A 576,716-nucleotide genomic window follows, 5' to 3' on the forward strand; every position below is an offset into this window, starting at 1 on the left:
TCGAATGCATGTTCAAACTCTAATTTAGCATTCTTTTTTGTATACTGATGAATTTGTTCTGCATATGTCTGGGCTTCATTTAAGCAGTAGTCTCCAGCATGTCTTACACCACTACTATACATATAGCAATTTTCAGATTTTGATTTTGAGAACTGAATTTAACTCAGACCATGCTCAGCCCTTAACTTCTTGCTTTCTCTCACTTGGGATCCAAAAATAGCAGCATACATGCAATTTTACAATAATTCTAATGACTTTTGGAGAGAAGGATATGCTTACTACACACACTACAATGTGCACAATAGATGTGCAATCAAATATATTTTTCCCTGGGGTGTGTGTGGGGGTGACTATCCTTTAAATAAGTTTATTTAAAACATAATAAAAGCAAAGAGATTAATAGAACAAAGTGAAATGGGCCACAGTACTTTTTTCTACAAGCAGACACAAGAGAGTAATTTTGATTTTAGATACTTTTCTTTTAATACCAAGGACATCTTTTTAGCAGATGGAATGGATGTATAGGTGTTTAGGCACCTGTTACTGATCAGGGGAATTAGTTGTTGTACTTCATCAGTTTTAGGTGGTTATGGGAGAGAAATCCCCCAAAGTCTGACCGTAGAAGACATACTAAAGTGTTTTAGAATTTTATTGCTTACACTAACTTTGTTGGCGGGCTTATAACTTTTTCATAGATATTTTTAATATAGGCTTGAGGGTTTTTTCATACAATAAACCAAAAATATTTCTTATTTAGATTACAAACCAAAATGCACACAACGTATTAGACATTCTCAGTTGCATCCAAAGTGTTTCAGGTATTTATGGCTTCTCTGTGTAAAATGCACTGTCTCAAACTGAACTGCACTAAATTCCCACGATGTCATTTTTTTGAAGTTATTATTCTGGGAAATAGTATAATGTACAATGATAGTGGATCTAGGTTTGCTGGATGATGATTCACGTATAAAGAGGGTCATGTGCTTAACTTTACAATTTACATAATGTTAGGTACACAACAAATGTCAAGATCCATAGGAGTCTCTCTTCAAACAAAAGATTCTTGAATATGTTAAAAACTGGAACACAACACCCAATGACATTGTCCTATAAAATTTATTTTTAGGAAAAGGATTATATTAAGAAAAAAGAATGGAATTATTTAAACCAGAGATTTTATGATTTTTCTCTGTGCTATTACTTATGTCTTCAACACACTAGTAATTTCAAAATGGCCAAACAGATTATCGAGTTTTCTAGAGTGTTTTGTTTCCCGAACTGGGATGTGGCTACGCCAAGTTTCAGTTTCAAAAAATTATTTTTATGTTTTTACCACTAACCAAGTTGTAAATTTCCCAGAAAGGGAAAAAAAAAAAAGTTTATAATGGAAATGTTGACACAACACTCAGAATAGTGTTGCAAATGTGACACTCTGCTACAAATTGTGCTGTAATGATTTATATTGTTTCCAATAATTTAAAAGTGATTTTAAATCATAACCAGGTCCTGCATAATACATAAACCTTGACGGATTCTCCAATGGGCATTAGGTCACTACACATTTCAATTTCCCACTCTATGTTTAAAAGGCTGCATCTGGAAGTTAAAAGACTAAAACCTCAGTCAATGGTTATGGTATGATAGATACATGCTGGAATATTATTTTCACCCAGTAGCTTTCTGTAAGTAGGTCATACAATTTTACAGTGCTCTGAAACATTACCAAAGATCTCCAGCAATTGACTCTGAAAAAGTTGCACTAAACCTTAATGCTTATTATTTTATAACGGAAACTTTGTTTACTTGCCAATTCTCATGCAGTACATCATCTAGGAAAGACCTTTGAAATGTATTGTACAAGGTAATTTTCCACCCGCTGTAAAAGATTTAAAAAAAAAAAATTATTTTTATATTTTTTTCTTTGGGACCAGATATTTTTAGAAAACTTTGCAGACAGGCACCTAACGCAACACATCACCCACAAGATGGGGAAAAGAGGATGTTGAGGAAAGACTTCTGAGATGGTCAAGTTTGGGAAGATGGTGGGATGTCTGCTTGGTTCTTGCTTGAGTAGATGCTCAGGTAGGAGATTACCTTTTTCTCCTTTGCGTGGTACTGTGTGGGATGTACCCCACGGTATTTTGTCATGCCATGCTTGGGTGAAAACTGGTGTTTGGGTAAAAGTGGTGTTTGCTGGACGTAACTGAGAAAACCATCACATGTAGTACTAAAACTTTGACATGGTGAGTGGCCTTTGGCAACGCAGCTCAAGACAGGGTGGAGAAAACGTTTAAATGAGCTTTAAGTCCATACGTGTTATCACCTTGTTCTTTAAAACACATTCCTCGTAACATCTTGTTACATGTATAAACTCCATGGGAGGACAACATCTGTGACTTGTTCACTCCGCTTCCATCCCTCGGACTAATTATGGTCGCCTCAAGCACAGCCCTCTTTGCCCCGGACCGAGAGTGCTCGAGCCCTTTGGGAAGCACTGGCTCTCCCAAGCCTGCCTGTGGTGGTGCTCCCACCGGGACGTTTTAAATCGCCCCATGTTGGACGGGGAGCCCGGCGCGACCCCCCCGACGGCGGCCAAGGGCCCCCCGGGAGGCGCCGGTGGCCGCTCCCCTACAGCCGCCTTCCCGCCCTGGGGACGCACCGCCCCCCAAACTTTATCGCCTGGAATCCCCCTTTCTCTCACCACCCCCCCCCCCCCCCCGCTTTTTCTTTTCTTTTCTTTTTTTTTTTTTTTTTGAGGGAAAAAGCTAGGGGGGAGCTCAATTTCCCACTTGCCAACAGCAGATAAAAAAGTGGGGAGGGACCTCTTCTGTCACAGCCTATGTAGATTAACCTTTCAATTAGCTGTTATCAGGTCCTGTGTCTTAGCACCAGTCCCCGCAATCTGCGTCCGCCCGCACCGGGGAGGCTGGAGGTCTGGGGTGGGTTTCTGTTTTAATTTCTAAATTAATGATAATTGCTCGCGTGGCTCCCTTCCCCCGCCGAGAGCTGAACGCGTGTGTCTGATCTGCCCGTCCACCTTTTAGTATTTTGGAGTGAGAAGAGGAGCCCCGCGGAGGAGGAGGAGGGGAGACAAGGTATTCTCTCTGTATTCATCTTCTTTTTTCCCCTCTCGCGGAAGGGCTTAGGGAAGGTAACTGGTGCAATCAATCCGCTGGCTGGGGATTCCCTCCACCCCCTCCCCGGCTCGTCTGGCTCTCCTGGCTGGGTTTCTTCAGTGTGTATGTGTTTGGGGAAGGGGGTGGGGGGAGGCTGTGTTGTTGTTGTGTTCCTGGCTCTGGTTGCAGCCAGGAGAGAGAGCGAGCGGGCGAGCGAGAGACAGAGCGGAGAGAGCGAGCGAGCGAGAGAGAGAGAGGAGCCGCGATCGCGTTTCAGGGGCAGCACATTCCGCAGGAACCGCTGCTGCAGAAACACACACGGGCAGAGAAAGGAGGTCATTGCAAGCAAAGGGGGGAACCTGCATCGGAGGTTAGATTCCCAGGAGTTTATGTGGGGGATAACAGGGAGCATGCGATGGGTTTTGTTTTGCACTGGGTGACAGGCTGCAATTTGCCATAATAACCCCCTTTCCCTCCCCTCTCCCAGCGCAGGGGGCTTGTCACTAGGCTGGGTACTTTTTTTCCTTTTGCACTGGAGGCTGATGCACGTGTTTGCAGACACTTGTGCTGGGTAAATGCATTGCAATGCTCTGCGTTTTGCAGGGGAGGGGGAGCAGCAGCAGCAGGAGGTGATGGCTGGGTTGGATGGGTTGGGGAGAGGGGGAATGGAGTGGCGAAGGGAAGCAGGGGATGGCTGAGGTTTTTGTGTTGCATGTTCCCACCCTGTCTTTCTGAGGCGGTAATTGTTCCTTCGCAGACGGGGTGACAGAGAAGTCCCTGTGCTTCGCATGGCGAAACTTGCGGGGACCTGCATGTGGCTGTAGAGCTGGGAGTCATTGTCGTCGTCCCCGTTCCCACCCCCTCCTCCCCTCCCTTGGCGGTGTGGGGTGTGTGTGTGCGCGATAAGCGGCTGCCAGTGCCAGGCACCTTGGGAGGGTTATGCTGGGAGCACGCTGCTCCATCTCGCCCGCCCGGGCGAGGGGCAGGCTCTGAGGCACGCGCGTGACGCTCAATATTTAAGGCCGCTCATTAGTGTGTGTCGCGCGCCCGCCCGCCCTGCCGCGCTGGTTCAGGCCGCCGCCGGTGTCTCGGCAGCGCTCGCCCTCCCGAACAAACTTCGGCAGGGAGCGGGTGGGGCGGCGGCGGGGGGAGGGCGGCGGGGCCGGGGAGCCCGGACGGACGGCAGAGGTGGCCAACGGGAGGGTGGGATTGCGAAAGGTCCCGCCCCCTCTGGCGGCTGGTGACCAATGGCGAGCGCCCGAGGCCCGGGGCGGGCGGGAGGGCGGGACGCGCGGGTGTGTGGCGGCGGCGGCGGCCAGTGGGAGCCACGGAGAGCCGCCGGCCCCGCCCCTGCCCGCGGGAGGGCGGGGCTGGGCCTAGAGGGAAGGGGCGCGCCGCCTGATTGACACCCGCCGCTCGCCAATGGGAGAGGCCGGCTGGTTGCTGGGCGGGACGGGCCCGGTGTGGGCGGGTGATGGACAGCGCCCCGCTGCCAATGAGCGCGCGGCGGCGTGCGCGGCGCGGGCCAATGGCGGCGGGCGGCGGGCGGGGCGCGGGGTAGGTAAGGTTTTAATGAGCCTCCATTGGGCTGTAATCAGTGTCATGTCGGATTCACGTTAAGTACAACAGGGCGAGACAAAATGGCGGCGTAGGTGCGCCGAGCCGCGCGCGGTGGCGGCGGGGCGGGCGCGGCGGCGGCGGGCAGCGCAGAGCGGGGCGGGCGGCCCGGCGGCGGCAGCGGCGGAGGAGCCGGCAGCAGGGGGAGCCGCTGCGGCGCCCGGAGGAGGCTCCTCCCCCCGCGGAGGTGAGTGGTACCGGGGGGGGTCTCACCTGCCTCCCGCCGGGGACACGCGGCCGCCGCCCCCGCGGTGTGGGTGCGGGTGTCCGCTTGTCCTCGTCTTCTGGCGGCCGCCCTGCCTGGCCGGCGGGGTCGCCGTGCCCCGGGGAGCAGAGCCGGCGGGATGGGGGTCCCTGCCTTTGGGATGACAAATCCCGGATCAGGGCTGGGAGGGCTCGGGAGCCAGCCCCGGCTCGGCCCCTGTCACAGGCAACAATGCCTTGGCCCCGGGCTCCAGGCGTTGCACGTCTCCCTGACTGCGGTGTACTGCAAAAACCTTCAGTAAGTTGGGGAGGGAGGTAGTCCAGCTGTGATGCCACGTTTTGGGAGTGATGTTCTCACTGTGTGTTCTTTGCCTGGACCTCACCTTTAGCACTCTGGCACTTGGAAATAACCCGCTCTGCAAAGAGCAGATGAATACCCACCCCGTTGCTTAAAATCACTGTCCCAAGAAGAAGTGTTTCCAGTGAAACCCTCTTTCCAGGTGAACTGCTGGCACTGAATATGACCTTCCTACATTCCTCGATATTCTCTAGTACCGTGTTTTAAAGTGCTCAGAACTTCAGTGGGAGAGGGTGGGAAGGTTGAATTTGGTGTCATGATGTGCTGATGCCGTTCCCTCCGGTGGCGCTTGCTGCTGTCATGTTGTGAGATGACAAACCAGATTGTGGGGTATCTCAGAGCACAAACACTTCCATCAGTTCAGTTCACATGTGCCATTCTTCTCTCCACACCCTCAAGTCTTAGGTGTAGTTTTGAAGTTACTGTGATGTGTCCACATCTGTCTCTTTAAAGCCTGTGCAAGTGTCATTGCCCTTCCTTATTATTATTGGAAACTGTTGTGTAAAGAATAAAACAATAGTTGGCTTTATGATCTGAGTAATTTTAAGGGTGACATGTGTGATGGGAGTCCTTGCCAGGATCTGCTTTCTTCCTGTCTTTTTGTAGGTGCATGTATTTTGCAATAGTGAAACAACTATCTTGCCTGTTTTGCATCATTAATTGAGATGGGGGTGGAATACAGAGTTGATTAGCTGCAGAATTCTAAGCAACGGCTTGGAGGAAAGGAAGATGGCAAAAATGGAATGCAATGGCAGTCTTCTCTTCTTCTTTCTCCTCTGCTGCAATCCTTACCTGACCCTGATGCTGCAGCAGAGAGCTGGCCCTGCTGCTGCTTCTCCTGACTGTGTGCAGAGCAGGTAGGAGGGAGCAGAATGAAACTGTGCTTAACAGGTCACCCTCAGGTTGCACAAGTTGCCGTCATCTCCCCCTGCTGCGTCCTCTTCCCCGGCCTTTTATTTTTTATTTTTTTTTTTTTAAATACCTGTGTTAACCTCAGTTTTTAAAAGTGTAACTCTGGTTATGTTTAAGACAGTCAAAGAAAAATTTTGCATTCATTTTTCCACAAAATTACTTTAGATTGTATGTTATGATATCTGTGTAGTAACTTTGTTTTGTTTCTGAGAGAGAGAAGAGTAGCTTTTTTTGTTGCTGTTTTTCTGACTTCACGGCTTGTTTTCGCAATCTGGATCACTTGGAAGTAATTCCAGGTACTAGTTCAGGCCAAAAAACCACCTTATTAGAGGATTATGGGATTACTGATGACACCTGAGATTGAAGTGTTCAGTCAGTGCATTCTTTAATTATAATCATCTGTGCAATAGGTGTGTGCTTTAAAAAGGACATATTTGCATTCATTCAAAATCCCAAGCTGCAATTTTGCAATGTCTTTGTATTTATCTGATAATTTATGACCTAGGTAAAGGGACAAGCCTTGACTAGAGATTCCTTTTCATATTTTAAAGGTAATGTGTTGTATTTCACCCTCTGAATGCTTATGTTCTTCAGCTCTTCGGTAGCAGACTTATTGTCAGACTTGGTCAGTAATATAGCGCAGTCAGACTTTCTCAAATGCTTTTATTTTCAAAGGAATATACCATAGAGTAAAAGCTGAAATATGACAAAGTATGTAGGAAGAACTTAATGGCTGTTGCCATGAAATTTGGAAGTTGTCCTGTGCATTTAACAGAATGGAAAATCTAATCTGTGATTGGATGGTGCTGTTGAGGCTTTGAGTAAAAGTTAGTCAGCTCCAAGGGGAGGAAGATTAATAAATAGACATGAGTGCCTGATAGTAATTTATAACTAATTCTTTAAAATTAGTATTTCCTCAAAATCTGTTTGGGTAATCATCACACTTTTTGTATTGAATGACATATGACCACCTTTTTGTGCTTTTGGTAAAATTACATTCTAAACTTAGTAACCTGAATGTAATTTTGAACTTCTGTCCTCTTATGTTGAATCTTGAACATTTGTTTCTAAAATGATTTGTTTTCTTTTTTATCCTGTCACTTGGCATGTAAGTGTGTGTATTGCCAACCTTGGATTAATCTGTCTAAACTTGATTTTTGAAAGACCTTTTTAATGTATAGCTCCAGAATCACTCACCTGAATTATTTTGCTGGGAAAGATGTTAGTAAGAGGTTATTCTGAATTTTACATTTGGTGGACCTTGTCATACCCGTCGTGGAGGTCAGGGTGCTGCACTTTAGGTACATATGCACTCCAAGTGGCAAAGTAACAGAGGCTCTAGATTGTGGCAAAACAATTAAAAACTTGGATTGGATGTGCTCTGCATGGTTTCCTGAGGCAGAATGAACTTAGATTCTGTTGCAAGGTGTGAATGTAAGATGTCTTGATTTTTTTTCTCCTGAAATATCCTGTTCTGTGTGTTGGAAACTCTGTGTTCCTGCTGATATAATCTACTAGTGTTGATTTAGTAGGCTCTGCCATGCAGGAGGTTGTATTACACATAGGGAGTTTTAAGTAAATAAGTAAAAATTTAGTTCTGAATGTATATGGCTGTGAAATTCCTGTACCAAGCAACAGACTTTATATGAAGATACAGATTTATGCTAACCTTTTGCCACAGTCACTGGCCAGTAAAAATTCCTGTAACCCACACGTTACAGCATTTATACTGAAATGTTCCTCGGTTTCCAGGTGCTTGGAACAGACCCTGTACTGTATGTTCTGGAATTTAATGGAAGTGATGTGGTTGCTTGTATGAAATTTAATACAACAGTACTGCAGTAGATGTAAAAATGAGGCAAGTACGTCTGACTCAGCAAATGCACTGTTCAGAATTTAATTAAGTCGTGACTATCTTAATGAAGACTCATGGTAGAACAGCCTAAGTAAATAACTGTAAAGGTAGCTTTCTAGGAATCTGAGGCTTTATATGTAGCTACAGAGAACTTCCAAATCTATAGGCAGAGTGTATCAAATAGTCTAAATGTGAGTGAGCTTCGCTATATAGAGAGTTCTGCTGTGTTGTGTTACTGTATTTTCAGTGTCAGATATGAGAGAATTTGTAACATTCATAATACCATGGAAACTCTTTTCTTCCCTGTATTTGTCTGCATTTTGTAGCTACAGTGTTATTTTGGAATTATCTGACAACAGTGAACATAAACAATTCTGTTAGGAAAAGAATGGCTCTTGGTAGCTGGAGTAAATTAAAATGTCTGTTTACAGAACAAGTTATTGTTTGATTACAAATACTTGAAATACGCAGAACTGTTATCAAATACAACTTACATGAGTACAGTCTGGAAGCAAGAAACAGGATCCAATCTATGTAGATCAATAGGGTTCAGTATATGAGCCAGTTAAACATTCAGGCCCTGCATTTGCATCAGGAATGTATCTTTTCAGTCTGGCAGTAAGTTGAATTTTCGAATTTATAAATCTGAAAATGTTTAAGCTTCAATCAGATTCATAAAATGAATTGATTAATATTTTGACTATTTGGACAAAGAAGAATTTTATATTCACCAGTAACCAGCTGCTCTTTTGTTCCTAATCCTGTTTTGTAGGTATAATAATGTGTGAAACACGATCTGGAGTTTGTATTTAAAGACATTTTTGAGGCAGTAGAGGAAGGAGAAGATATGGGACCAAAAGTGGTGGTTTTTTTACACATTGTCTTCGCAGTTGCAGAGAAATCTTTTTAACAGTTTGAAAATAATTTAGGTTGCTGCATCGATTCATGTTTTTTCCTATTTATAATTTACTTAAGTTTTTGAACATGATTGAAATGTGAGATGACTTGAATACATGAATAAAGATGAGGTCCAAGACTTGTGTACTTATAGGTGATATTGTTATTTATAGGCTGCTTGCCATAGCTTTATAAGTGTAGTTGCAGATTAACTCATTGTAGGTTTTGCTGTGAATCTTCTACTTTACAAGATAACCCATTTCTTGGGAATGAAAATTTTCCTCTTCTGTTTTTTGTTTTCCTTTGATTCAAAGTAATTATACAATTTGGTTAATGTCTCCAAGTTCTCTCACATTTCATGACAGAAAAAAGTAATACCTCACATATATTTGTTTACTCATTAGGCGACTGCTGTCTTAGTTTAATTTGTGTGACTTTTTAAATTTTTTAGAGTTTTTTTCTTATATTTTCCTACAGAATGAATAAACTGCTGATCAGATTTTCTTTCAGGTTTCTTTAAGTTTTTGTAGCCACTGAATTTTCTACTGGAGTGATGTATTCCTTAATAAGTAAATAAAATTGTTTGTTAAACTGTGAGTCACCAAAACATATTTCTTCAATATGACCTGTTTATATATCTTCATGCTGACAGCTTATTTGTGTGAAAATGCCTCCTGTTACTTTGCTTTCATTTCTGTTCCTAAGAGTTTGTATCAAAAATGCCTCTGTACTGCATGTCTTAAAATGAGAAGTGCCTTTGTGATTCTTTTTGGGTTTGTAGGGTGCCTAAGTATCAATGAAGGATGTAATATTTGTAACCTGTTTCTCGTATTTTGGTTTTGATTTTTGAGTTGTATAATTGACATGGCACGACACTTAGAGACAGCATAGTGTCAGAAAAGGCAGTGGTTAATAATTCATCTTTCATTGGTTGAGGGTTTGTGTTTTTTGTTTGTTTAGGTTTTCTGGTGTATGTATAATCCATGGAAAAATGATTTGTGGGCAGTTTGATTTAGAGAATATTTTCAGATCCCTGGCTGAATGGAAATTGTCCAACAACTCAGCAGTAGGTTAAGTGTTGGGGTAATGGAGTTTTGGAAAGCTCAGTCCACTGAATGTTATGAGAAGTAGAAGGCTTTCATGGTGACTTGTTCATTGTGGAGTGGGATTTGGAGACTTTTATGTAATCTCACAAAGATTTTTGCATACTGCAGCATCTACAGTATGAATGCATGGTCTGAGTGCATTCTGTTTCTTTTTAATACTTAACATTAACTATATTCTCTCCCTGCCTCTTGTTTTTTCTTTCTTAAAGGTTGCAACAAACTTTCTTGTAAGGACGTACCTGTATCATCACGGATGAATACTTTCTACCTTTCCATGACAGTAAAGTAATTGGAAGGTTCAGTCAGCAGGTATTTCCCTGCCTTTTCCAACTCCTCAGGGTGGATATTTTTGCGATGCATCCAAGCAGAGTCTGCAATCCTTTGATTTGTGTTTGAGGTGTGAACAACCTCTGAAAGGTCTGCTAAAAGGATAAGGAGGAACCTCTATGGGTAACTCTTGGCTGGAAACAATTACTGGTCAACCATGGTAAAACTTGCCAACCCTCTTTATACGGAGTGGATTCTAGAAGCTATACAAAAAGTTAAAAAGCAAAAGCAAAGGCCTTCTGAAGAGAGAATATGTCATGCTGTTTGTGCTTCCCATGGATTAGATAAGAAGACTGTTTCGGAACAGCTGGAACTTAGTGTTCAAGATGGTTCTATTCTTAAAGTTACTAACAAAGGTCTTGCATCCTACAAGGACCCAGATAATCCTGGACGGTTTTCATGTGTTAAACCTGGCACTATTCCTAAATCTGTTAAGGGATCTAGAGGAGCTTGTAATGAGCTTCGTAATGTGGATTGGAATAAACTCTTGAGAAGAGCGATTGAAGGGCTTCAAGAGCCTAATGGCTCCTCCCTAAAAAACATAGAGAAGTATTTGAGAAGTCAAAATGACCTAGCAAATATTTTCAACAATCCTGCCTTTCAGCAGAGGTTGCGCCTGGGGGCCAAACGTGCTGTGAACAATGGGAGGTTACTGAAGGATGGTCCTCAGTATAGAGTGAATTATGGCAGTTTGGAAAGCAAAGGAGCTCCAAAATACTCCAGCACCTTCCCAGCTTCTCTTCCACCTGTCAGCCTTCTACCCCATGAAAAAGACCAGGTAAGTCTGAAAAAAGAGCTAATGTAGTAATGCAAAAATTGCTCTTGTTATTCCTTGTTTCTTTACCTAATGTAAAAATAATGTTTCTCCTTTTGCTTTATTTATCCATTTAAATGTATATAAGTGAGGATGCATGTCCAAGATCCATGCAAAATCAGTTCTGGTAAATGAAGTTGACTTAGCTCCCTATGTCTTGTGGTTCTGCATTGGATAGTTTGCTCTGTGGATTTTCGGTAGACGAACAGAGCAGCAGGGAAGAGTACAGCTGTACGCTCCGTTGTAGGTGAGAGATTGTTCTGTCTTGCCTGGCAGACTGGCGTAGCTGAAATCTGCAGTGTAATTTGTTTGTGGCCTTTTACCTTCATTTTCTGCCTGGATATACTGATTTTCTTGTGAACATGAATCTGAAATGGGACTGGTAGGACTTGTGATGTTTAAGGCTGTTGGAATTATTATTTGTAAAGGTATTTGTATCGTTAGCTTTAAAATTGTTAGCTTTAGAATTACAATTAATATGAACTGTAGTTAATTAAAAAATTCTAGTAAGAGGAGCGAAGGTTTTTAGAGTGACGATTTAAGCTCAGCTGCAGGATTCTCCTCCTGTTTCAGTTTTGTTGGACTACCTACATGGGTTTATTTTTGCTATTACTTGTGTCTTGTTTTAAAGTTAATTGTTTACAGAGTTTAAGCCCTGAGGGAGAAAGGGCTATCAATTAGTATTTTGTTTATGAAAGGATAATGTCAAAGACATGTCTGCAGGCATTCTTTGATCGTTTCCTATTTAGTGTGGTGAAGTGTGTTTGGAATTTTCAATGTACTTCAGGGGGAAAAAAAGTTACCTGTTGTAGTCCAGTTGGCTTTTTTAAAATACCTGGAAGTTTGTGGTTTATTTTTCTCCACCTCCCCTTTTCCCCCCTTCTGAGTGGTCAAGTTTAATGGCAGTTGTTTTAGACATGAAATAATCCAGGCAGCTTGTAGAGTTGCTATCAGTGTCTCCTAGAAACTGCCTGATGGCTTTCACTCGTCTTTTTCCTTTGGCTGATTGTTAGATGCTGGAGGGTGCTGAGTATAAAGTGCTTGTGTTAGAATTATTGAGTGAGGTCTGTGAGAACAGTTGTTTATGGAACTGTCAGAGGTGACACTACCAAGGTCAGTTGTTGTAGCTTGATTTTTTGTGAGCTTCTCTAAATAGGTGTTAGGTATGATTGCTTTTATATATGGATATCCATTTCTCCATTGGACTTCTTGGGTATTTGAGGGATTCATGGGGCTTCACGCTCCATAATCAGAATGGAAATTCAGAAGTGCTGCATACTGTGCAATTACTGCTGTAGCCATAAATATTTAATTACTTGTAGTGGTAAAGCTGTATAAGTACTTTCAGAGTTTCTACTGTAATTCTGACACTGTAATGCCATGAGAAATTTGAAGGCTGGAGTACTGAGCAACGAAAGTAGCATGAATTCTGTGGAAACAAAAATCTCCCTTGTTAGGCTACCTACTGGGACTGGCACCCATTGCAAGGAATGTTAGTTGGGTCACGGTGCTGAAAAAGCCATTACTGCCACATTAAAATACTGGTATAAGGATAAATCTGTCTTCTAGAAGTTAGCCAAACAAATCTGTTCTCTAGCAAGTGCTTTGGCAAGAAATAAGCTTTCATTTGGGTGCCTCAAAATTAGCAGTGTGACTTGCGTGTTTAAAAACTGTTCAACATACGCGTTTTTGCCTGACAAAAATAGTTTTGATGTGAGGTTGGTGAATCAGTAGTTGCATATTAGTGTAGTGCACTGTTTAGTTGTACTAGTTGTGGCCCAGGTTACTGGGTAAATATATACAGACTTGTTTAAAATACATGATTTTTGCTGTTTGTCAATCTGTGTAGCTTTAGATACTCTTAAGGGACAGTTTTGAAAGTAACTGTATGTAGATTGTCCCTGTTACTGGGATGTGATTCCATCTTCATTTGAAATTGATGTTAATTCTGGAATAAGAAAAATGACACTGTTAGGCTGTTTTTACTGGAAATATTTAAGTGACAATATGGGGCACGTCAAGATTATTTATTGAAATTTATACAATAAATGTATCCAACTGGCATCTCTTGGGAATGACTAGTTCTTGAAGAGGTTGGGTATTTTGAAGTTTTTGTCTCTTTCTCTAGTGCAAGTAACATATGATTTTTTTGTATGGCTAATTTTGTATGTTTGGGGTTTTTTTTGTTTTCAAGTATTAGAGGTGAAGTTCTAGTATCTCTTCTGTTGACTTTGCTTGAGGAGAAGGACAAATGGAAGGATGTGCAGAAGAAATCTGTTTTGATGACTGTGGAAGTTTGAGTAATTTTGATTGTTTTTCTTTCTTAATGCATAATTAACATGTCATCGAGATGATACAGTTAAAGGATTTGGTACACCAGAAGTGCATCAGAGATCTCTCTTTGTCAATCTCATCACTCACACTCATAGTACCAAAGGCAGACTCTGAACCTTTCTTCCTGAGGGAAAGGTGATCGGAAGAGATATAGTGTGACCTGTGTGGGGGAGGGTGGTTGTGTTACTTTGGGGCTTTTTGGTTTTGGGATTTTTATTTTTGTTTATTTTCACCACCCACCCAAAGCGTCAGAGTATGTGGTGCACTGAGAAGATAAATACTGTTGCTGTGCAGTGCCACTGAAGTTAGTTTTGCAGACCTGGAGCCTTGACTCCGTGACAGGAGTGTTGAGCGTTTTGCATTCTGTGGAGTACTTGGAACAGGGAGCTGGAAATACTAAATCTTTCTCTTAGTGGTGATGATAGGGAGCTGCTTTTCTTGTCTCTGTATTAACTGGGTGATCCATTTCAGCTAGAATAGTCCTCTTGTTTCATTGTATATAGAAGTAGCTGCAGTTAGTTACAGCAATATAGCTTGCATTGCCATGTTTCCTCCTGTTATCCACAGGCCTGGAAGAAAGCATTTGTGTAAAAATGGCATGTTTCCTTCAAGTGTTATTCTGACTCTTCTGGATTTGGGCAAAGGTATGTCAGCTCTGAGTTACAGCAAGAGGAAGCAAGCAGTGCAGCTGTTTAAATCTTTTTGCTCTGTCCCTCTCCATTCCCTAGTGTGTGTGGAGGTTGCTTTTCCACCTCTATATGAAGAGATACAAGTACAAGGCTCGTGGTAGGACAGGTTCTGTTGGAAGGTCAGTAGCTATCAGCAGGTATAGTGTCTAGACTGTACATCATAAATGTAATGAGTAGTATAAATTGTATTTCAAAAGGACTTTCCAGTTATCCGAAGTATTATGGTGGTTACATGGAGGTATTTTTTATTTACTAAATGCCCCCCCTGCCCCCCAAACCCCCCTCAAACAAAGAAACAAAAAACCCCAGAAAAGCACAGAGACACGAATGCAGAATAAGAATTAATTTTGTTGTGTCAATTTGATCTCGTGCACTTCACTATATTGCGGTGCATAGCTAAACATTGTAACTGCTCTCATGTGCTCTTCCTTATGTTCAGAGTATCTTGCATAGATGTCTTCTCTCTCACTTCACACCTTTTCTCACCCAGCATTTTCTGAAAAGGGCTGTATCAGTATGTTAACCAGAAAATGCAGTGTAAAAACTCGTTAGGTAGTAGAGAAGGGTGTGAACAGGGAGGAAAATTGAGTGATACTTAGCTTTTCAATAAGCGTTTGAAGATTAAAATACACTTCTGAAAATGCAGCAAAGTGGTATTTAAAAGTCATGGTTAATTTTAAAAAGGGTGTTTAATTTATCTGTAATGGTATCAGTTGTAGAAAGGCAGTTTTGCTTGTGTTTTCTGAGTGTGGGCTGTATTGCTTCCTGTTTTCCTTGTCTCTTGGATAGCCACTAGGAAGGTTCTACAGTTTGGGAACCCCATGTAACCTACTAGATCTTAGGAATTAGCCATCTTCTGAGCACAAATGCCATGTGACTGTAAACTCAAAGACACAGATGTTTGTAGGCTATAGGCAGCACTTTATTTGCTTATGTTTAAACATAATCTAGAAGGATAAATCCAGCTTTAAAGGGTGAAGAGGCAGTGGCCATTGTAACATTTTCAGAGGGCTGTAGGAATGTGTAGTGTATCTCAGTAGTTATGTCTCTATGTTCAGAATAATTAGTACTTAGAAAATAGCAGTTCAAATGGAGATGGCTTGATCTTGGTTCTCTTGAACACTCTCTTGAACAGCTCAGCAACTGTGGTTTCCAGCTGATTCTTGGCATGAAAATTTTTATTAATCCCTCTTTCACTTTCAGTTTGTCTTTCTAAGCTGACTTTCATGCAACTCGAACTTGTTTTATTAATTTTTCATACCCTGAACTCCTATCTAATTTTGTTTTCACTGGCCTACGTACATTTAGGTTTTCAAAGTGTAACTTGGCATGGGTTGAATTTCAGTTTTCTGGTATGTAGCTTGTGCCAGTGCAGACACTGGGTGTTCCTCCTTCTGTCTTTCAGGCAAAGGGCCAATCTATAGCGAATTGCTTTTTTGGCATCCAGGCTCCTCCTTGCTCAGTTTTTCAGCTTCCTGCCTTCCTGTGGGTAGGCACCAAGACACCGTTGGTTGAGACTTCTAGTTGCCTCTGTCCTCTAGACTTTCCTAGAAAAGGGAGGCAGAAAGGAATTGCTGCTCAATGTATCTTGCAGACTTCTGCATAAGGGGATATTTTTAATGCTGAACTTTGGGAGCTGGCTTTACATGGTGTCTGAGCACCAGAATACAGTGATGGGGAAGTTTCTGTAAGAGAGTGTCTGCAGTGCTACAGTTGAAGAGACTGTAGACTAGGAAATGAAAAAGACATCTGGGTTTGAACTTTGTTAGTCCATAAAATACTGTTGTCCTCAGACACAACCTGTGTTTCTCTCCTCAAAACATCTTCATGATGACAAAAAACTGACTAATGTTAGCGTTACTTGACAAACAGTAACTCTAATATTTGTGCTTCTTATTATCTCAGTAAAAGATACTTTTATTTCTTGGAATGCTGGCTTGCACCTTTCTGTATATAGCTCTTGTCCTAGAAGTTCTGGGATGATTACTAGGCTCTTCTGCTCTCATGGATTTTTTTGCTGTCCCTGTAGCTTCTGAAATGCTAAAGGTACCAACTCCATGCACAAGCCAGATGAACACTTGGAAATGAATCCTGTTAACAGCTGAGATACTGGAGCTTTCCAGAAACTGAAGAATGATTTACCCCATCTTTTGGGCACTTAAAACTGAAAGGGAAAAGTCTTGTCATCCCATATTGTGAAGAAACAGATCATGCCACTCTATAGGCGGATATATCTGGCTTTGGAGGGTTTTTTGTGTTTTACAATTCAGCCCATTTGGATCAAGCCAAGAAGCATGCTTGTGAAAGTTTTCTTGAATTGTATGGTGTGAAGTAAGTTAAATACTGCTGTTTCCTGAGTTAGATTGGTCTACTCTTTCATAAGGCAGGGCAGAGGTTAGTTTTCAATGTCTGATGTGAGTTAGTTTCTGCAAACAGGTCATCTATTTGCAGTATCCTGTAGAACCATGAGAGAAGACCCTACTCATTCTTTTTTCCCCAAAGCTGGATATTCTGAACATAGTTTTGCATGGTGTGCACATGGTTCTTGTTTACTGCAAGGAGTGATTCCAAACCTTATACTGCAAGCTGTTTAATTGTAAGGCTTGCTAAAATTTGATTCTTTTGGTAGTTTCCATTAAAAATTAATTGGTGTGATGTTCTGTGGTAAATCCTGTATTGAAACTGTCCGCAGTGACTTAAAGAAATCCTGTGTAGTTCCAGCAGTTTTATTCATCTATGCTATTGTCTGTGAAATCTTCTGTCTTAACTGGGAGTGACATTTGATTCCTAAACTGCAGTTAGAGGTTTTACTCTTTGCATTTTTCCTCCCAGTCTAATTTCAAGTCATAGGACTTTATGGAAGGAGTTGCTGTTGTGTAGTGGAACATCAGTATTAGGGCTCAGATGGTGGCTGTAGAATTTTGAGCGTGATGCACATCAAATCAGGCATCACTTAGTTGAGAGATCCACTGCTGTCCTTTGTGGTTACCTGATAAGAGACAAATCAGCTTTTAAACTAACATGACTTCCTTCAGTTGCAAAATCACTTGTGTGTGTTTGTTGTTGTTTTTCCCGATCTACTCATTGAGGAAAATTATTACTGGTGTCCCACAGATTTTTCTGTGGCTTTTTTTGCTTCTCTGTTCTTTGTGAAGAGGTTAAAGTTTTGAATTTGCAGGCACAGACAGCCTTCTTGTAAAGAATGGTGTGACCTTTAACAGGGATATCTGTGTAGGCAACTCCAGGGCTGCTGCACTTAGTTCTAGGTTTGTGTGGGTTACTGGGACTTCAGTTTGTGCTGTAGATAAGATGTTACATAAGGAAAAGTTTCTTGGGGTGAGGGAAACTGTAGATTTCTAAATTGTTTACTCCTGTGTTTTGTCTCTGCTGTACTATCTACATGTGTGCAGCAATTTCTTCATTCTCAAGTATTTTGGGTCTAGCAGAACAGTCCCATTTATCTCCCCTTGTGGTTGGGGTAGTAGTCCAGCAGTTACCAACTAATGCAGTACTAGGTAGTGTAAGCTTGAGACTTCTGGTTTTAATTGCAACAGGACTCTGGCACAGGAGAAAAGCTATGTATGATCTCAGCAGAGGTGTCTGGGAGGCATAGCTGATGTTCCTTCATCTAGGAAAAATCCTTAGCTTAAGCTGTGATAAGTTTGCCACACATTTTTCACATGCTCCCCAGGAGTTAATTTCATTACTGGTGGCATTTTGAAGTTGGCTTCAACTTCACATCTGTTTTTTTCCAAAATGGTGCAGATGACTGACTGTAGTTTTAAGAAATAATTTTTCTGTCGTGTCCGTGTATCCGTGGCAACACTAACTAGCAGTGTTTACGTTTGGCTCAATAAAAGACAAATGTCAGTGGCACCCGTGCTTCAGACATTGAGTACAAGCAGTTCTCAACTAACAAATACGTAAAATCATGGAATTATTTAGGGTGGAAAAGACCTCTAAGATCACGGAGTCCAGCTGTTAACCTAGTGCTGCCATGTTCACTATTAAACCGTGTTCCCTAGTGCCACATCCACACGTTTTGTGAACATTTCCAGAAATGGTGATTCTAACACTTCCCTGGGCAGCAGGGAAGGGAGTATAGTGGAAATTGTCATAGATGTGTGGGACTGTTGTGTTAAAGCACCTCTTCCAGCACTGTATGTTGGATGATTGTAGTGATGGAGTCTACTGTTTCTCAGGTGGCAAAAAAAAAAAAAATGCCACAGGTTGCATCAAGGCAAGTTGCAGATAGATGAAGGAAAGAATCCTTTAAAATGAGGATGGAGAGACATGGAACAGGAACTTGGTAGTGCCTATGGAATCTCCATTCTCAGAGGTGGTCGTAGCTTGACTAGGCAAGGCCCTGGAACACTTGAGTCTGGTCTCGTGTTGAATGGTATGTTGGGTACATGCTCCAGAGTTCTCTCCCAGCCCAGAGTATTCTATTTCAATTTGGGATTGAAAAGTTTTTTGCTGCTTCAAACTGTTGGCTAATAAAACAGAAAGTATAGTTTCTTAATGCGAGACTATGATGGTGATTTGCAGACAGCTGCATCAAACAGCCAAAGTGTAAACTAAAGATGTTTTAAGAAGGGTGGAAACTTCACCTGGGAAAAACAGTGCTGGAAAATTCAGTGTGTTTATTCTGGTGGTTTGTTTTGCTGCGAGTTTTTTATTTTGTTGTGTTTTTTGTTTTCGGGTTTTTGCTTTGTTTGGTGTTTTTATTTGTTTAGGTTGTGTGTGTGGGGGGGGGTTGTTGTTAAAGTTTGTTTCATAGATGCATTTGGTGTGTGTTGCTTTAAGAGAAGTGAGCATCCTGAACTGCTTTTTTGAGACTCCCTGAAATCAGAAAAAAAAAGAACTTTTAGCTTTATATATCAGACTCAGAAGGCTGGGTCTGAAGCCTGCTAGGGTTTATTTAAGTTCCACCATTATGATGTGTTGATACCTTATGTGATGCTGCTTGGAGAACTGTTGTCCTTTATATTGATCTGTAAAAATGTGAGTAATGCCTAACTTGCAAGTACTGTGGAATTCTCTAAAATGCTTAGGATTAGTGGATAATGAGCAGTGGTTAGCAAAGACATTATACAAAAGTACAGTTAAAGAGTGACTAAAAAGTCAGTGTTTGAGCCTGAAAAGATTCTTAAGACCAGAGTAATCTCTGTTTTAATTACTGAACTTAATAGTAGCTAGTTAACAAGTTCTGTGCTTGTGAAAGCTGCTATCCCTCCTTTCTGTTCCAAATTTAAAAGATACTCATCTTTGATTTCCTACTTAATTTTTCTGTTTTGACCTCTGAACACTACTATACCTGCTGTAGCAGTCAGTCTAAACAAGAATATATTACTGATAGAGGAAGAGAACAGTGCATTGACTCCTGCAAATACGTATTTGGTTATCAGTCAGTTTAAAATGTATAAACATGGAGGTTATTGTAATAAACAATGGGGTTATATAAAAACATGGTATTTTCTGATCTGAATATTTTTGTTTTGCCTTGAACTGTCCAGCTCTCTTCCCTTTTGTCTTTATCCAGGTGTGAAAACTGAATGTCACTCAAAAGTTGTTAATGCTATTTTACAAATATTAATCCTCTTTAATATTGGAAAATTGTATAGTAAAAACAATGTCTATTCATTATTACATATTAGGCATGGATTCTGCTGATCTAGCAAAGTAGGATTTCAGATTTATAGATATTTACTGAAGGTCTAAAAACTACAGATAAACCAGTCAAGAAATGACTAGAGAAAACCACTCACAGGGTAGGTTCTCACATTAGCAGCATGTTCCAAGTGCATATAAAATGGTCAGTTACTGTGCTTGAATGTGTGTACGTTTAACTACATGAAAAAGTACTGAAGCTCACCCTCTCTTAGAAACCAGTGACTTGTTCTGTGACTAATTCATAGAATTTCTCTTGTTGGATCACTTGACATGCTTGTCTGCCATTGCTGGAGGAAGGAAATTGTTGGTACTTGTGTCCAATAATTTCTGGGCTTTGCCACTTGGAGTTCATGTGATGATGGGCGGTTGTTTTCACTTTATGAATTTGTGCACTGTATTTAAAAACCAGAGAGAAGCTGCTCATCTTGCAGGCATGTTTTTGGCTTTTCAGTAGAGGGTTGCAGAAGTCTTTTCTGATCCGAACATGAGATGGATGCTAGGAGTCTTTTATTTGGAATAATAAACCACTGGAGGAATCTTCCTCTGTTTCCAAACTTCCTGTAGTGCTCTGAATTCAAAATGATACCTCAATTCTGCATGTGAATTTAAGGAAATAAATGCGGCTTCTATTCAGCCCAGGATTGACAGATTTTGTTTTATGTCTCCTGGAAGATACTAGCGATGGGAGAGGCATGTATTGGAATTTTTTTTTTTGGTACCTCTCTTTACCATTGACATCTCTGCCTTCTTAAGTAACATTTCCAACATGTTTATTGGGCACCTTCAGCCTGTTACGGAACAAGTAATGATGATTTTCAGGGTTAGACTAGAAGTAAAACTGACTTATCTGTTCTTATGTTAATAAACCTGCTGGAATTGACTTAATTTGAGAAAGCTATTCTGGCAGCTGGAACCTCTATTCTGCCAAAAAAAGCTGGATGTTCAGACCTTGTGGTATGAACGTGTCATATAATTTTCTGTATGTAGTTTTAAACAAAACTGCCCATAATCTGCTAACATTAACCACAATATGAGTGATTTCTATTGTTTCTTTCTCAATGTTGTCTTTGAACGTATTTTGAAGAGACCTCTGAACGACTTGGGTTCTAGAGAAGAACTTCTAATATAGTTGGGGACAAGCTTTTTCCATTTCTTGATCTCTGCCTTGTGGTAAAACTTTAATTTACGTGATGTTTTGCTAAAACAAGAGAATTTCTAATTTTATTATAGCTTTTGTATAGAATTTACTTGTAAAGATTAATGCCTTAAAATTTTGTATTTGCTCCTGTGTAGCAGGGGAGGGAATCATAATATGAATAGTTTTAGTAGCTAAGTAGTTTTAACTTTGAATCCCTTATTTTGCTTTTCCCATCAAAAATACTTATCTAAGTGTTAAGAAGGCTTGTGTCTTAGCTTTCAGTTTCTGACAGTAGCCTTAATAGGAAGCTCTTTCCTCTCCTCACTACACATGCATTTTTACTTCCCGGTTACTGATATCACTGTGAGGCCAGCAGCTTTAAATAAAGTTAGCTTTTGTCTTTTATGTGCATAGCCATAATGACTCCCATTGTTGTTGCTTTCTTAAGCGATGACAACTTGACTCTTTTTTTTTTCATTCAAAGTATATATTTAATAGATTTTACCAATTAGAGAAGACATCTGTTTGGAGATCAGTAGCAATCAAAATCACTTATGAAGAAATTGTTGGCTCGTGATGCATCTAAAATATTTCTCGAAGTTCAGCTTCTTTTAGCTGTTGCTAAGAGATAAATTTTCATTGACATGAGTGATGTAAGGACATGTCAGCATGCTACCAGTTGTTTTATAGGCAGTTTAGCCCTGCCGCCTTGCAGATGGTTGGGAAACTCTCGGTAGTGGGTAAATGTGTGCTGATTATCTCACTGAATTAAGGTAACCCTTTGTCACTCATTGAATTCTGCAGACCAGGCACTGAGCAGCTGCTCTGCTGTTGAATTCTGGATTTGGTGAATACAAGGACTGTGCTAAAGGGTGTTTAGTCCTGTTCCAGGTACTGAGCATTGGACCACTGTAAGAATTTTTTTATTTAATGCTACCTTTGCTGTGTTAATAATCAGAATAATCCGGTAAGACAATATCTTCAACATTTTAACAAAACTGTGTTTTTCAACTTCATTGTCATCACATGTTCATTGGTACTTTCAAACTTTGAAAGCTCTGCCTTTCTATAAGTGGTACCAAGGGGAGTAACTCTTGTTTCTGCCTGATGAGGCTTGCCTGAAATGCATTTTAATCAATCTGAATGATTATCAAGTTCATAAACACATTTATTTTGGATTACATTTATGAATGTGCACCTAATCTATGGGAGTATATTTAAAGGTCATAGTTCACTGTCATGTTAAAGCTTCGGTTTAAACTTGTTTCTCCATCCTTTAGAAAACAAATTATTATTTGAAGTATTTAGTTTCTAGAATGATTTTTGAAAGGAACTGGGGAAGGAATTGGAGAATTCCCCAGATGGTGCTTGAAATACTTGAATTGCAGAAAATGAAAATACTACTGGACTGTTAGTGTTTACAGACTTTCAAAAAACAGTTAAGGTCTTCAAACGAGCGTAGTTTTGTCCAAGAAAATTTTGTTTTGTAAGCACCTGAAAGGTGAGTTGTTCTGAGAACAATTCAGTTGCTTCCGAAGTACCATGGATAAAATATAAAGGGAATAGGGTGTTGTTATAGCAGCTGTATGTGAAGGTGTATGCTTGTATACCATGTGTATAGAAGGGAGTAATATACACGCTTCGGTAACATCATAATGGATTGTAGACTTAACATATCTTATAGAGAGTTGCTTTCTCAAGGCATTATGGTCCTTCAGTGAGATTTAAAAACAGATTAGAAGTAACTGTGTTTAGTATTACAGTACCTCTTTTTTCCAAGGTAAGAGTAAAAAAGAAAAGGAATAAAGGTCTATGTGTAAGAGTCACAGTCTAATGTATGCTATAGAAAAATGTTTGAGATCCAGTTTAGGTTCATCTTCCCTGCCCTACTTAAGTGAAACTTTGACTTCATTCTTGCAAGTGTGGGGGATTAATTTTTTTTTCCAAATATATAGTGTTTTAATGGATTCTTATGCTTCCTGTCAACCAACATCACATACTGATTAGACTTCTGCCAGTAAACAGTTGCCCATCTTCCATGCTGTTTCTGTTGAAACTATATTGTTCAAAAACTAGAAAGTCTATTTTGACTGTAGTGAAAAAGCTGACTAAAAATCAGTATTTGGAGTATAGAATTTAGAAATGAATCTATGTTGAATGAATTTTATTTGTTACAGAAAGCTACAGTTTTACACGATGGGATATGATATTCTCAAGAAATCTTTGCAGGAAGCCCAGGAGCTGAAGTGGTATTTCTACAGCAGAGAAAAAGGAAATTACTTAATTTGCTTAATTTGTTTCTTTATCCCCAGTATATTTTTTCCCTAATAATCAAATTGATTTCCATTTCTGAATACAGTGTTAAAACACTTAGCAGAATACATTCCATCATAAATGTTTGAAATAGCTGCTCAAACTGAAGAAATCACTCTTTCCTTGTATGTAATGGAATTGTTAATGCATTTTTTTTTCCCCTTGCCTTCTGGTTTACTGAAATGCTGAAATCTAACTCCAGTGTATTTCCAATAATTCCTCTCTATTTCTGTTGAGTATCTAACAGCTTTCTTTTGTGACCTGGTTCATGCTTTGAAAGTTAATTGTATAAAAATCTGAGATATCGCCGTAGATAAATACCTTTAAAAAATGGTCATCTTAGCACCTGTGAGATTTCCCCATGTCAAAACTAACTATTGCATAATAGTATATATGAAAATTAAGTCTTTCATCTTTTAGCAGCCTTTCCTAGGTTATACTGGGTGACTAAGGTAAAGTGACATTAATGCTTTCTTCAGGCAAATCAGACCAAAGTAATAACTCCTGCAGTGTTGTCTGTCAGTTGAGGGACTGTGGCCTCACTGGAGCTAAGGATGAAGGTAAGGCAGGCTGTGTGTACAGCTTCCAGTGTCAGAGTTGAAATGACAGCTTATGACACAACCTTGGTTCCAGCGCTGCTGTTTCCTGGTGCTGTTACAGTCTAGCCCAAAATGGCTCAGATAAGCACTGTGCCTACTTGTTACAACTTGGAGAGTTTTAGTTGTGTGATCTACCAATCCTGTTCACCTCTGGTGTTTTTAAGTCTTGTGATAGAGTGCTTGCTTTTGGGTAGCTTTTTAATAAAATATTGCAAAATGCCACAGCTGGAGAAAAAAACCCCTGACTTCATAATACTGAATGTAAATAGTTTTCTTGGAAGGGGTTTCACTAGGAGGAGGTACTACAGGGAATATTGTATATTACCTTATTATATCACTCCTCATTCAAAATGAGCTGTTAGACTATAAAGCCGGGAAGAGACTAATGAAATTTTTATTTGGGGCTGATTAGCAAAGGTACAGTGACAAGTGTTTTGATACAAGCAAAACAGCAGTAGGGAAGCACGACTTAGAACTGCATTTCAAACTAAGACAGCAGCTCTTGCTTGCAAAGAGCTCTGTGAAGGTGCATTTCTTCTGTAGTAGGTTGATATGTTGACTTTTATATAGAAGTGAAAATACCAGTTTTCCTAAGTTTTTAAAATAGTTCTACAAGACAGTAATATTTACATTTTATTTGCACTTTTAATTCATTTGTATTCACAAACCAGTAAAAAATTAGTCTACAAAAATATTGTTACTAGTAGATCTATTAAATTCCATCACAGGTCTATTTGGTACAGATTATACTTGCCATAAGCACTTACTCACTCTGTGGTTATTACCGAGGAACAGAGGATTGGTATTTATGCCCACTGCTTGTTTTTTTGTTTTTTAGATGTGGGTTTCCATGTACTTTTTTCAGACTTGTCTAAGAGTAGTGTAATCTAGAAAAAATAACCCACTTAGTGAAAATAAAAGCAAAACACAGAGGTTTGGGGTTTTTTTAAATATATTTTATGCTGACATGGCAGAAGTGAGTTGAAGGTATTTTTTGAGAATGGTGTTGGTTGTTTAGTCTCATTAGTGTATAGCTTGAGTGAAAAGCTATAGTAAATACTTTATTAGCAGCTTCCATGAAGAGTACTGACAAGTATTCTATCAAAGTGAGAGTCAGGAGCATATAATCTATATACAACCAGTTCATATGACATATAATTTAGCTACATTCTCTGGGGTTTTTTGCCCAAATTACTGGTTTGTATTGAGACTTTATACTTCTGAGGTGATATCAGTAAAACTAATATACTGTGATTTTTTTTTTTGTTACTTTTGCAGTTGCTTCGAATGCTTCTCCAGTGTTAATTAGGATGTCATTAATACAAATACCACAAGTGATAGAAGAGGCCCAACTATTGTGTCAAGACGGACAGATTTCTTTCTTCTGAATTTGTGACTGCTTAAGGAACTTGAAGCTGAACGGTGTTTATTTCTTTGTACAGCTGTTTCTGACTTTTCCCATGAGGGAACCTTTGCTGATAAGATCTTAATATAGCTTTTGTGGTTTGACTGCTCATGATTAGGGGAAGGAAAAAGCCAACTATGATTTGAGTTTACCATTGTGGTATAGAACACAGTACAGCTCATGCTGTTTCCTGTCATGTCATAATCTTTATTAGGTTCTTTTGCAGAGTTCAATATTTTAATATTTAGCCTACAATAATTCGGGAAATTGGGAAGCACACGTGGGAAGTGTTAGACTGCTCAGCTGCTGAAGGAGGAAAAAGTGCTTTCTTTTTCACCTCTTTCACTGGCATTACCTTTTCCCACCCACCTACATACCCTCCGTCATCAGTTCACACAGGTTAAAAAAATAGCTGGTTTGAGCTATATTTTTGAGCTACACATGTGTGTGTCTTGACTGAAGTGGAATTGACTAAAAAATTGCAGGGATAATGTGCTATTTAAGTTTCCAAAGTCTTGGGAAGGGACTGATGAGTCCTGTCTAGTGGTATTTTGTGCTGCAGGATCTGCAGTGGTAGTAGCACAGGTGAGGCTTTAGAATAGGTCTAGCTAGTGTGTCAGCTCAAGAGCTCAAGCTTTTGTAGCTGGATTAAAATGATCTTTCTTTGATCGTAGGTTGTAACATTGGATTAAATTCTACCTAAGTTAAATAGATAATCCATTAGAGTGGAATCAGAAGACCGAGTGGATTCAGTGAAGACAGTTTTTTAGAGCTTAATTTAATGCTTAATTATTCTGACTCAGGAGAAGATTCTGTCTTGAGAGATATCATGGGGATGCTCTATTTGAGGGTGGAAAGGTTCTTACCTAGATTACAGGAAAGAGCTGTTCTACAAACAAATAAAAAAAAATGGAGTTATGTTAATAGCACGTTACTTGGAATTGAGTAACCTGATTTATGCTGCATAAGCATTTCTTTAGTACTGTAGTTTTTTCTGTTTAATGTGCCTGATGTAAGAAGATCCTAACTCTCCTCCAGGATATAACAAGTTAAAAAGTAACCTTTCCTAATACAGGACCATGCTATCCTCAGCTTTAGTTACCAATATACGTTAGTTAAGATCATATACACTTAGCTTGGAATTCATTTTGTGGTCACTGATTACAGGACTCTGAAGACTAGCCTCACTAGCTGTCTGATCCGTGTCTAAAGAATACATTTTTCTTAAGGTTGTTTTGTTTGAATTTTTGTCTTGAACACAAATATGCAAATATTTTTAATGGAGTGCTATGAACTCCCCATTTTGTTACTAACATTGCACCACAAAGGTCAGTTTCTTCCTCCTAAGTCAGAGCACACTGAAATTGTAGTGCAGTGTAATTAAAGTACTTCTTTTGCTGTAAGGCTTTGCTGCAGGTTTGCTTTTGTATTTGTAGCAAATTAACACGAATGTGTCAAAACTGATACACTAGAATAATTTAAGTGATAAAATATTGGGCTGGAAGGAAAGGATGACGTGCTGTGGAGCTCAGTTACACTGCTGTGCTGTTGCATCTTGTGGCCATCCTCTAGAATTGGGTGACGTATCTGCCTTCATTTTTGAAGTCTTCCTGAATTTGGTCAGTACAGATTTTCATGTGCAAGATCCATAGTGACCGTAAGTATTTGCATTCTTCTCTGGGTTGAAACCCTAAATTATCTTTAATGGTGTAAAACAGGAATGCCAGATCAAGACTTAAATGCAGAGTACAAGTTTTGAGGTGGAATCTTCCCTCCTTCTCTCTTTTCCCTTAGCCCATGGATCATATAGCTTCATTTGAATGATGCTTCAGATGATGCAATCACACCAGCAGATGCTTGAGACAGCTTTTCAACTGTCATCAGTACTGGTGGGCATCTATGTGTGACAGCTTCTGGAGAGGTTTGGCTGGAAAATGTCCTCAGTGCTAGCAGGTTTTTCTATCTTGGCTGTTGGGATTGACAAGTGACACATGTTAAAAGGGCAATAACTAAAAGGCAGAATCTTTTGTCAACAACTAAAGGGCAGAATCTTTTGTCTCCTAACCAGAAACAGCTTTGTTGCTTTTTGTTGTGCTTTGGGGTTGGTTTTGTTGTTGTTCCTAGTAATATGAAGAAAAAGATTTGAAATTATCTGAAATTCCAAGCCTTCATGAATATACCTGATGTGAAAATGGTGTTAACACAACCTTAAGTCCACAGCAAAAAGCTGTATTATGCAGTGAATGGGTGATGTTCATTAGACTCCAAGCCAGGTGTGGGAAAAGAAACCCCAAAATGTAAAGGAGTGTTATTTACTTTTATGCTATAGAATAAAGAGTAGAAGTGAAGGGGTAAAAAATACTACTTTCCTATGAAAGTTGTCTTCAGTGTGTATGCACAGCAGAATACAAACTGTTGGATTTCCAAAAGCACGTTTTTCTCTTTGGTTTTTTACTTTGTAGGGATAAGTGCCACTGCACAGTCATTGAGACCATTCTTGACATGTGTTGAGGGCCAATAAGAAAGGACTTGTTGACTTTAAGACTTTCAGGCATTTTATGCTAAACAAGACACAGGTGTTTTCCCAGATCTTACTGTTCTTGGATATAGATTTTTCAGAAACAGATGAAAACATCTCAGCATTTCTCATGACTATTTGAAATTAAGTACTTACTGAATCATCTGTTGTCTTCCATGCCTACACTGCAGGGGACTGTCATTTCAAGCTGTTTGGGTAGAAGAAATTCTAAGAACATGCATTTCAGGTTTTCCCAGAAGTATTTAGGAGGATCTAGCATGTTGGTCACCGAGATTTGAGTCAGCTAGGACACTTCCTGCTCTTCATCAGTCCAGGATGGTGTCTGGCATGGCTGGACTTCCAGAGCTTCTATCTGCATGTCTCATTCACAGCTGTAATCAAAAGTAAATGTAGTCATTTCTAGTACTAGAGGTAAATGAATCTTCAACTGCCTTTCAGTCTCTAAGTAATGAGTCTAATCTATTGCAATAAAAGCTCTACCAGTCAATGAGTGTGGTACTTTAAGTAATTCTGTGGTCTAAATCTAATTACTGTACAGTGCTTTTTAAATCAAACTTTTACTGTCTGCAGGGCAAAGCATCTTAAGCCTTGTCAAACTTAAACTGTACATTGTGTGGAATTTTTTTAGGAGTGATAACTATGATCCTGTCATGTGCAATATGTTCTATATTTACAGGAGAAGAATTGCAGCTGTTGAAGTTGGTCAATTATATAGGAAATAATAGGATCAACTGTACTGGGATGCCAGAAAATAATTGAGTGTGTAAATGAGAGCCAGACTCAGTAGTCTGTGACATCATAGAGTGAATGCAAGGTTTTAATGATAAACTAGGTACTAATTATGAAGCTTTTTCTGTGCTACAAATTAGCTAATTTATAGACTGCCAGCACCTGAAGAAGGAAGTCTCTTAGGGCCAGAGGCTTGTGTATTATAACATATTTATTGGTTTGATAACAGCTGTATTGCATTATCTGTCCAATTTAACCAGGAAGTATTTTTCTTATCATTTAACTGTAAATCTCAAGAGAAGAAAACTGTAGAATGTGATTTTACATCCTAATGCCACTTAGCAGTAGCGATCAGGAATTGATGCAAATAAGTTTTAAACAGCTTCCAGGGAAGAGAATTTTCTTTCCTTCTCAGAAGTGATTTTTATATGCCTTGAGGTACTCTATTTTTAAACGTATTCATACACAAATATATATGTACAAAATGTTCTGTTTGCACCACCCTCATTTATACAGGGATTTACCAACCTTATTGTCTTGAGAAGACTGACGGACTTTGATTTTAAAAACAGAAAAATAGGGTGCAAGTTTGAGTGAGGATGGAAGGGACAAGCAGAAGGCTGCAGGGAATGAAAGAAAAGTGAATGAAGAAAATACTGTTGTCTTTAGACTTTGTAATGGTAATGTTTGTTACTGAGAGCAGCTTCCTTTCTGCAAGTACTGTCAGCCATTTAGCAGTGTTGAGGTTTTTCACTTATTTTTTCAAGTTCGTTGAGTAACTTGACAATAGCTGCAGCCAGTTGCAGATACTTGGGCCAGAAGATGCAGGGTTGCTGTAAAAGATGTTGTGGCACCATGTCCAGCTGCAGTTGTTACTGACATGCGGCCTCACCTCAAGTCCTGTGAGCAGTTTTGGACACCACAGTGTCAGAAAGATATTAAGCCATTAGAGAGTGTCCAAAGGAGGGCAATGAAGATGGTGAAGGGCCTTGAGGGGAAGCTGTATGAGGAGCAGCTGAGGTCACTTGGTCTGTTGAGCCTGGAGAAGAGGAGACTGAGGGGAGACATTGCAGTCTACATCTTCCTCTTGAGGGGAAGAGGAGGGGCAGGCACTGATCTCTTCACTCTCATGACCAGTGACAGGACCCGAGGACATGTCCTGAAGTTGTGTCGGGGGAGGTTTAGGTTGGATATGAGGAAAAGGTTCTTCATGCAGAGGGTGGTGGGCACTGGAACAGGCTCCCCAGGGAAGTGGTCACAGCACCAAGCCTGACAGAGTTCAAGAAGTATTTGGACAACACTCTCAGGCACATGAGGGTGATTCTTGGGGTGTCCTGTGTGGGCCAGGAGTGGGACTTTGATTCTTGTGGGTCCTTTCCAACTCAGCATATTCTATGATTCTATGTTTGGCATTGTGAAATCGCTGGCAAAATTGTTCTGGGACCTCTAGTGTTCATTTTCAGCTCTCCTGTGAGGTAATTTTATGACAAAGTCATGTGAGGGGTGTGAGAAACTCAGTAGTACAGCCAGTCAGGTGGTTGTGGGTTCTTCTTTTAGTTGTAAGAACTTAAAGAATGATCTTTGCTTGCTTAGTGCTCATTTATGGAATAAGTGGTAGCCACCTGAACATCACTTAAATAACCCTGTGATGTTTGGTTTTGAAGGTGGGCAGGATTTCTTGGTATTTGAGCCCAATTCAGAGCTTGGAAACACAAAAGTGTATCAGTCTAAGCCTTATGGAAGGTTAAAGGTGGTGAGGAGTGCAAACTATTTATGTCTTTCTCTCTTTATTTTAGTCTAGTATTCGTAATTACATGAATATTACTTGTTTACCTGGAACACGTTGATTATTCTGCTGGTTAGAGTGATAGAGAATTAGCTGATGCTCTGTGCACACTCACTAAGAACTCAGTTGTCACTCACTAAGAACTTGGTGCTTCGCAGAAATCCTGTGATAACAGGTGAAGATCATAAGTAACCTACTCTGATCATCAGCTTACCAACTGCTGCTTTTCCTTCACCTTCACATGTATTTTTTGCAATAAAACCTTGCATTTACCGAATTGTCCCTTTGGAATAATCAAGCCTTTAGACATTTTTATATTCCTTGCAGAACTGCTCCTTGTTTTTTTGGTCTATCTTAAGGACTTTAAATTCCAAAATTGATCTGCTACTATCCTGGCTTGTTGACAGCACATCTTCATCACATGTCTCCTGTGTGCCACGTTCATCAGAATTGGAGCATTCCCCATAGGCAGTGCTGTTGTTGCTGACGTGCAAACGGCGTGGAACAGCCATGGCCTTGCTGTTGTAGCTACTACTGCAAGACAGGGAGTAAGGCTGGAAGGTGATGTCTCTGCCTTCAGGCCGTAACAAAGCAGTTTGCTGTTGTGCAAACTGCTTTTCAGACTCTTGCTGATGAAAACAGTGCTACAAAGCTGCAAGGATCAGGATGTACTTTTCTCACTGGCGTGTTTTTTAGCATCTCACTGTTACTTATGGTGTCACGTGTCTTGTCCTGTATTGTCTCATGCAGAGTAATTTCATTGCCTCCATGTAGTAGTAACTGGGATTGATTAGAAAGTAACATGACTAAATAGCTTTGGATGGTAGTACTTTTATGTTTTGAAGAATGGGAAGACCTTTCCATAAGGCCTCAGGGTGAGTGGGGATTTTTGCTGTCTTTTTTAATTGCTGAGAGTACTGTTTTATTTCATGCTTGGTTATCTCCCTCTTTATTCTCACCCCAGTTTAACATCTGACTGCTGTTTACAACTCAGTTGTAATGTATGTATTGTACTGTATCTCATAGCAAGGCCTACCATTACACAGGTGCATGTTTCTGTTTCCAAAAAAGTGGACACGGGGCCTTGAGCTACGTGTAGTGAAAGCAGGGGGATTGGGATAGGATGCAGCATTGTCTTGGGAAGGTAGAAACTTAATTTGAAAAGTTCTCCACCTCTTGAAATCACAAAAGATATTTATCCTGTGTGAAATAGAAGATGTGTGTCCACTTCGAGAAAATAAAAATTTTCTCTGGAGATATCAACTTTCTCATACCATCGAGGATTTTGCTTTAAGTGCCTACCTGAGAGTAAGCAGTCCCTTTGTGTAGAATGTGCTGCCTATCTTGTCTCTTGAACAGAGTAGAAAGGTGAATATTATGTGAAGGTGATTAATATTATTCTCTTGAGTTACCGCATGTGTCTTTAAGCACATTTTTAGTGTAACTGTCTGTTTTGTCAGAAGTCTGCATAATGCACTATGAAAACATTAGGGCTCATGTACTAATATACAGTGACCTCCACATCCTGTCCTGGAAGAGATTGGGGACTTCAAGCTGGAGACAAGCTCAGGCTGCTGAAGTGTTCAACGTGTTCTGGCTACATGTGGAGCTGTGATTGCTACCACCTTTTGCAGAGTTTCTTCTGGATTTGAATTCATATACAGAGGAGTGTTGGAATAATTCTCTTTACTGGATCTGTCACTTCTGTGCAGGCAGGTAACTTGGCACAGGTTTCCCTTGCACATGGATGTGATGTCTCCCAAAGTGTCTTTGCATGAGCCACCTGTTGCTGCTGTTGATTTCCAAGCTAACTAAATCTGGGAGCCACAATGCTAAACCACATCGGTGTTGAAAGTATTAAACACAACTCTTAAAACAGGAAGCTGTGAGGTTGCCATAATAGCCTGAGCTTCTAGACGCTTTATTTTGGTGGTCTTCCTGCTGTTTGTCCATGTGAGTTTCTGTGGCTCAAGAAAATGTATCGAAAGCAAACAGATCATTAATGGTGGCTTTTGCTCAGATCAAATGTAAATGCCTTTATTGTATTATGTATTAATGGTCTTGGTTTGTTTGGGTTACTTTATAATGCACAACTGTTGAAAAGGAAATTAATCTTTTTGACTTCCTTCAAATACACCAAGCTTAATGAAAAGCAGTTTGAACTAGATCGGTTTAATGAGGCCTGCTTCTATCAAATTTACTGCTTTAAACCCAACTACAAATAAAGTGAATTAAAGACCAAATTATTTCAATATAGATGTGCATTGAGCCAGGGTGTTATAATGATTAATTTCCTCAAGTGTTTAATTCCCAGTAGGTTTTTGTGTCAACAACCAAAAAGGAATTTATTGACTTTACATTAAGCATAGTTTGGTCTAGCTGATTATATTGTTCAAGTGTAAATTAGTGGGTGGTAGAAGACTGTGTTGTATTGGAATTTTATTTTGTCTTAAGCAAATTGTCTCATGCCTTATTAACTACCAGTGCTTAAAGTATATACTTCTGACTCTTGAAATAGATGCTAGGGTTTTCAGAAGTGTTATTAGTGGGTTTCTCCTATTCATTATGTAAGAACTTACATATTCAAGCAGTGTTTTCCCCCTCCCTTGCCTGAAGAGCACAGTGTTAAGACTACATAGTAAATGTGAATGTTTTGTGCTAAATTTACTGCTTGGTTTATTTTATTTTACAAGCGATAAGATGTTTAGGTTCAGTTCAGTGTATACAAATACACAGACCATTTTCTCATCTGGGATAAGCATAGTTTAGATGCAAAACACTTCCTGTAGCTTCCCTTCCAAATCCCATCTTGTACATTTGTTGCTCTAAATAGATGACTTTCATTTGTCTCTGTGCATTTTATGGATTGCAGTCAGGAAACATGATTTGACTAATGTCTCCTGCCTCATGCAAAGATAATGCTAGAGGAGTATCTGGGTTTTTTTGGTTGTGTTTTAAAGGGCTGCAGATGCCATGTGGAGTAGTTAATACAGTGTATTTATCATTGTCAAAGAACTTGTATCCTCAAACAAATTCTCTTCTCCCTTACCCTAACATGGCATCAAAGTATCATTAGAAATGAGAGGTGTTGAAATAGATGATCCTGATAGACCTTTTTATGTTTCAATTAAAAATTGTGCTTTGCAATTTTTTTTAAAAAAGCAGAGTTCTAGTTGGGCATGACAGCCCTCCAGATTGAAAAATAATTACTGTTGGATCAAACTTTCTGTTCTGTGTCTGTTATCAAGTTATCTATCAAAGAAAATAAGATGAACGATTAAAAGGTTCAGATCAAAGGCAACTGATTTAGCTACACTGGAGGCTCCCATCTTTTAATTTAAAATGTATGTATGACTAACTGATTACCTCTCACATTTATAAAAAAATATTGACATCCTGCTAAAGTATGCAGTGACCTCACTTCTAGCTGAGTTGTGTAGGTTTCACTGCAGGCACTCTGAAAGCATTGATATTCCTGTAACCTTTTGAGGCAAGATATGTGTTTAGTGTATTAATGAGCTGGTTGAAGTGATGTACAGTAATTTCATCCTTGGGTAAAAACAGATGTGAAAGATTCCATTTTAATATTTAATCAAGCTCAAAGCCTCTGTTGGCTTGTTTAAGTTGACCTGACAGCATTATACCTGGAAACACTTTGAATTAAACCCTGAGTGCTTGACCTTGTTCAAACAGTTGTAATTTAATAAGGCTGCTGTCTTTGTGGAGATAGTGTGGCTAATGGGCAAATCCTTTCTTGGCCAGGATTGCTTTTTATTGCAGTGGAAAAACTTGGTATCTGCTCTTAAAAAGATTTTAATCAACTGAAATAATAAAAATGAAATAAATAGCAAAAGAAGTTTTGTATGATAGTTGCTAGTCCAAGATTACAGTTGAAGAAGGAATTCCAAAAGATATCTATTTTCTTCAAATGTCTTCAGCATTCTTTCGTGACGGGTCCTTGGCAATTGCTGTACTGTAGCTTATCTCTTGCCAGAACTTTTCTTAAGGTTAGGAAGCTCTGTTTCTAGAGTGATATGTATTGGCTTGGCCTCAGTACAGTCAGAACTTGCTTTTTTTTTGTCCCCCCCCCGCCCCCTGTTTTGCTACAAAAATGTTTCTTTGGTATGTTTCTCAAAAGAATGGGACTGGGGGAAACATGTGCTTCAATGGTTGTGAACAAGTGTCACTGTATTAGCTAAGCTTTTGTGAAAAGAGGTGGCAGTGGAGTAAAAGTAGGTTTGGTATCTGGGGTCTAAATGAAGTTGGCTATATAATATTGAGAGAGAGGTCCTGTGACAGAGTTGTTCTCGTTCATTAAATATCATCACAAAGCTGGGAATGAAATGAGAGATGGAAAAACATCAGGATCCATATCTGTCTAGTTCTATGTGTATATTCAAAGACTTAATAAAAATAGACTTCTTAAAGATTGACTGGGCAGAACTGTGCTGCTGTTAAAATTCGCCATCAGATTTGACAGTTTGACTGTCTTGTTTACCAAGGTTAAGCATGTATAATTCCAGAGGCTACATATTTTAAATAACACTACTAAAATCAGAATTAGTTTAAAATAATTTTTACTCTAAAATATACCAAAACTTAACAGCTACAGTGTTGTAAAATATCCTGTTTGTTGCTAAAGAGTATTAATGTAGTTTAAAAGTATGAGGACTGCACATACTCACAGGAAAGCTGCCACAAGCTGTAACAAATGTGCCTCCCAATGCCGAACAAAACAATTATTTATTAAAATCCCTTTTTCTCACTCCAGCAAAACATGACTTCTATTCTCAAGTTTAGTAAGATAATTATAATTTTAATGTAGTAGAGTTTATAGGATTTTATATTACAGGTTTCTTTGTATTCCTAGGATGCAGTTGATAAACATGACATGTATGGATGCACGCAACATTTTTATTCTAGAATCAAGCAATGGGTCAGAGTAAGCTTGACATGCATTATAAAGAATTACAGTAATACTGACTGGTGCCCCAGAGTGGATCCAGCACATGGTCATTTCTTCAGTCATTTTTTTGCAAAGGCATTGAAAGGATATGTAGCTGTTCAGAGTTCTCCTACACCTCAGTGAAGGTAGTTGTGGGTGGTCTTTGACTTGTGTGGGTGAAGAAAGAAGAACAAAGTCTACAACAAGTGTTCTTTCATCTAGTAGTTACTTACTTTATTGGCACATTATCTTGAAGGATTTTAACTGTTACTGTGGTTTGAGAGCTTGATCGAGATTTGTAAGTCTTGAGTTTGCTTCTCTGATCTGTCATCACTGTGTTGTGCCTTGACCTGCTGCTTCTGAACCTTGCATTTCTACTAAAACTCTAGAGTGCGTATAAAGGCACCAGTGACAGAAAGTGGCTGTCAGTGGTGTGTTAGTACTGGGAACCTCTGGCAAGACGTCAGCTTCAGTCTGTGTTTTTGTGGATCTTCTTCAGATTCTGCTTTGGCTGTTGAAATATTAGCTAACAGCATTTTGGCACTTAATTGTTGGTTTTACCTTAGAAGGCTGATGACATGATGCTTTTCACCTCTGAGTGACTATTAGAAATATGGTTCCGGCCCTTTACTATGGGAGGTTATCTTGGCTATTCACAAGTTTATGTAAATGATGGAGAGTCTCAGTCCAGTTCAAGAACAGGCATCCATTTTAGACTTAATCAGGGTAATTTCATGGTATTGCAAATCTCAATAGTCTGGCCTGTTGACTCCCTGTAGCACGGGAAATATGTTAGGTATTGCCCTTTAACACAGTCATTCCTGTTTTGATTTCTTAGAAAGTGTCTGAAGCCATCTGAAAAACACATTTGAGGAAGCTGTACTTGTTGTACGTGCTAAAAATATATTTCCCAGTCTTGTTGCAGTGTGATATAGCAAGCTGGCAGGTTTCTTCTGTTATCTCACTTTCTTGGTAGGACCTGGGGCCTTGAGGGTGACTGCCTGTTAATTGCTGCTTGAGTCATGGGGACAGACGTGGCTGCTTCTTAGACCAAAGATGCAGCAACTAATTTTGCTAATAGGACAGAGGCTTGAACTCAGGCTTGCTTGATTTGGATGTGATTGAACCACTACCTCATTTTTCCCATAGGCAGGGAAAAAAAAGGAAATTCCAGTGTTGTAGCAGATTGACAGGTTTTGTATAGGTGGGAAGTATCCAGTTTCTATGCTTCTTTCAACAGTGCTAGTTTCTTCTGAAATACATCCATCTTGGATATACACTGCTGGAATGGGTACAAGATGCTTAAGGTGATTCTGGCCCAATATGCAGAAGAAGTAGTGGTATTGGAGCTACAATTTCAGTGAGGGGGAAAATGGTACATTTTTTAAGGATGTGTGCTTGCTGGTTTACTTTCTGCTTTCCTACATTAAAAAAAAGAGAGCAACTGCATTTACATTGCAACTGCAGTCAATGTCAGTCAGATGTACTTTGCCCGTCTTCCTTTAGTGAAGTTGAACTTAATGGCCAGATCAAACAGTTAACTTGTACTCAACTAAAGCTGACAAGTAGGTTTTATGGAAATTGAGAGTGGCAAGTAGATGCCTTTGGAAGCATTACTGCTGAAACAGGAGGGAGGGACAGCTCTATCTGCATTTTTGGTTTTGATATTTCACATAATGGTAGAGGTGGTAGTCAGCTAAACAATTCATATATGATACTGGATTAGATACGGCACGTGGTCCTTCTTGGTGAGCTGGATAGCCATGGTAAATAGCGAGGAGGAGGAATACTGGGGTTGTAAGTGTGAGCATGAGGGATATATTTTGAGAATTTGGAGCTGAGGAGATAGTGAAGGAAATATGAGATAGGTAATCCAGTCAGAAGCCAGATTTCACTAGGTGTGTTGTTCTGGGAAATGAACTGCTCATAAATGTCGAAGATTCTAGGTTAAGCTAATGTTTCTTAGTATGAAACTAAATACTTCTGAAATCTCCTGGGTTTAAGGGATATTTCGTAGCTAAAATAAGAAGGGAAATCCGTGAGTGTGGTTTTTCTGCCTTTATAGCAATAGAAGCAGATTTTACCATCTTGTTTAAACATCTGCGTACTCCGTGCAATTAGCCTGCTAGGACAGCAAGACATGGTAAGGAACAATGCTTCCATTTCTTTGGTGTGATGTTCCTGGCCTTTCTGACCTCTTCTCTCCCATTATGTTCCTATTACACAGAACTGGTTTCAAAACCCACATTTTTTGCACTTCTCTACCTTAATGAAAGATGCAGTAAAGCTAGGATTTGCTTTATTAATAAGTTTAATAAATTAAATATAAATAAAATATTAATTTTATTTAAAAAGATGATCCAGGATTCAAATTTAAGCTTTTTTTTTTTTTTTGTGGGGTTTTTTGTTGTTGCTACAGAGAGACTGAATATAAAATTGAAGGCCCAGGATTTTGCTTTGGTTGCGCTGTTTGGCATGTATTTGTAAGAGATTAAGGTGGAATCTCTTGTATATACAACTGCCCCCTATCCTCTTAGAACTTGTGTAATGTAAGTACAAAACATTATTTGTGCCTGATTTTTAGGGCTCTCCAGAACTTGTAGACTTGTAATAAGAGTAGTATGCTTTCTGGTGGCTGGGATGAAAATTTTTAAATTTTAAAAAAACTGAAAATTTTTAAAACGTATGTATGTAGTACTGATTAGGGAAATGCATTTGAAGTATTTTGTTTTAAGCTTCTCTATTTGCTTTGCCTTCCTGAAAAATCAATATATGCATAGGTAATGAAACCAGAAATCAGACTAGGTTAGTTTCCTTGGTAGGAGGTCCAAATACTTTTACAACTTGTCTGACATGACTACAGCTTTATTTTGTGAAGGTGCAATTAATTGTGTTGATTCAGCTGTATGCTTGGTATCAATACCTCACTCCGTGCCTACAGAGTGATCAGTGTCACATTGAGTGCTCTGTGGCAGGATCTATCTAACATAGTTCTGTAACACCAAGCCCAGGGGGGACTAGCAGCATGAGCAGCAGCTTGCTTTTGACAGCAGAATGTCCTTGTTGCTATTGATTAGATTGTTCAGTGAAGTGAAAAAACATTGATCCAGCTTTAAACTGGTAGTTATATGATAATCCTGGAGATGAATGAGTATCAAGTGAAGTATTGCTGGGGGGAGTGGCATGGGAGGAATGCAATATTGGGTTTTTGTGTAGCTAATACTAGGCTAATAATACTTTAAAAATAGATGTTTTATTTTGTACATCTACACTACATTAAATTCAGCTAATAAATATGAACCAGATCTTTCTGTACAACAGGTGCAAATAGCCATAAAATGACATACGTCCTCTCTTTCAAATTCCCCAAATCACTGTTCTCTGTTGCTCTCTAGTCTAGGCACTGGAAGTAATGCTGGTATTTTCACTGGTGGGGTGGGGTCAGTCTTCCAGTGTTTTGGTGTCTGATGGATGGTTATGTTTGGCACTGAATGGCTCTGAAATAACATACGTATGTTTTGGAGCCACAGTCAATTAATTCATGTTGTAAGTCCCATCTCATCCCCCTGTTACCTCTAAATAGTATTTTTGTTGTTGACTTGGAAATAGTATTTTTGTTGTTGACTTGGAAATAGTATTTTTGTTGTTGACTTGGAAATAGTATTTTTGTTGTTGACTTGGAAATAGTATTTTTGTTGTTGACTTGGAAATAGTATTTTTGTTGTTGACTTGGAAATAGTATTTTTGTTGTTGACTTGGAAATAGTATTTTTGTTGTTGACTTGGAAATAGTATTTTTGTTGTTGACTTGGAAATAGTATTTTTGTTGTTGACTTGGAAATAGTATTTTGTTGTTGACTTGGAAATAGTATTTTTGTTGTTGACTTGGAAATAGTATTTTTGTTGTTGACTTGGAAATAGTATTTTTGTTGTTGACTTGGAAATAGTATTTTTGTTGTTGACTTGGAAATAGTATTTTTGTTGTTGACTTGGAAATAGTATTTTGTTGTTGACTTGGAAATAGTATTTTTGTTGTTGACTTGGAAATAGTATTTTTGTTGTTGACTTGGAAATAGTATTTTTGTTGTTGACTTGGAAATAGTATTTTTGTTGTTGACTTGGAAATAGTATTTTTGTTGTTGACTTGGAAATAGTATTTTTGTTGTTGACTTGGAAATAGTATTTTTGTTGTTGACTTGGAAATAGTATTTTTGTTGTTGACTTGGAAATAGTATTTTTGTTGTTGACTTGGAAATAGTATTTTTGTTGTTGACTTGGAAATAGTATTTTTGTTGTTGACTTGGAAATAGTATTTTTGTTGTTGACTTGGAAATAGTATTTTTGTTGTTGACTTGGAAATAGGGTTTCCTTCAAGACATAGCAAGTCCAGGATTGTTGCAGTCTTGGATTTTCAGCACTGTAACTTAGTTTGGGCAGGTCATGTTAATTAGAGTTAAATCTACATAATTGGTGAAGAAACCTTTGTCCCAACTTGTATGTGGTTTCTTCAAAAATGCAATTGGTCCTTAGAGCAGGAGATCTCATGGCTATTATGATACAATGGAAGAGAAGCTATCAAAATGCTCAATGCACAAGCTAAAAGTTAGAAAAGATATTTTGGATATAAGCAGTTGAAAGTGGTTTGATTGTGGGCTATGTTTTATATCAATGGCTTCTTTGGAAAGCAGATGACTTAATAGTATGTACTCCTGCATATATTATCAGAAAGCAGTAGCTCTTCTCTGATAAATCCAGCGAAACTGGGGAAAACTGGAGTCACTCCAGATACTGGTATAGTAAAACTGAGTGGAAACCACAATCCACAAGGTTCTTCTTGTGGATAGAAAGGGGATGAAGGCCGGAAGAGGGGACACCACAAATTTCATGCAAAGTTGTAGTCCAGTAGGCTTGTGAAAGAGATGCTGGTCATATCTGTTTGTACTGGCAGCTGGAGAAGGGGATTTGAACATCATCAGCTGGACCATGCCGGGGACTTAGTGCATAAACTTAATTGCTTACCAGAATTTAGCAGTTACAGACATGAATGCTCACCTGTTTCAGTTGCATAAGATGATTGTGACCTGTATATGCATATAATTGCTTCTTGTACCCTGCTGAACACAGCTACCGGTAGGAATGACCAGACTAAAGAAATTGCTCAACCATCTGATACATTTCCTAACAGGGTTATAATTACAATGCTTTAAACTTTTAAAATTTTTCATTTACAAAAAAGAGTAACTTGGTTTTGACAGTGAAGTAAAATTGGGGGGAGAAATAGATCTAGAAAAGAACTGATTGAAAGTGATGCTGTCTAATATACTGTGCATTTGTTGGTGTTCTTGATGCATCTTATTCATAAAAAAGGTCATAGGTTTTACTGCAGTGCTTGTATCTGAGATCAGGGTCACAGTAACTCAGTCTCATATTTTCTCATTCTATACCATCTGTTTCTTTGTGTTGTAAAAACATTTTTTTATCTGATTGCAAAAATATCCCCTTCAAATAATCATACAATTTTATACTAAATATGTACTTTTATTATTGGTTCTGCATGACTTTCTGGCTAATGTGCGTTTTAGGTATAAAAAGGAACAAAGAACAAAATATGTTTATTTCTTTCAGGAAGGCATTAACTATGGGCAGGACCTTTTCCAAATGGGAATTTTCTTTATAAGTCTAAGCATTGAACATAGCTCATAGTATCACTTCTGCATTTTCTTTTTTTTTTGTACTTATGAATGAGGGGATTACGTTTTTTTAAGAGTTTCTTCACTTTAAACTGTTACTTCAAGACTCATCCAGGACATTTTATTAACATTTTATTGCTTACTTGTTTTAAGAGAGTTTTATTTGTGTTAAAGCTCAATCTTCCTTACTTTTGCAATATACTTTAGTAGCTTCATACAGAAATAAATGGTACTAAGCTTGAAGGAGGCAAAAATTATTTCAGTATTATTTCTGTTCCGCAATACATTATTTCACTGTTTTCTCTTGGTGTACTTCTCTGCTGTCTTAACTGTGAGATCTAATAGTCTTCCAGGAAGGTTAATGTTGACAGGGAAACTTCCCCCCTCCATTACCCTTGAATTTCCTAGTAAAACATGAATGTTTTCTGATCTTATGTTTACCCTGCAGTCTTCCTTTATACACTTCTTGTCATCATGATTATATACTTAATTGAGAAACTTGAAGTGGCAAATCAGTTGAAGTGCTTGGCTGTAGTTGTTGTCCTCAGTAGTGTCAAAGGTGTGATGATATTGCAACAGAACCTGGTTGCATCAGTTGCCTCCTTTACCTTACATGTAGAATTCAAGGGTATGCACCTGTGTGAAATACACATTTCCCCTTTCCCCTGCCTCCCTGCTCATCTGGATATAAACCTGTTCTCTTGCCCATGTTGTGTATTTTGTTTCTCTAACAGAATTTGTTGTATGTAGTTGGGGAATTTAGAGGGCTGTTACATTAGATCAGATGGGTATAACTTAAGCCTCCAAGTTCACAGGGGTTATTCAGCTGTTTTATTTCTACCATCATCGATTATTGTAACTTTTGATTTGTGATTAGGTTACTGCTCCTTAGATGGCCGTTGTAAGAGTTTGCAGCTCTGGCGTGCTGTTCCTTTTGCAGAGCTACAATTGAGGAACTATTGGGAAAGATGTGGGCTTAAAAACTGTTCAGGAGGCAAAAAACTATATATAAGACATCAGTTCTTTAAATTACACGTATGTTGTAATGTAAATGTCCAGACAAACCCTTTTCTATAATCCAAGTTTTGCAGAAGGTCCTTTCATGCAATGAGGAAGTGTACATTAGAGCTACATACTGGTATAAAAAATAGTTTCAGTGACAAGTGTGTTTTCAAAAACATCATTTAATGGGCTTGAAACTATTGTACACATTTATTGCTATGCAAAAATACTCTTTCTAGTTTTAGTTACTTCATCCACTGAAGTAACGTGAACTAAACTTGAGTACTTTTGTCCGCATACACTATTTATGCAGAGATATGTTGCTGTAGGAGACAAATGCCAGATAGTTTTTGGGACACTGAAAAATCCCCTTTTTCTCTGTCATGGTCAAAATAGAAATTTGGTGTTTCTGGTGTCCCTCCACCCCCCAGTCACACAATCAAATAATTTCATCTTTTTTTTTTTTTTTTTTTTTGAACTACACAGTCCATACAGGTTTTTTTTGCTCACCTAATAGGTACCAGTTTTTACTTGTAAGTGAAAAGGTTTGTTTGCCAGATGATCACTTTTCATACTGAAATAAAATGAAGGCATCTCACTTAATTCTTCATGATATAGCTGAATAAGTGGAAGGGTCAGTTTAAAAAGTTATTACATTTTTTGAGGTAAAGCAAGGAAGGATAGTCTAAAACTATGAATAATGTATTGGTTTGCAGGTGTATTGTCTTAAGAATAGAATTGCTTCAGAATTACTTTAAAATACTATGTCTAGGGCAAATAGTGAAGTTTTTTCATAGAAATTATGCTTGCTTTGATCTCTGAACAGATCAAGTACAGATGAGTGCGTGTTGATTAACTCTGCTAAATTAGAGCATGGAATGAAGACTGACAATCACTTGTAAATTGCTTTACATTGCAGATGTCCCAGAAACTCTTAATTTTGACAGTTACTGCACAGTCTTCTCACTTTTATCTCCAGTGTCCTTGGGAGTTTGGAGTGGAAAGGAGGTTCCTTGTCTCTGTAAACTTAGTCTCTAAGCTGAAAAGTTCTTGGTGTAACTACTGCTGAGAATGAATTAATGTTAATTTGTTATGTTACTTTCTCAGAGCTGACACCTTGTGATGAAAACTCTGCTGTAGATTTCTCTCCTTTTTTTCCTCATATATCATTTAGGGATTACATATCTTTGAAAGCATTTAAGAAGAATAGACTGTGTAAGCCAATTTCATAAACCACTCACAACTTACTTGTCTTTCAAGGAAAATCCTCTTCAGAATGCATTACTTAGTTCCTTAGCTTCTACTTTGTGCTCTTGCTAAACAAACTCAGTCAAAATTAACTGATATCTGTACTAAGTGGCCGGTAACATTTGAAGTGTTCTGACTGTGAAGAATATAGTATTTGTTGTGATGCAAAGGTACTTGTCCTTTCTGCTTGTTTGCAACTCACTTGGTGAACAAATGTGGAACTCCTGCTGCAGTGCATCGAAACCTAGTGGGGGTTGTGTGCAGCCTTCGAGTCTCCCGGGCGGCACCGAAGAATGGTGCTGTTCACTCAGTGCAGTCGAAGGAACTGAAGATAAGAAGAGTAAAAATAGGAAACCTTTACAGAGATGTCCTAAATGACTGGAAACAGTCCCTCTTGCAGCGTTCTCCCTCTTCCCTTTTTAATGGAAGAAAGCAAACTGGTTGCTGTATTAATACATAGCTGTTTCATAGATTTACATGGCAGGTTTTTGTGGGTCATAGAGCAGAGTCCCATTTTGGCGTGTTTGTGTTGTGACTTACGTAGCTGATGTAAAACCTTTAGGGAGTTGAAATGAACACTTCTGGAATACCAGTTGATCCCCCCTCCCTCCCTTTTTTTTTTTTTTTTTTTTTTTTTTACTTCTGACTTCCTAGAGCAACACTTTTGCCTGCCTTCATAGTCTTATTGTATCAGTTAGAGTGCCTTGGCCACTCAGGGTTTGAATTCATTATCAGAGGGACCTACAAGGGGGATTAAAAGTACATTACCAAGAAAAATAGATTTTTTACTTTCTTTGTGTATTTTTAGCATATAGTTTGAATTAATCAAATATTAATTTAGTGGCAGGTTGAAAATTTAAATCTAAGACTGTTTTGAAATATAAAAATGGTCTGTGCTTGATCTGAGTGCTGCTAGATGTATTCCAAATGAGAAATAAACCCACGGCTGTTACAAGGAGATTCCTGATCTCAGATAAGTGCCAAAGAATAAGTTGTGTGATTTTGGTTTGTTTCTCAAGTTCTATCAAACATAATTTCCATAAATAGTTTGTAATTTAAAAAAAAAAAAAAAAGAGATATTAGAGTGAAAAGTTAGTTTCAGTTCCTTGATTCTTGTATTTTGGCTTTTAAGCTTTTCTATATTTTGAGTAATAAAGTTATAGAGGGAGTTTTGTGTGATATTAATACTTTCCCCTTCCTTTCCCCCCTCTCTTTCCTACTTTCGTCATGTTTTGTTGCTGTCATCTCTCTTCAAGTGTAGATTTATTTCTCATTCAAACTCTTGTTTTCTTTGGCAGGACCTACAAGCAAGTCTGTGAAATTATGTAATGTCTGAAAAGTTATGTTCATGATTAATTAGCCTATCATGAAACTATTTTGGTGTGTGTGGAATAACTAGATCGTATTTTTTATTTATTTGGCAGTGGTAGAAGGCACTCTGGCCAGACCAAGTAACTTTAGCATGCTTTGTTTTAACTATTCTATATATTACCTTATTACATTTGGAACATGTAATACATGTTTTTTTTATTGGTCACTTAATGTGAACCTCCCATTTCCTTTAAAGGAAACTAGCTTGGGCTGCAGGTATGCCTTATTTCCTAAATTGTAAATTTTACAGTTGTTTGCTTAAAGCTGAGCCACCCTTTAAAAGCCATAGTCAAAGAAAATTTTACCAGAATTTAAAAAAGGGAGGAATGTAAGTAATGAAGACTTCTAGGTTGCATTGTAAGCATCAAAGCAGAGAGAGAGAAAAAGCCTCTTCTCTGAGTTGGATTATACAGAGTTCTTTATAGCCTGTTATTGAAGTGATCATGTTTTAGACAAGTAGTTTTCAAAACCTTTTCTATACTTTTTAAAAATTCTGATTTGCATCACTTAAGTGCTATTTCACAAATCTTTGCTTTTTGCAAATTTGAAGGAAGTACTGTGCTCACCCTGTATGTAATTACTCATTTGAATAGCTTTGCTGTTAAAAACCACCGTACGTAATTTTTTGTTTTCACTAAATTGATGGCATTCTTTCCCATGGTCTATGTATAAATGCTTAGTTTTAAGCATTTTAAATACTAGAGAGTTAAACCACCAACAGACAAGAGCTGTGAATAATAGTTTTATTTAGACTGTTAAGAAACAGTGGTATAGCCAATCTTCTTGGTTGTGTCTCAGGATTGACTATCTACTTGGTACTTTGGACTAGTTAAGGGAGATGCTTTTCTGATGCTAGCCTATATGGGAACCTCAAATATGTAGTCTGTAGGGACCAGGATTTCAGGCTTCCTGGCAAGAAGATTTTTGTTATATTTATTTGTTGGTGCTAAAACAGCTGAATAGTGGGTATACAAAATGAAAAATCAACTTATTTTACATGTTTCTTGGTTTTACAGGTTAATCTAGTCCTAAAGACTGCTCAGTAAGTTATATGGGATAGCTCGTCATGCTGCTTCTCCATTGAGATATCACATTTTCTCCTAAAGGAAGAGACAAGGGTAAAATCTCTGCACAGAAAATTTTCTCGTTAAGTGGATTCCTGCAGTGTGTATTAAATGAGTTTATCAGTGTGTCTCATCCCAACCATGCTCTGCACTCATTTGGAATTCGATCAAACAAAGTGTTTTTGCGGTTGCACTGCCCAAGAAAACATGCAGTGGAAGTAGTTTAAGTATCACTAGTAAGACTTTAGTTTTAATGGCCAGGGCCCTTAACTATGGGTGATGATGTAGGTAGAGGTTCTTTCACCACTTAGTTCTGTTACTGAATGGAAGTGAACAGGAACTCCTTCCTGTTAAATAATCCTGTCAGAGTTGGAGGGAGGTTGATACTAGAAGACTTAATTTCAGACTTGGGTACAGTCCAATAGGGCTGTTACTGTCAGATGGATTTGCAAAGGGATGATGTCTTAGTACTTTCCTTTGGTTATGCCTTTTTGTTGAAGTTGCTTACCACCTTCTGTAGGCTATCAGCAGTACAGTTGCCTTTTTAAAGGCAGAACATAAACACCTTGAAGCACTATGTAAAAACACCTCACAAAATTACAGTCAACAATCTGCTGGCTGAATGAACTTTGTTATCACCCCTCTCCTGTCCTTTTTTTGGTCCCATTGTGCAAATGCTGATGCTAGAACTCGCACGCTTTCCTTGAGTAGTATGGCAATTTAATATTATTGGTAGGACAGTGAAACGGCTTCATGGGCTTCTCAGAGTTTGTTTAATACTACGGACTTTGCAGTAGTGTAAAAGATAGACTAAAAACAAGTGTTTGAGAGCCTCACTGGATTTGTTTTTAGAAGCCATTGCAGCGGTACAAGTTGCTGCAATAATTTCTTTTCATTCCCCCTTCCCCCCCTCCCCTGCCAGATTAAATGTAATAGTTAGGCAAATTTTAAGCCTATTTCCTTCAAGAGACTTTCATTTAATTTTGTATAATAGGCCTACTTGAAAGCATTTCTAAGAAAAACTGGCCTTCTCTGAACTGTTTACTGGTTTTGTTCAGAGCTGTTTGAGCTCTGTTTTACATCCCATAGCTAGTTAACAGTGCTTTATGATATTCTAGAGGAGATTATTTCACTCTATTTGTAAAATAAACTACAGTGGTTTAGTTTTTTAATTATGAAATGGCTTCTCAATTTAGGGGGTGTTAATTTTTCACAGTATGTCAGTATCAAAAGTGACGTATACATATAGCACAATATACATAAGCAGGGACTTAGAGAGCAATGTGTTTCGTTTGTTGGAAGTGCCAGCCTCTTAGGTAACTCCCTGGGGTATTGGGCTACCGTGCCTATTCACCTTTATTATTCTCTGCCCTGGATTTCAGCACTTGATCAAGCAAAAAACTGCTACCCTCCCAGGTCTTGTATAAAATGTGCTGGATGTGCTTTACGGATCTGGCAGACTTTCAATGGTTTTGTCCTTTGAGCGATGATCTGTAAAGGTAAATGCCTGCAAGTCGTTTCAGTGTCTTTGCTGTTGAATAAACTGCTTTTCTTCCCTCAAGAATAAAGTTCAGTTCCTGTCACAGGGGAAAAAAAATAAAGTTGTTATCATTTAATCAGCTATTTGTCCAGCTTTCTCCGCCTTCAGAAAGGAGACCAGCAATGACTTAATTTTTAAATAAATAAATGAATAAGTATATTTTCATTACTTGTATTGCTCTGTAGCTCACCTGGTAGAGTAGTATCTTTGTGCTGGTGTTTTTTACCAAATGGAAACCAGTGACTAAGCAACAAAAGGTCAATGGCCTGGCTGCTGCCACTTGTTCCCTGTAGGAGTATGTGCTTAGCTATGTTAGTTCTGTGGTACTCAGGCCTGAGTAAGAGACTCTCAAAATAACTGAGCAGAAAGGATGTCAAGTTATATGCATGAGTTAAAACTAAATACTTTTTAAACAAAAAATCCACACAATAAAACAACGAAACCAAACCATAGCGCTCTCTATTTAAAGCTTCCATTTCCTAATCACATCAGTGGAAGAAATCTAAGGAAAGAGTTCTCCTGTAATCCCATATCAGATTCTGAAATTTGCAGCCCTAATAATGCTGCTTTGGTCCTAATATTTTTCCCTTCAGGTTTTTGAGGCAACTAGGCAGGATATGTCTTTGTGCAGAAATTCAGCTACTTCATCTTGGAGTAGAAGAGGGCTCTGCTTGTTTTATTTAGAATTGCATTTCAAACACGCGCCCAGTTTCAAAAATACCTACTTCTGTATTTAGTATACCACTATTCAAATCTAGATCATGTTGACAGTAAACTTGCCCCAAAGAGTAAACTAGATAAAATATGCATATGATCAATTTAATATGCAATTAAACATTTTCCCTGAGCAATTAGCATCAAGACAACTAATAATTATCCTGTGCCACACTGCAAACATTATACGCATTTATGTAGGATGACTTTGGGTTATAAGTTATGAATAAAAATATGCATGTATACAAACATCTGAGTAAACATAATATCATGGCAATGAAGCGTGTGCTTTTCATACTGGAGTTTATTTAATCTGCTTAAAAACAATACCTTTCCCCAAAGAATGTAAAAATTGACATGCTCATGGGATCATGATCTGCGAATTGCACCACTGCTTGCTTGCTTGTGATTACGTGTGTCACCTGCTTCATTCTACTTGCACTGCAGTAAAAGATAAAATTTTGAGTTGGAAAGTGCAATCCCATTTGAACAACTGCATACACGTGTGACACACCCCAATGGATTCCATACCAAAAAGTTTGTAAGTCTCCTAAGCCTATGAAGAAACTGAGATATATGAAGTCTGTATGGAAGTTTGCAAGTGATGAGCAAGATTGTAGAAAGTTAGATACATAATGAACTTTACCTTTGAATCAATACCTAGAAGTGTACTTGAGGTTGAGATTTTTGGAAGGGTTACACATTAATGATGTGGATACTTAACTGCATGTTGTCAAACACAGTGGATGACTTGGCCAGTGATACAGAAGGTGAGGTCACGATGGGGATGATAATGATATGTAATTGTTTAATACTTAAGTACATAGGTTTTGTTATAGAGAGTGCATGGCTAGTAACAGAAATGTGTGATGCTCTTAAAGACATCTAAATGAATTTAAAGGATTAGGTTTCGAGGGAGTTGGGAAGAGTAAGAACTCATTATTTTGGAAAAAGAAAAATTTGAGATACATAAAATGGAAAAATGTCACTTGGAAGATGTGACATACTTCCACTGGTGATAGATATGTAAGGAGTAATGCAACTTACATATAACCTGCTTGACTGGATCTGCAGGAGTGATCTGACTTATGTTTTTTAGGACTCAACGGACTTGAAGGAAAGCAAGCCTGTTGTTGGTACACCTGAGGTTGTTTTGTGTGCCAGATGGAAGAGCGCAATTTAATAAACAAACAAACAAAAAAGTCTTTTAGCAAGAAACTAGAGACTAAAATGTTTGGACTTTGAACCATTTGCTGATCTCATAGTAGGCAACTAAGGGAAGAGAAAGGATGCAATTTGGTACTAAAAAGGAAAAAAGTTTTGGAGCCTCTCAAATTTTAACTTTTCTTAAAATATCATTTCAGATGAGTCTGAAGAAGACAAAAGTTTTATGTCTTAGGTGCAGAGAAAAATGGAACTGAGTTATCTTTGTATAAAATCTAACTTACAAATGTATTTTGAATTAATTTCCCAAGGGTACCTTGCAGAAGGTGAAAGAAGGGCGCAAACCCAATTGTGTAACGTTGTCTATGTGCAGTACTGATGGTGCATGGTCTGTTCAGGTTCATCTGTTTGATAGAGACAACTTATAAATGTGTACTCCTGAAGAAACTATATTGCCACAGGTATTAATAACGCATCTGAAAAGTACTAAAATAATTTTCCCCTTGTTCTTTTCACTTCAAAACCATTGAAGATAGAATTTCAAGAAGTCTGAAGACTGCTTGGCCCAAGTTTATGTTTACACAGTGTAGATGATGTAGATCAGATGTAGATCAGAATTACAGGAAGGTGTAAATAGAAAGCTGCAGTGTATATAGGATGTATTTACAGCTTGAGCTATTGATAATCTGACTGCTAAGCACAACTACCTTATAGTGGCAGATTCTGTAGTTATACTCCAATCTCAGAGTGGAGAATGCAGAAGAGGAGACTTGAGGATAGCCTTCTTCATAGCTCAATTATGTTAAGACCCTTAGTTACAGAAGATCTTTTATTATTTTAAAAACACTTCTTGCTACTACAGTGGAAAGGTGAATACATTTTTCTATTGTTTAGTCCCAGGTGCAGGACAAAAGCAAGAAACCTACACATTAAACAACATTCTCTTCTCCCATTCAGGAGGGAAAAGCCGTCTTTATCCTGTAGGGCTACCATAGCATGCTGATATTGCCTAGGGTAGAGTTCATTTTCTTTATAGTAGCTAGTATTGGGCTATATTTTGGGGTTGTGTTGGAAACTTTGTTGATAATAGAGAGATAGCTTTTATTATGGCTGAGCAGTGTTTACCCAGAGACAAGGCACCTTCTGCTTCTCACCCCTCCCCACCAGCAAGGAGGCTGGGGGTGCATGAGAATCTTGGAGGGTACACAGCTGGGACAGGTGATCCCAACTGACCAAAGGGATGTTCCATAGCATAACATATTTTGCTCATTATATAAAGTGGGAGTAAGAAGAGGGTGGGGGGGAACATTGAGTGATGGCATTTGTCTTCCCAAGTAACCATTACTCGTGATGGAACCCTGCTCTCCTGGAGATGGCTGAACACCTGGCTGCCCATGGGAAGTGGTGCGTGAATTCCTTAGTTTTTTGCTTTGGCTATTAAACTTGTGTTTATCTAAATCTATGAGTTTTCTGCTTTTACTCTTCTCATTCTCTCTCCCATCCTGATGTCGGGGCAGTGAGCAAGCAGCTGTGTAGAGCTTAGTTGCCAGCTGGGGTTTAACCGTGACACATGGGAATCAACAAAAGATCACAGAAGGGATACAATTTAAATAAGTAAAGTATCAGAGTTTGTTGACAGAAATGGTAGCAGGGCCTACATGTATCCAAGGGTTGTTTTTAGGCTGACTTCAGTAGCCCTGTGTGTCTATTGAAATTGGACTATAGTTTGAAAGCCTCCTTTCTGTAAGTGTAGAGGCTTTATATTAATTCTGTTGAAAATGAAAGCTGAGCCTCCAGAGGACTGTGAGACTTATCTGTATTTTTGAGCTGCTGCTTTGCACCCTTCTCTAGAAGATGTATCCTGTGCTTGCTTTGGGTGGTGGTTTTTCAGCAGAAAGTGGATTTTTAAAAAATTTTCAGTGGATAAACTGCAAACAAAACATGAATGCAGGATGGCTTATGTACAACTAATTAAGAGGACTGGGACAAATGACTAAAACTCTTTCTAGAAAAGGTATGTGTGTACTTTTGTGACGGTTTTTTGTGGGTTTTCTTTTTCCTTTTTTTTTTTTTTTTTTAATCAGGGTTTCTTCCCTGCATGTTGGTCAATATTCACTGTGCAGACCATTATTCTTAGTGGTTTTTTTCCAAACAATAATAAATTGAAGTCAGTTTTCGTTTTGTTTCTAATATGTTGTATTATTTGATGAAACAATAGAAGTCTTTTGAAACGGAACTCTACTTTTATTTTCTTTTCAAGATTTCAAGGAAAAGAGACTTTTGAAGCCTGAAGTTGCATTCTGTTTTCTAAGCAGTAATTGTTGCAAGTTCCTCTATTGTAGGTTGTATTACTTCCCAGATTGGAAGAGGTAGCAGGAATGTTCCTTTTAGTAACACAAAAAAAGAAACTGTATTTAGAAAAGTGTCTATAAGTGTATGTGATTTTGTGCATGTCTTCCTCAGTACAGTGCTTTTTTTTTGAAGATGCAGGTTAGTTTTTTGCTATTCAATTCCATCAGCAGTAATGTTGCTTGAGGACTGCTGAAGTTACTACTGAGGCACACAAAGACACATGGGGAACTGTGTTCAAGTTGGACACCTCGTGTCCGGGGAGGTAGATGATGTATTTTCCTGTAAAAGGGAGTTAAAACACTTTAGGAGAGAACTTTCTAAGCATGAAAGATCACACTGTAGGCTTGGCCATATTTTTGTGGGTGGGGGAAGCAAGAGGCAGATTTTTTTTTGGTTTGCACTTTTCGGCTTTTGTTAAAAAAAACCCAAAAAACAAAAAAAACCCTCAAACTCAAAACAAACAAACCCACCAAACAATCAAAACCACTGGTTTGTTCAGGTGAATAGAGTTCCTAAACCTGTTTAAGGAACTGTAAATTTCTTATGGGCTGGAGTGGGAGAGTGTTCCCCTTCCTGCTGTTAACTCTAGAAATATATTAATTTGGATTCACTTTCACAAGTTTCCCACCTCATAAGGTGTGCAGAATAGAAGTGAGATTTTGAGTTTTCAAGGTGATATTTCAAGAACATTATATGAGAGATGATCTTTCTATGTGTGTTCTTACAATCTTCTTTGGCAGTCATCAGCTGATTGCTTGGGGCGTGCACACAAAGTGGAGTTCATGGACTTGTAAGAATGTGCTTTGAACTCTGAAATCTAGTGTTACTGTTGCAGTTAGATGGCTTTGGGGTGTCTGAATCCAGGAGGACACGGAGCATTTTAAACCTTTCAGTTTTGGATAATTTGTGTACCTGTGACAGTTACATTGTATATCATAATACCCATACAGATATAACCTTTGAAAGTCTAGGAGAGGGCTGTGAGAAGAGAAAGCCACTGTGTAGTACAGAAATTGGTTTTATAGAGCAAAAGAAAACATGAATCTGTGTTCCAGCAGTGGTGATAATCTTTGTAGGAAGAGACGTTTCAGACTGTAGTTCTTCCTCAACACATACCATTTATGCAATTTCTTGACTTAAAGGTGAAATAAAGCAAGTTGGCACCCTGGTCAGTCCTCTTTTCTTGAAACTGTCCTTGGGCTGGCTTTTGCTTTGTGCTCTTTGAGTGCATGGGCTACATGAAGGTTTTTAGCAGGTTTAATGTTTTCACACTTCTGCAGTAATAGTTTTTACCATCGTTTGACTTAGTGGTTTTGTGGGCCTGTAGAACTAACATGGAAGCTACTGGATAGTTACTAAGAAGTTGTTTTAAAAAACTGGAGTTCAGTTTAACTTATAATAACTTAGAATAAGTAGTTCCAGAAACATGATAGATTTTTTTTTTTTTCAGATGTGGAAAGTAAACTATTTATTACACACAGAATGGGTGCAGTAAAGGGATTGCAGCTGCAAATAGTCATATTGCCTTGTCTTGCCTGTGACCAAGAGCAGCTGCTTCAGTAGCTGAGACTAGAAATCAGTACGTGTCACTGATTTAGCTTTTGCTTTTCGGTATTAATATTTAAAAACCCCAGTATTTAGAGATGCTACTGGTGGTATTTCTTGTTCAAAGACTTTTTTTTTTTTTTCAAACTATGATAAAAAAAAAAGAGCATTGATAGCCCATGAAGGTACTTTGTGAAAATGTTAGTATTCTGAGAAAGGAAGCTTGCTGCTTCTGTCCTTCCTAAGGCTGTAAATAGGCTGGGATCAGAACAGTGGACCTGTACTGAAGGTCATGGCAGTTTCAGTTTTCAGTAAAATTTGCCTCTCTGTCCTGTTAACCCTGTAATTACTTGCGTGCTGTTTCTTTTAATAGGGTAATGGAGATCTAATGTTTGTGTGTCATGAATAAGGACGTGTCTTCCACCAGGTTGTCAGATGGTGTTGAGGAGTTTCTGAAAAGGTATTGAGAGGCAGTTGCAAACTGAACAGTTGAGGTTTTTGGTTTACTAGTCAAACTTAAATTTCTTGTGAGTGTGTGCTAAACTTTTAATTTCTTTTAATGTGTGTGTAACACTTAATGAGACTAGCACTTAAAACTGTAATTGTCTGTACACAGCTAATGCCTAATAGTTTTTAGACAATCTGTTCAAAGCCTCAGAGTGTTATACTATGCAAATAGTAATCTTGCTTTCAGTGGGATTTATAGTTGTGGGTAATGGCATACTCAAAAGTAAGACTTTTCAGGACCTAATGTGACTTTTTGGGGGTGGGATGTTAGAGCATGCTAAATGCTTTAAGAATTTCATGGGAATTATAAATATAGTCAGATAAGCATATAAATTCCACAAGCACGGAAACTACAGTAGGTAAAAAAATTGTTACTTTGGGCCAGAGTTTTGAGCCAAGTTCTGATGTAAGGTAACAGAAATCCAGCTGAATTTTCACCAAGGATTGCTTTTATGCAGTGGCAAAGCCTGTTAGCTTCTCAGAATAGATAGCTGTGAGTCATTAAAATAAATAAAATAATTTACTGGTTGCATAAATGACTTCTAAGTCTTTGCGTAAATATGAGAATTGTACTAGTTTAACTAAATGCTGATGTTAACTGTGTTGTTCTTTCTAAATTAGTGATGATGTGAAAGGTGTCCATGGCAGGGGAGTTTGGAACTAGATCTTTAAGCTCCTTTCCAACCCAAACCATTCTATGATTCTTTTTTTTTTTTTTTTTTTTTTTTTTTTTTTTTTGGTGGACCAGTCAGAATGCAAAGTATATATAAAGACTGAGAGCAGTAAGGATAGTGAGTCCTTAATATTTCAGAATGTGTAAACTATGCTGAATAGTTGAAACTCTTTGGTGGAGTTTCTGGTGGTTTGGGGTTTTTTCAGTTTAATCAGTAATGAAACACTTATTGAAGGCACTAAACCAATGTTTAGTGTTACGTTTAGTCTTTAGCACAAATATATTAAACATGTTTTTTATTCTTATGTTCTGAAGTGACTGAAATGATGAAGCTATAAACAAAATTGAGTGTACACACATTCATAAAATTTTTAGTGAAAACTGTCTTAAGCATAAGGATAATCACAATCAATTATTGTTTAGAATGGTTTTGAAATTATAAATGTTATGAAATTACTTTTTTGTGATGTGCTTTGGTGGTGCTGTATCATGATACAGTACATGGTTTTAACACTATTTAGAGGGTTGATGGACTGCAGTGGTTGTATGTATGAGGTTTTAAGGAATTGACTGACTATGACAGTTGGATGTGTGGTGCTTAAATAAATATGGTTCAATTTCTACTTGGAAAGTTAAATTAAAAAAACAACCTGTTTACAGGTGCTGAGTTGATGGTCTGTTATTGCTCGAGTGTGTGTGTGTGTGTGTGTATTTTTTTTTTTTTTTAAATCCTGTTGCCTGACTGCTCTTTCTGAAACTTCAGTTTCTGAACACAAGTGTGAGTTGGCATAAGGTATCAATATTCTGTAAATTTGATCTCAGTGCAATTGGAAACACAGTTATTGGAACAAGGCAGCCTTTTAAATTTGGATGTACAATTTCCAGTGACCTAAAAAGCTAAGTGTTTTTGCAAGTTGTGACTTACCTTGTTCGTGGAATTAAAGGGATGAAAAATTCTGTGCAGCTTTAGTTCTGTTGAGGTAATAGTATGTTGCTGGGTAAGCATTATTCAGACCTATCTTGAGTGACAGAGCAGACACCATACTCCTAAAGGTTTTGTAACACAAATATTAATGTGGTTCTTAAATATTAGATAAAAAAGGTACTTTCCTTTTAAACTGAGAGTGAAAAGCAAGAAAAATATTACTGGTTCGTCTGGTACAAAATGTTTCAGTGTTGAATAACTGACTATACTACTTCCTGTAGGAGATGAAATGAAATTAACCTTCCTGAAGACTAATAATTGTTTTTTAAAAGATAATTATATATGATGGCTATATTTTAGAAGATAAACTAATGACTAGGAAAAGAGATTTTCTTTTAGAATTCTCGTAGATTAAGGTAGGAGGTGCATTGCTGTTTGGTCCTACATTCTGCTACAGTTAGAAAACCAGCCAAAAAACCCCACCACCTCCCCAAAATATTAACCCCAAACCCCCTTAGTTTATCCTAAAAGAGACAGTTGTGGGCCAGAACTAATACTGCCAGTATGAATTTAGTTTTATTTTGACTGTGCAAGCTAAAATAGTAGAAACTCCGTTTTGTTTACTGTGCTGACAGGCGTGTGTGTGTATTCTTAACTTTCAGTAGTTAAGAGATCAGCCCCTGTAATACAGTTATTAATGTAAGTGGCTTCAAAATATATGTTGGAGCCTGTGAGTTTCTTGAAAACTTGTGTGCAAAGTGATAGGATTTGCGAGCTCTTTGTGATGAGGTTTGGTATGGGAACATCAGTCTTTGTAGCCCTGAACTGCCAACAACCTTTGTCCTTTATTTTACCTTCAGTAAAAAAGGGCGGGGGGCGGTGGTGGTTTGAAATAGGGAAGTAAATGAATGTTGGCTAATGGCCATGTCTTTTCCTAGAGCAAGAAAAAAAAAATCTTGGAAAGATAGATGAGATCGTGGACCTGGATTTGAATGATATGTGATGTTTTGTGAATTATTTATCAGCGTGAGCATTTTTGAAATGGCTAAAGCTCTGTTATATCAAAGGGAAGGAGAATGGTATGGTTACCAAGAGGAGATTTTTACCAGATTGCACTAAAAGAATAATATTTCTTTTTAAATTATCTGTATTAAACTTTTAACTAGCAGTTAAGAAATGTCCACACAATGCTGCAAGTTGCATTTGGAGAGCTCTGGACCATTTTTCTGCTGCCGATTATTGGTGTGTTTGGGGTTTTTTTGTTAATATCATTTTGCTCCAATGACGTATCTGATAAAAGCAAAATGATGGGACAGATCTGCTGAATTATGATATCTTGCAAGAATAATAACTAATCTTATTTTATTTGTATATATATGTGTTTTTAACAAGTGAAAAATCCTGCAAATTGGTAAAACTCTTCCCACCTATAGAATTACTGATCTCATTCAATGCTATCCTGCTAAAACTGACAAAGAACATCAATAATTTTTTTTTTTGAAGAATGACTGTTTTAAAAAACTGCCAGTTTTATAACCTAAACAATTTTTTTAATCCGCATAACAATTTAATATTTCAGCTATCCATACAATCCATAATGGAGGTCTTAGTAATCTGACAGAGTGCAGATGATGTTTGTTCCTATTAGTTATAAAAGGTAATAGCAGTTCCCTTTTGTAGTTAATGAAAGAGAACACACATCTCCATACTTATGAAAAGTCTTCAGCTCTCGTTATGTTTTATGTCTATTCTTTGGGGTGTACAAGTATGTCAGTATTTCAGTGATTGGACTGTGAAGAGTTGAACAGCGAGCAGACCTTGTGAGGACTAAGTTGTCAGAAGAAGTAGGATGCCTTGGAGTATATTTGTATGGAAGTGGTTGTAGGCTAGGGTAAGGATATGTGTGCTCTTCTTGGATGGGTAGGACAAATTTGCCTTGCTGGTGTTAGTATTCTTCAGAATCTGCTGCTTCGCTTAAGGTGATCATGAAGCTTAGTAACTTAACAGTAGTTTCAGTATTTTTGTATTATGTTGAGATAAGGGCATATCTACATGCAGCTAATTCCTTCATGAGAATACCCCTAAAAAGAAGCATTCCCTGCTTCCCAGATTTGTAATGGAATGGAGATTTATAGGTCAAGTGAAGATAGTCTGTCAACTTTCAAAGTATTATATCATAAAGCGGAAATGTAAAATGAAGGTAAAACCAATAAATAATTACCCTGATATATAAAACTAACAGCATTTCTTACCTAAATCTGGAAACTATGAATGCAGAAGAAACTATTTTAATTTATGTGTTGTTGTGAGATGAGCTGCTAGAAGCCAGTCTGGGAAGGTACTCTGTTATTTGAGTATCCCACCTGGGAGAAATAGTTGCATATAATTTTGTTGCAAACCTGATTACAGATACTTCCACATATTCATTAATATGTTAATATTTTGGATGTTGCAGGTAAGTAGTTTCATTAAAACTCCAAAATGTAATGCAGAAACTCTTTAATAGGTATTTAATCTCTGATAGTTTGTCACATAGTGGATTAGGAGAATGGGAAGTAAATTTGTATCAGTTCTGAAGTTCTTCTCTGCGTGTTGCTTCTGGACATTGAAAGATTTGCATGGGGTTTTATTACAATTGTGTAGCATAACTGATGGGACTCATCAGACTGGAATGGATAAACCTTGATCTGTTGAATCCAGTGTTTTTACCCTAAAATGGTAGTTGCAGAGGGAGGTGTGAGTTGTATTGGATTTCCAAGTAATAAATTATGTCTTAAATATGAGAGTTTTTAATAAGTTTGTGTTCTTTCATAAAGGAACTATATTCATCTGTAATAAAGACCAGTTTACGTGTTGATCTTTGAGCACTATTACATTTGAATAACAAGTGAATGTGTAATGGAGTTGAAATTGTGTGTGCAAGAATAGTGTCATAAGTTGTAATTTTTCCTTGTTTTTGTTAACACTAGTCTTGTATTGGAGACATTTATGTGGATTAATGCACAGGGTTGCTTATTACAGGCCACCTTAAAGTTTATGAAATAAAATAACATTTTTTATAAAAATATGAAATAAAACTTTGTTATTCCGAAGTTAGTGAAGGGAATGTTTGTCTTAGTAATTAATATATGGTACAACAAAATACAAGGTAAAAACCACTGAGGCTGGTGGGTTTTGGTTGTTGTTTTTTTCTTTCTTTTTGCTAACTCTGTCTGTTTATTTTTAAATCTAGCCACGAGCTGATCCCATCCCGATATGTAGCTTTTGTTTGGGAACGAAAGAATCAAATCGTGAAAAAAAACCAGAAGAGCTCTTGTCTTGTGCAGACTGTGGCAGCAGCGGTAAGTTGGCTGAATTTACAAATACTAGAAATGTTCATATTTAAGTATGTTTTAAAAAAATATTTTAAACTTGTGAGCCTCATCCTGTCTTTGAGCATACATAGATTGAGAACTGAAATGGGTGGGCTGGGGTGTGTAGAAGAGATTGGGGTTTTTTGTTTTATTTTCTCTCAAGTTTTGTCATCTGGATAACTAGGATAATTATAAATGAGAGGTGTGAATTCGTCTTTATGTTTAAGTACAGATCTGAGTAAATTAATAGGGGAACCACACTTGTGTAATGCAGGAATTGTTTGAGATCTATGTTAGCTCTGAAAACTCGGTTTTGCATTGTGACATCAAAAATGACATCAGGAATTTTGCTTGCACAGATTTGCAACATTTCAGAAGGTGAGGAGTAATCATAGTAATAAAGACTGTGTAGGAGTCTTTGCTGCTGCAAATCTTCATTTTGTTATAAAATGATTCTGTTACTCTAATGGGAATTTGAACAATGTTTCAAGTAGCATACTAAAGTAGTTGGGCACCTGTTACTTGTCAGGCACGAGACAGTGACACTACTGATTGTGTGTACCTTGTTCCTATGTGCTGCAGCAGCTCTTGCGAGTCTGTGTGGCTGTTCTTAATGCAGGTGCTTCCCCTAAGGTGAGCAATGAGGTTAACTTGGAACACGAAATATTGTAGCACACTTACTTTGTGCAGAGCTCATTGCATGGATCATACCAAGCATGTTCTTGGCCTGGATTATTGCTGGTTCACAGAGGGATTTGGTAAGAAACTTGCATAAATTTCTACCACAACTCTATACCATAAAACTTTTTCTAAAGCAGCTCTGTAGTTCTGGATGTGAAAATTCTCTGATCAGTTTACCTATTCTTAAAAAATCCTGTGTGGAAAATAGCTATGTTAGAAGAGGAGTTAATTGGTACAGTTTCTCAGTTAAGTGCACTGCTTTTCTTTAGCTGTGCCAGTAAAAATACTTTTGCTCCCAAAAGCTTGCAGCTGCACTGGGAGATACTTTTGGTAAAGCTTTGCAGTGTAGGCTGTCCCATCCCAGCTCCGAGACAAAATAGCAGTGCTGCTTAAAGTCAGAGGCTGCAATACCCAAGTGCTTGGTGCTGCCCCTTTGTGCTGGCACCTTATATATAAACTTGCTTGAGGAACACATATAATTGAAACGCATTAAGGTTAATCAGTTCCTCATTCCAGTTCAGTGTAGAACTATTACCAGCTTATATGCCAGAATAAAGAAGAGGGTGGTGTTTGGGAGGAACATGAACAGAGAAGCAGTACTATGCTACTTTGAGAAGGCTGGAAGTGAAAGTAGAGTTTTGTTGTCTTTGAATTTGGAGTCCATGTGTATCATCATTTTGTAGGTGTGCTGAAGATAGCTGTCATAGTGCCCAAGACAGAGTAAAAACAAAACTGTATGGATAAAAATGTCTTTTCAGTTCATCAGGATATGGTTTTGTCTGTGTGCTTCTTTATCTGTCACCCCAGTAGTTACTTTGTATTTTAGCCAGTGTATTTTTTAATACATTTAAACCAATTATTACACTTTGAAGTAAGAAAATTACCTTTTCACCCCAGTATGCAACAGCAAACCCCATAGATTTTAAACTACCTTCCTTTAGTGCTTTATAGGTCTCCTATATTTTCAAATCTGTTTTCTGATACTTGGAAAATTAATAGGATTTGTGCTTGGTTAGACTCTGGTGCATAGAGCTTACATTAATCAGGTGAGCTTAGATACCGGCTATTCTTCTGTTGTATAATAATCCCCTGATGGGTCCGAGACACTTTAGAACTGGAAGTCTTGACTTTCATGGATCAGCTTCTATTTGAATTAACATCGATACATTCTCTCTGCCTCATTAAGACTAAATTATCTTTAATTAGTTCCTCAGATGTATTAGATATAAAGAATGAAATGTTGAGACTGCCAATCAGTTTGCTGGATGGTTAAACTTTAGCTACTGGTGCCTAACTAAAATAAAAACCAATCTCAATGCAATTTATAAATAACAAAACTTCACTCAAGTGGAGTTTTATTGTAATTGGATTTGTAATTTTGCACATTGGAGTGTATCTCAAAGCTGGTCTTGCTGTCTAACAAATAGAAAAGAAATTGCATGTTGTGCACAGCAAGCAAATTGTTCAGTTGATCAGAGATTAAATTGCAGTGCCCACTACTGGCATGTCTGTTTTCCTTTTTTGTTTCTGTGTCAAGTTGGTTTTGTCTTTTCAGGTAACGCTTCTGCATTCTGAAAGTAGAAACTAGCTGGATATCTGCGCGTTTTTGCGGTATTTGGGAGGATAAAGTGTTTGGGTGGTGGAAATGAAATGCAGTGCTATGTCACTGCACGGAGCATTTTCTGAAGAAGTAAAATGAGGGATGTCAGACATGAGAAAACAAATCCCATTATGAAAGTAGACATAGCTCCTCTTGGTTTTTGTTATTTTGTTTTACTGGGTTTTTTTCCCTCCTGCTTTTTCCCTATCTTTTGATTTTGAAAAATCAATATGCTTGGGAACTAGAATCAAACTCTACTTCTCTTTTTCCAGTCGAGATGTGCAGAAGCAATTAAAGAGCTGCTGCTGACAGATTTTTTTTATGAGGGTGTTAAGTTGAAGAAAGAGGAAGGAAAAAAATTGAGTGACTGAAGAACTATAATAAATATTTTTAAAAGGGGGAAAAATAGCTAATAGAACACTTTTTGGTACTGTCCTTTCACGTATTATCCTGAGGAGGCAAGAGGGTTACTGATCAAAGATGGGTAGGAGGGGCTAGAGAACAGAACAACAGAGACCTTGGACTCAGGTCAAAGGAAGAGGGACAGAAAGTGTCTGGAAAGAACTGTGCAGAGGTTGCTTTATAAATGAGATTTAGGATATGCTTTAGTAATGAGGGAATATAGGAATTGCCTTAATTATTACTGTCTGTGTAAGGATGCTGGCTAGTGGGATAAAATGAATTGCTAAGAAACCTGCAGGTGGAAAAACCTAGTACATCCCCAAGGTAGGTGCTCTGACCATCTCTGCTTGTAGCTAAATAGTAATAATGCTTTTACCTGAAAGGTTGTCAAACACAAGTTGAGGTGGGTTTTTTGGTGTGAATATATTATACATTAGTTCCCAGCATTTGTATCAAAGTTAAAAATAACTGGAGATATTAACATAACTAATTTAGCACAGTACTTAATCATAGTCACTGATCTAATGCTTGTTCTTTTTAAAGACTAGTTGTTTCATCAAATCTTTTAATGAATAAACAAGGCCCGACTTTGCGAGGTGGGCAGGTTAAAGGAGTCTTCTTCAGTCACAAAGGAATGACACGTTCAGTCTTGACTTCCTGATCACACCTATTTCTGCCACATCAGTCTATTGCAAATCTTAACCTTTTCTAACAGGGATGGATAAGAATGAATTTTAAAGTGTTTAATTTTAAAATAAGCCTCTATGTATTCCTGGTGGAAATTGCCAGCTTTCAAAGGTCTAAATTTCCAGTAATCTGCTAAGCTTGTGCGATATGTTAAAATATTGATGCTGCTGAGGTTTAAAAGAAAGTGAAGTGATGGAACCAAGAGAAATTACCAGCTGAAACACTTCAAACCTAGTGCTGATAAATCCTGGCAGATTTATCAGCTTCTGGATATGGAAAAGATAGTGCGTTTTTTATTTCAGTTTAGATTAGTTAGAGCTGAAATACTGCAAATTTTGAAGCCCAAAACATGCTTTCCTTCAACTCTTTCAAATTTAAAGAAACTAGCTGTAAAATCAATGAAGGGCACAGTAACTTTGTTTAATTGACTACAGAAATCTGTTAAACTACGAACAGTAGTTAAACAGAATTCCTTTTAAAGGTGAAACTTGTATTGTTTACCACTTCAGGGAGGCATTACCCTCTACTTACTATTGTTATATTTGCACTGTGTCACTTTGGTCTAAAATGAATAGTGTAAGTATTATCAACTGTTATGGATCAATACCATATAGTGTTTTGAAATCTAAAAATTTCTGTGCTGTCTCTGCTAGTGCATACCTAGGAAGGACATGGAAAGAACGTGGCAAATGTATAGTGATGGTTCCTATTTGCACCCTTCCAGCTTCTAGTTACTTGTGGCTCAAGGACTTGGAGTTGCAGGCAAAAATCTTCATATTTAATACCAATGGGATTTTTTTCTTGAATTTTTGTCCAATAATAAAATCTAGTACTTAAGGATGTATTAAGCTGTGTAATAGCTTGAATGAGAAATGCTGCATTGGTAGATAACTGAGAAATAAAGTAACACAGTTACACCTAATCTGTGCAACCAGTGGTTACCAACCAGTGAGAATGGATGTTTCTAATGCTTATACTTCTCAGTTATTTATTTAAAACAAAATTAAAATGAACAATTTTAACTGCAACTTCCTTGCTCCTTGAAATAAATCACTTCTGTGCAGGGTAGATAACTGGAATTAAATATACTTACATGGAGGTGATTGGGTTATGATTACACTTAATGTGTTCATATAGTTGAGTCATGGTTGATGAAATAAGTCTTTCTTTGATATTGATTACTAATATCAACCACTCTAGGGAGCTTTTTTCTTATTTCTTAGTTAAGTTTTATTGAAGGGAATAGTGTATCATTGAACTCAGCTATACAGTTACAGTATATCTGTCATGTTCAAGAAAAATAGTTACTTAAAGTGCATGCTCAGTTTTAATCACAAAAATTAGTTGATGTGTCTTAAACTGTATGCTAAGAATCAAATGACAATGCTTTTTCAACATCTTTGTTTTTGAAACTACTCTTTGAGTTTATTACTCATTGCTCTTCACTAATAGATTATATTCCTGCATTTTATTTTGAGAATAACAAAAAGTGGATTAAGCCTTGGGTACGTGGAATAAAAGCAAGTTAAATCTGAAATTTGCGCTTATTCAAGTGGCTTTTGCATTCCGTCAGTTGTCTTTGCCTTTCATGCCTCAGTCCATTAGAAGACAAAAATAGCAAATGCTCATGGATTAGACTGTGTTCTTATTTGTAGTGTTTTAGCTCAGTTCTGGACTGAGAAACAGTCGCTGGAGAAAGTCTGAATCACCGTGACTAGGCCATTACTAGAAGAAAGCATGCATCCCAACTCTGACAGGGAGAAGAAAGCGCCTTTCATGTGCACCACATCACTGCAGCCATCTATAAGTGCAGCATGGCATCAGGGATTCTTATCTCTGACAACTTGTGGGTTGATGTTCTTGATAATCTCTGAATATAATACTGTCAAAAAGTGTTTCCCTGGGAAGGCTTATCCCTTCCTATTTAGCAGTGCTTTTATCTTTTCTGGATTAAGGGTACGCTCTGAGGTTGTTGAAGACATGAAAAAATGACTGCCAGTATTGCCTAAGGTGTTATATGTGTTCAGTTGTCTGGTGTATTCTATTAATTGGAAAAGTCAGGTAGGCCTTCAAGGCTACTGTGAAAAGAGGATGGTCCTGCTAAGGAATAAAATAGAGTTTCATGGGAGGTGGTAGTTCAACTACTTACAAGCCCCTGACCTCCTCAATTTTAAATCTTCCATTGCAATAAGCTTTTCTTGTGCCAATTGCCAGATTAAATTTTTTCCCTTCTTATTGCTCTAAAATTTTTCTTTGTATATAATTAAGCAATAAATTGGAAAAACACATATAGTTTGACTACGAAGTTTCTCTGGTAGATACTTAGTATATTTAGAAAAACAACTAATATGGTTTTATCTAAATATTTTCTCTTTATTTTGAGCTGCTAAGAAGGGGAGTGGGGTCAAGTTTGTAAAAATATTTTTTTCAGAACCAATGGCAGTTTAATATGCTATGGAAATAACATAGTGAAAATAAAAATTCAGTTTTAGGTGCTTGTGTAGACCATTCACAGGTGTCAGTTACAGTAGAAATCAGTTTTGTACCTGTCTTTGTGAATGGGTTTCATGAAAGTTATTCTGTATCTCTGTATGGAGTAGTAGGTGAGTTAAGTAATGTGTAGCAAAATCCTGAAAGTAGCTGGTGCTTGCAGGGTTCTGGTGGTGCCGGCTACATCCTGTTGAACTTAAAAATCAATCTAACCAATCCTAAATCTCAAGCTTTAAACACTTTGGTTTTTTTAGGACATCCATCATGTTTGAAATTCTGTCCTGAGTTAACAACAAATGTGAAGGCCTTGAGATGGCAGTGCATTGAATGCAAGACATGCAGTGCGTGTAGGATCCAAGGCAAAAATGCAGTAAGTTAGATTTGAGTGTTACCTGACTTTTCTTTGTTTATAGTAGCTTTATAATTAGCACGTGTGCAAATACAAATAATTGATGTACAACTTCAAGCAATGCTGTATTAAGTCTTTTTTTCCTCTTCCTCTTCTCCATCCCCTCATCCCTGCCCACCCTTCAGGATAACATGCTTTTTTGCGACTCCTGTGATAGAGGGTTCCACATGGAGTGCTGTGACCCACCACTATCCCGAATGCCAAAAGGTGATCATGAAAATCCTTTCCGTGATACTACTTCCCATTTGCAGTCTTTTCTTATGTTAAGTGATCAAAACCTCTTGAGCATGCTAATTTGTTATGGGTTTTTTTAATGATAAACACTATGATTTCATTCATGTCAAAGCCCACTTTGTCATTATGTGAGAACTTTTTTTCTCAGGAAAATAATAAAGGTGTGCATTCAGTTGACCAGATAAATTCACTGTGTAAATGAGTTGTTGGCCAGTCTATTGAAGGTGAAATTTTAGACAGGCTGTTAAAATGCTTGAAGTATATATATTGACAAAGAAATCCTTAGAGCATATGGAAGAGACTATTGTTCGTGCCTTTTGTAAGAGTAATTGAAAAAAATAGACAAACAAAAAAAATGCATTTGTCTTCAGGTTTCCCAATCTCTACATGTCTGATATACAGCACCACACTTTTGCTCTCACATCTTTATGGCTTTGCCTATTTAATTTTAAAGTTACACTAAAGAGTTTTTTTCAGTTCCTTCCCTCCTACTCCCCAGTCTTACCTACAATAGTGTGTAAGCATGGCCAACTAATGTTAAAAGGGTGCTAAATTCAAGTTGTTGTAGATTGAAACAAACATACCTAGGTGTGATCTGATATGTTCTTCAGCATGCTCTAACCTAGATTGCTTTGTAACACACGTGTAATTTTTTTCCCCAGTCTTAATTGTGTTTGAAGATCTAGGTAGTTTACGGAGGGACAAGCTAGAACAGAAATTCTAAGAGCCCATTTGCTTATAATGTTTTCTGTGGTCCTTGTTGCCTCTTGTTTTGCCCTTTCCTTGAGCACTTTGCTTTTAAAATGGGTAGAAGTGGATCAGGTTTTTTTGTCCAGTTCCCCTTCTTTCTGTCCTGTTCAAGAGATAATTTGCTGACTGTGTATATACTTGGCATGTATCGTGGTAGACGCATGCAGTACAGATTAGATAAACTGTGTACAACTAAACTCTTTTTCCTTTGTGTAGGGATGTGGATTTGCCAGGTCTGTAGACCAAAGAAGAAAGGGAGAAAGCTGCTTCATGAGAAAGCTGCCCAAATAAGGCGACGATATGCAAAACCTATTGGACGACCGAAAAATAAACTAAAGCAACGAATGTTGTAGGTTTCTCTTGGGGTTTATTTCTTTATATGTTTTAGAGAATGTAGTCAGATAAGAGTTGGATACAGGTTTAAGTACAGTTTTTAACTGTATTTCAAGTTGGGGAAAAGAGATGACAAGTGATTTAATACATATACCTTTCAGCCCAATGGCCTTCTGAATTATGCTAAGTGCTTTTTGTGTCACGTCAGAAGGTGATAAGAAAATTCCTGTAACTTAGTTTTTCAGATCCCATACATTTTTGTCAAAAATTGTACCAAAAACAGATGCAAAGGAATTTCTGTATGATAACATATGCCACAGCTATATTTTAAGTGTAGCTTCAAATAATTGAAGTATGTACAGAATCTGTTCTTAGTGGATAATAACAAGGCAATTATATACAACTTCAGGAGACTGTTCTGCTCAAAGACCTGTTCAAAAACTGTATAAAAATTACTTTATTGGTTAATATTGGCTCACAAAACCCATTCCAAAAAGTAAACTGTGCAAGTACTACAGGAGTTCTGGTTTCAGTGGTACTCTGGAAAAGATGATTACTTGAATTTTGCTGTTAAGCTGCCACTGGTTACTAGGAAAAGGTTGCAATTCCTCTTACTTCTCAGGACTGTGTTTGTCTAAGACAAGAGCGTGCTGTAATTTCTTTGGTGTTTGTCTTTCCAGGAAACACTGTAGTTGGACATTGTAAGGCTTGTTTGGAGGATTGTTTAAGTAGCATTCAAATGCTGAGTTGACATTACACTGAGTGTTAAACAGGAACAGGTTCTGTGTGTCGACTATGCAGCATGTTGCCCTTTATCCCATGTTCTTATCCACGTATGCCTTTCTTTCCTTCTATTCAACTATTATTTAACTGTTTGGCTATGTCAACTCAGCAGCTTTCTGACTCTATGAACTACTCATTCTCTCATGTGATTGTTACCCAGCCGTTTTTCTCTATGGTCTAAAAACCTGTCTCATATTATCCAGAACTGCACGATAGCTGCTGTAAAACTTTGCACTTTGCAAAATAAGGATTTTTGAAGCCAATGGAGCCAACATGAGAAAATAGAAAGAAAAGAACTCACAGTACAGTGCACTAGTCAAGTTTGATGTACTTGGTGCTGTGCAGCTTGCTGTATTCTCTTTTCCCTTTCTCTCTGCCAGGATCTTTCATCTTACCTTTTTGGTCCTCATCCCAAAGTTCAGTGTATGTTGCTCTAGGAAAGTAGTGCAGGACGAGGATAAAGTGTGGTAGTACGTGAAAGTAAAAGCTCTAGTTGTACTGGCTCGTGAGAGCATGCTGTTAAAGGAAGAGTGGGTGAAACATTGCTTTACTTCTCCATTCTCCTCCTGAATAAATAACTTAGGAACTTGAAGGTCATTGAAATTTCTATATAACATCGTGTGTGTGCAATAAAAATATTCTCTATGTCTCTGGCTATGCCTTGGGCTTCAGTTGCACCTCTGGTTTTATGCCTTTAGAAACTCATAAGCCTTCAACTGGAGATAAGGGTTCTGTTGTGGTTTAGACATGGTGCTCCCTTTGAGACTCTTAAAACCATGTGCTGCTTGCTGGCTCCCCCTCATCCTCTCCCTTACCTGTGCCAGTGTCTGGAGAGGGGAGTTGGAGGCACAAAAGGTAAAGATCATGGGTTTAGATTAAAAAAAAATTACTGGTAACAGCAGTGAGATAAGGAAATGAACAGTAACAACTAAAATATCAATAACAAAGAATGCTCTCCCTGCCACACTTACTCAAAGAGAATCCCTTTCCCCTACCCCTGGCAATGGCATGAGGAGTTACAGAATAACCTCTGGGTCCTGGCCATGCTCCCTTAGGTCTATTGCAAAAATTAACCCTGTCCTGCCCAGAACCAGGAGAGGCCTTAATACAGTACTGCCATCTTACTTCTCCACAAAGTGATTTTGCTTCCCACAGTGGATTTAGCAGGAGTGTCCTCCTGACACACTAATTCAGCTTTTCCTCTTACCTCATAGATATAAAAAAGGGTTGGAAATGTTGTGAAGGTTTTACTGTTACATTTTACTGTTGATATTGAGCCACAGCTTTTAAAGTGAACATCATGCTGAAGGATGTGGAAGTTGTTTTAGTATTTGATTATGAATAATTTCATAAACATTTCCTTTGTGGCATGTGAGCATGTTAGAGGAGTACTTTGGGGAGCTCTTTGTAAAACAAATACTTGCAATACTGTTACTTCGATGTCTAATATATATATATATATGTAAACAAAGTCATCTTGTATTGGAAAAATAGTGGTTAGGAGATAAGACTTTTCCTCATGAAATTCTATTTAAAAGTGATTGCAGGGTACAGAACACAACAGTGCCATACATAAAATGTGTGTGGTCACTTGAAATACAGGAACATTAGCCAGTGCCACTTAGTTCTTGTGTAGCACAAAGAAAATCTGTCCAGTAGGACTGGAATAATTTTTTGCCTGTTGACCATGTGTAGGAAGCTCTTCACAGGCAAATTACTGTGTAAGATTAACTTAAACCAGGTGTGTGCTGGCCTCTGGCACCACTACATCTGGTAGTGAGAATAGGTCTTGTGATACACGTAAGCTTATGACACCAAAAGATTCAAAAGACTTAGAAGTTTTTTGGGTTTGTTGCCTCTTAGGAGCTAACCAAATTTAAGGATGTGTGGGTGGAAAAGGGACTACTTCTTAAAATGCTGGGCCTTTGGAGTTCAGTAAGCCAGATGGTAGCCCTAGGCTGTTAAATCTCTAATTAGATGTAACCTGTTGCAATTAATTACTTCAGTATCTCAATTAAGAAGGCAAAAATCTGTGGAAGAAAATTTTCCGCTGCGAAGTAAATAAGCCGACTTCAAAGAGCAGGATGGAAAGGGAATGAAAGAAAGCATGTGATGCAACTATATAGCTTTGTTTGCCTTTGTAATTTGATCATGCATCCTGATAGCTATTTCTTTTACTGCAGATATTTTTAAATGTTCTGTTTCTATGTGCTAAAATATATTATTCAGTATTTCTCTCAGTATAGTTCCTCTCTTCAGTCATTAGCAACTAGTTAAACCTGTAATTCTGCTGTCACAAATGTTGGCTTTCAGTGTGCCTTTTTTATTCCTAGCATTTAAGTAAGATTCTCCACTGGTTTTTTTTTTTTTTTAACACCTTCCATGTTAGGCCTGAGTAGTTCATGGTTTTTCTATAGACACACCTTCTTTACAGTTTAACTCTTTGCTTTTTTTTTTTTAACATTGTTAGCATTTTTAAAGAAAACAGAGTGTATTTCTTTGGTTTTGTTTTAATCCTCTTAATAAACTACCTTATTTTGCTTTTAGGTCTTTGGTGGTAATTTTTACTACTAGTGTTGACATACATAATCCAACAAGAGTGAGAAAAATAGCAGTGTCTTGAAAATTGACTGCATTGCTTTAAAGGCCTAATAGACTTTCTCTACAGTTTAAGCAAATGTAGTCTGAAGTTAAGTGTTTTGATGTAATATATTAACACTGAAAACATTCATCTCCTTTGTGTGTAAAATAAACTATGGTGATGAAGCAGTTATTGTACAGACGTGGTGCATTGATATTTTTCTCCAAATAAGCACACTTTGACTATGCCTAAAAGTAAGTGGGAAGGCTGTATACTTGGAAGATCTTGCTTGCCAGCTGCTTCCAGTTATATGTATTGTGGACTATTTTTTAAAGAAAAAAGGGGAGGAGGAACATAAAGGAAAAGGAAAAAAAAGTAACTTGATATTATGTCATAGTGTAAAATGTATTTCCGAAGTGGGTATGTCTTTAAATTTCTTTAAAGATTTTTAAGTACAGTGGCCTAAGTAACTTATATAAACTGTAGGACTTTTTGACAGTAAAGATTTCTAATACTGATTTTTATTTTTCAAATTTTTGCTTAGGTCTGTAACCAGTGATGAAGGATCCATGAATGCATTCACAGGAAGGGGGTCACCTGGTAGGGGTCAAAAGACTAAAGTCTGTACCACACCTTCATCTGGTCATGCTGCATCTGTGAAGGATTCAAGCAGCAGATTGCCTGTTACAGACCCCACTCGGCCTGGTGCCACCACCAAAATCACCACCACCTCCACCTACATATCTGCCTCTACACTTAAAGTTAACAAGAAAACCAAAGGGCTCATTGATGGCCTTACTAAGTTCTTTACACCATCACCTGATGGTCGCAGATCACGAGGTGAAATAATAGACTTTTCAAAGCACTATCGTCCAAGGAAAAAGGTCTCTCAGAAACAGTCATGCACTTCTCTTGTGTTGGCTACAGGTACCACACAAAAGCTAAAACCTCCACCTTCTTCACTTCTACCCCCAACCCCCATCTCTGGTCAGAGCCCCAGTTCTCAAAAATCCAGCACTACAACTTCTAACTCTCCCCAAAGTTCTTCCAATCAGTCAAGCATACCCTCCTTTACTAGCCTTCCTAATAGCAGTCTGCTAAAGGGACTCTTTGATGGACTCTCTCATATCTATGCCACTCAGGGACAGTCTCGAAAAAAGGGTCACCCAAGCTATGCACCACCCAAGCATTTGTGTAGTAAACCAGAATTATCTTCCACATCACCATCTAATAGCAATTTCTATGGAAAGAAAGAGGTTAGGAGTAGGTTTATTTCTCATGCCTGTGCCTCTGGATGGGGTGTGTCTAGAGGACATGCTTTTAAAGCAATTGCTCACCTCAGGAGAACAGCTTTCCTTAAAATGCACAGGACTCTAAGCAGATTAAAGTATAAAGTGACCCCTCAGATGGGGACCCCCTCACCAGGGAAGGGGAGCTTGACAGACGGAAGGATTAAACCTGATCAGGATGATGGTAAGCAAAGGTCAAAGCGCCAACCAAACCTGCGTCCCGTCCAAAACCCAAATTCTTATATTGTCACATAGGTCTTAGCTATTTCTCTTGTTCTTACTTCACTTTCATACAAAAGCAACACAACTTTGACCTTTTATCTAATACTGACTAAATCTCCAAAACATTTTTGGTTTTGTTTTCTTGTTTTGGTTTTTTTTTCTGACTAATACCACACCACCTTTTAATTATTTTTTTGCATCTGTAGTGACACTAGGAGCCCCAAATGCCTTCATAATGTTGCTTATGGCTGTGTAGTACCGCATGAGTAGCCACTTGTCATGCTACTTTCTTGTTCTTCTCCTGCCATTTCTCTGGCAGTAGTGCTGTCATCATGATTGTGTGCTGTCAGTGCTTATAATGGTGGGCATTTCAATTCATTTCCCTCTGCTCCATTGCTTTTTCATGACCAGTTCCATTGTACTAGTCTCCACAACACTTGATCCTTACTGCTGTGAACTACCTTTTTTATGATTACTTTTATTTAAGAAAACAATACATTTAATTTATTGTGTTTGAACGTAGCTTAGCATTGATCTCCAAATTGTAAGGGCAACTTTTTTGCTCTTATATTTATTTTACCTTCTAGAGTACACTGGAATTTATCAGGTGGCATAGTTCTAGTGATAGAATATACTTCATTTCATGAGGTTCAAAACTAATTTATTAGAACTGGACTATAAAGGCTTATACAGACAGACAAGCAAATAATGGCAAATACCAAAAAATAGCTCATACAGCAGCAAACTACAAAAGAAGGGGGTAAGATTTCACTTCTGTTACTTAGTAATCCCACATTCAGTTAAAATGGGGAGTCATAACAGCTATAGTTGCTCTAATCCTATTTAGGAGTATCACTTTGGTAAGGCACATGTAACCTTCATGTCTGTGAATAAACTTTTTGCTGGTTTTAAATAACAGATACTGAAATCAAACTAAGCATCAAACAAGAAAATACGGATGTGTTTCTGTTGGGAAGCAAGGACACTGTTACACAGGAGGATTTGGAAGTATTTAAACAGGCTCGAGAACTTTCCCTGGAGGTAAGAATCATGTCGCATAAAATGTGGTTATTTCTGTAAATAAAAACTCAGTTAATTTTCATAGTCTGTTCGTCTTCATTTATAATATATTCCTTTTTATCTAATATATCGTGCTTGCTGTTAATTTTATTTGGAAGATGCTATAAATACAGTTACCTTCTCCTGGATAGGAGACAAGGTATCATACTGGAATGTGTCGGATGGTACGTTACTCCTAGGATAGATTTCTGAAAGATATATTTGAGCATTTTGGACACAGGACTACAGGATTTAACATAGGGTTTAAAAGTAGCAGACATCCAGGTCAGGATCCTGGGTCGATATTGGTCAGTAAGAATGATGATTTTCCTCTGCAGATAAAGCAAAAGCTGTGAGAAGTTAAGTCTGTCCCAGAAAATACTGTTTGTTAGAAAACTGGGTTTAGTGAGTTCAAAAGTTTATTTTACACGATTACTTACCACACTTTCAGTTTAAATCCTTTCCAGTTTCAGTGAAATTATTTGAGCTGAATCAGACTAGTGAACCAGACTTTTACTTTTCTGTGTTCATGAAATGAATAACCAGTGTCTTTGAGAACCTGGGTCAGAAGTTTGGTGCATGTAATGTTTCAACTGCTGCTTTCTTAAAATGGTATCATAAATGACTGTGTTGTGCTTTTTCAGTAACAGAATTCACTTAATTTTTTTTTCAGGTTTAGTGTACAAGTACTGACATTACCTTCTGTATGGGTCCAACGCAGTGACGTTTTTACATTCTTCATTCAGAGCATGTTAACCAACAAACTCAAATTGAGTTTAAAGATTCTGTTTCATTATTAGCTTGTCCTTCTGTTTGCTCATGGATATAGTTCCCACCTCTTGCTTTCTTTATCTTTGATACGCAGTCCAAAAATGTTAGGTGGTAAGATTTCTATAATTTGTGAAATTAAAATTGCTTGGTTTTCCCCACCTTTCTTACTCTTTTGTTTTTGCCAGCCCTTTCGAGTCTAGCAGTCATTTTCTGATCAGCTCAACTGCAATATATCTGAGATTAGTGTGTGTTAGTATACTGTTGACTGTTATGAGATAAATTCCAAGGACTGTAGGAGTGTTGTGCTGATACCTTTGCTCTCATTATTTTGACAGAAGGTCAGCTTTGAGTTTGAATCAGAACAGTAGAGAAGTCCTCGAATTAGATGCTGTGGGAGAAGAGCACTTGAGGCTCTTGTTCCTCTTATTTGGCTGGGCCATGAACCATTTATTTGTATCCACTTGTAAACACTGATCACTTACCTTCATGTTAAGTTGTTTGGCAGCTAGAAAGAAACTTTTGTTGTTTGTATTTGCTGTTTGCAAACTGTCCAGCTTTGAATTGCTGAAGCGTCAGGTTTCTCATGCCTTCCATGGTGAAAATGATGATATAAAGCTAAAGTTTCTTTTACTTTTTCTATAACTAATATTTTCTTTTTATTGCACCTGACAGAAAATTGGGTGTAAAAACACCGGTGAAACAAGTGGGAGATACCCTTCAGTGATTGAGTTTGGAAAATACGAGATCCAGACTTGGTACTCTTCACCTTACCCACAGGAATATGCAAGGTAGCAAGTTGTCAAGATTGCATGGTTGGAATTTTTACTGACGTGATAATTATAATTTATTTTCTTACTCTTCTGTAACTATTTATAATTTACAACCTTTAAAAGTAGATATGCCATTTTAATTATAAATTACAAACCAAGAACTCTTAAGAATTATTATAATTATTCTGTAATTATAAATTACAGAACAGGAATTCCTTTTTAGCTAGTTCTAATCAAAGATGCAATAAAAAGACTGATTATTTTTTTTTTCCTAGTCCGGCATAAACATCAACTTGCACTGTGTATTGGTGTGGTTTTGTTTGGAGCTTATTTTTGTTTGTTCTTTTGTTTTGTTGCTTTTGTTTTCATTTATCTATTTGGTTTTGGCTAGTTTGTTTGTGGTGGGGGGGATTTTTTTTTTTCTTGTCTTAAACCATTGCAATTACTTATATCCAACGTATGGCCATTTAGACAAATTAATCTTGTAAGAAAAAAATCATTTCCTAGCCTTCCCCAGATGAAAAATAAGGAAAATTAGAGGGAAGGAGATCCCCTGTGTTCTGCTTTGTGCCTCCTTTATCTTCACTTGGAACCAGAAGGGTGAAATTTGAGGTATTACTCCAGTGTGCCTACTTTGATGGAGACCACAGCAAAAGCTTAGGTGGAATGTGGGAAGGGGGAAGTAATTGGGATCTACTAGAGGCTGGATCACAAAACAACTGACCACAGCTCAACTCTGTTGAATTAGGTTCACTGTGATTGGTTGAATCTGACCTTTCCTATCTTCCTTTTCTGATGAACAGTGTGTGAATGTTTAATCATTCACTCTAATGTTATATTTATTTAGTTATGCTTAAGCAGCGTTTACTTATGGTACCTTATATTTCAATAGGGAGGGCTTTTCATTTGTGGTAACTTTGTTTACAGAATGTAACAAACTTTGTGTATAAAATATCTTTTTAATTTTTATACAGATTACCAAAGCTTTACCTGTGTGAATTCTGTCTTAAATACATGAAAAGTAAAAACATTTTGTTAAGGCACTCAGAGAAATGTGGCTGGTTTCATCCTCCAGCTAATGAAATCTACAGAAGAAATGACCTTTCAGTATTTGAGGTAGGTTTATAAAAAATGTAAACTTTTTGAAAGTAACCAGTTTGTAGACATTGCAGACCAATTGCAGGACTAGTGAAAACTTTAACATGCTTAAATACTTCCTTGGAGATTGTTCTTATACTGCAAAAACAAGTCCATCTTCCCTATTCAGTTTTATCTTTTGGGGCCATGTTCTTTCATGATTCGTACTTTACTTGTGCTTCATGCATTAGCCAACCTCTTGCTTCCATTGCTGGTCTGCCTTTCCCTTCTCAGCAAAAGTACCTCTTCCACCCATTCATTTCTGGCTATTTGAGTGTCTTGGAGGGAGAAGGCTAATCATAGTGTCCGTGCTCCCAAAGTAAAAAAGGAAGCAAAGCAGCTTCTTGTGTGTTCTAAAATCACAAATGTAGCTGCTGGGTGCTTTTGCCTTCCTTTTGGATGGCTGAGAAACTTGGCCAGAAACATCCTGGCTGGGTGGTAGAGGCTTAGGCCAACTTTGGCCAGAACACACTGCCTTTAATTAATAAAAAAATACGTATCCACAAACTCAGCTCTGGACTTAGTAATCTAAATTATTCTCTTGGGAGATGACTTCTTGTAAGTTTGAGGTTTTGTGGATATCCCGGACAATAGAATTCTGTGTTTCAAATAGCATACCTGCACTTTTATAAAACTGTGCATTAACCTTCACATTCCTGTTTCTCAAGCATTGTTACAGATAGCATTAACAGAAAAGGCTGCTGGGGTTACTAGGACTTCTTTTGAGACTGTTTCTCAACAGTGTTATTTAGATGTGTGTATTGATAATGTCTTTTTAAATCCAAATGTCAGATTCTGCTTCAAACTTGTATTTTCATATTGTATAAGTGTCTGTTTTGCTTGATCATTGCCCTTATCTGTTCAAACAATGGTAGATGCAGTCTTGAAGTTCTTATTTAAATTAGAACAAGATCTTAGTATTTGGTTCACTTGTTCGTGTTTGTACTATTAAAAAAATAGCTATTTGCATCAAGGTTGCTTTTTTCCTGACTTGAGCAATTTTTATAAATATTGTAGATCTGCCAGCAAAGGACTTATGTTTTAAACAGACTTAACTCTTTTCCTATCAAGAAGTGAAATTGTCCCAACCAGTCTAAAATAACTGTGTTTTCTCTATTAAGAGGTGTTAAGAACTGTGCAGCATACAATAGGCAAATTGTGCTTTCCCATTTATTTTCATTGACTACTCCTGACATGTAAATAAAAAATTCTTTAAAAAATAAAGTAAAGTACAGGGGATGAGGAGATGGGGAATTGCTGCAAAAAGCACACGGCAGACAAGATGTGTGTGAAAGCAATGTCCCAACTCCACTGCTTTTATTCCCTTTCTCTATTTTAGGTGCTGCAGTTAAGCACTTTTGTTAAGCCTTCTGATATAAATGTGGTTGGTTTGAGTTTTTTTGTTTCCAAGGTTAGTGTTGGTTGTTACTCTGATTACTGTAGAAACTTAGTCATTAGTTGATGTCCTTCTTCATAGATCCTTTCAAGAATTCTGTGCAACCATTTTTTTTTTTCAGCAGAATGAAGGGTTTGTGATTTCCTTCATGCTTTATGTTTCTGAGAGGAATAGAAATAAGTTTGGCATTTTGTGATTTATGTACCTCTGCCCAGAGCATGACTTCAACAGATTTGAGAGAAGACTTTGACATAGCTTACTGCTATGCTGTAGCCAGGAAACTTTTGACAGATGCTTGCTTTTGAGCTTGCCCGCCCCTCTTTTTTCCCCACTTCTCACATTTAAAACTGATGAACAAGCTGTGTTTGCCTGAAACTTAAGTTTTTTTACATTTCTGTACAAATGTTCTTACTGAAAAAGACAGCTCACATAATTTGCATTTTCAGGCTTATGGCTTAGCCAGTGGCGATTTCTACTTTCTAAATGTTCACATTTAATTTGCACACTTGCTAGTAAGTGTGAAAAGTAACAAAAAGCACCTGGAAAATACAGTGTACTGTACGAGAGCTTAATGTATTTGATAGGTTAAGAGTTGTATGCAAATTTATTCTGCTGCATTTAGGAGCAGTGACGGTCCATTAAATGTTGGAGTTTTTTAATCCAGTTAATGCACCTGTACTACTGAAATAGCCTTAAAATCTCTAAGTATGTCCAAAAGGTTGGATTTTACTCAGAATTCTAACTAGGATTTCTACTCAAAACAAATTAGAATAGAATATGACTTCTTTTTCAGCACAGTGTGCATACCATTTGTCTGCCTCTGTGAATGAAATACAGCTACTGTCATTATCAAAGAACATCAGTACAAGCAAACCTTTCTATTAGGAAGATTATTTCAAAAATGCTGTTGCCTTTGACTGAGCCTTCCCTTTCAGGGAGTACCTAATTGATCTAGGAAATCTGCATCTGTGTCTGCCGTTTCTGTAGCTGAGTCACAGCTTGACTCTTTACACTCGTAATATACCTAGACTAATTGTAGTATTGAGCCTGAAAATTTACTTCACTCACTCAGTAGCGTTTTTAGTCTGGCATGGAAATTTTGTCTTGTCTAATTTATCCAAAACATTGATGTGATTGATATGTAATTTGCTACTCATTTATTGGCATTGCACCTTAAGGATTCAACATAATACACTTCTTTGTTTTGGGGTTTTTTTAAGTTGTTGTACACACTGCCTTCTAGCAAACCACAGTTTTAATGCATTTTAACTAGCGCATTTTGTTTTGTTGTCTGCTAGTCATTTTCATTCCAGGAATAAAGTGAAAGAGGTCAGTCTATCTTGAACAATTAAAAGGTGAAGTTACTTTGTTTAATAAATCTGGATAGTCAGTTACATAAAAATACAAAGTAATTAGTACTAATTGGAGATTTCCTTCTCAACAAGAAACTGGGGCATTTTTCTTCTGCACCTGAATGTGTTTTATTGGGTGTTTTTCCCTAACACTGTACTATTCACGTTTCTTTCTAGGATATAATTGATTGAACAAGTTGTTTTGTCCTAACTTGTTGGTGTCTTGCAAGTAACTTCATCTGTCTTGCTTTTCTAGGTTGATGGAAATGTGAGCAAAATTTATTGTCAGAATCTTTGTTTGTTAGCTAAGCTCTTTCTGGACCACAAAACCCTGTATTATGATGTTGAACCATTCCTCTTCTATGTCCTTACAAAAAATGATGAGAAAGGCTGCCATTTAGTTGGATATTTCTCTAAGGTAAAAAGAAAAAAAAAAGTGGGTTTATTTAATGTTTGTAATTTCCTGTTCTCCTTAATACTTGTGACAACAGCAAGGAAAAAAAAATCACAAGTTAAAAAAAAAAAAAAAATCAGAAGTTTGAAAGCCTCTCTGTAAGTCTCAGCTGTTATGTGTCTCAAATACACTGTACTTGGCTAGTGACGCAAATTGAGAATGCTTTCAGCCGCTTGGTTTTGGGTGGGTTTTTTCTAGATTTGGGTTTCTTGTTTATTCATTTGTTTTGTTTGTTCCCAGAATGTGTCGTGTTTTCAGTCGAATATTTAAATCTTTCTCCTGCCCCTAACGTTTTTGCATCAGTATGCCAAATCTAACTTGTAAAAGTTGCAGGTACTTGGAACGTTGATGTGTTTTCAGGGCTTGAGGCCAGCAGTTCAAGCTGGCTATTTAGATGTAAATTGCCAGGGATGTTCCTCTCTTGTGTACAGTGGAATCTGATGCAGTTACTTATTGCACTGATGTAAGATTGCATTGCTTAACTTCGTGGTGGATGTCTTGCTTAGAGTGGATGCCTCTGGTTGTGGCTGAATTTCAAGTAATAGGTGGCTGCTATAGACAAAAATAATACTTATGGGAACTATCTTGAGAAAGATGACCAAGAAATACAGTGTAGTTAGATGTAACTGCAACAGGAAAAGCTTCCATTGTTGTCCATAATTTGCCAATAAGGGATGGGATGAATAGGTGCAGTTACTCAGAAATTCAGTACTTCCTGCCCCTAGTATCACCACCTCCTATTGACTGTATAATTTTCTTTCTTGAAGAAGTGGTTTGTATGAAGATAACACTTTGGAAAAGTCCAGAAATCTTGTCAGATTACCTGGGTATTGTAAAGTAATCTCTTGCATGTCTGACCACATCCTTCTGAGAGGTGGGCCTTGCTGGAATTAAAGTAACAGTGAGGCATGTAGACACAATTTACACTGTTTTTTATGTCAGTCAGAACTTCTGGTGTTTTAAAAACATGTCAACTTTGATTTAGGCACATTTTCTCCATTTATTTAAGGTAAAGCAGGTTAAGGTGAGTCTCTCTCTCTCTCTCTTGATTCCCCCCCCCCCCCATCATAGAATCATTAATGTTGGAAAATAACTCTGGGATCATGGAGTACAACTGTTAACACAGCACTGCTATGGGCACTACTCAACCATGTGCCCAGGTGCCACATTTACAAGTTTTTTGAACATTTCCAGGGATGGTGATTCTACTACTTCCCTAGGCAACCTGTTCCAGTGCTTGATAATGAAGAAATTTTACTTTCAAGGAAGAAATTTTTCAAGGAAGAAATTTTTCCTAACATCTAATCTGAACATCCCCTGGTGCAACTTGAGGCCTTTTCCTCTCGACCTGTCACTTGTTATAAGGGATAAGAGACTGACTAGACTCTAGGTAGAACACATCCACAGCCTTTCCCTCATCCTCCTAGTGGGTCACCCTGTCATAGAAGGAGATCAGGTTTGTCGGGCAGGACCTGCCTTTCATAAACCAAGGCTGGCTGGGCCTGATCCCCTGCTGTTCTGCATGTGCAGTGTGATGGCACTCAAGATCACCTGCTCCATGACCTTCCCTGGCACTGAGGTCAGGCTGACAGACCTGTAGGTCCCTAAATCCTCCTTCCACCCCTTCTTATAGATGGGCTTTACATTTGCTAACAATCTGGGACCTCTCTGGTTAACCAGGACTGCTGGTAAATGGTGGAGAGTGGCTTGGTGAGCTCTTCCAACAGCTCCCCCGGTACCCTTGGGTGGATCCCATCAGGCCCCATGGATTTGTGTGGGTCTATGTAGTAGAGCAGGTCACTGTCCATTTCCTCCTGGATCACAGGGGCTTCATTCTGCTCCCCACCTCTGTCTTCCAGCTCAGGGGGCTGGGTACCCCAAGGATAGCTGGTCTTGCTATTAGAGAGGCAAAGAAGGCATTAAATACCTCAGCCTTTTCCCCATCCCGTGTCACTGTTTCTTGAGAGTTTGGGAAGTCTGTACAGAGAAAATACTTAATCATACTGCAGAAAATAGGAAACCTTTTGAAATATGGCTTGGGTATCTGCTCTCACAGCTGAAGAAATACTTGGGAATGAGCATACTGGCATGTGATCCTGTCAGTATCATCGCTGGTCTAGTGTCATCTTATGTGTGGAGGCTGAAGTGATAGTGGGTGTCTTAAACTATGCATGTGCTTACCACAACTTCTTGTTACTTAGGCTGACCTGGATATTTTTGGTTGGTTTATTTCATCTCCCTCAAAACTACCTATCACTGATTTTTAGGGTGTTTTTGTTGTTTGTAATCTTTTAAAGGTAACATGGCTTTTCCTTTTTATCAGTAGATTGGAAAGAATCTGTAAACTTATATAGTTAGAACAACTTCCTAGTTCAGCTTCTTCCTGCTGTTGTCTTAATCAGTGTGATGTTTGCCTCCATTACCTGTATATGACTTCATTCGGTCAGAAAGGGCTTTTGCTTCTGAGCCTTGATTTTTGGTTCAGTTGAGAAGCATTCAGCTTTGAAAAGTTAGTGTAGTGCAAGTGTAACTTTTTAGTTCTGCAGGTATGGGGTTCCTCCCCTGCACCCTGACCACATACTCATTCAGAGAGAGAAGACAAAATAAAGATGAAAACCAGCAGGCACAGTTGTATAAAATACAACCTCTCCATGTGTATGGATATTACATTCCATTTTTATATCCTTGACAGAATGGTCAGTGAAGCATGAAAATATTTCCCTCTTCCTACTGTCTTCCTCCTTTACTTAAACTTCATTATGCTGTTCAGACAATGTATTTAATTTTTAAGATGCTGAGTAGTTAACTAATTAAAAAATATTTTGAAGGATATTTCTAATATTTCCTTCTTACAATTAAATGTTAAGGTGGAATTATTTGACTTTGGTACTGACCCCATACATCTGTTCACCTTATTGGGATATGTTACAAGGACAGTGGCAGGTGCAGGCAATTGCCCACTTCAGCAGTGCTTTGACATACTTGATCTGTTTCTCCTTCCCACAGGAAAAGCTTTGCCAGCAGAAGTACAATGTCTCCTGCATAATGATCATGCCCCAATACCAAAGGCAAGGATTTGGAAGGTTTCTCATTGATTTCAGTAAGTGAAGTGTTTTATTTACACTTGTGATCCAAGGAGCTGACGGCTGTTATAAGAAAGCATAACATGTGAAACTTTATTTAACTTGCTTTGTTGTTTTTATCAATAGATAATGGGATTTCTGTTTATGTTTACGTAGGATAGAAAAGCTCCCTGAAGTGAAAAACTTAGTGCTACTCTGTTATTGTACTCAAGGAAATTGAGAATGGATCTCTCGGCAGTAATATTAGCTCACAAAGCTATTACCCTGAATGAATTGTCTAAATTACCTTCCATTTTGCCTTGCTCATTAGTATAAGAGGAGGCAATTATTTGTGATTGTAGCTAAGAAGGTATTAGTCTAAGGCATTGTCTACGTTCCAATATTTTTAACTTGTATCTTCTTTTAGCTAGAAAACTGTTCTAATTGAAGAATTGCCGCATAGAAGGAGTGTGTTTTGGGTTTTGTGTTCATCACTTCCTTAGAGAAAATGGTTATCAAAAAAAGTATAGGTGGTCATGGCTGTACTTGCTGTTTTGTTTTGCTGAGTTGTCTGACCTGTTAGAAAGCTTCAGGCACACTTGTTTAGATATAGGTTTGTTATTCTCCAAATCTTTAAGGTGCAGTAGAACTCCAGACAAAATTATCTAAGGAACCTTCTCAGTTAAGTGTCCTCAGTATTACTGAATCCAGCTTTCTACTGTAATTTAGAGGGAGGATGACAAGGAATTGGTGTATATTGTGTGTGGGTGGTTTTCACTATTATGTTTTTTAAAGCACTGTTGAATTACATGACAACAGAGATAGTTCAGATAATAGGATTCCTGCCCTGAAGGTGTATGCAAGAACATTAAAATGCAAATAATAATACATTGCAGTATAACAGCAGGACAAAGACAATAATTTGTAACTGTAGAGTTTTCAAGGTCTGTGTCTTGCAGTGTTCTACCCAGCATGACTGCACTAGAGTGTATAAAGATACTTAGTGTGTCTCATCATTGTGTGGCTTTAGAAACAGCCTTCACTATACCCCTGTGAATCAGGTAAGGATGTTTCTGGACCACTTAATCTGCCGTTGAAATGTAACCATTGCTGGAGTGGAACACAGCAGCTGTTCCGTTTTGCACCTTCTGCAACCTTTTAGGAAAGGCTGTGACAAGTACCACATATTTCTGGAACTGTGGAGTGAACTTAAGGCTTACTTAGGTAGAAATTGACCCTGTTTTAGGATTAAAATACTTTTTTGCAAAAGGAGATGGAGAACTCTTAGTGGGCACAATTGGTAAGTACTTCCAGGCTTTGGCTTTGTTTGTTACTATGTGGTGTCTCTCTCAAAAAAAAAAAAAGAGCGCTCTCAAGAAACATTATTCTGGTTGAATTTGCAATAGTTATGTTTACAAAACCAATGGCACAGCCATGAAACCCATGGATTCCACAGAAGGTCTGCATATGAGGATACTGTGTCTCTTTGGATATGTGCTCTGTTACTGTACCATGTGCTACTTAATCTGGGAACATCATTAAGGTGTTCTGTCCTTCTTATCCTACTGGAAAAATCTTTAAGCACATTGAGTTGTTTGAATCATTAGTTTTTATGTGTTAACTTACAACAGGACCTAATGGTGTTCTTATCTTGGTGTTTATCTGGTGCTGTTCCTACAGTCTTTCCTCTTTGCAGATGTGTTCATATCACAGATATGGGCTGCAGCTGTGAAAACTGGGCATAGTCTAGAGACCACTTTGAGCTTCTGCTGTAGCTAACACACTGCCCACTTCATGACCACACAATCAGTCCTTCAGTACCTTTCCACAGTATTTTCCCTTTGTTATCTGGACAGAGGTTCCCTTAACTAATTGGGAATCAAACTGTCTCGTGACTGAGAAAATCTGACTCTGTAATGTGAGTGAGGTACAAATTGCATGAAAGGTAGTGAGAGAACTGTTTGTGGCTGTTTCTCCCTAGATGTGTAAAGGAGAAGGGCAAGTAATCAGACTAGTTTTCCTAGACTGTGCCATGAAATGTGGCAGTCATAACTTCATCTGAATCATTGAGCCCAAAATCTGTCTTCATACAGAAGAACCCTTTTTTGGAATTTTACTTGTGTTTTTGCTTTTTATGTTATAATTGACTAACTGCCATCCTCTTTGTACTTTTTACCCTTTCTGTTCATTTGGGGTCTCCTGAGTATAAGTTGCTCTAGCTGGCCTGAGAAGATGTGATATAACAAAATTCCGGTTATTATTCTAAACTTGAACAGAGCAAGTTTATCATCGTTTAAAACATTCTTTGCCGGTGACATTATTGAGACTGTCATGTTCTCATAAAGTTGTTGGAAGATAAATTTTATGCTTTGAATGTTAAGTCTTCATTTGTTCTGTGGGTAATGCTTGTAAACTGCTCTGTTTTGAAATCTGTGAAGCAGTCACTGGTACTTGTCTTTTTTCATAACAGTAACCAGAATAGTTTTTAGACTACAATAATAAAAATGTAACTGAGCAAGTAATTTTCAGAAAATGATAGTTAAAAACCACAAAAGAGAAGGTTTTAAGAACCGTGTGCGAGCAGCTGGCTGCTCACATTACTTTGTGTACATTTAGACACTTGATAGAAAGGCTGGAAAGAAGGCAGCATTAAGCCACTACATGACTTCTGCTTTGTCAGCAGTCTGGTGTAAATGTAGTTCGTGGTAAAAATTTGCTTCCTTTTTGGTAAGTGAAATGCATTTGTTTGTTCAGATTGTGGTGCATTCTTTTGCCTTGGACTAATTTAATGTTCACAGATGGGTCTTATATGGTCATGCTGTAACTTGAATGGGAAAGTTTGCTAAAAGACAAATAGGTATTTGTTTTCTGACCATTGATTTTTGGTTGTTTTTTTTCAACTTATATTCTGTTAACTACATTTAAACGTATCTATATTTCAAATCGAAACTGATAATACTGTTATTTCCTACTCTGTAGACACCACTGTAAAGGTTTATCTGGCTGTTTCTTCAGGAATCTGTAATCTCACCTATGGGGGAAATGATTTTAAAAAAGAAAAAATTAACTTTTGTGAGAAGCAAACATGCTGTAAAATGCCTGAGTTTGCCAGTCTTGATTGTCTTCAGCAAAAATTTCGTTTGTAGTTTTCTGTATGTCATTCATAATTTAGATAGCAATGTTATTGTTAAAACCAGAGGATTTTTTTTTTATTGTAGGGAAGTTAGAGATTTTGACTGTTATAGAAGTTTGTTGGGCTGTTTGGAAATTGAAAAAAGTTGTTATAAATATTTCTTAATCGGCTAAACAGTCAATCTGTAAAAATGAAGAATTGATACTGCTTCATTTTGCTTAATTCTCTGTAAGATAAAATCAGTTTAACCTATTTTATGTTCTTGAAGCATGTCATGCTGAAGACAAAGTGGTTTACGTGAAGTCTTTACTTTGTTTACACTGAATATAACTTTAATAAATATTATAATGGTTGATGTTTCACATAGGGATAAGGAACCTAATTTTTATTTGGAGTGTATTTAAACGTACAAAGCATTTCCTGAAAATGAATAAAGGTCTTAGTTTGGTTGTTGTATTTATACCTTCCTGCCTTTTACAGGAGGGAAAGTTCTTGCCAAACTTCTTGGGTTTGGGCTGTTTGTTTTGTTTTCATTTCCTTATTGTTCTTGTATTCAGTGAGGTTGACTGGATCGTGATTGCAGGGTTGTACCTGAGGGAGAATAATTGAATTCTGCACCCATCTTTTGTATTTGCTGTAAATAAAATTTTTGGGCAAGTAGACTCCAGAAAGCAGGCTTTATTGTGTAGGAGCCCATTCTGGGTTTGTTTCACTTCAAGTCCATTTGTGGTGATAGGTCTCATTCCTGTCACAAGGACTGCATGTATTTTTGTTTGGGTGAGCCTTTATATGTCCTCTGTCAGTTCAGCCTGCATTGCTGCTGTGGTTTTGACAGTGCAAGCACCGAAGCTACGGTGTTGTGACTTCTCTCTGTGCAGACCCATTTCTTTTATAAACTTTAGCAACTTCTCTATACAAGACATTTTTCTTTGCTTTCTTGATTTGAGCTCTTGCAAATCTTCACGTGGTTTCTATTTCTATTCCTTAGGCTGCAGTGCCAGGACTTACTAGTGTTTCTTTATTTGGCATATTTAACACGGAGTTCAATATTACTAGAATGGAATACAGCAGTATTTCATATTTGTTTTCTGTAAGTTTGAAGTCATCTTTTGATTCACATTTCTTCACAGAGCTCATCTTGTTACAGTCCTGTGTTTCTGCTTACTGGATTGCAAATTCCATGCTAGAGGCCTAGCCAGCAGTTGGAGGAAAAGAAATGCATGTGACTATTAGGATAAACCTTTCCAACTATGCTGGCCAGTATGTTGACGATTCATTTACATTACAGTTAAAACCGGGCTTTTAATGCTGAGGAGCAAAGTCCTTGATAGCCTATTGTTATTTATCTTCAGGGCGTTCCTGGTCCAACTGATTGTAGCAGTTTCTTACTCCCCTTCAGAATTCTTTCTTTTCATTTGGTTGTCTGTTCACTGTGAAATTATTATTCTTGTTAGACATGAAACATATTTTAAGGATGCTGGCATACTATTTGGGCTACATACATTCTTTGTTTTGTGTGTAGGGTTTTTTTTTTTTGGTTCACTTGTCTGAATGTTTGGGAAAGTTGGTGCTGACTTTTTGAACTCCTGTATCATTTATTGCATGCAACTTTTAATGCTGGATTTTTTCCCGTTAGCTTGAATTAACACCAGATTCCCTTCTGGGATGTGTAGCTCAGATTTTTTTTGCGAGGAAACCGTGACAGGGAAGGGCAATTAAGTCTGGCAGTGAAAGAAACAAACAGAATTTGTATTACCTGAGGAGTTTTATTCTGGTGTAGGAAAAGTGGCTCTGTTAAATGTCCTTGTTTGCTTATTTCCCCAAATCTGGTATCTGTTTCTTGGCCACGTGTTTGGTTTTTTTCCTGTTCAAGTCAAAGAGGTGAATAAATCTTCGTCCTGATTTGCAAAAGCAGCAGAGTATGAGCAGTATCAGCACTTGTGCAACAACTCATGTACAGCACCAGGGAAGGCAAGTTTCCAAGGGATGAGAGGCAGGAAAAGTTGGCTGTATAAGTAAGGGGAAAACTGTTGATAAGAAGTCATTTCTTTCCTTCTAAATGCTTTTCGTGAATGAGCATCAGAGCCACTGATAAAGGATGTCAGTACTATTACTGATCTTCTTAAAATGGTATCTGAGAGAGAGAGACATATTCCCTCTCTTGCTCAGTTAGTTGCAAAATTCATTAGTCTGTGTTGCTTCTCAATAGGAAATGGCTCAGCCAAGGCTTGTGAACAAGATCAGTGTAGTGTTCATTTGCTGTGTACAGCTTTGAGGAAATCGATTGAAGACCTGAAACTACAAGTTGTTTCTTTGCTCTCAGTTATAATCCTGTCTTCTTGACTGCAAATTCCTACAATCCCTTGTCCACATAAAACCATTTAGGGGCTCTTGTGCACAAAAGCTGAATCAGTGAAATATTCTGTGCTGAAAGTGGGTGGGGAGTAAGTACAGATGTCCTCAAAGGTGTTTGTTATACCCATGATCCTGTATGGACTTTGCTTGAGAAGTAAGGGATGGTGATGGGGCAGTGAATAGACAAAAAAAGGATGCATAGCTTTGTAAAGTGCATTCTTGAATTCCTTCCAGTTTGCACTTGTTTCAGAAGATCTGCATCCCTCTGTGGAAATCTGGAAGACTGTTCATTCCTTAGTGCTCAGTAATACAGAAGTGGTAAGCACTGTGTACTGAGTCCAGAGACTGCTTTAGGCAGAGAAGTTGTCTGTCCCACAAGCATCTGTATTGATGAGAACGGGGTCAGTGTGTTTATTTCTTACTGCCAGCAGTTTTGAGACACTTTTGAAACAAGCTGAAAAAACTGCATTACATGAAACCTGGGGTAGTCTTCAGGCACAATTTAAGGAGACTGAAAAGTATGAGATTTTCCTTTGGTGTTTAATGCAGTTTTGTTCTTCCAACAAGTTTGTTAAAGAGCTTGTCTAACCTGTAAAATAAGTATTTCTGTGAAAGGAAAGAGGTTTGGTTTCTGTTAAACTTGAAGAAAATTATATAGTTCAAAAGTAAAACTGCTTATTTTTTATATGCTCAATTCAAACAGCATTTGCTCTTCTAGGGTCAGCTAGTTATTTCCAACTTCTGTGGCTCCGGTACTTGAAAAGCTCTATCTTCTGATACCAACAAATGGTTATTTTGATGGAAAATAAGAATTCCTTTTGGACAATATTGAGCCTTGTTTTCTCACTCGTGTGCATTACTATGTCTTGGGTTTTTGCATTGTCTTCAGCAGGAGTGAGGGTTGAGCTTTCCATGGCTAGTTGCAGTTTGGACAGTCACCTTTTCTAGTTTCATCTTCCAAACTGGCTTTGTGGTACTTCAGTGTATCAAGAAGGTTTGAAAATGTTGCTGTGCTAAAAGATCAATTTTATAACTTGCTTATCTGTGGTTCTTGCTATAGTGTTTCTAGGTTTTCTGCTTTAACAGCAAATTAGGTTACTCCTTTGTGGAAACCTGAAAAGCAATGATTTTTTGTGAAGTATTATGTTTGTGCAGTCATCCAAAAAAATCTAATTGAGCAAAACTTGAAACTAGTAATGGACTAACATGTGGCCTCTCATTTAGGGCACCATATTGCTGATAAGACACTAGCACTAGAGAAAATGTCATGACTGTTTGGAAGATAAGTAACTTTTAAAAAATGCAATAAATGTGTTGGAAATAAGTGGTGCAATAAGAGTAAAAATGCTGCCTGAGATTTTTACAGTGCCTCTGAGATAGTAGTGTATCGGTAAAAGAAGAGCCTTGGAAAAGGTAGCAGACTTTCTTGACTGAGGGCTTTAATTTTTTAGTAGGAAGCTGGAATGAGGAAAATGAGCAAAGCCATTACAGTACAGAAATGGTGTTGTTTCTTCTTTAAAGAATACTTGAAAATGGAAACAATGACAAACCATTAACAGAAGCACCATGAGGGCAAGAAAGAGCAGTAGTAGTGAAAATATGTATTTTTCTTCTTCATTATGATGAACTGACACAGTTTATTTGCTGTGTAGCCTTACTTTGTGTTAAGTAGCTGTGTAGACTTCTCTTACAGTAACAGGTCAAGGGTGGGTAACTAGTTTAAAACTCTATTCAGATGGAAACAAGACATAGACCTTAAACTGAGAAAAGCTGTTTTCTTTATAATAGTTAATAAATTAACCTCTGGAAAACAAAGCAAACTCGAAAAAAATGTAAAGGTGGATGCTGTAATGAAGGAAATGCATTAGATGAAGTGTGTTCACATGTATGGCATGTAAGTTCTGGTACTGTTATGCAACTACTGGGAACCACTGTCTGATGCCTACTTGCAGTTTAGAACTAGCCTAAGCTGCAGTGGGCTGTAAGCAGTTGGATCTACTTGTTTGGTATGTGTTTATTTAGCACTGATAGTCTAAATCTCCTTATGAGAAATGGGAAGTAATGTGTTGACCAGAAAGTAATATTTTTGAAAACCTACTATAAGAGAATCTTAGGAATTTTTTAGATCTCATTACTTTAATCAATTATGGATATGAAGTATAAATAGCATTTGAAAAGTTAGGATGTCTGTGGAGTGATGAACTCTTTCTGTAAACACCTCTTACACTGTTCTTTTCCAAAATCTGGTGTTGAGATATTTTACAGTTTGCTCTAACAAATATTGAAATATAACAGAAATACCACCTAGAAATAAATACACTTTTTGAAACAGTTGTTTATAGTCATACTTTGCTGTGGCCTTTAAACAGAATTGGGGGGAGGTTAAGATAAAATTTATTCTAAGAGTATTTCAGCATTCTCTTTCTCGCATTACAATTTCTCACATTACAAGGACTGTTTTGTTACTGCTGAGGGAGAGGCAAACAACTGAAGGTGAGAATGTGAGACTAGGAGTGGAGAGGAACAGGATTTTTTTTTTTTTTAATAGGCTTTATTGGAAAGGTATTTTCTCAAACTACATTTCTGAAGAATTAAGGATCTGTGTAAAAGAGGCCTGTGTCATTAACTGTGGTGGCCCATATTGAATCATTCTCTGGTGTGGGGTATTTTACAACTGACTGACTTGTGTACTCCAGTACAGAATACTGTGTCAATCTCATCATTTTCTGTTGGTGTGTTTACAAGTGCATTGTGTCCAAAGGAAAGGTTGAATTACCTGCCTTTTTTTTTTTTTCTCTCCCCTCTAGGAGGGAATTTAAAGTGTCTCTGGGAGCCGTGAATTTGAGTGAGCCTGACTGCTGCTGCTTATTTTCTGTTCTTTTCTTGATGATTGATTGTGTTGCTGACCTCAAGGCTTGAGTTTGGCCTCTCGTAAATAACTAATAAGGAGCATTCTGTCAAGATGAGATTTAGATGAGGGGGTAATGAAGATGGATTTTGAATCAAGCTTAGTTGACTTAAGATTATTCCAAGAAAATCAGCCCCTTGGGATTTCTTGGCATCGCTTTTATATAGCTTCAAGACACTGTACATTTATCAGAACTGCAAAAGAAAGCAGATGTCACTTAAGGTGCAGAAGTTAAGACTGTTTTAACTGAAGAGCATCTTTATTCCAGATAGCATTAAAAACAACAAAAAGACAAGGCTGAACACGGGAAGAATGATAACAAGTATTTGTTGGTGAAACTGTCTTCATAAGCATTAGTGAACATGGAAAGCCATCTGCTGAAGACTGGTGGCCGAAAACAGGTTTTAATTAACTACTGCAACTTTATTGATTAGAATTTTTACAAGAGGGTAAGGTAGCCTGGGAGGAAAACAAATTGTCTGAGTTAGCAGGGATCAGGTTAGGAAAGCTAAAGCCCTGATAGGGTTAAATCTGGCTGGAGATGTCAAGGGTAACAAAATCTTCTATAGATACATCAGTGATAAGAGGAAGAATAGGGAAGATGTGAGCCCTGTCTGGAAGGAAATATGAGACCTGATTACCCAGGATATGGAAAAAACTGAGGTACTCAAGACTTCCTTGCTTCAACCTCTTCACCAGCAAGTGTTCCAACCACAGTGCACAAGTTGCAGAAGGCAGTCCCTGTCACCCTGTTGTTGAGGCACAGCGGGACACCTTGTGGTCTTCTCGAGGCATGTCTTGTTTTCAGAGCCAGCATTTTTATCAGTCAGTTCTACCTTCTTTTAAAGGAATTGTATTTTTCCTTGTTTACCTCTAATAAGAGTAACAGTAGATATTTGGCAGATTACTGTGTCTTAGGCTTAGCTTTTTGAAGTGTGCTGTAATAGGTTAGTTTGTGTTCAGTCCTTAGCAGGTAATGTGCACTTTCTTGTCGTGCAGTTTCTGCATCTGCTAACTAACCAGATACTGCCATCGAATTCCCTAATAACCTCCTTCACCTGTTGTTGTGACTCTTTTTTCTGAATCTTACTTGGTTAATTTTTTGTTATATACAGCATGCTTTAGTAGAGCAAATGAATAGCAATGGCATTTTGCTGCTCATATAAGACAAATGCAGCTTGTATCCTCTGTAGTGTCTTAAGGAGTACGTGTGTCATGGCCACTTACCTGAGCAAACACAATACCTGCAGTGATTTCCTAAGTGTGCCTTTTGGCTTCTCAGCACTCAACTCCCCGTTTCTCTTTTGTTCATGCTGTTTAATACTACTAGGCTATCCATTGTAGGTAGGAATAAAATAATGATAGGAAAAGCTCTTGGGCTCTGGAACTTCATTATCTACACTAAAACTGTTAAAACCATCGCTGATACAGTTTTGGTCCAGGGCATCTGTCACTTTCCAAATGTGATAATAGTTTTCCTAAGCCATGAATCTGGGAGGTTAACACTCCAGCTGAGAGTCAGAGCTTAGTGGTATGGATGCCATCTGTCTGTGCTGGTTGGCCTCAGTGCCATGTAAAGATTCTGAGCACATTCAGTTATATTAGGCATAGCCTCTTAGGTCCATATTCCTGTGTTGTCAATTCAGTGTTGTAGAGGTACATAGAGCCTATAAGAAGGCAAGCAGTTAGTATTGTCTAATGAGCACAATAGATATATTTTTAACACAGTATGCATGTGCTGTCAACATGTAACACCAGAGGGTAATGGCAGTTCTTCAAGGAAATTCATTCAACAGTTATAATTGAATAAACAATTTACTGCTCAGTGTCATTTACTGAATAATTTAAAAAACGTAACTTTAAATAATAACTTAAAACATTGCTTATAAAATCAAGAACAATCCAGCCTTTTTAATGATCTTCTAAACTACTTAACCTATCAACAAATTGATTCATCCAATTGGTATTCAAGACTGATGCCCTCTGCACATAAGTCTTGCTTTTAAGGGTACTTCAGTTCCTTTTCTCTTGCTTATGCTTTCACTCTGCTTATAAGTAGTCCACTTCATACACAGAACCTCCACTCAAGGGATTTAGTGGCAACTGGCACAGGTAAAATAAGTGTTAGCCAATTAATTCACTCAAAGGGTGCCTTTTGTAGGTCTGACTGTAATGCAGTTATCTTTACCTTTCCTTCCCTTCATGAAGGGAATTTGTTTAGCTCTAACCTCTTCTGTGAAGCTTTCTATAAAGAAGCTAAAGGTTTTGGGCCTCCTGTGTTGGGTTTACTTGAGGATGTGGAGAGGAATGAGAGCTTACATTATTTTTTGTAACAATAATGAGAGAATCTTTGGCTTACTCTGTTCATTGTGAAGAAAGCTTTTCTTTACTCAGACAAAGAAAAGAGAATGTAGCAGGTTGTTCACTGATCTGAGCATCTCAAGTTACAGCTAGTCTTTTTTTTTAATGGTGTTTTTGTGGATCTTGGGATTGGGGTCCTTTGAAGCTGTCTCAAAAGTGCTTTCAAAGAGGGTACTAGCACCTATTTAAGGTCCTCTATCTTTGACCTTCCTCCCATTGACATAGATAGGAACAGTTCAGAGGCACACAGAATAGTTATGGAAAAAGTGGTAACATGAATTACAGTTTTAGGAATTGTAAGTCTTAAGAAGTGCACACTTTCACCTTTCCTATTTCTGCCTTCCACTCCTGGTCATACCTCTGAACTTGCAGTGTTGAGCTGACCTGACTGTACTGAGCTGTCCTGTCTGAATACTCAGCTGCTTTGATATTTCTGACCACCCTTTTGAACCTGTCTTCACAATTTGTTCATATCATATCAAAACAAAGGACATGATGTTTTGTAAGACAAAAAACATTATCTCTTAGAATAACTTGAAACACTGGTTTGAGGTAAATCTTCACTTGGGATACTGTATTATTAAAACAGTTACTAGTACTTCCTGTTCTTTCAGATATTTGGGTTGATACAGAATGTTGCATGAAAACTTAAAAGTTCTTCCTTTCCATATTAAAGGACTTATTTTACTTGGATTTGTTTCAAACAAAACGAAGTTTAGTGGAAAAGTGCTTGATTCCATCTGTCTGAGTTTGGTAATTAGTTTGTGGGGGATGGCCTTTAAAGAGATGGAGAAGAACTCGGAACATACCAAGTGTGATAGTTCACTGGTTGCTTCTTTTGTTCTGGATAGATTCTCATGAATATGTTTTCTTCTGACGCAAATATTAACAAAATATATATAGGAACTGAACAGTACTGATTATATAAGGGCTATATTTTGAGCACAAGCTATTGCTTAGGCTCTGCTTTGGGACTAGGGGTCTCTATGAAGTAGATTTTAAACTGTTTCCAACTTCCAGAAGTCACGTGTATTGGCATCTTTAAAGTGTATATCTGGAAAGCATTCTTAAGTAGCTTATAAAATTCTGTTTTCTGTATAAGAGTTACTTCAGTGGTGTTGGGATACCTTTGTTGTGCGTGGAAGTGTATGTAAATGTTGATATGTGTGATTGTGATGTGCATGCATAAGTGTGAACCTGAGATTGATAGGTTTAAGTTACACAGTGCATAGCAAAAAGCTATTACCCTTATAAATCAGACTGAAGTCCAGAATGCTAGCGTAGTGTTACTTTCTCATTTTATGGATGTAGTGTAGTGTAGTTCCAAATGGACTTCTGCTATGAAGGCTACATTCAGTCTACAATTGTGAAAAGATCAGTAGACTAAAATCTGTTCTTATGATCCAAACAAACCTGCTCCTATTTGACTCCCGTTTTCATGACTTCAGTGCACTGTTCCTACTCCTTTGTTACTCTCCAGCAGCTCTTATCAGTAATGATGTTTTTGATCTGGCTTCACTGGCAGATAGACTAGATCAGTGGACTTGATTGCTGACTGCTTAAGTCCATAACATAATGATGTTAATAACCAATATGATCCAAATGCTTAATTACAGGTATTGTTCCTGTAATTTGTAATGCAGTTAATCCACACAGCTGATGCAGAGGTACATCATGCTTTTGAGGTCCAAATGTTCCTGTTTATTATGTAATTGCTCTAGACCCAACGATTGCTTGAAATACCTGAGAGTCATCTGGTATTTAAAGAGCTGTGAGTATATATAGTTTAGAGGACATATTCATGCTACATATAATACTTTCTGATAGAAAAATACTGCTTAAAATGGGCAGAAATGCATCTAGAATGTTAAAGTGAAAGCACAGATGTCTTGAACCCTCTCCAGCCTTTGTCTGGATACAAGTTCATGGAAGTGCTCTCCAAGACGAATCCTAAATAATAGGAGTATATATTTACCTCTTGGTGAAGTTTCTTATATGTGTCTATCTTAACACTTTATGGAGAGACCCATACCTTGTGGTTTTTTTCACTTCTTTGTAACGGTAGAAAAACATACAAATGCAGTGACCTTTGCTGTAAACTCAGTACATTGTAAATATGATAGAATAATTGTGATAGTTTCATGTACTGAGCAATATTTAGACTAAATAGCCAGAAATGGAACAAGATGCTGCATTTTAGAGCTGTATGATAGTGGATAAGGAGAAAATACAACAAATTCATTCTGTGCATTTTGGAGCACAGCATAGAAGGATGAAGCATGGGTATGGATCCTGAGCTCAGAAGGTGATTGAACTATGTAACAAAGAGTTGAATATCATTAATGACAAAGACACGCAAATCTTGCAGTTTAATGGAACAGTTGGCCCAGAATTGGCTGCTCTGAGGGTCCAGAGGGCTGTTTGGAGTTAACACAACCATGAGGATGATGTTTCACAGGCATCAGCTGGATGGCACATCAGAAATTAATTTAGACATCTTCTAGGGAAATAAGTAGCCATCCAGATCATGGCCTTCTTGAACAGTGGGTTTTGTAGGAAACAATGTGATTGGAGTGGGCAGGGGAAGGGGGCCCTCTTGCATTGCATTTGAGATTACATTGTTCCAATTTCTCATGTCCTGTAGACAAAAGGGAGGAATTGGAAGACTGTACTTTGTTATTGAGCTTATAACCTCATTGGGGCTACAGAAACCCAATGGGTAGCTCAGAAGAGTGACTGCTGCAATAGATGGATAACAGTCTCTTCAGGGACAGGCAGGGAAGCCAAGGAGAGGAGTTTGTGCTCTACACAAAGGAATAACTTGGAAGCAGGGTTCTCTCCTATGGAATGGGTCATAGGCCTGTCAAGTCTGTGCCTCAGATTCAGAGGTTAGGGCAGCAACCATTAATACTGTGGGTGGCATTTGTTACAGATAGCCTGATCAAAAAAGGGAAGAGGTTGAACCTTCCAAGCAGCTGGAAGTGCCTGCTAGTGGAAGGCCTTTGTTCCCAAGGACTACTTGAAACAGTCCTGCAAGGGCAGCACAGCAGGATATTTGGGACAGTATTTAAACACAGATTTTGGAAGGACCAACTAGGGCAAGTGCTTTGCATTTGGCAGCCCAAATGGCTAGGAGATAGTAGGGTTTCAGATCCTGAGAGAAATGATAAGGGCAACTAGCTGACTAAGGCCCAGAATTTTACTTTGTTTAGAGAACTGCTAAGTGGTGTCCTCAAAGAGGTTTGCTGTGAAGAGCAAAGGAGCGCAGGACATGTTGATCTCTGTAGGCAGTTTCCTCAGACTGCAAAAATGACTCATTCTATTAGTCATGAAAATAGCAGGCATTGCAGTAAGCCTGCTAGGCCACAGGGAGAGTTCCTGAGTTGAGCAGAAGGAGTCTGCAAAAGGCACTGGTATTACTTACATGTGCAACAGTGTTAAACTGAAGCTTGGTTGGAGTTGAAACTGAGGGATATGTAGAGCAATAGAAGAGCTCTGAAGAGTATGTGGATAGCCACAGGAAGAGTAAGCAGAACATGGCCCTGCTGATGAATGGAATAAGCATGTGACAACATGGGGGTGTGATCTCAGAAGTGGTCTGAGGTACTCTGTCTTCTGAAAATTCTGTCATTAGCATTAGATTAGCTTATAGTAGGAGAACTTATTTTGGAAGTAAACTTCAGGAAGTTTGGAAGTAAAGTGCTGTCAGTAGGCTGTTGTTTAAGTGCTGTCTTGCATAGGTGCATTTTGAACTGGACTTGATAATGTGGTACTTAACACAGCTTTCTTCAAGCCTGTTTATAGGATCAGTGATGTATTACTGTTGTTAGTATAGCTGAACATGTCCAGAAAGATAAAATGGAGTTTAGTTGTGCATTGACCCCAATACCGTGTAGCTGTTCAAATCAATCTGATTGCAGTGGCTTTAGTGCATGGCTGGAGAGGAAGCATGTCCCTTAGAATGGTACATTCTGTCTTTGTTGTCTGTATTGTCCTTGATTCTCAGGCAGTTAAGCCGTTTACAGCTCGGCTGCTGAATACCAGCACATACAGATGACACGTTTCATAGGCAAAGGGAAGCTGGTGACAGTTTATTTTATTATGACTTGCTGTGTATTGTAGCAGCTCAGTAGCTGTTTCATGACTGTGAGAACTGACAACCTGACGCTTGTTCTAAGCCATGTCACTCCTGTTTGTGATTTGAAACCTGATTTTAAAATAACCTTTCTATGCAGGCAAAGCTTGAGCAAGTTTGGAAGCATTTAAGTTTGCTTTTGTGTTTTGCTATGAGGCAAATTACAGTGATAAAAGAGACTTAATGTTGGAAGCCAAGGTTAATAAACTTAAATTTGCTTCGTCGTATGGTTTATTCCCCACTCTGATTCTCAGTCATTACCTATTACAAGCATATCGCCTGACTTTCTGTGTTTAAATATGATTGGAAAATTATTCAAATGTGACAATACAGTGTTTGTTTTGTGGGTATTTTAATACATAAGCAATAAAATAATTATTTTGCAATGATACTTCTCGTAAATTTTGATCCTTTGTACTTCAGGAAATGAAGAGTTGTCTTCTTCCATGTAAATGAAATAAAGATTCCCAATACAGAAAAATAGAAATTTTTCTCTTTGAAGCAAGGTACCATGATGATGATCAAGTGATTTTACTAGGACACATTTAAGATGATAGCAAATAGGAAATCTTTATTCTGCTCAGGAGGGTTTCATCAAGACAGCTTCTTCTTGTGCTTTTTAGACTAAGTGCTCTCTTGTTCAAAGACCAGTAGTAGGTTGCTAGCCAGTGGCAGGGTTACTTCTGAAAGACTCAGGAGCTATTCTCACCTAGGGACCTCTGCTATGTTACATTCTCTGTGTCGTTCTTGTTTCTGTAAGAGTTGCTCTTATTAAAGAGCTAGGTATGTTATGTTTATTAATAATTCTGTGAATGTGGAAGTATGAAACAGGATGTAAACATTTCTCAGGAATGAGTATTTGCAGTGAAGCAAATGTCTCCTTTTCTTGCATTAAACTACTATCAATGTGATTCTGTTTTTGAAAGAAAGACAGCATTTGGTCAGAGCTTTTTTTTAAAAGTAAAAGCTAATCTAATCTGTAGATGATTTTAAGAAAAGTGAAGATACAAATTTGAATTAAAAAAATTTGAATGCAAAGTTGTGTTCTCTAGAACAGGTAGGATAATCCAAAGTAAGGACTCCGGAATACTCTGGTAGGGCACATCATAGTTTAAAGATGTTTTTCTTTTTGTTTTTTTTTCCTGTAAAGTAAGTTCTGTCTTGATTACTAGAATATAAAAGACTTTCTTTACTGGTATTTTAACTTTCTTATTCAGAGAGATTAATGTTATTGATTTCCGAGAAAGTGATGTTGGAACGTGACTTCTTAAATAAGATCAGAACTGTGTTTGTCTCCAGCATGTTATGTGATTGATACATAAGATACATAAAACTGTTTTCTTGATCACAGACTCTCAGATGAATTTCTTTTCAAATTTTCTGTGTGAACTATTATTTCCAGATTTTTGTAGCAGACAGAAAAATCTGTCCTAGCTGAAAAGTAGGACTCATTAATCCCTACCCTTAGGGTCCACTTTGAAGACTGTTTGTTTTAGTTCTTAGCTTCCATAAGTGGAAAACAAATACATGGATTTGTTGCTAGTAGCGTAGGAGAAAGGAACTGTAATTTCTAAGTACTTGTCCAGTTACAGAGTGAGATTCAGTACTGTTTTCCCTTCAGGTATGTTTTTGCGGATTCGGTTTGTGCTGAAGACAATGCAATTCATTGCAATGTAATGCACCGAGGTTTTAAAACAACAGTTTAACATCATACATGATGTTCTCAAAAGAGTGAAGTGCCTCTCTTTGTGGCACTGTTCTCAAAGAACCTGCCTGTCTGTAAGCAGTGAAGTTCAAGGAGAGGAGGAATATTGTTAGATCAGTGTCCATTGCCTATGGCAGTATTGTTTGTGGTGAGGTTGCTATGTCAGATATTCCCTTAAGGGAGCACATGGATAATAGAACACAAGAAATTGTACTGGAGTTTCAGCTGGTGGCCTCTTCTGGAGAAGATTGTGTTGAAGTTGCCTCAGGATGCTCTGGATGGATTATATTCTGGCTGTAGGAAATTTTCAGTAAAATTCAGTACAGTTGTATTGACCATTGGAGAAGGCAAGAAATTTCGTGATCCTTTCATAAAAAGAGGAGTGATACACTTACTTACAAACCAAATATAGCCCTCCATTTCACCTTCTTAGAACATACTCAGCTACAGTTATTTATTTTCCAAAGTGTGGATGCTATCTGACTGACTATTGCTTACTCTGAAACTAAACAAAATAATCTTTGTATTTAATATAAAATACAACATTTCTAGGACTGTTCTAGGGTATAAAGTTGTTCTAAAATAGAAATAGTAAATATAATTGCATCAAAAATACTTGTTCAAACTTTCATATTAGCTAAGTTCCCTAGCTTCTCAGGTGAATAGGAAACCACAAATGAATTCTTCGTTTAACCCTGTGCAATATGCATACCACAGTTTGGGTACTTCTGTGTATAACTGAGCCACAGTGTGACCCTACTGTCTTGTCTGAACACAAAAAAGTGTAATTGAAACACCTACATCCAGGTCACAAATTGGTGGGTTTTTTGTTTTCTTTGTTTGCATCAAGGTTAATTCCTTAGCTTACTGAAAGCCTAATGCTTCACTTGGTCTTTCTCAGTATGTTATTTAATGTCTTTGTTTGCTGCTGCTTTGTATTTCACTGGCCTCTGTGTAGTCCACATTTCTATCATCTTACACCTTTGAGGGCTGTCTTTGCTACAGTGTTGAAAGCAAAGGGACAAGTCTATTTCTTCAATAGATAATAAAATTCAATTCAGCTGTCTCAAGCTAAATTTAAAACTGTGTTGTGATTTATACTTAATATTATAAAGCTGAGGTAGTGATGTTGAGAAGAATGTATGGTAGGGAAAGAAGGATGTGTCTTGAGGATTTGGGGATATGAGACAATGAAATAGCTGCTCATGGCAGTTTGTAACTTGGAGTATGCATAAAACTGCTTTCGTGGCACAGGAGTGAAAGGGGGCTGATATGATCCTGATTTTTAGACGATTTTCAGGAGAGAGCTAATGAGGTACAAGTCTGTTCACCTCACATCAGCAGACATGACAATAAAGACTCCTACAAGGGAACACATAGGTAAATGCAGTGAATGGAGGAGGAAGGTGGACTCTGCGCTGCTTGCGAAGGGAAGTGATACTTAACAAATCTTACCAAGTTCTTAGAAAATGCCAAAAAGTGTGGACATTATCCTCACCTGGTTGTTTGCATGGAGCCAGATTAATTCTGTTTACATGTGGGTTTCATATGGTGGTTGCTATTTTTAGTTGTCCCTTCGATTTCTCTGTTGACCACTGTCAGAACAGGGTACTGTTAAGCTGGACTTCTGATCTCATGCTGTTTAATTTGTTTGAAGATACAGAACCAAGCATAACAAAATCGGCAGTTAACTAAAAAAGTTTCTGGAGACTGACACAGATGTATTAAAGTTATTGTTTTTACGTAAGTGTGTTGTGGACACTGCTGTAGCTATTTCAATGGAGTTACTAGGAATGCTGTAGATTGAAATTACAAGGTAATTACAAGTCAGTTTCTTTAAATGTATGTTTTAATGCCTAATTATCTCCTGAATTTGTGTTGAAGGCATAAAATTTATGTATGTTATAATAACTTTCCCCTTTTCAGGTTGCATTTCTTCTAATTGTTTTAAATCTTGAATAAGATAAAACCTTAGTGTTTCTGGGGAGGTTTGCATGACAAAAATGGAAGGCTGTAAATTGCATGTGCTGTGTTGCTTCATTATGGAGATAAAGCAAGAAATAAAAATCATTATTGGTATTTCAGCTGTTGGATTTTGTGATACTATCATTCATATGCCTAGAAACTGAGATAGACAACTATTGGTTCTAGATTAGGTCTTATATTTTGTTGTGGTTTTCTTTTTTGTGTAGCATACAGTCTGACTTGTTTACACTTGGGGGTGAATTGGGAGCTCTGTTTTGTCCTGTGAGCGTTGCTGTTGTTCATAGTCTGATATCAGGGATTATAGTTTAAAAAAGTTCTTTCAGGTTACCACTTTGAGGCTATCCATTATTAAGATTAGGTAGACACAGTGAGACTGGGGGTATCTGTTTAACAGGGGCATACTGTGCTTATTTCAGATGCTTCAGGATATTTACATGAGCTACCAAGATCAGTGTTTTTTGTTTACCTGCAACTTAGATCATTTACTTGGTGTCTCTTGGTAAGTTTAATTTAATAGGTGTCATTCGATTGCAGAATCTGTTAAGAGATTTTCCATTCAGTGCTTGCTACGTGTAGTCAACACTGTTACCTCTGATTTGCAGTTGAAATTAAAGCAACAATTCTTTACTTTCAAACTATTCAGGATGCATTGTGGTTTTGAATGTTTGGTGTTTACCGTGAACAGTAGTTGCATGTAGTACCAGGATGTACGAGGATGTATCATCTGGTTATAAAGTAGTTTAATATGCTGCAACTTCACATGTTAAAACACCTTAATTTTCCTGAGTTTTATGATATTGTTTCTTCTGTAGAACAGAATATTTTACTTGTTGAGTTTCCAGTGGTACCATGCAGATGTAGGCAGGCTTTATGTGGCTGTGTAGAAGTAGGCAGATGTGGGATGGTATTCCTGCTGAAGCTCTAGCATTTTATCATCAATTATTCTAATACATGTGAAAAGTGCACTACTTACTTCAGTATCTCTGTTGTTAGCGGTCACTTGAAAAGTAGTCAGATGTCTGCTTTTCTGTATGCATTTTTTTTTGCAAACTGGAGGTTAGACTATGATTACCTGTGCATATGTGTCTTCTGAATTCTGTTGTGGACCTTTTGTATTGCATCTGAGAAAGGGAAGACCAGTGTTTCAAGCTGAATATAGAGATATATTTGTGTGTTTTTCATGTTTTGATCTAAGAAAAAAAGCTCTGTGTGTATACGGTTTGCATATGGTAGACCATACAGCAAAATAAGGAAACAGTCACTGCTTCCCTTAAACCTGGATGCTAATCATATACCTTTAATTTATGGCTAACTTGATTAGGTGAAACTCTGTGAAGAGGTTGTGAGGATTTGTTTAGCAAATATGACATCATACTAGATTTGTTTTAAAGCAAGCTTTGAAAAATAAAAGGAGTAAAAAACTTGAGGAGAAAAGAAGTATTAATTGGAAGGCACAAGAACTGTATATATTGGTGGATTCAAAATGATGTTTAGTAACGTAATTCCATAAATATAATGCCTGTGCTTACAGTGGAGTAAGAATTTTGTAAACGTGGTGTATAAGGCCCATGTTTTGGTAGTGTTTCTAAAGGCATGGTGTAGAATATGTATCATGGAGGGATGATTTACTATGTAAGGATACATTTTATTAGTTATTTTTTCTCTATCCTGAATTAGTTTTGGTGATGGCATCTTCTGTTATCTCCAAGAAGGTGTGTTCTACTTCAAATTGTAAAATCCTCTTAAAGCTGAAGAGTTAAAAAGGACTTACAGCACATATAGAATTTAAACTGAAGGGGGTATATTGTGTAATAGTGGATTGGTTACTGTCTTGAAGACTGCAAGCAGGAATTATGTGAATGTTCTTAAAAGTGAATTAAGGGAGATTATTTTTTAATTATTTCTCCTAACTAATTCTCCAAGTAATTCATCTTGTGAATTATATGTTACCTCTGAAATACAACTACTAACTGTTTAATCAAAAACTTATGTCACTTGGGGCTTCTTGAAGAAAAATGACTTAACTGATATTACCCATGATACTTCCTCTTGAGATTCTTCTGAAAATTCTTGGCTTCAAATGAGGTAACTCAGGTGTAAAAGTTTCTAAAAAGGCCAGACAGTTGTAGCTCTAAATGAGAACATGTATGGTGGGACCTGTTCTGGAACGTGTTGGCTTTTTCTCTCCTCCTTGCCTTGTGATTAGAAGAGGGGTTTTGGTTCATGTTTGGTTCATGTTTGTGAGAGCTGAGTCTCTCACAAGGATTTGATCTTTTCCTATGTCACTGTAATGATGAAAAGTAATCTCTTTTATGGATAGGATTTCCTTAATTGCAAGAGTTTCCAGTAGTTCAGTCAGTCATGCTGATGATCTTAATATTAATTCCAACTTTCTTAAGGGCTAGTTAAAATTCCTCACTTTTGTTATCTCCATAAAGTGTCCTGTTGATTTTTCTTCTAGGCTATTTACTTTCTAGAAGAGAGGGTCAAGCAGGATCCCCTGAAAAGCCATTGTCTGATCTGGGTCGTCTCTCATACTTGGCTTATTGGAAAAGTGTCATATTGGAATACCTGAACTGCCACCATGAAAAACAAATCAGCATCAAAGGAATGAGCCGAGCCACTGGAATGTGTCCACATGATATTGCCACAACCCTGCAGCAACATAGCATGATAGATAAAAGAGAAGATAGGTCAGTGAATCTTGTAAAAAAAAAAATTTTAAAATACTAAGACAAAACATTCTCTGCTTACAAAACCGTTGATGTGAAAAATGTCTGTGTAAAAGTCTGACTTTAAAATGAGTGATAACCATCTTACTGAAGAAGTCAGTACAGATGGGTCTTGTTAAATGGGGTCTTATATAAGGAGTTTTTCTTCCTGGTGATTTTTCAGATCCTCTTTCATGTTAATAGTCATTAGAAGTGTGCGGCCAGCTCAAAACATTTTCACTTAAGAAGTTAGTTTCATTCAGTATAATCTTCCCTAAGTACAGTTCCTGACTCTTGCTGTGCAAATATTTTGCTTTGAATACCAGTGAGGGATAAATTTGGGTTTGTGTGTGGCAGTCTCTTTCCACACTCCTGTTTCCAGTCATTACTGGATCATGTAAACCGTGGGATCAGATCAGCTCTACATGAATGAAGTCCTCCTGCTCGAGGTACTGGTAATGCAAGTTTCTGTTTAATGGTACAATCAGTATTGAAAGTCAGTGCACTGAGAAGGTGAGTTTCTGAGTTCCTGTTTTGTGAATATCTTCTTTCTTAATGCTCTTGATGGATATTTCAGAATTTAAGTGGGTTGTTGTTCCTGTTTGGGCTGGTTTTTTCCATAAAATGTCTTAAATGACTTTCAATAGTATTTGTGTTTCTGAAGAACTTCTTAATTCCTTCTGAATATTCCAATCATAGAAACTTTATAATTAAACAAAGCTGCCTTATGAACACTGGGTTGCCAAAAAATAAAATTAAAATCAGGAAAAGGCTGACCTTCGTAGTTTTTATGTGCACCAGTGCTAGTATTCAAAACTAGTAAATTTTGAACTAGTAAGAATGTAAGCCTTCGAAAAGGAGGTTGGCTTTCAGGATGTTGTGATGAGAGTAGTAAGAGGAGTACTGTCATTGTATTAAAACCTTAGCTTTCTGAGGTACTTAGTTATGGACAACCTGAGGACAAATGTGTTTTAAGGGAGAATATAATACGTATTCATCACTTTTATGCTGCTTCTGCCCTGTCACAAATTATTATAGGCTCTGAATACTGACACCCAATTAGAAAATAACTCTTTTTTCACCTACAGAATTTAAAATACTTTATGAACAAGGTCAGTTAGTCTCTTTTCATAGATACTAAAGCTTAGACAGGGACATCAACTGACCTGGCTAAAGGTATCCAGAAGGTCACTGACTGAGACAGGAAAAAAAATTACATCTTTGAAATTTCTGTCAGACACTTACCTTGGGAATTGAGTATGGCTTCTTACTGTTTTTTATATGTTGTTAATTTTTCTTACATGTAGTGAAGTAGAAGTTTGTCACAATTCTGTGAAAAGGGTTCACCTGAATCTGATTTTGTTGTTAAACTTTATCTCAGTGAAAAATAATGTTGTTCCTTAACCAGCCTGGTTTTTACAGCATTTGAAATTCTTCCTAATTGTTGTTTGGAATTGTATAGTTCTTTGTAACAGAGGAGTTTGGTGGGACATATCCTAGTGTATTAGTATAATGTCCTATCTTATTAGGCTTTACCTAGTTTTGATTGTAGTTAATTGGAAGTCATTTTGTACTGCATTAGCACAGGACTACAGTACATTTTTATGCTTTGTTAGAAAACTTAAGTTCCTAACTTACTTTTTTGTCCCATTAACTGACATCTTCAGTTGTAATATTACAACTTTCTCACTCTTGACATGATGATCACAGTGTTTTATGTCTATACTTGTATGTAATATTAAAATTGGAGATCATTCTGGCAGTGACACAAATGCCAACACTAAATCTCTTGAATAGAGTAGTCAACTATGAAACCTTTACTTTCCTCTGTGCTGCCCTAGTGATGTTTAATATAGAACTTTCACTTCATAAACTCTTGTTTCCTCACTTCCTCTAGTAAACAGTCTCTAGTTTAAGCGTGTTATTGCTGTGTGTCAGCTCATATTTTTAGTTTGATGTATCCATTTATTCACCCATCTATTTTCACAGGTTGTTGTGCGAAAGGATTTAAACTGTAGAAAGGCTGTTTTAGGTGATCACTTTCTAAATTAAATTACTGTTTATTTGATTGTAGATTTGTAATTATTAGAAGGGAAAAGCTGATTTCAAGTCATATGGAGAAACTGAAAGCAAATCCACGCATCAATGAAGTAGATCCTGAAAGCTTGAGATGGACTCCTTTGTTAGTTTCTAATGCTGCAGTTTCTGAAGAAGAGAGAGAAGCAGAAAAGGAGGTAATATCAGAGACTTCTGAATTTCTTTTCCTTTGGATTTCATAACTCCAAATATTCAACTTTAGGCTACCTTAAATAGAGGAGTTTTTGCTTTGACCACTGCACTTAGCGGTAGAAGGTACTGATACTGTAATGCAGAATTTCTGGAAGCTGTGCAGCAAGATCTTTGAGGTAACTTTGAGGGGATGAATATGAAAACTTAAAAAGTGAATCACTTGTCGTGGAGCTGTATTTATCACTCTTGAGGTAGTCAAAGAGCATGTAATCAGATCAAATTTGGTGCAGAGCTCAGGGGCTGCACTGTCAATCGATTCTTTGTGTTCTGAACTTGCTGAAAGTGATCCAGTCAGTGGGCATGTAATGTAGTGCTGAAGGACTTAAATCAATTCGCTGCATCATTAATAGTGCTAAATATCCCATGAAATGCAATCTTCTTTGGTTTGTTATCTGTTAACTGTTGTACAGGAGCTACTAGATGATTCAGCTGAAATGTAGTTGCTAGGTTAGCCAGGAGTGCTAATCAGAGTTGACTTACTTTAACTATTTAGCTGAACACAAAGGATATGGCTAAGTAAATGCTGTTTCAGTGACCTGCTATTTTAACCTCGACCCTTCAGGCTGAGCGTCTTATGGAACAAGCTAGCTGCTGGGAAAAGGAAGAGCAAGAAATATTCTCCACAAGAACTAATAGTAGGCAATCACCTGCAAAAGTACAATCTAAAAATAAATATTTGCGATCTCCAGAAAGTTTGGCAGTGGCGGGGGAGCGAGGGCAATCCACAGAGCAATCTAAAGAAAGCAGTGAGGAGGATGGCGGGGATGAGAATCAACAGAGTTCGCCTCCCCGGCTGACAAAGCCACAGTCACTGGCCATAAAAAGAAAGGTGTGTTACTTCAATGGTTTGGTTTAAAGTCATTTGTGTCTGATTTCAGTCAAATGGTTATCATCAAAATAACAATCTGTTTTCTTACAAACATTAATTAGACTGTTTTAATCCTTTCTGTGTTATTTGGACACATAACAACTCCTCTCTTCTCTTTTTTTTTTTTTCCCCCCTCCATTCAATTTTTTATCTTTTGGATGTTTTATGGAACTATAAAATATTAGTGACACAAAAAAATCAGAATTTCTTGTTAATTTTTAAACTAGTGATTGCCCTCTGCTGTTTGGCATTGGTATTGGTTCAATATATGAATGGTTCTTTTTGTACTAGGATGGAGTCCAGCTTGTGGGGTTTGTCTTTTTATTGTTTTTTTAATATAGGAACTCCTTAAAGTGGAGTACTGTTTCTCAAAAGAAATGCTGCTAAAAGGGTTTTTTTAGCCATATTCTTCTAATTTACAGGAGATCTAAATGTTAAATTCTGATTACTGCTGTATTTGCATAGTTCTTAATTTCTTTGAAAAGTCAGCTCTCTGAGTGGCTTAAATTAGTAAATGTAAGAATCCCAAAATTTTAAAACACTCATCTTAACCTGTGTATTTAGGCATCTCAGGTGAGAACTGGGAAATTGGGGTGTCCCTTTAGTTATACTTTAAAAGAGCAAACTTTAAAGTAACTGTAAATCTCTGAGAATGCATAATAATAGGAAAAAAAACCTTGAATGGTTTTTTCTTTAAAGCAACCAACTGTAGGATTCTTGACATGCACTTCTTTGCTCTTATCTATTTTTCTGTGTACATACTCATTTCTAAAAATAACAGAAACCTGAAATGTAGAAGTATAAGCTTTGATACTTGTGAAGGTTGTTGGGGAATTGTAAATCTACAGAGGAAAAATGTGTAAGTACAATTTAAGTAATAGTGCTGTGAATATTATTTGACAGAAGAAGGCAAAAGGCACTTCAATATGAAGAAAATTCTAGTCTTAATTTTCACCTAGAGAAAGCTTTGGGTACATGTATACATACCTGTTCTAAGTGTTTAGACATTTTGCTTTTAGATTCTGTCTACATTTGAATTTGATGCAATGTAAGGTGTTTTTTGAATGTGTAAATAGATTTTGTAAACTCACTCTACAAAAATTTATGTCCAGAATTAGCTAACAAATGGGAATGTAAGAAGAGTTACATTTGTGGAATTATTTTTCAGAGGCCTTTCATACTGAAAAAGAAAAGGGGCCGTAAACGCAGACGGATAAATAGCAGTGTTACAACAGAGACAATTTCTGAAACAACAGAGGTGTTGAACGAGCCATTTGATAACTCAGATGAAGAGCGTCCCATGCCACAGCTGGAACCCACCTGTGAGATGGATGGAGAAGATGATGACTTGAAGCCTGTGATTAGAAAAGCTTTTGAGTATCAACCCGGGCAGCAGAAACAGGAGGAGGAAGAGGAACAGAACAAGGAGAAAGATACTCATTGCTACAGGAGTGATGAAAATTGCACAGGTAGACTTAAAATGTTCTTATCTTTGCAAAATTAATTTGGTTGGGTGGCCTTCAAAGGAAGTGTTTGTTTTTGTCATAAATCTGGAAATTTTTATTGTATTTAGCCATTTTGGTCTTAAAATCTTATGTTCTTAAAAATGCTCTCTGCATTAATCTCATGTCGTTTATTAGAATTCAGAAGTTAGTGGTGGCTTCAGATTTTTTGTTTTGTTTTTTATTATGTTTAGTTCTGCTATTCCTGACCCGTTAATATTATAATTTGCTTTTCGTGTTCGTGAAACAAGTGTTTTCCAGTCTGAGCCATTGCAGTCCTTGTCATATTGTCAAAACCAACTGTTATGTCTCTACAACAGGGCCTTTCATACTCAACAGAGCAAAGAGAATCACTGGAATATTGTCTAATATAGTTTTTGTATCCTTGATAGAGGGTACAAGCAAAAAATAAGATTTGATTTATACAAATATTTTCCTATTCAGCATTGCTGGTAATTCAGTGAAATGTTTGTTGCTTCTGTGGCACAATATATCCTCAGCACCAGAGTCCCTGTTTTTTTCCCCACAAAAGAGATGGGCAGTTTTAACTGTGTTCTTTCAAAGCTGCTTATCTAGTTTGATTTCAAGGATATTTCTTGTCAGAAAAGCTAATGGATGAATAGTGAAACTACTAATGAACTATTCTGAATGTACACTCATCCCTTGACCTCCTGGCTCTCAAATTATGCTTATAAATTTCAATTCCAGAATGAATGACTAGATTCTCAGGTCTGTGTATTTTCTCTAAGAAGCAAGTAGGTACTACTTCAGTATTTTTCTAATTGTGTGGGAAGTTTCATCTTTGTGATCCTCAGTTGAGGGATCATGCACTGATTTCTATTTTAAACAGCTTTTATGTGACCAGAGCAACTGTGTTGGTGCTGTTACAAACCTGTGCACAGGTGCATTAGAATATTACCGCTTTTTCCTGCTTCTCAACAGAAATTAATTAAACCAGAAGTAGCAGGGTTTGAGTGTTCCAGCTATGTCCCAGCAGTCAGGTTTGCACTGTTTTAACTAGACTGATGTTGTGTACTTGCCCGTGGACCAGTTCATCACATTAACTGACTGTAGGAGTGCTATAACAATAAAGGAGTGTCACTAAAGCCATTACACTCCCAAGTGCAGCATGTTGTATCTTGATACTTCTCCCTTTTTCTGGTGTACATGTAAGTGGTATCTGGAGAGAAAGGAAAGAGGTGAATGTGTTTGGGTACCTTTTTTATAGTCAGTGGTTTAATTTAGTATTCTGATGCGCTCTATTTAATTTCAATTATCTTTTGCCTTCTATCATCTATTGTGAACTGTGTCATGATATGTTGCCCATGAGAAGATACTATAACGAACCACTTTTTTTCAGTGTTGGTACTAAAACATGATTATATGTTTATTATGGCTTGTCCTCCAGAATGGTCAGACAGGAAACTCTAGACTCTCACTGTCAAAAAAGATGAATATACATTAAATCAATGTCTGTATAAAGTGATGGCATAGTTGAAAATCAAATATTTGGACAATATTGGCTTTAGCTTACATGTCATTTAAATCTCTGGGGTTCTCCTAGTGTGTAAATGGTGGTTTTGATAGCCACTGTTAAAAGGCCATCAAACAATGGTCTGAGTAGGCTGAGTTTGAGTAGGCTGTGTTTCAGCTGTAGATACTATATCCTTTCATTGTGGTTTGAGATCTGTTTATAGCTCATTTCATGGTTTCTTAATACATTTTGATTTTATAAATTTATTATTTTATAAATTACTTTGGGGTTTATATTTGAAAATATTGATTAGTTTGTGCAAGCTAAGACTTTTTTTTTTCTCTATTGCCTCCCAAAGATAATACAGAGGATGTAGCTGTGTTGGAAGAAAGCACTAAAGACAATCTTGAACCTTTAAAGAGTAAGCAGGGTTGGCCCAAAGGAGTTAAGCGTGGTCCATCTAAATGGAGGCAAAGCAAAGAAAGAAAACCTGGCTTTAAGCTTAATTTATACACTCCACCCGAGACTCCTCTGGAGCCTGACTATCAGGTGCTGGTAGAAGAACAAAAGGAAGCGGCTGAAGACAAGCCCTGCTCAGTTCCCGCTGTTACGGAGGAAGCTGTTAAAGAACCCCTTGAAGTATTGCCACCACCAGAGGATGAGGTGAAAGAGGTAGAACCTGAACCTCTGCATCCACCCAGTGACCCCTTTGAAAAACAAGAAAATGATACCATGAATGCTGGGGAAGAAGAAAGGAGTATAGAAGAAGGCGGAATCAATTCTAAAGATCAAGAAAAAGACAAAGCAGAAGTGTTTGTGCAAAAAGAGGAGTCCGTGCATTTGGATGATCAGGAGGAAGAGGAGGAGGAGGATGAAGAACCTTCTCACAATGAGGATCATGATGCAGATGATGAAGATGATAGCCACATGGGTTCAGCAGAAGCAGAGAAAGAGGAATTGCCTGGTGAAGCTTTCAAGGAAATGCTGGAAACACAACAATCTTTTTTAGACGTAAATGTTCAAACTGGTAATTCGAATCAAGAGGAGTTAATGGATTGTGGTGTTGACCTTGCAGCTGATGAGTGTGAAAGTGACCAGAAAGAACTTGCTACGGATTCAGACCCAGTGCCTGAATCCGATGATGATCATACAGGTAACAACCGGGACCAAAAAGCTGGTGAAGAATTACATTCCGATTTCAAGGGAGAGAGTACTGAGACCATGGAGATAGACTCAGAGACAGTTCAAGCAGTACAGTCTCTAACCCAAGAAGCAAGTGAACACGAAGATACATTTCAGGACTGTGCAGAGACTCAAGAGGCCTGTAGAAGTTTGCAGAACTATGCCCATAATGACCAAAGTCCCCAAATGACCACACTGGATGACTGTCAGCAGTCTGACCACAGTAGCCCAGTTTCATCTGTGCACTCTCATCCCAGCCAGTCAGTTCGTTCTGTTAATAGTCCAAATGTTGCTCCTTTAGAGAACAGCTATGCTCAGATCAGCCCAGATCAAAGTGCCATTTCTGTGCCGTCTCTACAGAACATGGAGACCAGCCCAATGATGGATGTTCCCTCAGTTTCTGATCATTCGCAACAAGTTGTGGATAGTGGGTTTAGTGATTTAGGAAGTATTGAGAGCACAACAGAAAACTATGAAAACCCAAGCAGTTACGATTCTACAATGGGTAATAGTATCTGTGGAAACAACTCTTCTCAAAACAGTTGCTCGTACAGTAGCCTTACATCTAGTAACCTAACACAGAGTAGCTGTGCAGTGACCCAGCAGATGTCTAGCATTAACGGAAGCTGCAGTATGATGCAACAAGCAAACATCAATTCTCCTCCCACTTGTAATGTAAAATCTCCCCAAGGTTGTGTTGTTGAAAGGCCTCCCAGCAGCAACCAACAGTTATCCCAGTGCAGCATGGCTGCTAATTTTACACCACCTATGCAGTTAACCGAAATCCCTGAGACTAGCAATGCCAACATTGGATTATATGAAAGAATGGGGCAGAGTGAATTTGGAGCAGGGCATTACTCACAGCCATCTGCCACCTTCAGCCTTGCCAAGCTGCAACAGTTAACTAATACGCTTATGGATCATTCTTTGCCTTACAGCCATTCAGCTGCTGTAACTTCCTATGCAAACAGTGCCTCTTTGTCTGCCCCCCTAAGTAACACAGGGCTTGTTCAGCTTTCTCAGTCTCCACATGCTGTTCCTGGAGGACCCCAAGCACAGGCTACCATGACTCCTCCCCCCAACCTTACTCCTCCTCCCATGAATTTGCCACCTCCCCTTTTGCAGCGTAATATGACTTCATCGAATATTGGAATATCCCACACCCAAAGACTGCAGACTCAGATGACTGGCAAAGGTCATGTTTCTGTAAGAACCAAATCCACGCCTCTGCCACCGGCTGCTGCAGCCCATCAGCCACAAATTTATGGGCGTGCTTCACAGACTGTGGCCATGCAAGGGCCTGCACGGACCTTAACAATGCAGCGTGGTATGAACATGAGTGTAAATTTGATGCCAGCCCCAGCTTATAATGTCAATTCAGTGAACATGAATATGAATACCCTTAACGCTATGAATGGTTATAGCATGTCCCAGCCAATGATGAATAGTGGCTATCACAGTAATCATGGGTATATGAATCAAACCCCCCAGTACCCTATGCAGATGCAGATGGGAATGATGGGAACTCAGCCATATGCACAGCAGCCAATGCAGACAGCACCCCACAGTAACATGATGTACACTCCTCCAGGCCATCATGGCTACATGAATACAGGCATGTCTAAACAGTCTCTCAATGGATCCTACATGAGAAGGTAGGCCCTTGGGAGAGACACACTACCAAACTGGCATATTGGATTGATCTGCACAAATACCTTTTTGGAGAATACGATTTCAAAACCAGCAATTGGTGTGAATGCAAAAACATTTGTTGGCACCATTTAAAAGCTGTATGCAGCAGAAAGCCTTATACAAGTTTTTCTTTATTTCTTGTTTTGGTTTTTTTGGTTGTTCGTTTGGGTTTTTTGTTTTGTTTTTTTTTTAACTTTGTGAGATTTAACTTCTCTTTGGGGGGAATTAGATGGTTTTCCATTTTCTGTTTATTTCATTGAGCTTGAAGTTCTCTGGAAAGGAAGAACTCTTTCTTTGAACTGCAATTACACAGCAGCTGATGGTTCAGAGCCATTTTATGTGCCTGCTCCCATTAAAAATGTGGATAAATAGACTCCAAAACTATCAGACAGTACTGGATCATGAGCTTTTTCTCTCTCCTTTCCCCACATGTAAATGCCTTTTAGCAGTTCTTTTATTGTATTATTTTGTTTCTGAAGGTGACACTTCTGCATGCCGCTAATGTCTTTGTTAGTGACAGTGCATTTTGTAGTACTGTACAAGTGTTGTGCTTAACAGTAAGCCATTTCTTAATTTTTTTGCCTTGATTAGGTTACCCGAGTTTGAAGGGTAAAAAACTCAGAACTATATTTTTGTTAATTATAAAACTTGTAAAAATAATAAAAAAAGCTGCAAAAGCTATTCACATTTTGGTTAGTTCAAAGGGTTTTATTGCTGTATGTTTAGTGTAAAGTTGAGACTCTTTTCCATTTTTGTGACCGGTTTCTTTGGGGCTGGGGTAGGAAAAAAGGCAGCTTTCTGTTTTATAAATACTGTTATGTTTTTTTGTTGATTGAAACATCTCAGTGTTTATTTGTCAAGTTTTGAAACATTTTCGTATATGTCCAAATACTTGGCAGGATTTAAAAAAAAAAAAAAGTAGTGAATTTGGTGTAAAGTTGCTATTTTATGGAAATGCCTCTAACTTTACATTTTCATTCCATCTGTAGATTTTTCTATCTTTATAAAATATTGGAGTTATTTTTTAAGGGAAAAAATAGAGCAGTAGCGTGTGAATAGCTCAAACTAAGCTTACAGATCGCATGTAAAAAGGCAAAAGTTATTTGTGTCTGTTTATATTGCTTCCTTTTTTGTAGCCTTTGTACCTGTACAGAGTGACTGTAAGGGCCGAACAGAAGAGGCTTGATACATGTAAAAATAGGACCCAGTGACACTCTTGTATTTATCTGTTATCTTTTTAGTCAGTCACTTAAAAAAAATATCCACAAAAAACCCACCCAAGCAACAAAAATAAAAACTGCAAAAAACAACCCCCCCCAAGCTGTACATTTTAACATAAAATAAATTATGATGAGCCATTTTTAGCCTCTTGTGTCTTGTCATAGTTTGATGTTGCATGGGAATTACCTCCTGAAACAGTGTTTGTTACGGTGCTCTCACATGCTTGATCTAAAGCCCATTAAAGTTGGTGGGGTTTGGATTAGGCTGTTAGAGCCTAAGTGTAGGTTACTCATCATAATTGCATACATCTTGTGAAAATAAAGAGTATCTAAGATTATTTTTTTAAATAATCTTAATAAAATATTGAATAAATATGTATTTAATACGCTAAAAGGTTGTCAATATTTAATGTATGAAAATTCTTTCCTATAGAAAGTGTTAATATATATATATATATAAAAGGATATATGATAGTAACTGACATGGTGTTTGAACTGTATTTTAATGATAGAATTGTAATCTCTTCCTTTGTCACTGTTGCTGGGCGACAAGATGATGCAAATTCTCTGTATATGGATATGGGTGCACACAAACATACACACATAGATGAACACTTCTAATCTCGCAGTAGGTGGTCTCTAAATATCAAGAAGGCTGTCTATACATGTAGCTTGTGAGTGGACAAGTTCAGATGTGGTATATGTGAATCTACACCAGAAAAAAACCCTTGTCACAATTTTTCAAAATGCTTCTAATGTGATTGTTGCCACTGAATTCCCCCTTAGCCCATCGACACTGCAGGAAGGTTGTTGGCTGAGGCGACAGCGTTGGTCATCTTGACTGAAACTGTGTCCCCGTTCCAGTATATAAAGCAGCTTTATAGGTAGTATTTCACATACCCAAATGTCAAACAAATGTGTGTTTCTTCAAATAAAACCATTACTGTATGGTGTTGCCAAGTCAAGAAACTGATACTAGAGATTCGTATGTGTAACCTGTTCAGTTCTAGTACGGGGGAGCAGCAGTTTAAGATAGTGGATCTGAATGGGAGCTAAAATTGCTGATGAAATGGTAAGTTGGAGTAACTTGTGTTTTAGGAGTTCAGAACACTTGCTAAGGAGAGCACAATACAACAAAGATCTTGGTTCATGCCACTTATATTGTCAAATTTGTTTATTAAAGGCAGAGAGTATTAATAGTACTTAAATTATGTTTTCATTTTCACAAAATAACTGTCAACTTTTTTATGCTTAAGAAAGGGAAAGGTGAACTCAACACAGATATTTGCAGCCTTCCAGTATGTTTAGTGAGGACCATATCTTTTTAAATAATTGCATCTCAAAGTAGCAGTGTGCTTTGTGATTTTTCATTTGTGTGTTTTTACAGTGAATGAAAAAGGCACCTGGGTCTTTTATCTGCTGCTGTTTAGTTTTGAGTTTCGAAGCCTGTAACATAAAAGCAAATCAGACTTTCTTACTGTTTCAAATTTGTGCTAACCTGAAACAGAGCATCCTGACTCCAGCATATTGCCAAAATTCTGTATTTGCAATATATGAATTAAAGGTTGGGTGGAAAATTATGTAGAGCGTGTGCACAACAGGCAAGTTTCCAATCTATTTTTTTTTTTTTTTTCAGAATTGAATTCCTGTCAGGAGGACAAGGGGCTTTCCTACATCTTTTCCTGTAGTGACTATATAGCTATGAATTACCTTACTGCACTAAAATTTGTTTTATAAGAAGGCTGTCTTTTCCTTTACAGATATACTTGTTTTATGTGTTGTGTACCCATTGCAGTGTCAGTTTTGACTATGTAGTCTAACACCATCCCAGATGAGAATTAGCCCTTTCTTTTAGTGTCCCCAGAAAATTCTTCACGGAATTGCAATAGATTATTCTTGTGGAATGCAATGCCCATGCAATCTTAGTCTTTGGTTTGACAAATAGAATACTCCATACCACTAGTTGGAGTTGAAGAAGAAGGAGGTAAAGAAGGCAAGAAGGAGGTAAACTTGCCTTGTTCTGTGTATGTTTCTTGCAGACCTGGTTTGTAGATGAAATCAGTGCTGCTAACACTTGCAAGTTAGCAGCTTGCAAGAGTTGCCTGCTTTGTGGAAGTCACATGTTCCAGAACTTCTGCTTTTTCTGATTTAGTCTAATGGATTCTGGGAGAATGGTAGGCAAGAAAGTTGGGGAGTAAATGAGAAATATGTTTGCTTCAGAGCTGTTTAATGGGCATGGCTGTACCAGCTGAGTCCTTCAGGCAAGACCTGGTTCTAGGGAAGATATTTACTTGTCTTTGAAGCAGAACATACTTCATCTGGAAGCTGCCAAAAAGGCAGTACTGAAAGCTGCACTCTGGCCCTTTAGTGAAGACAGGAATGGTGAGTGTTGTTGCACTCAGGCTACCTGATCCCCTCGCAGTTTTTTACTAACTTATAACCCGTTTTTTACTAACTTTGTAAGAATCTCTGTGATATAAACAGAAACGATGAGCTACTAAACATACTAATCTTTCATATTAGATCACTGTCAATATCTTTCAGTTTTATAAGCTGGTAATTTATCCATCAGGCAGGCTGGTTGATGGAAACAAACTACATTTATATCCAGCATGGTAACTACAAAGAATGGCCCTGGCTGTAGAGCTGAGAGTGATCAATTATGCATGTAAATCAACAAATCCTCTTTCAGTTACAGCAGTCATCAAGCTATATGGCAGGATACATGTAATTTGACTGAGGGAAATCCTGGTGGATATTTGTTATCTTTTGGTATATCATTTGGTACAGAATTCCTGTCTGTAAAGCTAATGAGAAGAAACACTCTGCTGCCATGGAGGTGAGAGTGTTCAGCTTTCACCATCAACCTAAATGAAAGAGCAGGGCCATGCATCTGAAAGAAGATTTATCTAACGCAAGGCTGGGAGAACTGTTCCATGTTTGAGTTTGTGAATTAAACTGCAGTAGACACTAAGGTGGTCTAAAAAGTTACATTTGAATGTCTGTGGAAGTAGATGGAAAGAGTTGAGGGACCTCATCCGAAAATATTTTTACTCTAACCCCATACTGTGAGTGCTTATTTATTTTTGAAGTGTTAGATTACTTCAAGTTCCCTATTTTTTTCTAGGTTTTTTTTCTGGGTGTTCCCCCCCCCACAGTCGAAGTGTAGAGATACTTAATTTGCTGAAAGTCCCAGAGTTTGTGTGTCTCTATCATGAATGTTTTTCACGTTATGATGTCTCATTTGTTTTTTAGCAGTAGTTAATTGCAGTCTGAGAATTTAAAGATAAGGTATTTATTATGCAGATAAATACAAATGATAAATCAAAAGCATTGTATTATGGGTGTCTGCAGCCTTGGCTACAGTTAGTGTTTAGAGATGAATGATTTCCTGGGTTTTGGGCCCCAAAAAGATGTGAAGGAATAGGAAAGTCTTCGCACTAGAGATGGCTAGCCTGTGAAGAGCTGTTAACATATATAAAAATGGTATAAAGTTGTGCTCAACTCTGGTTTGTAGCATATCCTCACAGTTCTCAGTGTTGCATTTGTGCCCTGTATTCTTCTTTTTTAAGTATATGAGACTTCTAGACTTTATACTGCACCGAAGTTGCAAGGTCTTGTATCAGGTGGTAAAGACCAAGAGAACTTTTCTGTCTGCTTGATGGCCAAGTCATTCTTTGCAGGCACTGAGGCAGCAAATAGCTCTTACCTGATACATTGAAATAGGCAAAATTCTGGTGGAGAGGGTGATGACTTGAGCTTTTAGCAGATACAGGAAAGGTAAACATGGCTTAATTGTGATCCTCCTGTAAAGTACATTTTAAAAATGTCAAATGCTGCTGGGGTGGCAAAACTCTCATTTGTGTCAAAACACAGTTTGATAATTTATGTTGAGTAGGGTAAATGGAGTAAGGTTAGGCAGAAAAGTAGGTCTGGTGTCCCTATTAGTGTATTTGTACCGCTTCTGCCAACAAGTGATATTATTAACAAATGCAACTATATAGGAGCATAATGACCTATTCAGGTGACTAAAGCTGAAATAGGAGGAAACATGTGGTAGTGATAAATATAAACAGTGTCTGGAAGCACAGCAGCAGCTTTTTCCAGGGTAGTCAGGTCACTGATATTTTTTAAAGGCTTCATTGGTGTCTCATACCTTTTCTAAAACCTCATTAGAACTGGTTATAATCCCTAGTTATTTAGGGGCTATATTAGGGCTCCACATGTTCAGCACTGAACTTCCTCATAACAATGTAAAGGCACTTCTTTATGTATAGAACCTTATAAAATCTAGGTAATTGAAGGATTTAGGACAAGTTAATCAAGTTAAAACTGAAACTTCTAAAATGTCATGTGTATGTATCTCCTTAAATTGTTGTCTGTTGTAGCTGCTTATGCATCTGACCTTGTCAAGGGTGTTGCTTTGTTTCTAGTTCACATGGTGTGCTGCAAAGTACATCGTGAAGGCTGAGTAGTTGATCCTCGTGTGGAGACTCTTTAAACACTATGCTGCCATAGATTATTGCTCTGAAAGAAGACATGGAGATGGCAGGAAACAACACAAAAAGGCAAACTCCTGTGAAATCCTTCAGGACTCTGGACTAAACATTTTTTTTTTTCTTGCAAAATTTCCTCAGGAGTGCCTAACTGCACTTGTTTAAAGGCAGTGTCCTGGGTTAGGATCAGGATTTTGGGGGTACTCAGCTAGAGGAGAGTTTTAAGTTTTTATGCTGTAAAAGCACAGAGAGAGAAATGTATTTGTTGATATAACAAAGAATTCTGCTAAGGCTGGAACTTTCTAAGACGATGAGTTTTAAATTTGGCCTCCCTTCTTTCTCATCTTGACAGCGTTTGAAATGACTTTGTTTTTTTCCAGCAAATACCAAATGATCCTTGTGACTGTGTAATTAACTACACCTTCCCCTCCCCTCCTTCTATGGAGTTTCTTTTCCAGTAGCACAGCCCTGCCAGGAGCAATACTAGATGGTGGTGCTGTTCTGCTCGCCGTCAGGTGGTAGGCTGTTTTTGCTGTTCCTCCTCTGCAGTGCCAGCGCTATGTCCAGTTCTCTCAGCTGCTTCAAGAAGCCCCGGTTTGGCAAGATGCACCGGTGTCTTGACACTTGCTCAATGGCATCCACCACTGTCATGTTCTTGTAAATCATCAGGTAAGCCAAGACCAGTGTGGCTGAGCGGCTGCGACCCATGGCACAGTGAACCAGAACCTTGTCTGTGGGAACAAAGAGAAGTGATGCAGAGGTGACACTGGGTGAGGTGACTTCTTTGACAGTGAAGGTTTCTGTAGTGCCCCTGCTCTGTTTGATGGTTTGAATACCCTTACCAGCAATTTGTAAGGCCTGTCTTTTCACATGTGGGGAATCTGAGGCTGTAAACCTTACTGTAGTAACTGAACAGCATCTACAGTAGAGATGATCCATTTAATTTTAAACCAAGTATCTTTTTATTTGTGAACAAAGCTTACAGAGAAGGTCTAGGGGCTACAACCTTGCATTAACTAACATAGCAAGCTCTACTGCAGCCCAGTCTTACATGCCTCACAAACAGTGTGCATGTAATTCTGAGTTTGGGAATAATGAACAAAGCACAAGGGTGTGGGAGGATTTGGTATGCTGTCATACCCTCCTTCCATGAGGATAAATGGGATGCATGTGGGGTGCCTTTCTCAGTTCTACTTAGCTAGACACAAAGTAACCAAACTTGATTTTGTTTTGTTGTTCTGACAGTGATGTGCTTTGAGATCTAGATTGCATCACTTTATGCCCATTTTTGAGGGCAGAGGATAAGAAAGGCCATAGGCATATAACCACGGGGTGGAAAGAAACCACCTCTTACACTGTAGAAATGCTTCTGCAGAAATCTCTGGCTAGTCACCCTGTTGTGTTTAGTGAAAGTAATATTTCACCACCACCACCCACCACTCATCTCTCTGAGTGTTCTAATATGATCATCTCCTTGCAGTAGGAGCCTGTCTTGTATCCTGTGAATGCAGTGTCTTTGCCAGTAGTTTTCATCTCTGGATAAATGTGGCTTGAGATTTAGATTTAGCTTTGTGACATTGCCTGGTTTAACTCAAGGCTTCCAGAGGCAGAGAGTCCTTGGCTTTGGGTACTAGCAAGGTGGTAAGTCAAAGTGGAAACCTCCATGTTTGCAGTCTGTGGGATGTGGAGAAAGAAAACAGTAAGTGGTTAAGGTCTGATTGACAGGTTTTGAAACACTTCAAAAGATTTCCAAAAATGATTCAAAGCCCTTGAGGGGGTCTCACAAAGGGTTGAACTGCTGAAGGAAGTAGATCTGGAGCATTCTCTTTAACACCCTGCTAAGCAATTGCCACAGGAGAAAAAAAAACCAGAACAACCACTATCAGGGCCAATAATAGTTTATCTTTGTGAGCTGTGCCTAGTGAGAAGTGCTGGGTGCAAAGCCATGACTCCTGCCGATTAACTCCTTTACTTCCAGGCACAAGAGGATGTCTTGGCACAAGCAGCATTGCTGTGTAATGGATGCATCAAGAACTGCCAACACTAGAGGATTAATGGTTACAGTCTGCATCCTAATCCCAGCAGATAGTCTTAGAGGCATCTTGGCAAAATTCCAGTCCTTTTGATAACTAAAAGTGCCTCTTCCTCTCCTGGAAAATTATAATCCATTTTATTATTACTGCAAATATTTAAAATGGATGAAAACTCATTTGTTCAACCCTTCACTGCTTCTCTTTAGAGCTTCCCACCTTGTAAATGGGTTGCTGTTGAGGTGATAAAATGCATGATAGGACAAGGAATGCTTTACTTTGTGTGGGTGGCAAATGCAGGGGATCTGGGAGAAAACGTGGGTTTATATTGTTAACAAAGGCAAAAAAGGGCTGTATAATTTTCTGAAGTGTCTGCTGGTTTGAAGAGAAGCCTATTGTTTGCTGCGTGTGAATAGTCAAGATCTGACTGCCTGTTACAGCAAAACACTGGTACTCTTCTGCAGAGCCACATCCCTTCTGTCCTGTTTTGTAGTTTCTTTCATTCTAGTGCAAAGACCACTCTGAACTTTCTTTCCTCAGAAAGGAGTCTGCTTTTGCAGATCCTGACTACTTATATCCTTCAAGGAGTGCCTGAATATCCAGTATCAGTGCACAGAGGTAGAGGTCTGCTGAGTGGTGACAGGTCACTATTTTGTTCACTTGACTTGGATTTGTCTTTCTTGAAAATTTCTCTCTTGATGCAGCAAAGATGGAGCCATGAATATTGAGGTGTCTTTGGTCAAATGCCTGGGGTCTTTGTCTCATATGTTTCTTCTCACTTTGTTTTTTTTGTCTGTCTTTAATGTATTTTTCCTGTGACATTTTCACATGGAGTGAAAATGCCATTCCCTTCTACATCTTAAGGAACTAAAATTGCAAAGGAATAAGTACTAAATCTGTAGCATAATAGGGAACCTAAAAACCTCTTAAAATAATGTCTTCCTTTCATGTTAGTGGGGCCTCACTGATAAAAATTTTAATCTGTCCTATGGTCTGAATTGCATGTTTTGGGAAAGCTTTATGCCCAACTGAATGACAGCATGCATAATTGTGAACCATTACAGTTTGCCTGTAAAACTTATAACTGTTCTTAAGTCTATCAGCCCATGCTTAAACTCTGCAAATACTCCTCTGATCAAGGAATTTTTTACCATCATAAAGATCTTGAATGTTAAGTCAGAATTACTGCATTAGGACTGTTTTGGCAGCATCCAAATTGCCAAGCTTTCTGGTCTGTTGCAGAAAGAGCCTTCTTCATTTGAATGACAACTTGTTTCAATAACATTGGCTGTTGAGCACCTTCCCAGCAAAAATAATTTTATGCAGACATCAATTAATTTGATCGCTTGGCTGGCTGAAGGTCACACACCAAACAGTGTAATACAACTGAAGTAAAAAAAACATAGATCATTAATACATACATTCTGGTCACGTAAGTTGAAACTTATGCCTTTCCCCCCTTTTCCCTCTCTACATTTGCTCAGTTCTAGTACAAAGCAGCAAAGCAGTGTAATGTTGTTACTGGTCAGAAGTATTTAACACTACATGCTGAAATCCCACGTCATTACCACTGGAGATAAGTGCTTGGTTACTTAGTATAATATCCTGCTTAGGAATCTGGATGCTCTGTCAGTCAGGAAGGTGCACACAAATAGCCTGTTCATCAGGCACTTGAAATGCAAAACACCTTTCTACACTACATGTGCATCCACAGATTGTGCAATTATGTTCTTGGAGGAGAGCAGTAGTTTCCTCTACTCTTTTCTCTCTGAGAGGCATCAGTCCACTCTTCAGTCTAGCTTCTGGAGTCATTCTGTTCTGTAAATGTTTATTGGAAAGCCATTGTCACGCTTTTAAACCTCAGTGTCTCCCTGGGCCATGCATAGTGTCTTTATGCAGGTCTTTGGCTGGGATAAGATGTGCATACATGTAGTGTGCTTTTCCCTCGTGATAAAGTTAAGAGCTTCCTCTTTTTCTTCATGAGTATTACGGTAGTTCTTTATTTTATTGGTCTCCATCAGAATAGATCTTAGCTGTCTATCTTGTTTAAAAACCCTGTGAATGTGGCAGGCACTGCACAGCTACAGAAATTATTGCAGTTGGTAGTATCTACTTTTTTTGTTTTGTAGTTCATTCAGTCATTTTTGGATTTGGTTTCATGTTTCAGTGCTGGACTGGTGCTTGATACTGTCTCAGAACTTCCTGGACTTTGATGTGATTTTGAAACAAAAAGGTTAATACTTCCCCCCACCATGTCATCCTTTCCTGCCTCAATATTTATTGGAATGCAAGGGTTTTTTCCTAGCCTTTGCTGCTTCCCTTGTGCTTGTTTCTCTACCTCAGTACAGCAGACAAAGGTCTTACAGGAACAGGAGGGTGGTGGGAATGAGAAAGTCTGCATTTCTTATTCCAGCTACTCCAGTCTGATTCTGACCTCTGGCCTCCAGCCAAGGCTAGACACGGGTGAGTGTTAGTTATCCACTCCTTTCCAAAGGCAGTGCTTCAGACGTACTTTTTGAAATGCCGGGTACATTTCTTCACAAGCAAGTAAGCTCCTGGAGCAGTTTCTCTTGCTATTAGGACTTTGATTTTTAAAACTGATCTGCTTTCAAGATTTTCTCCAGAACAAGGGAAGGGACTGTTGCCGTGGACTGTACTTGCTGAAAGGGTAGAATTGTAAAGGCCTGGCTGGCTATTGGAAGCAAGTCAGGTAGTAGCTGGCTACAGCTGAGCTAAACAGGCAAGAACAGAAGCCGACACAAGGCTAGAAACTTGATATCTGACCCTCTGATATTAAGGTCTCCATATGTCAGCAGGAAAGTCTTAAGTTTCTCAACTGGTTTCTGGTAAAATATCCTGTAGAGATTTATTTTTTTTTAACAAGTATGAGGGGGGGAAGGAGTGGGAGTAATATTGAAAGTCAGTATGAGGCCTAGCTGTAGCACTTCACATCAGTGTAAAGCTTTCTGATAGAACGCTGCTGGAGATCAGCAAGTAATGAATTGTAGTAATCATGCTGAGAAATTACAAAGACTTTAATGAAATGTTTCTAGATTACTGCTGTCAGAGCTGCTTTGGTTCCCTGCTGCTTGGAAGATGGCGGAGAGTTAAATGTTATAGGTTGGGGTAGATCTGATGGTCAGGTAGGAAGGGTGGTTTCTATGTTTATAGCGTGAATCTAATGCTGTAGAGCATGAAGCTGTGGAGTGACAGCATGGAATCTCTGGGAGCACTTGTGTCCTACTCCCACTGCTATGCAACTAATATTCATTAAACCTATGTTAATAAGGATAATTTGAAGAAAAAACAGCTAATTTGTGGCACCCATGCAATATCCAGTTGTCTCTGATGTGTTTATGACGGAGTCAAAACAACAACAAAAAATCTCTATCAGACAGGACACCTTGATTCAAGCTGTGATGAGGACTTTTATCGAAGTGCTTGGTAAGGGGCTCTTGGGCTAGTATTAGTGAGAAAGGTCCTAATTACATCACTACCTTGTCTTAAGCTGGTTCCCTACTATTAGCTTTATATTTTCTGTTAACCTGTATTGGACTTGTTTCGTTCCTACAAGGTTAAATGCTGTGGAACTATGCTTTTAATCGGAGCAAATGTTGAACTGTTTTTAACCATTTTCAGCACCCTCCTTACTTCTTTCATCCTGAAGCGCATTATCAATGAATTTAGAAGATGAATAAAAGAACTGGCTGAGGTTGAAAGTGGGGAGATCATCTGCTTCCACTCCATGGTACTCCACAGCCATGTTGTGATAATACTCTGGTCCTGTATCCACGTTCCGCTGACCATGGGCCGCGTTGAGGATGTGGGTGAATCCCTCCTTCTCCAGGCTGTAGCGATCTAATGCAGTTTTTCTGTTAAAACAAGAACTGTCATGTAAGTCAAGAAGCTTCTTATTCATCAAGCTAGAAAATAAACTTAAGAAATCCTCTGATTTGGCATATTCTAAATGTTAATGATGATGCTGTAACAATGCATCATTTACCATTTTTAAGGATCTTAAGATACTGCCATTTGGAGTGAATAATCTTTCTGGAGTTCATAACTATATCTCCCAGGTCCTTAGAGCATGTTGAAAATTAATTTATTTTCCTGTTGCCTTTGTAATGTAGGCAGTACTGCCTTCTATCCATCTTTTACAAGAAGAAACCTGAGCTAGAAAAAGAAATAGAATTAATTATTTAAAGTCATAAAAGCAAATCAAGTGGCAGAACTTGAAACAGCACCCACGAATGCTGTTTTCCCCTTCTGTCCCATCAACTGGTATTGCAGAACTAATAAAAAAGTCAGTAATATGTGAGTAGTAAAATCATCTGGGATTCAAAAAGAAGCTCTTCTTCCCCAAAAGAAGTTACTGTTTCTCCATTTCTTTAAAAAATAAATAAACAAAATGTTAAAAAACCCACCCTTCTGTGAACATTTTACTGTTATGTTTGGTCAAACCAGAGGTCTAAAGCAAAAAGAACTAGATATGGAGATTGGATATTAGCTTTCAGAGGAAGCTGAAAGTCATATATTAGTAGTTTAGCCAAATGTTCTCATATGTTCTTGTCCTCTCTTTCCTTGGACAAGGGAAGTCAGATAGGAGAGGAAATCCTAGATTTTTGTATGCTCAATACCCATACTAAGTGCTTGCCAGAAGGATGAAATTCCTCAAAAAATACAGAGTTTGTGGACAGGCATGTAAAACTTTTTCTGTTCCATTACAGAAAGCTTTTAGTTTTGAGAAGTTTTGTTCTGAAAAAGCTGTCAAGTTTCATTAGTGCCTAGGAAAACTATTAAGCTTTTTACAAAAAAAAAAAAAAATGCATAGGCTTTATTCCGTTAATATATTTTCCCATAAGTACTGAATGATGTGCAACAGCTTTTTCCAACCAAAAGTACCTTTCTCCAGGAATGTTTCCTCAACATTTCCATGTGTAAATGCAGCTGCTGTCACATAGGATATTGTGCTGGGCTACCTGTTGTTTCATAATTCTAGCCACGATAGCCCAGAATAGCTTGAAAGTCACTGCCTTTCCAGCTTCTAAGTCAAAAACCCTCTTTGAGCAGTTAAGGACCTAGTGATTAGAACATTTAATGGGTATGCATACTGAAGGTTTTACCTGTGCTTGCTCTTATGTAAATTAAGCTCATGATAATTGGCTGTTCTGAGTAGACATGCAGAAATTCCTTTCCTTACTGGTCAGGAATTATAATGTCTTGACATTAATTGTATTTTTGTTAGGAAATAATTTCATAAGTCACCTATAAAATCATGGAAAAAGTAAATAGCTCCAGTTAATGTGGTGATGCCTACATAATAAGCTCAGTAGACTCTGGAGGACAGAGAAGCAGCAGCATCTTGCTGCCAGTGCTGTGCCTTGTCACCTTCACCTCATGTTAAATAATGTGCCTACTCCTTCCCCTTGTATTGGGTTATGGACAGTATTTAAAATTAAATGTCCAAGTTAAATGTCCTGGCTAAAGAGTAGTGAATAACTACTACTCTTTATTTTGATGTATCTGCTTTCAAGTCAAGTTTTGTTTTGTCTCCCTGGTGCTGAAATATGTTCTTCATTCACCAGACTTGACCCAAAGCATGTATCCAACAAACTGTGTAGGGCTGATGGCTTCAGGTCAGACATCTGTGCTCAACTAGAACTCCTGCAAGTGGAGACCTACATGCTGAGTAGCAAGTAGGACTGCAGAGTAGCTAGGATCAGTAGAAAAACGAAGTTTTTGATGGACTGTAAGTACTACCAGGCTTTGGCTTCTGCAGGCATTGCTCAGGCTAATAAATAGCATTTCAATTAAAATAGCATTTCAATTCAAGTTTTTCTGAACAAGGACATTGTCAAACAGTAGGTTGCATGACAATCATTAACATTTGACACTTGTATTTATATGAAATCAAATTTTCCTGTTTCCTTGATTGGAGATTACCTTTTGACACAGTGGGTGCAACTAATGCATTTATTTCTGACGGTCACACTTAATCGTGTTCCGTGTCTTAGGATCTCATTTTTCAGTGTTTGGTGGCCTCTGTTCCAATAGCTATTCAGAAAAAGAAGGGATACTGTCTTTCAGTAGCTTGCATAAGCAGTCATCTCAGCCTGGCCAAGCTCCTGAGAACTTCCCCTTCCACCTCCTTGTCTTGCCTGTAGCTGCGTTCTGTGAATTTGGGGCCCGTGATGAACTTAATGCTTCACCTTTTTATTTCATGAAAGGCAAGGCAGTTTGGTGTTTGTTTTGCACCACAAATGCATTAACTGTTCTTTTGCCCTTGACCTGCTGGAGTTTAGGAATATACACATTGTATATACACTCTGTTATTTCCCTCTGTTTCCCATGACTTGGAGTAGAAATGGAATCCAAAGCAGCAGTGAATCAACCTTGAATGCTGTTGCAAAAAACCTGTTATAAATGCTCAAATGTAACTAAGTCAACTTCTCTGAAATAACTTTTTTTTTTTAAAGCAAATTGACAGTGTACCAAGGAAGTAGTTAGGAGGTTTTCTACTCCTCTGTCTTTGACACTGAAGAATTTATGCTGTTCTCAATGCTTGGGATAGGCTGATTTTAAAATGTCATCTACTTTTTAATTTTGCTTGATATGCAAACTGATTCAGCAATACCCTTTAGACTGAATGGAACCTTGCCCAATGGAATTGTTTTATTTATGATATAGATAGGCATTTTCTTCTTTCTACTGACATTGCTAATCTGAAAAACTTCAAGAAAATGAATGCTCAGTGTTGAACACTCAAATCTGTTAAGTTCTGCACATTTTCACTGGAATAGCTATCACTCAAACTGTGTGTAGGTGTTGTAGAACCTGTTAGTTGAACAAAGACCTAAAATACTTGCCCTGTGTATGTGGAGCAGGGTCAGTATGGACCCTGTGACTCTGTGGCTAGTGCATCTGCAGGCTGAGCTATTGCGTGCAATCCATGAAGAGGATGTCAGGCACCTTCCTTACAGAAGATATCCTGGACAATTTTTTCTATGAAAAGGTTTTCCTAAGGTTTCTAACATATAATGTTGTGTAGACATATGAAGAAACAGTTGTTGTGTAATAGAAAATAGGGTTCATTGGATACTGCAAGAGGTGCTTGCCTTGGGCTTTAGAATCTGCATCTTTTGAAGAAAGCTGAAGTGACACTTAGTCTTTTTGAAGAGCAGAAATGTTTAGTTTCAAACCTAATACGGAGATTAGAAAGCACTTTATACTCTTTCTTCTTCCTCACCATGCCCCCAGTCTTGCACTGGATAATCATATTTTCATAGAAGATCTCGCTACTGTTCTTTGAGAATTTTTCCTCTTTTTTTCTTTCTTTTCCTTGTAAAATCTGTCCCCAAAAACTAAGCAAAGAGCCCAGCTGGACTACCACTTTTCATACTGGGTCAGGTTTCTCTCCTTTTCAACTCCCATCAGCCATGTTTTCACTTTGTACTTTGATCTTAAATATTACCAGACAGAGATGTCCTGTGCTGAGACTCTGCCATAATATAGGCAGTTAAACTTGAGGTCGTTCTGGGTCTGCAATCTGTTGATTGCCAGTTAACAGAGAGCAAGAAGCAGTCTGTCAAGCCCTCATAGAGGGGACCTATGTGCCTGTAAATAGAAATGTTACTGTGCCCCTCTTGCTTGCGCTGAGTTTGGCCATTGGTGAGCTCTGGCTTTGTGTGAAGGACTGGCTTGCTTTCCAACCTCAGCTGAATCTGTAGTGTAGATGCCACTGTGAGAGCATCCCTCTATCTGCACACTGTAATCAGAGCCTACGGGGTTTTTGTGTTTCATCACATGTGATTGTTCTGGTTACACCCCAAGGAGAGGGGAATGCTTTTGGTCTTCCTTGCAGTTTTTACCATGCCTGAGCTATCAGTATTTTAGAGGAAAGGGAGGAATAAATCAAGCATAAATACTTGAAAATATCCAATTGGTGGAGGTTACTAATAGCTTAGGATCATTGAGGGGTATAAGATTCACACACTTTATTGAAGGATTTATAACTTTGTTTCTAATTCACTTTCAACTAGAAATGGCACAGATTTTTTTTTCTTGTACTTGGCTCACTACCAGAATGTAATAGTCAAGCTAACAATATTCTTCTTTTCCCCTCCTTGGGTGCTGCTGTTTCCTATTAAATTGCAATTAATACTTCCACTTTTGTGATTATGGTTGAATTTTAAGTAGCCATTTTAAAGAAGAGTTTGCTACAAACGCCAGTGTAGGTGAAGCCATAAGCATTTGACTGCTCTTACAATTGTTTTCCTTTTGTATATCTCCACCATCTGTGCTATTAGCACTTGATTTCCTTTTACATGGTGCAGCTGAGGTTTCCAGTATCTCTCTTGAATGTGTTCCTATGTAGGGAAGGTGAAGTGTGGCACTGGGAGATAACAGTGAAAATTTCAGTATAATTCAGTTTAGTAAGAGATGAACTGGGCAGATTGGTCCCATGTAAGAGCTCTTCAGTTTGGAGCACATAAACTTATGCTAAAAGTTAAGCATACCCAGAAGTCCTTTCCTCTGTGTTAAGCAAAAGCTCAGTGCTTTGCTGAATCAGACCCTGCATTTGCTGTGGGGCAGATGGACTCATAAACATGTTTTTAGAGTTCTGAGGTAAGGAGGAGTACTTTGATGTGGGAATGCCACCTAAATGGTGAAAATTTGAGATAAAATCAATTTTACATAGGGATATATTGATACTAACAAACTCACCAAGAGGGAAGACTGACCCAAACAAAAGTGTCATCCATTTTCAGATGGTTCTCAAAAGACTATTTACATCTCTTGGGTTGTGCAAGGGCAAGTAAAGGGCTTGTCCAAGGCTTTAACTGTGCCTGGTGTCAGTTTTAAGGCTAAGATTCATAGGATTAATAGCAAGTGTTGCAGCGAACTCTGCCTTCTTCTGGAAGCAACAGTGTAAGTAGTTATAACAGGAAAGAAATGCTTTCTTTCAGGTTGCTGTCTCCAGCGTACCAAATCCCTGCTCTCTCTTTCCAAAAATACTGTCATAGCAAGCTTTTGTCCCAGCTGCTTTCATCAGAAAGTTGCCCAAACCAATGGAGTTGGAAGGCAGAGAACAAGAACTTACAGACACTGCAGCCTGCACCTCCACATGAAGTATTAAGTATGTTAACAGCAACTAACAAAGGGAAGAGAAGGCGGCTCACGATGAAAACACAAGTGCACCTGAAGGAAGGGCAGTAATCCTCCAAAATACCCGATGAGGGTATGGGCAGAGCAACTCCTTCCACAGGTAAGTCAGCACCTTACAGCTGGTACTTACACCAGCACCTTACAGCTGGTCAACCAGATGAGTGGTATGCTTATAAACTTTATGTAGAGCCAAGCCTCTTAATCTTCATGCAAAGGTTGTGCAATGCAATGATGTTTCAGTATAGACTGTTAAAGCCACAGATTGTCGTGACCCAGATTGACAAAACACAGGGAAATCTGAGGCAACATGTTACTAGGAGAGGAATTGTCTCTCTCAAACTTTTCCATTTTCTTAAACGTTGAAGGAAGGCTCGATGCAGGATGATAATTTACCAGATGGTCAGTGTCAGAAAGAAGCTTCCTCAATATAGGCAATATTGACACTTTCTGAAGAAAATCTGGCAGTTCTCCCTCCTGAGGAGAGATGTTGAGAATTTCCAATAATACTGACCCACTTTTCTTTGGTAACTCCAGCACTAAGGGAGTCTAGAGATAGCACAGCATTGTATCCCCTTTTCCTTCCGAGGTGTTGCTCCGTTTCTGTGGATACCTCCTGTTCAGTGTGAATTAGAAGAATTTTTAGGTACCACTGAAAATACTGAACAGGATCTTCAGAATATGTGGTAGAGAAAGATTTAGTACTTCATTTTCCTAAAGCCCAAAATGGTGGATGTAGTTTTTGTAAGTGATACAACCTAGATACAGGAAATAGCTTTCTGCAAAGGCTCCAGGCACATGTGTTGTAGTTAGTCAGTTCCTGGTCTTGACTTCAGTCACTCATCAAGTGTTAGAAATCACCTACAGACAGAGATGTTTTGTGGGAAAGTGTTACTTGTCTTGGAAACCATTGGAGCTTTGAGGTTTATGGTCCAGTGTTACAGATCTGATTTTCTGGATTGTTAAACTGCTGTTACAATTGGCAGATTCTCATACTAACAGAGTTGAAACTATGTCCTCAAGAGTGTTGTTATAATCTAAATCTGCATACACTTCTCTCTTTATATGATTAATACTGGTGTAGATGCTAGGGGTTGATAATGCTAAATGGTAGGAGGTAACTGTTTTCTACCCTGAGCGAGTACACTCTGCTTCCTTCTAGGTTAATGCAAATTGTCTTTCTACTTAGTCACTTGGAAAAAGCCATACTGTACTGTTTTTCTGCAGAAGGGTAAGAGGACAGAATGAATTTTAGCTAAGCATGTATTTAGTGTTTCGTTATTTATCTTAATTATCATGCACTCCAGTTTGTAGTTTTGAATTACTTGTGTGTCTTGTTAAACCTTTCCTGTATTTGTTCTCAAAACCATGAGTCTGGGACAAGCACAGACCTTGAAGTGCAACCTCAGTTCAGCTGCATATGCAGAAAATTATTTTTCATACTTGTAGAGAATTAGACTCCAGAAGACTTCTTTTCCTCTGGGAATAGTTTGAGAACACAGGAAGAACTGAAACTGTGATCAGACCTTAAATCCTAATGAGATCTAGTGGACAGTTAAGAGGAAAACAAATTCTTGGGGGGCCTTTTCAACTGAAAGACAAGTTTTGAACTTCAGAAATGTGGAACCCTTAACATCATCTCAGGTAATAAGGCCATCACTGAAGAGCTGCAAGAAGAAACTACAAGATGTGTAACTGGCAGAGATTTTCCAGGTGATTGGGGTGGAACAAGCAACTTTGGGATTAGACAGTAAAACTGCCTGTGGAAGTAAGCAGGTGACCAGTGAAAGAAAGAAGCAAGACAAAGCTGCTTTCTGTCCCTTTAGAAGGCTTCTAGATGTGAGGAGGATACATGCAAGCACTAATCCTGGTAACAGTTGAATCAAATCTTGGCAAAGTGTTTTATTCCTATCACTGGGCTGTCTCATACAAGTTCCAGTGTCTGGTCTTTAAAAGTCCTTGGAACTTGCTGGAGGAAAATTTCAATTGGAGCTGAACACAGCATGTTATATTTTGAGGCTTTGATTATTCTGGGTCTGACAGGCTCATGGAGATTTCATTGCCTCTGGGCAACATCTGCAGCAAAGCCTTGTAACAAAAGGATTGAGTGGCCTCACAGGGCTCCCTGATAGCCTGTATTGCATTAAAAGGAAGACGTGGTTACTAGTCAGGGTAATTAATTAGCATTTCCATAAGCAGTCACAAGTCCTGTTAACCTTGTGAATGCAGGAGGCAGGAATAAAGCACAGATGTGAAGGCTCTGAAGATAAACTTTGCATGCGTGTTCCCTTGATTTTGTTGATGAGTTCCACTAAATTCTTTCAAGATCAACCTTAATTTAGCATGGCTAAAGATGCAAATGCACCCAACATCTGTTAGTGTCTCCATGGCAGCTCTTTGGCCACCAGTGCTATAGTTAGGTCTTAAAATAAAACAATACAAAAAACCCTGCCACACTGAAGGGGTAAGCTGTTGGTCAGAAGTAAGATGTGGAACTGGCTGAGGAAAGATATGGAAGTCCCTGGACTTTGCCTGCTTCAAATCAAATTTTAGTTATGGTAATGAAAGGCTGCATCCTTCCTGCAGACCAGTTCTTGTCTCAGATTTCCTCCCATGTCAAGTTTGTCCTTACCTGGCTGACAATAGTCATTGTGTTTTAGGGAGTCGCATTTTCTGGTGAAGTTTTATTTCTGTTCAGGCCCCACCTGCTCCTCACTTGTTTTTCCTTCTCCATTGATTTTCTCATTCTTTTATCTTGTCATGTGTGGGACCTGTTTCCCCTTGGAGCACCACTGTTTTTCCTCCTGATGTAAAACCAGTCCCCTGCAGAAGTATGCTGCCCAGCCTAAGTGAGTGTAGCTCCAAGTACCTCTCAAGAAGCCTGTGTTTGTGTTCCTCTTGTTAGTTTATGCAAAGTGCCGGGTGTGTGCTATATCCAGAGTAGCACCTCCTAGCATTTACTGAATTGCAAGGTGTAACAAGCTGCTGCTACAGGAATGATTGCAGGAAAGGCTCAGTGACTGGTGTCCTGGGCTTAGAAACTGACTGCTTGTCTTGTTAAATCCCTTTGCTCAGAGGGCACAGCTATAGCTTCATCACAGAGATAAGAGGGAAATTCTTTTAACAGCTTCATTCAGAATAATTCTGCTGGTGATTCTGAACAAGAAAGTAGGAAATAAGTGCCAGAAGAGGCTGTTCTTTACAGTGAATTTTGAGTTAGAAATATCTGAAAGAGGGGCAGGGTAGGATGTGGAAAGGAAAACTAGACCTCCTTTCCTTGTGTTCATTTGGCCAGGCTGTTCCCATGGCTTAATTGTTTTATCCCACACCACACGCACACACTCCCACCCCCACATCTAAAAGTGGGAGCCCTGGCTTGGTCCAAGCCCAGAACTCTTGTGTCTTTCTGTTGCCTCTGGCGCCACAGAAGTAATTGGTGGATGATATTAGGAGTCTTGTAACTCTCAAAGCTGTATATCTTTCCTCTTTTATAAGCTGGCAACAGATGAATTTTAGAACCTTTTAAAAAATTATTGAGAATTTTGGAGCCAGTGGGGCTCCTACTTGTGCCTTTCAGTGATGGTGTAAAATAAATGTCAAGTTAGTGCAGAGTGTAGAGGAAAGTGGGAGTTGGACCGATAATGCCTAAGGGGTAAGGAAAGCTCTCTTGCTCTGCTCAGGGTTTGGGTTGGAGGATTTTCTGATGGCATGTCTCCCTGCTGCAGCAGTCATCTCTGCTTGTTGGAATAGGCTGTTTCTAGTTTAGTCCTGTGCTCGACAGAACTAAGTCTGTTTTGTGGGGTTTTTTCCACATCACATTTGGTCTGATCAGTGAGACACATCTCTGCAGCTTTGCCTTCCGCAGGGTTCTGTTTTTTTTAATCTCTTGAGCAATTTGGAAATGCACAGTGTTCCATGTACATAAGCACAAGCTTGGAAATTCAGAAATACCACTACAGGGTGAACTGTCTCTTTTGTCACTTTTCAAGAATTACATTTTAGGCCTAAACTAACCTAAGGTGTGGTCCAACACATCTAGGCCATGCTAACTGTGGAACGACTTTCATTCAGAGGTGAATGACAAATCACTCCTTGACATGAACCATTTAAAAATAGATCACAATGAGCTTCAACTTTTGCAGCCTACAGTGGTGCCACAACCGGTCCTGTTACTCTGCCTTTAACAGCAGACCCAGCCACACATAACCTGTACTTCTTTGTAGCAGCAGCAGACACTGTGTACTTGTAACAGTAAGGGCCATGCAGGCTCTGATTGCTCTGTTGAACTCTGGCATCTGTCAGTAGTTCAAAACACCTTGCTCTGTTGGTGAGCTGTGCTTACTACAGCATAGTCATCTCCTACGAGGAGCAGATGTACTGTGTGCACTTACTCATCTCCTATGTAGAGGTTGGGCCAGACTTCATTGACGTGAGTGTACTTTGGGCATCCCTTCCAGAGGAGTCGCTCCAGTTCAAATGCCCCTGGCGTACAGTAGTCCTCTTCAGGATCTACTTTGATTGCTGTGTATGCGTTTTTCTTCGCAGCATTCCAACTTCCTGATGACATTTTATCCATGGAGCAGTGCTCTTGGGATGTGCAAGAAACTGGAATGCAACCAAAGCAGATCATTAACCTGAGGAAGCATAAAACAAGTGACTTCTGCTCCAGCTGTGGGACACTGGGAACAGCACTGCCCAGGTGTGACTGGGCTGCACGTTGTGTGAGATGGATGACCTGCTCTGTGGCAATCACAGACTGGCACCCGGAGTTCTGCCCCCCCCCCCCCCCAACTAATCAAGGAATATGTTGTTGGAGAAGCTCACCAGCAATTGGAACAAAAGCCAAAGGTTTGTGACTACTGAAGTTCAGTCTCCACTGGGAATTTGCTTCCTGGAAAATCCACTGGTAAGGATTTGATAGGCCTAACAGCTAGGGTCTAGAGCACCTGGGGAACTGAGTGGAGGGAATTTGATTATTTATTTAGTCATTAATTAAGAATTTTCTAAAGCCTTATCCTTTATGTGACTTTCAGCAATGCAGGAAGATGAAATGTGTATTCAGGTGAATGTTGGTTATATCTGTTCTACTCTCTTCTACTCTTCTGTTTCCTATATTGCCAGCTGAAAACTTTCCTGTCATCTCTGTCTGTGTGTGGGCTCTGTCTTGTTTTTCCTACTGGGACTCCCTGATGTCTCAGGGGAGCAGTTGGTCATGTCTCTTATTCTCTTGAAGGGACAGGTTGAACCTTGGGGTTCTGTAGGAGACTCCTAATAAGAGATGTGGAGTTGGGCTTGATCTTACGGAGTGAGGAAGTACAGCCTGCCAAAAATCCACCTACCTCGCAGGCAACAAATCCTGTAGTGGCTCCCAAAATTTTTTTGTGTTGGCTGTTTGTGTCCTTTTAATTCCAAAAATCTGGTTAATGCCTTCATGCAGCTATTGTAGAGTTCTCCTGAAAGCAGGATGACCATATTTCACTGACATCCCATGTACCCATGGGGTTTGTTAGTTCAGTTTGGGCTCTTTTGTGCTTGTCATGTTCTGTTTCTCTGCAAAACTTGAAAAAGCCAAATGATTCCTGTTTTCCTACTCCAAAGCTGTGCAAGATTGTGGAGTCACTTTTTGTTTGGCAAAGTGTACACCTTTGTTCAAAAATTGGCTTGCTTTCACTGGCAAGGGGATCTGTGGTTTAGACAAGCTTCCTAAAACATGATGATGATGTTTAGCTAAGTGGTCCTCTGTTGAGATTTGTAAAGGGCTCTGAGAATTCCAACTTCTAGCAAACTTACCTTGGGCTTTGTCTTGTGTGCCTGTGGTGTAGCATCAAATCCCATCTCTCTGCCCCATCAGCCATGCCCCAGGACAGCCTTTTCCCTTACCATTCCAGAATTATGCTAATTCTACATGCAGACTTATTATTTTCTGTAGATAATGTTAGACTATCAGAGATACAAATCTAATACAGTCTGACTTTGGGAGTGATTAGGCTGTTATCTAGAACTTGATAAGAACTGCTATTTGTCTACTGAGGAATTACCTTAACTGAGAGGCTGTTGCTTTGATGCTGAAGGACTGACTACTTTTATTCATGGCTCCATGAAATGGGAGAGGAGGAAAGGAAGGGAAGAAGAGAAAACAGTGTAATCAGTAGTCACAGTTGGTTGCCACAGTGTATTGATTTGTTACACCTTGGAACAGGGCGATTACATCTGCAGATGATCGTTTGTGGTACTGTAACACCAGCGCAGTTTGAAGCTTGGGTAGCACTCTGAAAAGTTAGACCACTGCTGAGAAATACTTGTTTCTGTCTGTCCTGGGAAGCCATATGCTCCCTGAACTTTCAAGTACGCTGTGTTCTTTTATGCCTTGCCAATGTTATCTGCTGCGGGGATTTTTAAATTAAGTTAGAGCACAGGAAAACATCAGTTGAAATTCCTCTAATAAAACATGTATTTCAGATTTGACTCTAGACTAAGTAAGAAGTAACAGAGTTTAAATAACAGGAGGGGAAAGGGACTGGTTTGCTATTTGAACTCTGGCATTAGTTGCCATGAAACATTTGGTTGTGGCAGAAGGACAGAAGGGCTTGTGTTTTTCCGGGAATCAAAGATGTCTAACTTCATATCTTAGTGGTTATTCTATGTACACCAAACAGAGCTGAGAGAAGACTATTCCCTAGGCCAGCCCTCTAAGAAAAAGAAGTGAAAAGTAGACTGGATTTTTTTGGGGTGGGTATTCTTAATGCTGTTGTGGGTATAAGGGACGACTGTTCAGCGTGAGCCCAGGCAGAGAAGGCTCAGATTTCTGTTGCAGACCTCTGGGGCAGGGAGACCATCCCTTGCAGAGTGTTCACCCATTGCAGTCAGATGGGAGACAGATTGCAGGGTTACCTCTGCACAGGCTTGTTGGAGCAGGCTCCCACCCCCTGTGGTGCTTCATTTGGGCTAAAATACTTTGCATTATAGATGAGTTAGTGCAGACTGAATGATGTACCAGTGCAGCTTCCCTGTACCAGCTTGGTACCAGGAGTTCCCTTCCAGTGAGGCAGGGCAATCTGTAGCTCATCCCACTCTTTCCCTGTGCCCAAGCCACAGCTTCTCTCCTGCCCTGCTGGGCAATGCCAGGGCCAGGCCGTGTGAGCTGCTGAGACCTTCCTGTTCCCACCCTGTGGTGCTGGTCAGGAGCCACGGGCTGGGTCCACCTCAGTGGGGCCCTGCAGATGCTCAAGCCTGTGAGATTTCACCTGCTGAGCCCGACATCCTGCGGGTTCTGCCGCTCAATCCAGCGTGTGCAGGGAACGCTGAGCTGCCAGCGCTGTCATGGGCTTAAGTGTATTATCAGAACAAGGATGATAAAAATTCAGTCATCTGCATTTTTATACCCTAATTTTTCTCTTCATAAATAAGACCAAAGTGCATGTTATCTAATAAATTTTATTTGTTAATCACTTGGATGGCTGAAATATTTCTCCCCCTTGGGTTATATGTATATAAATGAAAATATTGTTAGTGATTTCACAAAATGGTAATTCAGAATAATGGAGAGTTAATCCTCTTTTCATTAGTGAGCCACTTCAGGACATACTCTGTGGCAAATTACACTGCATTTTAAGTCGTTCTCAAGTGCTGTGCACTAGGAAAAAAACCCATAAAACTAGTTTTGCATTGATAGAAGTAATTGTGTGGCTAATTTGGATAAGCAGCATGCATTAGGCACAGCAAAGGAATCTCTTCTTTATGTTCACTATCCACTCTACAGCTGCCAGATGGAATTTCTTATACAGCTCTTTAGCTTTTTTTATTTTATTTTTAACAAAACAGGGAGGGAGGAAAGAAAGTGCAAGGGGGGGGGGGGGGAAGGAAAATCTGCCAGTCTATCTGCTGTTTAATTCAGAGCATGAACACAGTCTAGTGTCTGAAGCAGTAATATGGCAGTGAAAGATTTCCCTTCTGCACCATGTTTGGAGTCTCTTAAACTATTCAAATTAACCCAAAATTTCCAGTTAAGCCCTGTGAAGTCACAGAATGTAGTGCCCACTTTCAAATTTGTTCAACAGGAGAGATGTGCAACCCCACCACAAAATTTGTAGGGAGTTACTTAATGCTTTTAGGAATGACAGTAATGAGCTCTACAGTTTGGTAATTCCACAGATGGGGGAGAAAAACTGAGCTTCATGTCTAGAGGTGAATGTCAGAGCTTCAGTGATGGTGTGTACATTTCTAATGCTGGTTTTCCACATGTAGTGGAAGTTTCTGAGTACTTTGAGACTGAAAGCTATAAGTCATTATAGCTACCTAACTAACAAAATACTGTGTTTCTTAATATCTTTGGCTCAACGTGCTATGCAAGCCCTAGTGCTGTGTATAAAGATGCCAAACAATTCGGCAAGATTTATGACTGGGAGTTAAGATCCAAGTCAGCTGTAGAGACTTAAAAAGAGAAGAAAAAAAGCAGACATGCACAGACAAGGATTGCATTTGCCCTTTTCCTCTGCAAGGGCCTAAATACCGTCTCCCGTTCTTTTCTGCACCCCTCCCTGACCCAGGGGGTTTCTCCATCACTGCTGTTGTCCCAAGCATATGTACTCTGGCCACCAACTTGTGGCTCTATTTGTGTGCCTGAAGCTACTGATCTTCAATGAGGTCAGAGCCCAGTGGCATTGGTAAAAAATATGCAATGATAGAGACTGAACAAGTAAAAAGTTGGAGGAAAAATGGAGACAGAGGACAGTTTTCCTCGCTCTTCCCTTCAGATGTATGAGCTGTTCTATCTTGCCTGGCATAGGGGCATAGAGCTTCCTTGACTTAATGCCCACTTCAGTCCATATTTATATAGCAGAATAGTTGAAATTCTTTGCCACCCAGGTTTCCTGCTATTGGAAGTTCTCCCAGCCCATATGACATCAATCACCTGTGCTAGTGGGGCTTTTGATGCTGGCTTTATTAAATTTAATTTGGTGTGCATAAGTGTACCAGGCTTAGTTTTGTAGTCACAATTATCTAAAAGCTACTTCTCCTTGAAAATACCAGCAATGACAAATTTATCTGGTTTAGCTGGGTAGTGAAGGTTTTCAGCATTTAGGAAACACCTAAATATATAACCTGTTTGTAAATGTGGAGGCAGATTTGAATCTAATTCCTGTTTTGATGCTTTCAGATTTTGCTTCCTACCTCTTTCCTCATGTCAGCTCTGAGAAAGGAGTGGAGTGAGGTATCTCTGGGAGTTTTTTTCCAAGATGCCAAGGGAGGGGAAGAAAATAATGAAAGCAGACTATCTGTCAGCTCTGAGCCTTTCATGAAGAGTCTACAGAAGTAATGACATATCCATTAGACTTTACACCTGCATCAGTGCAGGGGGAGATAAACATGGTGCCCTTGAAATTAATCGGTGGTTTGACCCTCAAGTCCAGGGCCCGAAATAGTTCATCTACTGCCATGAATGCTGAATTTGACAGAAGAACAAAAAAGTGGGAAAAACAACTCCGTAATTTTGATTGAGAAATTATTTTTGAGCTTGAAGAGCTTGTTACTAAGAATTGATTCCCATTTTTTCTGATGTTGCATGGAGAGCTGACTTATTTGAATGTTTTTATTTATCAGGTAGAATTCAACACCACTGAAATTGAAGGACGTCTATTTTCCAGCTACTCAAAACCGAGACCTTCTTGCCTTCCAGACAACTGCAAAAATAATGTTTTTATTTTTATTTACTTCCTCCTTTCAGTTCAACCTTAGATAAGACCTTCATGGAGATACAGTGCCTGTAACAAGTGTGTACAAGAGGGAAATACCTGAGAGAAGATAAGGATGGAGAATACCAGTTCTTCTATACTTTCAAAAAAATATGAAAAAGGCTTGAATCTAGTTTGTAATCCATCTCTAGGTAAGCACTTGCACAGTGCTGAAGGCAGACAGAAATCAGATCTAATGACTGAGGGTCTTCAGAAATAGTGAAGGAGGATCTTCACTGAGCAAGTTCTTGAATTTTTAGGAAATGTTCTGTTCTTCCATTTCCAGCCCACGTGCCAGACACATACCTCCCTTCAGGGTGAAAAAGTGCCTACCCTTTTTGAGTATGACTAAGCAGAGGACTGTTTTATAAACTGGAAAGTTCTTGCAGAAGCCAATGCACATGCTGTCTGGAGTGCAGTGTTTGCACTTCGGAGGAGGGTAAACAGTGCTTTGGTTTCTAAGCTTTTTGTGACTCAAAGTACATCAGTTGAGCTGAGAGCTGGTCAGCTGCAGTAACATAGGCTTGCTTTGTCGGATGATTTAACTAAATGAATTTAAAATGGTGCTCCCTTATATGCCATGCCTGTGATGTTTTGCTTAAGATTCCAAAGGCTGGCAGCAGCCATGGAGAGAGCTGTGTGCTTTCCTGTGTAACCTTACACTTGCTGAACCCCAAGGTACTGCAAAGGTTCCTTGGGTGCATTTTTGACTTGTTGTTTTTGGTTATTTCTGCCCCCCCCCCCCCCCCCCCCTTTCCTTATATGAGGATGAAAATATTAATCTTTTCCAAATACTTCTTGGGACAGAGGAGAAGTCCTTCAAAAAATTTTTTTCTCTAAAAGAATTAAGCGAATTCCAAAACTGGAATTCCCCAGGTACCTGCAGTATACTTAGCCAAAGAATAACAGTCCTGTGTTCCGTCTTCCTGTTCTAGTCTTCACCAAAATTCATTTACTTCAGTTCCTTTGTTTTACCCCTGCATTCTTGTGCTTAAAGCATTCAAGGACTGTAAAATAGTTCATCCAATGCATTTGTCTTTAAACAGCTTAAAACCAGAAGAATCATAGCCTCTGTGCAATTATTTCTCAGACCCTCCTGCTGTGAATATTCAAAACTAACCAGTTATTTCAATGAATGTCTAAGCCACTGATGACTTAAAAAACTTATTTTTGCCCTCATTCTTTATTGTTGACTGGACTGGTTAATTTAAAACAGATTACGCTGAGATTTCATTAAATATTGTGAGAATGCCCAAAGAAACTTAAGACACACCATCATTTGAGAGAATTGCAATTCAATTGGAAAAGTTAGACTTGACTGGAAGATGGAGTAATTATTGAAGAATAGGCAAAATATTCTGGGACAGATGTTACAAATCTTAAATTGCATTTTTATTCCTAACTTTTAAATTGTAATTATCTCTAAAATAAATACCCTTTTGACATCTAATTATCTAATTTTTAAAGTGATTCCTGTAACATGACAAATTTGGTTTTCTAAAATTATAAATTATACCTTCAGAACCTTTTTAATAGCTTTAACTACAGAACCTGTAATAGCTTTAAACTTTTTTTTTTCTCTGCAACAAGTTTATGAAATTAATAGTTACCTTGCAAAGCTCTCAATCCTCTCCCTGGTTTACTAAACTAGGTTATAAAAGGAAGAAAAGGAGCACAAGAAGTACAGCAGAAAATGTATATTGCTTAGTCTTACCTTTAAGCTTAGGTGGGTGCTGTAGGTAAGCAGATCCTGTGAAGTGCAGCAGAACGACAAAAGAAACCTTACTAACTTTGCAACTAGAGTCTATTTTTAGAGGAGGATTTGCTGACTCTGACCTTGAGTGCTACCCCCTCCAAATGACGATCTTTATATCTGCTGGTAAAACTATTCCCTGATGTGACCTGAAACATTAGACCTGGCAATTTAGTTACCTAGTCTTGGTATGACTAAGATAATATGATGCCTACATGTTGACTGTAATAAAACAAAACTCATCTTTTATCTTGTCCCCTTGTCAAGCCTGATGCTATGTTTACTGCTGCACGTGGGTGAGGAGCATTGCTCTGCTGTTTCCTGTCATGCTGTGCACAAGTGGTTTGGCACTGGCACAAAAATGGGCAACAGGGAAGGTGGCATCCTGACAAGGCCCTTGGTGCACTACCAGAAAGCCATCTTCCCCTACCTACTGTCTTGGTTTTCTTCAGTGCCAACACTCCTGATATCCATCTGACTTGTGAAATGCCTTTCTCTGCTGAGAAAGCAATGTGGTGCTCAGCCTTACTCAGTTCTGGTGACAAGAGCATAGCTTGCCAAAAAGAGGTGGAGGTACACTCTCCAACCTTTGAAAATTTCTCTACTTCCCTAAAGAGGTTCCATGAAAAGCTCCATGCCTTCCTATTGAAGAAAGCCTAAAACTTTCTCTGGTAAGTCACAGCCAGATTCAGCAAAGATCAAATCTGGGTTCCTTGGTGTCAGAGTCACACCTCTTCCACTCCAGCACTTTGTTCATTGAAGGAGTGATGACTTTCCTGGCCTACAGGGCTGTTTGCTGGAGGGATTGGTGATCACATGCGAGCAGCTGGTACACAATATCCTCCACCTGGGCATTTGTTCTGCAGCAAACCCTGCCTCAGAGCTGCCAACTCAGTCAACAACATTAGGAGTAATGAGATTTTGGTGCTGTTGGAGCTAGGCTTGCAATGACATAAGATCCAGCTGTCACATGGGTATTGATATTTCTCAAGGGAAATTCTTCAGATCCATTGCCTTGTGCCTGGGAATGGGGAAAGGAGGCAAAGAGACCAGTCAGGGCAAGCATGTGATACTGAGAAGTAGCCCATTGGTCTCTGGACCTGCTTTCCTTCTGTTGAGATGACCATCCTGGAAGTGATCTCTCTGAGCAGACCTGCCTGAACTGCTTGCCTATCTTTCTGGCTCACAGTGCTCTCTATTCTCACCACGGTACCTGCAAAAAGCAGCCAACTGTTGATGAAAACCTACTGTGGAACTTTTTTCATTTCTTGCAAGAACAGAAACAGTCTTCTGTGCCTGACCAAAGTTTCAGGTTGCCCAAGTGTTTTTTACCAAAGCATCCAAGTCACACAGTAGGTGCCATTAATTTTCAGTGGGACACAAATTCCTGACCATATCAGTTATTTTTAACATTGCTTTGAATTCTTTCAATCACCTTTGTCATCCCCTGTCTGTTTAAAACATAAAAGTTCATCCCAGAAGGACCAGGGCCAGACTTGGTCGTGGCCTGTGGCTAATACTGCAGTACAGATGTGAAGTAATAACAAACAGTTTCAGTTCAAGTTCTGGGCATTAGATCTGCTGCTGTTTCATGCAAACAGCATCACTCTAGCCAAGTTTCTGTATTACGGAGCAGCCAAGCTCCTCCCTGCCAATTATTCAGATAGTTGCTCTTAAAATGAGAAAGAGCTTAGATGTTAGAAACCTGCTGTGCCTTCTAAGTTACCTTGTAAGGTTGTTGTGCAAATTAATTCTTTACTGATAACAGAGAAACTTTGTGGAGAAGGAGATACAGACCCCATATAATAGAAACTAGCACTGGTTGCTTTTTTATCCCTGCAGGTGACCCAGTATGGGGGAGTATGAGTAAGGTGATACAGCAGACCAGCAGTGCTGGTGAGAGGAGGCTGCTCTGGGAGGTGTGTGGTAGAAGGTTCTTGTGCCCCAAGGATGGGCAGTGGTCTGTTGCTTGTCTCTGACCAAGGTTGTCTTTCTGATATCAGATCAAAGGCATGACAATGTTTTGTGGTATTGTTTTTTTCAGGCAAGCATCTGAAAAATAAGTATTTTTCTGTCTGACTGGCTGTCAAAACAATATGAGCCCTTGTGCCCCTCTCTCCATAGGGTCCTGAGAACATGTAAGGAAGATCCCTCACTTTCTGGAAAAGTCACAGAATGCATAAGATTGGAAGAAACCACAGTGGGTCATCTGGTCCAACTTCCCTGCTCAAGTAAGGTCATCCTAGAGCACATTGCACAGGATTGCGTCCAATGTTTGGGACCAGTTGTTTATGTTTCCATTAGTTTTGGTTTTGCTAATGAAAAAATTACTAGCTGCTGAGATGTTTCGAAAGTGGCCAATCACTTGGAGTGCTTGGGAGCCTGGACACATGGAAAACACAGCAGGAAGGCTCTTATTTTGGAAGAGGTGAGCACCTCCCTTCTGGAAAGTTGAATAGTTGCCTTCGACTCCTAAAAGCCAGTGTTTGCCATGTTTTTGGTAATTTCTGAAAATCTTGGCCAGGCTGATGATGGTGCTTTGAACACACAGATCACTCCCCCTCCCTGGAGCCTTGCCTGCAGTCAGCCTGCTTGTGTTCCATGGGCAGGTCCCTGCTGTTGGTGATGGACTCTCAAGTGCCATCACCCGCTGTCCCTGTGTGCCTGTCTGAGCACAGCCACTGCCCAGCCCTAGAACGTGACCCCAGGGCAAAATTCATTATCCCTTCATTTTTCACATGTGTTCTGAAACTGTCAAAGGGCCGTCCAGGAACAGTGCCAGACACTGCTCAGATACATGATACGATTCCTAGACTAGAGAGCTGATGCTATAAATGGAAGAACCAAAGGCTTAGATGGGAAAAAAGATGACACTGAAGCAGAATGAGTAAGACTGTGGCCAAAAAAGTGCCACTGACCAGCACCCTAAGTGGTACTTTCTGGTACAAGAGTACAGAGCTGTGAGAAGGATGAGAACTCAAGTCCCATCCAGAGGGAAGGGTTGGGATGGGGGGAAAGACATCCTAAAAAAAAAGTTAAAAAAAAAAATCTTAGAAGGAATGGATTTCTTCCACAAAGAAAAGGAAAAGAAATTGTACATTTCTGGCCAGACCACACTAGAGGTACAGTTGGAAAAATCTGACACACTAAGACTTGAAATTTTCATGTTAGTTTAAAGTAAAAGCTTTGAGTAAAGTTCTGCTTTAGAAGACTTCCCTCCCCCATTCCAACCTGGTGATCTGGAAGATTTCCTCTTCACTACAAAATATGCACTTATTTGGAAAAGTTGGGATTTTAACAATTTCATGGGAAGAATAAGTATGTAATTATATAAGATTGTCCTAATAGACATTTGCTGTACTGAGATGCTAACAGCATGCAGAAACCATTATGTTTCCAGTTGTTTGGCAAAAGTTAAGAAACCTTATATATATATATATTTTAAAGTTAACTGTAAAGTAAATCCAGATGGTTCTGTCTCGCACAGACAAGCAGTCTTCGAACTAGACATATAGTTGTAGCCTGGCTATAACTTGTTTTGATTACTGCAGATAGAGAGAAATGCTTTCAATGACTGTGCACCCTCCTCACAAAATGCTGCATGCCCTTGATTCTTGCTGAAGTCAACTGGCATTTACACAGCACTACATAAAACTTGTTTGAGAATACCTTGCGTGCATGAGTATCTAGTTTGGCATTACTTGTGTAATTACTCTTTATACTGAAGAATTGCTTAATGGCCCTCATCAGGGGTTGGGGTTCTGCTGAGCCAGGCATTGCAGACCCATCGAACAAACATGACAGTTGCTGCCCTAGGTAACCTACTGTTTGTGCTTGAGTTTGTGCTTCTCTCTTCATCTCCCAGTTAAGGATTACCAGAAAATATTTGTTGTATGCTTATTTTTGATTGATATATTCCGAGTTTTATTTGATTCCCTAATAAGCATTGTCTGTCGTGTTCATTACTGTGTTTCAGCTGGATGTTGGTTGTGCTTGCTGCTATCAGCGGGGAAACCAGAATTATGTTGACTTGTGAGGCCATTCTGCAAATCAAATCAAAGGGGCAGCTTTGCTTCACAGGGCAAGGATTTCGGAGTCTGAGTGTTTTAAGTTGACACATTAAAGAGCATTTCTGAAATTTCAAAATAGGGGGAACTGAAAGGTCCATCAGAAATTATACGCTCATGGTACAATTTTTATGTTTTGCGGTTGTTTTCTTTTTTTAGTCAATAAGCAAGTATTCTTGTAGATAACAGTTGATGTTGTTTGTCCAAGCAGTATAACAAGTAGAAATGCTGTTTTATGAGCTTCTTAGGCAGAATTGTCAAGAGGGTAAGTTAGATTTGACCTGATGGGAGTCAAATTTACTGGCCAGTGCATCTCTTGCTATGTCTGTGACAGGGCTAATAGCCCAGCAGTAGTGAGGGCTGATAGCTCACAGTATGTGAGACCAGGGATGAAGCAAGCTCTTGAGGGGTTAGGAAGGAAGGACCCCAGTTCTGGACAAGGTTCCCTGGGCCTATAGGGTGAGGCTGAGGCCAGGGCTCTGAAAGGCGTTTTGTTCACTGTTCTGCTTTTTCTCTCACTGTCAGCAGAAAAACTGTTCTGGGAGATTTGTGTTGAAATTGAGTATAGATCCCAAGGCATAGTAATGTGGAAAATAAGGGTTGAGGGCTTTCTTGTAACCTCCCCTTACTGAAGAATGCTGGGAAGAGGAAAAGCCTGGGGCCCCAAACTGCTGACTCCCCTGTTGCTCAGTCGGTGCTAAGAGGAAGCCCTGTGAGAAGAGCAGCTACCAGAGAAATCCTGCACAGAGAGAGTAACCAGTGAGTGCATCATTCTGTGCTGTGCAGGACATCCTGATGTGCTCCCCAGATCTGAAAATGGGGTGTCTCCAATTGGTTGTAGTGTTTAAAGTGCCCTATAAAGAAAATGGCATTGCCAAAATTCAAGGAGGTTTTGTCCCTAATATGCCACTGTAACACACATAGGATTGCACCTAATTGTCTTGATGAAGAGAATTGGGAAAGTGCCACAGTCTGTTTCTACTCTTACTGTTCATGGGGATAAGAAGGTTTTTTTTCCTTCTACTTCTCTGTATCATTAATAACATATTGCTGCAGAGATTCCAGAAATGTGTGGTCCAGCTTATTTCCTAAGCATAACACACTTAAAAAAATAAACAAAAGTAGTAGATACTTGGTATGTAACTGATCAGAAAAATTGCCCAGACATGCTGAGAGCAGGTTTCAGGTCAGAGTAATCTCATGGTATACGGAGTGCCAAATCTAGACTCAAATAGAGCTGAGAGCCAGAAATTGGATTGATGTTTGCAGTCCACTTGGTACAGGCTTCCAGCTTGCTGGTAACACAGATGGGGAAACACCAGAGTTGTCATGCTGGGGGCATTGGTTTGGTGTCTGCCAGTGGTCAGTAACAAACCCCTTAAAGGAAACTACGTGAAATCTGTGCTCCTCACTTATGGGATAAATTTTCTGCCTCACAGAAAATCTGTTTACTCTTCCCACTCCACCTCCTTAGATGAAGCTTGGCTGGAAGCCTGAAGCATGAAGTTTTACAGCTTTTCCAAAACTATTTATTTTCTTCCAGTGTAAATTGTCTCTGGTGGTGGTTTTTTTTAATTTATGTGGCGATCCGATATTCTCCTTAACTCTTCTTTGCTCTTTGCCTCCAAGTGTTCTGATAACGAGTTAAACAGACTAAATAATGATGATAACTATAACGTATAACATTAACTGGTTTGAAATATGTCCCCATTTCATTTTTCCTAAGCAAGCTTTGGGGAAGTTTGCCCAGCCACTGCTTAGGTGCAGCTGTTCTGCTGTACTTGGAACATCTGGTCCTCTGGTACCATATGGCCATGACCTACCGTCCTTCTAGAAGTAATCAAGCACACTTCATGTCATAAAACCTCACAACAGCAAAACAATGCCTTGTAATCCACCAGGAATGCTCCACACCACCTCAGGGCAAGTGCCTTTTAATTACTTTTTCTCCTGAGTTTGGTCAGGTTCCAGACTCTTTTAAACTGAGAACACCATAAATGCTGGAAATGGGGTACTTCATTTCAGGAAAAATGCAAAAGGCAGACTGAGTAGATCTGTAAAGTAGAAATAGAGTTGTTACATTATGCAAGAGATAGCAAGAATGCCTTAATAGATGGCATTCAAGTGCAGCTGTTTATGGTTCTTAACTGGTGTTGGGCCATGAAAGGCATACTTAGAAAGGAAATCAGGGAAAGCCAACACATGCCTGGGGGCTTTGAAGTCGTTATTATCATCCACATGCATAAGAACGGGAGATCCTCTCTAGTCCAGCAAGTACTGAGAAATGAATGAGTTTGGCGCATACATCAAAGGTCTTCACTTGTAATTTGCTTAAGAGATTAAAAATGAAATATGAGGGAATTATTGAGGAAGAGCAAGCTGCTGTTTTTTCCCCCTTGTTGCAGGAAAGAACAATTGAGCATCTATTCTGACTGAAAGCGATTACTGAAAAGCTTTCTGACAACCTGGAGCAAAACAGCAGTTGCATCTTAGTTTCACTGACATCAAATAAGCGTTTGATTTACTGAGACCCAAGTGGACCTGTCCAGTGACAAGGATTGTCTTTGAGTAGCAAACAAACTTGATAAAGCTCTTTTTTTACAGAGCCACAATCTCTAAAGCAATGCATTGTCAGACCATGAAATGTGCTCTGCATTTTAGCTACCAGAAATGTTTTATTTTGGAAATAAACTAACAAAACCTAGTGATAAACACCTGAAGCTTGTGGAATCTTTACTGAGGCTCTTGAAGAGACTGAGTAACCACTAGGAAGGAGACAGCATTGTCGAGTTATTAAGTCATGGCTATATTAGGATATATGAAAGCTTGATAACAATTGTGGTCATCTGGGACAAAACTGACAAAGAAAGCTTTGGAGGTGGCAGGAGGAGAGAAGTGGCTTCCTGGAGCAGCTTCCAGTAGGATTGCAGAGCATGGGACACCCTTATTTTTGGGATTTGAGGAAAAACTGTGATGAATTTTTGAAAAGAAACCAGAGATATTGGCAGAGGTCTAGATCATGAAAGTCTTCCCATTCCACATCTCTTGATGTGGCCAAGCCAGAGATTTTGTGGAAGGACTTGGAGCCTCTGAATCAAGATCAGATACCTTAAAAAGGAGCCTGACATTTTTTAGAACTGACATATGAATTGATAGGAATAGTCTATAACATGACCCAAGATGCTGACTACAGATCATTTCCATGTTCACTTTGATAATTTCTTTGACAGTGTAAGATTCTATGTTTTGTTGATTTTATATTCAACATGTGCTTTAACACCTTTTCTCCCCTTCACCACACAAACTCTTATTGAGTGTTCTTGGTCCACGTCATCTATTAGGTTGGGATTTTACCAGCCCTTTTATGTTCTGAAATGGGTAGCCCTTAAAAAAATTTTGGCTGTTACTTCATTGTACCTAGAGCAGAATATCAGCAGTCCAACTCATTTATTGTATTATATCATGGAGGCACAAGGCAGGAGTAATAAAAATGAGAGTGTGTTTCCCACTCAGAATTAATCAACTACATTTATGAACATTGCTACTCTTAATTTTTCTGCAGTGTTACAATAGTCTCTTCTTGTTAAAACAGCCAGTCTCTCCCACACCTTTCAACCCATACACATAAACACAGTCATGCTGAAAGCTTTAAGGAAAGCTATTAGCTTGACCCACTGTTTTTCCAGTAAGACTTTAAAGCACCTGCTTTTGTGCAAGTATCCATTCAACACACTTTATTCTAGTTGTTACAGATGCTGATTTCAGTATAAATTATGGATTCAGTCCCCTGCATTTTCCTGACTTATAGACAGTGAAGTGACAACCAATTATTTTAAAAGAACATTAATGTAGAGGATTTTCACATGAACAAAAATTAACTCTGTGCCACCACAGACCTGAGAACTCAGCCCTGGGCCAGAGAGGAGCATGCAAAGAGGCATCAGGAGATGGCTTGCCACCAGAAGGGGAGTGTCAGGGGACAGGACTGGCCATCAGGAGCCCCAGCTTGAGGAGTAAACCTGGGAAAGCTGGCTGGGTGGTCAGTGACATGATTTTAAAAAAGTCTTTGAAGAAAAGAGAACTTGAGGCTGAGATGCAGAACTTTAGTTTTTGAGAAAATTGAGCTATCAACAGGAGTTGCTGCCAAATGTAATCATAGCTTATTTACAACCAGAAAAGTAATATGTATAAACAGTGCATAAAATTATTGCTAAACATATTTTTAAAATGTCTTGAATTGTTTAGTGATATGAATAAGCCTGGTTTTAGAGAAAGAGAATGACATTACATGCCAGAAGTAAATGCAGGTTTTTACCTATTTACTTATCTCTTTAAAAAGAGAGGGAGAGAGCAGGCAGAGAGAGGAAAACCTAAAGGAAGAAAAACTTGAAAGTAGAATACATCAAATATTGTTTCCTTGGAAACAAAAAGGAAGATTACATCACAGGATTCAAGCCTATAAATAGAAGCCTAGCAGTGCAGATACAGAAGAAACTCTTATTCCTAGAGAGAAAATGTAGAAATGAAGATGACCTCCCTTTAGACACTGCTGTCACAATGCAGTCAGCACAACCTGATCTTGAGGACCAGCAGTAAATTTAGCTGATGGTATGTGACAGTCTTCTCTCAATTAGCTGTAGCAGTCAGCTCAGGGAACTGGTTCAGCTGGTAAGAAGAGGTACAATTTTCAGGCTGCTATAAATACCGTCAGTGTCTCCAGAGCCCTGCTATGCTGCTGTGGCAGAAATTACTAAAAGTCTTCAGCCTTGAAATCTAAATCCTTTGGGCAGCTATGACAGGATAGTGAAAAACTTAATCCCATATTAATGTTTGTAAGAAACAACTTAGGTGAAGCATCTTTGTTCTCCAGTGAGAGTTCAGGCCTTTGGACAAGATGAGCTGCCACTCACGGGAGCGACTCGGGGTGTCTGTCCTCCTGTGGTCCCCGCTATGTCCTGCCCCCTTCTCCTTTCTGTCTCTCTGATCCCACTCCATTCATATGCTCTTGTGCTGAGGGCCATGGGGGTTGAGTAGTAGCATCTGAGGAGGCTGCAGGTAGGCACAGAGCAGGTGGTGGCTTGGCACACACCAGGTGCCAGCAGTGTTGGGGGGCTCGTCTCTTGCATCCTGCTAAGTGTGAAGTGTCATTGTAAGTGTTTTCTGTTTCTGAGTTATGTTTCCTGATGCTATGGAACGTTTATACTATTAGTTATACTAAACCAAATAACAATGTTTTCACTGTTACATATGAGTGCTTTTGTACTATGCAGCAGTTCATCTTACAACCTTTACTTTTTAGTGACATGCAACTTTCTCTCTGCATTTGCAGCCGAACTCTCATCTGAGTATGTATATAAAACACTGCTAAAAGGATAACTCCAAAATTGGGCAATTCACGCATCTTATGGGCTAATGTAGCTAAATCTGCCTTTGAAAGAATAAAACCTTGAATAAATCATATTATTGTATAGTCTTTCCAGATGTTTAAAAAAAAAATTAAAAATTGATTGGTTATGGCTCTGTTAGGAAACAATCCCCTTCAAACTGAGACACAGATTTATTCCATCAGTTTGTACGTGATAACATAGGGCCTGGTCAAATTTCCACTTTCTGGTGGGAATCATCTTGGTTTGAGTAGGGATCTTAGTGTGACTGACAGTTCACACAGAGTAGTTCCTTCCCAAAGCTGACAGAGCAGGGACTGGAGCTCCTGGTAAGTGAAAAGATTTCTTAAATGTCCCAATGTCATGGATGTTGATGATGCTGTAATATATATGTATGTATACATCTTTCCCTGGCATTGCTCATTATAAGGCATAGCCAAGTAAATGAAACAGCATATGCTCCCAGCTGCTTTAGCCCTGGGACATGGCTGGGGGGTACCAGGTGGCAGTACTCTGGCTCGTGTAGATTTTTCCATGTCTCATAACATGGTACGCACTCCTAAATCTACCAGAGAATCTCAGCTTTCCTTGGCAGGGGAGAGGAGGAGGAAACTAAGTTTATTGCTCCTGTCAAGAAAATAATGAAAACAATGAACTTTAAAACAAATAATAAAATCCCATGCTTTATAAAGACATTCTCGCAATGGGAAAGGCTGTATATGTGTGTGATACAAGAGTTCTGAACATCTGGGGCTGGCAGAAATACAATTCTTGCTTAGGTAGATACAGGGGTCATTTCTATGTGTGTCTGAGTCTAGCTGTGATTCTGGGTCCAGGGTTGCTATTACCATAATAAATTTTTAGGGTCCCAGGTCTGTATATGTCTAGTGCTAAGGGAAATCTGGATAAGATTTGAGCCTTGTAGTTGTGTCACTCTTCAATTTAATCTTGTGTTCTAATTTGAAAGAATTGTAAGGGATTTGGCATACTTCTTTTCATGGGAAGAGTGGTTGGAGTGGGCAGGGGATGCTGAGATGGTGGTGCTTTCTTTGACTTGCTTGAGTTTGCTGCTGTAATCTCATCCCTGTGAATCATTGTGTCTGCACTGTTTGCTTTTTTCTTTTCAAAATGTCTGTTTCACATTGTAAGTTGATATTCTGCGGTGTGATATTCTGCCAGTAAAATCACAGCACTCCAGAAATGCTCTTGCATGGGACTACTACTAGAATATATAGAATTTTTAGCCCTTCAGGATATTTTTTCCAAGTAGCCCAAAACTAATTTCTTTATTTTTTAGCAGACCAGTATCTTTATTGGCAGGCAGACAGGCATTTCTCAGCATTAGGATGGATGACTGTTGTCAACATGACCAGCCTGAAAAAGATGTATTACCATTCATCTGTTGAAATGCTTTTGGATGACTGTCCAGATGTTCTGCTATGGCACTGGTACTTGACATCTGGCCAAAAAGGATCTGGGATAGCAGAGATGCAGGGAAGTTGACATAAGTCTGTTGTGAAGCAGGCTGGATTAGAAAGTGGCAGACTTGCTGGAGGTTAGTGGTGATGGTAAAACCAGAGTGTAACCACATGGAGGTGTAACTGAGTATAAACTAATTTTTTTTTTTTCTTCCAAAACATTGACAGTAGGAAATGACATCAGGTGAATAGAAGAATGGTGTGAATTGATGGAAAGCAATTTTGGTTGTAAAAATCTAAATACTCCTTTGTGTTACTGACTTCTCCCAAGCACTCCCTTCCTCCCTGAAGAGCCACATAATGCTATTCTGCCTGATCAGATGAGCTGTTTAAGTTAAAGCCACTCTGAGGCTAACATGCATGCCAGAACTATTTTCCTTGGTACAGTTTTCATTTCTTGTTATATGATGTCTCATTTGATTAATTCAAATATGTAGGAAATTAAAAAGATGGTCAGTCTGAGTTTTTTATTCAGTTGTGTATTCTAGTCAGGTATCAGCTAATTATACATGGACAAATAACAGTTGCATCTGAGAAATGTGTTGCTTAGCCTTCAACTGTGCAGGGTGTGCAAGGCTGGGACATTCCTAGGACAGCTGAGGAGGAGGAGAACAGTCTCCCCTGGCCTGTGACAGTCTTTGGTCCCAACAGCCAGGAGCTGGGGCACAGCCTCTCGTGGCAGCTGAGTGCTGCCTGGCTGGGGGGGCTAGTTCTTCACCAGTATAGATTTTCCTTCTTCAAAACTCTTGGCCAGGCAACATCTGTTGGTTGTCATTTCTTGAAATCATCTTAATGTTGGCCATTATAGACTGAATACTTTAGAAATGTCCCCTGCATGGGTGACCTGGCAAGATCACATGTACTGGTACCTCCAGGTGTGACCATAGCTACAAAAATTGTGCAGCTGATTGATGGTTACACATGCATCCGGAGAGGGTTGGAAATGCAAGTCAATGAATAGAACAAAAAGTAAATTTAATTTTCCAAATATTCTTAATTTGAATAGTTTCTGATAAATATTTTTTTCCCTCTAGTGAGAATAGCAAAGAAAAGTGTCTTTGAATCCAGCCCTGGGACCCTGCTGTGTCTCTCTTGTGAATGAGCAATGAAAAGTGGCCATTCATTGCTGAATGATTATTTTTCCCCTTCAATTGAGGGGGGGAGGGGAAAGCCCTCCAAAATCTAAGTCTTCTATGAGTCCAGCAGACTAAAAGCATCAGAAAACCTCTGGAGGGAAGTAAAAAGTTATGAATGGAGAATAAAATACTGGTGCAGAGCAACGGGGCTGTTGTGTATAAAGAGCAGATGGGAAAATGTTGAGTTTGAAATTTAAAAGACGAGGATCTGAATCTCATTCAGCTGAGCAGGGGAAGTGGTTTGGGTTTCCTTTCCTTGGAGGTTGGCTCCATTTGATGAATTGTCGAGATGTGCTATAAATGTTTAAGATTTATGGGAGAGGCTCCAAGTAATACTAATGAGCAGCTAAAAATAGATATGATAGGAAAATATAAACTGACAAACAGATCATCCAGCATAACAATAACTTCATAATCATGCAACTGTTGCCAACTGAAGATGGAAGACATGGCATGAAAATGAGCTTTTGTTTTTCACATCTGAAAGTTAAAGGAGTCGGAGTGGAAACAGATGTTCTCGAAAACAATGTGTCAGAATAACTCTTGTAACAGCCAATTGTCGCCAGAGCTGAGCAAATAATTCCTTGCTCACTCTTCACTGGCTGATGGTTTTCCAATGATGGGTGGGGTTTTTGTAAAGAGCTGAATTATTTATTTATTCATTGTAAGCAACCTAAATTATATTGCTGCAAAAAATTTCAGTGTCTCGCTTCTTACAGTTCTCTGCTTCTTGGGGTTTGGGAATTTTTGTCAAAGAACTGATGCTCCTCCAAAAACAATCTTAAGGGCTTTGATGAATCATTTTGGTTGTAAATTTTTGTGAATATTTAATTGTCAATGTTTAATATTCAATTAATTGATGAATTATAATTGTTATTGAATTAGGGGGAATTAGATGTTTTGTTTTCATAGAAAGGAGTTTGTAGAGCAGGAACTGTCAGAAGAGTTTTACACTGGGAATAACCACAGGAGTCAATCTTGTCTACCACAGCAGTAGAATTGTTGAGCTTTCATTTTTAGCGTCTATCTGCCTATCACCTATAGAAGAGAAACATTCAGCTCAATGGGTGATGTGTGGACAGACAGAAGCATCAAAGATCCTTTGTGCTGCTATGAATCTCAGTCTGTGCTGGATGTCTGCTTCACGCGCTGGAAGATCTTTGTGGTCATGAAGATGATTGGCAACAAGCAGGACCAGACTGCAGCAAATGGAAGACTCTATTCCTTGACAAGTGATATTTTGTGTGAGGGGAGTCTCTGCCTGCATCTTGAGCAACAGACAGATCAGAAGTGTGAGCTGAATCCCAGACTTGCTTTTGAATTTAAAGTTTAAGAACTGATGTTTTTGTCAGCTGGCTGGACTTCTGCTGTGCAGATTTTCTGTTTGAACTACTGTGAAAATATTTTTATTTGCAGTGGTATTTCCATTGAGAGATGCTTTCTCTCCAGAGTAACTTTCTGAGAGTGGTTTCAAAAGTTAATCTGTGGAGAATACTGTATCTTGTTTTCAGTATTCAAATGTCCCTTTACAAAGTAAAGTAGAAGATGTTATTCTCTTTCTGGTACAATTATTGCCCTGGCTTGGCACCTTCTTATTGTCTGAAAAGTGGGTAGAGCCATGTAGGTGTACTCAGAGATTTGAGAAAGACAACACAGGCTTCACTGTAATTTAGTGATCAAGTGAGAAAACACTAGATGGAACATGACATGGCAACATCATGGAAGCTGCTCTGTGGCAGGATGAGAATGGCTACTGGCAGAGGAGGAAGGAGAAGGACAATTTCTTAGAGAGTGAGACAGGAATAAGGTTGCTTGAACAGCTGGGGTTGCTGAGCATCAAGATGATGGAAGGATGTTATGGAGGCAAAAGCAGGAGGAGGAGAGACAGAACCAGATCCTCGGCTAACATCACTGGGTATTTTTAGGAGTACTTTCTGTATATAAACAGATGAGGTTCCAGGAGGCAGCAGTGAGGGGGAGCAGTGTAACTCAATGATACTTGTACTGCAAATAGTACATTGCAAAGAGCAAATTGTTTGACTTTATTAAACTGCAGCCTCCTGCAACAGATCAAGGGTCTAGTTTCTAAGCAAAATAATTGTAGCCTAAAGAAAAGTTAAATGTTGAAAGTCCCACAGGCCCTAGATTCCTGTTTGACTTGGCTTCAGGAGCTGCGTATACTGTTTGAACCTTAGACTATGAAGTAAATTTGCAAAGCGCAAGCTGTTTTGAAGTCCCTTTCCACAGTAACATAGTTCAGCACTGTTATCAGAAAAATACAGGACAAAAAGCAAAGGGAGGAGGATCAAGTCTGGCAAGTGGACTTGACAGTGCTCTGCAGTTCTGGAGGGGCTGGCAGGAGCTGGGCAGATCCGACCTAGGCGTCAGGGGTATGCAGAAGAACGTCGCCTGGTCTTGGTGGGTAGTGCTAAAGTTAAAGCAGAACTCGGAGCCATGGGCTAAATTGGAACAGGCTGGTGTAATGCAGAACCAGGCTCTGCCTGTGAGACTGCTTCCCTCTATCCTGGTTTATAGACGTGGGGGGTTTTTTAGAAGTGCTGTATCCAAAGAGTGATCCTATGTATGCTGGAGGCCATAAAAAACCATTAACTCTGGAATGTAGCCCATTTAGGCTTGTCCAGTGGCTTGGTACTCAACCTGAACAAGTTAGTCTTAGTCAAACTTCGTTTTTCAGCTTTGTGGTCTATTCTGGTTTCAGTTCATTTTATTTTTTTTGTTGGCCAATAGAGGCAAAAGCTCTGAGTGAAGAAAGTCCCATAGGAGGGCCATCCTTGCTGCAGCAACCCAAAAGCTACGTGTACAAGGAGGAATGAATTAATGCACCTACAAGAAAAAGGCTGACACTCTTAGCTATGGCCACTACATGTGGTGAGTACCTGGGCAATATCTTGGCTGGCATTTCTTTCTGTGGGAAACCTGTCCTTGGCATCATATCTTTGCATGCAACTTGTTGAAAATTTCTGTCCTCTCTTCCCTTGGCTCTTTGCAGAGCAGATTTATGGTCTCATTTTCCTTCTACAAATAAAACCCTAAGTGCAAATCCAAAGGATAAATAATGCAATGCAGACGTGTCCACGGCAATATTCTTTGTATCACTGCTGAAAGTCTGAGAGGAAAAGCTGGTGAAGGCAAGATATCTTGTGTGAGAAAACTATTCTCACGTTTTTTTCGTGCCAGTTCTGGAATTTGGAGAGCAATCCTGTGTGCTTTTCCATAAACATTCTGCTGCAGCTCAGGCAAACTCCATGTGCCTTGTCTGTAAAAAGGGGCTAAGGCACCCATCCTCCCTCACAGGGTTATTGTGTGGGATGTATACCAGCACCACCACAGTGCTCAAGGTTGTTCCTTCATAAGCACAGAATGGACAGGTGTTTGTAAGTAAAGCTCAGCATTTGCTCTGCACTGGGTAAAAGGTAGGCATGAAAATGATGACAGAATCACTGCCACTGTGTCTGTTAATGTATCTGCTATTCTGATTGCTTCCACCCTGCCTGTCATCTCAACTGACATGGCTTTGGCAGGTAATGTTTAGAAGGGCACTGGGCACGTGCCACAGAGGCACCAAACCTGTAGGGATGAGTGGGGCTTCTATCAGCTGGCTCAGCAGCATCAACATGCACAGCTGCACGCCAGGACCAAACACCTCATTTTTAGCAAGGGTGGCTTTTTGCTTGGGCTGAGCTGGAGGTTTGCAATTCTGGATTTTATAGCGCAAGATATACCTGGAACCACCCCCAATACTGTTTTCATTCTGCCTTGATTCCAGCTGTAATTTTAAGAGACTTTTGTTTAACTAAGCACAGGGGCAATAAGCCTTGGTGTGCAGGATGTGAATCAGAGATTAGGACTGCTTAATTGTCATCAACTACAGACCCTGCCCCCGTGCCCCTTACAGGCCACCTCCATGATGCTGCAGCCCTCACACAGAGGGGAGGTAGTATTGGGCTCAGGTACCTCATCTCCTGTGGGGTGGAGAAACTGGAAGGAGATGGGGCTACCTGCTTCCCACTGTCTGAACTTCACACAATGCAAAGCACTTGAATTAGCTCAGATGCTTCTAGAAAGGGAATTTTTTTGTCCTGGGATTGGGTAGTTACTTTATTATCTTTGAGTCAGTGGTTTTGACCTTTTGTTTTTTATCGTTTAGTTGGGTTTTTTTCCAGGTTGAAGAGGAAGCTTTTACTATAAAACTGTAATGGTGACAACCAGCCAGAAGCCCTGCTCTGCCAGTGCCCTATCTTACCTGGCAGGCTGCAGCTCCAGACAGATTTATTGATCCCAGCTGCAAGTCATGCATGGCAGGGAAATCTATGGCCTGCCCTGGCCAGCTGAAATAGTCCCACAATGGGCAACGGGCCTCAGCTGGGGTCACTTTAGGCTCAGTCACTGACATGTTGTTCACTTTTAATTCTGCCCTGAAACCACAGATGTTTCCAGATGTGCAATTCGCTGGAAATTATAACCTGTCCTGCTGGGCTCAATGGACAGAGATTTTGGACTTTTGTGTTTCATACACCCCTTGTGTGTTAACATAGTGCCATTTGACTTTGCATAGGCTGAGTTACAGAGGCTTGCAAGGAGTGGTTAGTAAGGCAACTGAAAAGACTGCTCACAAAACAGCTTCAGCATGGTCTGCAATAAAAAAGAATCCCTAGACAGACCAAGGTGGAAGAGACCCAAATGCCAGGAGTGATTCAGTCACCATGCTCACTGAAATCTAATCTCCTTGCTGTGGCAGGCAATAAGAAGCCTGTGAAAACTATAACCTCACTGATTTTTTCCATCATTAGCTATGACCTCCCTTCTGACTGCTTACTCCAGTCTCAAAGGATGGGACCCTTTCTGGAGGGAAGACCTGTGCCTCTGTTCCCTGAGAAGAAATTAGTCTGTAGCATTGCTATGCTTTACTTAATATGTTTATGAAAGTGGAAATACCACCTGAATTTCTCTATAGACTCTGCAGGGAAATCATGTTTCCATATTGCATTATGAGAAATGCAGTGGAAGTGTGCTATGCTCAGTTAATATTTTTAATGTATGGAGGCAAAAGAAACTTCGGTTCAGAAGAAGTATATGCTTCCCTCTTTCTATTCAACATCCATAGTGCTATAAATACAAACTGCAGGGTACTTTCAGAACTGCAAGCCTTTAAGACTTCTCGAGGGAAAACATCACACCAAATTAATCTGCCGTCAAGTGGAAATTCTATATTGTTTGCATTTGCCAATGTTCTGTATGTGGCTGTAATTGCACTGAAGCAAATACCTGCTTCAAGTTCTTCACAAGATTAAATGTGGCCAATTGGGCGTAAAAGAGTAATTGAAATGCAGAGCTGCTGCTTTGGATTTGTTAGAAGCATTGCTCATTTTTGCTCTGACATGACGACACTGGGTTCTGACTTCCCATTAAAACAGGGAAATTTGGGGAATGCGATTTAGAGCGTCGGGTTGCAAGCTAAGAGGAGGACATTTCTGTCTGGAACTGCTGCTGCCCTGCAGTGTGCCAGCGGGCAGTGTGCCCTGAGCTTGCCTCTTGCTCTGTGTGTGCAAGGGGATACCTTCCTCCCCTCTGACCAGCAGAAAGGCTGTCAGCAGCTGTGCCCCAGGGTGCAGCCTCTGGTTGGGACCTCCAGTACTGGCTCCTGAGGATTTTATGTTCTGAGCATTTGCCATGGATTTGAAGCTAAAAGGACTTGTGAAGGTCCAGTAATAGCCTCCATGGCTTGTAACAAGGGGAGCCCTAGGTCTGAGTTGGATCCTGACTAGTGTCACCATGTCAGACCAAAGGAGCATGTCAGCTTGCAAAGTCTGAAGTCTCACCCTAAGCCAGCTGGATGTGAAATGTTAAAAGATTTGCTTAAAAGCCTCACACTTTCTTTTTCTATTTACTAGTTTAGCCATTTTCCCTCTTGCCATATAAATGTAATTATAAGCAAGTAAAAAGTATTTTTTCAAGTTGACTGTGCTGCCTTTTAATTCTGCATGAAAACCCAACTGCTCCCTATGCCCTGCCCAACAGGTAGTTAAATAAACAGGCCCAGGTGAGCAAAACTGCCAGTTTGAATCCTTCTTTATTTCATTTTCTTTCCAATTAGTGGGCTTATCCAAAAAACACATGCCTAACAGCTCCTAACAGTTTGCTCATGCTCAGCCTTTTCCCAAAGTTTCTCAGTGCCTCTGCAGAGCAGTCCTGACAGCATCCTTGCAGTCTTCAGTGAGGGCAGCATCTCTTGGTCTGGTGTCAGGAGTCATGCCTTCTTGGCGCTAGCAGACCTCTGCTCCTCTGCCTGTCCCCCTTCCTAACTGGAGGTCTAACTCCCGAAGCTGCTTGAGGAAGCCGGAGTTGGGGCAGATCCCTCTGTGTGAGCGCACAGTCCGAATTGCGTCGGCGAGGGACATGTCTTCACAGATCATTAGGAAAGCGAGGACAAGAGTTGCAGATCGACTGATTCCCATTGCACAGTGAACCAGTACTTTACCTGGAAAAAGGAGAGAGAGATGCAATTACTCCAGCAGGCCAAATGGGGGGGGTTATTGTGTTGGAGCAGAGATGGGAGCTGATCCTGGGGATGGGCAGGCAGGTGTGCACAGCCCTGCAGAGCAGCCCTCATGCAGTGCTGACGGGGGAACATGGGGCTTTTAGTGGCTGGGGACAGAAAATTCGTAACCGTGTTCCAGGATCTGTGGTTGCTTGCTTGAGTTTAGCTGTCAGCCTGACAGCATACCCTTATCCCTCCTATACAGCCTGCCATCCACTGTGTCCCTGCTTGCTCATGTGTGGTTTTGGGAGTGATGTACTCGCTGGCAAAGCTTCAAGTGTTCATGCTTGAAGGCCATGCTGTGGAAAGCAGCCTTGGCAGGTTATGTGCTACCACAGGGCCTGGAAACTTGGGATTTCCAAAGTGCAATGCTCAGGAGTGCTCACTGCTGCTAGAAGAACAGTCCTGGTTTTCTACAAGCTCTTTCTTTTATTTTGCTTAGGGCAGTAATGCTTTCTGAGGGTTCTAACTGCTGCCCAGACTTTGTTGGAAGGGTATGAGGAAAACGGGCATTACTGTTAAGAGCAGCTTCTGTTTGTATTTGCTGTTTGCACCAGCTCAGTTATGTTTTTTTATTTCTGTAGCCTACCCTGTACTAGTCATTGTCCTTCCCTAATGCTTTTATCTTCCCCTCTTTGTTAAGTGATCAATAGAAAGAGAATTTATGAAATGTTTTTAGTTTATCAGAGATTTCCACGCAAGGTGTGCATCTTCATTAGGAGTTCATTAAGAGTGATACTGGGAATCTTTCCCCTCTTACTGTAAGCCAGCCTCAGAGAGCACCTTCCAGGAATCCAGAAGTATAGCTCCCTCCATCCCTCTGCTCTGCTTTTGGTTTTCCTGCTGTGATCACAAATGGAAGCAGCCTGAGAAACACAATTCTTTATTGTGACTGTTTCTCAGCTTTCTAATGTATGATTTTGACCCATGCTGAAAGGAGATGAACACTTTTTTAAGTGGTCTTACTTGAACTTAATGGAAACTTTTTCCAAAAGGATTGCTCTCAGATGGAAGAATTCAGGTTTTTAGTCCTTTCCCCCTGGATGTGAACAAAGAGCTCATTCTGGAACCTGAAAATTTTCATCTTGTAAATATTGTAAAATTCTTCAACTTTCACAAAAATTGTATAATTAGTGAGAAATTTTTTGGGAAAATTTTTCTTTGTTCTACTCAATTATAGCCATGCCTGAACATTTTCAAACTCTCTTGTCCTTTGCTGCAATGAGATCTAGTTTTTTCACAGAGACTGTGGCTCAGCAATTAGCCATTATTAAAGTAACAAGTAATTAGAATCAGATTTGAACTTCTGACCACCTAATGGACAACTCTGTCTCCCATTAAGGCAGCTGAAGGAAATGTGGTCTTTTTGGCATGAAAATTTCAGAACACTTCTTCACTGTAAATCTTAACAAGTTTGAAACAAAATATTTTCTACCTTTTTAAATTTTAATTTTTATTGACTGTCACATTTGTGGTCTCTCGTTCACTAATTGTATAGCTGTACACAATGCCATTTAGTGACAATACAGTTTATATCCAGAAAAAGATGAAAAATCAGTGACAAAAATCCCATGCTACTTCTTTGCTTCTGAGATGGAATAAACTATCTCAGATGCCGCTTCTGTGCAAAATGTAAGGAGGTGTAGAAAGAACAGACAGCTTTTCAGGGCCAGTTCCTTGTTGTTTGTGCTTACAGCATCTTAAATTCTCACTCTAGGGAGTGAGACAAAAATATCCTTGTTGGATGATGAGTCTAGATCCAGACAAAAACATCAGACTGATTGCCCCCATCTCCCCGGGTGTTAATACTGAGTACTTTGTGCACAGCTTTTAATCTTAAATCCCATTTTGTTTATGACAGAGTATTTATTTAGCAACTGGTTTAGTTCTGACTAATGATGATGGCACAGCCACATGCTCGGAGAGTGCAAGCATGTGTTGTAAAAACCTGCTCTGGCCAGCAGGTTGGGAGAAGTGTTGGATTCCACAATGTGTGTGACACAGCCACCACTCGTTATCCTGGCATGAGAAATCTGAGCGCAGACCTAAAGATAGACATGTCTTCCGTAGAAATAAAGGGACAAATATAGTCTCCAAGAAAGTGGTGAAAACAGCTCTGGTGACAGCAGAGTTGGACTGGGCATCAAAACCTTGGGGGGAAGGAAGAGGGTTTTCCAGTGTAATGCCAGTTTTGCAGAATTTCTGTTTGTTGTTCTCATTCAGGTACAGCTTCATAGAATTTACTAGGATATCAATACCATTATTCAAGTTAAATTAATCTGTCTGTCAATTCCGTTAACTCTATGGGAATTCTTGGAAGTGAAGTTTTTTATGGGAATATGGAGAAATGTTTTGCACCCCTGCTAAAAGATAATACTAATTTGAATTTCCACCAGACTTCTTTTTCACTGTGCTACACTATCATTAGCCTTCCCACTAACCTTGTAGGGTATGTATGCTGTAGTATCTTCCCCAGAGGAGGCACTTCGGACCCAAATGATCGTGGTCTGGAATTTTCAGAGGAGTGTAAAGGAATCAGGAGCACAATTTCTGTTTGACAAATACTGCCAATAAGGCTAGTCCAAAAGATCTTTGGAAAATCTGTGTTTCAGTAGTTTGCAGTAGGCATAACTACAATGTAGTGGCAGGGACTGGGGAAATCCAGATATTCACCATAATGTGCACCCCAGATAACAGAAGCCAAGGAACAACATGTTCTGAAAATTTTTCTTGGAATCAGAACCACTTCTTTTTTTTTTTTTTTTTTTCCTCCTGAAAACTTCTGTCTACCAGCACTCTCCAACTAAAAGAAAAAGAATTTATGGTTTGAACTGCATCAGGAGGGGAAAAAACAAACAAGAAAAAACCAGAAAGAGATGGCCTTATGTTAGATTTAATTTTGCATCACTGTATGTTTTGAAATTCAGTCTAAATTTGGCCATAAATTGGATGGGGGACAGGAGACTTGATGTTCTGAACTTAATTTTTGTCTGCAGCCTCAAACTGAAGACCAAGTTGAGCACAAGTATAGCTGTTGCCATTAAATATTGCCTGTTGTGGTTTTTTTGGAGGCACAGAAAGCAGAACAAATTCCAGGCTTCTGCTTGTACAGGCTGGCTCTCTACTGTTTTGTGTCTAACTTGAGAGGAGGCAGTGTCCAGTAAGAACATAATGAATTTTCTTCCCTGTTTCTCTGTCTTATCTGCACTTCAGAAGCATCCTCCTATATCAGTAAATAGCTTTAGAAGATGTCTCAGCAAAAACCTGGACAAGCCTCAAGTGTTGACCTTGGACTTAATCTGCATGGCTCTCTAATACAGTTGTTCCCATGAGGATGCAGGTGTATTATCTCTTCCACATGTGCAATATCTGTTCCACATTGTTAGCCTTTGTTTCACCATGCACAGAGGTTATGATAAATGCTGATACACTGACAGTAAAATGACTTGTTTGTTGCAGATAAATCAGTCATGTGAAATGATTTAATTAACGTAAAATTGCTCTAATGAAAGCAGATTTGAATTTACTATGTGATTATTTGTAGCAAACAAATGGAATGTTGAACTTGAGTAAGGAAGCACAAGCTTTGTTGCTATTTGGTTCTGTTGACAGGTTCAGACCCTTGTCTCTTAGCAGTAACTGCAAATGAGTTAAGTGACACTGAACCCCCCCATGATATACTGCATTTGACCAGTGCCTGAAACACGTCTGTACCTCATGGGCCAACTGTGGTGGGCAATTTCCTTCACCCTCTCATGGGAGGCAGCCGAGATGTCCTGTCCCAGCACCGAGGCTCAGATTGCTGGGTGGCTCCTGGACCACAGCCTGGGAAAGCAACGTTCACAGAGGCAGTTGTGGTGCATTCCCTGTCGTGTGGCTATAAGAAGGCCAGGCTGCAGATCTTCTGCAGCATGGAGCCCATGCTGGCATCCTCCAGTTCTGCCTTCCCCACCCCCATTTGATTGAACATACAGTGCAAGGAGAAGTTGGACTGGTCCCACATTACAGCCATGTTGCAACCTTCTCTCTGAGCACGAAACAGGATCCCTTAGGAATAATGGGATTAACTGAGGAGAAGTGGGGGCACTTAGCTTCTGGCATTATTAGATCTTGCAATCCTTATTTGAAATTTTGCACCACACATCTCAAGCTACTTTTTGTGGAGGCAGACAATAACTGTCATCTGGCTGGGATTTGTGCAGAACAATAACACTTGGTTTTTAACAACGGATTATGGATATTGTATCCAGCTCATGCCTGCTATAACTCTACTAACATCAAAGGGTTTGCACTAGGGATAAAGTTTGCACATTCAACTTTGTTGGCCAAATTCAAATTGGGAAATTCAATGCTGTTGAACAGAATCAGTCATTAAAACACATAATAACTTATTGTCCTTTTGCTAATCATCATTAACAGAGCTAAATGTCCTGAACTAGCCCTTGCTTTCTTGCAGGATGGATTCAATTTGGCTTTAGACCAGACTCTAGATCTGTCACTTGTAGTGAACTCCCCAGCTGCCCTTGCTCCATTGGATCCAGCAGAAGCATTCTGCTCACCAGGAGAAGAGCTCAGCTGGGCTAATGGGCCCCAGGGGCTCTTCCCACTCCACCATGGTTTTCTCATCTCCTGTTAGGTTTTAGCCAGGTGCAGAATCCACTGTCTTTTTCTTGATTAATCCAAATATGTGTTTTGTCACAGCTGAAAATACCAAGAAGCCTACAGAGAGCTTTAAATGGCGGCATGTCCCTTCTTCCCTGTCTCCAGAATAGGTAAGAGCTGTCACCTACTGGAAAGTGGGAGGTCAGACTGGTGTACATTATGCACTTGTGGCAGAGAGAGGACCCTTTTCTCCAAAGGGTTTCTCTTCTGCTTTCACAACTCCCACCAACAAGAAAGTGGCATGAGAGGGAGCCTAGCTTTTCTTTTGGTCTACTGAAGCGGAAGAAGGGCCTTTGAGAGAGTTTGCCATTTCAGGAAGTTAATGGGTAATTTTAACCTGCCTGTTTTACACATGTTCAGAGGTCAATAAAAGGTGAAACTCTCTACCTGGGAATCTTTCTCTGAGCACAGTGTTAGTTTAATGATTTTTGTGACATGCTTTCATCAAGTTCTCTTTCTGTCCCTCTTCTGCTAGGCTTTACCAAACCCTGCTGATTTACTTTAGGTTTAGCTGCACTCCAGAAAAATGCAAATTGTACAGGTGGCCATGCAAAGGGTCAATACTGATATTCAAGGTGTTGCCCTTTGATCTTGAGCATGAGGGAGAAGGCCAATACTTTCTTGACTCCATGGTTTTCCTTGTAGGGAAGAGGACAGATTATGCATCTGCTCACCCCTGTCTGAGCCTCCCCAAACAGCTCTGTTGCATGGGCAAAGAAACAGCCAGGCTGTGCTGAAGGCAGGGCAGCCAAGGAAGCAAGGATCATAAAATAATGCTTATATGGCATGGCTGCAATAATAGTAGTGCATGTATTTCCTAATCTGTACAACAGAGATGATGAAGGAAGTTGGTCAGGGTGTGATGCAACCATTGACCACTGTGACAGGAATAGCTCCCAATTAGGAGCATGTGAGTGCACACTTCCATGCTTCCTTTTGCGCACCCTCTGGCATCAGGTTTTGAAGAAATTGCCTTAAAAATAAATTCCTTACATCATCAAAGACATGTTCTGTTCAGCTAAGGTAGAAATATGGAATAAATCTGCCCATGCTGTTTTCTGGACTTCTTATGTAAAGCATCAGAATTTTTTTTCAAGCTTGATGGAAGTAACAGTTCTTAATTCTAAGGAGTATTTGACTCATAGTTTTAAATATGTTTGTGCCTCATACAGTCTTAACTTTGACCTATCCTCCCAGGTAACAAAAGATAATATATTTTCATTAAAGAAAAAAGAAGTCGAGTTTGCTTGTCATAGTTAAGCAGCAGTCTTAAATGACTTCTCTTAAATGACCACTACTACAAGCAGTAGTACCTTGTTACATCCTGAATTTAATATGAACAGGCCTCTTGTCACCTGGTATATTTTTTTTTCAACATCAGTGCTTATAATAAATGCTTCTTTTTTTTTCTTCTTCTGAATGATGTGAGTAACAATCCCCTCCCTGTCTCATCCGTGAATGGGTCATGGGTATTTAGCTGCTAAATTTCTGTACCTTGGGAAATTATGCTTCCAGAACATCTTGTTTATATATTTTCTAAACTATTGCACTTTCCTTAAAATGATGAATGTCAGGAACAGCTGGACAGTATATGATTAAATTTCACCTTGTCTCCATTCCCAGAACCCTGCTTCCATATGGAGTTCAGTAAAGCAATATTAAAAGCATGGGAGGAGGGATAAATATGCCTTGAGCCGTAACTTGTTCTGCATTCATAATTTTATTATTCGGGCATGCATTTTGCAAAGCACTAGTTTAGTTTGCTTTTTTGGCTACCACAATTCATCTGTTGTTTCCTGTCTTTTGTCAACTGATTTGCAAGTTTGCTCTTACACACAGATCGATAGATTTTGGATCTTACCTTTCTCTGGAGCATTGCCAATAACGGCTTCAATTGCAAATAGTGTATGCTGTAATAGAAATGGGTGCAGATCCAAGTTCCCCAAATATGTTTGTGGTTTTGAAATCCAAACACAGCCCTCAATTGCTCAAAGGCAAATATTTTTTTAATGGAGTAGATCAAGCCCTCCAAAGAAGAGTAACTGCAGAGCTATCCAGCATGGACGTACATTGTTTGCAGTCACTGTGTCTCCTCTTTCTAGCTTGTATGGAGTGGATTAGATCTACTAGCTACATATGAGTAAGTTGGGTAGATAGCACTTTAGGACCCTTATTGATATTAAGGCTCACCATGATGCAAGCAAAGTTTGCTGAGTGTATAGCGGTCCTCTTAATCACTTATTTTTGAGTAGTATCTGTACAGTTTTGTGGCACAGTGGAGACTTGCTTTTGTGAAGGTTTGTCCTTAATAGTAGTGATCCCCCATTAGACCCAGGACTCTGGCATTATACCTGCTCTGTGTTTAGCAAATCCAGGGATTTTGGATATTTTTTGTGTTATCTTCCTATTTCAAGGTTATATTTCTTCTAGCAACAGCATGACATTATACCTGGCGGTGGTATTGCTTAAGTTCTGTTATACAGAATTGTTTTCTAGGAAGTTCTTTCCTATTCTGTGTTTGTAGGATTTGCACAGATTGTAGCATTATAGTTGAATCTTCTTACTCAAATACGATATTTGCCTTCGTCTTTTATTTTAAACCCCACCACTAATTCTAAAAGATCAAATAATGTGCCTCCTCCCAGATCATTGTGTCCCTATAGGTAATAAAGGACACTTGTTATTTTGTCTTTTGCTGATGAGTAACACTAGGCACAGGGAGAACCCCTTTGAAAGCCTGTTCAGTGCACTCTGAAACAGGGGAACTCCCACAGGGGAATTCAGAAGGCAGGTGGGATTCTACTGGGTTTGGGTATTTCCATTCTTACTCACATATGTAGGTGGTTGGTTTATGTCAAACAATATTTGATAACTTGTCCTGCTTGTCTGCCATGCAGAAGATGTGCAACATGCACAGATGGTCTAGTTACCTCTTGGGGAATTCAGTGCTTCTCTGATGTACTGAGCAACTGGGTAGAAGTGAATGCTGAGATCAAAGTTTGGATTGTCCTCTGCTTCTACTCCATAGTAGTGCACAGGCAAGTCATTATAGAAGTTGGGTCCGGTGTTGATGCGGAATCGCCCGGCAGCGGCGTTCACCACGTGGGAGATGCCCATTCGGCTCAGCTGGGCTTTGTCACGAGCAACATACCTGGAAGAAAGACGGGTGAGTTATATTTGACTGCTGCATTGCAATGTGGGGTAGAATATGCTGCTGATACTGAGTTTGTTAAAACTGCACGAAGTTGTGGTGCCTGTTTTCTGACAGATTAATCAGGTCCAAAGCGTCCATCAAAATGCTTTGAGACAGCAGTAAAGAAACTGACTTTTAGAATTTCCACATTTGTTTCCCAAACATCTGTTTAGGTGGTTCTTCTCAACTGATGAAAGGTGGTGGTGGAGATATTTCTGCACAAGCCAAGAGCTTTCTGGTTTGCTTTCCCACCAAGTCACCTCTGCTGAGCATCCATCAATTCAGGGGACTGATGCCATCTGGCAATGTGAGGAGAAAATGAGGTTGGTCCTGTTTTACCCAGCTCTGGCATGACTGCCTGAAGTACTGATGCCATGGCTCCAGCAGGCTTTTGCAGTGTGGGACTCCTGTACTAATGCAGGAGGAGAAACCAGGGCTGGTGGTGGGGTATTCTTTTTAGTTACTTTAGTTAGGATGCCTTTTCTCTATGCTGCAGCACCCTATGCAAATTCAACTTTGTTCAGCACTTAGACTTGTTGTGAGGGGTCCCCAGATTAGTGCCTAGCTCTCTTTCTTTTAAATAAGGAGCAGAAGATGTGGGGGGAAATAGGGTAGGGGCTAAGAGCTGCATTAACACCTTCAACCCTTCCCTCTCTTACAGGTCTCCCACATAGAGGTTTGGCCAGACTTCATCCACGTGCCCTGTGGGGGATGAGCGTGTGCAGAGCAGGCGCCGCAGCTCCTCCAGGGATGGTGTCCCAGCACTGCTCTGACTGCCAGGCATCCACCTTGAGGTGCTTCTTATCTTGGGGCGCCATAAGTCCCCGCTGCACAAGGAGTCCCAGGCCATCCTGAAAGAGGGAGAGCAGACATTCACCAGCAGCCAGAGACATTTTTGAGGACTCCCTCTCTTTCTCTCACCTTGTCAAACAGATGATTAAAACTTCACTATTATATTTTTTAATATTTTTCTTTTAATAGGAAGTGGAGAAGTTCCTACTACTCTCTGGAATTCTAGACACTACTATTGCCACAGTGAAAAAGCCCAGCCCTCGATGTGCCAGCACGAGAGTTCCACTTTCAGATGGAAAGCAGTAATGCTATGGAATATGTATTGTGTAAAGGGTAGACAACAAGGTACTAATTTGTTATGCTGAGGTTTTCCTTTAATCAGATAACTAGGGCTTCCTTATATATACTTAATCTGATTTGTCTTTTATAAGTTGCTCAACAAACTGAGCTGAACTGAACAGAATTGGTCATGCAAAATCTTATTCACTGATTAGCTATTAATTGTCAGCTTCAATGGGAAAAACTCTCTAAGGAATATTTTGGTTCTTTCCACTGGTTGTTACCAGCCATACTTGTCCTTATGACAAATGTTTAGAAAAATCTGCATGAGTTAAAGTGATTCCAGCTGTCATTCATATGAGCATTAACCTATTTTTTAAATAAGTTGTTTCATTTGCATTCCTCTCCTCTCTGCTCCCTCCAAGAGCTATCCCCTTTCTAATCTCGAAGTAAGTACTTCAGTTACAAGGAGAAACACTTTTTTAGGCATCCCTTTATCTCTGGAATTACTCTGTTCCCATGTGGTATGTTTCTTTGAAATAGTGGTTCCTTGTGCTAGCTATAGATTTGAACTGTTGGGAGGATTTTTAAAGAGGGGAATAGAAATTCTATTTTTCCCAGGATTCTGTTCTAAGAAAATTTTAGAAATATATTTTTTTCTATGTTCTAAAAATTAGTCAAGTATCTGCATTACAGAGATATCATGAGGTCTGTCAATTCATGGCTTTAAAACAGAAGCATCTATCTAGAACATGGGTGAAGTTGCAGTCAGTGGGTCAAAGTCTTGCTCTGGCACTGCCTGCAGCATGTATTTTGCATAAATTGAGGGGTGGTTTGGCGTAGAACAGTCCAGGACAGCAAACCTGAAATCTTGCATCTTTTTCTGAAAATCTCTATCATTAACAAGTTGTTGTTTGACATTGACAATTTCTTTCCAAACACTAACTCTAGTGAAAGATTTTCCTAGTTTCTCATCATCCTGTTTTCTCCAGCCCTAAGTTCAGATTTTGGTGTATATTTTTTTCTTAAATATTTATCTTTGCATGCACAAATATGGAGCAAGACGGTCTGAAGACTAGCATGCTTTGGGATCTCATTGCATCTTCATATTCACCCATTGCTTTGCTGAATGGAAAATGGAGTAACTAATTCCCTGACATATCCATAGGATATGGAGGAGGGAAGTGTCAGTGTGAGGCCACAGAAAGGACCCTAGAAGCCACTCTCCCGCCGTGCACGTGGGCTGATCTGCCTTGCCACCCAGTTGCCAAGAGGGGCCCTCTGTTATTTCAGTACACCACCTTCTGCTACCTTCATGGCAGCTTTGGCCCCTTGAATACAGCAAGTTTTCACCAAGTGATATTCCCAAGATGATCTTGTATTGTTCCAAGAGCATTACAAAGAGCTCCACTGTGGAATGTGCTCCCCTCCCAAATGTGCATATCTCCTCCAGTGTCAGCTTTTACTGTGAAAACAAAAGCAGATGTTTTTGCCCATTTTGGATGGCTTTATGCAAGAGGAGGCATGGAGGAATTCCTGTACTGGAACAGGCATTTCCCACTGATTTTGATAACTTCTTTGACACTGGTCACCCTAGTGCCTCCTGTGCCAAGTCTGCCTGGCTCCTGCTGGTGATTTTGGACACCAGTGTGACTTCTCTGATCCCACACAGGAGGTCTGCAGCAGAAATGGGACTTGCATTTCCTGTGCCCTAACCACAGGGCGATCTGCCAGTTCAATAAGTACTTTCAAGAATAACAGCCTCCTCCAATCCTTTCCACCTCATAATATCTGCAGCAAATGTTACCCTTTTTTGATGTACCTCATTCCTTGCAGTGTATCTAATGACCACTCTAGGGCACTACTCACTCCCTGTAAAGTTACTTTAAACTGCTGTAAACTCTTTTGGGTGCTGCCTGTTATCCCTTCCCTTGTCCTCTCCACTGTATAAATACTTTCATTTTCCTACTATCTAGCCTCAGAGGACTGAAGGCTGCTGTCAGCCTTGCTTTCCTAAGCCTCACGGGAGTGGAGAATTGCAGGATACTCCTGGAAGTCCTGGTGATGTTGTGACATTCAGGTTGCTGCTAAGACAGGGAGGGACACCCAGCAACTCACTAGCACAGCCCTTCTGGGAGCTGGGCTTTCTAGGTCCATAACTCCAACTGTTAAAAGGCTGGGTGGATAACTCTGATGTATAGTGCACCTTAGGAGAAGTGCTCCTTTTTTTTTTGTTTGGTTGGGGTTTTTTTGTTTGTTTTGTTTTTGTTTGGGTTTTTTTGGTGTTGTGGGTTTTTTTTGTGTGTGTTTTTGTTTTTGTTGTTGTTTTTGGTTTTTTGTTAAAGTTGTCTTTCTAGAAGGGAACAAAACTACACAGGTTAGTAAAGAGGAGGTACTGTGTGCTACATGGATATTGAAAGCCGTGGAATAATGGTCTTTATAAGATGGATGTGCTTCTTCAGAAATCCTAAGATGACTTTCAGCTTGTGCTCATATGGATGTAGTATTTTAGCTAAGGAATCTAGTCCTGTTGAATCACAGATGTGAAGTGCTGATGCTGTGTACAAAACTTATTTCATCTTCATCCTGGTCACATTTTTTCAACTGGAGAACAGCATCGGTTCATGTAAACTCTATGTCCAATAAAAAGGAAGAACTGGAGTTCAGATTTCAAATGTGAAATAACTGGAACTAACAGGCTGTGAATGATTCAAAAGTAGAGAATTCTCTGTAGGACTATTCAACTAATATATTGAATAATGAATACACTGAAAAAATAATAGCTTTCCACAGAAAATTCACTGACAGGAAAACAAGGCAATTTTTTTTTCTGAATAAATGACTGCTCAGTTCTAGCATCAGTCTAACACTTTAACTCACTAAATTTATACATGCAAGTGTCATTACTGAAATGCACATATTTAAAGAAAGCAATGCTGTGATTAAAATTTTGTGTAATGTTTTACAAGGAACATGAATAGATTAAAACAAATTAGTGTGAAAGGAAAATGATTATACGTAATAATGTGGTGGTTGTTCATTTTAAAAATATGTTTTTAATGATTCTCAGCTCAATTCCTCTATATGGATTTTCTGTAGTGGATCTGTTTCTGTGATGTGTGTCGTATGAATGAGCAATACAGTTTTAAAATACTTGTTTCTGAATGATGATGATAGGAAATATTCCTGATCTTTGCCCTACTGGAGTTGTATTACAGTAATTAGTCAATCACACAGAAGAAATCTGACCATTACATTTATATTAATTCTGAATTGGTTTGTACTGCGACTGTAATTGTATCTGAACTATGTAATAGAATTTCCTTAATTATGACTAGCAGGAGAATTGTAATGAAAGGGGCCTATTGCAGAGCAGAAGGTCATTCTGATGATCTAGAGTGACCTAGAGCATGACACAGGCTGTATGTGCCACTATCCATGCCTGCACCTGTAGCCACCTTCCTGGACTGGTGTGCACTGGTGGCTTTGCTGCAGTTGGGCTATGAGAGCAGCCAGGTTAATGGTTCCTTATATATCCCAGGAAGAAAGCAAAGTGCTGCTGTGAGAAGTCCCAGGTAATATCTCCTTCCTGACTCTTTAGGCTCTTCCCAGCAGTGAGTGCCCCTGTGGACTGCATTATACTGTGCATGCTTTGGTTGGTTTTCAGTTAATTCAGTGACTACAGCTTTGTCTGTAACATATTTAGTGCTATCCAGTGCCATGTTGAGGAGAGGACCTTTAGAGTCAGGTATCCCACGGCAGATGTCTCAGTCCTTGCACACATAGACCACTTTTTATCCAATTTCTCCAGGTCCATAATATTTAATTAAATAAGAACAAAATCAAAAGTCAGTGTAATTTGACAATTTGACATTATGTTGGTACGAGATCAAGCTGAGAGGATGGTATGAAGGCTGAGATGAAACAGGACAAAACCCTGCAGCATGATGATCTGGAAAGTCAGGAGAAAAAGAACAACTCTTGTGTCTAGGATATTTACTAGAAAGCCTTTACACCCTCTGCTTTTCCTTGTGTTTTCCAATGGCAAGATAAAGGGGGGATCTGAGTATGAGAATATATAATATAGATGTCAATGTTCTCATTTCAGTCATGTACCAAATATTTTAATGATCCCAGGGCCTGTGTTGGCTTTTCTGTATGGGTAGAACATAGCCATTTTCCTCTGACATTAGTAAAATTATTTCTGAATCTTTAAATCATGGGAACAAAGTACTCTACATCCTGTGTTTTCTCAAGCTGGTATGTACTGTAACCTCGTTATCCTAGTGAAGATATCAGGCTCACTACACTTCAAATAGACTGATTTATGGTGGCAAAAGACCAGGCTGAAGCCCAGGGCTTGGCCGAGTAGGTCATGTCAAGTTCATTCCTATTGTGTATTCAAAAGCCATAAACATTTCTCAGAAAGCCTATCCCTTGGAAAGATTCCTCCAAGATAACATATGTTTGAGAGAGGTTTTTGTGTTGCTACACTACCACACAAATGACAAGTATTACTGTCATCATTCTTTCTTCTTTAGTGTTTAACCCGATAGTCTCGCTGGAGTCACAATTTGTCAGTTGCTGGGAGCACCAGGGGACATGGACGGTATGAATCAAAACCAGCGAGGACTGAGGTAGGGCTGGCTGCACTTGAATGCTGAGATAGAGGCAGCATCTACAGAGGCACAAGGTATTTGAGTAGCCAACTGTTTGTAAGAAAATCTTTCCAGCAGCTGGAGGATGTAATCTGAACAGCACTTCCAAATTTAGTAGAGGCTTCCAGACCCTCAACTGTCACCCATACGGTGTGGCTTGGCAAAGTCCATTAGGTGGACTTGCTCTCCACAGACCACGCAGAGCCTGTGTTGAGGAGCAGACTAACTAAATCTCTGTACTGGACAGCTTTGAGCAACACAAGGAAGGGGAAAACATCTGACTGGGGTTTTTTCCCCCCTCAGTATTGTATTGGTGCAAATTTTCTGTCCTGACTTTAGAGATTATAATGCCTCCCCTCTGTCAAGTTTTCCTCTGTGTGGCATCCAGGGAAAACAGCAGCTACATTTTTGATGCAAAGCACTATTCAAATGTAAGGAAGAAATTAATCAACCCATCCTGGTTCTCAAATATGCTGAGTTTACCACAGTTTCCACTGATGTTATGGGTTGCCAGGCCTCAGAAGCCTCAAAAATGTCTAATTTTTTCATAGCAAGTCTGTGGGCCAGGCAGCAGGGCTCAGACCTGATGGTCTTGACTGTTTCAGGATGTGCATTAGCATGCAGGCCCCAAGGCAGGGTGGCCTTAGAGGGTTTTGCTGTAGCTGTAGTATAAAATAGTCTCTTATCATCTGGTTAGTACATTTGTATTTACCAATCATGTGTGCAGTTCCTGACTGGCCAGACAGAGGCAGCCATCCTTTGATGTGCTGTACCAAGTGTGCAAAAGCTGATCACCTGCTGATTTTGCTAATTTTTCTGGGTCTTAAATGTATATTTGTTTTATTCTTTAGCCATGGGAAATCCTCTCTGTAGAGTTATTGCCCACACTGCAGCTTCAAGTGGATAAAAGAAGTGAACAATATGAGCAGCGAAATAAATTTTCCCTGACCCACTCCTTCCCCACAAAATGCAAACCCAAGGGTTTTCTGGACATAGTTCCATTTTTGTAATATAAATGGGATCCCACCATGTTTATGAGTCAGGCCAGAGGCTTGAACAGAGTCTATGCAAGACAGAGGCAGGCACCTGGAGTATGCTATACAGAAACCATGGCTGATAGGTAGCACCACCAGAAGGATTGCAGAGGTTCATCCACCCCGAGCTTTTCTGTGCCTTCTTCACCGCTGAAGCTTGGGTATATTTTGTTGCTGAATTGGATTTTTTATTTACTAGTTACAAATTTTACATGCCATTTTAATAGTGTGCATTGTAACTATTTAAAGCTGAGCATTAAACAGGCCCAGACGTTGTTAACAATCTGCATGTTACGATATATTTTTTTTTTGGTAACCGCTTGTTATAGCATCAGCTATTAAGAATTTATTACTGGTGCATTTTAGGTGGTGCTTTACAGTCATTTAATTACAGCCATCTAACAATCATTACATAAATATGCACTGAGAGCAAGAACTCCAATGTAAGGTGACCCAAAAAGCTTTTACCTGCCAAGGCTGGAGTTCGGGCCCTCAGGTGGCAATGATGTCACCAGCATATGCAGGGAAACACAAACGTTTAGGGCTGTACAGGGAGCCATGTTCCTCCCCACACTAGGTGTTCATGAAGTCATCAGCTGGAGCAAGAGCACTGTAGAGCTCCAAGGACCTGAACTTGGCTCTTGGCAAGCAAGCAAAGGAAAATTGGTTCCCCTCCAGCCCTAGTCCCAGCAAATGTACAGGGCCTTTAGTTGTTAGCACAGAAGTTCAGCTGCAAAATTGGGCCCTCTGGAGCCCATTTGCTCTAGCTGCCAAGTGCATCCTTATACCCATAACCCAACCTGATCTAGTAGACAATCAGACACACTTCGTATGACCCAAAGACAGTAGCTGGTCTGAAATGCGTCTACCACACCTCCATGCTATTTGTGACTGCAACAGCATGCCCATGTTTTGCAGTCTCTCTAGCTCCCCCCCAGGCTACCGCTCCTAGATCAAACTTTGTTGCTGTGTCTTCCACTGCAATGGACTTCAGCCACCAGACTTCACCAATTATCAGTCTGACAGTCTTTAACTCCTTCCTCCATTCGGTACTGACATTTTTCACTCCTTCTTGAGAAAACAAAATTCATAATCTACAGCACTGTAGCACTTAACAGCTCTAGACACGCTATATTCATGAAACACTGTTGCTATCCCTATGGTTGCCCTTGAAGACAAGCTTGCCTAAAATTTAGTTTTTCTGTGTTAACGTTGGCTCTTCTCCTGGCCACAAGGATTGTTACATCACTATATGTCTCTTGCCTCCAGCAATAACTTGTTAGAGGTGAAGGCCTGTATCTTCTGAATAGGCAAACTCTGTTTTTCCTTTTAGGAGCACCCTCAGAAGCTTACTGAAAAAACTGAAAGATAAAACATTTCTAAAAGACAGGCTGGCAAGCTGATGCAGGTTGCTCTAAATCAGGAGCAACATGTGCCACTTTTATTTCCTCTTGGAGCTGCCAGTCAGAACCAGCTGGGTTGTCTGGCTGACACTGGTTTTTTGGTACAACCACTCCAAAGCCCTCACCCTCCCTGAACAACATGAATCCTAGTTGCTTTTTCATTACTTGTAGCAATGCTTTACCTGTATTTGCAGCCCGTGGTTGCAGAGAGCGTGTGTTGCTCTCATTACTCAATGATGTTAGTACAGCATGACTCTGCGGAGAGGTACAACCTTGAATTTATTCACAGATGGCCTGAAATGTGCTGAGTCTGTTTCTCTGAAGCAGATCTGGTGACTGGAGGCTCACCTTTGTGGTGACGCGTTTCAGCTTCAGCACTGTCGCCGTGTGAGAGACAGAGCCTGTACACTCCATGGCACATTCTTTGCTCCCTCTTCATGGCTGTTTGGGGTGAAACTATGACTGCCAAGCAACCCTACTACCACACTCTTGTATATACAGTCTGCTTTATAAGGGGTGACATCTCACTTCTAATTGAACACAACATGAGAAAACCAGTTGCTGGGTATGCTGCATCAAGCTTAATGAAAGAAGGACAAAGTGTCCCTTGGATGTTGCTTCCAGTCTCTCAGACATAGTTTTACTCTTCAGGTTAACTCCATATTGTATACCCTTAATCTAGACTCATCTAATTTTCCCAAGTCACTCCTAAATGATCTGAAGTCGTTTGTTTCTTGCTTTGGCAAAGTTCAGAGGCCAAAGATTTCCTGTGCTGTGCCTTGCTCAGATCCTCAGTTGGAATCCAGTCCCTTAGGTTGGTGTCCTGTGGCCCAACAGAGTTTAGCAGCCCACATCTGAAGGTGAATGAGGCTGCTGTTAACAATAACTAATATAGCACTGTCCTCCAGCCCAGAACTGAAAACATCAGGCTTCAGAATTCAAAGAATCTCATTACAAATGAATGGTTTCTGCCCCAAGGATCTAACCAAAAGGATGGCACAATGCAAAGCACTTCTCCCCTGTGACTAGCTCTGGTATGTTTTTCTATCTCAAAAACAATATATTGCCTTTTTTTATTCTGTTCTGTTTCGGGGCATTGAAAGTTTCACTGCTCTTTGTTCTTGTCCTGTGGTCTCTACCAGCACCACAGACATAGCTCTATGCTACCCAACTTACAAGAGACTGCAGACACTTATCCCTACACTGGCATAGCAGGAGGGTTGAATAACATGCTAGGAAGGAAGATGGGAAACAGCAGGAGGTAGGTGGCCAAGGTTCCCTGGTGTTTCTTGAGCACTGGGATGCCTTTCATGGTTGTTATCACAGCGAGCTTGTGAGGAACAGTGCTGTTCCTACTGCACAGGTGGAGATGGTAAAATTAAGCTGGATGATTTTTCTATATCTCTCCACAAGTCTGAGCTGGGAGGCAGCCCAGGGACAGAGTGCTGCCAAACAATGGTAGTGATAGCTGAACCTGGGTAAGAAGTCACCCTTGGGCTTAATGTGGGTCAAAAATCTTTCCCTTGCCTCTTATGAGCAAAAGGCAGCTTACAATATGAGGTGAGTCACAATCAAGGTTGGACTTCCATGCTAGGGGACGAGGTTTTCTAGGAATGCTTTGGCAGATGTTGGCTTCAGTGCTCAGAAGAAAATTCAGAACACATAAAATCAAGCCAAGGATGCAGAAACCCTTTATCACTCTGCTGTGCTCCTGATACCTTTCTTTCCATGCCTGCAAAGTCCTTTTTTAGAAACATATAAAAAAAATATAGTATGATCTCTTATTAAATGCAGTGACATTATGGCTTAAAACCAACTTAAAACCCCAGCCTCTCTGATCTGATTCTTCCTAGCAATGGGATAGCCATGGCAGCACTTGGAGAGGTCTGGAAGGCTAGTTCCAGTAGCCTGTATTTCGCACCAGTATCTTCTGGCAGAAAGATAAACCACAGAGCTGATTGCAAGCTCCTGTGGCCCAGGTTTCTGGCTACAGAACTGGGAAGGATAAACACCTCCTTAAGCACTGCAAGACAGAAATAGAACAAGAGAAAGGAATGGAAATCCTCTCATAATGTGATGGCTAGAAGCAATCCAGCTGTTTTGTTTTATTCCCACCATGAGAACTACAGTCAGTCCCAGTGCAAGCTTGACCACCTGTCAGATCAGGTTTGTGAACTAAGTCTTATTGGAATTTGACATGCTTTTGTCTTGGAGCCTGCTGATATGATCAGTACAGATTCCTCCTATAGCACTGATACAATGTGTATGCTACCCATGCAGTCCCAGATGCCCCTCATAAATCATTAAAATACTGGCTAGTTCTAATCAGATCCTTTGAGTTATAACGTAATATACTATCTGAGAACTAAAAACAATAAATCAAGTTAGTACAGAGGTCAGACTGAGCCTGAACACAGCTGAGACTTGCTTGCTGATGTGTGTATAGTCTAAGGGATTCAACGGAAGGAGATGAAATCCCAAGTCAGCTAAGCAAATTGCTTTCTTCTCATTGTACAAATCTCACTACTAAGTTTATGGAAGGGAAAAAAATAGGAACTCATCATCTTCCGTAGCACAGCTGATTTGAGGTCTAGAATTTCCCAGCAGTTGTGTTAGCTCTTGGGATTACAGGTATTTCTGATCATTTGTCCTTCAGGTTAACTCTTACTATTTTTCTAAAACTAATTAGCAGTTAAAAATACATACCCCCAAATGTCATAGATCACCTGGTACAAAAACAGAACTCATTTTCTTCTACAGCATAGGAACCAGTTAACCACAAACAGAAAAAAATTCAGATCCCATTAGAAAGCAGCTGCTGTTGTTGCACTCTTCAGTCTTGCCTGGGACAAAACAGGCAGCTTTGTGAAGGGGAGGTTGCAGTGCCCAGGTGCTAGCAACCAGTAACAGTTTGTGTGCTGAAGCGCTATTGCATAAACTCAAATAATCGATGCTTTCTTTTTTATGTAGAAAAGGTTGAGGGCTATCTGAATTTTTTAAGTGTTATCTGACTCTGAGGACAACGTGGTGTGGGGTACGGCCAATCTCCATGGCCAACAAGTACTTTGGCCACCATAAATGGTACCTGTCAAAGAATAACACTGAAGGCTAACTTCCCTGTTCATGCTGTTATCTGCATGTACTTTTTGTTCCTTACCTTATACTTAGAACAGAAATACCTAGTAATTGTTTCTTCCCTTCCAGCAAAGACAGCCCGTGGTAGAGGATCCTGCTCTGCATGTACCCTACAGATGCTAAAGGTATGTAATTCACAGTACTGTGTTTAATTCCTCTTGTTTATTTTGCACTTTTTCCTTAAATCTCTCTGGCCTAAACCAGGCAGAGTGTTTTTAAGGCCCATACAGCAGAGTAGCTTGGCACCTGAGTTACATCTATGGAGCTGTATTTCTGTAGTGGTCTACAGGGAAGGCTCTCAGAGGTCCCAGTTGTGGTAGCCTCCCTTCAGTCACAAACGTCATCAGAAAAGGACTTTGCTGTAATCCTGTGAAAGCTGAGGTTATGCTGGACACAGGCTTTGCTCTGGGGAGGGTGTGAGTTCTATGAACTCTTGGGGTTCACACGGGTGACTCTTGAGCTGAAACCTCTGGAGATGCAAACCAGTAACAGTGATGCAAACCAGTAACAGTAATGCAAACCAGTGATCCAGAAAATCATCATAAAACAGTGAACAAAGTCTCTGCGAGTCACTGGCAGTAAATAAAAGAGCTAGCAAAAACTAGGGCTGTAAATAACTGGTGGTGAACAGAGTGGAACTTGGTCTATTTGAAAGATACACCAACACCTCCAAACTGGGTGCATGTATGGGGCAAGATGGATTAATATTGTGTTTTATTTCTAATTAGACCTCAAGCAAGCTTGAATTTCTTTTAAACCTGGTGGAGAAATAGTTGAAACGCAGAAGGAGAAACAGTGATCAGTTTCATCAGAGATGCAGCACAGCTTGGTGCAGGAATTTAATGAAGATTTGTTAGTCAACAACAATCTCCCAATCCACTTAACATGCCCTCCATTTAATTTGCTCTGCTATTGTAGCAAATTTGAAGCCCCATAGTCAGACTCAGCTTTCACGGTTCTTGTAGTCTCTGCAGTGTCAGCAGGAAGCACGAACTGTAGACTTAGAGCCTGGACTTGAGCAATATATATTTCTCTTAATGAAACCCAAAGCCAGGTGAAATTTTTTGGAGAGAGGAAACAGGATATGGAGTCCCTTTGGGGGATGGGGGATGTTCATAACACTCAGAAATTTGGCCCGCGTTTCTAGTCTCCTCCCTTTCTACTCCACAAAGGGCTTGTAGCATTTTTAGACAAACTTGGATCCATCATATGTTGTGAGAGAACCTGCTGGGAAATTTGGTGACTCCTGCACTCCAGGGCAGAGGAAACGTGTGTTTGTGCTTTGTGTTTTTAGGAAAGTAGGAAGATGAAATTCAAAATAAACCCCAACAGATGGGAATCTCACAGAGACAGACACTGGGAAATGTTTAGACAAGCTTTTTTCCTGGTCCTCGAGCTCAGAATTAAGCCACTAAACTGTAGAGAGACTTCAGAAAGACGATGAAATGCATTTTGGCTTCAAATACAGTTCCTCCAGAATCCAGTGAGAGTTGTGCACATGAATCTGAAGGCAGAGTATAGCCAGCAGTATGGGGAATAGATGTAATATGAGAAACTCTCATGCTATATTATTATAGTCTGAATCGTTTCCATCATTTTGGGTTAAGTAATTCCTCACTATCCATCTCTAAAGTGTAAACAGTACAGGCTTGATGTGCCCCAGGGAAAGGAAGCAAACCAGCCTTTGAATCTTTACCCAACCTTACTGCTCATATTTTGCTTTCAGTGAATAAGTGTTCAAATCCTTTAATACTTCATTCCCATAAAAATATATTTACCAGGGGTTTTTGTGGCAGCAGTGAGGCTGTGTTTATTATTTTAGGAACACCACATGACTGGCTTTAGAGAAAAGACAAGGCAGGAGCATGGGGTGCTGCAAATCTATCAGAGAACAGCATGTTTTCCACCTGTTGAGGCAGCAACCACAATAACAGATGCACATAATAATTACCCATACCTCAAAGGCAGCACCAAGTCCTGTACCTTCTGCTCCCCACCTAGCAGACAGCTTGGTAACAGAATTACAAAAGAGGAACACTGAGAGAATAGGTAGTGCTTTGTGAAGAATGAAAAAGCAGCTCTTATTAAAGAGAAACCGGAAGGTGGAAGATGAGAAGGAAAGATCTGAGGCACCATGATGCTAAAAGAAGAGTGGCGCTAAGGAACTCCAGGAGCCTGCCTTATTTTTAGAGTGGCAGTCAGGATTTTGCTAATACCTTTTCCAAAGCTGCTCTCATTTCTACTCTCAACACCAGAGGTAATTTCTACTGATAAATAGGTGTCCCACATGACTACTGGAGCCCATTCCTTTCCAGTAGATGGATGGTCCTGCAGTGGCAAGAGGGGCACACAGGGTAAAATCGGCCTCAAGTGACACCATGAATGACAATGACCATGTGCCCTGTTCCTATTCCCACCACTGCTGCCTGGCTCTGGAATTGTGCTGGAGCTATGCTACCCTTTTGTTTCCAAGTGCCCTGGAGCATCTTGTGTAAGAAGACCAGGGGACAGTACAGGGAGCAGGGATGCACGGTAGGTGAAACATCTTTGGTTTTTCCTGCTTAAGTGCTGAGGCTTGTAAGGCTCTCTTTCTCTCCTTCCTTTAACTACCAAAAGGAAAGTGGTGACATTTGGCTGGGTGAGGACTTAACCTCTGGAGTGATTTGTACCATGGTAGTTCCTTGTTGCACGAAGGAACAGATACTTCCTGGCAGGGATTTATTGGGGAAATGATCTCAGGCCCCATTTAATCTTGACAGAAGAAGATGATGAGAAGACTATGTGCTGAGTTGGAGTTTTCCTTTGAATTCCTATGGTGTTGAAGGCAGCACTATAAATAGACACAGTATCCTTTTTACCCTGGTACAATTTTGTCTCCAGCTCCCCATACAGACAGCAAGTCTGCTGGTAGGTATTTAGAAGGAAATAATTTAACCCAGTCTTCTCTTTCTGTGCTCTTTTACTCCAAGCATCACAATGGCTTCCATAGCCATACAAACATATTTCCTGAATAAAAATATTCTGAGGAAGACTGCTGATATTAAAAATCCCATTTCTGTCTGAAAATTCTATTCTAGTTGTAAATAATCCATAAATGCCCCAAACTATAAATAGTTTGTATTAAAAAAATCTCACTCCCCTCTCAAACTTCTTACTTTTTAATTTTGTTTCTCCCAGGTTTTGTTTTTGAACTGCACAGCATTTTATTCATAGTCTGTTTCACATTTTCTCCAGTGTCTGGAGACAATGTGGACAGACTCCCCCTTCCCAGGATCAACTTGTGAACATCAGCTGAGAAGAAGGAAACCCAGATACAGTGTTTCATGGCTATTATCTTAAAGATAGATCTGTAAGCAATTTGAATACAAGCTAGATTGGTATTTTAAAAAACAACCCATTTAATTTAAGCATCGTTTTTAGCGAGAGATCCTCAGCCTGTGATCCTGCTGGAGAGCAAACTAAAAATTTCACAAATATTAGAGTTCCTCAGTACAAGGGCAGAAACGCTGATCTGGCCTGCCTTTGCAGTGGTCTCGCTGCTGGTGGAACTGGCAGTGGTTGTGTTCACGCTGCTCGGTGCAGGTACTGAGTTCACAGGGGGGTGGTTTGTAAACAAGCGTAAAGGTACTTGCCTGGTAGCCGAAGCTCCCGCGGTGCGGTGTCTTGGATTACCTTTGTTTGAATAATACTAGTCCAGTTTCCTCCTAACGTGCCACTTGCACAACAAATTTCTAGCCTCTCCGGGTGTTCAGTTTATTGAAGGCCTATTTTTAATTCTCTTAATTATAACCAGTACTCCCCTACCCTCTTTAGACCTGCAGGCACCAGCCGGAGCGCGGCAGCTGGCAGGCGGCGGGGGCAGAGTTTTGGAGGGGGCTGGTGGCCGGGCGGTGCCAGCGGCTGTGACCCGGCCGGGCGGTACCGGGACCGGGGGCTGCCCTCTGCCCCGACACGGGGCTTTGCCACGGGCGCTCCTTGCGGGGCAGCTGCGGTTCAGCCCCGCTGTGAGCAATGGGGGGTGTCTGGGCTTGGCCCCGGTCCGTGGTGGGGCAGCTGTGTCCGTCCCCGCGGGCGGGCTGTGCCCCAGCCCGCCGGCCGGCGCGGGGCGAGACGGGGCGGGCGCGCTCCCGAGCGCAGCCCCCGCACCGGCTGCCCCGCGCCCCTCGGGGCTCGACCTGAATTCGGAACAGAACGGCCGGCGCGGGGCTGAGGCCCATGGCCGGGTGGGCCGCGCCCGCCGCTCGGCACGACCCCGCCGGGACTCCGCCGGGACCCTCCCGAGCCGGTGTGGGTGCGGGTGTGGATCCCGGGTGTGGATCCCGGGTGTGGATCCCGGGTGTGGATCCCGGGTGTGCATCCCGGGTGTGGATCCCGGGTGTGGATCCCGGGTGTGCATCCCGGGTGTGGATCCCGGGTGTGCATCCCGGGTGTGGATCCCGGTGCGGGTCCGACCGAGGGCGCCGCCCGCGCCGGGCCGACGGCGCCACCTGGCGGCGCCGCGCGGTGCTGCGGGCGGAGGGCCCGGGATGGGATGCGGGATATGCGCCTTTGGGAGGAAACCCGCGCGCGCGACATCGCGGCCCGAGAAGTTACGTTCTCTGTGTTTATCATCCGAGTAAGCTGCGGGTTTCCAGTTGTACCCACTGGTATTTTAAAAACGTGGTATCCTGTGAAATGCGTTTGTTGTGCCGGTGCTCCCGTACCCCCAGCGAGAGCATCCTCAGCTCTGCCCTGTGCTCTACAGCCGAAAATGGCTGGCTGGCTTCGTTCCTGCTGTCTATACAGGGAAGCATAAGACAATGTAGCTCTTGTGCTTGAGGCTGGGGGCATCTCTACAGCCACTTGTTTTGTAAGTTTAAATCACTTCGTTAGATTTAATTGGTAATGGAAACATGCCTGTTTTGATTTGGGTCTGAAACATACTTTTAATTTGGCTCTTCCTGCTTGCTGTGGTTTTGTTGACTTTGCAGAGCAGCCCCAGAGCTCATGAGCAGGTTTCCTCACACAGGGAACTAAAGCAAAGAAGTGCTCCAGCACTGCTCTGCTGCTGCTCAGGGATGTCCAGCCCACAGGGTTAGTCCAAAGCAAAACCCCCTGAGATACCCTTGCTGTGAGGGTCAGGTCCTCAGTGCCAAATGTTCTGCTTTGTGTTCTGACTCATATAGTCTGTCCCACAGAGTAGATGTAGATATTGCCGAAGAGTGTTATAAAAGGTGCTGACTTGTCTCTTCTGAAGGCCGAAATCAACCTTGCAGACAACACTGGAAATGTCAAGGAATGTTTTCCCTTGTTGCTGTGCTAGTTTTGAGTAGCCAGCTCATATGGTGGGAAGTATTCATGCCTCTGCATTCTGAAGTTTGGTACTAGGAATACAAACTGCCATCCCCGAGCTGGCTTTGTGCTGCAAATGCTTGTCCTCTGGGAACCAAAAGCCAGATGTGCTTCACATAGTTTACAGGCAGCACTGATCCATCAGATGACAGTAGCTATTGAGTGCTCTTATGGTGGCCCAGAGACACAAAGATGAAAGCCTGATGCCTGTCAACACCTCGCTTGCCATTCCTGTGTGTCTTCAGTGTTCACTTGAGTCCACCTCACAAAAGGAAATGCCACAGAATATGATGTTGCAATGTTAATAACCTTTTATTTTTGAGCAAGAAAATCCCAAGTTTTGTAATTTTCAACTGTCAGACAAATCTGGGATATGTTGAATTTTGGACCCAATCCCACTGCCCATGCAGCTGGTTGGACCCTCAGCTGGTAGCCCACCTTCTTCTTCAGAAGCATTTTCTGCAGCATTCCTGGATGATTTTTGCTATGGAAGATGAAAAATATTTGAATGTCCTCTCAAAGAAATGTATTTTTGTGGAGAAAAAAAACTCTGATGAATAGCCAAAGGGAAAACACTATAGAGAGACCTGGAATAATTCCTTAGAGTGGCTTGTGTTGTTTCACAGCTGTGTTGCCTTTAAAAAGCCTCTTACCCCAACTCAGGAGCTCCACCTATTGTAAAATCAAGAACTAACCAGTGCCAGATTCAAGTCTCAAAATACAAACCCTTTGAGATACGGGGAGCAAAGGGATGGGGGCTGGTTCATAAGAAAACTTCTAAGCATTACTGTAGCATAAATAATATGGCATCTTTCACCTCAAATAGCCTAGCACTTCATAAAGTGATATGAGCTTCACTAGTTGCTAAAAACACAGCTATTTCTGAAGTGGAACCTGATATCTTTCTTTCTTTTTTTTTTTTTTTCTTTTTAACCAGTAGAGAGCAATGTTTTAAGGTGGAGAGTGAAGGAGAGAGTATACAATCAATCATAAGTATAAACCTAGGAGGGCTTTGCAAAATGGAAAGATCAGGCAAAATCTACTTTTATTAATAACATGCGTTCTGGTGTCTCATAATCTTGTGTCCTTAGTTTATAAATGTGGTTCATCTATAAGAGATACAGGCAACTCAAGTGAGATTTTGTCCTCTCTCTTTCAGCAATACTCTCTTACAGCTCTTTGGGAGCAGATGCTCTGGTTCCTTTCTTCTCTTCATTCAATTTAATGTCCAAGTCCCGGAGCTGGCTGAGGAACCCTGAATTTGGGCAGATGTCTCTGTGAGCACCCACTGTCTTCAGAGCATCCACGAGTGTCATGTTTTCATGGATCATTAAAAAGGCAAGCACTAAAGTCGCTGAGCGGCTCACTCCCATGGCACAATGAACAAACACCTTACCTGCAGAAAAAAAGAGGTACAGCAAAGTGTGCTTTAGCATTTCTAAAGTGAAAAAGACACAGGGAGGAGAAAAAATACTAGAAACAAGTTGAGAAAATAATGGGGACAATTAGCGAATCCTCATGTTTTCAGAAAGATTATGCTATACCTCTCAGGCAAGGTGGTATTTTATACTGATCTCCTGGATCTAATTTAGGCCTCAGATTAAAATAGTTGAAATTTTCTGTGGTAGGATAAGCTTTCTGTGACTAAACTTGTTAGTATCGTTTTCTGTGGAAAAAAATAAGCTCTGGCAGAAAAATTTGGCCCAGCCCTGACTGTGATCACTGGCAAGTCCCATAAACTCTGTGGGATAGTCTGCCTGTAGAAATGGAGTCGTAATTTACTGTATCTCAGCAGCCCAGTGTGAGCTATAACTGGGGATTTAATAAAGCACTCCAGTGAAAGCAGCAGATCCTGCAGCCAGTCAGAGTCAGAGCAAACTCTGGAACAAATGGAAATTAAGATAACTAGGCCATAATCCAAACTCTGCTGACAAAAATTCAGCAGGCTGTGGGTCAGGCTTGTAGTTTTTGACTTAGTTCATTAACTTCTGCTGCTTCTCTAGCTTAATAGACAGGGTGAATAAAGCTCCAATTCTGCGAAGTACTTAAGCATGTGAAGCATTCGAGCCAGCACTGAAGTGACACTGCTCCCAGCTGAGTGCATCGGGACCAGGGGCAGCACGCAGAGCAGGACTGTCCATCTAGAGCCCATGCCAGTGTGCAAGGGGTGGGAGGTGTGTGTGGAAGCACACAGATCATGCCAGTTCTTACAGCATGGGCCCAGGGGGGAGTATCTGCAGTGCCATAACCTCTACACTCTGGTATTAGAGCTTGCCCTTCCTCCTGCCACGCTGGGCTGCAGGCAGCCAGTCTTCCCCAGCTCCTGGGAACCTGGCCATGGCCACCTTCCCTGCAGCACATGGCATAGGCACCCTTCTCCATCCTCTCCTCAGTGGTTCTGCATATGCCACCTGGAACCTTATGCTGATTCTGAGCTCTATTGATGCCTGTTACTGCAAGGAGAAGTCATTTGGCTTGTGTTGAAACTTCCTCCCAAAGCTTATCTTTGCTTCCCTCTTACCTCCTGAAGAGTTTAAGGCCTGGCCTATGAAATTGGCAGCATCATAGAAGAAGATACTTAAATTGAAGGAAGGATCATCAAATGCTTCTACTCCATAGTACTCTATTTGCAGATCTTCATAATATTTGGCTCCTGTGTTGATGCTATATGGTCCATCTGCTGCATTAAGGATATGAGTAATGTTGAGGCTTTGAAGAGTAGTTTTGCTCCTGGCAGCCCACCTGTTGAAAGACATGAAGGGCACATTGGCAACGCTCCCAACATTCTGCTAAAATAGCACGGTTTAAAGTTAGTGCCTGCTCCTACTAAGAAAGGATGCAGGAACTGCATCTTGCCTACAGAGGAGAAAATTTTGAGAAGCACATAGTACTTTGTGCAGGAAAAATGTGATATGGGGGTGTGGAGAGCAGCAGGAGCTCAGACTTACCAGTGGGATACTGTCAGTTAAGCAAATGCCTCCTAGCGGTTAATCCCTGGGAACATGGTTTACTCTATAAAGTGGTCAAGATTTTTCTTTAAATATTTGTTTAGCAAGTTTTAGAGCTAATCTCTCATTGATAGGTTGCCTGGGTCTCAAGGGTAAGAACTCCTACAAATGCAGCAACACTTTGTTCCTGATTTGAACATGAAGCGGATGCATTGTATTCACCAGCTAGGTTTTCCCCCCTTCCCACAATAAAGGGGGACTAAATGCATTCTACAAAACTCTGAACCTTAACTGATATATTCATGAGGAGGAGGAGCTGGGCAAAACAAGCCAATGATCTATGTAATCTGCTGTAATCCAATTGGAAGGAAATGGCAATAAATATTACTGGTCACAAAAGTAAGGTGTTTGCACAAAAATACCGGATTGATATTTTCAGTTTTGCCATCTTTGAGAGAAACTTCTAATTTCAAATGTCAAAATCCCTATTGTATAATTCATTTAGGTCCTCTTCTTTCTGTCTCTTGATCCTGCCACCTCTATTTGAGTGTGAGGGCTACCATGCTCTTGTCTGCTGCCTTAGAGCACAGTTTTCAGGACAAATAATGCATCTCAGAATTGACATCAATTTGGTATAAGTTCTTTGAGGACTTTCGTCTAGAATACAAATAATTCTTACCCTGCCAAATCCACGGTGGCTCACAGAATATAAAAAACACAAGTCAGACACAGTAAGTCACCATTTTGCATGCCATGTTTTTCTTGACATCCAGACTCCTTATGTCATCAGCTTTGGAGGCCTGTGTTGTAAAAACATTCCTGTAGACCCAAAAGCTGCTCCTCAGTGTACCACACCCATTCCTCCTCCTCCTCCCAGGGACTGATAACAGCTTAACAATAGGACCATATGTTCTTACGCATCTCCCAGGTAGATATTTGGCCAGACTTGGTCCACATGATTATCAGACCCTCCTCTGAACCACAGAAGCCGCTGGAGGTCTGATAGTGCTGGTGTTTCATAGGAATCATTGCTAGTCAGAGATGAAGAGTCTTTGGTGTGAGGCATCTTGCTGCTCTTTTGCACGCACTCAGGCTGTATCAGAGACAGCTTTTCTGAAATGAATTAAGAGGAAATTTTCATACAGATATAACATTCCCTAGAAAGTAGTCCTGTTCATTACCCTCCAAATAGCATTACATTATTATAACCAGTGTGTGCAGCAGGGCCTGCAGGTGTTGCTAAAAACATCCAGAGAGCAGGACTGACTCTGTGGTAGGACTCTATAGGCATGTAAATCCTCCCCTGAGAAAGCAGCATAAGACAGTGTGATTTAATTTCTTGTCAAGTACTGATGTTGGAAAAGAACATCCTGCGCCACCTGAATGCAGCACTGGCTGGACCTTGTAGGTGCAGGTGTTATTTCAGTTACTGATAAGGGTATACAGAAAACCATCAGATCTTTTTGTTGAAGAGTTACCAAGTGTTTGTGCACACTTGATTCTGATTAATTAAAACTGGAAGTTTTTGAAAGAATACATAATTGGGCTGACTTATACTTAAAATGCTTCTAGGGCCAAGGTGGAAGTCTTAGGATGTGTCTATGAGCGACATTTGTATAATGCATGTGTATACACATATGAAACATATGTGCACACAGTTTCCTTTCACTTATAGGGATGTATTTAAACACACATATACACGAACATCTATACATATGAATGGATTTTCACGTGTGTATATAAACATAGATATGTCTGTATGTACAGAAATAGAAATTGAGAGAATTTGAACTAGTTTTTTCTCTCTCTCAGTTGAATATCCCTGAACACTTAGCTATACTGGTATTCTTGTGCCTGTCTCTCTCTGTCTCTCCTCTGGAAGCTGTTCCACTTTGTATAAATAATGTGATAGGTACTTGCCTCCAGAGAGAGGCCATTTCTCTCATCTGAGGGGTGAGGTACTTACCTGGGATGTGAGAAAAGAGAGCACCTGAATTTTTTTAAATTATAGAGCTGAAATTCGGGCATTGTTGTCCTGTTGAGAATCCCATCTAGGGCTTCCTTTCCTAGATCTGTGAGGGATCCGAGAGATCACAGATCTATGATGCCTCACAGATCACACCATGGAATTTGGGCATCCCTTTTGCAATGCTGTTTGCTGGTTTAGACCCAGGAAGCTCAGGCCAGCCGGTTCAGCTGAAAGCAGAGCTCAGTCAAGAGAAGAGTGCGAAGATATCCAAGCAGTCCCTTCTTGAGACTTTAGGAGCATTTCTTCTGCCAGGATCTCATTGTCCTGAATTGCTCTTCTTGCCCCCAGAAAATATTGATGAGCCTTGTTTGGCTGCTTGTCGGTATTAGGGTCATAATCAATGTGAAAGCCACACTAGAACTCTTCCCAAAGTAGAGTAGATGGTGTTTATTCTCATGTGGTGTCAGCTTTGCCTAAATCTAGAGTTTGGGTTTGTTTTCTTAGCAATTCCAGAAAACAAGAGCAGATGGGACCTTCAGAAATCATCTAGTCTGTCCCCTGCCCCCACAGCAGCAGCCAGATGGATGTTGCTTCTAAAACAACAACAACTTTGTCCAACATCCAGGTATGTTATTTTCAACAATGTAGGGTGATTTAGGGAATAAGCAGAAAACAAGGGAGAATATCTTTTTGCTTCTGGATAAAGCAGTAGAGATGATGTGAAGCACATTATGGAACACATTACATATATTTCTGTGACCTCAGCCTGAATTTTCTTCCCTTGCCCCTTTCTCCCTCCTCCTCCCCACCAGTGTTAAGCGCAGTGATAGGTTTTTGTATGTTCCAATAAAAAAGAAGTCTCCCTAGGGTAACTGCTTAATAAGTAAAATATGAAAAGCACAGTAAAAATCATGGGAGAGATAGGAAAAAAAGTGACTGGTTTTACTTTTAATGATGGAGGAAAAGAACTGCAGGGAAGTAGAGAGGAATATAGAGATAAAAGCCTACGAATTTTTCAGGGCAGAAAATGTAACACCAAGAGCTTTGGTAAAGGAAAATGTTGTGCAATCCTTGCACAGATTAACATAAAGAATAGCACAGAAACAGATATTGTGCACTGCCCTACAAGTTTTACTGCCTTGTGAAAGTCATGCACTGTGCTCAAGAGCTACTGCCAGCATATTCATGATGACCTGTTTGTACTTTTATCGACACAGAACGTTAAGCTGAAGCAGTAAAAGAAATCAAGAAAAAGATAATACAGCTTCTACATCAGGAGATTCATAAGATCGCAGGCTAATTTTCAAGGAGTGTGGCTGAGTCGCTGCAGATGCTTAAGGGCTGAAGTTGTGGAGGTAAGCAGATACATACCAAACTTCCAGTTCTCCTAGCCTCTGCTGCTTTAAACTTCTGTTGTAGCCTGTCACCTAGTTACAGTAACGGAGATGATGAGCAGAGAGAATTAGATTGTGAGGCCTCTTGTCCAAGACCTGACTTTGAAGAAATTCTCCAAGAATTGAATTATTTTGGTGCCAGTGACACTTTGGAGGTGACTCCAGCCTTTGCAGCCAGGTAGGTGCTTTGCAACAGAGCTCCCTTTCATACAGCAATCTGCTTTTCAAAAAGCGCATCAACATCATTTTATTCACATGACTAATGCCAAACAAGTGAGCTCCTGGTGTCAACACGAACATAGCTCCTCCCAAGAATGCTCCCTCCTGCGCTGCACTGGCCTTGAAATTGAATTGCTCTACAGGGCCTTCAGGGTAAGCTTGGAAATAGCTATAGCAGACGATTGGACTAATGAGGAAAGCAATATGAATTTTTTAATTGAAGGCCAGGGACTTTGCTGAGGGTTTCCGCCCTCCCCCTACTTTAAGATACTGCAGAGCTAGCAAAAGTGCTGCCACTGATTACATTTCTTTAAGCTTCTCCCTCTGCGTGGCTCCCAGAAGCTGTTCCAGTTGGAAACAGTCAATGACTGCAGGAGGGCAGGAGTCCCTGTACCTGGGGAAAAAATTTTCTATCTTACAAGGTCACTAACGTTTTCTCCAGAGATCTAGACCATGCAAGTAGGATAGGATTACTTTTCTTTTAAATTGTAGCCTGGAAGTACATAAAGACCATCTCATTAGATTCTTTCTTTCTCTCTTTTTTTTTTTTTTTCTGGTTAAAAAATAAAAAAACAGAAACAAAAAAAAGTCCTTCTACCTATGGGAGACTTTTGAGGCTGGATAGGATTTTTAAGGGCAATACAGAGAATCCAAGGCAGCACAAGCTTTAAAACTGTCTTGTCATTACGCAACGGTTCCCAAACACCTGGAGCACTGGGGTGCACCCCACATGGCCAGGGTCTGCTTGTTCCATGCCTGAGCTGTGGAGCCTGGATTTCCCCAGTGGTCCAAGAACTGCCCTTGAGGCCCAGGCTGAAGGTGGTCATGGGGTGCAATTGCCTGGCTGCAGGCAGCACCCAGGAAGGGCTGTGGGTGACTCCAGGCTGTTTGAATGCAGCTGGGTGCAGCTCCTGAGGGACCCAGTCAGGCCAGGACTTGTCCACAACAACCTAGTTAGTATCTCCCCGGTATTGTTTAGCCACTTAAGTACTACAGTCTGCTAAGCTTTTTGTTTGGTTTTTTTTGTTTGTTTGTTTGCTTGTTTGGGGTTTTTTTCTTTCCTTCTCTATGGTGGAAACAATTGCCATTTTCTATTGAAGATTTTTCTGGCAAAGGAAGGAAAAAAAACCCACACAAACCCCCACTGACTGGAATTGGCTAAAGCATTTAACAGATTTGTGTTGCATTTGCAGATTCCAGTGAAAGAAAATTCAGCAAAGTTCAGGAGAAAGAAGCAATATTGTAGATTTGAAATAGTTAATTTCGTTATTTTCAAAAAAATTACCATTTTCATTTTTCTATTCAGAGTTACTTTGTTTTGGAATTTGTTTTGCTGAATTGCATAAAATCTTTTAAAAAATTAAAACAAGATGAAATGGCTTGCTCCTGGTTGAGAAATAAACTAAAATTGAACACAGATTGAGTGGCCACTTATTTGCTTAGCCCTAATTTTCACTTTGTAACAGGGGAAAGCCTCCTGCCATTTTGCCATGGTTGTTACCTTGTCTCTTTGAGAATGAACTGAGCTGTAGAGAGATGAAATGAATGTCTGGAGTCTCAGGAGGAGTATGGCATTAGTTGGACTACAAGCATCCCTCTTTCCCCTTTGCTAGCACCTCCCTAACTGGCACAGCTCTGCCTGTGGTTATGTTCATAGCCCAGATGGGGACAGGTGTCTTTCAATAACAAGGCCTTACATGAGATTATTAAGAGCCTAAGGCACAGCAGGGCCTGTGGTTACTACAATAGCATGAACACTACCTAACAATAGCATGATACAGAAAGCTCCTGCAACCAAATATTCTAAATTCTCTAAATCAAAAACCTGACAAACTAAATGGTTCAAAATTCCAAAGCATGAGGTCAGAATATAATTCATGTGAAAGGAAAAAAAAAGACAGCCTCTTGATGCATTTGAAATTGCTGTCTACTCTGTTTTTTCTTCTCTCTTCTCTCAGCAAGCATCTCTGCACTCATCTTTTACACTCCTTACTCTTTTCTCTCCGGTAGTGCTTTACACTATGGCTCTTTGTCCTCCTGATGGAAAAATCCAGATGGAAAGAAGTGTAGTTCACAAGGAAATGATCACGTAAGTGGAATTAATCTTTCAGATACTGTAATGTGAAATATGATCTTCCTTTTTGTTAAGAAGACCCAGTCTGTGTCTCTACACTTTGGTCAGAATCCGATGCTAAGAGAACCCAGAAGTCTCTTGAGGTAGAGCTGAAAGCTTCTTTGCAGAAACAGGCACATTTAAAAGCAATAGCAAAGTTAAACCAGCCAGATGGGAACCTAGCAGGCAACCGAGAGGGGAACTCTCTGTTTTCCTTGCAAGCCTACAGGGGCTTGTTTGCAGGAATTAGAATCTCTCACCAGCAGTTCACTGCAGCTCTAATACCAAGTGGTATTGAAAATGAGAAGCAGGTTATGGCTGATGGTTTAAATGAGGCACCTATGGGAATTTAGAAATGAGGTCCTGGACTTGTCTCAGTGTAGGCTGTGCACATGGCAGAGCAATATTGCTTTCTTGGCTGACTGCGTCATGTATTATGGCCTTTTATTTTGCCCACAGTCAAACAGCAGGGAATAGTAGAAAGTTCATTGCTCCAGCTCACTGTTTAAACTCTGATCTGCCTCACCGGAGGCAGTGCCCCCGAATAATGGAAAGCAGAATCGGTCCCTCAGCCTCACTGTGGGTACATGTTCAATGCAGCACTGAATTAATGCCACTGCCATTATTTCAGAGTGAAGAGAAAAACAAAATGTACAATTAAACCTCTGTTTGGTTCGGTTTTTAAGGGAATTTACTACCTGGGAAAGATGCCAGATCAAGGGCTCTGGAAAATACAGCCCTCTCTTTAACAGCAGTGTTGGGAAAGATCAGGAGCAGCCCTGCAAGCCTCCTCCATGGCTGCCCTCTTGGCTCAGCCCAGCCCAGCTCAGCTTGCAGATGCCCCTTGCCCTACACTTGCAACTGTGTTTTACAGGGTGAGAGAAAATCCAAGTCTTCACACCTCTTCACTGCTTGGTCTCCCTCCTGACATCCCCGTTCACATCCAGCCTTGTACTTTTATGATGGGGCCCTCTCAGCTTCTCCAAACTGAGCCAGAAGGTACCAACTTTGCTCACAAGGAGCCTGAGCTGGGCTGGAAAGCTAAAGGCTCCTTCCTCTGTGAGCCCTCCTGTTCTTGCACAGAGCTGCCCGTGGGGCCGGAGGGGCTCCTGTGGGGCAGCAGCAGGCTGTTCCTGCCTCACAGGACCTGCATCCACCTGGGGATGGCAGGAACATAAAAGGCCATCTCAGTGGTGGGAGCAGTCAAAGGGCAGGGCAGGTGAAGGTAATCAGCCTCAGGCAGGGTTCGGAGAGCCAGGAGAGTTCCTGGTGGTAAGGAAGGTCCCAGGTGAAGTGGAAAGACAAGGGGGTGCATGGCCAGGCACAGGCAGAGTTGTGAGGTCACATAGGTAGACATGAAGCCTGAGCATCTCAGCTCTCACTGTCACACAGCCCCATCCAGCAGCCCCATCCCAGGTCACACAGCCACTATTGTCCTTAGACAAGGCAGGCACCCGGGAGGGAAAGAGCTTGCTGAGCTCAGGCTCAGTGGGGGGAACTTCACCTGTGCCCTGCTCGTTTTTGGGGAGAGGGTGTTACTGCTTTCTCATAGAAGTGCTCCTGGAGAACATTTCCTTTCCTTTGTAATATAATGGATCTGTGCATATTTTCCCAAGACTGCCATTCCAAGGGGGGAGAACCTCCATGCTGCCTCCAGCCCGCTGCGCCTCCTCCCCCAACCCTCCCATTTGAGAGCCACACAGCCTAGGAAGGGGCACTTGCCCACGCATGGGGCTGTAGGAAAGGATCCTTTAAAAACGGAGGCACTGGTTGGAAAAATAGGGAGTCCTGCTTGCAGTGACAGGTCATGGCTGTGGCATGACGACAGCTTTTACATCTGCAGCTTTCAGATTCAAAGGAGATAAAAAAAAGAATTATTACCTTAGCAGCTGGCATCTCTGAGCTATTCAATGCACCATCCCCAGCAAGACAGCGCTGCCCTCCACAGGCTCCTACCACAATTTCCGACTGTCTGTGGATATTTGTCAAGCCTAGGGTGATGCTTTCCCCTTTATTTCTCCTCTGGAGCACTCCTGTCCAGGGTACCACAGCTAGGAATTAAAGCCCTCCAAAACTACTGATTTTCTTGACGCGTCTCAACTACAGTCATGCTTCTCCCTGAATTAAAACACTGGAGTTTTAAGTCCTGTTGCCAGCAGCCATAACTGTGCTGCATGCTGTAATCAGGGGAGCACACAGTCACCATGCAGCTAACTGCTTCTAATAGTAGAAACTTCATTCTAATCTTATATAACGGCAGTAATGGAGCAGAGAGGCTGTGGCTTGTGAGGAGCTTAGACAGAAAGCTTTCTTGGGCAGCTTGTGCCCTGAGGGCAGAGAAGCTGCAGCTGCAGTGAGAGCAAGAAAAACAAAGTGACCTTGATATTGATAACAGTTCAGTGAGCGCTGTCACAGCCAGTGCTGTGCCAAGATTTCACTGGTGTCACAGGCTGTCGATACATGTAAGTTATGGGCAGTTCTGATACAAATGGTGTCAAAGAGACCAGACTCAGAGAGGGGGAAAAAAATAATGTCTTGCAAGCTTCAGGAAAGACAAACAAGGATGTTAATATACTGCTATTAGAAGGGGCTCCAGAGCACTTGCGCTTCTGCAGGCAGTATGGATTTGTGTGACTGTGGATTAAAGAAGTTTTTTCCTTCTCCTTGATTTACTCCTCAGATGATTTTTATCTGACTGCTCCTGTCAATACAAAATTGACAATGCTGTCAAGCTTGCAAGATTTCAGAATATTTGAAGGCATGAGAAAGGGGTTTTGATATTCCTTGGTCGTTTGGCAGGGGTAGCTTTGAGCTGTCTGTCTCTCTACACTTTAAACATAAGCAGTGAAGTGCTCTCCTTGCTTTGCCTTGCTTGAAAGGGTACATACAAAAAAGACACCTTTTTCTAAGGTTGACAAAGCTGTACAAAATTTTTGCTGTGGAATCAAGAGCAAAAAAGACTTCAAAACTCTCCAGTGGAAGATCTATTTTGGCACTTGAATTTTTTGGGCACATCATAAAGCTTTCCAGGAACATTCTCTGCTTTGTTGGGGCAGAGTGGAATGGGTTTTTGAGATTTTTTTTGATTGCTGATTTTAAAATGATTGTTTATTTTTTCATTAAATCATCTTTTAAGAAGCATGATTGTATGTCACAAAGGAATTGACCACTGATGAGGTGCACAAGAGCAACTAAAAGGAGATATTAAGATCTAGAACTGGGATTTACTTCCTCTTGCCAACTTTTGATTATGTGCCTGATGAATATTTGCTCCTAATTTCTTATCTTGAATTTGAAGAAATGAAACTGTGAGTGGTTTGCCTGTTGTGCTTCCCTGGTATTGGGGTGTGAGGTAAATCAGAGTGAAGCAGGGAGCTGCCTTGTCAGGGGTGTGGGTTAAGTGGGGTGTGCAGCCACCTCTCTGGGCTGTGATAGATGAGAGGTCAAGGGCAGTGTGAACATGCTGCTGCTCCATGGAATATCCAGTCCTAGGGTCACTAGGAGAGCTTGTCCTGCTATTTGCTGGCTGGTGGGAAGAAATTTCTCTGCCAGGCCCTGCTGTGACGTCTCTGTGAGAAGCAGGCAGGGTAGGGCTACCCCACTCCCCTGACACCATGCTGATGTTATGTGAGTCTTGCAGTTGTTCAGGCAGGGCAGGAGCAAGGATTGTTACATGCCAGCAAGTTTTTGGAGGGTCTTCTCATCTTTATCTTGCCAGATGTTATGCTGTTGTTTTTCTGATACTGTTTCATACTGAGGCTTGGTGTGGACTATAGATCGAAGCCAAAGTTGGTTCGTTGGTTGATGGAGGGGGGGAAAGAGCCTCCAGCAAAGCAGCAGCCTCATGGCTCCCAGGAGGGAGAGCTGAGCACAGGTAGCAGGGTGTAAGGCAGCCTTGCTGGAGGTTGTGCCTGCTGCAGGCAGATTATAACAGACAGTTTGGGAACACGCTGCAAACGTAACAGTCCATTTTCCCTAAGCAAACCTCAGTGCTTTCAGCGCAGCCCTGGGAAGGCTGTCCTCTGCTTGGGAAAGTTGCTGTGAGCAGGAATACATTAAGGACTTTGAGATTCTCAGGTATAGTGGTAATGGGAGCCACCTATGAGCCATAAATAGCACTAACATCGTTTCTCTCCAATGTCTGGCATCCCAAGCAGTCATTTTACTGGTGCTACTGAAAATGAACAAAGCTTTGAAGAGCTTTTATTTGAAGAGCTTTTATTTATGTTCTCTTTGCAGGCTGGAATTTTGTGAGTAGTTTTTCCTACTGGCTTTGAATTTTTCATTTATTTTAAGGGAAAATATTGGCATTTTTTCCTTTTGGATTTTTTCCTTTTTTAATTATCATATATAATTTTCATATTTTTAGCTCAACTATGTGGGAAAAGCTATTGTGGTGGGAGAGTGGGGATCAAAAATATTCATTTTCAAATAACCTTTATGTAGTTGCAGGAAAAGGGGGGAAAAAACCCAGGAACCTAAATTTAATCTTATATAAATCTTACATGCATTTGTAACAAAATAATGAAAATTTTTTTGTTTAGAATTAAGCAAACAATGCAGGGTGCTTTGGCAGGTTTTGTAGTGTTTACGTTGAGAGATCAGACAAATAGTTGTTGTAGTAAAAGGAAAAGTTTTACATGCCTGTGAGACAAGATCTTCCTACGGTTTGACAGGAAACAAAGATGGCTTTGTGAAGGAGCTATGAAGGCCTGAGAGCAAAACTGGCAAAGGGACCCTCTTCAAAATATTTAATATATACTTGATGAAGTCTTGTCATAAAATGATAAGGCCTCATCTGTTATGCAACTCTCCTTTGCTATTACAGACATTGTGGAAACATGAGGTCTACAAAACAGACATTTTGTGCTGGAATAGCCAAAGAACCACTGCTACAAGATCAACTGGTAGAGCTGGAAGAATTAGTCAACCTTTTAAATATGCAAGAAGGGCTATATTTTTTTCCAATTATGCCAACTAATCTAATTATACACTGCTTTTACTAACAACCCTTGCCTTAGACCAGCAGGCAATGCTGCTGTTAGTGAAACACTGTGATTTTTCCTATTGCCACAAGATGGCAGGAGAAAGCAATCTTGAATGATTTAAAAATACACAGCGATGGGCATCTCATGACGGAATCCTCTCCTGACTGGCATTTAAAGGGAACACTTACAAGAAACGGCACAGATTGGACTGAAGAAAAACGTGAAATGTACGGAATTAATTAGATTGGTATCGACCTGGGTGTATGCATCAAAAGATCTACACCGTATCCTTTCCCATGCAGGTTTTCTGTATAAGAGAAGCCTGTGACAATACTCATTTTTTCCTGTACACCATATAGTTTGGCCTGGTTTTGCTCCACTGGCAAAATCTGTTGTACAAACCAGTCCAAGACATAATGCACTCACCCAAAGTAAAGAGTAGGGTGATTCTTTTAGTCTTTTATTCTGTCTTTTTCCAAATATATTTCTCTTCCCATTCCCAGTTCCTTGAGTCATAGCAGGAAAAGAGGAAAGGTTCACTGCTCTGGTGTTTGGGAATAGAGGGAGGCATGAGGGACAGGGGCTGTGCAGGAGAACACTTGATGCTGACAGGCTGTTTCACTGAGTGCTGCACTGGCAGTGGGGTCACCTCAGAGTCTCTCCTGCCTGTTCTCCAGGGGGAAACTGACCCTTCACCCACATGGGTGTCACAGACGAGACACTTCCACTGCCAGGACTGAACCTCTCAGGAGCCAACGGGGCTTTGGAAGAGGGCTGGGATGGAGGAGTCTGCTGTTCATGCTCTCTCCCCGGCTGCTTCAAATACTTTTCTTAAAAGTAAACAAACCCTCTACAAGAATGGAAATTGGTTTGGACAGTACAACCAGACTCCTGGGGGCTTTGAGGCATTCCTGCTCCAGAGTCAGCGCAGTGGTTCCTGTGACTCCTTCACCTTCCCCTTCCTCACAAAGAGGCATTTGCAGTTTGTCCAATGAGCGGATGAACCTCACGGCCATAACAGCTGTGCTGCACCGTGGTAGCGGCCTCTCCAGAGCCTCCTCCAGCACCAGCCTGCTCCCCACCCACCCAGCCTGCTCCCCACCCATCCAGCCTGCTCCTCACCCATGCATCCTTTCTCCTCACCCAGCCTTCCCCCCTCCTTTTCTTTCTTTCCCCACAGCCCAAGCTAACCTCCCTGGAGCTGATGGAGGCCAGGTGCTTGTTGGGGCAACTAGGGAGTTTTGTACTAGGACCAGCCCTGCCATCCAGTCAGTAGTAATTAAAAGCATCGAGAAGTTTAGGAAGTAGCCAATCTATTGAAAACCAAAAGCTGGAAAATAAGCAGCTGTCCTGTTTCTTATGCTGTCTTTCCCTAGACTCTGCTCTGGGCTGATGGAGAAAATAACTATCCAGACCTTCAGGTCTAACCTGCCTTGGTGCCTTTTCCACCTGTCTTATGAGTGCAGTGTGCACAGTAACCATTACTAAATACTGCATTCTATAACATGGGCACCAAACATCCAGAATCTATCCCCCAGGCTGGGAATACATTTGTCACTATGAACCAATAGCCATTTCACAGTGGCACCATGGAGGAGGATGACAAGGAATCAAGAGTTAAGGAGCAAAAGAAAAATGTTTGAAGCAAGTTTCAGCAGTTATGGCGATAAGGAAAAAGAACTGATGATATGGGTGCCCATCACCTGGGCAGGAACACCCTTGCCCCATGAGATGATGCGAACACAGACCCCAGTGCTCTCACATCTTTCCCCTCCAGTTTCTGATCCTACTTGTCTTTTCAAGGTATTCTTTCTGGTATTGCTTCTTTTGGTAAAATGACTTTGTTCCCAGTTTGGTTCTGCAGTTAGTAGCAGAATCAGTTTCGTTTTGTGAGGAAAGCAAACGACGGAAGCTCTGCAGCTGCTGGCAACACCACAAGAACACCGTCAGCATCGAGGAACTTTCTTTTGCCCTTTGGCTGCCCACCTCAGAATTATAGGATCGCACTTGCTATTCAGAAGTAGACTAAGCCTTCCTGGAAATTAATAGGTTTAACTGAGCACAAATGACTTTGAATCTGCCTTGTCCAGATCATCCCACAACCTGGGTCCTTTTGCCAGCCTTCCAGCCACTGATCACCTAGGTTAAAGCAGCTCCAGGGAATGCTTAATCCTGCTCTGGACATGAGGTGAGCAAGCCTTTACACATTGAGGTGTTAGTAGATATGTGTGTACAGCAGAAACAACATTCTATAGACGTCTGGTCCCCTTCAGTGCTTGAAAGGAAAATCCTCCCCTTTCAGCACTGAAGCATTAACTGCAAGTGTCAATTTGCTATCCTTTTTAGTGCAGACCAAGAGTGAGAAACTGTTCACCACAGGCAGTTTATCCCCCAAACAAAGGCAAATTCAGGGCTGTCCAGAAATTTGAAATCTCTGGGTAGAAGGGATTTTCTATTTCTATTCTATTGGGTGAGGGATTTATCCCTGAGTTTTTAATTTTTGTTCTATTGAGCAAGGTGTATATACCTCAGAGGGAACAAACACATGTGCAGGTCAGCTCAGAAGGGAGGAAGTTCCTGCACAGGTGACTTAATCACAGTTGTGGTGCTGGATCAGGTCTTGAGAGGGCTACACTGACCTCTGCTCTTCTGCCACTTTTCACTATTGCCACAAGTAAGGGCTGAGATTGAGTGGGTCAGTCTTAACCCAGAAGATCAAATCTGATCTGAAATGCTTATTCGGGCTCTTCTTTTTATTTCTGAGACTGTCAAGCACAGGAAGGTGGTTACTGACTATTGAAACAGAAAGATGTACCATAGAGCTGAGGTGCTTTCTTATCCTGACTTACTAAATGTCTGTCCCACTTCCTATATCTGTGAAGATGTCTGTCATGCCTGTCCCATTTTCTGCCTTTCCAGGGTCATGAACAATAGTGATTACCAAATAACTGCATCTCATTCCTCTGCTAGCTTAACCATTCTGTTGATGGGTCACAAACTGGGTGATGACAAGCAAAATCTGTCATTAAAAATTCAGACTCCCTCTGCTCTCAGAGGTGCTGGCATGGTGGCAAAGCTCTCTTTGCACACACATAGCCTGCCTTCTGGCTGGTTACATCTCCTCCTCCATGCAGGATGATGCATCTTGACTGTACAGATGCTCTGTGTGGCTACACATGCCTTCACAGCGGGATCTATTAGCAACAACCAACCCCCCTTGCAGGGATCTGAAAGCATGCTGCTCTTTGGCACAGGAATGAGCCTGCTACCCCTAGAGGACATAAAGACAAAAATCCTGGCCAAAGAGGGAACCGTGAGAACAGAGCTAAGGTTATGACTTTGTAAATGTTTTTCTCCAGTCTGTATTTGATGTCTGGATAATAAGGTGACCTGTCCCTTACAGAAACCTAAGGCAGGTTAAACAACACAGAGACACACAGTGTTTTTCTTGAGCTGCAGCACAGAGCATGTGCAGGGCATTCCCCACTTGTCACCTTTGTGGTTGAGGATTTCATGCAGTGTTTCTTCCTAAGCCCTTCAGATTTGAGCTGTGAGTATGGTTGATGCAGCTGTGCTTCTTTTTTATTTCTAAAAAGAATGGCTTTTCCTTTGTACTGTTTGCATTTTTTCATGCTGCTTTGGTTCACTCACCGTTTTCCTGAGTTTGGTAAAGCAGCTGTCTGTAAAAACAAGAATAGGAAAAAAAAAATCAAAGCCTTTTTTTTATATATGGGAAAGAGATTTTTTCAAGTGCAGAAAGGTGAGTCCATCAGGTTATGCACCTAAGTACTATTTCTGTCCTTGAAAAGCTTTCTCTTACGGTCCTTAATTGGTCTGTGCAAATCCATTGCCAAAGAGGTAATTGACCATTTTTATAGAAGGATCAGTAACAAAAGCACTCCAGGCTATTATTCTAAAAATAAAATTAAAAAAAAAAAGGGAATTATGAAAAGAATGTGTTTCAGGGCATCATCCAACCTCTCTAGAAACTACGCAAATTCACTTGGTGAAGACAACAGCAGACACAATGAAATGAGTTGTATATGAAGAACTGAGATCTCAAATGTGATATTATACAGAAGGTAAAGAGTCTGTACTAGATAAGTAACAGCTCGATGTGTTATCAAGGGTGCACTTTGATTTTGATGAATGTTAAAAGAACCTTTAGCCTGGAAAATAAAGAGGATAATTTCTCTCTAGGCAACGGCTGCTTGTGAAAGTCATAAAATAAGAGCACTGGAGCCCTAATTTTATAGTGCTTTTTAAATGATTTTCAAATGGTCCAGCTGCTTTGTGCCACAATAACACAAGGCAGAGATATTTATGCCGGCAATAACAAGCATGCATCAGCCTGCCTGAGCTGCTCACACAGGCAGCCTGCACTAGGCGGAACACACGTGGAAAGATGATACTTGCCAATGTGGATTGATCACAATTACACCGTGGCCAGAGAGATCCTGGGAAGCCGCTTTTTCCACCAGACAACTTGATTGTTTTTCTTGTCTGCGTCTCGCCTGCAAAGCACAGGATGTGCGTGGCTGGCAATGCTGGTTCTATTTTGGCACTTGAGAGCCTGCCAGCAATGTGTGCCTCATAGGCCATGATGTCCTTGGCAGACTTCTCTTTTCAGAAATAGGAGGGCAAATTCAGCTCTGGGTTGCACCGCTGGTTTTGGGTGAGGGTTTCCACAAGGATTAGTTTGGCCCCAGCATTGGTGCTCTGATGTTGCACTGCATTATATTCTATGGAAATGCACACGTGACAAACGAACTCCGGGCAAATGCTATGGAGTTCTGTTGAGATGCTGAATTGCCACCAGCAACTTTCTCAGGTATTTTACCTCTGCATGGTTAGGACTTCAGTCTAAAACTACAGTTTGTTTTTCAAGACCTGCTCTAAGATGAGAACTACCCCCGGGGTGGTCTAGCTTAGCTTGCCAATTCGGGTAGTCATTTCAAAACTGTTTTTATCTTTACAGTCCCCTTTCCTTTGCGAGACATCGACAGAAAACAGGTTACTGGGAGAAACCTGTCTTCTAAGCCAGCAGAGTAAGGCTGAAAGAGCAGTTCTTTTATGAAATATTCCTGTAAAATTAAAGAACTTGTGTCTTTCTGTGTTTGCTAGTGGTAGAGACACAGTAATGTTTGAGTAAATAAAATTTTGTTGGGAACTCCAAGCATGAAAAAAAAGGCTAATTAATGGCTGCAAATTTCTTACATTTGCAGTAATTCTCAGGTCCATAAAGCTAAGACAGAGCTGGGCAGAGAGCATGGCAGGAGGAAGGTACCTCGCGGAAGTCCCCAGCCATTCAGCATCTATTGTCACCAAGGTGACAATCTCTGTCTCCCATCTGGATGACTTCTTGTACGGTTTGGACAATTTTTTCCCCTTTTCATTTGCTGATCCCAATCTAGCAAAACATATTTGCATCTTTTTATGTCCAGGAACATACTTAAGAGCTTTAATTTTAAACAGGGGCCTATTTTCTCTTGGAGTTGTTTGAAGAGTTTTAATGAGCAGAATGGACAACAAATTAGGAATGTATCCTAGAGGAGTGTCTAACACATTTGTTGCCTTCATTTAACCAAATGATCGAGGAATGACTGGAGCATACAAAATTCAGAAACCTTCTACACCAGTAAGATAGATTTGATGCCAAACTTTGGGTCATGTTCCTTACATCTTTACGTCATACTCAGATTGTCTGAGATTTCTCCTTGTCACTTTGTTTTTTAATCGTGTAAGAGTTTAGTTGACACAGGTGTATACTGTATCTTAGTTCAATATGTAAATCCTGCAGCTTGATGAAATTGCTGGCTACTGAACAACTCTTCGGATAGCATTGCCTAGAGGAAAGTGACAGAGTAGCATAAGGCCAGCCAGCAGAAAAGAAGTGGATCTGCTTTTCTAAGAATACAGCAAATAAAGATTTTTCCCTTACAAACAGAAATGAATACATGTAGTGCTGTTCCAGCTGCAAGGAATAGTGCCATGGTCACAGATTGCATTTCTTCTGCCTCGCTCACATCTCATCTCATCTTATCTCATCTCATCTCCAAGAGATCCAATTTACAGCAGATGAGATAAAGTAGCCTCCAGGGTATTACATCCATCCCTTTCATAAATCAAGAACCACTTTTTGTTACTAGAGACCTGAGTTCAGAAACAGAGGGAAACACATGGCATTAGGCATTGTAAAAGGCCAATTGGCATGTCTCTGCAATAGCTCTTTGCAGCTTTTGGCTGTTTCTCAAACCAGGAAGTAACTATTTTTGTGTTGTGTATTCTGATGAATCAATACAGAAAAACTAAAAAAGTCAGTGATTTCTGACTGAGAACTCAGAACTTTCTCCCCAGTCACTAAAATACAGCATCATTCCCTTTTATAATTGTTTTTTTCCCCTACAGCTACAGAAGATACGCTCTGATGGATTAGGAGTAGACCGTGTATGATCCTTGCCACTGATGTGGGTGGGGTTTTGCTGGTCACTCCTAATCTTTCAGGATCCTGCTGTTCTCCCACTTGCCAGTGGAGACAATGTCTGTAGTGGATAATTAGGCTCACACAAGTAGTTGAGGGAGGTTTAGTTAATGCTGCTAAAGTAATTTGTGATTGCTTAATGGAAGTGCTGAGTAGGAGCAGTGGTTTACCAGCAGGACAGAGCCTTGCCATTTGCCCTCGTGAAAGCACTCAGAGGTGGTACAGAAATGTGCAACAAGGTGGAAGTCAATCGTGTCCTCTGCAGGTATTCCATACTAATGCATTTCCTGGCCATGGAAAGTTGGGTCTCATTTGATGCTCCATGCAAAAATGTGCTGCACTCAGTGCATGGGTGTCACCAAGCCTTTTCAGGTCTTCCTTGTTATGGGTTATGGAACTAAGGAGAATCATGTATGAAAGCTCATGACAAAAAGTAGCTCAAGGTATCTTGTTGCCTTGTAATGTATTCCTGTCTGTAGAGAGCAGTGCGCACCACACTTTGAGACATTTTCCCCCTTTGACATTTATAAGAAAAAGTGAGGCAGTGAAAGAATGGTAAAAGGTTATGATTTCTGAATATACTCAAACATATCTGGAAATTCAGAATTCCAAGTTATTTCACTTCTGCAAGTAAATAAATTCAACAAGTTTTACAGGCTCCAGTTGACTACAAAGGCATTGGGGATTGCTGGCCTAAACACTTTACAAAAATGCACTTCAGGAGGTAGCTCAGGTCCTCCTATCATTAGACTTGAAATATGTATGTTGAAAGAATACACAAGATTTTAGCCCATCCTGTAACCATTTTGCCTCACCCTGTATGATGTTTCTTTGATGAAACGATATTAGCCTTGTCAATCTGGTTAAACTCCAGTAAACAAACCTGCCTAAGATCAGCATGAGGTTTGATTTCTGCAGAATATTTTACATATTGTGCCCTCAGCCACTTATTATGTAGGATTTCAAAAAACATTTTACCTTTAAACCCAGAGAGTCTTGGCCTTGGCCTTGCATATAAACAATGGCTGATAGCCAGACAAATATTTAATAATCAGTTTGTTGACAACTTCAAAGTCTTCCAGGATGAAGGTCATCATATAAAATCAGCCTTCCCCACTTTATGAGACAGATTTAACTTCTTTAAAGACACTGATCATCAGATTTCTGATAAACACATAAGGAGAAATATTTCTTATTAAATACAGCATTAATTCTAGATTGATCTTTGATTTCCAAGTAGTTGCTGAGAAACTGCACACAACTGGTTCCACAGAAACAAGAAGTGACAATATATGGTACTGCTTTGGGTTACTTTAGCTCTGACACAAGTCCTGATGCTGGCATGGGTTTGCTCAGTGATAGAAACATCCACTGTTTATTGACTTCACTGAGTATTGCGTTGGGCCCTAAATGCAAATACTTAATGATTAATTTAATACTCTATTCCCCATTTCTATCTCATGAAGATCCCATGAAACCTTATTCTCAGTTGTTCATATTTGTCTTATTGATGCTGGCAAAATGAAGAAAATTCTGTCTGTAGCACTTGATCAACTTCCAGTTTCACTATTTGCAGTCTGTAACTTGTATTTAAGGTGATATTAGCGATCAGCTGTTGCATTAGCAAACAAACCTGTTTACATTTTTATTCCTGTTAGCTGAATGTTCTCGAAGTTCACCTTTTCCTTACTACACATACACTGTTTTACATTTTATTCCCCAACAATTTCAGTGATTTTTGTATTAAATCTTTGCTTTTACTACCTGTTGGGCTCAATTCTACAAATCCAAATGGTTCTAATAAGTAAAACTTTAATTTCCAAGTACAGTTACAAGGTTTAACTGGAAAAGCCGAGGTTGGTTTCCCATTCTCACTGCCAAGGCAGAAGTTCAGTGAAGCACTGCGTGTTGTTGTGTCGGCTTCTGCCTTTCCACACCCAGGGCCCCTGTTGCTGGGCCCACCTGCAGGGTGTCACGCTCCTCATTAGAAGTGCAGTGAGATTGGGAAGCAGGTTGCAATTTGTAAAACCAAGTTTTGCAAATGAAAATTATTTCCCCATCACCTAGCTCATTTTTTTGGCTTTGCTTTTTCACAGCTAAAAGAATGCCCACTTTTATCTGTAATCAATGGGCAATTAGCCAAAGGATTGTTAGTTCCTCCTGCTTCTCTCGTGTAGGAATTATTGTCATTTTAATTTCCAGATATTTCAACAAGTTTGCAACCTCGTGGTGGTGAAAAAAACTTGTTTTGGCATAACATCGGGCACTAGGCACATTGAGTGCAGATGACTGCATGAGTGAAATATCCATCTATACAGCTCTGAAAAACAAACAGTGGAGTCTGCTGTCATTCAGAACATCCATATTGGTTTTTGTTAGAAATTTCAACTGCAAATCAAGTTGTCATATAAGCAGCCAAAATCAGAATACTTTTTAATGTGAAAATTTCCATTCTAGTTAAATTAAACCAAAAAAGGTAAAACCAATCACTGTTCAATTTTAAGGCTGCTCAGGATCATGAGTCTGTCCCGTGCTTTATATGGTAAATGCTGCAGCATTTATAAAATAATGCAAAGCAATAGAGTCTAATTCTCTTTTTAATTAATTTTCTGTTCAGTGGGTTCTTTCTTTAATGAATCATCCTTTTTCTTTCTTCTATGCTAATCTTAAGTCTATTTTAAGGCAATGAAGTTTACCAATGCTAACTAAATAAAGTTGGACAGCATATGTTAACGAGTACTGTATTTCCCAGCCCTTCAGAACAGCTCAGCCTCAAATAACACTTACATATTGCCTATGCAGAGATTAGGCCACTCTTCACCCACGTGATTTACTTCCACCTTGCAGCTGTCCAAAATACCTGGCAGTTCCTGGGCAGAGGGAGTGCCAGCCTCAGAGCACTCCCAGGCTGACAGGGTCTGACTGTCTTCAGGTGCTGACCCCTTCGGAGGCCACACGCAGATTTAGGCAGAGGAGGGCCTGCTGGAAGGCGCTGCTGCAGGACCCACAGAGCAGTTTTCTGCTGAAGCAGGCTCTTTGCTGCTGCTTGATGTTCCAAGCAGGTGGCTGACTCTAAATATGGCACGCGCCTTGACGCCTCCCTGGATTAGCTCAGCGCCACATCCCTCACGCAATGGGCAACAGCCAGAAAAACGAAAACTCTGCATTAACTGAATCTTATGCAAAAAAATGCTACTCCCCTCCCCACATGAGCTGTATTGCTGTTCCTGCCAGCATAGAGCTTTCCCTGGGAAAGAAATGTCGGTCAATGCAACTGAGACAGAGTCCCAAATGCCTCATGTGACCCAGTTCTAATAATAAGCTACCAGGAAAGAGGGGATAGCGCATCTTAAGGGTAAGCTCAAAATAAAGATCATGACAGCCACTGTCCTGGGCCTTACCCACTATCCTGTGCCTGACTGGATGTAAGCAAAGTGGATGCCTATAGAAAATAAGAACACACAAGTATGAATTATACTGCTTTCTAACCTCTCCCAGGTTCCATCTAGCTGCGGCTCATGAGCTTCCTGATCTGGATGGAGTTTCTATGTATTTTGTAACCCGAATGAATTTCTGTCCCACAAAGTCTGAGGCAGGAAGGTCTGTGCACCTGTAGCTTCAGAGGAGACAGAAGGTAATCAGCTCCTGGTCAGGAAGGACCACCAGGACTGACAATTCCTGCAAGCTCCTGGGAGGGTATACAGGCACTGTTGCATGAGCCTAGGTGCTTTGGCCAGCTCAGCAGGTACCCAATTTACCTTTAGGTATTTAAACATCTTTCAAAATGGAATTCTCCCTCAGTTAGAAGTTAAATTTCAGTGCCTTTATTCTCCTGGGTTGTGTAGACACTCTTAACAAATGTGCATTTTTCTGAACGAAGTGCCACTGGCAAGGAAGTATTTTTCCTTTGTTTTGGTTCCTTAGTCTAACTTGCCAAACCAACACTCAAAATATAAGTTTTCATGCTGATAGTAGAAAGAAATGAAGTGTTAATGTCATATCCAAGTATGACTTGAATTTTGGGTACTGTAAGTAACAGGTGAGGAGGTCCCTTTTCCTCTTAGCCATGTAACTTAAAACAGAAAGCATTGTTTGCTGTGATGTGCTAACTCTTCTGCTTTTGCTTATGTTGACTGGAATCTTTTTTCCTGAACAAAGCTGGAGTCAAAGTTAATCTGTATATAAGGAAGGGAGCAATGCAGACAGATGGGAAATATAGGCAACGCTGACTCCACAGATTAAAAACACTTCTGTGATTTGCTAGTGCCCTTGGAAAGAGCACTAGTTCATCCTCTCCACTGAGGTAAGTTTTGCTTACAAGATCACTACCATGTCATTGGTGGCTTGGATGCCCTACTGACTCAGCTTTGCTCTGTACTCATCTCTCCTCTACCCCTGCTAAAACAATACTCTCCCAGGATAAGCAGTATCTTCAAGAGCAGGTACTAATTTACAACAGGAGCAGCTTTCACAGCTGTGGCTTTGTAGGACAGATGTTCAGGGGCATGCAAAGCATTATCCTGATGGGGAGATTCCATTAATCTTGCTCACATGTGTCTAATTTTGCCCAGCCTAAAGCCACTAAAATGCATTATTTCACTCACATGAGTTTCAGATTTTTCAATGCCAAGTCTTCAAAAGGTTTCCAGATTAAAAGCTACTGTAATGTGAATGAAGTATAAATTATAATGAAATATTAAGTCATATAAATCCCTATTAATTTTAATGGAGAACTTCAAAGCAAACCCAGCTCCTCCTCCTCCACCGTGCTTCTTTGTGAGTTATAAAAGTTGTCCCACCGCTGTTGGGTTTTAGATGTGATTTCCTATTTGATCTTTTTACATGACAATGTCTTATCTTTCTCTCATCAGTGGAGCTCTTTGGCAAGGTTTAGGGAAATCTGAACAGTGAAATTGATGTCTGAAAGAATCCTAAATATGCTTATTTTGCAAAGCACTTGTGTACAGCAAAATAGGGACAGATTCCTAAATTCCCATAAATGCTAGGCAGAATCAGCATTCATGTCATAACATCTCCAAGAATTAAGGAGAATATGGGGGTCTGGGAAGGAAGAGGTTCAACTCACAAGTTACCACTATTTTAGTCTTCTAATAACCTTGAAAGTCGCTTCCAGCAGAGAGGAAAATTATCAGAACTGATGCTTCAAATGCAAACAAACAAGCAGAAATGTATTTACTTAATCTAGCAAAGAATCTTTATAAGGTCAACTAATCAATAAATCAAACCAGTAGCAAAAGGCAAATCCAAATTCGATTATCACTTCATGGTTCACCACAAGGTAACAAGGTAATTTTCAGTCAGAGTGGTAGCATGAATTTCAAATGCAGTTGCTATATTAAAAATCACATTGGTTTAAGTACCGATTAACTGGTGATAGGAAAAGTGACATGCTCAAAACAGCTTAAAACTAATTTGTATCAATTAAGCCAAGCCACTGATGTAAGCTAAGCTTCTACCTGATATTAAACCATGGATAATTCAAAGCCACTGACACAGAACTGATCTGGGATAATTTGGAGTGAGAACGAACTGATGGGTTTAAGCTTACAAAATGCTTCAGAGACCTGACATTTTTTAATGTCCTCAATATACTACATGATATACATTATCTTGCTGAAAACGTATTTAACAAGAAAAGATTTGTGGTTTTGCTGACCCAAACTGTAGAGAGCTTCACAGACGTTTATTCTGCTGGTGTGGGTCTTCTGGCTGTCACAGCTTTCTATAGCACTGTAATATTTAGCAGACCTGTGAAAGAGGAATGTTTCTGTAGGAGTCCCTGGGCTCTTAAGAAACTGCCCTTGCCACATAACCAGGCCTGAAACACAAAAAGCTTTTCTTACGAGAACATGCATATGAGAACTGTAACCAAACTGATGAAGATGATTATGTTACCCTCCCAAGTAAAGGGGACTCAAACATCTTTTACAGCTAGATGCAATTACTGAACTTTCATCTGGCATTAGCACAAACCAGGAACAAACTCTGTCCATCTTAACCACTTTAGTGGATTTATATGGTAGTGCCACTGTAGGCACGGCAGCTCCACAGTGCTTACAGTGCTGATGTTGGCTGTGCTGGTCTTGGAGGAACTGAGCTATCAAAATTAATCCATTTACAGTTCTCTTGACCTTTTACTTTGATGCATAATTTTCTTCATTTTTGTAACATGCACTGATCATAGGAAGTTGTGTATGCACAATGACTATGAAGGCTGAAACTCAGTAAAGTGAATGCAAATAGGTTTGCCCAGTCAGCAGTCCTTCTTCTGCCGTAGCTGAACATCCAAATTTCGCAGGTGTTTCAGAAAGCCACGATTGGGTGAAATCCATCGATGCTCTTTCACTGTTTTGATGGCTTCAACTAATGGAAGGTGGTGATTTATCATGAGATATGCCAGGACTAGGGAAGCTGACCTGCTTACTCCAACTGCACAATGTACCAATATTTTAGCTGGTTAAAAAGAAATTAAAAAATTATAACCATGGAAGAGAAGCAGTACAGTGGATGAAGTTTAATTTAAAGGGAAGGCAAAGCCCTTCTGCCTTCTCCAGCTTATTCACAGTAACACGGCAGACATGATATATTTCTTACCCTTCTGACAGATCATATGAACTGCTAACAATTAACTCTAATTTGCCATTGTTACACTCACTTGTGTAAGAAGCGCCATGAGATCCCTACCTGATGTCAGAAACACTGGCAAATCACAGAAAAAAAACCCTGTTGAAGTAATGAAGTTGTTTTGTTGTGAGAAAGAGGAAAATCAGACCCATTGGTTTCAATAGGCTTACTTAGGTGAAGAAGAATGCTAAAATTTGGCCTGAGTGGATGGCACTAACAAAAGAAAAATGCATGGCTAGTACTATTGCATAATAAGGCAATTTGATGCAACTGTAATTGTATTTTGAAGGCAAAACTTGTGATATAGAGACAGCTCCATTAATGCCAGTTTATCATGCTAAGAAATGATCTTTTATGTTAAACAGGTTAATTAGTATTATATTGTACCACTGCCAAGAAGCTCAGTTTCTTGTGCAATTCACTGTAAATCTCCTTGGGTAAAGGTAATTCTTCTCCTTGGGGACACAGCCCTGCAGGCCATGTTCAAACAAGAAGCTCATCTGCAATATCTGAGCCTCCTCATACAGTTGGTGATTGTAGAAATTAGGACTTTTGTTTCTTTATTCATTTGTTCTTATAAGTACAGTTGCTATAAAAGGGTCTCAAAAGAGGGTGTTCATTTTAAATGCATGTTTTTGATTCTCCCTTTTTGAATGAGCCTTTCCTTCCAGATATTCTCCTCTCCTCCCCTCTCTTCCTCTCTCCATCCCAGTCTCTCTCCTCCACTGTTCATTTCTTTTCTCACATAAGCTTTTTGGGACCTAGTCAGAGCTACCTCCAGGTACACAGCACTCCCTCCTCCTGCCACCCACCGTGCAGGTAACCAGCAGCTAGCAGGACGCCATGCAAGTGACTCGTCCACCACTGAGCTTGTGGAGCTGATCTGTTATGAGAGGCTGCCAACTTGCATAAAAATATGACCAACAATAATTTCATACCTCCTGGTGTGTTCAAGGCTTTGTGGATAAATTGTGCTGCGGAGAAAAAGAACTGGCTTATATCAAAGCTTGGCAGGTCTTGGGCTGGTACACCATAATAATGAATGGTCGCTCCATAATAGTCCTGGCCTCCGTGGCTGTAGGCTGTGCCATGGGCAGCATTTAAAACATGGGTCACGCCCATCTTCCACAAAACAAATCTGTTGTGAGCTGTTACTCTAAGGAAAAGACAAACAAATCAAATGGGTGCAGTGACATTCACAGATCAGGAGTAGCACTGTGAGACTGCATTTCCCAAGCTGGAGCATCAGGCTGTGCGTTGCCTCTAAGGGCTAACCTAGAAGCAAGTACCAGCTGAGTCATAATTTTATCTCGGAAATCGTGCTGTCAGCAGTGTAAATGACAGCAATTAGGAAAGCTATGAGTTGTCTAAAGCCGCACCCATGAGGCATACTAACAGACAGAAGGTATGGCAGAGGTGTGTCCATAAAGCTGTACTTACAGGTCTCCTAGAAAGAGATTAGGCCATACTTCATCAACGTGGTTGCAGGAGGGCCGCCCGGTGTTCAGGAGCTGCTCGATTTCTTTAAGAGAGGGGACGTCCCCCGTGCATTCCACAGCGCCTGCAGGTCCCTGGGTGTCCAGCACCTCTGCCCCGGACATGCTGGGAGCCGGGCAGAGACCCCGCTGCCCCGGCTGGAGTCCGGCGCTGGAGCGCTGCCAGCCCCAGTCGGTCACGGGGAGACCGGCGATGGGCTGGAGATGGGCTGGGGCAGGTGCCGGCAGCCAGCCTGTGCCGGCAGCCAGGCCATCCCTGCGCTGCAGCCGCCCCCGGGCCCCCTCCCCAGCGCTGGCCCCTCGCCTCTGCAGTACCCTAACCGGCACAGCCAGTTCAAACAGGTGCAGGGACCAAACTGGGCATTACTGGACCCTTACTAGTTCCAGTCCGCTTCTCAGGGCTCGTCCCCAGAGCCGCACAGCAGCCCTGGTACCGGGCACATCAGGCACATGTGGCAGCAGCCCCCTGCCCGCGGGACACCCCCCGGCACGTGGCTGTGACTGTTCTCAGTCATGTCCTCGACAGAGCATGGGCATTCATTCCAAGCAATTAAAGGCCTGATAAAGGAAAACCAGAAACCTGTCCAGTGCAAATAGAGTGGCAACTGTCTCATTAACAGTTGTCTGCCATTTATTTTGAGGTGCTTAAAAACATAGTTGTGAAAGGGTCAGAAATGCACCAGCGGGTCCTACCAACACGGTCACCAGGACGTTAAACACCAAGCAGATGATTATGTTTTGCCTATTACTGATAATCTAGAGAAATTTATTTCTTGAAGTTAGTGTTTTTTCACCAAGTAAAATTATCTGAGCCTAACTGTACTTCATATTTTTAATATATTCTATTGCAGTCACTTCTTTCATCACTGTGTTAATACAATACACCTGCCATGATACCTCCCTCTGTTGAAAAGAGAACAAAGACCATGAGCATAATGGTTGTCAGGTGAAACTTGTGAGCCACTGAGTTAGTTTATATAGGAAGGTCTGGAGAGCCATAGGTTAGAGACCCATCCTATCAAATTTTAGTATTACTGGGCCCTTTCAAGTACAATGGTGCCTGTGCAGGATGTGTGACTCCTGGCAGGGGGCTGTAAAACTGTCAGTGAGATGGAGCTATAAGGCAAAACAAGTGAAACAGTGATGCTCTTTATCTGTAAGCCTGGCAGTGCACCAGAGGAGGTGACTCAAGAGGAGAAGCTTGCTGCTGATAGTATCCCCTGTGGAAAAAAAGGCAATGAATGAAAAGAGCTCTTGGTCAGGTCTGAGCCACTTTTATTCTACATGCATTTATATACTGTGATAGAGAGAAGGTTTGCTCTAATTTATCAAGAGACATATCATGGAGAGCCATTTCAAACTGGGTATTAGAGTCTGGACTAATTAACTATGCTTAGGAGTACTCAGGGTGAGAGATCACCATAATACAATGCTATAGTTTCCAGCATCAGAGGGCAAAAGTCATCTGCAAGAAGAGGAAAGAAAGTGACTTTGTACAGAATATCCCATGAAGCAGAAATTACTAATATTCTGTGGATTTAGGGAAGAAACTGCTTAAGAGCGTCCTGTTACTTCCCCCGCCATATATGTTCTGACCTAAAAGGTGAAATAAGGGAAACTACAAACAACAGCGCTGCAGTGCTTATTTAGAGGGGGCAGTGGGACAGGCAGTTAGGCTCTGCTGTGAGTGAGGCAATCAGCTGGTCAGATCCAGCAGAGGAGAGGACTGGAAAAATGGTTGAAGTTATACTACAGGCAATAGGTATATACCCTTAATATGTTACCTTGTTTTTCTGTTTTGCTCTTCTTTTTTTCCTTCAGTAAACTAGTGCTTTTTAAGCTGATTGATTTGTGCTCAAGAATGAGGAAAATTAACTGACTGAGGAGGTTAAGTTGTTCAATTTAGTTTACTTTTCTCAGGTTTCTGGGTGGAGACTCAAGGTGAGACTTTACTATGAGGTTTTATTAAATGTGACCCCAGCCCATTTGTTGCCAATCAAGTTCTGCCAGAGGTGACATTCATGTTTAAGTTTATCCCTTTTCAGCTGCAAAACTTTTATTGGCCTCTACTCCAAATGCACTGACTAAGAATTCAAAGTTCATCTGCAGCATGAGAGACGACAAACAGAAAAACGTGAACTCCAGCAAAAATGATCTCCAAGTCCTGAGTGTCTTCAACATTTGTATGGCATGCAGCCATCTGCTTCAAAAGACTGACGTTCCACATCTAACATCTTCTAAACATTTAATAGTCCGCAAGCATGGCTTTGGTAAAGCTGTGTTACTGACCTTTTTTAGCCAGGAGTTGCCTTTGAAAGAGACAGGAGGCAGAGATCTGGCTTTCAGATACATTTGCCTCTCTACATCTGTGCTTTTTTCCAGGTCCTTTTAAACCTACTAAGAATGGATGCAAAAAGCAACAAACTGATATGTGTTCACACTGAATAGAGGCAAATGTAGCTTTCTGTGCAGGAGGTACTTTTCGAGATTCCATGAATTTGGAGGTTCTCTTGGCTGTTGGAACAGTGGGCAGCTCTAAACCAAACATTTGTGTGTAATTACATATGAACAGTAGCTGCTGTCTCAGTTGAAATTAATGCATGATTAATTTCAGAACAAGCAACAGAAGGCATCCTTCTACTTGGACTATGCCTTTGTGATTACTTTGTAGGTAGTACTTGCTGCAATAATCTAAATCAAACATTCCCTGGCTAATAATATATTAGGTAGCAACAGTGTAAACTGCCATGCAGTGCTCTAGTAGCCCGAAGCACGGCATTATTGGGAAAACGCGCAGCGGTTGAGAACAGGAAATTCATGGTAGCTTTTCTATTTCTTCTACTGAAATTAGTGCTATCAGTTCTAACTGATGCCATGCCTGTGACACATTTCCATCTTTCTAATGAAAACAGGGCCAAAATCAGGCCCCTTTCACATATCCCGAAAGAAGAAAGCTTTTACAGAATGGAAGTTCAGCTAGCTAGGGTTCTATAGATGCAGTGTCTCCACCTGCAAAAGACCTTCTCATTTCACTCATCAGCCTGTTTTCAGGATTTGATTTTTGGGATGGCTAACTATTGAAGAAGGATTGAACTATTTGAATTCTGGTACATTTTGGTAAATGCTAAGTGAGACAGTTTTCTGGTGTTCCACAATATTAATGTATTTTTAACATATGAAACAATTTTGTCTGATGATCATAAAGTGTTAATTCTTTTTTTTCTCTTTTTTTTTCTCCTCTAATAAGCTCATTTTGTGTCTTGAAAAATGATTATGATTCACTACTTTGATTAGCCCTTAGGCATTCAATCTATTTTTCTTCCATTACAGAATTAGGAAATTTGAAGATAAAACAGATGCTTGAAAGTTCACACATGACTGACCTAAGTATTCTTCAAATGAAGTAAAGAGATTACAAAGAAATTATAGGGCAGGACCTGATCTGTGCAAAAATGATATTACCAAATCAACACATCCTCCAACCCAGAAAAAAAAAAGAGCATGATTTAGATCAATTAGCACTTCTAGTGAAAGACATTCCCCTTGCCATATTGTATTCTTTGCTGGCTGAGATTTTTCATAAGCAATTCTTTCTCTGTTCAGCTGAGGCCTTTTTTTTTCTGTGTAGGGTCTTAAAATTTGAGACAGATTATTTCAAATTATTAAATGCTAACAGTATTCTTTAATGACAGTTAACCCCCCCCCCCCAAAACATTACATTAACACATCTCATTTTCCTTTGCTATATAATATATTGTAACATGAGCTAGTTGGGAATTTTCAATATAAATTTCTTTTCTTTTATTGTATTAAGTGTCAGCCTGAACATTAAATCAATCTAACTATTGAATTGAATAAATTGTTTTCAATCTAAAAATGCATCAGTGTTATTACACATTTTAAAGACTTTTTTTCCTTGGCAATCCATAGTTGTTTTAAAAAGATCTGTAGCATAGAGTTTGTCACAAATTCTCAAACTGACATGTCAGCATTGGCACTGCCTGTCAAACTTACATCAATGCCTTCATGTCACATGGCATGAAGTGACATAACTCAAAGTGAAGGAATGAGGTTTATTGGAAATTTCTGTTAAATAAAGCACAATCTATTTAGATAATTCACCCTTTTAAAGAACATCAATTGTTAGCAAAGAGAAGTAGTTTTCAGCTTTGAAGTGCAGCAGCTAAGCAGCTATTACACATCTACTTTCATCTAAGAGATACAAGTTTTAAATTATGCTCTTTATTACTTTTCTGTGCAAGCTAATTTGGTAATTTTCAAAATACTTTTTAGGTGATGAAAGTAGACAGAACATAAAAATGCCATCAGCAACAACTTTGGACAGAAACTGACCATCAAATCTTTTTCCAGTGCTGAGGTTCACAGAATCACAGATTCGTTAGGGTTGGAAAGGACCTCTGGAGATCATCCAATCCAACCCCCCTGCCAAGGCAGGGTCACTCAGAGCAGGTTACACAGGAACACGTCCAGGTGGGGTTTGAATGTCTCCAGAGAGATAAGACTCCAACACCTCTCTGGGCAGCTTGTTCCAGTGCTCTGCCACACTCAATGTAAAGTTCTTCCTCATCTTGGAACTTCTTGTGTTTTAGTTTATGACCATTACTCCTTTTCCTGTCGCTGGGCAAATCACTGCTGCAAACCAGCCCAGCACCCTCTGTAGCCAGACATAGGGTGTTCTGCACTGTATATATGTCTGTCTGTCTTATTCACTTTTACTCTGGATGCAACTTTTGGCCAGGGGTTCACTGCATGGAAATCAGTTGCTGGAATAACATATCTTAGAGCCTGTAAACTTCAGATAGTCCTGTATTCATATGCCTGTCTAAATATAGCTTATTTTCCAACCTTGACTTCTGAAGTCTATAGGCTGAATTTGGGAAGTAATTTTTAGTTGGATTGCTGGTCTTGCTACAAACTGTGTAGAGAAAGAGGGTAAGGAAACTTTTGCTTTAATTTTTGTTTCCTTCCTGGAATCTGGTGAGCTGGTAGACTCTTGTGCATGTTTAGATGAAGAAAAAACAAACCACATCACAAAGCCATAGCACTCTGAACAAAGCAGCAGTTTCCTGGCACCTCCCATGAGAAAGCTAAGAATGAGAACCTGAAATGTGAGTTAGCTTCAGGACTGTGCTTCAGACACTGTCATGGTGACCTGTTCCATGATGAGACAGCCCTGCAGCCTGCTACAGTTATTTTTGCAGCAATTTTTAATTTCAGTTTGTGCTTATTTTGACATTTTTAGCTTATATGAGTTGTTCAGATACAAGCAAATGCAGCAATGTATTGTAAATTTTACCAACTCAGGACCTGGAAGTGTACAAAAAGTTGTGATTGACTGGCAGTTGGTAAAGAAAATTTCACATCAAAAAGAGAAAGAAGGGGAACATTGTGAGGACTGAAATCACACTTGATTCCTACATTGTTTGCAGAGGCTGCTAAACTGGCAAAGAAAGTGGAACATTCCCTCCAACTTAAGCAAGTTATTCTGGGAAACCACATCATTTAAAAAAATAAAAGTGGGACAGAACAGACTGCTTAAAGATATGCACCTTAGAACCAGTATCAGGGCATGTGGAAAAAAGCAGTTCTCACAGCTTGTTTCTGATCTGAATATCCAGTATATAGCCAATTACAACTGAGATTGTACAACAGTGGGTATTTGCATTAGATTGCTTGATGACGACAACTTGATGCAGTCTTGAAGCACTTTGAAATGCAAAATTTCCTTGTTTCACTACAGCAGCATATAAGCATTGTGAAAGATCTTTTTTTTTTTCATTTAGAATGAAGATCACAAGGCCACATTCTCTGAAAAGGCTAATGTCATTAACTTAATGGAGCTACACTGGCACCTGCTTTTGACTTCTACTGAAGCTACAACTTACTTAGACTTGTCTTGGACCTCATACTTATTACATCATCAACAAAGCAAATTTCAGTGTTCTGCAAACTGCAGCAAAGGGCTGGCTGCTACCAGAGTCAGTTGATACACAAAATAAATTTATTTCTGGACCAATTTGTTTCTAATTTGTCTGTCTCCTTCTGTCCTCTCCATTTGTATTACTTATAGGTTATGGAACTCCCAAAATTACAGTACCTTGCTGGAGCTCTAAGTCATCTGTGCTGTTCACATCTGTGCTGCAGATCACTGTGGATAAATAACTGAGTCCTGTCAGCCAGCTGCAGTTTTATTTTTTTCCTACAGGCATCAGAAAAGAAGAATGCTGCAACTGAAATGTTTTGCAATGATTGATATGAGGATTGATATGAGGATTGACAGGGCGAGGCTCCTGTAAATTTTCTCTGCTATTGTGTCCTGACACATGCCTTTAGATGAAGGATGGGGATATTTTTCATTACTGCACTGGTGGCTTTTTAAATTATGTCAGGATAACTCTATGTTTTTACTCTCAAAAAAAAAAAAAAAAAATCCTGTTTAGTGTCTTTCTCACATCCAGGCTGTACTAAGTTCCCAATGATGAAGAGAAAGATCATATGGGAAAAACATATGCTATGGTATCTTCCAGGAGAACAACTCCCTTAGCCTGGTCTAAGCATGCGCAAGACACCCTTGCGTCTCCCTTCAGCTGGTCTCTGTGGGGACTACAGATTACTTATTTTTTTTGTCTTACGAGGTCTAAACAACACGCTGCCGACCACGCACAGACCTCCATCCTCCCGCACAGCTCCGGGCCCCTCCCAGCGAGGCCGCGGCCCGTCCCGCCCCTTCCGCCGCCGCCGCCCGGCGCCGCCGCCGCCGCTTCCGGGCGGTGATGGGGGGTGGCGGTGGCCGCCGCCGCCGCCGCCGGGGACAGCGAGGGCGAGGGCGCGGAGGAGCCGCCGCGCCGGGTGCGGGAGCTGCGGGAGCTGCGGCACCGCCACTCAGCGGCAGGTGAGGCGGGGGAGCGCCGGGGCCGCCCCGCGGGTGGGAGCCCGTCGGGGCCGCGGGCGCTGCCCCCGCTACGGCGTGTGCGCGCCCCGGGGCTGCGGGAGGGAAGGGCTGCACCGCTGCAGGGGCGGTGCTGCAGGAGATCAGCTTCGCCTACCGCGGGAGGGGCACCAGCCTCCTGTGCTGTGTGCCCGCATTGAAATCCGCTCGGCCGTGATTGCAGGCCGGTCCCGGGCGCATCGCCGGGGTCTGACCGCCCGCCGGGCGCTCCGGGCCGGCCCGTGAGGGACCAGCCTGCGGGTGGGGGGATGTCCTGCGGTGCTCGGGATGAAGTGTTCAGTGCCCGGTCGCCTCGGTTTCCGTCTGAACTTTGTAAGCCGCAGTAGGAGACGGAGTGTGAGGGTGATGAGGGCAGGGGCGGGACCGGCGGGGATGCCGAGCGTCGCCGGGGCACAGCTCGGGGAGGCCGGGCCGTGCGGTTGCTGTGCGGCTCGTTTGGGGGTCTGGGGAACCCCGTGGGGTCTGATTCCAGTGTCAGCCTGCGCAGCAAACAGATCGTTCCTGGACACGATGCTTTGTGTCAGTCAGTCAGATAACCAAACAGTTGGACCGGGTTCGAAACAGATACTCAGCGGTCTTACCTTTTTTTTTTTTCTGTAAAATTGGTGGGGTTTCTGAGGCCGAAGTGTTTAGCTCTGCGTAAAAATGCTTTTGATTGTGAAGGATTAGAATATAAAAAAGGACGCATGGAAAAGTGCTGTTACTGGTTTTCATGTGTGCTGTTCAAGTTTCAGGATTAAATGGAGGGTTCTGCCTTTGAGGGGCAGGTTTTCTGAGAGTTTAAGGCTTGAGCATTCTCAGAAAGTTGAGACTGCAGGAAATGTTACCCACTCAGTCTCTTAAATCTATGTTGCTGATGTATTAGGTGGCCTCAGACCAGTCACTTGGTCATTGCTGATTGCTATTTAGAAAAAAACAACCAAATCCCAAATCTTCATTTGCGAAGCCTAGCCATGCCGATTTAAAAAAACCCAAGAACTTCAAAAGGGTTAATTTTTTTCGGCTCTGTAAGTTAATGGAAGAAGCGGCAAATGACAAGTAGTTTTAATGTTCACATATTTATTGGTTTGTGAGAAGTTGAAGTCTCATGGCTTTGTATTTGAGGCTTCAGTTTGCAAAATTATTTTTATAAAAATGCAACATGCATTCTGTGTTGTAAGATGACTTGATGGAAGATTCCACTTGGTCAGGTCTGCTCTGTGTCCACAGAGGTCCCTTGTGCAGCTGGACACGAAGCCTGTGCCACCTCCACAGAGCAGCTGATCATGCTGTGCTCTGGAGTGGCAAGAGCTGACGACAGTTTCTGGCATTTAAGTGCCCCTCGTGTTTGATAGGGGATGCCTCTTGCTGGATATCAGAGGTAACGAAATTCTTGTGGTCTTGTTCTTCCTTTTGCTTTCTATGATACAGAAAAAAGGTAGAATTAACCTGCAGGATTAGCACGAAGTGATTTTTATACTAAGTGGAAGGAATTTCTTTGCGAAGTTTTGTAAATTTTTGTTGTGTTAGCGCTGCTTAGATGTGAAGGAAATGTTTTGTAGATTAGTTAAGTGCAAGAATTTTAAATTATTTTGTTTGGTGTTCTGTGAGATCTTTTTACTGGCTGATTGGGGTGTTATTTTGGTAGAATACAATTAAAAACACAGCTTGGCCTGGGATTTGCAATCTTTCTGGTTCAGTGCTATCACTTTTCTTTGTACAGAGCTCAGTTTTACAGCCTGCTATGCTGGTTGAGATCCAGTAACCATATTACATTATGTATGTTTGTTTGGTAATTGCATACCTTTTAAAAGCTTTTTATTTCTTATTTACTTTAATGCATCTAAAATGAGGAAGGCTACTAGATTTTCACTAGACTAGAAAGATGAGGTGGTAAATAATCACTGGAGAGTAAGATCGAACAGCTTCAGATATTGTTCTAGTATTCATTTGGATGGAGAGATTGTTCATGTCTCTATTTCAATTCTGAGATGAGGGTGTGGGATGAAAAGGGGGAAGACAAACCTGAGGTGTGTTACTACTAAGTTGTGTGGCAATAAAGAGCAGCCAACATTCTGTTACAAGATGGATATTCTATTTCTTGAAGCTGGAGCCAAAGTACTTGACACCTGATATTTAGCATGTGAAATGTTCAAGAGCTTGTACAAATATTAATGAAATACTGTGAATTACATCCTATGATAAGTGGTGGAGTACTTGATCAGTTGTTTAAAAATCACTTGTGTGTGCCTTGAATTATGTCAGTAGGATAAAAAATGTTTTGTTAGGTGGTTGGTAGATTAGGAGTTGAGCTGCTCTTAGTGTTCGCTTGAGTGTAATACAACCTGTTTGGCTCAATGAGGTGTAAAAATAAGGGAGCAATATGCATGCTGTTCAGTTTGCTGCAATATGTAACTGCACTTAGTGGTTCTTAAGACAAATATGTTTGCCTTTCAGGACTTTCTGTAATAGCTGCTATCAGTCTTGCATGGAGGTGTCCCAACGGAAAGACTGCTAAGCGTCTAGAGCTAATATTTGATCCACATGCTACACTTCCACAAATATTTCTCGAAAAGCTCATCTTCCTTGATGGCTTGAAACTCGAGACTAAACTAGTGTTACTTTAAGAGATTTCTTATCTTGCATTCAGTTTCAATTAGTGACTTTGAGTACAGTTAAGCTACTGCTGATAATCTCATGTATGATAGCAAAGGTCTTAGCGCTATGCATGAAGGCAAGTTTTACAGGAATATTTCTGTATTTGAAATCATTGAATTCTTACTTCATGAGACTACCCAATTTTTTGGTCTCATGGTTGGTATTGTGCTGTGTTCGATCGATTTTATATATAGTATGGTAAGCATTGTATTTAAAAACTCTTGAAAAATCATGTATTGTTTTTGCAAGTGTTGTTTTTATCCTTTTGTTTATAAGATACTGTACTATATCTGGTGGCATTTAGAAGGTAGTGATTAAGTCACTGTGTGCTATATGGCAGTGAAATCTTTGGTGCTATTTGCTTTAAATAAGCACTGAAGAATTCAGAGTTTCCAGGAAGAGCAGGTGACAGGCTTCTGATGTAAGTCAGCAGAGTATCCAAGACTTTTGCTGCATAACAAGGCAGTGCTGTGTGTTCTTTTTGCAGCAGAGCATTACTAAGTTGGTATGTGACAGTAGCCTTACTATTGCGGGCTGGCTCAGCACATGTTTTTGTGTATAGCTTTTTTGTGCTGGGGAACAAGGCCTCAAACATGGGTCTTGCTCACATTGCAAAACAGCTTTGGCACAGAGTAACTTTTCCCCTGAGGTGTGAGATGTGCTCCTGGGCCAGCAGACGCAGCAAAGGAGGGGCTGAGTTGGAATTGCCTATGTTCAAACTTCAGCTTGAAACCTTCCACTAAGAGATGTAGGTTAAATCACTTGAAATCTGATATTCTTCAGCATCCTTCCTAAAATTCCTCTCAGGGATGGTGGGAATTGAACCTAAGGGAAAAAAAATCAAGAGACATGTCAAGAAGGCTCTTCCAGGTACATGAGGGCAGGTGGTGAAACAGTAAATGGTGCTGGTAGAGTTTTGCATGTGTGTCTGGAATAAACAAAACCAGTCAGTATTCTGCTAACTGCTGTGGACATAACTAGGATCATGTTTAACCCCTCAGCTATGATTCTGGTGTAATCAGGTTTTGTTTCTGTAACAAGTTTGCAGCCTAATGTTAGTGTGATATTAATGCTACTTTTCCTTGGCTAGAGTAGTGATAAGCAGATTCAACTTTCCACATTTTTACCTCAATATATTGTCTCAAAGTCTGTAAGCTAGGAAAATTAGGGACTTACTGGTGGACTGGCAGTAATTCAATAAAGGGAAACATGACAGAATCATGGATAATCATTTTGAGAGACGTTAATTTTCCATATTTAAATATACACCTATACTTTGTACACTCAGTCTCTCAGAGGCATCTAATTTCTTAAAATGCCCTAACCAAATTGTAGGAATGTTCATAGCTCATAAAGTAACATTTTTCTTTTAAAAAAGTAAATCCTTATACACATGCAGTTCTTATTCAGCTGTGTTCATGCTGTTAATTGAAAGGTTGGGGAAGGAAAATGGGACACATGATACATACTGTTGATGAGCTTGCTAAGCGTAAGTCACAGTACCAGGAAAGTAATCAAGTAGCAGGATACAGACATTGCTGCAATGTCAGGTGAAAAGTATATTTTGCCCTCTGACACTTAAGTCTGTGCTTGCTTTGTGTTATGCATGTTATTCATCAGTAAATAATGTTATCCTATATTTGGCTTCAGCAATAATACCAGTAATGTGGAAGGCAAGGTAGTTGCCAGTGCTGTTTTCTTTCAGAAGACAGGTACAGTTATCCAGGGGACTTAGTCCCTTCCGCCACATTAGTCTGGTGTAACAGCCTGGTGGTGTTGTAAATGTTATGTAGCATTCTTCAGCTTTAAAAATGAACAGCAGCAATTGGACACAGGGATACGTATTGTATTCCAGGTGCTAAGATTAAAGTGTAAAAAGCACTTCCCCTAATAAAGTATGGAAGTGGCACTAATTGAGTAGTCTGAAGGGGAAGGCAGTTTCAGTGTTCAACGAAATGGCCTTGTCATCAAAACTGAACTTTACTGTTGCTGTTGAGATGAAATTAGCTACAAGCTGTGTGTTTAAATTTGTATTTTTTGTTGATTTCTTTGTCTGTTCCAGTTGGTTAAAGGTCTTGTCCTTGACAGGGTTTAAAAATAGGAGCTGTTCCTATCAGCTGCATCTTGAGGTTAATGTAGACTTTCTCTCACATCCAGCTCATAGTGACCTTTGATGAGTATGCTCATTGTGCATTTGGAAGGATTTTATTCTGGCAGTGTCAGATGAAGAAAGACAAAGCTGCTGTTAGGCTACTTGGCTTGTGACAAATGAACAGAATTCTCTTAGGTTAGGGAGAGTTTCCTCCTTTTGTCCTCAGAAGTTGCTTTGGTTAGAAGACAAATCAGTAAGTTGAGTGTATTTGTAGTGAGTCTACGTTCACTGCTTTTAGAAAAGTTATGATGATTACTATATTATAAAAAACACTGTGATTAACAACTTTTTTTTAAGTATTTAATCTGTGTTTCTGAGTAAGGAAAGTTGGAAGTTCAGATAAGCAACTCAAGTTTGTTTGTTTTTACTGGATGTTTTGGATTTAGTATAAGAATAATGTTGATAACACACTGATGTTCTAGTTGTTGTGAAGTGGTGCTGACCCTAAGTCAAGGAATTTTTGGTTTCCCCTGCTCTGCCAGGTAAGCAGTTGTAGTGTGCATCACTTGTCTTTCTTGGGTGTTGTCTCTCTTTGTTATTTTCATCTTTCACTATATTTTACTTGATTATTAAACTGTTTGTGGGCAAATGGCTGCATGGCACTTAGTTGCCACCATGGGTTAAAACAGCAACCGTGAAGTAAGATAAAAATATGTAATCCAAAAAAGGTCAATTAACAGATTATTAATTGAAAATTAAATGTAATCATTTCTTAGCTGCGTGAGCAAAGTAATTGTTACACTTGTTTTGAGCCAGACTTTCAAAAATAGTAAGATAATGTAAAAATGAGAACATACCCTTTTATATGGTGAAGGATACGTATGGTATATCCAGATATTCTGGTAGGTTTTTTATGGATTTTTGGCAACTATTTAAATCAAAGTGTTAAAACTTATATACATATTGACTGTATACAGAGTTTTGAGAAATTAAAGCTATGAATCAAGTACATGTTGTTAATATACAATCAACTCCTGAGAGAATATCCTGAGAAGTATCACACCCTTGATTATTTTAGAAGGGCAAGTTTGATTTGTGTGCTCGTTTTTCTTCTAAAATATTACTTTTGCACTGCTGGGAAATTCCATTAGACAAATTGAATCTTCTCCGATGCAGTATAAAATAGTTCATGGTTCTGTTAGATGAAAGCCAGAAGAAAAAGTTGCATCCAATAATTATATTAAGAGCAAAATAGGTACTATACCTCCTTAAAAAGAGAAGTGAAAAGGAAAGAGCTTTTGTTTTCGAGAGAGCTGTGCCTCTGAAAAAGATATAGAACTGTGCTGAATATTCATTATGGGTTTGAGTACCAGTTTACTATATACAGAAGCTAAATAATAGATTAAATACACTGTTTCTTTGCTTTCATTCCAAAAGCCTTGAATGATGCATGTGACACTAGTGTATTGTACTCTCTTGTATTTTCTGAGATTTGGTTGGCATGATTGAAGCATTCTAGTTAATTAGGCTGTTTTTTCGAGTACAAAAGAGCTGTGAAATTGTAGCTGTTTCTTAGATGGTAGCTGTGCATGAGCCACCAAATATAAATTATGCACAAATCCATTCTGTACTGCTGTGGGTCTTAAATATTGCATAAACTTTTCAGTACTTTTACTTCACTGGTAGCCTTTCAAAGTTTGTAATGTATTCCATGTAATGTCCTGTAGTTAACTTTTTTCTGGTTGTTGTTCTGGTGACTCGTCACCATCATGTGACTAAAATGTTGCTGAGCTGTCTCTCCTTCCTTCAACCATTATTCTGTAGTCAGGAACACAATTACTGAGAAGTCTGTATAAAGAGAATACATCTCTTCAGTTTTGGTGTGTTACTATGTTATCTACTAGCACATCACTTTTAAAGATGCTTTAAAATCAAAGCAAATGCATAATTTCTCGTAATGTTATTTTTGAAAGCTGATATTTTAAAGGATTCACAATACAGTAAGCGTCTAAATTACTGAGATCAAACAAATATAGAAATATGATGATTGTACCATCAACATACAACTAAGATACTTCAGGTCAATATTATTGTAGATATCTAGGTTTACTTGGAAGCGAGTGGAGGGAAAATGTCGTGCCACCAAAGCGTCAGTATATATTTTAAAACAGTGGAATATGTTGGACCAGTAATGTGTTATTTCAGCTATAATTCAGTTTTGCGTGGTTGCTGGCTCTACTTTCTTGCATAGTTGATGAACTGCAAACAGTGGAAAAGACTAATGATTGAGCTGGTATTCAAAGAGAGTAGTATCTGGTTTTCATTGCCTATTGTAATTTATAATTTTGTTTAAATAAATCTGAGATGGTTAAAGTATACTAGATATGTATAGGAAATATTCTTTTTCTTCTAAGCTTTAAATTTCTACTTAGGAGCAAAGGAGATAATCCTAATTTAGTTTTGCTTGAATAAAAAAAATTTTCAAAGCATTTCTGTATTACCTAAGAAATTGTGTCTGGTTTTTAGCTATCTCTTATAGAAAAAGTCTTGGGCTAATTAAGCATCTAAAATTGCACAAAAGACACTGGCATTTCCGTAATCTTTGATAAACATTCTGGTCTTGTCTCCTTCTTGGGTGTCAGCAGGTCAGTTTGATTGGTGGATAAAGGAGGACCATGGCAGGCAATAACCAGCTTTGCATTCGACGTTGGACTACCAAGAATGTGGCCAAGTGGCTGAAGGAAGAAGGTTTCTGTGAATACGTGGATGTTCTGTGCAATAGACATAGGCTAGATGGAATCACACTGCTGACACTTACTGAGTATGATTTACGATCCCCTCCGCTGGAAATCAAGGTCCTGGGGGATATCAAGAGACTAATGCTGTCCATCCGCAAACTGCAGAAGCAACATCTTGACGTCCTGGAGGAGCTGGGTTACAACAGTGACAGTCACACTGGCACAGTGTGCCCAGCTGGTTCACTGCAGGGTACAGATTGGTTTTGTAATGGTGAAGTACCTCGGGACTATGATGGACTAATGACTGACCTGAATGGTGATCAGTACCAGTATGCAAACGGAAAGAACAAACATGCCACACGGAGACTGGACCCCGAGTACTGGAAGACAGTTTTAAGTTGTGTGTATGTTTTCATAGTGTTTGGCTTTACGTCATTCGTTATGGTTATAGTGCATGAGCGAGTACCTGACATGCAAACATATCCACCTCTACCAGACATATTTCTAGACAGGTAAGAAATTTTCTTTTAAAACAAAATAGTAACTTCATGGTTAAAATATAGGCTGTCTTTTCTTTGTTTTCGAAGTTTCATTTGCTCTAGAAGACACCTCTGCAAAATACTAATTAGAGTGTAGTAAATCATTCTGGTAAGATTGAAATGCCCCTCAGTTGGATGCAGAGATTTAGTCTTAGGAGAAAATAAATTGAGCTGTTATTCTACCGAGTTTCTATTTAGTTTAAATCTTTAGCTCATCACAACACAGGAATTAATTCATCCATCCTCACTTTCTAGTAAAAAGGATGGTGGTCAGCTGGCATAGATAGGCAGCCATATGCATTTTCTGAAATCCAGTTGCTGCTATGAAGCTTAACATGTAGAAAATGTAGAAATATAGAAAATGTAGAAATATAGAAAATGTAGAAATATAGAAAATGTAGAAATATAGAAAATGTAGAAATATAGAAAATGTAGAAATATAGAAAATGTAGAAATATAGAAAATGTAGAAATATAGAAAATGTAGAAATATAGAAAATGTAGAAATATAGAAAATGTAGAAATATAGAAAATGTAGAAATATAGAAAATGTAGAAATATAGAAAATGTAGAAATATAGAAAATGTAGAAATATAGAAAATGTAGAAATATAGAAAATGTAGAAATATAGAAAATGTAGAAATATAGAAAATGTAGAAATATAGAAAATGTAGAAATATAGAAAATGTAGAAATATAGAAAATGTAGAAATATAGAAAATGTAGAAAAACTGTTGATTAAGGAATATTTTGTTCTGCCAATGAGCAAGGAATTGAAAGGGAATGATGTTGATACTGCATTTTTGCTGTCTCCCCACTGTCAGCTTGTTGAAGATGGTCTAGGGGAACTCTGAAGCAGAATGAATAAACCAACATCTGTTTTAACCATAGGGTATCTGTGTACTAAACCACTGTTGTGACTTATGCAGTGCCTGCTCGGTTTTTTAAACAAAAAATATTATACTTCAGGCAAAAAGGCACACAATAGCAAAGGTCAAATTCGAGTCATTGCCTACAGATTATTGAATTAAAGGATAAATGCTCCCTTTGAGGAAGTGCACTTGCACTATAGAGAACTTAACTGCCTAGAGAGTTTTAAAAGGCAAGCTAAACTGTTTAAAAGTTCAGTCTTTTTGATCTACTTATTCCTGCCAGTAATTTCCATTTTCATTAATGACTTTCAAGAAGTCAGTAGGAGTCTAATCTTTTGACTAAATGTGCAGAATCCCCCCTAAATTTATATATAACTCAGCAAGGATGTACCACATCCAGCAGAGTCAAAGAGAGGAGAGAGAACAGGAGCTATTTTGTTCCCAGGGTGCTACCACGGTATTCAGTGGGCAGGAGGATGGGGAGGTCAGAAAGCAGCAGCTCACAAAACAATGAGAGAGGATTACTACAGAGCTCATATTTGAGCAGCGCTTTGCTACTCTTTTGTATCAGGGGGAGCACAAAACTATGAGCAGCAGCCTCTCTTGAAATCTGTTGATCTGTATTTTGGTGATTGCAGAGTAGAAATTTTTACTAGTGCCATGTGTGTACAGAAAAGACTTGAAAATTGTTTTCAAAATTTCATTGATAATCACTACATGCAGACCTTCTAGCTTTCCTTGTCAAAAGATTTATTTGCCCTGACACTTTTCTGTGCAGTTTTGCTTCATTACAAGTATTTAGGATTTTAGGCTTTGCAGCATTTCATGAATTGTGTTGACATGACATTCTTACAAGCATAAGCAGCATAATTGACATGATGCAAGTTTGTGTCAGAATGAAAAAGGTTGTTGGGAAACAATGGAACACATCCTGTCAGTAAATCACATATGTAAATTAAGAGAGCATACTAGAGATTTTCTCTGACTTAGTGAATTCTGTGTAAATGTCTACGGGAAATACATTATTAGAAAGGAGGCAATGTAATTAAAAATATTTCAAATTCTATTTCATTCAGTCTAACAAAAGAATTTTTGGCTGTAATTTATACTATTGTCAGATGAATGCAAATTAGTTTTGAGGATAGAACTTTATATGCCCTTATTTTCAATACTGAGACTAGGAAAAAAATTAAGCCTTTGTATAAACTTTCTTGCTTTGTCCATTTTTTTAGCGTCCCTAGGATACCATGGGCTTTTGCTATGACTGAAGTATGTGGAGTAATTCTTTGCTACATTTGGCTGTTGGTTCTTCTGCTTCACAAACACAGGTAGAGTATATAAAATCCAAATTAACTGGTACTTTGATTCAGAGGGAGAACTGTAACAAGAATTTACAATGATTTTTTAAGAGTATCCATTCAGTAAAAATCTTGTCAGCTCCTAGTATGTCCCTATTAAAATGGATTAGGGAGGATTGAATCAAGAATGATGACTTGTGAATCTTTCAAAGGAGTAATCTGAATTTGCTTTTCTACCATATTTATAAGTTATTTCCTTCAGAAGATATATATTTTTTTTCCACAGAGTTGTCAGTCTGTACTCTCCTACTGTAACAGTTTTGTCTGTAAGAAAATCCTACAAGAATGAATTTCCACAGTTTGCTTTCACTGAGAGTAGAAAACGCTTTTGTGTGCATGCATATTTTAAGTTAAATTTTTACTGGTTTATTGATTTTTGTCAATTTGGCAACAAAAGGTATGAGTGCCAAAGCTTTTGGTACTTTTTGATGAGAGTAAGCTTGCTACAGTGACTCACTGTCACGTGTAACCATATCTTGACAATACTACTTAATTTAAAAAAGAAATGCTGTAAAACTTGCAGCAGTGATGAAGGGACATCATGGGATTAAGTTGGGGTGAGGTGAAATGTTTTTATCATAACTTTCCTGGTTCCAGTTCTTGTGTACTTTTCCCAGATCCATACTCCTGCGCAGGCTGTGCAGCCTCATGGGGACAGTGTTCTTACTACGTTGCATTACAATGTTTGTTACCTCACTCTCGGTGCCAGGCCAGCACTTGCAGTGTACTGGAAAGGTAAAAACTTAATCATATCTAACTTTTTTTTTTTTTAAAAAGGAAACACAATTTAAAGCATTTTAAGATTGTTGTGACTATAGTGTTAGATGTGTGTTTTTTAAGAACAACGTTTCTCTCCTGTTTCCTTCCATGCCCCTGCATTAATTACCATACACAGGCAAGCATCCTTAGGGGTCTTAGAAGCACTTGCCACTTCGGAGAGGATACAGTTAGTTGGGGAAGGGTGTTCAGAATATTTCACAGTTTAAACCAGAGAGAATACACCAAAGTGTGCACTTAAGATACTGACTTCATGAAGAAAGGCTGAAAGGGGAGTAATCGCTTCTTTGTCTTGTTGAATGCATGGTTTTGAAAAAGACCCCAACAAACTGTTATTATTTCACCCCTTCTCATAAGGGATATTCCACAGAACATTGGATTTTATGGTTTCATCCTAACTTTTAGTTAGGAGAGGTTCGAGCTGAACAAATTGGAAGCTTGACAGTAGGGAAGCTGAATACATTCAAAAAAAGTTGGCAGACTGTGGGTAAATCACTTGCAACAAAGTACTTGCTCTAAATTCCAGTATTCATCAGAGGTATGATGAATACAATTAGTAATTGTAGTTACTAATGTGACTCAGTGCCACAGCACATCCAAAGATGTGCTAACCTGCACTTTAATAAAAGACACAACGTGATAAATGGTATTAAACATACGTAGTGCGATACAAGTAACTTTAAGGACATACTGTTTGGGCAGTGGGATTGCAACTCAGTAAAGGTTAATGTCACTGTTTTTTAGTTGTATGGCAATGTTTGGGCAAAACTCCAGCGGGCATTTGCAATATGGAGTGGCTTTGGAATGACTCTGACTGGAGTACACACCTGTGGAGACTATATGTTCAGTGGGCACACTGTCGTCCTGACCATGCTCAACTTCTTTGTCACAGAATGTAAGTACAGAGTGTCAATACTCAAATGTCCTTAAGTATTAAGAATACATACTGCTTGCTGTCGGCCAGGGGTGTGAGAGTGTAAATATTTAAATGTCCTGAAGTATTAAAGAGTGTCTGTTCCTTGACTTCCTCAAAAATTTCAGAGTGTAACATTTAAGCAAACAAATACAAATTCAGATTCCTGTGCTCTTTCTCAGGTTTGTGACAGCGAACTTGCAGACAGGAAAGGAACACCGTCACCTGGATTAATGAGGGGATTGAATAGGGCACTTGAATTAATGTGTGAGCCAAGAAATGACAAAGGCTTTCTGGCTTGCTGCTGGGAGAGTGCTGGGGAAGATACTTAAAGTTGTCTGTTGCCATACACTTCCCTGGGTATCTGCCACTGACCTCTGTCAGCCAAAATACCTGGCTAGGGGGCCATATGTTTGGTATCATCTGTAAAGCCCAAATACCAAGCCTCAAAATGTGTGAGAATATATGAAACAATGGTGCTCTTCTGTAAATACCAAGTGTGACTTGATACATAATATAGCAAGAAAAGATAATTAGTTTGAGTTCACCTATGATGGAATGATTGCAACAACAGTAATGTATGTTTCGTTACATTTTCCCCCTTACAACATAGAAAATGACTGATTTTCATTAAAACAAGTTGTTTGAACAAAGGATTTTGCTTTGCAGTATCCTAAACCATTTTAGGATGCTCTATTAATCCAGAAATGCATTTGTAAATGAAGTCATGAAGTCATAGACATATATAACTTGTGTGGTTGTTTTGGTTGGATTTACAGGACCTCTCTACAGTATTTCCAAATAAAGACAGTCATTTCATGACATTTTTAGATGAAAAATCTCTTTGAAAATGTCATGTCCAGGTCTGGATTTTGTAGTGACTCAGATTTTTGAGACATTCAAAGTTAATAATTTTCTGTTTTCTCCTAGATACGCCAAGGAGCTGGAACTTCTTGCACACCTTGTCCTGGGTCCTGAATCTCTTTGGAATCTTCTTCATTTTGGCTGCACATGAACATTATTCTATAGACGTATTCATTGCCTTTTACATCACTACAAGACTCTTTTTGTATTACCATACGTTGGCTAATACTAGAGCGTATCAACAGAGCAGGAGAGCAAGGATCTGGTTTCCAATGTTTTCTTTTTTTGAATGCAATGTTAATGGTACTGTTCCCAATGAGTACTGCTGGCCCTTTTCAAAACCTGCCATACTGAAAAGATTGATTGGCTGAAGACTACGTGGGTCAGTTCAGATTTTTATGAAGCATTATGACTAAGATCCTACAGGGCTAGCTGGGGGGGCGGAAGACAAATAACATTTTTCACTCCATGATCTCCTCCTCCTTGCCTTGTTTCTTAGATTCTTAGCCATAAAATGGGGTTCCCATACTTCACAGGGATGTGCTTTGTTTTCTTTCTGTGAAAATAGAAAACAATGCAGGGACGGGTACAGGCTATCAATGAACCATGACTATAAACCGGAATACTTTTACCTTAGTAAGGTTCTCTGTGAATGTTTGTGAAGTTTAACCTAAATATGTACTTGTGTTGAATATAATACACCCTTTACAGGTCCAAATAATCTCTGTTACCTGAATGGCAGCCTTTAGATATACTGACTAAAAAATTAGAACTTTATGAAGTCTTTGACAAAGCAGTATAGTTTCTTGCTGAAAGGGTCTCTTAACTGTTAAATAACAAGTCTTAAAGTGTAATTAACAGTATAAATGGTCTGCATACAGGTTGCCAAAAACGAAAGTCTGCCTTGTGGCTATGCAGTGATGATATTTTTTTTTTAATAAGAATTTATTTAGTCTATCAGTTGTCTATATGGTTGTTCTATCACTTGAAAGTTTTCTCTTTTGTGTTTAAATGAGTTAAAAGTAAATGGAACAGCCACTGAAAGTAAAGATAACTTAGCTTTAGTGAGTTTAAAGCCACAAAGTAACTTTTGTGTGGTTTTAATTGCTTTATCTCCAAACCTGTGCATGCTTTTCAGGAACAGCTCTTTCACATTGGAAAAACAGAACAATTGTCTTTGTGTATCTTACTGTCCCATAAGCGGATGGGAAAATGCATGTAGTAACTCTTTTGGGAAAAGTAATAATAGTGAGTGTTGGATATAGTGCTCATATTGATGTATGTTTTAGCACTCTGGTGTCAACAATATGGTGAATATCTCTAGATATATATATATGCACAGTATATTTGTTTATATATATAAACACACAGTATATGTTTTTCTAACAAATATGAAAAGAGACTGGTTCTTAAATTAAGTTGCTCATTTACTATCCTGAAAGAGAAAAGTACCAAGGTTTGCTTGTTAAAGAAAACAAACCACAACCCACAACAAAACATCCTCCAAACCCTCAAACCAACACTCCAAGTCTGTAATGCATAAGCAAGGACACACAGCTGGTGATCTGTTACGCAGTGGATTGTAAGGGGACAATACTAATGTTGGCTGTTGAGCTGTAGGCTGTTGAAATCAGATTTATGCTAAATGAAAACTGATAGGTACAAGGTACAGATCATAAAAGTGGTATAGACCATTTAATTTGATTATTGCAATTTCAGAATAGGTGATATGTGCAAAAGGTGGTGTAAGTCAGCTTTAGTTCAGTTCCAGCTTGGTACAAGCTGACTTAATGAGTGCAACGTACTTGTGTGTGCGTGGAAATGAATTCACTTGGAATTTGCCCGACAGTTTTGTATTTGGAGGTTTGTAACCTACTGAGGGCTGCTCCTTGCTGTATTGTGTTCCTTTTATAAACCTCGATTGTACTAACTTGGCTATCTTACAGTCTTCATAGTATATTACTTTTGTAAATTACTTTAGCTCCTGTTCCACAGAGGAATTGTGCATCTTGAAGTACCTCTGCCAACTGTATTGAGCACATGTACATTGTACTATTCTGCAGACTTTTATATTTGTAACATTCCAATTTTCTACCAAAATTGCAGGTTTAATACTATATTGTTCAATCTGCCATAGCCTGGTGGCTCTTGCCATCCAAATTGGGGGAGTATGCTTACACTTAAGAAAAAAGGAGAAAATATTTTGAAATATTTAAATACTTGTCATTTGCTGTTCTTAACTTTCTGATTTCAGAAAGGCAATTTGAACATTCCTCTTGAGACTTTATAATGAAAGAGCTCTATTTGTTAATTTATTTGCCTTTGCAATGCACACACAGTTATGAATGCTATTTTTCTAAACTCTAGGAAACATCTGTTCTCAGAATGTGCAGGATTGTATCCTGACTTATATGGAGAGGTATGCAATTAAATTTGCAAAGCTGTTGATTCTGAAAATAACCATCTGAGTGCTAATTGGCATAACTGTGTCTAAACTGAAAAATTATTTTGCAACTTAGACATGCACGAGAATTTTCAAGTACAGCCCAGTGTAGCAATGTTTACATAAAGTAAAGCTATCATTTCAATACTACTTTTTTAAAAAGTGAAGTTCATATACTTTGAAACGTAAGGATTCTCTCTTTGTTCTAATTTAATTTTTCAAAGTCTGTTAAGTAAATTATGTTTTAAATCAGCATTGTCTATCATTGTTTTTTAAAGGACGCTTACTCTGTTGTGCTGTTTCCCTTGATCCTAAATATCTGAGTCCAAGATAAGTAGCATAAAGAGGTTGGTTTGTTAGTATTGGAGTGGGCTAAAATGTTGTCAGGATAATTGTTCTCTGTTATTTTGGAAACTCATTGTCTGTCTATAAACATGCAAGAGGAAGGCTTGAAATAGATAGAAGACAGAAAAATCTGGTCTCGCATGCAAAAGAACACACGTTATTCTGTAAAGTTGATAATGTCAGCTTTATTGTTAATTAGATGGAAACAAGCTTAAAATTTTGTACCTCCTTTTGAAAGAGTCAGTGTTTTAAAAGCATTTTGCTGCTTCTGCTGCTGACAAGCACTTTTAAGTAAGAACAGCAGAGCATCACTGGGCCTGGGATTTATTGCTGAGCATGTTCGTGGTTGTCCTTCTCCCTTATGTTCACACACCAGTCTTTTTGCTGTTGTTTAACCTGTTGCACCTGTTTTGTGCTAAGTTGTCTTCTGTGGTCTGTGTGAGCACCTACATAATCTGAATTCAGAGTAATGAATTAATTATTGTGTAATGTCAGAAAGTGTGTTAACAACGTCAGTCTAGGACTACAAAGTGCACAAACTAATCAAGTACAAAAGGCTTAAGTTAGTAACCAGACATAAAAGAGAAGGGGAAGGTGACTTTTTTTTCCCTAGCTTAGCAAATGTAGTAATATTTGTAACTTGGCAATAGTCTTGAGCTCTTCCTCATTATTACTTCTGGGCTATGTATGCACATGCCTGAAAGTGATACACACAGAGGCACTCCCCCGATCCTTTTCCTTTCTTTTGTTCTACCTTATGGTACAGTTTCTTATAATGGCTTTCCTAAAACTTTTGCCTCTAGTTTTTCATTTCTCAAAGATTCCTTAGGTGGGGAAAAAAACCCCCTAAAAATAAATAAAAATTTAGAAAACTTAAATTAAAAAATAAAAAAATTATAACATTTCAAAATTACAAAAATAAAAAAAAATGTAAACCCTGAAAATACAAATAAATAATAACATAAAATTAAAAAAAAAAATAGAAAAAATAAACTACAATTCAAAAAAATTAAAAATAAAATAAAAATACAAATTAAAATAAAAGTAAAAAAATACTTTTACTAGGGTATGACAGCTAGCCAAGGCACAAAGGCTGTGATGCACCCCAACTACAGGGGTCACTCTGGCCAGGGGCCGCCAGCAGGCACCAAAGTGCCAAGGGAAAAAGCCCTGCCCTGCTTACAGGGTGGGCTGGGGGACGGGAGAGCTCCGTTTCCCCCCTCGGGTGCTGAGACGGGGCTCTCACCCTCCGTACAGGGTGCTTGACCCTCTCTCCGGGCAGCCACAGGAGCACGACCACAAAAGGCCAACGCCAAGCAAAGCAAAGGACCCAGCCCTGCCTACAGGGAGGTTGCCCAGTGCCAAGCCGGCCGGGGCAGCCTGAAGGTGCCCACCGCACTCTTAGGTATCCCTTCCCCGGGGATGCCAGGGAGGTCCCTTTGCCCAGAGGGCCTTTCTCCTGCCCCCTCTTCAGCTCGAAGCCACTGCTCTTCTTGCCCACTCTTGCCTCGCTGTCCCACTCCGTGCCTCTGCTTTCTTCTTGGATGGCTCCTGATGAGACAGGACACAGTTTAGACTGAGAAGCTGCCTTTGCAGCTTCTAAGTTTCCTAAGATACTTCTGATTTTCACCTCTATGTCCCTGATATTTCCTCAAGATTTCACCCGAAAATTTTAATTTGCATTTTATCCCCTAAGGATTATCTCATTTTTTTATCCCCAAAACGTCCCCTGGAAGAAAAGGTGAGTAACTCAGCTTTTCCCTCCAAGATCTTCAGTCCGTCCTTCAGACTTTACCTGAGATTTTCCCTCAGAACATCGCCTGGCTGTGCTTTCCAAGTTCCCTCAGCTTTACCTCTCTGAAACACTCTGTCCTTTCTGAGTTACCTCACCAAGGAGTTCAAGAAGCTTTTCCCTCAGTAACTTCACTGAAACACCCTGCTCCGACCCTCTGACACCACTGCTTAACACTCCCTACCTGTGTAACAGCCCGACTTGTAGGGCGACTCCACAACCATTTACCTACCGAGCTTCTCAAAGCGCCTTTCACCTGCGCCCGCCCCACGGACCTCGGGAGGAGCGGGACTTGGCGGCTGAGGGGAGCGGAGGGAAACCACTCCCGTGTGCAGGGCGGGAACAGCAGCGCAGGAGCGGCACAGCAGCGACCGACCTGCCCTGCCCTGCCTCGTCTCCCTCAGGGCACCCTTCTCGGTAACCCTTCAGGGCACCCTTTTCGCCCTGTGTCCCTCACAGCCCCTCAGGGACACGCGAGACACCCGGCTACCCCTCAGGGCACCCTGTTCCCCCTCAGTGATACTGATATTTCATCCCCAAAATGTCCCCCTACTCAGCATTTCCCTCCAAGATCTTCAGTCTGTCCCTCAGACTTTACCTGAGATTTTCCCTCAAAACATCCCCTGGCTGTGCTTTCCCTCAGCGTTACCTCTATGAAACTGTCCTCTTGACCCACCTTAGCTTTTCCCTCAGTAACTTCACTGAAACACCTTGCTGGCCCCTCATGCTGCTGCCCAACACGCCCTCCCCTCTGTAACAGCCCAAAATCTGCCAAGGGCTGACTCCCAACCTTTTATCGAGCCCCTCATGGGTTGGTGGAACACCATGGCTGAGGAGCCCAAGTTATGGAGAGAGAAGGCAGAAATAAAAACATAAAACATTTGCTTCAGCTTCTGTAAAACTGCAAATTTTTATTTTGCACTGGATCAGGCTCTGGCCAAACTAGGCCCAAATTAGGCCTGGATTCTTGCAGCCTTATATTACTTCTCAGTGGCTCTGTGTCTGAGCAAACTCTGCCTTGTGAGATACTGACTTGGCTTTGGGAGATGTTGCCTCAGTTCACAGGGCCCTGATGAATGATTTCAAGGTGTGCTCTCCTGCCCCATCAAACAGTGCTGCAGGGCACTACGGGGGCATTGCTCGCTGGCACCAGTGTTCCTGAAGAGGAAAGCAAAGTTAGCCAAGTGCTTTAATGAGGGTGCCAAAAAGTGATTCGATCTATGGGTAACAGAGGGTTGCAGCGTACTTGGCCAAAGGCTCTGCCTCTGTTTCTGTCTGTTCAACTTAAAATAGCCCCCCTGGCTACTGCCAGGGGACAGAACAGCCCTACATGTGACAGGTGCAGCTGTCCCTCAAGAGACTGAAAATACTTAGAAAAGCTTTTGCTCTCCTGCAGGCTCCGTGAAATGAGCAAGAGAAGAGAGCAGAGGAAGAGGGACAGTAGTTTGCAGCAGGCTCTGCTAAAGGCAGTCCTTGCTGAAGGGCTCTGGTAGCTTTTGAGATGACTCCTTCACAGAACTGCTCTTTGTTTTGGTTGTTCAGCTTTTCTCTTGATCATGCTGTTTCCCCAGGCTGTGTGTTGCAGCGACTGAAAACCAGAGCTTTAGCAGAAGGCTGGTGTCTGGTTCTGGCCAGCAGGAACATGGAAGACCACTGAGGTGCCATCTCTGTCCTAGCACTGCAGAAATGCTGTCTTGATGATTCAGATTGGGATTCAGGAAGCAGGGACAGGCTGATGTGATGGCATGACCAAGTTAGGGCTGCACTGGTGTGGTGTGCACACTAATCAGGAATGGATGGGGGTTTATATGCCAGAATAAACTTATTTTATTCCAGGAAAAGTTGTCTACAGGACGGAGGTACACTAATAGCTAAATCCACAAGACAGACTCTTTCTTGGGCATTATCTCTTCCACATCCAAATGCATCTGAGTTAAATTCAAACCTGTACTAGCTGGTGGGGGGGTTGTGGATGGTTCACCACCTGTTTCATTTTCACTTTGGCTTTCCAGAGACAATGTGGACTATATTATCTGATGGCTATTGATTTGCCCTTGGTTTTCCACATACTATTTATAAGTACAAATCCCTCCTCTGCTTTTTGTGTGGCATGGGAGAACTGGCCATGAATGACAGAATAGCCCAGGTCACTGCAGCACCACTGGAAGTCACAGGATTTCCCCTGCCAGCACATGGTGTGGTTGAGCACATTATCCATAAGAAGACAGTGGCCTGAGCTTACCTTTATTCACATTTTGCCTAGGTGTTCAAAGTTCAATGCCAGCTAATCCAGTACTAGTAAATGTTACCATGTCAGATGTAGGAAGAGTTTACACCTAGAGTTGCACAAAGATTAAGGAATCTGGCTCAGCTCCTTGACTTGATCTTAGGAAATCCTCCACGTAAGACTAAATGCATATATCGTTATCAATATCATTCTTTGTTTCAGCTCTCAAGTGGCACTGGTCCCCAGTCTCCAGATGTGCAAGATGTGGGAACCTAAACCCATTGGGATCCTGGGGCTATAGGTGTTTGAGATGCAGATCCCTGGTATCTCAAATTCCAATCTAACCACTGAAGAACTGTGAAAATTCATTCTCAGAGAGGTAAGAAAGTTACTGACTTAGAAAGCCTTGGTAAGAAATGAGGGAGCTACACTGAGAGTGCAGTGACAGACATAAATTCATCAGTGTTTCTGAAGGCATTTATCACGAGTAGAATAAAGGTATTTTGGGTTCCTTAATCAAATGCACTGACTTCCTTAAAGATTTTATCTTAATGGTGAGTAAAATGTGGTGTTCTCGAAAGGTTTTCTGGTTTAGGTCAAGAGGAGTTTAGTTTTGTCTAAGGATTTTTGTACTTTAATGTTGCCAAGTACAGGAAAAAAAAGGCTGAAGATGATTTGGATTCAGATACATATTTTCTTGATTCCTTTTCCTCCTTTTTTCCCCTCAACCACAGAGATATGAAAAAAAGCTTGTACCATACTTTTCATCTTCTAATCATCATCCCTGTGACATTGTTCTGCCAGATCTGTGCTAGGCATGAACTAACTTGTCAGATAGCTACAAACACAGACAGGGGAACTGAGGACTAACACCCTTAGATAGAGAAACCTAAGATGTGGTGTGGCTGATAAGACTCTTGAGTCTTCCAGGACAGACCTGTGGGGAATCTCAAGGCAAAAAAATTAGAAACGTGCTCTCTGTTAGGCTGAAGATCCCTTCTGGCACAAAGCTTCTGTGCTGCAACATCCTTTTTGCTGCCTGAGTATAGGCCAAAGGTGAAAGATCTTTGGAAGGCCTTTTCTTCTGCCAGAAGTGATTAATGGAAAGCAAACAGCCAGCAGATTGGAATAACAGCTTGAGTGCCAGGATCCTGCCAAAAGAACTATGCTTGTGCATTAAGATTACTGAGCACTGGCTTTTGTCACTTGAACATCTGTATCCTGCTCTGAGGATTTCAAAGCACGTCTGAGATTCATCCTCTTGGAAAATGAAAGCACAGAAGTAGTCCCATGCATGCCAAAGATTGCAATGGGTTTAGTCAGACAAACCTATTATACTGCCTCTGGCTTCTCAGAAAGCTTATTTAAAACAGTGAGAATATCTTCAAATCATAATCTCCAATATATAAGTTCCCTGAGCTCTAAGAAATCAGGCCTACAGTCAAGGAAAATAAACACACTACTAATAAAACTGCCTGTTTGTGCCTGCGATGAACAGCTGAATAAAACTAAAAAAAAAAAAAAAAAAAAAAAAAAAAAAAAAAAAAAAAAGAGAAAGCAAGGAAAAAAAGGGGGAAACAGAAAAACAGTGTACACAATTCAGAATTGTTCTTGGTTCCTAACAGTCTACATAAACTAGTTGTAGAAGCATGGAGAAGACAAGGCTGTGTATTGATTGGCACGTTGTACACTGCAGAGAAAGGCCAGGGAGGCAGATGTATCAGAAAGCATCCACAGCAACACTTCACACTACTTTAACTGCAACCTGTGTCAGAAGAAAGCTGCCAAATATTTGAAAATGGTGCTGGAAACATGACAGCTTAGAAGAGGATGTCTCCCTCACAGGAACAACCACAGCTCAGTGAGATACCTCAGGATGGAGTAAAGTTCTACACAATATGACTCATGTTATATTTGGCACTTGGTGCAGTTAATCTTATGCTATAGAACTGAACAAATGTTCATGGCCATATAATGACACAAAGTTCAGAAGTCCACTGTATCACTGAATCAGTCATCCTGGACTGTGTTGGTGGATATACAGCCTGAAACCACATTTGATTAATGCAAAGGTCATCTTTATTTTAGGATTTTTGTTTTGGTTTTTGTTACTTCTTTTTCATAGTCTGAGACACTGTCAAAAATATTGGACATCACAAGGTTTAACTTTCAAAGGGTAGATTATTCTGCCTTTCCTGGTTTAAAAGTGTTCGAAAAAAAAATTGAATTGATGGAGTACATGTTTCCATTTATTGCTGCTGGGTGAATTTTCAGTGATGGCATAATCCTGGACGCTGATGTCATCAAGCTGAGGCATGTTAAGCTGCTGTTTGACTGAGCTGTTTCCTGTGTCTAAACAGATCATAGATCTCCATGTACAAGCATCTTACAAGTTTTATCTTTGTCATTCTCTAGCTTCTATTTCAGTGTACTGTATGACAAATCTTACATTATTATCTTCTGATCTCCATCACAACTTTCTCATATGAATATCTAATCCTAATGGATAAATCTGGCATATTGAAGGATGACTGTTGGGTAACTAGTCATTTAATTATACTGGAAATGCAGGATTGCAAATACCAACCATTACAGTTCCTGCCTAGCTGAATCTCTATTACTGCTATTATTTGCAACCTTGGTACAGCAAATCTTTTTTTTTTTTTTAATCTCTGAAGGAATTAATATATCTAGGTTATTCTAATTAGTAGCTTCCTATTACAGTCATAAAAAGCTTTAAATATTGTCCCTATTGGCAGGAGAAATAGGGAGAGGCTGTACTGATAAAGAAAGCACAACAGTTGAAGCCTGACTCAAAACTATAATTATTGTGGCCTGGTTGAATCTCCAAGCCTGTCTGCAAGAAGAATGGAAGTCTTAAAGTAAAATAAGAGAATTTGTTTTAGTCCTTTCCACAGGGATACCTGATGTGGAATAACTTAAAGCAGTTTGGCACGTGGGACTGAAAACCTGAGATTTAGTGCAAATACCTAATAGAAAAGAAAGTTTCTGGGTTTCTCAGCATCTGAAATGCAAAAAAATCAAATATCTGGTAACTGAAGCATCAATTCTCAATTTCATGTGGCTTATGTGTGGACTCACACAAGGAGAACCTTTGACATACTGGAGGACTGTGAAATTCCAACCTCAGTATCACTTAGGAAGCGTTACTAACCTGTTGATGTTTGCCTTGATAATACCTTTGTAGATACCCACTATAGAATAATATGGTTTATAATATGTTCCAATAATTTTCTAAAATGTGGGAAGCTATTTCAGAAAAAAAAACCCTCAACTTGTTTCAAGAGACATTTTTTACTACATTCATAAACTTAAAATATGCAGTGTGTACCTATAATTAAAATGCATCTGAAAATGTGAAGTTTAAAGGTATATAAAAATTTATTGAATGGAATTGTAGTTCTCTGTTATATTCTATTTCTTAGGGTTATATTTTCTATATGAATCATGTTAGTTGCCTGGAAACTTTCCCCTGGGTCTGAAAACATCCTTCTAGAAAACTTTATCTTTACATGACAGAAATGGAGCAAAGGTTCACTTCTTTCTCTGAAAGGACTCCTTCCTTGTGAGCAGCCCTTATGACGAATAAACGATGTGCTATTTCTCTCTGTATGTCCTAGCCAGCCTCTTCATGTTTATTAGTTCCTTAATCTGTGGCTGGGTTAATTGAATCATTGGCCCATGCCCTGCTGTGAATACTCATCGACTGAGAGGTCTGCTTGGTTGAGAGCCCTCAGCGACATTATTTTTTAGAAATCTGTATTTTGTGGGTCGTTACTTGCAGATCTTTGTCCTAAAGATCCATCTTTGGTTCCAGTTGTGACTGATACTGATGAACTGAGTGACACACACAGCCTGCACCTGTGAGCCCATCTGCAAACACACACCATCCATTTTCCCCAGCAAAGGCTTTGCAAGTCTCTGCAGCACACCGTATCTGAAAGCCAGTGGTTTTTAGCAATAACTACTTCTATTTAGTTTTGTCGAACATTTGATATATCTGGCCAATGCAGGATAACTTTTTGAAACAAAGTTAATGTTCATTTGCCTTGCAGGCCACATAGACAATAATATAGTTGTCGTTAGAATAGTTCTTGATATTTTTCCTAGGTTGATGCATGCTGTCTAGGCCAGTTTTGAAAACACCTTTATATACAGATACACAGATAAAAAGGTACTTATTCCTGTTACTCCATTAAAATACAAATTTGGAAAATTTGCCTCTTTAAATTTTAAACATGTACTAAGCTTTATGCTCTTTGATCATAGCCACTTATACTATAAAATTGCTTTTTTGGGGGGACTGCTTAGGAAAAGCCTATATGAAGTATAGGCTGAATAAATTTCAATTTTCACTTCATGTTTGTGAATATCTAACTCAAAGTAGTCATGTGCATATTTAAACCAAAGCATCAGGTATAAAAGATGGGGTCCTCTATTTTGGTAAAAACCTTTCAGATAGTACTTGCTTTATGTATTGTTTTGCTAGAATAGGATCTGCGGGGAAAATGAGGAGGGACAGTGACAGGATCCAAGGATAAGCCTTTATGTGGCATATTTTATGAATGTCCAGATTATCTATGTTAGTTTAACACCTCAGGAACATCGTGGTTTCTCTCTACTCCCAGCTCAGAGAGATGGAGCTGTTTGTGGCCCTAATAAAGTAGCACATCTGTATGCCCATCCTCTGCTATGCTTGGACTCTTTGGTGATCTAAAATTTTTCATACCTTCATTATTCTAGAAATTGCTCAGCATTTGTGTTTTAAACACTAGGAGGGAATACTTTTTAAAACAAATAGGCAGCAGTGTCAGAAAAAAGTCTCTCCAAACCATAGTGTAGGAGACATTTTTTTTAAATGCCTGAATTCTAAAAATGTGGTGAATGTGTTCTCAGGGCATGAAATAGGTATGCCTAGACATGCCCTCCAAACAGAAAGGGGATGGCTAAGAAGATATTTAGTTTTGTTTTACAGTGGTGCATGATTTCTCCCAGTGGTTTGTATGCAGTTAGTATGGCCTCTTTAGACTGCGATAGGCCACGTTTGCTGTACCTATCTTGTCATCTTTGAATGGGGAGGATTTTGTCGGTGTAGATTTTTAAGCACTATCTTATCCGTCTTTCTATTACTCGCTCTGTCAGTTTTGTACCTGGGTATGTGAGTTTTTCAATGTGACACTAAAAAATAAAAGTTGTAATTATGTAAGGGTTTGAAAGCAGGACAATTTTTTTCAATGTTCACTTTGTGCTGGGCTGTACAAAAGAGGTCAATATCATTACTCCCTTTTTGCAGAAGGACAAAGAGTCTTAAGGAGAAGTGAATTTAATTGTTGCAGGCAAACCTGCAATAAAGCTCCAATTTCTTCATTCTTGTTAGAAGACACCTTTGCCCTTATTCCTGTCACAGTTCATTATCGCCTTGTGTTAGTACTTACTTGTGTTTCTGTCTGTCTTGCCTTTTGTTTTTATACCCTGTTCTGTTCTTTGCTCCTGAGCACAGGAGGCATTTAGTGTTCTTAAGCTCCTGAATGGTTACCTGTAAGGACTTTCTGTTCTGCTCAGAACCACAGTCAAGTTTACAATATGGGGTTAATATTTTAAGAAATCTCATTCCACTTTTTCAGCTGTGGCATGACATATGCACAGTTGCTCCTGGGAGATGGCTTATGCCAATTACATTAAATGCAGAGATTAAGGATGCTCACTCCATCAGTACACCCTTTGTAGAAATCAACTGCCAACTCATACCATGGAAGATCCTCCTAAAGTTTATGGATTGAGTGAGTGGTTTTACTAGACAGCAAAATGACAATCCTTTCATGTGATGTCTGAAATACCTGTTTTAACATGAAATGCACCAAGCTGTCTCAATTAAATCATTGTAAGAACTATTTCAACTGGGTAAACAGCATCTTTCCCTTATAAACTTTTGAAAAAATGTTCAGGTTGAGACAAATTTCTGGACGAGAACCTCCAATATGAGCAAAAAGAAAATCAATCAATGAAATAAGGTATTACTAAAATAAGATATTTTACTCCTGGTGATTAGGCAGATCTAATTCTGAGAATTGCTATCATCAGCTCTGCTGCAGTGAGGCCTGCACTGAGAACCTGGCAGCTAACTAGAATATGATTATATATATACACAGTCAAATTCCCGTGAAAGAGGAAAAATCCACCTTAAAGAGCAGATTACCCCACAGGGTTGTTTGGGGTTTGTGTTTGCTTTTTGTTTTGTTTTGTTTTTTTTTCTCTAATATCTTATATTCCATTGAAAATGCAATCCTTAAAGGACTGGATGATTGACGTATGTTGGCAAAGGTTGCTCACTCTGCACATGCCATGGGAGGGTGTGGCCTATGCGGTTTTCCAAGGAAATCATGCAGGTGGAAAAACTAATTAATTCCCTACTTTTATATTTGTTAGTATGAGAGCTGTCAAAATAGATCCGTAGATAAATCACTTCTTGTAGGTATTTTATTTTATAGTAGTATTATTATATAATAGGTTTGTCCGATCAAAATAAGCCTCCCCTCCCAGATAACCAGGTGTGTCAGATTGCTCCGGTGAAACTCTAACTGGTCACAGATCAATTGGGTTTAGGTCAACTCCATCTGTGTTGTCTGTCTCCCCATGGGATATGTTGCCAGGTGGTGTAGGAGCACTCTGTAATACAACCTGTCACTCTCGTTTTAGAAAGACAGTGACAAGAAACTGCGCTGCCCTCTCTGTCCCTCTCTTTTTCTAAGTCTGGGCTCTCTCACCATGCCCAGTTCAGTTTCCCTCCCACAGCTCAGCCCGGCGGTGCTCAGCCGGCCGGGAAAGCCTACCCTCTGCTGCCGGCGCTCCCGAAAGGCACCAGCCAGGGAATTCATGGCTCAGCGAAGTGCCGGGACTGCTGGGGCTGCAGGACAGAGCGGGCGTGTTCACCCTGCACTTCACACTTCATTCCCGTGTGCCCGTGGGTTAAAACTGGGGACACCTCACACTCTTTAGGGGAGGGTGATGGCTGGTCCCCAGCTCGCTCAGGGCTCACTGCGGCCAAAAGGGGCACCCAGAACCAGACAAGATGCCACAGCACGCGCGGGACACACTGACCAGCTCAGCCTCGTCCTGCCACTCAGCACCACCATCCTTCCCCCAGCACATCTGCTCCTAGAAATCTGCTGCTTTCCCCTTGTTTAAAGACCCGTGTTCCACAGCGTGGCCCTACCCCAAGTCAGCCTACCTTATCCACCTGGAGGGGACAGTGGCACTGGGCCTTCAGGAGCCAAGACAAGCTCCTGGGTCAGAGGTCAGCCAGCCTGGCCTCTCTGAAGCTTCCTCAAAGTCTGAGCCATTCAGAACAGGAGCTCAGGTTACAGCCGCCTGAAACCCCTCCAGCTTGGCTATTGCAAAAGGCCTGCCATCACTTGCTATGTTTGCAAAGCCTGCTACACCTAGAAAGAGAGGTGACCTTAAGGACTTACTTTCTGGGAGTAATTGATTGAAGTGCAGGTTGGTATGACAGCAAATATTTTTAAGATTTTTATTTGCTGAAGAAGAAGACTTAGTCCCTCAAAAATCAAATGGCTAACAACATGCTGTTACTGTAGAGATGCTCTCAGGTTTAGAGCTGTGCATCCAGAGCAGTTTACAGTAAAGACCAGCATCAGAATATTTTGAGCACAATAAGGACACCCTATAAATAATGTGAAAGGTTGTGAAGCCAGGGTAGCACATTTATTTTCTCTGGGAGGGATTTGCTTGGGGGCAAGCTGTTGTCCGTTCCCCCTCTCCAAGCCCCCTGTTAGCATTTCTTTCTGAACATAGTACATAACTTACAATGTCTTGGGCACAGCCTTCTCCATGTTCCTCCTCCATGGCTCAGCTTTGCTTTGTTCCCACCAAAGTGTTATTTACAGCATTTAGGCCTAACCCTGGAGTGGCTTCAATGAGAGACAGGGCCATAAAAACATCACTCAACATCTTATGCACTGCTGTCCCTCACTGGGTTAAGCTTTACAATGAGAGAAGCAGTTTCATGGAGGCAACCAAATTCTTTTCAGATAGAATAACGTCTTGGAGGCTTGCTGCTGTGCAGTGTAATTTCTTTGGTGTAAAATGCACTGAATGTCCTGAGACATGTAATCCTCAATCAACTTCTTATGAAAAACTCAAGATAACTGAAAAATTTGTGACCTCTGAAATGAAGACCCAGGCATCCATTTGACGCAAGTAACTGCTACAGTCTGCATCATGTCAACAACACAGCAGAAGTGAGTAGTTGTTCTCATATTTATTTTAGGTGAGAATTGTTGCACCAATCACTCAAACCTATGGTTCCATGCAAGTGATTTGGAACACTGGGCACATATCTTTGAATTTCTCAAAGATTGTGGGTTTTTTATAGGTCAGTATTTGATTGCATGTTTGCCCCTCCCTTTCTAGGAGTTATCTCTTGGAAGGAATGAAGCCTATTAATTAACTTATTTCAGGGTATCAGGATATCTGATGGTTTTTAAATCTATCAAGTAGATTCGCTAAAAAGTTTCTTATTCCTTGAAGATAAAACAAACAAACAAACAAAACAAACAAACAAACACCAAAAAAACACCATCAACCCCCCCAAACATCCAAAGCCAATGAAAACTGCAGCAAAAAGAAAAAAACGAAGGAAAATAATTATTATCAACCAAAGAAAAACCCAGAAGAATGAATAAGTACAGGCTTTTCTGCATGGGGGTTGTTTTTATTTCAGTTTCTCCTTGCTCTGTAACAGAACCTTCTTCACATCCCTCTTCTTATTTATTTGGCAATAGGGTGCTTTAGCATTGAATGTGTACTAGAGGAATGCACAGTATCTCCACAGGCCATAACAAGAAGCACTGGACTTCTAGTTTGCTTTATCTGTGGAGCTATGGGCAATCAGCTTTCACTAGCTATGTAGTTGTAAGATGCTCTGTGTCTCCATCAGCCTTAGTAGGGACTGCAAATAAGCTGGTTCCCTTGTTGACTTTCTCAAATTTGCTTTCTATGTGCCTTCTCAGCTCTAAAGTCATAGGTTAATATTAGTTGGTTTTCCTCTGAGCTAAAGTATTACCTCTATCAGATTATTTAAATGTGTTACATTCTGTGTGGAAGTGTATCTCAGAATCTGGTTTAAGTTAAACTTCCACCTAATAGTTTAAGCTAAACTGAAAGAAGGCTACTTAAAACTGCTTGGGAAAAAAATTCAAAGTCTGTCTGTCAGTCTAAAGGATCCTGGCAGTATGGGCCTCTTCTGGTTGTCCTCTTGGGGCTTTCCAGATGCCTGGTTTGCATAAGGGCAGTTGTAAGGTATGAAATGAAACGTGTAGATATCCTAATATTCCTGCCTCTGAGATGATTAGTTATGGAATAATTTAGGCAATGCATGCCTAAAAGAAAGGGTGTGAGAACAGGATAAGCTCCATTTGCAGCTCAGGGGTTTTCTGACTCCAAAGAGGCTATACAGCCATAGGTAATGGTTGAATGCACTGATAATTAGTAATCCTTGCTGGATTTTTCTTCCACTGTCTAGTTTCCCCTGGCACTCATATAAACATTTAGACTCTTTTGCCAGGTAATTCCACTGGATGGCACTCCTTTAGTGGAAAAAATCCCTTTGTTCTGAACTTGTTTCCTGCTAGCTTCAACTATTTTCCATGCTTTCCCTGCTGGTTACACTTTCATTATCTCTGCTATATCCCTTAAGTCAACTTGTTTCAGAATGAGTCGTAATTTACTTAGTTGTTCATTTTCAGACCTCTTGTAAGATTTTTTCTCCACTGAATCTTCAAGATCTGCATCTGGAGGAGAGAGCAGACACTGACTTCAGGCTCATGTTAGAAGTGAAGATAACTTATCAAAACTGCTTGATGGACACTGATATATACTGTAGCCACTTGCTCTCTTTTTGTTGGCCACATACATTACTTCAGTAGTGTATAAACAGCGTTTGTGTTCAAATGGCAGTAAACTTTTGTAGTGATCTGTTTTTTTTTTTTCAGGTGGCACCAGTAAAACACTCGACTTTGATGTCAGTTATGTAAACACACGGCCGTATTCATACCAAGTGGTAATTGTTCCACTGAAATTGGCACAAAAACCAAGAGCTGCTTAGTTCCAAAGGAAAATCAGCCCCTTTAGAGTAAGTGCACCTGCACAGGAGGTGTGTGCACTGAATGCTGTGAGGAGAGCCCTAAGAGGAAAGGGTAGCATAATTTAGATGTGTTGCTATTGGAGGCCTGAGGATAGGCCTTTTTGGTGCTCTGAGCTTTAGCAGACATGCTGAGAGAAATAAGGCATAGTTGTACGAGTGAGGGATAGGGCGAGAGTGAAAAACACTGGCACACAGAGGCTGTTGCTACGGAAGCCTGGAACAGTAATGCAGAGGAGTTTATGTGGTGTTATTTGTCACAGATTATGTCTCTGCCTTGTCTCACAAAGTAAATGATTCACTGCTTTTTTTTTGCTCAGGGTGGGGCAGTAATTCCTTTCCTGCATTGCTAAAAATAAAGCCAAACAATGACTACAATATTAATCTTTAAAGGAAAAAAGAGGCAGAGAACTGATATCTCCTGTAAGTAACTGAACCTTTATTCAGAATGGACATACACTATTAGTATGAATAATAAATGCATGTCTTTAAATACTTATGCCATTATCTATTTTTAATTAATCAGATCTGTTTATTCCTAATGTATGTTTCCATGCACAATAAGATACACTAGTTTTCTTCTACTGCTATTCATTTTCTCAGCACGTGGCTTTCCTTCTTGATTCATCAATACATATCCATCTCTGGAATGCCAAGCTGTCTTATTTAAAAATATCGAAATGAAACATAACAGAAACCTGTTGGCTTTCTGATGTGAAAGCATTTGACTTGCATCAGAAAAAAAAAAATCAGTTGTTTATCTTTCAATATAACTAGTAGGTGATGGCTGGCATTATGTCGGGCACTGCTGTTAATCTGCTCTCTTCTCAATAACCTGGGAAATTACTGTTGTATCATGTGGTCTGGAAAAGAAATTGTGTTGGATGTTAATATGTATTTTTCATATAATGCAAATATAGCTTGTATTTGTTAATTATTTTTACTTTGAGGAATTTTGACTATGTCATAATCCAAGCAAGCAGGGCACAGCTATGAATTTTAGAACTGCAGTTCCTTGGCCTAGCAATGGTCTGCGCTGGTGACTCAGTGATTCCTACTGCAGAGCTGTGCAGGGACTGCTGCACAATAGTCGTGGGACTGTTTTCTCCAGCAGGTCTGATTTATGGTCAGCACTGTCTAGGAAAGCTTTCTGAGAGTTATTGCTTCTCTTGGCCTGAGATACACTGTCTTCTGTTGTGGAGTGCATGGGCATCTCCTGATGGAAGGTGACTGGAAGGTAAAAATGGAGTTTAGGTAGTTGGAAAGTCTGTGGTAGCTTGTCTGCAAGAGGCAGCAAACCTGGTTAGATGGAGCACAGCTGCCAGCCCAGCGATGGCACAGCCGCCCTGTCAGGTGTCGGGGGGGCGTCTGTGGGCTCGCGGTAGCAACAGCAGCGCATGTTGGTGTAACCAAGTGTTCAACTCCAGTGGGAGAGGCACGGCGAGCGTCCCTGCAGAGCGATGCTGGGCACCGTGTCACCTGCGAGTGCCCAGCGGATCCCTGAGGGGAGGGAAGGCCTCTGAGAAAGGGCTCCGCGGGCTGCGAGGAGCGAGGGCCGCCCCTGGCAAGCGCCTCCTGCACAAACGCCACGGGCTGCGGAGCGGTGTCCGCGGCTGGCCCGGGTGAAGGGCCCCCCGAGTCGGTGTGAGCGACGGGCAGCCTCTGGAAGGGTGACGGGTACTTTCCCGGGAAGGGGAGAGGCTCTAGGCACGGACCCTCCTGTTTGTGTAGCCGAGAGCCGCCTGCAGCTACCCATACCCCCTTGGCCGCCACAAGGAGAAAGGATCCCTCGGCGCACCCGGCGCGGGGCGGTGCCGGGGGCTCTGCCGGCCCCTCTCGCCCCTCCCCTCCTCGCCCCTCCCCTTCCCTCGCAGGCCCCCTCCGCCTCCGGGGCTGCCCCGGTGAGTGCCTGCGTGCCCGGGGCGCCCCTGCCCGGCCCGTGTCCCGGTGCCGCGTCCCCGCCCGGTGCCGCCCGTTCCCGCGTCCCGGGTGGGGGCCGCTCCGGCCGCGCGGGCAGCGGCGGGCGCGGCTGGCGGGGCAGGCGGTGGGAAGGGCGGCCCCGGCGCGCCGGGGTCCTGCGGGCGGCGCGGCGGGCGGGCGGATCGGTGTCTCCTTCACTTCGCCCTCCAGTGCCCGCGGCTGCAGCAGCGCGGCCTCCGCACGGCCCGACCCCGCACCGGCCCCGCTCCGCCACCCGCCCGATACACGCAGGTGCCCGCCCGGGCCGACACCGGCCACGCGGGACAGGGGAGGGCGGGTGGGGCTCGCCCGGCGGCGAGCGGGGCTGGGGCCGCGCGGGCCGGTGTTGGCGGGGCCGAGGGCGCGTCCCCGGCGCCGGCGGGTGCCGCGGGCGGGGCGGGCGGGGGGCTCTGGGCGGTCGCTGCCCCCGTGTTCCCGGGGCCGGGCCCGGTGCGTGAGCGCGGCGGGCGGAGGTCGGGCCGGGATGCCCAAGATGGCCGCGCGGAGCGGGTTCACCTTGCGGCGGGGCGGGCGCGCCTGGCGCCGGGCCTGGGGCCGCGATCGGACCGGCCCTGCTGCCGCACCCCCGCTCTGCCCTGCGCTCCCTTCCCCTGGGGAGGCGCTGCGTTACTGCCCCTGCCTGCGGTTCTGAGCCTGTAGTGCATTTCCAGGCGTTCTCCTCTTAGTCTGTGCATTGGCCTGGCCAGGGTTAGGCTTGCGTGTCCACCTCCCAGCTGAGGTAGGGAGACAGTTAATGCAAGGGGAAGGGGGTGGATTTTCTCTTTTTTAAGCTGTATGTAGTGTCCCTGTAAGCCAGAAGGTCAGAGTGTGTCCAATGTATTTTAACAAATTTTGCTTTAAGTAATTTCATTTTTTCTGTTGCTGTTTACTGGGATAATTTAGGCATAGTTATTGCTGCTTTTTAAAATTACATGAGTCCCTTTATTTTATTTTTTTTTTAATAACCTGATCTGGTTTTCTGGTCTGAGATCTTAAAATTGTTAGAAATCTTAATAGAAGTCTGTGGCACTCCTTAATTATAGGGTGTGGGATACTACCTTGAAGGAAAACGGTGATGTAATAATTCCGATAACGTTAATACATTTTTCTTTTCTTGGGGTCATTCTTTTTTCTTTTTATGGGAGAAGAAGGCATGATTGTGGCTCTTGAGTAACAGATTAATTAAACTTTTTCCTTCACGTGGCCTGAAACAAAGATTAGGGTGGAGCTCTCACTTGTTTCAAATATATTCAGTAATTCAAGTAGATTATTTCTTAGTTATTTTTACAACAAACCTCCAGTTGCTAAATGATACTTATATTTTAGTCACTTCTAATTAGTTGTTTTTAAGTGAAAGACTCTTCAAAATTGGGTTGAAATTTTCTTTTGATTATAAGAGTTTGCAAACCCAGCTAATATTGGAGGACACGGGATTGATTTTTTTTTTTTTTTAATGGCCCTGTTTTCATTTAATGATTATTCTGATGGTGATACTGGTTTATCGGGGTTTTAGTATATTCAAAATGAGCTTTTGGTTTCCTCTTTTGTCCTTGTCTGTCCCTGTTAGTGTAGAATTTGAGCAGCAGCGTGGCAGCTGTACTGTTTTAACTTTTTATTACAAAACTTGCATGTGTAGGCTAGAATGTCTGACAAATACTAGCTAGTTTCCTTGCAGTGGGAAGAGTGCTTAATTAGGCCTGATAAAACGGCAGCATCCTCTTTACTGTAATAATCCTTTGAATTTTGACATGGATACAAATTTGTTAACTTCTCAGGACATTTCTGCTTAGCATAATCTCTTGTCTGTGATGGTTATTTAGTCAGATTGGAAACATCAAAACAAAAGGGAAAAGCTCATTTATTTGCACTCTAAAATCACATCTATGCTGAATGCTAATATAAAATTTTAAAACTAAAAATAATTATTCTTTTGAAGATGCTGGTTAGAAGTGAGATCCGTTCATTAAAGGAAGCGTATAACTAGACCTTCTTTAAAATATTTTAAACTGCTAAAGAATTGTACAGTTGCTGTACAGCAGAAATGTAAAAGGGCTAGAGCAGTGTTCCCACACTCCCTTGTAATTTGGTCAATCATCTGCTTCATTTTATTGAATAAATAATAGGAGCCATTTAATGGCTTGTCACTGGGATTAGGATCAGTTCTATAAACTTGAACTTGGGCTAAACCTTTTTGAACTTCACATACTCTAAGTAATTTTCGTGTCTTTTTTAAATTTAACATTTAATTTAACTCCCTGGAAAAACAGACTTGTTTTAAGTTCTTGAGCAAGATAGATAGATGTCTTCCTGTAGTGAGCTGGTTGTAGAGTTTAGATGTCTTTGCTGAAGGAAGTTTTTTGTTTGGGTGTTTTTGTGTGTGTGTGTGTGTGTGAAACTGAGTGTTAATGTTGGTGGCTCAGAGGAGGATGAAGTTGTCCTCTTCTGGCAGTAGGGAGATGGAGTAAGGTACTCTGGAAAACTGCCTTATGAATTGTAGAAAGTTAAGGAGCAGTCTTGTGCCTTTCCGTTGATTGTGGAAATAGTTTGGTGGTTTTTGGTTTTGGGTTTTTTTTTTAATAGTAGCAGTTCATACAATTAGGCTGTATATAGCAGGTGTAATTAGGGTTTGGGTTTTTTTAATGTGGATGCTATTCTTTAACAATAGTCTGCCTAATGGTGTGGTGCCCTGAAGGCATTTTTTTTTTTTCTAAATTGGATGTTCCAGGAAAGTTTTCCTTGATATAGGTAAGGCTGTGAAAAGATTGGAAGAAATGGTTTTGAGAAGGGGAAAAAAAGAGGCTTGCCTTGATCCTGTATTAATGAGTACACTTTAGGAACTTGTGTAGATTTGCAGAAGATAAGCAGTCCTATAGCCAGATGATGGAAATTTAAATATCAGTTAAAAGTACTATATAAAAGTGAAGTTTTTATATAGTACTCTTGCTTTCAGTTGAAAGTTAATGTGTGAGAATACTGCCCTTGTTATTTTTCACATTCTGAAGATACTTCTTCATTTACTTCAAAAAAACCCCAAACCCCCTAAAACCCCATAACAGCGAGCAAGATAAACAGTCAGTTATGTTAATCTGACTTTCTCTGCTAAACAAATGTGACCAATCAGTTTGACTAGATAAGATATTTGTTTGCTTGTGTTCGGCCTTTTCATGGCCTTATCTAGTTAGCTGCATTGTTCCCTCGGCCCTTCTCCCTCCTTTCACAGCACGGGGAGAGTTATTAATATGCTGTTTTCTGTTATTTCGCACCTTTAAAATACAGGGCCTCTGTAGCAGTGGCCTTTTGCTGTTGAAATCATGGGAACACAGTCCCCGAAGAAAGGTGCAGATAGAGTGTATCTTCGCAGGGAGGAGAGAGATCCAGGCCGGGGTGAGACCTTAGTGTCTTCCATCACCCGGCCCGGGGCATAGCTCGTCTTGAGCGACAGAGTCTCGAACAGCCACATTGTAGGAGGCTCCCTGTCAGAGAAAGGGACTCTAAAAAGAGCTTTTCTCACAAGAGAGTTTTTCTCAGGGACCTAGCACTCCTCCTACTTGTATGTTTTAAACAAACAAGAAAACCTCCCAAATTTAAACTCTTGCTTGCTATAGGGAGGAAAAACTTCAACAGATTGATTGCTAGTTAGTGGCATTAGATGTTCTTTTTTAATTGAAACATTTTTATATGTGTTTCTGTATAATAAATATAAATAATAATGGCATGTCTGCCATATAAAATGTGGGGCGAAAATGATGTTACAGAAGAGATATGCCTTCTTTTTACAGTTTCATAAATAAATCTTGTAGGATTTTCAGGTAGTTTTCATAGGCATGTGTCAAATTTGACTTTGTAGAACTCCAGAGAATTAACTGTCTGCATTATAGTTTTTCAGATGTACAGTTTCTGGCTTTTTGGTGGTAACTGTGCCTACTCTGGAAATGTAAGGTATTAGTTTATTTCTGGTGATTAAAGGTGCATGGAGAAATGGACTTGAAAAATTAAGAACTGGGTGGTCTTGTAATGCCTCTTCACTGTGAACAGGGGATGTTTTCTCAGAGACCTTCGCTGAAAATATGTAGGTGTTTCACAGAACACTGTAATTGTGTGAGCCATTATATCCATTAACTGCCTTCATATAGATGAAACTGCCTTAAAGAGTATCTTGAAAGAGTTGTGGTAGCATTTTTTTGTGTGCAGTGGAAAAAGGTTCACTATTAATTAGCTTTTTACTTTTCAGCTCCAATGGCGATTCCTCCGTCGTACGTAGACCTTGGCAAATCTGCCAGAGATATCTTCAATAAAGGATATGGTAAGAATAGTACCTTTTTTAACATACAGTGTTTGAGGTGCAACAATGAATTGCCTTTTTAAAATTGTACGTAAAATTGAATGCTTAAATGCCTGTATTTCTGAGAAGGGAGAGGGTGTGCTGTTTTTATATCATTGCAGTCAATTAAATTGTTGGAGGCTTTTTGTGGGCTGTTTTGATGTGAAGTCTGTTAAATTTTACTGCTCTAGCCACGTAAATGTCAGAGGTGTACAAGTATGCAAGCATGTAAGCAGCAAGTGTAGTTTAACTTAGGAGTACACTTTGTTTACCAGTCTGTCTGTGCCACAACATTTGTTGATGTAGAGAGGGTTATATACCAGTGTAATGTTATAGCCTTTTTTGGAATTGAAAGAGGAAAGGCTATTGGGATAAAGAATCCTTCTACATTTTGAAATTATTTAATACCAGACAGTTGCTTAGTTAAATTATTCTTTGTTACAGTGCCGTTTCCTTCTGGTCTTTGGGAATGCATGTGGGGGCTTTGTCACCAAGACTGTTGCTCAGCTCTAGGGATAACAGTGTGAATTGACACTCCCATAAAACCTACTTATATTACAGTTCCAATGGTTGTGTATTACCCGGTGACTTCACTTTTGTAGAGTTTTACTTTGAGATATTTTGTCTTGGTGCTGAGGAAATGTAAGCAATGCCATTCCAGGAATGGAAAATTATGTATTTCCTCTGTCACTAAATTTACTCTTGGAAGTCATCATTTGGTAGTTAAATGTACAGTGTACAACTGAGAGGCTACTCCCCACTTTCTGTGTGGTGATGATTGAACAGAACTCCCGGCTTGCTTTGGAGTAGCTGCCTTTACCTGCTGCAGCATCTAAAATTTGCATGTTGCTGAAGTCAGTCTATAGTTGTTTGTTTATATGTATATATGTGGCACACTGCTGAGACTGCTTGGAAGACCAGCTTCTTGAAAAATGTGCAGGGCCTTAGTTAAGGCCTAATCGTGTAACTTTGACTTTTATTTGTTAAGGTTTTGGGTTGGTGAAACTGGATGTGAAAACAAAATCTGCAAGCGGAGTGGTGAGTTTAAATAACTTTTATTCATTATGTTTTCTTTCTGGATATGTTCTGATATTTAGTTAGAATGGATGCTCTGCAGATGCTGTTAAGTATTTTATAGATTTTATGAATGATAAACTTCTGGTGTAAAATAATTTCGGAAGCCCCTAAAGATCTGAATGTAGCAGGGGTATTGCACTGTTTAGTAATCTTGGTAAAATAAAGGGGTTTGTTAGTTGTCCCTGGTCTTAAGTCTGAAGGTGAACAAATAGCTGACAGATTTTTATGGTATTTTAATATACTGATTATAGTGCCTTGTGATGTTGTTTGTATTTGGTGGAAATTTCTGCCATCTTGATGCTTGTATGAAGTAGTTGGCATTGAATTAGCATGTTGAATCTTTGGCTCCGCTGGGTATTAAAGTGTTGCAGTAGTGTTCCATGCAAGATGTCTTTGTCATGCAAGCAGTGCCCCCTGTAACTTTTATAATTTCTAGAGCAGACTTTGCAAGATACAAAAGTAGATTTTTTTTATTTTCCCCTCTAACTGGAGCTTTAGCAGTTTAACTTGCTGCTAGAAAAAAGATTCCTGGATTATATGCTCTGCTTTTTCCAGAGGTCTGTATTCCACCTGAAGCACAATTTGCAAGAGCCCTGTTATAGATGCGGGTGGTGGTGTTCTAGCTTGTGCTTTTCAAGAATGCTGGTTACACTGGTAAAACTCTCTGAAAAACCTAAGCCCTAATGTGAATCCCATATCAGTTATAAGCCATTCTTCCCAGGAGGACAAACTGCCGGCATGAATGTACTGCAGACGCTTTAAAGCAGAGATAAGAGGTAATAATTTGCTGCTCCTGAAGCTGTTGCCACAATAGTGTCAGTCACACAGACCTGTGTAGTGGGAGCAGCACAAAGCAAGAAGTTAAACCTGAAGGTATTTGTGTAGTCCCTGCCCCTTGCCAAGAAATAGACCTTACTAGAATTATGCAACTATGTGGATAGCTTAGGGGTCCACTAACATAACACAAATAAATATCTTGGACATGGTTAAATTTGATCAGCCAGCATTAAAGAACAGTCTCATGCACGTTTGCTCTGTGCTCTCTGGGCTTGGACTGTCAGAGTGCTTAAGGATTTGTGATTTTAAATTTGTTTTTCGTTCTGGGGGAGGTGAGTGTGAGAAGTTTATTTGAAAATAATGTTGTGCATGGAGGAAGACAGATCAAATTTTTATTTATATGTTTTAGAAAGTTGAAATAATCAGCTTTTAAAATCATAAGGGCAGTAGTATTTCAACGGAAAGAACTCTTTAACATGTATTGTAAAACCTGGCTTCCACTTCTGCTGTGTATTGCCTTTAGTTTCTGAATAGTGGTACATAGAAACTATTCATTTTGTTCTTTGTGAGAATCCAAATAGTGAGAAACATGAGGGACTAAGTCCTTTAATAAAGAGATGTGAGTGATATTGGTAACTTCTAAGTACTTTGAAGAATTCCAGGTAAGTCCATACCGTACCATAAAACCAGACTGTTCCCTGAGCTCACTATTCAAACATGGATGTTACCCCTGTGTGTCATGAAACCAAAGTGCCAGGGAATTTTACAGATGTCAGTAAATACATGTGTGCCTGTGGCTGGCGTGAAAGGCTGGTGTGTTGGTTAGACTAATAACTCTCTTTAAAAATCAATGAAAAATCCAAACCAAACAAAAAACCAAACCACCCACTCCCAGTTTGAAAAATGATGCCATTCTATGACGTTGTACAGTTGTCCGTAATTTATCTTTGGGGATGGCTGACAAGAAAAATGGAAAAAAAATACGTATGTGATCCTTCAAGAATTTTACTGGAGTTGCATTATGTGCCTTTTAGTGTTCTTGGCTTTTGGTTTCATTTTTAAGTTGCTCTTTGGGAGTATCAAACTTAGCCTTACATTTAAAGAACTTGTTTCTGCTTTTAAGGAGTATACTTATGATGACTACTGTCTTGCTTCGGAGTTAGGTTGCAACCCTGTACAGTCTGTAATATTGGCAGGAACACTGCACTTGAGATGGGGACTAGGGAAGTTCTTCTTGGCCATGCCGGTCTCCCTTCTCCCTCTGCAAGTTGTCTGCTGATTTTAAACTTGTATAGAATAACAAGATCTTAGTGTTTGCTGCAGAAAACACTGTATAATGCTTTCAGAATCACGTGTATCTTCTGTCCCTTTTAGGAATTCACAACATCTGGTTCATCGAACACAGACACTGGAAAAGTGAATGGGAGCTTGGAGACCAAATACAAGTGGGCTGAGTATGGGCTGACTTTCACAGAAAAATGGAACACAGATAACACTCTGGGAACAGAAATTGCAATTGAAGATCAGGTAATAGATTAGAAGAATATTTATTTGTTTTACCTATCTAATAGAACAGAACTTATAGCTTTATCTTCTCTTCTCCCCCTTCAATTAGATTGCCAAAGGCCTGAAGTTGACATTTGATACAACTTTCTCACCAAATACAGGGTAAGAATTGTTAACCTTTTTACCTTACTTAGGGCAGTAACAGCTGTTATTGACAGTGGTATTGACAGAGCTGTTTGTATGGTTTGCTCTTGATCCAAATTAGCAAATCCCAGTGCTAAAGGATTGTGCTATTAATTTTATTTATTCTGCTCTCATCACATCACTGTGGGGTTAGTATTGTACATTTCACAACAGCCCACTTCACTTATTGTCTGGGATAGAATACTTGGAAGATTGCAGGAGGCATTCAACTGCTGCTGCCTTCATCTGAAAATGCCTGTTTGCAGTAGCCCCATGTGCTCTGGATGGGCTGCCTGTACTTCTGCCCTGCCTAGGGGCCCGTGTGCCTGGCATTTAGATACATTGTGTAGAGTCACGTGGCTTGAATTTTGCAGAGGAAGATCATGTATGCCTTGTCTTAAGATAACTGTTTCTCTGTTTCAGAAAGAAAAGTGGTAAAATTAAGTCAGCTTACAAACGTGAATGCGTAAACCTAGGTTGTGATGTTGACTTTGATTTTGCTGGACCTGCAATCCACGGTTCAGCTGTCCTTGGTTATGAAGGCTGGCTTGCTGGTTATCAGATGACTTTTGATAGTGCCAAATCAAAATTGACAAGAAATAATTTCTCTGTGGGTTACAAGACTGGAGACTTCCAGCTGCACACTAATGTGTAAGTACTGAAAATTTTGTCCAGATTTATAGAAGCAGGCTTTCTCTACCTTTCCTTCTAGTCAAAATACAAATGCTTGAAATATCAACAGGTGCTTACAAGGCCATTAAATGGAGTGCATTTTTCAATAGGAAACTAAATAAATGTAAAAGATACTTTGTATTTTTCTTCAAAACAGTAAACACCTGTGACTTGTTAGTACTTGCAGCAGGATACAGCTCACAGTACATGCCAATTGAAAGTGCAGTAGTTCAGTTATGCAGAACTGATCATAATGCTTTTTCCAGCTCTCCTATTACATTAATTGTATCAGACTACAATTTAAGGACAGCAGATTTGTTAGAAGTAGTAATTAGTGTTGCACTGTTTAAGCAGGTAAATAGTAGCTTCTAGGGCAAGACTAGAGCTTTGCTTTTGGACTTTTTCAGTAGGTTCATCTTCTTGATTGTCAGGAATGAAGAGTGATAAAACAGTGTAGCTAAACAGTGTAGCTAAACATCTTGTTTATGAAATTTCAGACTTGCTGCCTTTAGATCTTATGTGCTTTGGAGCAAGCTCAGAAAAATCTGCTGAAAAACAGTGTTTTCAATCTGGGTTAATAAAAACTGGTGGAGTTCTAGTGCATTTAGTTAGGTAGAAGTTTGTGCTTTTGGAGGGGAAGGATGGGGATTGTGTCTGTCCAAATTCATGGAAATTGAGGAGTATGGGAGAAAACTACAAAATACTACATAGTCTGGCATGTAAGAATTCCATTTCAATTTTACTAATGTAAAACATTGTGATAGATTTTTTTAAAAAGTCATTTTAGGATTTTCATATGTATTCAATAGTCCTGAATTCATAATGGCCATTTTCTAACTAACTTTTATCCATCAGTTTCATAAGGATGCAATCTGGAATTTTGTTCAAGGACTTTATTCAACAGTAGCGTGAGAATTGCAAGTAATACAAAGTAGCACTCCGAAATACCTCTTTATTTCCATGAATTATTGCAATTTAACAAAGGCTTTAGGGCAAAATTAATCTCCCCTTCTCTTGCCAAAAAATGAGAAACAACTCAAACTTCTGAAATTCTAATTTAAATAAAAATTTGAGTAGTAAAAAGAAGGGAAAAAAAAGGGGGAGGGTATGTTAATATAGGAAACTTAACTTTTTTCTTAATTTGTGCAGCAATGATGGTTCTGAATTTGGTGGGTCAATTTACCAAAAAGTGAGTGACCACCTTGAAACTGCTGTAAACCTGGCTTGGACAGCAGGCAGCAACAGCACTCGCTTTGGCATTGCAGCTAAATACAAGTTGGATTCCACTGCTTCTATCTCGGTGAGTGTGGCTGTAACCTGAAGGGTTGTGCTGAGTACAGTGTATTTTCAGTGTCTGCAAATATGTGTGCTATTAGTACAAAAAAAGGTCATGAAGACTTGTAGGAATTACCCTTAACCATCCTGGCAGTTATAATAAAACCAGCAGTATTTAAATTCTGTAATGTCTGCAGAGTCTCTCAGAACCTGACTGTCAAATGCTGGGTCTACTCTAGAGATCTTACTCTGTTTATTAAAAGAAAAACACAACGGGGGAAAAAACCTACCCTCCATGTCTAGTTCTGTAAGTTTACAGAATTTCTTTAAAACCAGTTTTTGGGGAGCTCTGGTGCGTTCTCGTGGGAAGAACTCCTTGCAATAGTGATTAAAAAGGTTATAAGCACAACAGTTTTCTGTACATTACAAAGTTAGGATTGAACCTGGATCATTGGAATCATCCTGTTGTGGAAGTGATGCAAAGTGAGATAAATAAGTTTTCACATATTGTTTATGATATGTGGAAATAAGAAAATTTTTACTGCTTGGATGATTGGACTTGTAATGCTAATTCTTTTGTAATAATACGAACATGGATGTTTCTTCTGAAGTGGCATGTTTTGGGAGACTGGTGGTAAATGCCTTTGGCCTTCTGAAAAGGCAGAAATGGGGAAGTTCACCTGCAAAACCACATTCCAGTAACAGTTCTCCCTATTCTTAAATATGTTACTGCTTCAGCTGCAAGTACAGGGACAAGGGCATATACTTGAAGGAGAGAATTCAGGAAGCAGAGAGGTATTGACAGAACAGGTAAAATTTGGTTAAGCTGATAATGGCAGTGTTGCCATAGTTATTCTAGTTTCTAAATGATGACAAAGAACTAATTAGTTACCTTTCAATTGCTTTTGTCTTGTTTTTTTTAAATAGGCAAAAGTGAACAATTCTAGTCTAGTTGGAGTGGGTTACACCCAGACGCTGAGGCCAGGTAAGAGTTATCACATGAATTATGTCACATATATATCTTTAATGCATCACAAAGAAAAATTGATCTATGTGTTTATATGCAACTATTTTCCTTCTTCAGAATAATTTTGTCTTGAAGGCAAAGTAGATGTTTTACAGTAGCTTATGTTGCACATTGAACCTTTATCTAAGTAAGACAAACTCCATTTTATCTAATGGTATTAATGCATTATATTCCTCATTGATTTGCACAGGAGTGGACTGTATTGTGTTTGACAGCTTAGTTTTAGGCTAGGCAAAGCAAGTTTTCTTTTTTGGCATTGTTTTATCTAATCATACAACACTGAATGATAGCAGATCTTGAAAGAACAATTAATTGTCAAAAAAACACACTTCCTGCTCTTCATATTTAGTAAAAAAACCCTCCAGAACGTAAGTTGTTCTGACCTTGTGTCTGTCTGTCCACAATTTTCCTCGTCCTTTGCACACCATAATGGGGGAAAGGAGAGCTTTTGTGTATTTAGCAATTAGAGACTTTGTATATCCACTTCATAACACAGTGTTTACAAAAAGCATCTAGCTTGGTTCACATGACTAACTTTCAGTGGATTTTGTGGGTAAATATATTCTTCTGTAAAAAAAGTAATGAAATAGAAAAAGAGCTACAACTGGGACTCGTAGTGACGGAGGTTGGGTTGCATAAAAGCTACTGTGTGTGTTGTAAACGTGCTGCTTAAAAATCTTACAGGTGTGAAGCTTACACTGTCTGCCCTGATAGATGGAAAGAGCATCAATGCTGGTGGCCATAAACTTGGTCTTGGCCTGGAATTGGAGGCTTAAAAAGGTGAAGAAACTGCTGCAGAGAAGGGATATCAGAAGAATTTGGCCTTAAAATGTATTTCCAATGTGACCAGCAGGCTTTTTTTTTCCAAGAAGGATGACCTAGAACAAGAGCTGTATTTGAAGTATTTAGACAGTTACTTGTTAGCTGGTTTCTAGTTAAATTGGTTACCCATCTAGTTAAAATTCTGCATTAGTGCAGTCACTTAAACATTATTTAAATGTATTTAACTGTTTAATGCGCTACCCACAAATAATGAAATAGACATTTATGAAAACTGTACAATTGTGTGCATGTTTGTTTTTATGTTCCTTTTAACATTCGATATTGCCATTGAATGAAAAATGGATCAGTGGATGTTCTGAAATGAGGTCAACAAGTCTGTTGAATCACCTGAAGTAGAAATATATTTGGTATCCCAAGACAAATTATGAATAAAACAAGTACACACACATACTTGTGCCTCAGATATTTTAAGAGTCAAGATATGAGGGTAGTGCTCAGTTAAGTTTTAAGTAATCCAAGAAGTAGTGCTCTGTACCTTTGTGCAATTAAGGACCCCCACCCATGACAATACTGAGTATAGGTGAACAGTTGGATTCCTCAAGCAAGTTGAATGTGCTTTTCTGTCAGGTAAGGTTTGTCATGACACAATGGTTTAATTCCCCCTGTGTTCCACAGGCAAGATGTACTGTGTCCCTAGTTGGCCTCCTGATGCAAAGAGTGCAGATCAATGTACTTGGCACACTGAGACATATAAAAACTGCTCCTTAAAAAACCTCACCACAAACACACCTTTGCTTATACTTGTATGAAGTGAGATGTATCTCTGCAATTGAATGTAACAGTGTAATGGTTTAACAGCCTGCTTATCCCAACTGCTGTGAGAGGTTTCTGCTTAAAATGACTGAAATAAAGACAATTTTAAATGGAGATGGAGGAAAATGCATCTGATCTTGCTTTCCCTTTAACAAATAAATCCTGGCAGGTATCTGTTTTACGTCTAGAAACATACAGAATAATGGGAAAACTCATGTTTTTCCAGGATAGTATTGAGAGAGAATAGAAGTATGAGGGATATTTGGTCTGTGAACCTAACAGCCCCTAAGGTCAAACGTAACTAGCTGTGAATGCTTTTAATGTGGAATATATTAAATACATGTAGTTGTACTGCTTATGTTTAAGAACGGTGACTTACTGAGTTCAGGAGAGTGCCAGGAGCCCACTTAGAGTCTCTCAGAGCTGAGAAGTGTCTCTTGATAGTCTCACAGTCTGTGGTTCACAGCAGCTTCCTTCATAGGGCAGGTGGCTAGCTTTTGATCAGAGAGCTTTCTCTGGTTTGATATGGGATTAGACTTACTGCCCATAAAAGTCCCAGTGATTTGCTCGAGGCCTTGTTCCATCCCCCACTTGCCCTCTTACTGAAATTCTCACGTGAAGTACTTCGTTGTGAACTGCCTGTGTTTAGGCTTTAGCTGTGAAGTAGCTGAGTGTCTTTGCAGAAGACAGAGCAGAGCTTAAGCTTCCAGCTCAGGCTCTTGAGCAGGCTTACCAGTGTGTTTGACTAGTTTTCTTACTCGAAGTACAAATGCTTTATCATGTACTGCTGTTGTCACTAAATGCCCTCTTCTGAGGAGCATTTCCACCTCTTAATGGTGGAAGAAGCATGTAAGGTGCAATTTGTTGCTCTCATTGCACATTAAGGTCCATAATACGTATTTTCAGTTTGAGGTGTTTTTATGTGCTAGACCACATAAAAGCTGGAGACCACGCAGCCAGACATTGAATTTTAGTACCTGTTCTCTTTTTAGTATAACTGTCTTTGTGTGCCTGTATGCATTGTCCAGCTGTAGCACCCAGGCAAATAAGGGACTGCATCTTTTGCTTATGAGTGATGCCTTGTTTGCATCCTTAAACCAGCATAGCTGCAACACTGAACTTTCTCAGCTTTTGATAGGACTGTAATGGTCTGGCACTAATTTTTTTTTTTTGGTAGTGGTATTTTGTAGGTTTTGGGATTTTTGTTTTTGTTTTTTTAGAAACAAGTACTCTAACCCTTTTCTTCACTACCTGTTCCTCTAGCTGTTTTTTCCCTGAGGTCACAAAATGGATAAGTGAAATAAAAGCACATGTTGCAGAGTTTCTCTTCCACTCTTACAAATGAGTAATGGAAAACTTGAACCTACTCATTTTACTCTCTTTTTATGTGCATGACTTTACTAGTCCTCAGCCTTTAAACTTTAAGTAGTGTTATTTGTTATAATGCTGATAGGCAACTGGAGAAATAAAGGGCTCTGCAGTAGTTAAAAGAACTGTGAAAATATGAGATTTCCTAATATATTCAGTCATAAATCACTACTTTGAGCATGAAAAGGAAGTTCAGTGTCTATTTCTTGACATCTGTCAAGGCTTATAAAAATGGCCTTCAAACTTTCTTTTCAACTGTTACAGAAGCTGGTGGTATATTTGAATTTTGTGGTAAGCAATGTTGGTAGTTTCAGTAGTTCCATTTTATTAAAACATGTAAAAAGCCTTAATTACAACTTTCAGTGCCAGACAGCCTTTCCTCAGGTGTCATTCTGAATAAAAAAAAAAAATCCACTTGAGATAACCAATGACCAGAACATCATTCTCCATCTTGTTTGTGTGAACTGTAGCATTGCATTCCTGCCTGGTACAGCTGGAGTAGGGATTGTCTATGTATATTGCAAGGGGACTTAATCACGCTTTCATAAATAAAAATCCTTTCACATGAGATTATGGTGCCCTGGATTTCACAAGTTACTGTCTGAGTGACCTGAACATTTACGTTCTTATGCTGTAGAAATTCTCCAGGTTGGTTCAGTTAGCCTTGCACTCTTCCCAGGGTTCAGCTGGGGTGCAGTATATTCCTAAATCTGTTTCTTGCACACTGCAGTCATTCAAAACCAGGAAATTTGGAATTATTTGGAAATGGGCACAGAAACCTTTTGCCCCTGAGTGTTGGGACACAGGTTTTTACCTTTCCCTTGGCTCTGGATAAAGCCAGGCAGCAGTAAGTGTGCTTGCTGCCCTCTAATGTCCTTTTCTGGTGTTTGGCTTATTGCTGCAGCAGTCCGTCAGCTGGGCACAGATACCTTTAAATCCGTGGTGACTGGGGAAGCAGAACTGAGCAAACAGAAGGCAGCTCACACATGGATGATTCAGCCCTACTCCTATCAAAGGTCCTCGTTTCCTTATCATACTGGTGACCAAAGACAGAAGCAATTCTATGCAAGGCAAATCATTAATGATGATAAAATGGTCACACCTATAGCAGCAGTGTCTTAATTGCAGGTACAAATGCTTCCTGTGAACCAACTGGCAGAAAGGAAACCCGGAGTAAAAGCTGGTGGGGTTGTTAAGGGGCATGAAAAGGCTACCTTGTGTAAGTGGGTTTATTGTGTTTGTCAGTGTCCCTTTGCAGTGGAATGTTTCTGTTCCCAATTTGGAATAGAAATAAAAACATGGATTATGTCAATTAGTGTAGTGTGCATTCATTGTATTTTAGTGATATTTCCCTTCTCATGATTGTTCCTGGGCCTGCCTTTTAGTTGCCCATTGTGTCCATCTTTCCATGTGCTGCTGGGTCCAATGGAAAGCAATCCAACTGGATTTTTGTGAGCCTAATGTACAGCATCTTCTCCTTCAGCTGCAAGTTTCCTACAGATACTCATATAGAAAGGGGTAATTTTTTTGGCAGTAATTTCTGCGAAATAATATGCAATTAAAACTTACCAAAATACTATTAGACAAAAGGTGGGGTGTTACACACTGAGGTTTGGTTCATATCTGCACTCATGTACTGGTGTTGGGAAAAGTGCTGACAGACCTTTAAAGATGGCAAGCATGGACTATTTCAGCTCCAAACATTTGACCTTTACTACAGCATCTTTTTAAATGAGAGTTTTGTGCTGAGCCCAACACCATGGCAGCACTTGCAGCACATTTGCTGTTGGTTAATGGTAGCGTACACACCAGAAATCCCATGGGTTGGTGGGTGTTTTCATGGGGATGTTCTTTGTCCTGGATCCATGGGAAAAGATCCTAATGCTGAAGCAATGAGTCTGTTTAATGATTTGGCATTCTTAGCGCTCGGTACCCTTTTTTGGTTTACTTTTCCTGTTCTCTTGTGGGCATTAAGGTACTAAACGGCTATTACAAAAATCTCCCTGATCTCAGTCGGTGTGTTTCCTAGCTTGAGTCAGAGCTACCTGAGCTCCACCTGAGACGCGGAGTGGAGGAAGAGCTGAGGTGGGAGCTTAACAAGGAACCTGCGAGCTTTCTTGGATACTTTACTGGTCTGTGGTGGCATTGTCAAAAATACATTTTAACTGACCCTCTAGTATGCACACGCAGCTCCTCTGTTTAAGAAATGCTAAGTTTTGCTGTGCTGTGTTTAGCGCTTGGCTGCGGTGTGCAGAAGGGTGCGTGTGTGTGTGTTTGTTTGTGTGTGTGTGTGTATTTCCTCCTGCACGGTTCGGGGTGTTTTCCCTGCAGATTCTGAGAGCGCTTTCCTGAAGTTCGCCATTCCCCGTGCCGCGGTGCGGTCCGTGCCGGGGCGGTGCCGAGAGAGGAGGGTGGGTGTCACGCCCCGACCCGCCCGGGGCTGGGGCAGTGCCGTGACGGGAGGGAGGGGGTGACCCCCAGACCCGCCCGGGGTCGGGGCAGTACCGTGAGCGGAGGGAGGGAGGGAGGGGTTGACCCCCCAGACCCGCCCGGGGTCGGGGCAGTGCCGTGAGCGGAGGGAGGGAGGGGGTGACCCCCAGACCCGCCCGGGGTCGGGGCAGTGCCGTGAGCGGAGGGAGGGAGGGGGTGACCCCCAGACCCGCCCGGGGTCGGGGCAGTGCCGTGAGCGGAGGGAGGGAGGGGGTGACCCCCAGACCCGCCCGGGGTCGGGGCCGCTCCGCCGCGGGGGCTCTGAGCACCCTCCCGCGCTCGCCGCGACCCGCCGGCGCCGCCTGGTGGCCAACGCTGTGCCGTGAGGAGGAGCCGCTGCGGCGGGCGCTCCTCGGGCACCGTCCTCATCCCGCCGAGGGAGGGAGGCAGCGGGAAGTACTGACGGCAGCGAGCCTGAGCCCGAGTCTGAGCTAAAGAAATAGAGGAGGAAACCCCGCGCGTACGCGGGCACTCCGTGTGCTCCAGCCCTGCGACCCGTGGGCTCAGAGGGAGCAGCCAGCTGTGTTTTCCTGACGGGCTGCAGCAGCTGGCTCCAGGGAGCATATACTCCCCGGTCTACACAGAATTAGTTAATGCAGCAGGTTATCTTCCTGACTTGACAACACTTTTCTGTAAGTTATCCCCAAATGACTTGCGATCCCTTGATTTCCAAGGGGATGTTCTGGCCACCCTTGGCTTTGAGAAGCACTTGCTGGCAGGAGGACAGGGCACACCAGCTACCAAAAGCCGGCAGACAAAGGGGAAGGATTCAAAACATTGCTGACTCATGATATTTCCGTGTCTGGTGGCATCATGCTGGATGGCAGGGCTGGACTAATGCTGTGGTAGCCACAGGGCATGTTAGCAGTGCAGGCACATGGCCACAGCCCAGGCACCTCACACTGCCACAGTGTGGGTAGCTCACAAATTATTCCCCCATCTTTGCAATTAATTTAAGTGCCAGTCAAGCCATTGGAGCATGGGGACAGGGAAAAGTGACCAGCAAGTCTGCTAAGGGCCTGTCCCATGTGGATGTGCCCACCAGCGTGTCCAGGTGGCCAAGAAGGCCAATGGAATCCTGGCTTGTATCAGAAATAGTGGGGCCAGCAGGACTAGGGCACACCCTGTACTCAGCATTGGTGAGGCCATACCTTGCATACTGTGTCCAGTTCTGGGCCCCTCAGTTCAGGAAGGATGCTGAGGTGCTGAAGCACGTCCAGAGAAGGGTAACAGCACTGGGGAGGGGTCAGAAGGGTAAATCCTGTAAGGAGTGGCTGAGGGAGCTGGGGTTGTTTAGCCTGAAGAATAGGAGGCTCAGGGGAGAGTACATGTACATGTACAAGTACATGAAAGGAAGTTGTAGCCAGGTGAAGGTCAGCCTCTTCTCCCAGGCAGCTCATGACAGGACAAGAGGACATAGTCTTAAGCATGCCAGGGGAGGTTTAGGTTGGACACTAGAAGGAATTTCTTCACAGAAAGTGATTAAACATTGGAATGGACTGCCTAGGGAGGTGGTGGAGTCACTATCTCTGGAGTCACTATCTTTAAGGAAAGACTGGATGTGGTAATTTGTGCCATGGTCTAGTTGACATGGTGGTTCTTTGGTCATGGGTTGGACTTGATGATCTCAGAGGTCTTTTCCGTCCTAATTGATTCTGTGATGCTGTAGTGAAGCACCACCCTTTGCTGCTTGAGCTGCTGGTGTCATGGGGCAGAAGCAGTCACAGGGTGGTCAGCACTGCTGCAAGGAGCAACTGTACCACCATCCTCTTCACACAGAGGAGCTGTTAGAAAGCTACTGTTCAAACTATTTCAGCTGGGGGTGGGGAGCAGAGACAGCTTTTGTCTTTCCTGGAAAAAAAACATAAGACTAGTGCATCCATGGTGCTGGGCAGTGAACTGCTGCCCTGGGCTCCCCACTGCCTGTTCCTGGAGAGTGCCTCACCTTGTCCTGCTCCCCTCTTTGGAGATCCCTGTTGGTTTTTGGAGCCTTGTTTTCCTGCCCACCAGAGTATGCAAACATCTCTTTGCCAGGTGTGAGTCCCTCAGCTCCTGGGGAGCAAGAGAAATGGGTGTACTGCCAGCTGCCCTGGTGCAGGGGGCTAAGCCTAGGCCCAGAACAAAGTGAATGCTGCAGTCAATTTTTCTTTTGGTACCTTGTTGACTGTTTTGGGTGGGTTGCAACTGATCACAAGAGACACCTGGTACCACTCTCACTTCTCTAACGGGCAGCACATGCTTTTGGGAGCAGGTTAGGGAGTGTTTCTGCTTTCCCTTGGTGGTGGTGCTCCATGTGTGTCCTTTAAAGCCTGCCCATAGTGATGGAGCATGTAGTGGTTCTTGCTTTCATACCTGGGACATTCATTGGTTTGGCTGAACAGGATGAGCTCTGACAGATGTCCCCATGGATGTGGCAAGCAGAGGTGGTGGTCCTCTATGCTGCCAGCTGCAGAGCCTTTGCTGACAGAGACAACACCAGGTGAGTGTGAATGGGCATCTCTGGTGTTTCAAGAATTAGTGTTTTATGAAATGTTTTTAAGTAAACTGCAATTCACAAATAGCTCTCCAGGGTACTGTACTGTGGATGTAGGCTTGTATTGCAGTCTCAGAAGGCTGATCTGCCACTGTATTTGAGAAAATCTTTTATTTTTGTTTTACCTTTTTGAAGTGCCTTAGGAAATCTGGCACAGCATGCAGTCCTGGTGTAGGACTGGTAGGCTTTTGGGTGAGTCCTAATGCTTTGTAGCAAAGGTTGTCTCTCCATTTAGGGTATGTGAGCTTCTGTTGAAATTGTTTGCAGTGCACTCATATACCCTGAAGCTCACCTGGTTTATCATGGCCATCACAAGGTGAGTTCATGAGCAAGCACTAATGTAGTAGTCTTAGCAGGTCTCCCTGCCAAGCCAGCACAACTGAACCAACCCACCTTCTGCTTCAAAACAGTCTGGCTCAGAGTCCCATATCCAAACCCTTCCTTTTGTTTTGTGGGCAGCTGTAGCAGAGATGTACCATAGAGTCCCACCGCAGTCATGAGTAGCAGCTTCTCCCGGGGCACAGCTCCTCCTAACTCACAGCACACCCCGGTACCAGAGGGGTGCATACGAGGTGCTTGTCCTTGCTTCCCCACTGTGTTGGCAAAGCACCACTCACTGCCGAGCACAGAGGGAGGGGCTTGCAAGAAGCGTGAGCCCATTGCCGTACAAAGCTTTTGTGTTAAGCCAATTAAGTTTCTCGTTAATGATGTGAGATTGCTCTCATGTTTCTGTCTGGGATTTCCTGAATTAAGAATATGGTGTGTCACTGTAAGACACGTGCCGGGTCTGGTGGGGTTGGGGCACGCCTGGCCCCTGCGCGCCCGCCACGCCAGGGAGTGTGGCTGTGTTGGTGTTTGTTGGGAGCGGGTACTTGCCTGCCTTGACCGTGTGAGCTGTGCTGCCTGCACAGCGGCTCGTGGGTACCTGAGGGGCAGGGGTACAGGCACAGAGACTTCAACCTGGTGAGCAGCAAAGGACAGAAGGACTGAGAAGCAGAGAAGCATTCAAAATGTAGACTTTCGAGGAGAAGAAGTACTTTAATACTTGCCTCCACAGGATAACTTTCCTGTTGCCTAGAAAAACCTGTTCTTACTTCTCCTCTGTTTTTCCTCCCTTCTATTTGATAGCCTTTGATTCCTTGGAGAAAAAGTACAGGGAATTAACTGAAATGACTTCGTGTTGCTGTTGCTGTAGCTGTTACAGTCTTTTATGGAGATGAAGTGAGATAAACACAAAGCAGAAAGAAAAGATAATTAAACACAGAAAAGGTAGTTTAACTTCTGCTGGTGATTCCCTAATTTTGCTTATTTCTTCTGCTAGACAATTGTGACCACGGCACAAAGCTGCTTGGCCCTTCTGAGACCTAGGAATCCTCCAATGGCACAGGCTGTCTAAAGCAGCTGTTCTCCTGTTTATAGGTTCTCAGTATATTAGCCTGAAGGCAAAAGAAATAAAATGAGACCTAATAAGGTCAGGAAGGAGCACATAAAAGGTTGAATGCAGAAATGCTTGATCATAAAATTAAAATCCATATTATAATGCCTATATGTAATAGGGGTTGTCAAAATTAAAATTGCTTGTGCAAGTTTAATTAGTCTTTTGCAACGTTGTCAGTGCTTAACCTTGTGGCCTTAATCATGTGCCTTTAGTGCAGTTTGTGGAGGTGACCATAAATGGTTCCCAAGGTCAACAGGCAGACCCTCACTGCAAGTCTGATGTTTTCATTAAGTGTTTACCATAGTCCTTGTCTGGAAGTTTAAATACAAACTTTAAGTTAAGCTTGAGCTAAAGGGTATCACTCAGTATATGGTATGACAGGACAATGTTGAAATTCAAAAAAGGAAAACTTAGCAGCACCCATCAAAGTAACCAAAGCTGTGTGAGGGAGGGGAGCGAGATGGGCTTGATAGTACCTGTGACACTTTCTGTAATACCAGCAGGAATTTTGTGGCCCCAGGTCTCTGGGTGTCGATTAAATGTGTCTGTGCTTTTGCCTCTTTCAAGTTAGTCTTCAGTGATAACTTGGATCAGTCTCTGATTGTGAGGATAGGTCTGATCCCATGCAGCAGTCCTTGACAGGGGGCAAGGGAGCTCAGCTTTGGTACTGTGGCCTAGACCCTCCGCAGGACACCTTCTATTGGTGGGAATAGCTCCCAGGAAATGACTGTGTCAAAAATGAGCTGTGGGAAGACCTAGAGGTGATATAGAAGCTGGCTCTATACATCTGTGTAGTCTCTACCTGTGGAGAAACGGCAGCTTTTTGTACAGGAACCATTTTGTCAGCAGTTTGACCTAGTGCACATTGTTTTGTAATTGAACTTCGGTAGTGAATTAATGCTCCTCTGCTCTGGGGATTTCTTTGAGGCTCACTGGAATATAATCTAACTTTGCTGTTCAAAGGAAACCAAGGAGGGCTCTGCTATTTCTTTTGGGTTGTAGTAATCTCTTCAATGTAATACATGATGGCACAGTAGTTGCACAGTTAACTGTGGCTTTCTGCTTTAGAATGACCCCATTAATTACTGTACATTGAAAAAATGGATTAAGTGTCTTGGGAGAGCATTTTATAGCATCTGACATTTAGATGGCTAGAGGATATTGAAGGTGACACTGAAAACGACATACCAATACCCTGCTGATGTGCCCAGGAGGCTGAGGAGACCCTGGTAGCTGGGTGGAAGTTGTGGTGAAGGCAGCTGAGGGCCCCTTTCTCACCTCTGTCTGTGGATCTGAACCTTGACAGAGGTGGAGGCAGACGTGGGTCCCTCTACACAGAGCAGCATGGAGGTCTCACTGTCCACTACCTCCCACCCTGACCCCGTGTAGTCCTCCCAGCTCTGCTTGATTTCAAACCAGGCTCTGAATGGTTTCAACCATTCATTGCCATCTGATAAAACTTTCCAGTTCTTCTGGGTGAAGCAGCTGTTCCTGTTCCTACTGCTTTCCAGGTTTTGACCTGTAGCACATATCAGTAATATTGACTTCTAGTAGGCAAATGCAAAAATATGTACCTTATAAAGAAATGAAGTAAGCATTGAGAGTTGTGAGCCGCAGCCTGTGTGAATTTCTCTGTTATAAGGAAAAGGCTAGGGCATGCAGAATAAAAATAATGCTCAGAAGTCAGTGTTTGGGATCTAAGTATTGTAATTTCTCTCTCTCTCTTTTTGTTTTTTTTGGTAGTCTTACCTTTAAAAGTAAGCTCCTAAAGTTTGCTTCCTAAAAAAAGACACATTAAAAGACAAAGGTGACATCATAGACAAGCATGAGGTTCCTTACAAATAAGCCTAAATTTTATCTCCATCTGTGACTTGTGTTTGAAATTGCAGGCATCCATTTCCCTTCTTTGTGACAGTCTCTCTGGACCTGTTTCTTTGCACCTGTTTTAAAATGCGTTTGTCTCTTTTGAGTTTCTTTCTTTTTTGTTGTTATGGCTTCTTTGTTTTTCATCTCATGCTGGAAGAACTTTTCTGTTGCTGGGGGTTGTGCTACAGGCCAGTAACATCTGGGCCATAACCCTATGGACTTCTGTGGCCATGACACATGAGGTGATACACAGAGCCTGGGTATCCTGTGAACTAGTCCTGAGAGTGGATTTCTTCTGTTGATGTTTTGCATTTGTGGATTTGATTAAAATTCTTAGTGAATGTACAGTGAGGCTTTATCTTCGGTTATGAATGCTGTGGTGGTGTGTGGGTGTGCAGTACTTAGGCATTGCATTTACTTGTGACAGCAGCAATAACACTTTCTCATTAACTATCTTCTGAAATCTAATTTCATGATGTCAAAAAGTTACTACTTTCAGCTCACCAATATAACCTAAGTCCCTACCCCAGCGTAACTCAAAAGGTTGCTGTAAAAATTCACCATCTCTTGGTTTTTCAGGAGGTGAATAGGAATAAAATTATGAGCCTTTAAACTAAATAATAATTTTTTCCTTGTAGCCTGAGATCTGTTCAATCAATAATCTTTCTGCTAACTCTGGGGAGAATTTTAGTTGCCTCCATAAAATGTTTTAATTATTTAAAATCATAAAATATAAGGAGGCATAATTTGCTTGGAACTCATTAGGGAAATATATGAATAAGAAGAAAAGATAATGTTTGCATCTGCATTAATTTAAAGCAGTCTCTAAAATATGAAATCTAATCCTGGAAAGCAGTGACTTATCAGCAATGTTTACTTTTCTTATAATAGGAGTAAATATTAAAGCAGCTAGTTATGTGCTTATCCCTACAGTATTGCACTGAGCCAAAAAGGAAAATAAATAACTTGTCTGAAATCCCACATTAATTTCCCTGTTTTGCAGGCTTTATGTTCGTTCATTTCCTTTTCCAAAACATTGCCTTTAAAATTATTATAAAACAGGTGACTTGGAAACCATGAGTAGCTGCAAATGCATGAGACCAATTTGTGTGTGATTAGAATTATGCAGAGGTAATGCTTTATACTCAGCAGAGCCTTTCAGCCCAGTGCAAATCACTAGCACAACGTGCAGCAGCAGGGAAATGCCAAAGCCCTGGGACAAGGCTTGGCAGACCAGAATGCAGAGCAACTGGTGAGTGTGGAAACAAAATGATTCTTTAAGTTTCTCTGAAGAAACTTCAGTGCTCACAGTGGCAGGAATGCTCATTTGCAGCTCTTAGGTGTGCAAAGAGGGAAGAATCAACTTTGTCATTCTCCTGCTCAGTACTTGGTTGGGATGTCATCAGCAATCCCTCCCCAAAGGCACCTTGTTTTATTTATGGCTTTTCACATTTTCATTCTGGGAAGGACGTGATAGTACTGCCTCTCCCATTAAGATGAAATGAGCAGTAAAATCAAACATACTGCAAACCACTTAAAGGTGGGCCCAGATCATTTGTGTGTGGGGAGCTTGAGGGTTATTTGAATGTGTTGGTCTAGACATTGTTTGGAAGAAGGGATGGAGCCGCTCAGCATGGTCACATTCCCTAAGTGCAAAAGTGGTGTCAGGGATGGAGGAGACCTGTGCAGTTTCAGTAGATGGGAAGGATAAACCCAAGCAGTATTAATCTCAACTCTAGTACGGTGTTGTGGTTTAACCCCAGCTGGCAGCTAAGCCCCACACAGATGTGTGCTCACCGCCTCCAGTGGGATGGGGGAGAGAAGTGGAAGGGTAAAAGTGAGGATACTCATGGGTTGAGATGCAGACAGTTTAACAAAAAAAACAGCAGCTGTGCATGCAAGCAAAGCAAAATAAGGAATTCATTCACCACTACCCATCTGCAGGCCATCCAAGTTCAGCCATCTCCAGGAAAGGAGGGCTCAATCATACATAACTTGGGAAGACAAACACCATCACTCTGAATGTCTTGCCTTTTTTCCATCTTCCCCTCATTGTATATGCTCAGCATGATGCCATATGGTATATCTTCGATCAGCTGGCCCAGCTTTCTTTCCTCCCAACTTTTCATGCACCCCTAGCCTACTCCTTGGTGGGGTGAGGTGAGGGGAGCATCCCTGTATTATTAACACTGTTTCCAGCACAAGCCTAAAACATAGCCCTGTACTAGCAGCTGTGAAGACAATTAACGCTATCCCAGCCCAAACCAGCACACGGGGAGAAAAATCTCTTAAAACAGAACTGACCTCTTAGCTTATTTGCTCCTGTTATGGCCACTGGGGATGGATGTCTTCAAGTGATAAAGAGAGCATAAACAGGGATGCAGCCAACTATGCTACTACATTGTCAAAAAGGAGCCAGCTGAAAGTCATGGAACTTGCTGTTGTTGCCACCCCAATATCAAGACTGCAGTACATTTCAGATCTGAGCTGCAAGGTTTCTGGAGAACTGCTCAAGACTCAAAGGAAGGAATTTGGATGAGGTTTATATTCATATTCCTTTCCCTGTATCCTAAGGGCTTTGTCATAAAAAGCTTGCTAATTGTCTTCCATGAGCAGCAATTCACAGAAAGTACTGTCTGTGTATGACGTGACTGAATTCAAACAGATCAAAACCACTTCATGAGTTTGTTAAAAGAAGGAGTGACGGCAGTGTCAGAGGTTCAAACAAGTACCTCTATGTTATGCTACACTCAGTAGCCCAGTTTTTCTTTATGCCTGCAGGAACACGAGACACTTATGATGCTCTCTGCTTCATCCCCCACACATCTCAGCAGGATTAAAAGCTGCAGTGTTGAAAATGCAGAAGTGAGCCTTGAGCATTCCAGGAACCCTGCATCTACCCTTGGACAAAAAGTTGTTTCTTCTTTCTGGGACAGTCTTCTCTCTAGATTTTGGAGCATCCAGTCTCAGTCCTGAGTGTTTTCCATGCTGTAGAGAACTTCAAGCTCTTGCTATCCTTCTTCTGGGAATATTGAAGAGGGCCAGCACAAAGGGAGAGCACGTTAATGAGCCTTGTCTGCTCATTTAATTAGCAAGTAGAGATGCAAAGTCTACTCTTAAAGAGTCTTCTGTTCCTTTCTGTCACCCACCTAAATATCAGGTCATAACATTTTGAAAGTGACATCTCTGGAGCAGGGACTGAGATACCAGACCAGCAGTTAGGGTCACATGCTTTCATTCTCATGGGAGTTACCATGTTAGGGGGAATTCTCTTTTTTTTTGTTCTGTTCTTGTTTTTTTAGTTTTGTTCTTTTGTTTGTTTGCTTGTTTTTTTATGCACTATCCTTCAGCCGCATTTGCTTCTAAGCATGTCCCAGCTGTACATTTGCCACCTGTGTTGGCCTCTCTGGGGTCAATCCTTGCAACTAGAAGACATGCCAGTGTTACAGGAACAGCTGGGTGGTATAGTTTGGGCAAAAGCTGTGCCCCTGGGGCAGCTCCTCCTCCGGGGTAGAAAATACTGACCTCTATAGTGCAAGCAGTAGCTCAGGCAGGTGTATTACCTGAGAGGCATGAGCAGAGCCATGAGCTTCCATACGTGATGTTTCCATCAGAGAGAGACAAAGACTTGCATTGCATTATTGGGTGGTCCATTTTCACCACCTAATGAAAGCCTAAATTCCCATCGTCCCCACAAATTCCCCAAAGCTGATTCACTACTTGAATTAAACCATAATTATATATTATCAGCAGTCACTTTATAGTAAGGTTGAAGGATTAAATGCAGTTAGTGGTGATGAATTCCAGATGCGCAGGACAGAAGCCTGAAGAGAAGGCCAGCTTCTGAGTAACTACAAGATAGTGTAATGTATTCTAAATATTTGATTCAATTAAGCTTCCTTCTGCTCTTTGTTTCAGCTTACAGATGGCTCATCAATCTATAGTTTAGGGACACATTGCTATTCTTTCTAATGGTAATTAGATGATCAGGATGGAGACAGGTTTGATGAAATGCTCACACTATGCTCTGCATATTTAAAACGGAACAGAGTCCAAAGCAGAGGCAAGATGCTAACCTGCTGCTGTACCTGGCTTCAGCCTCAGGCACTTATAGGTCTTCCTTTAGCACAGGTAATGGGGACTTTAACAGTTCCTACCATTCAAGGAACAGGAGTTTTTGAATTCACAAACTATGATTGTTTGTATTGGTTTTGAATGTTGCTAAACTTTTATTTGACAGTTTTTTGCAGAAATACTCATGATGCTTGCCCATTTTTGGCTCAACTTTACCGAGAGGGTTCTTTCAACTTGGAAATTAGTGGCAAACAGTTGCAGAGTCGATGATCAATCTTCCAGTGACTTCTGCATGTTTGGGAAAGGCCATCATGGTACTTTTAGGACAGGGTATGTATTCTTAACAGCCTGTAGCTTGCTCATGATTATCAGTCTACAGCCTCTGAAGGCAGGAATATTTGAGGGGATGCCCCAGCTGTGAAAGTGTCCCATATTATGTTTTTAACCCTTACGATTTTTTTTGTTATCTACCGCCAAAGTAAAACTGTAAAGTAGAACACGGCCAGAAGCTTTGCATGCAAATGTATAATGATCCTGTATATTCCTTTAGCCACTCCATCTGAGAGGTGTTATAGCAATTAAAAATTTATTAAGGTGTTATTTCTTTTATGCAGATAAGAAATTTGAGGCATGCAGAGGTTTGAAGCTCTAAGGGTAAAACTGCACTCAGGGAAAGAAATTGGGCAAACGTTACCCCCTATTTAAATTCCCATTTAAGGGCCACATGCAACTTGTGCTGGCCTTCTCCCAGACGTGGATTTTGCAGTCAGTCCTCAATGCAGCAAAGTACTTAAGCACATCCTGACGTGCTCTGCTGAATCAGGGTTTTAAGTGGAAGTGACAGAAATAGAATTGAGATCTCAGTCATAACCTCACCCTGAAGTCATCAGGCAATGCTTCCTTTCTTCACTGCTCTCCCACTGCAGTAAGCTACAAGTGCCCAAGACAGGCAAGACCCATGCCCCAAACCTCTGCCCCTTACCAGAACCCAAGCCACCCAGCTGGAATTTAAAAAATATGAGCCAACTACACAGTTTTAACAATTCTGAGACTTGAGATCTTTGTCCCCTGGTGTCTTGAGTCATTCCAGTGCACTATTTAAGCAAATGGAAGAAGTATTCTTTTAGCTGTGATACAGCTTCCCTACAGATCAACAAACCTAAAGATCTCTTTCCTCTATACATATGGTACCCTTCCAGTGTTATCAGTCCCCCAAAACCAGTGAAGCTTCTGTTTGTAAAATTCTACTTTCAGTTTCTTGTTTATTTAATTAGGTTTTATCTGCACTAAGAATTTCAGGCTGAAATTTTGTTACATGCTGCCTAGGAAAGGGAATCTCTGCTTGCAGTACTGATTTGAATAGCCAGTTGACAGCTGTACTGTGTCCTCATACAATCACAATCCTTCTGTAGACTTGCTGCCAATGCTCTGTGCTTTCAACTTTCTAGGAAACAAGCACCTAGCAAGTTGCTTCTTTGAGGGCAAGTGGGAGGGAGAAAGGAAGGAGGGAGAATTGTTTTGGTTTACTTCTTGCCCATCTGCTCTTCCTCATTCTGACTTCAAAAAAATCTACCTGCACTGTTACTTAGGTGAAAGAAACCCAGACCTTGGGCACAAAGGTTTCAGAGAGTGCAAATACTGTATTGCAAACGTACAGCAAATACTGTTTGTCCTTTGGCAAGCTTTTAAAGAGAACTTTTTTTTTCAAATCATGTCTATTTGAGACTTGTTATGTAGTACTCTTCAAGCATAAAGAATGACTTTCAATATTTGTAGTTTGAGAAGGCTAGCAATCTCCTTGATGTCATTTCATTAAAATCCATTTTTCTATTATGGCTATAAACATTAGTAAACTCCACTTCTTTTGATGGTAGGACTGATTATTCTGCTACTCAAGAGCCTATTTTAGGATAGAAGATTACTTGGTTGTATGGACTCACTTGGAACTCAGACATTCAATACAGGGAGATTTTTTTTCAACCACTGTCTTACAAGGAACATTTCCCATAAGTTTATTTGCTTTATTACAATTAAAATAAGAGACCACAGTAGTTTTCAAAATAAGTCTCTCTTCTCTACTTAGCCACCCTTAGGACGCTGCTGCTCCTAAAGTCTACTTTCCCAGGCTACACTATCCAGTGGAGATAAAGGTTAAATTGCCATTTTTGATACTGCTCCACCGGCATTTTTCCTGATGATTTGTTATTTCCCATCTGCTGGGCTTCCTGGAGTTACAGCTTGAATGCCAGTGTGACTCCATCCGCCATGGGGAGCATGCTGATACCGATGCGGGAATCTCTGAGCAGCTTCTCGTTGAGGCGGTGGATGCTCTGCACTGCCAAGTCGTTCTTTCTTGGTTTTAGCACATTCCCACCAAAAAAGACCTATTGAAAAGAGAACTGTTATGCATCTCATTTGTTCCAGTATGACCCTTGGACCACAAAGGAAGCTTTGGAAAAGGTACTGCGTATTTTTTAGAAATTTATGTTATTTATTGTATTTCAGACTTCTAATGGTCTCTGACATGGAACTCTCATTAGTAAGTGGGATTGGGAGTCCATGGAATTTGCTAATTGTAATTCTACTGTAGATTAGAAGCCAAAATAAAAAAGATGTGTTTAAACATAAGGTTTTTAAAAGCCCCTATTTCACTGCCACTGTAACCCTCAAGGTGCCTGAAGTTTTAACATTATTTGTTTCTAGTAAAAGTTAGCAATTAATAACTTATTAGTAGTTACTGATTAAAAGTGCTACTTTTGATCTTGTGTAAGTACTGTACACTGTATTGAAAGTACTGCACTACGAGACAAAACAGAATAATACAGAGCACTCCCTGTAATGAAATACAAAAAAAATTCTAACTTTCTGTTATCACAGACTGTTTATGTAGTAACATAAATTTAACACATTACTTTTAACTTCTACAGGGTTTTATTCCTTCTCTATATTAGTGTTTTGTTTAGCTTACTTTAAGTGTTTATGTTGAATTTTATTTCCATTTGTATAACATGGAACAAACATGCCGCAATTGGCAACTCAGCTGCAGGTCAGAAATCACTTGACTAGAATCCCACTGTGACTTTTTTTTTTCCTTTCCCACAGCCAAAAGCAGTAAGTCCCTGTGCTATTACCACTACAACTGCAGTACTTACATTATCAATGGCTATTATTCCCCCTTTCCTTATGAGTTGCAAACATTTTTCATAGTACTCATTGTAGCTTTCCTTATCCGCATCAATGAAGGCAAAGTCGAAGGTTTCTGCTTCTCCATTGGCCAGCAGTTCATCTAGATGAGCAACAAAGTGAGTCGTTACACCCTGGTTGATGCTGTGTAGGAGGACATAATCCATTTCTGTCAAAGTTCTCGTTAAATAACGTTTTTCGCTGCCTTGACCAGGCAGCCTATTCCTCCACAGGTAATTACTAGAAAAGCCTATCCCACAGAAACCAATCTAGACATGATGTATGCCATAAACCACTCAGTTACTGAGTCCTGCCCGCTTAGGAGTTCATGGAGTAGCTCTAAAACTGCAAGATACAGCTGGGACTCTTGAAAGGTGCAATAAAAACAAATCAAGCAGTTTGAAACTGGACACATTCTACACTTTCAGCTGTTTTTGAGCTGAGAACTGTTTTCTTGAGTGGATTAGAATTTTTCTCACATTTATGAAAAGGTTCTAAATGCTAATCTCTTGGTGAAGATCAAGTGCCCTGACACAGATCATAAGCAAACCCTGTCAAGAGATATTTATCACAGCAAAAGATTGATCTAAGTAGTCTCTCTCTAGGTCAAGGCAAGTGACATTCAGTTTTAAGTTTTCCTAAACTCCAGATTGCCAGTTGAGGATGGCTGCCTGCTGTTTTGTAAGGTTTGCTGCCACCCCTCTCACCTGCCCTTACCATCTGTCAACAGAGCATTGTTTCTTCTGAAGCAATTCCTAGACAGAGTTGTTTGACAGACTTCAAGGACAGGGTATACTAGCAGTGTGTTTGTATTTGCCTCTTTGGAAAAGGATAGATGAATTTGGAAGTACTACATGGTTATGAATAGATCTGTGGATCCATCAAACTCCTTTGCTGGAAACTTTCTTCTGCCTCCAAGAATCCTAGAAAATTTCTGGCATTTTCAGAATACTTATTAATATTTTCTCCGCCCCATGTTTTCTCTTTCCTTGAATGAGAAGAGTAATTGCCTTACTAATGGCCTTGCATGCTTTTGGCACATCCTAAATTTGAACTTCTCTGAATACAGTTCAACTCTAAGTTTTACATTGGCTTCTAAATTTTTTATGCACTTCAGCCCTTTCAGAAAACTCTTCCTGTCCGTAACAAAAGAATACTTGCTTAGCATGGACAATGGATAACAGAAACTGGCCTTTGTCTAATTAATCTGTTTTAATCAGCTTTCCCAGCAGCAGCTGACAATAGTGCTTCATAGATTAAACAAAGTGGTGGACAGGATAGGTGAGTGACTACTACAGCCCACTACACAGGACAAGCATTTTCCTCCTCTCTGCTAGTAGATAGGAAAACTGTGAACTTCTAAAGATTTTTTTTTTTTTTTAATATAAGAGAAGCTGTCTGTTAGCAAAAGGGATCACATTCACAACCATATTTGGTCTTACATTTCATCACTATTGTAACCTTCTTCTATTTCTAGGGAAGGGGAACAAAAAGTTAATTCTGGTTACTTACCAAGTGTTTGAATTGCTGGCTTAATCCGCAGGTCAATTTTATGTTCTACTCCTGCCTGAAATGAAAAAGAACAGGGAGTTAAAAATGGTCAAGAAATAACCTGTTAGTAGATTGCACTTAGGGAATGACTGGTGTTCAGATAGTTTTCCTATTATTTCTAGGTTCCAGACACCACTTATCTGTCTTCCCAAACTGAACTGTTTCAGCCTCCTTTAATGATAAGAATACTTCTGTGTAAATGTGCAAGTCTAAAATACCAAAATCTCTTCACCTGTAAATGCAGCTGTCCCAAATGTGTAACAGGAGATGCTGCTTACCTCCTTCCACAGTGGCTTTCCAATTTTGGCATAGTCCTCGTTTATATCACAGGCAATAACTCGTCCATTATCTGGCAGGACAAGTGCCATATTCAAGGCATTATAACCTGTGAAAACACCTAGGAAAACCATAGGAGTCATCAACACTTATTGTATTGTGGAAAAAAATAAATAAGTAGTGAACTACATGGCTCTCTTCAGGAATACTGTCCATTAACAAATTGCCATCCTTGACTCCTTTGGGGATTTTAGAGATTTTTCCCCTCCATTTTAATGTAATGGGGGGTTGGGAGAAATTTTTACTTTTTCACTTGTTTTTAAATCAGTCTTTAAGCAAATCTTGGCTTTTTCCAAAAGTCTCCTGGACAGACAAGGCCCTGCATATCTGACCCAAAGGGACTAAATGAGCAGCAAAATACCAGGGCATCTTAAGAGCCAGGCCAAGAACAAAGATGATGGGAATCCATACCTGGCTTCTCAGCATAAGTCTGGCTTTGGGACATCCTGCTAACATAGGTGCATCAAGGAAAGTGGATTGGGTTCATGGCCTGTGCAGCAAAATACTTTCTTCTGGCAAGAAACTGATACAGGAAGGAAAGAATATACCCTGTCCTGCAACTGCTGGAGACCCAAGTGATCTATTGATCTCATTTTTTCAGACTCCCTCAGAACTGATGAACCAACCATGCTGATGCCAGAAGTACTGAATGCACGAAGTGGCAAGCAAGCACAAATTCAACACTCCTTTTCATGCTGTAGTTTGACCATCTGTTTGCTACGACAGGTATGCAGTGCCTTACTGTATTTGGATATCTTATGTTATACATGGTGTATGTGCAGAAGAAAGGAGTTTTACTACAGAGTGACACTCTTACCAACTTCAATAACTTTCTTGGCTTTAATGAGTTTGACCAAGTTTGCCATAAGCTGAGCCTCGTCACAAGACACCATCATTCTGCCCCAGGGATGCTCCATGGTGAGCTAGAGAGAAGGGGAAAAATACAACACATCACAGCAAACCAATCCCAAAGCTACCAAACCAATATTCTAGGGGAAAAAAAGTGAAACTCCAGGAAGAACAGATAACTCTAAAACCAGATAACCTTCTCATTTTAGACGGCTTTTTGCTCCATCTACGAGCCAGAAATTGGGTTGAATTCACCTGTAACTAAGGAGGGTGTAGTGTGTGTCATAAGCAGTTGATATTCAAAGCAGTGATACACCCCAAAGTTACCACAGCTGTGGCAAACTCAGCAATATTTATAACTCATGAAAAATCATAGAGCAACCTTGACAGCAAAACTCCTTTATTTCTGTTAATTTACATAAACCAGTGCACTTCCTTCAAGACATGCAGAATGCTTTGAGGAACTGCTGGTTACCATCTGCTGCCAAAGGTCACACCCCTTAGCTCTGGCTACACAGTGCAGAGCTGGAGGGGCTGAGCCCATGACAGGGTGGAAGGGCTCCTGGCACTGAGGAGGGGGCAACAGGAGAAGCAGGGCTGTGCTGTGACAGTTGAAGGGAAAGTATATCCTCCCATTTCCTTTCTTCCTCTAGGGCTCATTGCAACCAACCTGTTCCAGTACTTAGCATTTCACTCATTTTATGCAGGAGCAGTTTGTTTCACCTGAAATGATTCAATCCTGAGTCACGATGTCATGTCTAATCTCTGACACTGGAGCCTGCTGAAGGACATCACCTCTCTCTGCTACAGGTTCCTTATATGCCAACCAAAATGAACAGGAGTCATCTGTTCAAGTCAAAATCAAAAGCATCCCAAACACATGGACTTGGGAGCCGGAGATAGAAAGACATGTCTAAAATGTATGTCAATACTATTCAATACTCATATAGGTAGCCCTGAACATTGATGAATCTGGATATTACTAGTTCAAAAAACCCTCAAGGATGTATGCAAATAAGATGGGGGAAGGAATGTCACAAGGATCCCAGCAGTTCAGGATGAGGTGTGGGAGATACTGACCAGACGCAGCTTCTTTAGAATTGGATGTTCCCGCAGAGAGTGATCCAGTATGTATTGCCAGAGAGGACTGTTTTTCCCAATTAAACTCTTGGATGACTTGGGTGTCCCAAAAATTAAAGAAGGATATCTTTTACCTACAAAAAAAATAAGGAGTAATAAGAACTTTTTTACTTTTCAGTTACTGGCTCTTTAAATAAAGCAAGCATTAATGTATTACTAAAGGTCAAAAGTTCTTTGCTCTAGAAAATCTGTAAAAATGGAAAATGCCATGCAGCTGGACACCTCAGTGGACTCTTCCTTCCCCCCCTTCCCCCTCCCCACTTTTTAACCTCTAAGATGTCCAGCCCAGGCCTGCAAAGGCTGAAAGGGAAAGGCTTGGGTACTGTATTGTTCAGTGGCTGACATGATGCTTAAAAGCTGCCATACTCTTACAGGAGAAGCAACCACATCAGAACTCAATGGACAAGTTTAAGCTGAGAAGCATGAATGTGACTATTTTCTTAGTCTAGGGCCCATGTTTTGCAGATGAAAAGAGATTGCTGGTTTTTAGGGCTGTCAGCTGATGCATCTTCTCAAGCCCTGTGTTCTCCTCATGACACAGTCCTGGGTCCTGCACTGTAGCCAGAGGAAATCTGGTATTGCTCAGTGGCTTGTTTAACATTAAACCAGTATGCAAATAAAGGAGGTGCTGAAGGTTGAAGTTTAAGGGCTATTGCATGTCTACTCAGACACAGAACTGACTGTACCTTTGATGCCCAATGCTTCTTTTACCAAATGGGTCAAATATTTTAAAGAAATAACAACAAGGACATATCTTGGTAGTGTTTGCTATTAGAAACCACTATTATTTTGAGGGGTTTATTTTCTGTTTATCGATCTGTTTTACAGAGACGATCACGCCGAGGTCTAGATTGTTTCAGCAAGTCGCCTGAAGTCAAAGAGTAAATAAGCAAGTGGCCGCGTTACAAACCCTGCACCAGTTTCCTTCCCCTGCCAGATCATCGTCTCATTCTTCCGCTGATCCCGGGGAATGAAAGTGAAACTGTTACCGGAAGACAATGCTGTGAGCAGGGCCCGCACCGCGGCGTCCCGGGGATGGCCAAACGCACGCAGGTAGGGGCCGGGCAGGGTATCACGTCCTCGCCTTCGCTGGGACCTTGGCGCCGGCCCCACAGTGCGGTAGCTGGATTATAGGGAGCGGCTTGGGCTCTAAGAGCATCAGTGTATTTACTGCCACAGCTCAGCGAAATAAATCCCTGCCCGCAGGGCAGCGCCCAGGGGTCCATCTGCTCCCCCGACGGCCGCCTGGCTGCACCTGCGGCGGGGACTCCTGCTCGGCGCGGGGGGGGAAACCTGCCCGGGAGCTGCGGTCCCCGCGCCCTCCCCGGTGGGGACACGAGGAGGGCGCAGCCCCCAGGTCCCGGTGTGTGTGCCCGGAGTTGGGGGGCGCCGCTTACCTGCCAGCACACCCGTGGCAAAGGCGATCCCCAGCATCGCCGTCCCGACGGCCACCTCTTTGGGCACGCTGAGGAGCGGCATCTCGGAGCCGGGCGGGAGCGGAGCGGCAGCGGCACGGCCCGGCCGGTCACACGCGGCGGACGGGACGGTCCGCCCGCCCCCGGGAGGGCGGGGCCCTGTCCGCGCCCGCCGGGATCCTGGAGGCGGCCTTTGGGGACCTCTGGGTGGCTCTTACCGTGCCCGCTCCCGGCGTGCCCGGTGGTGGGCTCGGCTGGGACGGCGAGGGGGTGGGCCACCCACTTGGCTGTGGTGTGTAAAGGGTCACCTGGGATTTGTGCCCCCACCTCCGCAGAGGCTGGTTTTGGTACGACTTCACTGCAGTTTGTAAAACGCACCCTAATATCGTGTGAGCTAGTAATGGGCTCTGATGGAGGAGCTTTTCGCAGTGACTCGTGAGAGCCTTGGTCCTCCAACTAGCCCAGAAGGTGAGCTCCCTCCTTCCCCCAGCACAAACGTTGTTTGCAGCTGAGGTGCGAGCAAACTCCGTATCAAAACACACGTAGGATTTTGGGACTTCAGTCCTGCGACCTGTGAGTTTCCAGGTGAAAGGGGTCAAGGAAGATTCTCCAAGAGAGGGGGAACGGGACCTGGTTTTCTCTGGCGGTGTTTCATCCCCCTCTGCAGTGCCTTCCAGGTGAGGAGCAGCAGTGGTGAGGGCAGCCTGTTGTTTAGGGATAACCTCCCTGGCCTAGTCTGTTGCTGAGGGAATTGATATATAAGCCAACAGTGACTGTAATAATCTTTTTTAAAAGTCAGCCTAAATCCAACTTTTGTTCTCTTTTGTGAAAGAACCCTGCAGTGCCTTTTGAAGATGGACCAGGGATTTAGTTTTAATTTTTGTGAAGTGTTGGAAATATCTGGATTTTGTAAAACCCAACCAAGATGTAAAGTTGCTCTACAGGAGATGAAATTAGCAGCTTTGCGTACAGACCAAAATACACAGAAATGGATGGGTTGCAACTTGGCCTCAACAGATGTAGAATGAAAGCAGGTAAAAATTCCCTTTTGGCACATAGTAAATCTCTAGGAAGCAAGATGATTTGTGTGTTGGTAGGTTTGGATGATAACTTTTCAACTATTTTCCTATGCTAGCAAAACTATCTAGTGTTAATGTAGTTGGAAGAAAAAGATTCTTCTTTAAGTACATCTTAAATGGAGGATTAAATATATCACCAGGGTATTTATGGGAAGTGGGTTTGCCCATCACTGCATTTTTAGTGTGTATTAGACCTTATTTATGAAAACTTGAGCCCAGAGCTCTTGCATCTCTTTTGCAGCAACTAATCATGTCAATCACTAAGCAGTCTGCTGTGCTTTCTGATTTGCAGAACAAAGCAAGACATATGATCTGTCTTGGCAGATGAAATAACTTTCAGTTCACTTCTAAAATTTATTTGATTTTGAAAACTAGGATTGTTGGTTTCTTGATGGCTTTTTTTTTTTTTTTCATTCAGTGTCTCGTCACTTTCTCTACGCACATTTTGCTTTGGTAATTGTTTGTAAATGTTGTCCCGTCTTTCAGAAGATGAGTTATCAGGACGCACTGGAACGTGTCAGTTTTAGGAGGCAACAATTGTTCTAGCGGCCATAAATCAGATTCGTGACGGTGCGGCTCCATCTAGTGATTTTTCTCTACAACTGCAGCAGGAGGGAAAGAATAACTGTGGGTTACTCTGTATTTTCAATGAAATACACTGAAGTTTGTAAACTTCCAGTGTTCTGTTGGCCTCTCGACTCAACTCGACGAGATGCCCTACTTGAAGCTGTCTGGGATCTTCAAGTTCCTGAAAGCTCCAAGAGAATTAGTGAATTGAATTGCTAACGTACTTGAACATGTGTCTGAAACTCCCCCTGCCCTCCCACCCCCAAAGCTGTTACGCAGTAATAGCTTACCTGGGGTGACAGTGTCAGATGTTTTACTATATTGCTGTATTGGACAACGTATTGTTTCCTTTAGACAAGGAAGTTGATTTTCAGATATCTAAGACAAGGTAGAAGACTTTCTTAGGGGGGACAAAAGAGTTAAAGCCTTTCAACTGAATAAAATGGAGCCAGCTGCTTTTCTTTGAGCCGCTGCAGTTTTCATTTTACATAGCTCTGTGATATATTATTGAACAGGAAACTTTGATTAATCAGATTAATTGAGGCACCAGTGTAAAATGCTAAATGACCTGTCTTGAGTTTAATAAGCTGTTTCCTTCCACTGTCCTCATAATTTATATTATTTTCTGTTGTTGTTTTTGTTTTTATTTCCCTCTTCACAGGTAGCGTCAACTACCTGAACTCAGCCATGTGTTCTGGCAGTTCACTGCTGATGTTCTGTGGCCTGCTCCAGCGTGCTGGTAAAGAGCAGTACACAACCACCTTGATTGTCTTACTAATGCACTAAAAAGAAGTAAAATCTGTGGGTGTTTCAGACACTGTCTGGTGTGGACAGTCGAGGTTTGTCCACACTGTGACTAAAAGCCTACCTACAATGTATGTGCTAAACTATATTTGTTGCTGATGTGGTTTTACCAGACTTATTGGCAACATGTACTAAACCCTAGTGACAGCTAGAATGGTTTTACTAGACCAGAGTGGGTACAGATGGCTCTTTCTAAAACAGACTCACTCTGTAATGGAAAAATCACTGTACATCACAGATACCCTGAAGGAAGTGTGTATAGGCATGTTTAAAGTGCACAACTCCCTGGAAATAAATCTTACACATTTGTTGAAGCTATATTGGACTACAGCATCGGAAAAAAAACAGTGGAGTTGCCTGTTGCGTCTGCTTCATTCAGGCTGCAATGTTGCTGATGTGGCTTCAAGCATAATTTGAATGGTGCTTACTTAAAATCTTAGTTATCTGTACACTGCTCTCTGTTTACAATGAGGATAGCAGTCACACAGTCCTCTAAAACATGGCAGCATTTGCATAAAATTTGAAGAGCAACTGTAAAGGCTATATGTATTTAGTTCAGTGAGCAGAGTAGAAATATGTTTGTAGCTTATGTACAGCTGAAAGAGAAGACAGCTGTCTTTGTTCCCTAAAGGTTGCAATATGCATGTAAAAACATGGTCTTGGGCAGGAAGTGTCAGGAGTTGGATTGTACTGAGCAGTGTGCTTGACAGTAGCCTAACTGTCAAGTTTCTTAGGAGAAATCAGAGCAAATAAGTTTTAAGGAGAGTTCAGGAGGAAGTAAAATGAAGTGTGGAGCTGTTTAATAGTTTACCTTACATATGAGTGCAGAATGAGTAAAAGCCCAAATACAAGGAGGAACCAAAGAAGAATGCATCCATGCATTCATATGGTCAGATTAATTCCTGAAAATGCTGAATTGAGTTGACATTCTGGATGAATGGGACTTGAATGAGATGAGAGCTGGGTAAAGAAGTTTCAGTAAGCAAGGTGATGACCTTGGACAAAAGCTCTAAGTTGTGAAGATGAACATACAATCTTGGAAATATGTCAGAATCTTTCTGATTGTTTTTGTATGGCTGAATGTGAGGGCCTGGAGCAAAATTAGAGTTGAAAAGGAAGGTTATGTGTTGAGTGATAGGCCAAATAGTAATTTTTACCTATATTGATGGAGCAGAAAGCTTGTAGAGCTGAGCCTGACCTGGTCTTAGCCATCCTCAGAGAAGTGTTTGATACAGATTGGGATTTTAATCTGTCTGCAGGAAGAGAAGCATGAAGAGGCAGATTTGCAAGTTGTCTGCACTGACGTGGTGGATGTGTATATAGATTGGGGCAGATACTCAGAAAAGACATCAAGCCATAACTTCCTTACCTTTTAAGCTATTTGTGGATAAACAAAGCCATAAGCATTTGATTGTATTTATTTAGTCTATTTTAATAGGTTTTCATAATATCTTTGTTTAAAATTGAAACAGATTTACCATATATATGTGTACATTCATCTGTCCATCTGGGGTGCTGTAGATGAAAAATGTGTATATCTTATAATTTTACACTTCTCAGTGGATATCCCCTTGCAAGACGTAGATAAATCACTTGATGGTGGTATCTTTTAGAGGACCGTATATGAAATTATTATTTTTTATTAATAATTGAGATTTCTTATTTCTTCCAATTGGTTTTGCTATTATATTTGTTTGTTCCGTCCCTGTTATCTCTCTAGTATAATGCATGCTTAACATTTCATTTTTGCAGTTCTATAATGCAGGGTTTGCCATTTACTAGCATAACCTCCTTGACCTTAGAGATACTCATTCCACACGTATCTGTTGTAGCAATTTTTTGGCCATAAATGTTCATTCATCTTCTCAACTGAAAATCTTGGAATTGTAAGAATGCTGCCATCTTTATTTTTATTTTTATTTTTTTTTAATCTATGATAAATGGAATTGCTCTCCAAAATTTTCTTCTGATAGTTGAATTCAGTAATTTGAAATAAGACTGATAGTTTCCCAAATACTCATCATTGCTCCTGAAGTCATCTGGATTTTTTATCAAATGAACTGTACGTAGCGAAGTTTCCTTTAATATGATTCATTGTCCGGCTGGAGGGTAATCACTGAAATGGAACACAGACATGAACAATGACTTTAAGTTGGTTCGGTTACTTTCATCCTGCTCAGCTACTTCTATTGCATTCAGTCTTTTGTGGGAGCTGTTAAAGTATGTCTTTTGATAACAGCTTGTAAAGGCTGTGGTACCTTCACATCTATTTCAAGGCTAAGGTATCAACATTTCAAATGCTGCTGCTAAGAAAGCTGGTGATTCATGAGCCCATAAGCCTTAAGCCATTAAACTTGCAAACAGCGAATGGTTTAGAAATGGTTTTCAGCTAGAAGCATTTTGACATATTGGTAAATATTTTCAGGCCTTACTGGCTCACAGGCCAACATTTTGAATATATATGACTACTTTTTGCAATCTCATTACAAGACTAGGTTCAACTTTGGACATGCAGGTATCGTGAGGAGAGATGGCCCCTGCCAGGCAGCATAATTCGCAGTGCAAAGTACGTTAATGGCTTCTATGACAATATCGCACAAGTATCAAGGACTGTAAAACTCAAATTGAGCTTGACTGGGCGAGACCCAATAAAATGGCTTGTTCAGTGGTTCAGCTTGACAGGCCAATGATAGAAGCAGTTCGTCTGACAAAGGGAGTTTGTCATTGAAGTAAAGGATTGGAGGCCCACTGAATTCCTCAAAACGGGTGTCAGACTGTTCTAAATGATCTACTTCCAGGTTGTGGTCCAGCCTCACACTTGGAACAACTGCATGGATGGTGGTACAAAGGGTGTTTACTACTGAGGAATAAAGCTTGGTATTAATTTTCTCCTACAAATGTTCCCCACGGGATTGAAATAGGCACAACTTGTGTGGAGCATTCTGTTTCACTTGCAAAGCCTGCTGTAAGTCTCAAGATGCTCCTTCACTTAAGCCTTAGTGCATAAACAAAATGGGAGAAATGTGTCTCCTTATTACTCTGATACACATAATAAAGTTAAAGAAGCAGTGAACAAGTCAACCACAGCTGTGACACCTCATTAACCAGGCTCTCCCATGCCCATATCTTTTGCCTCTTTTCTTGACATCTGAAAAAAATTGGTGTTAAGCCCAGCAGGCTGGATTTGTTTCATAGCAGTCATGTGAATGGATACCAAAAATAAAGAGTACTTTTGGAAGCCCAGTGTTTTTCCCCTTCCCTTAAGGGCATTTGTCCAAGAGTGCACAAAAGCAACAGCATGATGGCAGGAGAGGTGCAGGACTGTTATTACATAGTCTACCCCGAGCATATTAAAGAATGATGAATGCTCATCTCACTAAGTCTGGTTACTAGAGAGCTCTAGGTCAGATTTCATTTCACAAGTAAGAATTTGTCACAAGCATGTGAAAACTGTGCCTGGCTGTTAACTTTGGGACTTAAAGTCAAGAATTCTTAGTAAACTATTTGTCAGCTGGAAAGAATAGAGAAGGGGTTATCTATGTTAGTCAGCTGTGGTTTGCTAATATGATGCAGCTGTGAAGAAGGCAGTACTGGATTTAGCAGGTAGAAAACATATGTTGTAGAGAGAGCCCAATTAGTGTCATCACCTGAGACTCCATGAGTGGTGCATTACCCCCTGCAGGCTGAAAAGACATAGTGGGGGGAATGGCTCAGATATCCCCAGGAAACAGGAGAGTAAGATGTGCAGAGTGCAGTGCCTGACATTGCAAAGGGCAGATTGCTCATAGGAGGAAACAGAGAGAAGGTAGGAAAGAATTTTTAAATTGTGTACAATGCTCCCGCTACTTTCTTACCTTTTTTCTTTTCTAATTGAAGGTATACTCTTTGTAATTGCCATGAACTGAACTCACTTTTTTCTCTTTACATATATTTGTAAGGTGATTCTTGTGTATATGATTTTGCTCTTCATCATTAATAGTTTTTATTTCTTTACTGTGGTATTTCTGTGAGTTTGAATGTTAACAAAGGGCTATGTGGACTTCTATCTTCTTATCCTGTTCTGGCTTCATTTTATTATTTGTATACATTTTTTTATGTATATACTTGTTTTGAATAATCTCAGTTCCTTTTAATATAAACAATTGGAGTATTTCTGTTAAATTTGGTAAGATTTTTTTAAAGTCTACCTAATAAGTGAACTGTGAATCTTTCAGTGCCACTCATCTGTTTGATAAGAATAAGACCTTTTTTAGTGTAGTATTTTAAAATTATGTTTTTACTGCTTCTTTTTAGTGTTTTGAATACTGCTTTAGTATACTTGAATCATGTTTTCACCTTTTAATCGAATTTTCTATCCATTTTGTTTTTAAGAAGTCCTTTTCTTGCCATTCCTCAAGCCTGGGCTTGACTTCATAAGAATTTCTAACTGAACCATAAACTACCTTTATAAATATCATTTTTCCTTGAAAGCTATATCTTCCTGCAATGACCAAAGTTTTGTCATGTGTTAGATTAAGATGTCTGCTGAAAATCAATAATGCTGAGGTAACAACATTGGTTTCTGCTAGGCTCTCAATTACTTTCTCAGTTGTTTGTCATAGGAAGAATATATGATCAGTTGTTTCCCCTGCAGGCTATAAAACCAGCCTGTTCTCCTTTGATCACTTCTGCATACTTCACTTTTACTCTCCTAAGTGTAACACAGATTTTTAGAGCCTCGGACCTGTGAAGTAGCAAAATGATTCTTCTGTAGTCCTTTCCAAGGGATAATAGCCTCCCTGTATAAGGCATCATAAATATCCCTGGACAACAGTTGGCTCTTTCGCGTTGCATTGCACAATTGCTATGGAATCCGCTCCTGAGTCTGCCCTGGTCTTTGAAGAAATATCTGTGAGAAATTTACTTCACGGTCTTTCCTTTGCACCTCGTGTTTCCTGTAGTCCTTTTCACCTTGCATTCCTTGTTGAACTTCTCTTCTTTTGCAGGTAATCCCTTATTCCAAGTACAGCTGTAGAACAGCTAGTCTTTTGGTACTTTTTTTTTTTCTTTCTCCCCTCCCCATACATTTGTGGGTTTTTTTAAGATGGTTTCTGGTGCCATTTTGTTCTTGAAGTTGCTGCATTTTGCCACAGAGTGGAACAAATCGTGCTGTGCTCTTTCCTGAGAGCTTTACTTTGATTCTCTCTTCATCTCCTTTATCTGAAATAAATTACACTGTGCCTGTATGATGCCAGTAAAGACCCTGCCAAGCTAAAAGAATGCTTCAAATACTATAGTCTCTTGAGAAAATGGTAGCAACTGTAATGGAGCAATTGAGTCAACAGCTGCTTGTTATTGGAAGTGTTCTTCCCTTAAAAAGAGGCAAGTGTTTTTCTTAATGAGGCTTTGGAGGTAACAGGGAGAAGGTAAATTGAAGTTTTGGTCACATTATGTTACTGAAGAGAAGATGCCCTTATTTACCTCTGGCTTTTCACATGTGCTGTGTTAGAAGGACAGAAGGTAACAATGCAGAGCTGTGAACACTTACTTTGATTTGAAATAATAATAATAAAAAAACATACAGAAACTTAGAAATTAATCTTGTCACTTTTAGTTTCCTATCCAGAAAGTATATGGGAGGCTAGTCAGATTTGGTGGCATGAACATTTGGATTTCAAGGACATGCGGAATACTTAACGTGGCTGTACCCTGGCAAAGCCTTGCTGCCATATTTCACACTACAGAGCAGTTAGAGAGCTGTTATATTTCCTAACAGAGTATTTGTAGCATGTTGTAAAGAGCTACTGTTGTAACTGAATTCTAGGCTGTGGTCCTTAAAACCTGAAGCGCTACCCAAGCGTTGCCAGAAACCTTAGTGCAGTTTGCCTTTGTCTTCTGTCAGATTCATGTAGGCAACAGTGGGAAATGCCAGAGTACTTGGGAGCTAGGCCAGGAGGAGGATAGGTATGCAGCTGGTCGTCTGTCTCGATGCTTTTGAGAGCATAGGTAATTACTGTGTGCCATACACCTTTCTGATGAAATGCCTTTTGGAAAATCGAAGTTGTCTCATTCCAAGGCAGAGACAGTTTTTGTGACCAAATGGGGTTTAGTAACTCTCCCAGCCTAGCTGCAGTCTGTTTCATGGACTGTTTAGCTTTTTGATGTTTATGCACCCACTGAATTTTTTTATAGATAAAATAAGGTATGAAATGTGGATGTGGTGTTTATTGTGCAATCAGCTTGGCCTTAAAAAGGGCAAGTGGCATAATGGACTGTTTTATGTCCCATATCAATCCTGGTAAATATGAGGCTGTGACTGTTCCTCCCCAGTTCTGTACCTTTTCCATGTGTTTCTTTATCCTTAGAAGAGGCAGTGGGTCTTCTGGGGCTAAAATAAACTTGCAGACCCAAATATTCACCATGCTTGAAAGCATGGCTCTAGTATGTTGAATCAGACCAATTTCCTGTCTTCAAGAACAAAAGTGACAGCTGGTGTGTGCTTAATGGACTGATGAAGTAAAGTCAGTGAAAAAAATAGGAGAAATCTACATGCTTTGAAAAAAGTTTTATCTTCTGAGGCCATGCCTGTAAGGTCATCATAGAATGGTTTGGGCTGGAAGGGACCTTAGGGATCATCTAGTTCCAACCCCTAGCCAGGGGCAGGGAACCTTTCTCTAGAGGCAGGAAATCTTCCACTAGAGGGTGGTTTCTCTTTCACTGAGTTAAGGAAAAAGCTACAAAGCTATGAGGTGTGCAGGTGTTGGAGCGCTGGTCTTGTCACTATGCAAAATCTGATACAGTGTGAGAATCCAAGAATACTTAGGTATTCTCTGCAGCCTTGGAAGCTTCAGCTCCACATGGAGGATGACAAAACCTTTTGTTAGGCATTAATACATGTAAAATATTTGAGTAAACACATGTTGGATGTTCCTGAGTCTCTGGCAAAGAATGCTGTGTGCTGTTGTTGCAGGATGGTGTCGTATATTGTTCTGTTTTTTCACTAAAGTACATCAAACTCAAGCAAAGCTGCTCCTTTCCAGTGTTTGGTACTGTAGTACTACAGTAAGTTATCCTTCACTTCTGTTTTCCTTAGCATAACACATTTTTAGAGCCTTGAACCCAGGAGGTAGCAAAATGATCCTTTCAGAATCCTTTCCTAAGGGACAGTAGTTTCTCAGGAAGAAGTATTTTAAGTATCCCCACTACAGACCAGTACCTGACAATACAAATTGTAGTTGTAGGAAGACAGAAGTGAAAATTCCTGCTTCCTTTTACTACTTTCTGCCATTTTAAAGGAATTTGTTAAGTCAGTGCACAGCATTAGCATTGTTCAGTTCCTCCTAGATGTTTGTAAAAGCAAAATGTTAACTTTCATTGTTATTTGGTTACGACTGTGTGCATCTGATCTGTTGGTGGTTGGGATTGCTTGCCCTCCTTCATTTCCACATCACTCCCTTTCCTTTTGAGACTGTAAAAGCCATTTAGACTATGGAGCTTGCTTCCCTTTTTGTCTATTCTAATGTAACACGGAGTGGTGGGTGAAAAAGTCTTGGACCTGGTGCAGAATGGTCAGGAATTAATTGTTCACGAGTTACTGTCTCAGGCAAAGAAAGGGCTGTTGGTGTCTTCAAGCCTGCACTATGAGGACAGATACTGAAGCACTGAGTTGTGTTAGATCGTTAGATCAAAGTCAGAGGAAGGCCTGAAAACAAGGACTGGAGACTGGACTTGTTAATGGGAAATGCAAGAAAATATGTGTGTGCAGGACAGCAAAGACTAACTTGTCTCTAGTTCTGAGATGAGCTGAAAGACTGTGCAACTGTGGCAAGTAAGTTGAGTTGGAAAATTAGTACTGGGCTTTTTAAGATTATTTGCGGGTGTACTTCTTGTACCAGCTTAAAATTATTAATTTTGTATCTTTTGCTTCAACTACTGTTTTTCTCTGAAGAAATGCTCTGTAAATCTGAATTTAAGCGGTTCATCTTAATGACTTTAGGCACCTGCATCTGAGCAGATTGTCTAGACTATTGTTTATCATTGGTAGACACAAACAGGTGTTTTTGGATGCACAACTCAAGATAGATATCCAGAAATCTCTGAAGAGGAATTGTGTTCTGTAAATGCCCATTGCTCTCTGACTGTGTATTATCAGATCAGAGGTAGGTGTCAGAGTTGTAAATGTCTCATTGCATGGAGCATGGAGGGCACCAGGATGACTGGAGCATTCATGAATTTTGGAAAGGATATGCATTAGTTACTGAAGTATCGTTATAAGAGACTGAGTCTCAGGAATTGGGATGTTTTTGAGGTGTCTTACTTTATAGTAGGTAGAGAAACTATTGGCAGAAGAGATGGAAGGCTATGAATCTTCAGCTGTTAAGGGAGAAGGACAAGCCCTTCTCTCTGATCAGTGCAACACATCATCTTCTAGTTAGTTCTTCCTTGCCTTGCATGTTTGGGGGTGCATGCATGTGTGTGTAATTATGACACATTATCATCTTGCCTCTTCTCTAGGCTGGGAAGGGAAATGGAATGTAATAAGAGTATTGTTAATTCACTTCAGGAGTACTTGGAAAGTCTTATAGATATTTATTTGTAATTGAGAGAACACAATGACAATATAGAAACCTAGTTCTTCATTGAAACAACTGGTTCCTGGTGTTGCCTGGCATTTCAAGCTGGAGGTGTTGGTGCTGTTTTTGTAGATGGAGGTGTGTTACATGTATATAGATGTTTCCATCTGATCTTTATTACTGTATTGCAGACTTGCTAAGGTGAAATTCTGCCGTTCTCTAGCAGCACCAGGATAATAGAAGAACCTGATTTTTTTTTTTTTAAGGATTTTGACTACATGGAATGTGTTGTTGAAATCTTGCATAGAACAGAACCTGGATAGAACAGATTAAAGCATTGGTCATTCATATTAACCTCTTGGAATATCCCTCTTACAGCCTGCGTTTAAGAATGGGAGGCTCGTCCCTGTAAATTGCCGTAAACATGGAAGAAGAGGTTCTCTGAGAAGGTTATGGATTACTATATTAAGTTAGAAATGTGCTTGGGATAACTGTTTTAATAAGCTTATTAATAGCACATAAAATTTACCTATATTTTATTAACTAAATATGCTGCTAAGAATGGCTCTGTAAATAAACCCTACTTTTAATAACTTCAGTGTCCCAGTGGCTTTAAATGCAGTTCCTGATTTGAAAATGCAATGGCTGATTAAATGAGTAACTCTTAAAAAGCTTGCCACTGGTAGATTTATCCAGTCAGCTTGCTTAGTTCTTCCTAGCAGGCAGATGTAAAAATCTTACCCAGTTTGAGCCTTAAAAAGGCTATCTTTGGCTTGCCAGTTCTTGATGGAGTTTCTAGAAGGTGGTAAGCATACCAAGAAGAAAGTGTCCTTTCTGCTTTCAGGATGGTAACTCTTGAAGCCTCTCTATACATCTTCTGGCATTTCTGCTGTCTCTGTTTTTCATGGAATCTATCTAGCTGCTGCAAACGCCCTCTTTTTACTGTTTTATAGGATGGCAGGATTGGGCAGTCATTTATTGTTGTGTTAAGCAGCAAGATAGCTTTTTTCCCTATTTTCATTAAGAGGAATATCTTTTAAGGGTAAGAATTGTTACATACAGATTTCTCTGTTGCCTGTTTGTACCTTATTTCTTCCCAGCACTGATTCATGTAGAGTCATGAAGTGAAGCTCCTTCCCTCCGCCTTCCCTGCCATCTCCTTCTGTATTTATGGTCACAATAGTTTTCCTCCATGCTGCATAGCCAGGTGGAGCAACTTCTCTCCCCAGTGTTTAAAAGATAATTGAATTTAAAGAAAAGTGCCTTCAGATTTGGGATACCCTATTACATGTTTTAGTGCTTCAAAAGGCAGTGAGTAAGAAGCGTATTTGTAAGAGGAAACTGAGAGATTTCCTATGGGCTCATGGTTCTGTGGTGTCTCAGTCCTATGTGTTCAATGTTCCCATGTGCTGGTCAGCATTCCTCTTAATCCTGTCAGCACAGGCCCTCCTTGCTGCTATCAATAGCTGTCTCCTTTTTTATTTAGTCTGAATGTCCTCAGCTACCTGGGTTTTCTTATACAAGAGATAAATATTAAGGGGATTATATTTTCTAGGCAAATTTCTGGTGGGGGGAAAAAAGCATGATGTAGGAGTATTGTCAAGAGGCAGAACTTTCAGAAAATCAGTTAGTTTTGCCGACCTCTGTTCTTTCCTTTTTCTGAGCTGCTTTTTCTGTCCTTGAGGAAGTCAGAGAAGGGAAAGGATGCCCATTTCACATCTGCTACACTGACAAGCAACCAAATGTACCTTTTGGCTAGTGGCTGGCATTTTGGCAGCACAAAGCTTCCAGCTCCCACCCTTTTACAATGAGATGGGATGAATAGCAGAACTGTGCTACACTGGCAGTTGGCATACAGGTTAACTACATGGGCTGCATATGAGTCTATTCATCTGAAGTTATCCTTTCAGATCACTGCTTAGTTTTCTAACATAATCTTCTTGGGAAAGAACTTGGCGCATGCATCTCCTTTTCTCTTGGCACATACCTGTTTTGTTTTTTGTTTCCTTCCCCCCCAGTAATTTCCTGGTGTGCAGTATTATACTAAGCAGCAGTGTTGGTATCTGAAAATTAATGGACATATTGCAATCTAGAGGAAATGTCATATCCTTCTGCTGTGGATTCTGAGTGATATTAACTGTAGAAGGATGTTTGTAGTGGGCATGTGATAAATTAAACATTGTCTTTGCTTCAGGCAGGGGTAAGAAGAGGGATCCTCCAACACTTTCTCGTTCTGTCTCTTGTCCTTTTTAGGTGTCTGAGAACGGAATAAGCCAGTCATAAAAAGCAGGGCCAGGTCAAGATAGATAAGTGCCTTCCCCTGTTGTAAAATTCAGAGCAGCATTTAAATCCCTGCCTTCCCTAACACTCCTCTAGAGAATCACCCAATCACTTATAATTGCTTGATTAAAAGTGCATTGGAACAGCTGAATTTCCCTGCACTAAGGTAGCTCCATGTTGTATTTCTATACTCTTCTTCTGGACCAAAAAAAGCTTCAGACCCCAATTCATGGTTTCAGTCTTTGCGATATGTTGGTTGTGGGCAGCTAAGCTCAGTGAAAAACAGGAGAGGGAGTAGATACAGACAGTTAAAAATCCTGTTCATATAATTGCTTTTCCATCCTTTTACTTCATCCTCTGTGTTTGGTTCATCCCACTCACTGCATCTTGTTTTAAATTAGGAGTACTTTCGGGGGAAGGACCTCTCTCTTTACTGTAGGTGTGCTGCATTTGGCACATGAAGTCCTCCTCTGGTCGGAGCCATTGGTTGTCACAGTAGTGCAAACACAGATATGCTTGGAGGGTAGGGCAAATGTATCCTTCAAAGAAGAGAGGGCTGCAAGTTTATGTAACTTCAGCAGCATCTTGGGATATAGGAGCACATAGCTGGTGGTAATGGAGTAGCCAAAAGGCTTATAGCTTCCCTCAGTTCTTCCTTAGTCTCCACCTTGGATCATCCATGAGCGAAAATTATGCTCCAATAGAAGGAAAAGAAGCAAATAAAAAAAAAATCACCCCACCAAAACACTGCTTATAGACTGGGGCTTGAGATCTTGTGTAGAGCTTTCTTCTGAAGACTTGGAGAAGTGAAGCTCAGGAAAAGGAAAACTGCTGCTGGATTGCCTGGTCTTAATGTGTGCTGTGGGTCTGGTGTTCATGTCCTCATTTCTACTGCACCATTCCAAACAGATAATGAAGCCACTTCAGGGCCTGGGAGCGGCTTAGGAGTAGTAGCGTGAAAGTTTGAATTATCATTTTGACAGTTTCAAGGTTTGTCGGTTGGATTTCATTCTTAAGGGCTCCTTTTGGGCTACTGAGGTTCATACATGTGGAATGACCCCTTACTCCCTGGTCTGGTGCTGATCAGTGTCAAGAGGAGATACAAATCCCAGTTTTCCATTTGTGACCTTAGTTATGTCAGGTGGTCACTGAATTAATGGGTTGTAGAAACAAATACTAGTTCTCTTGTGTGTCTCCTGTATTGGGACTTTACCCTGAGCCAGAGTCTTAATGTGTATAGGTACTGTATCTGAAATGGTGTTGATCAAGATCTTCTCTTGATCAACTCCACAGAGACCACAGAGTTCAGTTTCCGTGGGCTTTTCTCTCCCTCGCTTCTGTTTTTTACCAATGGCTAAATCAGCTGTGGCAGCTGTTAGTCTCACTTCAGGCTTTTCCATTTTATACTGAAGACTGACACAAGTGTGGTAGTTGCTTATCTGTTGAGGGGTGGGTGGGTGAGAGGACAGGATGATTTCTCAGTAAATGATGATGTGTGTGTGGGACTGACAGCTTTGTATTTCCCCGTGGGGTGGAGTGCTGCCATGGAGGATGAAAGCCCGGTATCCTTGGCATTTGGCTAAAATCAAAGCAGCTTAAGGGTATGCAAAAGGACAAGAGGAAGGCACAGAGAGGCATTCTCAGTGGACTATTGTCTTGTTCCTAAAGCAGCTGGAAGGTGAAGGCAATAAATGTAATAACCTGCATATTTCATACTGGAGGGACCTGTAAAAAGGTGCCCTCGTGGCTTGGTTTAAGCCCATCCAGCAACCAAGTACCATGCAGCTGCTCATTCACTTCCCTACCATGGGATCAGGGAGAGGAAGGGTGGATATGTTTGGAGTGTTTGTCTTCCCAAATAATCATCACACGTAATGGAGTGCTGCTGAACTCCATCTCTCCTGGAGATGGCTGAACACGTGCCTGCCCATGGGAAGCAGTGAACTAATTCCTAGCTTTGCTTGCATGTGTGGCTTTTGCTTTCCCTGTTAAACTGTCTTTACCTTGATTCATGAATTTTCTAGCTTTTACTCTTCTGATTTCTCCCTGATCCTGCTCGTGGGAGAGTGAATGAGTGACTGTGTGGGGCCTGGTTTCTGCCTCGGCTTAAGCCATGACAACTTGATACAGAGCTGGTCCAATCTGAGAGAGTATTCATGGAATTTACTGGCACCATGTAACAATCTATCATGGCAGTCTGGAGCCTTCCAGTACCTCCCCTCCAACAGCTGCACTCAGGCTGTGACTGGCAAGACCTTGAGGATGCTCGAGTGAGCACTTGAATTCAGAAACCTTGGATGCTGCAAGAGATGGGGTGTTGATTTAGTAGGTGACTTGGGTGACTTGCTCTTTCTTTCAACTGGTGGAGTTCCTTCCAGGTGAGTTTCTAAGGCAAGGGCTTAAGTCAAAAGTGGTCATTAACAAGTGGTATTACTTCCCATCCCTGTGTGCAACCAGGATTATCTCCAGTACCTGGCTCTTTTCCAGCTGTGGACTGTTTCCTTAAGTTGACCTTCTTTTTGAAGTTTCCGATGGACTACCTACAGTATGGAGTTAAATTTTTGCTGTTAAATCTCTTCAGTGTTTTTCTCCAGAGGAGGCTGTGTTCCAGTGGTGATGCAGGAAGCAAGGAAATTATACTTGTGCTTGGTTTGCCTGTTGAAGTAAAGATGCGAAGGGCTTTGTTTGTCTGTGGTATGTCATGACGCTCCATGATAGTCATACTGTCTTCTTCGGCAGAGGTGCTAAATTTGCAGTATATTTTTATTGCCTGCCTACACAGCCAGGCTGGGCAGGTAATGTATGATGACACTGGTTTTGTCAGGTACTTTTTTTTTTTTTTTTTTTTTTGTAATACACTGTCAGCTTCCTTCATCTGAAGCATCAGTTATGGTCTCTAATTGTGTTAGCACCTTGGATCAGTTTGCTGCTCTCGCATGTCTACTCTGGGAGTATATACTAAGCTGTGATATCTGTGGCTCAAACACTGCTGCCTGCTTGATGTTGTTTTTCTGCATCCCTTCCAAGTAGACTAATAATAAATTTTTTTTCTGTTATATCCCAGCTCTTTGCTTTTCATTAGCTTATGACAACACCCTGTTTAAAATCATGTGGTACTTCAGCAACAGAGTAATTTCCTGGCTCTTTGATAAGAGGAACTGTTGATGGAATTAACAGTCAGGATTTCTTTTGAAGATGAAAACGGCTTATGTCATGTTGTGGCTGCTTTAGCCTGGTCTCTGGTGTGGGTTTTTCCTTTCTTTTGTACAGTTCCTTGAGTATCTGGCAAGGTGCAACCCAAAATATATAGAAAAATTTGATTCCACTTGGCATTGAATATCAATAAAAGGTAGTGAAGTGAAAGTTCTGGCTACCCATTTTTCTTCCATGGGAAAGATTAGAAATTAAGCTGACCAATATGTTTTACTTAGTATGGATGTGGCAAGATGTGTGTGTTCTCAGGACAGCCAAGGTTTGTGGGTTTCAGCAGGTGAAAGAGCTGTTAGCTGTAACCCAGCAGCTTATTCTGAACCATCTGGCATTCCTTTTGATGTGATCCTACGTACTAAGCTTTTAGGAACATTTTTGTCCATGGCCAGTGTAATCAGTGCTTAACGGAGGACTTGTGTGCTGGGTCTCAGCAAGAGTTACACAGTGACTTTGGACAGTGTTGAGTGCTCAGGTGATCTCACCTGGGTAACTGCACTCTGTGAATGACTGGTGAGGCAGAGCTTGTATCAGTCACTGCCGACTAAACTGCCATGTGTTTCATATTGATCTACATGCACCTGCAGAACCAATAGCTCAGGCCTTTGCTGACAAAGCATTTTGGTGCAGGGAATGGGAAGATGGATGCAACACAGAGGCTGTGGCTGATTTATAAGTGCTGATTTATTGAACTACATGCATACTAGGAATTCACAAAGTGCGAAACACAATGTGTACATTACCAGATGAGAAGCTAGCCTGACAATGGGGGGAAAAAAAGTTTCTGGTACATAATATTTTATGTAAATTATGTTGCCTGTCAGCCAAATGTTGCTGTCAGGAGTGAGAGTACAGGTCATTTGGCTTTAAACTTGAAAACCAGGCATCCTAGTTATTTTGTATCATTACTTGTGAAGTGTTGACAAATTGCAAAGGGTGACCAACTGAAGCAAATACTAACAAACAGAAACGTATAGAAACTTAAATGAAGTGTCATACTGTCATCTGTGGACCCTGCAGGGGATGTAGAGAGATGTTAGGTGTGGATACAGGTAAAGATCTGAAATACTCTACTACAGTATTAAATCATACAAATTAAGAAGTGTCATTAAAGAGATCGTGGGGAATTTATGGCAAAGGAAGGAACATCTAGTTGTGCTTGCTTTACGTTATAAAGTATTCTGTTCTTTCAAAAAGAGAAGGTCTTTGTTGGTGTGACTTCTCTTCAGGTTTTGATTCTGTATCAGTCATTCTTATAAGCCGTAACAGAGATCTCATTTATGGTGCCATGTGAACAGAAGTTATTACTAACCTTTTGATTCCAGAATCTCTAATCCTTCTAGACCCAAGATAGCTAATTTTACATATTAAATATAAACCCCACAGAGGAATAAAGAATTCTGAAAGTGGAACAAGCTACTACAGTACATCTTTCTCCTTGCAAAGCACTGGAATGGAGGTACTCCTTTTCTGTTGTCCTCATTGATATCTGAAGAATTTAAACTTTATGAAATTTGCTGTGCAACAGTTGTTGATGAACTGTTGTTATCCCAGCTTGGAGAAAAGATGTTCAGGGAGTGGAAATGACTTAGCAACAAGCTAGGAGGTCTCCTGAAGCTTCCTTGGGCTTTATTCAAATGCAGTTATAACCCTTCTCTTTCAGGAAACTAACAGAGAAATGCTTATTGCAGTGTGTGACAGGGTTTATAAACTGTAACGCAGAATCAGTGTTCTAAAATCCCAGTCTCCTTATCTGCTTAAAGTTTTCCACAGATTTATGTCTCATACATAATTTGAGTTGAGCTGCCTTCTTATGGACATTGGGTAAAAGGTGAACGAGCTAGTAAGAAAAAAGTGATTGTTCTTTAAGTAAAAAAAAGCAACAGTGAGGCAAATCTGAGCTGTAGAAAGCACACTTAATCCTTGCCAGAAATATTGCAATCTCTAATTGAGGAACAGTTAGTCTGCAGCCAAGCTGGCTCTGGAGGAAAGATGAAAGTATTTGATCTCAGCTGTGTTACCACCTGTATCATGCCAGGGAAGTTAAATGCACTGAAAGAGCTCCACCTACCATTGATTTTATTTCTCCAAATGAAGAATGTGTTGATAAATGGCTGATGAAATGAGGTAGCAGTGGGTAAATGGGCACCCTACCACAATCCCCTTTTTTTTTTTCTGTCTGGAGCCACTAACCCTGGCACCATTAAGAGAGATGCTGCTATGCACTAATGGCAATGCTATCAAAGCAAGTGGTGGGCCAGTTCCTGCCATTTGAGGTAATGTGATGAAAATCTGAGATATAATAAAATCGTTTAGAACCAGGAGAAAAATACATTACTCTAAGAGCACCAGGACTTGCTGTTATGTTCCTTCTCTCCCCCATGCCAGCATTCATTTCCAAGAGACCTTAGATAAAATGGTTTAGGACGGGAAATATGGTTGTGTTGCACTGGCACAGTAAAACAGGAATAAGCTCTATGCAGACAGACCACTGTGAAAAGACGAAGTGTAGTGCCTCCAACTTTCCCAAAGTACTTTGAAAAAGCATCAAGATGCCAAAAGAGAGAGGCACATGAGCAGACTGCTTTGAGAGTCTAGGGAGTAAGTCATATGAGGAGCAGCTGAGGGAGCTGGAATTTTATCACTCTCTACAACTACCTGAAAAGAGATTGTAGCCAGATGGGGGTTGGCCTCTTCTCCCAGGCAACCAGCAACAGGGCAGGAGGACACAGTCTCAAGCTCTGCCAGGGGAAGTTCAGGCTGGACATCAGGAAGAATTTTTTCACTGAAAGGATTGTCAAGCAGACTGCCCAGGGGAGTGGTGGAGTCGCCATCCCTGGAAGTTGTCAAGAAATGTCTGGATTGGGCACTTAGAGCTGTGGTTTAGTTGGCAAGGTGTTGTTCAATCAAAGATTGGACTTCATCTTGGAGGTCTTTTCCAATCTTAATGATTCTATGATTTGTATCTGCTATCACTGAACATGGAGACAGTCTCCCAGTGCTTCCTGGTTATCCATCCTGCCACCATTGCCTAGGGTCTTGGGAATGCCCCACATTGAAAGTGTTCTCATTGAAGCAGCAGCACCTTCATTCAAAGGGCTGTTGGGTTGTGCTTTAATGGAGAGACTGTTTTGTTGAAGCTTGCCGCTCTTGAGTTGATTGCCTGAGGTCTTTGACTCCAAATACTATTTAGAGTAACCTGATCCGTGACACAGGGATGAAAAGAAAACTGAGGAGACAGAAACCCAGTTAACCTAGCTTGTGGAAATTAAGAGCTCTAAGTAATGAATGAGTGGCATTGAATTAAATTGAGTTAATCACATTGGGCTGTTCAATGGGATATTAAAATCCATAGGAATCAATAACCTTAGAGCTGTTGTATATCAGCTTAAATGATGTATGATGACTGACCAGTTTGTTTAATCTGTTATTGTCTGTCTAAGTTGGCACCAAGACAAACGGAAATAAACAAAGTGTTAAATGAGAGGAATAATACATCCAAATCCTTAACTGTCAAGTGAGACATACCAGATAAAAACTCAGTTGTGTCCCAGCTATCTGAGGTGGCCTAGCAGGATTTCCATGGAAGACAGATGGGAAAAGTGGCTTCTTTTGGTGATTTGGGAGGACTGGGAAAAGCCTGGGAACAGGCTGGTTAGGAACATCATGTCAAAGTGGTGCTATGCTAGAAAATGGGCTTCTGTATTATAGTTCATGTAGTTCTCCATTTAAAAAATGTAATTGTGAAACACTACCATTTAGTGGAAAGCCCTCTGGGGGAGAAGGGGAGAATGAGGCCATGACAACTCTAAAATGATTCTGAAAAGCAGTAAGAGTGTAATACTAAACAAGACCTTTCCTATAGCTTGTATCCTGCATTATCATTAATTCCATTAGCATCTGGATTCAGTAGAGGCCACTTTCTTTGTCATTCCAGGCACCTTAGATTGCTATTTTTGAAGTGATCTGCAAGGATTAAGGAACTGGCTTTTTTGAATTTAATTATTTTGTACTTTTTTTGAAATCCCAGACTAGGTCTTGAGTTGGCTTGTTCTCTTCCTTCAGAGGCATATTTTAAGATATTTGAATTATTTTTGTGATATTGTTCCAGAGAGATGAAGTACAAGAGTCGGTAATTGCTGTTATTTTGTCTGAATAATTCTCGAGTGACTATGTTTAATTTTTACCATAGTGTCAGGTCAGACTGAATTGGTTTGAATGGAGTGATGAATGATGCCTTGGCTAGTACAGGCAACTTGCTGTGCACAATAGTGCTTTGTTTTATACATCTATCAAAGAAATAACTGGGGTATTGGAAATGACACATGGATTTCTCTCTGGCAGTAAAGATCCTGACTGGTTATGTTATATTATAGTGATGGTTGCAGTATAACAACCTTGATAGATAAAACAGTAGCTAACCTTTGGACTGGGATGTTTAGGTCAGCAGTTTAAAATTGGAGACTGTCCATATCAGCTTGCATTTCCATCCTTGTCATCTCACACTCAGCTTCTGTTGTTCCATGTGCCTGAATGTCTACGTGCTACAGAAGTTCCGTTACCTATGTACAAATGACATAGTATTTCCTCTGATTTGCCACATTTGCTTTGTACTTTTACTCACACTCATCTTCTCCTCTGAGTGTCCATATTTAACATTAACTGCAGTGCAGATCAAATTCATCTCTGCGAAGATAAGCATTTGAACTTGAATGGTGAGTGAATGATTGACAAGGTGCAAGTATTTTTGTGTCAAGGCTGTGACATGTCATTTGTTGAAAAAGCTATTCAGCCGAATGCTGTACTCATCTGAAAGCTGGGAGAGTGAAGAATTTGCCAGATTCTCGAAAGGATGCTGCTTGATGTCTAGTGGCACCATTAGTGACATTTTGATGCTAATGAAGAAGGAAAGACTTTCTGCTCTGGAAATTATGCTTTTTAAGGTTAGAAGCGGATGCTTTATGAACTCTGCTACACTGTTGCAATCCATGTAGCCACTGAGTTTTACTGTATATAATGAAGTTACAGTTTGTGGACTGCTGTGGTCTGTAGTGTTTGCTGCTCACCTGGTGTTAAAACTGTATGAAAGACAGCTGAAAAAAGTTTAAATGCCTCTTGCTAGTGCTTTGCTGCGTAAGCGCTTGCTCAAGGTGCCACAGAGATGTTAGAGGTTTGTTAATGGGAAAAGGGGAAGCTGTTGGAGTGGTTATATCTCTTAAATTGTACTCTGCAATTTGAAGAAAATCTGAAAAATTGCAGAGATAGTTTGAACCAGGCTAACGCTGTATTCCCTAGTGTGAAAACCTAAAATGCTGCCCATATTGGGTGCAACTACTCAGCTCTCAGTAGCACTGCTGTTAATTAGCAGCTGTTTCCCTGTTTTATGAGAATGCAGCTGCAAATGAGCAAATTTTAGGAGCTATGTTATGTGAATTTATTAATCTCAAACTACAGCTGATTCAGGGAGCATCTCTTGGATTTTACTTCTGAATGCATGAGCTAGGTCAATTGACTCTTCACTAGTGTTGCTTTAGTGGGAGATGAAAAATACTGCATGGTATAGGATTTGTATGGTTTTTTTTCCTCTAAGTCTAATATGGACTTAAGTATTTTAAAATGGGTCTTTTACCTTCGTGTTCTACATCTCTTCAGACTTTTGTTTCCTAATATTGTATAGGAATGATCACAGAAGTCATAAGCAAATCAGTTTAAGAACATATAAAAATTGTGATGTCTTTTATGTCACTCTGGAAGGAACAGTATTGCTTTGTCACACGATAATAAAAAAGAATTTTTTTTTCCTAACACCTAACAGACTTTCTGAAAAGGGAAAGAATTTTGGATGGAGGAAAGATCCTCTAGAGACCAGTTTGTCCTGGGAGTTGAAGTATGCTATGCTGCCTTGTGGCTGTGGCTGTAGATTTCATCTTACCCATTTTTTACAGATACTGATGAGTTACTGCACCTGTCCCTCTTTGGTATTCTAGAACCACAAGTGGTTTGACTAACAATAACACCACTGCCTGAAAGATCAGAGCACTGAACATGCATAGCCATGGCTGTTGTTCCATTTGTTGAATGCATCATATGCTGGTTGCTTTGCTTTGAGATTTTTTCGGAACAAAATTCATTAAAATCTCTTCACTGCTCTTTTCCCGAGACAAGGCTGGGGAGGGAAGTAGAGGAGCATCTTGCCACTATCCTGTCTCCATGAAATTGCTGCCGCAGATGCTGTCTTGGCTGGTAACAGTGTCAGAAATGGCAGCAGCCTTCTGCAAAAGTGGTTTAAAAATAGACCTGTTTGGTTATGCTTGTTCCCTTAAAGGGACATTGTCAGTTTGATTTAGTCCCAACATTTTAGCTTGGTTGCTGTTAGCAATGCCATCTCTTCTGAGTTGCCAGCCAATTTGGCCAGGTCTGCAATGGATTCAGTATTGTTTTATATACAGGCAAATATGCTTTGAACATAGCACAATAAAGTTTTACTAAGCCTGTTAAATTGATGATACTTGTTTGTTTTTTTTTTTTTTTTTGCTTGTGTCTGTTACCAGAAAAGTGAGGCACAGCTAGTGCTCCCTTGTCAGTATTGTCACCCTTGCAGTTGAAGTCCTTGTGTTATCAGGTTATTGGCATTAAGTACAGCTATCCAGGTACTTTGAAAATATGTCTCTTCTGTTCTTTCCCATACTACCACACTGCTCAGGATCCTGCTCTTTTTCTGAGTCAGAAATCTTATTCCTCCTTTTCTTCTCTTTCTACTGAAATTCCTTTGGGCACTGCAGGGGGATAATATGTGCAATCCCCATCTTTAGTGTATCTTAAAAGCCCGAGGTTGCTTTTAAGGGTGAGAGTGGTTCTTTGAAATTGTGTCAGTGACTTCAGAACAGCCCAACACCATGCTGCTTGTGACAGGAGGCAAATAACAAGCTTAACCTACAGCCCTTCTGCCAGTAAGACTTTTGTTGTCCACCATTTTTGTCAGAGCCAAATGTCCTGGTTCTGCCCAGTGTTAACACAGATTGTATTACAGCCCTGGAGATCAGAGCAGGTGCAGTCACCTTAGTGCAGTGACTGATAAGGAGATCCAGGGTTCAGTCCTGAAAGCTCTGTTTCACTTTCTTGCTGCCTGTAATATTTGGTCCCCTCTGTGCAGTGAGATGGTGCTTGACAGCATTGAGCAGAGGCTGTGAAACCTGATTGAAGGCTGAGAGGGGATTGTTGAAACATGATTTCAAGCAAATATGTTTGGCTTTGCAGTGGTACCACTGATTTAATATCTCTCTCCTTCACCATCTTCTCCATGTTAACTGCTTCTTTCTCCTCTGCTGCCTTATTATCCTTCTGCAATGCCTCTGTTACTCTTTGACATGTCCCCATCTCTTACAGCAACTATCACTTCCATGTAGGCCCTCTGGCCTCTTCGTAGTCTGATTTCCACTTGTCTAATCTTTTTTTTCATTAAGAGTTAGATTTCTGCTGACATCTCTAAGCTTCCCTACCTCCTGACTTGGAGAGTTAGGCATTGATTTCAATTAGAGCCCGTGCCTAGAAGGCTTGAGCAAACAGCGTCTGCTCTCATGGTAATGAGTTGTTGTTACCACCCTCCCAAATGTGCTCACTTGTGCACAGTTGTCACAGTTGCTCTGATTTGCAGTCTCTGATCAAGCCACGGAAAAGCAGGGAAGCATTCAAGGGTCCTCTCCCTGCTTCTGTTGGATGGGCAGCCAGGAGGCAGCTCCAAAGGGCTTTCCTCTCAAAGGAGTCTTGAAATGCTATTGCAGTAATTTAAGTCCCTGAAAGTGGGCTAGATTGAGGCACATACCATCTAGCATTTTAACTTGTCCCTTCTTGGTATTTTCTCCTGGCTTAGTTTTGCTTCAGTGAGATACATGATGCACATCACGTGACAGGTGTGTAGGTGCTGGGGCCAGTTTACGCTGTGCATCCATAAGCAGTTTTAAAAATGATGGCATGTCCACCTCTCTGTGACGCTGATGATCTTCATTCCTGGATCTGTGGTGCGTTTCCAGAAGCCTGGAAGAAACCTAATGTTGTGCCAATGTATAAAAAGATAAAACAAGACAAATCTGCTAATTACAGCTCTGTCAACTTGGTGTTTATCCTGGGCAAAATAATGAAATGGCTGATTAAGGGATTTGAGTAGCAAAGAGTTAAAAAGAGTAATATAATTAATGTCAGTCAATTTGGGTTTACGGAAAATAGATCCTGTCAAATTAACTTGATATCTCTTTTGATAAATTTAGTTGATTAAAGGAAATTCTCTAGACATCTCTAAAGCATTTGACTTGCTTCTACAGGACATTTTGGAGAAAAGTGATACAGAACTAGCATGGCACTAATGATATTACCAACTGGCCAGCTGTGACAGGTCTCTAAATGTGATGGCTAACAAGGAATCACTGCTGGGCAGGTGTGTTCCTAGTAAGGTCCTGCAGCATTTGGTTCATAGCTCCGTGTTGTTTAATACTTTTTAAATAGATCGATGAGGAATGAACCCCCTAGTCTTGTGCCAACAAAGAAGATGGTATTCTGTGATACCATGTTTCTAAGCCAGTAGTACCATATAGGAGAATGTAATCAAGCAAATGTGGAGAGTCCTAATAGGGCTAAAAGTTAAATTGGGAATCTAGGAACTGAAGAGGTCATGACCGAAGAGCGGGAGACCCTTTAGGGAAGGGGGGAACTCTGAGAGGGACTTGAAGCACCTGCTGAATAACCAGTTCCCAAGTTACCACAAGGATTAATGAGGCCTTTGGTGGCGAAAACGAGGGATTGTTAAATGAGAGGCAAGAGGTAATGCCTTTGTCACTGAGGCAATTGCTTTTGTGATAGTATGCCTGGGTCTTGTTTCAACAGTGCTAGAAGGATGCTGATAAATTGGCAGAGGATCAGAGGCAATGTCAGAATGATTAAAAGGTCTGAAATACATGTCCTTTAGTAATATGCTCTGAGAGCACAGCCTGTTTTAGCTTATTGAGTAGAAGTTTAAAGGTGGCTTGACCAGTCTATAAGTACCTATATAAGTACCAGAAATGTTTTTCTGTCTAGCTGACAAGTGTGTTGTGATTGCTGCTGGCTGGAAGTTGCAGCTGGGCAAATTTAGACTAGAAGAAAGAGCCGTGTATGAAAACGATGAGGGTAATTAACCACTGGAGTGTTTTACTAAGGGTTGTCACGGGTTTTTCTTCACTGGCAGTGTCTCTCTTCCTTGACAGTGTGCTCTAGTCAAAGCAGGGAATTAATTTACCAAATGGTATGATCTGTTTTACAGGAGGTCAGAGAGGGCACTTGGTTTGGTGTCTTGTAGCTGTAGGATCTCAGAATGCATTATAGCAGTTCCTCCAGCAAACAGAAGATCTCTCTTGTTTTAACTTGTGTAAAATGGGTGCAATTTAAGAAAATTAGACATCAGTTCGCATAATGAATAACTTTGATTTTATCAATTTGCAGTTCTATTTTTCTGCAATTTGACAAGTTTAAATGGCATTCAAATAGCTTTTCATGTAAGGTGTCACTCTGTTTCCTTACTAATGCCTGAGCAAGTACCTTACCTATTGTCAGATTATTAATTCTCTGTTATTAAGTACTCAGGTGCTTCTTCATTGAAAGGACTGTCAATTGTCAATGTGGATCATTTAGATAAGAAACCAGCCTGTCAGATGCTCCTCTGCTTTTATGGATGATCATCCAACAGCATAAGTGTTGTCTTTCTGAAAGTTAGACTTTTTTTTTTTTTTTTTTTTATATTCTCTCCCCTCTGGAAAAAAACTACATGGAATCAGTAGAAAGAAATCCACATTCCAGTTGGGTGGGCAACATCTACAGATACATGTGTGCACACAAGTCCTTCTTGCTTAATTTACTAGTAGTGTAGAGGGAGGAAACTGCTTGTCTCTGAGTTTAGATTTGTTGTTGCTCTGATTATGATACTGGCTGTGTAGTTTGACGCTTAACAGGGTTCAGTTGGTTGTTTGACCTTATCTCTCAGAAGAGAAGCACTGCTCTAGGACTTGAGAGACCTGACATTGTCTGTTCAGGCTACCAAAGGACTCTACTGTGACCAAAACTTTTCTTTTGTGTCTGTCTCCGGTTCTCAGAAGTATGAATAATATTACTGGTTTTTCCCCTAACCTTTATTTGTCTCGCCTTGATACATTTAAGGACTTCACAGAAGGGAAGGTTTTCTTGGCTTTTCCTGTGAGTGTCTATGTATAGCACAGCAGAAGGACTTGAGAATCCTGTAATTGGCTAATGAACACATTTGTGATCTGGGTATTTTTAGATCTATCTGGATGCCAGGCTGGGTGGGAGTGTTTGTGTAACATTTATATATACAGGTACCTCAGAAGAGTTTTCTGGAGCTTGGGCCCATTTTGAAATTCCTTGCCCCCCTAGCAGCACAGTTTTGACTTTGCCTGTGCTGTAGTCAGGTAACAGGATGGCTGTTAGATCAATGGATACTGTGTACACACAGTAAAATGCAACTGCGTACAACACCTATCTCTCTGCATCTTCCCTATGGTATTTTGATCGGAGGCTAGACAGAATCTGTGTTTCTGAAATAACTGAATGGTAGCCCAGTCAAAGGAAAGTATTTGTGGAGAAGGAGACTCCTATGAGCAGTCATAGAGTAGTTGAGTAGTACTGGAGGAATACAACCAGGGCTTGTGCAAGTGGAGGTGTATCTCTTTGCTTGGTTTTCATGAAGCCTTATTCTAAAACAACCAGGTGTTGGGCCATACCTACCTCTAATATGACCCTACTAAAATCAGTGTGGTCTTAAGATTATCTGATCCTAATACCTTTAGGTTTTAACTTTCTTGGTGAAAGCTGCATATCTAGAGTCTGGAGTGACAAATATCCCTTAGCAGCTGAAATAAATGGAGGAATTTTATTTATTTTTTTTTTCCCCTGTTGGTTTCCCCAGTGTCATCTGGGAGCACATTCCTTCCTTATGCTCTGTTTGGTTTTGTCTTTTGCCATTATTAAGACTGTCTCTGTAAAGTGAGGACTCCCTACCTGAATATGAAGTAAAGAGGTAGCTGAGAATCTGTAGTTAATTGTGCACTGCAGTGTCACTCAGCTACTTGCATAATATCTAATTAAAGTGATTATATTCCTTTGTCTCTCAAACTCTTCATTGGAAGCTAATCAGATAAAAGTGAGTCATAGCTTTGAATCCTTGACTGTATCTGGTTTCATGGTTTCCTCTGTTAGTAGATCTTCAAAATGTTGCAGTTAAGACATTATGTCAATACTGCCTTCTGTGGCTCACAGGAGGCTCCCAGGCTTCTCTCTGCATCATAGTCAAATAAATTGACTAACTCCTGATTTTAGCCTAAATGCGTATGGCTCAATACAGAGGCTAACCTCTCTATATTGTTATTTAAAGAAGTATGGTGTGGGGTGATTGTAACATCAAAGTCTGTTCCTCAGCCCTACTAGGAGAGCAATTAACGAAAACGGTCCTCACAACATCAACCATAGTTAGTTTTTTTGATATAGAATGTGTGTAAGCATATGCTGCAACCTTTAATCTTTGAAAATAAATTGGCTGATATTGAGTAGCAAAGATAAATTTGACTTGTGAAATTTGACCCATCTGTTTATCTGATTTGCTGAGAAAAGAGAGACAAGGAAGAATGGCCTGGACAGTTACATAATGCAGGGAATTGTGAGATTACAGGGAAGTTTGCAGGAAAATAATAAAAGTGGAACAAATAAGTAATGATTTATTTTCTTTCTTCTAAAGTAGAAGTGAACTGATTACAAAGCCTGGGTGAAATTGTTCTCAACTTTAGAAAGTCTAGTTCTGAATATAATGTTTGTGTCTTAATTTTAGCTTGCTTTCAGCCCAGTGACTTGATAAAGGCCCTGATCTGTGTTCTGTTTGATAGGCAATGTGAATGTCACCATTAAGCAGCAGATAGCCTGGGTGGCTACTAGAATTTTGTAATGTGGCCTATTTCATTTAAGTATGTTTCTGTTGGAGGGTGCTGTCATTTGGAGTATGTCCTGATCACAACTTAAAGAAGTACAGTGCTGGCATGGAACTGCTGTTCTTTCTTGTTGTTCCCCATCAAATAAAAAATTACTCTTACGGGTAGAAAGCAGAGCTTTGGAGAAAAATAAATACAGAGAGAATATTTTCAGTTTCTTACTCTGGCAGAATGAAATGCTGGTTTATGAGCTTGAGGTAGCTTGTAAGGTAGGTTGTCTAATGGTGTAGTATTTCTGGTTTTGGTTGTTGATGCAGTGTTCGAAAAACTATTGTTTTATAGGTCTGGGCTTCTGCTGAAGAGAACTTGTAGATTTCAAGTGTGAAAAATGTTTTCAAAGTATTGATTCTTGATTTACTTAGCTCAGTTTATAAAAAAGCAAATTAAAAAATAAAGATGTGTTCTTCCTAGGAATTCTGTCAAGTATTGCTACTTGTTACCAGCAAATAATTGATTAAAATAAAAAGGCAAAGTAACACTTAAGCTTGCTAGACATGGAAAAAAATGGCATATATGCTAAAGCTGATATCAGTTCAAAATACTGCCAGGGGAACTGGCTGTTTATGGTTATACTGGTTACTCAAATTGTGTTGTTCTGTTCTGGAAAGGGCCATGCTTTATTTTGAAATTGATTTAATGTGTGATCTAGGTTTCCAGCTTGCAAATCCTCGTGCCTTCTGTAAGGGTGTGAAGCTATGAGTATTATGTATTGCTATTTAAATCTTCAGTTTGTATTAAGGTACAAAAGTGCCTGAATCTGAGCACTGAGGCTGAACAGTAATATGAGAAGTAACCTACTAGTTTGGACTTTAGTTCATAGGCAATGTTGAATTTTTTTTATGAATGACTCAATACAGAGACTGATTTCCTTTCCTTCTTATTGTGGGAAAGTCTGACTTGATTTACTGAAAGAAAGAAAAAAATAATCAGTTTTTATGTTGTGTATCTTCACTCTCTTGACTTTAAACTTTTGTTTTCAGTGACTTCTGATCTGAATTCATTTCCTAGTTTCTCATGGTGTCATAGCAAAACTATGAACCTGGTATGGTCTTAATACAATCTTACTTTGTTCCTTCAGCATTACCTAAAAGACCTCTTCAGAAAGCATGGTTTTAATGGAAAACCTGCAAAACCTGGACAATCTTATTTCATTCCTTATGTTTTGGGCAGCTTAATATATTACCTTTTTGACATTCAGGACTGCAGCAGTGGAATAAAAGGAGGGACCAAGTGTCTGAGTAAATGTAAAGTGCAAGACAGAGCAGTCAGGTTTGAAGTCTAAAAGGCCACTATTGGCTTCTTAAAGGTGTCTGTAGTGACATTTTTGCAAAATTGTGTCCTAAAGAAAGGAGTGATACTTTCAGAGGTCCCACAAGGCTGGCTTCATCACTGGTGAAGTTGTTCTGCTGGAAAGGTGGCTTGGATTCTGGCTGGGAATGTGTCCTGTGGTTGAGTGATTAGAGATGCATTATATCCTGGTCACTTCTGTGATTTACTGAGTAGCCTGGGATAAACCATTCCTATTTCTTGTGCCCAGTTCTGTATCTGATGAATGGGGTTGAGGATTCCAGGTTCCTTTAAGGTGCCAAGTGAAATATATAGAGCCTTCTCAAGGAGCACTCCCAGTGCAGGAGGATACTTGTCCCAGTGCTCTTGATCTTCAGTTGAAAGGTGCTACAGAAAGTCTTAGGTGCTGTTTATTCTCTTTGTGTTGCAGATCTTTAAGTGACCTCCAACTCAGATTAAAGCCTGAAAGTTTCAAATTTCAAATGTAGTAGAGCAAGAAGAGGGACTTTCTGTCAGTGAGATAACAATTGGTGGTGGTGGGGGGGGAAAAAACCCTATAGGGCGCATCTTTATATTCTTTCTAAAGTCAGGTTTTGATTTTATAATCTTTTAGATCAGTCATCAAGTAGTGGCTTTGTGAAGCTGTTTTTCCTTTCTTTGTTGTTGTTGCACAGTACTTAAGAGAAGCTAGGGTTTTGAAAATTATTTACTCTGGGCAAGTCAGCAAAGATTACCTGAAGCTGTCTAGTTTCTATTTTGTGCGTATTCGTAAACCTTGCTCTAATATGTAGAATGCCAGTAGGTGGCAATCAAGAGTATACAGGCTGGTGCCTCCGTTTCGTAGGACCCGAAGGGCTTCTCGTGTATGACAAAATATTAGCTTTTAACAAGCATGCAAAATTGGAGTGCCTGGAATGAGTGGAAAGTTGTGCAAAGGTTGGCTTTGGTCTCTTTTCTTAGTCTGTAATTAGTAATATCTGTTTTCCCCAAGGAACAGAGAGGAGTTAGATGTTCATAAAGCATTTGTGGCTTGGTTCCAAGTGTTTTACCTTCAAACTGGCTCTCACTAAACTTATACCTTTTGCACTGTTGAGAGCAGCCCAAGCGTATGTTGGGAGTCAGAGCATGTCCTTGTGTTGCAGAGGAGCCCTCTTCTCAGGCCAGCTATGTCTGATGCAGAAATGATGTCCCTGCAGGGTGACATAAAGAGCCTGCATCAGTGCAGCCAGAAGAGAAGTTATGTGTATTTATGACTCAATAGTGTTATTTCTTTCTGAGCTTGTTTTGCCATCACCTGTTTCCACGATTTCGTTGCTTCCAAAGCCACTCCAATATAGTGACCTGGGAGCTCACTCTGGGCACATTAAGTGTCATGAATTGGAAACGACTTCCCTATAACTGCACTCAAGTCAGATAGGGGTAGGATTTTTCTAGCATCCTTTCCCCCTGTGGGTTAGGAAAAAATTACTGTTCACTAATGAAGTTAACGGTTGATAATTTGCTGGTAATTGGATGGACAGATTTATTTTTGGTGTAGGGGCGAAATCTTATTGCTATACATAAAATTTCCAATGAAACAGTTTGTAAGATTAAATTGCAACTGACAGTGCAGCGTTTGCCTCTAACATTTACCAGCATAGCAAATGACTTTTTCCCACATCTACCCTCAGCTTGATCTTTTCTTATGATAGGAGACTGCAATGAAAGGTAGAAAGGTGCAAGGATTTTACTTTGTGGAGGCCTTTTTTGCAAAAGAAATGGCAGTGGCATGAGGTCATTTGAAACATCGACTGCTTTGTATTGGTATTGTTAAAGCATTGTGACCTACATTGCTTGGGCACTGTAATCTGCTCCAATTAATGGATTCGTCAGCACAGATTAATTATAAAACTGACAGCCACTTCTAGATGTAGTAGGTGCTGGTGACCTCTAATCATGAAAGGAAGATGTTGGCTTCTGCTTTGTGTGTGTGTGATAACATGATTTGTATGAATGGTGCTTTGTGGAAACTGCCCTATTTAAATGACAAATTTCCTGTGTACCATATTTGAATTATTTTTAATAGATTTTAGTTTTTTAATATACTAGAAGTCTGTAATGCTAAATTGATTTGCATTTTGGAAGTTTGCTTCTAGTCCTGTATTTTTCTCTACTTTTAAAAAATACATCAGTTGTAATCATCGTTGCATTCTGTCATTAACTTAATTAGTGAACCTTTCCTGCTCTTAGGCAACTACTTTTCAATCATTGAATGAAAAATGCACTGGAAGAAAACGGCTTTGTTTGAGCCCCTTTATGTGACCTTATGTGGTGGCAGAGAGCACAGACTACTTTATAACAAAAATAATGTTTCTAGTTCCTATGCAACCTCTTCTTGATTCCACTCATCTTCCCAGATCTGCTTTCAATTGCCTTGGTTTCTTCCTTGTGTTTCCAGAGGGAAGATTTGAGCTAGGTATTTCAGATGGCAGTTTGATTTAGAAGTTACCTATCCGTGTGCAGATAGTTTCTAAGCTTTGCTAAACAGAACCAAAAAGGAGGGAAGCTGTCTGCTTTAGAAACTCTTCTGATTGGGAAGAGGGCAGCCAACTTTACTGTGATTTTCAGGTTGATTCCTCTGCCTTTATTCCTCTGAGAGATCTCCCTCCATATTTGCAACTCATCAACATATATGAGAAGTTAAGGTTGTTTTGCCAGTGTACGTTAGTTTAAATTCATGCAAGTTAAATATCATCTGCCAGTGTGTTGCTTTGTCCCCCAGAATGTTTCAGGACAGCTGCAGTGTCTCAGATTTCATAGCTCTCATCAGCTGAAACAATTCACTCTTGCTAGAAAACTTGGCCTATTCTGCATCCACCTCTCTTCTGTGTTACAAAGAGCTCTGGGAAACAGACCCTCAAAACCAGATTGTGACATCTCCAAAGGCCCGGGCAGCAGGCAGTCATAGGGAAGGAACAGGGTAAGAATGTGGCATTAATGTCATGTCACTTAACTGTGGGATGTTTCTGTATGGGAGAGGAATGTTCATACTGACATGTTCCCTTTTGACGGCTGATATTTAATATTTCATGAAACCAAACTAGTTCAGAAACATAAAGAAGCCTTTTACTAAAGTGATTTTCTAGAGCAGACTTGGCATAATACGCATAAGCTAGGTCTAGCCAGAAAACTGTCAAGTTTCTTCTTCCATTTTCCCTTCTCTAATAAGCTGAGACACATTGCTCTTATGCTTCAAGGCATCCCAGGAAGCTGGAGATCCCATGCTTCTGAACTGGTACAACTACAGACATTTTCCCTAGGATTTATCTACTGACTCTTTCAACTGGTCTAGAAAAATTTTTTCTTGTGCTTCAGTGCACAGTAGAGTAATTGTCCAAAGCTGTTTAGAAATATCTGTGCACTAAAATCTTTTATTTAAATATTTGGACAGAATTGAACTTGTACAATGATCTAGTAGGAAGCACGAGCATACTGTAGGCAACTTTAAAACCCCACAGTAGGTGACATAAACCATTTTCTGTGGAATATGCTGGTTGTATCTTCCTTTTAAGAAAATTTCCCTAAGTTTATGTTAGCTGCTGGGCACAAACTACGTTTCTTTTTTCTGAGTAATGAGGGAGAAAGTTTTTAGGTGCATGATAAGTGTTGCCTTGTCAGCCCTTTTTCTTTGACACCTTCACTGCCTTTTCAGCCTCCTGTAATCCAGGTGTTGCCACTTTCCTAATGCTTGAACTTAGGGACTGCTGAGACTTCACCATATGAAGAGCTTTTGTCTTATGCCTTACCCACCATAACTAAAGTTATATATATGTCAACACTTAAAAATGGGGGATGAAAATCTGATCCTCATTGAATTGCAATGTCCAAAAAGCACACAAAGCTTCATGGGTCCAGATGAAGCAGAAATCCTGGTCCATTTGTACCTTACCCGCTTGCCCCAAAGAGTCCAGATAGCTCTTTTTTGATACCCTCCCCCAAGAGTTGTATTGCATGTCAGCATGCATTACAAATTTTTTACTCTCTACTAAGTACAACATCCCCTCCAGCAAGAAACTCTGGCTGCAGCTTCCACTGTGGGTAGGAGTAATCATAAATGATAATTGAAGCACTATTAAAACAAACTGAAAAGATTTGTTAAACCAAAGTGGTGATGGAGAGAGAGAGCAAAACTAGAACAAGGAGGGCATGGGCATAACTTCCTTAAATTTATTTATGTTCTTAAATTTACTGCTATTCCCCCTTACCCCCCCCCCCCCCTTATACAGGAATGAGTATGGACCATGGAGTTGAAGGGCAAGTTAACATACATGATGGCAGTGGTAATATGAGGGAAGCTGGTTGACTTTACAAGGGCCAGTTTGTTCTGTTTCTTCTATTCTGTCAGGGTTTTCCATGGTTTTTCTATAGAACTGAACAAAGCTTTCTGTTGCATCCTGTAAAAATGTCTCTGGGTTCTTTGCCTTTTTAACAGCACAACAGGAACTGGTTGAAAGGAGTTGGATGTTCAGCAGTTGCAATTGGTCTTATGGGTTTGGATGTGTATATGATCTAGGTGCTTTCTTTCTTTTGCGAGATAACTTTGAGTTTTCCAGTTCCATGTCTGTCCTTAGAGCTGTTAGTGTGCAGTTTTCACTCTGTTTTTATAATGTACTGCTTGAGCATGCAGCATCTCTGTTGCTTCTTGCAGCATCTCTGCTGCTTCTTGCAGGCCCAAATAGATTTGACCCTTTTATAATTCTGGAAAGGACTCCACAATCCAGGATTTCAGAACACAGTGGCAGAAATAGCTTGCTGAAAACACGTGGATTTATTTATCTCACATAAACACTACAAGTAGAGAGAAGTAGATGGAAAATAATAAAAACCCCCAGACCTTACATGCCTATCAAGTGACCTCACCTTTGGAGTTCCTTGACCGCTAAGCAAGTTTTTCTTAACCTGGGCATTGCACTGATCCACTGGGCATTGCACTGATGACTATTGACACAAACTGAGCCCTGCAATTGCTATCACTCCAGCACTTTGCTGCTTCTGGTTATTGTGTCCCCATAGCATGTAGGCTGCATCTTTAATCCCTTCCAGATACTCAAAACTTTCTTTTGACTCACAGTCCTGCATTGGAGCTGATGATTTGTCTGTTTCCAGGTGTACCTGCAGGAACCTTCTGATGGTAAGCTCAGGCTTTGTTCCTTCAAGGACCAGGCTGTTGAAGGGAATATGCTTCCTGTGTTCCTCAAACTTTGAAGAACTCAAACCAGATTTAACCTTAGGGTTTCCTAGAACCAGGCACTAGATAATCCTGAAATCCCCAAATATGTATCCTGTTGATAACAGCTACATTTTTTCAAACCGTCTCCCAAAGTAATTGCACCTTTCTCAGTGTATAAAACTGCTCCTGATCCTCCAGGCTCTTTGCAGCAGTTACACAGTTGAAATTATTGCTGTCATCTGACACTAGCTCTGCAACTTTTAAAAAAGTGCACATAGGGTTCCCCATGCCACCCTTAGACGGGCAGTGAGGCAGAGTGCATTTTTTAGATCTGAATATGTATGCCCCTGTCGATGTGTTCAGGTTATTGTGTTCTGCAGGAAACTTCAAAGGGGCCACAGCAGTATCAGCTTCTTCTGTTTTGGGTGGCAATGGATGATGGTCACCCAAGAACTCCCCTCAGCTGGAGGAATCCTCACACAATTTTAACCAGCTTTAGGAAAGAACACAGGACAAGCAACTGGTCTTTTGTTTTGTCTTCTGTAGTGCCTCTGTAGGCTCAGGAGCCATCCTTTACTAGTTGACTCTGTAACTGTAACAAGTCCACCGAGCTTCTGCTGGCAGTGCTCTTAGTGAGGAAGCCAGCAGTGGAAGAGTGAGGGATGCTCAGTTCCCTTGGCTCCTGCAGCACTAGAGGACTGCACAGGAAGCTAGAGAGCTTCTAGAATATCAGGAAAGAGAAGCTGCTTCTGTGGTGAGAGGGGAAGTGGTCCCCTGCTACCACACCTCTGGAGACTTGTGGGACAGTAGTTACTCTGCAAGCAGTACTGCAGCCTTAAAGATGGCAGTGTTCTGTTCTAGGTCATGTTGCAAATTGCTTATGTCAAGTGCAATGTGCTGGTGTGTTCTTTTAGAAGAGGATATTTCAGATAAAGCTGCTCGAGTGGAGAATCAGAACAGACTACATATTTTCTACCTTGCAACTTAGGGCAAGATGTATTTGGTGGTTTTAGTATTTCTGGACAAATGAAACTCAACAAATCAAAGTTTAACTGCAGCAAAGTTCTCTCCTTAATTTCTGCTTAAAAACAGAAGTAATGGTCACTCAGGCCATTTTACTGCTGAGTTTAACATAAAGGGCTCTAAATCTTATTATTCTATTGACCTCAGTCAAGAAGTGATGGAGTCACAGAATTTTCTTATACTGCTCAGGAAAATTCACTGGAAGTGAGAGCATGAATGTGGATAAACTTTCAAAAAACATTCAGAAATATTCAACTCTTTATCATATGACTGAAATCTCAGAGCCCTTTGCTTGTGCCTTGTTTATAAAATAGATGTTAGAGGAAAATAATAGAATTCTGTTAAGTAGCTTCAAGAACAAGATCATCTTTAGGTCATCATGTAATTGTTCTGTAGTTTTAGTCTAATAGGACTAAAGGAAAATCTGCCGTAAGGGATGCATGCTCATATTGTGCCTTTGCAAGGGTTTTTCGCCTCTTAAAATGCCTGATCTTTTTGAATTTTGCTGTAATTTCAGATACCTTTTGTCTTAGTGACAAGTAGCAAACCCTAAACAGTCTCACCTCACTGTCTCAGTGTTTGTTGCTGAGTTTCATCTATGACTCACTAAAGTTAATCAAAATACTCTTAGAGTGATCTTTAAGCAGGCACTGTGAAAGGGAAAGCCTCTTCATTAGGCCTGAGATTAAGGGAATGAATAATTCCTCCAAGCAGAGAATGACTATTATTCTTTTCCACTGCAATAGATACAAGTTGTATAGTCCTGACTTCCTGCATGGTGTTCTGCTCCTGTTATAGGTGCCTTTCTCCTCTGTAGGAAGTGTTATGTCTTAATCTGTAGCCCCGTCAGTCTGTCGAGAGGTGGGAAGTCCTGATGGAGATGGTTCTTGACAGAAAGGAGCAATAGAGTGTGAGGAGAATGAGGAGACCACAGGGACAGCTCTTATTTTGTGCAACCTCATTTAGGGCTCTGCTGGCAGACAGAAGAGAGAGCTGGATTCCTGAAAAGGAGTACATTAAGAAATTGCTCAGTACCCTCAGCTATGGACTATTGCAGTAAAAACTCACTTTGTTACATCTGAAGTGTACAGAGAGCTATTTTGTCTGGCCAAAATGTTTGTCCTTTTTATTAAAAATACCCCAAACAGTACAAACAACAAAACACCCCCGAAAAATCCCAAACCCCCAAGGAACCCCCAAAAAACCCCCCTAGGAACTAAAAATGAATTTAGGATCCTACTCTTCATGAATGCTTATGCATTCATGTAAATATTCTCATCATAAGCTTTGTATCTAGCCATTTAGTTAACAGAATACATGAATGATTCATGGTAGCCCTATACATAATGCATAATTAAATCACAGACTGATGGAGTGGAATTTATTAATTGTGAAGACACATGTGTTACCATGATACTAATTTATTTCTTTCAATTTTATTGGCATATTGCTCGCTCATCTGTGATTGCCTGCTTTGTTGCATTACCCGAGAACAGTAACATGTTGTTAAAACAAATTATCTGGATGTTTGGGTAGGCTGTTTGTTCACTGATGGGAACAATATGTATTTAGCAAAAAGATTTAATGTAAATTATTATACATGGGGTATTATCTTAGTGCAGAACCATCATGCCAAAGCTGCTCTGATGAGCCATATTAATTTCTGATATGAGTAAAAAAATATTAGGAAAATAACTGCAGAAACTCTCTTGCATGAGGAAAAAAACAAGTTCATGGAAAATAATCTTGGCAAAATTACATGGTAACTTTATATATATTTTTACAAATTTTTGTAATATTAGATTGTAAAATTTAACAGGTATTTTAGCTCATTCTTAAAATGTATGTGTCTGCCTAAGGCTTTTATCTTTGATTCCTGTCATATCTTGGTGGGATCTTTGGAAAGAGATTCTTATTTGTTTGTGCTAAATAAGAATTTCATGTCTTAACAGTGGAATTTTATCTCTAGTGTGGATAGTATGGTATTTTTTTGAATGCTAGTATTTGAATGAAAATTAGAGACTTTTTTGTCTCTATGCAATTGCCAGATCAATTGGAAATGGAAGTTGTGGCATTCAAAATTCAACTAACTAACTTTTAAATGAATTTTATGGAAGGAGTCAAGTGTCTCACTTGGAAAAGAGGCTACAATTTTATATACTTCACTTTTCCTTTTTCCTTTTTAGCCTTTTTGTTTGTCACGTAAAGTAATCATACTGCTGAAAGGCAAGAGCTTGTTCTCCTGGAAGACTCTGTGGGTCCAAGGAACAGTAACAAGTGGAAATGAAAAATAAGGAAAATTTGAGTGGAGCAGATGTGTAGTTGTCTTCAGAAACTGTTGGTTAAATAGGTACTTAGTGGAATATCTCAGGTGTGCCTGAACCCTTAAATCAAGCTGCTGTCAGGAGCAATCTGCAACAAGCCAAAGTGATGGGAACACCGCTGTTGTGTGGTGGAGAGCAGCAGTGTCCATAGAAAATCCTTTGTCTTTGTAGCTAGAAGCTGATGTTCTGCTAAATATCATTAGCCTATTTCTTTTGTGATCTAAGCTGTGGAATAGAGCCGGAAGGGACACTTGGGTCATCTTATTCTACCTGTTGCGCAACCCATGCTGTTACTGTTGTAGTTCTGGTGGTGGCCAGTAGTGAGGTCAGGGTATGACTTAGCAGAGGATCTTCTACCTTTGGAGTACCTTGATCACTTTCTGGGTTGTCATATCTGCTGTATCATGTTCTGCTTTTGTGCAGAAGACTCAGGTGGGCCATCTTAAAATCACTCCAAATTAGTGGTCATGCGCTTGCTTCAGTGCAAAAGCTATTTTTCCACTTGATTTTTCTGAAACATGGATGTTTACTCTGTTTTGCTGAGCAGAATTTCTTCCACTGGATTCACTCAACAACCTGGTTCACAGCTCCTGCAAGGAGGTGGACTGGAGCTTGGTGCTTGATGCATGAAACCTTCCCTCTGTTTTACTTTAAGATTTACTGCCTTCTTTCACATAAAATAATGCTGGAAGATACTGGAGGGGAAAAAAATGGAGCAGAAAAAAAATCGTAATACGTAATCAAGTGACATTTTGGGGTTTCTTTTTGGTTGTGGGGAGGAGGGAAGCTGGGGTGTTTGTTTGGTTTAGCTGTCTACCAGGACCTCAGCATGCGGGTGCTGTATTGACATATGTTAAAAATCAGTCCTTGCTCAGAAAGTTTGCTATTTGGTGAGGCAAGCAAAAGCAGGATGAGATAAGAACTATCACTGATCCTTAGAGACAGAGAAATTGAGTTGACAGATACAGAAGTAATTGAGACCCTGCTTAAAAACAGTTAAATGACTGAAAAAGGCCTCCCAGAAATTAGACTGCAGAACTGAGAAATGAATTCAGGTTCTAATGTAGAATCTTGGCCATAAAACTGAAGGAAAAATGCATAGGCTGAAGAAGAGACAAGAACTGTGGAAACACACTTCAGAATACTGTCCTTGAGATAAAAAATTTTAAATACATATGCAGCTGAAGAAAATGATATCATTCAACTATAGGTTTTTTTACATATCAAAGTCATTGTTGGAATTCTGACTCTTACTTGTGTGACTTGGAACCAGATTGTGTCAGCAATAATATTGGTAAAATTTCAGCTTATCGCAAATTAGTTTGTGCAAAAGATTATCATATGCAATGATTTAAGAACTGCCTTTTTATGAGCAAGCTGATTTCTGATTTGCATGAGCTTCAGAACAAGACCATCTCAAGGTTTATCAGCATGCACCTCTTCAATAATACTGCAAGGAATAGCTCTCACTGTACTGAGTCTGTATCCATCAGATAAAATATAGTATCTGTAGTATATTAGTCATCCTGGACAATTGAGGAAAAGTTACTTTTGCAGAACTATCAGAAGAGAATTATTTTCTACTTTGAAATTAATCAGGTAGTTTTCTCTCAAGCTTTATCTTTGCCTTTGGTCTTCTTGCAGGGGTTATCATTGGTCTCTCTGTATCTTATTCATGACAAACTACATTTAGATTAACACAAAGAATTTAATTTCCCCCTCCCTACCACTGTGGCCAAGGACCAGATCCTTTACTCCTGCAAGGAGGTCTTGTTCCCATAGAGTCTCTTCAGTGTCTGTTTTATTAAATGTGCACTTCAGCATTTTTAGAAAATTACTTATTTTGTGAATGTTGAGATGAAATGTTAAACTCAAGCCCTTTTCCAGTATCATGTTACCAGGCTTCCTGATCAGGTAAATCAAAACAATGGAATTCTCAGCTGAAGTGCTGAGAACTTCTCAGCTAAAGATAGCTGGGTGCTGAAATAAAAAACTCAGGCTGTAGAAACTCTAATAACGGAGGTTGTGTGGTTGTTGGGGGGTTTTTTTGTTATTTGTTTGATTTTTTTTTTTTTTTAACATTTTCTTACACAAAAACAAGACCCTGTGACAAGAGGGCATATATGTGTACATGCTCTGCTCTAAGAGGGTCCTGAGATTATTCCCAATGCTTTTACCTAAGACCATGCAGACTGTTCGTGAAGTGATTTTCTCATCAAACCCATGCAATTTAGGGCTGGTTGGCTTCTGCCCTTGCATACTTTTTAAGAAGTTAATGGGTTTTGGATAAGGTTATAAAAGCAATTTAGGGCTCTATTGTCAGATCATGTATCCCTAGAGAGAGTAGCCTCATGTTAGGAAACAAAAATCTCTACCAGTTCCTTAAGACTTGGCATGAGAAGCACCAGAGCAGAAATGGGGGCATTAGGAATAAATTCTGAGGAGGAAGTTAAATATACTTCTACCTTCCAGTCATAGCAGCATGAGTATTAGAATACTAGCTAGAAACCACTGAATTTGAAAGGGACCAAGTGGGCAAAAAACATCTAAGTCTTCAGTCAATCCTAGCTTCCAGCACTCCAGAAGGAGGGCTGTGGGACCTTCTCGGGTTTGGGCCTGTGCCTGTCTGACTTTCAGGCTATGAGTAGCTTTCTTGAAGTCCACAGGATGACACTGTGGTAAAGCTGTATGATTAGTGGTGTCCTCTCCTGAATGAGACTTAGAAATGTTCCAGCTGTTTCCCTACAAATCTGGTGTGTCATTTCTGTATCATAAGAGCTAGGCTGAGGAATATTACTGTGTTGAACAGTAGTACTTGGATAACTGAAATACAACATGTCTTCTCACATGCTGAATACAATAATACCTATAGGTGTGGAAGAGACCTTGCCATATCCACAGTAATCTTTTTATCCCAATGGTTACATTAAGGATACTGGCCTAAAGGCTAAGCTTTTATCATGACCTTATTGTATTTTCTCTGGTTTTAGATTAAGGATTGGATTGTGATCTCTGTTCCAAAGATTTGTCAGCTTGGGGCAGTTTGTGTTACCTTAAGAGTCCCTGCTTTTTCGAGGTCCTGATTTCTAGATGATATTTCTAAATAATTCCAGATGGTCAGATTAAAAAAAAAAAGGCAAAATCTGTGTTCCTCTCTAACCTGTTTTTTGAGATGGTAGCTAAAAGTCTCATGTGAACCTAATCCAAACTGGTTGACTGTAGTTTATCTTTTATGCAGTTAGCCACAGCAGCTGCTGGAGATATGTGAATGCAACACATTTTTAATAAATGAGAAGGTACTTGCTTTGACTGCTAGTACAGGAGATAGTTTAGCCTGAGGCAAACCTACAGGCTATAGATATTTCAGCTGGCCATGCACAGTTTTAGTGCTAACTTGAAGCCATGCAAAATAATAGATCACAGTCTTTAAATAGATATTTGGGGACAGGGCTGAAATGAGTGCTAAAAGGAAAGAATCCAGGCAATGTTTTATAGTCATAATATTTGATTAGATCACTGAGAGGAAGAACTTTTACTTTTAGCATCTATATGTATAAGAAACCAGGTGACCAACATAGTTTTTTTGGGTTAAGATGTTGTGCTTGACTACTTAATTGCAAAGTTATTGTAGATGCACAAAAAACAACCTCAGATTCCACAGCAATGGAAATACTATTACAGCAGGTAGAGCAATAGCAGGAGACTAATAAAAATATGTGGTAATTAAAGCAGATGAGGCACATTTGATGTATGAACATATTGAAGCTGGGTCTTGCAGTCACTGAGAAGGACTAATATCAGCAGTTTTAGGCTTGCCCAAAGTAAACTCTCAACAGAATTCTCCCTTGGAACTAAAGAGCAATTGTTGAATAAGAGAGGGAGAAGAGGGACCAACTGATTATACTTGAAAAGCAGATCAGAGGAAGGAAAAAAGGAGAAAGCTAGCAGATTAGAACAACTTTGCTTTTCTTCTGTGCCATGCAGACTAGGTTTGGATTTTGTTTTGGTTTGGTTTGTCTTTTTTTTTTTTTTCCCCATCTCTGTTCTGTCACTTAGAAGAAGATTAAGATGCTATGACATCTTTTAATATAGAACTGTAATGAAACTGCAGGAGGACCGTAAGTTTCCTAAGAGGCAAAGGTCTGATTAGAGAGAGCCTTAATGTTATAACTCTCACATATTCAAAGTAATGGAATGCCTTTTCAAAAACACTAAATTCTACCCAACAAATATATATAGCTGCAGACAACATTTCAATAAAGAATTGTACATTTATTGTGCAGGCTTCTGAGCAGTCGTACAGAGACTTCTATGGTTCAGACAGTTGTTTTTTCTTCATGCTAGTGAGAATTAGTGCCAAGTTTAAAACTTCCTGTTTATAGGCTAATATTTTTTTCTGGGCTGTATAGTTTGCTATAGGCTGCCCTCATCCCTAGCTCACTGTCCCTGTATTTTAGGATTGCCAAAATCAGGTCATTTATCATCCTGACACCGAGCATCTGTCCCGCTGTATAACCAGTAGAAGACATTGCTAATGCATTTGCAGCAGTACTGTAGCTCATGGGATGTAGCACACAGAGGTGAGATGCTGAGCGTTGGTGCCTGTCTCTGGATGGGTTAGGAGGGTCCCAGCCAGCCATACTGCCTTCCACAGGGAGAGGGATTTGGCAGTCAGCATGAAACTCGGGGTAGCAAAGAAAGCAAATACTGTAGGGACAGCCTACACCATCTCCAGGCTAGTGCACAAATTTAAAATAAGCTCAGATTTAGCGGTTACTGAAATTCAACACCATTTGATGACTATTTCACTCAGTGTTGAGAGCTTGGTATCTCTGGTGCAGATATCCACAACTTTAAATCTACCGCTACCTCTTGGCATTTGGGGGGGCTTGGGAGGCAGGAGGGATGTAGCATGATTTTTTTTCTTTCACTGTGGTCTTGCAGTCCAAGGTGGGTGTAGGATTGCATAGACTTATTTCTGAGGTGCAGATAGCCTGGGGAATGCTCAGGAGAAAAGCTTTTTACAAAGGTGTTTTTCCACATGTAGAGTAACTCTTATCGAACTGTGTGTGTTACCCAAGAAAATATATATGGGCAGACACAATGACTCATAAAAGTATGTCATAAAAGGCCTCTGTGTGCATCCAGGTTATGTTTAGACAATACAGAGTTTAGTGGCAGTGCTGGTTTATTGGATTTTCAGCCCCATTTCACTTATTCTGCTGCACCCATGATTCAGGGCTGCCTCAGCAGTAGTTTCATGTTCAGCAGTAGGGCCACTTGATCTGGGTTAATAGATCCAGCTGAGAAGCACTCATGCTGAGCCCAGGATAGGGCTAGTGGTTGAGCTGGATCAACTTTCCTTCCAGCGAAGCTGAATGAACAGAGCAGTCCTGGTAATGCAATGCAAGCATGGAGCAGATGCAAGGGCAAGTTGCTTGAGCCAGGGCTGCTGCCATAAAAAATGAGGTGGAGCCATTCCTCAGCTGGCCCAGCTGCTGGAGTGGCAAGCACTGTGAGCTGTTTGAGTGGGCTACTCTGCATTTACAGAAATGAAAGAGCCCAAAACCACTTTGTAAGGTGAAACTACAGGTGGGTCCCACTGACCTCACTCTGGATCTGAGTTTAGGTGATGTGCTAAGTGCTTACCTTAATTCAAGACAGTACCTTCACAGTATGGGCAGGCAAGCAACCCATAGCTTATGTGAGCAAAACTCTGGGTAGTATACAACAAGCACTAAAAGTAAGATATTAATTTTTTTTTTTTTTTAGAAGAATATATGCTTTATGGTAGTAAAAATAGATGTTGGTACAGCAAGACCAAGCTTTGGTCAGCCCTTTTACAGCTCTAGCTCTGTCAGGTTGACAGTACTCTGTCCTATGGCCATCCTTATCCCTGGCTACTTGCTATGGGGATCCCTCCCTCAGGTCACCTGGCTTAACTGCTCATGTAATTTAATGTGGTTAAAATCAGTTGGCTTAGGAAAAAAATGTTTAGCCCAAGCAAATAACTTTGTTTAAGGAAATGATGTCACAAGCAATTATGCTAGCAGACCTGAGAGAATATATCTGTGAGGACAGGAATGGATTGGTGGCGAACAGCTGGGGTAGCTTGGAAGTGGCAAACCCCTGAACAGGACATCAGACTGCTTTGTTGCAAAGCTTGAGGGGGAGGAAATCCCAAAGGTGCTTTATGGAAATCAAAACTTCGGGCTTGTAGGGAACTTTCCTGGAATGTGAGATGCTATCACCCATTTAAAATTCAGGATCAAATTAGTTGCATCTCTGAGCAGTATTGATTTACCAAGTGAAGTGTGTCTCTCTTTGGGATTTCTTCCCCAATTTAGGCTTCTATTGGTGTAATCTCAGAAGAAAAGCCTTACTTCCCCTTATAAACTGTTCTCACCAGATGTCTTGTAAATCTTTCCCTTTATTCCTTTGAAATGACTGGGGTTTGACCTTAGCTTTCTTAATGTTATTTAGCCCACATGGAATATCTATAAAAATAAGAGCTGCAAACTCCATTAAGAAAAGCACATATGATCTCCGCTTGTAATAACAGAATGCAATTAATGTCAGACTCGTTTTGATGATAAATTGGGGGGTAACAAAGGGATTTTGCTTTTTCAAACAAACCAGTATGAAGGGAAAAGGGAAAAGGAGCTTTAAACCACTTACCAAAATTTTAAAAGATCTCTTCTTCCCCACCCTAGACCTGAATCAATCAATACAACTGAAGTTTTTGCCAGATTTGCACATTCTAAACAAAAAAACCCCAACAAATAAATGAATAAAAAAACCCCTTTTATAGGCAAATTAAATGAAGGGCTGTAGTTGAGAATGGAGGTGTTCTTGTGTTACAAACTGGGAAAAGTTGCACTTTTGAAGCCTCTTAGTAATTGTACAGCAGTTGCCACAGCAGTTCCAGGAGAACATGATGAAGATCCTGTTGCTTCAAAGGTCTTCGCAAGCACATAGAAAACATTTGCACCCACCTTCTGGCATTTAAATGTTATGGCTTCTCCTCTGTGTTTATCCACAATGGTGCCATCAGCCACCAGGTCAAAAGCCTTGCTCTTCAGCTTAAGCCATAGATGCTTACATTTTCAGGAGCAAATAGCTCTGTTTCAGTTCAAGGTAGTTGACTTGTGTTCTTCATTAATAAAGCATTTCAGAGGATCAAGATGACCTAGGTGGAGTTAAAACATAAGGAGCAAGTTTGACAAAGAGCAGGTGGAAAGTGTCCAAGGGAAAATCAAGTACCAGGGCCACAACTAAGAGAATGTAATTGCCTAGGCTAACTCTGGCTGGATTTAAGAGCCTTTCCTTCAGCTGACCCCCCCCTCCTTTCTCTCATGCTTCAAGTCTGTGTAGGAAAGCCTTACTTAGGCAATTTGATTACTTTAAGACTTAAGATTGGAGAGTGGTTTTGGGGGGTTTTCATTGCAAATAGCCAAATATCAATAATTTCCTGCTCTAATAAGTTGTTGACCCTTCCTCATCCCGTCTTGTGACTGGGTGACCATAGAGAATAGCTGTGCGGTGTAAGTCACCAGAGGTTCTTGTAAAGGCTGTGTGTTTTCTCATCCAAGGGGTAGATGGTACTGGTGTGCATTTGAAGCAGATGGTCACTGAGTGTGGTGCACAAGCAGCTGAGTAGGGAACACTGTTAATTTCCTAATTTGCTTAGGGCAGTGGGTTCCTAGAACTAGTTCATCTACAAGAGGTACAGTTAGAAGAAGGGGGGGGAGGGAGAGCATTTAGTTTCTGTATGCAGTGATTTCAGCATAGCAACTTAATTTCAAGAAAATCTCTGGTAAAGCAACAAAGAAACTGCAGTGAGAAAGGCAGATTACTTGTGCACAGGCTGTGTACATGGAGTAATTTGTCTTTTTCTCTTCCTTAAAAAAAATCATTTAAAAAGGTACTACACTGGTCTGCAGCTGTGTGAATTATTGTTAAAAGTGATGTGTATCTTGGAAGGCAACATAGAGTACTATGGAGAGCTGCTATAGCTATCATGAAGAAATTTTGCTCCTATGACAGAGTTTCACAATATACTTTTCCTGCTGACAGAGAGGAATCCCTGGGCATAGTTTTTATACATAGGGTTTGCTCTAGGGACAAGATTTTGGTCTGTAGCATTGGTTATCCAGGAGCTGGCATCAAAAACCAACAGCCCAATGTCAGTGTCCATAACACTAACTCACTGAACACTGAGAGAATATGTATTGGGTTTGTGCAGCAAGGTTTTGTTAGTGGGCAGCAGGGGCTACAGTGGTGGCTTCTGTGAGAAGCTATTGGGAGCTTCTAATATGGATCCAGTGCCAGCTGGCTCCTGTTACTGGGTAAGGCTGAGCCCATTAGAGATTGTGGTAGCACCTCTGGGATAACACAGTTAAGAAGGGGAAAAGGTTGCTGCACAACAGCAGTTGCAGCCAGTGAGAGGAGTGAAGATGTGCTAGAGAACTCTGCAGACACCCAGGGCCATGCAGAAGGAGGGACAGGAGGTGTTCCAGCTACTGGAGCAGAGATTCCCTTACAGCCCCTGGTGAAGACCATGGTGAGGGGGGCTGTCCCCCCACAGCCCATGGAGTGGAATAGATATCCATTTGCAAACCATGTAGGATCTCACACCGGAGGAGATGGATGTGTTCAAATGAGGCTGTGGCCCTAGGGGAAGCCTGTGCTGGAGCAGGCTCCTGGCAGGACCTGTGGAGAGAGGAGCCCATGCTGGAGCAGGTTTGCTGGCAGGACTTGTCATCCCACAGGGAACCCATCTGTTCCTGAAGGACTGCCCCCTGTGGAAGGGACCCACGCTGGAGTAGTTGATGAAGAACGGCAGCCTGTGGGAAGGATTCATGTTGGAGAAGTTTGTAAAGAATTATCTCCTGTGAGAGGGACCCCACACTGGAGCAGGGGGAGAGTGTGAGGAGTCTTCTGCATAAGGAGGAAGGAACAGCAGAGACAATGTGTGATGCACTGACTGCAATCCCCATTCCCCATCCCCGTGTGCTGCTGGGGGGAGGATGTGGATGTGGGTGTGTATAGAGAAACTGGCAGTAAAATTAAGCCCGAGAAGAAGGAAGGAGTGGAGGTAAAGGTGTTTTTAAGATGGTTCTATTTTTAATTATCCCATTCTGATTTTATTTGCAATAAATTAATTATTTGACAAGTTGAGTCTGTTTTACTTGTGATGGTAATTGCTGAGTGATCTCTCCCCCATCTCAACACGTGAGCCTTTTGTTATATTTTCTCTCCCCTGTCCAGCTGAGGAGGAGTAGTGGTAGAACAACTTCAGTGGTCAACTGGAATATAGCTAGGGTCAACCTACCAGAAGGTGATATTTTTTTCCATATTCTTCTCCATACAAGTTTGATGGAGCAATGCAGTGGATATGCTGGATGATGAAGTAATTTGTCTCTCATAGCATATTTTTATGTATTTATGCCAACCCCACTGAAGAAAGAAACAGCTTTGACTTTTTTTTTACTTGGAAGTTGTTTCCAATCCTGTAATGAAGTTCAAAAATCACAAAGAAAAAAAGCAAAGAGATACCAACTTTATAAGTGTTTAAAAGATAACCTCCCATGCTTTAAGTTATCAAAGAAAAGAAGATTTCTCTTTCTATATGATGAATTTGAAGAAGGTATAATGATGTTTTGGAACATGGAACTTCATTGTATTTTAGACCACTGCTGCCACCACGTGGAATAGTTTCCTCTAACTCTTCACGAGGTCTTAAACTTGCACTTGCCTTCAACCACCTGCTAGTTCATGACACGGCAACAGAATTTTTAAGTGATCCTAATAAAGATAATAATAATAAAAGCTACTGACTGCACTTCAGAGTTGTTGGCTTAAGGTAATGTCGTTGATGCCTAATGTGCTGCTTGTCTAAAAGAGTCTAAGCAGCCACATGGTACAAAGTGAATTGGGGAAACTATTTACTCTGTGCATGACAGAATTTGAGGCAAAAGAAAAATAATGTGGTTCATCAGTAATGACATGCAAACTTTAAGGAAAAGCAGCAACAATTTGCTGAGTTTAGCACAAGGAATTGCACATACAGAATAATGTACTTGGGTTAATGTAGCTGTTTCATTTGCTTAAAGTTTTTCAGTTGCTTCTCTTTGACTAATTACTGTAGGTGACTTTTATTCTTTGCATCCTCCTCTTGCTTTGCAAAGAGCCCTGTGTCAAAAAGGTGACCACTTTATTAGGTCAACAGCTGCTAAAAGCTTCCTTGCAAATCTGTGGTTGCTTAAGATGCGTAATAATTGAGGGCAGCATCTGCACAAAGATGTGTGGTGTGGGACAGGAGGAATGATTTGTTTATCCTTAAGGCAACTTGGTTGGTTATCTGACTGATTATGAATGTAAGGGGGTTCCCTTTGTAGACAGTGGCACTCCTACTGTCTCGCATAGCCTGTGCCACTGTATTCCCAGGAAGGTGATTCACAGACTTGTGGATCAAAGGGAGTATCATCAAGGCCATCAATATACTGTAGCTGACAGCATTGAAATTGAATTTCTATTTTCATAAAACAGATTTTAGCTGGCAACCAACCGGACAATGTTGTTTCCTTTCTGTGAAAGTAGTCTGCAACAATGTCTGAATATACATTTCCAGGCAGCAGCCTCTCAATAACAGTTTTGGAAAAAGCTCATTTTCTCTTGACTTTGAAATTGAACGTGCCAGTGATATTGAGCAGTTCCGTCATCTGAAACAGTCATTTGTCAGCCTGCTCACAAGGATGTGTTACCTGAGTGTTTCCTTTCTGAGGAGTCTTGGCTTCATGAGACTACAAAATGATTGTGAGGTTTAAAAGTTCTAGAGTTTTTGGTGTGACCTTTTTTTTTTTTTTCCCTCCTCTGGTGCTCCCTAATTTCAGTTGCTTGACAAATGGTAGTCACCACATGTACCACCACTGCACCTCATTCAAATGTATTCCTGCAATGCATTTGTGAGCCCTGATGGTACAGTTGTGTTATCCACTGAACACTCTGGGTGCTGGTTTCAACAACAGCATAGAGAAGGCCTTTAATTTCCTCAGCTGACAAAATTGTAATGTGCTGCTTTGAAAGTGTTGGCTTGCATCATTCTGCCTGCAAGATGCTTTCTTCCCTTAGGGTCTTTTTCCAATTTTTTTCTTGGAGAAAGGCGTTCAAGACCGAAATCCTCTCTAGTCACAGAACAGATCCAAATGATCCAAATACTTCATAATAGTTCAGACCATCACTGGAAAGAAGTAGAATGTAATTTAATTTCCAGTTCCCTGATTTTGGATTTTGTCAGTAGGGCATGGAGATAGTGCTATGTTTTTTCTGTGGATGCCCATGCATCAGGATCTAGCCAGTTAATGCAGTGAAACCATTCTTTGTGGATATATCTAGCTGACAAATAAATTGACTTTCTTGAAGGTAGCTATAATGTTTTGAAAAAAGTTTTTTTTCTTCTCTCATTGGGTGTAAAATTAAACATGGCATGAAAAGTCAGAAACACTTCATTTTAGAGATGTCAGAATGCTTTTATCTTGGAACAGTCTAACATCACATAAGATTATATATGCCGATATTTGAATAAAATGTAATACAAAATTAAAAGTCAGAATGAAATGCAGTTTGACAGACAAACACAAGAAATTAAATTAAATATTCCATTTAAATATTCCATCATAAAAATCAATATTTCAAAAGGTTGTGTTGTTGACAAAATTATATTTGTCATCTGAAAAGCCATTTTCCCCTCCAGGTAAAATCTTCTTTTGAATGGGTCTAATTGTGAATTGCTGAATTTTCTGTTTAAGAATATGAATGCATTTCAAGGAAAGCATTGAAAAGCCACTTAGATGATGATGAATCTTCATCAGTAATGTATTGATTTTGATTTGGTATACTGATTTAGAAAAGCATTGCTTTGTATCCAGCAATTTCTAACTTAAATATTCTCTGGGTCGTGCTGTATTTATCACTAGGACAGATAAGTATTATCCTCTTCAGGCTATAGTTTGAGTACAGTTGTTTCACATTTTATAGATTTGCCTAGGCAGTGTTCAAACCACGACAGTGGAAGAAGCAGAGGTTTCCCTGCTTGAAAGACAAGAAACAAGAAGTCATAGAATTCTAGCACTAGACTGAGGCCTGTCAGTTAGTGTCTTCAAGCAAGCTTATCTCTGGATTGAAGTCTCCTTTGTACCTTGTTCCCTGTGCACAACTTTAAGGATTTCTTTATGATCCTTCCTGTTAAAAAAAGACCCTACTAATGGGAACTTAAGATTCTTTTCTTCTTGATTTAAAAACCATAATGCATCAATTTCTTTATGTAGTGAATTAACTAAGTTGTTCTGAAATATCATGAGAAACCTAAGTTTCAGATACTTCAGAGTTCAAATTACTTTGTAAACAATAAACAGACCAGAATTTAATAAAGGACAGTTATTGTTAAAAATTGATGGAACTATGAGTTTTAGGTAGTGAACAGTCTGTCTGTCTCCAACAATGAATATTCCAGATTCCTTCCATTTATTTGAGAGTGGGTCCTACTTTATTCAGCTTGAAAACAGTCAGTTAAATGTCAATGACAACTTTGAAGACCAGATGTGCAAAACAGGTAAGGAATCTTTTGCATTGCCTGTTCCCCACTCCCTGCTTTTTTCATGTTTGAGGCATTCTTGCCAATCTTTAAGGGTCCCAGGGGAGCAGTGTTAAAGTTTGAAGCTCCAAGTATATGTGAAAGATATGTATGTGAAGGGGGATGTAATGTAAAAATGGTTTCTCAGAATATTTTCTGATTAACTGAATTAGTCACGAATTTAGCACCTTGGAAAAGAAAAGTCAAATCAAAGTTACTTTTCCATCTAGTGTGAATCATGAACTCCTAAGTTTCTCCAGTATCAAGGTGCTTCATGTTTGGAGCCCTGTCTAGGTCATTGTTTTTAACTTTAGAGATAACATTTCAAAGTCAGTAAAGAGGACTTACACATCCAACTTCCAATTCCTTCTATTATTTTGGAAATCCTATGCCAGTGTTCTTTGGATTTTTCATCTGCTCATTCCCTTCACTGTAACATTGTGTGTTTCTTCCTGCGGTCTTTGCCAAGGCTCACTTTCCACTGAAGTGAAACAGATCATTCAGTAGGTGACTATTTGGTTCCCTATGTGAGGGTTTTTTTTTTTTAATAACAGTTGCAAAAATAATGCTAGTGACACTTGCCAGAACTTTTTGCTTACCTGCATATGAGCTGATGGATGTTCCTCTAGATCACAGAAACCATTGTCAGTGTTCCAGTCATTATGGCGTAGCTGATTATTTTGATACTTTTCAGTTCACTGGATAGTGTAAGATATCTTTCTTTCAACTAGTCTTTGGTTGATTTGGTTGGAACTCCCAATGACGACATGGCTTTTAACCAAAAGTAATGTTTTTTCTGGGTCTCAGTTCTGAATCATATCCATTTAGATGACTGGTCTCATTAGAATCTTCCAATGCAAACAGTAGATTTGGGTTTCATTCAAATAGTAATGTCCTGAAGTTGAATTTATTATAGGACCAGCCTTCTGTACAAAGTCAACCCCAAGAATAAAAATATTTATTCTTGGCAAGAATACTAAAGTTTGTTTGTGTTACCTTGTCCTGTAGAGTTAGGTCAGGAACCATCTATTTTACAGTTTTGCACCAGCATGTATTGTTTAATGAAAGAAAACATCTACTCCCAGGAACATTGAGCAATATTAGCTTCTTACCTCAATAAAATGAATGATGACACATTATTAATGAATATCTTACTAAACTATCTAGTGTAATGACACGCAAGTCTGCACATCTTAAATACTACCTTAGATACAGACCAACATTAGTGTCTGTGAAAGAACAACTAGTTTTATTGTTAAATTCTGGGGCAGTCCCTGTTGCAGTGAAATTCATAGTCTGGTTGGATATCATGTTGTCTGGCATAATTAGTCCAGGGAATCTGTGCTTAGCACTTGATTGCTGTATCTCATTTCCAGATATTTTGGATAAGAAACAATAATGTTTGGCTGCTGAGAAATATTTACACTTATAAACTAGAAAGCCATCTTTTCCTTTTTTATTTGAAGTTTCTCACTGAAATTTGACTGTGTCTCTGATGCTGTGTCATTCACATTGGCACAAATTATACTGTATGCTTCACTGCTCAACTGTTCATGTTTATATCATGCAAGTAAAGGCCTGTTTGACTGAAGGTCTTTCTTCTATTTGAAAGTATTTCATTCCCTCATCAATGTTAGCTTTAATATCACACTACTGAGAAGCTATTAGATGGATCTAATCAGACAGAGCTATAAGACAAGGCCCTCCATCTCTTCCTATAAAAAAATTGCCAGACTAAAGAGGATTATAAAGTCACAGGGCTAGCAGGAAACTTTTTAAGTAACTTTTGATTCATGAAAATTTTTTCTCACTACTGATAAAAAGTTCATGTTATATAAGCTATCTACTTTCATGTGAGTTTTCCATGTGCTCATCTTTCTGTTCTCATTTATCATATTGACAGTACTTTGCAGGAGTAACAAGTTATTTTTTGGGATGTTAAACCTGAATGGCTAAATAAGTTAAAAAGAAAATAAATTTGAACAAATAGTGTTGTCTCTGCTACTTCTTAATCCTTTAAGAGCTTTCTTCTACAGGAACCCAGGGAATTCTGCATATTTTAAGATACAGTAGAACTGTGTCAAACTAAGCAATCACTTCCAGATTTTTTATACCCTGCAGCTCATCATCAGATTCATAACTTTTTATCTTATAACAGAAGTTATAAATCAAGCTGTATTCATAATGTACTACCCTCAACAGCATCATTGCTGGATGACCTTTTATTTAAAATTAAGAGAGGCTTATTTCCCCCCAAGATTTCCTAGAAGAAGTTCCTTGTTTGTTATAAATTGTACTGCTCAAAAAAATTTTGTCTCAGGACAGTTCATTTACCACAGAAATAAATGAAGATAGGTTCAGAAATATTGCTTCATCTGGATTCATGTAGGAGCATACAATTTTCTAGCAGAAAAAATAGCTTCCTCTCTTAAGTTCTCTCATCTGCAAACTCAGTAAAACATTCTTCTCTACTCAATTTCAGTGTCATGAAAATACACCAGAAACCACTTGGGAAAGTTAGTCTGTTTTTCTACTCCAACTGGCAAGTAAAGCAATTGTTTCTCAGTGACATACATTTAAGTATTTTAGAATACAAGCTAATGGAGGGGATATAATGGAATACAAGTGGAGGGGAGATCGTTTCTAGACTAGGTTCCTCATGTGCCTCTGCTGAATGCTGTAGTATGGTCCTGTTGTGAATCCTTTTCACCTGAGGGTGATTGCCCTCTCCAGAGGGGACAATGGGAACGTACTGGGGTTTTACCTTAGAGGCCTGGCTTACTCTGTGGGATCTTCATAAGGAATTTAGGAGGGGTTAGGGGCTTTGGGGAGCAAACTTAGCTTGGGATGAGTTTTCAGAGCTGATGACTGGGAGAAAAATATTTTTCCTCTCTGCAAATTCATTATATTTGATTTGAAGTTACTGAAAGACATGAACTGTGGAACCTCACATCGGTGTTTTTACAGGAACTCTGCAGAGCAGACTGACATGGCAAATCATGAAAGGAAGCAATGTTGCTCATATCCTGCATAGGGCTTTAAAAATACAGCCATGGTTCTAGGGCTGCTCTGTGGTTTCCTGAAGATAAATATTTTTCAGTTCAGGTAGATTTATGCCTGAACAACCGATGTACTGAAGGGTGGATTCTAATCTAAGCTTTGCCTACTGCAAATCCAGAGTAGCTCTGGAGTCACTGGATTTCTTTCCCCATCTATGAAATGGCTATTATATCTTTATCTGACTATTAAATCATATGTTTATGTTGTCACGACCCTCTTCAAGAAGAATTTAGTGGCTGCTTTCTTTTTACACTCCTTAGTCTCGGGTATTCAGTTGATTAGGGTAATCATAACTTTCAGTCTTAAATTGTCTGACAGTTTAATTTCTCTCTCTGACTTGTCATCCTGTAAGAGTGGGGCTTTGGGTGGGGATTTAGGTGTGTTTTAAAAAGAATTTTAGTTGCTGTACAGCATATAGTTACTATTCCCTAGTCTTACGTGAAACATTCTACTCCTTTTCCTTTTCTCCTTCCACTTCTATCACTTAGAACACCTTTCCTCTGTGTATACTCTTTTTGGTTTGCTTATCTTTTTGCTGGCTTCTTGCAGTGGGTTCTTATTAAATCTGGGAATTTTTGACTTTCCAAATAGGATGTGTCTTTCTTAGTGTTATTTTTATATTTATCTGTAATCTTTTAAAAAATTTATTTGGGGAAATTTAGTGACATTCATTTGTTTTGCTATATGGTTTGTGGTTGTCTGTATTAGATCTGTAAGGGTTTCACTGTTTTTCATGCTTAAAGGTGAAGCTGACATGTTTGTATCAGTCATTTTCCTTTTACAGTTTTTGTTTCTTTAGATAGAGTAGCAGGTGTGAATAGCTGGGCAAATGTAAAAGTAAGAAATGTAATTGTTGTGGTCATGGAATACATATCTTTTTCATAAGGGAGACTCAAATTTCATTCTTTTGGTGCTGGAAGTTAAGACCCTCCTTTGAATCACTGATGACAGAGCTCAGCATCATCTTCTGGAAAAATTTTTCTTTTGCAACAGTCAGCAGCAGAGTATAGATGAGAATGATTGATTTCATTGGCAGCTATTTATATATATATATATTATATTTATCTATAGCAGTTCAACATTATTTTTTTAATCGTTACCTTGACTCTCTTTTCTGAATCTGTATAATGGATCAAAATTGCTTTGTTAAATATTCTAATGGCCAGATATTAATTCAAATGTGAAATTCTATACTAAAATAATTCTCCTTTTTATATTAAACCCAAACCAGTCAGATTGTATCACAGCTTTCTCCTGCACCCTGAACCTCTTATCACTGTCTGTCTGCCTTCTACACTGAATCCTTTGAGCACCTCCTAGGAAGCTGCCATTATCTTTCAGACATGGTGACAGTCACTGTGAATGAAATCCAGATCCTTTGATGAATGAGATCAGTCATCAGGTTTGGCTCTGATGTCAGAAAATTTGGTGTGGTGTGTATATTTAGCTGTCTTGCTTTTCATCCAGTTCTTTCTTGGGGAAAAAGGGAACGACTTTCCTGAGATCATTCATTTAGAGTCCTGTCAATTTGCAAGCATGTTGCTACACACTCCTCTTTGCTATAACAACTCCTAGGAGTGGTGTTTCTAACAGGTTACGGATAAGGATGACAGCAGTGCTAAATATGACATAATTTGAATACTCAAAACTTCAGATTAAATTTTGTATGACTCTTATTTAAATAGTGACATAATGGTTCTGAGGTATCTCATAGGGAAGAGTTGGAGAACTGTTCAAATGTGACAACTCACCTATTTCCAGGCCACTGTCCAAACCCCAACCCACTCTTATTCCAGGTACAGCACAATACTAAATCTAGAATTAGTGATTCTCACTGTTTAGTCAATAATTTGAATGAAGTATGGAAATATGCTCTCTTATTTTTGACTTTGTTTTTTCAATGTCGCTTGTTTTGGTATGTTGTACGATTTCCTTTGTCGCTCATGGTGAATGTTTTCTGGATTCCTGAAACTTACTGTATGGTGGAATTTTTATTTTTTTACCAACAGTCCTAATGTTTTACTGGTATACTTTGACACCCATTTTAGTACTGAAGGTTCATCTGGCTCCATCTCGCTAACCACTCCCTGTTTATTTGTGAACTTTTTTGTTTTATTTGTTTTTCATAAAAAATTGTTACTGTGTGGTTTGTTTTCAGTTAACATTTAAAATGCAGCTTTTTAGATATTTACATTGTTAACAGTCATCTTCAAGTTTCTCTTCCAATTACTTTATCGTATTGTTTTAAAACAGGCTCTTGACCATCTTCAAGGTCACTTTCAATAGCTTAATTTTTTTTTTTCTGCGATTCACCTATCTGTGACATTCCCTTTTAGTCTGAAGATAGTTTCCTTCTACTCATACTTGAATTTTTTTATCAGCCTTTTGTGGTGTTATAGTATGAATATTTCAGGTTGTTTTTAATTTACATTAGTTTCTTTTCACTAAAAATTATTGAAGGAAATAATTATGAGTGAATTTAGCTGTTAGCAACCAGACTGCAGTTCAGATTAGTTTCCATGCTGTTTCATGGTATTGCTCCAACTTTTCTGAAAACCTCATTGCTGTGGCTGGAGTCAGTAGGATTCCTTACAAGGCTCAGATGTTCAGTGTAGAGAGGGTGGCAGTTCAGTTTATGACCCTAAACCATACAGTAGTTAGTGCCTTTAATGTTCTCTGCCTGCCTGTTGTTAATCCTGTGCAACTGGACAGTTCCTGACCTGTTTCTTTAGTGAACTCAGAAGTTAGTTGGATGCTAATGTAAAAAAAAAAAAAAAACAAAAACAAAAACAAACAAAACCCCCCAAAAAACCAGACATACACACACACAAAAACAAACCAAAAAAGCCCCAAAACCCAAAGAAATAACACGAACAAAAAATGATGTTCCTCAAACTCATTGTCGCTACAGAGCAGAATGTGGTAGTGTTTTGCAGTAAGTCTGCTGCATGCTTCTCTTGTTGCACTGGCACATCTGTCTTTGGAATCCATATCAGCATGCTGTGAGTCCTGTCATGGAGGATTAGGAAAAAACCCCTCCAGGAGGGATTGCATGCATTCCTGAGCCACTGCACAGAGAAGTTAATTAGAGTTGGGGGGAGGAAGGCAGGAATGAGACAAAGACTGTATTAGCCATCTAATTTGGAAGAGAACTGTTGTATCAAATCATGATTATTGCAATCATTGCACCCTTGATGAACCTTCAGTAAGAAATGAGTATTCATCAGACTGCATAAATTAGAGAGAAGAAAAAAAAAAGTATGAGGTCATCTAATCTGTCCCCAGGGGCCAGTCCCCTGCAGTACAGCTTCTAATGCTTGTCCAATCTGTTTCTAAACACCTCACATGATAAGGCTTGCTTCTCCATGGGTAGCTTACAGGGGAATAATGTAGGAGTGACTGGGCAAAAAATAAAGCCCTGTTGCATTCTTATAACAGTGGCTTTGAGTGCCCATGTTGAAGGTTTGAGCTTGCCTAGTGTAGACCAAAACAGACTAAGCAGAGTGCTGTATATCCTGCTGTGGCATGGAGCCTTTTCTGAGCCCAACCTTCCCTCTGCTCTGTGAGTTACCAAGAGTTGCATCTCCCATGGCTTTCCAGCAGCCAGTCAGTTCTCACTCTCTGAAAGTTTCTCCATGATGCTTGTGCTAAATGGTCACCGTTAGTTTCATCTCTTTGTAACGTTGTCTTTTACGAACTAAATAATTCTTCTGCCTTACTAATGCTTAGATCCATCAGATACTTGTAGACCCTATTCATGTTCATGTGTATCTGTCCCCTTAATCTTCAGTAAACCAAATTACATTTTTCTTGAGTCTTAATATTCCCTCTAAATCAGTCCCTCTAGTCTATTAATTATTTCTGTAGCTCATACTTGATCTCCCTCCAATTTATCAATATTCCATTAATGAGGCACTCTGATGCTAACATAGGGGTGCAGGTGAGCTGTATTTATATCAGAGGCAACAAATTATCTCAGTGGTGACCATCATCCAGATGGAGTGGGAAACAGTGAAAATTAATTGTAATGACTGACTTGATGTGGAGTCATCTCAGTGTATTTGTAATCTATATATGCAGATATTTGCCATTTCCTCATCATTTATTTGCTAATCAAACATTTGCTTTAATAATGCATATTTGGCTTCTGGATCAGAAATGGAAAAGGAGTTATAGACTAGAGGAGCATACAGGTTGTGAACTCCTATGGGTACGGAAAGAACTTCAGCAGTGTATTATGTGGGAAATTTTCTCTGACCATTTTTGCCAGTAGAATTCAATGGCATAAATATCAACAATTAATAAACACAAAATCTAGGAGTAAATTGAATCCCAGTGTGAATATCCTAGAGAAATTGTATGCACGTTGTCAAAGGTTTTCACTCTTGTATCTAAATACATGCATGACTCATGTTGGTCTAAAAATGGCAGTGTTGTTGATGGATGTCCCACCTTTTACCACAGGCAGCAAAGTAAAATAATGTATTCGTTTTCAGGATGAAGAATTGAAGTGCAGGTGTGCTAAGTGACTTTCCCAGATCCAAGGCTACAGTGTGTGGCTACATTGAGAATTGAACCCAGTTTCCTTGATTCTCAGAGGTGTTATATCAAAGCATGCTGTCTCTCAGTTGGCAGTTTGCTGTTATTAGTGAGAAGCAGTAGATTTCAAAAGATGTTTGAAGTTCTCAAAGCATTGAAAATTTGATTTCAGCTTAGTACAAAGAAAATCTTGCTCTTAGTTCATTACATCTAAAGGTCAAATATTCTGTCAGCTTCTTGAAACATACAGATAAATTTTGCATAAGTAGGAGTGTTTTTAGGGCTGTAACTCTAATAATGTTTTTTGTCTTAACTCCAGTAGTAAAGCTATCTTCCTGTTTTAGTCTACTTGACAAGGCAGGCTCACCAGTCTGAGAAGACTGAGAAACTCTACCCTCATCCTTTCTACCTCTTTATATTCTAAATAATTCAAATTCTTCTTTTTGAATGCTGTGTTGCCCTTGAGGAAACATGTATGTTGTGGCTGGAGTGCTGAGTCACTATGCTGTGTCATGTGAAATCCAATAAGATTTTTTTCTGCAGTTCTAGTAGGTATAGCATCAAGTCATACTGCACAGGAATGGTGGGTTTTTGATCTAGAGCAGCTGAGTTGAAGCATTTTCCCTGTATTACTACTGGAGCCAAAAGAGAGGCTATGAAATGCACAAGGGATTTATATTTTTTGTTTGTTTGTTAGATGTGGCATAAATGGCTAAATAATGATGTATTCAGGGGACTTGTTCAGTTTCTAGCATAAAATTTTAATTTAAAGCATTTCTGTCTTTTAATTCACATTCTTTTGCAAGCTCTACCAGCCAAACCACAGATGCATCTAAGCAGAAGACTAGGAATCAGAGCTTCCACTCTGCCCACGTAATTGTCAGTTCTTTGCAGTTGGGAATATTTTATCAATGGCAGTTCTGGGCAAACAATACTATTGCAGAGATTGGTGCAATTCTTGGCAGCTTTCTGGAGGGTGTTGCACATCAAGATTAAGAAGTGCTAGGATTGGAGAATGACAACCATGGTGTCTTAAGAATCTAAAGACTTAGTGGTAGCCTAGAAAAGGCTCAAAGGACAGTGAATTAGTTGCAAGCTTTCTGCTAAATCATCAAGTCTCCTGGCTCAAAAAATCGAATATTTTTTTCATAAATGATGTACTTGTACTACTCTATCTCTTGACACCATGAGCTAGTCAGAGTAAGGTCCCATGCTGCATTTTTGGCTTCCTTTTCCCATGCCATCTGTTATTTTGGTGTATTGTTGAAAGGTTGGTGTTGCAATTGCTCAAGTGAGAGTAAAACAGATAGACAGGGCATGCTGTGTCAATATGACATGCCAAAACATGGGCTGGATTTTAAATTAATTTTCAGTAGGTTGAAGCTAAAGTTTTTTTACAAGGTTTCTGGGTTTGAACAGTGTCAAAATGACACCTGATGGTTGACTTTTTGGCCGAACTGACTTCTAAGAACCATTCAACTATTCGAACACTCGCTTTTAATTCCTTTTCCTTCCATCCTCCTGTCAATCCAGCATTTCTTGTGGGGCTGAGCTTCCCTATCTCTGTTTCTCATTCGGTGCCTATAGTTGGTTATTTCTTGCTCAACTTTTGTCCTGTTGGTTTTTTTGGTTTGCATTTTCTCCCCTGCCCTGCTCTCTAGTCAAGGGATTTTGAGGTTTCTCAGTTCTGCAGACTGAATTTGAATGCCCAGAACATCAGCACTTTGCGAGATCCAGGGTTATAGAGTGTGTTTTCATGTAGTGTGTATAGTTGGCCTTTCTGTGTAATTCATGTGAGATGGGTTTCTTTCAGTTTTTTTCTTTTTCTGACTATTTTCTCTTATCCCAGCAGGTCTGGATTCTATTTTCACTGATATGCAAAATACAAGTTCTGGGACCTGCTTTACTTTCAACCACTCTTTGTTCTTCTGTTTGCCTACTGAAAGAATTAAATGATGGCACTTCAAATGAGTGAGACTACGTATATTAAAAGCATACATGGTTTTGGTACTATTATATAAAAGTGAGTACTTATGTAGGAGGCATTGCATAGAGGTAGGCATATGGTGAAAATGGGCTGCTTTTTGCTGCAGCACAATACCTGTCTAGAATATGCAATGCAATTTCTAGGTTTCTGATTGTCTGGGGAATGCTGAAATTGAATCCATATTGTTAATAGACTGGAGGCTAAAGTATATGTATTCATACCCTAAAGGATGCTGAGGAAAGATAATTTGTTGCCTGTTCATGCTCCTGTGAGACTATCAGAGCAGAGGAGTGATTTATTAAATGTATAATTTTTTGAAGAGAAGCTGAGTGATGTCTTGAAAGAGAGAGACTCTTATTTTTCCCCCTGTTTTCCCCTCCCCAGCCCACAACTATACATATTGATGTTCATCTTGCATTTATGACTGGGCCCTGTATTGGATATTGTAGTGCAAATAGTCATCCTTATGATACATACATACTGATTTATTCACAGAAACCACAAGTAGTTGAGGTTGGAAAGCTCAAACCATGGTCAGCTCCAGCAGGCTGCTCAGGATCGTGTCCAGTCAGGTTTAGTGTAACTCCAAGGATGAAGAGTTTAAAACCTCTTTACTCAGCCTTTCCCAGTGTTTAATCAACCTTACAGTGGAAAGGTGGGGATTTGTTTCCTTTAGATGGTTAAATGGAACACGCAGTACTTCAGTTTGTGCCTGCTATCTCTTGTCCTTTCCCTGAATGCTGCAGAGCCTGGCTGTCATCTTTACTTGCTTCTATCATACGTTTCTATACGTTGATAAGATCCCTGTGAGCCTCTTCTTTCTCAAGGCTGAACAGCCCCAGCTCTCTCAACTTTTCCTTGTATGACAAGTGCTCCAGTTCTGTGATCATCTGTGTGGCCATTTGCTGGACGTGGTCTAGTCTTTTAGTGTCTGTTCCTTCCACCTTGCCCCACCCCTACTGAGGAGCTCAACAGCACTCCAGCTGTCTCACCAGTGTTGAGCATAGGGGAATAATCATCTCCCTTGACCTGCTGATAGCTGTCTTCCTAACACAGCACCAGGATGCTGCTGACCTTCTTTGCCACAAGGACCTGTTGCTGGTTCATGGTCAATATAATGTCTGACAACTGGGCAACCTAGGTGTCCACTTTGGTTAAGCTGCTCTGTAGCCAGTTGACCCCCAGGTCATGACAGTGCATGAGGTTATGCTTCTCCAAGTACAGGACTTTCCATGTCCCTGCACTGAACTTCATACGGTTCTCGCTGACCAATTTCTTCAGCTGGTCAAGGTACCTCTCAGTGGCAGCATGATGATCTTGTGTGTCAACTCCTCCTGACAGTTTATCATCTGCAAACCTGCTGAGGGTGTATTCTGTCCTATCATCCAGGTCATTAATGAAGATGTTGGGCAGTACTGATGCCAGTGCTGCCATCAGTGACTGGTCTCCATGTGGATTTCGTGCGCTGGTCACAACCCTTTGAGCCTGACAGTTCAGCCAGATTTCATTCTATCTCACTGTCAGTTTGTCTAGCCCCTCTTCAGTTTGTCTACGAGGGTATTCTGGCACACTGTGTCAGAAACCTTACAAAAGTGAAGAAACAAAATCCACTGCTCTTCCTGCATCTACTGATATAGTCATCTTGTAGAAGGCCTCCAGGTTGGTTAAGTATAATTTCAATATCTTATTGTCTTATTAACTTGTTATAATATCCTATTTTTGTATCTTATTTTGTTATCTTATTATGAACATATACATTAATTTGAAGACTCTTATGTAAATAAAAAATAATCTCGATAACACCAGGAATGTGTCTTACAACTGAAAGACTGTCTCGACTTCCAAACTCATAGGTATTTCTTCTGATGTAAACAGATGGCTCAGGTTACCATCTGTATATAAGTATAATAAGTCTTATGGATATAGCAGAGGTTTTTTTCCTCAGCTGAATAGAATGCAAGGTAACTGCAAAGTATTTTCTCCCTTTTTGGCAGATTTTAGGATGTGTTACTTTTCTGTTAAAGGGACTGCGAGAAACAGTGGTGTATGTTTAATATCCATTGTGAGTTGTAGATACTGGCTGTTGGTGTCTGTTGTTGCTGCTTGGTTGATTTCCCCATAAGTCACAATGAATATTTACTCTGGAATGTGTCATTGTCCTAAATTAATTTAAGTCTGCTGTCTCATGCCAATAGGATGTGTTTCAAGGGACATCTGTTTATCCTCAGAGTCTGGAGAGCAGAAAAAAAAGAGCCAAGGAAACCATTCTACACTTCCTTGTGGGTGCTGTGTATAAGCTAGAGGTTCTTTTAAAACATTTTCCTGGTCACTGTCACTTGTGCAACTTCAGTAGTAGCAGAGGTGTAAGGATACTGGCACAGTTTACAGCCACTTTCTCCCAGGCTTTGTTCACTTCAGGGCTCGGTATCTCCACTGTTTAAATGCCACTGACCTGACTTCCAGTGCTGCTAATATTGGACTCTAAATAATGCTGCATAGCTGTGAAACAATGTTCAAAACTGTCAGTGTGTAGTGTAGACAAAGTCATGCTGTGTCAAGCAGAGCTGGACAATTATGCAATAGGTCAAGATTTTAGTTCTTTGACAAATTTTGAAATAAATTAGTTTCTGTTGTGTTGAGGGCCCTTCCATGATAACTCTGTGCATGCTTTGTTTTTACTGAAACAGCAGTAGTAGTATATTTGGAAGCATTTTATATTCGACAAAATTACTTTTTTGGTGTCACTTAAATGGCTTGTCTCTTTAGACCTGAAAATAAAGTGAATTAGTGGGGAGACCTAGCTTGTTCTGAGTATTCAACACTTGTGGTGGGAAACTTGCAATGATGATACTACAAATAATTTTGAACCATTAATGTTTATGGAAGTAATATTCTGTTCAATACAGCCATTACACCTTACAAGCAGGGAAATGTTTTAATGTATTCATTTTAAGCCAATTTTTCTAGCTCTGGTTTCAACCTCTTACCTGGTGAGGCCGCATTTAGGATGTGAGCGTGAGAGTTCATTCTTCCTGGCCTGTTCATTACACAGTGCCTCCCTAAGGCAGCATAAGTGTAGTAGAAGTGAGCACCACAGTGTGGTGGCTGTAGTACAACTCAGGAAATGCGTCTACCTGAATTCCCTGTGAAATTTCTCTCACGTACAGTGCTCTCCATCCAAGTTGTTGTGGACTAACATGATGTTACATGGAATGACCACTGTGTTCAAACATTGTCAAGGGTATATGCTCACTACACATGGCTTTTGTAGTCAGAAAACTACATCTTGGGGCCAATTCTGATGAGAGGAATTTGATATGGAAGACTATGATGGGAGGATGTTGTTATCTTGGGTCAAAACTGCAAAAGTGTGTTTAGTTTTCAAATACTGAGGGATAGTAGACACGACAGATGAATTAGTTATGGAGATCTAGGGGGAGATTCTTGCCATACTTATGATTATAGTTGATGACCTCAGTGGAGGTAAGTTTGTACCCTCTGTTGTCATTGAGTGTGGATGTGCTCACGTGCATACATATGAGGGATATGTGTTAGATAAACTAACTGCAGAAGGTAGAGTTCTGCAGTCATCATGATTTAAAAGGAAAGTGATGTATAGAAAATGATGAATGCCTATTGCAGGAAACTTTTTGTACCCGTTCCCATGCTTGGAATATGTTTCCTAAATGGAGCTACTATTTTTTAGACCTGCAAAGCCTATCTCGAAGTATTAGGTCTTGCTTACTTGCTCTCTCACTTCCTCTTCCTTTCTTTCATCTACCCCCATGTGAACATATTATTTATCCTTTTGAAGGATCCATGAGAAGAATGCGTCTGTGCCCATTTATTCTGCCTTACAAAAAAAGCAATGAATGCATAAATGATGTTACTTTACATCAAGGAACTGTAAAGAATTGAAAAATGGCTTTTCAAGTGAGTGCACTGGAATTTGACTGGAAAAAAATAATATCTGTAAACTAAAAATGGAATTAGCCAAAGGTGTAAAGTCTTAATTCAACGTGAGCTTAGACATTTAATGTTCACCTCGAGAGCTTGTTTTTTCTTGGGATGTGTGCTTACAGGACTGAAACCTCAAATGGAGAAAAATGAGTGTGCCCAGTGCACCCAGGAAAAACAGGATGGGAATGATTTTAGCCACCTACGGGAACGTTTTGAGTCAGTAGTCTCTGATAATCATTTTGCTGTCTTCAATAGGGCAGCATAACAGAAGGATTTGTGTTCCTTTTTGCCAATGTATCATATGAGACACGGTATAGAAGTAGTCTTTCATGGTCTTTTACATAATTTTAAAAAGAAAGATATTTGGGCAGGTGGAGAAAGAGGGACCTGACTCCTGGATTTTTGTTCAATAGGAAAGCCTTTGTCTCCAAAATGTAATTTCAGTAGGATTAGAGGGTAAAGCCTAGCCAAGGATAGGAAAAGATTTGTTTGTAAAAATAACAGTGTCAAATAATCTTTGTATATCCCTCTAACTCTGAGACTGAACACATGCTTTTGATAACTGGTGTCAAGTAAACATTCATCCATCTCCTGAGTGTTTAGTGTGCTTTTTCAGCTCCTTAAAAGGGACACCAGGAAGAGTGGTGAAGCATTCACCAGGAGAAGAATAGATCTGAGAGATATCATGGATATTTAAGGGGAAAAGTAAGAGTCATCTAATCTCTGAAACTTTTAGGGCTTGGCTTTGTGGGACTAAAGGATGCAAAATGTGGAAGCATGAAGACAGTCTTTTTGCAGGTCACCTTTTCACCTTTGGAGGAGAAAAAAAAAAAGGAGTACTCAATGTAGACAAGGACTGGGAAACCAGTTTCAAAATCTGGTGCTATATCCTGAAGAGCAGACTGTCATTTTAAGCAGCCTTGTGCCAAGCTTGTTTGGGGACCTGCTGTTTTGTCTTAATCTCCCAGCATTTTAATTCTCTTTCCTAAGCACTATCTAGAATGTGAACTCTGAACATGTTTTGCCTGATTACTGTAGGACAGGTGTACAGATAGCGTTGAATAAATGCCGTGAAAATGTTGTAGTCACAAAATGGCTATAGATGTCCTAATTCCAGACACTCAGCATTATATATTAGACAGCAGCTCTGCTCAAACAGTAAAAGAACACGTCACTATATATCCCCGTCAGATTAAAAAACTAATTTGAAAAGATTAATGTATTCCATTCCTGTTAGGCTGAATCAGATACCGCTGTGCCTACAGCAGCACTGCCTCCTGATTATTGAATTTTTATGGCCTTGTAATTAATTGCAGATTCCCTGTTTTGTTCTATTTCTTTTTCTCTGACATTTTAATTTCAACAAAAAGCAGCGGTCTCCATGCAGCCTCTCTCAGGAGATCCTAATGGCCTATAAAACAAAATGACTTATAGATATGGCACCCACTTCAGTTGGCTAGCGATTGTTCGAAACCTTGCTGATCACGCGGAATTTAATTTTTTCCCTTCCTCTACTGTACTTATTTCTTGTCTATTAAATTGCAGCTCCAGTGTCCTGACTAACAAATGGATGTAACAAAGTGCCACCCTTCTGTAATACATTACTGTTGCCACATGCAAATTTTTTCTTTAAAAATTGCAGTTCATTTTATCTAATTATAAATGAATAAATGACTCTTGCACATGAATAGAATATTGTCCTTGACTCTGCATGTGAGAATTTTATGTTCTGGTAAATCATTTAGATTTATTATAAATTTAAAGAATCAAATGTGGTTTAGATTCATTTTGCATTTTCTCTCTCTGTTTCCTCCTTCTCCCCAAAATACTGGAATGTGCAAAAATGATTTATTTCTGTGCTGTAGAAAGTCATGTTAGCATGACTTGCCATCTCCCGGTGAAAACTTCGGGAGTTATGGAAGGCTAGTGGTAGTGAATTATTGTTATTTATGTTACGGTAGTGCCTTGAGATCAGAGCCCCATTTTTCTGGGCACTGCCCCAACACGTAATAAAAGATCATCTTTGCCCAAAAGAGTTTATAATCAAATGAAAGCATCCTCAAAGGGAGGACTGGAGGTCGGTTGTATTTTGGAAGAGAGGAAAGCGTGGTGGGGATTGGCAATGCCAGTGCGTTGGAGAACGGCAGGCAAGACTGCTGTGGTGCTGGGGATGCTCTAGCCTGAGAAAGAGCATGGGGAACAGGGATGATGAGAACCTGGGATTGCCAGAATGCACCCTGCAGAGGTGTCATAGGCTGCTGGAAGCATCATCTCTGCTGTCTGCACCTTCCCTGGGTGAAGCTGGCTCAGTGGATCTTCATCTTACACCCTATGGACTGAGCTGTCATTTCATTAGCACGTTCCCTCAGTGTGCTCCCAGGAGCTCCTGGGCAATGTCCTTTCTCTGTGGTGAAGTACCTGTCAAAGTGATGGGGTGTGAGGTGGCTACTGGAGTAGGAGGGCTGTCTGAGAGCTGCTGATGAAGAGCTTGCATTAACTGGTTTCAAAGCAGCCAGCTGAAATGTTTGTAATCTGACCACAGCAGTGCTAAGCTTGGCATTGGATGTGAAACTTGCTTGCAAAGCAGAGTGAATCAGCCTCCATGCTACTAAAAGAAGTCTGTTCTTAGATTAGTTTTTCACTAGCTTTTCACACACATGCCTGTGTTGTAACTGCATCCAGAGACTGTGACAGTGCAGTGACTGTGGTGAGTGCTCAGCTGTGCATGCTCAGTTCCAGAGAAAGGACTCCTGTCTCCATGCTAGGCTTGTAGTCTTCTTCCCAGTCTTGGAAACTAGAGGCAAAAGCATGTGTGGGTGACCTGAAATAGAGTGACAAGAAGTCAGTTCAATTCAGCATATATTATCTTTTAAGTACAAAGTTATCTAAATGTTAGCACTTAGAGGGATAGTCAATACTGACTGTAAACTCCTACTGTTCCCACACTAGAAGTCCCTACAATAAAAAAGTGATGATTTTGCTGGATTGAAGTCATGCTTGCTGCTGCTTTCAGCTCCCTAACTGAAATGCAGGCAGTAATCTTTTCATAGCTATTGCAAAACTGTAGAGAGAATTCCTGACAGGGCTTGCAATTGTGTATTTCTAAGAGGAGCTACATCATCTCTCTCATGGGTATGTGTAAGATCAAACAGACAAAAAAATCCCTACCACCACGCTCTTCCCACATTTAAAAAAGAATAGTTAGGACAAAACAACCACTGTAAGTGTTAGTATGACCTATACTCCTCTGGTGTTCTCATTTTTCCTGACATATCTGTGTAAAAGCTATCCTGGGTGTTCATCTTGCTAAAAAAGGACTTCCCTTCCTTCCATCTCTGTTCCTAACCTATCTGGCCTGTAATGCTTTACCTGGAGTGTCCCGTCCAGTTTGTTTGGACATCTGAGTGGTGGCAGGAGACTTGACTGTCCCATTCCACAGATTCCTGTTTGGAGTGTTGGGACAATGTGCTGTGGTCTTGACATGTATTAGAAAGATATGTTCAAGAGGTTGCTTGATCTGTCTCTGTGAGCACCTGGAGAAGCAACTCCATTTTAAATGTCATTGTTTAACTTAGGTTAATATCTAGTGCAAAGGAGCACTTGCTTGTTCAGGGTGGGAGAAAGAAGCTATTTTCATGGTACGTGGCTTGAATGGGCTCTAGCTAGGAAACTCTGGATAACACTAAGGAGAATCTCCTTACTGTTTGCTGGCAGTCACGTGCCCTCTTTGACCCTGGAAAGGACAGCACTCATGAATGGAAGTTGGGCCTTTTTTTTTTTTTTTTTTTTTTTTATCCTAGCTCACATATTTAAGAGGCAAAATCTTCTCTGGTGATATCTGTAAAGCTGATTTTCCCGTGTGACCTATTTTGTCCTCTTCTCCTTATGACTGATTAATTGTAGGAGGGGTTTTAGTGCCTGAATATTCTCAGCAGAACTTGATAGTGCAGTGTGGCCTCATAGTAGCTACAGGAGACAGCAGCTCATTTCTTTATGGCAGTAAGATGTTTTCCATAAGACTCTAAGCTTGGTGTCTCGTTTTATCAATCTTTAAAAAACAAGGTACCATAGTTCCCCTCTGTTGAATGGCTATCTCCATGTTTGTTTTCTGAGCTTTAAAACTTCTTGTATGGTTTCCTATGGCCAGTCAGCTGAGAGAGGACATTGCTAGTGGCTGTGTATGCATAGGACTGTGCATTTGCTGCTGCAATGGTTTACAGAGCTGGTTCTGACACAGCTGGGTTAGGAAACAACCAGTCCAAGAGGAGAAACAGCACTATGTGATACAGGTCACCACTTTTAAACTGCTTCAGATGCATTATTTTTATTTTCCTTGTTTTTTAGTGCAAAAGAAACACCTAAAAACTGTGAACATATAGGTGTTCTTTTACTGTGTTAAAAAAACAATCACCCTCAGAAGATGGCTTACCCAGACCTGGATATCAAGCTCAATTCAGTAGTTTAAGTGATGTATTCCTGTATTTATGTACTGCCTTCCAATCAGAAGTATAGAAATATTGTGATTACATTTGTTTCTGGTTGTTTGTTTAGATTTTAAGAAATGTTTTATCTTCTGTTGACATTTAATCAAGCTTTGGTTCTGCTGTTTGGTAGTAGGAACGTGCATAGAGAAAAAAAGATTATAGCATCTGCAGGAAAACAAAGATACTGGAGTAGGCTGGTGGATTGGGAACTCCCTGACTGTAGCTACATGTGATGTTGCCAGAAGGCCTTAAGCAGGTATGTGCTGCAAAACTGAGCAGATGAAAAATGTTTCTGGATCTATAAAGCATTCATCCCACAGTGCACTTAAACATGATGTATTTATTTGTGGAGTTTGCAGCAGAAGTTTTAGCACCCTGTACTGGTTTTAACCAGACCAGAACTGGTATCTAAAGGATTGCATCATATGGAAGGAAGAAAGTAATCAACAATTGTATTTGTGACTGGAGAAACAGGAAACCTAGATTCTAGTTTTGATTCCTTCAAGATTGGATCTGTTAAAAAAGGGATTTTCTAGACTATCTAAGGGAATTTTTGAGTCATTTTGATTTATCCTTCTCTGATTCTTTGCTTTGTGAAGAAGTTTAGCATGTCTGTATAGTGAAAATAACAAAGAGAATCCTGGTTGGGAAGGATTGCGGTGTTCCTTGATTTAGTTCTTTCGCCGGAATGGTTTCTCCTTTTCTAACTTGTAGGGAGAAAAATTATCTAAACCCTATCATTTTCACGTGGGATTTGGTTTATTTTTTCAGTTTCAAATACCTTAGCATCTCTCTTATGAAAGTAGGAAAGCCCAGTGCTGTTTCTGCATTAAAGGTGCAGTAAGTTCAGAGGTTAAAAAGGTTAAAAAGTGTAATCAAAGGTTAAAATCAAAGGTTAAAAAGTGTTAGAGGAGAGAGCAGTTAGGGGAGAATGAAGCATAACTATTGACCTAGTTGTTGATATCAGAACCAAAATGTCTTCTTTAAGCTCAGTGGCTTTGGATTAGATTTTCTGACAACATGTGTGTTATGGGGGTTTTGTTAGGGAATTTGAACTCTCCCACAAGATGTACTAATTGCTTTTTTTTATACTGAAAAACAGAGATGTGGAAGCCTTTAGGACATGTTTCAGTATGAATTTGAGAGCAGTGTCTGTTTCATCCATGAGAGCTAGCCCAAAAGAAGAAGGAGGAGTAGCTGTAGAATAGGTTTGGATATGGATTCTTAGTTATTATGAAAGCTGTAACCCTTCCTGAGTCATTAAAGCTGTGGATTTGCCCAGGACATGAAACAGAAACCTTAGTTGGGTGATGTGTTAAAAGACTAGGTTGTGTAAAAAGAAACAATGTTTATAAGGAGAACAGAGGAATCTGACCTTCCACCAGTGGATTTATTATTTTAAAGAAAAAATTAAGTTGATATTAAAAAGACTTGGAAAGTGTTTTCAAAATATTTTCTTCCAAATGCTGTAACTAAAAGATGTAAATTCTAATTAGTTGTCTTACAAAGAGTGAATTTGTAATTACTGGTAATAAATAAGTGTATTATGTAGGTTCCTTTTTGAGCAGGAGTTAATTACTCATGGTGGAGATGAAATACCATTCCTAACTCCATAGCTCAATTTATATTTGCTAAAGTCTTTAGAGATTGTTAAAGCTTGAGCAAGTGTTTCTTTCCTTAGAGCAGATTTTCCTGTCACTTCAATCTGTGCAAAGCTAGAACAATAACTTTCTACTCATGGCTGTTACCTTGGTATAAGTGAAAGAAATATTTGGCCTTCCTTGCAAGAATTGTTCTTAGTTTTCAGCTCAATTGACCTGCCTTTGCATCATGTTTTCTACATGAGATAGTTAAAACTGGGTTTAGTTTATAGTGGGGATTAATGAATCTGAAAAAGGCTGAATTTATCTAATTTGAACATGTTACTGTAACACTTTATATAAAGCCTTTCATTTGACTGATTGTATTTCTGTGTAAATTGTGGATGGTGTTATTTTTCCTATTGTAAAGAGTATGCAAGTAAATTTAAAAAGATAAATAAGCCTTTACTCTCCAATATAATTTCTCTACAAACTTATTTATACATTTGGAAAATAGACAAAATGATGATGTTTTGGCTTGCAGAGCCTTCAGAGTGTATAAATAACATGCATTATTGCATATAAATTATATTGAACTGCAGATTCTCATTCATCTTTTGAAATTTATCTTTATAGTTTAGCATTTCCATCCACAAATCCTTGAGACCAATCTGGTACCCGCAGGAACTGGTACACTTCTGTGCCAAAAAAATGACAGTAAGGGAAATGTCACTCGAGGAGTTGTCTGTAACATATACTCTGTTTGCTGCCACACCCACAAATACAAATTTCTCTAACTGAAGGGCTGAAATGTTGGTCCTCTGATTGTTGTGATATAGCCATGTTCCAGGTCCAGGACTGTTGACTTCTACCAACACATTAGCAGCTAAACCTACATAAGTTAGGGTCTGTACAGCCAGTTAGGAACAAATGTGTTTTCTTGGTATTATTTGCTTCTCCTTTTGCTAGTTCTCAGTAAATAATTTTATTATTTGCATCACCAGTTCCTGCAGACTAACTGAAGTTCTTAGGCAAGAACTTCATTCTAGCAGGTGTTTGAGGTTAAAAATTACCTCCGCATCTGAAATAAAATATGGTAATATACCTCTTTTAGAAATAGAGCTAAGAAGACTGAAGTGCTGCAGGATGAATGGAGAGAGTGAATAGGGTTAGGGGCTTTTGAAAGTGTGTTTTGCAAGAGATTAGAGAAATGGGAGAACTGAATCTGGAAATAACCTTTCATGAAGAGTAAGAAGTTGGGGCATGATGGAGGAGCCAGACACCATGGCAAGGGCATTGCAGCAGCCTACTTTATTACTTAGGTAGTGACAGACTGATACACCTTTTCCTTAACTCCCTCCCCTACCTACCCACCTTTCGTGCATCAAAATGCCTTTAGGCAGAATATGCAGAAATCCTTCATTCTCCCTCATGGCTGCTGGTGTGTGAATTTGTGAACAGTCCTTTGGCAGATTCTGCCACTTGCATGTTGCTCGGGTTTGTTGAGCTGCTCTCCCAATAGGGGTTGGAAACCCGCAAAAAGCGTGGAGTAAATCTTGCTGTCTTGTGGCTGCTTTGCCTTGCGTGCAGGAGGAATGTGTGGCAGTTGGGTAGGAAACTTGAGGATGGCCAGCCAAACATGAAGTGCAGGCAGGGGTCTCTGAAGTGTTAGTGGTGTGGAGTTCCTGGCACACACAAGCCTCAAGAGAGGCCAAATCTGGTCTTGCCAGGATAGGTGGAATACAGACGTGAGAAGATCCCTGCAGGTAACAAAAGGGAAGTTTGGTGTGGAAATTTGGAAAATTCAGAGCTAGTCAGAGCAGTGTGTTCATATCCTTCTCTCCACTTAAACAATCCCATAGCTATGCATCCTTTGTTGGCTGCCTGGGAATTACGTTCTGCACCCACTGAGGACAGAAATTCACAGAATCACAGAATATGCCAAGTTCAAATGGACCCACAAGGATCATTGAGTCCAACTCCTGACCCTCCACAGGACCATCCCCAGGAGTCACACCATGTGCCTGAGAGTATCATCAGAATGCTTCTTGAACTCTGCCAGGCTTGGTTCTGTGTCCACTTCCTGGGGAGCCTGTTCCAGTGCCCAACCACTCTCTGGAGTAAGAACCTTTTTCTGATATCCAACCTAAACCTCCCCTGACACAACTTCAGGCCATTCCCTTGGGTCTTGTCACTGGTCACCACAGAAAAGAGATCAGTGCCTGCTCCTCCTCTTCCCCTCACGAGGAAGTTGTAACTGCAATGAGGTCTCCCCTCAGCCTCCTCTTCTCCAGGCTGAACAGACCAAGTGCCTCAGCTGCTCCTCATATGCTTCCCCTCAAGGCCCTTCACCATCTTCATTGCCCTCCTTTGGACACTCTCTAAATATTTTTCTTACATTTTGATGCCCAAAACTGCACATGATATTCCATGAGAGGCTGCACCAGTGCAGAGCAGAGCAGGACAATCCCCTCCCTTGACCGACTGGCGATGCTTTGCCTGATGCCCCCCAGGACATAGCTGGCCCTCCTGGCTGCCAGGGCACTGCTGACTCATATTCAACTTGCCATTGACCAGGACCCCAGGTCCCTTTCCACGGCACTGCTTTCCAGCATCTCATTCCCTAGTCTCTATGAACATCTGGGGTTGCCCTGTCCCAGGTGCAGAATCTGGCACTCTCCCTTGTTGAAATTCATGTGGTTGGTGATTGCCCAGTCCTCTAGTCTATTGAGGTCTCTCTGCAGGGCCTCCCTGCCCTTGAGAGAATACCTCCTCTGAGTGTTGCGTTGACTGCAGACTTGCTCAGTATCCCTTCCAGTCCTGCATCCAAGTCATTTATGAAGATGTTGAAGAGCACAGGGCCTGATATGGAGCCCTTCAGAACCCTACTAGTGACAGGTTACCAGTCTGATGTTACCCCATTCACTATTACCCCTGTGCTCAACCCATGAGCCAATTGCTCACTCACCTCATGATGTTAGACCTGCTTGAAATGTTATTGCTTCTCAGTGCTTGTCAAACTATTTGTGACTTCAGTCTGTGGTGTTGGTACTTCTATTTTGTGAGCAGAGAGAAGTTCAGAGTGGTTGAGATTGAGACTCTTTTGGGAATCCTGCAACATACCATCTTTAGGCAGTTAAATGCTCTTAAAAATTGCCCCATAGCATATAAATGATGTGGGACAGAACTTCCAGTTTTAGCATTTTTCAACCTGTAGAATATACTGGTTCTAAATTTCTTTTATTTTCACCATCACACTCCAATGATACCAGTTATCCACACACATGTTCTGCTTCCTGCCCAAGGCAGAACAAAGAAATTGCTCGGGAAACACATCTCCCCAAGTAAACCCTGTAGACTGTGTGTATTCTATCTTGATTTTGAATACTATAAATGCAGATGTTTATTGATTCTTAATCCCTCCCCAGTACACTACTCCATTAATAACAAATGCAACAATATGTTATAAATACTCAGAACACCAATGTGTTAGCATAAAACAAGCAATAAATTCCCATCCTTCGCATAAAGTGAAAATCCCTAATAGTGTGCTCTGCAATTTGCTCACACGAAGAGCAATCAGCAACCATACATAATGTAAAGGTGCTGCTGTGAGTAGCCAAAACATACAAGATAATTTCATTTTGCGTTCAGAATAGCTGATCTTCCAAGAGGTCCCTAAAGAAATTCTGCTTGGCTGGGAGTAACCTAAAAAAACCTGCTACAGTTTAGCACTGCACCTTGTGTGAAATGATGTGGTTCAAAGTAGGACCCGATTACGACTATGTTAATAGGTTTATACTTTCTCCATCTTATGTGAAGATCTGGAATTTATCCTCTAGGCACATAATGAAATGTCTGTTAAAAAAAAGGAGACAGATGGAGTTGCACCAAACATTAAACTTTCTCATTTTAAATAAGGATGAAATGTTCAATTTCATAACATAATTTCTGTAAGTGACTGGTCTTATATAGTTGAAAGTTGGAACAATGAAATACAGTGTGGTATAATGATGCAATGACAAACAGGTTTGGGGGTTTTGCATTCCCATGTCTGTTCATCTGACGCATAATGTCATTTATGTTTCCCAGTCTGAAATGCTCAGCTATCTAAATCTCCCCATGTTTGGCTCTGAGACCTTTTGTATGCTTGGGTGTTACACTGCTCTTGCTTATGACTGCATTACAGTATTTCAGTTTCCATGTGTACAATGAATTAATTCAGAGTGTGAACAGTGTTAAACTGAGACAGCCAAATGCAACACTTTCCAGTGTCTCAGACATTTCACTGTCTTCTTACTATCTGGTTCTCTGGGATGCCCACTGGCAGGCTGGTCAGTGTGCAGTGACTGTAGCCTCTTACTGTAGTTGCCCTCATGTTTCTGGAGTATCTCTTTCTGAACCCACTGTTTTCTGAAGTGTGTCAGTAAATCACAGAATGCTTAAAGTTGGAACAAATCACAGTGGGTCATCTGGTCCAACTTCCCTGTTCAAGCAGGAGCATCCTCAAGCACATTGCACAGGATTGCATCCAGATGATTCTTGAATATCTCTAGTGAGGGAGATTCAACAGCAGCGAAGAACTTCCTCATGTTCAGGTGGAACTTCCTGTGCATCAGTTTTTGCCCGTTGCTACTTGTCATACTGTTTGGCACCACTGAGCAGAGCCTGGCTTCATCTTCTTGGCACTCTCCCTTCAGCTGTTATAGCTTGATAAGGTTCCCTCTCAGTTGGTGTCAATATACTCTCTCTGGTTTGGTTTGTATGTAACAGGATCCTGGCTGTATGCTGGAGACCCTAAAAGATGGCCATTACAGAAGTAAAGAGCATTCTTACGTGTAAATTGTTTAATTTCTCTGGAATATGTGGTATGGGAATGATGATAGTGTTAGAGCTTGATGGCCTAACATCTGGTGTGTTTAGTTTTTGTTCTTCTGAATTTATCCTTCTCTGTGGTGCACATGTGCATTCTCTGTCCAGATGCTGATGTCATCATGGCAACCTTTGGAGGCTTTGGAGTTCTTTACAAATAGATTAAACTGCTTTTTCATTCTTCAGGTTAATTTCCTTTCTACAGGAAGCTCAAAGCTGTTGTTTATTAGAGGTTGTGTAAATAGATGGTAACATTATACCTTCAAACTCAGGCCCACTGTTGTTATGTTGCCACGGTACCTAAAAACACTCAGGAGATGCCCAGCCTAATTCTGCTGTTACTGGTCTTGATGCTGGCACTGATGGAGCAGTTTTAATATGAAACTGGAAACAAACCCTTTTCTGCAGTCCTCTAAGCAGTACTCAGATAGAAAGAGCAGGGAAGCAATTTACAGCATTTTGTAGGTTTACTAAACAAGTGGAACAGATAGACTTAAGAGCTGTGGTTTAACCAATGAGAAGTTGAACCAAATGAGTCAAGGAAGGGCTTTATTACTGCTTTTCAGGCAATACCACTCTATGTCCTTAAAGTTACATCAGTGGAAAACTCATTCCCACGGGGAAGAAATGTTCTCTAAACTATAGTGTGTACCTGAATTGCTGTTGTATGAAAATGCTGCAATAGGGTATACAGGAGCTAAAGATCCCCTGTGTCAGGAATGAAACCCAAGAGAAAATACATAAGTACAAATAATTCCAGCTGTAAGCATACTATTTAAATGGAAATTCAGGTTTAGTTTTATTTTGTGTCTTACTGACCACCATTACTGCTATGATAGTTTCTGCAGCTCAAACAGTATGTTTTTAGTGCAACATGCATTAGTTGTTAGTTGAAGGCTCTTAAAGCACTATACAATTTTCTTTTCTTTTTGAATAAGTATTTTAATGTAGAAGTAGATTGATTCATAATTCCATTAAGCCAACTTCTTTAGGACAAGTGTTACTGAAAGCAGCCTTAGACTCAAAAGGTTTCTGATGATATGTGAATGAGTACTCAGCTCAAGCTGAAACTATTACATAGTAATTTTTAGGAGATACTGTAGCAAAGGTGCAGATATAAACAGACAATATTGTAGGAGCATTTCTTGACATACTGGATGTATACCAGCAGTGTTTGGTACTCTACCATGCTGAGATATTTGTGGATACCTTTGTGTTAAGAGTTAATGCCCTTCTTCTCATAAGCCAGCATCCCTATCGAATCTAACTTTTCAAAATAGAAGCCAGCTGATGATACCCTTGAGTATAATCTTTTATTGTAGGCAGGATCAGAGTGTTGAAACTAGTCTACTTTTCACTGTTGACTTTCTAGGAACTGCTTGCCTTTAGACCAGTAAAATGTGTGAAAATAGATCTGTAGTTAAAGTGAACCTTTTGTTTGTTTTGAAAACAAAAGGTGAATCTGAAGTTTTGCAGAACTCTCCAGTAACATAATAACTTGTGTTGGTGATTGACTCTTTGGTGTTTGGTTTTTTTTTAATGTGTTATCTACTATTTAATTTGGATGATAGCTAAAGTTAAGTCTCATATTCCTAATTCTAAGTATCTGTCATTTGTGGATTTGACTATGGTTAGAAAAAAGGAAGCCAGGTGTGAAATGACAAAAAGTATTGATTCTCATTTGTGAAATATTGGCTACCTGTACTTAATTTCAGAATATGTGAATGCAAAATACAACTTTTTGCAGTGGAGGTAAAAATGATTTAGGTATTAGCTCAGAATGCAGTTTATCTTTCTTTTGCCTTCCCAGAGCTTCCTGGGATTTTGGTTGGGGTTTTTTGTTGGTTTTTGATTTTGTTTTGGTGTGGGGGTTTTTTGTTGGTTGGTTGGGGTTTTTTTGGTTTGTGTGTTTTTTTTGTTTGTTTGTTTTGGTTTGTTTGTTTGTTTGTTTGTTTTTGTGGTGTGTGGGGTTTTTTTGACTCAAACTTCTGTGTGAATGCCTAACTTGCTGCATTATGTTGACAGTGCTTTGCTCTCCCGGGAAGACTGGGGTGCAACTTTTCCATTGACCTACTTGAATGCAGTTTGGAATAGCAGTGTTATATACAAAGGTCCATCATGCATGCAATCCCATCAGGAAAAAAGAGCATTGTATGCCACCCTGTACAATAGTGGTGTGATTGTCTTTATGCCCCAACTGGCAAACTGGTGCTGGTGGTCCTGTCCTTGAACAGAATGGGAATGGAACTTGACCTGTGTATCTATTTATTCTTCACCCTCACAGGTTCGTAGGAGGTAAGCTGCCTTTTCAGTGCTGAAAGACCTTGCTTAGCAAGATTTTGTTGAAAGTCATTGTGTAATTATTACCAAAATGGTAATACAAATTACTTGGATCACTTGGATACTGTCAGAGGTAGGAGACATCTGAGTCTGCACGTGCCACTTATGGGGCTGTATCACACTGCTAACCTTAGTATGTTTGTCTCATCCTTTCTTCTCTCTCTTTATTTACTGGGTCAGGACTAAGTTTTTGTCATCTATCTCTGGTAACTTGTCTTTTATAATTCATGATAGTTAGAGGTAATATTTCTTTTACCTCCGGGTGTTTCAAACAGTGAAGGAGAAAGCAGCTTTCTGTCACACTGACTGCAGTCTGTCACCTCTAGGTTTATCACATACCTTTTTTCAGTTCAGTAGTCTCTGATTCTGTATCTGGGCAGAGGCAACATTCATTTTACACTTTTGAATGAGGTGAGATGGTCTTGGGGTATTGCGGTTTAGTCAAGGGATCTGTAGCAAATGGCCTGGATTATCACAGTCTTTAATTTGTTCTTCTCAACCTGTTAGTGTGTTGGTGATAGTTGCTGATGACTTTGACAAGCTGGCATCCATGGCTATTCAGTCTGATTTTAGGCATCCTGGAAAAACAACACAAGATGTATATTTACCTTGCTTTCTCTATTTCGAATATCAGTGCAAAGTGTGTGCTGCTATATCCTTTAGACTATCAGAGAATCTACTCGTTGCAATTTTTAAGCCCTTTGGGTGAGTAAAAGAAATAACAGAAGAAATTGAAGCCCAGCAATAATATGTGACAATAGTTATGATGACTTTGCAATATAAATACTTTCTTCTTTTAAGGACCCATAAATTGCATCAAGATAATAATTGTATAGTCTCCTAACTTGTCTTTGCATGGTTGAGATTGAAGGCTAAAAAAAAAAAAGCAGCACAGGGTTAAAGCCAAAATACTGTTTTTAAAAAAATATCCTTCTCAGATTTGCCTGAATCTATATTCTATTAATTTAACTATCCTAAAATGTTTTGTGATATGCGCCATGCTTCTAAACTGTGTAAAGGGAGATGCTCCCCCAGGCTTTCATGGAAATTATGTTTATAGTACACGCTCCTGTTTTCTTCTCATTCCCTTAAGCAGAAAGGTCCTCCCTGGTACATTTTCACTGGCAAAAATGTATACATCATTTAAGTCATTACAGGTCGACTGCTCATTCGTTACAATAAACTATATCATCCTCGCTAGGAGGCCAAAGAGAGCCTGTAGCCATGAATATACATCTTCCTGGGGTAACTCAATTCAAAGCAGCAGCATGCCACAGTAAAGTATTACTTAATTTATACTGCTAATGTTTAACATTGATTCTGTGTGGGAAAATAAAGCCCAACACATTTTGAGAACCTACATCATTAAGGTTTAATAATTTAGACCTAGTTAATGTGATAATGAATTTACTGACAACTAAAGTGCAGTTTCAGTACTTACATTTCTAGAAATACTGACTCTGAAACTAGGTTTTCTAGGCAGAAAATGTATATTATAGGATTGTTTCTGTAATTTACCCGTCCTCACCCTCTTAAACCAAAGAGAAAAATTTGGCTTTAGATATGTTTACTAACTAGTGGAATGCAATGCTTCTTTCACTCTTTACATCTAGTGAACTATACAGAACTAATAGGGCCTAATAGGGTATTTGTGTGTTTAAAATCTTCTTAATTGATGAAAGCTGCTTAATATTTTTAAGATGTAGCAAAAAGAAAGCTGTTATTATGGTCCCAAGTACAACATTATGCTGCTGTGAGCTCTAGATATGTATATGGGGAGAAGCAAGCTGCCTCTGCTGCACATTTGCATGCTCCCACTGCCCTGTCCCAGTCAGGGCTGCCGTCACAACTATTGTGTTGGCCTGTATCACCACAGAAACTGTTTGACAGAATGATATGTAGGTCATTTCTAAAGCTCTAGTAGTGGGAGGGGTATTTATTTTTTAAATCTGACATAGTGTAGTCCCTCTACCTCCCTCTGACCTTCCGATGTCACTGTGCAGGCTACAGCCATCTTCTACTGCCCCTGTGGGTGTCTTATATCAATCACGCTTCCTTTCAAGTGGCTGAAATAATGGGTGTCCTCCACACGTCCGAATGTGTCAAGGCTTTCGCGATATAACTTGAAGCAGGAGTCAGGGACACTGGGCACCTTGTGGGAGGTACTTACTCAGCAGCTTGCTGGATTTGGCCTTGTTGAAGGATGTTTCTGAACATCCTTTGCGTAGTCATCTTATTTGTTTTACACAACTCTGCTGTAGGGAAGACAAAGGGAATTCTGGGTATTCTGTAGCAGAGTTTTTCCAAACCTTTTGTCTCTCCAGTTTGGTAGAAATGGCAGCAGTGAGTGTGTTTAGTTGGTGTTTGTACTGAGGGGCTGTGTTGTTGCGGTTTCAAGCTTCAGTCAGTCTTGAATCCGTGATAGTCCATCGCCTACTTGAAGTTTATATCTCAAAAGCCATTATTGTGTATTACCATGAACTGATGGCTGTTGGCTGACAGTTTGTTGGATAAGATTAGGGAGAGCATGAACCCTGATATTGGGTTTCACAGGGACATCTGTAATTTTGGATGCTATACAGAGAATTTTCAGAGGCTCAAAGTAGTGCTATATTTTCTGGTATGTATAGGTGTGAAATCATGTTAATGAGATATCTGAGTGTTCCAGTTCTGTCCAGGAGAGGGCAGTTCATATTTGTCCTCAACAGACAATTATTCTAAGTTGCTGAAGAACGTTATTACCAGTATGACTGGTTGATCCAGATTAGAAAAAGTGCACATAGTTTCTTTGCACAGTTCTGTGTTTCTTCAGGTTTTCCTGACTTTGGATTAGGAACAGAAGGTAGCATAGACATATGGGTTTTAGACTGTACAATTATTTTCCTGGTGGTTCTTTTGATCTGGGCTCTGAAGTAGTTATTTTGTCTCTTGACATACATTTCAGCACCATTTTCTTTGCACTCTTTGTTTAATTGCTGTATTAAGATTTTAATCTCTTGGCTAGAATACTGTCCCATAATGTCTTTAGCTTGATAGAGTCTTATTCTTGTAATATAAATAATAAGAATAAAAGTTGAAAGGAGAACCTTAGTCATGCAAAAAAGCCTTTTCACAGGAGACTTTGGTCCTTAAACTGTGGAGTAAAAGAATCTAAACAGATGTATAGACTTTGAGGTAGATGTGATCTTAGAATCCTGAAGGTTGGAAAAGACCTCTAAGATCAAGTCCAACCCTAACACTGCCCAGTCCACCACTGAACCGTGTTCCTGAGTGCCACATTTACACTTCCCTGAGCAGCCTGTTCTAATGTTTGAGTACCCTTTCAGTGAGGAAGTTTTTCCTAATATCCAACCTAAACCGTTCCCGGTGCAACTTGAGACCATTTCCTCTTGACCTGTCACTTGTTACCTGGGAGAAGAGGCCAACTTCCACTACCTTTCAGGTAGTTGTAGAGAGTAATAAGGTTACCCTTGAGCCTCCTTTTCTCCAGACTAAACAACTCCAGCTCCCTCAACTGCTCCTCATAAGCCTTATGCTCTAGACTCTTTCCCAGCTCTGTTGTCCTTCTCTGGACTCGCTCCAGCACCTCAGGGTCTTGTACTGAGGAGCCCAGAATTGAATGCAGTACTGGAGGTGTGACCTCGCCAGTGCTGAGTACAGGAGGGTGATCACTTCCCTGGTCCTGCTGGCCACACTATTTCTGATACAGGCCAGGATGCCATTGGTATTCTTCTTGGCCACCTGGGCATACTGCTGGCTCATGTTCAGCTGCTGTCAAGCAGCACTGCCAGGTCCTTTTCTGCTGAGCTGCTTTCCAACCACTCTGTCCCCAACCTGTAGCACTTGTTGTGACCTAAATGCAGGACCCAACCCTTTTCCTGGTTGAACCTCATTCAATTGATCTTGGCCCATGTATCCAGCTTGTCCAAATCCCTCTACCCTCCTGCAGATAAACACTGCTGCCCAACTTTGTGTTGTCTGCAAACTGACTGAGGATGCACTCGATCTCCTCATTCAGGTCATCAGTAAAAAGGTCAAAGAGTACTGGCCCCAAAACTGAACTCTCGGGAACACTACTGGTGACTGGCCACCAGCTGGATGTGGCACCATTCACCACCACTCTCTGGGCCTGGCTATGCAGACAGTTTTTTTACCCAGGAAACAGTGCACCTGTCCAAGCCATGGGCTGCCAGCTTCTCCAGGAGAATGCTGTGGGAGATGATGTTAAAGACTTTACTAAAGTCCAGGTGGACAACATCCACAGCTTTTCCCTCATCCACTAACCAGGCCACTGTGTCATAGAAGGAGATCAGGTTCATCAGGCAGGACCTGCCTTTCATAAACCAAGGCTGGCTGGGCCTGATCCCCTGGTGTTCTTCATGTGCAGTGTGATGGCACTCAAGATCATCTGCTCCATGATCTTCTCTGGCACTGAGCTCAGTTTAACAGGCCTGTAGTTGCCTGGATCCTCCTTCCAGTCCTTCTTATAGATGAACATTTGCTCACATCCACTCCACTGGGTTAACCAGGACTGCTGGTAAATGATTAAAAGGATCTGAAACATTCCTTTTTGTGGCTCACCTGCTATTTGTTCTAAAGTACTAGCTGTATCTGTATTTGAGGAACACTATCTGTCCTTTGCCTGTTAAAATGAAATGCCATTATGGGAAGCAGGTTTTCAATGTGCTACATGCCTATCAATGAATTTAGTAAATCTGAAATTATTTTCTGAACTCTGGTACTTCAGCAGACAGTACAGTCATTTCCATTTAAGTGCTCTGGATCAGTGCTGTCTTAGTAGACTGTACAAAAGTGGTTTCTAACCAAATCCAATGTGCTTTTCTTTGCAGTTCAGGCTGTGCAGTGTTGTACAGGTTCCCTCTCTGATGTTTTGCACCCTCTAACCTCTTCCTTCTGTAAAAGCCTCTTCCTTCTGATTTGTTGACATTGCCTTCCTTTTCCCATGCTATTAGCAATTCCAGTTTCTGTTTGAATCTAAAGTTTTGTAGACCTTTTATTTCCTCCTTTTGTCTCTCCTAGTTTCTATTCCCTATGCAATGCTGTTCCTTAATAAGTTTAGTATGTGCCTGATAACATAATGTGAGAGAGGCCCTAGTGACTTAAACTACTTGCCTTGTGCTGTATCAATAATTTACCTGCTAGGAGCTAGTGATGAAGGTAAGTCTTTTTTTCATGCTACCTTGCAAAATAGTCATATGTGTTTTCTAACTTCCATTTCCAAATTTTATTTAAACCAATTCAATATTTATTTCATTTTTGAAGAAAAACTTGGCAAATTGGAATGTCAGTTGTCTATAAGAAGCCTTTTTCTTTCCACAAACCTGAAAGACAAGATTACTTTGGAGCTGTCTAGAAGCTGTGGTGAAGAAGTATTGCTGAATTTTCTTGGAGTGGTTAAAAAGATGACTTCTTATCCCAAGTCTGTAAGCCCTTGTTACACAATGAAGACTGCCACGTGTCTAGCCCTCAGCTGCAGTCATTCATGGCCTGGTTGTTACTATACAACATTGGGTGATGAATTTGGTTGGATAAAGAACAACAAAATGTTTGCTTTTCCCATTTGGACACTTACTCTCTGTAGGGTGGTGTTGCTTACTTGATACTTACAACTCTGAGTTATGTAGCTTGCTTTTGAAGTTGAAGACCAAATTTATGTTCCTTCTATCACTATATGTTGGAATCAACCCCTCTGAAGGAAAGGAAATTCACCTTTGGAGGTAGAATAATGTGGGAGAATGGGGCTATCAGGTTCCTCCGTGGCTGTCAGAGATTGCACCAGATGTTGCTGATGCGCGGCTAAATGAATTTTACTTTTTTTCCCTGAATTTACTTCCTGATATTGCTGGCAGCTGCTTTGTGACTGGTTAAAAAGTGAGTCTGAGACATCTTGCTAGAACAGATCAAGTATCATTACCGTGTACAGTATTTCAAAAGGAGAAAAATTTTACATTTATTTCAGCTAATTTTATATATGAGATGAATGTGCTTTTCATAATGTTACACAATGTAACCATAATAACACAACCAAGATGGTAAATTCATTTTAATTCCACAGAATTCATAATTGGTGACATCACCAGTGGGAGCAATTGATCTCTGCTTTCCATTTGTTCTTGACTGTTTCCACTTCAGTGAATTAAAAGAATTGGGCTGTTGGGACCCCACCCTCTGCATGTTCATACAGCATATTATGCAAGAGCAATAGCCTTCAGAAAATTGCTCATAATAGACAATGCCTGCATTAAATAAAAAAGGCAATAGTCCCCAGCCTGACTCAGTATTTTAATCCTTTTCAGGTTTTTATTATACCTGATGTCTCTTTGCTCTGTGGTAGAGCTAAGGAACATGTGTAATTCAGTGTAGTTAAATTGCATTATTTGAAATTAATGAGTTCTCTGTTTATTCTTGTAAATTAATACAGTTTCTAATAAATCAAAAGAGAACATGCATTTCTCTGTGTTGGCCTGCATATTACCTCAGTGGGGATAATTAACATCTTGTGACAGAGAAGTCGTATGTCAAATCTGGGAATTTATTGCCAGTCTAGTGAAAATGATGTTGCTAGTGACCTATATCGTGACCTTATTGATGCAGTGTAAGTTCACTCATTCAAGATGTTCAAATCGAGTCTTGTAACTTCACAGTCCTCCCTGTTCTGGAAGGAAAGGAATAATATTAATGTATATAAAATAAAACAAAAACCCAGAGGCAGCTAATAGGGTAGATATTAACATCTAATATCTTTTGCATTGTGTGTAATTATTATTTTTTTCTTTTTTCCCCCCTGTTTTTTAAAAAAAGAGTACTCAAACTATTTTTATTTATTCTGTTCTTTATTTTTTTTTTTTTTTGCTATAATTGGGCCCAGGTAAAACAACATGCATCTGAAGAAAAAAAAATTATTTTTAAGGTGTATTAGCAGTAATTCTTTGTGGGTAGTATAAGTTTCTTGTGCCCAAATCATTGCTCTTCAAGGAGTGTCACCAAATTATTTTCAGATCTCAAGCATTCATCTTGCCAACCAAAACCAGAAGAATTGCACATGTGTTCTGGGTCAAGGACAAAGGAGGAAAACATATTCTGTTGTGGCTTCTTCATTGTTTTCCTAATTTCATATAGGATTGGAAATGCTACTTAATTAGATGGAGCATTTAAACTTCCTTGTATAGAAGTAAAGGCTGTAGAAGTCTGTAAATTCATTATAGAAAATTTTGGTCATCCGGATTGAATTCTGTCCATTGGTAATTCTTATGTTCATCCTGGTTCTGGATCTTTCAGGGCACTGGTGATGGGAGACAGACTCTTTCCTCTTTACATGTGAGATTAATGAGAAAATATTCAAAGTTTCCTCATGCAAGAGGAGGTTGTACATAAGTACAAGTGAGTAGGTTTCTGGTTAGATGGTGAACACTGTGTTGAAGTGATCTTGTGAAATAAGATAAATATCTTCAGGGGGAAAAAGCTCAAAAATACCTTTTGTGCTAGTCAGCAGAGTAGTTAGTTATGCTCAGTAAATTCCTATGTGGATAACTTCTCATCTCTAGGTGCAGACAAAAGCTCCTCTGTCTGCTTGAAGTTGCTGATATACTGGTAGTCTTTTGTTGCATAAAACCAGTTTTGACAAGTCTCAAGGATGCTAGTTTAATATTTGTAGCACTGTCCATTCATGAAATGACCTTGTTTTCAAGTTGCAGATATTTTGCCTTCCTTTTTTTTTAACTACTGATGACTTTTTAAAAAGTACTAAGTTATAAGGGAAGCCTGAGGAGTGACCTGATTGTGCCTGATGTGTCATGCCTGCTAGAACTGGCATGTAGTCTCATATGGTAGCTATGACATGAGGGCAGTCTTAGTTTAATATGTTTGTATACCAACTGAAATAATCATTGCTTTTAATAACAACTTTGTAACATACTTAAATGCTTATCACAGTATACAGGAATGGAAAAACAATGTTAATAATTTGGACTGAACTGTTTACTTCTGAATGTTGATCCCTCCAAGGTGCAATCACTTGTATTCACCCAACTACGATGACCAACTGTGTCTACTCTAGTTGATGGAAAACTGAGCAAGAAGAGACCCCAGTGAAAGAGACTGATCACTAAATAGGGGAAGATCTTTTCATAAGGACTTTGAGTTACAGTCCTGTGATCTCTGTTAATTTTGTACTTGGAGGTAGAGTATTCATTACCCAATTCCTTTTTCTCATCCTCACTTTGATGCCTTGACTTTTCTGTTCTTAAAGTTAGGCTCACATTACTTGCTGAACTTTCTAAAGTTTTCTTCATGAAAAATGCTTCACTTTACAGTGATGTACATGGAAAACATTCTATTGGTTCTGTATTTCTGCTTGCAAAAAAGACATTAATTATTGCTTTATGCACTTTAATGGCAGCAGGCCATATTGCAATTTCAGTTATAACAGCTGAAACCTAGAGTAGTGCTACTGAAACCTATAAAGGCGTGCTTCATTTTTTAGTTATACAGCTGATAACTGGGTACTTTTGGTGTAATATATTTGTATTTATCATAACTATATATATTGCAATTTCTTAAGCATCTGCAATCTGTCTCTCCTTCTGTTTGTGGATGGAAACAAGTGTATTTTCTTTTTCAACTAGCTCATTCTTTTTTCAACTTCTCTTTCAAAAGTCTTTTCTAAAGTGGCATTGGTACACTCCTTACCATGGGCATCCATTGACTTCTCTGTCTTTGAAGGCTTAAATAATTTCTTCATGTAAAACAAATACAGTCTGTTGGGTATCATCAGCTAGACCCTACAAGCACCAGGCTGCAATTAGATCATGATCAAATATCCTAAAGCAGGTGGATTGTGGCTTGGATCCTTGGAAGTGGAAGTCTGCCAGCTTTCATCTTTCAGGTCTCTTTCCAGCTATTTTTGGGATGCAGAAATAAATGTAAAATGCTCTTTAGAGAACTTTTTCCTTTTCAGAGAAACATCTCTTAAAGACACCACTACAAATATCTTAAAAAAAATTTCAGTCTCACAGTTGCCCTTTGGCTGGTGTTCTGGCACACAGACAGTGCTCCCTTTGTTGTTCTCCAGCTCCTACTCCAGGACAAAGTGATGCTCTTTGCTGGGAAAGTGTATAACACCTTGGACTAGGTTTCTTTGGAAGTCGGAAACAAGGATTCCTATTGTTGGACTTGATTAGGTTTTATCTGGAAGTGGTGAATTTTATTTTATTTTATTTTATTTTAACTTCCATATGCTGTTTGCAAACCATCAGATTTATGATGGTTCTTGGATTGCTAAATCTGACCCTAGAATGATTCAAGACCCCATGTGGAAGTCCCACTGATGTTAAGGATGTCCTTCAGTGGCTCCAGATTCTCTTGAATCAGGTTTTATTCAAAGTCGCTAACTGAACATAAAACAGATCTCAGAAACTGACTCCTAATTATTCTACACTTCTCTTTTAACTGGAACACCACTGCTAGGCATAATTTCTCTTCCTCATAACAACTCATCACCTCTAGTTTTCCATTTTAAGTCCTTGGAAAATAACATGGAAGGAGAAATCCATATTTGGTTGTTTGGTTTTTGTGTTGTTTGTTTTTTTTTTTTTTTCGTTTTTCTAGACTTCATAACATTATGTCTGCTTTTCAACATGTAAAAATATGAAGTGTCTGACAATTTCATGTAAGTTTTTGTTTGATCATTGCTCTTTCTTGGTCCTTCAGCTAGTGTGATCTGTGCAAATCCTACCTGCCTTCCAGGCTGGGAAAAAAACCTTTCAGTCACTTTAAGAGTGAAAAACTAGCATTTCCTAGCTGAAAAAGACAACTTCTGCAGTTTCAATTAAAGGAATTACTGGGATTAGGAAGACAAAGGCCCACTTCTGAAATCAGCTTTGGCGGCATTTATGAGGATCAAGTGATCCCTTCAAGTTTCTCATTCTTTTCTGGCTGACTGCTTCTCATGCTCACATGTGCTGTGTTTGTACTGAGAATGGAAAAATATATTCAGGCTATAGATGGCTGATGAAATGAACCTGATTGACCATATAGCTGGGGAAATGTATATGTGTCTTTTATCCTTTCCAGCTGCATACAGTGGTGTTCTCTGAGTTTATAAGAGTTTTAAATTAACTTATGTTATTTTTAAAGATAATTTAATACAGGGAATAACTTTGATTTCAGAGCCAAGGCAACTCTTCCAGTACCTGCATCTCTTGCTATAACAGCTAGCTTTACTCAGATTAGCAGAGTCAGCATCATTCCAGTAGATACTAAGTTAAAGTAGCAAGTCTGTCTAGTTAGCCCAGGAGGCTGGGCAAATCGATTTCTTGGGCTAAGAGCTGATTCCTGTGAGACCAGCTCACATCTTTACTGTGCTAGGAAGCTCTAATGCTGACCTGTATCTTGCATGTGCTTACCTCTTCAGCACTGTGCTACCAAATCCTCCTGGAAACTGGTTGGATATATGCAATTTAAAAATCACGGGAGATAGGTCTGTTTAGGCCTGCAGCTGTGACGAGACTGAACCTGCATAAGAAATTATAATAAAAAACCCCAAACAAACTAAAACAAGAAACCCCACAGCAACAAAAAGCCAACATCTCATTTTCCTTGTGTTGGCTGTTAGTCACCGCCTGGAAATCTTACGTCAAGCAAAGGAGTCTGACAGACCAGTTGCTAGCTCATCTTTTCTGGTGCAGTTTAAGGTGTTACCATGTCCATCTGTCTAGCCCATTCCCCTTTTCAAATGTTCCTGCTCTCACAGCAGTCTTGTCAGCCTGTCACGTGTACCTGCATGCTAGCGGTTCTATTTGACAACTGATACAACTAAATTCAAGCCCTGACCATATGTTTTTGGGCTAAGATAGCAAATGCTAAAAGGAATTGGCTGAAATATGGGCATCTGCTTCCCTCTGCTGACAGTTCTCCAGGGCTGGTAACAGGCTGGGTGGGCAGCAGTGTGTTAACCTGGAGGAACTGGTGTCTGGGCGAGCTGGAGCCGTGCGGGACCGCAGCTTGTCCTGGCGTTGGGCACTGTAATCACAAGGCAGCAACCCAGCTCCTTGGTGCTGTGTCCAGTCCCCAGACCTACTCAGAGGATGAACTGAGTCATCCTCAGCTGCTTTGCTGTCTAGACATAAGTGTCACATTCCTTGTTGTTGTGCCCTGATGGATTCCTAATTCAACACCTCTCTCTGGTTTACCAATGACCAGCCTACCATGTTGTCGGTTGCTGCCGTCCTTTCAGGGAAGGATCGTGCGTGCTGTTTGCACATTTATACTAGAAAGAAAATATTGTTTTCTTATAAATATAAGAAAAATTACTGATGCAAACAATGCCTTAATGTAAGGTACTTCTTAAGAGAGCATTTCAGATGGAGGGGAAGGCAGGATTTGTTATCTAGGAAATGCTAAAGCTTTCAGAGAAGAGGTTGCATGCATAACCCCCATGCACATATGTAACATACAGTTGTTAAACTGGAGTTGTCCTCACTTTCGTATTAATATTCCTGGATGTGGTTACAAGAATAAAAATACAAGGGTGAAAATACCTTTATTTTTTTTATAGTGATTTGCAACCCTGAGACCTCTTAAGCTGCAGCCTGATGGATCTTAACTTAGTGACACTAACATGGCACTCCCAGAGAAACGTGTTGTGTAATACTTTAATCATTAATTACCGTCATTCATCATGCAGCCTTCCTTTTAATGTCCATTAGCATCATATGCCACTCATGAATGCTTGTAAGTGTATAAATGTTCTGGTAATCCTGCTGAGTAGGTTTACATTAACTGTAAATTATCTTCTTGACCAGTTGGTTGGCCTTCCTGGCTGGTGGAGTTGTCTTATTCATAGCATTAGCAGTGAGTCTGGGAAATGAGATATGTAGAGAATACGTGCAGGTTTGTCTTAAAAACTAGGACCAGCTGCTGCTTGGGGATATGTTGTGAAGTGTTAGCTCAGTTGTGCCAGCAGGCATCAACATCTTTTGAGACAAAACCCTACAGTCTGTGATCCGCATGGCAACAATCTTGTAGGGATTGTCTAACACTTACCAGTTCAACTTAGTTCAAGCCAGTCCATTTAACATCCCAAAACTGTTTAAAAAAACCATAAAACAAATGTAACTGTAGAAAAACTGTTGAAAAAAAATACCACAAAGAAACAAATGAAAATAGGTAAATGCAAAGAAGCATGAGGATCCTTTTCACACAGCAGCTTGTGAAAGCCAGGCAAGTATGCACACATGCCTATTCTTAGGTGATTTTCCTTGTTATAAACATTATGTGGGCATACTCCATCTCTAGAAACATAATGTGGCTTTGGGAACAACATTATGTTCTGTATTGTTGCATTAATAATTCATGTGAAACATCCAAATCAAAATATAACACTTGACTACATGTCATTAGGGAGCAGTTGAGAGAACCATGACAGAAACAAATACAGAAGTATCAATATTTGTTGTTTGTACGAAACATTTAGTATGAAAGGTTGATCATTTCTTACTTACAATCAACTCCTCTTGAATTAGCACTGTGTTTTTTGTCACAGAGTTCAAAACTGGACAGCCTTTAGAGATAATCTCCCACTATGTAGACGAGTGCTTTCATGTAGCAGAAGTCATGCAAGATGTATTTTGCTGGCTGGAACTGGATTTGACAGCTCACCAAGCAGCAGAATATTTTCAACACAGTCCTCCCTCTAGTATCTATGTTGGTTAGATGGAGAACATGCTTCTTTGCTCCAAGATCTGCTGTGGGATACAACTAGCCACCAAATTTTGATTTCTCATATGAATGCACAAGATGTGAATTTACAGCACAACTTAAATTATTTTATTGGTCATGAATGTGCCAGGAAAATTTTGGTTGGTTCTTTGTTTCCTTTAAAAGAATCAGGTTTGGTGATTGCCTGCTGGTGTGAGGCTAGATTTTCACCCATCTACAGTGCAGCAGCAATTTTTTCTTGACAGAATCTCTAGAAGACAAACTGACATGCTGTCACCAACACTCACAAATATTTGAGCGGTTTGATGTTTTGCTTGCATGCTCAGCACCAGGTTTTACATAAAACTCCACTAAGGGACTGTGTCTCTCAGCTAATGTCAAATCCCAGCCAAGCTAAAGCTGATCACAGGACTTCAGAGAGAGGAACTGTGTAAGAATATGGGCTCCACTGAATGAGGTTTGTGAGTTTATTTGAAATTCAAAGGCTGCATCAGCTAAGTCCTCATTTATTAGCAAAGTTCTTTGGGTTAGCAGAGCCCTTTTTTTTCACATGGGTAACATGAGAAGCAGGGACGTTCATATGACTCCTGAGGCACCTATACCATGGCCTACCTGAAAGGAATTTGTTTGCTCAGATCGGCTCATCAGAGATCTGAAGTCCAACCTCCACCATTATTTCTGTGTTCTGTGGTTTTTCTGTGCAGTCCCATAGTGTGACTGAGTGCAGGGTCAGAGAGAGAACTACTCTTTCGCCAGGTGCACAGAGAAGGTTGTGCAAAGTTTTTCTACCAGAGCAGAAAACTTACATCTCCTGTTGCATTGATGTGGCAATGGTTACTATCATTAAATTTACTGACAGGACGGGGAACACACAGAGTTTTTTTTCTTGGGTGCAGAACAGCCGCTGCTGTCTTCACAGAAGGCAGTTTCTCTCAGGTAGAAATGCTAGTTTGTGGTTTTTCAGCACAAGTGGGGCACGGGAAAAGACATGCTTTTCCTGATCAGCTTTGTTCATTTTGAGATTTCTGCCACCTGTCGTGGTACATCGCCATTGTTGTAGACCCCCTGTCTGTCACGTCCTCGTCATGTTCAGAACACTGAACCTGGAGCTGCAGCAGACATGGCCATGGCAAAATGAATTTTTTCTTAGAAGGGCCCTGGGCAGTGTGTTGAACTAGTGATCTTCCCACTCACCACCACCACTGGTTATAAACCCGTTCCCTTCCTTGTATCTGGTAGCCACGCTATATTGAGCCTGGTAAGGGAATTGCTTTCTTCGCTATGGACTTACACAGACTTTAGTTCAACCAAATGCGGAGTGCCAAGGAGTCCAACTGCAGTCCCAGGAGCTGTGTTAATTACTCATCTAATTCAGGGGTAGAAAGATCCAACAATGAATTATGATGGTATCCAAATTCTAGTTTTCCAGTTGAAAGCATAAGTGGGACCATGGGACTGTGTCAACAATTACCTTAGGAAAGGAAAAAAACCTGGAGTGTTCAACAGATGTCCTGACTATCCCCTTTTGGGAGAGAGCAATCCTTCCGCTTCTCTTTAGCAGGCTCTGACTATTTGTTCATGCTTCTCTGGGGGCTTATTTAGTGGTTCTGGAAATATTTTAAAAGACATTTAAAGGGAGTTGACAAATGTTTGACCTGTTTCAGTGTCCATGAACGGAGTTAAATTATGATGGTATTCTTTACGTGCAACCCAGAGGCCTGGAGTTTAAAGCTGGGGAAGACTGCAGGAATGTTAAACCCATTTCAGTGACAGTATCCAACATATGTTTTATCTGGTTGAAGCATAAGGGTAAAGATGCAGTGGAGTTATGTGAAGGTTTTGGATAAACCCTTCCTGATGGTTCAGGTATGACCAAACCTTTCCAATAAATATGCTGTAGCCTGCCGCTGGGTTCCTGCTGTTCCAAATGTCATCTTCCCAGCTAACTGAATCTATCTGCTTGCAGAATTTGCAGAAGGGAAGACAGGCACTGTCTCTGCATACAGAGGAAAAGTACAGTGTTATTGCATTCAGTACTCTCTTTTCTATAATACTACCCTGCTTGTTAAAAATATATAAAAAAATATATAAAAAAACCACCAACCAAAATTGGTTCCTGATTAGGCTGAGGTGTTTGCTGTGCTCTGCCCTTGGCTTTCTCAGTTGGGGGTCTCTCCTTTTTGTGGTTTGACTGATGCCAAACGTCCTTCTTTTGCCTGACAGGCTTGTTTATCTGCCTCTTGACCTATTCATCTCACTGCTCATAGACCATCTTTGTGTCTGTGTTATGCTGGATTCTTTACATTATTTTTCCCCCCTCCTTATATTACCTCCTCCTCAGAGGTATTCTGCCAGGTATCATCATCTACATGTATGTACCTCTGTGTCCTAAACCCCTCTCCTTTCTTCAGTGTACTGTCTGCTCTGCTTTGACTTTGTCTCAACTTCTCTGGCCAAGAATGCTTCTGAGCCTGACTCCCCTTTCTTTGCTCTTCTCACCCATAACTTCTCTTCATTTGTAGCTACCATCCACTGACAAACTGGGGGGCATTGTGAATAACAGGGAAGCATGTCTCACTTGTGTTGGTGGATTTCCACAGGACGATTTCAACAATGTTTGCACAGTGTGTCGCAATCCCTGTCCAGCTGAAGTTTCTTAACCTACTTAACTGTAGTGTATTGGGAAAAATTCTAGTATATAGTTAAATTAAGCCTATCTTTGCCTGCTTATTGTCATTACTTGCCATAGTGTATCAATTTCTTCTGTGTAAGTGGAAGAACGAATCCTGTGTTAGTCAAAGACTGACACAAACCCCAGTTGCTCCTTATAGAAACCCCAGTTAAACTTGTTCAAACATGACTACCTGCAGTTAATGTAACTTAAGCATGTAAGTCTCCTGATTTTTTGGAGGATTTGAACAGCTGCAACATCAGTGCAGGAGATGGGTCAGGAAATCATCTCAGGAAATCAGGGTGCTTTCATTTAAGTTTCTAAATAAGAACTTGTGTTCTTATATTTTACATTTTCAGGTTTTGCGAGTGTTTCCTGCTGTGTGTAGGTTTCAGTCTGTGGTAATACCAGTCCCCTCTCACCACCATCCTCTGCCCTCTTCAGAACAAAACCACAGAATAGTGTTTGCCATGTCGGAACCTTCTTTGTGTATTGTTTAGCTTATTTTTTTCCTACCAACAAGGAGAACCATGACCAAAAGGAGTGAAATGCTGCAAGATCAACTTCTGCATTAGGCTGCCAATTAATCAGTGTCTAAGTTTCATGTAGTTTAGGAGGAGCTCAGAGGATTATTATCTGTGACTGACCTAATCTGTGAACTTTTCAGATATGCCCTCAAAATTAAAAATTCCCTTTCCCACTTGGAGGCATTAAGCAGTACCTTTCCTGAGATGTGCACTTTTCCTCCCTCTTACTTGAAGCACAGCTTTCTAATGTGAAAAATATTTTTGTCTTTTTTTTCCCCACTGCTTCAGCTGTAACAACACTGGATGTTTGCTTGGCTTGGGTGGGAAGGTGGAAAATTCTTCCAAAATTTAGAAACAGAGAGCTTTCTGATGTGTGCTGTAATCTTAAGGCAGTAAATTCTTTTTATTTGATTTTAAATGCATAATTTAGTATACAATATAAAAATGTATCCAAGGGGGAAATGAATTTTTTTTAATAACATGCATCCCAAGGCAAGTGGCAAAATGTGTGTGTTGATGGGAAAGGGAGGGGATAAATTTATATCCTCAAGGCATGACTTGTGGTTTTGAATAAAATTGAGATTGGTGCTGCTGTTGGCTTAGTTTCTTCTAGGCAGAGATGGTTTGTGCTTTTCACTGGGAATTCAAACACAGGCAAATTGGGTTCACTTACAAGACTTTGATGATGCACAGGTTTACTCTGCAAGTTCATACTACACAAGTTATTGACTTTTCTGCAGTCTAGAAGGAAAATCTGTAGACTGGAGATAATTTTTCCCTTATCAACAAAATTGTGTGGTCCTGATTTTGCCACCCTTGTGCACGTGAGCCACCCCTCTAGCACCAGTGATGTTCATGGTACAATTAGGGGTCATATAAGGGTGATGGTTATTTTGTTTTCAGTCTGTTGCTAGACAAACAGTGTTTCTTAGACCCTGATCCATATTGACAGTGCTAAAGAATCACTTTTCTCCAACATTAAAGAGACTTATTGAGAATAAAGAAAATGAGTATTAGCTTAAAACTGTGCTTGTAATCTTTCTTTGGGGGATGAATTGTTTGTGTTCTGTCCTATCTGGCTTCTTGCAAGAGGTTTAAAGACAGCATGTTTATTTTTCTCACACTTTGGATCAGTTAATACATGTGTTTGCAAGTGTGTGTTTGTTCATTTGGTTTTTTTTAATAGATACATTTTTAGACTCATGGTGTAAACTGAGATAATAACTTTGATTTTCATTGAAGATTGACCTATGTTAATTTAATCTCAATCAGTAAATTTAGTGTTCATTTGAAAGCACATTCATAAAACATTTGACCTGCATGTCTCCCATTCACAGTGGATTAAAGTCCACAAAACAGTCTTGATTGCTTGAACTTAAAAAAAAAAATGAAATCTAGACCTGTCTGAAAGTGTTTGTGCTTCCTTGTAGTGTCATTCATAATTTTCATTTTTTCCCGAGTGTTTCTATGGTGTATAGTTAATTAATCTTTTAATGAAAAAAAATTTAAAAACTTATTCTTAATATATAGAAAGGAGAAAGAACTTCAGTTACTTTCTCTCTTGTGCGTGTAAGAGTTTGTGGATAGTACTGAATTGGTTTCCACATTGCAGTGCACCTTAAATCAACAGTAGTTTGTAGTCTGGAGAGGCTGACAGCCTGTAACACATCCTCATGCTATCTCCAGCATGCACAGGAGTCAGAGGAAAATTGCAACCTGTATGGATTTGCTCAGAATAGAATCGTATAATGGATGGTTCTTTCTAAAATGAGTTAAATACAGCCGCTTCTGGCATTATTGGTCTTGTGTCAGAGTGCAAAATGTAAAAATAATGAAGAACCTGATGAAGATAAGGGCTCTAATCAAGGCCTACCTCCAGGGAAATGTTGGGCTGGAGAGGGAGGGAACTGTGCCTGATGTAAAGGTGATTTCCCCAGTGGGTAAAGCCCACACAAGAGACATGGGAAGAACGAGCTGTGAGTGAGTCATGCTGCCTTCTAGCTATTCTAGAGTGCTAAATGGTCTCGTAGGAGGCCACTGCAACTGGCTAAAGACATGGCATGGTCTGGGGGCCTCTATCTTGCCTTAGGGACAGCTTCAGTCAGGTGAGGCCCTGGGCAGGTGGCAGCCGCTTCCTCCCCTCCTGCTGCCGCAGCTGGTGGCAGACCTGTCCCACCAGCACGGGATTTGCAGCCAGCCTGTCCTTCCTCAGCTTCTGGCACTCTATGGCATGAGTGCATATTCCTTTTAATGTGAAATGAATTAATCTGTGGAGTGACGTTCTGTAATATTAGATTTAAATATTGGTCACCTGTGAAACATGGGTAAGGTAATAGTTTTATTTCCCTCCCTCTTGCATTATTGGACTTTCTTACAGGTTTTGCAATATTGCTGCAGTGGTATTACAGACCAAAGGCCAGATGTGCAGCTTCAAACTGTGGTGCCTGAGTTGCTTGATATTGCAAATACCAACTCATATGAATTACATGAAGTAAGGATTAAGTTCTTTGTTCTTTTCATTGGTTTGTGAAATGGCTCTTTTCCAACCAGTTCTTCTCTTTAAAGTAACTTTTAAAAGGTGATTTGTGCCTAATCCTGTCTGTATAGGTTTCTCTGAGCTTTCAAAGTAGCTATAGAAGGTGGGAGGAAGAAGACCCTCGTAAGACCAGGTGTCTAAATTACTTTATTTATGACACATTGAATGTACCTTGCTGTTTGTTCTGTCATATCAGTTAACTGGTTTAGGCTAAGCTTTAATGAAGTCTTACAGCCTAAATGCTTTAAATTGTGCATCAGATGATATACTTCAGTCAAATAAGGCAACCACCATTCTTGGTCTGCCCCTGGTGCATTGTGGGAATCTCTTATGATGCTGCCATGCAAATTCTCCTCACTGACGCCAGCAGAGGGTGATGTTGTACAGTAGGTTGTAAATCTGTGAGGTGCAGCACCTCACACAATATCTGCAGCCATTCCTTAGATTTTCATCATTTTAATCCACCCTTTAGAGCTATTACTTAAATGATATAGACATGGGTGGTATAATTAGAATGTGCTGTATCTGCCATTAATTTATAACATATGATAGGCTTATAGATGTCATAAAAGTGTATCTTGAGAATGCTGTGAACTCTGTTTAACCCTGATGTTTCAGAAAAGTTTGATTTTTATGGCCGAAGTGTTTAATCACTACAACAAGCTCTTTCTTTCTCCTAGAAAATATGCTTAAAATGAAAATGAAATTTTCTCTCTAGACTTGATATTCTGGAATTGGCATATGTAAAGAAATATCATATTGTTACTGCAAGCATCAATGCAGCTATCCTGACTTGTATTTGAATTTGACTAGATCCAGGGATCCTTTAAGTCTAATGCATGAGAAGTTAATTTACAAGATGAAAGTTAAGTTTGTGCCTCTTGACGACAGCCATGTTTTCCGTAAAACTTTCTCTCAATGAAAGCTGCATGTAGTGTGAAATACTGTCCATTTGTGTTTTGTCTCCCTCTTGTGGTTAAATAATTTTCTAGGTCTTGTACTTTGAAGTAGGTGGTTTTTTATTCTTTAGCTGAGATTATTGAAGTGTTTGTATACCTAGTTGTTTGTTGTGGATATTTTTCTCTATGTTTTCAATTGATGTGTGCACCAACTGTCATGGTAGTGCCCATCTTCTTGTTTACTGCCTAGATTTTGACATTCTCTAAAACATAAAATATTGAGTTATGTGTTGCTGTTTTTCCAAAAAGAACCATATTTACTTTTAGAATATTCCCTTGACCCACTTTCTTCCATTGACCCAAAATGCCAGCTAGTAAGCAGAATGAATAAACTGGGTACTTCTGGGTGTGCTTTGTGAGGAGGGAAGTGCTGAGTTTTGGATGTGTCAAGAATTTGGTAGATAGCACTGTTGTGCAAGGGTGGGCGCATTAGTATGGCTCTTAAAATCTGGGGGAGTAAAATAAGGTATGAGATTTTTGCCATCTCTGCTCCTGCAGGCTGTATATAGACTTTCTGAGCTTTACAAAAAAAAAAAACAAGAGTTTGTGACACATTTCTAAATTAAGAGGTCACTAAAGCTGTCAGTTCCTTGGGAAGGGAGTTACCTAGCCTGAACAGAGTGAAGAGGGATTTTAAAAGGATCTTTTCCTGTAGGTGTTCAGTGAAATGGGGCAGAAAGGATGTGATTACATTTCAGAAAAAATAATTTTATTTCAAAAATGCTATGCAGTGTTGCAGAACAATCCCTAGCCAAAAGAAATGTAGGGGTTTAATATGTAGCATTTTAATATGTAGCGTTTTAAGTTGCTGATTCACAGAAAGTTACTTTTATCTTAGGTGTTGAAACTCTACCTTACAGTTGTTCTCCAGTAATTGTGTGATACAACTGTCCTGTTTTGTGCCTCACTGTACACCACAATTGCTGGTTGCAAGTTTTTCCTTGAACTTCTAACATAGAAGACCATGTTATTTGTATTTGAAGGGGTTAGAAATGAGTTGGAAAAATTTGTCTCTTGCAGACCAGTGCAGCAAATGGTTTTGAGAGACTAAAGCTACAACTGCAGATTTTCTACAATGAAAGATGGTAACAATTTGAAATCTTTGGGTGCCCAGTTCCAAAGCTGAAAGGGCTTTCTACACTGCCAAAAGCCGGTTTCTCGCTTCCACACCTTGAAATTAATATGTTTGTCCTGAAAGAGGGAAAGAGGACTCCGTGTGCCTGAGGAGGTTGTCAGTTCAGTGTTGAGACACAGCCATCAGATGTGTGGGCAAATCTTACCGAGACTGCTCTGTGGTACCTTATTACGTACCTTTGCTCTCTCCAGTTGGCTGTGATGCCTGTTTGCACTAGTTGTGCATGCAGGTACTTGAATGCATTGAGATTATACTTAAATCCTGGGCTTTGTAGGGAAATTCAATCCAGTTCTAGCTGCAGCTGGCTCTTGTGTAAAATAAGAGCTGTACCAGACCCCAGACAAGTGAATACCTCCTGCTTTACGCTGGTAAATTCTGGCAGTGAAGTTCCTATTTCATTTAGTGAAAATAGCTCACATCTCTACAGTTACCGTGCTCTGCTGCTGAACTACTCTGGTTTTCCCCTCCACAGTCCTTTTAACTGCGTATTACTCAAGCTCTACAACAAGGCCATCTAACAAAAAAATCTGTTTTTATTTGTCCTCCTATCAAATTCCCCTAAATCAGACTGTGACAAGACATGGAGTGGAAGTACCCAACCTTTTATAGCACTTGCTCTGTGAGATAGGGAGGAGGCAAACTCTAAATCTTCCTGGTGCCACCCTTAATGACAGGGAGTAGCAGGGTGCCAAGTCTATTATGTGCTGAAAGGCCCCTAAGTGTTATTGTAAAGGGCTTCTACAAACCCACCATACATTTTCATCTGAACGTTTTTTAGGCTTCCACTGTATGGGAAGAAGCTGGTGGAGTATTGTAGTGTGTGTGTCTGCCATATTTTATAGTAAAGACTCTTTCTGAGCAGCTTCCTTTTTAATTATATCTTAAAATGGTATTAAGTGTTGGCTCTGTTCATGCCAATTGCTGTTTGGTTTAATCATTGCAAGAGCTCTTGCTTGTTGGGACATCAATTTTCTTTTCACGATGCTTTGCTTTTATGTTTGGACGGGAATTTAAAGCATATAGGCTGAAGCAGAAAATATTGCTGAGGCACACAGAATGATAAATTTCCCTTCCGATACAGAGCGTCTAAGGAGGAGTATATGTTTTGTTCCTTTTTAAAAGTTTTCCTTGCTAGATGATGTTTTGAAGAAGGTGGGGGGAGAACAAATTTGTACTTTTATGTGGTGGGAGAGAGGAGGGTGTATGCGTGGGTTTGTTTTTTCTGCCTCTTAAAGTCTGCCTTAAAGTGGATATTTTATACCTGCTTCTCCTGACTTACGTACATTGGTAATTGAAGGAGAGTGCTGAACTGCTGGCCTAGTGCATTATTTGTGTTTTCTGAGTCTCCAGGATCTTGAAGGAGGTGATTATCCCAACAGCTGCCTCTTGGAATGTGGGGGGAGAGGGGGAAATTGCCTAGTTGGGTAGGTGGTGCTCACCTCTGGAAAGGTCATGAAGAGGAATGAATGCTGATGTATTGATACCTCGTGGACCCTTTCTTCCCAGCTTGACACAAAAGGGAGCTTTAAATCGAAAGGACACGAAGAATACTGTACCATGCAGAAAATAGTTCACATGTATTTCTGATCTTCTTTCTAGCCAGCCGCATTTACTTCTGTAAATCCCTTATTCCTTTTTCTATGAGACTTCTTCTCATTCTTTCTACAGAATGTGAAAGAAGGAATGCCATTTCTGTAATCAGCTTATCTTGCTTAGCCTTTAAGAGTGTTAATTTTGCAATATTAAATCTGAATATGGTACTAGGATCATTCTTATTTGTGACCTTTTGCCTGCTTGACTAACATAGATATCACAAAAGTTGCAGTGTGGCCCTGTAGCACATGGATGATAGCTTCTGATGGGGATTATACATGAGCTAATACATTTCTTGGTATATTTGGAGTTTCTGAGAGCATCCTTCACAACATATTCAATAACTTGCAGCCCAATATTATCTACTTGTCTTTCAGCTTGAATTATGCACTCATAATATACTTTCAATTACAGAAACATCTTGGATCTTTTTTTTTTTATAAAGGTATATTAATTCTGAATTTTCTATTATTTTTACTTTTTTGGGTCTGGACATAGTTTGGTGTGTAGTGAATTTAAGCAGATTTGGTATGCGCTCTGTAATAAAGTCTGCATCAGGATTTAGGTCTTTTATTTTCAGGAGTCAAATCTATGTAATTTTAGTAAGTTTTTGCTTTTATTTACACTCATGTTTTACCCTCTCCTTTCTCAATCAGGTGTGTGCTGTGGAGAGTAGCCTCCAATGTGCTTTGTTTCCTTGTCAGCTCCTGTGAGTTTGGCTGCACAGTAGTACAGTTTTGGGAGAGGCATGACCCCACTTAAGATACTTCAACAGCCTCGTGGGCAGAACAGTCTGCTGGGAGTAAGGTGTGGGTTTGAACCCTCTAACATCCCTATTGAGGGCCTTAACCACAGGGCTATTGTATAAGTAGCTCTTTTAGGTGTTTGTGCTCAAGGTGGAAGGAAAGTCATGCCCAAGAGCTTTAGAGATGGGATGATTTCTCTTCTCCCTGAACCCCTTCTTCACTTAAAACACACATCTGGTCTTCATACTAGAGTGCAGTTGCAGAACATGGTTGTCAGACTCCAGGTGTGCACGTGTTTCACCCTGAGCTTTTGTCCTTATTCTTGAAGTTTTGCTCCTCCAAGTCAAATGACAGTTTGTCTTTGCAAAACTGAGGGGTCAAATATATGAATTAAAAAATGTGAGGGAAGGAAGGTTAAGGGAGAAAAAGATGTGTCTTTTAAAAGGACATGATATTCCTGTTTATTCAGAGAGAGGCATGCATGTGGTCAAGCTGTAGAAAACACAATCTCCATAGAATTGTCACAGGGACGACCTCTAAAACACAACATTCAGGAATAATTATGAAGTTCAATGTCAGCTGTAGTGAAAACTTATTTTGACAAGCTATGCATTTAAACTAATATAGATTAAACTTTTTTCTTCCTCATGTATATTCTATTACTGAAGAAATTTTAGAAAGGGGAAGCAGAAATGTGTGAAGTATGGTGAACCATAAAGCATCTTGGGATTTCAGTAATTTATGATGAAAACAAATGTGATTGATGGAGTTACATGTCAGCTGTAAGTAAGACCCTAAAGCACCTACTGTAATTTGCTTGGAGACAGCCAGCTACAATGCACCTTGATCACATCTTGATAGCATGTGGCCAGGACTGAAGAAAACAGAAACCTTTTTTTTTTTTTTTTTCTTTTAAACAGCCCCATTTATTCACAAATTTGTGCCTAGAACAGCTTTCATGTAAATCATTTCAGTATTTATTTCAGCTCAGGTTGGTTAACAAGTTTACCTTTTACTGATTTAAAGGGCACAATTGACATTTTATCTGCAAAAATATGAGAAGCATGTTAAGTGCTGATTGCTTGTTTCCATTAGCTCTCAGGAACAATATAGAGATCTTGATGCTTTTTAGTGAGGTCAGTGTTTAGTGTGGACCACTTCCAGCAGAATATGTACTCTGGACTCTACTGAACAACTGTATAGGATGAGTTACTCTGTCCATCTAATTCTAATAAAATCAATGGAGCTGTACATTTTACAGTAGTTTAGGATTTGTTTGATATGCTACCTGCTGTCACGTCTGCCCATCTTCCAGAGAAGCAGATTAAACATTTCCTAGAGTCCAGTAGATTGCTGTCAAATAGAGGAGTGGGTAAGATGCTTTGAGGAAAAAGGAATCTAATTTTCTCCTTTAAACACCTTCAAATCAAAAGAAAAAAATTCCCTCTGTCATAAATGAAACCAAAAGCCCTCTTCACTGCTACTGCTTCATCTGCTACAGATTTTGAGTTAGTTGTGAAACTTAAAGCTTTCAAGATTTCATCTCCAGTTTCTTGATACAATTTGCTTAATGTCACCAAGAATTCGAGCTGCTTACATTTGCATTGTAACATATTTTTGCAAATTAATTTTATTGTGAGAAGGGGAAAGCTTTAAGAGACTTTGTGGGCTTATGGAGAACAGAGAAATATAAAAGGTATTTGGATGTGCAAGGGCTTCAGTGTGAAGTATCTCCTCTGTATACTGATATTTTTCAGTTTTCAAATACTGCTCTAGAATAAGTACATCTGCAGCTTATTTGTATAATGGACTTAGTGCAAGCTTGCATTGACGGAGAAGTTTTTTTATTTGTTAGCACTTTTTTATGTTTGCACTAATGTGTGAATTTTTTCAGCCAACAGTCGAAATTCATTGGGAAGAAAATTCATTAGCTGGCAAAGTTCCTTTTTTATTTATTCTTTCCCATTTATGAAATAGAAAGGATATTTGAAAATTGCCATCCCCCTTCTCTCAGCTGGGGACCTCCAAACAACACTGTGGCGTAGTTAAAGCAACACTGGCACTTGGGCCTTCTGCAGCCCTGGTCCCATTCTGACCCCACATAGCACCAGGACCAGCAGCAATAACTGCAGACTGCACTGATCCCTCCACTTCATGTGTAACTTCTCTTGCAGGGCTGGGATGTTGTCCTGCCTTCTGGAGTCTGTCCTACATGTACTACAAAGTAGATAAGCTGCGTGAAGAAAGAGGCTCCTTTATCTTAATCCTTTCCTTCCTATGCTGTTATTATGGCATTACAATCTGTTTAGAATTATAACGTGTCATTTTTCCCCCGTAAGACCCCACTTTATGTAGTGTGTAGGGGTGAGCACACAAAATAGTATAGTTCAGTTTGTAGAAGTAGCTGTAAAAGTTGTGCATCCTGTCTCCAAGTGCTGATATAGAAACCTAAATAATGGTCTCATGTGCCTTGCTCTGGGTTTTGGATTCCTTTTCATGTTGTGTAAAGGTGTTAGCTATAAATCAGCAAGAACTGTGGAAGCCAGAAGTGCTCTACTGATTTAGAGATAACTGGCTCCCAGGGCAAACTGGAAAGTAAATAGACCATTGTCACCTCCCAGCAAATTTTGACAAGTGTGATAAGGAGTTTCTATGTACTGCAACTCAGTTACTCACTTCCAACACTGATTTTGTTGTATACAATTAGTATATACACATATACAACCAATATAGAGTTTCTGTACCAAAATCGGTGTATACATGGGAGAAATTATTCTTGTCACTATCAAATAATTTGCTATATAGTTGCCTCTACGTTGACATGCACTTCATACAGAAATTGAATGTGAGTGTTTCAGGGTAAGGATGCAAACAGGCAGAAAGCTTTATAATTATTCTCTCTTCATTGCTTTTAGGATTCTCTCTTGTTGATTTGTGATTCAAATCTTTCTGAAATTATACTGAGCTTACTGTAAATTTTGTCTGTAATATATTAGGATTTCAAGGTTTGGTTTAACAGATTTGAGGCTAAAATGAGAGATGGAAAAGCAACCCTGGCATATATTGCATGTTTGACCTTTGAATTTTCTGTGCAAAGCATCACAAAATGTGACATGAAATATTGTCCACAGATGTCCAGTGGCTCTGACGTAAAATGTGACAAAGCTAAAGTATCCTTATCTTACTCACACATTTGTTTATTTGCTGTAATTTCTTTCTGAATTATATTCTTTCTGAAGTTATAGAAACACTTGATTTTGATTTTCTTTGTCTTATTTTGTGGTCTTAGATGGTTTTGTTTTTATTTGTTTGGAGGGGTTAATTTGTATTAGCTTTTACTCATTATAAAATAACAGTATGCCAGTTCTCATTCAATCTCAAAATGTCTCTTCTCTAGAAAGCATTCTAGTACAAAGAGGTTATGCAAACTAGGAAAGATAATTTGTAATGTTGGTGGAGATACTCTGTATCCAATGGTTTCAAATTGATATTTCAGACCTACCAGCAGATCAACCAATATGGGTCTAAATGAGTGACTTGGAGGATAAAGCATGCAATGTCAGGAAAGTATGGTGGACCGTGATTATGAATGGGCTTTTAATTAGTGGATATTCCAAATAAACCTGTTATTATTGTGTGTCTAGCTGGAGTATTTGTCTTTTGCTATTCTTCTCTCTAAAGATTTGCTTGCATTGTGGCTTTGCTCAAGCAAGGAGTTTCAAGCACTTTTTTTAGGGATGCCTTTGTAGATAATCAGGAAGGCAGGACTCAGACTTGGTCTGAGATGTGGGTTTGTGTGGCCAGATAAGCCTGGCTCCAAAGTTTGTAGCTCATCTGTTCAAATAGTGCCTGTAAGGTGTTGGAAACTGATGTCTGGACTGTTTAACATAGTGAATGACCATACTAAACACTCAAAAAGCAAGAATAGCATCAAGCCAAAGGTAGTGATACTTGCAATGTGTATGTGGTCTAAAATTATGTGAAGTATCAAAGTTTCCATCCAGCTTCTGGGACGGATAGGGCTGTATTGTGTTCCTTGCCATCCATAAATCAGTTTGGTCTTCCTGAAACGGAAGTTTGCGCTTAAACATCCCGTGACTAGAGGAGTGCTTACAATTCAGCACGTGGTTCTGTCGGTTTGGCTACAGCACTGTGTGTTGCTTTATTGACCATAGCTGGCCAACCGTGTCCTGCTGGTATGCTGGGGTGCTAGAGCCCCTCTAGCTGGCTGTGATTTGAGTTCCCTAAATATGATAGTAAAAATATTAAAATATTAGAGTATAAAATATACTACTTTCACAGTAGAAGATCTGGCCCTTCTTTGTGTATGTGTCACATCTGTCACATAGTCACAACAATTGTATGTTTTATAGAGTGCATTATTTATACATAGATTGTGTTTTCAATATAAATATTTCTGTTTCCTATTCAGCTCCACTGTTGTTTGTGGTCTACTGTTCTTTGTGATGCCACTTGGCCAAAGATGTTTTGTTCACTATATAACTTTATATGGAACAGATGAATGGACCACATCTATGACAAGTCAGCTGGTGCTTTTGTGGGACTGCTAATGTAAAGAGATGCTTTGTAAAATAATTGGAAGTAGGAGCAACAGACGTGAAGTTCTGTCTCCAGCACGGATGGTATTTAGCTTCCTGCTAAGTTAATAGTCTGTCTTTGTAAGGGACTTGAGCCATTCGTTTTTATCCTATTGTTTTTTCCCTTCTCTGTCATTTCTCTTCCTCTCATTAAGTCAATGGGCTAAATTAAGGATTAGCTATCAAAGTCATTTATGTTTCCCTTCCAGAGTCCCTTCTGTTAGCATCTCCCATGCCCTACAGATGTAATCTGATGCTGCTTCTTGGTGTGTGCTTGCATGCACTCTCCCTCTGCAACTTGCCTTTTTATCCTTTCTGTAGTTAACACAACTACAGCATTTGCTTTACCAGGGAAATCCATCTTCCATGTTAATTTGTCTCCTCTGAGGAAAAGAGATAGTGGTCATGCTTGTGTGTCCTTGTAACATTGACTTGACTTTTCTGTTAAATTCTTCCCAGTGCTGAAGATCTATTTTATATTGGCAGCATTTAGCTCTCCTACCAGTGTCTCTCTCAAACATTCTTTCTTTGAAGTTTAATTGTGATCATGTGCAATTGCTGTAGGTACTGGATGTGCATCATTTGGGTTCCCCTGCTCTCTTCTCTGCTTCTTCTTTGTTTTATTCTACATGTCTCTCCTGGCTCTTACTTGCATCTCTCTCTTGGCTCATACTTCCTTTCTCCCTCTGTCTTTCATTTGTATTTCAGAGTTACCAAAACTAGGAGAAATAACTGTTTAGTGAGGTTAATAATGTTATAAAAAGGACAAAAATCCTGGTGCGTACGAGGAGGCAGGGGTTTAAAGCTGCCCTCCTGCATGAAAGGCAGATGGTATAAGATGCATGTTGTGTGTCTGTTCAATACTCTGTGATGCTGTAGACTTTAGCTTGTACCTAAGCCCAGCTGTGCACCTTTTAAGTGTATTATTGTCATTACCAGAACAAATTCCCTAGACCAAACAGTGGTTATCAGCTCTGTGATCCTTCTAAAACCCTGCTTAGCTTTTCATACCCAGCATCTCCGTAAGATTTCTGCAGCTCTGGCATTGAATTGATACTTTTTATGAGTGTACCCATTCCAGATGGATCCACTGAAGGAAAATGCTTCTTCAGATTTAATATCATTACTCTCGAATATCAGGTGCTACTTGTACCTGCACAGAAAGAATTACTCTTTGTTTTCTTATTTAGGTGTAGTTCATTCTGGGGTAGGTTACTTTATCTCACATTAAAACTATTCAGTGAAATCAATGTGCAGATTCCAACCATCTGTGTCTCTGACAACAGCACACTGGTGTATCTTTCCTTGGATTGATGGTGTCCTGAGGGCAGGAGAAAATTATGTTTATGGTATAAGCTAAACAACAGCCTTTGAAGTGATGTTTCAGAAAGTAATGTAGGAAAAAGAAGAGGAAAGAAGCCCCAAGTGTAGTATGTTAAAAGAATCTGGGGCTTTGGGAAAGCACAGTTGCTACCCTGCCCCTTCACTCATCAATAATTACAGTGGTTTGCATCTCTTCTCTGTAAGATTCAATACCCCCTAATAGAAGAACAGAGTAAGATCATAAATGTTAGCCACCCTTGTCCTTGCTTTCTAGCTGCCTGCTATGCCAGTGGAGAAGTTAGAACAACTGTGTATTAAGAAACAAATTGGTAATTCCGAGATCAGAGTCCCATTTTGCATAGCAAGTTTTAGCAGGTCCTAATCTGGAATATAAAATATGTCAGCCTTTGAAATCCGTTGTAAGTCATTACACAAAAATGCAACATTCTTGTGATGGAAGATAATGTCTTTCACCTGATGCTGACTTGCAAGGGACTGCTTACCTGTTAGGTATGTTGTAAACATTTGTTTGTTTGTTTTTCCAAAATATGTGTATTTGTATGGTGAAATTTGTTACATGACAGATTGGGGCTAAATGCACCAGACCTATGCTTTACATGTACCTGTATGTGAGTGTGAGTACCTGGGCCTTGAGATATCAGGATAAAGCATCTCTCCTCTCTGATTTTAGATGACTTTTATTTTGAAGACAAGAAATGCATTTTCCATCAATATTTGATTTTTCACAGTGATGTGTCACCATAATTTTCCTTGACAATGATGTAAGGATGCAGATTTCTGTCTTGGTGGGTTGCTATATGTGCAGAGATGCTTCCTAATGTTATCCTGTCTTTAATCCACCAACCTTGACAGGGAAACATCACATTCCTTTTATCTGTCAGAATCAAATCCTTCTTAGAGCTCCTGGATTTCAATTTTAGAAGTAAAGATAAAAGCAAAAACAAAGTGGGGGTAGTAATCTAGACCCTTTCTGGCTAGGATTATCGATTACCCAGTCAAATATTGGATAAGATAATTTGACTTTTGTCAGTGAGATGGCATTGCCAAAGCCTTTGGTAACCAAACAATTTCTTTTAAGTGCCAAAACTACAGTGGGTGAAAGAATTTCCCAATATTCTGCCTCTGATTATTCTGGACTTTAATTTTCATTTCAGACTGTGCTAGCACAGTCACATGACAGCATACTCACATTCCTCAGGAATGATGGGCATCACTTGTTTTGAAAGTGAAAAGCACTTCAGTGCTTTTTAGTGTATTGTAAACATCAGAAAACTGGAACCATTTAATTTCATTCCTCCAGTGCTTCTGAAAAGGTAAATATTAAAACAAATTACAGTGTTGGGTGTTATTTTATGCCAAACTGCTGTAATTCCATAATAAATTAAGTCTGTGGATACAAACTCCAAGCATGTGCAATTTGAACAGTCTTCCTAAATACCCTTATAAGGATTCTTCTTCATCACTTTGGGAATATAGTGTCAGCTTCTGAAAAAGTTCTCTGTAAGTAATTGGTTTCTGAAATAATTTCAGCTTGTTATTGCACTTGCTCTGCTTGAGGTGGCATATCTCCTTCAGCTAGGAAAACTTCTCCCCCACCCCTCCTTGTTAAATACTGTTGTTGGTCCTTGTTTTGCTGGAGTATGGAGGAAACTCTTCTGGAGGAGAGGGATTGAATCAAGAAAGCATACACTCAGCAAGTTTGTCATGCTTTGTACTTTTATAATCTGATCTGCTTACCATACAAAATTAAACACTTTGCTCACCAGTCAACATGTGCTCTCATAAATAAAGCTTAGGATGAAGTGATGCTCTAGAGACAGTGGGTTCGGATGTTTCTAATTGGAAGCAGAATCAGCTCCTTGACTTTCTACAACAACTTGCAGTGACACCATGTCAGAAACAGTTAGTATGGACTTTATGTAGAGATCCAGCATGTGTGCAGGCCTTCTAATAAAAAATTCTTCATGGACTCAGACATACAAGTAGAAGCCAAATTTGACTGTGACTTGTGCAGTCATGTGAATAAAAACCAAAGATGTGGCTAACATTCTGGAGGGCAACATAGCATGCTGTATTTTGAAGCTTTATAATCCAGCCTCACATCTGACATTTGTTACTGCTGGGACAAGAACACTGTTCAGGGCACATGTGCAGCCAGCCACAGCTCAGGAATACCACATGCACAGTGGGGGTTGGATCCCATTAGGTTTTGAACTCCTCTTACTGAAGAGTGAGCATCCTTCATTCCTTCTAGTATTTGCAGAAGCTGAATCCACTCAGCATCTCACTGCTTCAGGCCTTGCATTCCCCTGTGGTGTTGGAAAATGTGAGAGGGATAGAGATTTCAGGTGGTAAACGTCTCATTTACAAGCTCCCCTTTAAAACTCCAGCCTCATTTCTCTCTTACATTGATTCTACATTAAAAAAAAAAAAGTAGAAGCAGCAGCCATTTTCTACATCTTTGGTATCCTCCACTGTCAGCACTGAGTTTGGACAGTAGAACTGCACTTACAAATACTGTAAAACTAAATACCTTTGGTACTCACTTTTCCTGAAGATGACCATCTCGTGTTGAATTCTATAAGATTTCTGCTTTAAGATTGCTTCCCATGCCCAACTGTTAAGCAGTGTTGAATCCAAATACAATTTTAAAACAGATAACATGGAAATAATTGTTATAGGCAACAGAAATATAACATTTTTTTTACTGTGTTTGGAGGGTATTTTTTGGTTTGTTTGTCTTATTTTCTGTCAGGACATCAGCTTGGATGCAACTTCTGCACCACTAGAAAACAAACTAATAAATGTATGTTCTATTATTGTTACATTGCTTTATATTGTTCTATGTTATTTTTACATTATATGTTGTTTATATGTTTATATAGTTATATGTTATATTATTATATGTCACTTATATGTTATTATAATGATAATTATTTATATTTTTACTGTTATTGTTGCACTTAAAAATACAGTAAATTGATATTTTTCCTTGTGTTGCTGATTTTTAGTTCCTGGGGTTAGTGTATCCCTAGCAACTCTTGCTTTATTTATAATTGTTGGAAAGACTGCCTTTTTGCAAGGTGGATCATCTTGAACCACTTTAGGAATTCATACCAGAGACATGCTAGCTCTGTTCCATTTGCTTCTTAGTAATCTTTAATTTTAAATCATCCTGAAGTCTTTACACACACTAATAAACTTATGCCTCGTGATATAAATTGGAGATTATAAAGTCATTCTGCAGAACTGACCCCCTTACATTCTTGATGTGTTTTCTCCCACAGAAATTCTACTTTGGTCTTTGCAGTGGAGTCTCTGTCTGACACCACTTGCTTTCACCCCAAATTACACCTTATGCTGGTAAAGTTTAGCCAGATGCAACATTGGTTGCATCACTGAGTAACTGTTAGGAATTGTGTTGTATTATCAGGATAAGAGGCCCAAAAGACAATAACCTGGTAGCAGGGTACCAAATAGTATCAGTAAAGGCAAACAGTTCAGTAATGTTAAAGATATTTTTATCTGTAGTTCTGGGTATGTTCTGGAACCTCCAGGTCCTTTCACAGATTTCTGTAGGGCATTCCCTTCATAATAAAACCTTCTTACATTTTTGCACTTAAAAGCATTTGGCTGAAAATTTAGTGATGTCTAATAACTGTACAATTAAACTCCTTTTGTACATTGGGATGATGCCTCTTTTATATAGAGGGTGTTGAAAGGTATAGTGATCATTCTTTTCTTACTCAATTACCTTTATCTTTAAAATCTTCAGTTTGCTTTTTCAGAACTTCAAAAATGGTAGTATAAAATCCATATCCTAATCAGAGTAGATAATTATGCTTGCAGAGACCTATTCAGGGTTAGCTGTCTGTACACGACTGAGTCTGCACTGGGATGAATCTGCACATAATTGTTCACCTAAACAATAGCACAGTATTACTGGGGAATGTGTAATTCAAATGTAGCAATCTATAGCACATCAAAGCTTGATTTAGAGTAAAGAGTTCTTGTTGAGGCCTTTTGAAGGTAGCTAATACAAAGAAACTTTAATTTTGAAAAGTTTCAGTATTAATTCCAGCATCTGTCTTGGGAGGAGAAGACAGCAGGAGTCATCCAGGGATAATTGTAGCTAGGTAAAAATTAGAATATTTGCAGTGTTCTGTCTTCCTTGTTCCTCTGCAAGTGCAATAAAAATGGCAAAATAGCAGTAAAATAAAACGAAGGAAAAGAAGAGGGGAAGCAAAGTCTGCTGACCACTGGTGGGCAGGGCAATATCCTTGTAAACTCAGGCAATCCTCAAGCTCCTTTCCCAGGTCAGTGGACCCACCTGGCTATTCACTCACCTCTGAAGACCTGTGAGACAGGTCTGGCATGCTTTGCCTTTAGAAGGATTCTTTCCTAAAAAGTACACCAGAGTAAACAGGCTTGTGTGAAAAGGGCTGATACTAAACCTTTGCCTGAGGTGCAAAGAGACTTGTTCTTTCTGTTCCGTCTGTACTGTAGCTAAATTCCCAGCATTTTTCTTTTTTCTCACTTTTCTTTATCTTTCCCTTTGCTGTTGTAGCACTCCCCACCCCCCAAAAAACCAAAACCACCAACAAAACAAAAACCAGCCAACCAAAACCAAAAAACAACAAAAAGCCCCCTCACCAAACCCCTCCCTAGCTGAAAAGACCCACGAGAGAAACTGTATGATCTATATTTAGATTTATTTAATTTCTGATAAATGACATTTTAACTGCATTGTTTTATTATTGAGTGCTAAAAAGTATTTAAATGAAATGCTTGAAAAATGCTACTCAAAACAAAGTAATATTTACCACCTTCCCTTTCTCTGTATTTTCTGTGGAGGGGCATACCCGAATAAATGTTTCTTAAAATGATGCTAAATGGTTTGGGATATCCCAAATAACTGGCTTTTAAAACATTCAGCGTGCTTATCTGTATCAGTGTGCTCTTATCCTCTGAGCTGATCTTAGGTTGTCACTTTGGTTGGATCTTAATGAATACGGCCAAAAGAGTGTGAAATGAGCTGAACTCTGAGCACAAATGTGATATGTCCAGAGGTATCCTTCCCTGTCCTGAAACTGTATGAAGTACTCTTGCACGGTATCGATGGTTGTTGCCTTACACCTTTTTGCCTAAGCCTTAAAGGTGCTATGACATCTAATGCTGTTTTATCATATGATTTTAGCACTTGGATAAGTAGACCTGAGGTGAAAAAGTACCATTTGTGCCCTATCTGAAGTATGCCAGAGTGCACTGAGTGTGTATCAGCTAAGATGACTCTTCTATCACAGTTATGCTGCTCCTGTGGCATAGAAGCCTGAGGCAGGGTCTGGCCAGGGTTCTGTAGAGATATAGGAAGTAAAAAAATTGCATGCCTGGGGCTGCACGGCACGAAAAGCCATATGTGAACTTAAGGCTCTATGTCTTTTAAGCACTCTGGTGGAAGATTTTAGGCTTCCCAGATACTTAACCCTCTGCCAAGGTATGCCAAAGGTTCACAAGGTTCACAGCTAAGGTAGAGAACCTACTCTATTATGCACACTAGAGTAGGAAGCCAGGTATGTGAAAGGCTTCCTGGCCACTGTGGAGATTTGAAAAGACAACTTGTGTGTTGGTTGCAAAGAAAATACCCTAGGGTCAGGGATAGTACAGGTGACCTTGTCTATGCTTCACTATAAATTTTGCTGCCATAAATATTTTGTGGGTAATTTATGCATGCAAATAAGTCTAAGCTATGTCCAGGCTACCCAGGCTGTAGGTGAACAGTTGTGAGTGCAAAGATGATGCTTTGTCCTGTTTCCATTGCTAGATGGGAAGTGCTGCATAACATGTGCTTCCAGAGCCAAGCTAGCTTTAGCTGAGGGAACTCTTAGGTTCATAACCTGCAATGTCAATGGGCTTACATTTCCCTGTAATATCATCAGGTGCTTTGGGATTTGTTTGGGTTGGGGTTTTGTTGGCTGGTTGATTGGTTGGTTTTTTTGGTGTGTGGGGTTTTTTTTGTTTGGTTTTGTTTGTTTGGTTGGGATTTTTTTAAATAGGCATTGGGATTTTTTTTTGTTTGATTTTACAACTCAATTTTCTTATCTTTTGTAGTCTGGGTTTTCCCTGCTCCTCCCATGCTTTTGGATAAACCAGCATTGTGTAAACAGTTAATGATTAGGGAAACAGGTTACCTTTGACTTTGGGAACTCTTCATGTGTCAGAATTGGTCAGCACCATTCAGGTTGTCTCTGCTGTTCATTTGTGCTGGGTATCAGAGACCAAAGGGCTCTCCAGTGAGTGTGTTCTGTCTTGGACAATTAGTCAAGTGTCCCCAAATAATGTCTTTCATGTACCCTCTTAGTTGCTTCTGCTGAAAGCATCTGAGAAAGTTCTTTTTGATCATTCAAAGCACAAGTTCCAAGTCGCTGAAAATTTGTTTTTGCCTTTGCAGTTTGGGAGCATTGTAGCAATGTGAAATCTCATTTTTGCCAAGGCAGAACTATAAAGCCCATCTCCCAATATCTGACAGTTTATGCCGGTGTGATTCTCTTTCCTTATGCATTCAACCCCTTTCTAAACCTGTGTTACCAAAACAGTAGCAAGGGAAATGAATGTAGACTTTCCAGCTCTGACAGGCACCTAGCAAATGACAGGACCAATCAGATGCAGACTTTGGGATCCAGGCTTTCCTGGTGCTTAGGATTGCTTGAGCACCTTTAAATTTGCTGTCTCTGCTCATGCAAGCCCATTCACCCCAGTCAGCATTCAGTCATCATTTTCTATCATGTATTTGCCTGGGATTCTCTAACCATTCTGTCAGGTCCTTCATCTTTCTTTTAAAAGATGTTTTGGTACTGTCTTAAGACAACAGTAAATAGATTTTAAGGGTAACATCATTTGCAAGCACACTTCTGTAAAATGTCTAGAGCGATTCCTTACAACCGGTCAAAAAGCACGTCCCATTTTCTCACTTCAGTAGTCCCTTTAAATAGCATCAACTTCCATGGAGCTATTTCTGTGGCAAGTTGGCCTCACACTAACTTGTGTGGGTGCCTTATCTGTTTAGGGAAATGAGTATTTTTCTTCCAGAAGATCCTACGAGACCAGCATTCAGCAGTCGAGTATGGGTAGAGCTTGAAATAAACAGTTTGTCTTTGGTTGACCTGCCATGCAAGAGGTTGTCAGGGAAAAACTTGTATGGTACAAATTATGTCCTTTTCAGCATCAAAAAACATTTTGACCAGCTGAAAGTGGCCTTCATAAAAATGGCAGAATAATTGCCTGTAAAAGAAAAATTAGCCTGCATTTTTATGCTTAAAGATGGATTCTCATTTCTGCAATTTTATTATATTAAATATTGTCTAAATAACTTGAAGAGTTTGTTCACTGACATTCATGTTGTCTATACATGGGGATTTTTTGCCCATATGTGATACGGTTTCTGTAAGAAAATAGACAGAAACAAAGTGAAAAGTAAAAGCTAATGGCTAGTAAAGGCATACCTCTTGCTTATAGGCTTCATTGTTCCTGTGAAGAGCAGCTGTTTTTTATGTAGTCATGTTGACATCATATTTGCAAGCTGTAAGTGCTGGAAAAAAGCCTGTTATTTACAATACCATGTTGGAGGTTCTGACACAACTCCCCCCTGAATAGACCTGTCAGTTGCATACATGGGTCAGACTTTTGTCAGCATTGAGCCTGTGGATAATACAACATTATCTTTATCGTGAACTTTTCCACACTGGTGCTATTTCATTACAGGAATTTCCCTCGCAGTGTGGGCAGCTGAAGATGATTGGTAATATTAGTGCTATTGCAATGCAGACTTCTTTAGATAGTAGGCACCCTAGAGACTTAATGCATTAATTTCACTAAACATAACTTACTTCTTTGTTGATAACTTTTAATAACAGCATATTTTCATTGTTGCAATTCTTGTGATAGAAATACTTTATGAAGAGCCTCAAGTGGTGGCTTTGTGCCTCTCCACTCCAGGTGCAAGGGGATATATTTTAATAGGAAGACTCAAGACCATTTTTCTGTCCATGTTTTCTGTACTTGCAACACTTCATCTGTGCTCCATGCACTGCTGACTCACTTTAGGGTTTCAATAGTGATCTCTCATCAATCATTAAAAGGAACAAGATTACTGGGTCTAAAATTCAGAGTAAATCTTGTCAAAAACATTTAATCCAATCCAGCAATCTCTGCACTTTAGAGTGCTGGCTTTGAAATAATTTATTGGAAAGAATGCAGGGCAATTTCTAAAAAGTAGCTACTATAAAATATATTGAAATGATATACTGGTTGAGGGTATGTGGAGATGAAATAGGAAAAGAATGTCAGTATTTTAGGTGTGTGGCTGTTAAGAAGGTGCAGGTGTATCTGCCTGTGCTCAAGCCTGACTCTTTGTGTGTATTGTCCTGTGTGGCTTTGTCACCCACAAATAACATCAGTCAGTGCTTTGTGTGGGGCTGTGATCACAGCTGCCTCATCTCCTAACTCCTCCTTTCCTTCATCTCTCTCCAGAAGAATACTGCATCTAGAATAGATCTTTAGAATAGATCTGCATCTATCCCTCACAAATGCTTCAAAGGTGACTAAAATGGCTCACCAGTCTCTCAGTTTTCTTTCAGAAGTTTTCTAGATCTGAATCAATTGCTGCATAATAATAATTTCAACAAGTAACAGCTGCAGTCCAGGGATCAAAATTTGTGTAGTGAACTCCAGCATACCTTCACAATACCTTCAGACAGAGCAAATATTGCTGTAATTGCTTTCCAGAACAAGCTGAAATGGAGGTTAATTGAAGCAGTTTGCTTGGGGTTATCACAAAAGCTTGTGGTCATGAGCAGAGATTCACCATATCTCCCTTTTCTTAGGCACATATTGTAAGTGCAAAGTTGCAAATCAAAGAAATTCCCAACTGCGAACCCATGGAGAGAAGAACTGGGACCTGTGAACTGACTCTGGTGGGCCTGAATATGTTGTAGACTGACTTAAACTAGTTCACTCATTCTCTTGAACAAGCAAATGTTATGCAAGATTAAACTTGAATGGAAAGTCTTTATTCTGGCTATTGAAATTATTTGATGAAACTTAATGAATTTCAGTGGCAGGAAGTAAGTGTGCTCTTCACACTTAAAATGCCCCAAATCAACCTGGCAAGCATCCCCTGGACACGAGGATGTAGCTTCTGGCTGGGGCTGTACCTCTGAGCCTGTTTCTGTCCAGTGCCAGCCTCTGCTAGCTCTGATCTCACTGACCTTTCTCCTCACCATCTGTGTCTCAGCCGTGCTTGTCCCTTGTATCTCCCACTTTGATCTAGTTGGTTCTTGCACTCTCTGTCTTTCTGCCTTCCCATTTGTTTCCTCCCCATTAATGTTCCCTCATCGTAACTGCACATTCACACAGGAAAAGAAAACCATAAATCTAGTGTGATATTTGAGGTCAATGTATACTTTATGTTGGAGAAACTTCCAAAAGTGCCTCTTCCTGTCTCTTTTTTCATCTCTATAATAAGTAGCCGGTGCAGTTTACTGCAATGGTCATAATAGATAATGTCTTTTATTATCCATTGTTTGAAAGCAAAAGATTGGATTTTTAACCTATGAAAAGTAACATTAGAGTTGCCTCAATCTTTTCTAGGTATATCACTTAAGGGAGTTTTAATGAATTGGTATATTCCAAATAATTTGGAGTAGCTGGAGAAACTACATTTATTTGAAAATGGTGAAGACTTTACTTTTTATTTCTTTTCTTATGCATTCTCTGAAAAAAACAAAACCAACAGTTTTAAAACACCAACTTAAATTAATTTGTAATGCATATACCCTTGAATATAAGTTGAAATCAGTGATACTAAAATTGAAATGCAAGATGTGCTTAATCAACATCTAAAAATGCATGGTACTTTGTGTGAAACCCAGACTGAAGAAAAGCATCTTCTCTCCACTTTCAGCCTTTCACTGAGGAAGTGTACAAAAGCATATGATTGCCTTTACCTCTCATTATTTGTAAACAGAGACTCAAAACTGTAGAATGGAAGAATCCTAAATTTAATTGTGTGAAACCATTTGATTTTTATCTTTTGGAAGTATTCCAGACTCTTTATCTCCTACTCTGTGTGTACATTTAACACATAACATTACAACCTAAAATTTAGCTGCTTTGTTCCTTTTTACGTCATAACCTTCTATAGGGCTTTGCAATTAAATTTGGTGATTAAAACAGACAAGTTTTTTTAACACAAATTATAGCCTATCTTAGCATGCATAATCTGTTTCATAGCCATTGCTGTGACTAAGTGGGTTGTGTGGCAGGAGACTCAAGATTCTATCTTAATAAATGACCCACTTGGTCAGTTTTAGGCATGAAAGAACAAAAGCATAATATAATTTCTGGTTCAACTAAAGGATTTTCAAGAGAGATTTGTGAATTGTGTGTAACCCCCTAACCTTCTGGGAAAGAAGGCATTCTAGGACTCACTTATCTTCCCATGAATAAATAAAACAGTCTTGCCAATTAAAAATCCTTTATTGATAACCTGCAGATTTATTTTGGGCCGTAGCTGGAACATGGGTGCCACAAGGCAAAGTTCAATTCAATTGTGTAGATTGTGGGAGGCAAGCAAGGTGTAGAAGAACTCTTGCTTGCTTTGAGAATGTGAGGTATTGGAAATTTTACACAGCTTCCCAGACTAGATAACCCTGAGACAGACTGTGAAACCATCTTAGTAAGAAAGCAAATAAACAACTTACAGAAATTATAATAGCCGTTCAGCATAGTGATTTAGAGTTTCAGAAATACAAAATATATATGCAACAGTGAATGGGAATCTCTTTAGAAGTTAAACTAGGATCTGGAATGCATGCAGATGAATGAGGATGGTTTAATCATAGATGAATGAAGTTTAACTTATTCAAATGGCACTCTCTGTCTCCACTTCTAATTGTACCATATGGTATCACCTAATAAGAGCCAAGTGCAGATGCCAGTTGCATCACAGTATGATATATTATAAAGCAATCAAATTTGAAGTGAAGATTTATGATGGAGCTCTCCTTTGTTAAAATCAAGCAAACAAAAAAGCCATCTGATCTATTATGGTCACTGAATAGGCCTCTGCCTTAAAGCTCCTGTTCCAAAGACATTCCTTGGTATGTGTCCTGAATCCCTAGGAAGCGTTATAAGGGATTAATAGCTGAGGGAAGGGTTCCAGAGGTTAGGCCTACCTTTATGCTGTGACCAAAATACTTTGCTCAGGAAGGAAAAAGTGGCAAGACCCTGAGTGAGCTGAGGGATTGCTCCCTGCTGGTGTACAGCTGATGGAGCTGGAGTGCCCAGTATCCTGATGCTTCTGGTAAGTGCATTTAGGAACTGCGTTTTGGGATTATCACCAGTTTTCTCTCCTCCACCCAGACACCTATTGCTACATGTTAGGGAGGTAGAAAAGACCATTCTACTCATTTAATTTTTAATGAGTAATTTTTAACCTGTGTAACCCAAGATAGAGAGTTTTGTTGGTGTTGTAGGCACTAAGCTTGAACACAACTGTGAATATTTTTAAGGAGATATTTAATTCCAAAGACCCAAAAAGTGATGGAGAATTCTTTGCCTATTTTCATGATTGTCTGGATAGTACTATGTGGTTCTAGGAAACTTAGACAAACTTGAAAATTAAATTAGGTGCCAGTAAGCTTCCTTAGCCTGCCTGTGTGTACGTCATCATTAAAAATGAATAACTCGATCAATAAGGCAATGTTTTTTTCCTACATTGTCTTCTCATTATTTACATCCAGAATTCACAGCTGTATTTCAGTCAGTCACAGTAACTCCTCAGAAGCTGTAAAACTGTCACTTCTTTCCCTGCTTTGTTACAGGACAGGTGGTGAAGTTCACATTGGTTTTATTTTGCTTTTTTTTCTAGTGGAGCAAAAATCAGCATAGCTCTCTGTTTATTTCCTTTTTAATATCTCCAAATGATTACTGAAACCTTTAGGAGTACCAGGAATAATGATAAAACATCTGCATTCATTCCTGTGGTCAGAGAGAAGGCATTATAGTTGATGTTAATTTGCTTGAGATGGTATAAAACTTAAAATAACGTGGTAACACTCTCGGTTTAAGAAATAGCTACTTGGAAAAAATTTCCAGTAAGTTCAAGTTTGAGTGATCTATTCAGCCAGTTGAAGAACTGCTCTTTAGAAAAGCTAATCTGATATTATTTGAAACAATTTATCATTCAATATCAAAGCAATATCCTGCTGGAACACCAGGAGGACATCAGTATCCATCTGTGAACAGAAGGATTCAAACAGTAATTTCTGCCATTGCCAGTTAGAGAAGCTTTAAAATAACAGTCACGAGGAATAATCTGCAGGTGAAGAAATTGCAACACATGTGTATTCTGACTGTAATTTGACCTGTGTGCAAGCATGTAAATCTCCTATTATTCCCAAACTGAATAATCCTTGGATAAAACCAAAGCCATCAAGCGGAAATAATAGTCAGAAGTATGTAGCACTGACAGTACACAGAGCTCGCTCTTCTTCTCTGGCTTTTGTTGCACGGCTTGCTGAGCGAGGGGTGAAATAAAACAGTTCCATGAGAGTGTGTGAATCTTCAAGTACAACAGAATGATCTGTCTGGACTAAAAATACAGGGAAAGATGAAACAGAAGGAAGATTAGGGTGGATGTACAGGGTCTGAGACAACGCAGTGACAACACTTTTCTCCTGCTGAAGAGAAGTGTATGGGTTTGATCAGATGGGTTAAGCTCTGAACTGAAGGATTCCTAGTTCCTCCTCATGTCTGCCTTTGGAGACCAGGATATTCACAAAGCTATTTTGTTACAAAAGTAAAGCAGTGCCCTGGCAAACTCATGCCATACGTGACATGAAACAGATCCTCCCGAGTGGAACACAGCATACATTTTCCTTTCATATTTACCCAAAAAGAATTTTCATTGTTCCTAATAATTTAGTCCAGGTTCCCTCCCCTCTCTGCATGTTATTTACAGAAGTAGTTCAATGTACAAACTCATTTGTCTACTTTCTTTTGCTTTTAGAAAGTTTCAGGGAAATGAGTGGAGAAAGTTAAGCATAATTATTGTTCAGATTTTGATCTGCCTCTTGAGACTACCCTCTGTGAAAATTCTCATGATGATTTTTCAGACACCTCTCTATGAGGAGAGAGTCTACTGCTGTGCTTTTGTTGCCTGGCCAATACAGGCTCTTCATACAGTCAGTGGAGAGAGAAAAATTTTTCCAGAGGGGAAGATCAAAGCATCTTTATGATTGTTTATGATACTCCTCTTTTATATTGCCCTCTCTAGAGACTGGTCTCTTTTATTTATTATAGGTGGCATGTAAAACTTGTGTTGAAAAATGCAATGCCATATCCCTGGGAAATTTTTGCATAGCCACTGCAGTTTTAGGTTTACTCTCTTATAAGCTGATCTAGCTGCATCTTGCCAGCTCTAGCTGAGGTTATTTCTGGAAATAAGTTTAAGTAGTCCAAAGAAACCACAGGGAGTTATGCCAGGTGGGGTTACCTTTTGGAAATCTCCCATTAGGTGGTAAGGTGATGAGCCTTTAAAAAAGTCCTTGTGTCCTAACACAGTGAGGAACCCCTGGAACAGCTGCATTTCATGAGAAGCCAGTGATCCAAAGTTAGAGGTGTTTGTTCTGTATTTCTGTGGGGCTGTTCCATGTTTGTGGGTGAAAGGAGGCCTGCTCCCTGAAGGAGGTTCTGGTTAAAAATTGTGCCTAGTAGTCCTGCTGAAGGTACTAGTTCACCAAAAGTAAAAGCTTCAGGATGTGTCCTAAGGTAAGAGGATGGCATTATTAGTTTTGATATTTTTAACGAGAAGGGGGCTGCCATTTCCATGTTAGCAGATTCTGATTAAATCGCTCAGAGCTGATTTTTGAGGCGACTGCAGCAGATGTCCGACTGTCACTGCAATCATGCTATTTCCCAAACAAACTCTAATTCCACAGTAGGCAGAACTGTGGTTTGTGGTTACCTCAGCAGACTCCTGGGCTTGCAGTTGGAGGGAGTTCAGGCAACCTGTGGCTATGTGGACCCTTGCCTTCCCATGCAGCCTCCTACGGAAGTTGTGTTTCAGCTGCCTGGATGCTGTGCCTGCTGTATCCAGCTTGAAATAGAGCCCTTGTGCCTGCGAAACCTGTATAACGAGCATTGTTCTGACTGACTGGCTTCTCCCTTCCAGTTCATTTCAAGCTTTCTGGTAAAGTCATTTTCCTCTCATCACCCTGATGCTGTCACACCTACACTCTAATTGGAGCACCTTCCCATCATCCACTATGTCACCCGTATGACCAAAGCAATCCTCCATCTAGACTCTCTAGGCTTTCCAACCAGCCCATTCTCTCTTCCTCTCCCTCTAAATCTCCTGTCTGTATGCATAGCTTAAAAATTTCTCCTCTTCTGTCACCAACCTTGTGTACCATTTTAAGACATAGGCAACAAATTCTTATAGAGAAGGGGATAATCTGTATACTTTTTCATGAGAAAATTCATGAGTACTGGGTAGTCTGGGAGTTTACTGGCAACAGTGAATGTGTCAGTGGAATCTCATTGAGCATCTCATCTCACGCGAATTCAAATTTTCTCCTATGTGTATACCCGATATTTTTCTGCTGTTTACACCACTAGGTATTGAAATCATAATGTTTGGTTTTCTAGAGGACATTTCTTTTCATATTTAGAGCAGCATTTTAAATCCATTGATAGAAACTTTGTTCTCTTGCCAAAGAGAACATTACAGTGATGTTTAAAGTATCTTTCCTCTGAAAATCAAACGTTTTTTTTTCTCTTGACAGATACTAGTCTGAATTATTCCTATTCCTGTATTTTCTCTCAGAGTTTTAGTTCAGAATCACCCACCCATCTTTTTTCTACAGATCCCACAATAGAACCATGTAAATTAACGGTGGAATGCTTGTCAGTAGATCGTCAGTGTGCTGAGGTGTCTACTGCATTTCATAAACTGAGACCTTTTTGCAAGACTTCTTTAATTGTTTTGAGGAATGTTTCCCACTATTTGATCTGTTTTGGTCACTATCTGAGTCATGGATAAGTTCATTTATTTTCTTTACACAGATGTTTTATCTGTCACATATAATGCACAGTCAGATTAGGTAATTCCAGGTGATCTTGGCAGATTTTCTATATAAGTCTTTACAGGACCAGCAACCTGTATGGATGTAGCACAGGAAATTCATTTGTCTTCTGTTCATTGTCATGCTCGGCTGTCGCAGAAAATCATTTCTCACAATACCATATGTGCTAGACTCATTATTCTGCTTTATGCTATATCCCATTTATTTTATGTTGACTGATGCTCGGTTTTCACATTTTAGATCACGAGGAGTGACTCCATAACATGTTCTGAAGGTGTTTATCAAATCCACCGCTCTTGTCAGACCTATGTCCCAAAGAAATGAAAATAAACCTGTTGGTGTGCAGTGTGAGACTGGGCATTACCATTTGATACAAGTATTACAAAAGTAGTTTGTTCATTTTAGGAGGAAAAGTAGATCTGTAAAGTATGAAACAAGCTCATCCTCTCTAGGTATTACGTGGACTGAACCTAATTTTTTGGAAAATATGTTAGGAAGAGATAGATCACCTGCAGTTTGCATTAGTTTGAACTCCACATAGACTAGATGTTTAAGGGCAGGACTTGACATGCTGCCTGTAGAAATGACAGTAAGATTATCTTTAAGTGTTAGCTTTTGCAGTGCATCACAAACAATTTCTAAAGTCCTCAAAAATGGCATTCAGCCAGCTCAGGTTCCTGCATAGGCATTAATCTCAGTGGGTGACTCTTCTGTGAATAGACTCTTACTGATCATGTGATTCAACGTTAGAGTTGCAGAACCAGGCCCTAAGAAAGAAATGTTTTCAACTGATGCTTCAAATGGTTGTCCCTATGCCATGTGTCACTTCATCATTCGGGCATTTGTCATCTTCAAATCACATTTTAAACAGCCCCACTGGTTCCTGAGAGCTGCTCAGGGGCACAGGTAGCCAGAGATTCCCTACTTGAATTTTGCTATGGCAACAGCAATTAAGGATAATTAAGAAAGGGGCGCGGTGGAAATCTTAGCCTCAGCGTGGTTTCTGTTTGAGATTTTTAACATTTGTACTGAATGAAGTACATGCCTTTGAAAAACGAGCTCATTTTGCTTTAGCATAGCAGGACAGCAGCCTCCATACCACTCTGTCTAGTGCTATATCTGCTTTCCACAAACTTTTGTGCCCACATTCTCCTTTCTGTTCCTCATGCCCCTTTGCACCATTAGACTACCCATGTGCACCTCCTCAATGAGATACCTCAGGAGTAGTTGATTTCAACCTTTAGTAAATGCTATCTTCAAGTTAACCTGCACTTCTCGATACCTCTTGTCACGATGGATATAAAGAAAGCCTGCTTTTGTTTTTGAGGTGGCTAGATCATAATAGGTGGCTGGAGGGATTTTTTGTCTATTCCTGCTTCTTGCTAGGGAGACTGGGAGGGAGTTTCTTCCTGCTGTATACAGAGATCTAACTCCCTGCAGGAATGTAGTCCTTCAAATTCTAGCAGCAGTTGGGCAGTGACAGAGACAGATGGATTTGATGATTTCTCAGTCCTCGTTTAAGGTAACAGCTTGCCCTCCTTTCCTCCTCCCTTCTCATGGGTGTAGTTACACTGTAGGTCTCGCTGCTGCGGGATGTTGTGTCTCCCTCTGGACTGGCTGCCCCTACATGGCCGGAAGAGAGACTCATAGAAGAACTGTCTGCAAGGCTGTGCAAGACAAAGCACCCCTCTGGCTTGTAAATTCTTTGAAACACGCTATGAGGGAGGCTGAGAAAATATGCTGTGGGTTATAGTTTTTTTATATGCATGTGTGTACTTGTATTGGTGTTGTGATTATGCTCTTCCTAAAGCATGTGCTATTGTCTCTTGTCAAAGAACTGCCTAAGGAGCTAGGACAGGCCATGGTCTGAACTCAGCACAGCCTTACTTCTGTCCCTATGCATTATAGCAATGGACTGTGGGCAGACCATGCTTCAAATATTCCTGAGACAAGGAGCAAAGAAGAAAAGGGATCAAGTTCCCTGACAAAACCCACCAAGACCCGGTGTTTTAACAGATATTTTGCTACATTTTTTTACTTGCTCAAGTGTCCTGTCAGCCTGCAAGCTTGCAGAGGTGATCTGGGTGTTCTTGAGTCTCTCAGGAACCATGCTTTTTGCTGCTCTTTTCCCAGACATGAACCATTTCTGTTTAGGATGATCACTCCATTCTGCACAAGAACATAGTATTTTGGCTGCTGAGGTATGTGTCAAACAGATTGGTTGCTTAAGCCAAGAATAAAGCCAAGATTTATACATAGGCAAGGAGCCTCTCTGCATGGTCTGCTCAGCCTAGGAGTTTTGATTAAGTTTCCAAACCTTTCCTTTGAAAGAAGGAAGATCAGATTTTTTCATTCCCTCCTCCTTCAAAACCAGTGTTCATTACAGCATGAAAAGCTGTCATGTGTAACGAAGGGCCAGGTGCATGCCATCAATGCTGGGTGGACTTAGGCCAAGGAGAAGAAGAAAAGATACTAAGACCTGTTGTGGCAGAATACACTAACTTCTTTCTTTTTTTTTTTTTCTTTGTCTTTTAGAGGAAAGATTCTAACAATTTATTTTCCAAGACCTGAACTTGCCACCCTTACTGGCCAATACAGGTTTTATTGCCCAGTGTGGGAACATAGGTATCATGTTATCAAACTGACCATGGCACATCTCTAGTAAAATAGCAGATGGTATGGATTACAGGAGACCTTGTGACTGGATATTGCTTAGCAACTACACATGTTTAGGTCACAAACTTGGTGACATAATTCATGCTGGGATGAATTGCTAGTATCTGACCACATAACACACATGATGTTCAAAACAACTAACCCTTTCACTGCCTTCTGGCAGCACCCTTATCTTTCTCCATTCCTATCTTTATAAAGCAATGTTAAGGATGAAAAATGTAACTTTTTCATAATTTGGAGAATATCAAAGTTCCTTCTTCTACAAAAATATGTTCAGATGGAATTTCTGTTCTCTGTTGTCTGGCTAAAATATACAGGACATGTCACAGTCAAGAGTCAGTGTTGCTGTAGAAATTTTAACTTTTACCTTTTATAGCACCTGCTGTGTTTTAAGTCCCTTTTCAAATTAATGGTTCAGACCTATCCATGTTACCCATATGTCATAATGATTGTACCTTTGCAATAGAAAGGCATGCTTGTGTTTTCACATGATGCATTTTTTCTGTTAGTTTTTCAACTTAGATAAGAATGTATTATACTACTTTACATTATGTAGAAGTCCTAAAGGAGGTGGCAGAGAATTTTTTCAGTGCTTTGTTGAAGACTATTGTAAGGATATAATCATACCAAGAACTGAGCATTGTGTATGTCTGCAGTGACTTCTGGAAGAAAATATTTGCCTAAGCACTGTTTGAGTCTGGTCCCAGGATGAAGACGTGTGTGGTTGTCTTAAGAGAACAAACAATATGAAATACGCTTTATATCACACCAATTTGTGTTAGTTCTTTCAAAAGCCTTCAGGTATTCTCCTCGCTCTTAGCAGAGAAGTTAAAAATACATTTTTAAAAAAAATTGCAACATTTCTTCCCTAACTAAGAAAAGTGTGATGTTACAGGGTCCCTCATCTCTTTTAATATACTTGATCTAAATATTTAGGAAGTGTGATGGGCATCTTTGGTGTCCTCTCTTTTGGAGCATTCTGCCTGAGTACCTCAAGACTGAGGTACTTAAGTGTGATGTTTATGACTTTCTCATGCACTGATTTCACTTGCAGCTCAGGAACAGTCCTTCAGGACAGACAACCAAATTGTGTGTGGGAGGGATTGGCTGGATTTTGAACACCCTTTTTCCCTCTCCCCTCACCCTCTTGCTAGGAAACTGTTGAAAAGACTTTAATTGCATTGAATTTTACCATTAAGCACAGTTTTCATAGCCCTCACCCACAAAAGTGCACAGATATGGTTATGAGTTGGTAAACCAATCATTTATTTATCTCACACAAGTAAAAAAATCAGCATCAAGAGAGGTTTCACTCAGGCCGTGCTTCATAAAGGGATTCATCGGAAGAAGAAAATTGTAACCCAAATATAAGCATCTAAGTATCTTGGAAAGTCATAAAAGTCACATTTTATACCTGAAATTTGTAGCTTGATTTGGAATTTGTAACTTTATCAGCTAAAATATTTCTGATTACATATAGTGTGTGAAGCATTAACTAAATTAGCGTCTCACATTGGCATATATGTGAGGAAGCTGCAAATATGAAAAGTCTGAGACCTGCTCACTGGGTCCAGGAGACAGGGCCAGACTCCAGCACGTTTTAACTCAGACAAAATTTTCAGTGTCTTCAGTAGGTTTAATTAACACTTCTGATCTATGATGACCATGTTTAAAATATCTCGCTTATGAAAAGCAGTTTGTGTGTGAGAAGCATCTGGAGTTGGGCTCATCTGCAACTGTTGAAAGAGCAGTATCTTGCTCTTCGTATGTTGTCCATCATTTCAGGACCTTAATGTCTTCCCAAATGATCCTTTCACAGCCATCCTATGACACAACTGGGGAAATGAAGACAGAAAGAAGGGAGGTAATTTTTTCAGTATCCTGTAGGAAATGTGCTGGAATTGGAACCCATTTCCCCCAAGTCTTGCTCCTTTGTCTTGATCAAAACATTGCTCTATCTCTCCATAGGCATCCAATGTATGTTTTAGCTGACCCTCTGTTCTTTGGGGCACTCTTTGTTTCAGACCTAAATTTGACTTCACACACAGCTTGACTTTTCTTGCTGCTGTTATTATAAATTACAAATCCGAAAGGCTTATTCACTCAGCAGTAAAACCCATTAGTTTTACAGCCTGGGAACACAATACTGTTTTAGAAACTGAGACTTGGGGTTTTTTTAATTCAGGAGAGCCCTATACCTTTTTCTCTGTGATAAATCCGAGCACATGACGGTCTGAACAGCTTTGCATAACTGCTGAAACAAATGACTACTACCAAGCTGGCTTGGTATCTAGAGCTTGTGGAGTTGAGATCATCTGAAATATAAAATGCAGATAGATCCCAAGGTTTTTGTCTTATTAGCATGATTTAAAATTTTGTTTTATTGATATTTTATGATCAAAAAGGTGAATTATTTAGGGGAAGAAGAAAAGCTCACTCAAATCAATCTAATTTGATTGCCTAGATGCAACCTGAACAAGTAAAGAGTTGAACTTATTCTCTACTTGCCCGTAAAAGTCTCTGCATCCTCCAAAGGGATCTCCAAACTGTTGCCTTAAGAGACTGCAGAAAACAGGACTCTGAGCCAACTTAGTGTATAAGATAAGATAAAGAGAGTAGGTCCTTTAATTCCAGGCCTGAGGCCCACAGGAATACATACTGACGTGTCTCTCGTGTCCAGTCGGTTCCACAATTTAAGGTTTTAACCCATCCAATCCCAGATCTATCTGCCCCCCAGCACCTCCCTCGGGCACACCCCTCTGAAAATTGGGGCAGGGGGCCTGGAGACCCCCTCTTCCTCATCCTCCTCCTCGTCACAGCACGTTCAGTCCTTGGAGTTCCTCCAAAGTTCTGGGCTTGAAGGTTGCCTTGCCTGCGTGATGTCTTGTTGTCCAGGCCAGGGTGCCTGTTCTTAAACAGAATGTAGGCCTACCCTGAGGGAAGTCTAAACATGCTAATGGAATTTTGAGGGAGTGATATGGAATGGGGTAATAGTGTTAAGTAAATGTGTAAATTACTGTGCTGAGGGTAAGGGATATAATGCAGCTATTTCTAAAACCTGCAAAAAGCTAAAAATCCAAAAATCCATAGGCATCAGTCCCCCCTTTTAGAGATTTGACAAGACCTCAATCTTGTCTAGCCTCTACCACTTATACTTAACATCATACTAGTAAGATGACTAATACAACACTAACCATACAACAAGCTATTATGCAGATGTGCTTTCACATCACAGCAGAAATCGCTTTACTGCTTTACTGTTGCACTGAGTTGCTTGGTGAGTCTTTGTTTGTTTCTGTTTCCTAGTTTGTGTTGCTTCCTTTACTGGTCCTTAACTTTACTATCTTTTGTCACAGGAAACTGTGTGTGTGTGCTTTTAAATATAACTAACATTAAATGTGTCTCTAAGAAATACATATTTTTATATGCTACATATAAATGATACATTCAGGATGCAGGTGTCATCCCAGCCTAGGTCTTTTCAACTAATTCAGTGTTTGGACTGGTGTGGAGTGGCTGGGAGAGTTGTCTGTTTTTAAGTAAAAACAAACTGTTAAATTGTGAATCTGACAGAAAGCATTGTGCTAGAGACTGGTACCTAGTCATATCAGCCTTTTGGCTGATAGATATGTCCCTCATTTGGAGGCCTTCTCTCTAGATGTCTTTCATAAAATGATAGTAGCAACACACTTTAATTTAAATTACTCTAAAAGATTAACTAATCTTTTCCAGAACGCTTTCTTGAAAAATCAGTTGACCTGTGGAAAGGGAGCCAACCAGAGACAACTCTGAATCTGAATTTGATATGAATACCTACCTAATGCAAAGGTCAGACACAGACTCCATCTGATGCCATCTTTTGAATGAATCATTCCAATCCTGTTCCATGTCCTTGTACACTCCTGCAGGGAAAATACAGAGTTAAGTTCAAGCCTGACATTATTATCTTCTTCGAATATGAATCCTAGATCATGATTTACCAGGAAGCACACTCTGCTAACTGCACCTAATATGTAAAAACAGTTTCAGAAAATGGAAGGGAGAGAACGATTCTTTCATTGTGGGGTTTTGTTAATTTGATAAAAGGCAACTTGTCTATGTGCTGTGTTAACAATAATTTTCAATTTGATTAAGTAATTGAGGAAGGAATACATTGCCCCATTCACACAAAGGCTATTAGCAGTAAGGGGCAGCTACGTTCTTCCCCATAAGACATGGAGGTGTTGCTCATAATGTGACTACTGTAAATGGTACAAATGAGGATGGGTTTTCAGGTAGTGAGTGGTGTGATGGAGCAGGCAAAACAATCTGAATCAGTCTGTGGGAGGATCCTCCCCTTTTTTTGACCAAAGAACACATGAGGTGTCTACTTAGTAGTAGTGCCAATTGAGATCAAAGCTTCAAAATGGCACCTGCAGTGGAGGCCAACTGGTTAAGAGGTAAGTGCACAGAAGTAACAGAGGCATGGAAAGGGGATGGTAGCTTCTGAGGCTCACTGGGGAAGATGAAATGACAGGAGGACAAGGCAATTCCACCAAGTGGTCTAAATGACAAACTGTTTAGATTCTCAAAAACCCATTTGGCTCTCACCCAGCACTGAAGTGACACATAAAATCCATTGATGTTAATGTTGTCAAATGACCAAAAAAGCTGCTTGATACTGCTGACCCATCTGGGGCCTTGCTTTCATCATCAAACCCACCCAACCTCACAGTGCCCATTCACTGGGCTAACATCCATAGGCTCTCTCCGAAGACAAGTCAATGTGCAGGACCTAAATCCTAGGCTAATGGATTAAAATAGAGCACATACTCTTCCAGAGTGTGTTAGAAAAGATCACAGGTCTTTCTCATTATTGAAAAGTGGGATTGTAATTCCAAGCTTCATATTCAAGACTGTAAGTTTTTTAAATGCAACCTATCAAGACGTATTTGTAAATTGCAAAGAGGAATGAGAAGTTAGAAGAGTTCAGTCTCCTCTGAATTGCCTGTTGGCTCCCTGTTCAGGGTGCTGGCTTTAGGCACCCATTTTTGGTTGCCTTACTCTCTCCACATTTCATGAGGAGGCATTATAACATTAGAATGCAAGGCCAAATCTGTCCTGTTGAGTACTTCAGTACTCACTTTCCCTTCCAGGATAAGGAGAGGGAGTGTTACTCCTTTCAGCTGTGATTTTTGCTCTTAACGTCACTACTGCAGCAGAAAGCAAGTGGCCTGGTTGTAAATTAAGGTCAGAATTGCTGTGTGCATACACTTGGTTTCTACTATCAGATAAATATGCAGATAAACATGTGTTAGCTATTTTAATTAATCATACCCTTGGAGAATTACCCACTGTGTTCCCAAGAACAGTGCACAAGATGCAGCACTAAAGAAATTCCACACTTTGCAGCAAGTGACCCCTTACCAAAACCATGGCTGAGAAAAAACTGTAATTTTGTTATTAGGATCACATGTCAGCACTTTGCCAGCTACATTTTTAAAATGCTCTTCAGCTCCTTTTTTGCACTGGTTGCCCACAAACACTGCACATAAAACCATCTACAGTGTGACTCATAGCATCATTCTGTGTCAAACCTCTTTCTCTGAAAAGGCTATGCTGGAGTCATTTGGTGCCATGTTTGCCACTGTTGGCACTCAGACTGCACTCCTGCACAACTGTGACTTCTTTTCAGTCATAAAGTAATTTTCCAATTTATCTGGAAATCACACATTGCTCACCAAATATAGGGAAAAGGTCATGTTGCAGTCAATATTTTCCAGGTGTTCTGTGGCCAATTCTGATTGTGACTCCATTCAGAAGTTCCCTTTGGCTTTGGTTCTTCCTTGCTATTGCAGCAAGCAGTGTTTGTGTTTGGCAGATAACCTTGTTACAAATGCGAGTAAACACTAATTATTTACATGATAGATAATTGCTCAGGGGAGCAATTATTTCCTCTTTTTCCCCTTTTCTTCCTCTGTTGCCTCAAAGTCTGGATTTCTGTCTTGTGAAAGAAGGTTTCTCAAAGAAGGTGGGAAACGCTAAGAGAGTCTGGGAAGAAACAGTTTCTGGTCAGCACCTTCAGGAATGCTTGTTTTCAAAACTTTGAGGACTGTATTAAAGCTGTAACTTTGCAGAATGAGGTCTTCCCTTTTTTACCCTGGATTCAAGTTTACAAAGCTCCCTTCCCTGCTTTTGGGAAGCATTGCTTCAAAGGAGCTCTAAACTGGAGAAACTCTCTTTTAGATAAGGGTTTGGAGTTCTCCAAAGTGTAGATCTCCAGCATGACTGCTGAAAAGAGGTAGCAAACTATGTGAATAACAAGGCTGTCTATGCAGATCCTTTAATCTCAGCTCACTCTCAAATTATTAGCAGGGTGTCTGTTGTCAGAGGAAGCTGTAGTGCTTCCTTACATGTAGTTGGCCTTGCCTGCGCTTTCAAGGCATGATCCAGCAGGTTTTCCCGTGGACCCCAGAGGGCTGTGTGCTAGGCCTCTGCGTGAGGAAGCAGAACAAGATCCTCCAAGGGAACGTGCTTGTCAGTTCTCACCCTGATGGAGATAAACTCATGCTATCCAGATGAACTCGCTCCTGCTATTGGCAACTCAACATTTCCTAATATTTAGATGAAACTGAAGCTGCAAAGTCAATTTTTAAATTCATTCTGTGTAATAGTTGCATTTAAACCATGAGTCTTTATCTCTAAATTTTTTAACTGATAATATTAGAAGATTTATAATCTTAGAATTCACACTGTGTGCAGTGACACATTGAAGTTTCATTGGGGATTAGAGTGGTCATATAGAGAGACACTTTGTAGGAACATGTTTGAAAATAGAAGGTGAAGAGCATTTTTAGACCCAGAAATTAGAGCTCAGCAGGTGGAAGGCTATGATTCCAGAAAACTAAGAATCTTCCTTGCAAAAGAAAGGTTTTAACTTTTTTCTGTTTCTGTTTAGATTTGAGGAAGAGTAAAGGCTGAGCATTATGATCTAGTCATATCTATTCAGAGCCAGATATATGAAGTTGCATAACTGGTCTCTATTGTCTGGTGGCTTTACCAGCACATACAATGGTCACCATTGTATTTTTGTGCTATTTCATTTGTGCACTCCAGCTGTCTTGTATGGACATGAGGCTGCTTTAGCTAAAGAGCTTCAGCTCTTTAGGCTGACATTAGGCTCTTTTTTCAGAAAAAAAAGAAAAATGTCCTAGGTATGGAATAGGAAATCACAGCAGGAACACACCTTCAAGCTTGGAATCCACTCAGTACTGGCGCAGTTCAGGACATGGGAACACTGGAAAAGGGTGTCCTTTTGTATATAAACAGCCATATTTTGTATCCTGCATTTTACTGATTAAAAAAACAAACAAACCAACCAACCCATAAAGAAACAAACAACAACAAAAAACCCCGAATAACCAACCAAGCCCCAAACCATCAATGGAGCACAAAAGAAGCTCTACTGTGCCAGCTAACTAGCTGGTTTGGTGCAGCGTAAGGTGAAGGAAAAAAATGAATGTGGCTTGTTGTGACTGATTAAGAGGGGCAAGGAAGGAGCATGGAGAACAATGAGTGCATGCTGTGTGGAGTGTGCATAGTCCTGGAAAGCAAGAGAGTGAAATGCTGCTGAAATATTGCTAGGGTGGATAGGATCTGGAATGATTGACGGCATATGTGTGTGTCTTGGCAAGTTTAATTGGATTTGTTGAGGTAGAGAGTGGAAGATTGTGTTGCACTTCCTTTTATGGGTTTCTTTCAGTCTCTTGTTTCCTATAGAATTGACATTTAATGCATATACTTTTCATTGTCTGCACAGAAAACCTGCTCTTTATTCCTCTAAATTTTAAGGTTGAGGGAGCTGCATAGAGGGGATGAAAAGAGATGTAAAACAGCTTTCATTGCATTTTATTTACTACTTCTCTTCACTCTTCAGTGACTACAGTGGTGACTTGGAGGGGAAAGAAGAAAAAAGAACATATAATTGAAAGGTGGTTAAATGAATTTTGGTATTATGATGCCCATCATAACAGGAATTCCACCTTGAGGACTTGTTGTGTATATGCTCTACTGAGTATTGCTGTGCTTTTCTTTTTGGCTTATCATCAGTAACCAGATTCCTCCCCTCTTGCCACAAGAAGGGAAACTGGGATTTAGGCACAAAGACCTTAGGTTACACCAAAGTGATGAAGTCCAGATCCCTCAGAACGCTGATCAGCCCAATGCCTGTTCAGCTTCCTACTGGAACAAGTAGGTGTCTGTGGGGAGCCGCCTCAGTTGCTTTGATGGTCAAAGCCAACAAATTACCAGCCACAGTGTATGTGGGCTTTCTTCTGCAAGGCTGTCTTTTGGCATTCCCGTCTCCCTCCTGTCTTTCTACCATGCAAGTATCCTGTGCTTTTAAGCAGGACTGTTGAACCATCTGTTCTCTCCCCAAGTGTGACTTCTCATTCTAATGTAAATCAGGAGTTCCTCTGATGTCAAAACTAGAAAGCAGAAAATGACCCTGGATTGCTGATTTTTATAAGGCTAAGGGGTTTGTGGGTTTTGGTTTGTTTTCTATTGGTTGTTTTTGGTCGTGGTTTTTGGTGTTGTTTTGTTGTTGTTGTTGTTTTTAATTTAATAAAAGGAACTACTATTATCAATTGTTTGTTCAATACTCACTTTGAACTTACAGCTGGTGAAAAGTCCCAGCATGAGAACTTCATGTAAAAGTTTTACCTGCACTGCTGGTCCTGTGTGGTGGGGTCGTGACCTGGAGGGACACATCCATGGTAAGTAGGGAGAAGTATTTTGGCCTCCTAGTTCTTAGCCTTTCACTGTTATAAGTTAAGAAGTGTTCTAGTTATTTCACACAGGAATATGGATCTGTAATAGACATCACATCTGCTGTCATAGATCAACTTCTCCAGCTCCATCTTAAAATTAGTTAAGTTCATTGCTGTGACTCCAGTTACAAAGTTCCTTCTCTAACCTTTGTCCAGTTTCTGTTTGTAGTGGTTTGGGCTAGGCCTTCCTTGGTGACCAGTTTGTAACCAAGGAAGGGTCCAGATTTACCCAGTATTCCCTACGATTTTTACGTAAGCCAGATTATAAGAAGAAAGGAGGAGAGGCCTTCGCTCTTTCTTTCCTTCCGGCGGCTTGGAGGTGCAGGTTCCCTGCTGTTGAGTCTGCCGTGTTGGGGAGCGAGGCCTGGTAGGGCCTTGTCGACCTTGGGAAGCGGAGGTTGCCGGCGATCGTACCGGAGCGACTCTCGGTTGTCCCAAGGAGAGTGGTGGGATATTTTCTTTGCTAACTCTTAGTTACTAGATCTCGGGCTACTGATTGGGATATATATATATATATATATATATACTATTTTGGTTTTGTTCCCTTTCCCTTCCCCCTTCCCCTTCCGTTGTGAAATTCTATATATTTTTAAATTGTATATATATTTCAATTGTAACATAAGTGTAAATATATTTATATATATCACTTTAGCTGTCTCTCTCTCGTTTCGGGTTTTCTTAGTTGGTTGTTTTTTTTTTTTCTCTCCCTCTTCTCCCTGAGGTTTTGGGGGGGGGGGGGGCTTATGGTGGTAAGGTTTGGAGACTTGGCAGGGAGCCAGCTTCAAACCATATCACTGTTCAGGTCTTGTAGGTCAGAGAGCTGATGCTGAGGATGGCAGCTTCCAAGATGTTTGAAAGAGAGAACCCAAGTGCTGCCTGTGGGCTTAATGGGAGAGAAGCTTGCTTTCTGTGGAGGTGTGAGTGAAGGAGCAGAGAAGTGAGAAAGGCTTCCTTTGTGGAGGAAGATTGAGAACTACTGATAGAAGACACTGCATCAAACGGTAAAAATTTTCATTTCCTCCTGTTCTGAGTTCAGTGTGAGTCACTAGTCAAAGACTTGGTCATCCCTTTTCAAACTTGTGATCTTTCCAAGCCCTTGGGCATATACTTCAGAGCTTTTGCTTCTTCCCTTCTTTTTGTTCACTCTGCCCCACAAGCAAGCTTAGCAGTCTGTGAAAACCGATGGCTAGGTAGCTATAGGGAGGGGGGACTTAATGACATGTTCAGTCATCACTGAAGAGATGAAGCTAAACATGTGTCTGGTAGCAGGATATTTTTGGAGCTGTTTTTCTATTTTCAAATAATGAGTTTAGTGTAATAATGTCATTACACAGCTCTAAATTCAAGGATGTGTTTTCACTGAGACACAATAGAAGCTAAGCTATCAGTCAGATACCTCATTTTCATTGAAGTAACAGCAAGTTTTACTGGCAGAAGTATTTCTGAATTTTCCACTTTTACTTACTTAAGACTGTTTTTGGCATGAGATAAATGTATCTTCCTGAGATTGATTTAAGACTTCTGGGGGGAAAAAGAGAATGTTCACAGTCTGCTTGTTTGTTGGATCTGATTTGTTTTTATTAGTGTGTATGTTAAATTCAATTTCTGAGTAAAATTATTGATGCAAGAAACCACACATAATTTTTCTGCGCTGGATGTTGTACTTCCTTTCTTATTGAAAAACCTGAATTTCAGGAAAAAAAAAACCAGCAGAGGTATCATTCATGAAGAATCAACCAATGCCTTTATTGCTCCACTAATCAACAACCCTTCATCTCTGCTTGCTGCAAATCTGCTCCCATTGCCCCAGATGTTAACTCTTTAATCTTAGCACCCTCTGCTGTGAACAGTTATAACAACATCATATTGAATTAAGTTTATAACTTATGTATGTCTTTTTGTACCAAAAGATCTACAAATGCAACACAACTCATTTCAGTGGATCTGCATGTATATGAAATGAAAAATATAAATTCTTTTTCTTGTGTTAATCTGGAAGATAGCTTTCTTTTCAAATGTTTACTGAAGAAAAGATGTGTAGAATACAGACAAAAGGTTTTAAATTGTTCTAGATTAGAGAGGATCCCAAACCAAAATCTTAATCAAGCATGCAACCTTGCTTGAGGCTGGAGATCACCTCCAGGTTGCACAGGCTATAAGAAAAAGCTTGTATTTGCCACAAGCACTGATCATACCACATCTACCTCTGGTGATACCACTTCAAAAATGTAAAATTAGACAAGAAGTGAGGAGTAAGTATACATATCTGGGGTGCATTCAGCACAGCATTGTTAGCTGGTCGATGGAGGGGATTGTCCCGTTCTCCTCTGAGATTGTGTGGTCTCATCTCAAGTCCTGTATGGAGTTTTGGGCACTGCAATATAAAAAATATACTAAGCTTTTAGCATCCAAAGAAGGGCCACAAGGATGGTGAAGGGTCTGGAGGGGAAGCTGTGTGAGGGGCAGCTGCAGGCACTTGTTCTGTTCAGCCTGGAGAAGAGGAGACTGAGGGGAGACCTCATTGCAGTTACAGCTCCCTTGGGAGGAGGAGGGCCAGGCACTAATCTCTTCACTCTTGTGACCAGTGACAGGACTCAAGGAAACGGCCTGAAGTTGTGTCAGGGAGTTTGGATATCAGGAAAAGGATTCTCACCCAGAGGGTGGTTGGGCACTGGAACAGGCTCCACAGGGAAGTGTTCACAGCACCAAGCCTGTCTGAGTTCAAGAAGCGTTTGGACAATGCTCTCAGGCACAGGATGTGATTCTCGGGGTATCCTGTGCAGGACGAGGGGTTGGACTTGATGATCTTGATGGGTTCCTTCCAACTCAGTATATTCTGTGATTTTATGATATCTGCCTAATTTATAAAGAAAATTTTGCAGAGATTATACTTTAAAAATCAAACTTTGTTATTGTATCTTTCCAGTAACCAGTTCAATTTTCTTCTTAAATCTCTCAGTGATAGCGGAGGAGTAGATTTGATTTTAGCAGAAATACAGTCTGAAAACTAAAGGAATAAACTGTTTTGAGAAGGTAAGTTAAGCATGGCAAATTCTTCCACCTTTGTTTACAGGTAGAAAATATCTTTTCCCTCCTTAATGAAGTCTTCTTGACATAGATCTTCAGATGGAAACACTGTTTCTAGTGACCGTTTCTTCTTCATCCCACCTTTAGAACCTTTCTCCAGCTCTGATCAGGCTTCAAGGACAACCTGATGGCTTTCCCAAAAGGGTGCTTCTGAAAAATGTGGTAATTTCAGACAACACATAAGCAGTTCTCTGTACTTTCAATGTCTTCCTTTAAATGATTAAGTATTTGTTAGCAACCCTCCCTTCATATTTTCTGCTTTCTAGAAAGCAGCCTGTGTAACAGCAATAAGAATATGAATCAGTCATTTCCCTTCTCACTCCTCCAACTCCATCTGCTGATCACTCATGAGAGCTCTAACAGCAGAGCTGCTTCTGAGGATTGTTGAAGATGTGGAATAGTGAAAGACTTCTTGTCAAGCCTCCAAGAGCAAATAGAAGCAGAGATGAGATTTTGAATACATTGGTAATAATACTGTGTTGATCTCAGAACACTTTACAAACATTAATTAATGTTCACAACAATGAAGCAAGTTCGCATTAATGAAAGCCATTTAGCAGATGAAGTGGAGGTAAACAAAGGATAAGTGAAGTGACAGGGTCAAATGATGAGTGAAAGTCAGAGGAAGGTCTCCTGTTTTCTACTTATTCTGCCTTTTATTTGATCTCATTGAGAATTTTTGCAGTGAAGCTCGCAGCCATTTCAATTGGAAATGTTTGGGATGTCATCACAAGTTTGAGCATTTCTTACTAAAACCGAGGTGATATAAAAGCTCATAAAAGTAATAAACCTTTTTAGCCTCTCAGGTCCAGCTTTGATTGTCAAGAGGCCATTTCTTATAGCAGAGTGGGGCCAGCAGTGGCTATGGGGTTTTCTGTTCCGTGAGCCTTTCTTTTCTCATTTGTGTTGTTCTGGTCATTCTAGCTGGATAGAAAAGTGCCTTAACCTGCAAAATGGAAGTTCACGTGAGCTTGACACTGATGTCATGCATCTGCCCCACCCTTCCTGTGGGAGGAGTAAAGCCTTCTCAAGGGATTGCTCTGCTCTGGTGATTTCAGCCATTCTGTGTGCAGCCTTGGGGTCTATTACAGAGTGGAATGACTTAGAGTCAGTGAAGCAACCCTGGATTAAAACCAATGTAACACAGTGGAGGATCAGGCACACAGTAAGTGAATCATGCAGAGCAGTGCTGACCCAAACAGAAGATGACAGCTTAGAACAAGTTCCTTGGAGACATTAAGTTATCCTTGGAAAGGCAGGTCTCAAAGCCAAGACTTATACTTTCTTAATGGGTTTCATTAGGAAGAAAGGAAAGGAACTGGAAAAAAAGACGTAGCTTAAAAGGGAACAGCTTCGGCACAGCCTAAAATTTGTTCCATTTTTCAATAAAAGAAGCCAATGCTGCCTTGAAATTCATGTCCCTTCAAAGTTCAAGGAGGCCTGTATTGTTGGCCTGCTCAGTCAGAACGCTCCAGCCACTTATTGTATGTGGAATGCACTCCAGGGACTGACTGAAAAAATATGATTTAGTGAAAGCTTGTACCCAAAACACATCATTGGCCTCTGATCTCTGAACATTTAAATATTTCAAGCTTACAAGCGGACGCTGTCACGAGGACAGACCCTGATCCCTAGCTGATTCTAGAACATCTGTTGAGGCATTTACCAAGTTAATAGATTAGCTATGAGAATCAGGCAGGTGTTTTTCACCAAAGCCAGAAAACATCAAAATCAGATTGCCCTCCAAGTCTTTCAGCACAGGCAATCGAGTTAGAATGACTCATAGAGTCTAACAGATAATAAAACACACATAACATTTGCTTTAAGGTACAGGTGGGGATATTTTGTACTGCACTTAGGAGAAAGAAAAACTAACTCTATTTGGGAATAGAGTAATTGAATACAGATGGGAGGAGGCAAATGAAAGAATTTAGCAAATATCTCAGTGGAATAGCTAATGGGAACGAGACAGAATAGGAAATTAAAAATTATTCGAAGCAGATGGACCATTCTTTGAGTTTTTTAAAATTTATTAGGGCTGTGAAAAAAATGTGTCTGTTTATTTTCCACGGCCATGAAATTAATGACTTGGTGAGTTGTGCTTGTGCAATTTTATGACTGCCATGTCATTTGTCATAATTTGGGTGCTGTTTGATATGGATTTATGAATATTTCCTCCCCCCCAACATGATTTATGGGTGTTGGTCATATGTGAATTAGACTGTCACCTTTAGTATGAAAAAGTACAAATGACAGATTATAAAAAAAAAAAGTGCTCAAGTCCTTAGTGCTGGAAAGCAGAGTTCACAATTCCCTCCTCTGCTTCTTCATTGGAAGTTTTTGTTTGGGGATGACGATAAAATGTTTGGACTTCAGTCAAGCATATGGAAACTTTGAGAGGGATTGAATAGATCTGAACTCATCTGAACTTCACCTGTGAAACTCAGCTTGAGTCATCCTTTCCTTGCACTATGCATTTAAAAAAACCCACCTATATGCTACTTGCCATAAGAACAATTGATTTACTGTACCAGAACAGCAAGTTGGCCTTGCAAATTTGCTGTCCTGCTTCCAGTAGTGGCTAGCTCTGGATGAAGCTTCCATGAAAAGTGGAAATAATCTTACACAGTATGTTCAGTTACGCAGCACTGCATAGCTGAAGAAGTGGAGTTAAAGGACATATGAAACAGGCTGGACTCCTGTAATAGTAATAGTAACCTATGTTTAGATTCAAAGCACTAACTTTTATACTAGCTGTTATCACTTCCATGAAAACTACTAGTATTTGGAATTTGTTTTGCAATGTGTAGCAGCAGCATGCGTCAGTTTTGGACAGGCGAAGGAGCACAATTGCTCCTGGGTTTGAGCCACCTGACTTCAAACATATTACTGTGGCACCTAAGTTAGTACCTAATCACCCAAGGCTTCCCTATTGATGCTGGAAAATGATATGCACCTCCAGAGGGTAATTCAGCCCATGTGTCTTCATCCATTGACTATGCAGGTGGAGAAAAACAGTACCCCTTCCTAATTTAGCTCCCTAGTTTGGTTTAGAAAGTCATGTGTACAGAATTAGAGCCCAGCATGGGATAAAGCTTTAAAAAGAAGAAACAATACACCTCGCACGTCAGCAAAGCATTGCCAAGCATCTTGCATTCTGAGCTAGCAAATGTTTCCTTTATGGGCGATACAACCGGTTCATTCTACTGTTCTTAGACACCCGTATGCTGAAGCCCATTTCCTGAGGCCCAGACAGCATTGCTTTTCACAGAATCGCAGAATATGCTGAATTGGAAGGGACCCACAAGGATCATTGAGTCCAGCCCTTAGCCCTACACAAGTTACATGCCTGGGAGTATCATCCAAATGCTTCTTGAACTCTGCCAGGCTTGGTGCTGTGACCACTTCCCTGGGGAGCCTGTTCCAGTGCCCAACCACCCTCTGGATGAAGAACCCTTTTCTAATATCTGACCTAAACCTCCCCTGACACAATTTCAGGTCATTCCCTTGGCCCTGTTATTGGTCACCACAGAGAAGAGATCAGTGCCTGCCCCTCCTCTTGCCCTCATGAGGAAGTTGTAACTGCAATGAGGTCTCCCCTCAGCCTCCTCTTCTCCAGGCTGAACAGACCAAGTGACGTCAGCTGCTCCTCAAGGCCCTTCACCATCTTTGTTGCCCTCCTTTGGACGCTCTCTAAGTTCATAATATTTTTCTTACGTTTCGGTGCCCAAAACTGCTACAATATTCAAGGTGAGGCCATTTCAATGCAGAGCAGAGCAGGACAATCCCCTCCCTCGACCAGCTGGTGATGCTTTGCCTGATGCCCCCCAGGACAGGGTTGGCCCTCCTGGCTGCCAGGGCACTGCTGACTCATTTAACTTGAGGTTGATAATTCTCAGTAGTAAACATCTCTGCACTCGTGTGGAAAGAATGGACTTTCCAGGGAGCCACCAGGGCAGTCTTTGCATGTCTTGATAGCACCTATTACCCTCTAATGATAATTGATCTCGTTTTTTTGTTTGGTTTTTTTGTGGGTAGTCAAGCAAGAACCAGCAGCATGTCTGCTGTTGTGTTGGTATCTGAGATGCTTTACAGTGGTGATATGCAGCTTCATAGAACTGGACAACCTTGCAAAATAAACCAGGATCACTTGTACTGAATTAAAGAATAAAGTCCACTGAGCTTAGAATCATAGAATCATTTAGGTTGGAAAAGACCTTCAATATTATTGAGTTCAACCGTTAGCTTACTTTACTGACTCATCAGGAAACCTTCACAGCTTTTAAAGAAAGCTTGACTCATCAGTTGCAGAATGTTGATATGTATCAGAAATATCCTATTGCTTTGACCAATGAAACTTGTTTCTATCTAGCATGTCTAATCAATCTATTCCTAGGCTCCTAAGCTGCTTTTATTGTGTAAATTTTTTCAGAATTGAGAAAACTAAAAACATTTCAATTTCAGTCAAGTAAAATATTTTGCTTAAATGAAAATTAAATACTTTGCTTGGGATTTACCTATGTTTAATAACTTTTTTCCTTACTTGAAAAATGTTTCTGAAGAAGCTCCTTTTGAATTTTTTCAGAAATAGTTTTTTAAAATTACCAAAAGCGAATAATTTCAGTCCTTTTCAAATATTTTGGGGTTTTTTTCCCTTTATGGAAATGAGTGAAAATGAAGCAAGTTTGCAGAACCTTTTGTTTCACCAAACCTACATTCATCCCCCAAAATGTTTTTGTTAAAGCATTGAGCCTAGATTAATTTTGTGAGTTACTTTTCTATTTTTTCATTTACTGGATGGATTGTCATGTAAATTTTGCATTATGTTTTGCCATTTTTTGAAATCAGTTTTCCATAAAAACACTTATACTAGGTTTAGGGTGGAGAGAGAGGAGAATATGAGCTGTTGGATAAGAGTAGCGTTCTCACTGAGCTTCGATTGAAGCTATTTTGACTGTATCTGGCATTTAAAAGGCCAACCTGCTCATACCCTGTTACCATAAAGAAATTTGCCAGGAAGGCAGGTGTCTAACTATACAGGCAATCAGATTACAGAGCAAAGTAATCATGATTTCTGATTTTCAGCACAGGTTGCCACATTAGCACATGTATTTTGGAAGAGAGGGAAAAGTAATCAGAGAAAGATAAGGACAAGGGTAGAGATCATTTGAACCAGTACAGTTCTAATAGAGTAGTAAATTTTAGGTAGTGTTTATTAAACTATTTTGCTTCTTTTATATTAAAAATAGGTCATATCTATCTCAAAATGAGAAAATCCCTGAGTTTGCTTTCATTTGTTTTTAAGAGTTACTGAAATGTTGCATTGTGTTTCTTGCGAGGCACCATTTGCACGTCTGCAACTCCGAGTGAGTCACAGCTGCAGAGTTTCTTTAAGGCATGCATGCTTGGCTTTGACATGCTGAGATTTATGGTGAGATTTAAGTTCTTGTACCAATGGTGACGTTTCCTGAATAGTTTTCATCCAGATGGTCTCTGAGAGGATAAGGTTTAACAAGATTTATTCACTGAGAGGGGGCAATGTGAATTAAAATTACAGGGGGTACAATATATATACTAATTCTTTGCCATTCACTGCCTCATGAAATGTAGAAAATTCTTGCTCTCCATTTCCCTCCCAAACAGAGTTAAATGGAGTTGCTTCTTTCAACATATTGTTCCACTCTGAGCAGATTAGGGCTCAGGCAAACAAGTGCTATCGATTTTGTTGGGGTGGAGGAAGGGGTTACTGCCCTTAGTGTCTACCCTGCCACTTTGCCCCAGTCTTCCACCCTACTAGTGGAGGCAGTAAATGTAAGCAAGTGCCAGTTTATCAACTATTACAGTTTTCAGACCACTGGCAGTAAAAATTAACGTGCTGGCTCGGAGCTCTGTGGATGAGGGCTGGACCCTATCGCTTTCTGATGGCTCTGTTTCAGCTTCTGGTGGGAGACTGCTGCAGACAGCTGGGAGAAGTAACCTCTTAAGCCATTATCACTAAATGCAGCGCAACCTCTCTGACTGAGCTCCAAGTCTTGAGCCTTTGAGAGCCATTTGGACTAACAGCGCTGTTTGGGGTCCTCAGGCTGCATCTTCAATGGGTTGTAGGCTCAGTTAAAGTCAGTGGAGCACCAGCAGTTTGTGTAGGCTGAGGATCTAGGCATGGTAATTCAGATTGTGATTGCTGAACCTAGATTTTCTGGAAAATGCATGTGTTTTGCAAACAGAAGAACTGATGTTATTTCATATGAAGACCTTGTAGGTTTTTATGAGGTTATTGGCTCACAGTGAAACAATTAAGCATGTGCTTAACTGCTGCGAGATAAGTATCTTCACCAAAGAAAACTAAATGGTATTGTTCCAATGCTTAAACACTTTGTAAGCATTTTGTTGGACAAAATGAGAAGATTCATTGTTTTCCAGGTTTGTCTACTTAAAATACCAATAAGTCACTATGGAAGCTCTAGATCTAGTGACTTATTCAAGTTCTACTTAAAAAAAATGTTGAGTGGTTTTATGCATTTATTGCTTTCCTCACTTACAGGAAATATTGAAAGTATCTTAACTGTTAACAATTTGGCTTATTTAGCAGGATCAACACAGTTCAGTTTGAGTATCTTAAAATCAAGCCAAAACTCCAGTGACAGAAGGCAACAAGTTCATCCTAGAGGAGTATTTATAGAAAAATACAGTGTCCTGCTTGATAACAAGAAAAAAACTATTTTGACATTTAGCACATTGAGCATGTTCGGAGTTGGTATTTTTTATTGTTTTGCTTTTCTATCTCGTATTATTTGGGGAAGTACATTTCATTCATTGCCTGCTACCAGTTGAGCTCTAACATCAGATCTTCACAATCACTGATTGTTCTGGAGTCCTTCAATTTCTGAGTTGTCAACTTGTGATTCTTTTATTTTTGAAAGGTAACTACTCTACATTTCATAAAATTGTCTGCACTTTGTATTGTCTCAATTTCATCAGTCTCAAGTACAGTCACTGAAAATCACCAATTGCTTTTATAATGTTGGACTGGGTGAACAACATCTCTTTAAAATAATGGGGAATAAGAAGTGAGATGACTTCATGATTGTTCTTTATGGCTAAGAATGGCCAGTCTGAGTAAAATGTAAAAAGATTAGTAATTGTAATGAAATAGGCCTCACTGTATTGTTGCAAGTTAAAAATATGCCTCTTGCCTCAGGGTTTGCATTAATATTGTTTGAGAGAAGTAGCATCAATGCACTGTAATAGACTTTTATTAATAGGCCAGCACAGTCATCAGTCTCTGCGCTGGTGTGATGGCTGAATACAGTGAACATGAGCATCTTGATAAGAAAGTAGCAAAATCTATCAATCACTTTCAGCATGAAGATGCTATGATAATTATGTTTACAGTGGTAATAAAATATGGATAAATAAAGTGTTCAAGCCCATGGAAATTGTAGGATCCATAGTGAATATCCTGTGAAATACAAAAGATGGCATCACCATAAATTCATCTAGCTGTGTAGAGTGAGATCATTATTCTCTTGACCCATCTTGCTATTTTTAGAATAAAATTCATGCATTTTTCATTCAGCACCGTTCAATGGAAAAATCACTCCAAGGCTTAAGGCCTCAGTTGCATTCTTTTCTTGCTGTGCTCACGTGCAGGGATTTTCGGTGCCCTTCCTATTGAGGGTGCTGATGCCCTTAGCACAGCAGTGTGGTGGCATTTTTTAGCTTGCGTTAGTCACTTTTTCTTTCCAGTATTGACCAGATAAAGAATGGAGTGTGCTCTGCTTCCTTTTAGGCTGTTCTATGTGGATGGTTGTCTCCATTTATTTAAGTGGAATTACTCTAAGTTTATCATTTCAGGGAAAACAAACTTCCTGGTCTAGTAGCTTCTGGTGTCAACGAGCCAAAGTCTTCTAGACTGGGAAATTATTGCTCATGTGACTGCTGGTCCTGACTTTTTTTTTTTTCTTCTGTCCTAGGGCACTGCCCCTGACAGGGAAGCCTTATGTAGTGGCAACCCATTGCATTTACATAATTTCAGTCTCTTTATGATGGCAGCATAATCTATAGTTTAGCATAGGGAAAAACATGGCCTAGTCTGAGTCACTAATCTGCCCCACAGTAGATAGCACCTGATTTTTTTAAAATGAGTTTAAAGAAAATTAGTAAATTAGTTCCTGAAAAAGATACTAGTTTGACAGTCCACAATACTCATGCCTTTGTGCTTGACTGTGGCACAGTCCTGCTCAGGCAACAGCAGAGGCTTCTCTTGCCAGTGTGCCTCCACCCTGGCCCCTGTAGTGGGGGAGAGGTAACTGTGCTTCCCAAGCTTCATTTAATTCTTGGCGCTGTCTACTGAGAATGGCAACAGAGTTGCCAGTTGTGGCATGCACATTTATTGCTAGGAATTGAGCCAGAACCACCAATCCATTTTGCACAGACAGTGAACAGCAAGGGTAAATACTTCTTGTTCATTACTAACCTAAACCGGATTTGAACTGATGACTTGGAGGTGGAAGACTGTCTCCCATTCCTTAATCCCCTTAACATTTCAGTCTGCCTCATAAAATTTTCTAAAAACAAATGTAAACCTTGTGTATAAAATGAAATCCAGAGGAGAGAAGAAAATCCAGAGTAAAGAGTGTTTTCTTCTTCAGCAAGCTTCTTTGCTAGTAATGACCCTGGAAAATTGTTCTCTGATTATTCTCTTGAGAGATTACTCTAATTTCTTGCTGCTGTAGATGGCCATATGATCAATTGTCATCAGTCACTGCCTGATGATGGGTCATTACTTACCAGTACATACTTGGGGGGAAAAACACATGCAACTTCCATTAGGAGGCAGAGTGCACCTACATCAAATATGAAGTATACACTCAGTTCTCATTAATAACATTTCAAGACTGTCCTCCTAAAGTTCCTAGCACAGAAGCTGCCTTCACAGTGGAAGAACTGAAACTATGAAAGATTTGCAGCTCACAGTCAGGCAAATGAGTGTTCCCATAAGTAAAAAAATCTGATTTTCAGTTGAGCATTTCAATAACAGATCGGTTTTATTGAGAAAGAGAAGTAAAGCTCATTCTTTTCTGTTCTTTGCTTAATGACCTCCTAGACTGAGAGAGCTTTTATATTTTAATTAATTCATTTAATTAAATTAAGTTACAGCCAGTATAAATATTTTCTTCTTGTTCCATTTCAAAGCTCAGAATGCATGTATGGCACCATGGAAAATGCTGCATCTCGTGGGTACCATATTGGTCAGGAAGTCTGGATGCCTTCAAGAACATGGAGAATAATTTTAAAATATATTTCTTTCATATTTTCTAAATATCCTAGCAGCAATTCAAATCAGACAGACTTTCAGCTGAGTAAACTACTGAGAATTAAACAACCTAAAGCAAGCACTGCCTTGCTATGCAGAGTAGCCTTTTGAATGGATTCCGCAAGGGCATACATCTTTCCTATAAACATGAAGATTTCAAAGCGAAATTTGGCAGATGAAGAGGAAGAAAGTAAGAAAAAGATGGAAGAAGCAGTTGATTTTTTGGTCCCAGTAAATGGAGAGCATTGAAATATATAGAGAAAGGTTTGGGTGAGATGTAGTCACGTTGCTGTGTGTTCCCATCTGACACTGAATGACACTGGGTCTGGTGCATGCTGTTGTAAATTAACAGATATGCACATAGGTGTTCTGTGTATAGGATTAGTTTTCATGCTTCCACCCACTTCCCTGGAGTCCCTTTTCTGTGTGCAAGACCTTTTAAGAAGAAGTCTGAAGAGAAGCAAAGAGAAAAAGAAGGCTCAGCTTCTGACTAGTGCTTCTTGGTATATTTTGTGCAAACTGCCAGTAAGGGCATTAGTGAGTAGTCATGGGCATAGGTTCTTATCCATTAAGGGATCCATCCATGAGGGCAGAGTGCTGATTTTTCTTTTTTTTTTTTTTTTTGGGGTGTGTGTGTGATGCTCTGTGTAAAAATGAAATAACTGTATTTGAAATTACTAGCAGACCACTTATTTTGAACTACCTCAAAGTCAATTTTGAGATTCTGTAGGCACGGAAAGGAGTGGTTGACTCAGCCTTCACATCCTCATGGATGCAGATTAGATCCTGCATCTCAGTGCAGAGAGAAAGCTGCAGTTCAGAATCTTTAAAATGAATAGCTTGGTTGACTTAAGTTGCTGAGCTGTGACAGTCTGAGTCCTTGCCCAAGACCCTGCTAAAACCTGCACTGCTCTCAGGATTAGGCCTAGCTAGTTTAAGCTACTAGGAGTGTGTCCCCACCTCTGATTATGAATGAGTTATTGCAATGAATCTCAACAGCAAGCATTTTGCTTGAAGCGCCTGTCAGCTCTGGCCTACTTTCTGATTGTAAATTGGCCCTGGATGGTTACTTGTAATATACTGTTTAACATTGGAATGTACATTTTGGGAAAGGATCTCTTTGGGAAATACCATAGTCTCTATACTTTCAAGCTTAATGCCTCATGCTCACTCATCTAAATTTATTATGCTGCATGGGTTTAGATGGGGAATTTTATAGAGGAAGTTGGAGCCACAATCCCATTGAAATGTAGGGAGAGCCCAGGATCTCCTTCACTTATGTTATAAAATTTTAGGTAAAAGCCCTTTGCAGAATGTTCAGTTTGAAGTAATTTAGGGCTGTGTAGATGCCAGGTGGAGTTACCAAGGGTTCCCAAGGTGGCCTGACCTCCACTGCAAGTCAGTACGATTTAGGCTTTTGTCTGTACCCTTCAGTCACTACCTTATTTCTTCAGACACTGTGTTTTTAAGTCTCACCCCTAGTATTCTTAAAAATCCTGCCCTTTAGCTTGTGCACTTTGCTGTTGTTTGACTTAACCACCCCATTGCCCAGCTGTAACTGAAGCAGGACTGCAGTTACCATTGTGTATTCCTCTCTGGCACCATCTAGTGACTCCAGAACTAGGCTTTCAACCACTACTCTTTTCCCATTTCTAAGCAAGATGTGCTTTCCTTTGGCAATAGCTTAAAATTCGGATCAGTGCAGATGTCTCTCTCATGAAATAAACTCACCTTCAAGCAATGGCTGCAAAGCCTTTTGGGAGAAAGCTTTGTAGTATGGCTCTTGTACTAACAGTTTAGATTCGTAATTCAAGGTGCAAAACTGCCAAAGCACATAAAAAATAATGTGAAGATCTTGGTTATAGATATTTTGTTACAGTAAGAGTCAGGAATGGGTATGTGTGTGTGTCTGTTTTAAGACTGTCATACTCTTGAGCATCTTTTCTAGTCCTAATAAAATGGCTGAGAATGAAATGAGCATACTTAAATTATAGAATGATTCAGGGCATCATGTTGTTAATAATGTAGAGAAATGAGATATAAAAGCTTTTACTCAAGCATACCCTAAAGCGAATTTAAGTAGAGCACACAGCTATGATGCTGATTGTTTTTACAGGTGTTGGCACCATATGAATTAAATGAAGAAAAAAATGGTGAAACATTTATGACTCATTAGAATTATGTGGTTTTCTGTCCTGTCCTAACAACTGAAAAAAGGTGTAATTTACATTTGCAGCCAAATGGCGTGAAGTAACATTATACTTTACCGACATGAAAAGAGGAGACTTCCAGATGACTACTATTCTGAACTTCTCTAGTTCTCAAATGCTGGATTTTCAGTTTCTCATGTGGACTTTTGAGAGCTAACATTATTTCCCCATTAAAAAAAAAAAAGTCAAAAAGGAATATGGTAACTTTAGAACCGATAGAACATGTGGTTTCAAGGAACCAAGGGCCATTCACTAGGTGCAACACCTTTACAATCAGAATGTTTTTCCTTTTCATCAAAGAATACACTTGATAGACCTGAAGAGAGCCACATCCATGTATTTTTAAAATAAGCTCTGCACCCTCCTTTTCCTCTTTCCTTTAATTTTTTCTATTAGAATTGTTCTGTCGTAGATCCTAAATATTTACATGAAGGAGGTATTTTGACAGGCTGATCTATAACAGGAAAGCAATAAATAAACAAATTCATGTCTACAGTATTTTAGATCCTGGTTTCCTGAGCTGCTAAGTGTTTATTTTTCCTATTGTAAAAACCTTTGTTGAAATACATTCAAAATGGAGTTCACATGGCAGCTTTCAGGCAATATCTAATAACATAGCCGTAATACAAACTTCAGCTTCCCATACACTGTGTAGTTGGCTGAAAAAGAAAGCAGCTGATTTATCAGAGCCTCTGTGCTGTAGATGAGTCTTCAGAAAAAGAACATGTTGTACTTTGCAATTGAGACTTTTTTGCAAACACCTAATAAACCAGAAAAGGAAAGTTTTACTGGGCTTTGTGAGCACATTTTTCTCTTCTCACTGGAGCACCAAACCCAGTTTGTAATCCTACTTTCATTTATTTCATTCTCCCCTGAAATTTCTCATAGCACAAACTCACTCAATTCTGACTGGCTAATTTACATCTCATGGCCTGCAGTATCTCTTTAGGAGGTGAACTATTAAAAATACATTAGCCTGGTGTGGATAGTAATGGGCCAAATGCTGCTGGTTTTGAAGGCAATCTGGGAAGCCTCATGCTCTTTCTGACTCTTGATAGCTATGCAAGCAAGTTGTTTGCTTTTTCTGTCCTTGGACTTTAAAAATTCTAGCAGCAGATGTAGGTGAGATTATTGTTCTTCTGAAAGTCTGGGAAGTTCCTTTCCAAGCTTGCTCTAATCTTTAATGTTACCCTTATTTCTGTTCTGCCAGAACTGTGTCCTATCAGCATCCAAAAATGTTACACATAACTTTGGCTTGCTTACAGAAGATGATCCAACCACTAACATTTGCCTTCTGTAGCTGAGCGCTGAAAGAAAAAAATAATCCACATTTGAAATGTGAGACTTCGCTGCTGTCAGTTTCTGGAGTTGATTATTAGGACTGTGATTTTTATCTACTCACTTGTACAGTAATTAAAAGCAATTCCCTCATCAGTTATCATCCTGCGAAGCCAGCTTTTAGGCAGTGCTTGATGTACAGTTTATTAACCTAAGCCCATGTTGAAGGAAAGGTGACATAGTTTAAAAAGTAAGAATGAACACATCTGCTCTGAAACAAAGAGCTGAATGTAAAATAGATACTTACTGTTAAACCAGCAAAAATGGCAATGTGATTTTAATTGGCAAAGTAGGAGTAATTACTTGGCTTGGGCCAGGTGTACTCCTCCATTCTGTCCCCTCCCATCTGTGTCCTTTTTTACGTGGATTATTTTCTATGTGGATATATCCTGTCATGATGGAGTAGGTGGTTAAATAATTAAGGAAATCAGGGAATCAATAACAGTTGCATGCTGAAGAGGAAGAGCTATTCAGCTGCCTGACAACCTTTGCCACGCCTTCTAGCAGGTATTGATGAGTACAAATGCGTATCAGTGTCAGCTTCAAATCCAAGATATTTGATGTTAAACTGGGTACTGTACCTCTAGCTGCCAACATTGTAACTGAGGACATCTTTATTGCAGGAAAGAAATGTAAAATAATAGGCAAGAATAAGCATGATATTTACCTGTGATAACTTTTCTGGATGGGTGCTGGAGACAAAATATGAGGCTGAATGAAGGCAAACTGAGAGTGAACTCAACTGTGGATCTATGACATTGGACTTCTCTTAACTGCTGAAAGCGATATGGATTCTTGTGAGAATACTCAAATATTAGAAAGAAAAGCCATTGAGAGAAGAAAATTGAAAGTGTAACACAAGTCCCTAAAGCATTATATGCACCTAAAGCACCAGCATGGGGGTGCCTGAGAAAGGTATGTAGAAACAGCTCTGATGTAAAGATGCAGACTGCACTGTTTGCTGATGAAGTTGTGGTTTATCCAGGAAGGGGAAGCAAAGAGGTGAAAATCTACTACTAATTCTGCTTTTTAAAATGCATTCATTCAAGGCAGTCTGACAACAGCATGGTGCGTGACAGACAGGAAAGCAACGTGCAACCCATGGTCAGCCAGAGAGAAAGTAGTAAGTGCCACAGAATGTTGTGCCCACCCCCAGGAAGTGAATGAAGAACTGCATGGATTTTGTTTTAAATGGAGCTGAACAGTAATCCCAGGAGATTTAAGAGCTGAGATCATGCAGTGGATACATATTTCACACCTGGAGATAGAGACATGCCTGAGATGAGCCAGGAACTGTATCTACAGGCCAGGCATGAATACCCAGTTGAAAGCATATATGGAACAGTGCAAGCTGTACAAAGAATATAGTGATTGACAAGAAACGCCTCATGGAATTCCAGCCCAGCCCTAGGAAAAGGTCAGAACAGACTTGTCAATTTCTAATGAAAGAAACTTAATGGCACAGTAGATTAATATCCCAGTTTTTGGAAGATGCACAGGCAAGAACAGTGATCAGAAAACTGAAGGTACAGGTTTTGAAATGTGTGATAACTCATTCACTGGGACCAAGTGAGAGGCTCCTGATACTCTTCATTTAAGCATTTGAAAAATTTGCTAACTTTAAAAACTTCTGCATAAGATTTATGTTTCTGAAAATACACAACACAATAGGAAGATGCCTTCAGCCTTGACAGCAGCCAGGAAACTGATGGCAGTGTTAGATGGATAGGAAGGGTGTTTGGTCTGGTTATTTTGAACCTCTTAAATGCTAAATATTCCCATGGTTTAAATAGATACTTCTAAGGAAACTAAGCAAGTGCAAAGGACCAAAACCCCAGAGGTTACTCTATGCAGGAAGGTATGTATGAAATTAGTCATTATTATGAAAAGTAACAACAAAAAAATTGTTACTGGATGCAGGATGTGAAATGAGAAAATAAGCAAGAAAAATGAAACTCAAGACACCTTACTGTGACTTGAATCAAAGATAGCACCAGGGAATCATAGACTGTTAGGCTAATGTAAGCAAGACAAAAAGTATGTGAAGTGTGTGATCAACACAGAGGATCAATATGGTCGATTCTTTTGAGTGCCCTCAATAGTAATAGAAAACAGGGAAAATTAACAGTACAGGGAGAACTTGGTGGCTTCAACATTGTCATTTGGTGGTGTTTTAGCTACTGCAGATTAGCCTGCCTGGCATCCGTTTGCTACCCTGGTGGAGTGTCAGTCGACTTTAGGTCCTGCGTCATCTCTGCTATTCCTGTGCAGATGTCCTGGATGCCTGACGAGCTCTCAAATGGCACCAGGCACCTGTGTGTTGGGCAGGAATCCTGGCCTTTGCTTTATGAAGCAACACGTTCTTGAAGGGCTACAACAGTGTGGTAATGGCCACAGCCAAGTATAGCGGCAATGAGCAAGTTGGACAAATCTTTAAACAGGTAAGCCTGTGCAATAATTATGTTCTGCTTGGGTCTTCTAAGGCTGGCTGTGGGCTGAGCCCTACAGCTTCCTGCCTTGGCCGAGAATGGATCACCTATGGGGAGCTGTGTTTCCCAGAGCAGATGGGAGCTGTCGGGTTCATAGTCGGAAATGATGAAAAGGGATACAACATGTAACAGCTCCCTTTGGGCAGGAGAGATTGGGGAGGGGGATAGGTGGGTCTCTCTAGCCAAAGAGAGGATATCACAGATAAAGATGCTTAAGGAGGATACTTTAGCAGGCAGTCAGGTGTCTACGTAAAACACCCAGAGGAGAAAGCAATTAAAAGACCTCTAGTTGATTAAAAAAAAAAAAAAAAGTTGAAGAAAATGCAGTTAGTCTGAGAATAAACTTAATCACCAAGGTGCCCTTGAAGTTTATCAGACCACCAAGAGGTGCAATATCCTAGACAGGCAATGAGTTCTCAGAAATACCCTTCATCTAATCTTTTTTTTATTATTTTTCCCTACCCTAGGACGATTGACGTGTTTTGGTTTGGTTTGGTTGAAAGACTGAACTAGCTTGCCAGAGGGAATTCAGAGGAAACCAGAACATTTTCCCAAAGAGAAGGTAAAGCCCAGCCACACCTTACAACATCAAATCTTTAATCGTGTACCTGCCTGTATAGCACCAGCAATATTCAGTGTTTCTGTAACATCATTCATACAAGAATTTCAAAGCACTTCATAAGCACTAATTAATCAAACCTCACAAACACACAGCAAGCAGCAACTTTGCCCACCAATGAAGTGTAATCACTTCTAAAATGGAACATGATGGAAGTTTGATATCTCATAACATGATGCAACAGGTCAAGGCAAGTAGAACAGGAGCAACTGAGGGCAGTACCCATCCTTAAACAGCTTTGCAGATACAGTGCTTCACTGGATATGCTTTGTGGAAATATTTGGTAAAAATATTTTTGTGAAAAAGCAGGTTTTGTATTGCACACAAAAGAACATCCATCTCTCTAGCCGGTGGCACCTGCAGTCCTAGAGATCATGAAATAAACCACTCCGATGTGATTCTTGACCCCCAGGTGCTGCCACCTGAGGTTCCCCAGGGAGAGAAGGAAGCGGTGTCAGAGCCTGCAGGGTTCTTCACCCAGACGGCGGTTGGGTACTGGAACAGGCTCCCCGGGGAAGTGGTCACAGCACCAAACCTGCCAGAGTTGGATGGTACTTTCAGGCACATGGTGTGACCCTTGGGGAGTTCTGTGCAGGACTAAGGGTTGAACTTGATGATCCTTATGGGTCCATTCCAACTCAGCATATTCTGTGATTCCTCTACGTTTTAAGGGACCACCTGGCACCTTTAGTACCTTACCCCTCCTCGATGGGTCTCTCAAAGCTATGATCCCCAGCTATAAAACCTGCTCCAGTGCAGAAGCCACAGGGCCTAAATTAGTGCCTTCTCTTGGCCCAGTCAAAGCTGTCAACGTTCCAGTTAACTACGATGAGAGAAAGATTGGGCTGGCTCAGTTTCTTTATATCTCTTTATATTTCTGCCAATCCAATCTTGAAGGGCGAACTAATTCAGATGTATATATGCTGCTAATACTCCTAACATGTGTCTTCCCAATTAAGCATATGTTGAACAACCTTCAGCTTTTCCTGTCTGTAGGCGAAACACCTCTGTGTTTTAGGTCTCCTGTCCCATCACTTCTCATCTCTTTTGGAAGCAAATGGGACAGGGACTTTTTTTTTTTTTTTTTTTTGACATCATGCAATAACATTATATCGTACGTGTGTAAAACAATGTGCAAACCATTAAGTAGAATAATGAAATGCTGGAAGTTAAAACAATAAGCTTGGATGATTTAAACCTTGCTACATTTTAAATGTGCAATATGTTTGCAAGAATGAAATTGGTCTTTGGGGCTGAATAAATAGTACAGATATCCAGCCCATTTTGGAAAGAACAAGTAATACCTAGGAACATAATTTAAACCAGTCTTGTAATTAGCTGGTCATTTCACATTACGAGAGTTCTGGTCTTGTAGTTTGGCTTTATAAATGACCCATATAGTCATCTTGTAATTATACATGATACGTTTAAAAAAACCCAACAAAACCCACCAAACTGTTTGGATGAGAATTTTTCCTTTGGCGGAAGAGTGAAGAGTAAATTATTTAGATGGATTATGTAACACACTCCCCATTAATATGCCATTGCAAACTTATTTAAAAACACAAGATCTGGAGGCTGCTTTAACCATACCTTCAGGTTATCATAATTTTTCCTGACTTCACTTCCTGATCATGAAGTAACAAAGTATTTTTAGTCAAAACTCATCTCTCTGTACTTCCACTGTACTTCTGCTAAATAATGAATATTACTGTGAATGCAAAAATATGGCTTTGTTCCTGATTATGGTATAAACTGTAGAAGCAGAAGGTCTGTTACAGAAGTTCAGTCAAACTTTTGCAGGACTGAATTGAGAACCTAGCAGGACTTTACATTTCCTTGGAAATTGTCTTCTGTCTGCAGCACACAGCATGAAAAGTTTCTGTCTTTCACACAGGGTCAGCCATGTACCATGCCGGTACTGAGATGGAAATCAGAACTGTCTTAAGGCTGTTATCAGTTACCATCATCTTCTTAACACCCTTTAGAAATCATTTTGGTTCCCTGAAATCAGGGAGAGTTTTTCCTAGTCACATTTCCCTTATAACTTCACTTGTGGCAGGTTAGTAAGTGATAAGCTGCAGAGGAAGGCATTGTAAAGATGCCATGTGGGGTTTTTTGTTTTTGTTTTTCAAATCAAGCATTCTACCAACAGAGCATGATGGTACAGGTACTTCATTAAACTGACTTTTTGTACACTTCAGTCTTGCTGATTGCTGGAAAGCAGCTACAGCAGAAAGTTGGGAGCTGGCCCCAAATTTGACTTCTATACAATTAAGTAAGGATTCTTTAGTAGGCTGAATTATATCCTCAATATCAGCATGTCTGCAAATAAAACACCTCAGTGAAATATTTTCTAGGGAGATTCTAGATTGTGAATCATGATGCTGTGTTGTGAAATTTGGGCTGCAGTAGCTGTCATTTAAAAGACTTTCTGAATGCATATATTTCAGTCCTCTAAATAGATCCTTTTTGCCAACCTAAAAATTAAGAAATTATTCTTTCTTTTATCTATGTTTTTTATTCTCTTGAGTTTACAGCTTTATTGAATGTACACTATTTATAGATTTCATGCAATAAAAAATACACTGTGTGTATCCACATACATATGCTAGAAATTAAAAGTCGGGGGGGGGGAGAAATGAAAAATTCATAGCCTTGGATGTTGAGAAAGTCAGACCTGCTATATCCCCTTGAAGTCACCTAGGTGAGACTTTTTGACATAATGGAAGCATCAATGAACTGCTCTTGATTAAAAGTTTGACAGGTTGACACTATCCCCCTGAACTGGAAGACTGGGGTTGAAAGAAAATTTTAATACAAACAGAATTTCATTAATACCACAGTTTGCTATAATGGGGGTCTTTTTTTCCCCCACTGTTATTTTTGCTTAGATGGTGTCATTACCTTTTAAAGGGGAAAGACACTCTGGTTAAGCTTTGTCTCAGAAACAATGTCATACTAATGGAATGGGAGCTTTCAAGTGAAATATAAAACAAACTGTCTGGAATTGTTCTGATTCTCCAGGCACAAACAAAACCAGTTTTAATAGGATGGTTCCTTTAAATGCAGGCTCTATTCATTGAGCCAACCCTTTTTTGTAGAGAGAGTGCGGGAATTCATTAAACAGTATAAAATAATCAATATAAACAGAATATCAGAATGGCCTTACATCTCCCAAGATCCAAAAATGTAGTGTCACTTCACTTTATTACCTTTTGAGAGCTTTTTTTCTCTAATGTGGTAACTGTTAGACTCTATCTACTCTGCTCAGTGTTAGGGCTGTCATGATGAAAGTGCATAAACAATATAAATAATAGTTTTTGGCACATGAAAGGAGCTCTGAGTGGATTGTTCTTTTGGAATCTAACTGTCAGGATTTTTGTTTGACTTTCAGGGATTTTTTATTATTATTTTTTATGTTTAATCCAAAAATTCTTATAATCTTAAATTGATTATTTGAAAAAACATCATTCTTTTAACATTTACATTGCAATTTAATATTTATAGCTTGATGCCAGGCAATTCTTATACAATTTAGTAAATATTTATTAAATCAGACATGTTCTTAAAGACTTATAGTTTTGTAACCACTCTCTAGTGCTAATACTCTTTGAAGCGGAATGTCAGCCTGCAAAAGTCAGTTTCTATATTGTCTCTCCAGTCCTTGTCTGCAGTGATCCTCCTTGACTTCTTTTCACTGCTGAATAGTTAAATAGTTTAAGTTCTTTCAGATCCTTGATATTATCAGGTTATATAACCTCCCACTCCATTCCCATTCATCATCTCTGCAATGTAATATTTTCACCTGGATTTTTGACTTCGTATTTGAGATTTGCACAGGTCTTTAAAGCTTTGATTGAACTCACAGCATCTCTCCTCATGATGCATTTTTAATTTCTCATTTACAGGGAAGTAAATTGAGTTACTGTGAGTTTACAGTCAATATTTTAATGATACCATTTAATTGTAAGTGTTGAGTTTTTAGATGCAGAGCTTGAGGCATATTTACCACGTTGATTGCAGACTCATTCTAACTCTTTTTTGAAGATAAGTGTTGAAGTACTGACTCACAGTGGAAAGCAGACAGTGTATATCTTCTCAGTTTGGAAACCTAAAACTAAGCCATCTAGATCAATGAATTTGATACAATGCTATAAACAGCTTATCCAGTCACCAACAGTCAGTAATAGAACTTGGGCATCTGCTTCACATTTTCCTGTTCTCCAACCATGCCATTCCTCTCTCCTTAAAGCATCAGTGACAGATTAAGTAAAGATGGACATGTGAGGAGTATGGGGAAGAGAATGTTGAAAACAAAGCAATTCAGAGCATTTTATCCTTTGTAGCCAAGTCAATGGCAGGTGTTCTATGTCCTATTACAGCCTTGATAGTGTGTTATGTTGCATCATTTCAGCATACTTTCTCTCAGACTGGATGACTAAATGTCAGTTCAGATAGCAGTTGTCCAATCCAAATGATCCACAGTTGGATGGCAGCAGGTGAACAGAAGACTGTCCAGTTCAGGAGCCTACCCTATCACTCCATTCGTGGAAGGCTACAGATAGTCCAGATTTTTTAGTGGAAGGAAGCAGATATAAACTAGAAAATATTTTCCTGTGATTTTACATTTCTTTTGTGATTGATTATGGGTCTACATGTGATGGAGAAAAGAGCTCTTCAGAATAAATATGAATAGTTCTGATTCTCTGTCTTCCCATTTATTGACACAAAATGGGCAATAGACAGCGTTTTATAAGCAAAAAATGTTTCACTATATTAGGAACCATTTCTTTGCTAAAACACCCATGAAATCAGCCTCTTGACATATTCCCCAGCAAGTTAATCTGATCGTGATTGGGTCTGAGTGAAATGGAAATGAGAAAATTCCAGGAGCATGTGAGCATACAAGCAGATTTTCAACCCATTCTAAACACAGGTTGGCTGAAGACATTACTTGTATAGGCCAGTAAATGAAAAGCTGAAGTGCATCTGAATGTAAAAGCCAAAATCAATTTGATTTTAAATGATTTTCAGCTGATTTTAAAAAGCAATGGTGTGGAACTTATGTGTAAGGTTAAAAGGCATCAATTGTATTCCTTACAGACTAAAGCAAGCTTATTTTTTCTCCTTTATTCAATTTGTTATTCTGTTTTATCCCACTACTCTTTTCAAGGACCTGTATATCACTTTACCAGTTTTAGTTGGAATTATTGGACCAACAATGCAAAGTATTTTTATACACAAAACTGAGCACCAGATGGGACTCCATGAATATTATATTATTCATGGCCAATGAATTAGAGATGCCTTAAAAAAGAAGTCTGCTGTGGCACCTCTTCAGCTTTATTCTAGCTGCAGGGTTCTTTTGCCTATTCCTTGAGTAAACCAATGAACTCTGATCAAAATCCCCTTTGGAAATAGCAGGAGCTCTTCCTGTTGAATTCAGTAGGCTGCTGGTCAGGCTGTGATTACCATTCATTTACTGAGCAAAATGGTCCTGCGATACAGGATCCATAATGAGTCTGAAGAAATCTGGATTCAATTTTTGTCCTTGTTTTGCCTAGTCTTGGCAATCTTGGGAAAAACATTTCTTCTCTCTCAGCTTTTGTTTCCTAAACTATAAAGTGAGAAAAAAAAAAAGGCCTTTATTTTTCATCTTTTGTTATCTGTCAATCTAAACTTTACTGGTTTTGTCTAGGGAATTTATTTTTATTGCATATGGAGCAGCAGCAACCCCTGCTTATCCTATTTGACAATCAGGATTTAGCTTCTTACAGTACTTGGAATATTGCACTGCTAATTAAATTGGAATTTCAGAAATATTTTGGTCAGTGACAAGAAACATAAGGTACCACAGCTCCTCAGATTGGATGGACGGACACTAGGCAGGGAATTCAAATTGTTCTAAGTGATTGCTATTTGTGCTTTCAAAAATGCTTCTCAAGGTAAGGACCCAGAATTGTGGTCAAACACAGGTTTAAATTGTGTGGAGAGTTATTCCACAATGGAGCTAGCAAGAATTTAAATGAGTTTAAATTGGAGCAGAATAGAGCTGGCTGAAATTTTTGCACAAATATCCACGATTAAGAATGGTGACAAATATGTCTGTGCTATTAATTATAAAATCTCGTATGATAAGGGATTCAAAAAACCCCTAATCTATTTGTCTGTCAGTATTTTAAATGAGGAGGAAACAAGCTGATTTCTGGGCCTTCTTTACATCGCTGTAAATTGAAGTAGAATTTTCTCCAGAAATTATAGTGTGTGTCACAAGATCATTTGTATCCACTCTTTCTATCCTCTCTGCATTCCACTCCTTATGGCTTCCTACCCTATGATTTAGTTTTCTGTTTGTATTTATAAGGGGATTTTATCACTAATATTTTTACACAGTGTAATTAAAAAGCAGCTCCTTATTGAATGCAAGGACTCTGAACTCAGTTCTCCATATTTGATAGACTACTTGTTAAGCAAAATGCTAAATCCTATGTATGAAAAGAGATTAAGACTTTCACAAAAGATAAATTTAAGTTAGACTCTTATTTATGCATTTATTTTTCAGTGAAATTGTTTAAGTTCTCAAAATTTGGAACCAACTTAAGTAACAGAAGGTCTGAAATCTCAGTCAATTCCCTTATCCCTTCACTTCCATTTAAAGATGCTTCATAGTACAAGATGTCAGGTTTCCAATCTAGGTATTTACTGTCTGTGCACTTTTTACTACAATTTTAAAGTATTCCTTGTTTTTAAAGCTTCTGTCTCTGCAATAGTAAAAACTTAGTGATATAAATAGGCTACTAAAATGGCCATTAGCTAATCCAGCTTACTTACAGTAATACAATTGCATGAGCACTTTCTTAATTTCCTTTCTGAAAACATTCAAACTATTCTGAAAAAAATATTTGTCAAGCTGAGTTTATTCAAGAACTTGATGCATAATCTTTTGTTGGTGTAAATATTATAAAGATTTTGTGCACTTGTATTTTTGTGTGCCAAAATACTGCTATTAAGTTGGTGAGCAGTTATAGGTGTACCTACACAAGTGCAAAAAGTTCTGGGACAATACTGAATACGAAGTGAATGATACGAATCTATAACAGGTTAACATCTTAAAAGGTATACCTTACCCTCAACTCAAAAAGACCCTATATACAAGATTTAGAAAAGGTACAAGCAGTGAGCAAGTTTCTGGAAAGATTTCCATATGAGAAGAGGTGAAACAAAATGGGCTTAGAAATACAGGTGTGAAGGCTGCAAAATTCCTCTTGATACCATCTTAAATTGTATGAAAAATTAATAGGGAATACTTAATCTCTGTTTCTTCAAATTGTTAATAGTGCTTAAACAAATAGAAGTGCTTTTTCACATAAAAATTATTAATAAACTGTGGACCTCTTTGCTGGAGTATATTATAAAAGATTAAGAAAGCAATTAGCTAGACTTGTGAAAGGTATTCTTGCCCATACAATTAAAAACCAAAATCCTTGCTATTGAAAATAAAGGTCTTAATACAGTCTCAGTTCAGGAAGTCTGGAAGAGCTGAATTACAGGATACATCCCATAGAAAGGAGCTCTCTGTGTTATATAATGCTGAAGCATTACTTTCGAGAAGTTTTTGGGTTTGTGCTTTTGTATTCCACAATGGAATTTGATGGAATGTAGGAAAATCTTACAGCAATGTTATACCCTGACAGTTGTTTCACTAATTTAAAGCTGTCACACAGACACACTGTATTAACATCAAATACAGTTTCTTTCATTTCCAAGTATGCTGGTAATGTACTCTCTCACTCTAGTACACAGCAACTTCTTTTCCTGTCCACATTTCATACCCCAGGTCATAACTTGTGTATTCTATAGCATAAATGTAGAGCATATAGCAAGTACTTAAAAGAAATGGTTCCATTCACATGGGCAAGGTTTTGAGCTTGACTCCCGGTAGCATATGCATGCACCTAGGTGCAAACGTGAAATAAAGCAAGAATGCCTAACCAGAGGCCTACAGGTCACTCTAAAATTATCAGAGTTTAGCCCTGGACTGTATTCATCTCAATAAGGGGTTGAAATCCACAGTAAGACCTAACATCCCAGAATTCAAGTCATCCATCTTATGTTGTGAAGCATGTTGGACCAGTGATGAGTTTTTTTTTCCCCTAGAGCTAGTCTGGCACATAAAGGATGAGAACATTAGACATTTGCTTCTTTTTATTGCAAAGTAGTAGCTGGTTTTTGACGGGACAAAAGTTGAGTCACTCTCAGGAGGATTGCACTACCAACCTACTCATTGCTATATGGTATTGTCTCAGCAATGCAGAGCCTGCTGTTATCCATTACTTTCGCTTCTCATAGAGCTGCTCTGGATTAGCCAGGCAGATCACTGGCTGCTTAGCATTTTCCACACTAGCAGCAGAAATAGTCAGTCCCTACAAGCCACTCACCTTGACAGAGACAGCTGCATGGTTTTTCCAAGTAGTATTTTTATTAGAGTTTGACTGTTACTGGAAGTGCTGACTGAGCCCATGGCTAGAACTCCCTATGGATTCACAGTGTGTTGCACATTTCAAGAAAGGAGAGGAACCTCAAGTTTTTCTTATCATCTCTGCATGAACTAGCATTGTCAGTCTGGGTATGCTTCATGAACCAACAGACTTCCATTATGCCAGGTCTCTGTGAATGGAGTTACTGCATGGCAGAGAATGGTGAAGGAAGCCAGTAAACTTTATTTTTTCTTGTTGGGTCTTCTAAAAGTAAGAAACTCAGTTTTTCAGGCTGACTTCCCCTTCCCCAGTCCACACACAGCCATTCCGATTAGCCCAGCCACTTTATTGAAACATTTCTTTCTACCAGCTACAGCAGCAAGAATATGTGAAAAGTTGTTGAGCTTATGTGTCAACGAGGGGAGGAGAAGAGAGCTCACCCACCAAAAGGTGACCAGTAGCCAGCTTGTTTGCTTCACCTTCAAGTCTCCTTTTACTGGATGGAAGCACCTGTAGAGCAAAAATCACTTGAAAGTGATAGCCTGGATAACCAGGACTCCTGAGCTTGGGGCTTTGAAAGGTGGGTGAGGGGAAAAGTTTGGGTGCATAAATAAGCTGAAAAAAATCCTCACTGTCAAATGAAATGTTCCTCTGCTTTATCACCATTATTTTTAGTGAGATTTTGCATTATGGTACCTTGAGTTTTAAATTAAATGTCAAATATAATTTGGCACTACAAAGAATGAATTATGTGACTGCCCTTAGAGAAAATCAGAAGGCTTAGCTCTGTGAGTTAAATTGGTATCTGCCTTATACTGAGCTGATGTGGGCTAATTGATTACGATCTGACAGGATACCATATTGCAAATTCAGCACAATCTCTTCCATTTAAAAAAAAATAGACCTAAGGTACCTTTAGGGAAAAGCAAAATATCTTCTGTAAAACAGAATTGGGAGAGAAAAGAGTATCTTCAAGGGCTCTCTTTTGCACTCATGGTTTAGGTTCCCCAGAAGCCCACACTTCTTAAGGGTACAATATGGGTGTTAATATGCCCCAGGTCACTTTGGAAGCAGGTTTGCAATCAAATTTCAGGTTCTTCTGGCATAATTTTAAAGAGCAGCAAAACATTTGCTCAGTTAGCTGACTAAATCTATCTCCATAAGAACTGAGATGACAAAGTGCCACTTTAGGTCATTAAAGGAGGGTAATACATTTTAATCAACAATTACATGAGGAAGGACAAACCAAATGCTATAGCAGTGGGTCATTTTATAAATTCAGTACTTGTGGCCCTCTAGCCTTTCAAAATGGATGATGTTATTTCCTGGAAACATCAGTCTTAAAAAACTATTGTCAAGTAAACAAGCCTTGTGTTTCTCACAGCCTTCATGTCTGTGTAGTCTGGGTTTAATTTTCTGTTAAGTACGGGTAGTGTTGGGGGGGGAGGACTAAGTCTGAAGTTCTAATGTAGTCAGGCTGGAATCTGTCACTCAGCTTATTGCATGTTGATGACTCAGTGCAGTTTCAGCTGTAAGCAGACCATGATTTATGGACACCAAGTGAACTCCTGCGGCAAAAACCAGCCATGAGATCAGAGCAGCAATAGGGCCCTTTTTTGGCAGGAGACAGCGCCTGCATTTTTCTCATTCATGCCAAACTGCTTTGCACGGCAATTAGCTCTGTCCTCATTTAGTCTCAAGTCCCAAAGGGTAATGAAAGTCATATATCATCTTCAAGGCTGCTAATTATCCAGCTCAGTTACAGGTAGGCTTTGTAACTGTGAGAAGGGTCTGTCTGCTTGATATTTATTGCTCTTCCAATAAGCAAGCAAAGGAGAAGGGGGGGAAAAAACTTTCTTGAAAGCTTGCCCATACCCCTTGCCTCAGATCCTTGACATACCTTCTGCAAATGTGCTAGTCAAAGGGGAAATGTCTTCATTCCACATATCCATTTTTCATGCTGTAACTAAACATTCAGCAAGAACAGAGCAAGTGCTTGAAACATGAGAGAACATACATTTGGAGTGAGCTTGTCTCTAGTTGTTTGCTTGTGGAAAGACAATCTTCTGAATAAACAGACATGAAAACAGGAAGAAGGGCAATAGGGAAGAATGAAGACCTTCTTTCTCCTCCTCTGCTCCTTTCTCCTTCCAGCCCTACAGCACACACCACAACACCATCTTGGGAAAATGATGGGGTTATAGAACTGTGTTTGTTCTACTGAAGATATACCAGAGAAGCCTAGAACACCATATTTGAACCCTCTCATCATCAACCCTGAAATACAGTAAAATTCAAATCTCTATCCAGAGTTTGGGCCCTACTGGCCTTTCTGTAACAGGCTGGACCAGATGCTTGACAATTTCAGTTATTTTGGAAGATGATATTAATAGAGCCGGGTCTTGCAGTTAGGAGCCATCATTTGCTCTTGTCAAAATATTGGCTAAATCAACAACTCCTTAGCTGAGTCCTTACTCTGCTAAGGAGTGAACTTCAACTTGGATGAAACACTTTAAAGTTTTGAAAAGGTTTGATTTGCTTTTGACTTATTTGTTTGATTTGTATTTTACCTCTTTATTTCACACTTATTTTGATCAGTAGGCCTGCAGATTGCGAGGTCCAAAACTGAGCAATCTGTTGCAGTGTGAACATGGAGATATCTCCAAATCCCAACAGCTAGTGAAGGAGTTGCCAAATGTCCTAACTGCCCACCAAAGTCTTATGCTCCACACGAAAAGCTTACAGAAAAGCTTTCTCCACTATTTCACATCGTCTGGGTGCTTTTTTTGTCACAGGTGGTAGTGGCTGCTAGGAAAAAAGCTACTGTGCCTATACAGGAAAGCAATTTTGCTATCTTCAGCACAGGGCACAGCAGTGCATACATTGTGCAGCTGACCTGTGTGTGTACACCATGCATGGACTGACATTGCATCTCAAGGCACGACGTTTGATCTCTCTGATATTGTGAAGGCTCCCATTTACTACAGGCTCCATTGTCTAAAAAATCCTTATGACAACCTTTTTGTGTAGAAAGGCAGCTGTCAAAGCAAGCAAATGGAAAGGGAGCTGGGGCAGAAGTAGTCTGTAAAGCTCAGCAAATAAAGAGCTTTGGCTGGCACTGACCTGTGGCTGGAGGTTCAATGAGCAGGAGGAGCAGAGGTGCTGCTCATCGTTTGTGCACCACGAGGGCAGTAGGTGACTATACTGGTAGAAGGCAGAGAAGAAAAGGACCTACTGCCCTAGTGGAGACAACACTGAGAATCAGAGAGTACACTGCTAGGTATATGGCTCTTTGGGTGGGGAGCTGAACTGCAGCACGGTGGGAGTTCTACAGCCTTTCAAGGCTTTGAACTGCCGTGTGGCATTGGGAGGGGCCCAGCAATGCCCTGGTGCCTCTGGGTATCTCTGCTGGATTCATCCAGGCCTGACTTTCATTTCTGTCAGCAGCAGGAAAGCACTTAGAGGGTGGGGATTTGAAAGAAGGAGAGGAAGTTCCTTATTTTTTTTTTTTTATATCTCCTCTTCCTATCTTTGCTAATGTGCAAAAATGGAGGATCAACTTCCATGATCAAACGTGATTTTATTTTTCACCGTGTTAAGAATGGCAGAATGTTTTGCATGGTTTTCTTCTTGGTCTAGAGGAAACACTAGAAAGCTGGATGAAATCCAAGCAGTTCAGATACCAGGATTCAGAGGCGCATTGCAAAGGAGTGGGTGCTCATCTGTCGTCATTGGCAGGTTCTCTTGAACTCAGCAGGACTCATCTGATTTATACTAGTCACGGGGGTGCCCTGCAAACCTTGAGTTATTTGTCTGCGTTGTCTTTGCCAAGTTTCCAAACCTGTTGACTTGAACTTTCAGTAGTTGCATTCCAAGTGCTCTCACCCCACCCTTCCTGGCAATAGGTATCCACGCAGCTCCTCGTGATGGCCGTGGGAACTGCTGTTGTATATCCTACTGCAGAACAGAGCTCTGGTGTCTGTAACCCGATGTCTTGCAGAATCAAAGCCTGTGGCACTGTGCCACTGGTGATGAGGTGAAGGGCAGTGAGCTGGATAGAAGTCGTCACTCAGGATCAGAGTGGTGATCTATCTAATCTGGTATCATGGAACTAATAATGGCCAGTGCTAACTGCAGTAGAGGAAACTGCCACTTTTTCTCATAGTATTTAATTCTTCTGGTATGGGTTTAGATTACTCTCTTTCCTCAATAGTGAGAATGTCTGTTTCTGAAAAAAAAAAAAGTTGACTTTGCACTACTCATTCTGTAGTTTCCTAGACTTGTCTTTTTACACCTCTTAAAGTTTTTCTGCTTTCTTCCTTGTGTATTTAGCAGACGTTGGGGGATGGATAACAGAAGAATAAAACGTTAAAGGCTTCATCCAAATTCTGCTGAAGCCACTAGCATATTGCCTTTTCCATTCTACCATTTGGTTTAGATCTGCCTCCTAAGCCAGCTTTTCATGTAATGCTAATTAGCATGACACCAATATTAAATATAGTTTTGGAAGTAGTAGTCTCTGAGATGAAGATGAAAGTAATTAAAAATGAATGTTCAAGCCTCACAGTTCCTTGTCCATAGAACTTCTATTACAATTTCATTCAATTGGTTTAATTTTTCCATTTGTTGTCTGACCTCTTGAAACAAACATTTCTCTGACATCTCTTTCCCTTTGTATTATCAATGACCATGATATCATAAATGCAGGTATCCCAAATGCTAATTATTTATCAGTAATTGGATTTGTTGTTGTGTGGCAAATAACATGGGAATCTGTTGTTTCCTTTCTTCACCAAAAAGGGGTGATGCTCGGGTGTAGTTTTGTATCAGCCATGGCTAATCTCCTTCTAAACTTCAAAAAGGTAGTGAAAGGGTGTGTGTCCCCTGTCCTTGTGTTGTGTCAGCAGCAGCACACATCCAGCTGTGCAGATGCACTGGGGACTGGATCTGGCTGACTGCTGAGGCCTGCAACTCCATGTGGTGACACAAAGCGTGGAGGACAGACAGGTGAGGTCATGGAAAGGAAGGTTTGTCCCTTTCAGTAGTACTTCAAAGTTCAACTAGATGAAGCTGACCATGAAATCACATCCTTACTGTAGCTGCATCTATACCCTTTCCATTTTGACCCCAGTTTGTTAGATGGTTTCTTCAGCAAATGAGAAGAAAAAAGAAACATTTAGACATCCTTAATGTGTATAGAAACATGCAAAATAAAAAAGCCCAATCCATTGAAGTGATTAAAGTCTTCCCTGTAAATACTTCTGTTGTTTTACATTCCCAGTATGCCAGAATGGTGCTGCTGCAAGTGGAAACTAAAAGACTGTTCTTGGCAGTTGTGTGCTTTGGATTTGTCACATAGAAGGATTTTCTGAAAAGATAAGCTGAAGGAGTGTTTCTAGGCAGGATTTTAATTTGAAAATAGGCTACGGAAGGGGAGCCTGAGAAACATGTAACAGTCAAAGTCTTTGATCAAGTTCTACCTCAGACCTCTTGTCATTGCTGCATGGACCCTTCACAAGATTCAACTGCTCTCCAAGTATCTAACCACAGTCTAAAAAGAAATCTGCTGTAAAATAATTTTAATGTTTCCTTTCAGATGCAGCACAAAAAAAAAGATTGGGGGAAACTCTGTTTATGGTAATTGAACTGTGCATTTTCAAAGTTGTTCTCGAGTGTGAGTTAACTGCTATGGAATCTTGCTCTGCTTATTCCTTATGGCAAACTGTTGTAATAAGCCTACATGTTGAACAGTTTGGACTGCAAGAGAACTCCAGACATCTCTTGGTGAATTTTTTTGTAGTGGGGGGACCCTGACTGACTCCCTTCCCAGTTGTTGTTGTGCAGGGTTGTTTTCCCCCTTCTTAACTGCGCTGTCCCAGAAGCATTACCATGTTTGCTAGTGGGCAGCAGTGGGTCCATCCTGGAGCCAGCTGGTATTGGCTTTGTCAGACACAGGGGAAGCTTCTAGCAGCTTCTCACAGAAGCCTCCCCCACTACCAAAACCTTACCATGCAAAACAAATACATCCTTAACCATAACTGTGTAAAAATTCAAACAGAGAATTCAGGTATTCAAATTTTTTTTACTAAAATTTCTCTGTGTATAAAATTGTCAGGAAGGAATAGGCATGTTGTGTATTTTGTCATCCTTTAAATCTTATTTTTATGGAGAAATGACTAAAGAATGGGCTGTACAAAGTACCAGTCAATACATGTGATAAGGGAAACATGCAAAAGAGAGGTCTGAAGTGTGAGATATGGACATGAGATTATTACTTCTTATGATGAAGAGATTTAGTTTTTTAACTGTGCTCAACAGTTAATGTATTGCTTCTCATCCTTTTGTAACAGGCAATCATTAAAAATTTGACCTGTTCCAACAGGGAACACATCAATTGGGTCTCATCTGATAAATGTTAAGCTCATTGTCAGGACTACCAAACCTTTGGCATGTGTATGTGAGGAAGGAATGTTTTATGCAATCTCTTCTTATGTGTTCTGCTCTGTATATGTTCTTGTACTATGGTCATCTCTCTAATATCATATACATGTCATTCCACTTTACAATAAAGCAAACGAAGATGCACTATGAGCATAGAACAAAAGATTCTAAGGTTTTCAGTGTAACTTATTGTTACTGTTTTCAGTGTTACTTCTTACTTCGTAAAGAAGTCTTGAAAAGCCCACAAGAAATTCCATCTCTTGTGCAGATGAACTCTGACCTTTCTATGGAGTGTCCTTTTGGGGTAGAGGGCTGTAATTAATGATTATGGTCTTCATTTTGGATATATACATAAGTATGCTGGAAAAATAAAAACCCCCTATTTTTATATTAGTTTGAAATTTTATGAAAAATCATTGTAGATACTTTGTAGCACAAAACAAAGGTAGCTTGGTCACAGTACTACTGATGAAACATACAGATGCACCCTTTTATGGGAAGTTACCTCTTGTGAACTCCCTTGAGAATCTAATAAGCAATACACAGTAGCTGGCTAGAATCAGTAAAACAATGCGTTTATTCTATGGTAATTTTTTAATTCTGAGTTTTTAAGGGAATAATGGAAGGCTCTTTTTCAAATTAAATATTGTGTGTCTTGGTCAGATAGGCTACCTGTTGTTCATGGTTCTCTTTCTTATTCCAAGAGAATCACCATCCCTGGACTCCTCCACTGCAACTCAGAGAGAGTCCTGGCACGCCTGAGCCTTTTTTGCTTTGAGAACACTGGCGGAATAAAGGTGGTGAGTAAAGACCAAATGTATTCTTGCTGTTTGAGAAAACTTCCCAAATATGCAAGACTTTTTTCTAGTAAGTAAGGAGTTATTTTGTAATTGCTGTTTTGTTTTGCTCAGACTGTTTGAGGTTATTCCTATCAAGACTCATAGTGATTCTTTACCTGGCAATACCACAAAAGTAAGTGTGGCCATGCATAATTCTTACCTAATCGTGTTTCTAGGATATATCTCCTTATGATTAATTAACAGGCTTATTAGGCAAGAAAGAAAGTTTTTTATTTACTAACACAGTAAACAAACTCGCAACATACCAATGTTTAGTGAACTGTCAGTGATAGTGGTTGTTTTCAGATTCAAAAATCATCACATTGAGTAATTATATTCAGAAGCGATCCTTTTTTTCCTATCTTGCTTCATATAGCTGGACTCATGTTATATGGATTTCAGTCTTCGAGCCAAGGCAGCCATTCAGTTGTCCTCATTCAAACTGAAACAGATTTTCTTCTAAGTCCATTGCAGTATTTGCTCATTCTAGGCTATTTCAATATCATTGTTAAACGAGCAAGGGAACAGCTCTTCCTCTAGTTGATTTTGGAAGCTGTACCATAATATCATAGGTTTGGCCTGGCTACTAGGAGCAGAGATTGGAATATCCACGAGTTCCAGTGTCTCTGCAGTATAGTAACTAGCACCTGATTTGGGGCAGGGCTCAGTTATGGCTTGTGGTAGATAGCGGTCCAAGAAGAGAGCAAGAATTGTAGGAGCTCTTCCAGCTTTCATGGCTTCCTGAGTGCACTCCTACCACCCTGACTTCTGCTTCCCCACTTCTCAACACCTCATATATCTGTGTCCCAGCTGAGATTCACTGGCAGAGGAAAGCAATCAGAGCTTGCCTTTCAGCTTTCCACATAGTTCCCAGGGGCCTATGTGCCTTACAGGCAAAAACATTTTGTGCTTATTGCCAATACAGATATTTTCCTCCTATTTATGGGTATGTCAACACTGAAAGTGCTGAGACACACAGGCTGGTGCAGCATGAGGAGGTCTGGAACCAAGAATGGTGGGAAGGACAGTGGATGTATCCATGCCTGCTTTCTAGAACGCTGATTGGTCTAAGAAACATCGTGGTTGTGCAAACACAGTTAAACCACCTCTAAATCTGAGCTCTTATCTCTGCACATCATCACGTGGACTAACCATTCAATCTGCATCCTGGAGTCAGATCCTGAAGTCCTCAGTGAGGGAAAATTCTCATTGGAGTCTGGCAGAAGGAACATATCATTCTGTTCAAAAACACTGAATATGCAATAGCAGCTGTGAGTTGTCAAATCCAGCATAGGATTATACCCCACATCATATGCTTCAGCACTTTATACAGACTATGTTTAAATTAATTTTTAATTAGCTCATTATACAGATAGAAGATCTGCTCATCTCAAGTTTTATAACCACAACTTTGCCTGCAGGTCTCTCTATCAGACAGTTGGATGATGCCAGCACCCAACTTCAGCTGGAAGTGCTCAAACCCTGCAGCAATGAGACTAATATTAAAAGCCCTGATAGTATCAGGCACCACACTTCATTATATCACGACTCAATTCCATCTTCATGCCCAGCCTTCTTATGTACTATAAAGAGCTTGTGGAGGGTGGAGGTTTATGACAGCTGGAAAACCTACATCATGGAAAGCCAAAGATATCTGACTGTGCATAATGGTGCTACCCAGAACCTCAGTACAGGTTTGGATGATTAAGTGCAAGTTAAGCTCACCCAAAGTGATTCATATGAATTGTTGGTCCAGAGATCTCAAACCATAGATCTCCCTCTTCTGGTTGGAGAAGATTTTGTAGACATACGTGCTTGACATAATGTGATGGTGCCACTTGCCTGTAATAGTATTACCTGCTTTGGAGACACCAACTTTCCTCTGTTTCAAATCTGTCCCCTATTGTGAAATACACTGTAGATGTACATAGCTTGAAGCATGAATAGAAGTGGCTGAGAAAAGTCTAAATTTATGGACCTGGAATGAAGGTACTTCATTCCATTTGGGTTTGCATAGGAAATACATTGCACAGTGAGGAACAGGCCACAGATCACTTGAGGTCCAAGTATCATCCTTACCTCCCTGGTACCTGCATGTTAACAGTTTCTTCATTAAATGTTTTTAGTTGCATTAACATATTCTCCTTGGACTTTTTAAACTACTCCAGTGTAAAAAGCTGACCACAGTTATAATGAAATTATTCATAAAATTTGTTTTGTCTTTTCTTTTTTTTTTCTTCCATTTGCTATCAGAGATGCCCTCAAAAACTAATTTCCATGAGATCAGGAGCTGGACATTTTATATGTTTCAGTATGACTTTTTAAGGATAGCTACACTGCAGGAGGATAGTTTCACACTGGTCAAACAGAAGCAAAGGCTGTCAACTTAACTTGACACAAACTGTAAACTTGAGTCAAAAATTCTTGTGAAAAGGTGTATGATTTGTTCTTTATGGTACAGCAAATCTTTCTAGAAGGATATTCATTCTCAATTTAGTTTCTGTGAAATCCTGTTCTTGGCCCATGTGGAACCACAATACACTTCAGTAACGAGAGGTTATCCCGCTGCAAAGACTCCTTAAACTATTGTCCAGCCATTCACACCTCTGGAATTTCATAATAAATCGAATCAACTGAACACATGGGGGGGTTAGACAATGAACAGATCTGAATGAGTGGTGAAACCAATGACTCATCTCAGTCTCTAATTTCATTCCTGTTCAGATTGTTTATCTACGAAGAACAGGGCAGGGAATGTGTGAGGATATATGTGCTGTTTATTTAGAGCTGTAGTAGAAAGTTAATTCCTAAGAAGCTCTGTTCCAAAGCAGAGACAGAGAGAAACTGATTTGCTATAAGGCTGTAATGAATTTATTTATTTTAATGACATTCCTTGTCTTTTATGTGTAACAAAAGAAGATACTGACTTTCTTCAAAGTCCATCTGTTTGAGATCCTTCATTGTTATTGATTTCCATTCAACTCCTTCCAGCTTCTCTATGAGTTAATGGCATTCAAGGGCCAAAGCTTTGTGATATATTTGCTGTGGTTTTATCAATGCTGTACAAAGCCTCATCTCTTTTCTAGTTCCTGGTTGTGGTGAGCCTGAGGATGGAAAACTAAGCAGCACTGAAGAATTTCAATATCCTATTTCACTCCAAACGCACATTAAATTTGCTATTCACTTTGAAGTCAGCAGAAAAGCCCTGACTGACATCAACTGAGTATCTGGATCTGTGTTTCTGACAATATTACTGCTTGTCTGGTGTAGCAGTCCCTGTGGCCTCTGAGAGTGAAAAGTAGCTGAGGCACTTTCTCAGAGGTTGGAAATACTAAGAGCCCAGATAATTCACCCTGTAACTAGCCTGGCATCCCTTTCCCCTGTTCTTTTCAACTTGTTCTGTTAGTACCACTGCCACTGTGTCATAGTCTGTGCTGAATTGTCAGTAAGCATATAAATGGAGGGATGGAGGTAACTGTTGGGCATGAAAGGGGAAGTAAGTACGTATTTTGTTTGCCCAAGAGTGGGAATGTGTTCTCAATGAACTTGGCTATTTCTCTGAATATAGATGTTGCAGAGAATTTTCTGTAAGAGTCAAGCATCCTGCCTCCAAAAATAACTTTTGCCTGATCTTTCAAAACCCTTTGCAAGGTACCTTGCCAGTTATATGTTGCTGAGCAGGAAGGTTGAGAGGATTATTTCAGCTGTGGCAATCAGTTTACACCTTCAACCACAAGATCGGATTACTTTTGGTATTTAATTTTGAAATATTTCCCCCAGATGTACTGTACCTTTGCATGTTTCCCGGATGAATTTCATTCTGTTAGTTCCTGCTCTTATTTCTAAGCTTTCTCAGGTCCTCTCTGTTATTTCTTTGTCTTTGCTTATGTTTGCAACACTTCCTAAGTTAGCATCTTCTGCAAATATTTGCTATATCAACTTTTTATATGACCTGATAAATGGTTTTAAAATACTACTGAAATATTAAAAACTTGGGTTTAACACAGTCTTTGCAAATTTCCCGAGGGGCAGTTCCCTCAAATCATTTGTTCTTGGTGGGGTTTGTACATGGTTAGTATACTCTGTGGATGTACAAAAGGCTACTCAATAGAAATTGCTTATGTCAATTAATGCTTTCTTTACTCTGAAAGAATTAGTCTACAGATATCTCAAAAGTGTGAAACAGCAGAAATAGAGCATGGGGATATGGTTGTGCAATGGAACACGTAAGTTTTCTATGTGAAACCTCTAGGAAAAATGAATTTAAAGCTGTCATAAACATGCCTCATGTCATAGGTGAAAAAATAAAGACTACAGTAGGGAAAGAAGACTGAGATAGTCCAGACAAACCTGATAGTTCTTTTAAGGAGCAGGAATAGTGAAAGAAGTAGTAAAAAGAAAGAGGTTCAAGGGCAGTGTTTTGTAGTGCTCTAAAATAGTGGTTTGAATTTGATTTATAAGTGGAAACCAAGTAGCTGAGAAAGAAAAGCATGAAAAGAGAAAAAATACTTGAAATGACCATTTAAAAAAAATGGAGTAAGAAAGCCATGAAACCAAGAAAAAAAGAGATGTGTTGATGTAGCTGAGGCAGCAGATGACTAATGTATGAACTCTGAGCAGTAGAACAAAGAAAAGCCTGAATTTTTAAAGTTTTTAGACCCAGTTTTATGCTAGCATCTAAACAAATATAGTTGAGTATTTTAGGTGACTTTCCATTAAATGATTTACTAATGTCTAATGTATCATACATACATAGATGATTTTTTTTTAAATTTAGCTGTTTGGCAGTTTAGTAAGAGTATAGCAAGTTCCTTATTCAATCTCTTTTTTACTGCTTCATACAGCCTTGTGATTCTTGCAGATTATTTTTTCCTGTGCTTGTTTGACTTCAGTGGAGATTCCTTACTGGGCTTGCACATCTCTGTGTTGCTTGTTCTTCTTTACCTTTTGTGATTGCCTGTATTCTTACTACAGAAAAAAGAACATAATGAGATACTTTGTTTACTGTTTTTCTTTTTACACAAGTTGTCTCTTACATTTAAAGAGGAACTTTTTATTTAGTGATTTTTACAGTATTATTTAATAGCTGTATCTCCACTACAGTGGATTGTATTTTTCAATTACTACCACTTCTGTTTTAGATACTTTATTAGGCCTAATTGTGAACCAGGTGCTAGGTGCTGAGCAAAAGCAAAGAGAAAAAGTACGAGTTTTGCCCCAGTGACTTTGCAGCTTATGGACTGTTGGGCTGTTCTGGTGTTTGGAACTGATAACATTATATTTTGAGCAGTGTTAGTGTTTTAAAACGCACTCTTCACCAAACTGGAGATTTTAATAAATATGCTTTGGAAGAACGAACCTGGAGAGGTTAGCTGGGTTTCCTGATTGTGTTTTTTAGCCAAAATCTAGTTTCCAACACCAGAGGAAAGTGATGGTTAGATAGTATTTAAACCAAAAATGATACTGTTTGTAAAAGAGCTTGTCATAAGGCCCGAAGCTTTTTGTATGGGATATTCAGCATTCACATAATCAAACTTCAGGAATCTAGCCTGTGTGTGTGTGAGCTAGGTGTTCAGGCTCTTCATATACTACACCTTCATCGTGCTCTGGAAGTTCCTCTTTCACATGAATCCTCATAGCCTAGGGACCTTTAGGAAGACAGTATCACTCTCCCATTGTAGCCACACTGCAGAGGTCTGCACAGTCAGAGTCTCAGTAGTGAACAATTATGGGTTTTTTTAAGAGTTATGTCACTCAATCTAGGACAACTGTCTACATATGAAGTCACAGCTATGCTTAGGAATCAGTGAGGGGGCAGTGGGCAAAGGAGATCACCTTGTCTTTTACACAGAATAGAATCTACATTGAAGAGGATCAAATCAGGAGCTCGTCTGTAAATGAAAGACCTGTCTTCACTAGGCTACAGTACAGTGGAAAAAAAAATAAAGGCTCAGTGCAATTTTCTGGTAACCTCACTCATTAGGCAATTTTAATAAAGCTGTAATAAGCTCCCTTCAAGCCAGACCTTGGGTAAGGCCTTAGAAATGCTCAGCTGCCATGTGGCTTGTAACAAATATCACGAAGTATTGATTTATTCCATAACTACTCCCTGCCATGTGTTATGTAAATAACGACGTTTGATAGAGTGTGTGGTTCTCTGTGCTGTAATGCATAGGTCCTGGGGAGGTCTTGAGTCAAAAGATGAAAGGCCAACTGTCTCCAGTTGTCCTCGGGATGTGTGCATGACACTGCAGCTGCACACACACACACACACCAAACCCTTCCCTTCTGAGTGCATTTAATAATTATAATTTTAATATTTTATCTGGTTCTGATCTGGGCAGGTATAATCTTCTAATTACATAACTTTGAATTTTCTCATGCTGTCTCCATCTTTAACAGTTAGTAATTCTGCACTGGAAAAACTAAATTCACGGTGCTTTCACTGCATATGCTTACAGATTTAAGCTAGAAAAAAACATACAGTCTGAAAACACCACTAATCGTACTTCAGCTTGTAGGTTGCAGAGCAGCCTCATTCTGTTTTCCCACAGCCAAGTGAAGGCCTCAAGGCCAAAATGTCACCTCAGATTTCTTTTGATCTCAACTTATATTTTATTAACCCTTTTAACTTCACTGAGGGTGTGCAAGGAAACATGTATATTCCCTTTCATATAAACCCAGCATTGTCCTTACATCTTGCGTGCAAATGTATGGACAGTTTTTCATACAAAGGATTATTTAGATGTAATCTATATGCCTTGTGAGTTACAGATAAGAAGGGGTGGGCAGCATTTATGCTGCAATGTTTATGATTTATTTCCCTTTTATTTTCTCTCTTTAACTCCATCCAAAATATTTCTGAGAGTCTAAGTGAAATATAATACTAGAAGCCTTTAATGGCACCTTTTCATCTCACAATTGCAGTGTGCTTTTCATGGCTTAATTAAATTTTACAGCATGCCTTTCAGGTGAGTGTAATTTGAATGCATTCATTTCTGTTTGTGAGGAAACTGAGGCAGGGAATGGTGATTAACTCATGGCTGTGAGCCAAATACAGTGTCAGAGTAAGAATGATGGCCCAAGAGATTTGATTAGGAGATCTGATAATTCCAGCACAGTTTGGCTCTTAAAAATTTCATCAAATAGACAATACAAATGATGGCTGCCTGAACTGGCAGAGGAGCCAAATAGCTTCTCCAGACTCTTCCTTTCCTTAGCCTTTGTGATGACTGGTGGTTTATGCCTCAGTCCAGTTTTGGAGCCTCTCAAATCTTTGGGCACACCAGGTACTTGCTCAGCCCTCCACCGTAATTAGGAGAAAATGTGTGGATAGTCACATTCTACCTCTGCCATCTTCTCAGCAAATGATGCAGGCCTTTCACCCCTTTCCACTGACAGACCTGTTGGGGTGAAATCTGAATGCATCCATCAACTCCTATAGCCATGATCGTCTACAAGATAAACTCTGTAATGTTAGTTGTGAAAGACACGAAGCTCTTTGCCTGGTCCTTTGCAGTGGTCAAGGATGCAGCCTGTCCTCTTCTGCAGGTAGGCAGGTGGAAGGGAAGAAAGTTGTTGGGAGAAAAGTGTTCACTTACTCTGCACATTCATCTTACAAAGATCCTTTATAGATTCAGTCATCAGCGGTTACCACCCAAACAGAGTTACTGATGATACTGTAGGATAGGCCATAAAGCATCATGCAGGAGTGGGTTAGGACAGAGGGAAGATATACTTTTTGAGCCCTCGGTGATCATGTGTTGAAAATCATACCTCCTTTGGCCAGAGACTGACTGTGAGGAGAATGGAATTCTATGTCTCAGGAATATCTGGCTCCCACACACTGAGTTCCTAATCTGCAGAGCGGAGGCGTTATCTAGCCTGTCTGGCAGGCCTAGAACTGATGTACGCTGCAATTTAAAAAATGGGGTGTGGCCATTTCTGTGAAGGTGTGTGAAACAAGACTGAAATCAAGCACATGAGAGATCCCACAGATACAGTTTGCAGGCTGAGTATGCCCTTTCCTTTGTACCAGCTGTCATGATAAGAAAAGGTCTTCTGGCAGTAAGGCTCAAAAGAAGCAGGTCAGTATTTTTAAAGAGCTAAGGAATCAGTCTTTGGAAAATCAGTTGTATGAATTAACTTTTCCTTCTCTTGTTAGAGAAGGCAAAGATTGAATGATGTCCCTCTGTCACCAGAAACCAGTCTCAGACCTAGAGGGAAGAGAGGACACTTGTAGTGCTTCTCTGCCTGGCTCTGCTGGAGCCTCAGCCCACAGTGGGCAAGCACCACCACATCTGGGCTTTCAAAAGTCTGAGCAGGATACAGCAACCACAAGTCTGACTCCAGACCCTCCAGGTAGGGTATGCAATGTGGTACACAGTATATTTTCAGTGTGCTGTAAGACAGTTGATCAATAGCCACTAGGCAGATATAATGGAGGCAAAGAGAAGTTTTCTATTTCCATTGTCAACCTGGTCTGTTAAAAGTACTCGCCTGAGAGTGAAATGGCTCCTCACAGTTCTGCAGAGGACAATCTTCCATTGCTGTATTATGAAACAGGCACTTCATGGTTTGTCTTTTTATCAGAATAACATGATCAGAGTACAAATGAGGTCAGGCAATTGCTGAACAGGTTTTGCCACTTACTGTTGATCATCTTTCTAAAACCTTCCTTTTTTCCTTCACGATGACCTCTTCTAATAGTAAAGTCAACAGCTGTTGCCACGTGCACAGGACATACTTTGACAGCAGCAAGACTCAGCTGACAGACTCTGGAATATATTATTTCAGTAGCGTCATCTGGGTCTATAGCTGCCTCTTCTATAACTGTATTGAAGGTTGAAGGCCTTGGGTGTTGTACTTCTTTTCATCTTCTTTTCACTACACCAGCATTGCACAGGGACCTTAAAGTATACATAGGAAAATGGGCCTTGTGGACAGACTTTACTTCAGGGTTAGAAATACAGCTTTTTTAAATTTATAAGTGCTTGGTTTTTTCACTACCCGGACTTCACATCAAAGTATTTGAGCTGCGCTGTACTCGATGAGAGCAAGAGTGCATGTTTGTCATTGCTTAAGCAAAACAGAAATTCCTTTGGGAACAGAGAGCCAGAGACCTGAGCACTGTACACCTTAGAGGATTTGCTGCTAATTTCAATGACAGAAGGTTTTGGGGTTTTTGCATTATTGATAGTCCTCCAGATTAAAACCTCTGCAACAAACTCCATTTTGAACCTCAGTTATGATTGATGCTATTTCACAAGGGTTCTTAGGCTCCTTTGAAACCTCTGTATGGGGTTGAATTAGTGACTTAGTACTCCAGGCCACCAGCATGGAGTGCAGAAAGTGGCCAGAAGCCTAATTCACCTCTCACAGAACGCAGGCCACTCCCGTTGACCCCACTGCTTGAGTGCCTCTGCCGTAAGGAGAGTCATGGCAAGAAGTCAGTTATGTATATCAGGACGAATTTCTGCTGATCCCACACTGGGAAAAGCAAGAGAAATTCGCTGTGAGCAGAGTGAGTGTCCTCACAATCAGGATGCATCTGTGTTCTTCAGTGAGAATGATTCCAGAGGGGTACTAAAAGTGTTTAGTTTTCAGGAAGATTAGCTGCACCTTTCATTTGTCCTCTGAAGATTATTTTTGCTCTATAAAAGGATTTAAAAAATGGCAAACCAGTGCACAGGCACATAAAAAAAAAAAGAAAACACAAGGTTATGGGAAGAAGCTGAGATACTATCTGTTTTATTGAATGATCCTGGAATACAGTAACAAGGGGACAGTCGTATGCTTAATCATCTCACTCTTAAAAGTGGAAACGATGCTTGACAACAGAGTCTACTGATATGAATGTAAGAGTTGGGGAAAGGAAAAAAACCTAAAGAATAAAATAAACATAAAATGTAAACAAAATTCTGCTAGGAGTATTTGTAGTGACAGATGCTTTGGTAGATAGGGCAAAAATATATTCCTTTCTCCTAAAGGGAAATAGGTGGAAGTCCATCAAATAAACTTTGTCCTGGCATATTTTATTTTTGCATGGAGGAAAAGGAAAGGATCTTTTTTGATGTTGCCTTTTTTTTTCTGCTGTTTTTTCCCTCTTTGCCATACCAGAAAAAAAAAGATCATGGAAGATAAGCCAGGCAAAAGAAAAAAAAAAAAAGGAGGTGGGGAAGGGGAAAAAAAAAAAGGTTACTCTGAGTATCAGAGAGGGGGCTAATTGTCAAGGTTATATCTCCACAGATGATTGATGTGAGGCTGGGTTTTTCTGTCAGCCTGTCACAAAGCAGGAATGTTTAATGTTCTCATTATTGGTTACGCTGTTGTGTATATTTCTCTGTCAGCACTGCGGACCCATCTGAACTGCCAAGGCACTTCAAAGCCCTGCAGGTCATTTATCATCCTCCTGACGCTGCGAATGTTCAGCCTCAGCTGAGTGCCAGGGATTTGTTATGACTTGAGAGCCAGCTGACAGACAGGTCTGCTGCAAAAAGGATTCCTTTTTGTCACACTGCGAAAACATCAATGTTCCTATAATGGCCTACAACTGTCAAAGGGGACTGCCACCTGACAGTTGTGTGGTCTCACTAATTTGCAGCCCGGTGACTTGTTTCCTTGAGTTTAGATTCAGTTACGGTGTCACATGCAAACAGGTCACCATCTGTCGTCCTGTGCCAGGGGGCACATGGTAGGGGGTGGAGAGGGAGAGAGAGAGGGAGAGGAGGAGGAAAAGATGAAGTGGCAAACTGGGAGTGGGAGAGAGGCGAGGGGAAAATAAAAACAGCCATGCAAATCTAAGCCACGTCTTTATTTCAGATTCCTGTTTCCTGAATGTTTCTGGCCCACCACAGTGTGAACCTCTGAAAGTTGTGTGGAAAATTGAGGCAGAGAAAGAAAGGACCTTGCAAAGACCCAGAGCTGGGAGGGGCTGGGGGTGGCGGGGGGTGAAGAGAGGGAGGGAGAGAGAGAGAGAGAGAAAGAGAGAGAGAAATATCAGGGCTTTGTTTCCTTTCCCAGGCCATGACATGATTAATCGTTTTCTTCTGATCTAATTTTGGAACATGAAAAACAGCACATTTGTCTTGAAGAAAAATGATGTGCCGTACTGCGCAGATGGAAATTTCGAGCAATGAAAAAGATTAAAGTGAAATTCCACTCCTTAGACCTAATCATGAGTTGTAGATTATTCTGTCGTTCTAACCAGATGGTAGGCTTGATTCCACAACCCCCTTCTTATATTAATGAATACTAGACTGTTATATTTGACTTAGGTAAGTGAAATGTCTATCAAGCCTAATGGACTGCCAGCCAGCATAACACATGTTGTACCACTGAGGGTCCTTGCTGCATTTTTCATGTTTTATACTAATGTAGAACATTTTGTTTCCTACTGTTTTCCATCATTGTCACTGTTTGCTAAATATTTTCACATGTAGGGGGAAAAAAAGTAAAAAACTTGTGTCCAGAGCTAATTTCCTCACGTTGGTCACAGCTATAATTCTACAAGTAAAACAGTCACCCGAAGCAATGCATACAAGAACTCAATAGTAACTTGATTAAGTTCCCAGTCAACAAGACTCACTAGGCTGTATGTTAACAAACCTAATTATAGGCAGCATGGTGATAAATTGTGCAGGGTGCATGTAGCACATCTCTGAGGTCATGTCTAGAAAAGAAGTTTTGCCCCAGGGGACAGGGATGGGGTGTCATTTCTAAATAAAGTAAACGCAGGCTCACTGATGTTTCCCATTGGGTTGCCTTCCGCTTTCTGACAAACGTTTTTCTAGCAGGAGTGTCCCAAGAGATCCATGCGAGAACGGAAGAGAGTGAAGGAGGAGAGGAATGAGAGACTGGGGGATTCTCTTTAACCTTTCCAACTGTGCAGTCCTGTGACCGCCACATAATTTTTACCATGCCTGGACTTGTCAGAGCCATGGGTACTGCTAGTCATACGTTAGGATGGATGCCACCACTTGTGCTCAGCAACCATGTTATCATTTTTAGCATTTAGCTGAACAAAATGGTACTTGTCACATATACTGAATATGAGAGCAGGGTGGGATCTCTTCCTTGTATGTGAAGTTAAAGATAAAAATCTCTGGTTTCTCCTGTGAAAAAAGCAACAGTCGGGCCTTTGTGTCCGAGTGCCTGCCCCCAGTTCTGTTGGGGAGCATACCACCAGGTAGAGGAAGCATGTGTTCACAGTGCTAATTTTAGACATTGAAAGAATCAACAGGATGCATAGATCGAGTTACTCTCTGCCTAGGAGAGAACAAATCCAGAAACTTCAGTAAACAGGCAAGAGTTGTCCAAATCTGGACTTACTAAAGTGTGATAGGTACAATAGAGTTATAAACTTTCATTTAGACTGAACAAATACTGGTAAAGAAAAGCAAAGCACCAAAGTATGCCTCCTAATTGAGAAACTAGGAAATCTACACTTGAAGAGGAAAATCTTTTTGGTAGTGGAATGAATTTAAAGCTTACATCATTGCTTTAGTGATTTTATTCTCAGTATTTTAAAACAGTTTCTTCAGCTTAGAATCCTGAACTCTGACAGACATACCTTTCTCGATGAAGCTACCATTGATGATAACTGCTGAATAAGGACTCCTAGACTGTGCCAAAGAATACACTCCAGATGGTACTTCAGTGTGAGTACCCTGCACTTGGGACCCTGTTTGTTGATGATTTTCCCTATTTCTCACATACATAACATTTTTGAAAAGGATGAGGTGAGGAAAGCCTGAGTAGAATGCCTGTGTTTTGCTCATTGTATCTTGCCCACACTAAAAGCAAACAAATTGGAAGTCTGAAAGTAGTATGTCTCAAAACATTTTTCTTTGTAATTAATTTTAATTTGAAAATACTCTTTTTTTGTACAGATCAGCTCCATCCAAGAATATAAGCCAAAATACCAATATGCTTTCACCACATTTCTTTTATTCTTTAGATTTTGTCTTAGCCCTAAAGCTTGCTGTTAGGGGATTAAAAATCTTCATTGATGAGAATTCTTATACAAAATGTTGCATGGCAAATTTTTTTTAATTCATTTAGAACAAAGCTCCCACTTACTCCTTTATACTGCTCTCAGTAAATCCAAGGTAAGTTACCCCTTTAAAATGATCTGTACAGATTACCAGCCTGTGTAGTTCATAACCTCTGGGGAAAACTGCCTTTTTGCAGTGCTGCTTCTCTTCTGTGCAGGGCACGTGGAGCTGAGTTGGCAGTGAAGGGAAAGTAATTTGTTCCTGACAAGGGCCAGTAGCAGACTATTTCTTCACTGGAGGAAAGTGACAATCAAGCAGGAAATTGTGACTGCAGTTCCTTATTTGAACTGATCCTTCTTAGGAGCTGGTAGACATATCTTAACTTAGCCTTTAGCTTGTTTTCCTCAGTCTCACGGCTTTGCTTTCAGTGAAATGTCAAGGACCTCAAATTTCTGCAGTGTTTACAGTTTGGCCTGTGGAATTCGTGGCCTGCTCAGAGTGTTGCAGATTTACAATTATATTGGGAAAGTATCACAGGAGAGGCAGGCATTGCTCTTCCCTGGTAGCATTTCCTAAGAATGACTGCAGCTTAGGGAGAGGACTTTGACCTACTGAGGAAAAGAGTAGCGCATCTGAAAGGGAGAGCAAACTGCCTTTTGCTGTTTGAATCCTTACTAAGCCAACCTGTTTCTAAGTGCAGGGACAGATGGATGGATGGATGGATGGCTATGTTACAGCTATGGCTATATGTAAGCCTCAGAAAGCATTTGTCTTTCTGGAAGAATGTATTACAGCCTTTCCGTTCTGCAGTGGGTCATCACCCTGCTATAGCTTTGATCGATGGCAAGTGATGGCAGCAGGAAATAAAGGTTCACTCTCTGTGCTCAGTAACACTGTCCAGAAGGGATGGACCTTAACTGGATGGAACATCTATATAGTTTTGGAAGTAGGTTACCCACAGTAGGGTCAGCAAGATGTTTGTCAGTGTCTGTGTGTCCAAACTCTGCGTGAGTACTCAGAGCTGGCGTACTTGTACCCACGGATCAATCAGTTTGCCCACACAGGGCTCACAGCTCTGAAACAACCTGACGTCAGCGTTCTGTAAACAGGGATCCATGGCTCCTAGCATTTCTTATGAGGCATCACTGCTTCAAGTGGTGGATACTCCTCTAATATCCTAGGCTAATCAAAGATGGCTTTCGCATGCTACCTCCACACACCCTACCCTTCAACACTGCATGTTTTACTTCTGAGAAAATATTCATCTTTCTGACATGAGGCTCAGATTATTAGATGCCAAAGCCATTCCTCCCTGGGCACATGTCTCCCTCTGGTGGGACTGGGGATGAGGGAGGAAGGAATAAGCTCTTTCTCATTTTAACTGCAAAGCCATCACTTAAAATAGTTCTCATGAGAGGAGTGACAGGTCTTTTTTTTTTTTCCCCCCAACTGTTTATTTCCATTTTACACATATTCCAAACTTCCCATTCTCCAGGCACTCTTCTTGCTTTTGTACCCTATAACTTTCATCAGTTTGGTTTTTTTCTTTCAGATGTGCTCAAGGCACAACAGAAGTTGATACAATCTAATACAAACTTCCCTGTTTGTTCTATCATAAAATGTAGTGCCTGGTGTGTTCATTCCTCTCCTGTCATCAAGTGCCAGCTTCAGCAGGACTTAGTACCTCAGGTTCTTCCTGCTGTCATTTTCACTTCCCCCTGAGGACTAAACACTTTAAACCCAAGAAATGCTAACTGAGATCCTAAGTAACACTTGAACCACGCTGATCTTGGGTAAACAGTTCCCAGAGAGTTACCATTCCTGATGTTGAAAGAACAGATCAGTGAAAGAAAAGAATGTGCATACAAATTCTCGGTAATCAGGCAGCCAGCTAATTTCTAAATATTGAAAGATTCCCTTAGAAGTCATTAATTTTGTTTATGTTTAAACTGACACACAAACTAAGAAGCCTACCATTTACTCATTTAAGACTTTTACCCAATTTTAAATGGGAGTTAATGACTTAAGCTCAATTTAGAGAGAGGAATAAAAAAAAATTTAAACGTGGGTACTTTTTTGGGAGTCTATTTCTTATGTAAGTATTTATATATTTAAACTTGTCTTCATTTAAACTACATTAAATTTGCAGACAAGTAAGAGGAAAGACTGCCCATCACTCTCTGGGCAGAACTTTTTTTGCCCCAACACATGCCTATGTGGGACGTTATATCAGGTGCTGAAGAAACACCTAATCTTTTGTTGGGCAGAAGCCAGCCTTTCAGTGTAAGTGCAGGTGTATATTTTTATTGAAAGGTAAAGCAGTTGCATTTCTTGCTTAAACAGGACTTAAGACTCTCATCTCCTTCCAAAGTATAGTTTGGGTTGTATGAGCACCCTGATTGGCCTAAATAACTCTGGTAAGTCTCACCTGAGACTCCCACTCACAACCCTTGCCTGTGGGTCCAGGCCAGCTCAGCCTTGGGCACCTAGCTGTCCCCTAAGCCAAGTTATAAGTGTTCCAGTGCCATTCATCCACTGCTCTGGCTTATGACTGGCTTTCTCGGGTGGACTCCAGACCTGCTCTGCAAGGTAACTTTGTCTCCTGTTCTGCATCCTGGTTGTAACTTAGACCTGCGTCACAAACCCATTTTCAGTCTTTTCTCTTGATTGGGCTCCCTGGAAGTATCCTGCCCTTGGCTATCTCACTTTGTCTGGGACTGTCAATGGACCTCATCACAGCCCACCAGCCCAATCCTGTTCAGGCAATGTGGGGCTTCACTCAGGTTACCCTCATTTCCCAGCTTGTTCTCTCCTTGGAGAAGCCCTGCTCTTTCTGCTAAAAGTGGCCCCTTTTAGGATTCATGTGTGCAGCAGGAGAGCTCCCAGCCAGCCTACCTTTAGTCAAGGTTTGGCCTCTCCATGGCCCTGTACATGTTCCCTGCTCAAGAAAAACAGGTCTGCTTGAACATCTCACTGCTACACATGGTACCATGAGCAGTGGGTTTTCAAGGGGCTGGGGAAGAAGTACATTACTGCTTCTACTTGGTTTTTCAACTGTATAAGCAGTTCCTGCTTCAACATGTAATCTTTTTGTTTTCTGAAGGCACAGAAGTCTCTGACTTGCTGCCTCACTTTGTGCAGATTCAAAATGATCTCCTGTCCCCATTTCTTAGTGGGAGGAATACAGTTTCCTTGATGCAGGGCCAAATTTGTATATAATTTTAAATGTTCTTCTAGATGACATGTTGTGTTCTGTAATGCTCAAGGAGACCATAATTTCTTTGGGGATATATATAAATACACTGGTATGTGAAAAAAAATCCCACAGTATTTCTAAATGAAACAGTTGAACATCTAGTCTGTATCCCAGTTTCTGTTGTTTTTTTTTTTAGAAGAAGAATTCACTCACAGTAAATTCATACCAAATTTCTCAGAAAATCTGGTGGGAGAGTACTTGAAGAAATGCTTCAGCGTTATCGCTGACTAGCTAACATAAGCTGACAGTAGTAGATGACTGTGGTGAAATACTGATATTTCCTTAGACCTGCCTCTTCCTCTTTCTGGAATGTTGGTTCTGTGAGCACTTATTAGCCAATGGTTTTACCACATTGCTAAAATTAATCTCCAGATTGATGTAAAATTAATTGCAGAATTCTACTTTTGTGGATGATAGTAGACACTAGAAATAAGGAAATCTTCCTTACCTCTATCCTGTGACATGAACTTTTATAAACTCTAACCTAGGTTCATGTCATGGCAAGGACATACAGGTCAAAACTGTGATTTATATGATCAACTATTAAATTTAAACACTAAGTTCTTGTTAATCTCAATGACAATTATTTAGCTAAATTCCATATCCTTTCAAAAATATACCTGTGTTCTACTACTCATTTTTTCACATTTGTATATAGTTACAGATTTTGTAAAACTACTGTCATAAATGAACAGAACCCCAAAGTGCCATACTGATGTATACCAGTAAAAACTTAGAAGACAACCTGATTAGATTTCCTGTGGTAGAATTACATTATCAAACAAAATACAGGGTTTGAAATGCAACACCCCAAAAGAAATACAGTAGGCTGAAAATTTCCTTAATGAGAAATCCATGAACCTAAATATTTGGTGTTTCTGATTTGCTCACTTCCTCAGGTTAATGTTTCTTCAACATGTTTCCAATTTTTTTTTCCAGCTGAATTGGTTGTTGTACTTTCAAAGGTGATGATTTGCAAATGATGATTTCCAGCCTACTGTATTCTATGTATGGCAGAATGTCCATCAAGTTTCCTGTAGGTGACATTAGTAGTGCAATCATTCAAAATGCAGCCTGACAGCATTTCAATCAACTCACTTTTCAACACTAGACATCAAATATACATTGCAAACCCAGCACCTGCTCTGCTTGTAGAATGACATCAAATAGGTTAGCCTTGGGTCCTAAGACAGAACCTGTCTCTTGAACTCCTACATTAAGAAGTGACTTTGGCAATGATTCTCTTGGAGATTAAAACTCCACCAAAACTGGCTCTCAACCTACAATACGATCTAATCCCTTTATTCCTTGTGTTTCTGTCTCAGCAAAGCCCAGAGGAGCTGTGTGTCTGCTAGATGAGTCAGCCACATAGCCCAGCTCTTAACCTCATCCTGTAGAGCTTCACATTTACAGCAAAGGTGCGAGCAGAATAGCATCCATACATTTATAAAAAAGTGCCCCGGGTCTGAGCTCCTTGGGGTTTGCTTCCTCTCTTTTGCAATAACTGCATTGCAGCACCTCCAGAGACACCTTGAGGTGGCAAATTTTGCAACTCTTCCTGATGTCTGGATGATTATATCAAGACCTGCCTTTTTAAAACAGCAGCAGAAGCACTGGGATAATATCCAACTCTTGTGACACTTCATGAAGTGAAGAGGCCTAGCTACTGCCATCCTGGGACATTTTTTTCTTTTTTTGCAATTAAGAACGGGTCAGTTAAAAGTTCTAATTTTACGTTTGTGCCTTGGGCTGAAGTAAGGTCTACTCCTTGACCCACAACAACCTATACTCTATCTACTGAATCTTCTGAGTCAGATCCATAATTCCCTTTAAATTAGAGGACAACTAGCTACTACCAAACACCATGGAGGAGCCTGTCAAAGAGGAAGGCAGTGGATGTGCTCAGGATTTCAAGTTCAGAGGAATAAAAAAGGCATGCCAGCACTCATAAACCTTGGAAGGACAGCGTGAATCCCTCTCCTTCTGTTCTGTTTGCTAATCAGGCTTTGGTGCTGATGGCATAAATCAGGAGGATGAACAGCTGGGAGATGAATCAGATAAAACAGTACTGTAAAGGCATTGTCAGCCCATCATAACAGTGGCATAGGCAAGGACAGGCAGACCACTGTGCAGCACAGGTGTGGTCTGGGCCTTCTGAGGTGACTCTGGAGACAGCAGTGAGGATCCAGGTGTGACAGCTTTATAAAGAGAGAGTTTTGATGTGGCCAATTTACCACATGCCTCACCACCACTCCTACTACTGCTGTAAAAGATGTGATCTTTTATCTGTAGAGGGACAACACTGGTCCAGTCCTGATTCAGTTCTAGGCACTAGGCAGGATGGTGCTGATCACATTGTCACATTGATCCTACAACCAGGAATTGCAGGTTCTCATTTCCTATACGGGACAACATCTTTCCTGCAGCATGCGCAATGGAATGGATAACAGCTGCCCTCACCATTAGCTTTGAGCAGGCAGCAGGCAGGAGATTTGTGTCCCTTGGTTCTGCAGGAACTGCCTGCAATCACATTCCTGGAGCTCCACAGAGGGCACTGCCCTGGTTATTGCTGCCACTCTTGCTGAGAGACGCTCCACATCAGGAATGCAAGTGCAGCAGGAGATATACATCCGTGTGGCCCCAAAGAGGTTAATGTAGGGCCCAATAACCTTCACAGATGAATCAAACAGCTGAGTAGAAAAAGCTGTCATGAATATTTGTAGTCCTAGCAAAGGTAATGGATGAAGAGGAATTCTGTCCTAGAAGATGAAGCAGTAGAAGCAGTATATGGACAGACTTAAAGAAAGGTAGGAAATTGTATAGGAGTGGGAGAGATTATTCAGAGCTACTAACTCAGTGTCTGGTCTGGAGGGATGATTTTCTCTCCGGGGAGTGACTGAATCTCTTCCCAGTGGAAATGTTTGGCCCTGGAGATACACAGACTGGATGCTGGTAAATCCCAGGCTAGGGCAAGGTCCTCCCTGCAGGCCTGCTCATTCTGCTCTCTGGGACATTCAGCTGGCTGATGCAGTTTCATCATGCAGGCTCACAGATGGTAAGAGGACTCACAAGCCAGCCTGAGTGCTTGCTGGGGACACAGATGTGCTCTGAAGATTGCTTTGGTATTTATGTGAAACAACTGCTGTTTATTAAGAGGTGTTGAAAGTAATAATAAATAATTATAAATTATTTTAATGTATTAAATTGTTGACATAACACCAACACAAATATCTCTTAGGAAAGAGAATAAATATATAAAGCTACATTACTTTATAAATTAATTCATTAGTATTTATTACAGGAAATTACAATCAATTATTAAGCATTATGATGTCTTGCTTGGAGAATGGATTTTTTTTTGCTATTATTAATAATCTTAATTACCAACTTTAAGTACTGTTTATTTCCCACACACATCCCAGGACACTAATTTTTATACAGCATCTAAAATACACAGTGATTTTGGTTTGGGTTGCTTTGTAGTACACAACAATTTGTTGAAAATAAAGTTAATTTCCTAGTTGCTAAGTGGAAATAGAAGCTCTAGGTGCCCCTCAATCAGTTATGACGTAGCCTGGGAGAGCTAGTTAATACTGTGCAATAAGAAATTTATTTCTCCAAAGTTTTATGCATCATAATCAAAATACCAAGAGGCCAAGTTTGCCCATGTTACTGATTTTTATATCCCTTATGCCATCAAACAAGAATTGTATGCTCAAAAACTTGCTGCCCTTACACCTTATTGGTCTAACAAAACATAGTATCTGAAACAGGTTGCCCAGAGAATGCCTCTTCCCTGGAAGTGTTCAAGGTTGGATGGGGCCCTGGTCTAGCGGAAGGTGTCCAAGTCCACAGCAGGGGATTTAGAATTAGAAGACCTTTAAAGTCACTTCCAACCCAAACCATTCTATCATTATTGCCTCAAAAGTGTCTGTAAATTATGATGATCTCACTGTTGGACCTGTAATTATCCTGATGCTAATCTGGTTGACCCCACTACAATCTTTTAAATTGCCAGTAATTAAACTTATTTCACAGTATTCAGACAATCTATTTTCAGATATCTTCATTTGTTAAACAGATGCATAACCTGAATGTATTGTTTTGGCTTGTCATCACAGGTCTTCACATCCTCAAGTCTGTTCTCTAGTTCTCTTCTTTCATGCCTCCTCTAGCACCTCTACACTCTGATCTCTTAGGTTGCTGCTTCTGACTTCTGGGGTGATGCGCTGTGCTTGGGACACACGGACTCTCATGTAGATATAAACATTTTCACTTCTTAGTTACCACAATTAACTTTGCACTCAGTATCTTGGTAGAAATGGGAGTGCTTGGCCAGCTGTACCTCTGACCACCCTACCCTTTCCTATGGTACTGCAGCATTCCCTGAACTCCAGTTGTCCTTACAGCCTTCCACAGGTCCTCTGCTGATGGGAGCAATGGCAGCTAGGTGTTATTGCCATCCCTTCAGTGCCCAGGCTATCAGCAAACACCCCATAGACACAGTGAATGAAGGTGTTAATGAGGACACCTGAATTGATTTGGTGGTGATACTCAGCTGTTAAACCAATCATGAGACTGTAAAAGTAGTGAGGTGGATTAACAAAGTGTTTTGCTTAATACTGAGGAGCAAAGGCAGTGTCTGTGCATGGTAAGGTTGCTTTATGGTACCTTGTCAAATGCTTTATGCCAGAGCAAAACATAGTTATTCTATCTTTACTAAAAGTGGGATTTTAAAATACACATCATTAAATTTTTACACATTCTTCTGTGAGTTGCTAAATAACTTCAGTGCTACTAAATGAATAGATTGTGAATGTTGTGAAAGGTTTGTCTATCTGGAGGGGGTGAGGGCTGGGGTGTCATAGTCAAGTTCTTTTTAGCTTCTTAATTTTTTTTCTTTGTATTTTCAATACAGAGAAATAAACTAATTCCTTATGAAAGTTGCTGGATGGACAAGTCCTGGAGGAACTGTAGTGGATTCCTCTGCCTTTCTTCACCCCTAGGCTGGTCCCCTGCATGTGTCTCACACGTAAGGAACTCTGGTTGATCGCTATCCATCTTTTCTGTTGAGGACGTCTGAGGTGAGTGCTTCATAGGGTTTTTCCCTCTCTTTGTTTTTCACTCATTCAGAGTGGTCAGCCACTGAGTAGGTATGACCAGGTCAGCTGATACAGATCTAAGAAAGTTGATGTGATGTTCCTGGCTTGTATCACCAGTAAGAATGCAATTTTACTAATGTTACCTGAGCAACCATTTTACGTTGAAGTATTTTCTAAGCAGCAATATAAAAAAAGTTGTCTGAAATTTGCTATATAAAGTTATATATGATGAATATGCATTGATTCAGCATAACTGTAATTTTATAAAATCAGTTATTGTTGTGCTTTTTGTTCTGATGTATTTACAGTAGTATTTCCCCTCTAGCAGGGCATAGCTGAGATGGGATCCTTTGCCTTCCATTATAACATTTTTTTTTTTTTTTCACATTTTAACCAGTAATTTGTTGCAAAGCACTTTGATATGCTCTGCTCAGATGGAAGACATTATAGAAGAATTCAATTGCTCTCAAAATTGATTGAATGCTGAAAAACATAAATAATAATTCAAATTTAGAAATAACTTGGCTTAAGCTGGCTTTATGCTGTTGTTGCTCAATGTAGCGCTGTTTGAAAGACTTGGCCAAAAACTGGAACCCTGCTGTGTTAGAAGCTGTATTGACACTGGACAAAAAGGTAGCACTGCTCTGAAGTGCTTTCAGTTTTCCCACAAAAGCTTAAGCAATTAAGTTGGAGACTCTATTTGTTTGCTTGTTTTGGTGCTTTCTCTGGCTTTTTTGTTTTCTTCTTTCATGAACGATAATGAAAATTTATATTGACTGCACATATTGTTTTAAATGCCTAGAATACATCTCGGTGTTATCTGAGGGCTTTTTCCAGTAAAGTTAAGGAAAATCCTTCCATTTGCTTCTCTTTTCTGCAGCAAGTTCTTTGACTACCTTATTTTATGTTCTTAGCATATGTACAAAACCCATGGTAAAGCTAAATGACGGTGAGTACCACTGACAAGTGACTAGAATTGTATCTCAAAAGGGACATAGTCATCCTCAACCTGTTCTAAGCAACCCTTAAATGACCTTCAAAACCAGAACTACAGAATGCACCATTTTCAAACAAGGAAAAAAGATGTGGCTGTTCTACTGCTAATGCTTGTGCTATGTGGATAATTGTTCTGTAGCATTGGTAGCAAAATTAGAAAACCAAAGTCATGGGTGGTAAGAAAGCAACAGAAGGCACAAACCTGTCCCTGAGGAAACTTATAGCAACTGGCACAGAAGAGTGTAGCATATTCATGATGTTAGGGTCAATCTCATTCACTTTTTCTTGGCCCAAGCTATGTTTCCACCTGTTGCTTTCTATGCCTGTGAATTCCCCAAAACTACCATAAGCATGAAAGAAATCCATTTTGGTCAGGAAGCAGTATTTCAGTCTTTTAGGCTTGGGGATACTTGTTCTGCCTAATATTTTTGTGCTTTGGGTGAATTCATAGAGATGGTGAGATAGGGCAAGAAGATTTATGTTGAGATTTATTGAGGGAACCTATTTTTCCCCTCCTGGCTGACATCAATAGGGTTGCATAGTCTATTCACTTTGTCACAAAGTGCACCCTGAGAAAGTACGGAGAGGGCCCTGATTGCAATTCTGCCTTCGAACAGGTCACAACTCCATTGTTCTGAAACAATAGAGGTTTTATAAACAAAGTCTGACTAGAAAGATTGTGAGTTATGACACTACAAAGAGCCTTGCTGAAAGCAAAACAAGGCAAAAAAGAAACAGGGTAAGGCATAGAAAAATGCTTATAAACAATAAGTTAAATCCCAGGTCTTGAGTGAGACACTGATGCTGGAGGTACTGTTGTACCTTACAGGAATACTGAGATTGGTCTGTTAGTGTTTACAGTGCATAGTGCATATGCTGTATAATTACAGTGAAAATAAATGCATAGACACAAAAGTACTTAAAAATCTGGTTATTTCTGGCTTCAAAGGGATTGCTCACCTGTTTCAAGATAGGCAAATACTTAGGCTTCTTGCTGGGGACCTGAAAGAGGCTGTGGATGATGTCCTTTTCCTTGCGTTGCCTATCGCAGTCATCTCATGTTACCTTAAGTTACTATTTCCAATGACCATCTGTTGCCTTTCATCATAAATTTAGCACTGCCCCTACGAACTCTCCCATTGGTAGGACCTGCTACAGTTACTCTTGGGGATGTGTTTTTGCAATACGAAACTTACTGTTTTTCATCATGACTGTATTTTCATTTCCCAACATGCAGTACCTGGTGCAACAGGTGCCTTGTGGGTGTAGAGCAATGCAAGTGAGTAATGGGTGGCACAACTGAAGGATGCTCTGGAAAATCCAGAGCATGAAAGGAAGCCTCTTGAATTCAAGAGGCTTATGTGTTGAAGGCGTTCAGACTTTATATGTTTGAAATAAATTAACCAGGTTATCATAGTGGAATTATTTTTTTTAATCATTTGTGCACAGATATTTATCTAGGTTTTATTCAGTAGAGAGGAAATTATCAGCACTTCAATCCATCCCAACAAAACTGAGAAACTTTCCCTCTCTGGAATCGGCTTGGAAACAATTTTTTTTTCCTTCTCTCTTGAAACTGAAGGTATCTCAAAAAATAAGCTCATATTGCTTGTTATATGAGCTGCTAAAGTTTTTAATTTTAGTTGCTGATGCCCAGAGGACGAGTAATCAGTTATTATGCTAATCGGCCTTATGTTGCAGTGCATCAGTTTGATGAGGTTAGTGTTAAAAATCTGGCATAAGTATTCGCAGCCTTCCTGTGTTAGAGGAATGTAATGCTTTACCATGTGAAGATCAATTTAACAAGCAGATTTAATCTGAGACTGGGAGGAGAGAAGGAGGGGGGTCAGGGAAGAACAGGGTGAAGTTCCCTCTGTACTAGACTTCCATCTCTATACCTATGGCAAACAATTATTACCAAATTAAAGGTTCAACATGTATTCCAGTAAAGCAGGTGGTCAGAATGTTAGGCAATAACAATTTAGGAATTGCCACTTTTCTTCTCTCTTTTTAAATGCATCTGTAAAGAGCATCTAAGAAGGCTATGTGCAACTTTTAAGAGGCATAATTAACCAGCTCTCATTTGTTAATAAGTGGATAATGGAGGATTAAAAGTATCCACCTGCTATTTTGTTTTGCTTTTTAACTACATTTTAAATGGTCTTGAATAAGATTTGTTAATATGTGATGTCTGTTTACTCGAAGGGTCAAGCAAGTTTTTAGATAAAAACAGGGAACTAAGAGAGGACTGAAAAATCATTATTATACAGAAAAGCTCTGCAGTTCAAGTTTCTAGCTAGGTGAAGCCCAGAGCTGCTTGGGATTACATCAGTTCCATGAGAATGTTTTTACCATGAAACTAGATGCAAGAGTTTCTGCACCAGAGTTGTTTGGGGTGGGGAATGGAGTCCAGGTTTATCAAGCTGAATTTTGCATTCTGCAGCCTAAATCAGTCTGAAGCTAATTAGCAGCCTCTACACAATAAGGCCACAAGTCATTAATCATAGGAGATGAGAGCAGTCAGCCCCCCATCCACGACATTTCAAGAAAAGTTTTCTCTTGCACTCTTTTTCTTTTTTTGTGATGGGGCTTCAAAAGTCGGAAGATTGCTTTTCATGGTCAATAGTGTGTGAAGTATAAGCCATGTCTTGATGTGACAGACAAGGGACCACTGTTCAAGGACCTATTGGACTCTTTTTCTCTCTTTTTTTTTCATTCTTCTCTCTAAATGCTGTCCTCTAATAGAATGGAGTCAACTGATGACTTTATTTGCTTTGAGTTGAAGCATAGTTCAGCTGGGAATAAAAAAAAGTTTTAACAAGTATGATTTTTGTTAGAGGGAAATTCGAGTTTTTTACAAAGCTGCTTAGTTCTTTTTAAAAGTTACAATCCTTTCTTATGCACAGCTAATGAGGAATGAAAGTCCTTTCACATGCCTAATACAGTTTAGTACAGTGTGTCTTGAAATCCAATGCTAACAGCTGCAGGCTAAGCACTAGGAAACCCTTGCAGGAAAAAGAAGTAAATTTTTTGAGGCTGTTGATCAAACTTCTTGCAAACAATTTGAAGAAGAAAACTGAAAGAATAAGTTTGTTGTCTTTAACGACGCTGAGAATTAGATTATACGCTGTATTTTTTTCTGTGGGTAGAAGACGTAATTCTATCTATATTACTCCCACAGTAAGGGATGGGTGATATCTGTATGTCTGACACCTGTCTAGCAGGTCTTACTCCTTAGTTGTCCATAGCATGTCCTTACACCTGTTGGCACCATCACTGTTTCAGTGTCAGATGTTTATTACAATATTATGGTCATTTAGATCTTCTGACTGGGAATGCTGGGGAGAGAAGGTGTTTTTATGAATAACAAATATATTCATATAGTCTTGTGTTGTTAACCATTGAATTTTCAGTATAAGCAAAACTATTTTGTTGAAGGACAGGTTTTAGAAATCTTTCCTGAAGACCTAAATGTATTTCTCAAGGCCTCTTGCTTATCCTACTGAACTTTGCTAGTTTACTTGAGGAAGTGCAGTTACACTGAGAGTAGGTAATGGGCTTTTGTTTATACAACTGTGCAGGAGTTCCTTGTTCTAGCAGACACTACACCAAACTTGACATCCACCCCTGTGCCTGGAGTTGTCCACTGCAGACTGGGGGTGGCTTTTAGCAGCAAAGCTGTATGGTGACAAAGCGCTGCACAGCACTGCCAGCAGCCTGACCACATTGATATCCACTGCTCCTCATGAACAGTTCCAGTTTCGCTTTGATTTGCTTATTTCTCTTCTATGGAGACTTAAAATAATGTTGAAAGCCTGTTTGGTTTGGGGTAATGTTGTTCTTGTTTTGTTAGTTTCTCTTTCTGTTACTAGTCTTTGAGATAATTGAAAGTGAGGAAAGAAAAATTGTAATTAGGAGGCTCAAACAAATTAAATCAGAACTCTGTCTCTTACAGACAAGCAGCTGTCTATAGCTGTAATATGGCTGTATGTTGTTGTATTTACTTCTCTGGATCACTAGTGGATTTGGTCCTTGGACCACTGTCCAATTTCAGTAAGAACCATTTCTTCAAGGTGTTTCACATCTTGTGCATATCTTATGCATCTGTGGAGATCATTAGATGGTCGCTTTGGGTTACAGCAGGGAGAAGATTAACTCAGTCATAAGTCTGTGGTTGAAAAGTTAGCTCTAGACAAGACTCCAGAGTGAGGAGGCCTATGTTTTGGTGCCTGAGTGCTGTTCTTTTATTTTGATGGGTTGTTTTCTTCTGGGACCGGGATTGTGAAGCACTGTTAAGTGCCACCTTTTCATTGTATTTGTAGTTCCTACACCCTCCCCTACACTTGTATATTCCCATGCTCACTCCTTGCTTCCCAGTTCTGTTGCTGAAATGTGAACCCGGTGACACTCTGGTTCACACCAAGCTTTCTGTGCTGGCCTGAGTGGGCCTGGCAATTAGGCATCTCTAACAGAAAAGGCACCACGCAGAAACTTGAGCAGAAAACCCCTAGGAGCACTGAAAGAGCCATTACAGTCCTCCTGTCACATCAGTGAAACAATACACATTTTGAAAAGTTTCCCTCATATATCTTTAAACGAGTCCATAGCATCGGTTATGGTCTACTGTATCAACTCCTACATTTCAACAAGAGGACATGTTCTTCCTTTTTCTGTTTCTAATACTACAGATGAAAAATATGACATGCATCTACACAAAAAGAAATTTTTTAATGAAATCACATTAAGGATTTGACTAAGCCCACACAAGCAGAGGGTTAAGACTGATACTCTGTCATTACCTCAGCTCGTTACATCTTGGGATTTTGTTACTCATGTAGCCTGTAAGATCACCCGCTGTCTGGAGAATCCTGTACTACCTGAAAACAAAGGGAAGTGTTATGTTGTAGCTTTACCTCTGAAATTTCCTTGCTTTGCCAACTTTCCTCAGTGTTACCATAAAACAGCTCTTGGTGACTTATATGTATTAATGGCATTAATTAAACTATCAGCACAGCTGAATGGGAGAAAATGTGTCTTCTGAACTTGTTTCTTGAATAGGAGTAAATGCCTCATTAATCTTAAGCATCAACCCAAGAACACTGTGTTTGTTAGATAGAATAATAAATGACTTTACAGGAAGTACACAATAGCAGATGCTGGAATGCATCCATTCATTAGTCACTGTGCATAAATATCCCCTTATTTCCATGAAGAGACATTTAATGGAGGGCCAGTCTGACAAACATGCACAAGCTTTCACTCACTCACTGAGAAAAGAGAAGGGAGAAAATGTCATACAAATTTGCCTCGCTGAACACAAAGCATCACATACCTTATGTATGCTTTTTATGCTCCTTGTCTATCTTTCATCAAATTGAAAGGCAAAACTGTTGGACGGGATTGGGAAACCCATAGGGCATTATAGTTATTTCTACTTCTTGGTAGCAAAGCCTGGTTCACTGGTGTGTCACTTGGAGACCATCACCAGCTTTACTCAAAACTCATTTTGGTGTCAGGTAAAGTCAAAGGAAGACTATTTGCTACAGAACCTTATGAGAAAATGTTCTTGGGTTTGCTTTTAATCACTGCTCCCAAGATACTAAGAAACAAGCAAACAAGCCTATTGCAGTGAATAATAATATATATATAAAAAAAGAGTTGCTCCCCACCCCCAACCCCTGCTATCTGTCAGCTTTGGAAAGCTTGTATGTGTTTTCTAGTCTTATGATATAACTGAGCCAATGAAGCACCTCTGCAAACAAGTACACATACGGTTGTTAAAAAAAAAAGTAAAGTTTTTAAAGTAATTGTTTTGTTTTCCTTTCCACATTATTGGTCAGAACTCCTGTTTTTCTCAGATTTTTGATTCAATTCCCATGTCTTAGATGTGTTACAGGAATGCCTAAATAATTTTCTTGGTATGTGCCCTTGTTCCTGAATGCATGCCTTAATGGAATTTAACCAAAGGGTTACATTTTAGCATAATTTTTCTTAGAAAATATTAACGGTGTTTGGATGTCCTTATGTGTTTGAGATCTGTCTGGTTTCTAAGGCTAAACTGACCAGAAAGACCAGAATACCTTGATTTATGAAACAAGTTCTTAAGATGGTAATTGCATTGTGTACCAAAGGTATCAGTGTCCTGTAACAGCACCCATGTCTGTTGAGAAATCTTCCATCTAAGCATGAAGGTGCCTCGTGTCAATGTATTCTTCACTGGTGTTGGAGTGTTTCTCACTGGAACATTAATCAGGGTGTTTGGCTTTTGGCCTGCACAGGCTCAACCACGTAACATAAGGGAGGACAAAGTTTAATTTCTTATCCTGGAAGTCTCTGAATAAGTACGGATTTGAAAAACTGCTATGCATGATTTGGTGAATCTTCTCCTCTGAATTGAGAGCTTGGCAACACTTTATGGTATTGTTAAATCAAATGCTTTGGACCAAAATTTCAAGCTGGGTATTGTGGTAACTTGGGTGGTAGTGCTTATTTTTCTACTGGCCTAAATTTGCAGTCTTTGCTCAGAAGTCCTACTTGCATGAACAAACATCAGTTTGATGACAAAATTGGAGCCATAGATCAGCAGTGAATTACTAACAAATTCAAGGGATGAAGAGTTTTGTTTCAAAGTAATACGTAATGATGATAGCAGCCTAAATTTTCAGAAGTGGTCAGTGATTTTTGAAATTGAAAATACCAAAGAGCTTGCTGTTTCTTCATATCTGACTTCTGACAACTAGGCCCACTTCAGTTGGTCACAAAAATTACTGCTAGGCTAATAGGTCACTAATAATGACAGAAAATATTTGTACTTTTTGAAGTGATATGCAAATATAAGTTTCCAACCAATTTTTTATCATCAGTGATCCCAGGAGAACTAAAGAATTTTCCCTTTTGTGATTGTCAGATTTCATTTTGGGGTAGCTTACATTTTGCCTGCATTACACTCCTGGTATGGTTTCATGTGGGTAGGTACACCAGTACTGGGATTTATGTGTTCACATCCTTCAAAATCTGTCCCACTGGTGTACTGTAATTGTATTTCTATCCTAGGAGCAGCTACATTACTGTGACCAGCAGAAACCCTTTCAATATATGCAACATTTAACTGAATTACACCAAATATAACCACCTTAACATTGATTAGACAGGTATGCAGCTAATAAAATGTGGCATTACCCTTTTCTCCCGAGGGGTCATCCTGTACAATGGTAGTGGATTATTTCTGCTGTTGGTCCCAACAGGTCAACTGTACCTGGAGCCAGAAAACTCCTTTTGGAAGAGAAGGGCAGAGTCATTCTTTATAACTAGGATGCCGTGTGGGAATCCTTCGGCCTCCATCTGGAACAGCTTTGACCAAACAAAAGCCCTAAATCTGCTTGCAGTGCAGTCGGTGGGAATACTGCCACAGCATTCCTTGGGAGCAACATTAGGCTTCGATTATGGTCACAGCAAGAGAGTAGTATATGCACAACTGCCAAAAAATATTAACAAATAATTCTAGAAAACTTTGTCTCTGCTTTCCTTTCTTTTTGCTTTTCTTTAAGGCAACTAAGAGAAAATGTTTTCAGCTGTCAGGAATGAGAACTAAAATAGAGGTTTATGGCCCAAGCTCCATCTGCTTCCCAAGAGAGACAGGTCAGGAAAGTCATGGCTTTCAAAGTGCTCTGATCCACTGTCCCCTCCTGTGAATGTAGGGTTGTGCAAGGGCCTTGGCAGCTGCTGATGTTGCCCCCCAACCCTCCTGTTGAAGCACAGCTTTTCTGAGTGCAGCCTGCCTTGCTCTTTCCCCTCCCAGACATGGGGGTCTGCACTGGGACTGCTTGAGTTTTTCTTTTACAGTCAGATTTACTGTTGGACCGAACTCAGCAAAACAGTGGTCCATGGTATGGAAAACAAGGGCCAGATTGTGCCCCTGAGTCTCCAAAGGGCCAAAGAGCATCATCACCTCTTGGATAGCCCTTTCCCACCATGGACATTCTCCTTATGCACTTGATACATCTGCTCCATGTCCTGTGCGTTAGCTGTGCCAGTGCCTTTTGTTATTAGTATTTCACAGCATGTGTGCTCAGAACAAATTTCTGATGTTTTAATCTTAGATCTAGCTTTGCAAATCAGAATAACCTTAACCAGGAGGAGAGGATAAAGCAGACTTTGTGGATGCTGAATTCTTTATTGACTGAAATAAATAAATGTTTGGGCAGACCTTAGACCCTTTTGGCTGTTGAGAGGAGTAGAAATTAAACAAAATATAAAAAATAAATACTTTTTGGGAATAAAATAATACATAATTCTTGAGAAGAACCAACTGCGGAAGAGTTTTCCTTAAAACACAGTGTGGACAGATTTAATTCCATTAGATTAAGGGAAAAATGGCATAAATCATGTTGTGTAGCTTCCTACAGTTACGTTTTATTTACAGGCATTGAAGTCATGTTCCTGAGGTCAACAGGTTTTTGCATCATTAATTTCAATGGAAGTACACTAAGTCTTTTAAAATGCTTTTTCTAGAGGTCTCCATGATTATTTCTTTCCTGTGAGTCCTTTTAGAAAGGACTTATAACATAGATTTTCCTTCTTCATAAAAATTAATTCAAGACAGTCAGAGATGTCTCTTTGTTTGTAAATTTTCTAGCTATAAAATCCAGGGTTTAATGCTGACCACAGCATGAAAGCTGAAGCCTCAAGTTTGGAGTGTTTTGTATTTTGTCATATGATGTTTATTCCATAAGCTACAAAGAAGGGCCTTTTCCAAAGTGAAAAATTGTGAGAGTATGGTCCTGCTAGTCTAAAGGCAGGATAATCAGTGAGGTGAGAAGTAGAAAACCAAAGGTCAAAATGAATGCTACCTCTTCTTATGATTGAAAATGTTGTGTAGATAGTGGCAAAAACATAAGCATATAAATAGCTGCTGACAACAAAGAACTCATTGTAACTAGAATAAATTTCTTTGGTTTCTAATTCTATAAAAACTATTCAGAAGCATGTAAAAATTAGTGAGTAATTCTAGACTGCTCGGTATCTTTGCATCATATCAGCCTAGCAAAGCAAATGTAAAACTAAATCGTTCTGACTTGCAGGGTTTTAGATCCACTTTGTTTTCACTTTGCAGTTGCAAAACGTGGCACAAACTTCAGAGCAATTCAGAACATAGTTACAGCTTCCTTACAGCTTAGATGATTCACTCCAGCTACTTAGAGTCATCGAGAGCTTGTGTTGGATGTAGAAATTAGTGAATTTCATTTCATGTTTTGGAAATACCTTTCCAACCCCACGAAGTGGGGAAGAGTATATGTTTGCTCACTTCCTCCTTCTCTGAGCTTCCAGAGACAAGTATGCACTATCTCTTACCTGATCTGTCAATTTTCTTTGACAAAAATATTGGGGTACTATGAAACATGGTACCACAAAAACAATACTTGTGGGGTAATGAAGGGAGAGAGAAGATCCTCAGCAGAGCTATTTGGTCTAGGCTAGTTTTCTAGGATGCTGTAGGATATAAGGACCATCTGTGGTGTCTGAAGACGTGAAAGTGAACATGGATGTGCAATCCCTAGTTGTTCAGCTTCATATCAAGTAGATGAGAGAGATTGTGGTAGGGGTGTATCTAGATGCATTTGAAGAACTCCTACCCTCTACTTGTGGTTCTTCAGTGACTCATTACAGGGCTCAGAAAAAAATTGTATGACACCATATTTTTGATCTGACATATATGCAAATATGCATTTCACTTTGCATGTTTGTTTTGCGTAGGCAGTTGGCAGGCTGGGTTAGTGTCATGTACTCTTGCAAAGAAACACCCAGGGAATTGCAGCTGTGCATGGCATGGTATCAGTTGCAGGCACTATGTATTTGCATGCAGAGTGCTGACACTGATCTCAGTGTGCTGTGCTTTACATCTTGATCCCACCTCTGCTTTTAAGTGCATGTTTGTTAGCCCAGCTCTGCTGTCTGTCCAGCAGTGGGTGAGCCATGCTCTTGCTATGTCTGTCCGCCTTCTAGAGCTCAATCCTCCCATTTCTGCCCTAGGAGTTCAAGGACTGACACAATTTACACTCCTAATCTGGAATTATGGAAGATGAGGCACTCTGGTTCCACATCTCTGTCCCCCCACCCAGCACAGAAGCACAAACTAAGCCTTAGACTAAGTCACAGTTTGACTTGAATTCAGCAAAGTACTCACTTGGGCTTGATCTTAAGCCTGTGGTTAATCCACTGCTATTGAGGAACTTAAACAAACCATATTTAGAGGGGACTATGCATGTTTTAGGACACTGAAATGAGGTCTTGAGATTTTTTTAAATAAATTCATGCCAAGCTATAAGTACAAACAAATGCTAACGTGCATGGTTTATGATGCTCTAGCCAGAATTGCTCATCCTTGCAGCTGTACATCAGAGTGTAATTTTAATTAGAGTTTAATTATCTTTTCATTTACTTTCTTCAGCAAGTAAATTTATACCTTTTTCTGGGTTTTCTTGGGAGTATAAATTAAAATAACATTAATAACATTATATTATTCCTAATTTGTGTATCTACACTTATTTATCTGCGTTTTTATTAGTCATAATGAAGCATGCTTGGAGAAATTGGGCAACTAATCTATGTATAGAAGAAAATAATGCTAAACAATATAATTATAATAATGAGAGGCTGTTTCTGATTTACTGAATAGAAATAATAATATGAATTTGTGATTAGGGTTTCTAATATATTTAAAAAATTAATTTCATGGAAGGTTGTCTGCATAATAAGGGTTTAAGTCAAAAAAAAGGTCTGAATCTAACCCTGGAAATTTAATAGTTCAAAAATGAACTTGGGAATTTTTTGTTCTAAATTCTCATGTTAATGGGACTTAATGTCAACCTAACTTATGATTATTTAATAATTCATTACGGAAATTAATCTCTTCTGGAAGATATTTGTGGGAAAAGGTTTGGTTTGAGTATTTTTACCATCTTAAGGAAGTTGATTGTCCATATTTTTCTATTGCAGTGAGTTATTCCTTAGACATAATGTCACATATTAAATAACTTTGGCGTTTGCATTTCTGCTGACTCATCATGACTGCAAGTAAATGCTTTAAAGTAATTAATCAGTATATGGGAAAAGTGGAAAACTAGTATGAGCCTCACTGTGTACAGCGGAAGGCCCAGGGAAACAAGGTACAATGAGTTTAGATGAAGTGACCGATAATTTGAATTATCGGATTTTTTATATGCTTTACTTAAAATGTCTTAAGTCAATTTGCCTGTACTGGACATGTATAAACTTTTTTCTGCTTCTTCTTTTGTGTTTCTATGCTCTGTGGATTATTTCAAAGCATTGCTTAGCCAGCATCCAGATCACAATGGGTGGCTCTTTTTTGTTACTTCTGTTTTGTAGTTGTGAGTTACTTCACTGTGCATGCCTGAGTCAGCTGGCCTCACTACTTTGAAACATCTAAAAGCTCACAAGACATTTTCTCCTTTTGTTCTTGAAATTTCATAGATTTTTGGATAGCTGCTAATGTCATTGGACTGAGAGTCTTCTCAGATGCATATCACTTAGACAATGATAGATAAACTGCCTGTTCCACCCTCTTTTAGTTCCCATATTATAAAAAATATTCTCTGAGATTTTATTTTTTTCCCCCTTTCCCTTCTAATTCTTTCTAGCCTCTCCAAAGTATAAGACTTGCTGTGGAGCTAGCAAGTGATTTTCCACTTTACTACCCACATGGCAAAGTGCCTTGCACTGGGACATGATATCTAGTCACAGGTTACCTCTTGCAGAAGGATTCTTGTTGTGGATGTCTAATGGTGCACAAGGTACTGAGGGATTGGAGGGGCTGTGAGGTGCCAGGGACTAAAGGTAATTGTTACAATTGCTTTTCTGCAGACTGTTCTTAGACCAGAGGATGTCACTGAGTTGAGTAGTGTGGCTTGGAATAATGAAAACCTTATTAGGAAGGTTAGAACCAAGCAAGAAAGGTGCATAGTTGGTATTTACTAGGATTGTGTTTTCTGTTCTGCATTACCAGAAAGCAATGGTAACATGGGTGATGAACCTCTGCTTCATAATTTTAGAGCTCTGTTAGAGTCATTCTTTGACTAAATTCTGTGTTATATTGCTCCAGGCAGTCAGAAAGTTGACTATGAAATAAATGTGTTGCAATGATAACCTTAGACTTAGCAAGAGCCTGTGTCTCCTATAAGTGGCAGAGTATTCTTTCTATTTCCCAACTTGATGGAGCCATTAAGCTTTAAGTCTGTTCAGAATAGTGTAACACAGAGCAGAAACTGGCTAAACCAGGTTTACAGAACTTTAGCAAATGTTTCAAACATTTTCCCTTTCTAAGCCACACAAGTCTTGCCTGAGGCATCATTCCTAAAATAAAGTTAGGCTTCTGAAAGATTTATTGACTGCTTTTGGAATTCAGTGTAGTTGTCTTCTGCTCATTCACATAATGAGACAGTTGTGAAACCCTGACTCAGGGTGAACTGAGCCCTCTTCAAAATGGGGACAAATGAGAAGGTGTGGTCACACACATGTAACTTCATCATAGAACTGAGTCTCTGTATGCAGAATTGAGTGGACTAGAGAAGGGCTTTGTACAGCATAGCCAGCTCTATGCTACATCCACTCCTCCTGTGTTCTCTGTGAGGACTACTATAGTCTACAGGTACTCAGGAAAAAACTGGTGCGACACATGAAGTAAGGAGTCACAAAGGCAGGTGGAAGCAGATCTGTGTGGTCCCTAGGATGGCTGCTCTGTCCCCTGGCACAGCTTGTTCTTGCCTGTAGTGACATTCTGATCTTTCTTATTTAATTACCCCTGTGTTGGCTCTGGTTCGTAGTAGGGGGTGATTAGAGAACCATGTCTCCCTGCTGTGTTAAACAGTCTTGTCTTAAGTGAAGTGTACCAAGTGCATTACATTTAGTGTTGTGTACGTCGCATAGGAAAAGACTACAGCAGCATTTGAAGCTGTTTCAGTTGATTGGAGCTAAAAGACCAGAACTTCCTGCTGCTACTGCCACTCCCAACCCCATGCAATTTCAATGGCCTGTTTTGCTGAAATCAGCCGGCCTCCAGGTTGTTTATTTATCAAAACTGGTTTTGCGATACAGAGGACATCAAATGCATTTCAAAACATGGAATAAGCTTCAAACTAGATCCAGGAAAGGGTGTGTATTTGTGCACACAGTCTAAGATGCTTTTTCAGAGAAGTCTTTCAATAAACACTCTGAAAAGCGTTGTTTTTTTCCTGAGCAGAGTTTGCCATAAGATTGATTAGATTCAGGTGGCTTAAAGGAAGTAAAAATATTTCTACGCTGCACTTAATTCTTTCCCTTTGTCTTCCTGTGCAAACACAAATAACTAATGCAGGCAAACAGTAAATTGCAGTGAGCAGTGGAAGTGCTAAATGGTAGCAACACTTAAAACATTACTGAAATTCGAAAGAGCAGCTGTTAGACATTTAAACCTATCATTCTCTTCTGAACATACATCAAATTTACTTCATAGCACTGTCATAAAAATGTATGAGAATATAAATGCTTGAGTGACCCATTAATCTTTTGAGTAGTAAACATAAAATCTTCTTAACCCCAGTGATGATATAACCATACTTTATTTTGAATGAAGGCTTTATCATAGAAGTGAAGATGTTCTGTGTCTTTCTGTGATGTATAAATAAGAGCAAATTAATATTAAAGTCTGATGTCTATGAAAAGTGTGCCACTATATTGATTGCAATATGAAGATATATGTAGTGAACAAAGCTACACTCAATTTCTGATGAGCACAGAAAATCTAATATTAAATACACAAAGAGCATAAGCTCGTTACTCATTGATGGTCGTCACCTGTCTGATGCTGTTATCATTATTATTTACTAACTATCTCAATAATGAGTGTTTGTTCTTACAGAACTGTCCATAAAACCTTCCTTTTTATGTGTGTCAAATAATAATCTGCTTTCTAAGCTGTCTTTGTGGTGAAAAGACATCCTTAAACACTGAAACTGTTGATTGTTCGTTTACACACATAGGCCAGTCAGCTTGTCTCTAACCAAGCAAACCTTCCATCTATATCATGGTGATTTTGCTTCAATGAGGACTAGAAAAAATATATCTTTTGCTCCAATTTTGGAACAGTAGTATTCTTCGATTTATTCCAATTCTTTCATATACCTTCCATTGTCTCTTGAAGCCATGTTGGAAAAACACCTTGACTAGGCTTTAAAGGTAAAAGGCATTGCTCATGAACAATAAACTGCTTTCTTGTTGTAGAGCTACATTTAGCCTTGATATAAGTAGGAGAAATTTCATTAAACTTCTGAAGTTGTCCAGTTCAAAGCATTGTGCCCACAGGGTAAAAAACTGGGAGAGTTGGAAAACTGCTATTAAATAATCAGTTTCATCTTCCCATCCAGCCAGGATTGTTTCCAGCAGTACACTGAGATTTCTTAAGCAATGGGACTTCGTGTGTGGGGAGCTTAATTTATTCATAAGTCATTTGAAACGTGTCCAAGTAAGCATGGGAAAACTTAGGTCCGTCAATTTTTAATGATATTTGGAGATGGAGGTGATTCCAATGGAGAGAGGGGGGAAGAAAAAAAAAGAGAAGCATAAGAATGATAAACCAGTGTTTTAACAGACTGAGATGGGCTGTATGGGTTTAACTACAGATGCAAACTAGCTACCATGCTACATACTCCATGACAGGAAATGATCTCCAATAAAATAAATTGCTGCTATGTTCAGTATCTTTATCTCTTCTCATTGTTCCTTGAAACTTTATTTGAAAGACAGCATATTATATTAATTCTCACTTTGAGACAAAATGTGTCTTGATGAACAACAAACTACAAGGTTTAGGGGTCTTGATGCTGAGTCAAAAAGATTCTGAATAGCTTACCTTAACTTGAAAGGCATATTACAAAAATCAAACCATGGGACAGAAGCAGTACATCAGAAGGTAGTCAGCCCAGACTTCCATGTGTTTTGGGAGCCCCCCTCAAAAAATATTGTTAAAGTCAAACTGAAATATCATTGACATGACTAATGTATGTGTGGTCTGTCTTGTCATCTTTCTTCATGTTTGTATAAAAATACCCTATTACTGCTGCATAGCTTTGGAAGAATGGGCTGGATGAAGGAAAATCATTGAGGAGAGCTGGGATTATGGGCAGTGGGTTGGGTAGCAGATCACATACACTTCACCAGGCATTAGAGCCTAGGCTGGCACTGTCTGCACTTATACTGTAACACAAAGCCCTACAAAATCAGCTCCCCGCAAATCGGAATGAGCTGGTATGGGGAAAAGGCTGTTTAGGGATGTGGTGAAAAGGTAAGTGAGAAAACAAGTTTTCCTGCTAGGTTCCCCAAATCTTCCCACACCCTAGATTTCCACTTCTATTTCACAGTCTGAGAGAAAAGGGAAAAACCTCTTCCCATGCATACAGTCTTCCTTTGCCACAGTATGGAATGTTGTTGCTCCCAGCAACAAGTTCAAAACAAATAATACTGTTCTTTATCTGTGGGCAGCAGAATCAGGTTTGTCTACAGAACTCTAACAAAGCAAAATTTCATTCTTCACTATCACACTTACTACTTTCATAAAATCTGAGTTAGGATAGTCCTGAGTTGTCGCACGTTTTTCTGAAGGACCTTCCTCTTACTCTACTGTTTTGGCACCATATGGTTAGTTTGGGTAAGAAATTAGGAAAACACGGTTACATGTTATACTGAACATATGTATAAAAGTCTATGGAGTGTTGAACAGATAGCATTGTTGTAAGACAACTTTTATAGAGGAATAGCTACTCATTGTGACTTTCAGTCTTCCCAAAACTGTTCAAGTGTATTTAATAGTATTACAGTGTTCATGGTGGATGTAACTACATTCCTGGGGAAATTCCCACAAATTGTTCACTTTTTGAATAAGCTTGTATGACTCATAGCACCTGCAGGATGCAGCTGAGAGTCATTAGAACACCTAATGGTTAGGGACAACTTGAACATACTTGATGAGGTACTGCGAGGTCTAAACCAGAATTATAAGTAAGATGTCTCAGAGATTAAGACTACAACACATGAAGGAAATGCAAAAGACTGGGCCTTAGGACAAGCTCTAGAGGTAGTAGTGCTGATACAGGCATTTAAGAGTAGCAATTCTGCCCTATTTATCAGTGTTTTACTTCCATTTAAAAAAAAAGATTTCTCACTGTGCTTCATGGTGCTATTGCAGTCCTTGAGAGCTCAAGTAAAACTATTGCTCTTGCTGGAAAGACACCCAGGAGTTCAACAGCATATTCATTAACCAAAAGCAAAGAGCTGCAGATAAAAAAATAGATCTGAGCCAACAAGCCCTTACTAAGATCATATTAATAAATGACAAAGCTGTCTGAATTTTGATACTCATCTTTCACACACACTGTAATTGAGACTGAGGTTTGATAGCCAATGTATTCATGAGCCTCCACCTGGGCCTGTCAGAGCTTGCATGATCCTCTGTGTAGACTTCTTGTGATATGTGCTTATTGAAGGCATGTACATTCTTCTGTTGCCTATCAAAAGGACACCTCAAATTTAACATGAGCAACAGTACTTAAAAGTATGCAACTGTTAAGATAAATGATTTCAGTAGACTGCTGTGTCATTTTGGAAAGAGTTCCCTCTCAGCGGCAGCACAAGTAAGTAAGTGTAGAGATGTTTGCCTGATGCTTTCTGCTGGAGCCAGGCTACTGTCACTACACATTACTTCCTCAAGCAGTGCCTGAGCTCTGCTGAAAGATGGCTCTGTGGCTCTTCCCCTCAGCCCACTTCACAAAGAAAGAGCTCCCTTCAAGAGCTAAAAATTGCCTCTCTTCATTGTGAAATCAAACAATTCTCCCACGCTAATGTGTATGTGAATGCAGCATCAATTAAACAGTTTGGAGTCTGAAAACACACACATACATAGCTGTCAGAATGTCATTGCAACTGTGCACGAAGTTATCCTTCTCCTCTTGGATGCCTTCCCCTAAGTGCCACAGGCCAAAGGCTCAGTCATGGTATCTTGTCCCTTGCAGAAGCTACAGAGTCAGCATTGCCAGGAGGTGTCCAAGGCAGTGCACACATCTGAAGTGGTCACTCTAGGCATCCTACCTCATAATTCTGTGAGTGAATAAGGCAGGTGAACAGGACAGAGCTTTTGATTTCTTTTAACTGAAACGGAGTTTGTATTAGTTCAGAAAAGGCTGGACATTGTTCACATAGAGTTGCCGTCTAAGATACCTTCTCTGACATTCAAGTCTCCATAGAAATCCAGATGTTTTTCTTGGCTATGCATTTCCAGTATAGTTCTGATTTTCTGTTTATTTTTTGGTTGCCCCAAGTAAGCCACATCAATGCAGAAAAAAAACTTAATGGTCCATAATACTAGAGAGAGGAATACAAAAGGAAATCTTTTTTTCACTGTGCATATGTGTTTTTTACTCACACATTGCAGGAAGCATCAGTCTTTTCTCCCCCATCTCTTCTACTGGGTAAAGTAGAAAGTTATTGAATGCATTGACTGTCTTGAAGCTCTTGATAAATGCTATTTCATTATGTACTTTAAAACTTCTGTAACTCTCTGTTGACTATCAATTCCTTTTTTTTTTTCCCCAGACACTTTCATTTTACTTGTGGTTTTTTTGCTTCTTTTCTGGGCACCTTCTAGAGTTACTCAAGACAATGAACTTTCTAACAGAATAGTTTAATTAGATATGGGGAATTTTTCTCGAAAGTAAAGAAGCCTGTAAAGATGAAAATTTTGATCAGAAAACTGAATCTTAAGAGTTATACATGTCTAGTCAGGAGACAAAAGAGTTATCCAAAGTTTGAAATCAAAATTGCTCTAAACCCAGTTCTTATAATATTTTTTACTATGGAATTCTTTGAAATAAATTATTGAAGACCAATAACTCTGCAGAAAGTACATAGTTGGAAAATGTGAATTACGAGTAAATTAGAGAAAATCACTATCTGCTGGTGCGCTACTTGCTAGAATACAAAAAGGAGATGAAATGTATTGAATATGTTACTTGTTATGAATTATTTGCCCATTACAAATTGATGTCCTGCTCTTCTCTTGGATCTGAGCCATATAGTATTTATAATATTCTCTTCTGGTGCAATTTATTAATATTATTTTTTTTCAGTTTCTCCTTATTTGCAAATCTTTCTTTTTCAAATTATAAAACATCTGCAGCTAGCTATAAATATTTATTGCTTGAGAACAGTCATGACATAAAGACATCTGAAGAGTGAAGTTGGAGGACAATTGGTGATTATGGGTCACTGATGCTGCAAAATTTAGAAATGCTGAATCTGAAACATAAATTTACAAGAACCTGTGTTATAAGACATACAATAGCTTACTGAAATAATAAAGCTTCTCATATCTACCAACCACCTGAAGAAATAAGTTCCTATTTATGATTACATACACATTTTTCAATTATCCTTTACTTTTGTTTGCAAACAATATGATAAGCTATGGTGGCATGTAAAGATAACTCTATCCTTTTTTACAATTCAGGTTTTCTCTATAGGGGAAAAATGCTTTTGCGTGGACTAGAGAACTTAGACTATGCTTAGAAAGAAATCAATTCTATAGATTTGTTCTGATAAAAACAACCAACCAACCAACCAAAAACCTACAAAGCGGACAGTGACTCTTGCCTGAATATATCTTTCAGGTTTTAAGGGTTAAAGTTGAGCCTTTCAAAAGCCCTTTCTAAAATGAAAGGATACCATAGCTAATTTGACCAGTCACTGAAATGTACTTATAGCTTGAAGCCAAAAGATGCTTTTTGCTCACTGCAAACTAAGAAAACAACAAGCACACACTTGAAAAAAATGAGAGAGATTAGTGGTATTCAGATTTTTCTAACCACATGGCCTTCTCTTGCAGAGCCATTATTGCATCAGAATTATGGCTGAGTAAGTTGTTTCCAGCTTCTTCTGATTAGCCTCTTCCAAGGAAATTGGATCCTCTCTAGTGAGAACTTAAAATATTCTGCCCAGATGAAGGCTACTCCACTTAGTGAACTTAGTCGCCCTTTATAAAATGGATTTAATCCCTGTCTGGAAGAAAAATACAAAGTCTATATGCTGCTAGTCCTGAACTCATAAGTGAATCTAATACCATATATGAAAGTGGGTTTTTCCAGAAAGTCAAGAGTAAGTTTAAAAGTGAAGTTATGGACAGAGCTCTTGGGACCATGGCATGAGAAGGATCAGGGATGCAAACTGTCAATTCAGATAGAGCAATGGGTAAAGTCTGCAGGTCTGAAAGCTTCTAGAGGTTGAGGAGACACCAATTTCCATGGCAGTTGCATGCTAAGATTAAGCCATTGTTATGCTAGTAAAAAAACCCGTGTCATTTTTGCTTCCTCTTGTTTTCTGTGTGTGGGTATTAATGGAAAGCAGGCGTTGGAATCAGCCTGCAAAACAGAGATATTTGAAACTGCTCTTCCACTGGCAACAGTTTCAAACCATGCAAACACTCTTCTCATTGCTGTTGCTCTCTCAGTGCTTAGTCACTCTGTTCCTCTACAGTGACTGAACAGTCTCGCTGTGTTCAGGAATGATTAAAGTGCTAATAGCCTATTTAATTTCTTGTATACCCAGTATAATCTAGAAATTCTGGAAAATCATTTGCAAGGTAGGACCTGAGCCATCAGCTGACTCCACTGAGATATGACTCCTTAACTTTTTGATGTGTGAACAGATAAAAGTCCTTCCATGAGCAGTTGTTTCCAGGCGTAAGGTGTATGAGTGAATCATTTCTCATAGTAATGACAGAATGCAGTCCCTTGTGAGCTAGCTAACCCTTATATGCTCACTATATAAAATGCCATTTTTTTCAGCTAAAACTTAATGGGGAATCTGGGGTACATGCAATGTAATTCCTCAGACTGGAATTTGCTCAGAACTTTTTGCAGGAGCACACTGGAATTGGCAGTCATCACATTTGTCAGGATGTCAGCTGTGCAAGATGGCATCTTTTTAACAGGAACTGGTTTTATTACTGGGCATATTTATTAGGGTTTATTTGTGATTCAGAAGGGGAAAATGCTGCCAAATTAATGGCTTTAATCACTGGTTCCTACAGCCCACATTTTCCTTAGAATGTCCCCAATAAACACATAGACCCAATTCTCTCTAGGTGTAACTTCTCCAGACACAGGGAAGCGGCTCAAAGAGAGCTATCGGTTGTGATTTGACCTGTATTTGTCAGTGCAGTGTCTCAGTGCACTAGGGCTAGAAAGGAAAGGAATGAATACTAATATTCCAGTATCATGGAGAAGCCTGCCTATCCTGCTCCTTCTTTTGAGGTACATATATTATGAAAAAAAGTGGTGATGGGCAGCAGAATCACACTCTCTCCTGTGGTTGAGCCACAGTCACAGTCTTCCAATTCTTACACTGATGACTTGTAAATCTATGAGCTGAAGGGAAACACCTCTTCTGGAGGGAATGTTGACAAATGGGAGGGGCTTTTTTATTGGACTTCTATAGAGAAATATGCACCAAAATTTATATTTTTTTAGAGCACATGAAATTTTAAGGCAGTGAAACTCTTGGAAGTAATGTTGAATCTCTACCAAAAGTAAATTTGGACTAGCTTGTTCTTTGGGAGTTTTTATCAGCTTCTGCTAAACAGTCATCCTAAACAGATATCTAGTCTTTATAGTTAAGAAAAAGTCCGTGATAGGTCTACTTGTGTTGAGCTTGTAATAAAAAAATGCATAATAGAGGGACTCTTACATTTCAACATGAACTGTGAGAATGTTAACTTCAATATCGTCAGCTACATTTATGGTCACTGTATCCAACTACTCTAGGGCTGTGTGTAAAGGCATCTTAAAAATTATGACTTTGGCCTGGGAATAGTTCATCACAATTTTCCATCAGTTAGTTCTCTTCTTCCTCAAGCCAAATGTCAGTGGATTAAAATCAATTTCAACAGAATGTTGGGTGCAGATCAGTTGAGTGTGGAATAATTTAGAAGTCCACTCTGAAGTCTCGTACACCATCTCTAGTAGGAAAACTTTTACCCCCTCCCCTTCAAGCTATAGTATGACTCTGGAAAAGAACTTTCCTCCACCTTCATCCTCACCCACCTGTATTGCACAGAACTAAACAAGGCTTTTGGAGATTGAAGTGTTTGGGAGTGTAAGTGTGGAATAAATTGAACAATATTGCACAATTGTCAAATTAATGGGGTTCACACCTTGTGATCTGAGGAATCTGATGCTTTCAGCTAAATTGGTGAATGACTACAGGATTACTGGTTAGTGGAACATCTCAGCATTTGTAACCACACATTGACTTACCTATCTCAAAATTGTTTCTTCTTTTCGTCAACCCTCACTGTACTGGACGATTGATGATTTATTGTAATCATAGACCGGTATCATAAATCCGGAAATGGAAGTTATCAATAACAGCTAACACAATTTATCTGTGTTGTCCTACAGTCCTGTTTCCCTCGTCTCTTTATTTGTTTCTCTGTTGTAGACCCAATTCTGATCGTTCAGTTATTGCTTAGAGATACAAGGGTAGCTCTTCTCTGGGATGGTACAGAGAAATTAATTGTCTTGAAAAATAGATCTTCACTTTATTACTTGAAGTCACAGAAGTAGCAGGTGCATCACTACTGTCCACATCACTCTATTCTGCCAGATAAATGTTAAATTGTAACTGTAATTTCTATTTAGCCTTTTACAGAAAAGGTGAATATGATGATAAAATTTCAGGAAAATATCCCAAAGCTGTGAGTGAGACCAAAAAAAAACAACAACCTGTTCCTAATTTGCCAAGAGAAAGGCAGAGAGGGATCTTCTGGCAAAATAAAAGCATTTAAAATGTCTGGAGTCACTTGAACTTCTCTATTTTAAACAGGGAATGAAGCAACATAGAGGAAATGTGCTGAATCATTTGCTGTTCCTTAATATACCACTATTTAAAAGGTCTTAGCCCAGACTCAGTGGTGTCTTCATTTTACAGGCAAGCAATTAACTTAAAGGAAAACTGTAAAGCATGTCCTTCCCATTCTGTATTTTTACATTACTATATATTCAGGCTGATAGAAAGAACCTGACTCGAAATAATTTATTTGCATTTAGGGGTTATATAGCATATTCATGCTGATGACAATTGAGCAAATCAATGCAAGGAGAAATTATAAACAGTATTGTCTTTTTTTTTTTTAATGGCAATTTCCTAGGAAGTTCTAGTACATGGTTTTTAAGATCCCAGTTTCAATAAACCCCACCATGTTACACTATCGCATTGTAAATACAAGTTAAATTTTTCTTCAATAAACCCATAAAAATAACCACACCCCACTGATCTGCCATTAGCAATAGTATTTTTCCTTATTATGGTGTCGTTTCACCTTTCTGCCTTCACGTCACCTCTCAGCAACTTGCTGGCTCCTGCATTTTGCTGGGAGGAGTGCAAGGAAAATGAAGTGAAGCAGTACACAGAACACCTTTGATTGTTATCCCCTCTGCTTTCAGCAGCTACACTCATAGGAGTAAATGCTATGCACCTAATTGCAAATTGTGGTGGTACATGAAGGAAGCTGCAATACAGCTAACCTAGAATCCACATTTCTAAATTAATTTTTGGGAGGTGGTGTTAGAAGTATGAGGGAATCTTATTCCAAATTGCAGCAGTAAGATAATCTTCACAATTTATTTTATTGGGAAAAGGTTTGAAATTACACCAAGTAGATGTGAGTATTAGCAATTTATTAATGATTCTAGATAGCTAACTGGAGTAATCTTAAAGCAGAAACTGTCAAGTTGCTCTTCCTTCAGAGAGGAACACCCGAATTCACAGCTGATTTTTCAAACCTTAACCTAGTTCTTGCAGTAACAGTTTGAGATTAACCTATATGCACACATTTGTGTGACTTTTAGCCAGTTGTGTTCTAGACTGTTCATAACTATCCTGCCTTTTTTTCTAAAATCCACACTAGCAGTAAAAGAAAATAATCTAGACTCAAACTGGAATTGTTTGCACTAGTGACGTAGAGAAGTTAATAAACCTCTATAGCTTTCAAGCGTAAGATGAAATAAACCTCTTTCCATCTTGAGAAATGCATAAACTTCTGTGTATTTTGTTTTTAAGCTCTTTAATATCTGCTTAAGAATTAAGCATTAATTTGAACAAGTTCACCTCAATCATTCATAAAGAAATAGAAAATGAAAGAGCTCTCATTCCCAGAATAAAGGGGTGGGGTGGGAGCACACAGGTAATTGAACTTCATTTTAGTTTTGACGCTTAGAAAACTGCAAGTTTAGCATATCCCTTAGCAGAGGTTAATGCTGACTGTCATTGGAATGAGCAGGTGAAGTAATGATTAATATAGTCAGTGTTTGCACATGAAATTCCCTGGTAAAATACAAATAAACTGAGGGACTTCTTGTATTGGTCACATTTGAATTTATCATTGGGAAAAAAAAAAACCAACAGGGTTAAGTTGGAAGTGGGCTTCTTGCTTTTTTCCAGTATTGTCCAAGCTTCCTCCCACCTTTTTTCTTACAACTCCAAACAACTAGTGGAATGCAATTTATCTCAATCTGCTTCATATTTTTTAAGCAAAACAGTATGTTCAAAAGAGTAAATAAACCCAAACATTTTTCATTGATATACCAATGAGATCCCACCTCTTAGTTAATTTATATGGTTGACAGGTTTATAACTGCTAAGTGAGCATCATGTTTTACAACAATTATTTCAAAAAATCTTGCAAAAGTGAGCAGTAAATTTAAGTGCTTTCTAACAGCTGCCTTCAAAGGTTCTCACTCCTTATCAGATATTCAATAAATCCTATGTTGCAGTAGTGAGTGCTTACATCATGACAAAGACTGTTTTAATTTTTCAATTTGGATATTAAATGCCAGGTGAATATTGATTTTTATTTTTTAGGGATTTATTCATTACAGCTTTTAGCTTTTTTGTTACTGAAGTTATTTAATTTACTAGCCAAACCTAGATTACTAATACTGATAAATGTGTCTAAGCCTGAAGATTCTGATCCTGTTCTCAGGGAAAATAGAGTCAAAGAAGTTGCTCAGTTACATAAACTACAGCATCTATATCAATATTTTTAAGCTTAGAATATTAGGTTGTTACTCTGCATAATTTTATAATTCTTATGAGTGAAAAATATAGAAAGGAGTTAGGCATGCCAAGTCATAGAGGACACTGCAGATAAAAATTTTCTGTAGCCCCGATGCTCAATGAAAGTTCCACGGTGCAGTGCTGTGAGACCCATCATACTTTAATCCTAGCCTGCAAGAGGGTCCCTGAATCCTGGGAGCACAGTAAGCAAGGACTTCAGTCAGGTATTCTAGGTAATCTTGTAGCCTGAGATTTTTCCCTAGGAGATAGCACACAGACATAATCTGGGTGGGCTTTAACATTTATTAACATTTTAAAGAAACATCAAATTAATACTGGGGTATTTCAGAGGTTGTTATCATAGTTGGCAACTAGTGGGTCTGGTACATTAAATCTCTGAGCAAAGAAATCTTTCTTTCTTGCACTTCCCAAAGCTAAGAACAACTGCATGTCTTCTTCTGGGGGCATATTTGTCTCTATGAGGTAAGAGATATATACCACAGCTTATGCCTTTTCTTCCTCATTTTGGCTTCCTTCTCTGCTGCAGAGTAAAGGTCTAACTGCCTAGTGTGCTAAAGGACTTGTATTTCAGCAACACCTCAGATTGTGCTTGTGAACAGCAGGTTTTTCTTTTGTTGTTCTATTGAAATTAAGTGCAGTGGTCTGTTTTGTTCAGAACATTTTCTGTATGGTTTTGCCTACCTTTGTTTTCATCACTCCCTAATAGAACTTCTGGGCCATGAAGCCTAACTAAGGGGCACTACCACCTCAGTGAGATTCTGCCAACCGCAGCAGGAACTAATTGTGCTTTCTCAGTACCTACCAGTGTTACTCAAGGATCTGTTTAAACTGATGTTCTCTTTCCCTTTGGCAGAAAGTTTCCCCTCACCTGGAAATCCTCAGTCACCACAGAAGTAGTGCTTGCATGCCCTAGCTACCAGGAGCACTGACGCATAAAGGGAGTGCTTCCATATACAGAGTGAGGCTCCAAGGTGCAGCTATGGGTAACTCCGGTGATGGTGGGGATGAACTTGTCCCTTTTGAGTTATTCTCTTTATAAACTTTCACTCAAAGATAGAAAACACAAGTAGGGCTATATTAAATATTATACTTCTATAAAAGGCCTGATCCAAAGACTGGTGGAGTCAGTGGGAATCTTTCCAATAATTCCTGTATGTTTTGAATCAGACTCAAAATGCTTTCAGCCAGGAATGTGACTCGGAACCGAATCCTGCAGAGGATCCAGGGTCATCGAGACAACTTGCTTCAGTGAAAAATTTTGTGAGGGGGGCCTAGAACACTTTGTCCTTGTCATTAACTTTTACTCCAAAAAGACAAACCTTTTGCCTTATGAATGACATGAGGAAGATATTACTCTGGAGAATAAGGATTGAAAGAACAGAATTCTAACAGATTTGTTTTCCTGTCATGCATTCTGGCTGTGCAAGATCCAGATTTTGGTGTGCAGCTGTCACGGAGAACCTCTCCCTGTCCATTCTCCTTAGTTAGTTATGAGGCTTTTTATAGTCTTAGAACTTACTTATCAGTCCTGAGTGTGTACTTGGGCTACACTCTGTAATACAATTTACTCTTTCAGTTACTGTGTTTCTATCTGAGAAACACAGCAATGAATGAACATGAAACTGTCTATTAGGTGAGATCAAAACCACTGTGCATCATCAGGAAATAAGGTAAGAATGAAATGAAAACATTTCTTAGGGGCAGATAAAATGGCTTACAGAGGCTTCACACACTAATCCAGTCAACCCGCACTGTGGCTTCTGGAACCTTGGCAGCGCAGTTTGACAGGTTAAAGTAGCAAGATCACTGACATATATTTAAATTTTTATTTAGGTTACTTAAAGTGTTGTACCTCAGGAAGAATTCTTAATCCCTCAGATTCTCAATACAATATAATAAAGCATAACTTAAGTTGTGCTGGGAAAATGGCTGCCCTGATACCTTTAAAATCTCATGCATTAATGTTCCCATATATTTCTAAGGCAAACGTAAGCAAAATAATCCATTAGTATTCAAAGAGGGGAATGTAATTAGAAATAAAAATGTAAGATAACCGCATCTACCTTCCCAGAAAGAGATTTACCTTAAAGAACAAGATGAAAATGTTTGCTCTTAAAGCTTTTTTACTAGGTAATTTCTAACAGGGCAGACTTCTCTTCCTTCTTGTCTCATAGAAATAGCTGTCCCAAACCAAGTAAGGGCTATATTTATCTTTGGTTCTGAATTTCTGAACTTGTGTTGTCATTCAGGAGCTCTTCTTAGATGAAATACGTCATCCTTTACTCTATTAGAAAATAAATGTATGGATGTATTACGGAATTTGCATTCCATTACCTTGGTTTGCATGCCATAAAACATTTATTACACCCTTGGGCTACAGTCTTAATAATGACTGGGTGAAATGCACTAATGTGGTCTTGGCCTTGCTATAGAACAAAAGATTAATGCTCTTTGATGTCACCCAGCTAATAGTTGTGCTCACCAATTTGTCCCTTCAAAAGACATTACAGTCCCACAGACAATCCCTGTAAGACTAAAGCAAGCAAAAAATGTTTAAACTAAACCACAAGCAGAAGCCCAGTTAACCAAATAAGCATTACATTAGATTTCAGCTCTAAAAATAAAGGTATGCAAGTTCCCTTCAGCAAGGAAGAAAGATCTTCTGTGTTTTATTTCATCCTCTCCTTTTCTGATTATACCCTGCTGACATGAAGTTTAAAAAAAGCCATCAATATTTTCTTATGTTTTATGGCAGATACAAAATAACATTTTAGTTAAGCTCCTGGAAGGCATATATCAATACCATCTACAATTCCAAGCCTCTCAGGGTCTTCTCGTATAATAAATTTTGCTTACCTCTGATAAAACTATTGAATTTTTTGCCTACCTCCTCCTCTTTAGAGAGAAGAGGAAGAAGTTGTATCTTTAACCTTAAGCGACAACTATGAGATTTTAAACTTTTTTTAGACAACGTACCACTACTCTTTGTGTAGCTTATTAAAAAATAAAACAAAACAAAACAAACAAACAAAAACAACAACACAAAAAACCCAAATGCTTGATGCAATTAAACCACCCTGTCATATTAGCAAAATTTACAATCTTGTCAGACTTCATGAACTGAGCAGTGAATCAATATTTGCATGACAGACATCAGGAGGAAAACTGAAGGAGGAGCCTTGTGCCTCTCCCTGAGCCTGTGCCCCAATAGTAGAGGGGGGTGTCTGTGCTGCTGGAGGTATCAACCTTCTAATTATCCTAAGCTGAGAAAGAGCTGCCTGATTCGCCATCTGATGTGAATCAGCATTGTTATTTTGAAAGCAGTGGAGTGACAGTGACTTACACCAGCTGAGTATTTTGACAAGACTGTGTGTGTTCCAGTCTGGAGATGTAGCACTGTGCCCACTTGGATTTTCCAAATGGTTTCAACAGAGAATTTTTCTCCTGCTGCAATTTCATATTTTGACTGAAATGGTTTTGTAATGTCCTTTCCAATTGAAAACTATCTGCTGGTATTTCCAACTGGAGTTGGCTGTGCTTCTGGGGTGAAGGAAGCCTGTATCCATTTGAAGCAAAGCTGTTTGTAATTATATAATGTAAAGCTCTAGATATATAATCAGCATGTACTATATTAAAACGCTTTCAAGGCTCTAAAATATTGACTGACAGGCTATCCAAAAGCATGCTTATATAGCGTAAAAATTTTATAAAGCTTTCAAAACCACTAAAGTAGTGGTCATAAAGCAATCCTTTGCAAGCAGTTGTGATTGACATAGCAGATGAGCCAAAGTGAATATCTTTTTCTTTTTGTATCTCATATTGCAAGAGAAAACACAGTCTGTTTTAAAAATCCCAGTGCATAGGGAATATAGCAATACAGAGAGGAAAATAAGACTCTACAGTATCTTTTGATAAATAGATTATAAAAAAAGAGTGAGAAATTGATGTTTGTTGAATGGCAGATGGAAAATGTCTCTTTATAAGTAAAGTACAGCCCTGCAAATTGTAGCAAATACAGTGTGCCTAACACTTGTCCTGCAAATGAGATGACAAGGAAATAATCCAAATTGTCATTTTTTCCCACACTTATTTTGAAGCAAAAAGTTTTGACACTTCTCTAACTACATGGCAGGCCTTATGTTGCTGTTTGTGTATATCATATGTATTGGATATATGATTATGAAACATTAAGCATTAGCAGTAGGTATAGATATCAGTGAATTTAATGAGATTAGCAGTTTTAAAGGAATGTCTTTACAGATCACCTGTAATGATCACAAGAGAGTTTGGACAGCAGTCTTAGAAAAACCTCTACCAGCGCTGGTGTGTGGGTCTGTGCAGTACCATAAGACATTTATTTCAAAGCCAATTTTAGGCAAATTGCAAGTGCTGCTACTTCTGCCTGGTTGAATGTGTGATTTACATCTCTCATTTAAGTTCTAGTTAAACCTGCATTTCCTCAGCTTGAGTTCTGAACTCAGGGTCTGGTGTCTTTGTGTTTGGAAGCTGCTGAACTGTCTCTGCCTGCCAGAGAACTATTGTAGGGAAATATAAAAGTATACCACTTCCAGGTACAAAGTAGGCTGATCTCATATTTCTCCTCCCATCTCTCTTGGCAACTCTATTTACACCGGCTTCTGCCTGTGTTTCTGTTTCCCCTTTGGCTGACAGGCAGGTCAGAAACTCTGCTGGTGTGAGGTTAGATTAGCAATGCCTAACTGTAGAGCCCAAAACACAGAGGCCAAACCTGCTCTGCTCCTCTCTGCAAACCTTTCCCATCTTGGCAGCCAGATGTAGCTGCTGTTTGTGTGAGCTTGCCATATCTCATTGGGATGCTGCAGCTCAGAATCACCAAACATCTGCCCCTTGAGAAGTTGGTAATTGCCTTCATCCCAGAGCTTGGTGGGTAACACACATTATCACTGTCAACCTTGATTCCACTCTCACCTTACACAGATACCTTCAACAAACAGTGGAATATCTTTGCAAGACCAAGTTTAACCATTAAGTGACTACTACTAAACCAACTTAAGATCTTGAATAAACAAGTGCCAGAACAGAATACAGAAGGTTCCTTGGTAGCTCCTACCTCCTTAGGACTTCTGTATACTTCTCTAGGGGTGATCTTGCAAGGAGATGTTTTTCTAAATCAGGAAACAGAGCATCTAAAATGACCTTCTCCCCCAACAACCGTAAATGTTGTGGTTAATCCTTACTGATATTTCCTTTGGATTCTTGTTGAATCCAAAGATATAATAAAAAAAGGTATTTGTTTACCTCTTACAATTCTACATTTACTGTAAAATTCACTGTATGGCCACAGACTACTTCAAAATTGTCACTGAGTTATCTTTTTCACCTTTCTAATTTTTTAAATTTTTTTTTTAGAATTTTCCAAGATGTCCATGTTGAGACATCTACAGCTTTGATTTCCCTCAGTCTTTAGCTTTTTACAAAAAGGATCTAAAGTTCAAAGTGAAACCAGTCAATACCAAATACAGTCTGAACTGGCCAGTGTTTCATGTTGATCACTCTAAAGTCTTAAAGTGGCTTGTTAAGCATCATAAAAAAATTCTTTGACTGAAGAAAGATAAGTTCCAATTCTTAGCGGTGACATTCAGTGGTGTTAGCCATAACTGCATTTTTCACATCTAACTAGTGGAAGACATGAAGTAAGAATCTTGTCACAGACCGGCTTCATTGACTGCACTGACCTGGACACAGCATCCACTCTGTGCTGTGAGTGGTTCAGTAATTTTATGGAATAAATAGGATGCTTCATGGTGTACAAGAGAAAGGAACCAAAATAAGGCTGTGTGGCTAGTTTGATTCTTGTTACCTAAATCTTGATTGAAACACAGAACTATTAAAATATTACTTTATTGTTCCAGATTTAAAACAAGCAATACTTAGAGCATAACTGCTTGCTTATCTGCAAAGGATCTTAGATTATTAGATCCATGTACAGACTCCTAGCATTTAAATTGCCAAGTGGTTGTCAAAGAAGGACTACTGACCTCTCTCTGTATTAGTCATTAGAAAGGAATTAGACATGAACTTCATCTAAGAGTTTCACAGACAGCTGCTGACAGAGGAAGAGATGAGACCCAATGTTAGGCTTAGTTCCCAGGATGTGAATTGTAGGAATAAATTCCTCTGCCCCTATGATGCTAACCTCTTGGTTATACCTTTATACCCTTGCTCCTTCCACAATTCAGTCTCCTTTGTCTTTCATCTGCCATTCCAAGCCCACAGCAGCTGAACAAAAATCATTCTTATTGTTTGTGCTCTGGTCAGAAGGATGCATCAGTGCTGCATAGCCTCTGTGGCTCTTCAGGCACAAAGGGCATGAAGGGGATGTGGGATGCAGGTTATACATTGCACAGTGAGCAGAAACCAAACTGAGTGGCTGCTCTTAAAGCCTGCACTTCATGATCTGGTTACACCCATGTCCCAAGGCTGAAAAACAGTATGTCCATTATAATTTTAGGGTCTAATATGATTTGCAAGGATGGCATAGTAAAGCCTTCAAATTAAATTCTTACATTTCCTATATTGAGCCTACTGCTATTTCCTAGTCAGTTTTGAAGTGCCTGGTCTTAAAATCCACTTGCTTCCACTTTCCCACCCATGCGGTGCCACATGGATTTAAAATCTCTTCCTTCAGCTATACCAACTGCAATGACTTGGGTAAGTATGGTTTTAAAAAATCTTTTGTTTTGTGAAAAATCATTTTATTTCATTTACATACAGCCATTTTTGGCATCTGAAGTGTCATACATTCATTGTGCTGTTGATGAGTTAGTCCGCTTTTCTGTCATGCAGTATAATACCTTCTATGTCACCAACATCAATCAGTTAATTAATTTTTTTAAAAATCACATTCATATTACAGGATTCATTGTATCCTAGAATGAGGACTTGTTTTGCATGAGAAAACATCTGTCCAACATTCATGTGGAGCTTGAAAACAGGAAATTCTAACAGAAATATGGCTTACTAAACTTTTTCTGCTTCGGCTGTCTCAAGGAAAGTACTACAGTTCTTATGGCATCACTCAATCTAAAAATAGTAACCTGTTATCTGTTCATAGCCAGTAGTGATCATCTGTGATCACTAACCTTGCTTTTCAGTGCAAGTGCTGACTTGGCCACGGACCAGTACGTTCATAGTAGCATCACTGTTTAAACTGGGGGGGAAAAAAATCTGTTTGTCGAGTGCCCACGTTTGACATAGCCTTTAGTTTAGAAGCTATTTTAAGTTCAAGGAGCTCCTACATGTTGAAAAATTTGGAAAGGGATAAATAAAACCATTTGCTATATGGCTGCCTTCTACCAATAAATTTCTGGATACTGGAATCACTGCTGGCAGGTCAGCGTGCATCTTGCTTACAGACGTGCAGTTAGCCCACTTTTCCATGTGGTAGGTAACTTTCTGTGTGCTTTGCAGATAATATTAAAATTTAATGGGCAGATTCTGAGAAGGTGGGAGTGTTTTTATGAGATATATATATATCAAAGTTGTTGGGTGTTTTTTAATTCTCACATACATAATTTGGAGATACCTATCAGTTACCTTTTTTCTAAAAGAGAAAGATAGTAATTACCCATTGTGGCTGTAAAAAGGCAGTGGTTTATTAGTCAAGTTTTCAGCACTTTTCTATAGAAGGATAAGGCATGGGTTACCTTTAGCAGGTGATCAGAATATAGAGTCAAAAATCCATCTTCTACAATGGTACAGCTGGTACAGCTGCCTCGTATTAATCTTGTGGTAAGCCTGACAGAAATCAAACTCAGAAATTGAAGAAGAAGGGATTTTGCTGCAAGGCACAAGTGTGCATGCAGTTAATTTAATTATTTCAGGAAGCCATGTATACTTTGTTCATTTCAAACCAAAATGCATAATGGTTGTATCTTTCAACTGCTTTTTGTACAATTAATTACAAGATGTTCTTGGCTTGCCTGGGTATCTGATAGGAATAGTATGGTTGATCTTTGCTGAGTCAATTCTTTTCCTTCCCATAAATCTTAAAGACTGTTATGGGAGGATTTTTTTTAGTAGGCCCTTTGTTATAGGAAACTCTACAGGGTGGCATTCAGTGCAGCTCGTTTATTTGATATGTATGTGAGAACATTTGAGACCATAAGTGCACTTATTAATGTGCAGATGGCACTCAGCTGTCTTTCCTATCACACCGGAAGGTTTAATCTCTTCTTTCTTGTAGAACCAGATCACTTGGTAGGCTAAAAGGCAAGTTGGACCAACCTCAATGGAGATAAAATGGAATTTGTGCAGATGGGGGGATGTTCCTGATGATGATTGCTGACAGGGCAAATGTTCTCTCTGTTCTAAAGAAGTATGATATTTTCATCTGGCAAAACCAGTATGTTCTTCTGACTTTCTGTACCTCTTTCAGTATTATCAACTTTCCTGCACAGGCCATTGAAATTTCTCATTCTATTCTAAAATCTGTGCAGAAGAGAGCAACCAGGGAAACCTAGAAGTTGTCATAGTGGCCATGATTTTCTCAAACATCTAAATGAAAAGGGAAACCTAAATGAAAAGTGAAATAACTTGAACATATAAGACCTTTTTAAGGCCCTCCATATTGCCGTGAGGAAGGCTGAGAACTGCTGGAAGCAAGGCAAATCATTGTTAAATGTATCTCAGTTCTTGAACTGACTCTTGTTTTGGATATCTAGTCAATTTTGAGCTAGAGCCATAAGCAATGTGTTTATATATATATTACAAGGAATTACTAGAGTTTGAGGAAAAGCATGACAGAACAGGAAGCCCTTTTCCTACCTGGCCCATTCCTCCATTGCAAATAATCAGTTGATGATATGAACAAAGAATTCACTCCATGAAAAACTGCAGCCTCCCGCAGTTATTGCTTTCCTCACGCTTCCTGCCAGAACAAGGGAATAGAAAGCTTTCAATTTGATGTTGATGTTATTTCCTTGAGTGGTTTTGTTAAAGTGCTGAACGTACAGTTTGTTTGCTAGCAACCTTTGGATTTACGAGTTGCCAGTCCTGGAGATGTTACTGTTTGTCATGCATTTTCCTCCCGATTTCCCTTCTTTATCCTCCTGCCTTCAAACCTTTTTAAAGTCTTTGCATTGCTGATACTGGCTCTGATGCTAACTGGTAGTAATAGAGTGCTGTGCAGCTGTGGCACTGTAGCTTCCCTCTGGATAATGCTGACCACAGACTTAGCAGCATGTGCCAGCTCAGCACATCTTGATAACTCATAATCCCTACCATAGGTTTTTATAGTTTGTCTGGTCTACTGTAAATCTCTAACTCACTGTCATCAACAGAGCTCCTGACCTGATTCATAGGCACCAGGAATTAAGCTCCTGTCACACTCTGTTAGAAGATGACACCATTTATGCTGTGATATTATACAAACAAAAATAGATGCTCTTGAATATAGTAAATCATGGAACAGTGTTAAAGGTCATGCTATTTTTTTGAATCTTGTTAATTAAGCCAAGTAAATAAAAAGAAAGAGAAAAAGAAAGAAAATACAGAAAAATAAACCCGGGCACTAGCCAGCGTGCTGAAGTACAGGCAGGTTAACTTATCTTTTCTACCAACATCGGTAATTTGGGGCAATTTAGTGTGTAATAAGAAAAACATGTACATTACTAAAAAGAAATAGTTCGGGGGGGGGGGGGAGGTTTCCCCTCTGTCTTGCTGTGAATGTATAAGATAGTCCTCAGTCCTATGGCAGTTTGCACTGGTTCTCAGCCACAGGAAGATTCTCTCCCTCTAAGGAAAAAGGACCTTGAAAGAATTAAAAAAAAGAAAGAAAGAAAGAAATTAAATCACTTCTGACGCTTTGACACAGCAGAAATTATATAGGTTGTGCTGTAAAAAGGAGCCCAGTCCAATTCTGTCTACTTCCTCATTAAAGATCAATTTGTCTGGTAATGAGGACTCTAGACAGGGTACCAAAATACCAGAATTTTATTCTAGATCAAACCCTGGCTTTTTATGGGACTTTTGTACTGACGCTTCACTTGTGCTTTTGATTTTTACTGCATCATTTTTAAGTCTGGCCCATTCCTAGCATAAGGTCCCAGGAGGCTGCTCACTGCAGCTGGCCTAGTGGATCTCTGATTGCAGGTAGAGAAGCAGGATGCTGCAATAAAATGAACTTGATCTTTGGTGGCTCTAAATAAGACTGAATGATCAAGTTGCTTTGAAAAAAAGATGTAAAAGTGCACGACCTAACTTTTATTCAATCATTCAAAACTTTTTGGCCTTGTAACACAAATATAGACATTTTCAGTGGAGAAAGTAAAGTGTTTTGAATAGATGTGGGATATAATAAGACCTTGATCTTCATAGAAATATTTTTGTATTTTTAGCTATCATATTTGCCAACATGAAACAAATTGATAATTAGTAGGTTTCTTAATGTGGTGGTTTGGGCTTGGCTCCGGGGCAAACTAACCATCTTCAGCTCCGGGGGAAAAGAACGAGTGAACACACGACACTTGATTTCATAAGACTAACTAAACAATTTCTTGGTATACAAACATGATTCAATGAAAGAGACCTTGCTTGAGGGAGTACAAGTTTCTTTCTGAGAACTATACGGATTCCTAGTTTGTGTTTTTTTGGTAAATGGTGATGAAACTGTAACTGCTCCTCCAGCTGTATTTTCCTGAAAAAATATGTCTGATTGACCCAGTTATCACAAGATGCTCAGAAATGTATTATTATTTCAGACAGCTCCCAATCCCCCTAACTCAAATGTCTTCATGATCAAATTTCCAAATTGTGAAAATCTGATGAGTAAAAATATGTGAAATTGCAAAATGATCACAGAGAGATGGAATAATATTGTATTTGTAAGAGAGGAAACTGCGCAGAGACCAAGTTACACTACATCTGTTGCATGTAACTCTTTTGACTATATAAGTAGCTGTCATCTGAAAACCGGTTTGTGAAGCAAGTTAGTTATTTTAGTTCATGTGCAGAGGAGCTGGCAGAGAAGGGAACAAATACCTTACGGTACTACCTATTCTCCTTCAGGCAAGTTCAGTGTAATTAGTAAGGACTCAATGGGCCCACACAAGCCCTTTGGAAGACTTTTCCCTTTTGGCTGTGATAGAAGGGCACTGGCACACAGAACAGTGAGCACTGTGTCTTGCCCTGTCTATTGTGTTGTCAGTCTAGGATTTCAGTTCCTACAGATGATGATCTAGCTTCTTTCATTCTTATTAAGTTCACTTGAGGAGGTTTAGTTTGCACTTTGAATTGTAGAGGTATATCTTGTCATTAAAATAACTTTACTGAAAATTTGGCCCCATTTGACCTCTTAGACATATTTTTCCTCTAATAGTGTCAAGATTAGATGACGTAGCATTTTAATTTGTCATAGATATGGCCTGACAATATCTATAAAATCAAAATACTTAACAGCATAATTCAGTATTCTAATTCAGTGGCTTATCTGTGCTGTGATACGTATGATCTATAGCACTTCTATCTATATCTCTAAGGCAAATTGGTGCCAACTGACGGTGCTAAGGGGACATGGAAGGAAAGACAGCCACTTCTCTGGTATGCATTTCTTCTAGCCTTAGGATACAGCAGACCTCTGTGTGAACTCTCTAGTGCTCTGACTGCACTGATCAGAAAGAAGATCCAGCAGTTCCTCACCCCGAAGCCATGCTGAATTTGCTACAGGTTGCTTATTCCAGGGCAGTCAGGGATAACCTGACTGCTGCAAGGGTACCATTGCCTGGATTCTTGGGTAGCCATGTTTCATGTCTTGATAGCAAAATTCCTCAGATTGGATTCCTCTAGCACTGACAAATGCGGGATTTCTAACATATCTCCACAGAAGGATAAATCTCAGTTTCTCTAGAAATCTACTGATAAGGATTGTACCTCAGCTTGGGTCTTTTGAGTTCCCTGCAGAAATGACCAACCTACTGGGACAGGATGGGACAAAAATGTAGATAATTTGTACCCTGTTGTATCTACAATCCTAAACCATTTTAGCCATAACATAGGCAACTGTTAGAATTGATAGATACTGATTTCTTCAATAGAAAACATCTATGGACTACTTGTTAGCCTGATGCATGTTAGCTGGCTAAGTGCTAAAGCTCTGTCACTACTTTAGCAACATTATTGCATATCTTATCTTTATTGTAGAAACAAATTAATGAAAATTATATAGATTAAGGAAGGCAATAATCAGATCCAGTTCTCTTCTGTAATAGAGAAGCTATCCAACAATGATAATTTCCAAATTCCAGTGTGTTTTTCTGTGCTTTCTAATTTGATATTTCAGTGTACTGTCAAGTGAAATTAATTGCAACTAATTAAAAATGATCTAGTTAGGACAATTGGACAATAGTGCCCTGGAGATTGCTTCATTCCCAGAGGTTTTAGTGACTTGCTGCTGCACTGGTTCAAGTCTTCAGAAGGGTGCTATACATCATAATGTCATTTTACATTGTTATTTCTCTGAAAGCAGCAATTTAAAAGAGTCTCCAGTGAACCTTGAGCAACTTTGCACTAAAAAGAAAAATGTTACTATTCAAGATCTGTAAAATATAAAATATAGATTCAAAGAAATCACTTGACATGAATAGTAACTTTAAATTTGTGCCATTATTTGCATGTAATATGTAATGTTGTAGTAAAAGGCTAACAAAGCATTTAGGCTGCTCCGAGGCTCATTGATTTTTCTGCACCTTTGTTCAAACTAGGTCAAAACCAATGTTGGTCTTATTTTATCACACACGTTTTTCTCACATTTGAGACCTGTGTCCTAAAGTGATATAACACAGTTCAAGCCCACAACATATTGTGGCCTACAACTTCTATTTAGAGAAAAGCAATACTCTTGTTTTGGTTTAAATTACCCTAACCAAGCAGCTGGCTAATGTGAACTAAACTTCATAATATACTGAGGTCCCATTTTTTAGTAACTTGGGTGAACTGAGGGCTTAATGGAATAAGGCTTGCTTTCACGTTAGGGTGAAAGCCGGTTATTTAAAGAATTATGAAAATGAACATTGTAACCAGTGCAAACGTGTTAACATGGCTAAACAGCTCATTTGATATTCTGCCTCACCACTATAAGCAGAAACATAGAGCCTACTAAAATTAGATTTTGTCCCAAGTCCCAAAGCTACAAATCTTCCTGTCTCTGCAGCCCGTACTTAGCAAACTTTATTCTGTGAAGAAATAGAGATGCAGAATTGGGGATCGGTATAGTTCTCAAAGAGGAAAAACATAAGTGAGAGGCTATTTTTAGACAGTGATGAGGTTTTTAAACAAACCATATATTGTCCTGACATTTCACATCATTTCTCCACTGTGAAACGTGTTCTATCATAGAAACCACCTTTTTTTTGTAGTGTGTGATCCTTCCTCCCACTACAGCATATCTGGAACATCATCTCCTCTCAACACATTTTGCTTTTCTTAATTTATCTGATTTCTGAACAGGACCATCAATCAGTCTTTGAATAGGTTTGATTCAACACTGTGTTATTTCATTTTTACACAGCCATAATAGCACAAAAATCAATGGAGTTGTACTGACATACAAATGGAGTAATGTATTGGCAGATCAGACCTATTGAATCTGTTTTGCTCACAAGACCATTAAAATTGGTTTTAAAAAACTTCAGCAGTGAGATAAGTAGTTTGTTTTTATACATATAATTCATCCTGTGTTCTGATAATTGTGCTCATACTAATGGGAAAGTGAGGGGATTCTTGACTTTCTTGTCAAGAAACTTTTGAAGACAGTGTGTATTTCTTTGTGTGTATTTCTTTGTACAGCAGTAATCTCTGTCTCTTCCACAGACTGGGAACTGATCACATACACATATATTAATGGATAAACTACAGAACCAAAAAAGCAGAGGCAAAATGCTGGTCCCACTACAGTCAGTTGGAGTTTTACCTCCAACTTTGCTGGAATTATGAATTTATCCTAGGGATCTTCTTTCTTTATTTGTCCTAACTCAGCCACACTAACCAGCATACAGAAGTACATGATTCCATGTAAGCATGGCATTATTATCTTCTTCATTAGATCAACACAAATCTCAGCATTTCTCTGGGACTATCCCAATATCTTCTTGCTAAATGCAAAGTGAGATTAAGCAGACTTTACTTGCAGTATGTTCTGTGCATGCTGAAACTCAAGCTTTGGCAGGCTTCAAGAGAGAGGGTTCCAGAGAGAGTCAGTAGGAATGTTTTGTCCATCAAGATGTTTGAATCGGACAATAAAAGCACTCCAGGCAGTTGTAAGTTATAACCACTAAAAGATACAGAAAAAAGGCAGTCTCAGAGATAACTGAATCTGAAACAATATACTTTTGTTGGAAGATAACTCATGTCACTGCTGCTGCAGTTGGTTTTTCAAAAGTAATCTTTTTCTATTCAAGGTGGGGAAGAAAATCTCTAAAACAAATAAATGACTGGGTGAGAGTTAAAGAAGCCTCACATGCATTAGCCTTTATTTTGTTGATAGATATATTTTGCTCAGAGTGCTGGTAAGAGATCATAGAGTTAAAGGGGGAATGAGTACTCTCTCTTTCTGCTTCTCTCTCCTCCTGTCCTCCTTGTCCTCTTCCTCCCTTCCCCCTTTTTTCTTCCCCCCCACCTCTCTCTCTCTCTGTTCAAATTTTGAACTTGATTCAGGCTGTGGTCTGATGTTCACTGCAGAAACTGCTTTCCTAGCTTAAGACAAAACTCCTGCTGATTTAACCTCTTCCCTTGCCAAAGGTTATTGGCCCCACAGCACTGCAAGATTGAGTGGATTACTTCTAACAGTCTTCTATGGTAGGTTGAACTGCCTTGGCTGACTTTCCAATGAAGTGGGTGAGGATCATTCATGTGCCCACTCTGCTTGCTCTGCAGGATGCTGTGGAGGGGAGCACAAAGCTAGAGGCCCAGCCACCTCTGCTGTGAATACCTGAATGCATCCTTAGTATGATCCTAAGGAAAATGAACGATTTTTAAGTATAGTTTATTACTAAGGTCTCTTTGTGACACTACTTCCATGCCCCTCCTGAAAGAACAGCTCAGGATCTCCTTGATTTTAACCCACTCTGGCTGTCTCTGATGGAACAGGCAGTGGGGGAAAATCTCTGAAAAAATATATCTCTCAGATCCAGCTCCCATTTACTGAACTTAAGAGGAGTTTAGCTGAATAAAGATAGCACAGCTTGATTTGTATTATGATGTTTCAGAATGTCTTATGGTATTTCAGAGTCATTAAGATAAGTCATTAGAATAATTTTACATAATTTTGTATACTACATATTCCAGTGTAGAGGCAGACACACAGAGATTGGATAGGCAGTATATATGAGACATTTCTGTAACTTTAATTAATAAAAATAATAGCAAAATGGTAGCACGGAGTCCTGTTCTTTCAACTTCTCAGTGTAAACCTTCTGGTTTTGTATTCTGGCAAACCAGTAAACAGAAATCTGGTTTTTGCAAACATTTTAAGGGCTCTGTTCCATGAACTACAACACCTGGTGTATCTCAGCTCTCAGTGTAATTTAAACAAACAGGCCATGTAACACATCTCTCTCTCAGTCAAATAAAGCAGACTTGGTGTGCTGCCAATTCTGCTCTCATTTATTTGCTAACCCCGGGTTTTATTTATTCCCTGAATCATCAAACACATTGCAGAGAGTGACGGGAGCAGACAATATTACATCAAATAGCTATATAATAATGTAAATAAAATATGGTAAATAATCAGGTACATTATTTGCCTGTTTTTAATTGCCCCAGTTCATTTTGTGCACTTGAACCAAAAGTATAGTAAATAAAAAAGCTTTTTATGCTGAGCAAAGTTAGAAAGAATATACCCATTGGATACTGATGTCCTGTTACTTAGATTAAGTGAAAAATACCTTTAACAAAAAGATACACCTGGATGTAATACAAAATATCCCACAAAATTTGTTTATTATTGTCTGTGACAGAATCTCTGACTTCAATGACTCAGGAATCAGCCCAGTACTGCCTGGCTGTGGGATACTGTCCTGTAAACAGTAATGGATGTGAGGATCCGTGAAATGCTGGAATGTTTTCCAGTGTTGAGTTATAGTTACTGAGAGGATTTCTGTGATCAGAGGAAGAGAGGAATGAAAAGGGAAAGAGGGGATGAAAGCAATATTTTGAAGTTAAGAAGTGTGAAGGAGATCACTCTTGGTTCCCACAGGGGCAAAGAGTTTATGGTCAACAAACCATTGTGTGGATTAGATATGCAGAACAAGTGTGTAGGTGACAAAGCCTTGCGTTTGTTTAAGGTTTCTGTTTTAATAAGATTTGTCTAGCAAAGGTCTAGCTCAACTTTACATCAGATTGTTTTCCACTAGAGAGTTGACTTAAACCCTCACCAGATGAAGGGTAGGAGCTGACAGGTCAGTTGCTTCTAAAGCTAACTATCAAAAAAGAGAGATTACAATATTTATATCTGTAGTATGCTGTTGAAATACATTTCTGAAAACTGATTCCAAGAAGAGTCTTCAAAAGCAATACACAAATAATGAAGAGAAATTGATGGCCTGAAGACTTTTGTGTACAGTTTCTGACTATAAAGTTCACCAAACACTCACTTTCTTCTGTTTATTAGTTGGCTGGTCCTGATAGGTTAACATGGGAAGAGAAAACTCTACAGTACTTACAGTTGTGCCTTGACCACGTAATTGGAAAAGTAAATGGTTTCCCTATGATCAGAGTTGCAATCTGTGCCAAAATGACTGAACTCCATTCAAAAACCCCTTCTCATGAGTCATTTTGTGGCAATGCTTGTTAAGAGATGGCAAAATACCAGGAATAAAATGATCAGCACACCTCAGGCTGCTAACAGTAACAAAAAAGGCTTTTCCTACTATGAAGCCAGCTCCTCTCTAGAGTCTTCACACTTACACAAGCTTCCTATGCAAGAGTAAGTCAGATTCAGGCCACTCTTTTTTTTTCTTTAAAAATGTACGTCAAGACCCCGATCGATTTATCTCCTGTCCTAAAATGTAAAGGAGTGCTTAAGTTTCCAGTTTGTTAGCTAGTCCCAGTTTCCTTTAGCATATTTCCTTAGAGAAAGAATGTCTGCAATATTTTGCATCTGAAAAAGAATGAATGGCAAGGCATGGTTGCAAAGGCTGGAATTCAAGAATCATTGGCCTCACTACTGAAAGCCATGAATCACTGGCTTGACTGTTCCAGGTCCAGCTCTGGACACCCCTCTGCCTCCTAAACCCATCACAATATATTAATTTGTACTGCAGCTACTCATGCATTGTGCAATACATTCTTTATTGCTCTCTTCTATTCATGCATTGTGCTCAAAAGACACAGCAGATTTTTTCCTGATTTTCTAAAAAAGCAGCAGAGGGCTATGATTCCTCTTAAATTTGAATCGAGTACATGTTAGAGGAAACAATTATTTCTCATCTTCAGAGCAACAGTTAGTTCTCCAGCATTTCAATAGCCATACTGAGTAGGAGAGTATATCCCTTTATTTCTGAGGATTTAGTTCCTTCCTCTATTATGTGGGCTGGGCGAAGAGCATGGCCCTAAGTAGTCTTCATGTGATTTATTCTACATTGACAACCACTTAAGTGGAGGCAAAGCTAGACCCAAAAGGCACAAAGTGATGAAAGCTGGAACTGAAAAATAGCATGACAGTCAAAATTACTGAGTTTCACACAGCCCTTGCTCTGACCATGTTAGAAAACTCTTGGTCTAAAAGGATCCCAGAAAGCCCTCTGGAAACCCAATCCCATGACTTATATGCTCTCCTTAAAGGCTTTTTTCTTTCCCTCTACAAAATGACATTGAAAAAAGCCTTGTGGACTTCACTACTTGCTGTAATTTGACAGCTTTTAGTCAAAATATTTTCCATTTACAAGGGAAGCACTTATATCCCAAACAAAGTTGAATGCACTAACATCTGCAAGTCAGACTGAGCTGGTTGTGGTTGGGTCATAGGCTAGATGGTCCCACAGAAGTGGAACACCTCCGTGGCAGGAGATGGGAAGGGGTATGGAGGAGATGTACTACTCTGGGAACTTCATGATGAATTAACACTGGTGGCTTGGACACTGTTTCCCAGGGACTCGCAAGAGTTGAGATGTCTCTTAATGAACCAAGGCTTTTGTGTTTGCCCAGTTCACTAGACTGGGTGAAAGACTGAAAAGGCGATGCCAGTGCATTACCTGCTGCAGGGGAAGACAGGAGGAACTGATTCTGGTCACTAGGTATGCTATGATTCTTCAAAAGCAAACGGGAACAAAGCACTACTCTTTCCTTCCCAACAGCAACCCTATGTTGATTCATAAAGGCCAGATGCTATCTGATCTTCCCACTGGGATTCAGTTAAGAATGCAGAGCCCGAACGCTCAAGTTCCCTCTGGGTATTATATAAACCCAAAAGTTAACTGAGCTGCTAATAGGAGCATGCATCACACACATAAATAAAACTTGTTTGATGACAAAGGCATTGCTTTGATGGTTGTTTTTCAGAGTAGAATTTCACATTAAAATGAAGAGCTAGGGAATGTCCCTATAAGCTCAAAAGTGATTTTAAGATAGCTATTGCTAATCCATTGAAGCCAATCAGTTTGTGTATTCAAGACCCTTTTATAATCCAAGCGGTACTAAAAAAGTGTTTCCAGAGTTTTCCAGCTCCACTGTCAACAGCTCAGAAATGAGTCATCATGCGTGTGCTTTCATAATCTTCTTTGTGTATGAAGATTCAATAATAAACTGATTTTTTTTTCCTCTGGAATTCAGAATGAAGGAAAAAAAAAGGAAAAAACCAAGGAGCACAGATAGGCCTTTTCTAAAATAAAAAAAAATCAAAAGTAATTCACCTTATTGCAAAAGTTGGCTAAAACTACAAAAACCTGAGTTTTTTCTATCTTGTGTTATCTTTACTGAGCCTTAAATTAACTGAAAGGATCCCTGTGCTTACATGATTTATCTCTGACTATACTGTAGGAGAAAGAAAACTTTGAAAGGAGACTTTAAAGTCAAGAGTGCAATAAACTTTTTTATTGTTTTATGTTTTTATAATACAGGTTTAACAAAGGATGTATTTTCTTTACTCTTCAGTCTGGATTTCTCTCTTTCAGTGTGAGAAGATTAAACCTGAAAGACTGTATTTTGAAGTCCATGCTTATATCACTGTTAAGCTTGCAAATGGGAAAATGAGAGAGGCTACTTTTGCTTGCTCATGAGCTACATGTATTTTGTATATTTATATACAGTGAGTATAAAAAAATGTTTTCTCATTTCCTTAGATTTAAGTTCTGATCTGGTACTGCTCCTTTTGTTACTGTACATAACATACTTCTGTCTCTCTAAATTAGAAGCTCTACCGTCAGTTGGGATGAAAATGAAGGTGTCAGCTACAAAGTTAGGGTTTTCATCTATGTGACCCAACAGTGGCAATGTAGATTACTTATGAAAAGGTGATTTGAAGAAATTATGTGGATCATAAAGAAAGAACCATTTTTTCATTGCATAGGTGCATAAACTTACTATACTTTACATACCAAATGGCCAAAAGGAAAATCAGCTGTCAGGAGTTTTTTGCTATGATGTTCATAAGATCTCTCTTGCCTTGATATCTTTGTTGAACTAATGCTGCCATGCCACTAATTACATATTTAAGGCATATTCCACTGGGGGAAGGGTGTGTGTTTCAATGTATTAATGGCATTATAGATTGAGCTCTGCATATCTAGCTTATGTTACTCCCAGGGCTTCTTAGTGATTTTTTTTATAGTAATATAAATTCTTCACATATTCTAACTAATGCTTCAACCTGCATCCTTTACATTGACTATTAAAAGTGTTCTAGATTTCAAACAATGCAATAACCAATAACTTATTCTATGCTGGTTAATGAGCAAGTAGTGATTATTTTTTTTACTACCTATTACAAACCTGAGCCAAGTTCAAATACTGGAGAGAAATTGGGGCCTACATATCCAGTGTTGCATATTCCACCAACATTGTCATCAGTGCATCATGGTAGTAAAATGCTAATTCCATTTTATGTTACTTTGAATGTCCTTCAGCATACATTTACATGCAGGAGAATCCATCTTTCTTTATCAGTCACTGATGGATACCCCACATCTTCTAGTTGGCTTTTATTCTCCACTATTTCCCTGGTAATAAGTTGTGCATATCTTCAGGTAATAGTATTAGCTTGTAACTGGCAATGTTACTAGCATGAAAACTTTGTTGTTGCTTAAGTAGATTGACTTGAATTGCACTGAACTTAAACCAGGAAACAACACATACATAAAAATGGAGATGTTTTCTGTTCCTAACCTTTTTTAATGGGTTTTTAAAACAGGTTTTTAACTTGTTTGCTTTCTAGTCACTTCCTAAATAGTGTAGTTTATTTTGGATGACTGATTATAGGAATCTTGCGCATGCAACCAAAGCACAGTATTTTAAGTCATGACTTCTTTTCAAGGAATGAAATGATCTTTATATCCTGACATGTTTTATCATTTTTAGACTAAACCAGTTATCTGTGTAAGTTCAGTGTGTAGCCCTTTAAACTGATAGAATATTATCAGGACTTATTAAAAACCAAGCACATCTTGCTCTTACAGCTGTGTTTCAGAGATGAAACAAATGGATGAAAAAGTTCTCTCTAATTGTATCATTAGCTAATGGTATTTTTAATGAAGTCTGTTAAAAAAACTTAAGATGATGTGGTATTGTAGTACTACACATGGTACTATGTGAGTCCCGCTGCTAAATATTATACAAAATTCTCAAAGAAGGTTTTTTCATACAGTTACTAAACTGAGAGGACAAAATATTGGAAATAAAAATAATAGATTTTACTCTTAGCTATCTATTAGCCCCGTGGGACTGTCCTTATCCTTTTAATGGTTGTCCTAATCCATACTCTTAACATGCACATAAATGAGCTATTGCAGACATTCCTGCTGTCTTTTGCCCACTGTATGGTCTTGTTCCTCCGTTTCTTGCAGATAAAAGTGAGGCAATCCACCCTTTTTATTTTTAGACGCTAATTATTTTTGTTCAAGTGATGTTTCTTCCTAGGAATTGGTCTACACAGGAAAATTTTTGTCTGATAGCTATATCAGGGACTATTTTTATTCTTCATTTATTGCACCATAGCTGTGCTGGCAAAACTTTACTTTATATACCACTTACACTACCAGGAAGTTCTGTTGCCAGTTTTGTTTGTATTGCTTGAGAAGCCGGTTTGTTTCTTTTGTTCACCTAAACCATACCCCTTAAAAGACAGTTTGCTTTCATCTTGGCTTTACCTAGTAAACCTTTGTAGGAGTAGACATGTCTAGGAGGTACTAGGACATGGTTTTGGAGGGGTAGTAGCTCAACAACACTGTGCTCTCACTAAGATGTTATGCAGTAGCAGAAAAATCCTATGAGGAAGGTGGAGTTTTTTGTTCTTCCTCATCAGTGATTCTTTTAGTCCTCTAACCACCATCACTGATGAGCACCACAGATGTCTGCAGCCTGTCAAAGATTAAGTAACATGTTATGTTGAGCTTGAAGTATGGGAGCACTGACAGTAAAAAGGACAGTGACAGAAAAGAGAAAGTCTTCACAATCTCAACATTAAAAACCTTAGATAGGAAAAACAGTTTCTTAAGTATTCTTGGTAAGTAATGTGACAATCTAAGTCATAAAATCTTTAAAAGCTCCTTAAAGGTCAGTGGATTCCAGTAAATTTGACATTAGTACTTTGAGGTTTTGAAATTAATGCACTTATTGAAAAATTTTATTACCCTTCTTTTTTCCCTAGTCAATAGATGTGATTTTTACAAAAAGTAGAATTTTGTGGTCTACTTCTTCAAGCTGCCATTATGTCAATCAAAAATAAGTCTGGCTAATAAATTATTTTGGCAAGTAAATTAAATGCTTTTGTGGTTAGTTTAGTGTTTTCCTGAAGCTCCAGCACAGGCCAGGAAGCATTCTGCCTTCTCTCTTAACCAGACTTACTGATTACTGTGTGTCAGCCACAGGCCATCTCTAGTATTGTTTTTGTCTTGCCTGTATAATCTTACGAAGATGCATCTTAACCAACACTGGCTTAAAAACAAATGCAGGAGGCAGTGGTTGCTTTTAAAATTATTACCCCAACCATTTCCCTGGTGAAACATAAACACATATTAAATAACATAACATTAATAATTGCATAAAAGGAATGTTGTAAAAAATAGTTTCAGGAGAGAGAATAAACCATTAATGAATTACTGCATTAGTGAAGTAGTTTGGGTAATAGTTGAGATGTTTGTACTAAGTTGATAAATGCTCTGCAAGTAAATCACTTGCATATATCTTCTTTTCTAGCCTTAGTTCAGAGTCCTTTAGATCTCCAAAGGTTGTAGATAATTTTTGCACCCACTCAGTCAATGACTGGCAATGCGGCATGTAGCCACAGTCATTCATTCTGTCAGTCAGCAGCCCTTGATAATGTGCCTGTCAATATAATTCAGTGCCTGTTCAGGGAAAGTGACACTTTGAATAGTGGACACTTTTCAAAAGCATTCATACAGGGTCAGTTCCATGATAAATAAATATATTTTGCGTTTGGAACAAATAGGCAATACGCAGAAGCGAGAGTCAGAGCAGAAATATACAACCAGTCTGCAGGACACGATAAGCTGCAGTGAAGAGTGAATATCATAAATGCATCTTTGAGGTTTTTTGATGCTGCATTAATGATGAGATAATGGATAATATAGTCTTCAGGATCCTACCTGGCTCAATTGAGCCCTGATCCATGACCGGGGGCACTATGCTCTGCTACACTACAAATGAGATATTAGAATAATAGTATCAATAGTTTTTTAAACCCTATTAAAAAGAAGGAATATTTTCATAGCTGAGTGAAAAACATAGGCAGAAATCTTTAATTACCACTAACGGTGTGTTAAAGAAAGTATTTATATGGCATACAATGTTTAGATTCTAGTTTCTATTAATACAGGCTGAGAATGTGAGGAAGAAATATGTGATAGTGACAGGATTTTTAATGGTACCTCACCTTAAATGCATTTTAAAATATGTAAATCAATAAAAAAATTATTTGTAATAGCAGACTAAGAGTGCTGGTTAGCCTTACTGCTGAATGAAATGTATGCTACAAGCCCTATTACCATACATCGTGGGAGCTGTAGTTAGGATTAATCTGTCAAAAGGGATGGTTTAGTGTTGATGAATATGACATGTGACCATTAATGATGTTGATTTTATCTCCTGAGATTAGCATGATTTACTTCGGATGGATAATAATGTCATTTGCTTGATGCAGTAGATCTGTTTACGAGCTGATTAAATTGTAAGGCCTTGCTTCATTTCATGCTATTTGGTTTACAGCTTCATTACTGCAATCACAAAAGCTGTGGAAATGTCCCACATCCCATGTCACAATAAATCATTGTTTAAGATTGCAGCTATGTATTTTAGCATTTCAGTTTTGCATGGACCATGCATTCCTTAACAAATATGTGATTGGGAATACATTAACAAGATATTCTGGAACATACTGCTGCAGAAATGTAGAAAATCAGCCTGAATCTTTTAATTGAGATTAAGGAAGCACTTGAGTAATTAGCTGTAACAAATTACCTTATTATTTAGACAGTGAAGTAAACGTTTTTGTTGCAAGAATGATTATCATAAATCTGCAGAAAAGTGACAGTCAAACAACCATAAAGGAAACTTGTAAGCAAACTACATTTTCTGCCTATTACCTTTTACATTGAAATAAAATTTATCAGAGACATACTCTAAAAAGAATGTATTTGTTGTTTAGGGATAGTATATGTTACAAGCTATACCATCTGTGATTACTGCACTGGGAAGAAAATATGCATGTAAATCACAAAGAAAAAAGAAGAATCTGTTAATTATAATGGCAAATGCTAATGTTACCATAGTTAAGGCTGTGCCAACGTTTTTATTATAAACCCAGTTATAAAGGATGAAGGAGAGAGGGAGGGTGGCAATCAGCCATCAGAGATTGCTATGTGCTAAAATTTTGTGTACAAAAAGGCACACTTACACCATGTAAATCAGATCTATCAGTGAGACCATGCTCATAGTCTCAGTGAAAGGAGGACCAGGGCCAAACTCTCAGCTTGGGAGTGAGGGTGACTATGTTGTAATAGTTTTTTCACATTTTGCATTAAATGATACTGCTATTTCTATTGTACAAATTTAAAAAATATTGCATTTATCAGTCAATTGGGACCATTCAGAGCTTGTGGCTTACCGGTAGCTGAATTTGATAACTGGATTAAGTCTTGGTTCATGTGCTCAATTTTAATGAGTTCTTCTAACTTTGAAAAGCATACATAAATAATTAGCTAAGTTGGGTGTCTTATTGCAATAGAATGCAATTTTTTTAGTTCTTTCTACTTCTTTTTTTTTTCTAAATCCCCCCAAGTTGGTTCTCAGTGGATTTCATGGAAACATCTCAAGTTAGTTTACATGTGAATTCTGCTGTGTTATAATATGGTCAAATGTGAGTGTGAACTTAACAGCAGATTTGTGAACCTTTTCCCCTTGGCAAAACTCCCCTCTCACCTCAAAATGTTTCATCTGGCAGATGAAGAAGTGGGAACCACAAGAGGAACTATACTCATGTACATGTATACATATATACAGGCCTAGAATATCCAAAGATTTCCAAATGTGTTGCAGCAATGACGATGGTCAAAATTTTTTACAAATGATTCATGACCTGGCTTTTCTGGTCAGCCAACATGAGACGTTTTGAAAAGCCAGGCCTTTTTCCTCCTTTGTTTGTTTGTTTCTAACGGTTGATGCGCAAAGCATTCTGCAAAGGAGATTCTTTCAGGAAAGCTCATACTTTGGATTTGGAAAGAGGAGACAACTCTAATGCTTGCAACTTAATTCTATCTGGTAGTTTGGGGACAGATTTACCAAGTCAATTTAATTTTCCAATACATTGTGGCTGCTGGGCATAGATCTTCTATCCCTGCCTTTTTTGCCGAACCAGTCCCTGTTGACATTCATAAAATTAATGAAAAGGTTTTACATGTTGAAATGTTGATTTTGCCAGCAACATTTCAACTAATCAAATGAAAACAGTGATAAATATTTTCTCCTGTTTTCTAAATAGCTCTAGACCTGAATTAATGAAAACATATCCTTGAAAATAAATGGATGCCTAAGTTTATTTTTCACAAAGAATAATTTAATTGCTATGACAAAAAGAAAATGCAAAAAGAGGAAGCCACACTTTGAATCTTCATTGCTTCAGAAAACATTTGGTAATATATTGCATCCCTGCTTAAGTTGGCTGAAATTTTATTACCACAGTTTCACAGTTTTATGTTTTATAACTTTGAAATTAAACAAAACAAAGGCTCCCTCTCTTGATGAGCTGCACCTTTTGACAGCAATTTGGTTTCCAGCCAAGAAGAAAATACAAAGGCAGAATTTTTCAGGGTGCACATTCTTTCACTGATATTCCTGTTGAAACGCAAAGAAGAATGCCCTTGAAAATCCCAGCTGCTGGCTTCAGTAAAAATATATAATTTTACCACCCACCTGCCAGTGATGGTTAATTTAGTGTAATTTATGCACAGTAGAAAATCCCTTGCTAGCACTATGAGGTGCAGAGGCTATCAACCAGGCTGATAGTAGGTTTGTGGAAAAAGACCCCTTTAACCTGAACAGCTGAAGTCATCTCCATGAACTTTAGTAACCACTGTTCATATTAACAATGACAAAAGTACTAAGGACATGTAATTTCTTAGTTCCCATACAAATTGTCCCCAGTCTGCTCTCTACCATTCCTTTGACTCTGTCATGTTTGAGGAATCTGTTTAAATAGAACTAATGAATCCTGGTTGATGCTTTGCGGTTGTTTTTCTGAAAATGGAGGCACCGTGTAATGCATATGTGTCTACCTTACTGATAAAGCTGCTACCATGGTATGAGTGAAGAAACTATTTGATCTTTGTGACTGAGCCCTGAATAAACAATTTATATGTTCAGAAATTTGATGGCTGCTGGAAGATGGTTCATCAGTCTTCTCTGCAGGTGCCTTCAAGTATGACAATTATTGAAATTGCACAGGAAAAAAAGATGAGTTTAAAATTTTTCAAATGGATGCAATTAAGGGACAGAAGTTGATTCTCTGACTGGAAGAGAGGAAAACCTGTGCAATATTTTGCCACTGGAGAATTGCTTTATCTGCAGGTCTGTTCACTGTTAAAGGAAGCAAACTAACCTGAAAATAATAATTAAAAGAAAAAAATTGGTCTACAGTAGAAGGATCCTGGGCAGCTTTAGGCCAAAGAATTCTCAAGACTGATGTTGAATATATACACAAGAGAATATATTATTTCTCTGGCTTTTCTTTTTTTATCTCATACTTCTACATAGAATATTCTTAAAGCTAAGGCAAGTCTGCAGATGTAGTCAGTGCATTTGAATATCTAAATCGTTTATTCCAGGTCATCAAAATAGCTGGAACTGTTGGGTACCAAGAAAACTGGTATTTTGGAAGCAAGAACTCCTTATGAGAACTTCATTGGATTGCAGATTTTCAGTGAAAACTGAGTCCAGTGATGTGTTAGCATTTTTCTGTTTGAACACTAATCCTAATAAGGATAATTTCCCAAATTTAGGCCACTAAAAAAAGCACTGAATTTTCCTCCAGCAAACAATTTATGTTCATGAAAGAACTTGCTCATGTCAGCAGAGTTGAGGAGGCATGTACTGGGAAGACATTTGCTTTAAGAGATTCCCAGGAATTGCCACATGCTAAGTCCTTGACTGTTCTAGAAGGCATCCAAATGGCTGCTGAGGAGGGTCAAAGTTGCAAGCAAAGAAAATCTACAAGGCAGTGTGCATGCATGTACTTGCATTATGTCCATTATGAGCCTCACTATAATATTTAGAGTGTGCTCAATGCCACTTAGAGCAGTGAGTTCTGAGTAGCTTTAGGAATCAGAACCATGTGTTCTCTGAAGAAATATAGATTCCTAAAAGATATCTTAGATTTCATGATGAGCGAAATCTCTGTGATGATGCAGATTTTCTGTATTACCAGGGCACAGAATTTTATTGAGGAGCTCCTGCAATAAGTGCAGCTAGCTAAAGAATATGAAAAGAAATAGGGGCAGACAATTTGTTATTTTCTCCCTTCATAGAGTTCAAAAATACGCTTTGGAAAAAGCAATTGTGCCTCCTTCAATTATTGCATTACCTCTAACACTGAGACTGCTGTAGTCAAGCCTTTTAATGAACAAATTTTACAGAATTTAGGGTCTCTGAAGTGCAAAGCCACAACAGAGTTTGGCTCTTAATGTGCCATATGAGCATTATGCTGCTTGCTTTCTCTGTCAAAGCTGGCATGTATGAGAATGCAATAAAAGAAAAACTATTTCATTCAAAATTAAATGGTCACATCCAATTAAAGACTGAAGTCTGAAACTGTAAGATCTATTGAAAGTTTCTTTCTGTTTTAGAGGAAATGTACCAACTGCTAATGGAGGAGTTACTCTAAACGATTGGCTACTAGTTAACTATTATGCATTCTAGCAGGATTTGTGGCTGGATTTTTTTTTTTTTGGTCATTCCTCCTCCTCAGAAGACCTGGAGAAAAGAACAGAAAACTACTGAAAAGGTTTGCGTGGTCTTTTATCTTTTGAATCAGTGTCATACTAACAAAAAGATGTTTTGAAGTCTTTAACCATTAATTGACTAACTCGTTTTCTTTAGACATAAAACTTGTCAAGGTCTTGATTGTTGTGAATCCATGGTGATAGGTTCTGGCTGACTGCCTAAGTACAAGGTCTCTGAACACCAGAATAACATTTTTTGAAACAATTTGGGCTTATCCTCTGTAATGCCATTTAAACAAACTTAATTGACTAAAACTTTCATTTTTGTGCATTCTGTATGAGGTACTATTTGCAAGGAGAGGCCTTTTAGGAACAGATACTAAATGACAAAATCTGACCTCTACCTAGCCTTAGATTTCTCAGTTCTTGTTTATTTACACAAAATAAGCCAATATGAACTGCATTAAAAATTCACTTTAAGCAGAAAACCTCTTATATACTCTTATTTTCTTTTGGTGAATAACCTTAAAATGGGTCCAAACTGAGATTTTATGAATAGCTTAAAATTTACACATTTCTGCAGTAAGACTAAGCATTATCTTCAGGTAAGTGCCCATATATGTCAGTCAGGAAGCTTGTTCTATATGAAATGAATAAAAAGTTTCAGACAAAGTTAAGACTGTATTTTTATTTTTTTTTTTTAGTGAAACTACTAAGAAGATACTCTGGAATGATTTTCTTAAATGTTGAGTTCTGGGCATATGCAGAATTATACATCCATCTCTACAGGTTAGTAATTTGCATTTTCTACTCTTTCACTGGCAAAATAACTTGGGTTTGAATAGAAGTAGTATGTTAGATTTAAATAATATACAGGAATGATGAAATTGTGCTTTAAGACTTTTTTCAGAGAACATGACAACTCTGAGATGACAGTTTTGTCTCTAGGAAGTTCTTTGAACATCACAAGGTAAAATTCTTGGCATCTCTAATGAGTTTTGAATGGCCCACATGGCGTGAGTTGGTGGGCCAATAGACAATACTCTACACTGTAGTTGTCAGGGCCCTCACAGCTTTAATAGACCCTGAAGGCCCTAAACAGCTTCACTGAGGGTCTCCCCCAACCCCTGCCCACAATCTCTGGGGATTCCTCAGTCCTCAGTCCGCGCCTGAGTGAGATCATAGGGAGTGTCAGTCTCCAGCCTGGCCATGGGCCCCATTGCTCCTAAGCTCCACCCATGGGTTGATGGCCTTGGCCTCACTTTGTCACCGTGGACATCCTCAGAGGTCATGACCCCAGTTACACCTACTGGGTCTGATCTGACCCGCAGATAGACTGACAGCTTGACCTTGGACCTGCCTCACCACCACAAACTTCTCTAATGGTCTGAATCTCTAATATCAGCTGTTAGCTCTGGTCCTGCCCTGCTTCCTCACTGGGACAGCCAAGACCCTGCTGGCTGTGGCATTGCCCTTGGCTCCCTATTCCCTGTCAGAGCATCTGCCCTTGCTGCTTCCTGACAGTAGTGCAAAAGTTTTTATCTTACCAAAACAGAACCAGACATCAGCCTTTACCCTGCTGTAGTCAAGGGGTGACTTCCAGTGTTGTTGATGATCCTTTTTTTAGGGGGGGAGAATCACTAAGAAGCCCATCCACTGTTACCAGTGTACTTGTTTCATGAGCAGAGGATTTCTGTTTCAATTTCATTCCCATAATAGCCACAGAGCTTTAACATAAACATCCCATTTTCGTTTTCTTTGCAAGAATAGTCTAAGAAAAGAGAATTTTAGCCTGAGCAGTTCTGTATTGAGCTAAAAATGACATAGCTGAGTTGGGACTTGGTCTTAGCAGGCATATTTCACTACAAAATCTAACTACAACCTGGAATAGAGTGGAATAGTCATTTCTGTCTCTTGGATGCATAGAAATATTGCAAACCGAAGTGTTAAGCTGCCACTATACAATCAATTTGCCAGTTATTCCTCCTAAGAGAATGCAACTATTATTGGAGTTTATAGGTAGTATGGAAATCTTTCAGATTTAAGGGATTTTTATTATATTTATTTTTAATTGACTTCAGTTTTGCTAACCAAAACAGAAAAACAACAAAAAAAGAACAAATCTCAATCTTACTTGAACACAATTTTAAATGGAAAAACGTTGTTCCAGTTTTCAATTCATGGAACACATATTCAAAAGTATATTTTACCTTTAAAAGTTTTGTAGATACTTATATACATATATGAAGTCATATTTTTGCTATGCAGAATTTGGTTTTCTTGACTTCTGCATTTAAGTAACCACTTTGCTGTTAAAAGGCAAAATGAATGATGTGGCAGTGAAGTTTGTGAATCAGCTAATAACATGATATATTCACAAACAGAGAATGTTTTTAACATATCTGAAATAGTAACTCTGAGGCTGTACCAACTTTGCTAAGTCCATTATCTCAATCAATAATGCTTGTATATATGATACTTAAAATGTATTATTTAATTATTGTTCATAATAATGAACATAATTGCTTAACTGCAAAGGCACTGAGCACCATTCAGCATGAAAGGGCAGTGTCCTGAGGCCAACTTTTTAATTTATCTGAACTAGATGAGACTTTCTGAATAATAGTGTATCTTGCCACTGTTTACAGAAGCAAGTCTACTGAGCACAAAGCTTAACTACAGAGTTGCAGAACAGTAGAAGAAGGTATGTTTGTTTGAAGGAAAAATGGTGTTGCCAATGATGCTAAGATGTTGAAGTGTACAGTGATTTTTATCTTGACATGGAGCATCTGTACAGCTGAAAATTAGATGCCAAGTCAAAATTACTACTAAGAAAATGTTCAAGACCCAGTACCAACAAGAAGAAAGCATCTGCCACCACTGAAAAAAACAACGTGTAATCCTTTTAGGGCTGTGTGCCCCATCTGCACAATGAGTGGTAACCTGTATGAAGGAATAATGAAGGAATGTATTGTGCTGTTGTAGCATACTGTTTATTTACTGTTGGTTTTTTCCTAACAATTTATAAGATTTCTATGGTATAACTTCGTGACCCTTCCTTTTTTCTCCGAGAACTTACACCATAACATATTTTACCATTAAACCAGTTTATTAAAAATAATTGTTGAAATACTAAATACTGTAATGAAAAGCATTACAAGAATCCCCTCTACCAGAACTAAATGACAAAGTTGAAAAAATATGTGTTAAAGGAACGTTAATAACCAGCAACACAGTCTCACCAGTAGTGGCAGTGGAGAGCTGGGTGGTTGCATGGGAATTAGTGCAAGTGGGAATAGCTGTTTGCTGCACAAGTTCATGGACTTGTTCCTCATGTGTCAGTCACTGCACAGCTGTTAGTATGAAGGACGACCTACAGGTACCCATGGATGTTAAAGCAGGGTTCAGCCATTTAAGTTATTGGGTCAGTAGGGTAATACACCAACTCCCATCAGTTCTGCTCCTTCATCTCTGGTTCAGTATCAGAGAACAAAGGGGCTGCAATTTCATCCCTGTTGTCTCACTTCTCTTTTTCTCTTTCACACTTTTCAGTTCTTCACTGAATGAGAGGTGCTGGTTCAATCTGCATTACAAATCTTTAGGCATTTTTCCTATAGTTCATCCAAGAAAAATTTCCCTGTTGGTTTCCCATCTGCTCTACAGTAATCTGGGTGTTTGACTCAGGCCTGTCTAAGGTAGAAAGTTCTACCAAAGCAAGGAAAGAACAAGGGGGGTTTTTATCATTGGAAAGACAGAAAAAGTGTTTCCTTCTACACTAAGCAGCTTGCAAGGCCAAAAGTTGATAATTTTACATAATTAATATTTCTTTATTTCATCTCTGATCATTCACTTGTCCAAAAGCTGTTTCAGGCCAGTTTACTAACTCACAGACAGACTAGTAATTATTGTAGATTTAAGACACCTAAACCCAAAGTACTGTCAGATGTGGCTACTACACAAGGGGATCAGACTAAAAGGCTGACACATTGCTACTATTTCAGATTAGCAAAGCCTTGGATGCAGGCTTCCCTCCATCATTCCTAAAATAATGCTAATCCCTAGACCTAAGGGTTTGCAGTTCTATAGCTGGACAGCACCTATACTAAAAGGATTTTCCGTTGCTGCCGTCTGCTTAGCAGATTAGTTATAGGAGGGAACTCTGTAGAAAGGCCATGCTTAATCTGCACAGAATCTTCAGGTGTCTTACCTTTTTCCTGTGTGAAAAATTCTCAAGTATTAACAATTAGCAGTGGAGAAACATTTAAATTATGCCTATATTTTACTAGTCTCCATTTTTCCCTTCTGAAAAGGGAAAGACCAGTGGCACAAGCCACTAAGGAACTTCTTAATTTAATCTTTAATTTAACTCACTGTGACACAGCATAGATTATGCCATAAAGCTAGCACTAGTGAAACTGCATTTAGCACTTTAGCAGTAAGACAAAGCTATAGAGTGAAAGTGTATGAAGAAGTATGTACACATTTCTCCTATAATTACAGTTTTGATGTTTTTCTTTTACTTAGTTTTTTTAAGTAATCAGCTCGATTATAGCTAGAAATAATTAGGTGGCTTTTAAAAACATTTACCTTGATTTGAAGCCATCTTTGCCCACTTTAACTTTGCAGGCTAGGTTATGATGTAAGAAGAGTGGTGCTGAGGAAGTAGCATGCCTTCTTCCCTCATGAGGTTAAGGAATTTCATAGTGTGATACACCATAAACAATGACTGTGAATCACATTCCAGAAAATCCTCCGAAGTATAGGTGAGTTAGTCTAGATTCCCTAATTCTGCCTTGGACCATTCCTTTTATGTCTTAAAACTCACACTGTGCTGTTAGAGACTTTTCACTGGAATCTTCATGCTGATTGAGGGGTGACGAAGGAGATGGTAGCACCTTCATAGTCCTTTCAGCAGAGACAGGAAAGAAATAAATTTTAGAACTGCTTTGGTCATTTTATTATGCAGAATTTGATGCTGAGATTTTTAGTTCTTTCGAGCTGAAGACAAACCAGTTATTTTATCACCTCTTTTGCTGTTTCTTGCTCAAACTTTCATGCAGAGCACAATTGTGGAGGTGCCTCCTGAAATGACACTTTCTGCTCTATTCACACCAAAAGGCAACTGGAACTCATGTGTGATTCTCCATCCTCCCAGCATTTCATAGAGACATCTGACCAGAGACTGCTGATGCATAGGCAGCTGGAAGATGTGAAGTCTTATACAGAGAAGTAGTGTGGGAATAAGTAAGCTAAAGGGCCAGAAATCCTCACCCTAGGGAACTGTGGAACTGACACTGGAAGACTGTCAAGTCAGAATATCCCTAGAATGATAGAACGTAAATTCAAGCCACACATAAATCCAGATTTCAGAGGCTTGAGCTCAGGTAAGACTCTGGATTACATGAAATGTGTAAGTAAAGTACAGGAAATCTACAGTGATTTCATGTATTTAAAACCTGTTCTCAATCAAACTGAGACAAATTAGTTTCAACAGAAAAAAAAAAAGTCCTGGAAGAGATTCCTAGAATTTTAGCTGAAGAGGTTTTTAAAAAATCAGTTTTAAGATACTACTGTAGTTGAAAATTTTTTCAGGCTGAGGCAAGATGTGAATCTAATTGTCACAGCCCTACAAAAATATTCTGCATATAGAAGCTTATCACATAACATAATTACCTTATTCTAGTTTGTATTCTAGACCAAACACATCTGCGCGAGATGTTACTCAGTCAGAATTCTGCTTTTATTCTTGAATAATTCCGTGTGCAGTCAAGCCTTTAGTCAAATCAGCACAACTCTGAATGTACAGGAATTGTCGGTCTATCTCCGCTTGCATTTACAGGAAATCTGTAGCTCTGTTCCTAAAAGCAGCTGACAGATCTGAAAACGTCACATTTGTTTGCAGATAAGCATAAATCTTACTAGCTCCTACCCTTACTAACCTATTATTTCTATGTCCTTTAGGTTTTATGAATTGCATATCCTTCAAATTTTGTGTTCAATGTCATTAGCAAACTAATAAGTGCTATGGAGAGAAAGAAAACCTTTTTCTTCCCTTGTTTGCCAAAAAGCCAAACGGAAAAGTTTTGAGTATGACAGCGCTCCATCAACTTTATGTAAGAGTCCAGAAGAAGAAAATCAAGTTGCTTTTCTTTTTTTGGAGAAAAAAAAAAAAATCTTTGTTCTAGTTCAATAAAAAAACCCCACACGTTAGACCTTTTAACCATAAAGGCTTGCTTTTCTTCACACTGTTTGTGTTTGTCACCTGTGTTTGCCTAGTTCTGTCATGAGTGCTACCTCAAAACCTTAATAAAACATTAATGTCCAAGCCCCAGAACTTCCACCGTCACATTTCTATCTCTGTTACTGATTTTAGCTGTGGTTACCTTTTAGAACAGTAAAATAGCAAGCTATACATTTCAAGGAAGAGACAAGATTTATGAATGTATACAACTGGGACCTCCTACTCATGATGTAAAATATCAGTTGGCACTCTTAATATGTGGCTAAGGTCGTTTGTCTTCTACTTTGTGTAGTTTTTGTACCTCTGTTTTAATGTTCTTCTCTAATATAGGTTTTAACAATTTAAGTACAGACTGGATGGGCTTATTAACATCTTTTTAGTTAATACATAAATATATCTTTTAATTCAACTGTACCTGAAAGTTGTCACTAAATGGCTACTTTCTAGTCCATAAGAAATTATGTGGTGCTGGCTGTTCAGGCATGTTTGACATGAGCTTGTCCCAGCTGTGTCTCAACAGAACAACTCCTGAAGAGCCCATGAAGATGCATCAGCTTTTTTTTAACCTAGTCTTTCCCCCAGCAGACTGGAACGAAGAGGTCAGTTCTGTTATCACATTTACAGTTTATGTGCTGTGAGCAGGAGTCTGCACCCTTGTTTAATGTCACAGCAGACTACAGATATCAGGCATTCAGGGATAACATTTTTCAGAATCACAAGCCCAAGACCAATTAGTTTTCTTGCTGGGGAGGTCATTGTAGATTTCTGAAATAGGACCAGTGAACAGGAGAATTCCTCATTTTTCAGATATGTTATGTTCTTTAAATATGTATTATCAGCATTAACAGTTATTGGCTATTCTGATCTATGGCACAATAAAATAAAGATATATTGAGGAATGGTGTAACCCCTACTTGTGTCACACTGCTTGCACAAGCTCAGTATTAATTTCAGAGAGCAGTATCTCCACAGTATTCAAGGTAAAAACTGCCTGGGAAAAGAGGAATTACCAAGGCCTGGCTGTCTCATTTTTATATGTGGGATACTCAGCACATGTGCAATCCAAAGCACCCTTCCTTCATCCTAATAAAGGCAGGATTCCTCAGCTGGCTAGAAAGAGGGGAATAACCAGCATGAAGAGTGTTTCAGGGCTGGCGTGTCAGCAGTGTGTAATTCTCTACATAAAATGCCCACTTCCCCTTTCATTGGCTGTAAAAGTGGCTCACGCAGCCTCACGGGCCATTGGGCTGATGGGCACCGCTGACAGGCTCTTGAGCTCTGTCCACCAGGTCTGCAGCCCCAAGTCCCTGTCACCCTCAGGAGCTTCGAGAAGGGTTCCCAGTACCTCCCCTCAGCAGTGAGGGCCCAAAGGCACATGTGTTCCACAGCCATGGCATCTGGAGAGGTGGAGGATATGTGTGTCCCCCTCCCCAGTTACTGATGAGAGGAAACCCAGCCTGAGGTATAAAACACCTGGGCACAGCCACTGCAGGCATCTCCCAGAATTTACAGCTCATGGAAATCTGCCAGGTCACCAGCATCCGTCCCCAGTGTGGGGCACTGAGTAACACTAATTGGGTAAATTGAGAGGAGCTGTGCATTTTAGCTTGCTCACCTGGGAAAGATCAACACTCATCACAGCAGGCTCCTCTTCAGAAGTGCAGGAATGGCTACTGGAAGGCTGTGGTGTGTGCAGCTCAGCAGTTGGATGCCTGGGAAGATGGAAGCAGCATCCACTTTCTGCTTGGAGAAAGAAGGGCTGTGAGGGGTTGGCCCTCGACTCTCCCTGGCACTTTGGTCCTGTGGGAAAGGCCCTACATGGAAGCACCTATCAGGACTACGAGCAGGTCAGTGCCTCAGAAGGAATTAGTTTGCCTCTTTTTTTCTCTGAGGAATATTTGTTGTTACATTATCTGCTTTCAGACCTTTTTAGATATATCAAGAAAAATCCCTTCACAAATTAACATCTACTTAAGTTTTCTTTGGTTCAAATGTTATTTGCTTTGCTACTGAATGTAAACTTTATAAGGATCTGTTTTCCTTTAAAATGAAGGATTTTAACTTCTATATCAGAGTAGTCTTTAGGTTGTTTGTTATTTATGTATTTTATTTCATTTTAAGGAAGAATTCTTTGTGGCAGGTTTATTTTGTTCAAAAATATAAAAGTTGCTGTATTTGACTTAAGATTTTATGGGTTTTGCTAATAACTCATTTTCCACAGAAAAAAAGTAATACCTTTGTCAGGATAGGTTTCCTCTTCATAAGGGAGTTCTGTAGCTCTTTCCTGTGTAATGTGGTTGTCTCTCACTGGTTGTTTTGTGACTCTTTTGTGTTGCTAAAAAAAAAAGTTAGGGCTTCTGAAGTGTTAGAAAGAAAAATAGACAGTTTTTATACTGTTGTTTACCTAGCCATTAGTATCATGCAGTACTTCCCGTCACAAAAATGTTATTTAGTTGTAGAAAATATAATCCTGTGTGTCAACATCTCCGTCGTGCAAGGCTTTGGAACGGGACAGAATTTGCTGGGCTTCCGAGTCCTCCCTTCCCTATTGCAACCGTCACATTGGATAATTTTGTTTTGAAGTGTGCTGTACTCCATCTTAACAACAATTGTGTGGTTTATTCCTATTATTCCCAGAGGACGGCTGTTATAGGATGTGATTTTTTTTACAATATTGCTGGTGAGCCATTTGCCATTGGAACTGACTTGGGATAGCATCAGAAACAGTGAGCTACCACCATATACTTAAAAAAAAATCATGGTCGGCTAAAGTCCATTTGGTCTCATGCCAAAATTCTCTTTTAAATTAAATACTCTTTTTTTTTGTTTTGTTTTGCCTCTCAGCTTTTTAACTAACAGTTAGACAGCAGTTTTGCCTCTCTCAGCTTTTGTTGTAGTAGACTAAACAAATCAATCTTGTTTAATCTCATTTCATAAAATAAGCTTTGCATTGCCTTTATCCTTCTAGCAGTTCTCCTCTCCCTGCTCTAATTCCAGTTAATGTCTTGAATGAAGGTGACTACACTGTATGCAGTATTTCAAGTGAGCTTCTCCCAGACCTTTACACAATGCTATTGCTTTTCCTTGTCTCTCTTGGAAGTTGCACCAGCTGCTATATGGTGGTGATCCATGGTCATCCTATTGTTGAGAAATTACACTATTTGTGCTTTTTTAGCACATAATGCTGAAATCAGGTTTACTTTTAAGTCAGAGGAACTTTAGTGCGTTGTCATCTGCTTTGAGTAATCCCAAGCTACAGCTTCTAAATATTTTTATTTATTTTCTGTGTGTTGTTGCTTTCAACTTGTCATTGCAAAATTTTGTCTATTACTGGAATCTGAATTATAAAAATATCAATCTCAAACATCATATTTCCCTTCTTATAATACTCTTTATTTGTTTTGTGTTAATTCTGTTTTGTTTAAGTTTGGTAGAAAGTCCTTGATACTTTTGTAGTCTCCTATTCTTGAGTTCTGAGTTGGAGTGGAGATTAACTAGGCTCTTAGAGTTTGGAGCTACACAAGATTTGATTTTTTTTCTACCTCAGGTGACTTATATTGTCTAGTGTCATTACTATCAGCTGTTTCCCTTTCACTCCATGCTCAGTATTGCCCTTCTTATTTAAGTAAATGCAACATATGAATTTGAGGTTGGGAACTTGCCTGTATTACCCTTAATGTCTTTCTTTCAATTATGTAACTGAAAAAATATCTTCGTCCATCTTAATATCCTTTGCAAAGCCCAACACAGCTCCTCTCTTGGCAGTTCTTTCTTCACCCCGTGTTTCTCAGTGAAGTACTGATGAGCACACAGAAGTGGTTTTTCCCATGTGTTCCCTCTGGGTTTTTTTGTTGTGGTTTTTTTTCTTTTTCACATGTATTTCTTGAGGTGGTAGTGTATCCAGTTAGGCCTGGAGTACCTTCTTCTAGCTTTTTTTTTTTTCTTTTTGCTGTGTTTGGAATGTAGATTCTTGACGATTTAAACATTCTTTATGTGAAGTATTTGTAAGACTTTTCTCTCTACTCACTCTATTAGCTCCTCAGTCCAGCTGACGTAACTACATCAGTTTGCCCTTCTGAAATTTAAACTTTTAGGGACCCACTTACTTAATTTGTTCTCCTGTCTAACTTAAATGAGTTTAGTCTGAGTTGGTCCAGAGCTGACTTCTACAACTGGCTAACTTCTAATATTCTCACTACTTACCAGTGATACAGATATAATATATCTTGTCATCTCTTGTTGCTCTGATGAGGATTTGATTAAGTGTATTGTGCATTGAATCCAAAAATAACTGAATGTCACTGGTATGGATAACATTTGTAGTCCATTTGGTCCCTAATTTTGTAGTTATAAACAAATACCCTTAGCTACCACTCCAGGAAAAGGATAACTGTCATATGTCATGCTGCACACAATGGACCCTGACTTAGGGAATACCACAGGCTAAGGTAATGTTTCCCATGCTTTCCTATGCTGCAGTGAACCCTGCTAATAGTACCACCAGAGTTAGCTGACTTTTTTTTTTTTTTTAACAGACTGGAGCACCTGTAGTTCAGCTTCTCTGAAAATCAATTTCTTAGCCTATAAAATGGATTAGTCTCTAGCCAATCTTTAACTTGCTTTTGAGTAGGTGTGCATGTGCAGCCCACTGTTCACTGTGCTGTGCCTCCCACTCTGTGGCTGCATCTGGCCAACAGCGGATATGAATATGCTACAGCTGCTTGCTAGGATATTTAACTCGAGGTGTAAAGGTTTGTGATTCAGCCCTGGAGGTCCCAGGTAATGAGCAAGATGGTGATTATTACACTTCCAGAGTTGTATGTACTTGCATTCCTAAGGACAGCTTGTGATGTGGGTGTGGGGAGCATAGTTTCCTTTTATCTCTTCTAAAGCTCACAACACATTTTTTTTCCCCAGAATTAAACTATTACAAAATACATCAAAAGAGGCTTCATAGAAATATGCCTGTCCTCATTTTAATGTCTGCAGGAAAAAGACTGGAGTAATGTTGCACAAATAAGTGTAACATTTAACAGATGATGGAATAACATGGTTATGTAATTATTGTTTTCAAGATGGGGATGCAAAACTCGATACCTTATTCTTCTGCTACTCAAGTTAGTGTGTAACTAGTCTGTGTATCTGTGCATACAAAAACGGAGCTAAATTACTTATGCAATAATTTAGTTTTCCTTGCTTTGATTCATCCAAGATTATTAGCTATCGAAACAAATATAGGTATTTTCAGAAGTGGTCTGCATAAAAACCAAACAAAACCTCTAGAACATGACATTTTCTTTCCTTTTATTATTAATTTAAAGGAATTGTAAGGGTTTTTTTTTTAGTTAAGTTTAAAATATTATTCCATTATGTCCTTGGGAAAAGACCTGGACAAGACTTTTCTTTATAAATAACATATACAAATTAAAAATGCACACATCTTGCCCATCACTGAAATGCAGCAATTTCTTGAGGTAAAACATGAGAAATGACTGCTCAGATAAACATGCTAATTAAACTCCTCATGCTCTTATTACAGGCATCAGTTTCAAGTTGACTGAGTCTGTGCTACTATGACCAAAACCTTCTCGGCTCTGTATAGGTGTTCAATATTTCCTTTTTTGCCTATTTACTACCAGTGTACCTTGCATAGTCACTTCAGATTCCTCCATCTAAACCTTCTCATTGCAGACAGAAAACCAAAATTCTTGTTTTCTCCAAGGTACTCCCAAGCCCCTTCTCAAATTGTCATGACTTGTACAACTGTGTTGTATGTGCTTAGGTTTTATCTACAGAATTAGAATTTGTAAGATTTAGGGCTTCTTTTGCCCCAGGAGGAATCTTGCCTTTCTTAGGATTGCTAGAAAACTTCTACTGATTTCAGGCTGACTAGGATTTCACATTATATTGTGGACTTAGGGTGTGTGCAAGTTTTAATAGCTTAAAAGTATAAATGTGAATTGACACAATCCCATTAACCAGCAAACACAATTAACCATGTGGAACACTATGTTTATACAAGTTTAAGTGTTTTAGTTAGAATAAATATTTTTTTCCCTTACAGAGTTAGCTTTTTTCATAACCTGTGACCTGGTATATACACAGCTATAATGATTCACAAGTACCTTCTCTAATAGGAATTAAACTATACTGGTATAATGATCAGCAGGGGTAGAGTTAAGCAATATTTTTATTTACTTTGATAGTATCTACGTGTAGGAAATTGTACCATTCTTAGTCATTACTTTAGAAATAGGTATGTTAAAATAGTATTAAAAGTGTTGACAGTTCATTGAGGAGGTAAGACCTACTATAACACTTTCCTAATTTATATAACTCTAGAACAAGATTGTGGCACTTTGAATAACCAGTTTTCTCAGAGAATTTGTCAGTACCTGATTTGTAGGTACATCAACAACCATTTGTTTCTCAACCAAATGATACAGTTAAACTAGAAGAATTAGCTGCTCCATCTGGTCTAAATTCCTTTTTCAATCTTTGTATAAACCTATTGATGTATGTAGGATATCTGCTTTTGATCAAGCATAACATTTTACCCTAACTCCGTAAAGTCAGCTTGAAGACGATAATTATAAATGTGATTGGCTCTTTTCATAATGTTTGACACCTCTACTGGTATGTATTTAGCAGCTGATCCTTCTTAAATACATAAATAAAACAAAACAAAACCCCCACACACTCATCTGTTTCATCTGAAACACCTTCCTTGGGCCTGCTGGAGCAATATATATTTAAGGAAATTGTAATCTTGCAAAGGGAGGGGAATTGGAAGGCGAAGTAGGACAAAACAAAAATCTTATGAATGCTCTCAGGCTCATGAGCTCAAATATTTCATGATGGAAACTGGCTCCACAGTAATTATGCTTCTCTTTAGAAGTTGACAAAACTAACTTAGTCTTGTTGTAAAAATATGTAGGGATAGGTAAGATTTTGACTGGCTTTGTTTTGGTCTCCATCAGTGGATTTCTGTGGTAGCCTGATCTAAGCAGTTGTGAGCAGGTTGGAGAGGCTGCTCACCAGTGGCTCCCTACAGGGTGGCACAGACTAACAAAAATACAGGTCAAAGGGGAGAAATATTTTTATTTGCACAGCCAGGAACTCTACTAGAAGAACCAGTTTTTCTTTGCTCTATAATCAATACATGCAGTGGGAAACCTTGCTTTTTACTGAAGCCTTGTCAGGCAAAGCTTTCTGTTGACTAACATGCCATGGTGGTTTCTTTTCTTTGAAAAAATGGTGACTCAAAGATCCCAAATCAGTTAGGTCTTTATCTAATAACTTAATTGCTACAGATTTGGATTTTTTCCTATTCCACCTCAGAAGAGCAGGAAACTCACCTCCTCTAATTACCAGCTAGGGTGGAAAGGTCATGTTGTGTTACCTTTTCTGCATAGAATGTTTAAAGCTTTTTCTTGGGTAAAGAGAGACTAGGTGGGAACATGATTAGATCTGAGCACTGACTGGAATAACCAAGCTTCAAGCTTTGGCAAGCACCATAACCAGTAAACTAAACAGTCTTGTTCCCTCCTTCTCTTTCCCTCTGGCTTGGTGCATTTTTATGCAAAGTGAAATGCCTTCAAAGGAGAGAATGGAGATTTTTCCCACATTAGAATAGCCAGGTGACTAGGAACCCTAATAAGAAATGAGGATTGTGGGTTTGAAACCTTTCAGATCCGGGAATTGATACATATTCCTCTGCCTTAAGACAAGTACTTCAAGCATGGAGAAAGAATGCAGCAGATGATGGTAGCAGTTGATCTTTCCTGGTAGGAAAAAAAATACATCTCCACAAAGAGAAGATTAAGGGCTGTAAATTGTACAAGAAAGATTTTCCTGCAACTGTAAGATAGATTGGTGTGTTTAAGAATCTGGGCTGATGCCTACTAACTTCAGTGAAAATAAACCATTACATTGCAGCTGCAGTTTTAGGTCTTACGATGGCTGAAAGGGTGTTAGCAGTGGGATCACTTCCCTTGCACAGAGTGTGTCCTCACACCAGGGCTGTCTGTACCAGTCCCAGCTGAACCGACCCCTCTAAAGCTGTGGCAGTGGATGAACTGTAGAGTTGCCCTTTTCCAAACAGGATGCTTTGCCGTGAAAAAGCCGAGTGGCTAAAAAAGCCCAGAGGCTTCTCCTGGCCTGGTCCTGCCAGCAGGGCCCCGAGGTGGCTGCTCGGGCCGGGGCGCCGAGCTGCAGCACTGCCCCATCCTGCCCCACGCAGAAGGAAGGCAGGGAGCAGGGACATGCTCCAGCCTTTCTCCTGTAGCCCGCTTCGGGCGTGGGGGCCCCGCGGAGGCGCCGCAGCAGGTCCTGGGGCTGGCCCCAGCCCAGCCCTGCCCTGGCCGGGTGGCCCTCCTGCCACCCCCCGCGGGGGCCGGGAGCAGGTAGGGAGAAGCTGTCCGGCTTTCCTTCCCTTCCTGCTCCCAGCGTAAGTAATGACCGCATCACTAGCAACTGATGCTTTTACCTTTGCTAAACGTCTTCGTGGGTAGCAGCTTATGAGACTAAAAAGGCTGGGCGAGTCAAGGATGGGGTACAAGCGCTAAACTTGTAATACCAAGGATGCGTTCGTAATTACCGACATTCTGCTGTCCTACCTGAAGCAGACAGTTCTGCGTGTCTTCTGTAATCCACAGTAACTACCCCTCTGTATTTTACAAGACTCTCGTGTCACTGAAGTACCTCGAGGTGACTCCGCTGCCTGTTTAGGTCCGATGGTCACGGCTTGCAGAGGGCTGTGCGAAGGCGCCCCAGCCCCAGGAGCGCCGGGCCCCGCTAGGGAGGGGGTTCGCTGCCGAGGGCTGGAGCTGCGCAGCCCCGGTGCGGCGTGGAATGGAGAGGGAGCGCTCTAAACATAAGCGTCAGCTTTTAACGCTTTTAAATAATGGTCGTGGGGCTAGCATGACAGGTAAAGGAGCTGGAAATCAGCTGATATTAAGTGAGAAATTATTAATCAGTTTAAGGCTGGTTGGGTCCAATTTTCTTAAGATGATTGAGGAAAAAGGGAGAAGGATTTAAGAAACATGGAGATTCTGTGCTCATTTCTGAATTGCATTGAACTTCTGGTTACACATCCAAAATCCTTTCCTAAAAATAACCTGTCCATCCAGTAACGTTAAAGAACTTCCAAAGCGTTCCTGAGTGTGTTTGATTTCCATCGCCCAGTAGCATCTCATGCCTCCCCCCGTTTAAAAACAGCAGGAAAAGGTGGTGTTTGGATTTAGACTAATTTTTCACTAGCGATAAAGGGGTTGTTTTCTGTAACAGTGTAGATTATTACAAACTTGTAATTTGCAGTTCGCATTTGCCATCAAGATCACAGCAGGGGAAAAAAGAGACTAGAGCCTCCAGTAGCCTCAGTAAATTCCTGTTCGCGGGTTTGTCGATGGAAAAAACCCAACGCTTTCAGGGCGAACTTGCTTGAGTTTAATAAACAGTGACTTCAGAAAGTGCAGTAAAATCAATTTATGTTGCAAAAGCATTGGCCAAAAAGAAAGCGGCGAAAGGATTTATGGAAATGTAATGGACTTACAAGCATTTATCCTGCCATTTGATAAACAGCAATGGGAAGCTGAGATGGTGAAAATAATTAGTCCCGCAGCCTCAGTGAATATGGACAATTTATTATTATAATTTTATCCTTTCAGTGGTTATTCAAATTTATTTTTTAATTTTGTGAGCTGAAGCACAGGGGGATTAATCTAAAGTTTGGTTCCTGCTTCCTCAGGGGCTCGGTTTCTTCTTTTGACATGTTCTCTCTTCGCAAAGTGTGATCTGTCATTTGCCAGGGCTTCTCCACACAGAAAGATCATTCTTAGTTTTTCTGTATGTATTTTAAAGGACTATTATCATCGGCCTTAGTAAATAACGTTACTCATCTGTGGAAGGATCAGCTGTTTGCCTTCCTATGCGCCAGGGTTTTCTCTCCCTTTTGATTTTCAGACGCGTTTTCACAGAAACTGTGAAAGAGACGCAGCTGTGAAGAGGCTGCAGAAGCATGCCTTGGCTCTTGAGTAACCCTAGCACTGAAAACTTTTCTGCTTGCTCTCAGGAGTTTGTAGCCCTATTATTACAGTAGAAAAGAGACATCTACCATGGAGTAAAGATTACAATTTCCAGAAGTCAGAATTTATTACAGTTAAACTGTGATAAGATCCCATCTGTTATGAACACATGTAGCACCAATTGTTTTTCGTACAACTGCAATTTATTTACCCTTCAGAGCGAATGAGATTACAAGCGTGATTAAAAAAAAAAAAAGGGAAGAAGAAGAAAAAAACCAACAACAAAACACCAACAAACCCAACCAACTCCACCACGTGTTTTTTCGGTCCGGCCTATCTGTTTTTATCCGGATAAATGCATTTGCACCGCAGTGCTTCTCTCGGGATTAGATGGGAGATTCCCTGTGCCCCGGCCCAGCGATGCCCGGCGGGTCCCGGGCCGGGCTGGGCGCGCTCCCGCTGCCCCGCGCTCCGCCGGGGGCGGCAGCGCCGCCTGGCGGCCGTGAGCGCGCCCCGACCTCCCGAGCCCGGAGACAAAGGGGAGCAGCCCCGCTCCCTTCTCCCTCCGCCCGGGAGCAGCTCCTCTTCCTCCGGGGGGCTGCGCAACGCGCCCGCCTGGGCCTCCGTGCAAAGCGTGCCCGCTCTGGCCCGCGCCTCGGGAGAGCAGTAACGTTTGTTATTAACTGGAACGTGAACCTGAAACGGTGGAGGGGGAGGGGAGGTATTTTTTTGTGCTTCCATTGGTCGTGGTAGTTTGGGAGCGAGGAATGTGCCTGCTCGTCGTCTTGTCCCGTCCCGCAGAAGTGGTTTGGATCGAGTAGCACGCGCTTCACAAAATAAGGCAGGAAAGATGAAGCACTTACACACATATAGCAAAAAAAAAAAAAAAATCCCACACGTTCTTACTGCGATAGCCTTAGAGCGGTAATCTAATTTTGTTCTCTTTCAAACTGTTTCAAGGCATATATGTGTGTGTATATATATGTGTATATATATATCCTCCAGGTTTCAGTGGGCGTCTTTCTGCTGCTCTGTTATCATTATTTCTTGCCTTGATGTGACGTTGAAGACAGATGACAGCATTGTCAGGTTGTCTTTAATTCATTTGAAGATTAAAAAAAATACACACAAGGCTTCTGACAATATTCAAAGCTGAACGGATTCACTTTTTTTTTTTTTCCACGTAGGGGACGGGGGGGCTTGAGAGTGGGGAGCAGTTGATGAATTTCAGACATGAAGAGAGAACAAAGTCTGTGCATTGCTGTGCGCGCACACACGCACAGAGCAAGTGGCCGGAGGTGGGATTTTTGCAGCAGCAGCAGCACCTGGTTCATGTTGATGGAGAAATATCCAGCATTAGGACAGTCTTTTCACATTTATGCACAAGCTCAAATGTGTAATCTGCTCAAATTTCAACCGCATCTCTGCTGCCAAAGCATTCCACCTCCAGAGGGGTGAGAGCATACAGACTCAGGGTCCGTCTTTTTTCTTCCGACACCTCTGCTCTTCATCGCAACAAAATTTTACCTTAAAAAAAAAAAAAAAAAAAGTAGCCTGCCCCGAATTTTCTAGGAGTGAGCTGAGAAAGAGATTTAGCAGGGATTAGACACCTCTGATCAGACTGTTTCCTTGTCTGCCTCAGGTCTGTTCGTGAAGCAATGCGGGCTATGCTTCATGGTGCAAAAAGAATCGGGGGTGGTGGGGTGTCTCAGCATGGGGTTAGGAAAGTCCGAAATTATACTCAAAAATCTCTATGGAAAGGAGATTTGATGCTGATAACTCCAGCAATTTTCCGCTTTAGGTTTACTACTTAAAAAAACCCCAAACCCAACAAAATAAAAACCCAAACATACAAACTAAACTAAACATAAAACCCCCCTAAACTGTGCTCTACTGAAAGACTAGTGTGAGAGCCAACAGTATTAAAACAAGGCAGCATTGCTCTCTCTCTCTCTCTCTTCTAAGTATGGAAGAATGAAGTTTGATCAATGAATACAGAATAGGAATGCACATTTACTTTTGTTTCAGAAAGTTTGGGCCTTCCAGGATTCCCGCTGCCTGGGTGATTTCGGCTGTAGGTGTGGGCAGATCATTACAAACCTCGGATTAGAGAGAAGAGGGTCAGCCGCAGTCACCACATTGCGCGTACCTTTCTGGCTGTGCTGAGGGTGGCTTCAAAGGGAGTGGATGGGCAGTGGGTGCCTTTCCGGCCTTAGAAAATGGAGTCTCTTATCGCTGAGGAAAATCTTCGCGTAATAAAGGCATTCCTGTAATTTAGCACTAGCATATATTTTGCACTCTAAAATCAGGCGAGCAAACGTATATGCACATTTTTGGTGTGGGCTTGTACGCATAAGCCAAGATACATATGCCCATATCGGCTCAGATATATTACAGAGACTCCTTTGCTGTCTGTGGAGTCTGGTGTTTTATTGTTTCATAAAACTACCTTAATTACATTTTCCCATAGATAAGATAAACAGGACACTTCTTTTCTAAGCGTTGGTTATCAGAAGTATTTTGTCGAAGTGGCATCCAGAGTAAGCTTTTGAGAGGGGATGGAACTGCATTAATTTTTATTTTGGTTCTTCAGTTGCACTTAGCATCTGACAAGAGTTGATTTAAATATTACATGAGTTTATCTTTAATGTTCAAAAAAGATTTGTGAGAAAGACGAAACTGTTTAATTTAAACTAATGTATGCCTGACTCTGGTCAGATTGATCACAGTTTCGGGTTTTGATGGGTTTTGCCCTTCTGTTGCTTGTCCTCTCGAGCTGGTTTTTCACTGTGAAATTATTTTAGTTCGGTGGCATGGACCAGCGGCTGCTGTCAAATCCACAACCCATCCAGTTAGTAAGAACGGGGAGGGGGGGGAGGAATAACAAATGCAGTCCTTTTACCTAAAAACATTAATGTCCATAAGTCAATCTCTATTAGAAAAAAAGGCGAATTTCCTAGACTAATATCAAAATTTTAGGTGGCACTTGCCAGGTCAAATACTTAACAAGCCTGTAAGAGAGACCTCCTTACCACCACTCTACATATAAAATAAGATATTTTAATTTTTCTTTAATCTCCGGGACAGTATCTGAGCAAAACAGTAATAACAACATTAAGCGTTCATTTCATCACTTGCATCAGCAATCTTTGTGTATAACTTTTAAGAGCTGAAATCCACAAAACTGCAGTTAGGTTCCAGGACACAGAAATGCCTCCCTCACTCTTTTCAAAATCGTCCCTGCAGCACCTGATAGCCGATGGGGTTTGGCTAGCGAAGTCTGAGCTGCAGCTGTTAGAGATCTGTAATTGTAAAATACATGAATAGGAGAGGAGCATGGCGATAGTGGTGTGTTTTAATCGCGGCAAATCTGTAATTGTTGCTCGCACACCCAGATGGAGCCTGAAATGTAATTTTCTTCGAATTAAAAGTAGTTAAAATAGCGAAGCGGGGAGGGCAGTCTGGCCGGGCTGCAGGAGAGAGCGGGGGGCGTGCGGCGTAGGGAGAGGACTGCGAGCTTGTTCTGCCTTTCTCGGACTCGCTGGATGAATCCTCTACAACCATCACCCCCGACCCGAGAAGCCTTTCTTTCGATTACTTGCTGTATTTGTATCCACTTTCTATTATATTACTGAAGTTTACTTGGTGCAGTTAACAGCATTGCCCTCTCCTCCCCTTCTCTAACTCATCAGTTCATAACGAGAGCTCATTTTACATTCCCTAAAGCAGAGATTCGCAATGGTCCCTTTTCCATTTAAGGCCGCGGGGGGGAAATACATTTGGTTAAAGCACAAGGCATTTCCCGTGCCGCTTTCGGACAGCGTCCCAAAAGAGCCGCAGCGCGGCCCAGCATCCGGAGTCCCCATGAGCATCCCGGCCCCCGCCGCAGTCCCGGGCCCGGCCCGGCCCGGCCCGGCCTCAGCAATCGCGCCGTGCCGGGTGCCGGGACGGCCGGGCGAGCGCTGGAGCTCCATTAGCTTGCTGCTTTTCTCGCCTTCGCACATTAACGCTAACTTCCACTAATTATCTGGAGTAAATGTATTAGACTAATTAGCATCTGGGCACCACGGGAAACTTTGAACAGTAATTATATTGGGGGGGGGGGGGAATCCAGAACGAGGGAGAAAACCCAGTGATTTGTCAAGCAAAGTCGCCGCTTGCAACTTTCCTCCCCGCCAGCGGTTCGCGCTGGGGCCGGGGCGAGGGCAGACGGCAGCGGGGGGAGAGGGGCTGAGCGAGGGGCAGCGGAGACCCAGCTCCGCCTGAGCCCCTGCCTGCGAGCGCCTGGCACGCCGCGGGGCAAAGCCCCTCGCTGGCACGGCTTTTACTGACTTGGGGATCGCTTTTCCCACTATCCCGGCTGCAACGGTTTGTTCCGCAGTTTCGGTAGCTGCTCTGGCTTTGCCGTCGCAGCCCCCGCTCCTACCTGAATGCAGGACGACGAGCCGGAGCCGGGCGGTGGCCCTTGGGCGCAAGGAAGCCTGGCTGGGGAGGCAGAGACGCGGCGCAGGCAGGGGCAGCCCCTCTCGGTAACACGTCGAGTTTGGCACTGTACTTCAGTAAAGAGCAAACTCGGACCAAATAACGGATGGCTTCTTTTTTTTTTTTTTCCCTGTCCCTTCCTTTTTTTAAAAGAAAATGAATTTTCAGAGCCGTCCGATTTTTTTTAAGGTGATGATCGTTTGTGCTGCGGTGCGAACTGAAGAGAGAAATTGAAAATAACTGGATGAGCTCAAACAGTGCTTCCCTAATTGCTTCTGAACTTCTCCTTTAGAAAGAGATGAATGCATTACATTGTAAAAAAAATAGCTTTCGGATAATCGTCTTACACTTTGACAAATCAGTATTGCCTTCCCTGTTTCTTTCTAAAGAATTAATTGAAAACTAGTTTTAAAAATCAGATTTTTCACAGTAAAAACATTTCTAAAAAAAAGTTTATCTGCTTTAAGAAAGGGAAAGAGATTTAAGTGATTCTCAGTTTTCTTCTTTCGTGCCAACAAATTCTACTGAAGAGGGGAAAAAACCCAACTCTGTCTGATTATTTTTTAAGAGAGCCCTGGGGTTACAATAAAAAAAAACTTTGGGTTGTTTTTTTTTTTAATTTTTAATTAAAATTGAATAAACGCTTAAGGAGAAATTAGCAGTTGCCTCCATCCAAGACCTACTCGGGTTTTATAACAGAATCAAAGTGTATTCAAAAAAAAAAAAAAAGGTAAAACCTTTTAATACATCAAATATACGGAATTTTAATCTTTAAAGCGATACATTGTCTATTTTAGTACATGACGTAAACCTTACTTAACCCTTTTCACAGGGTGGACTTAAAAATTAAAAATAGTTAAGTGTTCCTTTTAAAGAACAAAATAAGGCAAATGAGGTTTTTGGAATAGAATTGTTTTTGTTTTTCTTCCAGAATACATACAAAAAAATACCAATTCTCTTTCAAGGGTATACACCTTAAAAATAATTGCAATTTGAAATTATAACTGACAAATTGCGAGTTGTTTTTTAGTAACAAACATGCATGTAAATTTTTTTTTTGTTTCAATGAGACATTAAATAAGAACGTACAATACAATCATAGCAATTTTAAAGTAACATTAAAGAGAAGACCTCTATCTTTTTATTTATATTCTACAATGGGTGTTCCACTTTTACCTATTGAGCTCAGTTAAGTAATGCACTTTATGATTCGTTGTCCCGCTTGAAGCTAACATAAATAAATACAGTGCTCATGGATCCAGTCCTCAAATGAACACTATTTTATAAAAAGTCAGATTTTTTTTTTCTTTCCAACTTTTATAAAGTTTCGCAGGGCTTCCTTCCCTTACCGCTAGACTGTGTTGTGTTGTGTGTCAAAGCCCCGCTGCCTGCGCTCACTGGTACCCCAGGGCCGAGGCTGTGGTGAGTCTCTGCCCATAGAGTGCGTAAGGGGAATAGTAGGGTCCGGTGGCAGCGGGCACGGGCACGGGGGCCCCAGGGGTGGGCAGGGGGCTCTTGGAGTAAGGGTGGTAGCGGCTGCCGAGTCCCAGCGCGTGGTGTGGGCTGCGCAGGGCCAGCGTGCCCGGGCTGCCCGGGGCGCCCGTCGTGGGGATGTGCATGTGGCATGCCATGGCTGCGGCTGCCGCGCTGGCCAGCGACGAGGAGCTGGGGTAGCTGGAGAGGAGTTTATCGGTGCCAGGGAAGGCAGTATGGGTCCGCAAGTGGCTAAGCAGCTCCTCCGAGGTGGCAAAGCGCTTGTCGCAGGGTCCGTTGGCCGACACCCAGTTGCAGATGTGCGGCTGGGGGTCGTTGGGGAGCATGAAGCCGTAGGGATATAAAGGGTGGCCGGCCAGCGAGGGCGGCGTGGCGCCGGTCAGCGAGGAGTGGACGCTGTGCAAAGGGTGGGTGGGGTAGACGAGGGGGTATCCGGACTTGAGGGCCTGGTCGTGGGCGCAGGAGGCGCCGGCGGCGCCTGCCAGGTGGCTGGCGCAGTGGTAGCTCAGGCAGTACGGGTCTCGGCACAGGCTCGCCGTCATCACCGACGGCGGCGACGCGCCCGCCAGCGGGCTCGACCCCGCCGGCTTGCTGCAGCCCAGGCTGCTGGCGGCGGCCAGCTGGGCTCCCACCAGGCTGGAGGATTTGGTGGGGTCCAGAGCCACTCCGTGCGGCAGGAACTGGGGCGGGTAGCCGGCGTAGGCTCCAGCCAGCGTCCCCGGGTAGCTCATGCCCGCCGGGGGCAGGGGGAAGACGGTCTGTCCCGGCTTGTAAGGGGAGACGGGGGCCACGAGGCCGGAGCCCAGGACGGAGGTGGAGGAGGTGGCGGTGGTGCTGCTGCAGGAGGAGGCGGAGTCCGATGCGATGGGCTTGGAGCCCGGCGTGCTCTCCTGGTGCTGGTTGACCTCCACGTTAATCCCGGCACAGCTCACGCTAATCCGGCTGTGGCTGATGCTGGTGGTGCCCGGGCCTCCCTCTGAGCCGGAGTTGCCGCTCTTTCCGCAGCCCTCCGAGTCTTTCTTGTCCTCCCCGCCTTTACCCTCGGCCGGCAGCAGCCCGGGCGAGCAGGCGGAGGCGCTGGAGTTGGGGCTGCCTGTCCTTGGGGTGAACGGCTGGCAGGTGGCGCTCGGCACCCGGAATCCCGACTTCTCCCCGGCCGCGACCCCCGCGGCGGGGGCGCCCGCGCAGCCTGCCGCCCCCGGCTCCTTCTTCTCCGCGCCCGGCTTGGAGTACGGCTTGAAGCTCGACTTGTCCTCCACGCCGATGTCGCTGAGCTTCAAGGGGCCCGACTTGGAGTCCTTGTCGCCTCCGGAGCCATTGGAGGTGACCGAAGAGAGTTTGGATGAAGGGGACGGGTCCGGCTTCCCTATCTGCGAGCAAGTTTGTGCCAAAAGGGCCAGGGGACTCTTCTTCGCATCCAGCTGAGGAAATCAGAAGGACACACAAAGACAGAGATTTAATCGGGGTCTAAGAAAAACCCCAGTGCATACCTAGGACTCTTGTCCCGTAGGTGTTTGCAGAGTACAGTCTGGAAGTAACGAACAATTTTGTGCGCATTCATCACCTTGACAGCCCCCTCCCCTGAATGCACCATTTTCCATAAAGGCTTTTAAAAGGGCTGGGGATTTTCGTATCCCTGGGAGCCCGCCGTGGCCGCCTTCAGTGGCCACTGCCTCCCTGGCAGCGGCCTGGGCAGCGCGGAACTCGCTCGACGTCTCGGCGTCGCTCCGGTCGTGCAGGCGCGCAAACCGGCCCGTGGACTATAGCGACTGCAGCATTTCTGCACCCTGACTGGTGACACTATTTATAAACAGAGCCCGAGTTAGCCAGCGAGCCGGGCTCCCCGGGAGAGGGGTGTCCTCGCTCCGCAGAGACCTTAATGAAATCATTCATTCCCACGGACACACCCTTCCCACCACCCTCTCCGTTTCGAGTTTCGGTCCCGCAAACAGCGAGCTACGCAAAGGGGAACCGGCAACCTCGACAGAGGTGAAAAGGGACTAATAGGCCCTCTGAAGTACAAATGCCTGTCGGTACTTGAAAGGAATCGGTCGGGAAGCCGAAATAGTTATCCTGCCGCACCCACGTTTGAGCCTGTCCCTCTCTGCGTCGCGTCGTCCCGTCCTGTGTGTCCCCCCACCAAACCCAAAACACTGCCTCCAAAAGCAAGGTTGTTTGGCACTCGGAGCGCTTTCTTATTTGCGTGGCCGGATCGTGACCCCAGCGCGGGTCGTTTCCTTCCCCTCACCCCCTCTCTCAAAGAGAAAAAAAAAAAAAAAGGCAAAAAAAAAAGCTCAAAATAGCAAAATGAAAAACTTAATTTATACAGGAACTAGAAATTATCCTGGTAAACATGGAAACAATACCCAGGAGCGGTTCCTCGCACTAACTCGAGATCAAAAGAAGCCCCTATCCCGGTGTAAATGCATTTCAAAGCGCAGGAAAGTGCCGAGGGCGGCTGGCGGAGCCGCCATGCACAGCGAGCGCCCGGGCAGGGACGGGAGAAAGCGACGGGGGCCGGGGCCGGTTCCGAGGTCCTTACCTCGATGGGGCTGACGGGCGTGGAGGGTAAAGGCTGCAGGTATTCAGGGTGTAAAATGTGTCCAGTCCGCGCCGTGAGCATTTTCAAGACTTTGATGGGAAGGCGGTTGGCTTGGCGTAGCGGGTCCGAGGGGGGGACGGCGTGGAAGCAGGGCTTGGCGGCGGCGCTGCTGCCGTTATTCCCAGCGTGCCCGTTCGGCCCGGCGAGGTCGGCGGCGCTGCGGCTGCGGCGGGGGCTGCCTCCGGGCTCGCTGAGGCTGCTGCTGCGCTTACTACTTCTTATAGCAGAAAGCGAGGGCGATGTGATCATGACCCAAAACCTCGCATGAAAACTGGGGCAAGTGGCGCCGCTCGCACTCGGAAACGCTCGCTCGCGTTCTGCGGGCGAGAAAGGAAAAAAGCCACACGCCCCCCGAGCAGAAAAACAAACATACAACGTCCCGTGGCTCTCTCTGGCGGGGAGGGCGTGGGTGGGGAGGGGGAGGGAAAGGGGGAGCCGGCCGGAGAGAAAGAGGAGGAAAAAAAAAGCCGAGTAATCCTTGGGCTGTGCTGGGGGCGGGGGTGGAGGCTGCGAGCGTGTGCCGCGGTCCCCCTCGGCCGCTCTCGGCTCCCCCGGCTGGCGCGGAGCGGAGCGCTCGCCTCCGCCGCTCAGCTGTGATGCGAGCCGCTGCCCATCCAGCCCGGGATCTGGCAAAGAAACTCACTTCAAAAGCAGCTGAATTAGTCTGAGATTAAAGCCTTTGCCGCCTTCCAATCAAATGGGACCCCGAGGTGATTGGAGGGTCAAGGGGATGTGACGTTCCCTTTTCTGGGGCTTTTTTTTTCTCCGTTTTTAATGGTCTCTCACTCTTTTTTTTTTTTTTTCCCTTCCCTTTCTCGTCCGCCTTCCCTCTCCCCTCCCCTCCTTCCTTGTTTTCGCTCCCGGGATGGGATGGGCGTTAATTCTGTGTTTCACATCACGCGCTGCGAACGTTTTTCTCCCTCCGCAGGCAGAGCGGATCGCGGGCAGCGGCGGGGGCGGCCGCGGGGCCGGGGGCGCCGCGCCTGGCGGGGGTCGGCCGGGGGCTCCGCCGCCCTCCCCGCGCCTACCCCCCTACCCCGCCGCTCGCACACCGCCCCGAGCACGACCCGCCGCCGGCCAAGCACAGCGCTCACGGGCCCGGCCTGCGCCCCCCGCCCCCGGGGACAGCCCGCCGGGACAACCCCGCGACCGCCACCGCGCCGTGTCCCCTCGGGCCCCGCGAAAGGGTCTCGGGGCGCTTTTCCCGCCCCTCCCGCCTGGCAGCGCGGGGGAGACTCGGCCGAGAACCTGCAGAGCGCCGGGCTGCGCGTCGCCGGCGGGCGGGGGCCGGGGCGCTGCGGCGGCGCGGGGAGCGCGGCGGGATTGGGGGAGGCCGCTCGTCACACGAGGGGCTGTCACGCACCGCCCGCCGCCGCCTTTCGGGACTCTCCGCCCCGCCGTCAATTGTCAGTGCTCCCCAACCGCAATCAATCAGTTATTTGTCAGCCCCTGTCAATCCGCCCTTGATTTATGTCAGCTTTTGTTGCTGATTACAAGCCTGGTGTGACTTGAAGGGAGAAGGAGAGAGAGGGAGGAAGGAAAACAGAGGGAGAGACGGGCTCCTCGGGAGAAAAAGCCATTTAATTTACAGAATAAATCCTTCGAGTAAACTGGATTTGTGTGCCAGCACCCGGTAGCCCTCCCCAGCTCCGCACTGCCCTGCCGGGTCGGGCTGCTGGGCTCTTCTTCCTCTTCCCTTTTCGTCTTCTTCGAAAAAGAGTCCTTCGTCCCTGTACCCGTCGGGCTGAACCGGTCGCTGGCACCGGGGCCCTGGGAATGCGGCCCTTCGCCTTAGTGAGAGTATTGGTTCGCCATTTACGTGTTTGATTTCAGCCAGGCTGTGTTGAGAACCTTGTGGGTATGCACACCGTATCCACTCGGGCGTTACACGTCTTGCTTTGTGTCTGTGCGGTCCCGAAGGGTACCGGGTCCTCTGCCCCCAACACCGGTTTTACCGTGCCGGTGGATGCCCCGAGTGGAGTCCGCAGTCCTTCAAATCGCTGGATTGCCTTTTTCTTTTCTCTTTGTACGTTGCATCTCACTATCTCCCCACCTCCTCATCCCATAACATTTTTTCACGAGCAAAATGTGTTAATCAATCTTTTACTTTTGTTTCCGGATCTGACATGGTGGCCCACACAATCTACAACATTAACAAAAAGGTCACTTAGAGATAAAACACGTTTGACAAGTGAAGAACAAGGCAAGTGCTTTAGGGGTCGCGTCCAATTCCTGACCTGGACTCCAACCAGAACAGGCGCTGATCCTGGAAGGGTTGAACGAGAGGAAGGACTTTCACTTTCTCTGCTGAACCAAGTCCTTTTTCTTCCCTTGAAACACCGATCTGCCCCAGTCCCTAAACAGATGTGTCAGATAGCCTTTAAGGATCTGCTTTTCTTACGAGGTAAATGTAAGGAAGGTTTTCCTAGGTATCCCCCCCCTTCCCCCACCCCCGTAAAGCGATACCCTTTAAATCTTGCAGCGCAGTAAGTATATCTGCTGTATTTTATTTAAAACACTTTACTCTTTTACTGTAATGTATAGAGTAGGATAAATATGCAGAACTCCTCTAGCTTCTATAAAGATGAGATTAATTTTAACAAACTTTTTAATTTCTATATTTTCTCTGAAAGCATAGGGCTTATAGCCACAACTTCTCAGTAGAGAGTCGTAAACGTACTTTCATTTTGCAATCACCGCGGTCATCTTGCAAGACCGTCAAAATTAAAAAGCGGGGGGGGGGGAGGTAGAGAAAGAGACCTTGCATAAAAACCCACGATATTGCATTAGGACTGACAAGACCCACAACTTGCCCTCAAGGAACTCTCCCCCTTCCTTTATCTAGAGTGGAAGTGACTTGAATCTGCCCCAGGTTTTCCCCCAGTTCTTTCTTTTGTTGTCAAGTCCAATTGATAAATGGAGTGCAGTAAAACTCTGGAAGAAAAAAAAAAAAAGCTGAAACCTTCATTTGTGTTCATTTGCATTAAAGTGCTTGGAACAGCTGTTTTCCTTACAGGACCGGGGAGACTCCTATCTGTTTTCTCGTTGTATTTATCCTGCCTCCCAGGGTGAAAGACTAAAGATTAATTGTCTTAAGGCAGAGTCAGCTGTGGGAAGGCTCCCCCCTCCCCATTTTCCCTTCCCTCTCTCTTTTCTTGTGGAGGTGAGGGTGATTTCGGTAAGGGGTTGTTTTACTTGTAAGCCAGGGAAGCAAAGGCGAGAGCCGGTACATGTGTAAAACAGGCAGCGCACCGACGGAAAAAGTGGGGGAAGGAGCGGGGGGAACGGCACGAACCCCGATCTTCCTGGCTGAAGTAGAAGCAGCAGAGGGTAATTTAATTAACAACTTCAGAGGACAGCTTTTTCTTTTTTTTTTTTTCCTTTTTTTTCCAGTCAGCCTTTGAAATGAGATTTAAATCACACTCAGTATTGTAAACTTTTTTATGTAGAAGCTTGTAAAAAAAAATCAGCCCCAAGACATCCCCTCCCCTTTGCGCCGTCCAAAGCATTTTTGAGCTATGAGAGCTTGTTCGCTGTGCTTAACACACGCAGAAAACGATTCCCAGCGAGGGGCTCGGAGTTAGGATGCACACGCGTAAGATCGGGCGGGCGGCGGGGCTGCAGCTTGAAAGCGGTGCGTAGTTTGTGATTTGGCTGCTGCGGGCTCCTTTCCTCTCTTGAGCTGAAGAAGAGGGATTCTGTCCTGCTCGTTACCTTCGCGAGGGATCCTTGTTTAATGAGTCCGTGCAGATGGTTTGCTGTTTGGCATTTACTTGTGTAGTCTTGTTGAAGTTTTGGTGGCTGTTGCTTTTATTCCTTTGAAAAAAAAAAATCTAAGGGTTGGAACCCGTCTTCCTCCTCTTACAAAGGAAAATTGTAACTTAAAAAAAAAAAGGAGAGCAAAGGGGGAATTAATTAACAAGTGCCAGTCCACACTTTCCTTTACCTACCAGCTATTGGCAAGCATGTCAAGTCGATTTTATTTGCACACAATGGAAATGATTTATTTTCTCTTAAAAAGGAGTGGGCTGGCAGATATTTGAGGAGGAGAGGAGAGCGAGAGCGAGAGAGGAAAAAAAGTTTGAAAATGCCTTGAACTATTCACTGTCGAGATGGCTAATCAGTATTGAGGCTCGAGGGCACTCGGGCAGCTTTTCAATGCGGTTTTCCTTTCATCTCAAGCTGGATGGAGGCGCTCAATTAAAAGCCTATCAGTTTGTAAGTAAATCAACGCCTATCAAAGTTGTCACATCAAACAAAACGATTATTATTGCAGCCCGCCTCCCCTATTAATCTCCCTCTAAAATAATCCGCTTGACAGGTCAGGCTGGCGAGCTGCAAACCCTGGTCAGGATCACCCAAAAAACCCGGACTGACTATTTTTCCCTCGGGAGAGGGAACTGCAGAAACCTCGACACCAGCGTGCCTGCTCTGCGAGCTTGCTCTCTTGCCATTTAAGTGTCAGCTTCTGCAGATCATGTTGGAAAAGGGCGTTTAGTCTTTTAAACTGAACAGCAACAACCCTACAGGCCCTTTAGGGCTTTTTTTCTGTTTGTTCGGTTGTTTTTTTTCTTTTCATCCCCTCTCTTTTCTATCGTTTCGAAAAAGATTAAGATTTTAATTAACAGAAGCATAGTTGCTGAGTTGTGTCTGGGCTGTATTTCTATGTGTAACACAATTCAGCTACCTGTCTGTCCATGCGGTGCGTCAAATTTATTTCCTTTGGTAGCACTTGCGTTTCTCTATCTACCCTAAAGCTTTTATTAAGATATTCATTGCAATAGATTTTAGATTTTTGCAAACGGTGCATCTTCTTTTTTTTTTCCTCCCTAGAATGTTAATACTTATAAAAAGGTAAGAAATATGATGGGTTATCAGAAATACCACACCATGAATACGTACGTTTGGGTAGAGGCACTTTTCCCCTTTCTTTTTTTTTTAATACGAGACTGCATGTGCTCAGCTAATAGCTGATGCATCTGCCTAGGTATCCGGCAGAGGTGTGGGGTATTTATTCCAGAATGTTATTAAAGCAAATAGTTTGAAAGCTTGCCAACAGAAAGTAAGATTTCCAAGCCCTGTTCGTATAGTACCTGAAAATATTTACCCTTATGCTTGTAATTACTTTCCCAACACATAGAAGCAGTATATATTTTACTCTGCATGAGATGTAGGTAATCGTTTTATAAGCAGTGATAATTTTAGAGCCATCTTCAAAATAATAGTCACGTTTAAGTGAACGTGAATTTTAGTAGTCAGTGGTATTTTTCCTAAAGGAGCAGAAAATCAGTTTTGTTTAGTTGGTTGGTTGTTTACTGCTTTCGGAAATATATTTTCTCCTAGAATGTCTTCGAACGAGTTTGTCTAATTTTGTTTCTTTTGTTACACTGAGATAAGGAAGAGATTAATACACCTAACAATAACAAAACCACCCCAACCTTTACCTTTAAAGCCCTTTGACAGATTTCCCTATTGACATTGTTTCATGTGAGTGTGAAAATGTTTACTCCTGCGTTGAAACCCGTTTACCAACAGCTATTTTCCAAATCTACCTTCTTTTATGTTTAAGGTGTTTCTTATGCAAACAGCTGTTATTTAAAATAACGCCTTAAGGTAACTTTCTAGAGGCAGAGGGAGAGAGTAAGTCAAATGGGTGCAATGACACGAGCAAGGCTGAGTATGTTTCCTGTTAAGTGCATGGAGATTTTTAGTGTCATTTCATGTTCTTAAACGTACTACGATTAAAATGATCGAGTCCAAAGCGAGGGAACACGTTTCCTAACTCGTACATATGTACCTGAATTGGTATTTGCTGCCTAGATTCTAAGAGTGAAAAAAAAAGTCTTAGCTTTTGTAACACCTTGGTCTGATCATTCAATCTCAGCAATCATAAAGGCATCTTTGTGTTTATCTTCTACAAAAGCCTGGAGGCTATGGGAGAGAATTATACCAACTAAGCACATATTTGGTTACTGTAATCCCTCAGAAATTAACTATGGCACACAAATGGAGGCGATCTTTAGCTTCGTCACTCGGATTTCAAATACAGAGAGTGTTTATTGACAAATTTGTTATGGAAACTGTGTAGATCAACTAGATGCGTCTTCAAGAGAGTAAGGAGCAGCATAGGAACAGCGTCTTTTGAGATACAAGGAAAAGTTTTAAGGATATGGCTGGAAAAGGCACTGAAACCCCAATAATTAACCTTATCTAAACACGCAAATTACAAATGAACAATAATCCCCGACTCAATTACAAGACAGCTACGTTTGGATGGAGAGTAGGGGCAGGGAGAAACACGCAATATATCTTAGCTATTTTCTTGAAATAGTCTACGTCCATGATCCCAAAAGGTTAAAATAATCTTAATTTTTAATAACTATTAGCTTGTTTTCAGTCATCCCTAATGATGCATTTAGGTCTCCTCTAATCCCCACTGCTCTCATTTTTAGCTTTTTACACCCTAAAATTAATTCCACCTAAAGTACATTTTTCATTTTGTACTGTACTAGCAACGTGCAAATAATTTACATCAGCGTTCATCAGGACTGTCCTGAAGTGATGGATCATTTTGTTGAGTTGCAGTAAAAGTGCAGAATGATCTATAATGATGTAATATATACATTAAAAGGGTGTCTGGATGATCAGAGTTTTGCTAAAAATGTAAAAGGGCTTTTTGATTGATAACAGGGTTGCTGTTTTTCTGCAAAGGCTGTCACAGGCTGACACAATGCTTGAGTTATTAGGGCAGAGAAGGGCAACCATAAATTTCCAACGTCAGGCAAAAACTCTCTTTATTGTCTATATGATGGATGGGCCTCCGTACTAGACACCAAATACTTCGTATCACCCTTAAATGGGAACACATTTTTCGTGGCCATAATTCATGTTTTTTAAATAGAAAGTTTGAAATGCCTGCCTATATTTCACAATCCTGACATATTTATGAATCACTCCCTGCATGCAAATATAATTATTTAAAGCACTGAGGTGACATATGGGTTAGAAATGTACCAAATGCAGTTAGTGGAGTGATTTTTTTTAATTCCCTAAATTGAACACCATAGAAAACTCTGCCTGTCTGTTCAGATCAATAAAGTCGAAGGTGAAGTTTTACTGATTTTGTCAGTGCCACATACAGATATTCGGTTTTGATTAGGTGAAGCTGACAAAAAGGGAGTCTTTTTGCAATTACCATTAGGTTAATGAAAGAAACACTCATCTTTCTCCTGGCACCCCCACGCAGGCATACGCGCTTTGCCCCTCTCTTTTCGGGCGACGAACTAGCCGGAGGTAGATTTGACAGGCGTTATTTTTTCCTTTTAGACTTTATTTTCCGTCCAGCAGCGCTCGTCTCGGAGGGAGTGCCGGTCTGCGAGCGGGAGAGGGGGCTGATGAGAGGGGGCCGTGCCGGCCTGGGGCCGGGCAGGGCGGCCAGGCGCTGTCCCGGGGTTGCCGCCGCGGCTCCCGGTCCCTCTCGCCCTCGTCCCGTCGCGGCGGCCGCAGACAAGCGCTTCTCTCGCGGCGTTCGCCGCTCCCGCCGGCTCTGCCCGGGGCCGCCCCGGCCCCTCGGCCCGGCCCGGCCCCTCGGCCCGCCGGCCGCGCGCGGCAGGGGCGGTGGAGCCGCACTGCCCTCCCGCCGGGCACGGTGTTACCTGCCCACTGCGGCGGCGGGCTCGGCTCGGGCACACCGGCAGCAGGCGGCCGCTCCGCCGCCGGCTTGTTTTAGTTAATCACAGGGAAAGTCGCCGCACCCTCCCGGCGGGGAGGCCCGAGAAGCAGCGCCCGCACAAGGGCACGGCGGGGCCGGGGCCGCCGCCCAGCGCGGCCGGGCAGCCCCGCGGCCGCCGGCACTTCCGCCGGGGCGGGCGGAGCCGCCCGTGTCCGCCCCGCCCGCCGCCTGCGCCCGCCCCCGCCGCGGGGAGAGCGGGAGAGCGGGAGCGGCGGGGCCGGGAGGGGCGGGGGGGGCTGCACGACCCTCAGCGGCGGAGCGGGGCCGGCACTGGGCCGGGGGGACTCGCCGGGCGTCCTCCCGCAGCCTGCCCCGCGCCTTGGCCGAGCTCCTCCTGCACTGGGCGGCTGTGCCCGCAGACTTCCTAACTCAGCCTGAGGGTCTGGCCCGTAACGCGCACCTTTGTATTTAGTTAATTGAAACTTACGTTATTTTCAGTAGAGCTCGAGCGATGTGAGCATCAAAACCACTTAGTACCTTGAATATTTTTTTTTCCCGTGGACTTGTGTGTAAAATATTTGCACTAGTCCAAACTTACTATAGCAGGCTGACTCTTTGCCCATAAAATGTTAAATCAACCGTGACCAGACTCATTTTCCCATGTCAGCCAAGAGGACTCTGTAAATCAACACATTAGGGCTTCGCCGGGTAGGAGCTGCGTGTGCTTCGTGCAAACCGGCCCTGACAGCCGCTCTCTTGGTGCTGTGGTTGTCAGCCTGTGGCTGACTGCAGAAGTGTCAGGTGGCAGCAGGAAACCTTGCAGGTAGAGTGCAAAATCACTGGCGACGTAATATGCAAGAGACTGACAACTGGCACAACAGGAAGAAATTACGCAGGCTGCTTTACCTTTTGATGTGATTGTGTTTTTAATACTCATAAATGTTTTGCAAAGCCTGTCCCACCAGCCTGAATTGCTTAGAAGAGTCGGTGTCTCCTGTGAAGGCCTAGTTAGTTTTATGCGAGCAGGGATGTTCTGCAGGCACTTCCTACCATCCCAAGAGGGAATCCACTTGGAAGCCATTATAGAAAAGCTCATCTCAAGGTTATGAAGGGGTGTGTGATAGCTATACCTGGAAGCAAAGGACCACAGTGGATAAATACAGCTGAGAAAAAATAACATTGGCCATAGGTGCTGAAACAACCAAGACAAACTCCATTTTTTGTTCAAGAAACAAGGAATTCATCCGCCCCCTAACTGTAAACAATATGCTGTATTCTGTAAAAAGCCTCAGCCAGCCAGCTCTTATCTAAACCACTATCTCTGGGTAAGGGTTCAGATACTGGAAAGCTTATTTCTGGGTGCTAGTAGGTTGAAAGGAATTGGAGACATAGTACAGCATATAACAAAATAATATCACTCCTTACTACCACACAACAAATACCAATAATTACACACATTGAATCAGATTAGATTCAGATATCAAGGTGAAGCTTTGTGCTATATTTCATGAAAAGGGCCTCAGCATAGAGAAGTCATTATCCAGTGCTCCTTGCTGGATTGCCTCCCACTCAGAGGAGTGACCCAGCTATGACCCAGACTCTGAACACTTGTGTGTAAATTTAATTTTCAGCATTACATCATTTCAACTGGAATCTCACCTCTTTGCTCACCGTTGTGCTATGTGGCTTACCTGGAGGTAAAGAGAGAAAGGATAGTACAAAAATGTGCCAAATATTAGGAAATGTAAGTTCAGTTTAAAAGTATGCACACAGCCACTTTTACGCTTTGGTTGAGTGAGACTAAACGAGAGAGCAACCAGTAAGGTGAGAGGAAAAACAACCATAATAAGTTTTAAATCCTACACAATGACAAAAGGAACTTTTGAGCTTTACTTATGAAGGGGTAATACAAACTCTGGTTAAGAAAATTTTCCATGTTAAAAAAAAAAAAAGAAAAAAAAAAGAAAGAATTAGCCAAACAACTGCTGGAATTAGCCAAACAACTGCTGGTAGCAGTGTTTCTTCTTGATCACTACTCTCAACACCTGAGCAAAGAAAACTTGTTCTTCAAAATTCAGTGCTGTTTTTTAGTGGGGTTTTGCATTTTTGCTAAGAACAACTAAGCATACACTCTACTTCATCTAACTGTAATTTTTTATTTTTCATTAACTGAGCAGAGGTACAACATATGTAATTTCTTTCCTGTCAAAAACTGAAAAATATATCTCTTCTTCTTCTATATCATTCACAGAAAGTTCATATTCTTAATGGATGACAAAGTAGGTAGAAGCATAGGGGTGTGAAGAATTTTTTTGCCACAGGCCAGTTTCATTCAGGTACTCCCAACTCTGATTAATGTACTACCTTTAGTGTCAGGAGTAGAGATTAAAGGCACAAGTCCTTACAGTAAATAAGAAGTCTGTTCAAGTAAACTTCTTAAATTGTGGCCATGGAATAACAGAGACTAGACAGTGGTAGGAAGATTTCAGTTGCATTTCCAGGTTTGCCATTAACAGTGTTCAACTCTATTTTGTGGCTCTATATCTGTGAAATAGGTCCTTGTATTTAGTTTTCAATTACAAAGAGTTGTAATGAGGATAAGACAGTAAATGTTATAATGCACTACCATGGCATAAAAATACAAGAACATAATCTCACACTCCCTATAGAAAAGGTCCAACATTATGCAGCGTGTCTTGCTGTATAATAGCATAGTCCAGTCAAGAGCATCATCTAATTCTTATCCAAATGTCATGATTTCTTGTCAGAATTAAATGTGCTAGTGGTGTTGCAAGTTCTATGTTTTGCATTACTCAGGCACTAGATACAAACATGCATCAAGGTTTCTTATTCTTCCCCTGCTTCTCAAATTTGTGAAATGTGTAATACAACATATGCATGTGAAGATGACATATGTTTGGTCCTTTGAATTAGTAGTTGCCACATGTTTCTATAATATTTGAAGTTAGTGTTCTTGTTGTCTTCTTTATATTTATACAATATGCTGGTTTTTATGTGTGACCTTGAACTCATGAATTACCTCCATGCTATTAGAACATAGGTACAAATGCTATTATTATATAGCATTAATAGGCTTGTTTGAATGTTACTAATATACAAGGGTAAAATCAATTAACAAAACACCATTTTTGGAATGTAATTTATTAACACTGTATAAGAGTATTCTTTGGTTGAATAGCTCCAAGACAGAGATAATATAATAGTGTTGTGGCTACCTCAGTTAGGGCTTGCAACTTCTCTCTATGGAGTGAAAGGCGAAATTTTCTCATTTACTTGTATATGAAAAGAAAAGGTAAGCAGATGTTTTGGTTCAGTAATCACCCATTGTCTCATTCCCACATTTTTATAATAACCTGAATGGGAAAGAAACAAATTTAAGTAGGATCCCTTCATATGTGTTACAGATATTTAATATCAAAGTATGTTAATAAGAAAGAGGAATGGCTGAACCCAAATTATAATGTCTAAGAAAAACAGTAAACGTTACAACCCAATTAAAAAAGATGCTTCACTTTCACTAGACTGTTGGTACCCATTTGTATCTGCTATTGTTAATAATAAACAGTATTCATAAAACAAAGGAGAAAAAAATAAGAACCTGATGCCATTTTTTGTTACTCATGAAAACTATGTAGAGTAGATAGGATTTTTTTAGAGGGTATATTTCTAATTACAGCACTCATATAAACAACTATGCATCTGTAACAGGCTCTTTATCAGGAAAGTAAAAGCTATTCTTGCCCAGAACTGCCTCCTTATTTCAATATACCTCTTAAAATCATTTGTGTAATAAAGACAACTGGGGCTCAATTATGGATATGGAGATGACCTTGATTTTGTTGGCCAACAGTTGAAATTTCTGTGACTTGGATGGCATAAAAATCTCTTATGTGCAGTAGCAAAGGACAAGATTAGTTCGGCTGAGTTCTAGGGTTTTTTTCCTGGAGCAACCTGGTGTAACCGAAAGAAAAGTTGAAAGGAAATATGGTTCTTTCCTGTGGCAATTTGTAGTTCTATTTATGTATTTATTCTGGAGTAATAAAAGCAGTAACATTTTTACAGTGAACAATAAATAATCATGGGATGCCAAAATACACAACCCAGGGTAGGGTATATTTATGCTTGTAGTATATATACACCCCAAAAAAGTACTCCCTCTTGGAGGAGTGGTGAGCTAAAGGCAGTTTGGTATTTTTTACACAGTCTTGGTGGCATGTGTCTAGATAGATCAGAGGTTTATCATTAGTGCCCTTATATCTTCCCAGAAGGCCTAGATATGCTTGCTTGTGGAATATTATGAGGTGCTCCAGTAAAAAAAAAAAAGGATCTGCAGCACCTACAGATTTCTGCAGTTACATATCCTCAGTGTGGACACTAGAATATCAAAAGATCTGTTGCACTAGGGACTTCCTAAGATCTTGAAAGGCAGGGTAAATTTCATCCTTATAAGATTAAGAACTGAAACAGACTCCTGAAGTACAGAAAAATTAATTTAACAGTTATAAAGACATCAAATTGATGACACCAGAGAATGAAGTGCAGAATGTCCTCCCCTGCCTTGCCAGAATAATTAGAGAACAGTTCATTCATATCCTCTCTGTTGTTTTTGCAAAAATAGCGGTTATGTGAGGGGACTTCTGCCATAGAGATGTCTACTAATTCAACTCACAGGTTATCTAATAGAGTGTGGCAACCATCTTTGATAGAGACTTTGATACAGGAGCCAGTGGTTACTGACTCCATGTTTTTGTTTCTAAATGTAAAGTTATTTGATTTTTTTTTAGCACTCCTCATAAACTATGGCTGATTTTGATTCTTTGCCCTTTTCCTGCTAAGGATTTTTGCTTCACCTTTAAGTGACAAGTTCAGATATGAAGTTCTTGATTTTTGTCAGTTTAGGTCAAATCGTGAGCAGAGTTTTTTGGATTAAAAATGCTTAGTCTTCCACCCTTCCATTCCATATAAAATAAAATTGCCTGAAGATATCTACTATAATCTAATCTATGATATTCTGATATGCGTACTATCAACTTTAACATTTTTAAATCTTGAGTGAATATCTGCTATCACTGTTTAATACAAATAGTTCTGAATTTTCATAAATATATTTACTGCATAATTCGTCTCACACAGGTATTATTGTCAGTAATGGATGAGGAACAACACTAGGATAATTTATAAAATAGACAAAAACATTTTTTAGTAGTTAGTATTTTCAGGGTGTTGGTTTCTAATAACAACATTTTGGTCATAACACTTTTTAGCACAACTGAAATGACTTATGCAAATTGATGAACTAACCTGAGCACTTTTATTATACCTGAAACACTGAAAGTGTCTTGCATTATAGAAATGTGTATAAAACCAGTTTAGCTCTTTTGCTTGCTTCAAGTCAAACAGTAAAAGAGATCTGAATTTTTCTTCTTACAAAGTGAAAAAGCCCTCCCCTCACCCCTGTGTGTGACTTGTGAGGTGCCAGTGAGTTGGAGAGGAACCTTAATGATAACTGGGTTTCCCCTAATAATGGGAAATTCTTAAATGATAGAGATGTATGGAGAGAAAAAATGTCTCAAGTGAAGGAGGGAACATAGCTCAGGCACATTGTGGGCTGTAGTGGTGCTGAACCTGGTGTGACTGCTTTGGTGGAGGGTGAACTGTCAACTCCAGGACCTGGTAAAAAGCTTTTCTTCAGTTTTTACCATGACTTAGAGGTGTGCCAAGCCTATAAAACACTGTACCTACCCTGTCAGTTTAAGATGTTCTCAGGCTTTGCTTGTGTACACTGTTCACTTTCAGGCTTCCTCCTGGAAAAATTAATTTCCTTCCTGCTAAGAGAAAGTTTGAGGCTGGTTTAGCAGGCTGTTCACTTCATCAGGTGCTGCATTGGGATAATATAGACTCATGCTGGGTTTCATTTTCTCTACTCTTGAGAAATATAGGAGTACCCATAACACCTTGGAGATTCATATGTCCTTTTAGAGCCAACAGGCACACACCACACATTTTATGTCTCATACCAAATTATAGCAATCTGACAGAAAGTAATGCAGCCTTTAATTTTTTTAGCCTTTTGAGTTACTTTTAAACAATGAATAAAGAAAACTATGATGTTGTAATGAAATATGAAATGAGACCTGAGAAGGTCTAGCTTGCTGGAAGGAGCCCAGGCCAGTGATAAGGAAAAGTTTCTCTGTAGTACACAAGAAGAGATGACTTGGCATCTTGACATGGATTGTTCTGACCACAGAGACAAGCATTTTGAAGGAAAAACCCTGAAAGCTACCTACTTAAAAAATAAGGATGTCAGTACATCGCTTGAGTAACTCTGCATATGTATCTACAATTTGTGACCTGAAGATCACTGCAGAGCCATCTGGATTCCTTGGCTTTTCAGTTTAGGGCCAGGTCTCTAAGCTAGGCTGGATGGGTGTAGGAGCTGAGCCTCCACAGTCCTCTAGAGAAAAGGAAATGTGCCATTTTCTGCCTGTCTCACATCTCCAGAGTAGCAATTACAGAATGAGACAAGAGATAAGTTTGGGTAAGTGCCCTGATTTTATCATACCTGTTTAAAGTTTGGGAAGGAAGAAAAGCATAAACAGCTTGTAGGGAATGTATGGTATATGGCAGTGGACAAACAAACAGGAGGTGCCCATTGAAGAAATTTTGTGCTCAAAGGCCAGGAATGGCTTCCAGGATCCTTCATTCCATATCCCCCACAGTCATGAGAAAAAATTTTCTTTAACCAACAGTTTTGCAGACTTTGCTCATTGCTTGCATAGTATTAACTACCATATATGCCTGTATACCAACAGTGACACATCTTAGCTCACTAGCAGCCAAGAGAAGGGCATAGAATCTCAGCAAGGAGTGTTGTACATGTCATCACTAGCACACAGTGTACTCACAACCTGAACTCACTCTGACATCCGTTTGCATGGGACTGTTCACATTTGTGTTCCCACTAGCACCTTTCCCACCTGTACCAAATTTCATAGCACCAAGTGGTGCCACGCAGGCTGGGAAGATAAATCCTTTCTATTCCTCTCATATATTCCTGGACATAAACTCCACAATCAGCAAGAACTCAAGTTATTAAGTTCTCTAGCATCCTTCTCATGCCTTCCCTTCAGCTTTCTGTATCAATCATATTGCTGGCTCCCTAAGGCATAAGACTGTTTCTCTTCTGATGCTGCCATGCTAACTCAGAAAACATCAGTGTCAGCACATTCCTGAAGCCTCTTCAGTAACTTGAATGGTCCTCGCACTCAGGTGGGAAGGTTACCAGTTGCTTTTTCCTGGTGTGTAGTTTCTGGACATAATGAAGCCTCATTTATAGCTTTTTGGATATGGTATTATTGGAATTCCTTGGTTGGAATTCACTCGTGAAAAGAGGGTGCTCATCCATCCCAAGATAAAGTCTCTCAATATATATGGGCATGTTCTTCCACTTCTGTAGTAATCAGTGCAGGCCAGCAAGACCATAGAATCATATACTGTGAAGTGGCTGGAATGGACCTTAGAGATCATACAGGCCCAACACCACCTGCCATAGGCAGGGACACCTCCCACTAGACCAGGTTGCTCATGATCTTATCCAAACAGCATTGAGCACTGCCGGGGTTGGGGCATCCACAACCTCACTGGGCAACCGGTTCCAGTGTCTAACTACCCTCACAATAAAAAAATTCTTCCTAATATGTAACCTAGATTTTCTCTTTTTAGAGGGGTGTCTCTTCTCATTCGTGCAATTAAAAGAGCCAGATGGGAGCACTGTATTGGGTGGGTGACAGTCTGCATGACCTTAGGAACCTCTGGCTGATACACACAATGCAGGGGTTGAAAACTGGTGTTACAGACTTCCTCTATGCCAGATTGGTTTTCTCTTTTTCGTGAATTGGGGCTCACCACAGTGTTATGGCTGTCCTTTAGGTGTCCTCTGACAGGTTTTTGAAATGCCACTGTCACTTTGAAATTAGCTGTCACTAATTAATTAAGTGATACATTGGGTTAGGTTGCTTTTACAGAGCACACCTGAGAGGTTGTGTTAGACATGAAGAATTGATTAAGCGATTACAAGATATGCAAAATACTAGAATGGCCCATGGCTGCAGCTGGTAAGGGACACTTGTGGAGCCACTTTGGAAATCAGCCCACTCTACATAAATATGACTTAGAGCTAAGGTTTTCTTCTCTTACAGGGAAGAAATACAAGGTATTACAGATTTGCTCTTCAGTGTCTGGCTCAGAATTGTCAGATTGTCAATGACAATCATAGTGACTCTCAAATGAAAGAACATTAAGCATGGAAGGTGGGGTGTAGAAAAAAATGAAGTACCAGAATAGAGGTTGACTCTATACTCTTGCTTCTGTTGTTCAGTTCATGGACATGATGACAATCTTGAGGATAGAATATGAAGATCAAATTATATCATCTCTGTGTGATCCCTCCCTCATTTGGCACAAAATCTGCAAGAGAGTGAATGCCAAGAGACCACAATTTGTCATTGACCCCTTTGTGAGGTGTGGCAGTAGCACAATACAGCAAAGTAGCCTATTTTTTCTTCACCAACAGAGAACATACAGAAGTGGGACAAAAAATTACAAACCCATAGTGGTTTCTGAACCAAGTTAGAGGACTAAAAGCAATAAAGGATTATAGTTTAAGGTAATAATAAGAATGCACCTCTAAACCAGTAAATTATGAATTCTAGATATTAATACTGAAAGCATACAAAAAAATTATGCATTTATGGTTACTAATGTGGGTTACATTTAGTATGTGCACCTGGAAACACATTGGTTTGCCATTTTATAATCAGTGACAGACAATTGTACCTCAGAAACAGGATAAACAGGATGACCTTCCTCTATTCTGCATATTAAAATCAGAATATAAAATTAAAATAAAATAATTTTCTAGTGGCATTAGACTGACAAGTTTGATAGAATTAATGTGATGTGACAGTATATGGTTATGTTAATTGGATACATTAATTTTTATTGTTAAAACAAGCATAAAGTGGCCTAGACCTACTTTAAGGAAGTCAGCTGAAAAAAAACCTCTCCAAGTGATACAAAGTGGAAGTTCTGTTCAGTTCAAGATGTTTAGCCTGGCTGGGGACGTGGGGACAGGCAAGGTTAGTATGGGCTGTACTTCTGGGTCACTATTTTTTTTCTTTGGTCTATAGGACCAAAGAAACTCCTTTGGTCATCTTGTGAAACTCCTTGGAGAAATCTCTTGATCATATGTATTTCCCTCTCACCAAGAAGTTTGTAAAGCAATAGTTTGTTTCACAAGAAAAGACAGAAGTCCTGTAAAAGCCCCAACTTTTGTCCATTAATTTTGCATTTTATTTTTATATTTTCCATTCTACAAGAGGGAAAATACTTTTAATTTTTCATTACACATGGAGAAGCAATTGTCATTCTTGGGTTTTATCCCCACTTCTGAGTGCTATTAGCAAGAGAGCTAACCTTTCAAGCTATCCTCACTGTAACTAACTGTAAAACTGGGATATTAATGCTTAATTGAGATGGGTATAGTAGGGCTTAATTGATTAATATATGTAAAATGTCATCAAATTTTCAGATGAATGACACTTTAGAAGTGTTAGGTATGACTACCATTATATTTTAAAATAACCAGTATAAATAGCACTAAGAACTGATCATTATGGACAATTTTTGCAAATACATTTACTTATCTTTCCACTGAGAGACAAATTTTTATACTGTACAGTAAATGCAATTTGAAACAGCAAATGTAGAAAAGAATTAATATGCATTTCCATTGACTAGAAGGAGTAGATGAATGCTAATAAATTCCCTCATAGATAACAATTTGGAAATATTATTTTCAATATGTCAGTTTATGGGCCAGTATGATGAAAATATATATATTCATTATATATAAGTGGTAATTAAGCTTAAAATAGAACCTCTAAAATCAGTGGACTTGTCTTCTTTTTGCTCACTTACCTGTTTAGTTTTTGATGAAGGTTTTGGTCTTAGCTTTTCTACTTAAACAGGACAATTTTTAAATGGTACTGTAAAACAGACACCTGAAAACTTTCCAGGTAACAAAAGATTTTAAGAACTGTGGTTACATTAAAATTAGAACTTCTTTCTCTTTGTAACAGTGTGGACAGTTCTGTAGCTTCACTAACATATCAATTTTTTCATAATGAAAAATTAACAGTAGGGAAGTATTGAATTTAATATCTTACTTCCTTTCATGCATTTTAACATATGCAATAAGCAGAAATACTGACCATGCTGCTGCATCTTTGAGGTTATTTCACCAGATTTTTCACGTTATGAAGAGTTTAATGTCTTTTTTCAATTCATTTTCGTTCAAGTCGGACTTCTACTTGCTGTAAGATCAAGTAAAGAGGAAAAAAGCATCCAAGTTAGCCAGGGTAGTTAGGATTTTCCACAGGAGGCCCCACACACTGTATCAAGGCTGCTGTATCTGAAGTGCATTTCAAACTGCATTTTGAGATTAAAAGGCTTCGGTACCATGTCTGGGATGCCAGGGAGCCAGAAGGTTTGGTGAAACCTTTCCTGGCTGTGTATCACCATTAGCAGGTGAACCAGAGAGCACATTCGCAAGAGAAGAAAAAGAAGTTTTAATTACCAAAAAGCATAATGAAATATCAATAAATATTTTAATATGAGGTTAATGAATTGACATAAGATAAAACAAGCCAATGGACACTGCTTATAACCATCCTTAACTATTATTGCATAACCTCAGCTTCAACACATGGTTCTCAGGCTGTACAATTTTGCAGGTTCTCTTACTGCATAGCATTGTTTTGAACATTATTTACAAACAAAACCTTACAAAGTACTGCCTAACGGTTGTTTCTTTTTCTTTTAGTTTTAGTAGGGAAGTCTAAGTCAACTGACAAACTGGGAAAAAATGCTTGAAACTTGGCTGGCTAATCTGAATATTTCTATCCTTTCATCATGAGAATTAACTGTGCATATTTCTCAAGAGTTTTGGGCTGAGAATAAAGTAGTTTTTGTTGGTTGCTGCCAGTTCTCTAACAACTCAATTTGCAAAGCTGTGTTTTATTCCTCTGTCCTGTAGTCCTGATCCATAATGATATTTGTTATGACAGTTTCCTTTTTGCTGGGTTCTGCCACATAAATTGAGTTATTCCACTTAAAATAAAGTTGTTTTTTTTTCTGTTTGGCTCTTTTTTTTTTCCACAGAGAGAGAAGAAAGCAGTTAATTTGCACAAGTTTTATGAATAATAATATTTTAAACTTCCTGAATCTTTTTTTCTCTGGCTTGGTATGAAATTGTAATTTTGTTGTCTTTTGTAATATTGTTGTGACTAAATTTTAAGACCGCAGCATCATCTGTGACTAGATCTTTTAGCCTTCACTTTTTATAACAGAATTCACCCAGCCTTATCTTAACAAGGTACAGAATCTTCAGTATGTGACCTGAATGTAGCACAGTAGTCTAACTCACTACATAATCATGTGAACTATTATGTCACTCAGATATACCAGTATAATCATTACTATAAATAATCCCAAACCAGAACCCTGTGGTGTTTCTTGGTTATGGCAAGTTAAGGGTATTAAAATATGCTACACTGTCAACTTTGAAGCTGAAGTTCTTACACCATCGTGGTGTGACTCATGCTATCTCAGTTCTGATCTGGAGAAAAAGCCTGGCAGAGTTTGAAGTGGTTTTATTTTTGATGTCCATTTAATCATTGTCTTTTTTTTTTTTTTTTTTTTCAAATATGCCAACTCTGGTATCTGTTTCTATTTTGGTTTTGTAATGTGGACATCTTTTTGCTTGATCCAAAATAGTTTGTTCCTTATTAGTCACATATATTTTCCAATACTATCACTGTTCATCTGACTGGGTATCCACAAAGAAACATAAGCATAGAGAGCTTTATGCTATATTGTTACCAGTCTGATATTGTTATCAGTACACCTTCATCTTTACTTGAGAGGAACATTTATAAATCTGAACCTCTAAACTGTTCTTTTGTGACTGTGGAAAAGGTCCCCAGTATGATGGCCAATATCAGCATGTTTTTGGATAGTTTTATATGTATGGAGTCAAAGTTGGATTCCAAAATTAAGACAAGAATTTCCCTAAGTTTAACATTGGTCTGTCTCTAATAATCTCTGCAGTATAAACAGGAAATCTCTTTGGTTTTAGTCTGCTATTTCTATTTTGTTTCTCACCAAATGAAGGTTTATCAAAAGATTTTTATTATTTTTTTGTTATTTGTACAGATGGTTTGGAGACTAAAACATAACATATAACTTATGGAGAGCAACTCTGTTCTCAATGAATGAAGCATTACATTGGCTCAGCTACTTTCTTTCCACTTGGATAGTGAGAAGGGTCTAGAAGTACAGGTTTTTGGAAAGGAGTGGGATAGTATTTTTAAAGTTGTAATGAATCTAATCTTAATATCACAGGACTACTTGCTTACAAGTAGAATTTTTTCTCCTGTATTTCCTGTTCACAGTAAGACCATTTTCTTGTTAAAGAATTTTCTGGCAGAAAATACATTACCAGCGGCACTGGGCTCCTTTGTTCTTGCACTTGCTCACACATGATTTTTTAGTTCTTCTAGAACTCAACATTGTGTGACTGAATTGTAAGAGATGCAGGACTGGAGAACCTAGGACAAAAATGTCTCGTAGGACCAGCAGGTACTACAGAATGTACAGTCTATAATTAGGCACTCTTTCTGCTTCATCTTGCCTAGGAAATAGGATTATGTATGTTATTGGATTTGAAGGATTTCTAAGTTAGTATATTTGTATTCAAGGAGAGTAGAATAGTAAAAGTTAGTCACCAGCAGGAAGATTCAAGAAGAGTCAAATTAAACCAAACCACCTTGTTTTCCCATGCATTCTCTCTCATTTTCAACAAGTGTAAACCCAGTTTCTTGTAGTTGTCATGTTTATTGTATATCTCTCTATATTAATTGACAATATATTGCTTGTGGAGACTGTACCTCTGCAATTTTCAGCTTTCAGTTCTTCTCTCTTGCATCATGTGTGTGCATGTTATTTTCCTAGTGATGTCTCCAGAGGCAGAATTAATGCTAGCTGCATTATATTTATCCCTCCTCACCTAGAAGGATGGGTGAATGAAAGTAGTGAGTAATGGGAGAAGTTGCTGTTTAACAACCTGCAGAGGATGGTGGCTTTTGTTTGGGCTCTTTTCTTTCTTAGTCATCCAAATTTTTAGCAACTTCCATACTTTTCCATGGGAATCTTTGGTACTTAAAAGGTAAACCAAAAAATATCAGCTGGCTTTGGAAGCGAGCAATGCAGAACTATAACATTTGCTGCTTAACACAGAGAAGTTATTCTATACTAAAATGTACTGTGATGACTACTGGTTAAACTCTATACCTGCTTACTCCTCTCTTCAGCAGCAATATCCTGTATCTGTTATCTCTGTGGAATGCTGTGGTTTCCCCCTTTGCTGGTATAACCTGCTTCAAGATATAAGATTAAAGAATGAGGCCATGACAAGCAGAGAAGGAACCTGTATTCCCACACCTTGGCTTGAACTCCTTGCTGATCCTCCCTGATACAATTTTCTGTTGGGGTAAAGAATCATCTTCAGGGGCATAGGCTCTTAGGGGCGTATGGCCCCTTCCAATGTTTATTTTCAATAGTATATGCCTATTTATAGATAGGTCTCTCTTATAATGCAGTGTTTTTCTCAAAATAAGATGCAGACTGTGCCTTCTTGGATGAATCAGGTGAATATAGTTCTTTCTGAAAAAAGCCCAACCAAAATCAAAACAAAAAAAGGAAAAAAGCACAAACCCCTCAAAATGCAAAAAACCAAACAACCCCCCCAAAACCAAAACAAAAACCAAACCACTCCAAAAACATACCCCAAACCCACTTCTGGCTAGTCTAGTATTTCAGTTCTACAGTGAACTGCCAGAAGAAGAGATAAGCTCAACAACAAGCTCCTCTGGCCTCTGCAGCCACTTCCTTTTTTTGACCTTTGTATTCAAGCCTTTCCTGCTTTTTTCTTTTTTTATCCCTGTCATCAAAGCTTTTATGTTGTTCTGTCTTTTGAAAACTCTTATCTTATAATATAATACGTTACAAAGTATATACATAAACTTACCTTAAAGGAATGTTAACGAGGTTGAAAAATGAAGCTTTCCAAAGATGACAGAAGATATTGAGCTTCAGAATACCTTTGCAATAAAATGGTGGGTGAGCTTATGTGCTGCATTCACTCACAATGATCATGTAGCATCAGTGGTGTCATACCACACTGCTGCCACATAATAGGAAAATAATCATTAAATATATCCCAGAGATGGGTTTAGACATAATTCTGCTTTGCTTGGGGACAGTGGAGGAATCAAAGAGCCAAAATGCAAGAAGTAGGAAATATATCAGATTGAACACTTTGCTTTTGTGTCACAGGAAAAGATAAAAATCAAAAACTGTAGATGAAAGTAAAAATATTACGCCCCTTTTTTTCTCATATGAATCTCCATAAGAATGGAAAAATATAATTCAAGGCCATTAGTTAACAGTAGGAAACTCAAAGAAAATCCAGAGTCATTACATGGGCCCATGGTAGTATGAGATAACTAATTTTCATTGGCTGTTTTTCTGGACAAATCTATCCTGCAGTTTCAAACACACAAGCGTGGGCATACACTTCTGGGGAAAAAAAAGACTTTACTGTCATTCAGATGTTCTTATCTTCAAGTTTTATAGCATTGTCATACAAATACAGGTCAAGAAAAGCTGTACTAGTGTATTGAACACATATGCATAACTTGCTTTTCAGATCCCTTTAACTTGTTTATTGTCTGTTAAATGTCTTTATAAGTGGGAGTATGAGAAATATGTTGGAGATAGGAAAGGAGAAACCTAATTTCCAGCAGTTCAGCTTAGGAATGGCAAATGACATCATCGTTACTGTAGTTCTTTCTGTCTTTGTCAATAGGATTAAACTACATTCTTTATTGTATTTTATCTTCTTTCCATCGTGGTTTTTTCCTGTGTGTTTCACAGCAGAGAGTGCCAGTGATGCTGTTTCCTGGGAGACATCTGAAGTTATTAGTTTGGACGTTAAACACCATTATTTAACTGTTTGCGATTAAAACCAGGTGTAAGTGAAGCTATGTATAAATAAAATGTTCCTCTGGTAATGTAGTACAAAAATATCTGTACTACAGTCAATATCATTCAGCTAAATTGATTTAGTTTGTATTAAACATCATATTGCTGTGGATACTTATCAACAAATATTTTGAGACAATGTTTTCATTGTGAGCATTAACAAAATGAGTTGTATGGGTAAACTCTGAGCCAAGATTTCTGACGGTCAAGTTGGAAGAATTCTGTGACTTGGCTAGGATTTTTTTTTCTGAAATCTTTTGCTTCAGAAAATGCAGTTTGTTCAAACACACAATTTTGTCAGGAGAAATTATATATGTGTGGGTTGGTTTTTTTTTAAGTGGACAATAGTTTGTTTGACTTACTCTGAAATATAAGATAATTGTATTTGTGCACATGCAGGCATAAAGTCATAGTGTGCTGCAAGCTGGAAAACAGACCATTTTGATTAACTCACTCTGAAATATTTTTATAACTTTCAGTTAATAAAACATTCAGGATTGCTATTGTTTCCTCTTATAAATGATCAGTGTTCTTTTAGGATAGGAAAATGCTTGTATACATAGGCTTTATATGAAATTATAGAATTCATTTGGTGCTTGGTGCTATGCCACATTTACTGGTATATATTAGCTAATTATTTTAATCAGTTAGTCAATGAGATTTCATAATTGTTGCTATGTACACATTTTAAGCTAATGACTACTAAAATTGCATAAAGCACTGTTATTATATGAAGAACTTGGAAATAAGTGGCAGATCTGGTGGGTATCTACCACGGTCATTGCATCCCAGTTGACTGGAGGCTGGTTTACAGGTATTATTTTGAACATATAATGCTCCTTGTTCAAAGAACAGGTCTGCATATATATATATGTGTGTGTGTGTGTGTATATAAAAAATGTACCAAGTATATTAGTGTAACTCAATAACCTATGGTTTTTGCTTTTTTTTTAAAGTCTATGTTGGTTTTGTCTGTATATAACTCATATGTCAAGCAGTTTTGGCAATACTCTACTAAAAATCTTAGGCAATCATATTTGAATGGCCCATACAGAAGTGCCACCTTCTGCTTTTACCTGTGCAGTGAAACTGATTATTTAAATAAACAAGTGATTTTTATATTTTCTGTGTAAATACACTGTAAAAAAGACATTTCAAAGGTCAGCTAAGCCCAACAGAGATTATTTTAATCTCTACGAAGAACCTTCACAAAACTTTCAGCTTCCAAGGAACCACCAGCAAAAGTATATTCTATAAGTATAAACTTAGTCCTTTGAAGCTTTCCTCATATAGACAGCTCTGTTAAAGTAAATAAAACCTTCAGATGATGCAGGTTGTGTGGGACCAGGACTCAAGAAAGCAGTGTTTTGGGATGCTCAAAGGAACAAATATATATGGGGGGGGTGAAAAAACATTCTAAAGCCAGAGGCAAACTCAGATCGATCTAGAATCTGTGCTATAAAGTGACACTGATGATCAGCAGGCTCAAAAGCTAAAAAAGTCCTCCTGTATTTATATAGTACTGTAATGTGTTGTAGCTTCATAACAACATGAGGCATAAACTAATGAGTGCATTGACTCATAAGTCTGAAATCTAAGACTATGTTATAACTTTGTTACAATTTCAGATTAGATGTTACAAAATAGTCCTTCAGTGGCAGACAGTTACAGCTGTGAGTTTTCATTCCCTTTGAAAAATAGGTGCAGGTGGTGGGTGCTTAGAAATTAAGGTATAAAGCAGACTTTAAAAAATACAATGTTTGAGAAATTCTCCAGTCATCCTGTGGGAAACTGGCAGCACAATTAGGATTTTTGAGATGTAAGTTTTCAAAGTCTAGGGAAGCATCATAACAAGACAGTCATCTCTCTTCTTTCCTCTGTTCTAGGGAATTTTGTTTTTTCCCTTCCTGTACAATATAACAGTCCCATTTTGTCACTGTGGTCGGTAGCACCCCCTGTTTGTTACACACTACGGGACTTGGCTCTATTATTTATCCATGGCAGATAACAATCTAGGCCATGTCTGTACAAGAAAATGTTGAACAGGTTTCAAAAGAATGATTATAAGCCAGATGCACTTAAAACAGTTTGCCACCTCCTTAAGTTGTTTTGTAATTTACAAAATTCAGCTCAACTGATTGAAGAGATGATAAAGTCAATTTAAGTCACCCAGTTTAGGGAGCAGCACCTGCAACTTTTCCCTCTAGACATGGTCTTGCCTGGTAAGTAGGAGGATCAATGGCAGGTTAATGCAATTGGCAATGTAAGAAGCTGGGAAAAAAAAAAAAAAACAAACCAGACCTGTTATTATTTGTGTGGGCTATTTTGTAAACTATTCAGGCAGGGATTTTTTTCT

General features: G+C 40.0%; 9 protein-coding genes and 4 long non-coding RNA genes across 29 annotated transcripts in view; 6 read left to right on the plus strand and 7 right to left on the minus strand.

Annotated features, from left to right (window-relative positions):
• Window positions 1-2,842: 2,842 nt before the first annotated feature.
• KAT6B (lysine acetyltransferase 6B) lies at window positions 2,843-112,880 on the plus strand. Of its 6 annotated transcripts, none has more exons than XM_032695100.1 (17): window positions 2,843-2,939; window positions 10,275-11,170; window positions 58,383-58,491; window positions 64,618-64,733; window positions 64,898-64,979; window positions 65,973-66,105; window positions 69,998-70,926; window positions 71,884-72,005; window positions 73,467-73,582; window positions 74,539-74,680; window positions 77,706-77,867; window positions 80,910-81,003; window positions 102,010-102,241; window positions 104,334-104,493; window positions 105,111-105,377; window positions 106,585-106,885; window positions 108,751-112,880. In XM_032695100.1, the coding sequence occupies exons 2-17, from the start codon at window positions 10,550-10,552 to the stop codon at window positions 111,231-111,233; spliced, it is 6,069 nt and encodes a 2,022-aa protein (XP_032550991.1). In that variant the 5' UTR covers window positions 2,843-2,939; window positions 10,275-10,549; the 3' UTR covers window positions 111,234-112,880. The 6 variants fall into 6 exon arrangements, with proteins under 6 accessions (XP_032550991.1, XP_032550990.1, XP_032550989.1 ...); XM_032695099.1 differs by having other exon boundaries at window positions 2,885-3,095; XM_032695098.1 differs by lacking the exon at window positions 2,843-2,939 and adding an exon at window positions 3,165-3,486.
• A 2,885-nt stretch (window positions 112,881-115,765) lies between these two features.
• Window positions 115,766-139,801, minus strand: DUPD1 (dual specificity phosphatase and pro isomerase domain containing 1). Of its 3 annotated transcripts, XM_032695501.1 has the most exons (5): window positions 139,620-139,801; window positions 132,999-133,128; window positions 132,566-132,779; window positions 122,664-122,884; window positions 115,766-117,713 (listed from the first exon to the last, which is right to left on the minus strand). In XM_032695501.1, exons 3-5 carry the CDS (start codon window positions 132,748-132,750, stop codon window positions 117,466-117,468), a joined length of 654 nt encoding a protein of 217 aa, XP_032551392.1. In that variant the 5' UTR covers window positions 132,751-132,779; window positions 132,999-133,128; window positions 139,620-139,801; the 3' UTR covers window positions 115,766-117,465. The 3 variants fall into 3 exon arrangements, with proteins under 3 accessions (XP_032551392.1, XP_032551391.1, XP_032551390.1); XM_032695500.1 differs by lacking the exon at window positions 132,999-133,128; XM_032695499.1 differs by lacking the exons at window positions 132,999-133,128; window positions 139,620-139,801 and adding an exon at window positions 133,514-133,616.
• Window positions 139,802-157,795: 17,994 nt separating this feature from the next.
• Window positions 157,796-181,267, minus strand: LOC116790255 (dual specificity protein phosphatase 13-like). Its single transcript, XM_032695042.1, has 4 exons — window positions 181,071-181,267; window positions 166,797-166,988; window positions 165,875-166,095; window positions 157,796-158,222 (listed from the first exon to the last, which is right to left on the minus strand). Exons 2-4 carry the CDS (start codon window positions 166,985-166,987, stop codon window positions 158,008-158,010), a joined length of 627 nt encoding a protein of 208 aa, XP_032550933.1. The 5' UTR covers window position 166,988; window positions 181,071-181,267; the 3' UTR covers window positions 157,796-158,007.
• Window positions 181,268-183,789: 2,522 nt separating this feature from the next.
• On the minus strand, window positions 183,790-206,527 carry LOC116790256 (dual specificity protein phosphatase 13-like). 2 transcript variants are annotated; one of them, XM_032695045.1, is made up of 5 exons: window positions 205,669-206,527; window positions 200,052-200,080; window positions 186,635-186,830; window positions 185,291-185,511; window positions 183,790-184,165 (listed from the first exon to the last, which is right to left on the minus strand). In XM_032695045.1, exons 3-5 carry the CDS (start codon window positions 186,781-186,783, stop codon window positions 183,939-183,941), a joined length of 597 nt encoding a protein of 198 aa, XP_032550936.1. In that variant the 5' UTR covers window positions 186,784-186,830; window positions 200,052-200,080; window positions 205,669-206,527; the 3' UTR covers window positions 183,790-183,938. The 2 variants fall into 2 exon arrangements, with proteins under 2 accessions (XP_032550936.1, XP_032550934.1); XM_032695043.1 differs by lacking the exon at window positions 205,669-206,527 and adding an exon at window positions 200,221-200,308.
• A 1,927-nt stretch (window positions 206,528-208,454) lies between these two features.
• Window positions 208,455-211,155, minus strand: LOC116790257 (dual specificity protein phosphatase 13-like). The gene is made up of 3 exons (XM_032695046.1): window positions 210,967-211,155; window positions 210,465-210,682; window positions 208,455-209,355 (listed from the first exon to the last, which is right to left on the minus strand). The coding sequence occupies exons 1-3, from the start codon at window positions 211,125-211,127 to the stop codon at window positions 209,156-209,158; spliced, it is 579 nt and encodes a 192-aa protein (XP_032550937.1). The 5' UTR covers window positions 211,128-211,155; the 3' UTR covers window positions 208,455-209,155.
• Window positions 211,156-217,840: 6,685 nt separating this feature from the next.
• SAMD8 (sterile alpha motif domain containing 8) lies at window positions 217,841-233,475 on the plus strand. 9 transcript variants are annotated; one of them, XM_032694828.1, is made up of 7 exons: window positions 218,176-218,304; window positions 223,168-223,263; window positions 225,364-225,971; window positions 228,101-228,196; window positions 228,844-228,961; window positions 229,748-229,898; window positions 230,847-233,475. In XM_032694828.1, exons 3-7 carry the CDS (start codon window positions 225,397-225,399, stop codon window positions 231,149-231,151), a joined length of 1,245 nt encoding a protein of 414 aa, XP_032550719.1. In that variant the 5' UTR covers window positions 218,176-218,304; window positions 223,168-223,263; window positions 225,364-225,396; the 3' UTR covers window positions 231,152-233,475. The 9 variants fall into 9 exon arrangements, with proteins under 9 accessions (XP_032550720.1, XP_032550724.1, XP_032550719.1 ...); XM_032694830.1 differs by lacking the exon at window positions 218,176-218,304 and adding an exon at window positions 218,421-219,352 and having other exon boundaries at window positions 225,367-225,971; XM_032694825.1 differs by lacking the exon at window positions 218,176-218,304 and adding an exon at window positions 218,422-219,352.
• Window positions 233,476-234,587: 1,112 nt separating this feature from the next.
• Window positions 234,588-242,814, plus strand: LOC116790127. The gene is made up of 2 exons (XR_004358270.1): window positions 234,588-235,777; window positions 237,810-242,814. It is a non-coding gene; the product is annotated as an uncharacterized LOC116790127 (long non-coding RNA).
• Window positions 242,815-249,837: 7,023 nt separating this feature from the next.
• VDAC2 (voltage dependent anion channel 2) lies at window positions 249,838-264,096 on the plus strand. The gene is made up of 9 exons (XM_032694835.1): window positions 249,838-249,978; window positions 253,958-254,029; window positions 255,036-255,085; window positions 257,276-257,428; window positions 257,517-257,569; window positions 258,014-258,241; window positions 259,412-259,562; window positions 260,465-260,522; window positions 261,249-264,096. The coding sequence occupies exons 2-9, from the start codon at window positions 253,963-253,965 to the stop codon at window positions 261,338-261,340; spliced, it is 852 nt and encodes a 283-aa protein (XP_032550726.1). The 5' UTR covers window positions 249,838-249,978; window positions 253,958-253,962; the 3' UTR covers window positions 261,341-264,096.
• Window positions 264,097-277,549: 13,453 nt separating this feature from the next.
• COMTD1 (catechol-O-methyltransferase domain containing 1) lies at window positions 277,550-284,548 on the minus strand. Its single transcript, XM_032694836.1, has 7 exons — window positions 284,386-284,548; window positions 282,929-283,062; window positions 281,817-281,922; window positions 280,942-281,060; window positions 280,625-280,679; window positions 279,082-279,215; window positions 277,550-278,313 (listed from the first exon to the last, which is right to left on the minus strand). The coding sequence occupies exons 1-7, from the start codon at window positions 284,465-284,467 to the stop codon at window positions 278,161-278,163; spliced, it is 783 nt and encodes a 260-aa protein (XP_032550727.1). The 5' UTR covers window positions 284,468-284,548; the 3' UTR covers window positions 277,550-278,160.
• A 152,048-nt stretch (window positions 284,549-436,596) lies between these two features.
• LOC116790227 lies at window positions 436,597-529,365 on the plus strand. The gene is made up of 5 exons (XR_004358293.1): window positions 436,597-436,686; window positions 473,673-473,838; window positions 518,115-518,302; window positions 527,366-527,450; window positions 529,310-529,365. It is a non-coding gene; the product is annotated as an uncharacterized LOC116790227 (long non-coding RNA).
• Window positions 529,366-548,153: 18,788 nt separating this feature from the next.
• ZNF503 (zinc finger protein 503) lies at window positions 548,154-552,472 on the minus strand. The gene is made up of 2 exons (XM_032695509.1): window positions 551,446-552,472; window positions 548,154-550,324 (listed from the first exon to the last, which is right to left on the minus strand). The coding sequence occupies exons 1-2, from the start codon at window positions 551,752-551,754 to the stop codon at window positions 548,804-548,806; spliced, it is 1,830 nt and encodes a 609-aa protein (XP_032551400.1). The 5' UTR covers window positions 551,755-552,472; the 3' UTR covers window positions 548,154-548,803.
• Window positions 552,473-553,753: 1,281 nt separating this feature from the next.
• LOC116790498 overlaps window positions 553,754-576,716 on the plus strand; it is a 24,547-nt gene continuing 1,584 nt past the window's right edge. Inside the window, exon 1 of the long non-coding RNA XR_004358378.1 lies at window positions 553,754-553,909. This is a non-coding gene — a long non-coding RNA (uncharacterized LOC116790498). The remainder of the gene's footprint in view (window positions 553,910-576,716) is intronic.
• Window positions 554,933-559,314, minus strand: LOC116790499. The gene is made up of 2 exons (XR_004358379.1): window positions 558,701-559,314; window positions 554,933-555,321 (listed from the first exon to the last, which is right to left on the minus strand). It is a non-coding gene; the product is annotated as an uncharacterized LOC116790499 (long non-coding RNA).

The sequence above is a fragment of the Chiroxiphia lanceolata genome, chromosome 8 (assembly GCF_009829145.1).
Source record: "Chiroxiphia lanceolata isolate bChiLan1 chromosome 8, bChiLan1.pri, whole genome shotgun sequence".
In the NCBI taxonomy this organism is placed as follows: Eukaryota; Metazoa; Chordata; class Aves; order Passeriformes; family Pipridae; genus Chiroxiphia; species Chiroxiphia lanceolata.

What these genes read in the sequence shown, in the direction of transcription:
- COMTD1 (XM_032694836.1), bottom strand. Translation starts at nt 284,467, where the DNA reads ATGCCGCTCCTCAGCGTGCCCAAAGAGGTGGCCGTCGGGACGGCGATG. An exon ending in GCCAGCAATTCAAACACTTG is followed by an intron (nt 279,216 to 280,624) that starts GTAAGTAACCAG and finishes TTGCTCATCTAG; the next exon opens with ATGAACTGCTGGCCAATGGA. An exon ending in GAATAATAGCCATTGATAAT is followed by an intron (nt 278,314 to 279,081) that starts GTAAGTACTGCA and finishes TCTTTTCAATAG; the next exon opens with GTCTTTTTTGGTGGGAATGT.
- VDAC2 (XM_032694835.1), top strand. Translation starts at nt 253,963, where the DNA reads ATGGCGATTCCTCCGTCGTACGTAGACCTTGGCAAATCTGCCAGAGAT. An exon ending in ACTTTCTCACCAAATACAGG is followed by an intron (nt 257,570 to 258,013) that starts GTAAGAATTGTT and finishes TCTCTGTTTCAG; the next exon opens with AAAGAAAAGTGGTAAAATTA. An exon ending in TTCCAGCTGCACACTAATGT is followed by an intron (nt 258,242 to 259,411) that starts GTAAGTACTGAA and finishes TAATTTGTGCAG; the next exon opens with CAATGATGGTTCTGAATTTG.
- LOC116790257 (XM_032695046.1), bottom strand. Translation starts at nt 211,127, where the DNA reads ATGTCCGGGGCAGAGGTGCTGGACACCCAGGGACCTGCAGGCGCTGTG. An exon ending in AATCTCTTTCTAGGAGACCT is followed by an intron (nt 210,683 to 210,966) that starts GTAAGTACAGCT and finishes TCTTTTCCTTAG; the next exon opens with AGTAACAGCTCACAACAGAT. An exon ending in AGCCTTGAACACACCAGGAG is followed by an intron (nt 209,356 to 210,464) that starts GTATGAAATTAT and finishes CTTTTTAACCAG; the next exon opens with CTAAAATATTGGTACATTGT.
- DUPD1 (XM_032695499.1), bottom strand. Translation starts at nt 133,607, where the DNA reads ATGAAGGCATTAACCAGATTTTTGGAATTAAAAGGACACAAACAGCCA. An exon ending in CAGGATTTGTTGCCTGCGAG is followed by an intron (nt 132,780 to 133,513) that starts GTAGGTGGATTT and finishes GTTGCATTCCAG; the next exon opens with TTTCTTGCACATCCCAAGAG. An exon ending in TGCGCTTCAGGATGAAAGAA is followed by an intron (nt 117,714 to 122,663) that starts GTAAGGAGGGTG and finishes TTGTTCCCACAG; the next exon opens with ACAAGGTTCTGGTTCACTGT.
- KAT6B (XM_032695100.1), top strand. Translation starts at nt 10,550, where the DNA reads ATGGTAAAACTTGCCAACCCTCTTTATACGGAGTGGATTCTAGAAGCT. An exon ending in AAACTAAAGCAACGAATGTT is followed by an intron (nt 66,106 to 69,997) that starts GTAGGTTTCTCT and finishes ATTTTTGCTTAG; the next exon opens with GTCTGTAACCAGTGATGAAG. An exon ending in AAGGTTTCTCATTGATTTCA is followed by an intron (nt 81,004 to 102,009) that starts GTAAGTGAAGTG and finishes TTTTTCTTCTAG; the next exon opens with GCTATTTACTTTCTAGAAGA.
- SAMD8 (XM_032694829.1), top strand. Translation starts at nt 225,397, where the DNA reads ATGGCAGGCAATAACCAGCTTTGCATTCGACGTTGGACTACCAAGAAT. An exon ending in CCAGACATATTTCTAGACAG is followed by an intron (nt 225,972 to 228,100) that starts GTAAGAAATTTT and finishes CCATTTTTTTAG; the next exon opens with CGTCCCTAGGATACCATGGG. An exon ending in ACTTGCAGTGTACTGGAAAG is followed by an intron (nt 228,962 to 229,747) that starts GTAAAAACTTAA and finishes ACTGTTTTTTAG; the next exon opens with TTGTATGGCAATGTTTGGGC.
- LOC116790256 (XM_032695045.1), bottom strand. Translation starts at nt 186,783, where the DNA reads ATGCCTCACACCAAAGACTCTTCATCTCTGACTAGCAATGATTCCTAT. An exon ending in AATATCTACCTGGGAGATGC is followed by an intron (nt 185,512 to 186,634) that starts GTAAGAACATAT and finishes GTCTTTCAACAG; the next exon opens with GTGGGCTGCCAGGAGCAAAA. An exon ending in GGCCTTAAACTCTTCAGGAG is followed by an intron (nt 184,166 to 185,290) that starts GTAAGAGGGAAG and finishes TTTTTTCTGCAG; the next exon opens with GTAAGGTGTTTGTTCATTGT.
- ZNF503 (XM_032695509.1), bottom strand. Translation starts at nt 551,754, where the DNA reads ATGATCACATCGCCCTCGCTTTCTGCTATAAGAAGTAGTAAGCGCAGC. An exon ending in CGCCCGTCAGCCCCATCGAG is followed by an intron (nt 550,325 to 551,445) that starts GTAAGGACCTCG and finishes TGATTTCCTCAG; the next exon opens with CTGGATGCGAAGAAGAGTCC.
- LOC116790255 (XM_032695042.1), bottom strand. Translation starts at nt 166,987, where the DNA reads ATGGCCTGGGACTCCTTGTGCAGCGGGGACTTATGGCGCCCCAAGATA. An exon ending in AACCTCTATGTGGGAGACCT is followed by an intron (nt 166,096 to 166,796) that starts GTAAGAGAGGGA and finishes TCTTTCTTCCAG; the next exon opens with GTATGTTGCTCGTGACAAAG. An exon ending in AGCACTGAATTCCCCAAGAG is followed by an intron (nt 158,223 to 165,874) that starts GTAACTAGACCA and finishes TCCTTTTTCCAG; the next exon opens with GTAAAGTACTGGTTCACTGT.